Genomic DNA, 487,480 nt, shown 5'->3' on the forward strand with positions numbered 1-487,480 from the left:
GCTAAGAAAATGGGAAATGGGTGCAGTGATTTATTGAAACATTTGCAAACATAAATAGAAATATGGTATGTAAGGCAAAAACAGAGTTTGCACAAATCTAACAAGCTTGAAAATCAATATTTTACAGCACCACCTTTTATTCTTCTGTGCAGTTCTTGTGAAATTTGGTATATATCAACTTTTTCTCCCCGTATCTCTTCCTTCCTGACTTCTTGACAGCCACCCTTCCACTGAGACCATTTCTTCTGTTGAGGCTTCAGTGAACAGTAGATGGATCATCTTTTTATTTAATCTAATTTAATTAATTAATTTCCTTGTTAATTTGTAGCTGGTTTCTGGTAACTAAGTGCCTAAAAATAAAACTTAAAGTAGCTCATTTACTCAGTGTTAAGTGGACAAAAGAACAAAACAAACACAGAAAAAAAAACATTCCTTGGTCAATTTTCTGGAAAATTAGCAGGTCCCAGGACTGGACTGAAAGTGAAAAGCAGCCTGGAGAACTATTGTACAAGACCATTTAAGAAAATTATGATAACATCTGGCTCGAGACCTTTGCACGATATTGGACAACTGCAAAAATTTTTATAAAGTGACTATTTACTGTTTGAGTACTGTGTATTGATACATAGAGAGGTAATTTCTCCATCCATCCATCCATCCATCTTCATCCGTTTTATCCGAGGCCGGGTCGCGGGGGCAGCAGCCTAAGCAAAGAGGCCCAGACCTCCCTCTCCCCAGCCACCTCCTCCAGCTTATCCGGGGGAACACCAAGGCGTTCCCAGGCCAGCCGAGAGATATAATCTCTCCAGCGTGTCCTGGGTCTGCCCCGGGGCCTCCTCCCGGTGGGACATACCTGGAACACCTCACCCAGGAGGCGCCCAGGGGGCATCCTTGTCAGATGCCCAAACCACCTCAGCTGGCTCCTTTCGATGTGGAGCGGCAGCGGCTCTACTCTGAGCCCCTCCCGGATGGCTGAACTTCTCACCCTATCTCTAAGGGAGAGGCCAGCCACCCTTCGGAGAAAGCTCATTTCCGCCGCTTGTATCCGCGATCTCGTTCTTTCGGTCACTACCCACAGCTCGTGGCCATAGGTGAGGGTAGGGACGTAGATCGACCGGTAAATTGAGAGCTTCGCTTTTACACTCAGCTCCCTCTTCACCACGACGGACCGGTGCAGCGTCTGCATTACTGCAGCTGCAGCCCCAATCCGTCTGTCGATCTCCGGCTCCCTTCTCCCATCACTCGCGAACAAGACCCCGAGATACTTGAACTCCTCCACTTGGGGCAGGAACTCATCCCCGACCCGGAGTGGGCACTCCACCCTTTTCCGGCTGAGAACCATGGCCTCAGATTTGGAGGTGATGATCCTCATTCCTGCTGCTTCACACTCGGCTGCGAACCGCTCCAGTGTGAGCTGGAGGCCCTCACCCGATGAAGCCAACAGAACCACATCATCCGCAAAAATCAGAGATGAGATTCTGAGGCCACCAAAGCGAAAGCCCTCCGCCACTTGGCTGTGCCTAGAAATCCTGTCCATAAAAATTATGAACAGAACCGGTGACAAAGGGCAGCCCTGGCGGAGCCCATCACCCACCGGGAACGAGTCCGACTTATTGCCGGCAATGCGAACCAAGCTCTTGCAACGGTTGTATAGGGATCGAATGGCCCGTAGCAATGGGCCAGACACCCCACACTCCCGCAACACCTCCCACAGGACACCCCGAGGGACACGGTCGAATGCCTTCTCCAAGTCCACAAAACACATGTAAACTGGTTGGGCAAACTCCCATGCACCCTCAAGTATCCTCGAGAGGATGAAGAGCTGGTCCAGTGTTCCGCGACCAGGACGAAAACCGCATTGTTCCTCCTGTATCTGAGGTTCGACTAGCGGACGAACTCTCCTTTCCAGCACTCTGGCATAGACTTTCCCGGGGAGGCTGAGGAGTGTGATCCCCCTGTAGTTGGAACACACCCTCCGGTCCCCCTTCTTAAAGATGGGGACCACCACCCCGGTCTGCCAGTCCAGGGGTACTGCCCCTGATCTCCATGCAACATTGCAGATTTTTTATTTTTTTACTTTTGTATTTTTTAAGTAATTTCTGCTTACTTAAAAAATAACATAAAATAATTTAAACTTCTATCAAAGTGAAACCCAGTTTGTTCAAGTAATTGCTGGATAATGGAAATGACATAAGAGAGTGTGATACTGAAAGCGCTTCAAAGGCAGTGATTGACACTGAGGAGGATAACCTAATCTCTGACAGAAAATTGGGTCATGTTCTTGTGTGAGATGCAGCTAACTACCACTGCAGACAACTCGCAACTTAAAGGAAGCATAACAATAGAACTGTCTGGCTGAAATCATCAGAAGCTTTTTCTTTTCTTATGGCCTCAGCTGGATCCATCATCTGTCAGTGGCTAATGCTAAAGAAGTACAAACGAAAACCAAACATCACTTCTGAGAAAAACCATAAAAAAGTGTTCTGTGTCTTTGAATCAGATGAAATATCTTAGTGTAAAATTTACTGATAAGGTTATGGGAATAATTTATGTCATAGAGGAACTTGAAAACTGAAAAAAAAAATCATACATGAAGTGACACATGCAGAGAAGCTGCAGGTGTTGTGGTAGGTTGATGTGGTCCAAATGGGCCACGAAAAAAGTGCTTCCATCCAATCAAAAGAAGACATGGAGGATATTTTGTACCAGTATCAATATGATGTAGGTGTGCTTTGAAATTTTGGCTTTCCCTTTGGTGTCCTCAGGCAACAAGATTTGTGCTCCATTGTATTCTTTGGAAAATCCCCTCATAAGGCACCATGTACAGAGGACTCCTTGCACTTGCAGGAAAATACCAATATTTTCAGTTTACTGCTGCTGTGGCTGAGCTTTAGTCATGTTGTCAAGGATTTTGTTATTGTGACTAATGGGGTGGTCAATGTCTAGATGTATTAGAAGCAGTTCAGTGGATTACCACCTACATAAAAACTCTAATGTATTCTGTCATTTGAAAAGCTGCTGAATTTAGGCATGCTAACTAAAGAGCCCCCCCATCTTTTATTAGTCTGAAACTGTCTCTTGTTATGTGACTTGCAAAGATAGTTGAAAAAAAACGAAGTAAAACATGCTTCAACATTTTTAATTACAGCAAATTATAGCAGCTGCAATCCAGACTGCAAAAGTTTAATCTCCTTTGCCGTCTTTGTAAGAAGGAGCACATGACAGATTTTTGAGTACTGAAGTGAGAGAACAAAGTCTGTATTTGTTATCAGCTTTGGTTTATTGTAATCTAAGCAGGAATTGTCGTCACTGGTTACCGTCCTTGTTTTTTTCCCTTTTATGGAAGATGGTATTGGATTTTAGGTGCTGTTTACCAAGTCAGTGGGCACGATCAATTCGGTGGTGCCATTAAGAAGTAAAACCAAAGATAATGATGGAAATGCTATGACAAAGTAGCATGGAAATGTTGTTTAGTCATATAATTTTAAATGTAGCACATTTCAAGGTAAATATTACAAGGTACATGACAATCAAAGACAAAAAGTTAATTTAAAGCAAATTTAAAAAGATTTAAAAAGCTTAGCCTACTTTTTAAGAGACCACTGAGCCCCCAGCCTCTGGGTTCACTGAGAGAGAGAGTTCAAGAAACTGGCGGCCACCGTTTTTAAAACTCTCTCTTCTTTAGTGCTTTGTCTTGTATCATGCAAAGCCATCGGGTCTTAATCACTTAACCTCAGGGGACCTCCTGAGCATATATGGAGGTAAAAGTTCACTGGCCTAGAATTTCAAAGTGGAACCTGATTTTAATGGAGAATCAGTGTAACAGAATTATCAAATGTGCGATAGAAGGATTTATAAGAGTGGATCAGAAGCCTTACAGTAGAACTTCAGATATTTTAAGGAGGTTTTGTTCAGACAAGTAAACAGAGAATAAATCTAAATAATAATATGAAATAAAGGCATGAATGAATAATCTCCAATTCAGAGTGTGATACAAAAGAACTCAACTTACCAATATTTTGTAAGTTTGCTCCTTCTTAAGAAAGACTGAGTCAAAAGTTCACTCAAGGTTTCTCATAGAAGATTGAGCAAATCTTCTATGTCAAGGGAACCTGGAGTTTCCATTACCTTGGGCACAAGTCTGTTGGAGCTACAAACAAGGTCTTCTCATTTTTCTTCATTAACTTGACGATAATTGCCAACTATTCAACTTTTATTACAGTACCTATGCAAGTTCTCTAACTAAGAAACGTCTTGGGTCTCATAAGAGAGAGATGATGTCACTTACATAGCAGCAAAAAGAAATGTCCTTCAGCGTGCTTGGAATGTGCTGGATAGGGATCTGGTAAACTCAAAAGCAGGCCCAGCTGTACCCACCCAGTAACTCAGATAATCAAGCATAATGTGATGATCAACAGAGATAAGTATAACAGAGCAATGTCCTGCATCACCATACACCAAAAATGTCATTGGAGACTCTAACAAGAGCAGTTTCAGAGAAATAATCACCACAAAAAGATAAAACATGATCAATAATGTTGTATTTTTCTAGAACAGTTGTAAGCTGCTTCTCAAAACCTTTTCTTGAAACCTAGCAATAAAATCTAATTATAAGGTTGGTATGTAACTAGAATTTCTTTTGAAGCAGGATGATGCCATTCTTAAAATAGACAGGGACCTGACCAGAGTGAAGCATCAGTTATACTGAGCACACAGGGACTGATAGACTGAAAGACATTTTTTGAACAAAGACTCAGGTAAAATGTCAGAGGAGCAAGAAGATGCTCTCTTGAAATAAAAAATGGGAGGACTATTATAAACTGGAACCTAAACAGCCAAAAGCAGAGGCTCTTCTAGCATAAATATAAACCACCATCATATTAAATAAAACCAGTTCATGATTCCAAAAGGCTCTAGCTTAAAAACCAGTTTTACAAAGTCTGGTGTGGAATCGTTCAGTTGCACAGTTCGAAAGCCATAAGTGAGCTGCTGGTGAAGAGTAGAAACAACACTCTGACAACAAAGATAACAGGTAAGACTGTTTGAGGAGTTCACCAAGTCTAGTATAGTATTTTTAACAAGTCCTGCAAACTAAACAACAATATTACTTGCCTATAATGTTAGAAACTGTAGTATCTTTTGTAAAGAGATGATGTAGATTATAGTTAGTTAACAATCAGGATTTGGGTTAAAATATTTTCGGCTTCAAGGCTAATTGGCTAAGTGGTTAAGGGCTGATAGTGATCATCCATTAAAGAATCTTGATCAGTGGTGAACTAGACTCAATGAAATTAGTTTAAAATCTGCATTTTAATATGCAGGACTTTGTGGTCAGAGTTCTATTCACCAATCAGGTTTGAGCAGGCTGTTGCATGCATGGAGGCAAACAGGTCATGAAGAGAGCAGAAAAGGGAATGCCATAGCTGAAATGCAATCTTAAAACATCATCTATCATCTGAATAGTTGCTCATAGCTTTATTTAGAAAAAAAAATGTAGTGGAAAAACTGAAAGTTGGCCTGTATATCCGCTGGCTACACTTGAAGCCCCATAAAACTGTCCCTTGACCTCGGAGGCTAAGTCCGCAGACAAGCTGATGGGTTCCTAGAGTGGCTAAAATAGCAAACAGCAGACTTAAAACTGAATCCTTTTGGTTGTGTCACATCCCCAAACTTTATGCAACATCCCTGTTTGGGAAGAATGGTCTTGAATGGAATTTTGATGTTATTTTGATGATGTGACATTTGTGCCATTTAACTGTTAATTCTAAACAACTTACACTGCTTGTGGGAAGTAATAAAAATAATCTTCCACAAGAAATAAACACTGACTATAAATACCACAAATAGCCTCTTGGGTCAAAGTCTGAGGGCATATAAAGGCACCAAACTACTTCTGCCTTTGCTCGTTATACACAGCTGGTAGTTTGCGATGGAAAATGTAATATACAGTTGTGGTCATAAGTTTACAAACGTCATCATGGGCATGAATGTCACGGTAATTGTGGACTTTTCTTTTCCCAGGGCTGAATGATTGTCCAGCATACATCCTAAATGACTTTTAAAAAACCCCAAAAGTCCCAACAAGAATTGATTGCACAGTTTGGAATTTTTTTTTCAATTTAATTCTAACCCAACAGGTAAATAAATATGCACACAGACTCAAATACGAGACATTCCCACTAAGATTTAGTTAAATGTTTCTTAGCAAGCTGTACCTCAACCAGAAGCTTTTGGTAGCCATCAATAAGTTTCTGGGAACATTCTGGTTGGATGATTGACTTCTCTGCAGAGGAGTGGTCTAAGACTTCACTGAAATTGGTTGGTTTCCTGGAGTGGACCTGGCTTTTTAGCAGTCCACAAATTTTCATTAGGCTTGAGGTCAGGCCTTTGGAAAGGTCATCCCAGAAGCTTAATCTTAGCCTGCTTAAACATCCCAAACCATGATGTGTATTTGACATCATTGTGCTGCTGGAACACCTAAATTTATCCAGATTTAGGTCATCTAGCTGTTAATTGAAGCGGAAATTGAAGAATTTCGAAGTACTCCTCCTTCTTCGTTATTCCATTTTTTGTGTGCAACGTAACAGTACCACTGGCAGCAAAATGGCCCCAGAGCACGATGATAATCAGCATGCTTGACAGCTGTTACACTGTTCTTAGGTTTAAAAACCTCACCTATATTCCATATTCCAAATACACCTTTTGGTATTATGGCCAAAAAGCATTTCCAGTTCATGGCAGGCTTGAAACTTTTGGTGGTTCCTAGGTTATTCCTGAACATACAACCCAATTTCCTCACATCTGAGGGTGAGATTTTGGGTCTTCCTTCACAGTTTAGCAAAGTGTTTAGACGTTCAAATAACTTGTATAAATGTATAGATCTCCTTCTTAGATCTTCACTGAATTTTAGGATCTTTCCATTGTTCTAAAAATCTGTCAGTTCAGTCAGTGCTTCCAGAGGAACCCTTTTCATGCTGGCAAAGAGTAACTACCAGTTGTAGTCAACCATGATACGGTAAAAGATGAAAGATATTGTAGAACTATCGGAATATGAGTCTGTATCTATACTTCTGGCCATGTGTGGATTAAAGGAAATACAAAAATAAATTCAAAGAAATCATTAAAAGCCCCAAAGTACCATGACATTCATGCCCATGATGAGTGTATGTAAGCTCCTGACCACAACTGTAACTTGTTTCAGTTGGTGAAATAAATAACAGAAACTATGGTAAAGAAAAAATAGTCCAAGGTTTATATAACAATGACCAGATTGTACAGGACTTTGGTTTTGGTAGAATGTAGTACTGAAAACAAGAAAGGCTGAAGCTGCTTTTGACTACTGATCAGCTATTCTGTGCTTGGCTGACAGAGAGGCCTGAGAACATAAACCCAGAGACTTCAATTACACAATAATTGGGAGCCAGAGACTCAGTGTGATGAGAACATTTGAATGATAATTGCCTTCCTGCTTGAAGCCATGCTATAAAAGAACGCTTAGGAACAATGGACTTCTCGGCTGCGTCACAAAGAAAACTATATTTGTGCATCACTCATCATTTAGGTGTATCCTGTACATGAACAGAAATGTTGCCACAACTACAGAGGTCTCAGAAACACACCACATAACAATGCAGCATTAAAGGTGATTAGTTCATTTAAATGCACAACAACGTTAATGATGATTTAATATGCTCCTCGTCGTTATGCAGTGGTCGAGCCTTATTTTCATTTGAGAAAATGAGTCACTAAGTGGTCCACAGAGACATTAGTGGTATCATTAAAACATTAAATAACAACAAGCACACAGATGTAAATTAAACTCACATACAAACACAGCACAAAAGTTGTTTTTTTTAAACAAACAAATGTATAATTTATTTTTTGTAGCCATTACTGGTAATAAGTGGAATCAAATGATGATGTCTAGTTAGCGTGATGGCTAGGCAACTGAACCCAGTTCCTTTAGTGCAGGTGCTGTAGCAGCTCCATTGCTTCCCTCAGTGCTGGTTTCAAATGGGAGGCTGGGGACAGAACAAGTGTGAGTACGTATTAAGGACATGAATAGAGTGGTGGTGCTAATGTGGAGTGCCCAAATGATGGCAGACAGACAGATGCAAAGTCAGAGATTTTAAAGCAATCACCACTCTTATTCTACTGTAGGCACAATTATAACTTTATTATAATTTCTGAATTTATTACAGCAATAACTTAATGTGTCATGCCCAACACTCAAACTCATTGAGAAACTCAGGAAACTATATTCTCATTGGCTAATAACTTGGAATAGGATATATCCTGGATAATTCTCCTTTCTGACTTTCAGAATGAACATAATTTAAACCAGATATCCGTAGTGTAGTAGCTCTTTTGGCTCACCCATCACAAAAAAGAAACCAGTGAGAATCTATTGAGAAGGCGAGCCTCGCAAACAGTGATATCCAGAACAAATTAATCTTGTTTCACTAAAACCTGACCATTACTCTGACAGTGATGACAATGACAAACATAATCATGACCAGAAGCACAGTTGGATCAACACCTATTAGAAAAAGTCTGAGCATTGCTGTCGGAGGTGCAACGATTCTTGTGAATTTTGAAGGGTTGGACAGACAATGGATGACTAGCTATTTCATAAGCTCATCGTAGGAGCTAAAAATAAACCTAATATTCTCTTCAATGACTTGAAAGAAGTTTTTCTTCCTTTCTTTTCTTTTTTCTTGGACTTTGCTTTTTTGCAACTACAGGAGGGACTGACTCACTTTTAAAGCCAGCTTTAAGTGGCCATTGGAGAAACTGTAGTTTTTGGCACTTCATTTTTAGCTTCAGAGGTTGCTGTTTTATCCTGTGGAGTTAGCGGTTTGTGCACGGCTGACTCGACTCAGCAGTCAGCACTAGGACTGGACTACATAACCTGAGGGAGAGCTTTTGAGGGCTCTTTTGACTTGCAAATTTTAAGTTGTTTTTTTTTTTTTGACTAGTTTGAATGTTTTGGTATTGTCTTCATTTTCATCCCGTTGGTCTGCTATTACCTCCTGAACACTCTCTTTCTTATATCACATCTCACTGACTTTCTGGGGTGTGTGTAACAAAGGACAGCGCAGCAACAGGGTTTTTCTTTGGTCTATGATATCTGAAATGTTTCTCTTGCGGTCTCAATAAATAAAAGAAGCCTGTGTGACAAGTGGAAGGCAGCTGGTTGGGAGCAACAGGGCCAAGAGACCCAATTTTTCCACCCAGCTTAGCTCAGCTTGCCTGGCAGCCCAGAAAAGAAACTGTCACAGTCGTGTGCCTCGACGGCCTTTTCTTTTTCTTTTAGCGTGAGTTTAAGTGAGTCAAAGCAATTACCTCGGCCTGAAACCCATCAGCAGGATGTCACGTGGCTCTTTTATTGTATACATGCGATGACTAAATGGTAATTTGGTCAAACCTTTAAAGATAAATAATGGAAATTGCTTGGACTTTCTTAGTGAGCTAGCTTACGCAATCACACTCAGCCCTTCAGTTTTAAGGGTTGTTCCTGTGAGTGCAGACTTAGTGTGTAGGTGTGAAAATGACAGGTGTCATCTCTGTTAGTGTCAGGTCATCATGGTTACATCTGAAAGCTTGACATTTCTTCATCAGTCTTTCCAAAATCCTCAGTGTTCTCTGTGCATGTTATCGAACTAACTGTTAATATGTTTAGGATGTATTCTCCAAAGTTTCAGTGTCATTTAAATGTGCATCAATGCAGACTTGGCCCCAGAGCTCAGCTGGCACCTTTTTGTTCGCAGTCCTCACCTGTGCCTCTCGTCTTCAGTAATATATTTTCGTTGATGCATAAAACCTGACAGGTTCTGTCAGAGGTGATGGTGGTGATGTAGAAACGCTTAGACTCCTTTTTCCTACTCAGAAGGACTCTGTTTCTCTCCTGTCTAAAGTGCAGATGTGTTTACAATTTAAAACAACACCTGATGTTCCTGTGAGTAAAAAAAAGCCCAGAATACACTTCTAACTGGAAAGGTAAAGATTTGTGTTTTTCATACCTTTGACGCTGCAGTCTACAGTTTCATCACACAAAACCTGATCTTCTTTGGGTATTGTGTCCAGTAGACTTTCTACTGGACCAAAGCTTTTCTTTGAACATTGGTTGCTTTTTCAATCATTTTCAGTCCAGTCCTTGTACCTGACCATTTAATGATGACTTTTTTTTTTTGCTAAGCTAGCCTAATCACTCTTTAACCCTAGCCTAATCATTCAAGCATATTAAAGGCACCTATTTGAAAAGACAAACCAGTGTTGTGTTTATACAAATTTTAAATTGTAATTTAGAAACTTTGCTACTAGCAGCCAAGTGCAAAAAAGCAAAATGTGTTAAGCTGGATCTACAAAAAATGCCAAAGATTACACAGTTTGTATATCTATAATAACTTTCTCTTCACCCCTTCAACAGACAGGTGACCTACAGTTCATCTATGTGTTTCACCCCTGACTGCTGGGATAGATTTTATTGGATTCATTGACTCAAATAGTGGATGTGATGCCTTCTTAACAGAGGAAAACAAAAAAGGAAACAAACCAAATGCGGAGGATATTTCAGTCTGTTGAAGAATATCCCGTCTTGAGCAACTGTTGCAAAATCCCTGTACTCTTGGACTGATACACCATGGAAATGCCTGATGCTGACATGCTGGTGGATCTGTCCCAGCTGTGTTTCAGAAAAAAAGAATGTGGACTTTTGGTCAAGCCTCTTATGTGTGGTCATAAACTGCCTATTGAATGGCCGTGTGACGAAATGCATTTCCGTTTTTGGCTCTTTTCTGTCGGCCTCATTTTTCAGTGCTGGAGGTTTAGTTTACATTTCACTTCTTGTTTATCTTCAGAGTTTAATTTCCCGACATTAACGCAAGCAACTAAGAATCCTCAATCTCATGTTTCAGTCTCATCTCAAGTGTCACACAAAAAAACAAGTATTACAAACAATCCACAAAAATGAGAGGCAACATTTCTTTTTTCATTTTTGTATGTATGTTTTTTTCTCTTTTTTGGAGCAGCCAGTAAAGTACTGAATGAGTAGGACATGAGAGAGACAGTGAAGAGGAACAATTACCTGTACTGGTGAACGGTAGCCAGCAAATATCCCCATGGCAACCTTTTCCCCAATTCTGAGAATCATAATGATGACGAATGCAAAAGGAGGCTGACCTCTTATGTAATTTGTATAATGCATAAATGTAACACTGTCCAGAGAAAATATATCTAATATTCAATGTTCAATTTTTTGTGCTTGCTTGTGCCTTCTGCAGCCTGTACTTCATGCCACCCTAAAAAAAATAGTTGCTGCTCTTGATACTGAATTTTAAAAAATTAATCACCTGTAAAAGATCTAAAGTTTGTCACTGCTGTTTAAAATTTAAAGACAGGCGGAGAGCTAACCTAGGATTTTCTCAGCCTGTCACATACGTTCAGACCGCAGCGCATCATCCCTCTGGGAGGCCGGTGTTCACCTGGGGCGCCTCCGGCTCTCTGCGACTCATGCAGGGTTTGGGTGAGATAGCAAATCAAGGAGCGATGACAGCTGAACACTCAACAAGTCTATAGGAAACTGCAGAGGCTTCACTGCAAGACAGGTCAGTCTATTGTAATGAAGTTTTAAATCAATAATCAATAGAAAGTGCAAGCTCAGGTGCTCTGACCTTTGTTCTAAATCGAACATAGAAATGCATGACTGCTTCTTCAGGTCACAGCTCAGTGAATTAAGTAGTTTTAGTGAAGGACTTAAATAAGGCGAAACACAACATGGAAGAATGTGACAATTTTAACAACCCTGAAGCCACTTAAACGAGAAATGACGTCAATAATAATCTGCATTTTCCTAGCAATTTTTCAACAATAAGGCTAAAAAAATAGTGTTTACATGAAGTGGTTGGCAATAATAGATGTTTTAAATGGGTGGTCACAGAGATAGTTAGTGGTTACAAAATTGTAGATTTTCAATTGTCATGCAACCTGCTGCAGTTTCTCCCTGTCCAAGTGAACCATATGACACACTTGATGTTAAGTATTTTGAGCTGCTGTTGTATATGGAAGCTCGTTTCCACCACTAAAAAAAAAAGGATCCATAACTCAAAATTTCGAGCTATTTTCTTGAAATTTTGAGTTATTTTCTCGAAATTTCTACTTATTAACTCAAAATTTTGAGAAAAGTAACTTGAAATTTCGAGTTAGCACTGCCAATCAGTAATCTACGTGGATGACATCATTTCCTTGTTACCCGGAAGCTGAAGCCCTCAGGTACAAATGCTACAGCTAAGCTGCCGGTGTTACATCCAGTCATGAATGCACAGATTGCTGATTTTTTTCAGCGTGGCTTCAAAAATGCTTCCGGGTAACAAGAAAGTGACCTCGTTCACGTAGATTACTGATTGGCAGAGCTACCTCAAAATTTAGAGAAAAGTAACTTGAAATTTCGAGTTATGGATACTTGTTTTTTTGGGGTTTTTTAGTGGCGGAAACGGGCTTCCACAGGTTGTAGGAAGGCTGAAATGCAGAGGAAAATAAATGTAAATTTAGACCCTTATTGTAAACTGTTAATAAGCAGTCTGACAAAAGGTGTTTAGACTGTAAATAATAATAATAATGTACAGACTTTAAAAAATGCAAGCAGGTTTTAGCTACTTTTTTGATTGATTTCTTTTGAGTCCATGCTGCATGCCTTCAACATCCTTTATTAGATTCACTTCAATTTACTATCCAATAAAGGGAGATAGAAATTGGGGTCACACATCTTATGTGTTGGCGTGCACTCAGCAGCCTTTTATTAGGTACAGCTCGCTAGTACAAGGTTGGACCAACTTTTTTCTTAATTCTACGTGGCATAGATTGAACAAGTTGCAGGAAACATTTCTTAGGAGTTTGCTCCATCTTGACATGACAGCAACCATTGTCAGTTGTCAATTTGTCAGCTGCACATCCATGATAAGACTCTCCTGTTCCACCAAACCCCAAAGGTGCTCTATCAGATTGAAATCTGGTGACAGTGGAGGCCATTTGAGTAACATGTTCAAGAAACCAATTTGAGTGATCCTAGCTTTGTGAGGTGATGTGTTCACCCAGGAGATGGGTACATTGTGGCCATTAATAGCAACACACAAGCAGACTGTGGGGGTTTAATTTTCAAATAAATTCAGTTTTATTCATATGGCGCCAAATCACAAAAGCAGTTGTCTCAATGCACTTTATATTGTAAGGTAAAAACTCAATAATATATAGAAAACCCCTACAATCAGATGACCCCTGTGAGCAAGCACTTGGCAAGAGCGTAAGGGAAAACCTACCTTTTAAAAGGAAGAAACCTTAGGCAGAAGCAGGTTCAGGAAAGGGCAGCCATCTGCCACGAGGGTGAGGGGAGGAAAAGCAAGAGAGTGAGAGACCATAATAACTCATTATTAAAGGCAGAGTGGTGTATAAACACTTAGTAAGTGAAAAAGGTGAGTGAAGAACAGCTCAAAAGTCTCGGCCTATGTCAACATAACTAAGGGAGGATTTAACCTCACCTAGTCCAGTTTAAATGATCCTCAGTTAGTAATAAGGGGTCCAAAGTATGTAGAGAAAATATAACCCTTACCACTGCACCACCACCAGCTGTCTGACCCACTGGTACAAGGCAGGATAGAGTCACGCTGTCATGTTGTCTATGCTGAATTCTGAGCCTATACCATCTGAATGTCACAGCAGAAATTGAGACTCATCAGAAAAGTCATTTTCTAATCTTCTGTGGTCCAATTATTGGTGAGGCTCATTTTCCTGTTCTTAGTTTGGTGGGTTTTTAGAAGCTTCTCTGTGAACTCCAGACATGGCCATGTGGGAAGATCTCAGCAGATCAGCAGTTTTTGAAATACTCAGATCAATACCAAGAACCACATTCAAAGTCAATGAAATTACTTTTTCTTCTCATTTTGATGGTCAGGTTGAAACTCAGCAGGTCGTCTTGACATTCTGTACATGTCGAAATGCATTTAGGTGCAGCCATGTGATTGGCTGATTTGTTATTTGTGTTAACAAAGAGTTGAACAGGTGTACTTAATAAAGTGACTAGCGAGCGCATATCTACAGCAGTCACGTGGTTTTGTGGGGCATTTACAAAAGTAGAGATTATGGAAATAATATGATTTGGTTAGTTGTTTAAAATCTAATGAAGACTTGTGGCAAAAGTGTCAAAGCTATGACTGCTGTGCTTCAGATATTTCACGTTTCATTACATTACCTTTCTAAAAGTACACAAACTTTAACAATGGCAATTTGGGGTCAGTTTTTTCAACCAAAAAAAAAAAAATTGCATTATAGCCTGTCTGGTTAAATCTTTTCCTTCCATTAACGTTAAGTACTGCATAACCAAAAAGGCAAGTTTATTCATTCAGTTCTTGCTTTAATTCAGAGAAGCGCTGTTAATGAATGCAGCGTACACAGAGCAGCTCGAAAATGCTCACGCACTGTGCAGCTCCATTATTTAATTTCACAGTCGGTATTTCTTGTAGTTTAACTTCAATGAGATTCAAAAGGCTTAACATTTTTACTTTCTCATTATGTACCAGTGTAGACAGCTGACATTTAGTGTTGAACATGACTGTATTTTTTAATTCAGCTGAGAGCTTATTGCGCAGACACTTGGCACACCGGGGTTGATATAATGTGACATTTTGTTTTCTAAATTTGCCCACTTGAGCAGAAGCATTAGGTGACATTGAGTGCTTTATTATTTTCCTTTAATTTACTTGACCTTTGTTTAAACAGATTTATAGGTGACTTTATTACTGAGGCAGGAGAATCAGCAAAACCATTCAAACAAGGCTCATAGGTAATAAAACAGGAGAGTGCTACATTGAAAAGAGGACTAATTGTTGCATTGTCCCCTTTGTCACACTCAAGCGTGACTGATATTGCAGTTATGTGGATGCTTACCTACTAAAGCATAAATGCATGTACCTTCACCTGCAGCTCATTAGAATGATGAAAAATAGAGATTCTTTATAAAAAATGATACAAGATTTTAAGTGACAGAGATCTGAACAAACAGTTCTTTAAAAAAAAGGAAATGTTGGTTGATTTACCAATAGAGGGCAGTAGTGCCTCACAGGAAACACCTTGACATTATGCAAGTAGTTGTTGTGCTTTAAAGAGTCATGATAACAAAACCACCAGTAGTCACGAATTGTAATAGACTGGTTAGAAATCTTTCCAGGTTATTCTGTGAGGGTGAGAGACATCTAGCTCATGATGTTCAGCCATGACGGCAGGCTGTCCACTCCTTCAGGCACTTTCTCCATGCCATGCGACCAAACAGCTGTCAGACATGACAGTTTCTCATGTTCTGGTGACAGCAGGCATCAAAGCTTCAGTGTCTTGGAGGATTGTGAGGGACAGAGGCGGCAAACACAGAGGCAGGCTGATGTGCTGACGGACGCCCATCGATCTCGTTTAACACACCAGCGATCACAGAAACACAAACTAGCAGGCATTTGGGTGGATGCATATATAGATGTGTCAGAAAACAGATGGATGCATTGTTCAGGAAATAAATAGTCTGCAACCATTTTTTTTTTTGATGAAGCAAAGTTAAAAATCTTGCTGTAAAGAATTTAAAATGATTGCGCAAATATTAATTCAATTAAGAATCAACATGATCCATGAAATCAGACCCTGTGCCTGCCTGTAGCTGACAGACAGCAAACACAGAGATGCTGTCTTCCTTCTGAGTCCAGCTTCATAGACATGAGTGTTTATTTTATCCACGTCCAAGGAGACATAATAAAACCAGAAGGATTTTGATCTGACCAAAGGTTTATGGAAGGGCTGAGGTTAAAATGGTGCAGAGACGGAACCGTCTCTGCACCATCTTAAGATATGCGGCCTTGTTTGGGTTCAGCATGGTTGATATTTATATACTACATAAGCTAAAATACTTTAAATGACTGAGCTCTCGAGGCTTTGTAACAATATTCTCCCAGCAGACCGAAGTCACAATAAACCCAATCAAAGAGTGCTTGGAGTTCTGACCCCATCTGCTGGATTTAACAGGGCAGAACACTCCAACACACAGCGGTGATGAAGTTTTCCCGTGGACTGACGACTATTTTTCAGTCATCTTTACGTTCATGTTCCTTTAAGTGCAAGGAGAATATGTTGGGTTTGGAAAAAAAGGATAAACATCAGCATGTTACCCCAGTTTTAAAACTCGCACTGGCTCATAAGCTGCAGGCTGCTGATTTATGGCATTATTGGATGAGTATGGTGACAGATTTACCAGTGCTTTGCTTTGGAGAAGTCTATTTGAAGAAAATGTGTTGTTTCGGGGCAGAGGGCAGAATGAATATGTGCAACTTGCCTGAAACAAGGTGCCAGATGAACCTCCTGGGTGCCAAAAAGACTTATTTTTAGCAAAGGAACCATGCAGGAAGATGAACTTGCTGGACTTTTGAAAAGACTCAGTGTCAGTAAAATTACCTCTTTTCATAAAATGTAACAGAAATCAGTTTTATCAACATCAAAGTTACTCTTTTAGTAGACCCTAAGACCGTTTTTTAATTTGCCTTGTGCGTGCATGTACGTTTCTGTGTTTCATGTGTTTATTATCGAGCAATATAATAATCATTACACTTAAAATAACAAACACTTCAGTGAGTTGATTCAGGACAAAGAAGCTCGAGAAAGCCAGGGCTGTCTGTCAAGATAAGCTTTATTTATATTTGCTGGTGCCAGATGGGGAAATATATATTTTTAACAGCAGACAGCTTTCCAGGGTGCCACAAATAAATATATTTATTGATTCTTTTTTCAGTTTATACAGGGAAGAACCTTTTGTCTAAATGTTTGCAGGGCTTATTCCCTTTCTCTATCTGCCTCTTGTATTTTCTTTTTCTTTGTTTCTTTTTCTGCCCGTCGTGCTCTTGGCTTCTTATTCGCATCTCTTGTTCCTTTGGCTTCTTGTAATTTAAGGGGAGATTTTCTGGTTTAAAGCTTTCTCTGTATTCCCCACTGTGGCTCAGACTGCGCGTTCCTTGTGTTTTTTTTTCCACCCAGTCACCTCGCTCTGCTGCATACCAGCTTTACTGTGTCTCATATAAAAACATGCACAATGGCTCTCACAATCTCAGAGTGTTGTTGCTACCCAAGTGTAATTTTATCAGCACGAAACCTTGCAGATTTTGTGGCACATTAAAAAAAGAAGGAGCAAAGTCCACAGGGTTATAACCTTTTTGTTGTTGGCCCACATTTTCATAGAACATAAACAAAACTGCACGAGTTCATAGAATAACTTTGTGTTATTTTCCTGGGGATTTTTAAAAAAATCATTTCCTGGGAATCTTCTGAATTTAAAACCCTTAAATTGATCACCCCCTAAAGAATGAATGTTTGAGTGATTAAAATATTACTTACATTTAGTAGGTATATAAAAAAAGAGCCAATCCATATTGTGCAATAAATTGTACAAAAAGTGTTTTTTTTTTTCCCATATGAACATTATGTACACTCACTGCCTGTTCAACGCCCTGATTTCACAAATTGATGATCAGCCAATCACATGGCAGCAACTCACTGCATTTAGGAATGTAGATGTTGTCAAGATGGCCTACTGAAAATGTGATTTAAGTGACTCTGCATGGCAGGTTTTTTGGGTCTGAGCATTTCAGCCCGCTGATTGCTAATCTGCTGGGATTTTCCCACACACAACCATCTCTAGGGTTTACAGAAAGTGATACAAAAAAGAGAAAAAGAACTCAACAGCTCAGGCTGCTTCTGATGTTTTCTTGGCACTCTTTGGATCCTTTATTACCAACTGAGCATCATTTAGTCAACACAGCCTACCTGAGTATAGCTGCTGACCATGCCCATCCTTTTATGATCACGGTGTGTACCCATCTTCTGGGTGCTTCAAGCATGATAATTCAAATTGTCACAAAACTGAAATCATCTCAAACGGGTTTCTTGAACATAACAATGAGTTCACTGTACTCAAATGGCCTCCACAGTCACAGATCTCAATTCACCTTTGGAATGCGGTGGGATAGGAGATTTGAATCATGGATGTGCAGCCAACAAACTTGCAGCAGCTGTGTGATGCTATCACCGTTAATGTGGACCAAAGAAATGTTTCCAGCGCCTTGTTGAACCTGTGCCATAAAGAATTCAGGCAGTTCTGAATTCTTGACCTGATACTAGCAAGGTGTAACTACCAAAGAGGCCATATGAATACTTGCCCACTGACTAGGTGGACAAGAAGTTTATTGCTGTGATTCCCTGTTGCAGTTACAGTTGTTTTTATCTTTGATAACCTTGCTCTATGTCATCTGCAAAGACAAACAATGTTAGCAAGTAGCTAGTGAACATACGAAAGCATAGAATGTATGTTGAAGATGGACTGGGCTCTGTGACATAACTCATTGGTTTGTTTACTAACCGGCGCCTCAGTTATAGCATTTTGGTAATGGGATTTGGACAGCAGTGCGGAGGGCTATGTTATCAGCTAATGCTGATAGCTCTATGCAAGAATCCCAAACAGACACAGATAACCAATTTAAGATGACATAGCAGCAAAATACAGCCTCATTATGTTTCTGTTTCAACTTGTGTTGAAATTGCAGACTTCAAACTATATACCAGTTTTAATTGTGTTGACAGGCTATGTAAAAAAAAAGTTATGATTAAAAAAATATACGCAATTCAAATTATATGTGGCAAGTTTTAAATGGTTGTACAAAAAATGCCCGAGCCATTGGTTTCATTTTTAGGTAAATAGTTGTTGTATATATAGTTGTACATAACTTTGTTGTTTGCAAAATCTGTGTGTAAGTTACATGTAAAATTTACATGTTTGCATTTTAAGTAAAGAAAATTATTCATTAAACATGTTTGTGGTTTTTACAGTAAGAAATATAACCTTTTTCAACTCAGCGTTTATATATTTTTTGTGTTATTTTAGATCAATTGTGTAAATACAGTATGTCAAAATGAAAAAATAACTTTAAATTCAGGCATGTGAGGTTGTGCAAAAAGGAATTGCCACATGTCGGCAAAGTTATATGACATTAGTGATGTTTGTACTTTGAGCGTTAACTTGGTTTTAAAGCCTCTACTTCATTATATATATATAGTTGACCTTAATCTTACAGGGAATGTGATGATTTTATGGATAATTAAAGTCAGTCATATATCCACAAACACAACAGGCTGAAAGTCAGTGATGCTGCTCGATTTGCAGTCCTGAATATCACGGCACAAGCAGGATTCACTGCACTGTTAATGTTAGCTATGTTATATTGCTGCCTCTGTTCGGTGGTGTCGAGCCAAACGGACTTTAACGTGTGTTTGAACGAGCTGACGGTTCACTTGTTAAGCTGAAAGAAAGATGCTTTAATCACAGGAGTCACACATGTGTCCACTGTACTATCTGGGAACTCTTCTTGTTTTGTAATAACACAATCCTCCTTCTTTTGTGCTGTTTTGTAGCAGTGTATACACCTGAGACTGTCACCTGTCTGTCTGTCCTGCACTCTCTCTCTCTTTTTCTTTCTCTCTGATTGTGTAATAAAAGTATGAACATGTATTTATAAGTTACACTTGTGTTTGAATCCTGCAGCTTATCACACATTTGATTTCCATGTGTGACAACTGCAAGTGTCCAGAGTGAGGACAGACTGAGGGACCCACTGCTGCACATCATCTGTGAGGCTTTGCACCCCTGATGATCCACCAGGACAAACTCAGCAGTGTGTGAGGAAGAGGAGGAGGAAGAGCCAGCAGCAGCTGACAGATGGAGAGAATAGACAGATTGTTCCCTGTTTGTGAAGGACTGCTAGGAAAGTTTAACATAACTAATTGTCTGTCCTGAATCAGTCTTATTAGGTAATGTTCAAATAATGTTATCATTCCAGTGTTTTCAGTGTGGGAGAAAGTACTCAGGGCCTTCAAGTTACACACTATGAAAGGAAGAAACAAGTTTAATATTCAGAAACCTAAAGTATGTATCAGCAGCAGAATGGAGCTAAAAATAAATGTTTGTTTCAGTTCTATGAAGCTTTGAGTATTTTGGATTAGTAGCACTGCTGTGTTTGTTGCATCATATTGCTGTAATCGTTTATATAATTTATATATTCTGAGGTAAGTTGATCTATAGTGTTACATCATATTCTATAAGGATGTTATGTGTTTGTAGACTTTCTGCCCAGTTTGACCCATTTAGCAGAAGTCAGCCTGTTTAAGGCTCTGATATCTATTCTGTATGACTTAAAGCAGTTAAGACATGGTCTGATTTTCTCACCCAATAAAGGCATATTTTATATATCAGTCTACTCTTCATTCTATCAGAAACAGTTTTCTGTGTATATATATATCTCATAATAATCTGATGATACATATAATATTGGCCATATTATATTTACATTACAACAGTGAGATGATTTTAGTCTCATGAACAACATTAGCTAATTGTTATTTACTAACTAATCTTGAAATGACTGTTCAGTACAGAAATAAAGCCCAACAATAATGTTTTACAGTCCTGTGGTCTCCGCCTCAGATACTCAACTAATCAAAGTGATGTCATGACAAAAATGAACTAACAAAAAAACATTTTTTCCCCTTCATTTATGTCACACAATGCTGTATGTTACGTTTCTCGCGGTTAGTATCATGGTTGCTAGGCAACCTGAACAGCGTGACGAAGGGTAGACCGTCCCATTTCACAATCCTCTCACTTCCGCACTTCTCGTACTTATAGTACGTAGTACGCGTAGTGTGCGTACTTCAAGTGTGCGGTCTCTTAATTGGGACACATCCTTTGTGCTTGGTCCCTATGCTGAAAGGCAACTTAGCTGAGTTGAACATATCCATTTCTTTGCCTGAGAATTTTTCATTTACTTCCACACCCATCTGCACTGATTTTTCCAATTAAATAAATTAAATTGGGTCATTTACACCTCACTAATTTACAAGGCAAAGTGAGGTGTGTTCAGCAAGCACGGGACTAAAGGTCACTTGCACCAAACTCTTTTAGTGCTCAGCAAAAAGTGTAGATTTGGAAATGGTGAATCATTTACATGTCAGTAAGTCATTACATGACAGCTTCTGATCAATAGCACCTTGTTTCAAAGCTTGTGCGGTTTAGGAAAATTATTTACATATTCATTTTTGTGTGTGTGTCAAGTTAGATCGTGTAGAAATGTCTGTTGGATGAAGGATGAGCAGCTCATAGCTGTTTCCATCAATTTTTTATGTTTATACATTTGGCTGAGCAGCACTCACGTGAGGGGAATTTTATTTTGCCAAGTGAAGGTGACCTCAGGGAAGAGCTGAAAGATTCTTCTTGTCTGTGTTTTTCTCTGTTGGAGTCTTGTCTCATAACGTGGCTAACTCGTGCTTGGGCACAGGGGGTGGAAACAGACGAAGGGCTTCCCATGTGAAAGTGGTTCCCTTACAGACCAGCAAGAGCCTTTGTCCTAATTAGCAGGAATGAGTTACGGCTGGAAAAGCTGAGCTCAGGCAGGAGATGGGGCTGAGATGGAGCAGCAGCAGTAGCCATACTGCTGTGCAACAACTGTTTCAGCACTGAAACTGTTGACCTGCTTGCCAGCAGGGCTCCCCACAGCTGCTGATTGAAAACAGCAAGGCTCAAAGGCTTACACTGGACATGAAGGTGAGATTTTAGTTCACTGGTTGACAGAATCACAAAAACATATTGTGGGAACATGCACTGTTAAAATGCAGCTAACAGCAGCTTTTGTGAGACAGGTAAAAATCCAGTGGGTTCAGGCCGGGGTAAAGTGCACTTCTGGGATCGCTTACCAACCCCTTCAGTAGCTGATCCAGGAACTGGAATCTGGAGATGATGTAAGACCCACTAAACAACAAAGACTCACTTGTGCCACTGTGCCACGCATTGCCTCAGAGTGCACTCCAGATGCACTGTGCTTTATGTGGGTTTATGTTTCAGGAAGAAATACCTGCAAAAAGGTTTGGCGTTATACATTAACAACCATCTTAACTGTTTAACTTGTAATACAGAACTGCAGACTAGCCTTTGCCTCCCCACCAATTGGCAATCTACATGGATGAAAAATGAAGCCAGAATCTGCAGTTCCTTTAGTGGCCACATGAGGTCCTCTTCACAAGGAATTGATACATGAAGAAATAAAAACAAAACAAGCGAGCAAATAAAGAAAGAAAGGGGGGAAAAAGTGAGAAAAAAACATGTTGATAGCCTGCTAAACTTCTGTGGCCAATTTTTGAGATATTTATGAGGACCATAAATAATTTTTTACTGACTTGGGAGAAGCTGTGAACACAATTGCTTATTATCACCTCATAAAGTTGATATACTAGGCATTTTCACAAATTGTTGCCTATTTACAAAGAAATACACAAAGCAACTTTACCATGTAGATGGATTCCTTCCGATTTAAGTCTCCACCAACTTCATTATATTATTTAAGTAGCTGATAACCTCATCTGCTTCTCGTCATTAACACCAAACGACAACATCGGCTTATCTGAGATTTTGCTTGCTGTTATTACATCATCTCAACATACTAAAGAAGATTATTAATACCCGTAACTAATCCAAAAGGATCAGGAACAAAAGGTAAAAAGCAAAACAAAACAAAAAAACATCCTTATCATTTCAACATAGCAGACTCATTCCATTCATTATGAAACTGGTTAATTGATGGTGATCTAAAGAATAACTTACCTCTCAGATTTTCTGCTTCTCCAGTGTGTTTATAGAGTTAAAGTGTATTTTAGAGTTAGTGCAGTGTAGAGTCCATCTGTCCGTCCATACATCTGATTTAAGGTTGGATGGGGGCCGATACCTGTCCCAGCTGTCACGAGGCAAAAGGATGAGTAGACCCTGGACAGGTTTTCAGTCTACTGCACAGCAAAGGCAATTTAAATTTCATGCCACATAATAATATAATATTATCTGCTGGGGTAGGTGGCTGAGCTTGACTGTGTTAGGTTACTTTCTTAGATATTTCTTGCTAGTACTTTCTTCATGACATAGGTTAAACAAGGTGCCAGAAACATTTCTCATTTTCAAATCAATTTAAAGACTTTTTGTTGTGTTCAACAAACTAGGCAAAGCCCAGAACCAACAGTGTGATGTTTCAATGGTTTATTGAGAGACAACCCAAGTTCACAAAGAGCTTTAAAAATTCATTGGGGATTTTGGGAACACAGCACTGGAGGCCAGTTCTGTCAAAGATAAGCGGTGTTGGTCGTTGTTACCTGACCAGGGGAAGTTTTAATGTGCAGACTGATTTTGATTTTCCAGGAGCAAGGCAATTTGGGAATGACTGGTTAGGATTCCAAAGGTAGTAGGTGTTGTCAGAAGATGGACAGGCAGGCAAGTATTCAGCAATTCCTTACCAGACAATGCAGACCAGCTTGGAGAAAATTTGAGGAGAATGCACTCTTCAGGCGATGAAAGAGGTCTTTGCAACCAATAAACAAAAATCTGGCAGAGATTGGGAACATCAGCTGGTCCTTAAATACTGTCACTGATGGCCTGATGAGAATCAGGTGTGTAGGCTGAAACCAGGGGGCTCAATGAAGGCCAAAACATTAGTGAAGAGAACAGAGGAATCCTAACCATCCCAGGACAATCACAGGAACCAGTTTGAGTTCATCTGAACTTTGTAACGGTATGTTAACCTGTTGGAAGCAGCCATACTTTACGGTCCAATAGTAAGGGGCTCAAATTATTATTATTAGATCACCAGCAGCAGCCTAAATCGTTGATACCAGGCAGGATGGATCCATGATTGTTGTTTGTGCCAAATTCTGACCCTGTCTTTAGAATGTCACAGCACAAATGTACTTATCAGACCAGGCAATGTTTATCCGTGTGTGACCCGGTATGGTCTTCTGCTGATGCAGCCCATATTTGTAATGAGGGGTTGTTTGAGTTACTGGGTTACTCCTATGACTTCCTGTTCCAACAAGTTGTTTTGATTTGTTTTGTTTTTTGCTGAGAGAACTGCCACTCACTGGATGTTTTTATGCTGCATTCAAAGTCAGTCAAATCACCTTTTCCCCCCCTATTCTGGTGCTCAGTTTGAATCTCAGCAGGTCACCTTGATCTTGTCTACTGAGCTGCTGCCATAGTTTATCCAATTAGATATTAAAGTGGGGCAGACAGATGGCCCATTAATCATCTGTTATTTTGTTTTTTGAATAATGTAAAATGATGACTTTTCTTCATGTGGAAACCATTAGCCCTACTATAATATTTGTTCTGTAGTAGTTTGCTCTGAAAATTACATAAATAATCTTACAAAAAACATCTATTACAATCCTGATCTGTTTCAGATCATTACAAATTCAGGTTATCACAGTATTGATACATAGTGATGAAGAATGGATTCTCTTTGCATGCGAAAGCACATGTGCCACTCGAACACTGTGTAATTTATGGAGGCATTTTATCCAGGTGTTCTAATGAGAAAATGTCATAAAATAAAAATCTAATAAAATAATGAAGGCTAGACTGAATTCTCCCCTTTTTTCCACAGTAATCATCATATGACCAACTCTGAAAACTGAAAACATCTTAAAGATCTAACCTTCTCATGTCCCCATTTTATTGTTTTTTCCATTAATTTCCAGGTACGTCTGTCTGTTAATTTTGCGATTTTAATGCGTCATCCACATACTTTAGGGGATTAGTAAAGGGCAGGGAATTTCACATTAGAAGCGGACAGTGATGTGTTTTTCCATCTCACGTGCAGGACGTCCAGGAAACGTCTGGCTGCAGCTGGAGTCACAACACGGAGCAGCCCGTGGCCTCTCTGCTCTGCAGGATCTTGATCAGGGTCGTGACTGTTTCTCTTTGCACAGTAAAGAGGGTCTTAAATGCTTAAATAGAGCTTTTTGCATTATTTTAATTTGGTATTGGCTGCACACTTTTTCAAACTGAAGTGCTTTATAAATGATCACTGCTTATTAAATCAATTGGTTCATCAAAACCTCAGTAGGCAGGTGAGATACAAATGATTTTTTTTTCCAATTAAAGTCAGCAAAAAACACTTTACAGTCAAAGTGTTTTTCAAGTCTGACAGCCTTCCATGAAACAGATCAGAAATGTTCAACATCAAATAAAATCATTTCAATAAGATATTTTTAAAGTTACTTTATCTTCTAACAATCACCTCTTTGGCGATTGGGAAACTTGTGCAATATCTCAAACATGTTGAAAGGACACTCTTGCTAATGTTCTAAGCTGCAGGTCAGTGGTGATCTATTTTTGATAATGTCAGGATATTATTGCAGTTAATTAAAACTGCTGTGGTCTTGTTGCAGTCTGAAGGGAGACTTTTTTGTTCTGTCTTCAGAGGTGCAATGTAGTGCTATAGTGGGTACAGAGATATTCCAATGGGAGCACAAGAACAACAGTGAGCCCCTTTTATCTGCTTGTTTTTCTTCCTGTAAACGACTTAGGGCTTATTAAACACAAGGTGAGCAAAACTGAGCGAAGCTGCAGTTCTGCAGTTCAAAATAAAATACATGGAATGGGAGCCCAAATAATAAATATCACAGTGAAGGAACGTTTTCTGTTCCTAGAGTGTGTGTGGCCTTTGGATTATTGTTCTGATTTCACTGCTGTTCTAGTCTTATTGAAGCTTTTCATTCTTTTGTGTGTGAGTCTCAGCCATGGGGGAGCCACAAACCAGTGTACTCCTAGTGCTGGTCCCAAGTCTGGACAAATGGGGAGGGTTGCGTCAGGAAGAGAAACCACTGTAAAATCTTTGCCAAAGCAAACATGTGGATCATCAAGAATGAGATTTCCATACTAGATCAGTCAGGTCCTGGGTTAACAACAACTGACTTCGGTGCTGTTGGCTAACAGGATGCTGTTGGCTGAAGACAAAGGAGAACGAGTGGGGAAGCTGTATTTGGAGGCAGCAAGGGAGATGAAAAGGCAGGAATGTTGAGGTGAAAGTAGGGGCTTTAAATGTAAGGACTTGGACTGGTAAAGTGAGAGGGCTTGGTGATATTATGGTGTGAAGGAAAGCTGCATTTTCAAGATACCTGGACCATATTGTTTTCTCTTGTTTTTAAACGATTGTGAAGCACTTTGGTCAACTATGTTGTTTTTTAAATGTGCTACACAAATAAATTTTGACTTGAATTGAACAGTATGCTCTGATATTGACACGAGGGAAGAGCACTGGTACTGGTTTTCAAAAATTAATTTGATGTGCAGAGCTCCAGTAACCACAGAGAGATAAAGCTGATGAGCCACACCATGAAGATATAGGAAAGCAGTGTGTCTTTGTGCTTAGAAAGAGCACTACAGATTTGATGTTTGCTTTGAGAGTGTTGATGGAGAAGGATCTAGAGAAAGAACCTAGTGCAGTGCCACGAGAGGAGCTGTGGAACTAAATGAAGAAGTCAGGAGTGGCAGAGAAGTATGTAAGGTTGGTATGAAGATAGCGAGACAGAGGTGAGTGTGCAGTAGGAGTGACAGATGGGTTCAAGGTGGGGGTGGGATTACATCAGAGATCTGCATTTAGCCCCTTTTCTTTTGCAGTGGTGATGGATGGGCTGGCAGTTGATGTCAAGCAGGAGTCTCTGTGGACAATGAGGTTTGCAGAAACTTGTGATCTGTAGCTTTTTCCTTTTAAACAAATTTAAAATGAAACAACACAAAAGACTGCAAACCACAACACAATTAAATATAAATTAAAATATGAAAACAAAAAGAAGATGCATATTCTCTGTCATATGGGCCCGCATGAATAAACTTTCTGAATCCTTTATCATCTGCAACCGAAAATAGTTGTGGATGATTACTATACCTTTCTAATGTGATGTTGTTGTCCCTGGCTCTCTTTCTCTCTCTCTCCCTCTGGCTCTGTTCCTGTGCTACTGAGTAACTACGGTCTATGAGGTGCCGTAAGGGACATTATTACTGAAACGCTCTCACACACACTACTGAAACGCTCTCACACACACTACTGAAACGCTCTCACACACACTACTGAAATTTTAGCTCTCACACACACTACTGAAACGCTCTCACACACACTACTGAAACGCTCTCACACACACTACTGAAACGCTCTCACACACACAACTGAAATTTTAGCTCTCACACACACTACTGAAACGCTCTCACACACACAACTGAAACGCTCTCACACACACTACTGAAACGCTCTCACACACACTACTGAAATTTTAGCTCTCACACACACTACTGAAACGCTCTCACACACACTACTGAAACGCTCTCACACACACAACTGAAATTTTAGCTCTCACACACACTACTGAAACGCTCTCACACACACTACTGAAACGCTCTCACACACACAACTGAAACGCTCTCACACACACTACTGAAATTTTAGCTCTCACACACACTACTGAAACGCTCTCACACACACAACTGAAATGCTCTCACACACACTACTGAAACGCTCTCACACACACTACTGAAATTTTAGTTCTCACACACACTACTGAAACGCTCTCACACACACTACTGAAACGCTCTCACACACACTACTGAAATTTTAGCTCTCACACACACTACTGAAACGCTCTCACACACACAACTGAAACGCTCTCACACACTACTGAAACGCTCTCACACACACTACTGAAATTTTAGTTCTCACACACTACTGAAACGTTCTCACACACTACTGAAACGCTCTCACACACACAACTGAAATTTTAGCTCTCACACACACTACTGAAACGCTCTCACACACACAACTGAAATGCTCTCACACACACTACTGAAACGCTCTCACACACACTACTGAAATTTTAGTTCTCACACACACTACTGAAACGCTCTCACACACACTACTGAAACGCTCTCACACACACAACTGAAATTTTAGCTCTCACACACACTACTGAAACGCTCTCACACACACAACTGAAACGCTCTCACACACACTACTGAAACGCTCTCACACACACAACTGAAACGCTCTCACACACACAACTGAAACGCTCTCACACACACTACTGAAACGCTCTCACACACACAACTGAAACGCATTTCCGCTGAACAGGAAGTTGTTTCCTGACAAGGAAACTGATGGAAAAAGTGGTATATTTCAAAACACTACAAGGATGTCTACTCAGCAACCTGCTAGGACCTGGGGGTTGGGGACGGCTGTGCTTGTAGCCTAAGTGAAGCAGCCGCATTACTTAACAATATTTTAGCTTCCTTGAATCCAGGAATGGATTCAAGGTGCAACAGGGAATTCGGCAATTATGTCCTGTTTCCCCTAAGCTTTTTATATTGGCAACTCAGTTGTTAACACTATTAATCAAAAATTCTAACGACATACAAGGAATATCAATTTTTAATAAAGACGTCAAAATAAGTCAATTCACAGATGATACATCTATGTTTTTGAAAGATAAATACATGGTAGAGAAAACTAAAGCTTCTCGTTTATCTCTCAGTATCAAACTTCTCCCGATTCATACAAGCTCTGACTCCTCAATAGCTTTGGTTAGAGTTGAATCTAAAGTTAAATATATAGGGCTGATAATATCTAAAAAACCCAATTAGCAGGAAAGACACCAATATTTCTAACTGTATCATCGAGATGAAGAAATCACTTAGCCACTGGTTAAGCAGAGACCTCGCTTTTTTTGGCAGAAACATCCTATCTAAAGCTGAAGGCATCTCCAAATTGATTTATCCTTGTCACTCTCTATATATCTCCTCTAAAAGCATTAATAAGGCTAACACAGTTATTTTCGAATTTTTGTGGAGGAATAAAACCCATTACATAGAAAGATATCAGCTTGTGAAGGAATACAATAAAGGTGGTATCAAAACTCCAGAATTAGAATTTATGGATGGCACCCTTAGAATTAAATGGTTAAAATCTTGTCTGTCACAGCCAGACTCTACTTAGCTCCACATCCTATGATCCTTGTTTAATAAAATAGTATACAGGATTAGACTTTATTTTGAAATGTGATTTTGCGGTAAATAAAATCCCCATAAAGATATCAAACTTTCCAAAACAGACTGTGCATTTTTGGGAAAATGAGATTTACCCACAACTTCTCCCCATAATTCAACCTTATGGAATAATAGGGTAATAACACTTAATCAAAAACCAATTTTCAAGAGTGACTGGTTTGAACAAAAAGATTATATTCATAACAGATTTGTTGGATGATAACGGTGTAATTCTAAGTTATCCAGACTTTTCAGAAAAATATTGTCTAAACTGTTCTCAAAGAGAATATAACAAATTTTGTGAACTGGTCCCACTGCCTCTGCTTCATTTGATTAAAATTTTTATGATATACAATAATTTCTCATCAGTGCTCCCAAATTTATTGCTAGGGCAATGTCAGCTGTTTGATAAAAATGCAATAAGAAATTTGTTAGTAGTTTCTTCAAAGACAAAAATATTTCATAGTTACAACAGAATAGTTACATTGCATGGTTCTAATTTAGTTATTTCATATACACTGGATAAAGCATACTAAAAATTTATGAAATAGCCTATTCTACCTAAAGTTAAAGAAACACACTTTAAAAAAAATTAATCCTGTGGCAGAATTTCTAAAAAAAAGAGATTTGGCTTTGAGGTGGATCAGTGTTCTTTTTGTACTGATGAAAATGAAACCCTAGAACATCTTTTTTTTTTTCTATGCCCTATCACACAATGTATTTGGTGCAACTTAAAAAATTGGATTTTCCTAAATATTAATGATGTGCCACTATTTGAATTACATCATAATTTTTTTTATATGGATCATCTGTCTCAGACATTATTAACATCATCATACGTTTGAGTAAATATCATATCCATTGTGTTAAATGGAGGAACGCTAAGCCTTCTCTCCCTGGTTTTATTGATGATTTTAAGATATTTTTTTCTTTGCTAAAAAAGACAAAAAGCACATATGCCAAAAAAAAAACCAAAACAGGATAATGCCCGTCTCCTGCTATTCTAAATTTTGACTCATGCTGAGGCTAATATATATATATATATATATATATATATTTTTTTTCCTCGCCTGTCTCATTTGGTTCTTTAGCCATCAGAATTGTTGTCTGAAGACCAACAAGGATACCCAATGGATTTATTTTGCCAAATGGATCATCATGGCATTGCCGTATTGGTCCATTTGATCGACCTTTGTTTTTATTATTTATTTTATTTTCAGTTGTTACAGACGGGACAGACATGAGTGAGGGATAGGAAAGGGAGAAAGAAAGAGGAAGGAAAAGAAAAACAGAAGGGGAGAGGGACAGTGAGAAAGGGGGGAAGAAAAAATATCTCCGGGATCACCTGTTGAGAGAAAAAGAATAGAAAACAAGCAAAAAAACAAAACAAAGCAACATACTATACACAACACCATCGCATTAATCTAGCTAAGTGTAAACAGCAGTAAATACTAAATATTGAATGTTGTTGTGCAGCACGCAGGACAGACAGCGCACAATGTGCTTTGAAGTAGCAGCCAAGAAAGGTGTGATTTAAGTCTACAAACAGTGAACACCCATGTGCACACCTGTGTGGATCGGCGCGCTTGTATTCAAATGGTTTCCCCATGTAATGGTCTGCTAGAGGATGTAGAGAGCCATAGCCCCGTCCCCCAGGGCATGAAGCAGGCATGGAGGAGATCCAGGCCCCAGACATCCAGAGGCCCCAGAGTGCAAGAGCCCAAGGAGGACCACCGGAGGGGCATCCGTGCCACCTTCATGGGAAGGGCTGAGGATCCCCAGACGAGGGGTCACCCAGTAGCCACCGGGCAGGAGCTAGAGGGGGCTGCACCGGCGTGCCCCCTCTAGCTAGGCTAATATATTTTTAAGTAATGCAGCTGTCTCACTAAGACTAAGCTGTCTAACTTATCGTTCCATGATTCGATTCAATTCGATTCGATTCAATTCAATTAAATTCAATTTGATTCTGGGAAATTTTGACAGTCAGCAATATTATAATTCAGATCAGTACATTTACATATTTTTGTATCTAAAAAAAGGAAGCTGACACACGCAAGACTTTATCAAAGGTGTAAGCGTCACAGCAGATGCCTTTGTGTAAAAGTAGCTGAAGATAAAACACAGAAAAACATGAAGGTGATTTTTCCTGGCCTGAGATTTTATAAAAAATATTCTGCAGTACATCAAAAACGAAAGAAAACCATTAATCAACATATGACCGTTACCTCTGACGTTCCAGCGGTTTTATTAGAGACACGGCTAAGCGTTTTGCATTTTGCATAATTTTTAAATGTTTAAATTTGTTCAGTATTGAACGGCAGAAATAAGATTTTCTTTTCGGAAGTATGTAAAACGAAAACCAGTGGCCGACAGCGCTGTAAACAACAGTAGACTTGTGCATAACAAGCAAGCGAATAATGCAGAAAACAGATTTTTAGACAGGAAACAGTTCTTGAAGTACAGAGAGAGAGAGAAAGAGAGAGAGAGAGCTGTGCATGACGTGTGATTTTATCGTGGTGGAAGCAAAACAGTAAACGTCAGAGGGAATTCATGACGATGTTTATGTGAAGCGCAGTTTGGATCTTCTTTTGCTGCTGGTTCAGTCAATATTGTTTGGAGAGAGATCAAACTAACAGCTTTAGAATCTGTGCAAAAACGGCGTGAAAACAAAGCGCGGACCGCCGACAGATCAGAATCAGCCAGCTGTTGGCTTTCAGCCCCGACCGTGTCCGTGCCGTCGGGTGAGAAAGGCGACATCCCATTGATTCTGATCCGCGGGTCCGCGCTGTGTGTTTACGTCTTTGTGCAGAATCCGTGTTCCTGCTCTCATTTACTGTTTTAGCTGTTTGGTGGTTGTTGAAATTTTGTGCGGTTTCACCTGAGATTCTGGCATTTCGGGCAAAATTAATTTATATTAAAAAATCGATTCAGGATTTTAATGAATCGATTTCACGTTATCCAAGCCAGAATCGATTTTAATTGATAAATCGATTATAAAAACCCACCCCTAACTAGCAGGTTGCTGAGTAGACATCTGTGTAGTGGTTTGTTTGAAATCTACCACTTTTTCCTTCAGTTTCTTTGTCAAGAATTAACTTCCTGTTCAACTGAAATGCCTTCCTGTTCAACTGAAATGCCTTCCTGTTTAACTGAAATGCCTTCCTGTTCAACTGAAACGCCTTCCTGTTTAACTGAAATGCCTTCCTGTTCAACTGAAATGCCTTCCTGTTCAACTGAAATGCCTTCCTGTTCAACTGAAACGCCTTCCTGTTTAACTGAAATGCCTTCCTGTTCAACTGAAACGCCTTCCTGTTCAACTGAAATGCCTTCCTGTTCAACTGAAATGCCTTGGTTTTTCAGTAGTGTGTGTGAGAGCGTTTCAGTAGTGTGTGTGAGAGCGTTTCAGTAGTGTGTGTGAGATCTAAAATTTCAGTAGTGTGTGTGAGAGCGTTTCAGTAGTGTGTGTGAGAACTAAAATTTCAGTAGTGTGTGTGAGAGCGTTTCAGTAGTATGTGTGAGAGCGTTTCAGTTGTGTGTGTGAGAGCGTTTCAGTAGTGTGTGTGAGAGTGTTTCAGTAGTGTGTGTGAGAGCTAAAATTTCAGTAGTGTGTGTGAGAGCGTTTCAGTAGTGTGTGAGAGCGTTTCAGTAGTGTGTGAGAGCGTTTCAGTAGTGTGTGTGAGAGCTAAAATTTCAGTAGTGTGTGTGAGAGCGTTTCAGTAGTATGTGTGAGAGCGTTTCAGTAGTGTGCGTGAGAGTGTTTCAGTAGTGTGTGTGAGAGCTAAAATTTCAGTAGTGTGTGTGAGAGCTAAAATTTCAGTAGTGTGTGTGAGAGTGTTTCAGTTGTGTGTGTGAGAGCGTTTCAGTAGTGTGTGTGAGAGCGTTTCAGTAGTGTGTGTGAGAGCGTTTCAGTAGTGTGTGTGAGAGCGTTTCAGTAGTGTGTGTGAGAACTAAAATTTCAGTAGTGTGTGTGAGAGCGTTTCAGTAGTGTGTGTGAGAGCGTTTCAGTAGTGTGTGTGAGAGCGTTTCAGTAATAATGTCCCTTACGGCACCTCATAACGGTCCCTCCCCCCTCTGCCCAGCGTAAAGCACAAGGCTCGCGTGCGGAGTGAAGCGAAAAAAAGTGCGAGAGAGAGAGAGAGAGAGAGAGAGAGAGAGAGAAAAACCCACGTGACGGCTCGCGATAAGGAGCCGGCTCGAGTCGTTCACTTCAAAGAGTCGGCTCTAAGAGCCATTTCGTTCGCGAACGACCCATCACTAACAGAAAGCAGCACAGCTGCTGCAGACAAAGCAGCAGAATGAGTTAATGTAAGAGGAAATGTGCCATATGTAAGTATCTAAAAGTGCTGTGCAAATATGTGAATGGTTAGAAGAGAAGGACGAAACTAATTTTGTTTCTTTTGCTAAAACTGCATTTAACAAAAAAAACAAAAAAAAAAAAACCCAGACACACTTCGTAGGTAAATTCCAGTGCCGCTCCAGTGGCTAAGACAACAAAGGAACTTTCTAAAAACACTTTAACCCCAGTAGTCTGGAAGCACCATCCGTGAGAGTCCTTTCATCTATGAGGGTTACTACCCAGCAGGTCATTAGACATTATTAGGCAGCTTGCAGAGTGACTGAGTCCAAGCGGTCATCAGCCGTTGATCAGTTAAATGCACCCAGTGGACTGTGGAGATGTAATGATGAGCAGTGTTCTTCTTTAAGACCTTTGACCTCTGAAGAAGGACAGAGTGACCCAAGTACCACTGATATAAATGGAGTTTCTTTGTTGTTTTTAAGAAGCTAATGTTTAGATTAAACGAACTATACTTATAAAGCACCTTTTAAACCTTTGTGACTCCAAAGTACTTTACAAAGCACTCTCATTACGTTAGGTTTAATAACTTGGCCAAGAACACTTTGGTTCATCACAGCACCAGGGATTAGCCAACTGTGTTTAATGGACAAGCCTCTCTACCGCTACAGCTGCTTACCAGGCAGTTTGGTGTGAACTTTTGATCTACAATATATATTGTTTCATCCAATTATAAAAACAGAGAATGCATCAAAATATATGAATTTTTCTTTCACTTCGCTAACATAACACAACTATATCATTGTTATTTCTCAGGTATGGCTTGAAAAAACAAAGCAAAAAGCAACTGATCAAAATAATAATTAAAAAAATCCCTCACATTTTTTGTTCTTTTTGTGTTCATCTTTTTTCCAAGAAGGCCCTGCATTCCAGCCCCAGTGCTGTGAGAAACAGCATAACATCGGGATTCGTTGAAACGGTCTAGGGGAGCTGCCTCTTATCATTATCAATTTTAACTGTCTACGCCAATTAGCTCCCATCACTGTGGGACTGTGAATAGGGGTTAAATAAAGGGGGTTTCACATTTACATGGCGTCTGAGAGAGACAGATTTTCCGAGCAGAGGGGACATTAACGTTATGGTACTGCAACCCAGTGAAACCACATCGTCTTCTCCAGAACCGCCTTTATTTTGTGATCTGATCATATTACTTGAGTCAAGGCTACTCCTTGGATGTGATTTTGACGCGTACTCCTTTTGGAGGCTTTAGTACTGCTTTTCAAAATGAACACTAAATGCAGTTCATAACTTGCTGTGCCACAGTGAAAACATAGTTGGTCATAGTTGAAATTATCAGTCGCTTTTACAGTCCAAAGCCTCTTCAAACTCTTCTATACGTGAACATAGCAAGTTTTGTCCTCTGATGATTAAACTCACACACAGTGTCAGAAGAAGTCAGAAGCACTGTCACACCACCTTCTTGTTAAGGGCCACATCAAGCCAGGGGACAAAATCTGTAAAATAAGGGAAAAACACCCAGACGACTGGCTGACTGCTGGTTTTGGGTGGTGTGCTGCCACATTTAGGCTTCTATTTTGAAAAACTTGGCTGTACCCAGATGAGAACTTTGCTGGCAATGAGAAAGCAATCCCACCAATCGTTACACTGAGGAAACCATGGTATAATCCAGTGGTTCCCAAACTTTTTTTGCTGGGCCCCCCTTGTTTCACAAGAAAAATGTTCGCGCCCCCCCTCGCGTGCGCACGCACGAACACATCCTCCAACCACACACACCCATATTTTGCTCCATTGCAGTTTATTTCACACCTCAAACATTTAGTAAACAATTAAGCAAATACAAGTAATCTGCAATATATTACAGGTAGTAAGAAAATAAACTATTAACTCTTTTACGCTAGGTCCACACCTACACGGGTATTTTTGAAAACGCAGCTGTTTCGTCCACACGTAAACAGCGTTTCGAATCACCGAGAACAGAGATTTTTTAAAACTCCTTTTTTGCGTTTACGTGTGGACGAGGAATACAGAGTTCGTCATGCAACGTTAAAGGTATGTGCCTTTTTTCACGTCACGCTGTGTGCACGTTATTGTTTACATGAGATGAATTGCAGAATGGCAGATAGAGACGAAATACTGTTAATCTGACTATCTGCAGTTTTTACACGCTTACATATACACGCAGTTACTGACCCTCCATTTAGAAAGGCAGAGGCGTCACGGTGTAATTATTTTACATGTAGTTGGGTTTTTTTCCTGTGTAATAATATTCAACATTGCTATCAATACATTTTTCAAAAAAAATCCCTCTGCAAAATGGGTTCAAAAACGTAAACAACTGTTGGATGCTGTTTGTCCTTGATTTGAACCGGGGGAACAAATCGTGGCAGGATCAGCCTGATGTTATTTGTAATCCCACTGTAACTTTACTGTATAAAGAGCTAACATCTCCAAAATGTCAGGAGTAGTTAGTCATTATAACAAGTGTTTGTGAACTAAAAATCAAGAATGTGGGATACTGTTTGTCCGTGATTTAAACAGCCCAGCGCTGCTCCCGACGAAGGGAAAACCAATTCTGCAGGGAGACCTACCTCGGCACTTGTGTAGGTGAAACCAAAGGGAAGATTTGCTTCACCATATTTTCTAGTCTTTGGCTTAGAATGAAGTTGGTTTGGAAACATATTCAGCAATGCTTCATCTCCTGCTTTGCGTTTGTGTGCTTAGCAGTGTCCAAGCATTGTTTTTTTTTTTTCCCTTTTCATGCCGCGCCCCCCCTGCAATGGCTCTGCGCCCCCCCTAGGGGGCGGGCCCCACACTTTGGGAAGGTCTGGTATAATCAGCCAAAGATTGTCACCAATTACTAAACCAGAACCTGATAAAATTCATAGCACTGAGAACAGTGAATAATATTCATTAACATTTGTCTTTGGGCAGTGAACTCTCCATGTATTACCAATACAACTTTCAGGCCTACCACACACAAGCAACACAAAGTGATAGATTGCTAAAATTTTATCCAAAAGCCCTGCAAACTGGAGATCAAATAGCACGTACTTTCCCCCCAAAAAATTTAAGTCTTCCCACAGTGTGCTTGAAAAAGATCCTGTTGCACATATTCAGCCAGTCACCATAACCAACACATTAAAGCAGTAATGATGCGATTGTTGTCTAATATAGCTCAAGAAGCTTTATAAGAAGCTTTTCATATAAACGTGTCTAGCAGAACTAAACGCTGAACAACCATAAGCATCCGATAATAGGAAAGAAAAAGTCATGCTGCATAAACATACACCAGTGGTTGAAGTGAGTCACATTTGTGCACGTTTGAATTTATAAACTGCTTCATGGCATAGCCCAAGCATTGGGGAATTCCCGGCAAACAAGTAGGTGTTTATGTGAAAGTCTTGTTGATGTCGTCTTCTTACTGATGGCATTTATTGATGTGGTTAGGAAGTCACAGTTGCCTGCTCGGTGAATGGGGTTGTGGGTGGAAGCACGGCTTGGCAGCACCCAATTAACAGTTGACTCCAGCTGACCATAATGATGGGTCTAAAATTTAAATCTTCATAGAAACGCAACAAACAAACAAAATACGTAAAGACAATACAGTGTTATTAAATTCAGATTACTTGCAAAATTTGCTAAATTAAATTGCTTTAAATAGCTTGACTGTTATGTGTCTACTTGTTATTGTGTATGTCTTAAAGATACATTTCACTTTGGGCTTAGTTGGGCTGCGTTTAATTTTAAGGGGACTTATGATGCGTTGTAACTCAAATATTGCTAACGCTATTTAGATATTATTTTAATGTTTCCTCTTATAGGCCTAATACCAGTCCCCACCTTAAGACCTGTGTATTAAACCTGCACACACTTGGATAATATCACCTATGTATACAACAGTAGTGCTTGTGCGAGTTCTAAATGAATAAGAATCAACTATGTTCTCATCCCAAATGGTCAAATAACAAAACTGTTGTTATATGTTGAGTGTAATACACCAAACAAGTTTTTTTTATGTTCACTTTTGCTTTAAGTTACAGAGTTGGGTTTAGGCCCTAAAACTGCTTGGTTAAGATCAATAAAAGATTGTAGGTTAACACTTTCCATTTCAAAACTGTAGCCCTGTAGTGACAGCCCATCCATCCCACATAACCTCTTCCCTCCCTAATCGTCAGAACAGGAGCACAGAGGATGCAGTCTCCATCGCACTGCACTCTGTCCTCTCACACCTGGACAACAACAACACATACGCCAGAATGCTGTTTATAGACTTCAGTTCAGCATTCAATACAATCCACCCCTCACAACTCATCAGGAAACTGGTTCCTCTTCTGTGGAACCAGCTTCCAGTTTGGATTCGGGAGTCAGACACTATCTCTACTTTTAAGATTAGGCTTAAAACTTTCCTTTTTGCTAAAGCATATAGTTAGGGCTGGACCAGGTGACCCTGAATCCTCCCTTAGTTATGCTGCAATAGGCTGCCGGGGGATTCCCATGATGCATTGAGTTTTTCCTTTCCAGTGACCTTTCTCACTCACTATGTATTAATAGACTTCTCTGCATTGAATCATATCTGTTATTAACCTCTGTCTCTCTTCCACAGCATGTCTTTTATCCTGTCTTCCTTCATTCACCCCAACCGGTCGCAGCAGATGGCCGCCCCTCCCTGAGCCTGGTTCTGCCGGAGGTTTCTTCCTGTTAAAAGGGAGTTTTTCCTTCCCACTGTCGCCAAAGTGCTTGCTCATAGGGGGTCATATGATTGTTGGGTTTTTCTCTGTATCTATGAAGCACCTTGAGGTGACTTTTGTTGTGATTTGGCGCTATATAAATAAAATTGAATTGAATTGAATTGAATTGAATTGAATTGAATTGAATTGAATTGAATTGAAACTGACAGACCTGGGCATCAGTTCCCTCATCTGCAAATGGTTACTGGACTTCCTGACCAACCGCCCCCAACATGTCCGGCTGGATAACCACTGCTCATCTACAATAGTGATGGGATTTCCGGCTCTTTTTAGAGATCCGGCTCTTTCGGCTCGGCTCACTAAAAAGAGCCGGCTCTTTCGGCTCCGAACCGGCTCTTCAGGTTGTTTTGTTGCTTTAATTATTTAATCATTAACAATAATATAAAATTATGCAGAAAAGTAATTACTAATGTAAAAAAAGTGGTTTTATTTATATATGTTTATATATGGCCCCTAGAGACAAAGCACGTACAAACTCTAAAGCATATACAAACTCCAAAACACATTTCTAGCGTTAACTGAACTTCCAAAACAGAGCTACCCAGATCACTTAAATTACACAATTGAAAGCATGTGTGTATTGTTTGTGTATTTATAGACAGGCACTCATATTTATTCAAATAATTTTAAAAAAATTAATTTACCTGTTACTACCACACACCAAATCCGGTTGTTGATACTTCCTGGCTTGTGTAGCCACTAGGTAACAAAAGCTCAACACTGCGCCCTAGCATCCTGGAGCACTTCTGTTGTCTTTTGTACGTGATTCTGAGTTTGTACGTGCTTCTTAGTTTTTACGTGTTTTGTAGTTTGTACGTGCTTCTGAGTTTTTATGTGTTTTGGAGTTTGTACATGCTTCGGGGTTTGTAAGTGCATCTGAGTTTTTATGCGTTTTGGAGTTTGTACATGCTTAGGGGTTTGTACGTGTTTTGGAGTTTGTACGTGCTTTTTCTCTAAGGGCCACCATAAATATACTTTATTTATTCACTCCACATAAAATGTAATAAATAAATCATATAATACAAAGAACAACTATTTACATTTTAGACTTTTAACTATTTAAATTTTCAGCTTTTTCCTTTTAAACAAATTTAACGTGAAACAACACAAAACACTGCAAACCACAACACAATTAAATATAAATTAAAATATTAAAACAAAAAGAAGATGCACATTCTCTGTCATATGGGCCTGCATGATCTCTGAATCCTTTATCATCTGCAACTGAAAATAGTGGATGATTACTATACCTTTCTAATGTGACGTTGTTGTCCCTCACTCTCTTTCTCTCTGGCTCTGTTCCTGTGCTACTGCAAGTGTAACTTAACGCCCCTCCCCCCTCTGCCCAGCGCAAAGTACAGGCCGCGCGTGCGGAGTTTAGTGGAAAAAAGGGCGAGAGAGAGGGTGAGAGAAAGAAAAAAAAAACCTCACGGCTCCCAATCAGGAGCCGGCTCGCGTCGTTCACTTCAAAGAGTCGGCTCTAAGAGCCATTTCGTTCGCGAACGACCCATCACTAATCTACAATCACAATGAACACCGGTGTACCACAAGGCTGTGTGATGAGCCCTTTCCTCTAGTCCCTCTTCACCTACGACTGCAGACCTACCGATGGTTCCAACACCATCATTAAGTTTGCAGATGACACCACGGTGATTGGCCTCATCAACGACAACGATGAGGCCGCCTACAGGGAGGAGGTGGATCATCTGGCTGAGTGGTGCGACACAAACAACCTGCGGACTAAGACCACCGGGTACTGGAACAGCTTCTTCCCCACAGCTGTCAGACTCCTGAACTCTGCCTCCTGACATCTGACTCACATTAGACACATGGACTGGAGATACAAACACCCACAACCACCTACACACACACACACACAATGGACAACTGTACCCTCATACACACAATAATAACATGAACTGAACCACCACTCACAACCACTAGCACTTTATGTAGCCTCTGTAGAAATTATACGCATATCTCACTTATCTTAACTGCACTACTGTATAATTCTGTGTAAATAATCATTTTGTACAATACAATAATTTTTAATTCTACAACTGTTTATAACCTGCATAGTTCTCATTTCTGTATATATCTCATATTTCTGTATAGTTTTTCATATTTATATCCTGTTCATAGCTTGTACTCACTACAGCCTGCACATACTTATAGTTATAGCGTATTCATAACATACTTCATACCGTGTACATTATAACATACCATAATAGGCCCATTTCTGTAATATACTTACATATCTATATTATTGCTAATATATATTTGTAATATATATCATGGCTAAAGCACTTCTGGATGGATGCAAACTGCATTTCGTTGCCTTGTACCTGTGACATGTGCAATGACAATAAAGTTGAATTCTATTCTAATTCTAATTCTATTCTAATCTCTTCCAGCTCTTCTGGTAGGACACTGAGATGTTCCCAAGCAAACAAATTTCCCACTAGGACATGCCTGAAACTTCTCATCTATCCATCTCCCAAATAAACAATGTCACATTATCTCTAAGACTGAGTCCAGACACCCATGAGAGGAAACTCATTTTCACTGCTTGAATCTGCAGTCTCATTCTACTCAAAGCTCGTGATGCTGGACGATGGTAAAAACATCGAAATGTAGATCGACTGGTAGATTTACAGCTTTGCTGTCACACTCAGCTCTCTCTTCATCACAACAGACTGGAACAGTATTTGCATCACTGACACCCAGAACAACCGCTCTGTCCATCACCCACTCCACCATTCCCCTTACTCATAAACAACACCCCAAGATACTTAGGTAAGTACCCCATGAGACAGGCCTGTTTGACTAACCAGGTGCATTGGAAACTTCAGGTAGACACATCAGTGGCTCTTACAAAAAGGCACAGGACTGGAGACAGCTGGAATATGAGTGAAGCAGCACTTTTTCATTTGAGCTGACATTACACCAAAACAGGTATAAGGGTCATGACCAGAAAACATCCACTGGATAACCTTCATCCTTCACCCACCATAGTTAAGTAGTTGTTGATTTCACCAGTTGAGAATGCATCAGTGTCTTTCATTCCGGTCAACTTCAAATTGAATTGCTGTTGAAAGGGGCAGTAAGACTCTGGGCAGCCAGGGAAAAATGCGTTCATCTTCTCTGTCAGATTCTTGGAGCAGCTTGGTGAATATAGCATCTGGTCAGAATCATGCCTGTCCCTGAAACTTATCGGATGGACTGTGAAATAATTAAAGAGAGAGGGAAAAAAAAGGGTTTGCTCATGAGCTATAAATGCACTAAAAATGCCACTTAGACCACAGGAGTTCAGGTCACACCAATGTTAGGATCACTGATATGAAGTGTGTTTATAACAGGAGACTGGAAAGTCTCTGCAGGCAACTACTACCTCATTTTATAGTTTTTAGTTGCAGATATTTTTTTCTGCACGTACTGGAATCTTCTAGATTCTGTACTGCTGGAGTGCTGAGTCAACTTCAGCTTGGTGTTTCTCAAAGAATAGATTAAACCGATGCGTTTTCCTTTTACTTAAGTTGCAAACATAAACAAAGAATTTCTGTATAGCTACTGTACCATGTTATCGCCCATTGATTTGTGAGGACTTGTTGTTTTTAAGAGACAGAATTGATAAGGAAATTGCTTTGGTTGGGAAAAAGAAGTGAATAAAATGAATAAAACCCCAGTCGTACAGGCCTGGAGACTGGTTAGCGACCAACTGGCAATCATTGTTCTTAGTATGTGTATTCCCCAGCTGCTTGATGAAAACCTCCTGGTGATTGCTTTGGTTGCAGACTGCTGATGGTCAACTACTCTTCAAACTGTTGTAAAATTGTAAAATGTTGAATTTCCGCTTTATCTTGTTTCTTCAGACTTCTAAACAGTGGCACTGCGGGGAAAAGAGTCAGAATAAGCTGTTTGATATTAGGAGATAAGATTTGGCAGGTTTTTCATAGGCATAACCCACATTCTCAGCTCTGGTGCTTGAACTGTGGAGGAATAAACCACGCAACAACCTCGGCTGTGCTAAGAAATACAGTAAGAATCCAGCATAATGCTTTTTAGTGTGTTTGCACTGAATGATCCCGAAAGGAATAGTTACTTTTACTTATTGTTTCTGTACAAATAAATACTAGAAGCACAGATATTTAAAATGACACATCTACAAGGGTGTTGAATAGAATAGTCTGTTGAATAGATTGAGTCACTAATCATCAGTGTATGAAATGTTTTCGAGCAGTTGGGTTTCTTCCACTCTGTCCTCAGGACTTGATAAACTAGCGGCCTTTTTGCATTTAATGCTTTTGTCAACAGCTCTATCAATCACGTTTGGGGTGAAAAACTGTTATCAACCCAACAGTTTCAAAGGAAATTAACAACAGTAGTGATAGAAATGTTTATCAGTGGGTGGATGGGATTTCAAAATTCCTAATTCTTTTTCTATTCAAACTGCACAAGAATGTGTAAAAATGCACCATGTTTGTCTGTGGCTGGCAAAAGTTTTGAAACTGACCAAAAAGCATGACTTTTTTAATCATAAATGGGAACACACTTTTTTTAAACCTTGCTTTTTATGATGTGATGCCATAATTGTTTTCAACTTTATATCAGTAACCATCTGCTTTCATTATGAATCTGGCTTCCCACTGCAGATTTCAAATGAATGCCTTGCTGTTTGTGTTTGTGTGGTCTTACATGAACACAGCTTGTCTGTGTAGCTCTCAGCCATGACACCGGGGACAATCGTGAGTCACTGAGAAACATTTTGAACCTCGTGGATTCAAAATTGTGACCCATGTGGTTTTATGCTCTGTAATAAGTGGTGAAATATGATTTCATGGATACATTATATGATAATGGCAGGTTGGTTTGTGGAGTGCAAAATAGAAGTGGGAAATAGATGACAACAACATCCGCTGCTGGTGTATCATTGACTCTTTATAGGCAAGAAAACAGAACTTTATGAAGTGCAAGAACTGGAGACAGAGAAAATAAGAAATTTCAATTGAACTAGGGCCCAGGTTATTCTGTGCTTTATTTTACTGTATTAGATAGCTTTATGGTGAGCAAGATTAACTAGCATAATTATCTAAAAACTGGCACCAGGTGTAAGTCCATCAGTCCTGCAGGTTATTTATGCTCAAAGTGTTGCTGACCTATAGGTCAGTGTAAGGAGCTGTGTAACTGCATTGACCTATCAGTATTATGTCATCAGTAACAGGAAACCTATCTCTTAAGATGACAAATCATAGCATGTTTGTTTACTTGGTAATGGTATCTCTGATTCCACAAATCACACAGATCATAAATGATTTCAGAGCAGTGAGAGCAGAGCCAGTGGCTTGTCTCACATGTCACTTTGCCATCAAAGACCAGACGTTTATAACCAAACAACCGTAAAGGCTGCTGTCCTCTCAGCTCTCCAACTCCAGCATTTGTTAGTGGGACAAAGAGATACGCATACCAAATAATTTTTGTGAAGTCTAACGAAAACACAGTTAAGCCTGCTTCCAGAAATAATAGCCAAGTGCATACACAAGAAGGCAGTAATTTAAAGGATGGCAATGAGAAAAGCATATGTTCTTTATGACAGAACGCTGTGTGGAGTTCACGTTTGCAGGTTTTAACTAATATCTGTATTTAGATTTAATTGGGAAAGTCCTGCCTGCCTTCTTTGCCCTGTTAGAGTACTACTACTGCGTCAACTGAACACCTCTTGATAGCACACACTTAAATTGCATTTTTTTGCATTATACCATGTACCACAGAGCATGAAAACGAATACGCTACAACAGTTTTTATCTTTGTCTCTTTCAAGCAAAATAAATATTTCCTCAGATGTGAGATCCTAATCAAGTATATCAGAAGAGAACTGACTTAAAGTGTAAGTGGCATTCATCAATCATATGCTAAAGAAGCTTGTTTCAGGTGTTGGTTGAACTGAGGAGTTGCACAAAGGACCTATTAAATGGGGATTATTTTGACCTGTGAGTTACTCTGTAGGACCAACTGTAAATACATAAACATAAATGAGTGTAGTAAGCTTACTTTAACAAAATTCGCTGGAAAGTTGGGTAAAATATGAGGTTTATACAAGCCTTTGAAGTCTGTCACCTAACACTGTCTATGGAGAAAGTGGAAAACAGCTCTGACCTAGTAGACTTGAAATGACGTGAAAAAAAAGCAAAAATCAAAAAAACAACAGATCTACTGGAGCCTGAAATCTATTAAGCCAATCATTTAATTGTCCATTGGTTTTCCAGCTCATGCATTTCAAACTTTTCTCTTGTTTCATATATTGTAAGATCTCCTGACAGACCTGGCTGAATATTTGTTCACATAAACAGATAAGTCTTAGAAGCTTCTGTGGAAGTGATGTCATAATTTTACCCCCTCTGATTGTCCGCTTGCTTTGCCTGCTAATAATTACTTTTTCTCCTGGCCTGCTTAATCGGTGAAGAGGAAACATGACAGCATACTTTTGCTTTAGCCAAAATCATAAATGTGGGACAGTTTTGACAAATGTGTGTTTGTCCTTGCGAGAAGCTGGTCGTATGGCGTTAATAATAAGAGTAAATGCTTTGGACAGGCATGAAACGTTGGTAATGAGAAGTTTGGTTGTTGAGCCAGTGTTCATCACTCCCTGGCAGATCCATTTGTTATCCATTTAGATTCAAGAAAGCACACCAAGTACAGATATTATCCAAATGTCAGTTATCTTTGTAACTTTGCACAGCGTGTTCTGCTTGAGTAAAATTATTTTTACAGACTGATTTTTTATTTATTTATTAGTTTTGAACAGTTCTTTTAGTTATTTTAAAGTTACTTTTATTTATTTATTCACTAATTTTTCTAGGAGATATTTACACTTTTGTTGTACTGGTTTTCAGCTGGCCGGTACAACTTCTTACATGATATTACTTAGAAGGTTTTCTTTGTTAAAACCTATTGGCACTCATTTGTTTTTCTACAATATTTAACCATTGACTGTCTTGCATGTCTCCACAAGTCTAAGCCAGTACTGGCAATGCTAATGTTAAAAGGGACCCATAATTGTAATTTCCAACACCATATTTGATTCTTGGATTCAATAAAGTACTTTTGTATAAGTCCCAGCCACTGTTTGCAACAAGCCTTTTTAATCTTTGTTAAGATTTGAACAGAAGGTGGGTAATGTTTCCGTGGTTACAGCTCTGACATCATCCATAGCCAAGAGTATAAAAAACTTCAAGTGTTTATCCAGTTTGAACCCTGACCTTTTCACACTCATGGATTATTTTTACATGCTCTTATCTCATTGTTTAAACCACTTGATATGAGCGTCTATCATTTTAACTGCATACACGATACTGTGCAAAACTCTTGAACCTTACTTTTATCAGTATGTGTGGAGGAAAGCACGAGGAGGCTTTGTCTTAGTTTGAGGCGGCATGAAATTATGAACACGAATAATGATAGCCAGATTTCGATTCATTACGCAGTGCGATATCTTGATAGGAAAACCCACAGTGGAACTCTATCAGTCATGGATTGGCCTCACAGATCCTGGATGTGAACATTTGTCACATTTTGACAGAGAACAGAACAACACCCAGCCCACATCCAAAGAAGAGCTTTGGTTGTCCCATAAGAAGCCTTGGAAACTATTCCTGAAGACTACTTAAAGAAACTACAGGAATGTTTGCCCAAGTTCAGACTGTGTTGAAGAATAAAGGTGGTCATATCAAATATTGAATTTTAAACTGCTAGATTTGTAAAGGTTTTGTTCAAGCTGTTTTTGCATTATGTACTTAAAAATCGCTGGACCTATTCCACATTTTCTTCTCAAAATATAAAGAAATGAGGGGTCACTCAAGACTTTTGAACGATATTGCATAGCAGAAAATAACACAATTTAATACCACAACTGGTGAATCACTCCCTTCAGTTGTTAAAGCTGCTTGAAGTCCCAATCACAGCTTTCAAGAGAATAAAAGCAAACATCTACTATTAATTATTCTCGCTAGGACATTGTTGTGGAGAGCACTTGATCTGGTGAATTTATAAAGCATTATCATCTGATTCCAGCTTCTAATGGAATTTAGTGGGATCAGTTTGTAGTTTTCAGACCACCCGAAATTCCAAATCACATTAGGCATTCAATTTGTGTTTGTTCTTTTGAAATAAAACTGACTACAGGTGAATGCAAGTCTTTGTTAGAAGCATAGCTAAATCCTTTAATGCAAGAGTACTGACAGGGACTAGAAAGAGAGAGCATATTTCTCCTGTTTTGGCTTCCCTTCATTGGCTTCCTGTTAAATCCAGAATTGAATTCAAAATCCTGCTCCTCACATACAAGGTCTTAAATAATCAGGCCCGATCTTATCTTAATGACCTTGTAGTACCATATCACCCTATTAGAGCACTTCGCTCTCGCTCTGCAGGCCTACTTGTTGTTCCTAGAGTATTTAAAAGTAGAATGGGAGGGAGAGCCTTTAGTTTTCAGGCCCCTCTTCTGTGGAACCAGCTTCCAGTTTGGATTCGGGAGACAGACACTGTCTCTACTTTTAAGATTAGGCTTAAAACTTTCCTTTTTGCTAAAGCATATAGTTAGGGCTGGACCAGGTGACCCTGAATCCTCCCTTAGTTATGCTGCAATAGATGTAGGCTGCCGGGGGATTCCCATGATGCATTGAGTTTTTCCTTTCCAGTCACCTTTCTCACTCACTATGTATTAATAGACCTCTGTATTGAATCGTATCTGTTATTAATCTCTGTCTCTCTTCCACAGCATGTCTTTATCCTGTCTTCCTTCTCTCACCCCAACCGGTCGCAGCAGATGGCCGCCCCTCCCTGAGCCTGGTTCTGCCGGAGGTTTCTTCCTGTTAAAAGGGAGTTTTTCCTTCCCACTGTCGCCAAAGTGCTTGCTCATAGGGGGTCATATGATTGTTGGGCTTTTCTCTGTATCTATGAAGCGCCTTGAGGCGACATTTGTTGTGATTTGGCGCTATATAAATAAAATTGAATTGAATTGAATTAATGTTTGAGGTTTCAGAGGTGATTGAGACAAGTTGCACTGGATGAAAGACTTCGTGCTGGCATAATATTTTCTCCTTCCCTGCCACTTGAAAGCACAACAACCCACTAACAACACATGACAAATACTTTTTTTAAAAAAGAAAGGAAAAAAGAAAAAAACAACCCTGGCATCAATTTAAACAGCTGTGCCAGTCACTGAGTGCAGAGATGTGTTGTTAATTTGGCAGACCCACTGCAGAACAGCCTTCTGCCTGTCTAACCAGCTTCCTGCAAACATACAACTTTGGCCGGATGAGCGGGCTCCCTTGCTGCGCATGCTTCTTTGTCTTGCTTTCCATCCCCGAGGTGAGATCTCAGAGCAGATCTGAGGAACGCAAAGGGACAGATGCAATTGAAAAGTTTGTGCTGGCTACACTTGACAGTTTGCAAGCTGGCGCTAATGAAAAGCAGAAAGCTGCCTTTTCTCACATTGCATGGTTAGCATTAGTTTAGCCAATCTTCTGAACTTCCAAATATACTTATATAGGCTCCCATTTGGAACATGCTCCAAATTATGCAAATGTTTTTTCCAACTTCAGGGTTTGCAATATAATGATATGATTTTGTAGGCAAGTCTCGACACAGACAGTATGTGAATCAAGCTCTTAGTGGTTATGATGTCGCGACGGCAAGGCAAATTTTACAAGAGAATTATATGTTTGGATTTAAAAGCCTCTAGAAATTGTATTTTGGTCACTTCATATTTTCTGCAAAAATCACTGCATACTAATGTTAGACATTCTCTGGTTAATGCTGCATGTTCTGTGCAGAGAGAGTGATTGTTTGTGGTTTTAAGAATGAGTTGCTTCACCCAGAACCATTTTTTTCCCTTTCCCTTGGAAGTCAGAATAAGTGACATCACAGTCACATGGCAGTGTATTTGTAAAGACATGTGGCAGAGCTACTTGACACTATATACTGTGTTTATTTAAGCCTTTGCAAACTGTATGCACTGTGGCTTTCTGTTCAGAAAACACCAGCATTCACTGCTCTGAAATCCTCTAGCCATAAATTCAAAACAAAAACATAAGAAAGAAGTCTGCAAATTACTTAAAGTCTAAAGCATTATCGGGATGCAGGGTCATTGCCCTGCTTGAGTTGTCAGGTGACCCATGTTCCAAAAATGAAAGCTAGGGAAGGTGACCAAGAGAGCCTGGACCTCCATTCAGGAGGGGAGGAGGAAGCCACGGAGCTTTACCATGTCAACATCTTTAATATACATGTAGATTTATTGCCATACCCAACTTAAAGCAGATTAATGGATAAGCAGAAGAAAATAGATGAATGGGCTCCTCTACTTTTGACAAGACATGCAAGAATTTACAAGGTGAAAGGAACTTCCTTTAATTATTCCTTGAATATATATGATTCTAATTCTTTAAAGGAGATAAGCTAACATAGTCTTGTTTGCATAATCATTTATTTAGTGTTTTTTCTTAGAGAAACACCATCATCCGTTCTGTTTCGTTTCTGCTCAGTCAGCACATTGAGACCGCTGTGAAAAACACCATTCAGCACAGGAACAAAAGGCCTCAGTTTATTTTCAGCATGACACACATGCCAGTGAAGGGAAAAACAAAAACAAACCCAAACATTGCATGCATTTCTTCTTAATGTCAGCTAGATCGTGAAAGTCTCCAAGCTAAACAAAAGACTTTAAAAAGTAGTGTTTGTGTCAGTTGTTTAGGACTCGAAGAAACCGACAGGGCCTGTTCTCAAGTTTCTAAAGGAAATGTTTATGGTTCCTGCTCCTGTGTTTGCCTGAGTGCTAACAAAGAATAAATAGATTTCCCCAGACGACTCTTTGGTTAACATTTTTATCTTTGCATTAATTTGTCTTGCTGAAACTTCTGTTTTGGCCCACGTATACGATTACAGCAAGTGTGCTGCGACACTGTTGTTGACGCAGTGTGATGTTTGTTCTTAACTAGAAAACTACAGGACTCGGAATGATTAAAGACTTAAACTGATTAAAGGAAGGTCAAAATAATGGGAAAACAATTTAAACAAACAAGCGTGCCGGAATAAGCTGCTCTGTGCACAGTATCACTCCCACAGAAGCCACATTAATGTGGTTATGAGTCACTAAAATAACATACTCTCACTGGCCACTTTATTAGGTAGTGTTTAACTTCTTATTGATACAAATATATAATTAGCCTATAGCGTAGAAGTAAGTCAGTGGATTTAGGCATGTAGACATGGTCAAAGCTTTCTGAAGTTCAAACTCAGCATCCAAATAGGGAAGAAACTTGATTTAAGTGACTTTGGGGCATGGTTGTTGGTGCCAGACAACAGGTCTGAGTATTTCTCAAACTGATCTACAGGGGTTTTTCCTACAAAACCATCTTTAGGGTTTTAAGGGAATGATGGGAAAAGAAAACATTCAGTGAGTGCAGATCTCTGGGTGAAAATACCTGGTGATATCAGGGGTCAGAGAAGAATGCTTAGACTGCTTCAAGTTGATAGGACAGCGACACCAACTCAAATAAGAAGAAGACCACACCATTAGCTAAAACAGGAAACTAAGGCTATATTTTCCATGGACTCTCGACTAAAGAAGGCTAAAAAAAATGTTTCCTGGTCTGTTGAGTCTTGATGTGGGATGAGAATGCACTGTTAACAACATGAAAGCACGGGAGGACATTTTCTTGGTGTTTAAATGCCAAAGCCTACCTGAGGATCATTGCTGACCATGGCCATGCCTTTTATAGGGACCCACCTTTGGCTGACTGCTTCCAGCTATGCCACAGAACTCAAACTGATTTCTGTTTTAGCCTCCAAAGTAACCAGAACGCAACCTCAGCCGACATGTCTGCAGCAACTGTGTGATGCTGTCATGTCAATGTTGAGCAAAAGACGAATATTTCCAGCACCTTGTTGAATCAATGCCAACAAAATAGAATAAAAATAAAGGCTGTTCAATGGGTTTTAGTAAGATGTTCGTACAATGACAGTATGGCACACATATCTGGCCCATCAGACTTATTTCAAAAACAAGATAAACTGTTTGAATTCAGCTCAGTAAAAGCTTAACTCTCCTTCCATGAGCAGTTACAATCAAGACTAATTATACATTGCTAGTACTTTTCTTTCATCTGCCTTTAAAAAGGGGGAAGATGATATCTTCTGCTTGTCTTGGATAAACAAACATATTTTCCTTTGTTATGTGACAAACTGCCACTTTGTTCAAATGGCACCGCCTGTTGGTTTGAAAAATGTTTGTTGCATATTAAGTGTTTTCATTTTTTAAATTTGAAGCCAGAAGGTGCAATATTTGGATGACAGTGTGTGGTGCTAAGCCAACAGTTAATACTAGCTAAATTGTTAATGAAGGTACATCATTAGATGGTATAGGTGCACCACACAGATACTGACCTCCTTGAAATCTGGGCATTTTAACATGACAGTCTGTGGAGACTAAACCAACCTGAAGTGGTTGTTCAAGGAATTGGAGCTTTCAGCACTTCTGAATTGGCTTTATTTTTCAGTCAGGAAGGTTGCAGCTTTATTTGGATAACCTTAGGTGAGAAGAGACCATTGTTTTTGCCTCTAAGGAGGCAAAGATGAAATTATATACCCAAAGTTTGTAGGAGAGCCAAGTTTGACTGTTCCCGTCCTTTTCAGATAAGCAGTGGAGATCTGCATCATATTAAATGCCTTTTGTGCTCTTTGTAGTTGAGTATCAGTAAGCCGCATTCCTGCGGCTGTGTTTCCGATTTTATTTTGAAAAAACCACCATCCAGAGTAGATATGATTTTTTTTTAAGTTAATAAACAGTTATTGTCTTCCTTAAAAAAATAAATGTTAAAATCGTTAAATGATCTGGTTAAAATGTCCCTTGATACCTTTTTTATTCTTATTACAATACTATTTAAGCTGGGGGAATTAGGAAGTTAAAAAAAATACCTTAGTGGTGCCATTAAAACTAGGAAACTTGTAAACCTCAGACACAAGAGCGTATAGGAAAGTATGCAGTAAAAACAGCATTTATAACAGGCAAGAGGTGGACTGAACACAAGCCAAACTGATACAGAGCCAGACACGAGGAGTCAGACTACCACACAGAAGTCTGCATGTACGTCAGCCTAGGTTTTTCAACAGACCAGCTTCTTCCAAAACAACAATAATAAAAAGTTTATCCGAAGAAAAATAGTCTGTCTAGTTAAATTAAACCTCAGAAGGAGGAATTAGAGAGCCTCGGGTTGTTTTTGAGGAACAAAGCCAGCCTAAATACATTTTTGTAATCCAAGAAGGTCAACCTGTTTCATACTCTGTAGATATACATTTGCTGGAGGCTAGTATGCTCGGTTAGAAGGATTGGTGAGATGTCCAAGAGACAGTTTTGTTTTGTTTTGTTGTTTGAAACATTTTTCATGAGTAAAGCATTTTTACTGTTAATGTGCAAACAGATTCAAATGTGAGTTAAAAACTTCCTCACTCTGGCTACATCTAACAGCTTGTGGATGGATTTCTATGTAAAGAACTTTGGTGGAATTTGCATCAAAAATCCAAAATGCAGAAGATTTAAGCCTGTCCTAGGGACTGCCCTTGATAAGGACACTATGACAGCCATATATAGTAAGTGAAGACTTTCTGTGTATCTAAAATTGCATACCGCACAAGTAACTTACTTTGCAACCACTAAAAAAATTGCACAAGTAGGTGGGGTTTTTTTTTTTTCTTTAGCAGCACCATATACAGTGGTCCCTCTTTTATCGCGGGAGTTACGTTATAAAAATCCGCAAAGTAGCCGGCTTTATTTATTATAATTATTGTAGATGTTTTAAGGCTGTAAAACCCCTCACAACACACTTTTTCTCAGACAGGCATGAACATTTTCACACTTTTCTCTCTTGTTCTCAAAGTTCAAACCTTTGTAGAAAAATAAGTCCAGTATTATAGAATGAAACCACCCGCAGGTGCCTTTAATGGTGCAAAACGTTTCGTCGACATTGTTGTGTTTGTTGGGGAGAAAACTTAAAAACATACAGTACAGCACTTCAGAGTCACACTGTTAGCGATCAAATAGTTATGTGAATTTGACAAGCTGAACGCATTCTCTACTGTACAGGAGACACAGCACGAGATTGATTGACAATGGTCTACAACCAAAAAAAAACTGCACAAAAAAAAAATCCATGAAACAGCGATACCTGTGAACAGCCTTATAGTTAGGGATCACTGTACCACCTAACAGCAACCAGCAACTTCCAGCAATCACTCACCAACTGGCTCCTTCGTGATCAGTAGTTGCCAGATGATCGTAGACCAGTCTCTCAGCCTCTGACTGTGGCCTACGGCAAGGTAGCTAGCTGCTATGTTTTGTAGCTAGCATTTTGTAAACAGGTAAGAATACGTTCAAATTAACTTGCACAACATTAGCACATTAGTATAAAATGTGTGACAAATACAGTTTGACATGGCATCCAGCAACAGTGGCCTGTTATGTATGTTTCATCTCTATTTTGGCTATTGTTAGGATGTGCAAGCAACGAACAGGATGCTAACTACTATTAATAGCTGCAGGTGTCAATATCAATTGTTTTCTAAATGTTATGCAGGAACCTTTTAATGATATAAAATAAACAATTTTATCTTTTATTTTGTCTCTTTTAGGGGTTTTAGAGTATTTGAAAATAAATGGGTTGACCCTAATTGATCTCAACCTCCAGTGGAAGGCAGGGCAGAAATAATAACCATACTAAAATAACACAATTTTGGATCTTATTAGGCAGAACTGTTAGACTGCCTTAATAAAGTAATTTGTAGCAATTCTTAAATACACATTTATTAAAATAGTATCACAATTCTGTGATCAGGCTGAGATATTGTGATACTGCAAAGTAGTCACATTTTCAGAGAGACTGCCAGGCCAGGTCTCTCTGGGAAATGACATTTGACAAAATGACATTTGAATGAGATTTTTACTTAGATAATAAAAAGAAGGATTATTAATACATTTCTTCTTATATTCCATTAAATTGTAGACGCTTACATTGCATTTACAACATGCATAGACCTTCACCATATGTTTTCAAGTTTTTTTAGCTTTGTTTTTATGTGACTCATTTACACAACATTAATACTGATACTACTAATACTACACAACAAAGCAGAAAAAGTGAGGGAAAGCACGCAGATATATGTATTAGTGCTGATTTAAACAAGCATTCATGGAGCTGGGATATAAATTTTTCGCTGGGCCTCCCTTTTCCTCACCTCATAAAATATACATCCCGTCCACCTCAGACCTCCCTGGGCTTATGCACTGTAGTACAGTAGATCCGCAAACCGGCCGCAGCAGACAGCACGAGGGCCCCATCACCATATTGTCTGGAGTTACATTCCAGAAACGTGGGGCTTTGTGGTCACTCGCTTCTTTTCTGTTTTTCTTCTATGATAAGCTGACAGAGTAAACCTGACATAATTAGTTGTCTGGGGTTTGTTTGGGTTGTGAATCGGTGCTGTGGTGTAAATCAGCGAGAAGCTGGCAGCCTGTGAGACAGTGCGAAGCCACATTAAAGTGCAGGGGCGCCTTCTCTGCCGCTAACCACATTCACTGCTCAGTCGCTTCCCATTGTTTTTCCTCCAGGACCTGGCGATTCCAGCTGCAGACTTGGACCTTACAATTGCCGCTTGTGTTTTGGTCGTATTTCTTTTCATATTTTGTTACACCATGTAATGTTGGATTTGGGTTTAGAGTGTGACTTTTGATGTCACAATTCAAGTCAGAACGGCGATCTAGGTCATTCATTATGGAAATTATAATGTTCATGCTGAATTTCACTGTGTGCTTAGTATACACAGGATATGCATTTGCTATACAGTCTCATGCAAACATACAAGTGGAACAAAGATGTTGGATTGTGTTCATAAGGGCGACATTCAGCAAGAGAAACAAATATAGCCACTTTCCTCTTAAAATTAAGAGTTAGAAGTACAGAGGGGAGCCAGGCTGTCTGGGCGGACCCACTTTTAGTCAAAGGGAAACTCTCAGCACGTGCAGAAGCAGTTCACCTTACAGGTCAACAGCCAGAGAGGGGAAAGTTGTTGGAAACATGCTAAATAGAAACAAAGAACAGAAACTGCGGCTGCGAGGACACAAATCCCTCCCAATGGAGGCATTTATACGACACTCCCAAGGCTATAATCGCGGTCTTTTAACTATGTCTCTGGGACTGTGGAATGGAAGTGTTTATCTGAACCCACGGAGAACTGACAGGAATAGCCAATAGCAGTATAACATAACACAGCCCTCTGCTGGCCATAGTGCAGCCAGAGTTAGACTTTGCTATTTTGGGTTAGGAACCTCTGTGCTTATTTTAGAGCCTTACCAACTGGGCCTGTCTGTAATCAAAGGATCAAAACTACTTTATTCTGAAAATAGGCATTATAGTACCAGCTACACAAAAATGGCATCAAAGACCTCAGCTGAAAATTTTGCTGACTTGTTGATGTAGTATGATTTTCAGCACAATTGCTTTGGCTTCTAGGAGAACATGCTGACAAGATGTTTTCCATATTTAGTCATAAAACAAAGTCCAAGATTGACTTTTCAGGCTGATATTCTTGAAGTTGCCATTGTTGCATTAACAGTTTAACATTAATCTTAAGTGCTGACCAGTAAATTGTATGTTTTAACATCACCACTGTTACGAACATGTCCCATAAATACATTACAAAAAAGTTTTTTTGTTTTTTTTTTCAGTAAAAGCATATAGGAAAAAACATTTGATCATTCAGTGAGGAATGATACTCGTTGTCTGTGGTCTTTGCATCTAGCTTCTTTGTGCTAAAGTAAAAAGAAGCTGGATGGCTAATGTGCATGCATCACTGTTTATCATGAACCATAATTTCATCTCAATAGTTTATGCAAATAGCACATCTAGTGTCCTTAATAAGCTAACCACCTGCTGACAGTGCCATCTTAAAAAACAAGAACTCTATTTGGCTGCTTCTCTTCACTATGCCAATGCAACGTTTCCTTCCAGGCTCAAATGTGAAATTGTAAGCCCCATTTTCTTTTTTTTAAATTTCTGTGATGTAGCATAACTTAAGCAGTAAGGAAGGTGATAAGTAAATAGCATTAGCAGACTATTTAAGTTCTTTTAAGCATAATTTATTGCTGGAATCTCCATTTTACCATAAAACAATCAATGAGGCATGCAAAAATCCCACTTGCTTTATACAGGATTTTGCCCACACCTGACCTCGTTAGTCCCTACCATTGAAACAAATAGGTCAGACCAAACAATACAATTCTAAACAAAGAACAGGAATAAGGTCATGCATGAAACTGACAAACTCATTTACTCAACTAAATGGTTTGTAAAGTGAAACACTGCATACAATATAACTCAAAAGGCTACTTTAAAGAAAACAAACAATACTATACAAAATGAAAAACCCTCTATTTGGTTACACCCAGTGATGCAATCATTGACCTCATGATCCTATATAAACAGGAAGTAGTGGGCGGCCCTTCCCATATACCTGTCTTACATATAGGACCTGAATACACAACATGGACACCATGGTAAGTATAACCAAAGCAACATAAAGAAACATAATTTACCAGACATTTGCCTGTAAACAGAAGAAAATTCAGATGACCTGATGGTTAGTAGCGTTTGCTTTAAAACACATGCATGGATGTAAAGGATGTAACTACTGCTACCACAAACAAAACCCGGGATAGTGTGTGTTAAGAGAAGTTACACCAGCAATGTCTAAATTAAAGCATTATGGCTGACTGTAAAATAACAGAACACAAAATAACAATATATGCAAGTGACAAATGGCAAATGAATTCTGTCCTAGCCACTTTGTCACAATTGCCACCAGAGGCTAAGTCATCAGGCTAGCCAATGGGTTCACAGATTTGTCTTTAGTGACTGACAGAGCGACACTCTCAAACTTGAAGAATCTGAAGCATCTGGCGTGAAGAATCCGTCCTGTTTTAATATTGTGGCACCATCCCATAAATATGTCTTTCAGCTGTCAGCACTTGCGTCAGAGAAAGGCCGGCTTCATTAAGCAGATTCGTTACATGTGATGTTCTGCAAGAATAACCGTGTGCGAGTCTTTGGCTAGACCACATTGTGTTGCGATATTAGCTCCCCCTCTTCACCCAAACAGTCCATAGACATCGACCCCGCCCTGAGAGGCACTAAGCTCAGTGATACGGCTGTCAAACAAAATCTCTGTGCTTTCTTAAGCCCTGGTTGCCAGGGGAAAACATCAGGAATGCCGCCGGGTGACAAAAGACGATTAGAGGCCTGATTTCTCTGTATGCTGACATTTGTGAGTTTTCATGTGTTGTAAAGGAATTCTTGGCACTGAAGTTGGTTTGGAGACCACAAAAGGTGCTAAAGGTTGTCTTTCAGACGCTACACACAAAAGATGTTCTTGAAACACATGTGAAATGTATTTTTTCTCTCAACCTGACAAACAAGAGAAAGTACTTCTGTTCCTTAGGCTGACGTTAAAAAGTGACATTTATATTTTCTACTACCACAAAAACTAAACCAACTAAGAGCCAACAGTAAATGGAACTTCCAATTTTGATCACTAGTTATTTGCAGATCTTAATAGTGTTATTCTTCCAAACAACTTTTTGGATAAACCTTATTTTCTTAATGACATGAAGTAACAGATGATCTCTTTATGTAACATGGCTGAAACTCATTAATCTTTGCCCCAGAAGGCACTTCTGTCCATTCTGTGTGAGACATAAAATCCTTGTTTATAGGATGATTACTTATATCTTAAAATGACCCTTTTGTTCAGAATAATGAATCTGTTTGCATGCTCCAGCCAGCCAATCTGATTTACTTGTGTTACCACAGTAGCTAAGCATGTTGATCCCTCCGTTAAGCTCCACAGGACTTCTGACGATGAAATTGGGTGATTTGGGATTTCCTGGTAAAGCAACGTAGGATGCAGCCACCTCAGTGGGCTCTGAGTCTGCATAATGAAGTAATTTAAACCGCTTTTGGCCAAGTTGTTGGTCTTGATCTGATCCTTTGATATAACTTGCAAGTGGGAATGCCTGCTTATTTATTTCTTGACCAAAAAAACTGCCCACTGTGAATGCAGGACAAAGGACACAAAGAGCTAATCTACCTGTAAAGAGGATTATTTTTGCAGAGAAACAAAAATCACCTTTATTCCTCTTGCACATCAAGGGTTTCAATTCATCCCCATAAAGTACTTAATTCACATCATTATGAAGGCAAATATATATTCAAATATGAATTATTCAAGCGGAAAAACTGAACCAGTGTTATGTCTACACATAACAGACAAGCCAGCAAAGAACTCATTTTAAATAGACGGCTAATAACGAAGTGCCTAAAGATACTGTTACAAGAACACACAATTTATTCCCATTTCTTTATGTGAATTTATGAAAAATAGTAAAATAACAGTTATTTTGGACCAATAAGATGATTCCCAAAGAACTGTTAACCAGAAGCTTGGCATATCTCAGCATAGTGTAGAAATGTGAGAAGAAACTTGACCTAGCTGCTGTTCACTGAAACCTCATCAGTAATAGTCTCAGTGGAAGTTTGACTTTCAAGAACAGATTCTTAAGGACCGGAAATGGGGAGAAAAGGCTGAGGTTTGTCAAAGTACAATTACAATACAAAGTGGCAACAGGTTTTATGGAGTGATGAACAAAATTTTAACGTTTTGGTTAAAAATTATTGTCTCCTATAGAGTTTTGAAGAGGTACAACAGGGAGTGTCTCCATTATAAAACACAGTAGGGGTTGTGTCACGGCTTGGGGCTGCATTTCAGCAAGTAGTGTTTGAGATCTTGTCAAAAATGCTGAAGTTATTAATGCAGAATAGTGTCATCAGAGTTTGAGGCATCATGCAGTGACATCTGGAAAGTGTCAAATTGCTGACAGCTTGGTTTTTCAACATTATAGTGATCCTAGACGCACTGCCAGTGCAGTAAAAGCAAACCTGGTTAGAGAAACGCAGTTGATAGTGGAACACAATTAATCAGGAGCCCAGACCTCAACATTATTGAATCAGGTGAGATCATCTTGGCAGAGAATAAAAGCAAGTCAGCATCCAAAGCCTTGAATGTCCTTCAAGTGTGGAGAACTACTTTTGAAGATTACTTAAATAAGTTACAAGAAAGCCTGCCTAAGAGAGCTCAGGAGCACATACCCAATATTGCCTTTTAGAATCGTCCAAACTGAGTTTTTGTCTTATATAATGTATTTCCAGTTATGTTCACAAATATTACAATAAATGACTGCACCTGTTTCTCATTCAAATCAGGGGTTAATGAATAAGGGGTTGTTCAAGACTTCTGTATAGTTCTGTAAATGTATTATTAAAATCCAAATAAAAAGAAAAATATTTGAGTGTAAAAATTTCAGACTAGTCTTCTTTCTAGTGTTTATACAGGTTTTAAATATAAGCCAGTATATGTTCACAAGCTAAAGGTTTGCCCAAAAATGTGTGTTTTTGTATTAGGTGTGTGAAACTATTTGGGTTAACCTTCACCTTGACTTGGGGAGCAGTCTCTGGGATTTCTATTAGCACCCATTTACCACCTGGAACACCCTGCAGCTGTGGCATTCCTCAACCATAAATACTCAGCCGGTTTGTTCCAGACCTAAAGTGGACAAAGCAGGATCACATCTGGCCATTGCAGCCACAGCCTTTTTATACCGAGTCTCTCTCACTCCCTAATATTGGAATTTAATTGCATCCAGGCTGTCCAGTGGCCCACGAGAGGGGTTTCCTCAGGCATATCCAGAGAGCTGAACTGGCAGCAGTAAGTTCCATTTGACTCAAACTAATGTGAACAGCAGACAGGAATAACACAGTTGCTGTTATGTACACACATGCTGAGGCCCAAATGTGCACAGACGCACACACAGATACACAAGTGCACTCTCACTTGTGCAGTTTTTATAGCAGTACAGTAAAAAGTAAATACTACTCTCTGCATGACTCCAACATAGAAGAAAAAGAAGTCTTTTCAGGGGGGAAATTTCTCTTTAACAGCTGACAACTCCGATCTTATATTTTATTTAAAATACCGCACTGTGCAGTAAACCTCTTACATGCCCAGCTAAACCATGTTCATGATGGTAATATTTCAAATTCTTGAAAAAATATTCCCAAAATTAGTATGCAGTAGATGCAGTATGTTAGATACCTTATGACGTTCACCTGTTAAACTCCTTATTTTTGCAAATAGCTAATCAACCAATCATATGGCAGTAACTCAGTGTATTTGGGCATATAGACATGGTCATGGCAACTTGACCAAATTGAGCATCTGCATGGGGAAGAGTCTGGCATGGTTGTTGGTGTCAGATGGGCAAGTTTTCAGAAGCTGGTGATCTGCAAAGATTTTCCCACACAATCATCTCTAGAGTTTACAGAGAACAGCAAGGAAAAGAGAAATCTGAAGAAGAAGAGAAAAGCGAGATAAGAGGAAACAGTTCCTCTTATCTTGAAGCAGATGGACTGCAGCAGAAGACCAAACTGGAAACCTCTCTTGTTAGCTAAGAAGAGGAAATTGAGGCTGCAATTAACATGGACTCACCAAAATTAGGCAAGAGAAGACTAGAAAAACATTGCCTGGTCTGATGAGTCTAGATATCTGCTATGAAATTCAGATGGAAGGGTCTGAATTTGGTGGAAATGGTATGAAATCATAAAGCCATCCTGTATTTATGGCCCATGTGAGTATTGTTGCTGACCATGTCCATCTGTGTAAGGCCACAGTGCCCATCTTCTAGTGCCCAGCTTCCAGGATTAAATGCACATCACAAAATTTAAACCACCTTTCTTCAACAAAACTTTGTTCCTAAACATAGTCACCAGGTCCGAATCCAATAGAGAACCTCTAGGATGCAGTCGAACAGAAGATTCACATCAGCTCAATCTGTCCATTCCCTTGACCTCTGACCGTCGTTGCTGTCCATGGTACTGATCAAAAGTTGGAATGATTGAATTGATATTATTAGGGAGATAAATAGAGGGAGAGTGTTTGTTCAGGTATGACATAGCTAGTAAAAGACAAATATCTGTACTGGAGCATTGTCATCATATGTTTATAAGCGATTTCTTATTGTAACATTTTCTTGCTAGCAATCTTAGTCAACATGTGTGATATAAGAACCTTTTAAAAACGCCTTCAGCACCTTAACGGTGAAAGCATGATAAAATGGGAATGTCAGCTTTTGCTGAGCATGTTGAACATATGTAGCCTTTACTAGCATTTCCAGTTTAGCATCTTTAAGAAATTACACTACACTTTATTTTTCATGGATATGTTTAATCAGCCTGTAGCTATTTACAAGTAACAATGTTTGCGTTCTAGCTTTAAATTCGGAAGAGATTTTTTTGTGGTTTTGTTAATAATATATTTTTAGACAGCCATGCTAAAAATTGTATAGACACTACACTAAAAGGATACAATACAAGGAAGTTTATAGAATGATGCATTATTGTAAATTAAATGGGATAGCCATACGGAAAGGAGAAAATCCAGTCTGTATCATATATAAAATAATAAAAAGAAAGGCAGCATGAAAAACTGGGGAGTTCATTGTATTTGGAACAGCAGAGCATGTCAGTGGAAGTGGAATAAGTTGAAACTGATGTAGCGTGGTGACCCTGCTGAGAGGGCAGTGCTGACCGACGCTCAGGGGTGTCATGTGCAGACAAAAACATGTCAAACAAGGGAATATCTCTTTAACTATTTCCAGAGGTTTAAACAACAAAAAACCAAAAAGAAGTTTTCCCCCTAAGTTCTAAGTTTAACCACTTAGATTTTTTTTGAAGTAATACAGATTGAATCTAAATTCTTAGTCAGCTAACCTGCACAGAATATTAGACTTTCTTGCTGTTTACACAGTACACCAGAGTGAACTGATATTCATGAGTCACCCTCAAACTGACATCCACAGCTGAATTTACAGCAAAATATGAAATGTACTCTATATACAGTGCTGTGAAAGAGTATTCCCCCCTTCCTTGTTTCTTAGTTTCATGCGCATTTGTCACAATCACATTTTTTCAGTTCATCAAGTTCATTAGACAAAAATAACCTGAGTAAATGATGTTTTAATGTATTAAGTGTCATGGTCCTGGGTTTGTGAACCAGTGTTTTGAGTTTTGTGCTGTTTTTGAGCTTTGATGTCATCATGGTTATCACTGTTAGTGTTTTGGTTTCTGTCTCACTATTTCTAGCTCTAGTTCTTTGTTCTGTGATTTCTACTTCTTAGGTTTTTTCCCTGTGTGTTCAGTGTCAAGTCTGTGTCTCTGTGCCTGTCGTGTGCTTCCTGTTTTATTTTGATAATCCTGTGTGCAGTGCGTCTGGTTTTGCGTTCCCTTGTCTCATTAGCTCTGATTTCTCCCAGCCGTGTTTCCCTCCTGTCTCCCATTCCCTGATTGCTCAAATGTGTATTTGAGTCCTGTGTTTTCTTTGCTCTGTGTCGTGTCGTACCCTCACCGTGCTGTGTCTTCACCTCTGTGTTATTATAATTTTTCAATTCTCTGTTCATAGTTTGGGTTTCTAGTTTCTTCAGATTCCTAGGTAGTGCTTAGTGCTTTGAGTTTCTGGTTTTGTTTCCTTGTATTCATGAAGAGTTTTTCTAGCAATAAAAGCTGCGGTTTAAGTTTAACTTTCCATTTCTGAGTCCTGCATTTGGGTCCTTCATTTTGCCTGCCGCACAGCCCCCTAGATATAGCATGAATTAACTGGGATTAACCACATTTTCTGGAAAACCAAGTTCAGATTCATTAGCCACACCCAGATATTTTAACTCAAGATAAAAACCTGTTTGAAATCAAACCTGTTTGTTTGAGTGAGTGAGTGATATGTTTTATTGATTAGCATTCAAATATCTCAGTGAAGACAGAACAAAGATGTACCACAAAGCAAGAAAGCATGACACAAGGCTAATCAAAAGGTATTGGCTGAAGCATTTGCTTATTACGCCAACCCTTTTAACAAAAGATCTTTCCACCTTAGATAAGTAACTACATCAAAGCAAAAGAATCGAGGTTTTCTTTTTGTTTGGTTTTTTTTTTTTGCTCTTTTCATTCTTGATATATATATTTTTCTAATACTCTATTTTTAAACATATTTTTAAACAAGGAAAATGAACTACACCTTTTTAAATCACTGTCATAACTATTCCACAGGTTAACTCCTCTAACAGAAACACATCTCTGCTTTATATTTGTCCTTATCTTGTTTTTTTTTAAAGAAATCTGTTCCCCTTAAGTCATATTGACTCTCTCTGACTTTGAACAGCTTCTGAGTACTGGGGCAAAGCAAGTTATTTTGTGCTTTATACATTATCTGTGCCATTTTATATTCAACTAAATCATAAAATTTCAGGGTATTCAGATTAATAAACAAAATGTTAGTTGGTTTGATATAGTTTGATTGGTTTATAATTCTTATAGCCCTTTTTTGTAACTTGAAAATAGGAAGAGTGTTCGTTTTATATGCATTACCCCATATCTCCAGACAGTAAGTCATATATGGAAGCAACAGAGTACAATAGAGTGTGTATAATGATTTTTTGTTCAGGACATGCTTTGTTTTATAGAGAATAGCAATGGTTTTTGACATTTTTGTTTTCACATGGTTTATATGAGAAAATGTGAAATAGGCTATGAGATCTCAAAAAGCAGAACATCACGCCACACAGTTCCCTGTTTTAGTTGTAGCTCATTTGTAGCTCACGAAAACCACCCACTCCAATCAAAACAGCCTACTCAGCTCTGGACAAACCTCTGCCTCTGTCATGGTCCAGAGTCTGTAGTTTATTTCTAAGTTCTGTTTTTCGCCACACTCACCTTTTGTTTGTTATCACTCGGGTTCTGTGTCAATAAAGCCCTCTCACTTCACTGCATATCCGCATCTTGGGTCCTTTGTTAAATTCACACGGCAACCCGTGACAGCCTCACAGAAAAAAATCGAGCTACAAGTTTAAATGGATCATTTCCACTCTGATAATCACAAACCAAGATTTCTGTGGTAGATTAAATCTAATTCCCTGGCATCATTAAATCTGGCAAAATGTTTGAATTTAATTTATTTGAACACATTTACAGACATGATGGTTACCGCAGGCTCTCATTAGGCAATGTGCTTAAAATGACTTCAGTTAAAAGCATGCTGACTAGCCAGTAGGTTTAAGCCTACTGTATAGTCTTTTGTTGTCATCTTAAAGCAAAGGAAGCCTGCATGCGTTGAGGCGATGGAAAAAATAAGCGCAATTCTCTTCCTTTTTGTGGTTGGTATCTTAAAAGTCTTTAATTCCTAAATTGCCATGTAGATAACACCATAAATACATAGCTGCTAACTGAGCAGAACACTTCAAATGTTCAATGATGTAATTACAGGAGGTGCGGGGATAAGAATAGTAAATATAAAGTGTTCTGGTTCATTGATTGTAACAAATAGAGATATTTGGTATTCTCCAAGCTATTTTTATTCCTCTTACATCAGTTTAGTTTGCAAGATGGTTTGTGTATGTTTCGTTTTCTAATATTATAAAAAATGTAGAATAATAAAATGTAACGACAAAGGTGTGACTGTAAAACTGAAGTTAACACTTAGACGTAAAAAAAGTGCATGCATATGAATGACATATGTAAGCGTTTTGAGTTTTCAAATAGAAATGTATAAGAAACAGTCCATGTATCATTTTCGAACAGAGGATTAATGTATGGTACATTTTCATTTATGACCAACAAACTACTCAAAGACATTAAAGAGAGTAATTATTTCTTCTGTAGTAAACATGTGACTTCAACTTTTGTGGCCACTTTTGGTACCACAACAGACTTACCTTGGCTCCCACACGTGCCCGTAAACTCTTAACCCGCTATATAATTACGAGTGGTGACCCACTGCAGTAGATGACAGCTGAGAGAGTTAAGTACCTCCTTAAAATGGTGGTCAGATATATATTTTTTACTTTAAGCTGTCTGACACACACACACACACACACACACACACACACACACACACACACACACACACACACACACACACACACACACACACACACCAAAGTGTACAGTAGATGAAAGACACTGACCATGATTGTACCGTTCCATCCAGTCTTACTGTAGGCTTGCACTGATGTTACCCTGTCATTTACACTGTCTGCCAACCCGTCTCTAGTGAATTAGGCCACAGTGTCTGTCAGCCGGACTAAAAGCAGCCAGTGTTTTGGATGGTGTTGCAAAGATTACGTCCACTAATGGACAGTGTTGGTCAAGTTACTTGAAAAAAGTAATCGGTAACTAATTACTGATTACTTCCCCCAAAAAGTAATCCTGTTACTTTACTGATTACTTATTTTCAAAAGTAATTAATTACTTAGTTATTTAGTTACTTTTTATAAACACAATTTACAACCTGAATAGGTGATAAATGGATAGATGTTTCAGCCCAATTTTACTTTTTCTACATAATCCATCATACAAAATGTAATCAAATGGAAAAGTCCCTTTTTAAAACTTGTTTTATTAGTTTTAATCTTTTAACTTTATGCATCAAGCAAAAATTTAATTATATGCAACATTCTCTGACTGGAAGAAATTTGTTTAATATTTAAACCTATTTTCTGCACATTCCAGCTCATAAAATAATTTTTTTTGTGTGTGTTTACACTCACTCATTCAAATAGATGCAATAAAACGCAGCAGAAAATAAATAACATCAAAGACTAGCGGTCCTTTTGCTCTATTTTCACCTGTAAAGCAGGAGTAGGGTAGGCGGAGGTTTACCCTGGTGCAGGTGTGCCGCAGCAGTCAGTTAAAGAATCCGCGAGTTTCTCTGTGAATTTCCCATTACGTCGTAGCACACTCGATGCTTGCTCTGAAGTTTTGGGGGTTTTTTTCGCTGTAAAAAGAAGTTTTCTTCCCACGCACAACGGACGCTAATGTTTTTGTCACTTTTTATGGAATCAAACTTAAAGTAAGGTCAGTACTTCCACGCTTTAAACGCTGCATGCTCATACTCTCTCCCGCACTCGATATATTATCCATTGTTGATCTGCACACAGCTGTTGTCACGAACGTCGCACTTGCTTACGTCACTGTCATGAGACATTCTCACAAAAAAATCACAGTTTTAGTAACGCAGTAACGCAGCGTTCCTACGGGAAAGTAACGGTAATCTAATTACCGTTTTTGCAATAGTAATCCCTTACTTTACTCGTTACTTGAAAAAAGTAATTGCATTGCCCATCTCTGCTAATGGAGCCCATAAAGTCTCACAAATAGTAAAAGTAATGACAATTGGATAACATTTATTTACAGTGGCTGCATTTTTATATCTTATTCATTTCTATGTCCCGTTTCCTTTGCTGCATGGTTAAATAGATAGAAATTAATAGCAGGCCATCTTCTGAGAAACAGTGTAAGTCAAATGATAGCGTCCACAGTAATGTGTTTTTTTGGGAGCAACTTGTCTTGCATATTGTTGGTTGGGCATATTTGACATCCTACTCAACATCCAAGAGATAGTCTTTATTTTCACTTCAATTTCAATTCAGTTCAGTTCTATTTACATAGAGCCAAATCACAATAACAATCACCCCAAAGACACTACAAAAGTAGAGAAAAAATCCCAGTCATTATACAACCCCCTTTGAGCAAGACGTTGGTGACAGTGGGAAGGAAAAACTCACTTTTAACAGGAAGAATCCTCAATCATAACCAGGCTCAGGGAGGAGCAGCCAACTGCTGTGACCAGTTGGGGGTGATAGGAGAAGACAGAATAAAAGACACATTTGTTGTAATCAGTTGGCCTATAACTTAGTTTAGTCTTTAGTCAATAAGCATTTTTATTTCTTCTTTTTTTTGGGCGCCAGTCATTTTTAGTTCATTAGCAATCCAAATTTTTGTCTGAAGTCCAAGAAAGAAGAAAGATCCCCAACAGATTTACTTTACCAAGTGGATCATCACAGCCTTGCCATATTGGTACATTTGACTGACCTTCGTTTAATTTTTTTAAATTTTATTTTATTATTCATTTTTAGTTATTACAGACACGACAGACATGACTGGGGGATAGGAAAGGGAGAATGAAAGAAAAAAAGGGAGGGAGGGAAAGACGGGAAGAGGGATAGTGAGAGAAGACACTAAAAAGAAATCCACTGGATCTGCTGTTGAAAGAAAAAAACAAGCAAAAGGAGAGCAACACAATAAACACAACATCACAGCAATAACCTAGATAAGTAAAGGAGCAGTAAATACTAAATATTCAATGTTATTGTCCAGCACGCAAGACCGACAATGCACAATGTGCTTTGAGGAAGCAGCCAAGAAAGATATAGTTTGTGTCTGTGAGCACCCGTGTGTACACCTATGTGCACACCTGTCTGCATGAGCGCACTTTTATTCAAAAGGTTTCTCCATGTAACGATCTGCTAGAGCAAGGGTCCCCAATCCCAGTCCACGAGGGCCGGTGTCCCTGCAGGTTTTAGATGTGCTCTTGATCCATCACAGCTGATTTGAATGGATAAATTACCTTCTCGACATGTCCTGAAGTTCTCCAGAGGCCTGGTAATGAACTAATCATGTGATTCAGGTGTGTTGACCCAGGGTGAGATCTAAAACCTGCAGGGACACTGGCCCTTGTGGACTGGGATTGGGGACCCCTGTGCTAGAGGGTTTGGGGAGCCCTAGCCCTGCCCCACAGGGCATGGAACAGGCATGGAGGAGATCCCGGCCTCTGGACGGCACACTTTTGAACCAGAGGTTTTCGGAAAGCTTTTATTTTGGTATTTCCGTTGATCCGTACAATAAATTTGCATTTTAGCCTAAATATTTAGTTTTCTGTAACATTTAGATTTAACATTTAATATTTAGATTTAACATTTAACATTTAGATTTAAATATAACATTTAGAATTAAATATAACATTTAGATTTAAATATAATATTTAGATTTAGATTTGACATTTAGATTTAGATTTAAATACAACATTTAGATTTAAATATAATATTTAGATTTAGATTTGACATTTAGATTTAGATTTAAATATAATATTTAGATTTAACATTTAATATTTAATTTAACATTTAGATTTAAATATAATATTTAGATTTAATATTTAAAACTTTTCGCACAGTAGTGTGTTAAGAGCTCTGGATTATAGTGCAGAGAAGAAGCCATGCTGTCAACCACATAATGAAACACATTAAATCTACTGCAGCTGAAGCACTTTTTTCCCATGGTTTAGTCAATTTTAGGCAGCACAATTACGTTGTTTGGGTTGGGAGGAGTTCAGGGTTTGGTTTAGAAAAAAACAAACAGTCAAATAAAATGTTAAATGAAAATTAGAAAGACATTTTCTACATAAAGAGTTCTGGCTTTTTCAGCCCATGCACCACTTATAACACCAAAGCAAATTTGCATGCACATTTAACACTCATTTCAGATGTTATATAAAGAGCCGTGATGAACACAATACACAAAACAAGGACCAAAAGAAATTCGGAGAATGATGATTACTTAAACAACCTATTGCAAATATTTAAGTTTAGGCAGGTGTATTTATACATTAAAGAAATATATTTTATGTAGCTTTAAATCTGAGTAAAATTTGAGTACATCACAAACAGGTTTTTGTTTGCTTCATGGTTTCTTTAATAAACCAAATATTATTCAAGCACTGCATATAAAACAGAACAGCATATTGTCTGTGTGAACACGTCTGTTACAGTACTGTATAAGGAGCCCACTGTTCTCATAAGCCGCCACGTTCTGCGCGGTTCTTGGAGGAATGTCAGTAATTAGCTCAGTAATCACAAGCTTTAGGAAATCTGCAGGAAAATGGGCTTTATTGCAGTGTGAAGGCCTTCTGTCTGCACTGCTTTCTAAAAGGCTGGTTTTATTGTGATGTGAGAGCTCAACATATCAACAGGTTACAGTATGAAGCAGAGGTGCAAGTCACAACCTTAGTTCTCAAGTCTTTAATTGTCAACCAAGTCCCGAGTTACAGCAATGATTTCAATCAAGTCAAATCTTTGCTAACCATAAAACAGATATGGCGGCTACACACCCCTTTAAATTAAATTTCTATTTTTTCACTAGCTCAAGGTCTGCCAAAGTCATTAGATTAATGTGGGTTTCTTCCAATCAGAGTTAAAACAAATGGGTTATATTTTCAGTCTCCTACAAGTGGAAAACATTTAAATATAGTTCATAGTGAATTGAATTGTCCAGAAGCATTTAACAGATGTTATTATTTACAATTTAACCAAAATAAATTACACTATATGAGACATGCTTGACATGAAAGAGCCACTGAACAAGAAGGTGTTGAACCTTACTTATTTTCATCATTTGCAAATAGAATAGTCGGCTAACTATGTCAGCAGAGACCTTCAAAGGATTTCCTCGAGATGATTCAGTTTTTCTTTATCAATGAACAGTTGGCTTTTGCCCACCTCCAGAGGGCTCATGATTCAGTTTCTCATATTTGTGTCGACTGATTTGCAAAACAAGCCTCTTCGATGTAAGGCCCATTGTTTAGGATGTGTAGTCCTCATGGGATCATCATGATGTTCCGCAGAACTTTCTTCTGCTTTTTGAGGACAATATATGTGCCTGTTCCTCTCTCAAAGCACCTCTGCACTTTCATTGTTTGTGTCCATAAAAGAGAGGACCGAAAAACGGCAGCTCTCAATGAGCTACACCAACTCGCAGTGCTGTATTCGTGTAGCACTCAAAAATGACAAAAAGCAGCCATGAACAGTCTGCTTTTTCCACAAAAGGCTGCAGTGTCACATGAGCCCAGGAGGATGCTTTCTCACTCTCGCATGTTGAATGGAAGCCAGACAAATGTGACAATAGTGACTCAGCAAGCAGATGAATTCACACCAACGCAAAATACTCCAAACTCTTTCTCTTTCCTCTCTCTATGCCAGGCTCCTGCAGGCAGATGAGATCTGAAGAGGAGACTTCTCCTGTGTGGGTATGTGTGCATCCATTATCAAGGCAACCCATCTCCCCTCGGGTCTGAGTGCTTCTCCAAAGTGTACAGTACAGCTAGCGAAGCTGAACAGAGAAAGGACTCCATTCTTCTCCCCCTCCTGCCTTATGGCAAAATGGCAGCACTACCTGAAGCTCTAGTTTCTGTGGTCCTTTTGTCTCGCGCCACCGATTGAGGGCACAAAATGGGTCTGGAGGGAACCCAACACCGCACCCTCACGTTCCTGTCAAAGCTATAGTCACAAGAATGAAATAAAGGGAGCTGTTTCCATGAAACCATGAAGGTAGAGAACTCAAACATTCATTTATTAATTAACTGTGCTTATGAAAATTCTTGTTTTAGTTCAGTTTCATCCCTTTGCATTGAACCGGAAAAGAGATACCTCACTACCACCTGCCTGTAACCTTTAAATCGGTATTTTCCGCTTATTCTTGAAACTGTCCCAGGTGGGCTGCCCAGTAAAGAAATGCCACTGACCCAGTAATGTGAGCAGGATGCCTTCCTCTGAGTAGCTCTGCTCTACTGCTCTGGTCTGGAATATTACAGAGGCCAGTTGCAGTGGAGGCTTGTAACTGGAGCTTTTTGGTAAAGGAATGTTGCTGGTAAACACAGCTTTGCTATTAGATACGTGTGGTACCAAATCTGACCTTCACTATCAAAGGGATACGCTACCTGTGCATGGTGACATGCCAGTACCTCAGAGGATTAGTTTTGTGTGTGTGACTGCATGTGTGTGCTGTGCAAGTGTCACAAAACATGAACAAAAATTACACTGATTGTGCTATATTCTATAAATGTTGATCTATTACTTTCTAAATGGTGCAAGATACAAAGTGGCATACATTTAGTATCCATCCAGGTCCGTCCATACATTGAGCAGGGACACAAAGTACTTACATATTTAAAAAAAAAAACAACAACACCAATCTGCTCAAATAATGACACAACAAGCCACATTATTTTCAAGATAACTACACTTTAAAACTCCAGTTCAGTGACTTGAATTAGCAGAGCTAGCAGGTTTAGTTTTCAGTGCATGGCTTTGAATCAATTTAATTGGATGTATTCTGTGAAAATGCACAGGTGCACCAAAGATTGAACTTAGCCATGAGACTAACCCATATATATTTTTCTTTTACCAGACTGTAAACATGTTTATTTCTGCTATAAAATTGGGCAAAATAACACAGATGTCTATGGGGACTGACTCAGTTTAAGAGCATTTATTGGATGCTATTTGAAAGAATGCAATAACAAAAACAGCTATCCAGCCAACATGTCTTAAAAATCCATTAATCATTATTCTTTACAATGTGCGGGCATGCACGTGTATTAATGGCTCCACAAACCCTTCTCTTAGTCTCTGTTTTTTTCCGTTTCCCCCCTGACACATTTCTGCCTACTTATGAGCCAGTTTTTTTCTCATCAACTTTGGCTACATTTGTCACATAGCCTGGCACTAACCCTTGCAAGGCTATTCCAGTTTGAGTGGAAACCTTGGTCTGTCCTGGACCTGTAGCCCACATTAGTCACTTCTGTAAGCTTTGTCACAGTGTCAGCGAGAGCAGAGACTGGAGTCTCTCTATTTTTTTCTTGGTCCTTTCCTGGTGTAATTTAGCCAGACGAGCTCCTCGTCATGGGGCCTTGACAGCAGAGTACAACTGATTCAAGATGCACATTTCTGTACTGTGTTTCGGAAAGTGTTATATTACAGTCTGAAAACGGAAAAATACATGACAGTGTTTATGCCAGAAGTGTCTGTGAGTGATCGGGCAGTAATGCTGTCCACTCGCTATAACACTAAATCCTGCTTGAATGGCACAGACAAAACTGTGACGCAAGTGGGTGAGAAAGAGAGGAAGGAACCAGGTCATTTTTTAGCTGAGAAAGTAATTAACATACACTTTATTAGGTACACCTTGCTAGTACCGCTTTGGCCCCTCTTTTGTCTTCAGATGTGTCTTAATTCTTCACTCTATAGATTCAACAAGATGCTGGAAACATTGACATATTAACATATTTTGTCAGCTGCGCATCCATGATGAGAATCTCCTGTTCCACCACATCCCAAAGGTGTTTCATTGAACTGATGGTGACTCTCGAGGCCCATTTGGTACTAAAGGGCTCAGAATGTGCCAAGACAGTATTATGTACACCGTTACATCAGCACCTTAAAACTTTGATACAAGGCAAGATAAATCCATTCTTTCATGTCCATCCATCCACCTATCGATTAGTCCGTCCATTGTCTTCCACTTATCCTCATCAGGGTGACGGGGGTCACAGGGCTGGAGCCTATCTTCAGGGCGAGAGGAGGGGATACATGCCGGACAGGTCCCTATTCTGCCGCAGAGCTAAAATATAGAGACAGACAACTATTCACACTCACAGTCATACCTATTGGCAATCACCAATTAACTTAACACCACTAACTGCATGTCTTTGATTTCATGCAAATTTGGCCCAGAGAATTGCTACTTACTGGTTATCTTCTGTTTTTCAGGCTGTTTTCTCTGAACCCTAGAGTTGGTAGTGTGGGGAAAATCCCAGCAGATTAGCACTTTCTGAATTATTTTGACCAGCCCATCTGGCTCCAGCCTGTTTGATCTCAAGAACTGAAGAGGAGATAATTATAATGGATCATTAGCAACACAGATCAAGAAAGGCAGGGTACACCCTTAACATGTTGCCATTCTGTCTCAAGGGTTAAGGGTAAAATGGAAAATTACAAGTTAATCCTGTTGACAGCCTGACATAACAAACACGAAAAGCTTTAAAAATGGCATGAAAGACTGCAGCTGGGTTAGTCCTGACTTTATTCGTGACCCACACAACACACAAAGTTGTCATAGTGCTAGCTACCAATTCACACTACCACAACATACCATGCCTCAGTTAAAACCAGTCTTAACTTCTTCAGACATCTGCCTGCTTGCAGTAACACAAGTGTCTCAGTCACAGCTGTTTACAACCTCGTCTCTCACGCAGTGCTGACTTGTTGAGAGGTTCAGGGCACATGGAAATCTGTCTGCCACAGCTATCTTTAATATGTCACACCTCTGTGTGAAGAATAGGGGGAGTCGATTTGTGACCAACAACAGAGAATACTCTATTTCCTGCAGGCGGTCATACGTTGGTTTGAGGTTTCAAACTGAAGACACTGTGGCTTTTTTCAGGCCATGGTGCGATGGTGTGTGTTTGTGCAAGAAATGTTCATATTGAGAAAATAATAAAAGCTTGTGTTTTAGTTTCCCGTGTGGGTGTATATTGTTGTTCATTAATATTACGGTATTACGGCATATTCTTTCATTATTGAATTCAAATGATGTGTCTTACTGTAAGTGCTCTGCCGGAGTTAAGCAGCTTCTCATCAGGGACTTTTTTCTTTTCAATTCCAGTAGACCTGTTTTGTACCACTGACAGAAAAACATTCCTAAAGCATAATGCCTCTACCACCAGATTTGATGGCACAGATATTTTTCACGGGTTCATAGTCACCATTTTTTGTGCCAAATAGCTCAATTTGGTCTCACCCAACTGCATGATATTCTCACAAGTCTTGTTTAGCTGTCCTGCATGATTTCAAAACATAACGATGTAATGTGCCACCCTTAGTTTTCTTGAATGTTGTCCCACCTACTTTGAGATCATTAACAAGATCTTCTTGTGTAGTTCCTGGGTTATCCCTCATGGTTTTGATGACCATCGATGCTGCCTGTATGCTTAGTCGAGGTCAAAGAGTGGTAGACAGCAGTGGGGTGCAGTGACTTTTACAGAAAGTGAAAGTCTACACTTTCATTAAAAAAAAATATATATATATATATATATATATATATATATATATATATAAAAAAAATATGTCAACCATGTGTGCACTGCTCTTCCATGTGCTGTTGTTGGTCTGTCAGACAGTTGTGGAGAAGAGTGAAGTTAAAACATACAAAGAACTGAAGTGAAACTGACTGTTAAAACAATGAAGTCTCCACTTCAGCCACAGTTTGTACTTTTCATGCGGTGGTTTTGATCTCTGATCATTTTTTCGCACTTCTCCTGTTCTGCTGTCACTTCCTTCCCTGTTCTGGCCCAGGACATAGGTCATCTGTGTCCACGGGCATGTAGTTGGGATTTTGGAGTACTGCAAGTCAGCATGTCAGCATTGCTCTGTATGTTGTCCAAACACAAACCACAGCTGGACACATTTGTAGGACCATAAATTGTACTTAACATAGGAAGCATATCTGTTATAATGATAAATCAGAGGGTTGGTGTACTTGCTAATGCTAGCTCCATTTCCAAACAACACAGATGGTAATTGAGCTGAGAGCAGTGAAAGCAGTGAAAGCTCACCTCCCTAAATGTGGTTCTGCTATAGGTTTCTTCCTGTTAAAAGGGAATTTTTCCTTTACACTGTCACTAAATACTTGCTTTATAGGGTGTCAGCTGATTGTTGCGGTTTTATTTGTATTACTGTACAGTCTTTACTTTGCAGTGTAAAGCTACTTGAGACTTTGACTGTTGTCAGGATTTGGTATAATGAACGATGGACGCTGGCTGTCAATAACTATGTTGTTTCCAACTAAGCTTTTACTGGATGGTATGTATTATAAACAAATACTTATTCCCTCACTACAATGCACACAATTCAATGTGAAATTTAATAAAATGTTTCACTAAAACTGTAGCCTGATCATTTCTTAAGTGCTTAAAGTTGTGAATTCAAACACGTATTTTGTAACAACTGAATTTTTCTGTCAAGGTTTTACAAACGTTAAATTAATCTTGCACTTACCTGAATTCCTTTGCATTACAGCTGGACCCAACACAGATGTCTCGCTCAATTTTTTTGAAGAGAAACATTGTCAGTGCCGCTCTGCAAGCAGAAGGTTTGCTCTCTGGCTGCAGGCCCACCTCTGTGCCTTTAGTCTGTTCAGCGAGCGTGAGAAGAGAGAAGCGAGCAACAGCACAGATTAGTTAGCTATGTGTGCAGTGTTGTTTTTGTGGTTTGTTAGCGAGATGGAGGCTGTGTCAAAGAAAAAGTAAGAAACACATTGTGTTGCCTCTATCCTCTCCAAATGATTATTTATATGCAAGCATAGTTAATGATTGGGTTTGGTCTTGTAGTTTTAGATCCCTTGTTATCACATGTTTGGTGGTGGCCAATAATTTAAATGACCTGAATATGTAATGAAAAAAATGTAAAAGTTCAAAAAAAGTTAAAAGCAAACTTTATTTAATAAAAACTAAAAGAAATATAAGCAAAACTTCATCTTTTGAAGTGCTTTAATCCTCTGCAGCTGCTCTGCTGTGTGTTTGTTGTATATATTCTCTTTAACTCTTAAACATGCGACTGTACAGTGATGCTAATGTGCAGCTGTGTCATACTGGTACAGATAGTGGAGGTGTACCATATGGGCACACAGTGTCTTTGCTGTGGCAGTGACGGTGTGTTTGAAGCAGCGAGTCTGTAACTCCACACAAGGCCAAGGCCAGGAGGAATTACAGGCCATCGGATAAACATAAGCTGTAAAGCAGTAGCAGGGCGTGCTCCCTTCAGGAAATTAAAAGCCAGTGCTTCTTCCTTCAGTCTGCCCACCTTCTCTCATCTCCTGCCAGTTCAGTAAATGAATAGCAAACTAATAGTGTCTGGGACTTTTCCTCTGTTGTCTGTATAGGGCATTCACCTTCACATTATCATACAAGTATAACAAAAAGAATGCTCTAACTAATTTTTCACAGGCATGAAAGGGATCATGGCATTAGCATAATGAGTACTGTACCATGTCTTAGTTGTTTGCTGTAATCTAGAGGTGCATTGTCAAAACATGCAGTCAGTAAGAGCTGCAACAGCTTGGTAAGACTGATTCCTTTTGTATCAGTGGTATTTTGATGATTCAGTTTTCCCTTTTGATGAAATGAAAAAACACCCTCTGTCTCTCAGGGAATGAATCAAGCATAAAAACAAAACATCTCACTGAATCTGAGCCTTTTAAATCCTTATCGAAGTTACTAATGTTCAGTTAGCTAAACATGTAAACAGTTGATAACTGTTGAAAACTGCTGAACACCTTTCTGTCATTATTAGATCAAGAGGAAAAATGTAAACACACTTTTCTTTACACCCTAGCAACTGCTCAGAAGCTAGATAGCTAGTTGCCTCATAAGTCATATCTGATCAGCGTATTTTCCACTTCTGAGTTCAACTATAAAGCAGTTGAACTTTAGAAATGCAAGAAAATGTTGATATAAAACTCCTATAGTGTGATTAGTCAGTGGGATTCTGGAGGAAAAGAACATTTGTGAATACATTTAAGGTTGCTCATTACAAACAATCAATAAAAGAAAGGAAATATTCCAGTGCAGGGACAAGAAAATCTGTTCTAAATTGTGAAAATCTTCAAAGATGACTCGCTCTTGAAAAAGAGATTGTTGCATTGTGGTTAAGATGGATAGTGGAGCACTTGTATATTAGTCAAGGAGAAGATGTGCTTAGTGTTTCCATGCTGCGGAGTAAAAGCAGGTCTCTGGCATGGCTCTCAAAGTAATAAAATAGGAAGCAAAGATGAATTTCATCCAGAATGGAATTCTGGTCACGTAGCCGTCTTTGCTAACATGGTCCCTGTCTGTTTTGGAGCATTCAGCCTTTTTGCTGCTTCTCTGCTTTACATGTGACCAGATGACAACGGGGAGAAATAAACAGAAGTAATGTACAAAACACACCCCACAGATGTGACAGAGGAACAAATGTGGTCACGCGTGCTGAACAGTGACTTAAAAAATGTAAAATTATAATGGATGGTATGAAAATGAACTAAAATTTCCCCCTTATAGTTTTTCAGTTGCAACTTATATTTAATTAACCATCATCTAATTATGAATTTTTTTAAACCTGTTGACATGCGTCAAAAGATGATGAAGGTCACCTTTTTTCCATCAAAATATTTGCTGCATGTTTAAGTTCACCAGGTGCAGTCAGCTCAGGGGTCAGAGGTCAGAGCACATCCTAGCCAGGAATCCCATCATGTCTGCCAAAAATCACAGGAAGCGCATTGTTCTCTATGGGGAATTACTTTATGAGGGCTTAGAGAGAGGAATTATAGAAACGTAGCCAAAGTGTTTATGTGATTAGACGGCAGTTATGTCACTAAGTCTGACCTAATAAAAAGAACTTCTTTGACTGATGCCATGATTGTTTTAGTTCTCATAAAACCTTTGTAGAGTTGTGGTTTTGAGTTGCTGCAGAGCCTCTGATTTGGAAAACACAAAGATCAGAAAATCCTGGCTGTTCCACTGAGTGTCCCAGAGTGAGTTATTATAAAATGACCCCTCATGTGACATCCAGCTGTCTGACACTTCAACACTGGTATTACAGAGAGTGGAACCATTTGAGCTTCAGCGGTTTATCTTATAAAGGTGTTTGCAAATCTTTTAAAACAAAGATAGACTACATTCAAGTATGTGGTTATTGACCAAAGACAATTTGTGTAATATATTAATTAGTGTTATCATTCGTAAAACTAAACTGCAAGACATTTTCAGTATTTTTTGCGCCTCTTTGACCCATATGATTATAAATTAGAAACCTTTGGGTAAACATTTGAACATTTGTCCACCTGGGCAACAACACTCTGCTAACAATAATTATATAAGGGTCGATGCTGTCCTTCTTAAGTTAAATGCAGTGTATGTGAAGGTCATTGTAATTAATGTAAAAGTAAGCATCATTTTATTATACTAACACTAATAATAATAATACTTTGTTGTGATGAATCACAAAAGAACAAGCACTGAGTTGGACTTACCTCTTTGTTCCTGCCAGACTGTCTGTGGGTCTTTGCATGTGAATGCTTCAGCCATTTGATGTATCATATCACTCATCATAGATGAGTCCAGATGTTGCACAACCTCTGGAGTGATTAAAGTGATGACTTGACCAGATATGGTGCCTGCAGCTATTTTTTGTTCTCACAAATAGTAGAGTGCAGGTGTCATTGGGGTTTTATTTTGATCCCACCCTCCACACCCACGTAACTATAATGGCAAGAAAATGCTTTGACTAAACCACATCCCAGATCTATTTTTCACTGAGCCTTTATTGTTCGAGATCATGTTATTTTCTTCCTATTTGAGTCTCGAATACTGTATGCACAGGTGGCATCCTGCAGCTCCTGTACTTAAGGAGGTGGATGGTGGGGAAATACCACAGTATTCAGTGGGGGGTCCTCCATCTTAAAATAACACTCCAACACCTCTGTACACAGCAGCAGGAAGCAGAGAGGTGTTGAATGACAGAAGGAGGACGAGTGAGGTCAGATCAAATGTAACATTTCAGGTTTGAGGTTTGAGGCTAGCTGTGGCAGTTGTGCAAATGCGGTGCAGTCTCTCCAATTAGGTGGATGAATTACATGAGCTAAAAAAAGGCATTTTTAACTTCAGGGTGGATGCCCTTTGTTCCATTCATCAGCATATTATTCACTACTTTTTGCTCACACATTAAAGGTTTGTGAGCAAATTGAGGGATACAGCTTTGGCCTGTCATTATTTGAGGAGAGTGGGTGGCAACTAATGACTGAACTGGTTTGCAATTGCAGGACTACCAGTTAAGTTCTGGTCTGTCTGGAAAATTTTTAGCACTTGCAGATCGTCTTGCTTCAGCTCATTTAAGTCTAACAAGAGCTATTTGATTAATCTCTGACCAAGACACCCACTTTAGGTTCACTGATGATTCTAAATCATGAATGTGAGTGTGAATGCTTGTGCATCTCTCAGTGTTAGCCCTGTGATAGACTGTCAACCTATCTAAGGTGTACCCTGCCTCTCACCGTATGACAGCTGGGATAGGTTCTGGTCCTCCAATCCCAGCTTTCATAGCTAACTCGGATTTACGATTACTATAAATACATGAGTTTGAGCTTTAGAAAAAATTTTCAACACAAACATAAGGAGAACATGTAAATTCAAACTTCTGAGTTCTGGAAAAAAAAACCTTGACTTGTCCCTAAAGAACCTCGTAAAAGACTGCAAAAACAAAGCATAACTCACATCAGCACGCCAATGCAAGGACAAGGGTGTATGCTCAGCTCTAGTCAAGCAGGTAACCATATGGTGCAAGGCTCAATGCAGTGGCTTGGATTAGAGTTCAATCCAGGTCCCATTGCTGTGTGCTTCCTCTTTCCTATATAAAACTTCGCTGTCTTATGAAATTATGATGACAACACACAAAAAAGAGTTTAGAAAAACAAAGCAAAAAAAAGACTTCATCTGAAATTTATTTACCACTTCTTATCCTGAAGTTTTTGTTTTATATATATAAAGAAATACATTTTAAATTTATTAAAAAATAATGAAGAGTACTCTTGACTCATTAGAAATTAAGACAAAACAGTCTAAAGGTACTTTATTGGATGGATAGCTTGATGGATGGATATTTGTTCAAAAGCAGGGTTTGCAGAAATCATGTTGGAACAAACACCAAAGCAAATCAAAAAGAATGGGAATTGATAAATGACTTATCAATTAGAATTCTTATTGACTGTCTCACTGACTCCACTTGGAGAGTCACCACCATCTCTAAGGTCAAAGGAGCTTAGAAGAAAAAGCTTCTGGACTTCTTTAAGTTGCTTGAATGACTGATCTGACCTGGATGACTGAGAACCTTCACAGACATATTGCCGTACATTTTGGGAGGAACACCCTTCAACTGGTGCGGGAGTATGAAAAGGAATCAAGGAAATTATCGGATTATAGGAACCATCTCCGTTTCAACTTCAAGCAACTAAAGAAGTCCAGAAGCTTTTTCTTCCAAGCTCCTTAGACTACAATGACCTGGATGACTGAGAACCTTCACAGACACCATGTCTAAGCAGCATATCAAAGTCATTATATTTGTGCAAATTGTATGTGTGCAGTGTGGCCAAATGTTTATGCATGTTGAAGGTATTTCCCATCTTATTTGTGTTCAGTGTTGGGGTTGTTATTGAAAAAAGTAATGCATTACACATTACTTCTTACTGTTCTTAAGAATAATGCATTGTGTTACTTAATTACTCCCCAGAGAAAATAATTTGTAACACAACTTTTTATACATTACGCTCACATTTCTCCATAAAATGACCTGAAACACACCATAATTACCAGTTAACAAAGTAAACCTCAAATAGCCAAGCGGGCTAACCCAGACATTGATATGTGTCTACTTCAAACGCTTTAACTACGTCACATGCAGTTTTAGAAACATCAGTGAATCCAACGTTTGTGGGGGTTTTTGGAGGGTGAAGCTAAAATACATGGAAGAAACACATACTATAACAGGCAGAAAAACTCCACACAGAAAGAAGTCATTAGTGACTCTTTTTTTTCTGTGAGGTAACTAACCAATACATGATTGTACTGCCTATCTTATCAGTTTCCCCAAGTAAGAGATGTGATATAATTTATTCATGGTTTAAAGGAAGATATTAGTGGAAAGACATTAAGACAGAATTTACAGAGTTTTCTATAAACTGGTATGTGTTAACTCTCACATCCTGAAATGTGCAGGATGTACAGCTTAAAATAGACCGTAAAGTAAACATGTGGGTGTTTGTAGGCAGCTGACAGAGACCTGTGAAAAATGCAGCCAGTATTAGGATGTCTGGTCTTTAATATTGCCACATTAGGTTATTATGGATTATTACAATACTGGCCTAAGTTAACAAGAAGAAGTTCATAATCAGCTTCCTTTTGTTTTAAGGGAAATGTTGTAATGTAACCAGTTAATTTATATTTGTCTCTCTCCATTTGACTGCAACAGGATAAAGAGTCATTCTATTTGCCATAAAATGATCTCCATAATCATATCTAAACACAATTATGTCTGGTCTGTCTTATTCTGCATATGTCTTATGCAGCCACTGTAGCTCAACGGCCTAAGTCACAGGAATTCAAACATCAACTGAAAGTCTAAGTCAGAATGCATCCCTCTGCATGACTCCAGTCATTAGAAGTCACTGAGCTCTTGTTGTATTTCACCTGTGTGAATCTGAACTGTTAAGTGCACATGAAAAATTACCTGTATGTTTTCATTTTTAGGACACATGCATTAGCAAGCTTTTGCAGCCATATGTCACCAGAACTCTGAGGTCTTCTATTCAGTGCTGGTTATCCATCCTTAAGTCTAAAAACTAAAGGTGTCAGAGCCTTTGCAGATGTTGCCCTACACCTTGAAACTCTTTGCCCTCTGATCCATGATCCACAAGCTCAGTCGACTACAAAAGTTAAAAAAGAGCTTATTTTTTGAACTGGCATTCAGGTAGCATTCTTTTAAACGCCCTTTTATTTCTAACATCCTGGTGTCCTTTTACTCCTGATCTTAGTTTGTTTTTTTGTTTTTTTTTTGGGCGGGGGGGGGGCTCAGGTTTTCAGAAATCAGCAGTTACAAAATAACAACAATATAACAAATTCAGCACACACGTATATAATGCCTTTCAGTCAATGTCAAGGTTTGTGTCAACCTAATATTTGCATATAGCAAAAGAGGTCACACAGATCAAACTAAGGAGGAGACACCTGCGCCACATTCCTCATGAGGCCTTTATCATCGAGATGACGGAATGTACAAGTCTATCTGTGCTTCTGAGAAAGTAGGGCAAACATTCGACTGTAAGTAATTTTGATTGCTGTGCGCTGAATCTATAGATCTGATCAAATCTACTTGCGTTTTTGATGGATTTTGTTGGTGAGAGTCACTGCTCTCCATAAATCGTGGATTGATCAATGCCAGATGGCATGAAAAACAATAAATTAATGAGAATGTTAACAACTATTTATTGTCTTAAAATACATAACAAAATAGTTGTGATGAATTAAAACAGCATTTTGCTTTGTACAACTATGAAAATGTTTACAGACAAGCAAAACTAATTGTACAAAAATATTGGTAACATTGATACACAATAACAAAAAAGATGAAAACAATAAAGAACATAACATCCTCACGTCAGTGTGCAAACCGTTTATACAGATGGACATGTGCCCCTTAATAAGGCAGCAAATCCTGATAAATTATTTAAATAGCAAATTTCTACAAACACATGCGCGCGCACACACACACACACACACAAAATCAGCGTCTCACAAACCACTAAGACAAACAGGACAATAATTTATCTGCTAAAAACCGCATTGGACATACGTGATAAAGCAAAATAAAAATAAAAATATAAGAAATATCCCACCTTCTTATAATTTTCACTGTAGTAAATCATGGGATTGGGAGCTCTGCTGTATTTGTAGCTATGTCATGTTATATTATTTACAGCTCATGCTACAGTAGCACTAAGATGTCAATCATTTCAAAGGAATACGAAGAAGTACTTATGTTTTTGTTTGATCAAATTATACAACAGCAATGAGGTAATAATTGTACATCAACGATCTCCTTTGTTTTTCATCTCTCTCTGAAGAAAAGGCACACGGATCAGATACACTTCATGCTAAATAGCCCTGTCTGAAGAGTAACGAATTCTGGAGATAAAAGACAACGACAATGTTATACATCCTGCATCTAAGCGTACCTGATTTGGGGTCAATTTTCACTGTGATTGGAAGGATACTTTTACTTTATCAAAGTACAAAAATTTTGTTTACTGCCTACACTGTAGGCAAAAATCAATAAATTAGATGTATTTACATTATTTCATAGCAAATTCCCCCAAAGGTTGAGGGGGCTAAATCTCTTCGATTTCTACAGTTAGGATCTGATATAGGGAGTATTTTGGAAGAAATTTTGACTATGTGGCTATAGACTCAAGCAACTTTTTGTAAAATATAATTATCTCCATCTAATCCTGAGAGTTGTTAAGACAACCAGATGACATCAAAAAAAAACAACAATACCTGTATGTAAATGATAGTTAACATAAACCAGTGCTGTCTTGCATCGCATACGCACATGGCATCATGAAGAGCACAAGTACCCAGATAGGATACTCAAAAGAGTCAGAAGATCAATATGAAATGCTGTACATTTCTCACCCGCGAGCTATCTCCAATTCCAGCTAGCTAGCTAACAGTGTAAGCTAGAAAAAACAGTTTTTTTTCTAGCTTACACCAAACAGTGTATGTTATGGATTTGTCTGGTGTTTAGGTATGTTAAATTGAACTGTAATCTTCACTGTTGAGTAATTCTGTATTAAAAGAATCACCAAAGGTTCAAGAAGTTGCAAATTTTTACAAAACATGTTAGCTAACTCATCAAATGCAACTGTTTTTTTTTCTATTAGGAACATGTTTTAGCATGTTCAGTTTGAGACAACTTTGTCGGAATTCATGCATTACGTAAGTATGCAGTGTACGTACTGTGCTACTTGGAACTCTTGGAAGTATTCAAATTGAGACAAACACAGTTCATAGTTCTTCTACCCTAGGGTAGAAGATGAAAGAACGCTCTTGTTCCATTCATGGTTAGTCTTCCACATACATTCTGTACATGCATGCAAACATTTATCCACAGCATCATATTCCCCTTATTTCTAACTTGCTCCCCTCTCAACAGTTTTCTTAAATCATTAACAACAAAAATTCCTACAAAATGTCATCTTCATTTTTTGAGTCCTCATAAGTTGTATTGTCCAGGATCTACATCCTGGTCAGACTGGTAAGGCATAGGAAATATTCTTCTTTATTTCTTTGGGAAGTCCATCTAGAAAGTGAGGCAGAAAAGGCTGAAGAGCTGAGATAGAAAGAGAGAGAGAGAGACGTAAAGACTTGGAAGTGCATAGTTGTTTATGAGGAGCCATTTCTGTACAGAGATCAATGAGGTCTTTCAGAGAGCGGGTGAAGCAGGCAGAGCGGGGATAGAAAGGTGTTGGTGACCTACAGGCTTTGTTGGTTTTTTTTTTCACCTCTCCCTGCTCTTATAGATGTTAAGGATGGTGATGGAGAAGGGGCTCTCTGATCCTCAAATGGCATTCAGCTGGTTGGTTTTCTTCCCAAACCGGCTTCAAGTTACCCTGAGGCTAACCATATGCCCTTAGCCCAGTCTGAGTGAGTATGCCCAAAAAGAAAGAGTTGCGGCAATAAATCGGTCCCTGGACTTTGCATGAGAATATAGAAGTTCATACTTTATACAAAAAGGTGCATTCCTCAGAGCTTCCTGCGCCGTACATTTATGCATCTGTCAAAAGGAAGAGACATAACATGAAGAGATTGGAGAGGGTTTGTTTAATGTCTTTAATTCTAGAGTCCATTTTAATAGAACAATGTCAATTTTAGTGGTTTTCAAATAAAACTTACCTCTGCATTCATACTTGAGGTCTGAGAAGTATACCATCTCTTGTGAAAAGACAAAAAGACCTAGCCTTCCACCTGCGTATGTCTTGTCATAGATGCTACCAGAATCAGCCATGATCTTCTTACCCTCATACATGACAACTCTGTGGAAATCAAGGAAAAATTAGACATTTGAATGTCAAACTCATGAAGGGTAACTACCTACAGACTCATAATTATTTTCTGCCCACCGAATGTGTCCTGTTCTCGGCCTATGGATCAGATGCCATCTGTAGGCAGTGAAGTCTTTCCATCCAACGTTCTTTGGGTCATGCCAGAGAGTGCGAACCTAAAGCGTGTGAAAAAAATAAATAAAAGACATGAGTTTTTCTATTTTATTTAGGTTTGATTATCAAAAATAAATGTTTAAATTGTCCATGAAAGAACAGAAGTCCAATGTACCTGTCCTGGGGTGTTGCCTGTGTGCCAGAGGGCATTTCTGAGGTGCTCTCCTGGGCCGGTGGTGGAATTAACCACTTTGATGGACAAGCCAGAGTAACCTTGTGCCTTAGTTGGCTTATGTGACCAGTAGGTCTGTGTGATTTGCTTCCACATCACCACATAGAACCTGGAACTGGACTGGTAGCCAAACACAAAGCCGGCATAGTCATCATCCCTGTCAGTGTTGATGAAGAAAGTCCCACTGAAGTCCACTGCATTGAACTCATGGTAGCCTGAACAAAAACAGGTTGAAAAGGTGTCACGACAAGAATTGAATAAAAAAGAAACTTTCCTGTTAGTCTTTGCAAAGTTACACATTTGGTCCAGAGAAATCGTTGGTACTTACCAACAGCAATGCCAGGGTCACAGTTAACAGTTTGAACCAGCTCTTTGCCCTGGTGGCGGACGACCCAGTTAGGATCAATCTGGGAGGTGCCTTTTGGATCCAAAGGAACCATCTGGAACTTGCGGAAGTCTGTCTCACTGATGTCAAAGTTCTCGGGACACACGTCATAGATGTCAGGCACATTGTCCTGATCAAAGTCATCTTTGCAAGCATCTCCACGGCCATCACCTGAAAAATACATATTCCAAATTATTTAATAATAATAATGATACCCAGGGTGTATGTGTTCCAGCATAAAACTGCTTAGATGTATCCATGTCCAACTTTGCTCACCATCAGAGTCCAGCTGATCAGGATTGAACGCCAGCCTGCAGTTGTCTTTTTCATCAGGGATGCCATCATTGTCGTCATCATGGTCACAGGCGTCACCTTTGCCGTCCTTGTCATGGTCAGCCTGATTGGCATTGGGAATATACGGGCAGTTGTCCAGGTTGTTCTGGTGTCCATCCTCATCAATGTCCTGGTTGCTGTCGCACTTGTCTCCCACGCGGTCATCATCTGAATCCAACTGCAAAATCAGAGTGTTTAAACATCCTAGTTAGATCTGGTTTATGGGAAAAATTGAGTATTAGCTTACTTGTACTCTATACACCACCAAATAACAGCTGCATTCATGTCTGAACATGTGTCTTTTGGCCTTTAATTGTGCGCTTCACTCTTTAAAAAGCACATCAGTTTAGACTTCCCCTCCTTCCCCTATTCTTCTCCTAATTCCTGTTGTTTAACACATTCCTCTTTCTCAGTGTAGCATGGCACAGGTGGACTAAGCAGGACTAAGACAGAGCACACATATAGCCCAAGGCAAGCCCATTCCTTAGTAATATCCAGCCTGGGGCCTCTCCAGCTAACGTCAATGAGTCATTGAAAAGACCCCTAGCCCCCCACCACGCCTTACTGAACTAATGTGCCCTTCAGCTGCATACAGGATTTACTCCACCTTTTACATGCCATGATAATGCTTCAGCAACTACTGAAGCCTGCTTTGACTGAAAGGGAGATATAAAAGAGAGCCCGGGAGATGAATGTGGATTATTGTTGCCGGGTAAGACTGAAGCAAATGGGTAACAGCAATGCATGTGTTTGCTTTTACACACCTGATCAGGATTATGTTCTAGTGGGCAGTTATCACACATGTCTCCCACTCCATCCAGATCTGTGTCTCTCTGGTCAACATTGTACACATAGGGACAGTTGTCCTTCTCATTCAGTATGCCTGGCATAAACGGAAATAAATTAGATAAAAAGACAGCACAAAAGCAGAAAATATAAAAGTATTGTCTAAGAGTTATGCTGATTATTTTTTGTTTGCAGGTCTCACCATCTCCATCAATGTCCACTGCGCAGGCATCTCCCTCTCCGTTGCTGTCGGTGTCTGTCTGGTCTGGGTTGCTATTGTAGGGGCAGTTGTCACAGCCGTCACCCACATCATCACGGTCATAGTCATACTGCCTGGGATTGTACACAAAAGGACAGTTGTCCTGTTTGAAAAAGAGAAAAATGCAGTGTTAGAGAAAGAGTCAATGACAGTTTTTAAGGTGCTGCGGTTGTAATTTCCAACTCCCTCCCTGCCCATTTACAGGGAGGGAGTGATGCGGGATGAAAAGCAGCTTTATTTGTAGGCTCTCTCCTGCATCAAATGTTGGGATTAGCAGCACACAGCGCAGCTCCTTCAGAACCTCAGCACTGGAATTTGAGGTTTTGGCTCAGCCTTGGGAGAAACATTTGTTTTTCTTTTGAGCGCCACCCTCCTCTACCCTACCCCCATCTCCACCTGTCCTCTTATTAGACAACGTGATGAATGCAAAAAGACGTGCACAGGCACCGTATCACACTTATTCCTTGTACAATCTTATTTCCTGTCTGGAAATGTTTACTTACCCTATCATCAGGAATACCATCGTTGTCATCATCATTGTCACAAGCATCTCCAATGCCATCCTTATCATAATCTTCTTGCCCTGAGTTCGGGAGGTTGGGACAGTTGTCCTGAATGAACAACAACAGAGTCAGTCTCAGCCATTATAAGCAATATTTAGATATTTTCACTTTAACTCTGCAAAAACATTGACATTTCTTTGCAGCTGCTTTGCTACTACGTACTTTTTTGCAGTGGTAGGTGGCGTTTTCGACACACACCAAATCTGAATTGGGCCACCCATCCAGATCTGTGTCCTCTCCGCAGATATGGCCATTGCCAGCATAACCAGGTTTGCACTCACATCGGAACATGGGGTCAGCAAAGTGTCCAAGATAGTTACAGCGGGCATTTTTGTTACAGTCATGGCTTCCATCAAGGCAGGGATTACGGGGTGAGCACACCTGTAGATTGAAGATGAGATGAATATCAGTGGTGAGACGAGCTCTGCATAGTTTAAATTCATGACATTCTCTCCTTAGAGGCACATATTCATCACAACACATTAGTATGACCTCTCCCTGTTATCAGTATTTGTTTAATAAATGTTGTCTCTCTTGCTCTGTTTTTGGCTTCTAACAGGAATCTACTTGCCTGCTTATTAGCAGCAGCCTGCTCCACACCATGGCCAAACGGCTGGGGTCCTGAGTAACGAATTGGGCAGGGCAAACAGTTGTAGCCTGGAACGGTGTTCTCGCAGCGGTGCACCCCATTAAACTCAAAGCATGCATCAGGAACCTCTTTGCACTGTTTTCAGGATAAAAAAAGAATCACAGTTATGGTTGCGATGTTGCCTGAATTCTAATATATGACTGTAGCTGCTTTAATCATTGAACAACAGCTGAAGAAGTTTTACCTCATCAATATCTTTACACTTGATCCCATTGCCAGTGTATCCTGCTGGGCACTTCCCACACTTCCAGGAACCATCGGGAAAACTTGTGCACTTGGCACCAGCAAAGCAAGGGTTGGACAGACATCCATCTGAACACAACAATGCAGTCATCATTATCAAAATCCTTCATATGTAACCTGCTTTTAATCTTAGTAATCCTAATCTCTCATTGAGATGGTACACTTACGTATATTTAAAAAAAGCCTTCAACAAATAAAACCTACATTGTAGTGGATGCCAACAATAATGTTGTAAAGACTAAATTTTAAAAAACATGAATAATAAAAAATACCAAATACATGGAATACGTGAAACTCCTTTAAATGATAAAATGCCTCACCGATTGGGCAGGGGGTCTTGTTGCACCTCTGGATGTCCTTGGCTTCACCGACACACTCTTTACCGCCGTACTGTGGTGCAGGATTATTGCACAGGCGTTTCCGAGTCTGTTGACCACCTCCGCAGGTGAGACTGCATGAATCCCAGGGAGACCAGGGACCCCAGTTGCCATTGACTGATGAAGACATGAAGAAAGCATGATCAACGTCTTCTCTTGCTTTACACAGTAGCAAAATCCAACTGTAGTATGAAGAAACTTACTGGGACACGGGGACTTTGTACACGTTTCAGTTTGCCGGCCTTCTCCAACACAGTCCTTGCCTCCTAGCTGAGGAGTTGGGGAGTTGCAGAGGCGGATTCGGGTGATGACACCAGCACCACAGGTGACCGAGCATGATGACCATGGTGACCAGTGGCTCCAGCTGCCATCCTGCTTGACTAAAGGCCACAAAACAAGGTCAGAAATCAGTTATCAAGAGCCAAAAAGTTGACATTTTTGACATTAAATCATAAAAAAGTCACACGTATTTTCTGTCTTTTCTTGTTGTTGGTTAAGTTAACTCACAGCGCTTGTCACACTCCTGGAGGTAACAGTCTCGGGTTTGCACAGAGGTGCCCTCACAGTTGTTATTGATACGGTCGCAAGAGCGCCCACGCTGCTGGATGCCACGCCCACATGACACGGAACAATGGGTCCATTCAGACCACGGCGACCAGCCGTCCTCTGCATAGTCGCTCGCTGAGCGGGAGGGAGAGGGAGAGAATATGAGAAGGAGGCGAAGAGGGAGACAATAAAAGAGCTATTGCAGCGAAGCAGCACCCCCTCGCAAACAGCCCCTAACCTTAAATGAGGAGGGGAAGCTCTAAAAGCAGTGGACTAATAGTCTGGATTTAGCTGGGAGACACAGCTGTTGTGAGCATACGTAGAGGACTAACTGGAGAAATAGAAAGGCCTCCTGTCCTCAGGATGGATAGGGATGCCCCACTGGCTTATGTTTTCCAAAGAGGAAACAGCTTTTGAAAACATGGCCCTGGGTCTGTAATGACTTCAGCAAGTGGCTGACGCCGGGATGAATGTGGCTCCCAATGTTTACTTAGGTTTTAGGGAAGCATCGCAGCCAAGTCTGCCAAGGTATGAAGAACATGCCACCTCACCTCATGTAAAAGATGGCTTCACTAAACAGAAAACCAATTTTCCATTCCCCTTTAACCAATTTGGCAAATTGCAGCCATTTCAACTTGAAGATTCAAAGATGTTTTAGAGCACAAAGCGCTAATGTTCCAAACACATAAGCACCCTTTCATACTAATGCAGTTAAATCATCTTTAAAACTAGTATTTTTTTTTCTAATGAAGAGAAAGCTTTACATCAAGGGAAATATTTGTGGTTTTTTGTTTTATATGGCAACTAAAATAGAAACAGCTCGCTCAGGGAATGGTACAGTGTTAGCTGAAATGTCATACACTTTACGCTATGTGGACCATTAATGTAACATTTATAGTGCAGGTTTGCATACCTATAATTATTTTAATTACAGTGTGTATTTGTATAGCTATGCAGGTCATAACAAAATGTGTTGGAGATCGTAGATTAGAAAGGCTTACGTGTTCCACAGCGTGGGCAGCACTCTCCATCGGGAACAGTAGCATTAGCACAGGGGATCAGGGGGCAGGAGATCTTGCGACACACAGTAGCAGAGTTCTGCAAAAGCACAGAGATCAAATTCATGTTTAAATATTTGGATATCACTCAAGTTTTGCTGCAATTTTTCTCCAAATTCAGTCCAGGCACTCAGTCAAGTCCCAGTGCTTGAATGGAATTTGAAACACTGGACCCTTCACAACGGCGTCACTAATGTGGAGTTTGTGGGGTTGTTTAAATCCATTTAAATTAGTGCATGTTTGAAGATGTGTTTTTAATCGAGGCTTCGCCCATGTACGTGCAACCATCTCATTAAATCCACTATTGGTCATGTGAGTTTAAACATGGAAGAATGAGTAAGAAGCAAGAGTTCTGGCTGAGAACGGGGACCCCTGCAGCCAACACCTGCCGACTAGGTCAGGGGAGGGTGGGAAAGAGGCCAAAGTCCTAATAATGGATATGGGTTTCAGCATGGAGCCGGACTGGGCACAGAGCCCCGAACAAGTAAAGCCAGCCTGCCAGCACAACCTGTGTGGGTTCACTATGAATGACTCAGGCATAAGAACTGCCTTTTGACTATGCATGCTAATGTTCTCCCTCCAGGAACTGATCACTGACAGGGAAAAAAGCGGAACCTGGAAGAAGTAGTCTATCTGCACAGGAAGAAATAAGCAAATGAACCCACTGGTGAAATGCGGGAAGATTTCCTCCCATGTATTTTACATCTACATCCTCCTGTCCACTTGTCAAAGCCAAGGTCTTGTTCTTAATTATGGGCAACGGATCACTTAAGTCCCTCAAGCCCCTCAAGGCCACAGTCAAGTTGAACTTCTGACAGCAGACCTGTCATTACAACAATAAAGACTGTTGGCCTCCTGCCCAGTCGCCACACTACTTACTAATTACTGACCAGATCAGTTGTGTTGTGGTTAAGTGTGTCTGCCCATTGTGGGCTGTCATCATAGCGTGTGTGCTTGTGTGTGTGTACATGTAAAGAGAAGTCAGAGCACTGAGTAAGTCCTCCTCACACGTGTGTTTAAGTACACTGGTGGGAGTGCTGTGGAGATCTCACCTGACAAGTGCACTCGGTGCAGTCATCCACAGTCCACTCGTCTCTGTTCTTGCGAACGATGCCATTGTGGATACAGACACCACTGTGAATTCCAATGTGGGATTTAATAAGCTTGTTTTCATCCGTCTGAGGAAAAGAGAAACAAGAAAAATAGACTTACGATAATGAGTTGTTAGCTTGGTTGTTAAAAGAGAAAAAATGTGAAGCCCATTTTAAAATTCACAAAGTAACAGAGATACAATTCTGAAGAAATGCAGGAGGTAAGCAAATTCAGTGTCAGCACAGAGGAAAAGAATTATATGGTGTACAGAGTAATAAACAGTAAAACTACACAGTAAAAACCATTTGGTGTTTTTCTGATACCGATTTGCTGAAATTACAGATGATTTTCTGTCAGATGCCTTCTCAAGTTTCATTCACAGTGCAGAGCTTTACAAATATTTAAGAGCTCTGTATCTCCTTTGCTTAAAATACAGACAACTGTACACACATCTGACACACAGGCAAACAGATAACCAGCAAAGAGGCAGACGTCACTTAGGTTCTTCTACACTGTCTTCTGGGTTTGCTCCTTACCAGCTTGCGGAGTTCAGTGGACAGCTCCTTGACCACCACACCAAGACCCTTCAGCTCTTTAAACATACTGAGCAGGTCCTCACAGGAGAAGCCACACACCATCTGCAGGTCTTCACCAGAATACATAACAGTGAGAAAAACATACTTAATTTTTATTTCAGATTAAAATTATTTAATTCTCATATAGTTTAGAAAAGTTTGCAGACTGAGTGCATCAGATGCAGCAATGCCTACCTTTAGTCTTATGGCCACTGTACTCAGTTCTGATGGCCGAGGAGCCATTGAGGTTCCTCAGGACCATGGTGTCAGTCATGGCTGAAAGAGAAATACTGCTGTGAATCAGTATACTATTTCAATGGTAATATATTAATTAATAAGGTCAAGCATAATGGCCGGCAGCAGTAAATTATGCAAAAAGTAATTAGTTCATTCTGCATAGGCTGGAGAACATACTGTGAGACCACAGAGCTCTGAGATATTTGTAAACTGGCATTCCTTTTTGGCATCTCGTAAACAGCTTCTCGGGCAGTGTTTGGTACAGAAATCAGCAGACAAACGGAGTACACGCAGATTTCTTTGATAAGGTATTGCTCGCACTTGAGAGTGCATGGAGCAGATGAGTGATTGGTAAACACTTCGAGTACTCACCGCTTTGGCATCCTTTGTTGCGTAGAATAGCTTCCAGAGTCGTTCCAAACACAAACCGCACGTTTTGTAGGACCCCCTGCAAGTATCAGTGTGCAGTTTAAGCACCGGTACACAATTCGAAAAGTTCATCACACTCAAAGTATTTGAAAAGAAATTCCTTCCTGACATATGCTGCTCCATTCTCTCAGCTCTCACCGTGAACTTGTCCTTCACGGCTCCCTTGCCAACCCTGAGCTGCGCGCTGGCCGGAGTCTCCTGCGTCAGGATGCTCTGAATTGGCGCATCCAGTTCAGCGGTGTTCACCTCATCGCATCCCACGTACAGCTTTGCCCAGTCCTCCTGCACGAACAACGTGATATTTTTCCACTGACCCGTAGCCAGACCCACATCTTCGATGGAAACCACCTGCTGCTTGTTCTCGGTGGAGAAAACAATGTCCAAGGTGTTCGCTTTTCCGTTTGAGACGACCTCAAACACGGGTCCGGCTCCATCCTTCTTCTCCACAGTCAGGAGGCTTCCCCTGGTGCGTCTGAACTGCTTAAAGTTGAGCAGTAGGAGGAAACCCCGCTCGGCATGGATGGAATCGATCAGGTCCCTAAACGAGTTCTCGGGGACCGGGGGAATCAGGTCCGGGTTGAGGATCTTGTAGGCGGGGCTGTACGGGTCGTCTCCTTTCACCAGGGTCACCCCGTGGTTCTTGCTGGGGACTTTGACGAGCTCAAACAAGTCATACACGCTATTGTCGTCTCGACTCTCTGCGGGTGAATAACAATAAGTCAGCCTTTGTGAGGCGCTGGATTTCTATTGTTTTCACTTTTAGAGTACTGCAAAACGTTTTTAAAGCCATACCAGCTCCTTTATATTCTGTGTTTTTTTAACCTCCTAGGACCTGGCGTCCACATATGTGGGCATCACATTTTGGGTTATTTAGACCAAAAATATTAAATTTTGCTCTACAACGGCCTGATAGCCACTTACGAAGACATTATACTGCTACTGTTCTATCGAAATTTTAAACGAATATCCTCATAAGTGGCTCTCATTTTTCTTAGAAACAAAAATCCGGTAAAACAAAAAATCTGGTAATTCTTTGTTTTTACATTCATTGGGTCCCAATATGCCCAAATATCAAAGAGAAATCAAAAATGCATGCCATGGAAGAGTTGGGGTCTTAGGAGGTTAAATTAAAAACAAACAAACACAAAAAACAAACACAAGCTTTTTTTTCCTTATCTTTCACAAGAATCATTCTGACAAGCTTTAACCAGTTCAAACTGAGACAAACTCACCTGCGACTCTCGCAGCCTCGCAGGTCCAAAGCATCAATAACAAAAATATCCCCGGCAGCTTCATGGTGAAAGACAAATCTGCGGTCTGTGACAAATAACCACAAAAAACACAGCAGTTCCATTTTAATTTAAAGCATTAATGGTATTGTCAAAAAGAGTCAGCCTGCAGCAGGTTGTACACCTAAAATACAGCTGCCCAAAGAGCGATGGCTCTCACTCAGAATATTTACCACTTACCTGCTTAAAGCAGCAGATCCAAAGTAATAAAATCCGGAAAAATCTGGAGAAATCCAACAATTAATCCCCAAGCATGAATTTGTGACGAGTTGTTTATATATATATATATATTTATAAAGTTCCACTGCGAAAAGAAGGAAAATATTGACAAAAAGAATTTGTTGTATTTTAGTTTTTGTTATATAGAAATTTCTCCCTCCGGTGTCAACCGCTAAAATACAGCTTTTTAAGCCGAAGGGGAGACAAAGTGCTATTTAAATAGTTTGATGCCATTCCTAAGAAGCAGCCTCGTCCAATCACGGTGAGGGGAGAAAAAGGGACGAGCTTATCCTCTTAGGAGAGAGAGAGAGAGAGAGAGAGCGTTTTCCACTGCGGGACCAACTTCACTGTGTTGCCTTCAGAGTCTTAATAGTCCAGTGTTTCATCTCAGCGTCCATCCATCAGCCCTCACAGGCATTTCCGTCTCACAGCTACAGCGACGTGTTTCTAACATTCACAGCAGAAAAAACAAGTCCTCCACAATGTTATTCTCCCATCTCTTCAACTGGTTAAATTACAGCTTTTTGGGTAACAATATATGCTCTATCATATTCCTTTGATATCTTTATGGAAACTTTTGTGGATTTTTTTTCATATATATGTCTGTTTTCAGACTTACTTCTGCTTTGAACTTTTTCTATAAACTTGTTATATTCCTCATACTAATATTGTGGTGTATTAACTTTAAAAAAATACTATAAAAATTACACAATGAACCTTTTTTTTTTTTTTTTTTTTTTACCTCTGCTTAAACAGATGAAAGCTAGATATCAGAGTATATTTGGTGTGACTTGCGCTTCACAGATTATGAGCCTCAGTTTGCTGCAGTTCCAGATCCATCCGCTAGGAGCCGACATGAGTTCACTCCAGAGATGCCCGAGGCATTTCAAAGTGCTGCTGCAGCACACCTGAACTGACACATTGTTTTCATTGCCATTCAGTTCAGAAGAACTATGTAATAAGGTATTATATAATTTATTTAGCGTATTTGGGCATTTTGTAGTGCACCAAGCATCAGGTCTAGGCTTGATTGATTGAGGCTCAACCAAACAGAAGTGTGGGAAGTGGGAGTGACATATAGAAAACATATAAACCAGTATGAAATGATGCATCTTTAAAGTAACTCTTCCCCGCCAGACCACGCACAACTGTTCAGTTTTGTTTAAGATGGCCAGCTAACACGCTCTGTGTTCCTGGTTGAAGTGTAGAAGTGATGTTGAGCAACTATTTTAGCTGCTGTTCTTACATATAAGTAGCACAGATGCTCTAAGAAATACCAATATTTTGCTATTATAATAAGCCATTAATAGTCGTTCATCGTTTCATCCATGTGGTTTATTCATACATGTGCTGTGATCTTTGCCTTTTATTGTCTGTATCTAAATAAGATGCAATGTTTCCTTGCCCTTCCAATTTTCATCTGTCAGGAATGTAACATCCTGCCTTTGATAGACATTTAGAGGACAGACTTATAAGACATTCTAGCCAAAGATCAAGGGAAAGGGAGAATTTCATAGCAAAAGTCATCTCTACCCCCACCTCTGCTGCTTCTTGTGATAGCATACACATGCATCTTTTGACATAGAAGCAGTCATGCTTATCTCCTATTCTCAGACACAGAGAAGCTCTTCTTATGAGTCTAATTTATTTAATTGATGCTTAATAGACATACACTTATGTGTAATTTGACAGACTTCAGAGCTATGAGTTTAACAGATAGTTGTGCGATGATACTGAATGGTGGTTTAGATGTCGGGAATGGCGCTGTACCCTGAGGGGTCCTAAGGTCAGAGCTGAGCTGACTTTTCTGGTGCCTGCGTGTCTGTCTCAGATTCAGGACCCTCAATGGAAACTGTAGGTAGCTTGTTTCAGCCTGCAGAGGACCCAATGTCACCCGGGTGTCAGGTCAGTTGGCTGGATTTTGATTTAAAAACTTAACAATAAAGATTTGTCGGTTGGAGAGGTGCTAACCTGAATGAGCAAATGGAAAGACTCTGCACAAATCGTGTGTTTGTTTGAGCTCATTTGGTGTTTCTTAATTTTGTAAGCTTAGTTTACAAAGAGGGGAAATCATGCTGAGAAGAAAAATGTGCTGCTGTTTTGGCACCGGTGAATATAAATAAAAGGATCAAGGGGGAAATTTTGTCTGAATACACACAAGACTGCTGTGCAGATGTGCGTACAGTGCCCATGCATTTACACATGTAGATACTTGGCATCCTCTCTAAAAGACGACCCACAACAGAAGAGAGGAAAGGAAGAGGGAGAAGTGAGTGGAAGGAAAAGACAAAGGAGAGAGAAAGAAAAGACACAAGGAAAGGAGAGAAGATGATGCACAGAGGAGAAGAAATAGAGACGAGAAAGTGAAAGGAAAAGAGATCATGATAATTTCGGATAAGGAATATTGCAAGGAAAGGAGGATAAAGGGAAATGAGAAGGAGGAGAGGAAGAAGTGATGGGGAAAGCAAACAACAAGAGCATAAAGGAAAGGACAAGGGAATGGAAACGAGGGGGGAAATTAAGAGAGGAAATGAGGGAAGCAAAGGAAAAAACGTGGAAAAGAAGGGACAAACAAGCAAAAAGTATCAGGGAAACAAACCTTCTCTCAATCCAGATTCTTCCATTAGTACACAACATATTTGTTTAGAGCATAAATTCCAGCTGAGAACTGTTGTTTTAAATCCAATACATGTTTGACTGCATGTTTAGCAATGATCGTCTGGCTAGTTACTCCATTTTGCAAACATCTGCAACTTGTTTAACGTGGCCACACACACATACTGCTAAAATATTCAACATTTAAGACAACAAATCAGGCATGAACACCAAACAGTGTGATTGAGATTATTCATGGCTTTGTTTCCTCTTCAACTACCTCAGTAAGTCATCTATGGCTCGCCTACAAATGGTCCAAAATGCAGCTGACAGGCTACTCACTAGATCCCCTATGTGGTGTCATGTAACACCTCTTTTGTCTTCATTGCACTCCTAAAATTCAGATTTAAATTTAAGGTCTCATTGTTCACTTTCAGAGCTCTGCATAGTCAAATGCCTGGCTTCAATAGAAACTCTTGCACCAATATATACTGTATAACGTGGAGATCATTAAGCTCTTCTGACTAAACCTTGGTGGTTCCTTGTTCTAGACCAGGGTTGTGTATAAGGAAAGATTCAAATCTGGCCCACTAGCTCACAAATAAGCTCATTACTTACTTGTGTGGGCTTGTTTTTAACTTTTTGGTATTATCATTGTTTTAATGTTTGTATTTGCTGATTGTTGTTGTTAAGCACTTTGTGATCCTTATTAGAAATTGTTTGAACACACATAACATCAGTGGCTGAAGATAATCTGTAGCATTGGCATCACCATCAGAAGTGTAAACATGTCCTGCTGTTGGTGGAAAATTGCCATATTTGATTGTTTTTAACTTATACTGAGCATGAGTATGAAAGCACACAATTTGAGACAATTAAGAGAACCGTTTAAAGGAAACCATAAGAAGTAATCACCTAAGACATTAAAGTCTTTAAAGGTGGCATAAACCGGATCTGTCCGAGGAGCTCTGCACAAACACAGGAGAGCGTGTTATCTCTCCATAGAAATGCTTTGCTTTGTCCTCAAAACCTGGACTTTCTTTGTTTAAGGAAGCAGTGCCAACCACAAAGCCAGCATGCTGCCTAACAAGAAGACAGAAAAGCAGAAACAAAGAAAAGGTGACGAAGAGGAGATAATAAACAAGAGGAGGCAAAAAACAGTCCAGTACATGCACATACATGCCATTTCACAGGCCAGTCACTGAGTGGAATAATCCATCATCTGCTATTCCCTGTAAGTCATAACATAGAAGTGACATTTTATTTTTATTTTATGACCGCTGAACAAAACTTTCCATCGCACCTCTGTTTGCCCTCCTGTTTTTGTTGAAGTTCAGCATCGTGACAGGCCATGACCCATCCTCAGGACATTCTACGGTACTGGTTACTAAGTTATTTTTCCGTAATGTAGAGTCAGAGGAAAGTGATTCAAGAGGTTGGAATTGAGGGTGATAAATGTATTGGTAAGCTGTCAGTCATTTGGTGAGTATGACAGGTATGATGATACACCTGAAGTTGTATAATACCTGCATGGACAAACACAAATGAATGTTTCCCGGAATTTATGGTACTACCTTAAAAGGTTGTTTAAGAAAACATGACATGCTGAATAATAGGTTAGTCAAAGGCAAGAGTGAGCAAGGCCAAGGGGCTGTTAGGATGCCTGGGTCGTTGACCCGGAGTTTTGAGTTTATTATATTATTTATAATTTCTAGTCTTTTGGTTTCTTTGTTAGAGTTGTGCCTGCTGGTTTCTGTTCTGTTCCATAGTTCTGTATCCTCGTGTCAAGTCTGCGTCTCTGTGTTATGTTTCCTGTTTTACTTTGAAGGTCCATGTCTTGTGTTAATGTATCTGATTTGACTTCCCCTGTTTCGTTAGGCCTGATTTGCCCCAGCTGTGTTTCCCTCCTGTTACCCATTCCCTGATTGCTCCCTCTGTGTATTTAAGCCCTGTGTTTCTCTGTGTCTGTGTTGTGAGCTACCCTTATCTTGCTGTGTGTTCTGTTTGCGGAAGTTTACTGTGGAGTCTTAGTTTTGTTACTCTTTTGGAGTTCAGCATTAAAGCTGTGTTTAAGTTCACCTTTTGTCTCTGAGTGTCTGCACTTTGGGTCCTTTTCCTGCCTGCACACAGCCCTTTCATGACAGGGGCTGCATGGGAAACAGACTGTTGCAGAGGGACCAATAAGATTATAAAGAGACCATATTAATGCTGAGCAGAATTGAGTTGACCAAAAGCTGAGTATCACCGAATTCCCATAAGGATGCTCAAAGTTGCAGCTTGTGCTGTCACACTTCTTCAGTTTGAGACAGCGTGATGAATTGCAGCCTCTTAAAGTTATTCCCACGCCCTGCTTGCAATTATTACTGAGAAGATGACATGGGGAATTTTTCCCAGTCGGCAGCTCGTAGTCACCGTAAATTCAACATGGCGTGAACTCAGCACATGGTCTTCTTTGCCTCATCATCAGAGAGAAGATAAGCCAGAGATTCTGGGTTAATGCAGAGAAGGAAGCTGAGAGAAAAAAGGCAAAAAAAAGGGGGCAATATTCATTTTGCCTGATGCTTGTAGGTATTTGTGTTTGAAGATGTTTTTTTTTAAAAAGATGTCAAAGCTCCACAGTCATGCTTTCCAGATGAGAGAACTTACTTGTCATAAATTAAATTATTTACCATCATGTATATGTTTATCTGCTCACAGCCCAAAATCTATAGATCACAGATGGGGGGATGCTGCACCTGAATCCATTCATCTATATTCATGTCACGTCAGCCTGCGCAGGTGTTTGTGTGTCTATGACCATTTGGAGTATATCCTGGTTTTGTTTCATTTATGTAGCAGCAAAGCCAAATACTTTGTGGCTCCAGCTTCTCGACTGTGGGTACGTGCTTCTTTCCCGCATTATTAGATGTAAACAAGACATTTTTTAAAATGATTTTTTGACCATTTTACAAACATAGCAATCAGTGAGTCAGAATAAAATGGAAGTTTTAAGTCTTTGTTCTTCTCGTTAAGCTTGGTAAGAATTCTTGCCTCAGCATTTCAATAAAACTACTTTTATTATTACTGTGTAAACAATACAACGACAGACAGATAGGCATTCTTCAACGCCACCAAACCCACTCTGCTTCATGCTTTATGGCAATTAAGCCACACAAAGCGTGTAGACACAGCGCTTCGATGGACAAATTGAGCCTGTACTGTATACATCTTATTAAAATGAATGGACACTGAATGCCAAAACTCACAGGGCATTCACAGAGCGACACTAAAGGTTTCGGTCAATAATCCAAAACAATGAAGTGACTGTTAGACAAACTCTGTCAGACCCGATGCACGCGGGAGCTCAAAATCCATTTTCCAGTGATGCAGACCTACAGATGACCACCTGTACATTTCTTTCATTGAACCCTCCTTTTTATGCTCTCACTAATTCCCAATAAACTACCCATTGGTGTGTTCACCCATGACATTACTGCGACCAAGCCAGGATCATTATAGCTGGGTCCGCGTTAAAAGACATTAGTTGCCACAGGCTCTCTGCGCAGTGATTTCTAAATATCTAATAGTGTCTAGGAATGTAGTCTTGATCCAGTTCCATCTTCAGCCTATTAGGAGGTCACGGTGTGCCAGCTTCTTTTCATGGGCTTCCATGGACAATGTAATTTGCATTCCAGAGCTCAGTGGGTTGGGGGAAAAAGACGTCTGGGTGTTCTGAATCATCTGATATAATTGCTGCTGAGAGCGTAACTGCCGATTCTATTTAATTCTAATGGGGCCTCCAGTGAAATGTTTTCCCCAAATTTGGCAAATTAATACAAAGGCCTGTCTTGACCATTAGCAACTTCACAGCTGTTAACCAGCTGTGAAGTTGCTAATGGTCAAAAAGTCAAAAAAAAAGGATACCCTGTGTTACACAGGCAGCTGTGCACGAATGAAAACTTTTTAATAGGTCTGCCTGTCATTTTGCTTCAAAATATACTACTTTCATTACATATTAGTGGCACATGCTCTTCTACTCAAGTGCAGTCATGTTGTTGAGCCACAGCTTTTTTTCATTTCACTCTTAATAACCACCTTTATTAAATATGCCTAACTGTTAGACAGTAGCAATGTATGAAAGCAGTTTAAAGCTTTCACAAAGGGTTAAGTCTATTAAAACAGGAGTCATATACATGTTTTTTCCTTATTTAGAATCATTAGATGGTAAGATGGTGCACTGTCTTGTGATAGTCTGCCTGTAAAGAAGCTGTTGCACTTTCTTCTTTGGAAATAACTTTCCAGACTCATTCACCTTCATGGAATGTTTTTTTTCCGAGTGGATCAAACTCATGTTTGTGGAAAAATAAAGCGGGTGAACTCTGCTCATATAAGTTGGTGGATTAAATGCTCTCCGAACAACACAGTTTTTATTTTAATACAATTTTATTTATATAACGCCAAATCACAACAACAGTTGCCTCAAGGCAGTTGGGGCAAAAGAGAAATTGCTGATCTACTGCTGTATTTTTCAAAGCAGCTGGATGTTACAGCTATGCAAGGTGTGCTTTAGTATTGGTGCTGAGATGCATCAGGCTATAGCCATAAGGAGATATTTCTCATCGCATATGGATCACACTGAAGTGCACTGGGTAAGTGTCATTTTTCAATGTGCAGGGTTAAGACTGCCCCGGGTCAAAGACTTTGTGGAAACAATTCTTTCTATTTAGTAGAGATCTTGGTAATGCCTTTGGGTAGTTACCCTCATGGCACACTTTACTAGGGGCTTGCTAGTATCTGGTTAGACTCCTTACCTTCAGAGCTGCTTTAATTATATGGCATATATTTACCAAAGTGGTGGAAACATTCTTAAGAGATTTGATTTTCAATTTTGGTATGGTGATGTTAATCATAGCCCCAATTTCCTGTTGTTAGCTCACAGTAGTGCCACCCAGAGTGGTCTTCTGCTGCCCATCTGTTTTAAGGTTTGTTGTGTTGTACATTCAGAGATACTCTTCTGCATATCTTGGTTATGATGAGTGGTTATTTGAGTTATGTTGCCTTCCTATCAGCTCAAAGCAGTCTGGACTTCAATGAGGTATTTTGACACAAGGAACTGCTGCTCGTTGAATATTTTCTCTTCTTCACACCATTCTCGCTAAACTCTTGAGATGGCTGTGTGGGAAAATTTCAGTAGTTTGGCAGTACTCAGACCGGTTAACAGCGATGCCATCTTCAAAGTTTGAAGTTCAGCAGGTTGTTCTGACTATGTGTACATGTCGAAATATGTAAATTATAAACAAAATAAGATTTAAAGATGTTTATCCTGCAAACATTACAGCTTTATTAAAAATTCCATCTAGTGTCATGGATACAGTCAATCAAGTACGCATCTATATTTTACTACAATGATGTGTAAAAAATAATCAAGTGCAGATAAAATAAACATTATCTATGGCAGTTCAATATTGCTGTACCCTGAGACGAGAACACAGTGCTCTTTGTTTTATGTTGTTGCACTTTCTTTATGTTGGGCTTTGTTAGCAAAATCTTGAGGTCTAGCCGCTAGCAGAGAATGCAATAGGATTTTTGATAGTTCTACAACTGGCTTCTAACATGATGTACTTGCTAAGGCACCTGCAGAAAACTGAACCAGAATAAACATGAATTTGCTTTTACAAGTGGAAAATCACTTCCCCTCAGGCCTATTACTCTGCATATAAGGCCTCCATCACTCACCTTTTATGTAACAACATACGCACAGGCATTTATCATAAAACAGCTCAAGTTTAGTATTTTGGGGGAATTATAAACAGTGGACATCTTTTACGACTGCTCAAACATTCTTCTGGGACACCCACTTCAACTGCGGTGACCTGACGTAAAGCAGCAGTAAACAACTTTCGTCTCTATTTGGTGAGCCAAAGAGGTCACTTGTCACGTCCACATTCCCAGCATACCTACATATACCAAGAGCCTTGTTCTGTATGCTAGCTTCATTTATCTAAGACCTCGACAGAAATCCCCGTTATTAGCTTTTAACTCACTCAACATAATAAGAGGCATTACAATACCCCTCCTTGTCCTGCGTCATTAGTGAAAGCGACTCACAGCTCATGGAGGATGTTTGGACAGGCCTGATTCAAATGGACTTTGCGTATCAGGTCTGTTACGTTCAGAAGCTGCACATTTTTGTTTGAGAATAGCTTTTTAAACTCGCTTTCTTTTAGCAGTTTGGTTGTAATTGCCACAGTGTTTGTGAACCTTACTTACAGGGAGAGTTTAAAAAAAAAGGAAAAGAAAAATGCTGTGCTGAAATGACTCAAGGGGGCATGGACAAAGAGGAGGATTGGTCTAGACCTGCACAGCCAAAATCAAGCAACACACAATTAGATGAGTGTGCCAAATGCCAGCAGTTACGGAGAAGGGGTGTGGATGGAGACCTGGTAGTGACACGCAAGGCCGCGAAAAAAAAATTTGCCTCTCAGTGCGAGCTTTGCATGTGTACTGCTTGAAGCTATGGGTAATTTGCACCTTGCCCATCCCGACATCCGTGGATTGTTTACATCAGGTGTAATGGTTTTTACTGAAGGATGTGTGCCACACCTCATTTGTCATACATTCACATCTGTCATTACCCTCCTAGCCTACTGAACACAGTCTGAAGCAGTCGGTTCAGCTTGGATGACTTTCGTGGCCCCAGGCTTTATTTTCAGGATTCGACTAGCCTGGCCTGCAGTTCTTATTCATTTTGACAATTTAGGGTAATTTAATATTCACATTTGCTCTTGAGAGAGATTTTCTGGTTTTAGAACAGTTTTACTTTCCATGTTTTTAATAGCATTGTACTGATCTTTTACCTCTGAGTAGACTGATGTGTCTCTGGATCAAACACATTGTCACAAGACTTTTTGTTTCCCATCCTGCCTAAAGATAGTTTGCGATTTATGACTCTCTACTACAATGTGTTTCCTTTTCATTGTTACTTTTTCCACTGGCCCCAGTATGACCTTCCTCACGGGTCGCCATAACCAGGTTAAGAGCCTCTGAGCGAGACGACATCTTTCAGCAGCTGTTTAGTGCATGAATGAACAACTGACATTTCAATGAATCCTTCGGCCACCTGTTCATGCAGGAGACGCGAGTTAGTGTCCAAGCACTCATTTGAAGAAATCCTCCGGGCTTAGCTACAAAATATTCTGAGTAGCTGCCTCTAAAACTAATCTACATCAGTAGGATATCATTGGTTTATCTTTTATTCATCCATGTCGTGTCCTGTCATTCATTTAGGAAGGAGAAGCACTTGGCTTATATTTGAGGGGACAAAGTGTTGTGTGTGTGAGAGCGAGCTTTTTAGTTTGTTTAGTCCTGGCTAATAGAGGTCTGTGTCAGTAAACATATAACTAAAAATGTAAGTGGTTGATAGGACACAAAATGAAAATCTGTAGAATTAATTGTTGCTCCTGTGATAAGTAAAGCAAGTATCATTTCAAACAAGCATGACAGCATCATAGGATTCCTTATGCTTTCCAATAAGGAGTCGTAGATAAACTTTATATAGCTGCTCTTTTTTCAGTTGTTCTTCCTATACATGCAAACTGTCATCTATTCAGAATCAAGATGTTTGCTTGCTGGAGGCAACATCCTGACTGTCATGTCACTTCATGTTAACAGTGCACTTGAAGAATCAGTGGGACAGTAGAAGTTATGTGTACATGTTCTGCAGTTTAACATCTTGACAAAAGGCTTATGTGATGCCTGTGTCTGACGCTGAGAACCTCTCAGTGTGTTTGGTCTCAGAGGGACAAACCCTTTGTTTACCAAATCCGTCTGACAAAACAGATGTTAACATTTCTGTCACGCAGACATTCATCCAAGTGTTTATTTAAAGCCTCCAATATTTCTACTTCCATGTTTGGCATTTTATCCTGCGGCTTTAGCATAAAAGCTAAGCTCAATATAGGTAACCTGCTTCCAGAGCTGTTGTTTTTGTGTCGACCACACTTATTCGTGCACAAAAAGGGAATGCAGTGCTATGTCTAAGTCAGTTTTAAAGATTCTGACAGACTTTGGAGGCAGCTATTCTTTTTCACATCTGTGAGCCCTCGCCATTGAAAGTCAAACAAAAAACTGTTGTGCTGACTCACATGCAGTCTTAAGGTAAAGGGATTAATGTGAGCTCCCCAATACGAGTTGGAGAAAACTGCTTATCTAATGGCTTGTAAGCCTATTAAAATGACCAAACTACCTAAAGATTTTGGTAGTGAGGTTGCGGCGGTGTGTGGTGCATAAAAACAGCTGGGCATACACTCATTCTATTTTGTTACACCTTTATCTAATCAGCCAGTCACATTTCAGCCAGTTTTAACCAGTGACTACATTTAGACATGAAGTCACTTAATGTTCCAGCTGCAATGATCTGATGTTAGGTCAGGAGTTTTCCATAAATAACATAAAGTTGCTTTTTTGTCTCGAAAATTCAGGCTGCTGCTGGTGATGTAATGTTGCAGGGGACATTTCCAACCCATGCTGACCACGTCCATCCCTTTAAAATCATGGTGTACCCATCTTCTGATGTATGCTACCATGTCACAAAGCTCAGACCATCTTACTCTTCTTGAACACTGAGTTTATTGCCCTCAAATGACTTCCACAGTCACTGGACATGAATAGAGCACATTTGAGGTGAGGTGAAATGGGAGACTGACATTATTAATCTAAAGTTGACAAACCTCCATTAATCATGTCAATATGTTTCGAGCACCTTGCTCTAAGCGGATCCATACTGGTACTAACGTGGTGAATCCAATGGAGTTTCTGCTGAGTGTATATCCAAGAAAGAAAAAAAATCTTTCTCTGAGGGTTGTATATATGGGGTTAATGTTCTCTAGTTGGCTCAATAAACCCACAGTTCACTTGCAAGGTGTTTCTTTTGGATTTTTTTAAATGTTGAAACTGAGTTATTTATTCAAAACAAATTGTATCTGAGCTGACATCAGCTTCCCTATAAGGTTATTTTTAAACTGTAGGTCATTAAAACCTAGTCCAGGAGCAGTAAATGGGTAAATTTCAATCTATTTTATCGCAAAGGTTTTCACATTATTAGGAAAAACAGACAAAACTCCCCTATGACATGTAATTACATAATGTCATGAGTATATAATATATACTAATATACACTAATACTAATATATACTAGTGTAAAACAAAACTCAGTGTGTCTGTTTGTTCCTCTTTCTCTCCCAGCTTTCCTGTCTTCTGTGGAGAGAAGATGCACATGAGCTTCAGAAATAGGCCATGAAGCAATGGAAGAAGATGGGCTGCTCTGTTGAATCATGATTTCTTTTAGGTGTGTGTGTGTGTGTGTGTGTGTGTGTGTGTGTGTGTGTGTGTGTGTGTGTCACTTACCTGGAGAGCACTTGGCACCTAGTATGGGAAGAAGGCAACCCAGGGGAGACAAAGTTATGCTTTGGGTAATGTTCTGCAGGGAAACCAATCATCTTGCCATCCATATGGATGTTCCTTTGACAGGTACCACCTGCCTAATCACTGTTACAGACCCTGTGCACCCCACTAATATTCCCCCATGACTGTGGCTGCTTTCAGCAGGATAATGGGCCCTGCCACAAATGCTCCAGATCTCAAAAGAGGAAACAAAACAATATTAGGTCAGTGGTTCATTATGCCTGGTGGGTGTACATTTTAATATACTTGCATCATGTGAAATGTATTATATAGGTTTGTATTCACTAGATTAAGAGCTTCTTTTACAAGGAAACTGTCTGTTTGATTGAGTTTATTCGATTTTTCTGACACATATAATCACGTCTGACACTGATGTTTATCTCTTTCCTCCTCTTGGCAGGTTTTGCGAAACAGTGTTTGCATCGAGATTCATATCGGAAATGTTTCAGCGGTCCTGTGCTTTGTCAGCACACACTGTCAACAGCGAAGGAATGCGATCACTGTAATGTCTCTTAAACCTTCATATCCTATTATACAGTTGCTTATTTTGGCAGCACTTCAAATTAGCCAAAATATTTTCAGGAAATCATTCCCAAAATATTTCCTTTTTTCCCTCCTCTTGAGTCACAGTTGACACGAACCAGGCCTGTTTCAGCAGCTCTGTTGATCAGGTTGCTTAGCAACAGTAGGATACAGGGAGCGAGTGGGAGTGACTGCAGGGTAACACAGGGAGCTCATGACCCTCATAAAAAGGCCACAAACCCAGCGAGATGCTTAAAGATGTTGACATGTGCACAGCACATCCTGGCCGTGTGTACATGACTATAAAAACAGGACACTGAGCTTGAATGCATTAAAACTGACACGTTCTGATTGGCACTTTCTTTCTTTCTGACATTAGACTTAAAAGTTGCTTTACTCACAAGTATTCGAATTATGCTTCAGCGTTAAAAGTACTACACTCAGATCTTTTTAATGCACAAAGATTTTGGTTAGTGAGTCTTAATGTGTTGATTTTGACAGTTTTATATAACCTTCATTTTCCAAAACAACAAAGACTGAGGCTGACACCATGCATAGTCATGGCCAGTTTATAAAATGAATCTCATAACAGCAACACAACATTAAAACAGTATTAGGTATTAAAATTAGCAATGGGTGAGAAACATAACTGGGCATAAAAGAGAAGATCCTGGAGCTGCTGATCCCTTCAGATGTAAACATGGGGAGGGGTTGACTGTTTCTGCAATAAATTAAAATAAATAAGGATGTAAAACTGTACAATGTGTTGGAGAATTTCATGGTTTACATGCATTTCTTAAGATTTGGATTTGGAGTACATAAAAATGTCTGTGGGCGTGGTCTCTATTTATACGCTGCAGCAGCCACCAGGAAGTTAAGAGAAACTCCACATCATCACAGACATTTCACCAGTTATTTAACAATGCTAAAAAGCAAGAGAAGATTGATTGCTCTTACCTAAAAGGAGAGCAAGTTCAGGGTGAAATGCTGATGTGATGAGTGGAACGTGCAAAGGTTCCTGCACCACATTGAGACTGCTGATGTGTAGCCATCCACAAAGAGCACGGGGTTAGCAGTGATCTGGGTACACAGTTGTCAGACCGATCATCATTTGGTCTTGTGGTGGGGTGGCTTCATTTATTCTTCATTTATGCTCAGTTAAGGAAGACTAAAGGGATCCTTTTCTCTCTTCCTGGAAGCTGTTAATCGCTTTAGTGAAACCACTACATTGGCAGTGTGGTGTTGCCAACCTGGAAAAAGTTAATGGATGAACCATGCTCAGTAACAGCAGTGGACCAGAGTGTCTTTTATCACTGCATGAGACATATTTTGGCCATCTGTGTTAAATAATCTTTTTTTTCTGCTACTTGGGGGAAAAAGTATGTTTTACATATCAACAACTTTTAAACTGTTGATGGCAAGAAGCTTCTTATTAAGAATATATATATATATATATGGAGTGGTGTTTCTGGCCACCTGGCAAATTCAAACGTAATGGTTACTACATTAGCTCCACTTTAGCACATTATAAGTACATTATTTGCTTTCAGCAAAGCCTTTCACATTGTTGCATTATTATTTTTTTTAACGTTGAATGTTTGTATTGTCTAATCAGGAGAAAAATGATAGCAGTCAGGATAATGTTTAGAGTATTCTTTTGTAGTGTTTTTGCATTTGATTATGAGCCTTCAAATTCACAGACTGATTACCGCCCCTGACGTTTTATTGCAGTGCTATTTCTGGTGTGTCCCACATTGAGGTTAGAAGACTGCATGATAAATGTTGATGACGTCCTTTTGGTTGTCCTCGGCAGGCACTTTGCAATTTCTATTTGAAGTTAGTTTATGCAGTCAAGAGCTTCTGTGTGACAGTTTTATGTTTGATTAGTCTGTCCTGGGACAGCAGAAAAGAAAATGCAAAGATGAAAGGAAAAACAATTGTTATAGACCAAACAAAAATGTAAAGTATATTTCTATAACTTATTTTATGATAAGAACAAAGGTCCTTTTAATTGAGATCATAATGATTAATCAATGGCCACTTCATTCCCTAAATGTAAATAATAAACTGTGATAATCAGTTGCCATATAGAGAAGATTGTGGTTCATAAAACATGTTGTTCTTGAGTCGAGACATGCATTAAGCGATGTAAATATCTTTGTCTTTTTCCATTAAGTTGTCAGCATGTCCTTTTCTTTGCTGGGATCCCCTGTGTTATTGCATTCCTGAAGGAAACCATTAGCAAACATGACTGGGTGGAGTAACTTTAATGCAACTTTAGACATTCATGCTGAAGCAAAACGAAACAAAAAAAGCCAATCAGAATGCCATTAATTGCCACTGTTGTGAATGTGCTTTTAGTCTTTGGAACTATGTGCAAAGTGCAAATGATCTCCAGTAACTTTCAAACCATTGGATTTAAAATATTCGACAATTTAGAAGCAGACATAATATTTTCCTTACACTTACTCTTCTAAGTACAAACTGTACATTTACTTACTATACATTTTTAACGCCTTCTATACATTTTCAGTCGTTTAAAGAAATCACCACTTCTGCCTTAATTGTGTCTTGGTAGAAGAAGACTTGTACTTGAGGACCTTGTAGATGAAAAATAATTATAAACAGCAAAGGCTAATGAATCATGCATCATAAATACAAACAATTGCTCATTCAGTGTGAGCATATAAATATATAGCAGATACAGCATTTACAGCACTTCCTAGATCTGACACTGAGTAGCATATACTGCTAATGTACGTAAACCCTGCCTGTTTTGGTCTTTTCAATGGGTTATTTTGCATGATAAAAGAGGGCATGCTAAAAGGATATGCAAAGCTCTTTGACAGCTTTATACATGAATAAAGATAACTGATGAAAGTTTTAGTAATGTTTGGAATTAAGTAACTCTACATTTGGTTAAGACCTCAAAAGCATTTTTGTAAGGGGGCTAAATACGGACACATACCGTAGTAGCAACAGCTTCCAGCATGGTAATGGACAGTGGACAGTGACTGTGATACATACTGTAAGTGTAAAGCCCACTCAACTGTGAGTAATGTAAAAATTAATCTGCCATTCAGTGTGGGCTACTTTTATGTTTGTGCTGTTGGTTCTTTTAGCCTAGGTCATAGTCTTGGAAAGAAATTGTAATAAAGAAGTAAAAATCAGAGGGGAAAAGTGTCCACTGCAGCCACTGTCTATGCTTCTCATTAGTTTTTTTATTTTTCTGTCATTTTCATTTCTATTCAAGATCATGTAAGCTTTCAAAGTCATAAAACCGATGACGTTTTGAAGGTGATCTCTGCAGCTTGTGTCGGTTAAATTTTCTCTGCCTAGCCAAAGCACTACATGCACCGATGCAGGACAATAAAGCCTACACAAAAGACTCTTTGGCCTCCAATTCGACTCATGCCTGTCTCTAATGTTATCTCGAAATAAAAGCAAGAAGACCACCAAAACTAAACGTAAAAACAACATGGACGTGCTTTCGGCCATCCCAGTATCCTGACATGTAATGTCATATTTCTTTAAAGGGCAGAAAACATCCAGCACTGGCTTGGACACAAGTCGTGCAGTGTAAGAAAAGAACAGTGCAGCGCACGCCTCAAGTTTGGGTCCTCTGCACGAGGCCTGAGAGTTTGTAGGTTCTGTTTCTTAAGTTTTTCTATGGGAAGGTTTAAATACTCAACACTCCATCCTGAGATATAAACATAACTATATCACCTGACTGATGTCAGATATATGGGAAGGACTGAGAACATGGACTTGGTGGAATGCTTTAGCTTGTTATGCCACAGAGTTCACCCCATTACCCCCACTTCTTTTTTTTCCTTTGTGTGACTTAAAATCTGACAAAATAACTCTGCACTATTCTCAGCAGTCCTGTTGGCATCTACCCAATTTCTCCTTCTCTGTGGGAGTCTCTTGAGAAAATAATCACTAGTCATGGTGCTGCGGCCAAGCTCCAACAGAAGCAGAATTCTGAATGGAAATGTCTGCAGAGAGGTTTATGGCTCTGCTTCTGTGGCGTGCGTGTCAGAGGGGTCATGTTTGTGTGGATATCAACAGGATTTATGGCACAATAGCAGTCAAGTACTCTGCTTTGATCCAGAATTTGTGACACAGGGTGCAGGTTGAAGCTGTTTCTACCAGGATTCCTATTGTTTTTTGTCAGGCCTCCTTAAAAGGGCAGAAGTTGGGGTCTTCCAAGTCTTTCAAATCAAAAGACTAACTTATCTCTTTTTATTTTTCATTATGGTGAGCAGCAAACCCATCACACCCAGGAGTGATGGAAAGAAAGTGTGCGTCTAAAAATTACTGTATTTCAAGTAGCATATTTTGCCCCATCTATAATAATAATAATAATAATAATAATAATGATAATAATGGAGCCTGACAGCATGAAATATAAATTATACAAAGTGTTGTTACCCAGCACACATTATCATTGTGAAATTATTGTGAAGTCATCTGATTAAATGCTCCAGGATATTATCTGTTTGAGATTCCTGGAACATTTTTGACATGACCTGACTTGTAAGTAATATTGTATTACTGTAGAATGTAAAGTACTAACCTGGCAAATGAAAGTGACACAAAAGAAAATCTCAGGTTTCCTTGTAACTGTTTTTTTTTAAAAATCTCTTAATATTGATCAATTGAGGTTTAATAATAAATATAAACTAAATATCCCAGGAACTGTCAGTGTCCCTGACATTAGGACTAATGTGACGTCTTTGCAATCACTGAAGGGAGAAACATTTCTTAACTTCAAGTACTATTTGAGTTCTTCTAATCTGTAATTTTTACGTTTCTCCCTAGAAAAAAAAACAGAAACCCCCACAATCGTCCCCTGAGGACAAACAAAAGAGCCAAAATAGTTTGACCTTGCAGCGATACAGAAGCAGTCTGAGTTGAAACTGAAGCAGCTGATTATGCACTTCTTGTTGGATGATGTAAAGGGCATAAAAAAAAATAAAGGTTTTACTTGTAATTTAACTTTTAGTTAAACCAAGATGTATGATCAACACAGACTTTTAGGTAGACTTTTTCTGTTGCCGAGAAGTTAAATATGGGCTAAATTTCCAGCACACAACATTACAATCAGTCCTCTCTGGGGAGCAGCAGTGAAGTGTTGGCACTGCATTAACAAGCATTAACAAGAAGCAACAGCTAAAAATAATTACATAAGCTGATTTCAGTGGTAATACGGAGCCAACAAGGACAATCATGTCTGAAAGCCATCAAAATCACAATGTTTCCATGACCTTATGATAGCCAGTTTCAAGATGTACTAACACAGCACTGTGATATGACAAGAGTCAAGATGACATGAAGACTGGCACTGGTAGTGTCCTAATTTCAGATTTAAAGGTTGCATGGTTTTGTTTCCATAAATCTGTCTGCAAGTCGATATCAAAGCCAGCATTAACTTTCATTAGACTGCAAAGATCTGAGGAGAAGCTGTGATGTTTACCTATCATACTTTCACCTTGCTCCACATCCTGCTGTTATACCTGACGAATACCATTTGAATCCTAAGCTCATCCTTTCTGCAGGTCTTTTGATTCACCTCTGATAAAGCCCCTATTCTTTCTGATCTGACTTCCTAAATCAGTTTAAGCTGCTTTGTGTTTTGGGAGGTGGCCATGTTTGGCCCCGGGACCATCGTGATCTGAGAAAGTCTGTCACGCTGATGCCTGAGGAATGCGTGTTGATTTAGAGGATAAGGAAATCTATCAAGATTTTATTAAAACAATCCTGGGTTTCAGATCATATTACACCTGCACTGATATGAAAGATAAAAAAAAAAGTCTTAATACTTATGGGTTAAAGTATCTAGTCTGTCATCAGTATCAGAAGAAGGATTTAGATTATCACAAGGGATGTCTAAAGGAGTAGATTTCCACCTCTTAAGACCCATTTTCATGCTGGTATATTTTGACGTTTCTGTGGTCCTTCGGGAACCTAGGGCCCACTCAGCTCTGGTGTTTTGTATTTTAAAATAATAAAGAAGTTGTATGATAAGTTTAGTTTATCGAAATTGTCTAAATTACTCTGAAATATCCATCAATTTGCACCAGGGGCACCAGGGGACAACAAAATGAGTAAAACGCTATGAATAATCACAAAACAATAAAAAAAAGAAAAAAGTGTGATGCAAATTTCAGTTTAATATGAATTTCTGTACATGTAGATGGTAACAGATTTGCAACAGATGGTAGCAGAGCTGCAATTCTCACCAATGTCACCGATTTATCGCAGTAAACTGCTGTATTATCACAAACAGATTGCAGGTAATTGCCAACTTGACCCCATTCAATCACAACCTGTTAAAAGACTCATTCCATCTTATTGACTTGCCATTGGCTCCACTTATATTCTCTTCCTCTTCATTTATTCTTCTCCTCAGTGTATGATATTAGAATCCACACTGAGCCTTTCAAGCCACACCCATCTCACCTATAGGTGCTATCGAAAACTACATTTGCAGTACTTCCACACACTTTGTTCTCCATTTTGTACCTTTCGCTTGTTTTGTGTATATTCCTTTAGTTTGTATGCATTCCTATTAATTTTTCAAACATTTTTCCTGTTTGTTATTTATTCCTGCTGTCTTACTATTTATATTTTATTCCTGCGCAACTGGCGTGGAGCACCCATATCCTCAGTCAAAGGTCCAGTGCCAAAGACTGTCAGCCCAAGTCCAACATCTTGAATTAGCCTTTCTAGTGAACAAGTTGGCTTTGAAAAGTGAACACAAGCAATACCTTTACTGGTAGGCTGCATTATTGCATAACACTCACAGATGTGCTCCAGCTGTTTGTCTTATTTTGAATACTCAAATTGAGTTTTCTTTTAGCATCCATTTTTTGCAGTTATCCAGCTAGTCACTTTGCAATTCCTTTTTATTTATTATTTATTTTTATATACAGATAAGCTCCCAATGAAATCAAAAAGCCGTATATTCCATTTGATCTCACCTTTTACATGCCTGCATTGCTTGGTAATTACACCTCAAATATGCTATTTGGGAATTTTGTTTCCCTGCAACTTGTCCTTGGATGAAAGGAGGTGCTTACGTCAAAAATGGCAAATTAGCAGTCGAATGGTATGTGGAGAAAAGAAAAATGGTTTTCGTGCTTTCATCATGAGGAAAAAAGACAGAATTACAAGCATTTCCTATTAGGTTTAGTTACATTACTGCAGTGTTGTATACCAGGGTGCAGCTTAGCATAATTGAATTCATCAATAAGACACTGCTCATGGCCATTTGAGCTGAATGGCAATGAGGAGTGACATACATTTTTGTACATGACAGCAAAGTTACTCATAAAACCTCCGCTTGAAAGAACTTGTCTGTTCTTCCATAAAATGTGTTTCCAAATATCAACGCAATACTCGGTAAACTTGATTCAAATTAATGTACTGAGGACACAGTCACCACAGTTCAAAGAATCATAATGCTTTTGAATCTGTTCAGAATCAAATGTCTTCAAAGAAAGAATCTGCACAAAGACATGAGTAATTCCTTGAACAATCTTGAACTCTTACACAGAATAATCTGGCTTGTACTTTAACTCAGAGCAAATTCTGTAGTGGTTTTAGCTGAAAAACAAAACAGACACTCGTAGGTATGGCAACAATCAAAGGAGTATTTCAATATTAATGACTTTGTTCAACCTAGAGTGGAGAGCGTTCAGTTCAGTTCAATTTTTATATTGCCAATTTGCAAGAACGGTCACCTCAAAGTGCTTTATATTTCAAAGTAAAGACCTTACAATATTAACTAGAAGATTATTTCCCATATGAACCACTTGGTAATAGTGGGAAGGAAGATATCCTGATGAACAGGAAGAAACCTCCAGCAGAACCAGGTTAAAGGAGAGGTAGCCATCTGCTATAACCAGCTGGAGGATGAAAGGAAAGGGAAGAGAAAAAAATGAGCACATAAGGGGAACAGAACACAAACCATGGAAGAGAAGAGACCAAAGCTGTGTCCCAAAACGTCGGCTGCATCCTTCGGAGGACCCGGCCTTCACGGTCTACTGTGGGCCGGGTCCTTCGAAGACCGAGAAGGCCGGAAGTGCGAGGCTGTGAAATGGGATGGTCTAGCCTTCAGACTTGCGTCACCGCTGTGTCGGTGGAGTTTAATAAACTCGGCCGTCTGCTCCTTGCTATCTAGAATATAACAGAACACTGCCGTAAATTCTCAACTGTCTCACACTTCTGTTTAATCAGTTTTCTGTTTGACGTTTATTCAGCTGTGTAAAAAAAGCCAAACAATTACATTTTTAAGTTATATATCATGTGACTTATATATCATGTTTAACCTGAGTAGCGAAAGACAGCGGGGTCTGAAAACAATGAAGCCGGGAGTCCGCTGCTCTCGCCGGCTCGAGTGACCCCGGCTAGCTATCGAGCGGGTGGGTAACAGACGTCTCCAAAAACGTCGGCGCACTTTTGCAAATATGCAATGTCTTGATAAACCGAGCAGATATTTGAAGTTTACAGCTACTTTCTCGCCTGAAAATGTGTTAAAAGCTTATTTTGTGACCCAGAAAGATTGATAAGAGTAATTTTAAAACGTAGTAGCGGCTGCCATTGTTGGAAACTGAAATTGGCTGGGCTGCGCTATGAATTCTGGGATATGGTGGGCCTCAAGTTTAATAACATCCAGTAGTAAAACCCACAGGCAGTGAAAAGATGGTCGTAGAGATTAAATACTCAATGGATCATCGGAAGTCTATTAGCATCCTGGGCCTATGGGAACATAGCTAGGGATGGATCAGGTGACCTTGCGACAGCCCCAAAACATCACTGCTCTTGAGAAGATCTGCATGGAGGAATGGGCCAAAATACCAGCTACTGTGTGTGCAAACCTGGTAAAGACCTATAGTAAACGTTTGACCTCTGTTATTGCCAACAAAGGTTATGTTACAAAGTATTGAGTTGTATTTTTGTTATTGACCAAATACTTATTTTCCACCCTGATTTACGAATAAATTCTTTACATGAATTCACATGGAATCAACTTTCCATGTGAATTCATGGATTTTTTTTTCACATTCTGTCTCTCACAGTTGAAGTGTACCTCTGGTGCAAATTACTGACCTCTGTCATCATTTTAAGTGGGGGAACTTGCACAATCGGTGGCTGACTAAATACTTTTTTGCCCCACTGTATATTGATTTTGGATTACGCTACGCTGGGACTAAATTGTTATCCAAACCTTGTCCATGCTGACTAACCTCATCCAAACTTTGCTGCATCATTTCCAGATATTGAAGAAAGCTGGTGTTTTGAAAATATTGACAGTGAAAGCAATTTGTGGTTTTGCAGAACAGCAGTGTTACTGATTAGCGTTAGGCTTACACAAGGAAAATAGCTTGATTTCATTCTATATCAAATTCCTCCTGATTAAAAGATTAGTGGAGCTGTAGGTGTGTCGCTGGGTTAGGGTTTGGGGAATGGCTCTAATTTCATTTCTTTAGAACAGTTTATTGAGTTCCTCCTTTTCATCCCCACTACAGAAAAACTGTCTCACAAATATAATGTGGCCACCTTCTGGTAGTTGGCAGTAAAATGTTACCATATTGCCTCTTTCAGTTGTTTCCTTTAATAGCATGTGTTGAATACCTCAAATCTCAAAATTGTTTCTGAACTATGCTTGTGGTTATTTTTCTTTTCCACTTCAGACATTATGCGATACAGAGGAATGTGAAAATTATGTATAGAAAATTATAATGGATAACTGACTTTATTTTTTCATTGAGAGGGTTGTGCCACTGGGGTTTGTTCATGGCTGTATTGAAGTTTTGCAAAGCTACTCAACCCCAGTGATTTGCTGCCTTTGTCCTGTTATTGCTTGTGCAGCTACGACTCGTTCCACTCCAGGTGGATAAGCCCTAGAGGTATGCTGGATATTTGTCTCAGTGATGTAGCATGTAAAGATAATTTTGTGTAATATGCCAGCATTCAGTGACTTGCATCAGAGTTGCATTCCTAAAGAATGGTGGATATGAGCTACTTGGTGTTTAGGGGTATCATAGTTAAGTGCAAGAGATACTTCCTGCACTGTAGAAAGGGAACATTTGGACAATTTTTTCTTCACTGGAGGTCATTACATAACATGAAAAGTCAATTGTGAAACTCTGGTCTGAAACCAGAGAAAAGATGAGGAGTGACAAAGAACATGTGGCTTGCATGTGTCTTCCATCTCCAGCCTCTTGTTATGTGGATTTGCATACAGAGTAGCACATGAAAGGTGCGGCAGCTCAGACGAACAAAGGACAGATGACTCATTAGATGCATTAGGCTGCTGTCAGAGAAATTCAGACCAGAAATTAAACACCCAACTGTTGTTTACTGGGAGCAGGACAGGAATGCAAAGAATGTCTGCTGTCTGAGTTTGTCCTTGGATGAAAGGTGCTCATAAAATGTGTACCAGGCAACCTTTGAAGCAGTCTTCATTTCAGAGGATTGTTGCTGGGAATTTCCATCATTCTGTGTCCCTTCACAGATTAAATGACTTAAGTTTTTATTATAAATTTGGCAGCTTGGTGGATCAGTGTTTAGCCTTGTTGCCTCACAGCAGGAGGGCCCTAGATTCAAACTCTAGATAGGGACCTTCTGTGTGGAGTTTGCATCATATCCCTGTGCTTGCAGGGGCATTCTTTGGGATGTTTCTCCTGCAAATGACAGTGAAGGTCAGCCCTGGTAGGTCAGCTCTCATAACAGAGGATCTTAATCTCAAGACCAGGGGCAGATCTAGGGAAATGTTCTTAGGGCGGCATGAAGGTGGCATGGAAATCAGATGGGGTGGCAAAATCAAAGTAATTTCTTAACAAATTTTCGGGTTTTACGTTCTCTTTTTTTTTTTCCTGTCCCATTTGGTTCTTTAGCCGTCAGAATTGTTGTCTGAAGACCAACAAGGATACCCAATGGATTTATTTTGCCAAATGGATCATCATGGCATTGCTGTATTGGTCCATTTGATCGACCTTTGTTTTTATTATTTATTTTATTTTATTTTCAGTTGTTACAGATGGGACAGACATGAGTGAGGGATAGGAAAGGGAGAAAGAAAGAGGAAGGAAAAGAAAAACAGAAGGGGAGAGGGACAGTGAGAAAGGGAAAAAAAATCTCCTGGATCACCTGTTGAGAGAAAAAGAATAGAAAACAAGCAAAAAAACAAAACAAAGCAACATACTAAACACAACACCATCGCATTAATCTAGCTAAGTGTAAACAGCAGTAAATACTAAATATTGAATGTTGTTGTGCAGCACGCAGGACAGACAGTGCACAATGTGCTTTGAAGTAGCAGCCAAGAAAGGTGTGATTTAAGTCTACGAACAGTGAACACCCATGTGCACACCTGTGTGGATCAGCGTGCTTGTATTCAAATGGTTTCCCCATGTAATGGTCTGCAAGAGGATGTAGAGAGCCATAGCCCTGTCCCCCAGGGCATGAAGCAGGCATGGAGGAGATCCAGGCCCCAGACATCCAGAGGCCCCAGAGTGCAAGAGCCCAAGGAGGACCACCGGAGGGGCATCCGTGCCACCCTCATGGGAAGGGCTGAGGATCCGCAGACAAGGGGTCACCCAGTAGCCACCGAGCAGAAGCTAGAGGGGGCTGGGGGTTCCCGCTGGCTCCGCCGGCAGCCAGCTGTGCCTGAGTGAATCGAGCCGCAGGCCCAGAGGCCGGAGGCCCGAGGACCCCCCGCGCCCCGGAAGAGGCCTGACCGAGCAACAGGCGCCAGGCCCCGCCAAGTAGCCACCGGGAGTGAAACTGCAATTTTTGGCACCCCTGCTACTTACTTTATTAAGTGTTTCTAATTAGAAGGGGCGAGTATAAGAACAGATAGCGGTCACTGACTCAACATCAAAAAGGGCAAAACTGATCGCAAAGGACTTTAGTACAATAGCTGTGGAAAAGATGAAGTTCAGAATATGCATATGACAGTCCAGCCTGTCTAAATTGTTGAAACACTTTTCCAAAAGGAAAGAATCTCTCTCAAACTGTTACTTATTTATTTGTTATAAAGGTAAACTTGGTAACCCAAGCATCAAGATGAGTGTGCATTGGCAGTATTTGTTCAGACGCCCTTAAAGACTTGCTCCTTTCGATAACCTCAAGATGTCTCTAAATGCAAGTCAAAATTGTGCAGTTCTTGCGTTCAAAATTGAAGTTGGCCTCATTTACCTTCTTTCTTTAGAAACTGACATGCATGGTTTGAATTAGAAGATGCCCTAGAAGCAGCTGCAGTTATGGCTGGAACAATGAATCAGCTCAAAGATGCTGATGTGAGCATAGCCTCAAACTTAAAACACTGTCTGGATGTTTAAAATCAGGCTTGGCACCGACCTTTCACATAGTTTCATTAGTACATGAAATGTACAAAGTATAATTTTACTTCATCATTCAGAAAAATGTTGACAATTCCAAACAATAATCTGAGGTTTTTCATGTAAATAATTGTCAATCTATTTTTCTACTTGAAAAGGACCTCTGTCATACAAAAAGTGACACAGTTCATATTTCCAGGCATAGTAGTAGTATTTTGGAAATAAACAGAATGAAGACTACCATTAACAGAAGCAAGGGCAGTTACAGTAGCTGTCTAAAGAAAAGAGATCCAACCACAGGAACTAACCATCGTCAACAAAACAGCCCATGAAAGGTGATGTCATTGCAATGGACACACCAATGTGCTTTCAAGCACATCCTTAAGTCAGAGAAACTCTACTTAACCCTAACTTGAAGTAAATTTTCTTTGAATTAAGCAAATCAAAGGGGCACTTTCAGTTCTCCTGTCTGCACTCCTATTTGAAATTAGTACCTTAAATACGTATCTTGTTGTAAACTGGCAAAAACTATGCATTTTCTTGTTTTTAAAGACATGTTCCATACACACTGCCCATACAAGCACAGCGGTCACGTTGCAGGCCTTGTGACAGAGCATTTAGCTTCACATTGAAGCGTGTTTTGCACAGTTAATTTAGCAGAAGCTGGAACGCAAATAACTCTGTGCTCACTTTATTTAAATGACTCATGTTGGTTCTCAGGCTTGTCATATATAACATTCAATGCCTGAGAAAGACAGCTGCTTACAACAAGTCGGCCATTAGAAATGAAACACAAGAGACAGAATCAGGGATGGAAACGGTGCTGTTAATGACTCCTTTTTCTGGTATGCGTGACTACAGAGTATAAAGCCTGACAGGCTGGACCAAAGAACAGTGGCCATCCCAAGACCAGACCTTCAGTCCTGATATTACTTTACCGGAATAACTCTCTCTCCCACTTCCACTGAATTCTAAATAATTCCAAGGTGAATCGGTGAAACTATTCATTGCTTTGCATTGGCGATTCTGGTGTGCAGTGTCATTAACTGCTTATTCATTGTCTTATTATCTATGCTGGCATTAGGTATTTTCTGTCCTGCAGTTTGCTCTTTAGTGGTTGTTTTGTGTATTTTTACTGTGCAAGATCTAGCCAGAGGCAGTTTCACTTCTGTTAATCTGTTGCCATCCATGCCTTCACAAGTTGATAAACGGCATCATCTGTGAGTAATATTGTTTGTTATCACTGAGACGACTTGTGTGCATTGTTATTTGTTGTGAAGGCGTGATATAGTTTGCAGTTTGAATTTAATTTGAATGCATATATAACCCAAGCTAGTAAGGTTAAGTTAGCTCATATGTCATGTGGTTTCTTTAACATTTTGATCATGAGGGTGATTTCATTTGATGTTTTATTCGGGCACTCACTAAACAGATAAATATTGTGCTCATATTTTCGAATATGTGACTTACTGGTGTGTTTGTTATATTGTATATTGATGCAACATTTTTATTGCTATTTCTGGTTTTGTCAACAGTTTCACACTTTTTCCTTATTAAATCATCCAACTCAACACATCTGTTCCTTGGATTTTGATTAGGAGAGTGTTTAGCTGTCTGTATAGCTGAGTCTACATTCACGAGGACAACACTTAGTGAGGACAGAACATTATCGCAAAGGTTGTGCATTATTGTATACTATCAATGGCATACATAGAACTGCACTTGTTTTCTGTTGCTGAGCTATGGAAGTTACTGTCTTCACACACGTGTAAACACATTCCAGTTTAAGGGGAAATCAAGTGCACCTGCTGTGTAACTGCTGTGTAAGGCTGCATTCACATCCTGTGCGCTTTAGTATGATTTCCCCCCTTAGTGTGAGTGGGCACGTGTAAACACAGTAATCATACTCAGGTGTAGATTAAAACACTGAAGCCTTTCCCAAATGAACTCTGTTGACTGGAAAGATATCTGATCTCCGTCTGACCAACCCCCAGATGCTCTGCTCAGCTAAACAGCTCCTGTAGCCAAACGCTTTGTATTCTGAAATGCAGCAGAGCACGCAAGCTGTGGCTGCTTGCTCGTTAATAGCAGCAACTAGCTGGAGAGTAACAAGCAGCCTCACTAATAATGTTTCTGCCACAGATGCTGGATATGACTAGCCGAGAACAAAGGACTCTCTTCCTGTATTAACTTTCAGGCTCCTCAGGCAAATCTGGGCAGTACGTGTGGTGAACTTTCTAACTGAGACACTTTTGAACACAGTAAACAAGGTTTAAGTGTGAAAATTTCCTAAGTTACACTTTAAAGTATGGAAAACGGCACTACACATAATCATAGATGATAGAGTCTTGATTTTTTTCAATCATACCAGCAAAAAAAAGGGCCTCTGAGCAGCAGCACAGTGATTCTGCAGCATGATAATGAAACTAACAACAATATCCTGAGTCATAAAGAAGTAGATTCGCTAACAAGAACAAGATTTTCAACATCCATGACTCAGTCTTCGTGAGAAGAATTGAGATGGCCTAAATCCACAAGCAAACACTGACACGCGTTATTTGGAAGCTGTAAAAGTACATATGAAATAATTTGCATTTACTTATTAAATGGTGATGTCTCTACCTGTCCCACACCAAGATTAGAGGTGTATCCTGCTTTGCGGTTTCTTGTTGCCTTAGCATAAAAATGATAACAATGTTTGTTATGCCTGTAGATGCCTCAATTTAGCAAACATCAAGCCTAGCAGCACAAACTGCACTCATGTTTTCTTAAACTTGGCTTGTTTAATTTGGCGAGTTTAGGGTTTCAAATTTCTCTTGCATTCTTCTTTAATTTCTCTTGCTCGTTCTTTCTGTGATTTTCAGGATGTTGGACTGGCTTTTGAAATCATCTCCAAACTTTCCCCAAACTCTCTGATCATAGTATTCTACCACTACCATTCATTCTGGAGCAATGTAATGTCAGCTACATGCTGCGCTGTGGCTGCAGCCTTTGAGACTCTCGCCACTAATGATAGTGGAGGATCCCGCTTTTATAATTGTGTTTGCATTAAAATTACAGCTTGCGTGCCGCTACAGCACTGGATCATCGGCTCAGATTCGATCCAGGAAGGAGCGGCGAACCACAAGTTCGGAGGAAACGTTATATGCAAACATATCAATTTAGGATTAAATATAAATATTTGGAGACGCCTTTTCCTTTTATTTTTTCCCTAATTTGTTTTATGGAATCTATCATTTTCCATGTAAGTCTTCTGTCACAGATTACCAGCTGTAGTAAATGTTTGAAGCTAAACTTATTTTGGTTGAATTGTTTCTCTTTTTGGAGAGTTTCTGATGTACTATGTGGCCAGCTGTGTTAAACAAAATAAAATAACTGTTTAATAACTTAGCATCTAATTTAATAGTATAAGTAATGCCCTTAAACTGTATCTTTGCAATTATTAGTTCCAGATGAAAAGCACCTTGAGACAACTGTTGTTGTGATTTGGTGCTATATAAATAAAATGAAATGAAAATTGAATGAACTAACTTTGCAGAAGCCTTTGAATGAGATCAAAAGGTACAGACTGGCAGTAGCTTCAGATTGATCGACAGATGTAAGGTATTGCACTCATCTTCAGATAAAACTGGCCCTAAATAGCCCTCCAGTGTGCAATGACCATGGCTCCGTTAAAAGAGAGAGTGGTCACTTGGAAGAAAACAATTCCCTTTAACCCAAAATACATTTCTGAACATTCATATGTATATATGTATATATGTATATATATATACAAAATCTTTAACAGGCAACGTGAAAGATCAATTATTCCTTATTAAGAATTATTAATCCACACAGACTATTTGCCATAATTTCTAGGAGTATACAAAAGTGTCATACTTATGTATGCATATCTAGAACGCATAGATGGCAGCGGGTACCCAGTTTCCTCAGTTAACTAACAGGGCTAGCGGTTAGATGTTTTGATTGGTTTACAGTTAAGAGCTGTTAGCTCTGTAGTATTCAGCCAAATAGCCCTGCCAGTGGTCCTGACATGAACAGGGACTTTTGCCACTTTGTTTCTCAAATCATTTTTTGTTTAGTTCAATTGGCTTTAAGGACGAGAGCAAGGAAGTGTTCTAGTTGATTTACACGTTGGGGCAGATGCACTTTGAAATTTAGAAATAACTGTGGTCACATGCCAATTTAATATGACACAACCTACATGTGGCCATTCATTTCCTAGTTATAAAATTCTGAAGAACTCACCAGCTCATGATATTGCCATCTGTCTTTTTGACTTTGCTTTTGCACAACTTCTCGTCAGACAAGAGAAAGGGGTGCTGTGCTCCGCTGGGGCTGTAACCTGGGTGAATGACAGGCTTGCAAAGGATGTACTCACATTATGCTATCCACACTGAACCCAAGCATGTCTGACCTCCAAAGTCCAGTTTGACTGCAATTGCTACTTGCTGTACTTGAGCCCAGTTGAGTGAACTGTGCCATGGCCAATATGAAAAAAAAAAGAGGCACTGCGATGATGACACAAACTAATTTGAACCTGGGCCCAAATGAAAGGCTGCGTGTTTTCAGGACAAGAGTGGGAACAGTCGTGCTTGAACATAGTAGATAGTACTATATATGTTAATAACTGGATAAACCAGCTAATATGATGCTAACTGGTAATGATAGCAAGAAAAAGTATGGTAAGCTATTTCAGTAAATTCCTAGTCTTGCCCACTTGCATCTAAAATTTGATATTAACTCTAGGATAAACTGGGAACTGATTATTTGATATTTGGCATTTTGCATAAAATTCCTTTTTGCACCATCACCTTTGTCAGTGAAGACCACATTTTAACAATGCTTCATTGCCATTCATACTACTCTCAGATCTCATTCACATGAGTTCATGACTCCTTTGTGTCCACATCGCCCTCCTCTCTTTTGTCACATTTTGTTCACTATCTCCACCCACCTCACTTTCTCTCTTTATTCCTTGCAGAACTGGCAGTGTGTGTGTGACTTTTTCTCAGCACATCAAAGAGGCAGTTGCCCAGTCAGAGGAAACATTGTTAATGTTGCTGATACCGTGCCTTCAGCTTATTTGCAGCATGTTCTCAATAACAGGAAGCCAGGAGAAATGAGTTCTCCCATAATTACATTGGACTTGTTTTTCCCCTCCCTCCCCATATAGCATTGTTGGGGTAAACCGAGATCAAAGACTGGAATGTTCTATCTTGATCTTGTATCAAAGTGGGCTTCCAGCAGCAATCGTTTAATAAACCCTAATGCCAGTTCATAAATTGGGCCTTCCACTCTGTACAACACCATACATAGAGCTGGAATGTACATATGGATAGGATATTGTTTGACAATTACATTAAATGTACAGATTAAAGATAGGAAACGTTAGATCAGATCAACGTTAGAGCCGCAACAATAAGATAAGTCAGAATAAAACATGTTACTTATATAACTACAAAAAGGTTAAGAGGCTACTGGCAGTAACTTGTGTGAAAAACGTATATGGTACAGCAGCAAAGCTCTTTGTGATTACTTTGTTTGAAAGTAGCTTTTTGTAGTCGCCAATACTTTGCTGGAGTGGGAAAGGTACTTTACTTTAAAGCGAATGCACATCCCTCCCTACCAACCGGAGAGTGGCTGTCAAGGGGGTTGGGGAAAATAAGACCCAAACGCAAGACTCTCTCCGATGAACACAGTGCGTTTATTCTCAGTGAAGCTAAATAACAATACATCAATAAATCCCCGTGTGTGCTCCGGACGAGTGTGCGTCACCAGTTCCCGTGCCGTGTCTTTTCCCAGTGTTCGTGACCTGTGCTTCCACTCCCCTGGTGTCTATATACAACGTCCGCTCTGTCCTCTCGTTTCAAAAATTCTCCTGGAAATCACACAACGATCCAGCGTCAGCCAAAGCTCAGCAACTCTGCTGAGTACCCACACGAGGCTGATCAGCAGCCAGTGTGTGCAATCATCCTCCTCAGGTGTAGCTAGCCTTATGGCGGGAAAACCAGAACACACATCCCCAGACCCAGGACCATGACAGTAGCAGGAGATTGGTGACGAGTCTTCAAGCCTATGTGTCTGAGGTCTAATCTAGACTGATTCATGTTTGAAAGTCAAAACTAGAATGATTTAAGTTTTCCCAAATTTTTAAGAATGAGATTGAATTGGCATTTGGAAAGAATGGTTGGAAAAATTATAAAATTGTACAGATGTTTTTCCACCTATAGTTCATTTACTCTGGTTAGAGTCAGTTGATGAGTCTGTTAACTTCATTTTGTGGTTTGATTTTTTTCACACAGAGAAAAACACAAGTATGCTCTAAGTAAACCAAAATGCAATATTATAAACCTTGTGAGAACGTTTGGGCTACTGCAGAACATAGAAAATTTATTCTCATTTCACAGCAGTAAAGACACTTTACCCTACCGCCTACTGGTGTTGGCCAGAGGGGCCGATGGCGCGATATGGCAGCCTCGCTTCTGTCAGTCTGCCCCAGGGCAGCTGTGGCTACAACCGTAGCTTGCCTCCACCAGTGTGTGAATGCGAGAGTGAATGAATAGTGGCATTGTAAAGCGCTTTGGGTGCCTTGAAAAGCGCTATATAAATCCAATCCATTATTATTATTATTATTATTATTATTATTATTATTATTATTAACTGTTAGCCCATGAACCATTCTGCAGTTAATTTGGAACCAGACCTAGACCACCTGCTCCAAAGGTTTTCAGTGCGGTTGTTTGGGTCTATACCAGAGTGTGATTACTTTGTTCGTATCTGTACAAACAAACCACACCAATGTGGAAAGTGAGCCAGAGTTCAATTTAAATGGACTAAACACTGGAATTGTGAAAACACTCTTAGTTTTAACTTGATACTCATGAACTGCTGTATACTTGGAACCCACAGGTGCTAGAGAAACACAGCACAGTGGTGCTGCAGCAGCTATAGTAATTTGGGTAGAGCCCCACAAATAGAGTCCTGTTTGCACAGAGTATCAAACCAAACTACTCAGGATTAGGAAAAGGATTATGTCCATACACAGCCATTCCTCCATTTTTCTCCTTCATCCAACTTAGGGTTGCATTTGCATTTGAATGTGTGAAACACATCCACTGAAAGGGCATTGAGTATATATGACATATGTCACAACAGTCAAACCTACTTTGTCAACATTAATGACCAGATGTGGGAAGTAACAAAGTACAAATACTTCATTACTGTGAGCATAAAATGAGTGACGTTTATTGCACAGTGTGTTGATATCTAAAGGTCCAGCTGCTGTATTTGGGTGTGTACTGGTGCACAGTGGCTGTGGTGGTCATGGTATGAATTTTAGCTGATAATGCTTAGACTCATTGACTGAAATCCACATTCATACCAACTTTATACCATTGGGAAAAAAGACAGCATACTCTACTGTCAGTGTAGAGGACGTGTGCTACTTCCTGTTTTATTTTCTCAGTCTCATCTTGTGTTAATTGTGTTCAGTTTTGCTTCCCCTGTCCTATTATATACAAATTTGTTCCAGCTGTGTTCCCATGTGTTTCCACTTCCCTGATCATCCCTCAGTGTATATATTGTCTCAGTTTTCTTCAGTTCTTTGTCAGAGTGTCTATTTACACACCCATGTCTTGCCATGTTTCAAATGCTCCAGGTTTTCTCAGTGTTTAGGTTTATAGTTTAGTTCCTTGTTTTGTTTTCTCAGGTTTGTCTTATTTTTATCTTTTTCCTAAATTATTGGCTCGCCTTCAGTCCATGCGTCTGCATTTGGGTCCTCTCCCTACTCCGCATGATCTGCTTTCACAGATCTCGACAGGATGGAAAAGAATCAGGGCAAACTCTGAAACATTACCCGACAAGCAGCACGGTGGCACGGTGGTTAGCACTGTTGCCGCACAGCAAGAAGGTCCTAAGTTCAATTCCACCATCAGGCCGGGGTCTTTCTGTGTGGAGTTTGCATGTTCTCCCCGTGTTTGCGTGGGTTCCCTCCGGGTACTCCGGCTTCCTCCCACCGTCCAAAGACATGCAGCTTGTGGGGATAGGTTAATTGGATAATCCAAATTGCCACTAGGAGTGAATGTGAGGTTATGTGTCCCTGTGTGTTGGCCCTGCGACAGACTGGCGGCCTGTCCAGGGTGTACCCTGCCTCTCGCCCTATGACAGCTGGGATAGGCTCCAGCGCCCCCCCCCCCCCCCCCCCCCCCGAAAAGCGGAAGCGAATGGATGGATTACCCGACATCTTGTTGAATTCAAATGTGTAAATCCACAAACAGCAGTAAAATTCAGAGCAGCATTCGCCCAGATAAGCTGTTCACAGCCAGTAAAGTAAGAAAATCTGCTGGCGCTCTCAACAGAAATTATTGTGAGTTGTGATTCTTTTCCCTACATTGAGTCACTACAACTGCTTCTTTTCCCCACCTGCTTAATCACACTTTAACCCTACACTGTGCTCCTTTTCCTGTTTAGAGGCAATACTAATACATTTAGAGCCTGTAATGTTTCACTTTTACTTGAGTAAAGGTGTCGAATCAGTGCTTCTGCTTAAGTACAGACTGTCTGTACTTTTGCCATCTCTGCTGAGAAACAAGGTGAATATGACAAACAATATACTACTATACTGTCTACATTAAATGATGCAGTGTGACAGGCTGTTACACAGCTCTCCTACCATTTGTTGAGGAGCTCAGAATTAAACTAGGATATCTACCCTGTTATAAACTCTGACCTGTTGAAAAATAATGAATGACCTTTGGGGCAATAAACCAGAAATGGAGGAATATTCAGACTCCCTACAGCATGATCATATTGTAGTAGTTTTGGATAGAAACATGCTGGCACAACACTGTACATATATACAACACTGATGGGATAGCGGCCGTAACTAGTCCACTGGAAAGTTCTCAATGGGAACAAATTGGTCTGTAGAAATACATCAAATACAAAGGAGCGTTGAGTGATCATCAGCTGATTGTGAATTGGATCAGAAATAATTGGACGCTGCCTGACTCAGTAAACACAAGCATTTTAATCATCCTTCTTATACCTCAAAATTCAACTCTTGGTGAACTTTTGCCTTTTGTTAGAGAGGAAGGCTGGAGACATGGCATCAGAAGGGATGCCATTCAAAACTTTCTTTGTGAAAAGAGCTGCAAGCATCTGTGACCACAGGGTGGTGATTGCTTGTCATGGCAGAAACCCAGGAAGCTTGTGGCAGACTTTAATAGCCGCCATGCTGAAGACAGCTCTCTTGAATCTAGCTGTGTCACTGAGGACTTAAACCATAACCTATCATAACTGTGTGATGTCCTGTCAAGAACCGTTGATTACTCCTGTGCATCTCAGGGTACTTTTTTGGCTCAGGTTTGTAATTAATCTTTGAGAGAGTAACAATCATGATCTCAATATAAGGAATAATAATGATAGCATCAACATAAGGACTTAATGTCAGCAAATTCTTGGATTAAGACTGCTGTTACTATTAGAATGGACGTGAGGGAACCTACAAAGAAGTGGAAAAACTTGAGCGAGAAATATGTTTGCCACTGAAAAAAGAAAACACGACAAAGAGCTGGGGGAAAAGTCCCAGCATATGACTTGTTTCTGTTGGCTGGCACCTCATGTAAAACACCGGGACACGACCACACAGTAATTAACACATAATGAACCACACACAAGGACAAATGCTGGCAACAACATTAGCCACTTACATAGGTTGTTTTGTAGGCTCTGCGTAGATTTCAACCAGAAGTCCACTTCCAGAGAAGTCCTTCACGTAGATGGTACTCAGCATGGCCATGCAAACACTAACCTGAACAGAAGGCATTTTTACACACAAAAAGATTTTTGCTGAGTGTCCACGACATGCCTCTGAAATATGGGAGGAAAAAAGATCTCAACAGGAGCAATGAATAGCTGGTAGGAGGTAGTCATGGGTTATGGCGCTTACAAAAGGGTGTAACTTTGACATGGGCAGTTTGCATCCTACAAATGATCCACTTCATTAAAATCACAATGACTATGTTTTTTCTTCCACCATAATTGGTCTTAGAGAAATATGGCCATGTGTGTTATTTAACAGTTTAAAATTTACAATAAAATTAACGAAAGTCACGTCCACAAAATTCCCCAAATAAGGTTCTCTGTACTCACTGCTAAGGCACAGAAACAATTCATATGAGAGCAGTTTTGGAAACACTTGCGATCTCACTGCCATCCTGATTTTAGTTTTGCTTTTTGTTTTCAATACAAGACATTGACATATCACTGTAAATTTAGCAAAAAAGTACACCTGGGCGATTTAAAAATACCAAGAGTAGGTAAAGCAGTGTAAAGCCTATTTAAACTCCTCATAGTAAATAAAAGATTCAGTTAACAATAAAGAGACTGACAGAGGACATTAGCCGGATTATAACTATAAGCTTTTTTCCTCAATGACTGCATTGTGAAAGGACACACACGCAGCTAAACACCCAAAGGAGAGAAAGAGACAGGGCAGAAACCTGCTCGCTCTAACAATAAATTTGTTGTTCCAAATTTACACACTGAGATTAGCTGAAGGTGGAGTCCCCTATCATTATGGCTGTTTGTTGTTATTGTTGCGTTTTCTTCCCATAATGCTCGGGCTTCCCCTCTTCCACATTTAACCCTTCATACACTGACTCTATAATACAGGTGACACTCAATAATACCCATTGAAGTGTGACGTCAGCTGAAATAGCATGATGCCAGTGTATTTGATACAGTGTATTTCTTGTGTAACTTTATTACTATTTCAAAAATCCTCTGTCTCTGTGTTACATCCGACAATTTAAAGCTCATCTAAATCTGATTTAAAACTAAAATAAGATGTTTAATCCCCTATGTTTTTAATTGCAGAGAGAAAAGCTTTTTCTTCCTTGAAGCGTTACCCTAACCTGCTTGCCACTGGCTCGCCAGAATTTTCTCGGAAAGCTGGAAACAACTTTTTCAACTTTTGGAACAACTTTTGAATCTGTTCCTATAAAACATGTCCCCGGCAATAAACAGAACAATATGCATAATGTTTATGTGCACCTTTATATCAAAGGGGTATAGATATCAAGCATATTTATATATAGGCAGTTTAGGAGGTTATTTTGAGCCTCTGGGGGAAGCTATATTTAACACAGACTTTTCCTACAGGCTGAGTACTTCACAACACCTGTGTTATGGAGAGCGGCCAGCCCTGTCTGCCGTAGGCCTTGAGGGGTCGCACTCAAGGGCGCACTTGTTGGTCCTTAAAGTAAAGAAAGAAGCTGACAGGCTAATCACTGCCTCTTCACCTCCTGAACTCCTAAATGTCTCACAGGCTCCACTCATAGCTCTGTGGGTGTGCAGATGTAAAGATGCTTGTACTTGAACTCAGAATATAAAGATAAGGTAAAGTTCCAACATGTCAAATATGAGGCAGGAGAGCTTATCGCATGCCTGAGAGAGTGTGTCATGACCCTGTGCCTTCTCGGCTGACTCTGTATGGCTACAGTTGTTTTTGTTGTGCTGCATCTCTCTCTCCCCTTCCGCGCACTGCGCTCTACTGGGGCGGAGTCATGACGGCTCCAGCCCCTGGCTCGGACACCTGCAAACAATCATCTCATCTCATCCACTTCTTAAGGCAGCTGCTGAGAGTGCTTCCTCGCTGGATTATTGTGTAACACTCGTCAGTGTCATTTCTAGTCCGAGCTTTTACCCGAGTTTCTTTCGTGCCGCTGCTTACCTGTTCTTCCTCCCTGTGCCAGATTCTCGCCAGCCTGAGGACCGCCGTTTGGTCAGCCAAAAGCCGGAGTCCGAGCTACCTGAGCTTCAGTGAAGGATTGTGTACATAGCCGTCCCCTTCCCGTGCCTGTGTTTCCCGGAGACCCTCTTCCTGTGCCCCCTCACTTGTATATATCCGCACCTGGTGTCTGTGTGTAATAAATTGTGAACTTACGTGACGGTCTGCCTCCGAGTCTCTCCTGAGCCTGACAGAATAATCCAGCCATTGCTATGGACTCGGCAGACCCAGCCTCGGCAGCGACAGCCCCCATGTCCCTGGAGGAGCTTCTGCATCGACACGAACAAATGCTAGTAAGGCTCAGCGGAGAAGTGGCATCTCTAACTCAGGCTTTCGCCCAACGGATTCCACTGGCCGATTACCCGCTTCCTGCGGCCCCTCCCCAGGTAACACACGCTCCTGCCGTCACTACAGCAGCCACAGCTACTCCGCCCGCTAGCGCGGTAGCTTCAGTAGCCTCCGTGGTTTCGCTGGACGGGGTTAAGATCGCTTACGTCACCCAGCTACTACGAGATCGAGCCCTGGCCTGGGCCCAGGCCCAGCTGCAGGCTTGCCCCGGAATGTCTTACGATGACTTCCTGTCTCGCTTCAAGTCGGTGTTTGATAAAGGCTCTAGCGTGGAGGCTGCCGGCTATCGTTTGATTAATCTGAAGCAAGGTAGGCGAAGCATGGCCGACTTCTCTGTTGATTTCTGGACCCTAGCTGCACAGACCAAGTGGGGACCTGAGGCCCTGAAGACCACTCTGCTAAATAATATCCGCGAAGAGCTCAAGGATGAGATAATGATGCGTGAGCTTCCTGCTTCTCTAAATGCTTTAATGTCCCTGTGTATTCAGGTGGATGATCGCCTGCGGGCGCGCCAGAGCTCACGGAGACAGCAGTTTCGCGAGCCCCTGGCTTCTCGGGACTCCCAGCCCGACGCACGGGAGCCTAGAGCTTTCGGAACTGAGGGGGAGGTACCCATGCAGCTGGGACGTTCTCGACTCACTCCTGCGGAGCGACAACGCCGGTTTTCCGCGGATGAATGTTTGTATTGCGGTCGCAAGGGGCATTTCATCTCTGCCTGCCCGGCGCTGGCAAAAGGAGGCGCCCGCCAGTAATCGAGGGGGTACTGGTGGGCGACCTGTCCAGCAACAAACCTCTTCCCCGTCTCTTGCTGTCTGCAAAACTCACCCTCCGGTCGTTGTCCCATTCCCTCTCTGTGCTAATTGACTCTGGTGCAGAACAGAATTTCATTGATGCGTTGCTAGTCTCCAAGTTCAACATTGGCACACGGCCACTGCCTCATCCTCTCCGCGTGTCCGCCCTGTCCGGTCACCGGTTGCCTGACATAACGCACATCACCCTACCTGTCACGCTCACTCTCTCCGGTAACCACGTAGAGAACATTTGTTTCTGTGTGTTTAAGGCACCAGTGACCCCGCTCGTACTAGGTTATCCATGGCTTTCACAACACAACCCACACATTGACTGGAAGAAAGAGCAAGTTATGGGGTGGAGTATGGGTTGCCACATGACCTGCCTTCGGGCCGCCACGCCTTCTGTCCCTTCTTCCCTCCCCGGGAAGCCTTCAAAAGCGCCAGAGTTATCTTCAGTTCCTTCCGTCTATCATGACCTCGCAGCAGTTTTTAAGGATGAGGCAAGCTCGCTTCCACCACACCGGCCCTATGACTGTGCCATCGATCTTCTCCCTGAGGCGCCTCTGGCCGCCTCTACAGCCTCACACAGCCCGAAAGGGAAACCATGGAGAGATACATCAATGACTCTCTGGCTGCTGGGATAATTCGCCCGTCGTCTTCCCCGGTGGGGGCAGGTTTCTTCTTTCTTGACAAGAAAGACAAGACGCTCCGGCCGTGTATTGATTACCGCGGTCTCAACAAGATCACTGTAAAGAACAAGTACCCTCTTCCCCTCCTGAATTCCGCTTTCGAGTTACTCCAGGGGGCCACGGTGTTCAGCAAACTAGACCTGCGAAACGCTTACCACCTGGTGAGAATCCGAGAAGGAGATGAGTGGAAGACCGCTTTCAACACGCATATTGGACACTTCGAGTATCTTGTCATGCCCTTTGGCTTAACCAATGCACCCGCGGTCTTCCAGGCCCTAGTTAACGATGTTCTGAGGGATTTTATTAATCAATGTGCTTTTGTGTACCTTGATGACATTCTCGTTTTCTCTAAGTCCCAGGCGGAGCACGAGAGTCATGTGAGGCAGGTCCTGCAGCGCCTCCTGGAGAACCGGCTGTTCGTGAAAGCAGAGAAATGTGAATTTCACGTTGACACGGTGGCCTTCCTTGGCTATATCATCTCTCGGGGGGATCTCAAACCTGACCCTGAGAAGGTCCGGGCTGTGGTGGACTGGCCTCAACCGCCGAACCGCCAGCAACTCCGACGGTTCCTAGGAATCGCCAACTTCCACCGACGCTTCATAAAGCACTACAGTAAGATTGCCTCACCTCTCACCACACTTACCTCCCCCAAAGTTCCTTTTCAGTGGGACCTCGCTGCTCAGGAGGCCTTTTCCCTACTAAAGGAGAAGTTCACTACCGCCCCCATCCTCTGTCAGCCCAACCTCAGGCAACCGTTCGTGGTGGAGGTAGATGCTTCGGACTCTGGAGTGGGAGCAGTTCTGTCACAGCGAGTCGAAGGTACACTCCATCCCTGTGCATTCTTTTCTCGTCGTCTCTCACCCGCAGAACAGAACTACGGCATCGGTGATCGGGAGTTGCTAGCGGTCAAACTGGCCCTGGAGGAGTGGAGGCACTGGCTTGAAGGCACGGAACACCCGTTCATCGTGTGGACCGACCATAAGAACCTTGAGTACATCCGGTCCGCCAAACGCCTAAATTCACGGCAAGCCAGGTGGGCACTGTTCTTCACAAGATTCAATTTCTCCATCACTTACAGACCAGGGTCCCGCAACGTGAAGCCCGATGCGCTCTCCCGTCAGTTTTCCAGTACGGAGGGAGACTCCGATCCTGAACCAATTCTACCAGCTACCTGTGTTATTGGAGCTGTCACATGGGAGATCGAAGCTCTCGTGCGCGAGGCCCAGGATACTGACCCGACCCGGGCACGGGCCCCCCTGGTCGGTTGTTTGTCCCTGCTGCTGTCCGACCCCAGATGCTCCACTGGGGCCACACTGCCCGGTTCACCTGTCATCCAGGAGCCCGCCGCACCATCACCTTCCTCCGGCGGTTTTTCTGGTGGCCCTCCTTGGACAAGGACGCCAGGGAGTACGTTATGGCTTGCACCACATGTGCCCGGAACAAACGTCCCAACCAACCACCCGCCGGGCTTCTTCAACCGCTCCCCACACCAGGGCGGCCCTGGTCCCACATAGCGCTGGACTTCATTACGGGGCTCCCACCGTCATCAGGTAACGCCACCATCCTCACTATCGTTGATCGTTTTTCTAAGGCAGCTCATTTCATCGCCCTCCCGAAGCTCCCTACGGCCCTGGAGACTGCCCAGCTGCTCACCACCCACGTCTTCCGGCTTCATGGCATTCCGATGGACATCGTCTCCAACCGGGGACCCCAGTTCACCTCTCGGGCTTGGAAGGAGTTCTGCACACAGATCGGCGCCAAGGTCAGTCTCTCTTCGGGCTTCCACCCTCAGAGCAATGGACAGACAGAGCGTACCAACCAAGAGCTCGAAGCAGCACTCCGCTGTGTTGTCTCTCACAACCAGACCACTTGGAGCGAGCAACTCCCCTGGATTGAGTACGCCCACAACTGCCTGACCTCATCAGCCACTGGACTGTCGCCGTTCGAAGCCTCACTGGGCTACCAACCACCCCTGTTCCCCGCCGTGGAAGGTGAGCATACAGTTCCATCAGTGCAACATCACTTCCGCAGGTGCCGCCGGGCCTGGCGGTCCACCCAAGCCGCTCTGCTACGGACAGCGGAGCGCAATAAGGCGCTCGCCGACCGCCGCCGGATCCCTGCACCTGCCTATACGGTTGGGCAACGGGTATGGCTCTCCTCACGCTTCGTTCCCATTCGTGCTGAGTCGAAGAAACTTTCCCCGGCGTTCATCGGTCCGTTCGAGATCGAGGCCCTGGTCAATCCGGTGTCTGTCCGTCTGAAGCTGCCTCGCAACATGCGTATCCATAATGTTTTCCATGTCTCCCAGGTCAAACCCGTGCTCTCCAGCCCGTTGTGCCCTCCTTCCAGGCCCCCTCCGCCCGCCCGGCTCGTGGATGGGCAGGGAGTGTTTGACATCTCCCGCATTATGGACTCTTGGCGGCGGGGGAGGGGCGTTCAGTACCTGGTGGACTGGGAGGGCTACGGGCCAGAGGATCGTTCCTGGGTGCCTCGGTCGGTGGTTCTGGCTCCTGGTCTGCTCCGCGAGTTTCATCGGCGGCATCCGGGTAAGCCGGGTGGGTCGCCGAGAGGCTCCCGTTGAGGGGGGGGTACTGTCATGACCCTGTGCCTTCTCGGCTGACTCTGTATGGCTACAGTTGTTTTTGTTGTGCTGCATCTCTCTCTCCCCTTCCGCGCACTGCGCTCTACCGGGGCGGAGTCATGACGGCTCCAGCCCCTGGCTCGGACACCTGCAAACAATCGTCTCATCTCATCCACTTCTTAAGGCAGCTGCTGAGAGTGCTTCCTCGCTGGATTATTGTGTAACACTCGTCAGTGTCATTTCTAGTCCGAGCTTTTACCCGAGTTTCTTTCGTGCCGCTGCTTACCTGTTCTTCCTCCCTGTGCCAGATTCTCGCCAGCCTGAGGACCGCCGTTTGGTCAGCCAAAAGCCGGAGTCCGAGCTACCTGAGCTTCAGTGAAGGATTGTGTACATAGCCGTCCCCTTCCCTTGCCTGTGTTTCCCGGAGATCCTCTTCCTGTGCCCCCTCACTTGTATATATCCGCACCTGGTGTCTGTGTGTAATAAATTGTGAACTTACATGACTGTCTGCCTCCGAGTCTCTCCTGAGCCTGACAGAGTGAGCTGGCCTAATATTACCTCCACCCTGAGAGTTTAAACACTCTGATCCTCTCTAACAAACCTTTTATTTCTTCCTCATTTTTTTTTTTTTTTTTTGATAATCAAATGATAAATATAAACACAATTAATCTCAGGATCTGGTTTTGGTTGCTGATTTATTTCTGTCACATAAAAAAAAATAGTTTAATATTTAAAATATTAAGTAAAATCATTTATATTTCTCATCCCACTAAAATGAAAAAGCTGAATTTAATGTAAGTTTCAAAGAAAAGGCACCCTTTAATCTTTGATTAAAGACAAAGTTGTTGTCAGAAGTCTGAATCACATTAAATAGGTGCAGAGGCTTCATTGGCAATGTTCTGTTATGCTGTTCATAGTATCCTTTATTTCTTTTAAGGCAGTCCTACCAGCTTTGAAATAAATGATCGTGATCGAATCACTCTCACCTTCCATATTTAACTATGACTAGTTTATTGTGCATTTTCTCATTAATCTTCTACTTAACAGTGGTGCCCTCCCCAATCCAGTTAGTCCAGTTAACATTTCTTAGGTGAATGCAACAAAGAAAATGGTCAAAAAAGTGTCAAAGATGTAAAAATCCCTATAAATCATTGTCTGGCACATGGACATGGGAGCACATAGTGTAAGAAGAAGGTCATATTATTTGCTTTATAAGACAGGAAGTGATATGTAAAGAATCTTTTTTTTTTTTCAAATGTATTTCTTTTAAAATCATAAATCATAACATAAGACTGTTTTATTACAGGAAAGTGCAGGAGGTGTCAATGTATTGCATTTGCTGATTGCTTTATGTTGCACCAGCATCAGGTCATAGGTTGGTTTGATAAATATGGCAGTGGGGACATAACAAGTGGTCTCAGGACCACTTCTCTTGCAGAACTGGATGGATGTTTTGTCTTAAAGTCCCAATTTAGCAAAAGATGCCGGGAGAACAGGGCAAACCATTGTTGTGTAAGAGTGGAGAGGACAAAGCCATCCACGGGTTCCATCTCAAACCAGGATGTGTGCTTGGACATTACCTCACACTGGTCAATAATGCATGAGACGAGGGTAAGATCCAGGGTTCCTGTGTGCAAAAATAGCTCCAAACCAAGGGTATACAGGTATACAAAAACCCACACCTGTTTGCATTTTGCCCTGAAACCGGAAATAGTATATATAGTAATAGAAAAAATTCCAGGAACAAGTGGTACTAATACTGATAATCTTGATAGACTGTGGACCTTTAAAACGACGTCAAATAAACGCCAGACCTCACATTTTTATTATGTAATATTGTCAGTTTTCATTGTAGAGCTATGCGTACTTTCACTAGAAAAGAATAAATATTGACACAGGACACAGCAAAATAAAAAATATTCCCAACATTGCTGAGACACATTTTATTGAAGGCTAATATATTGTGGCTTAGTACATTAAATTGACACAAACTGTTTGTTTTCACTGTGCAATCACAGAAATAGAGACCCTGGAATGAGATCAAAGCTTTGATAATACATTTATTTTTACTCCCACGGCTACATGCTTTTGATCCCACTAAGAGCTTTATGTGAGAATACAGTTTACCTTGGATTCAACTTTAATATTGTCATCAGAGAGATTATAATACCTTAAATCTGTGATTAAACACATTCACAAGTCTCAGAGGTGACATAGCTTCTCTTTGAAATCATTCACGCTTCTGTGCATCATTAAAGCACTTAATGGCCTATCCAAGCATTTAACTGGCAGAAGGACAGTGAGGAGAATGGAGCCGTTGTGTGGCTGACCGGCATGGGAGAGAGAACAGACAGAAATGAAAGAAAGTGAGAAGAGTTGAGAGGAGTGATGGGTGGTGAGAAGATCCACCGGGCTCTCTCTCTCCCAAATATGAGAATAAGGATTAGAAAGCGAATAGCGATTACCTTCACATCGACCTGCCAGCCACTGTAATCAAGGGCAGCGTGAGTGACACCGTGATTGGCCAAAAGGAAGAGGCCAGTGACAGTAATCCTTGGGAAAATGTGGACCACAATGACAGGTTGTGCTTAGAGACGACAGCAGTGGCTCCATCACGTTTCAGTAGAAAGGAAAAATAGAGATGTTTAATGGGAGGGGAAAGAGAAACCAACTTCCTCTTTCTTTCCACACTTCTAAACCTTTTGGGATATTCAAAAGAGGGCCACAAGGTCCTGTCAGCTCCTTTTGAATTGCCCTAGAGAGACTCACAAGTAACAAAACTCACAGAAGTCAGTTCATCACAGATGCTAAATGAAATACCTCGTTATCACGTTAAGTATATAAAATCAGGCCAACCAGATCATTCCTCTGACCACCCACATGACTAAATTCCACTGTTGTAATGCCAAGTCACAACATTGGATAAGGTGGAGATGGATATTTCCCACATATCGCACAAAACCTGAAAACCTTTGTACTACCACGTACTATAAATCTGAGAGAGATTTTAAAACTGAAACACTTCTGGACTGAGTGCGGGTGAAAAACAGACATGCAACAGTCAAAGTGCAATGTAGACAATTATTTAGAGTAATATGTCTAGCTCTATCCAGGATTACCCAGGCTTTTAACTTCATTCTAATGCTTCCACAATGCCTGAGCTCCCACAATGCCTTAGCAAAGAATGCAGCCTAATCCTGTTTGACAGAACTTTAACAGGAGCTGGGGTTGTGTCCGTGTCCTCAGTATATTATACTTTTCACTAGTATGTCATGTGACTTTGAGTTTTGTTATTATGTAATTTGTTTGTTCTCATTTGCTTAATTTTTGGCCGAAATCTGTACATGTTATGTTCAGTGGTATAAGGTATGCGACCTCATGTTTCCCCTGAAAAAAGATTTGAAGCTCCATGAACTTCCTGGTTAAATAATTTAAGACGTGATGTACTTACATGGAGTTAAAAGCACCCTTGCCGAGCAAGTGAACTTTGTCATAAAGTGTTGCAGCAGCAGGGGCACTGCTACTTAACTGGAAGCGTTTGAAGTATGAGAGTCTATGTGGGGGGTCAAGTTATCAATTAACAAACCCACACTGATACCCAGCCACCCACACACTTTTTCAGAATCCCTCTGCACCTTTCACTCTGTCAGCAATGCAGGTCTACTGGCTCCTCTGTCATCCAGAAGCTTTGATACAGTGGGGCAAAAAAGTATTTAGTCAGCCACCGATTGTGCAAGTTCCCCCACTTAAAATGATGACAGAGGTCAGTAATTTGCACCAGAGGTACACTTCAACTGTGAGAGACAGAATGTGAAAAAAAAATCCATGAATTCACATGGTAGGATTTGTAAAGAATTTATTCGTAAATCAGGGTGGAAAATAAGTATTTGGTCACCTCAAACAAGGAAAATCCCTGGCTCTCACAGACCTGTAACGTCTTCTGTAAGAAGCTTTTCTGTCCCCCACTCGTTACCTGTATGAATGGCACCTGTTTGACCTCATCATCTGTATAAAAGACACCTGTCCACAGCCTCAACCAGTCAGACTCCAAACTCCGCCATGGCCAAGACCAAAGAGCTTTCGAAGGACACCAGGAAAAGAATTGTAGACCTGCACCAGACTGGGAAGAGTGAATCTACAATAGGCAAGCAGCTTGGTGTGAAAAAATCAACTGTGGGAGCAATCATCAGAAAATGGAAGACATACAAGACCACTGATAATCTCCCTCGATCTGGGGCTCCACGCAAGATCTCATCCCGTGGGGTCAAAATGATCATGAGAACGGTGAGCAAAGATCCCAGAACCACACGGGGGGACCTGGTGAATGACCTGCAGAGAGCTGGGACCAAAGTAACAAAGGTCACCAACAGTAACACACTACAACGGCAGGGAATCAAATCCCGCAGTGCCAGACGTGTTCCGCTGCTGAAGCCAGTGCATGTCCAGGCCCGTCTGAAGTTTGCCAGAGAGCACATGGATGATACAGCAGAGGATTGGGAGAATGTCATGTGGTCAGATGAAACCAAAGTAGAACTTTTTGGTATAAACTCAACTCGTCGTGTTTGGAGGAAGAAGAATACTGAGTTGCATCCCAAGAACACCATACCTACTGTGAAGCATGGGGGTGGAAACATCATGCTATGGGGCTGTTTTTCTGCCAAGGGGACAGGACGACTGATCCGTGTTAAGGACAGAATGAATGGGGCCAAGTATCGTGAGATTTTGAGCCAAAACCTCCTTCCATCAGTGAGAACTTTGAAGATGAAACGAGGCTGGGTCTTCCAACATGACAATGATCCAAAACACACCGCCCGGGCAACAAAGGAGTGGCTCCGTAAGAAGCATTTGAAAGTCCTGGAGTGGCCTAGCCAGTCTCCAGACCTCAACCCCATAGAAAATCTGTGGCGGGAGTTGAAAGTCCGTGTTGCTCGGCGACAGCCCCAAAACATCACTGCTCTTGAGAAGATCTGCATGGAGGAATGGGCCAAAATACCAGCTACTGTGTGTGCAAACCTGGTAAAGACCTATAGTAAACGTTTGACCTCTGTTATTGCCAACAAAGGTTATGTTACAAAGTATTGAGTTGTATTTTTGTTATTGACCAAATACTTATTTTCCACCCTGATTTACGAATAAATTCTTTACAAATCCTACCATGTGAATTCATGGATTTTTTTTTTCACATTCTGTCTCTCACAGTTGAAGTGTACCTCTGGTGCAAATTACTGACCTCTGTCATCATTTTAAGTGGGGGAACTTGCACAATCGGTGGCTGACTAAATACTTTTTTGCCCCACTGTATATATGAAGATTATGAGGGTGCAGCTTTTATGCTTGATGTCTCCTGTTAAGAAACCTGGCTTTATCCATGTAACTACACAAAAGAGGGACTTTGTTTTTCTGCAGCTTTGAGATGTATTCATCAGCAAGTATTTGCTCAAAATCCCCCAACACATGTAATTATTTGGTTTGCAAATTTATTGCTCTGGATTAATCAGATTTTTTTGTGAAGTTACACAGCTGGTGTAGTTTGAGCTTGGCCCTCTCTGCCTTGGAAGTCTGTGGTACTTAAGCTGTAATCTTAGATCTTTAAGGGATGAGCCTTGACCAGACACCCAGATTCCTGATGAAGAAGAATAAAAAAAAATCAAACAACTGCAGACAGACAGAGAGAAATTGGGTGATGAGTTATGTGTGTGTCCATGTTTTTCTGTGGTTTCTTAGCCATTTCCTTCTCTGATATTTACGGGCATTAGCCCACCACAGAAACCACATACTGAAAGGAAGAAACATTCAGTTTACAGTAGACTTTGTCTAAAGACCAACATTTGTTGTTTGATTATTGTTTTGTGACATCATGGTGTGGCGTGGTCAATGTATTTAGTCCAGAGACTCAATTAAATGTTGAGTAGAATCAAAGGAAAAACGCAGCCGTTTCCACAGCTGTCAACAAGGGATTCTTCAGCATGTTTACAAAGAATTTAAATTCCCTCCCTCTGATTTATTGTGGCTTAGCTATCTAGGATTTCCATCACCACCTCAAAGGAACCAAACAAGAAACAGCTTCTTTTTTAAGCAGTGTATGCGACTCTGTATAACTAAGGAAGACATGTAATCGTGCAGAATAATGAAGACCAAATGAAATAAAGGAAAAGCATGCATAGATTATCCACTATGCATTCTACCAAGAACAATCACTTTTTAAGCTGAATCAACAATTTATTTATATTCTAAAATCCACTCGGGCCTGGTTGGAAGTTTATCCATTCATCAATCCATTTATACCAGCTGCCATAGTGTGACAGGCAGGGTACACCTATGCCAAATTTATATTCATCGGTTAACCCAACCCCACTAACTACATGTCTGGACTGTGGGAGGAAGCTTGAGTAACCAGATGGTGAATTTGAACCTAATACTTTCTTGCTGTGAGGCAACAGTTGTAACCACCATGGCGCTGAGTGGAACTAATTTAATGTCTTGTTTGTTTGCTACATATATGAGAGGGATCTCATGATTCTCATCCTTCCTACCTGGTCAGTGCTCATTACTAAATTATTACTTGAGTATTTAAAACCCACCCAGTAAAAAAGAGAATGTAGACAAGTGTCCCTTTTTTATGAGTTAATGCCTGCTTATAGTACACTCACTCTTTATTATGTACAGTGGTCCCTCGCTATAACGCGGTTCACCTCTCGCGGCCTTGCAGTTTTGCAGATTTTTTTTGGGTGCAATTTTGCATGCTTTTTTTTTCTTACAGCGCATTGTGTTCTACTTCCTGATTGGCTGTAGACCATTGTAAATCAACCTTGTGCCGTGTCTCCTGTACGGTGCAGAATGCGTTCACCTTGTCAAATTTACATAAATCTTTGATCGCTAGCAGTGTGACTCTGAAGTGCTGTACTGTATGTTTGTAAGTTTTCTCCCCAACAAACAACAATGTCGACGAAACGTTTTGCACCGTCAAAGGCAACCACGGGTTCCTTTGATTTCATTCTATAATACTGGACTTGTTTTTCTACGAAGGTTTGAACTTTGAGAGTGTTTGAACAAGAGAGAAAAGTGTGAAAATGTTCATGCATGTCTGAGAAAGGTGCATAAAGTGTGTAGTGAGGGGTTTTACAGCCTTAAAACATCTATAATAATTGTAAAAAATAAAGTTGCCTACTTTGCAGATTTCACCTATCGGGGGTTATTTTTGGAACGTAACTCCCGCGATAAACAATGGACCACTGTACAAGCACTTTCAGCAAACTGCCTACCTGAGTATTGGTACAACAGGATAATGCGTCATGTCATAAAACTTGAACCATCTCTAGTTCCTTGAACATGAGACTACATTAGGAGTGTCATACTCCTCATCCAAATACCTCATCCATGTGAATGCAAACATGGGTGAAATAGAAAAATTCTATCATTTTTTACTATCTTTTCAACACTGATTATTTGGGGTTATTTATTTTGGACATACAGCTTGCACTGTTTTTTACAAATTCAGACAAGGCGGTGCCCTCAAAGCACCTGATCACATACCACATTTCTTGCATGCTTTAAGCACCCAGGTGCTATCTTACATAAGACAAGCCACAGACACTCAGTGAACCCAGATATGCCTAGAATGAATTTTTAATTACCTTGTACAATCTGTCTTTATCTTTGGTCATTTGCCTTCCTTTATCAGTTACTCTCAGATTTACAGTAGGCCACATGTAGATGACATATGGAGATGACAGCCTTCAGTGGGACGTGGGAATCCAGTTTGTCACTGTCATCAACTTAGTGGGTGACATGCACATCCACTGCCAGGAAACAAGCTTAGACAACTCCCTGGTATGAAATGTAAAGGTGCATAAAAGACAGGTAGAGCCAAAAAGACTAATTTACTATTAGCTGAAACTGCTCTGAATATTAGAATATTGGATGCTGCAGTAAAATGCGTGTGTTGCTGTGTATGTGACTGCTTGATTAAAATACTTTCAATAATCTTTACAGGTTTAACAAGTTAAATACCAGAAACAGGATGCGACTGTTTTCCTGTCATTAAAGTCCACAAAATACAGAAATCCCACATATGTGAGGGCAGTGCAGCTCTTTCTCACTTCTCCTCTTTTTCAGCCTTTGGGGTATGTTTTGATGACTCTGGTCACGGAAATTGAAAAAGTTTTTCTTGTGGTTTTAGCTCTGTTACATATCCACTTAAAGGAAATGGGCCTGATTAAAAGTAATTTCCAAATGATGTTTGGTTAGTCCCTAATTTGCTTGTTGTTTACTTTCTGTGTCAAAATTAACTGGTGCTTGTGAAATCCAGTTCAGAAGCCCAGTTCCTGACTGACCTTGGGTTGAAACGAGAGTGGTAGATTACAATGCTGGAATTGAACATATGTTATCTCACTCTTGCTTGATTTATTACATCGAAGACGTTTACCTCCGTCTATTTTCCCCAGATGACAGGCTGAATTACATAATATACAAAACAGCAGATGGCCTGTGACCCTGCTCGCATGAAATTTTGTTTAGTTTTCCTGAACTACGTCGATTCCAGTGGAAACAGCCACACATCAAAGAATTTCTCTGCAGAAAAATGTAGATCGACTCTTCCCAAAAAGAGGCTGTGGTGAACAAAGGTGGGTTTTGTGTAATGAAAATGGTCCATAAAGGCCCATTGAGGAGCACAGGAGGGAAATAAATGTGAGCTGATTGAAGAAGGCGTGTTGTGACGGGATGGAAGCTGTGTTTGGAACAGGAGTACAGCCGTGAGATGGCTGTTTGAAAGTGTTTGCCATCCCGAGAGGAACTGTGACTGGAGACGCAGCTATGCCAAAAATCTCAGTGTAAATACAAGTATGTGTGTGTCTGTGTGTGCACCCGAGCTGTTTTGGTGTATATACATGTTCCATTTCATGACTAACAAGCTTAAAGTCATACCTGGTTTAAATTTGGCCACAATCCCCTTCAAGGTAGTCTTCTTGTGCAGCCGTTCCACTCCTCCTACATGTGAATCATCTCCTGGATCTTCTGTTCTGATAACATTGCGCGCATTAGCACTGGATGTTATGCACTTTATCAACACGCCAAGTCTTGAATTGTGTTTTGGAGAACAGGGCAGGGTTAGAGGAAGAAGAATATGGCCAGTTAGGGACAGTTATGAGTGATGATTGTGTTGCTGTGACCAAATTTTCAGGTAATATCTGTAAATAATAAATAAATATGATGTAAATTTGATCATCAGAGGGTAAATGGGAGGGACCAACTTTGCACTGGTCCATGAAACATGGTAAAAGGAACACAAGGGACTATAATCCTGGCCTTAAATGCCATAGGACGCTACAGTTTAACTGTGTTGACAGTCGTGTTTCAGTGTCTTCTGGATCTGTGAATAGGCTGAATTGTTCGCTTTAATAACATAAGGTGATACTATGTATTACAGCTATACAGTAGTTATAATATTTCTACTTTTCTTTGATGTAACAACACAAAGAAATGATCTGAGTTTAATTTACATACAGTGGATATAAGGAAGAGTGAGTACTTAATGAGTGATTGATTTTGAGTAGTTACATCAACATTATTTTTATCCACTTTGCAGATGTTGGCTGGGTTATGTGAGATTATATAAACTTTTGTTCTTCTTTCTTTAGAATATAGCAAGGGGAATAATTGCAGGTTTTGCAGACTCATGACCGATAACCATGTGACACTAACTTGTCCAGCATTCACACAAGATTAGAAACCAGTCAGTCAGAACTTCCTTGTAATTGTTTTGGTCACTAACAAATTACTGTGCTTGTGGTTTGCATCACATTTAATTAGGTTTTATGGCTGTTTAGCGAGTACTTATGTAGGCAAACATTAAAACTACTGGCAACTGTGTCAATCTGCTAGCAACCAAAACAATCACTATTTGATATCGATTTTAGGGGCGATCGTGGCTCAAGATATCGATTTTAGGGGCGATCGTGGCTCAAGAGTTGGGAGTTCGCCTTGTAATCGGAAGGTTGCCGGTTCGAGCCCCGGCTTGGACAGTCTCGGTCGTTGTGTCCTTGGGCAAGACACTTCACCCGTTGCCTACTGGTGGTGGTCAGAGGGCCCGGTGGCGCCAGTGTCTGGCAGCCTCGCCTCTGTCAATGCGCCCCAGGGTGGCTGTGGCTACAATGTAGCTTGCCATCACCAGTGTGTGAATGTGTGCGTGAATGGGTGGATGACTGGTTGTGTAAAGCGCTTTGGGGTCCTTAGGGACTAGTAAAGCGCTATACAAATACAGGCCATTTACCATTTACAACCAAGTTTAACCAGTAACAGCCAGAAACTTCCAGGAACCAGTGCCAACCATTCAGGCTATACAAATGCTTCTCAAGCAGGAATGGTTATATCAGGTCCCAGAAACTCATGAATAATGTGTGCATGATGTCATGTAAGAAATTGCTATTGCTGAGAGTGCCCAGGAAGTAGTTGTGGGCAAGGGTCTAAATATATCCATATATGCTGCACAGATTGACATGCATACACTCACACTGATGGAAAAAACATGTTTTGTGATTGGTTACTGAGATATTTATACATCTAATTCTTAGTCCTGTCAGTATAAGGCACAATTTAGTGCATATCATTCACTTAAACGCCTCCGCAGGATTGCTCCGTTCACACAAATCAGTAGCAGGAAATAGAGTGCTTTTGTTTTATTAGCCATGTGAGAGTATCTGTCATCCTTCTCCTCGTGCTACTGCTCTCTGATGAGAAATACGAGACTTTGTGGTGAGCAACTGACCTCCGTCATCTCAGCCAAGCTAACCGCTCCAGGGCAGAAATCTGACCAAGTCCAACAACACTGGCAGGAAATTAATGATATTCTCCAAAGTAAGCAGCTGCCTCAGACTGAAATATATACAGTCGGCCTGCTCTTTCACTCAATTTTTGCATCAAAAATATTGTTTTACATTCATTTCGCATTTTAATTCAGTGTTATGATAAACATGAATTATATAGTTATACACACGACAGTGTTTGATTTCAACCACCCACCAAAGGCGATATGTAGAAATGCATCAGTTGTGAAGTTTATTGCTTCGTACATGTCACATAGAGATCAAATGAGGAATGAAAAGAAAAGGAAAAACTACGTTCACAGTTGAGGTGAAATGCCTGAGGCATGCAGGAGCCTGGCAGATGGAGTGCGACATTCTTAGTGTTACGGGAAAAAATTTGACAGGTGACACAACTTGGAGATGAAGATGGATCACACCACGAATAGCACAAACATCGTTCCAAAAGGTCAATACATGACGGGTGCTCCAATGGCTGTTTGTCTTCTTCTGCAAACATGCAATACAGTGGCACATTTTTCCTACTATGGCCTTCCTACTATGGCCTACTACTATCTTCAGTACGGCATAAGAAATGCATTTGACCAAGCAGCTGGGTCTGTGGTTAGCAACCCACGTCTGTTTGTCTGTCACCTGACTACTTTGCGCTAGACTGCTAACAACAATCCTAAGAGCTCTATTTTTGTTTTGTGTTTTTCAATAAGATGATATAAATCCACCAAAACTTTATCATGTGAAGCTTTTCACTGTGAGCAACGTGAACATCCTGGTGTTAACTCAAATCCCTCACAGCTACAGAAATTTTGTCCAGTCTAAACACAATTTTTTAGTACTAATGTTTTTTTTGTACTGTGTCTGTTTACAAAGAGGATGCTGCTACTTGTTAGGACCAGACAACAATGACCTTCTGTTTTCTTATGCAAAGCAATGTCCTTTTGTTGGTGCCAAGCAGTTTTAAAGACTTCCTCTAAAAGGGTGGTATGACAGATGTAGAAAAACGATCCCATCGCATAGTCAGTTGGCTAATTGATTTGATGTGTTTGCCTTCTGTTATGTATCACATTTGTTCCCAAAGAGAAGTATTTTGGAAAACCTTGCAAACCAGAAAAAGAACTTATTTTGAATGGCTCTGATTAGTGTCATTGATCCAATAAATGGGAACAGATCACAGATGGAAGAAAACAGGTCAAGCACAACCTCTGTAAAGTCTTGAGAGGTGTGCAGTTACAGCCGTGTGATTAAAACCACAACCAGTTGAGCACACCGTCTATATTACAGTGTATTGCTGTGCTATGGTACAATTACCGTTTCTTATTATCATGTCATAGCTGCCCACTGGCCAAGCTTTGCTATTACTGCCCACACTTAATACATTCCACAACTTTCAAGCAAAGTCTTCTTTGTTTTCTAACTTTTGTTCTTGCTAAAACATCTAGTGGATTATTTTTGTCTTGCATACAATAACTATTCTACAATATGACTCATCATTTTTGCAACACAAATAAAAAACATTCCCGAGGAACGAAGTGAACAGAAAATCCTCACACTTGACATTCTTGAGATCGCTGCTTTAATGTGGTCACATGAATCCACCTGTGTGGAATCTATACAGGTGGATTCATATGAGAAAGCCTGCTACCTGAACCGTTGTTCAGCTGCAAACTGTGCAAGACAGAACTAAGCTCTTCTTTCTAGACTGGCTAAATTAAGGCTAACACGCTAAAAAGCCAAGAGCGACAGCAAATACTTAAATCTTTCTCGCTCACGCTATCTGCTCTGCTGCACATTTACTGTAATTGGATGCACTTAGCTTTGACAGCTTCCCGTGATTCTGCAGTGGTTGCCACAATGCACAACACAAATACTTAAAACCACATTAGAATTATTATCCCCTGCCACTTTTTCAGCTCTTTCATCTTTCTTTAAACAACTGCTCATCAAAGTCACCAAAGGCAACAAATTGGTCATAAGTAACGCTGAGGTTTGGGGTTTGCATGCAGCAAAAATTGTGATTCATGGTGTGAAAAACAAAAAATCGAGATGATTAAAACATTTTCCCCCATAGAAACATCTGTTAACCAGACAAATGTCCTCTTAATCCACAGTGAAGTAGCTTGAAAAGATTATCTCGATTGTGAGGTTAAAGTTTTGCTGGAAATTTTTTGTGCAATGTCTTGCCTAAACAGCACCTCCAGTGGCTTGATACATTTTGAAACCTCTTAGATTGCTGTCTGTTGGGATAAACAGGCCAACTAATATAGAGTCTTGGTCTTCATGGTCCTTCACTTCACACCATAATAGCCTTTACTGAAGGACTTGCCTTTGCTTCTACTGCAGACGAAATCCACAGCCTTGTTTTTGTGATGCTCGTGTTGTAGCTGCAGGGTTAAGTTAGTCGAGACTGAATCAGCAAATAAGGTCTCCGAAGCACAGACGAACATATTTCAGTGGCAGGCCTCGTGCAGATAAAGCTAATAACACCAGGCATAAAACAAATCACAGCAGCCCCTGATTGGGGTGCAGACCAGGAAATGTGATGGAATGTGTGCTTTTCAACACTTTGAATGTGATTCCACCAAAACCAAAACAGGTACCAGTGCTGGAGCTGTCACTAAGCGGTATTTTTTAAATTTTCTCCTCTCCTGCCTGCAAGTTCTCGGCACAGATTTTAAATATCTGATGAATAATTTACATCAGACGACAATGGAGTCAAGCAAGAAGGAATGGTAGGACTTTCAAGAATCCTCACAAACAGAACCGGAGGAGTTCTAGGATGAAATCTGGCAGCTGCTTATAATGCTTTTCAAAACCCAATATGCAGTTAAAAAGGAAATCTGTCAAGCTTTAAATCTGCCAGTGCTAACTTTGCCATCTGTTGTATTGCAGCTGGTCTTGCTCATACTTCTAAAAGCTTTGCACTCAGTGGCAAAATAATTTTTACAGCCATGCCAAGTTCAGTTTTTATTGTATATCCGAGCACTTGAAATTAGAAGCAGAACGTAACAGAAAACAAGAATGACAGATACAGGGTTTGTGATATATAAGGTCAAATGATGAAACATATCGTGTCAGAACACTGAGATCAGCTCCAGTTTGAGATCTTTCGAAGGCTTAAAGCAAACTAATACAGTCCTCTGCAAGTCTTGTGACACCCCTCATACACAAGGCAACACATTTGCACAGTTCCAACAAACCTGGAAATCAGTATTTGGTGTGACGGCCTTTACTCTTCTACAAACCCTCAACTGTCTTAGACAAGCTTTCTTGTAAGTAGTCTTAAGAAACAGCTCAAAGTATATTCTCTGTAAATAATTCCACCAACTTTCTGTCTCCTAAAAAATGATAATTTTTGATGAGGCTTCAATAAACAGTAGATGGATCAGCTGAAGGCCCAGAAGTGCTGTGTCAGGTCTGTTTTTTTTTTTTAACTTAAACTCTTTATTCTCCACCATTAGCCCAGTTTCCTTAGATTTTCTTTTTATTGAAACACTGCTCACCATGCCATGCTGAGATATATGACGTTTTCAGCTCATAGCTCTTTGGAAACCACCTTGCTGATGCAAAAATACTATTTTATGTCTTTCCAACTGTTTTTCATAGATTTGGAAGAGGCTATTAGTAACACACTCTTTGGTTCTTTTCCTAATGTTATGTTTAGACACAACACTGGTTCATCCCTTGAGTTAAGTGTCTTTTTATGCTTTTACATACCTTCACAAAGCCTGCAGACTTTGGTCAACACAAAGTAAAAAAAAAAAAAACAAGAACAGCTGAAGGGAAGCTCAAGACTTTTGCACAGTACTGTATTTATTTATTGCATTTCTTTTAAATGCTGAAATATTCAATCAAGTGCACCTTTTTATGCATTTTCTCCCTTTTATGCAGTGATCATCTCCGAAGCATCGAACATATTGAATTTTTCTTTTGCAGCATACATTTCGGTAAAGTTGAGCTCATGCACATACAGACTTAGAAAGAACACTGAACAAAGATATATTTGGGGCTGACTTCTATTTTGCACGTCTAAATTTAGTTCAGTTTCTTTTTATGTCCAGGTGTTGTGTGGTCAAAAAGTTCACCACCTTGCTACTGTTTTGCCTGCAGCAAAGTACACGAATTCCACAGTAGGATTATCCGGGGATAAGACCGCAGCACGGAAGTGACTGTGTGCAACGACACTGCACAACAATGAGACGTTGAAAGCAATACAGCCGCTCAGATACAATACATTCTAAGTTTAACCCAGGGCCTAAATTGCCTTTTTTGGTGTGTTTGAGAGTGGCAGTTAGTCTTAAGGAGAAACATATTGTGGCTTTTGCATCACTTGAAACACCAAGAGAAAAAATTTAGTTTACTTTGAACTCAAGGCAGCTTGTCTATGTAGCAAATTATAAAGCAACACATGCTGACCAAAGTGCTTTACGAAAAAATTAGAATCAAAGGGCTGACCAGATAAAACACAGGCATAAATATGATTTAATTAGTAAGAGCGCACACTTTCTCAATAAAATCATAACACAAACCGCAATGCACATGCACAAGCTGCAATAAAAGCAAATAGGGCCAGTCAGAAGTTTCCCTGATCCAACTTCTATAAGATTTCTGCTTTGTTGTTTTTTGAGGTTATTTGAGTTGCCAATAGTTATGTTGGGTGGCATTAAATGAACAATACTAAATGAACAATCATTCTACTTATTTAACCACCCAGAATTTGCTTATTCTTTGAGTATTCAATTTTGACTTTGATTAATTCTTCATGTATATTAGATTTTTTTTTAAATTTACATGAAAAACTGAGCTTGTGAATGGCTTTCCATCAGCCATGTTCCTTTCTTTTTCAACAAATTGCTAGAAAACAATAGGATTACCCATTTCAGGCTGATGAGCAGAAAACTTTGTTGGTTTGCTCAAACAGCAACAAATTTTAACAACAGGAGGTTGGAAGGATGGGAGGTGTAAAACAGTCAACGATCTTCTTTGGGACTTCATAAACTCTCTGCTTACTATTGTTTTTACCACTGTTTGGTTAGGTTTAGGGAGGGTTTCAAAAAGGGCGGTTTTGATTTTAATGAAGGAGTTGCTCTCATGACTCATCGAGTCACACCATCAACTGGCTAATCAGTGACATGTAGTCTGTTTACGTCACATTTTCCGACTCAGCTTGGAGCAGGTACTAAATTAAAGTATCTGAGACCAGGTAATACAACCTAAATGAAAACCCTGAAAACTGAGTTGAGTCAAGTCGAGCTGTCTCATCTTCTACCTGTTGTTGTTTTTGGGGGTTTTTTTTTGTTTGTCTGTGTGTGTGTGTTCTCACTAAAAGTTACTTGAGCCCTGGTTCATGGAGTGCCATACGAAACTTTTCTGTAAATTAATTGATACGTTCATTTTTCACTTTCAGAGTTTCCACTGGCACTCTAACCACGAGTTACTATGAGCTAATTAGTTCTTATTCTTATTGCACCATTAGGAATTATCATCAGTTGTTGGCCCTTGTACGCACAGGTTTTCTTGCTCTCCTTTGGATGACTAACAGAAATCAAGCCCAGGAACTTTTTAAGCAGCTGCAGTCCTACTAAATAAAAAAAAAACACATTTTTAATCAATAACTTGTACCCATGTTATGTCATCTTCTGGACTCTGAGCCGTAAAGATCTCTGAACTGGGATCTCAACGGCTACAGCTTGCATAAGTATGACCACCCTCCCAGAAGAAGGTATGCTTTCTTGTAACAGTAAATGCTTTTTTCCACAAGATTGTGCAAAATGCTGATGTGAAGAATCACCTTATACTGTACTTCCATCCATAATATAGACACGTGCTATAGCTTTAAAGCCTTTCCTTGACAATGACTGAACTTTCCAACCTTATATGAAAGCATCCAGTGAACGCTGAAACAACTCATGCATTAAATTCAATGTCTCCAGCTAAGTCAAAGGGATCAAAGGTTTAAATAAATTGTGTGTTTTATTAAATATATTGTGCCAAATGCTACTTTATACATTTACCGAAATGCATGTCTATTTATCTATGACAAGAAGGTAATCATTATGTAATTGTTTTGCATCTGTAAATATTACATAACAAGGAGTGGGTCAAGATTTGGAGGATAAACTGAGATGAACCAGATGCTGGCTCATTTAGTTTGGATTCATTGACAAGTGGGAAGGGTCTACAGTCTACAGGGCTTTTACGCACATGTGTGTGTATGTGTGTGTGTGTGGTTTCCATTGTCACAGAGTGCCAAAGAGATTCCTTGAATTTACCAACTGAGTGCACTTTGTTGTGTTGCTTCATGTAATCATCTTGTCATCATGTGTTTTGGAATAATAAATTGTTGCCTGTCCTGCAGCATATCCAGTGCAAACAGGATACTGTGTAGGCTTATAATATAAAGACTCTTATAAAACTTTCCTACTTGAGAAAAAAAGCTTTCTTTTGTATGTGTTTTAAGTGGTGGTTACTGCTCGGAGTCCCAAATGATGTGCTGAGCTTTTATCAACTCCCAAACTCCAAAGAAAAACAAAAACAACCTGCGTTATTGATAATAATGTCATGCAGAGCTCGTTTTAAATGCCCCATGTTGTCAGTGGTGCATAACCTGAGGTTAATCTAACCATTAATAAGGTGGCTGTAGCTCAGGAGGTAGAGCAGGTCACCTACTGATTGGAAGGTTGGAGGTTCGATCCAAGGCTCCTCCAGTCTGCATGCCAAGTATCCTTGGGCAAGATACTAACCTCAAGTTGCTCTCCGATGCATCCATCGGAGTATGAATGTGTGTGAGTATAGTTAGAAAGCGCTCAGTATAGAGGTAGTGCTTGTGAGAATGGGTGTGACTAGGTGAATGTGGCGTGTTGTATAGAGCGCTTTGAGTACTCTGGGAGAGTAGAAAAGCGCTATATAAGAATCAGTCCATTTACAATTACCAATTACCATTTACCAAAAACATTAAGATAAAAAAAATCTATGGGAAGCATGTCTAACTCATTTTTGGTAATGGGTCGCGTATTACCCAATCAAATGGGATGGACGAGTTATTTAAAAATATATATTTTGGAAAAAACAGCTAAAAAATTTCCATTTCTGTTGTGTAAAGAGGTACAAGTACAATCTTAAAACACTGAAATTATGATGAAGGGCCTGGGGTATGTAAGAAAAATAAGTGTTATGTAATGTACCGTGTCTTCGTTTTTAAACTCTGAGTCAGTCTAGTCTTATTTTATGATGCAGTGGATTTTTAAAGGCACAAAATCTTCACACTTATTTTCTGCTTTGAGAAATCAGCAATAGTATAGCACTTATTTGATTGTAATTTTGTCAAGTAGTACAAGTACTTTTGACTTTCCATGTAATTCAGTTTCCATGTACAGGGTGGGCCATTTATATGGATACACCGTAATAAAATGGGAATGGTTGGTGATATTAAAGTCCTGTTTGTGGCACATTAGTATATGTAAGGGGGCAAACTCCTCAAGATGGGTGGTGACCATGGTGGCCATTTAGAAGTCGGCCATCTTGGATACAACTTTTGTTTTTTCAATAGGAAGAGGGCCATGTGACACATCAAACTTATTGGTAATGTCACAAGAAAAACAATGGTGTACTTGGTTTCAACGTAACTTTATTCTTTTAATAAGTTATTTACAAGTTTCTGACCACTTATAAAATGTGTTCAATGTGCTGCCCATTGTGTTGGATTGTCAATGCAACCCTCTTCTCCCACTCTTCACACACTGATAGCAACACCGCAGGAGAAATGCCAGCACAGGCATCCAGTATCCGTGGTTTCAGGTGCTGCACATCTCGTATCTTCACACCATAGACAATTGCCTTCAGATGACCCCAAAGATAAAAGTCTAAGAGGGTCATATCGGGAGACCTTGGGGGCCATTCAACTGGCCCACGACGACCAATCCACTTTCCAGGAAACCTGGCACCCATAATGTCAGACCTTCCCAAAGTGTGGGGCCCGCCCCCTAGGGGGGGCGCAGAGGCAATTGCAGGGGGGGCGTGGTATGAAAAGGGGGAAACAAACAAAACGCTTGGACACTGCTAGCACGGGGCGCCCACACAAACGCAAAGCAGCAGATGAAGCATTGCTGAATATGTTTCCAAACCAACTTCATTCTAAGCCAAAGACTAGAAAATATGGTGAAGCATACCTTCCCTTTGGTTTCACCTGCACAAGTGCCGAGGTAGGTCTCCCCTGCAGAATTGGTTTTCCCTTCGTTGGGAGCAGCGCTGGGCTGTTTAAATCACGGACAAACAGTATCCCACATTCTTGATTTTTAGTTCACCAACACTTCTCATAGTGACTAACTACTCCTGACATTTTGGAGATGTTAGCTCCTTATACAGTAAAGTTACAGCGGGATACAAATAATATCAGGCTGATCCTGCCACGATTTGTTCCCCCTGTCTAAATCACGGACAAAGAGTATCCCACAGTTGTTTATGTTTTTAAACCTATTTTGCACAGAGAGACATTTTCATGGGTACATGCACCAAAAGCTGCTTAATCTGGAGTGCTTTGCACATGTAGAAAAATGTCAGCTGGGTGATAGGTAACACATAAACATACATGCTCTAAGCTGGTTGTGGTGGAGGAATTGTTAACGGTATGTGTTCCCATGCCTTCTCAAAAAAAAAAACCCAGAACACTGAATCAGAAGACTCAGGACCATGAAGGATTTGATGATTCATTGGAGATGTTATTCAGCGTGATGCAGATTTTCTTTCTTCAATTTCATGCCCTTTGTGACATTTTTATTATTATGCAACTTACATCAGTAAGTCGAGGAATTAAAATGAGACATAATAATAGCAAGCACAGGAGTAATATTTCAGTCCACTTCCTCCTGGTAAATTCAGCTTTTCCTTCATGATTGATTCCCATACTCTGAAAAACATCCAGGTTTAAACTAGAAGCTTTAAAATCTTTTTCCTTTGGGCATACTGTCATCAGTCTGCTGCAGACCAGGATCAATGATCCCCATAAATCCACTGAGATTCCACAAGTCTTGTTTTTTTTGCCCTTTTCAAAGTTATATCTCTGTAAAGCTCTTGTTCTGAGACAGGCTCACAAATAATATGACTTTCCCTCTCAGTGAGAGGCCTGGCACTTTGGGAATGGCGAGCAGATGCTGTAGGGAACATCAGGTACTAGACAACGTGGGAGTGGGGCAAGACAATGCCTCCTCACAACCCCTTAAGAATTAATGCTTCCTCAACCTGTTCACTTTGCCTCCCAAAGAGAAACAATATCAGAGCAAAGAGATGTTTTATCGTTTCCTAGCTTCAGACCTGAATGGCTAACTAGGAGAGCCGATTTTCTTACATATTGTGTGTCTTATGCACACTGGGGACACATTATTAGGGAAAAACAAAGATTCTGTCCATTTAAAAAGCTATTTGCAAAGACAAGGTCTCATAAATTTATAACTTAAGTCTTTACAGTGTATTTAAGTAGCATTTTGATTACTTTCAAAGAACATACCCACAGCATGTCATGCATGTTATAACACCGGCATATTACCCAGAACATTCCCTGCAACTTTATGGGTCATCACAGACTGGTATTAGCTCATTAGGATATGTCACTGGATGTTAAGAGAGCTGTATATGGTTTGTTTTAGTTTACAGTATTTTAGAGCGCTTTTCAGTCCATTTTTGTGTTGCCTTGACTTGAAACTTCTGGAATTTATTTAGCTAAAACACAGCTATTCAAATATTTGTATGTCAGTGTATTTTTAAAACATTTGAGATTAGTTACACTCAGATCTGTTGCTCATCTACAGTTTTATTTTCTGCCTCATATGCCAAGATGTTACATAACAGTGCTCCCGTAGAGATGTGCACATATTAAGGGTTGAATGAAGCATTTTATTAAAACACAAAGCGATCTGTACAACCAGATACCTGCATTAGGACTACACGCAGTACAACGAGAATATTTCAACACCGATTTCAGGAAAAACAGTTAAATCCTGGCTTATTTTTCATCTTGCAGTGTTTTCCATGGCCTGCTGTGATAAGCCACCGGGGTTTCAGTGACTCTGTGATGTGAACCCAGATAGCTGAGAGCAGTGAAGTCATTATTATACTTCAAGAAGAGCCAAATAGTTAATCCATTCACCATCCAGCAGCCCCAGTTGTTCAGTCAAACCAGAAAGATGTCTAAAGCGAACCAAAAGCAAATATATGGTCTTATCCTTTACATGTTGAGAGATAATCTTATTTTTTAGCATTTTATACAAATGTGTGTGATTATGCTCAGATATAAAATGCAGCTGTTTTACTAGCATAGAGAAAGCTCCTAAAACGGCACAAGGAAAATGACATCATTCTGACCGTTACATAACTTGAGAATTTGGAACCAACTTTCAACTGACCTTATTAGCAGTAGCAAGATAACAAGGACTCAAAACAATAAACAAGACAACTACAGAATCAGACAAGGAAAGGAAATGCAATGTCTTCTCTGGAGCAAAAGAAATGTGCTTAAAAATTCCTTGTGAAGATTTTAGCCACTTGGAATGGCTTCAGCTCTGGTGCACATTTCAAAGGGGACAAGTGGTTTGAATCAACAAGATAAAGAGATGCAGACATGCAAAAGAACTATCCCTACCTGTGGCCTAAACTGGATAATCAGTGGATAAACATTAGAAAATGTGGCAAAGATATACAGATGTGGTACTGAATACCCTCAGCGCTTGAGTCCTGGACTGCCTGAGCCATCTCTCTTTGCAACTGAGGGCTTGAAATAGTCTGAGATTGGGTGCTTCATCATCTGTTGGGTTCAAACTGAAACCCAATTATCACAAGTTCTACAACAGCACCTCATAATTGTACGTTTGCCAGCATAAATCAGTTGACTTTCGAGGCAGGCACAGGATCTAAAACTCAAGCATGCACAGGGTGCAATTTTCTCACATCTCTCTCTATATTTCATGAGTGATGAGTATAGAGTGGTTTTTGACAGCATGATGATGGCTGTAGTGTGCCAGGGTAATGAGATGCAGGGTGGTCCACACCCTCTGCTGTCCCATGGTAGCTCATTAGTGATCATTTTTCCAGTGGCTGTTGGATTTATTGTATACTGCTTGATAAAATTACAGCACTGGGTCTTTTAATGACACCAAACTTTAAGCCAAAATAGTGATAGGATATAGCCACACTGACACTCTCCTGGAGGTGGCTGTAAAATGCACAAATACAAATTTGTTGGTCAGCCTACACATGTGAACAAATACTTTTTTACTGTGGGAAAGTTTTTTGATAATGTGCTGTCATTAATTCCCTGCGTCATTTTGTTGTAATCTCATCCATCTTTTCAGACTTCTATGGAAAAGGCTGTTATTGTTTACAATTTAGGTTTTAGATTAGAAAGTGATGGCATTCACTGATTCAAAAGTGTGGTCATAAAATGTGTGCGCTGCAGGCTATCTAAATATTTGCGTTTTGTATTTATGTTTGTAATGGGATCTCTGCAAACAAAGCGCCCATAAGCAGTGAGAGATGGCTATTGACAGCAGAAGAATTTGACTGTTACATCAGATATTCACAGTGTGAGGCCTCGTATAACCCTGGTGCTCCTTTTAAATCCCAAAATAGACCTCGACTGCATTCCTGTGTCAGTCCTGAGACATGCATGCAAGACATAATAGTGTTTTTTGAGTATGTAATGAAAGACAAGACCTCTTAACACCTGGTTTGTAATATGTCTCGGCTTGGGTGTACATTTGTGCGCTATGTGCAAATGATAGAAATGTAAGCACCTCTATTCATTTATCAACAAATGGAATAAAAATACAGAAAAAGAAAAATGCAAACATTTCCCCACTTATTTCACACAATGTATGTTGTATACTACAACCCTGGATATTTTATGTAACAACACCTCTACTTGTGCCTGCATTCCTGCTGCCATTAAAGTTATGTAAGTGCAATTCACCAAAGGGGAAATCCCATTTAAATTATATGGGAAATTCTTTTTAATATCCCCGAGTTGGCATCAGAAACTTTAGAATCCTGTCAAAAAAGGAGGAAATCAGCCAACGTCAACAGTTCAAGAAGCACTCCCTGATTTAGTTTTTGAGACTCATTGTATTCCAAAATCCCCAAATTCCTCCATTTAGTCATTGTATTTCAACTTCAAATGGTTGTTTTTATAAATATCTATTTTAAAAATAACTGTTAATAAATTCATAATTATAAATCTGTCTGTGTGAGCTAGACAGAATTGTTTGAGTTCAAGTTCAAGTTTATTTATGTAGCACTTCTAAAACAACATCTGTTGAACAAAGTACTGTTCAATAAAAATAGCAGAAGACATCAAATAGAATAAAGTTAAAAGGATAAGATAATAAGAAGTCATCATACTGATTTAAAAGCTAGAGAATAAAAATGGGTCTTTAGACTGGTGTTAAAAAAAATCCAGTGTTGGGGAGGTCCTGATATGCAGACGCAAAGTGTTCCACAATTTAGGAGCAGTGACCACAAATGCCCGGTCTCCTCTGTTTTAATCTGGACGTTGGGACAATAGTAGCATTTGGTCCGCAGACCTCAAAGATCTTGCAGGAGTACACCAGGTTAGAAGGTCAGAAAGATATGTAGGGGCTAGTCTGTGCAGCATCTTCAAAACAAGTGCTAAAATCTTAAAATCAATTCAAAAATTGACTGGCAGCCTGTGTAATGATGCAAGTACGGGAGATATGTGATCTCGTTTGCGTGTGTCTGTTAGGAGCCGTGCTGCAGCGTTTTGGACGAGTTGCAGTCGGCCAATTGATGCCGAGGTAACACCAGAGTAGAGGCTATTACAAAAGTCGAGGCGAGATGAGATGAGCATTGACAACAATTTAAAGACATTTTAGCTCAGTGTTGTAGAACTTTACACATTTTATGAAATTATGCAAATGACAAAAACAAATGTTCCAGTATCATTACAAAACTATAAAGCCAGCTTGTCACATGACTACAAAACCCATGGTAATTAATATGAGCTCATAGTAAACACATTCAGTTCAAGGAACATTTTTTGCCGTTATTCTGTTGCTGTGCAAAAATATAAGAATTACATTTATTACACTTATTATGTTAAAAATTGTGAAAATAATACTGGCATATCATTCACTTCGAGTTGTGTTTCTTGTCATCTGATGGATGTGCAGTACTGTGCGCATCAATCTACCCCTCATTTCTTCATGTTTTGTTTAGAGGAGTCAACAAGCGATTCTTACAGAAGGGAAACAGGGAGAAAAGGTTCAGGTTTGTCAAATTACACGAGAACTGGATTTAAAATTAGCAACAACAGCTCTTACGCAGAGATGAATCTAAATGTTAAATCATTGCCAGTACATACAGAGGTACAGCAGTGTGTGTCTACAGCCTTTTGTAAAACATGGTGGAGGCTCTGTCACCGTTTGGCACTGGATTTCAGACAGTGATTCTGGGGATCTCGTCAAAATTGATAAACTTATAAATGCAGAAATGTACCATCAGAGTTTGATCCGCCATGCAATACCATCTGAAAAACAACTGCTTCATTTTTTAGCATGAAAATGATCAAAATGAAAGTGCTAATCCAGTAAAAGCAAATCTGGATCGAAAGAAATACACAATACACCACTATCAGTTATCGACTGGCCTCCCCAGAGCCCAGACCTCAACATTATTGAAGCAGCATGGGACGATCTTGGCAGGGAATACAACAAAAGGCAGCCAACATCCAAAGAAAGCCTTTCAAAGTCCTTCAAGAAGCCTGGAGAACTGTTCCTGGAGACTATCAAAAGAAGTTAGAAGAAGCTTGGCTAAGAGAGTTCAGGCTGTGTTGAAGAATAAAGGTGGTCATACGTATCTCCACCCTGTTCTGGACAAAATACTGTATCTCTCTCTCTTAATCAACCTATGTAATGTTTCACTCACATATTTTAACAGTATACTAGACAAACTAGATACTAATTCTGAAAATTCCCACTAGGCTGCTCTTCACAACTTTCCAAATGTTCATAGGACTGCATCTTTTCACTTTAATGATATGGAAAAAGTAATAATAAAGATGAGAACCTGTTAAAACCTGTCCATTAACAGACACCTGTGCTTGCAATGCATGCTTAAATTCCTCAAGACTGTGTCACTGTGGTAGGCTGGTATCCAAAATACGAGATACAAACACATCATATTGCATTTTGATAGCTATCTCGACTGTCAGCACATTATTATTTCTAAATGCACTGAACTAATCAAAACATTGCAACAAAGCACTGTCACGCAGCAGCAAAAAAAAAAAATCATTAGATGGAAAGATAAAAGAGCTGTGCACTCTCTGACAAATCCATGCCTGTGCTCAGTCAGGGGCTTGTCAGATCATGTCACAGCTTTCACCCAAAAATCATTAGCAGACTGTGTGTGCCGTGGCTTGTCTTGAGTTTCCTCTTGATTCGGGCGTTTGTTAAGCTTGTCAAACGATGATATTCCTCATTGGTGAGAAAACTCAAGAAGTATCTACAGCTCCAGGGACAACATACTTCTCTGATTTAATATGTGCCATGGGCATATGTGAGATAAAAGCCTATAATGATGGGTGAAGCAGCTGTTTTGCTGTTATTGAACATACTGTACAAATTAGCATCAAATGAACACTCAGTAACATATTCTGTGCATAACAGCTGATTCCTCATAGCTTTCTGTGTTGTAATTGTTACAAAAGGGGAATGTTTCATTCTTTCTCTATTCATTACAAAGGTTGAAAGTCAGAGTTAATCTCATAATAGTCCTAATAGCTGATAAAACTATTATTTATGATATTATGTTAATAGTATGTTCTGCTTTTAGTAGAGAGATTTGCACAATGGAAGCAGGACACAGCATAAACACAGTTTATATGGGGAACATGTGCAACATTCTCAGTCTTGTCTGTGAAGGTTCTCAGTCATCCAGGTCATCGTGGTCTAAGGAGCTTGGAAAGAAATGCTCAGACCTCTACACTGGAGAGACCAAACAGCCACTTCATAAATGCATGGCACAGCATAGAAGAGCCACCTCCATTGGACAATAGTCGGCTGTCCATCTGCATCTAAAGGACAAAGGTCACTCTTCCGAGGATGCCAATGTTCACATTTTGGACAGAGAAGACAGATTGTTTGAAAGACAATCCGGAATTAATAGGTTAGAGTTGTATGTTGAGGTTTTAATTAAGCATTTTCATTGTCAAAAACATGGGTCTCTCAAATTATTAGGTTAAAGTCCTCTGGAATTGCCACATTCAATAACTCCATGTTATATGCCATGTTAAAGGAACACATTTTAATGCATCAACCTTTTGAGTTTTATCTTACCACTGAAGAAAATGCAGTAAAGTAAAAGTAAAGGGTTTTATGCTTGGTCCTAATCTACTGCAAATTCTTTTTTTTTTACACTGCTGGAATTACAACAAACAAAAAACAAATGAAAAAATTATTCAGTCCCTTTGTAGGCTGTGCTATTTATCACCAAGATTCTATCAGTAAAATTAGTTTTACCTTCATCTGGTCAAAAAATAAGTAATATCTATGTGTCCTTCATTAAACTGTGAGTCAGCCCTGAGTGGCCTTCAGTCTCTAAATGTCTCAGTTTTAAATTTTCACCGGTCTAATGTGCAGCTGACATGTTAGAAGCAACATCACCAAGAAGCAACTGATGTATGACTTCAAAAGATGAAGATGATTTTCTGCAGCGTTGCCCTCTTGTGTTGTTTATAGCAACAGTGTTAGCTTTCGGTGTAATATTTCTATAGCCTATTCGTCCACCGGTTCCTGAGACTCCAGTAGGTGGTAAATTATGCATAAGACTGCCTGTTTTGCCACTGAGGACGCAAAAAAAAACCCCTTTACTAATAAAGAAAGTTGGTCTTGCTTTGTAGTACGTCCCTCAGCATCTTACAGACATGTTCAGGAAGGAAAATAAATACAGGCATTTTGTGTGATTGGGTGTGGTTTCTGCTGCTCTCTGCTCTGCTGCAAGAGGACAGAGGGGTTGGGAAGCAGTGTCAGGGAGAGTTGATTGGCACAAGCTGCTGGACATTTTCTAATCATCTCTGCCTTCAGGCTGTTTGTAGAGAGTGCACAACCTTTATGTTGTTTACTGTCTGTGAGGACAGAAAATTAAAAAAAAAATAAAAAATCAGACTCCTGAAGTAAAGTCTGTCTGTTTCGTGCCTAGGAGACCCACAGGTAGTATGATTTCAGCTACACACTGTTATTCTTTTAAAATGGTACATTTGAAGCAGTGAAAATAGATGACCCAAGACCTCAGCCATGTTCAGCTTTCTCTGATCTTGAAAAAACACATATGTATGCATATTGTTACTGTAGTTTGATTCACAGATGATTTTAAAAGAAAATTAAGACAAGCTCTCCCCTTAAATCATATGGAAGATTTTAAAGTAACATCATCGGAGGATTTAGTGATTCTACGTCAGAGCCGGGTGCCTTGGAAGTTAAAGGAGCTGTTCCAGCCTGGTTCACTTTTATCACTAGAATGTCCTTGGCAATCCTCAGACGTTTCCAACGGATCACAGTGGAGGTCTGTGAGTGAGCAGCTTTGAAAGCGTGCCAGCAAAAAAATGGAAAATACTGTTGCATAACCTCTCCTTTTTCCTTGACCCTTAGAAAAATCTACACCGACACATTTCAGCTTGGATATACATGAAGTGAGGATCCTCTTCAAATTGGCTCACGACAGATGTCGTGATGTCAGCTACTTTTGCTTAAAGTTTTGTTTGGAGCCTAAACCAAATGCATTAACATCAAAAGCAGACCAACACCTTTTAACCCTCCACAGTTTTCTCAGGCCTGTGGGTCCAACTGTTTTTTATATCAGTTATATCACATTTTCAGCCCTCTTCTAAATTGGTTTATCTGTCTTTGTGAATGCTTGAATTTCTGTTTCATCCCCTGTGAGACTGATACTCATGGGAATAGCTGGAAATCTTCAGCAGATGAAAAGTGCAATGCCCCCATGGCGATGCTCAGACTGTCTGGCTCTGCCTTTGTCCCTGTGACTCACTGTCATCACAGTCATCGAGACTTCCCTGATCCGCTGTCCCTCTCCAAGCTTCTGTCTGGAGCCGTGCACAGCTACCTACTTGGGTTTGACTACATCTGAGTTGTCACCGTTTTCCAAAGTAAAATGCACTGGATTCCAAGAGCTGACTTACAGCTAGCCGTCCTCAAAGCTTTCCCACTGCTTGAGCCAGCAAACAAACAAGAACGGGATCAAACATTCTGCAGATGAAGCCAAAACTTCTCTCTTTAACTGAAATATGATCCAGATTATTCTGGCGCTTTAATTCTTTTAACACGTCTGTTTTAAAACTCAGTGCTACAAATCTGAGGGAAACAAGATGTGTAGACAGTGTATAATCTGATATGTCATAGTTTATGGAAATCTAAGAGAAATCTTGACGTTTCCTGTATATTTTCCATGAAGACTCTTCATTTTGATGCAGCTCTCCTCCTTTATCCTGTCATACTGATTTGAAGTAAAACTAACTGCTGGCCACTAAAGCTGCAGTGGAAAACCAGCAATGCTATTGCAGAAGGACCATCTGATTTGTGGTTACAATTTAGTGATTTATAATCTGGCTGCTCCCCTGCAGGGTGTCGGGGTGTCTCCTTTCTTTAATTCTGTCTCACAGGCCACTGTAAAGTGAAGGAAGTTCCATGGGAGCTGCCACTTCAATGACTTCTCATCTACAATTGGTCATTTCTTATCTAAACTTTTTCCTCCAAGCTTAGTCAAGTCAATTAGAACAAGGAAGTTGAGAAGACGTGACCACATTTGATCTGACCCTACAGTGTGGAAAAAGGTTCTATTCTTAGAGTATTAATTCCTTTGCTCAACCACTTAACTCAAGTAATTCAGGAAACTAGATCTATTTCCTGCAAGGTAAAGATCACCACATTATCAGTAAACTGTGACTGTGAAGCAGTTTGGGTTCAGTTTAGCGCTTTAAACAATCAAATACAAATGTTGTATATAAGAGATACACCTCAGGAACATCTGGAAATTTGTTATGTTTGGTGCAAATGTTCATGTTGACTGAAGGATGGACTGGAGTTTGGTGGCCATAGGTGAAAAATAAAGCTCATTGTGACTTTACAAAATGTGTTTTCAGCCATAAATAAAGAATAATATGCTACATTAACGTGACATTTTGCAATGAATGCACCAAAGACGGTACACATCATTCCTCTGCACTTCTTGAACAGTAATTTCTGCAATATTTGCAGTAATCCTACATGTCAACACAGCTACTTAATTTTCAGAAATAATACTACATTGCACAGTGCAGTACAGGACTTTTAAAAAAAAAGCAACCTTAGAAAATAAATACATCGAGGTGCTTTTTCTTTTTGATTGAGTTACAAGTTTTCAATCAAGGCTTGTTCCAATAATGTTGAGGTCAGCAGCTTGAGGAGGGTTCATGCAGGTGACCTGGTGTCTTTGATGCTGCTGTTTTGCTTCAGTACATTTCAATCAGCCACATAGTTATTTAGTTCAGCAGCTCTGCTATGCAGTTGTGACGGAATCACTCTTCCTGAGCATTGCCAGAGACTGATAAGACATACTCACTTGCTATCAGATGTAGCCTAATTGCTCTGAGCTTATTATGTCTGGGGCATGAGTGCTTTGCAAAGACTTACATGAGCAGCTCTGCCCCAAATATTTGGTCAGTTGATTTTGTCCCTAAACTGTGATGATGTTAAACAGCAGGATGACGTGATAGAAATCAAGCCAAATATCCTCAAATTGGGTGTTCTTATGGACCATTTCATAGTGTTAAAGAGTGTTGAAAGACAATTTTTACATCAGCCTATCTTAAAAAATGACTGAGCTCACAATGAGGGTGGGAAAAAGAACCCTAAGATTGAGGGTATGAGTGCAGCTTGGGGGAAATAATTACTTAGAACTAAGTCACGTAATGATTTGTTTTGTGAGGCTGGGTTATGCTGCTTTTTATGGATTTAGCCAACAAGATGTAAGGCGACGTTAAAGAGCTTGGTGGTTGATTTCCAACCCCTACACACTGGTATGCTAGTATGAAAAGTTGGATTTAGTTTATCTAATTACACATCTGATGTCTGCCACCCTTGATGTAACCTATCACTGACCATAAACATGGTGTTCAGGGTCAGCATTCACAGTCTGGTGCTCATAATCTGCTCTATACCAGTCCAGCATGCAGTCTTTAAAAAATTTATTAGACCACCTGTCAAAAAATGAGCACAGAACTCTCTCTCTCTCTCTCTCTCTCTCTCTCACACACACACACACACACACACACACACACACACACACAGAGTGAGAGAGAGAGAGAGAGACAGGCAAATAACAAACTGAATTCATGTTTATGTATCCAAATTTGAGCTGGCATGCAGGACTTCTCTGAAAAGTCAAAACTTATTCAACTACTAGAACTACTGCTACTAAAAGGAAAGCATGTAAATAACTGCTGTTTGGCATATTGATCAAAAATAAATAAACAACAAAAACATCCTTTACTATTCTTTAAGCATCTTTGTGAAAAACAATAAATTTGAAAATTCTGTCAGGTTTAAAATGGGATGAAAAATGATTCCTGAAGAAGTTGACATGCCGTGGCTAAAAAATGGGTGAAATTTTCTCAAGCACTAAAAAGTGTTACATAATGGGCGGCCTAGTGCATCACAGGAGCTGGATAAAAATCGCTGCCCTGATTGGACACTTTTGATCAGGGGAGGCTGCTTCTAAGAACAATAGGGGCTCAATTAAACCGACCCACCTGTTATTATAAAACACTTGAGGCTTCTTCACTGGAGATATCCATTAATCTTTTCATTAGTAAGGTTTAAATCATACTCATCCACTATATAAGAGCAGTTTAAATGTTAATAAAGTCCCTTTATTTTTGAAATTATGTAACAAGTGAGCTGTGAAAAGGCTATACAATAATATTCCCAGCTATCTGCTTTTGTTGCATAGATATTTAACCTTAAATAATTGCAGAGCTTCCTATTATTTAATCTGTAAACATGAAAGAAAGTGCAAAGTTTAATGGAAAGAATCTTATATATCAATTAAAACATCACTTTTTCATAGCATTGGAATCTTTACTGGTATAGTGTTTGGAACATAACCTTGGATTCAGCACTAAGGCACAGCTTTTACTTTGTACCTGGAGAGTGTTTGTATTGAAGGCAGTGTTTGCAAACTACAGGCGACTGGAGCAATCTGCTAGTGACCAAAACAAATGCAAGGAGGCTTTTACCACAGCATCATATGTCTCATTTTTGATCAAATTTAGGTAGCAAAATTTCCCATCAATACTCTGTAACCAGTCCAGTAACTGGCATTTACCATGGCGTCGCTGAACAGTCTTTAGACTTGCATAACTGGGTCTTAGCAACTGCCACCAACCTCCAGCAACCACTCACATTTGGCCAGGTAATCCTTATTTTTCTAGGCCTGTGTAACTGGGGCCCAGTTACAACAAGGCAGCAATCTCAACGTGCAGAATTAAACCGTCTACAGCAGGGGTCGAGGTCCGATGTCCTGCAGCATGTGTCCCTGTTACAACACATCTGAATGCAATTAGTAAGTCATTAGCAAGACTATAGAACTTGACTGAATGCTGAGGTGGCAATTTAGCCATTTGATTCATGTTACAGCAGCTCATGACATGAGTGAATGAACATTGTGCAATAAAAGTACTTTTAAAAGTCAATTTTTCCAAACACTTACATTAACTTAAATTTAGTAAGTGTAAGTGTTTAGAAAAATTGACTTTTAAAAGTACTTTTTTGTCAAGTTCTGTAGTCTTGCTAATGACTTACTAATTGCATTCAGGTGTGTTGCAACAGGTACACATGGAAAAGTTTCAGTACTCCAGCTCTTGAGGACTGGAGTTTGAGATCCCTGGTCTACAGTCAGGTACAAAAATGATGTTGGTCTTTGTAACTAATTTCCTTTTAATGACAACAGGATCAAAGTTTACTTAATCACTAATTCATCAGTTTAAATTGTTAGATGTTTACTGGTTTTTGTTATGTGTGACCACAGCTCTAAAAAACCAGCCTCACTATTGGGCTGGTATATAAAATGTAAAATAGTTGTTAAAAGTATCAGTATGAGCTTCAATAACAGGCTCAGCTGTCATGGTACTCATTGTTCTCCCTGCAAAGAACAGAAGGAAGGAAGAAGTAAACTTGATACAGCTGTCCTGTTGGCCAGGTCTCCCTTGTATTTGGTTACGTAAACGCTGTTTAAACACAAATACCAAGGTTGAGTGTGTATATGCAAAATGAGTTAGTTTTATGAATACCATTTGTATATGTTCCAGTATTTATCACAGTCAAACAAAATCAAGCATTTTTTTAGTCACACAATATTTTCATACCTGCAGAGGCTTTAAAAGCATTGTTAACCAAGTAACAGCAGTGTGAAGCATTACTCCTAATGCATTCATGAATTAAATCAATTGAAATTTCTTCTAATATCTAATATAATACATCTAATATTTATGATTAGGTCTCACATTAGTTTCTAGTTTTTTTTTAATTTAAACAAGCAAATTATTGTTAAACCCTCTTGGAGCTTGTGCATGTGCATTTCTATATCCAAATGTTCCTGTCACGTTACTGCAGTCCAAGCAAACATACAGCAGAAATACCAATGCACAGATTACATATGTCACAACTACAGCTGTCATATCAGTCTCTTTATGTGATGCACGTTTCCAGTCATGTCTGGCTTGCATACTGACTTGAATGACATCAAAGATGTTTCCATAATTGAAACATACTATTTCAGTTATCTTTTATAATTATCACTTTATTGATAAATAACACCTGGAGTGTTCATATTTTCTTTACATCTTATTTCAAGCAACAGCTTTCCATGAGTTGTTTCCTCACATATATTTTCTATGAATAAGGTTTGTACTGAATAAAGAAACAAAGGTCATATTTTCTCTCTAAAGAGGAGAAATCAAAGTTAGCAATCTGACTTTTTGTTTTTCACCTTCTTCTCCAGCCAGGTGAGAAGCTTTTCGGGTTTTATTCTATATTTTTGTGTCCTACCAGATTAGGGCATGTACTTGTTGCTGGAGCAACACTTGGCTCATCCCGTTTTCACTTTGCTTCATAGAAGACATGTTACATAATTTTTTTTTTCCCACGCAGAAATGTATTTCAGGCACGACTTTGTTCTTCTCTTTTTCTTTTTTAATGCATTTCCCACTACATCCAAGTATTGGACAGCTTTAATGTGATTTTCCTTTGGAAAGTTCTGGACCATTTGCTCCTAATTTGATGATTTCTAGCACCTCCTGTTCCCACTCCCTGCTCTCTTCACTCTGTTCAAGCTGTATGTTTAAAGTCACTTTTCTTTGGAGTCCAGACAAAAGAATTTGGAGAGGATAGCATGACACCATTTATTGTTTAAAGAACAAAATTGCATGTTTGATTCTCAATATTCAACAACAAATTGTTTAAATTGTACCTAAACTGAAGCTTCAAGGATGTTTTGTCAAATGGAATTAAGTAGTACCTAAATAGATTTATGCGTTTATTGTTACCGTGCCATTATTGTAAATACCACGGGATGACATGACTCTTTGTATTGCTACCATTATTATATATAAAGTGTTTTTAAATCTGGATTTTATTTACATTTTTTCTCCAGTACAGCTGTTGTGTAGAAATGTTCCTCTACAGATGTCATAAACACTCTTTGGAAAAAGAAACAATCTTATTTTAATTTGAGATTCACATACCATGTGCTACTTAGTGATTGTTTTTCAACAGTATTGTTTTTTTGGGGTTTTTTTTTTAGCAGATCCCACACGATGTGCTTGAACATCTGGCATTCGTGTATACTACCGTTTTGCTGCCTTATGGCAATGGTCGCAACAGCATGCTTTGTAGTTTTACCCTCATAAATGGTAAATGGCCTGTATTTGTAAGGACCCCAAAGCGCTTTACACTACATTCAGTCATCCACCCATTCACACACACATTCACACACTGGTGATGGCAAGCTACATTGTAGCCACAGCTGCCCTGGGGCGCACTGAGAGAGGCTCATACGCTTATGAAGTGATAATTAGAGTGTACAATATATTGAGATTGGGGTTAATTGTGCTTGTTTCAACGAAATATAACACAAATATCATGACTGTGCCACTTCCGGCTACTCCCTTTCACACTAAGGGTCACCAGAGAGGGAAACTCAAGGTTTTAGACCAGATGTATTTCATAATACAACTCTAAAGGGATTTGTGTCTCATCACAGGAAGGAGCTAGGAATCTTTCACCTATTAGGCAAATCTCATGGCAATATAGTAATACCAAATCTACATTCGAGACAATATTAATTAATGTCATTGTTATTAATTGTGCAAATTAACAGAAAGTTGCAGTGTTACAGTTGCAGTGTGAAAAATGTCGTCATTAGATGTCATTGATCACAGTCAACCAAATTCTGTTTTCTCATCCCTCCCTATTCAAGTACATAACCTTAACAGGCTGTCAGACTGCTGTTTACCTCAGCTGTCAATACGTGTCATCATGTAATTACTTAGTGAAAGGACTCTGACACTGATGACTCAGGAAGCTCGTTTCTCTGCGATGATAGCGATTCTGAGGATGTGCTGAACTTTTTCGTTGGGAAAACTGTTGTTTTTGATGTTGTTAGGTGGTGTTAGAGTAACTATCTTTGAAGTTGATTTAATATTCTTTAGCTTGGACACTTAGTAAATAAACTCTTATACAACCTGAGACTATAATCTACCTGTTTATCAGAGGGAAAAATGTGATTTTTAGGACACTCCAGCCCAACTGGCATAATGTTAATTTATACCAGTTGTTGTTGTTGTTGTTGTTGTTGTTGTTTAGCCAGCTCATTGTTAGCTGTCCAGAGACCAGAGAGAATCCTTGTCTACTCTGCTGACAATAAGGAATTGTGATAATGTCAGAAATAAATAAGCATATTTATACATACTTCCATGTGTTAAAGCCCTGACTTCAGTTCAGGAGATGAGGCTTTGGTGAAGGAAGACAATGATTTTTATCCACGTGCCAGTAATGTGTCTCTTTCCTTCACATATTCTCTTCTTTGGTGAAGAAGAGAAACCATTTAAATAGTAAAACATGGGTATGATCCTTCATGTCTTGAGTCTGAGAGTGCAGACTAATTAAAATATGCCTCTATGGCACATTTGAGTTCTCTTCTCCTCTGCCTTTGGCATACTATTGTATGTACTAGTCATGTCCATCTTGGCCACTGCATTCAAGATGATGTGGTAACATGGTGGCTTCCACAAACTGCTAACTGCTCCTACTTGATGCACTTCTTTTTATAAAAATGCGTTGATTTGTTGAAAGATGTAATTACACACTAATCTGTATATTTATGAGTGGAATATTTTTCCTGCATTAAAATAACCTCACAAAGTGACTGACTGTACCTTTAAAATATATTTTAAAAACATTTATATTACATTTTTTATTAAGGCAATAGATGGAGGCAGGTTAAAGTGTTAGCTCCATATTCACAAAACTACCAGATGACAAACTCAAACACCAGAGCTTCTACTCTGCTGCAGATGTCCACAATCTATCCCATCAGCCTCCATCTGGTGACTTCCCACTTCTGAAAAACAGCCTCAGGTAAAATTGCTCACAGCTCATGTGGCACATGAGGATGCCTCAGATTACAGTCAGCTGCAGTGTGGACGTCGTCTGAGGGGAGGGGAGCAAAAGGGCATATGAAAGGAAGAGCATAAATCCTCTTTTTACAATGGACATCTCTGACTTCAAAGCAAATATGAATGAAGGGAATTTTCAAAAGCTCTGAGATTTGGGGCTGAAAATGTTTTAAGTTGCTAAATGGTTAATAACATGAGGCTGAATGTTTTGTTTAACAGCTAATGCTACTGAATCAAAATAAACTAGATAACTGGATCTATAATATGATCTGTAATATTATATATTAGCATGTTACTGATAAAATGGTACAAATTGTAGTGGACGCTGACAGCACCAATCAGAAGACCAGCACAAAACTGTGCCGAGAATTTTCGCTCATTTTTGCCACCGTTCAGTCTCATGCTGAGATTATTGACTGTGGGTTTGCTGTGTCAAGCACAGACCGGGAAACTGCCACGCGGCTACCAACATCTGACAGAGTTGGGTTTGTTTGTTGATGCAGTGGGTGGCCTGAGAACTTAGGCGGAGGGGGCTGAGCTCTGAGGCAATCTGTGCAGATGGAGGCACTGCCAAGCAACACAGAAAAAGAGATAAGAATATGTGTCCTGACAAACAGTGTGAATTAAGTCACACAGAGTTGTAAACCTAAAAATCTAACCTCCGGGACGCAATAAAGCTCCTGTGTGGGTCGACATAAGAGACTGTTTGTGTATGCACTGCCCCAGAAACTCAAATCTTTTCTCTCCTATCATTAAATTTGATTTCAGCTGACTTTGGTGGTGTGGTCAGCTGTGGTTTTTAACAAAGTCTAGACACCACAACACACGTGTCTTACATGCAGCAAAAAAGGTCCAAAATTTTGGAACTAGTTCAATATAGATAAAAAATTTTCATAGATAACATTTTATTTGGTTTTCTGATTGTTTTTGACAAAAAAAAATCTGGTTTCAATGTTTTTGGCATGTTTCTGTTTGGATGTGTGCACATATTCCCACCTGTACCGTACTTGTGAGCGCTTGTGTAACTTCATTTATTTATGCTGCAGCTATGTTAATCAGAACAGCTCAGTTGCTCTCTGCGTGTCCCTAAATAGGATTTCCACTGACTGCCTTCTTCAGGTGCTTGTCTCACCTGCATGGGAACGTAAGGGACTGTTTTCGCTTTTGTCAATGTACGTTGAGCTTATGCAGTAGTTGGCAGGACCTGTAATGCTCTCTCACTTTTTGTCCAGTTTCCACTTACTGCACTTGGCCGCCCCACGCTGACAAGGTGATGGAAACGTCCACATGGACAAGCTCTTGAGATTGTCAGGAACTGTCCAAGAGAAAGGAAACAAGTGCTGTTTTATGCGTGTCTGGCCCAAATGTGGCTCCACTTACTGTCAGGAGAATTTCCTCACTGCATGTGATGAATTCAAGGAGGACTGGCCGTTTCATTGGTGAGGATAGAGGAAGACGTCTGACTGCTGCTACCAAAACAGTTTTCCTCATCCGGAGAAGAAAAAGATCAAAGCACGAGGAGATAGGAGGAGCAGATTTCCTTCTTGCTTACTGGGTAAATGCAAGGACTCTATGACTCTGAGTGGATGATTAGATTGTGCAGCATTCAACATCTGAGTAAACACAAGTCGCTATAGTGATCTATGTGGAATTTTGTCCACAGACCAAGTGTTTTTTTTCTCAGATCAGAGTTGTTTTTCAGATGGTTTCCCATCAGAGATGTCGTAGGCATGAAGCAGTTTGTTGAATTCCATGGTTTCTCCATTCAAAAAATTGCTTTTCTTGTTAACTTGAATGTTTCATTTTCAAAAATTCAAAATATAATGTCGGCAACAGATTTTGGTGTCTTTAAAAATCCAAGTGGTATGAGAGAGAATTAAACTTGATCAACTACCAGAATAAAGGTATAGTGTTCATACAGGAAGTATGCTGGGCTAATATGGTGCAGTCAGGTAAACAGAGGGTTTCACTTTGAACAGCCATGTTTGAATCATGGTAAAAACAGAAGTTGGTGTTTTGAAACGACCATGAAGCATGTTCATATGCCTCTGAGTAGACTGTAGATTTTTGCTTTGTGTATAGGCTGACCTTTGCTGCTACTGCTCTGATCTATACTATAGAAAAAAAGAGAATCTAATCAGCATCAACACGTTAAATTAAAATGATCACTCATACACCACAGCTGCTCTACCCAAGTTCATCATATAATGCACTACAGTTAACCTCACTAAAGTACTGCAAACTAATCAGTTAGCCTGCAATGAACTCCAATAAACTACCTGGTAAAGTATTTTCCTTTAAACTTTGAATATCACATTTAAAAAACATAACAAAACATACGTTTAAAAAACTTCTACTCTACAGTATCAGAAAAGCTTTAACTCTCCATTTTATAAAATCTCACTCACAGATATTACTATATCTGCAAATGAAATATCGTCTTTACTTTATATTATAAAGAGCTTTGAGGCGACTGTTGTTGTGATTTATTGCTATATAAATAAAACTGAATTGAACTGAATATTGTGTCACACATTAACTTTTTATTTACAAACTATTAAATTTGCTGTATTTAAAGAAACTGTTTGAAAATTTTGTATTTGAAAATGATCCTGCCAGTTAAAAAGATTACTTCTATAGTTAGCAACACAGTAAAGCACAACAACCACAACTTTAGTGACACATACATCATGAACACATCACAAGGATGAGCAGAGAAAAAAAATCTGTGTTGAAGGTGCAAGCGGGCCGTGTCATATCTTTATTTTCATATTGCTGAGCAAGTATGTCCATGAATGACAGATTAACATAAGGCCACCCAAGAAGAATCTGTAATGTGAGACATTTTCAGGAGAGCATTGATGATCCTGTTAAAAGTGTGCAGGTGCGTATGTTTTGTAAGACATTTGGGAAAAGGATTTTACATCAGTTTTGGCTCAAACTAAAATAACAACAACAAAAGCAACAAAATGACAGAAGCTGTCTTGAAGGCATGATCTGGTGTCTGCGTCTGTAGCTTTAAGGAAACCAAGTGAAGCTGTTGAATTTTTGATTCAGTTTTTGGTTCAGCTGGCTCGGTTTTATGGGTCTGAATAGCTTCAGTGTGTTTATGTTTATATGGGTGTGTGCATTTATTGTGATCAAACAAAGTCCGAGAACATAATTCAGCCCAGTTCAGCTTTTCAGTCTGTTTAATAGGAAAAGCTGTTGACCAAATGGAATTTTATTGCCTTTGACATGGCCGCTTGTGTTGTTCTTTCTAACTCTTTGTCACAACAATCATGGCCAGAACGTAACTAACACAAGAAACAATTTGGCCCCAGCCATCCAGCAGCCATCCAGCAGCCAAAACATTCATGCTGCCAGCTGATGCTTTTGTTGAACCCTCAGTCATCATCCCAGCTTTATCTTCTGACACTCTCATTACAAATTTGACATGTGTACGTGTGCTTGTGGCACTTTTAGTGTAAAGCTACACGAACAGGAAATGTTGGTTTCCTGCCACAAGGAGATGATTGGCAGAGGAAGTCTGCCAATCGTTCACCAACTGGCAGCAGCTGCTATAGATATAACTATAGATATTCAACTTTTTAATGATGAGTTGGAAAAAAACGAAATAAAAAAGACCCGTGGTTCAACACGACACATCCATAGCTACTCATTATCTCCATTATGCTCTCGTGACAGTCAAACCACTGGAGAGTTATATAAAAAAGGATCATGCAGAGTAAGTTACAAAAGCTAAAATTATTCAATTAAAATAAAATTACAATTAAAAAAAAAAAGCAAGTGAAGCTCACTCAGTGGTTGTGACAGTTGTGCTTTGATTGTTTTTGCAGTGTAATTTCTTCTGCTTTGTTTTGAATTGGAGTATGATTTATAGTCCCAGGAGCGTAGCTATTATTACAGAGTGATGGCAGCCAGCATCAGCCCACCCCAGATAAAGTCAAACATCATTAACAGAAACAACAACGAGACAACTGAGCTATAAGTAACAGAAACAGTCTTTTCTGTAAAAAGGTTGGTTTCAGCTGAACAACACGTAACTCAAAGCAACGTTCATGATTTTGTCAGATCACAAACAAGCCAGTTTAGCATCCTCCTAAACTAGCTACCCAAAGGTGGAGGTTTTCCAGGCACCCCAAACTGATGATTTTCTATATTAGCGTTATGTGACTGGCAGCTTGAGACCATCTGCATTTTGAATTTAAAAACACAATGACCCTCCAAACTGCAAAAATTACAAACTGATCAAGCATTAGTAGGATGAACCAGAACAGATCTGATACAAGACATCAAAGGACACCTGTGGCATCCCATGTCCATTTCCAGACTGATCAGAGATATTTTTGGAGCCCAATGGAGAACCAGGCCAGTGTTTCCCAACCACTGTGGCGTGAGAAATTATCAGGTGTGCCATGGAAGATTATCTGGTTCCACCTGATTAGCGATCGGAGTAACAGGCAGAGCAATTAGATTCTCGTCCACGAGAGGGCAGTACAGCTACCTGCTCTGATTAAATGGGTTGCCAACTGCTAGTAAAAGAAGAATACAAAGAAGAAATTACATAATAGTCATGCTGTGAGTGAGAAAAAGCAGCAGTAATAGCGACAGATAAATATTTGAAAAGAAAAAACTGTCAATCCAACCTGGGTCCTGGAGAAAATTCCAACCCAGATGAAGGAGCTAGCATGAGTAGTGATCAGAAGAAAGCAAAAGAGGTTCACTGGAGACAAACCAAGCCAATTCCGATAGGCCTGCTACACAGAGGAGAATTACCAATATGCTTTTTTGTGATATTTTTGTTTAGTGGTGTGTTGTATGATTTTACTAATGTCAAATATGTGCTGTGGCTCCAAAAGGTTGGAAACACTGAACTAGACAATCTAACACAAATGATTTGAAGAGGTAAATCTTTTAACTCCAAATAATTTATATTGTCCAACTCCATAACTGTTGGACATGTAAACAAGCAATACTTGTAATATGTTATCACCACATCAACTTTTTGAGCTGATAACTATATCTAATAAATGGTAAATGGCCTGCATTTGTATAGCGCTTTACTCAGTCTCTAAGGACCCCAAAGCGCTTTACACTACATTCAGTCATTCACCCATTCACACACACATTCACACACTGGCAATGGCAAGCTATGTTGTAGCCACAGCTGCCCTGGGGCGCACTGACAGAGGTGCCCCAGGCGCCCCAGAGATGCCTAATATTGTGCACAGTTCACTGTGCTGCCCTCCAAGTAGTCAAATGATCTACTGACTTCGTTTAACTTGGATGCATTGTATACACTGATGTTCCCAAGGATAAAGACTAGGCTTAAATGAGCCCACTCAACATTTCTGTCTGTTTCTCACTTTCTCAACTTTCTCAACAGAGAGACACTTTCTGTCTCTCTGTTTTGCCTTTCTGTGTTTATCTACATTATAAGCATTCCTCAGGATTTCAGTACTTTCTTGTTCACAAGTGGGCAGAGAGTGGTACAAGAGATTGACAGATGTATTGGCGCAGCCTAAGCAGAGATGCAAATCCTGAACTGGTCTGTGTGGTTGAAGAAGGAGCTGAGCTGAGTGTGAGAGCAAAGCTGCAGATTCTAGTGGAGGAAATGAGCTGTCTCGAAGGGTGTCTGTAACCCTTAGAGATGTTGTGAGGAGCACTGCCATAAAGGAGCCAATTGAGGTGACTAGGATGCCTCCCAGGTAACTCCTAGATGAGGTGTTTCAGGTATGTCCAACCAGGAGGAGGTCCTGTGGGAGACGCAGAACATGGTGAAAAGATAAAGGGTCAACTGGTTTGGGAATGTCAGAAGAGCTGGAGGTGATAGCTGGGGAGAGGGAGATTTGGGAATCTCTACTTAGACTTCTGCTACCGGACATGAATAATTTATTTACTTTTTCTTCTCTGATCTATAAAAATACACCAGTTGGCTAATACGTATTTGCCTTTTAGATCACTGGCTTTGATTTTTCTGACCATTCATTTGATTAACATTCACACCTCTGCCAAACGTAAAATGAACTCTGTCTGCATTTTATCATCATAAGCTTGTCTGTGGTTTTCCTTTTTATTATGACCTCGGAATTATTTTCACATGAAGGCAGCCACATGTGGAGGCTTTGTTCAGAAATTTGTTACAATGTCTCATTAGCTGTGTTTATATAATCTGAAGAAAACATGAAAACATAATTTTCTCTGTGATACCAAATGCACATGGAATCATTTGTTTCTTAAGCTTAACAACTGCAAAGAGAGATGGATGTTTTTGCTGAGAATAATCACATTACGTCTAAATGTCATTTTATTTAACATTATAGAAACTTTAAGCATCATCAATTTGAAGTTAATGCCCCAATATTGTAGATGTAGATTGTTCAATCAGATGAGCTCTGCTGATGACCATGGAGATGGTAAAAGTTCAATGAAACTCACCTATGTGTGCAGATTTTGGTCATCTCCATCCCCCCCGCTGACCTTTTTGTTCTTTTATGTGTGTGTGTGTGTGTGTGTGTGTGTGTGCTCTAAACACAGAAGTTGTGCCTATTCCTGGGGTCCCCTGAGTATTTCCTGGTATTTATTGTTGGCACAGCCCAACATCTCCCAGACACGGTGATGTCAGTGATTAGTTTGTTAATCAGTGTGTAGACCATTTGATCCTCCTGTGAGGTTTTTCAAGGCCAAGACATTCATATCACAGCAGAGAAATTTGTGTTTTTCATCAAAAAAAACCTTTTCCTGGACTCTAGAGAAGCTGTACTCACTGGTGTTTTTGATTTTCTGTAATTACTGTTGTTTCTCATTCTAACTATTGAGTGTGTCCATAATGGACGAATACATTATTAACTTTTCTGACTAATCTGCTTCCATATGTTAAAAATGAAATATCACACCAAGGTCCAAGACATACAGGGTTACAATAAAATATATCTATATATTTAAAAATTTCATGTAGGTCAAAGATGACATTTTTAGATGTGAAACCAAAAGTCCAAAACACAAAATTATAAATTAAGCATTTCAGCAAAATTTTATAAACTAACAAACAACCGCAAAAGTTTGTATTTGAAGAGTCAACAGTTGTGAGTACTAGCCAGTTCTCCTTAAAAAACAATTTAAATTATGAATACAATATTAAAAGTAATTTCATAATGTTGTGGCATAGCAGAGAATCTAAGTGCAAAAAAAAACAACTTATTAACACATTTGGGATTTGAAGGAAATATCTCAGGTTATGGAGGAGCCATGCCGAGCAGATTGAGCTCAATCACTGATGGTTACCAGGAATGGGATTCACTAATTGCTAAGATGTTGATCAGACTTTTGCACATAGTGTGAGTTCAAAGTCATTTTAGCTGTGTGGTGGTAGGCATATCAAGTTACTTTATCAAAATAAAAATGTAAGGTGCTTTATACTGGGTAAGGTAAAGACCCTACAATAATACAGAGAAAACAAAAAAGTAAAACCCCAACCATCAGATCCCCCCTATGAGCAAGCACTTTGGCAACAGTGGGAAGGAAAAACTCCTTTTCAACAGGAAGAAACCTCCAGTAGAACCAGACAGGAAGGAATGAGTGTCTGCTCTAAAGGTCAAAGGTCAAACTAATTTTCATTTTACCGAACACATCTTATAGCATGAAATTAAAAAATTAATTATTGCAAATTTCAAGGGCCATTCTTCTTTTTTGTTGCCTGAGGGCAATGCCATGCCATAGAAGGTTAACATGAATTAGCATGGTAGCTGTTTGGAAATTTCACGGCCAGAGAGACTGATTTTCTCTGCACTCTGAGCTGAGCTATAAATCAAGCCTCTGTAAATGGAATTCCTAATTTCACAAAGAAATCACAAAACCCATTTACTTTAGCTGTATCTTTGACAGAAAGCTAAAGACATGAAACAAATGCTCTGGTGATCAGTTCACTGGTTTATTATTGGTTTGAAGTTACCTTTTTCAGCTAACAAAATGTCAAATGTGGTACATTTTCATATTTCAGAAGCTGGGATAAATATCAAATATTTCACATTTCTACTTGATACATTACTATTTTGTTACTATCCATGCATATTAAATTCAATATTATGTTTTTTTTTTCATTCTGTTAACAGGAAAATCTAAATTTCAGTATAAAAGACCATCGTAAATGTCTGTCAGTGGCATGTTAAAGAAACATAGACGTTAAGGTAGTGGCCATTATCAAGTACAGGGACAAAAACTCAGCACAAAGAGACCTTTAAGCATTTGAAAAAGACATTAAAGGGCATATTGTCAAGGATCATGAGACTATAAAGCCACAGGAACCGCAGGGACTGAACAAGTACTTTATGGACCAGCCTGTAAAATCTATCCACTGTGTTGGATGCATTGGAAAAGACTCTAAGCTTACCTTTTTATTAAATTCTCAGTTGCAGAATCAGCAAATCTTACTACTCTGTTACACTAAATAAAACTGCACACTGATATGTTTCCTTCATATTAAATTCAAAGTGGTTTGACTCACATATCAGGTAATGTCATTAGTAAATGTTCACTTTTCTTGACTGTTTATAGTAGCTGTAGGTGAATGGGCAAATTGAGATCACCTTTGAATTAGGGATGGTATTGATTCCCAGATATGTAATAAATGCTATTCAGGTGAATGGTGTTCACTGTATTTTTCATTAGTTTACACAAAGACAAAGCTGTTGTGTAAAAATTGAATATTGCATACCATATTTGTTTCTGTCTACATTAAGGTTTTTATCTTCTTAAGGGCTTAATAATAATAATAATACATTTTATTTATAGGTGCCTTTCAGACCCTCAAGGTCACCTTACAATAACACGTGAACAATAGCATTAAAAAAAATATATGTCATACTGGGGAAGAGACCAGACAGTGACCACGGACCAGTCTCTAGGCCTGCGTGACTGGTTCCAGCAACACATTTCAGAGCAACCACTCACCAGATACACATTTTCCCTATTCTAACCCTGTGTGACCGAGGCCTAACCCATCAGGGTGCTCTAACACACACCTTTGTTACCCAAAGTGTATTGTGGGTCTACCATATGGATTATGGGGACTCATGAGCCTAGCAACACATGTGAATTTATATTCAAAAGAAGCTCTTTTAGCCCAATTTTACTTCTTTTTAAACATCATGCAAATGTTAACGCTGAAACAAATTAAACTTTGAAATAAATGAAATAAAATTCTGCCTGTTTTTATTATATAAGACACATAGAAAAACAACTATCTATCAATGAGGGCAAGAGAATGACACACCATCATAAAATCTAATGGACCGAACCTTTGTTTACTTTTATGTAGGGTAGTGAACAACATTTGGATAACTATTACACAGAAGCTGAGCCATGGCTGAGGATATACACTTGCTTGACTCCAAGAATCTGAGCCAAATCTTTGATTGATTACAAAATTTAGATTTTCAAGGGACCTACATGAGTGGAAATCTTATGTTCTTACACCCGATGAAAGAAGAGCTTTCACATAAATGCTCAGACAAATATCTTTTTTTTTCAGATAATGCTTTAGGCATTTGAAAATGGGCCAGTAAATATATTTAGCTGATAAATAAACTAACAGCTGTAACGCAATACCCAAATCAATATGTTATTACCAAAACCTAATGCAGCCTACCTCGCAACGCAGAGAGAACAGAAAAACAATTCTTTGACTCAGTCAAAAGTTTAATAGCGCTTTCACCTTTCCAAATATTTAATTTTGTTTTTAAATACAGTACTGTGCAAAAGTCTTGGCCCATCGCTCATTTCTTCTTTTACTAGGAAAACTGGAAATAGCTGCAGTGATTTATTAAAATATGTGCAAATATACATGGAAATACAATATGTAAGGCAAGTTATCAAGCTTGAAAGTAAGTATTTGGTATGATTATCTTTGTTCTTCAACACAGCCTGGACTCTTTTTAACAATCTTTCTTGTCATTTCTTTAAGCAGTCTTCAGGAATAGTTCTCCAGGCTTTTTGAATGACATTCAAAGCTCTTAGCTGCCTTTTCCTCCATTCCCTGTCAAGATGATCATCAAGTATTCTATTGTGTGTTTTTCTTTTCATAGTGTGTGTGTTGTCAATCTTAAAAATGAAGTGATTGGAAATCACATGGTTTCTAGCAGGTATTGTATTGTGTATCAGAATCTCACAACAGTTATAGGCATTGGTTTTGCAAGATCTCTGGCTGAATGCAGCTTTAAACCATGACAGAGTCTCCACCTTTCTCCTGACCTCTTCTGTATATAATGCCACTGATTTTCAGACTGATTTAGTTCTTTAGTTATGTGTCACACCTCAGTATTTTCTCTCTTTCACTTCCTTAAAAATGGCTGCTTGATGGCCACCCTTCCATTAAGACCACTTTAAATAAGGTTTCAGCAAACAATAGATGGATCAAATGAAGGTCCAGGTGCATCTCTTAGGTCCTGACTCGGGTCTTAGCTGGCCTTTTTCCTATTTTGTATTTGCTGTAAAAAGTGCCTAAAGATACAGTTTTAAAGTGGTTCTTTGCTAAGTTGAATGTCATGCTAGTTGACTGATTCATACATCAGTGTTAAGTGGTTTAACAAACAAACCAACCAAAAAATAATTATTATGAAACCGCATGATTGTATTTGGAGCATCCTGGTAACGGAAATGAAAATAAGGAATAAGACCACAGTCAGCGCTCACCATTGTTCCCTACACGTGGCACCATTTTAAGCCTACTTCATAACTCAGCTTCTTAATTGGGTAACTCATGTTAAACCTATGCAGAATTACTTTTGGCTGGGAAAGTCTATCTCATCCCAATCTTTGCATTTTCCACATGACCACATCCCCAGTACTAATCACCAACTTATTTCAGTGATGACATCCTTTTGTTTAGTTTTGTTTTTTCTGTATAACTTCCAGGAGTCTGGTCCTTGAAGAGGCCAATATATCACTGTCTCTGGAGAAACCAGAAGCTGAAGCAAGCTAAAAGAAGTGTAATTCTATTTAGTAACAAACAAAGTGTAGCATCGTATTTTACTTTGGCATTGGGTAAGGTCAGATGCTAGGTTCACCGACCTGTGAATACCTCCTGCCAGCCATTAATCAGACTCAACCAAAGCAGCTCACGACAGCTACCAGTGCCAGTAGCACAGCAGCAATGGGAAACGAGGTTTAAACCACGTTCTGTCTAAATGCTTTCATATGAGAACGTCTCTGACGTAGGGAAGCTCAAAGAAAAGCCAGCTAGACTGCACTCAAGAGCACTTTCCATCTGCCTGAGTACATCACACTGAGAATTTAATTCCAGTAATTTTTGTCAGGCTTTTTAGGGTCAATTTCCCACCCACTTTAAGTTTGAGGTTTTCTCTTGACCCCTTGTGAAATAAAGCTATTGTCTGGGGTTGAATCTGTGGACTGTCAGGACTGGAATGATAAAAGGATGAATTTATTTACTCCACAAATAATGTCTTGTCATGTCTTAAATGAGATTTGAGTTGTTGTTCAGCACTCAGTCTTGAGAAAGTACAACTTGCATGCCTAAAGCATTTTTAATAAAGTCAGTCAAATAATAGCCGTGGTAGATTACAGAGGAAAGAAGTGTGGTAAGAGGCTAGGACAAATTATTTGTATGTTGTGACTCAGCAAGAAATGCAAGCCAAGTATGCAAATGTTCTACTGTAATTTTGTATGCATTTAATATTTATTGGGATCATCACTGATGGTGCTGTCATTTCAACAACAGTTAAAAAAAAAAAACAGACTGTTCCAAAACAAGTGTGGAAGACAGCAGCTAGGATCACTGCCAGCAGGAACAATAGTCACTTTGTGTTTCTGGTTAAGCCTGGCTGGCCTCACTGTGTTCCTATGGTCACCTCCTGCAGCTCCTGCCTGTGGGCATTCCTGACATACTGTAAATCTGCAGCTGATATGCTAGAAAATTAGAATTATACAAGAGTCTGATTTTTTTTTAATGTCAACAATGCTGGAAGTTAAAAAAAAATCCTGCAAAATTCTGATCAATACATATTTATTTAAATCATTTCAATCCTCAGCGTATGAAAGGTCCTTCAGCAGATGAGATAGTCCTTAGCTGATGAAGGTCTGAGGACCTTTTGAAACTTTTGTTTTTTATTTGATTATGTCCTGAATCAAATCCTCATGTGAAGAAAATCAGAAAGCAGATATCCACAATACAAGCTGTGCCTGTAAAAAGCAAATAACAACCTTGTCTGAAGAGTAAACATCAAATCAGTTTTAAATGGATCCAACTTTTATGTGCAGGGTCACCGCAGGAAGAGATCACAAGCATGTTTGTTTTACTCAACATTTTCAGGTTTCTGGACTGAAAGTTTAAGGTGTTTACTTTTCAACTCCTCCTATCAAATCAAAACTTGAGCAACCAGCCACGCTACATCTTAGACCTCTGAAGTTTTTTATCTATAAGAGATGTTATGATGTTGCCCAACAACCATGTTGTTTCATTTCAATAAGGAGGGATCATTTGAAGGATCTGAGCATGATTTATTGAAATACAGAGTTTGTGTTAGTCATAAACTCTTTGGTCATTAGACTCTAATGATGCTAAATAGCATAACAGTGTCCAACAGTGGTAGGAGGTAGATGTAAAATCTAGATCTTCCTTACCTAACTTAAGCATAAGCTTCATTTAACAGCTAAAAGTGCAAAAAGGCCAAGCAATACTGCAGCACAAAGCAGGAATTTTGTATTGCAGCTTGTTGGCTAATGAAGGGACTCAGACATCCAGCACACAAAGAAACAGAAAATGAAGGGACTACAAAGGGATGATTCTGTGCATGTGAAAGTGTGTAAATTGCAGCTTTGTAAACAATAGTATAATCACACATAGTTCACATTAAGAAAACACTGGCAAGAAATGATTTATAGACACAGTATTTAGTTTGATAAAGGTATTGGATTAATTACTGGATGGATGTCTCATTTATTTACAATGAAGACACACTAATTCAACTTCGAAGTGTAAGTGGGCATTCTGTTTTTGCTGGTGACTTTAACTTATGCTTCCTTATTTGTTTTAGATGACAGCGTGTGATAAAAACTTGTCTACTTAGCAGTTAGAACAGGTACAATTTTACTTAAAAATGGTTACCAAATGATTTCTGGATCAGGCTAAATCTATGTAAGCACCATGTCTCATGTCTCAAACAAACAAACAAAGAAATGCTACTTTTATGAGTACAACCATGCTTTAATGGTTTTGACAGCTTTACATCCACATAAAAACTGCCTCTATGATGCTGTGGTCAGGAAGGAATCCTGTCATATCTGAAGCGGACAACAAGAGAAGACAGATATGAAATATGTAATTACAAGGATAATGTCAGCATGATACCGCATATCTGTCTGACAGCGGATCGCACACACACTGCTGTATGTCTCTCACCCAGCTGTGACATAACTAATGTCTTCCTGTCAGCTCGGCTCAGCTTCTGTATTTGATGACACTGACACTCTCTCATTCCTCGGTGCAGCCGAACAAATGTTTTATAAAATGTCTTGTCCACATAAGGTCAGAGACAGGGGCTAAACAGGAGCTGTCCATTTTCCCACAGAGGTTGCTCTGCTGAGATGTATCCGGTCGTTAAGTCTGACGTCACTAGCTGTGTCTGGGCCTAAACTCCGCTGCAGGTCCATATATCAAACGATCACTATGGCATTACTGAGAGTTGAAAAACTGTCTAAAGTCTTTCATCTTTAATAAAATGATCAGCGTTCTGCTCTACCAGGTGTAGCAATTGAGTTTAACATCCAGGCATCCATGAAAACGGAATTTATGACATTTAACGGAGTTAGAAGTTAGCAGGAAGTTAGCTTGCTATCTCTAAATACAATATAGCATGTCCTGACTGCGGGGTTTTGGAAACAAATTAAAACGTACAGCTCTGTTATCACTTCCAACATAAATGAAGACAGGAAACTAAACAGCAGTGACGTTTGTAGGGTTACTGAAATTTGGCTAGCTGGTATATAATGATGTGCTACATGACCGCTAGCGACACAGCTATGTTAGCATAATATAAACAAGCTGACTTTTTTTCCACTCGATAAAAGTTAACGTGAGTGTTCTCGGTGGTCAGGAACAAATGTAATCGCATGGCAGGATGCTGTAAAAGGACCCAACTTCAGCCAGGAGAACAACTGAGATAATCCATCCACAATACGAGGTTAGTCATTCATATACTGCTGCATGGGCTGGGCTGTAGTTACATCCTAAGGTTTTAAAAACTGAGCTTAAATAAATGATTAGCAGTAATAAAAGCCTAGGGAGGTCAACAGTGATCACTGACTGTTTTAGGAGCTTTTTGAGATTAAATAGAAGAAAATACAAAACATTAAACATGTTAACGACACAAAAGCCATATTAAACGCAGACTACTTTAGGCCTGGAAGTAGGATTCGTCACGTCATCACTTAACGACCGGATTTACACAGAAAAGGCCAACCTCTTTATTTCTTTTCTTTTTTCCTTTTCTTTCCAAAAAGGAGGACGACTGTGCTGTATGTTTTTGTTCACAAGGTTGTTGTACAGGTATAATACAGTTTAGGGTTTAGGTAGGAAAATGTGACCACAAGGTCAAAACTCCAAACTCTCATCTCCCAAGTGTCCCCCTCATCAGCTTTATTCCATGTGTAGCTTGAAAACAATATTCTCATCTGCGATTGCTTTCCCAGTAATTCCCAAAGCTGATTACCAACCAGAAATAACACGTAAGTATTTAACCACAAAATAAATTAAACAGTGCTGATTACTGTATACACATAGAGTTGGGAAACCTTTCGCTTCACTGTAGTTTTGTTGGCGTATGAAGAATCGCCATGGAAATTAAAATGAGCAAACATGTTTTGTATTACTCAGTCTGTCTGATTCTTAATTTTATAAATTGGAAATCAATCAAGTAATTCCACTTCTAAATTATGTAATTCATATTGTAATCAATTAATTCTCTGTGGAGGCAATATTAAATGGCGTAAATGTGGCACAATGTGTCTGGCGGGCATGGAAGAAAAGCTAATGTCTTCAAAGAAAGAAAGAAGGAGACGAGACTGATCTGTGTTTTTATTTCCCTTTCCTTACTATTGTTTTGATTGTGTTTACCTGTGCCTTATTATCCAGCTCTCTGGTGTGTGTATTTACACTGTGTCTTCTACATCAGATTTCATTAGTTTGTTGTATACTCTCCTTTCCTGTACCTGAGGATGCCCTGGTTTTTGGCTTTCTGGGTTTGGTTAGTTTGGGCCTTTTATTTCTCTTTACTCTAGAGCAGGGGTGGGCAACTCCAGGCCTCGAGGGCCGGTGTCCCTGCAGGTTTTAGATGTGTCCTTGAACCAACACAGCTGATTTAAATGGCTACATTAGCTCCTGCAGTTCTCCAGAGGCCTGGTAACAAACTAATCATGTGATTCAGGTGTGTTGACCCAAGGTGAGATCTAAAACCTGCAGGACACCGGCCCTCAAGGCCTGGAATTGCCCACCCCTGCTCTAGAGGTTTGGAGCATTTTCTAACCTGTGCAAGCCATGGGTTAGAATTAAGGTAAACAGTAACCCTATTAATACATAGAATATGTATTCATTTATCCTTTCCCATTTACATCGCCTTGTCATTCATGTGTTTTACTCTTCTTCTCCCATTATTTTTAAAGGTTGCCAACGGTGCCTGGTTTAGACAATGATTGCACACCAGTGCAGATTAAAGTTTTTTTATTTGCTCCACCAACCTGCCAGTCTCTGTTGACTTCATATTGCTCCTTTATTAATATGATGACTAAATATTGCTTGAATATGATGGCAACTCACTGACCGCTCAAAGCACTCTGTCCTAAGTCACATTCATCCATTCATTGGCACTTTTTAACTAACTATATAGTATAAACACACACACCCATAAACTCAGACTTTAAACTTTAATCATTAGTTATTATTAATCTCTTGTTCTCTCTAACACCATATTTTTATCCTTTCTCCCTCCCCTCACCCCAACCTGTCACATCAGATGTCTTTCCCTCCCTGAGCCTTGTTCTCTTAGAGGTTTCTTCCCGTTAAAAGGGACTTTTTCCTTCCTACTGTCACTTCCTTCTGAGCTTGCTCTTAGGGATTTTCTTACTAATGTTGTAGGGTCTTTACCTTAGAATATAAAGTGCCTTGATGTGTTATGTAAATAAAAATGAATTAAATTGAATATGAACCTAATTTAAGCCTGCAGTCTAAGGCTGAAGAACTCTACTGGTAAACTATATATGATGTGCCCTGATTATTCAACATTTTATATTTGGATTTCTGGATTTAACAGGGTGCCAATGAAGAGAAGCTAATATAGGAGACATTTGGTATCTGTCATTACTCAGCTTTCTGGATCAATTTAAGACTTTTGGGTTAGTTTTTAGAGTGATGTGATTATAATAAATTATACCAGCTGAGCCCAGAAGTAATAAATGCATGAACTAGCTTTTCAACATCAGTTTGAGACAGGACATTTCTAATTTTGACAATGATTTAACAATGTGCAAATGGTTGAAGGGAGTCTTACGTCTGTTTATGGTGCTTACTGAAGGCCATATCGTGGTGTTGTCTGTGAAGGTTTTCATCATGGTGTTACTATGATTTTAGGACCAAATACAATACCCTCAGTTTTGTCTGAATTTAGATGTAGGAAATAATATAAAACAATCAATTTACCTATAAATCTTTGTATAGCCATAGTGTCATTACTTTAAACAAAATGTAACTTTAACCATACACATTTTATTATTAAAAAGTTTCAATACCAGGAACATATTTCATTTCTTTAATATGATGAATGAAAGCTGTCCTCTTCGATTGCATCTAGTTTTCTCGTCAAAAGATCCTTTACCCCCATTTTCAAGTTTACAGTTTAACTTCTGCTCCCCCACGCAGTGACTCAGTTCATTAATGAGAAACAGGGAAATAATTTAGTGTGACACAAAACCACATTTATTTACAGTTTGACATTCACTCTGTGTTTCAAGCTCAATGTTATACTAAGGCATCAAGATGAAGCAGCCTGGTCCTTTTACTCGCATTACTCAAAGACAGGTTTCCTCTTTGGAAACCATAAAATGTGTAAGTGCCTTGTTCGGCAGCAAGATTTCAGGTCACTGGGTTTCTGTTAACAGTAAAGGCAACAAGATAAAGTTTAACAAAACCTGTGACCACAGGCAAACCCCACGCAGCGTTCACTGACGTCACAGTTTCTACACCAGCAGGGGTTCACATTCCTGATTTTCATAGTCGATTGATAATTTCTCACATGGCATGCAACATTCATATTTGGCATGAGCAGTGTTTTCTTTCTGAGACAGTAGTCAAACAATGCTACCTCAGACGTGAACAGCTGAAGTTTCAGGAAATTATTACACTTATGAATGTCTGGAAGTCTCTTTTTTTCTGATGTAACACTGATTAATCGTTTGCCTTTGGAAGTCTGTAAACTGAACGATTCATGCTAATGATTGCATCAAAATCTGTCTGCCTACATGCCTCATGGAAGAGATGCAAATCCAAAATAAATCTACAAAAGATTCAATCACAGATGCTTCAATAATTTTTCTTGTAATATTCAGGTGGCTGGACAGAGATGAAAACTAAATGCAAATGAAGTCACTGCTTTCCTGTAATAGTAGCTATGGTAATACATTTCTGGGAAGAGGAATTCATTATTCACTGTCACATCAAATCTAAAAAAATCAATTAATAAAACACTCAGGACAAACTTCAGATTCACAAACTAGAATGCTTTTGCATTTTAAAAAGCCAATGCCATTGTTTCTTCTCTATTTTTAATATTTCATTTACTTTTACAGAAATGTTCATAAACTCTATAACAGATGTTGTTTTTTCAGTATAACATACCTACAGTACACCTGCAACACAGCCTACATTACTTTAGTGTCATTTACATCATGCCAGTTTACAACAATTAGTCTCCTGAAAGCATTTTATAATGTTTTGAGCACAATGATAAAAACATCCCTTATGAGCAAACACTTGGCAACAGTGGGGAGAAAAAAATCTCCCTTTTAACAGGAAGAAGCCTGTGGCAGAACCAGGGTCAGAGAGGGCCTGTTATATGCAGGGAGAAAAAATGAACAAAGAGAAACAACAATATAACAAGAAACACTCAAAGTGTGTGACACCAGTAACCACAAATAAGAAGCATGCAGATCTGGAGCCAGAAATACCTGCAGCAAAGTACAGGGTGAGAGAGGACAAAGCACAGACTGTGAGAAATAGAAAAGCGGAGGTTAATGACATGCAACAGTAACATGTAAATGGACAGACAGTGAAAAAAGAGGGGAGTACAGTAGAGAAGCCCATTGCCCATCATGTGAGGTCACCTGATCATGTGTAATCTTAAAATTGGAAATGGTTACTGTCTCGTAAAGTGAAGCTGAGAGACTGACAGTATGATATTTTACCTGACCAGAGACCATTGTTCATCATCTAATATGAAAATGTGGATGGCTTCACATAGAGAAAGAGAAAGTATGCTTCCTAGTACACCATAACAGTGACTGATCTCTTGCCTGTCTGCTAACTGCTAAAAGTCAGTGACTCTGAAAAATACATTGGAGGATGTACCAGGCTATGGTCCAAAATGAGCTCAGCCAGGCCAGAGGTTATACAAGCAGCAGAAACAAATTACATTGTTCTGTGTTAAAGATCAAGTAGGGATTTGAATCACCAGTTATCAAGGCAACCAATCTGCTCACTCCGTAGTGGACCGAAAGCAGAAAAAAGGCATAAAAGCCAAGTATATCTATAGCCTTCTAGGTGTATCACTAGCCTCATTTCTGGCTATCCGGAGGCCCGACTAAGACAGGTAAACTCCAGGAACTAGAACTCTATATGGGTTCCATATTGGTTTTTATTAGCAGTAAACCCTTTAACGGTGTCTTCTAACGGAGCTCTATTGTAGCACATTCTGCAGTCCGTTTAAAACCTGGAAATAAAATGGTGACGTGACAGCAGTGATACACAGCATGACTTTGATGATGCTGTTGCAGATTTTTGATGTCGAATGGGCTCTATGAGTATGTCTCTTTGTGACTGTGGCTGTGACTCAGACTTGCTGTATGTTGCACATGTCACATTATACTGATATAAGCATGCCTCTGCGATGACATTATACTCATGAAATAATGCCATCTTCAGTATGTGGCCTACTTTTCTATGATGCCAGCAAGGTTTATTAGAAAAGTTCAAATAAAACTTTTTTTTAAGTGGTCTGTGGTGCCAGGAGCTTCAGTTACACCATATGACAAATAGTTAGGCCATTTTATTTGGCAAGTGTTTATTTCAGCCTAATGTCCTAATACCAACTTTTTGTTAACTTTTTATTGGGCAGATATTTGCAGCCAAGCTAGACTTCTATTTGAACAGTCTCATGTCTTTATACCTCATTTCACTTGATTCTGATCTTTATAATTCCTCAAAGACGTGCACCTTAGCCCTGCAAAGTGATCCTTCTTCTCGTTTAAAAATTGGTGTATTTGGTCATAAAGGGACACTATACTGCGCGAGCTTGACCACTTGGCTGCACCATGCTCCACTCTGACAGTCTTTTTCCTCTGTTCCATGGGAAGGTTACCTACATTGCTCCTTGTTTGCCCTCCCCTTTGAAGCACTATTTTGAATGTGGACTGTTATTTTCCATGTGTGAAGCATTTCAAAGTTAGGGTGTACAGAGCAATCAAAGTGAGTATGTGAGCCTCTCCTTTCCTCTCATCTCTCTGCTCAGTGCTTAGTATAAATCTAAGAGGCGGTCGTTTTGATCAGATGCCTAAGTCCTTTCTTTCTCCTTGTTTTTTATTGGCTGGACACTGATCCGCCATTGATGAGACAATGGTGATGACACCTACTCACCCTGTTGCTGTCGTTTGATAGTAAAGTCAGGCTTTCCTGAGGAATCTGCCCTGGAAGGGCTCTCGATCCATGTCTTTGAACATGCAGAGGGTTCCCATTAGAAAGACTTGAGAGGGAAACAACTGTAGGGGGAATGAGACTTTAACTTTATGAGACTCACTCCTCATCCTATTTTTTTGAGCACAGAGAGTAGCAGGGCTATAAATTTGGAATAACAGAGACGGGGAAGATGCATGGAAATCCTCAAGTCTAGAGATGCATGAACCCTGACTTGTGGGTAAAGATAGATATGGGAAGGATTTCAACAGACTGCCCATCAAAGCTGACGAGAAACTCATGAATCCTCATATAATAAATTCACCCAAGAGATAAACACCATAAACCCCTCCCTTTACGATCCTGAACTGGATAAACAGAAGAAGATGGACTGGTACTTGGTATCATTAAATAAATTCTCACTAATTTACACTTCCAGAGGTTGTCCGATAGGAGATTTATTCAATGAACCTAAAACTCATGCAGCCATGAGGGTGGTTGTTGTCCTTTCCTGGTCCTTATTAGGGGTTTGTTTGTTATCATAGTATGATAATATTGTACATCAGGCTAATGCGACGACTTCAGAACTTGCATTGCTTTGCTACATGCCAGAAAAGTTGGAAACGTAGGTTGAAACTTCCCAAATCAATAAATCTCACATGAACCCTTTAAAAACATAGATAATATTTATTCTATTTTCTTAACTATGTGGGGCGGGGATCGATGCAACACACACACAAACATTTATGTTCACATTCACAGTTGTTGTCAATTTAGAGTCACTGTGGGAGGAAGCCAAAGAGAACCCGCATTCAAAGACCCAGTAGATTTGAATCCAGGACCCTCTTGCTGGGAAGTGTTAGACAAAAGTTTCAAGTAACCTAAACATTCCTACTTTGTGTCCCTTTTTAAAAAATGCACTCAGTCTTAAGAAGTTCTCTAAACTACCTCACAAATGTGTTCAGGTAAAAATGAGCGTTTGCTCCTCCTCCACTAGACACTATAATCTGTATCTACCATCAATAAACCCCTTAAGGATGGGCAAAGAACATTCTCCAAAAGAGAAAAAACAAATTCTATTCACATAAAAATACTTCTAATTAGGTCAGAGTGAAAACAGCTGGTGAAAGAAGGCTCAGTTTTGTTGGTCTGGCTGCATATGATAAAAGTTATCCACCATTCTTCCCACAGCAATAATTACCATCAATAAGAAATTGATGAATACACTCCAGATGTTAAATTAAACATTCCCAGTCTCCCCTTTCGTGCAGGACCTGCCATCTAACAAGCTCTCATTGTCATCCCAATTCACAGAGATCGTAGTGCTTCCACATAGTCATAACAGAAGATCAGATGATGCTGAGACTGATAACATATGGAGCCTGATATTAGGTGACATCAGCACAGGTGGCCTTTTACTGCCTCTGTGGTCTCTACAACAGAAGTTGGCTAACACCTCTCTAAGCTAAGTGTTGATTGTGTAACAGAGTGACAGTGGAGTCCTTGTGAGGGTTGGCTTCTAAACATGAAGTACCTCTGGCTGTCAATACTACATCATATATCATCACAAGGTCTTTAGCTATTAAGAGAAAAATGGCACACTATGTCAAAAGATTGTCTCACAAAGACTAAATTACGTATACGAACACAAAAAAGACACTGTTTGAATTCCATGTGAATTTTATTAAGCTTAATAAATTAAATCAGTGATTCACAACTAAGTGTTGGACTTTCAGTGGTTTCACAAAACAATTTTGAGATGCTCAACAAGATAAAGTACTGAGCAAAAGTTTTGAGTCACTTCATTTATTTATATTTTGCCAGGAAAGTGGGAAATGGATGTGATTTACCAAAAATTTCAAACTATTATCAGTGTTAGTTCTCAGCTATGGTTTCATAAATATATTAAGTAACCTACATAATTTCCTTAGGTATTAATAAAGTATTCTGATTCTGATTAAAAATGACAAACAACTGAATGATATGAAGGTAGGTTCGTAGAGCAACTGACTCATTGTTTTATCTATAGCTCTTCAGGGTAGCTACCCTTAAAAATATTGCAAAACCACTGGAATAAATCACTGTCCTAGCCATATATTTACAGTAGGCTACAGATAAAATAGGGTACTTTACCATTAATGCTTAATGTATGCATCTACTCTGCTGATTCATTCACTTTAGGTTTACTGTACCAGTCCAGCCCCCCGAGTGAAATTTGCAGAGTCTGAAATGTGGCTTTTTTGTATTTAGAAACATGTTGATAAGGACAGAACCCTCACTGTAAAATGAGAAAACCTGCTTGAGATTCTTGACTGGAAATAGATGTTGACTTAAAATAGTTGCCGAAGGTTAGCAAAATACTTTCCCTTGAAGAGCAAAGAGAGAGGCCTGTGCATCTGACCTGAGAGGATACGGCGTCTGTGAGCATGGATTTACCTGCCCTACATTAAGTCTTTGCAGAACAGAGATGATAGTGTGTGAATGAGGTTAAAGCTAAATAACATGTTACAGACATCTCCATCGAGTCTTGGGTTCAGCTAAAAAATAAGGCATTCATAGTACCTGTGCACCCATGAAAGTTGAATGTGACAAATGAAAAAAATTAGTGGGTATGCCTGTGGCTGATATCTGTGGCTGATATCTAGGGGGAGCATTGCTGGTGTAACAGTTGTTCTAACAAATGTCTAAAATTTTGGAGCCATGCAGACAGATCAGGAACAGCTAGTACTAATTGATTTTCAGTGAACAGACTGGTTTTTACATGCACTTTTCTACTCTACTTGAGCAATTGTGTTTTATAAAGCACCCACACCTTCATACAAGCACGTTTCTTCTATGTCTAAGTGCTTTTTGACCTTCCCACTCTCGTGAATGCATCAGGAGCAATTTGGAGTTCAGTATCTGGCCTAAAGATACTCTGGCATGAAGACTAGAGCAGCTGGAGAACAAACCACCAACCTTCCAATTAGCATATGACCTGCTCTACCTCCTGAGCCACAGCCAACAGCATTCTCAAATATACAGCTAGAAAGTAGGATTTCTAGCCTTTAAGATGACATAAGATCTCAGTGGCTGTATGGGCCACTGATCAAAATTCATTGTTGTTGGTTTCCAACAATATCATTTCATTGACGATTGCAATTGAGTATTTTGCAGCACTGTTGTGATGAGCCATCAAGATAACAATAGTTTTGTCAAACAGCAGTATTCATAGCCTTGGGAATGAGGATGGGCTCTAGTTCCTCACACATGGAGAAGTTTAGAGATTATCCTTTGCCATAATCAAAGGCCCACTGTTCTGTCACTTCCAAGGAAAAGGGAAAGAAAGAAACAGTGAGTTAGAGATGGGAGTTAGAAGTCAGCATGAGATGAAAATAAAACAGAGAGGCCAAAAAGAAAATGATAAAGACAGAGAGAAGGGTAGGAAGAGCCAAAGAAAGTAGTTTTTTCGTATCAGTTGTGAGTCGAGCTTTTAGGTGAGTTCTGCCTCAGCCAACCAAAGTATGTTTTATTTAACAGAGAATGTCTTTGCAGCTAATAAATCCTTCATGCTCTTTCACACTCTTGTTATGATACATCAGTATTTCCCCCTCCAGGTACAGTCAGTGTGCAGCTTTTCTGTTACCGCTAACCAAGTTAAACATAACCTTCCTGTATTCGGGTTTCTTTGGCTTCACAACATCAACTCTGTGCCCACATCCAGCAGCAGTTCCTGTACAATCTGCCGACTGCCAACAGCCAGACACATGTACTGTATAGGTGCGGACCTCTGGCTTGGGCCTGAAAACTCATTTGTGTCAACCTTACCTTGGATTTATTTCAAGATAGCACCCCTCGCACTGGCCTCTGTGTTCTGACCAAGAACAAGGAGCCCAAAAAGTGGAGTCCAAGGGGTTGCAGCACTTGTGGGAGGTCTTCCTGGGTGTTGGATCAGCATTAGGAAATTGAATTTCCATATGTATATGTGAGGTTTGACAAGGTGCCCATAATGGCCTCACAGAAGTTCTTATTCACAGGTTCTTAGCTCCACGTGACATTTAGCTGAGTAAACAAAACTCAGAATCAGAATCAATCTTAAAGCAATTATCCTGCAATTTTATTAGCCTAGATCTAGTTTCCTGTCAGTGTTAAAAGCCTGCAGTTGTCTGTTGTATTTTTCTTGTCCCTTTATTCTTTGTTTCCTGCCTTCCATAGATTCTTTTCCCCCCAAGGATACCCATAATTTTTTTGGCTACTGTTTTCTATTTATTTCTCACCACTTTGAAGGCAGCACTGTTTGCTGGGGCATGCTGAAACTATTGACTTGAGTATTTTTCCTGTCAGGAAAATCAGTAAAAGAAGATATTGTGATTCTGAGCAATTCAACCATTCCTTCCTGTGGGCTAGAGCCGAGCACATGTTGTGACACACATAATGTACTGTAGTCTACTCCATTATTTGCAAGCAGTTTTAGAGCAACTTTATGAGGAACATCTGTGCACCTGCTTATTCATGCAATTATCAAATCAGGTAATCACGGGGCAGCAATGCGATGAATTCCATCCTGCAAATAAAGGTCTTCCACTAATGTTCAGACTCTAACCATGATATGACTGTTGGCTGGAGTATATTTGAAACACCTCACCTGCTGAGATTGTGGTGCACAAACATCTCATTCTGTGGATAAAAAATGCCTTGTTGATAAGAGCCATAGCCGCTATGTATCCGTAAGTTCACCTTCTGTTAAACAGAGTAGAGTAGCACAGACCTTGGAAGTCTATATAAAGAGCATGAAAGGAGAGGATAGTTATTTTTGGCTGCATTTTTTAAAATACAAATATGGTAAATGGTAAATGGCCTGTATTTGTATAGCGCTTTTTACTAGTCCCTAAGGACCCCAAAGCACTTATGAAGAGTTACAATCAATCAGGACCAAAGTCACCATGAAACTTTACTTTGAGAAGGCTAATTGTGTAAAACACTGGTGCTCTGGCTTTTTACAGTCATGATTCAAACAAAGTAAATTTGCTGGAAACAAATTTGAGTCATAGATTAAAACTCATTTGTTGCTCTTATTTATGGAACACCCCAGCAGTATGAAATGACCTTTTAACAACAACTCATATTTCCAAATAAGGAAATAATTTTATTGGATTTTAGGCAAGTAGTGCAGTAGTGTCTGAATTTATTACTTGTCCTTCTCTGCGGTTACTTTAGTTTTTAAGTCTGTTCCTTGTGTAACTTTCTGTGTTTTTACTTCCCTTCTTAGTTCATTTTACCGCCCTCAATGTTTTCTTAAATTCTTCTGTGCTACGTTATCCCCTTCACTGCATTGTGTTTTCGAGTCTATTTCTGGATGTTCTCTTGGGTTCTACATTTGGTTTGCTCTTATTGCCAATATCAATGCCTGTAGTACACCTGTCTCCCTTCATCATCATTGCAGTATTTGGTGTTATAGTTCAAACATTTTCCTCAGCTTTGTGCCTTTTTGCTTCTGGTCTACTTTGCAGTTCTACCTCTTCCTCCCTCAAAGCAAACCTGCTGGAGAGTCCGCCTCATATTTACTTGCAAATTTGTCTGTCTTACCCAACCCGCTAAACACTTCACCTGTTCCTAAACAACTAAAGTACTGGAAAACCTAAGGAAAGAGAGAACTATGGATTCCTATTACGCTCCAAACAGGAATCCACAACCACCTGAAAACCTGCATTCAAGTCACGAAACCCCGTAATAAGAGACTGACCTGAATCCCTGTTGAATATCTTACCTGCAAATATTCTTTGGCCTTCTTCTCCATATTGTTCATTAAAGCCACTGCACCTTAAATCACTGTCCTGCAAGTCTGTTGTCCTTGTCAAGTGTAACCTTGACAACTGCCTTTTGTAAATATCTAAGTTTACATTAAAAATCCTTTTATATCACTACTTGGCTTCAATCCCTTAGTCCATAAGTTTTAGTTGCCATCTTTCCCCAAACTTACTGTCTTGCATGTCATTGAACTCTATAAAATGACTGCAATTGTGTATAAATAGAGGCTTGCTATTTATGCACAATTACATAATTGCACATAATTATGGAAGCACAGTGATTTATTAGAAATCTATTAAAATAAATAAGTCAGTGGTTATGTCAAATGTAAGAAGTTAATACGCCTTTCATTGCTTTGGCTATACACTACTTGTTAAACTCAATGCTGGTGGAAAATGTGCATCCATAGCTGAAAGTTAAATTAATTTAAAAATGAGAAGCTTAACTGAAGCCTTAAATCTGTCTAGAGAAAGAGAGAAACCTGGTCATGTGCCATCCCCATTGAAAGCACATCATCAACACTGTTGATTCAAAATGCCTGACTGAGTTTTTTCAGTGACAAAGCCCACCTACCTCTAGATGGTCAAGAGTTTTTGTTCCAGTGCAGCCTGGAAAATCTGTCTTTGAAGCCAGAAATCGTACACTCTGGTAAAACGATTGCTGAGTCCCTAATATTGATCAACAGCCCCATTACCATCCACAAAAATGTATAATCCTCATTTTGAATTATGTCTCCCTCAAATTATAATTTTGCGAGTCAAATCACTGTTATGGCACATACAGTCATGTAAATTGAAAATAATCTGTGTATGTAAAAAGGCAATCAAATTAGCAAAGTAAATGAAAAGCAAATTGCTAAATATTCTGAAATGTATTGAACTTCTTCTTATAAAGATCTACTTACTAAAGAAGATTTACTGCTCACAAATAATGACTTCATGCAAGCTTGACTTTGCCAAATAAAATCAATCAAAATCATTTCAGGACTGGTTTTTGAAGCTGCTCTGATGAAGATGCATTGACCTCTAGGGGACGATTCAGAGAGGAGAGAAGGATTACTCACCTCCAGTGACAGATGACTGCCTGGCAGGAACAGCGTTCACTCAGCCAACAGAATGTCCTCCTTCTACTTAGTCTGAGAGACAGACTTAAATCTCATCCCCTTGAACACAGGCCTTAAAATACTTTTGGTCGTTAGTTGAGTTAGATAATAACAAGAAGAAGTAAGGGGGAGAATTTTTTGTTTTTCTATTTTCTCATGACACATATGACAACAGCTTATTTGTGTTTTTCATTGATTTAAATGAAAAGAAGTTAAGAAACAGTTTTTGGCAGGTGACCTGAGGTTAAAGTTGGATCCATGGATCGGTTGGTGCTAATATTAATACTTTCTTTGGAGACTCTGAATGCATTAATAAACCCGATGACTACATACAAACATAACTAAGACTATAGCTGCAGGCCCCAGCATAATAAAAAGGACATGTTTTTTAGTAGGTGATCGATGATAAAGAAAAGGAAGGAGCTTTTTTTGTATCTCAGGCTTTTCTCCCTGTTTCCCTTCCTTAAAAATGACTTCTAGTCAGCCTCCATTCCACTGAGACCGTTTCTGATGAGGCTTCAATGAACAGTAGCTGGATAAACTGATGTATGCCAGATGTATCTGTGAGGTCCTGAATCAGGTCCTTGCTAAATTTTTTCCTATTTCTTGAGGGCAGGACTTTCAGATACTGTTTATCTGCACGGTAGACCATATTTAAAACACATATTTGTCAGAATTTAGATGTGATTCTCAGTAAAATAAAGTTAGTTGTGTCTTCTTTATTTTTAAAAGCAACAAAGAAATACCATTTTTTTAAGAAGCCGATGGACGGTGATGAACTGATTGAGTGTTGTTCGTCTCTTAACAGCACCTGGAGCTGAACATACAGTAGGTGCCCCTGTGTCCTGCAGTGAAGGGAATGCAGGTCCAGTGTGGTGGGATGTTGAACCTACCGTCCTCCACCTATTTCCACTGATGGGTAGCGTGTCTCCTCTGCAGGTGTGCATCAGCCTCATAAAGAAATGCCTGTGTGCATCATGTTTGCCCTCTGCCCGTTTCATCATTAAGGTATCATGATGAGAAAATAAGCGCTTTGGGGGGAATAGCGGCTGGCCTTCTAGGTTTACCAATTTATGAAGCAGCTTTCATGAGCACGGGGGCCCCGGCTGCAGTTCCTGTGGAACACATAGCTATCTGTTTGCAAAGGGTGCATACATGGTCAAACCAACCTGGCTTGCTGCCCCATGTCCGTGTGCTCCCCCTTGTAACCTCTCATACATACCGCAAACTGCACATTTTCTCTTTTTTGGTCTCTCATCCCGCCTCACAGCTATACAATCCCTTTAATTCCTTCTTGCCCAATCTTTCGTCTCCCTTCACCCTCACTTGGAATGTTTTTACACAGAGTGAAAATAAACCGCCGTATACCAACGCTCAAATCTCCTCCATTTAGAGTGTGCTTCAAAGGCATTACGGATGAAGAGGAGAGTGCACAGCAGTCTATATGCAATTGTAAACTTAGCTGCCTTGGAAATGTTTACCTGGACATCCAGTGTCATACTTTCCGTGGGTGTTGGCATTCCTCTCAAAGCACCTATAGAATGGCGCTTTTGTAAGTGAAAGTTCAGCACTTGGTGGACCTTCCTGGCCCCCTTTGGATAGCCTCTTGAGCAAATGCTTCATCATATCCCCGCATGAGAGAAATCATGCCTGCCAAGACCCCTAAAATCAACACCATGCTAATCATCCCTGCAGTTATTTTCACTAAATCCTGGGGAAATGCGTTTTTAAATCATGTTAATCCACTCCTTCCTTGCGCATGTGTTTTTATGTGTTAAATTAAGAGGAAGTGCATTTCAATTGCATTTACCTGCTTAGGCCTTTCACTGTAGATTTGCTTTGGCACTCACCAAGCATGCCATTTCTTTTTACAGGACCAGCTTTCATATGTTACATAATTAAACGGGAGATGAAGGAGTGAAAGTATAGTCTGAAATGGAAACAGGGTACATCATTGCCAAAATAATTTCCACACTATATCCATTGAGTTTAAGTCACAAACAGTTCCAGAGGGGTTTTAGTATTTTTGTCACAAGCATTTGGCTGCACCACTCTGTGGTTCACTTTGGATCCATTCTCATCTCTGTTCTGCTTCCAGTTCTTGGAATGGCATATATAAGTGTAAAATAGAAATGTAAATTAGCAATATTTTTGTTTTATATCTATTTTCAAAATGTAATCAAATTTGACAAGCAAACTGTGTGAAGCCTTTCTGCTTTGAGTTTGCAGCAGAAGTCATGAGATATCCCGTAAAGATGCTCTGTTTAGGTTTTTTGCCATGGATTTATTACTGCAATGAAAACAGGCAAAATGAAATGCAATCACTGTGTAGTCATCAAAGGATAAAATTATTAAAAAGTCATAATTAAAGGAAACTGTTATGACAACATTCATATATTATAACCTTTAAAAGGTTGGCAAATGAGCTAGCAGTATTACACAATAAGTAAAGAGCACCATTCTTTATAGCTGTGGTTTGGTCCCCAACATTTCCTGAAGAAATATCTGGTTATTGAAAGCCAAACGTTCCACTACTGGGTAGTTGCTATTTTTTTCTGCCAGCTCCAATGTCGGATACACATGGTGCTATATAGTCACTAGTGCACTTGCAATATCCACTATTACAGCACAAAGGAAGTAACATACAGTTGTGGAAAAGAAAGTTTTCACCGGACTCTATGCAATCCTATGAAGAACTAAGTACACTCCACCTGCTTCCATAGGAATTAAGCAGCAGTAGCAGTAGTAGCAGAAGTTTTGGTAGTTTGCTTTTCTGGACCATTCAAGTTTGTGTTAACACAGTCTTCCCCGAGTGGACCTCCCAGAAAATTTACCTTATAACGTGGCCAAATTACGTAATGCAAAAAAGAACAAGTTGATCATGAACTCCTCCGTATAGCAAGGCAGAGTCATATATGAGGCCATCTGTCCAACAGCTAAGGCTTGGCCCAAACTAGGTCAGGCAATGACAGCAGAAAATCAACAAAAGAAGAGCTGACAAAGAAAAAAAAGTCAAAGTGTTGCAATTTCCCAGTGAAACTCCATTCCTCAACCCCATTGACATGCTGTTGGAAGTGTTGTATACAAATAAATGTCCACAAACCTCAATAAACATAAGCAACGCTGTAAAAAAAAAAAAAAAAAAGAGGGGGGGGGGGGGTCAAAATTCTTCCTCTGAGTTGTGAGAAACTGATAAAGTCACACAGCAAACTATCACTTCAAGTTGTTCCTTCTCGGCCTAAGACAGCTGGGATTCCGTGCAGGAATATGATTAATAAATCTCTATTTTTCTCTAAAGCTTCCTGTCAACAGGTGAAAAATGACAGTTAGAACACAGACAAAAGGAAAAACAGCGAAAAAAGAGTCCATATTAATTTAACAAATGGACCTATCCTAGCACAACAACAACACAGGCAGTACAGAAAACAATCTTCACACAGAACAATAGTGCAGCTGTAGCACAGAAACACAGATCCAGCTCCTGGCAGAGACCTAAGCATTCAGAAGTGTGGTAATATTTCATTAGAGTTGATGTTCACATTGTTTATGGCCACAAGTACAACTTGTGCAAGTCTTTTGCACATTTGGCAAATATTGAGCATACCATGACACTCTCTATTAAAGTGAGGGTGTGCCTGAATGAAGATGTGAGGAACACTGATGCACAAATGATACATGTTTGTATGACAGAATGCCATAATTTTAACAGATTGATGAAGCCATTAGTTTTATGTATCTAATGTCTGAAAAGGCCTTCGGGTCAGTTTACCATTGAGCAGTAGTACGATAGACCCAGAGCCCATCAGATAACATGTCCTAGGACATTCCTGAGAGGCGGGCCCCCTCCTCCAGTGCCCAAGTACAAAGTCCTGGGGAAATAGCGACCACTGGAATGCTGGGATTTGATTGATCCAATGGATGACCAGACTAAACCTACAGAAGCTGCTCTGGCCTTTAGTACAGTTAGGACTCCTCTCCAGACAAACAGGAACTGCTCGAGCTAATATTGTGAGAGATTAATTGTTCTGTGTTGTCAGCAGCATCTGAGTTCAAAAGCTTTTTGCTTTTATTTCACCAATGGAAATTTCATGAATGTGTTCTGATTCATTCTTTGTATGCTGTACATCCCAGTCACTGTGCACTCAAACAAAACAATGAAGTCCATTGTTCTGGATCTTCTCTTGTTTTGGTTTGTTGACAGTCTGACTGCAGCATTCTTCATGTGTACATCCATGGCTATTATCCATGCTTACTCTTACAGTTCACTCACTGCTCTTGCTATCTTTGCATTGATTTGAGACAGTACACTGTTGTTTGTTCTGGAAAGGAAAAATTTAATATGAGGAATATAGTGGAGGTCAGCCAACAAATGTAACTCAAAGGTTTAAGTGTAACAGACATCTATGTTGGTATAAAATGTACTAGCTGTAACACAATGTATGCTACCTTACCTCAACTGTAATGTAATGAGTAGCTTGGAGCCCAGCGAATATTTTGGCTGATATTGGCTATTTGCTGATACATCAGAAGCGTTTCAGCAGTTTTTAAAATAGTTATAAAAATTCAATCTTTCTTTCCTCTTTGGGAACACAAATTGTTACCTTTTCTTTCTGGACAATGAAGAAATGATGGGAACAGAAATGATGGAAAACCTGTTACATATATATAATTTGAGCTTGCGTATGAGGTATGAGGTGGCATGAACATCTAGGCAACTCACTCCACCTCCACCCGTCCCCATGTGAAGTTTTTCATCCCTTTTAATCAAAATGTATAAGAGCAGACTGTTGAAAGTCAGGAATATTTTCAACAGTCTGCTCTATGTTATGTTCAGGAATATTAAATAATGATGGGAAATTTGTGTCGATGAACACAAAAAAAATGTCCATTAACACGAATCAATAGATTAAAGGTCATGAATGCATCACAAACTGCAATGAGAATGGTTTGGGCATCTATAATGGCAGATAAATGAACATTTAAAAGGTGAAGAAGAGATGGGTGAAACATGCTTCAACCACAGTTAATTGTGCTGATCTGAGTTTTTCCACCAACATCTTAGTAAGGACTAAATAAGTAAACACAACAAATGATAGCAAAATACTTCTATGTATATAAGCTGATATATCAGTTTTCTCAAAAATCTTATATTGGTCAGACTCTAGAGTAGTCTTATATATTAGTGACAGGTGGTCTAATAAATTAATTATACACTGTATTATTCTTGTCATTGCACTGATTAGGTGAGTATGAATCATCTTCTATTCCACCTATGCCAACAGTTGCAAAATAACCACATACTGATAAAATGTGTTAATGATTCTCTTTAGACCACCCAACTCCAAACTTTATTTAAGAGCTTGAACAAATTCATAAGAATAACACCACCGCGTCCTCACAGCAGGTTCTAGTGTCTGCTCATATTACATCTTTCATGTGCCTGACAATCGAACCACCAGACACTAGAACTTTCAAACTGTATAAGATTCCATTGGCTCATTACGATTATGTAATAAGCAATAACAGCTAACATTTCAATGAAAATGACAGGAGGTGTTGTTAATAGCCGCCTCAGACTTCACCATGTGTCAGTGTCCCCACATATGGGCTCAGAAATATTATGTTAGCATTTAGATGGAATACATTTCTCCATAAAAGAACAGCGGACACTTTCTCACTGACCTCCATGTTACCGTTAAACTTAGATGTCTGCACAGTGCCTGGACCCTTCCTCTGTCTGGATCACCGGGTTCATGCCATGTCTGGCGGTCTGGCCTTTCGTTCTCCCTTGAGTCTAAGAGCTTACAGACTGCATAGTGGTATCTTTGTGATAGTTGGATAAATGAACAGACTGATACTGTACTGTACTGGACACCCTGCAGTTGCAGTTCTGTCTCACATGAAAATCTCTTTATTTTCTCTTTGCTTGAGCAAACAGCAAAGATTGAGGGAAACGGGACAACACTAGGAGAAAATAAAAAAAAATTCCCATTAAACTGTAGAAACACAGAATTTGTGTGAAAGCAATGTAGCTATAAGAAATTATTGATGTGTTCTCCAGCAGTTACAGTCCCAATGGAGATGATGGACAAGTTTGATGTTTTTTCCCATAATATTTACTGGAAAATCTTTAATTACTGTGCCAACCTGGGTGTAAATATTAGTTTAAACACATGCATTCCACAAATTATCCTCTGCATATGAGCTCAGCAACAAATACTCTTATCCTTTGTCTAGAATATCTACAGATTTAAAAAAAAAAAAAAAAATCACAAATGTCACAAAAAAAACATTATTTAGACCAAGGCTGTGGTTCAACCTCAGGCAACTGATTTTGTGATCCAGTCTGTGGCTAAGGTCTGTATTGGGTCCATTTTAGCAGTTATCAGATCCATCATTCATGAAGACATGAATGAAGTCTTTAAATGTTTGTGAAAATGGAGAATAATAATGAAATAACATAATCACACAGCTTTTTCTGTCTGACTAAAAGTTCCCACACTATATTTTATTTCAAATGATGTCAAAGAGAAAGATTATGTTTGAGAGGCTTACAGGCATTGCTTTAAACAGTCACTCAGCAGCTACTTAAACTTTCAGTGATTTGTTTTTATATCAAAACGACTTGTTCAATAATTGTTTTAGCAAAAATTACACACTTTAGGGCCCTAAACTATGCTGCCCTAAATAGGAATAAATGCAGAAAAACTATTGAGAATTATATTGAAAAGCATCAAATGAACCATAAAACATTTTAAATTGATTAACAAAAAAGTGAGTCACTTGATTCAGCATACTGAATCATGCACCCAGACATTTTTGCATTTCAAAGCAAATTGAGCAGGGAACAGTACATACTGGATGAGGTTTTGGTTTTTAGAAATCCCAGAAAACTTCTGTGTGCAGACACGTTTTGCATTTACGAAAATGCAGATATTTCTTATTGTAGACCTTTCCAACAAAATGCAGAATACTCCAGAGTGTTGCCTTTCTTCAGGTTAGCACAATAAAGGCCAAGAATGCTTGTCATGTCACAAACTTTGAGACTTTTTTTAGGAAGCAAATGCATATTGGGTAGCAGCTGGTAATAAGACTTTAATGCTGTACATGAGACTTTGTGAAAACCCTTCTGGAGTGGCTTATTTTCTTTGCTTAGCAATAAACCAAAAACACTGGTACATATAAGTAATTGATTATGTTCTTTATCAAGGCTATTTTAAATCCAGGAAGCAGATCTTGCTTTATTTTATCAGGCTCCAGATTGGGTTGGGCAGGTGTGAATCCACCTATTGGTGGACTCCTAGGTCCCTGCTCTTTGGCAAAGGCACCTGTTTCTCATCAACCTCATCAACAGTCTGTACTTTAGGACCAGCTTTGGCACCCATTCTCTGCCAGATTGTCTGCCCCTCTTGTGTGGTAATCAGGCTCTCATATAACTCTCCTGCATTTCTGTAGACCCTTGGTGCTAATATCCTTGTCTCTCCGTTTTTAGTGTTTTCCTGCATGGCCAAAGAGTGGAGCTATCACCAGTACGACCTCCCTGTTCATTTCATACTATTGGATTCCTCCTCTGGAGTACTTGCCCTACAATCTCTCCACCCTCAAACACCCTTGCCTTCAGTGACAAAGCAAACTAGTGGCTCCCCCCCATTAAGTATCTTTCTCAAAATGAACTATCCTCCTCAGAAACTCCTGCACATACTGGAAACTCTCAGTAGAGTCTCCATTAATGACTTTCTTGGACTAATCCCGCATTCCTCTCTCCCAAAGAGGGTGCTCACAGTGACCAGATCTGTTTTTCGAAGTTCCAGTCATCGGCGTAACTTCAACACTGGGGGTGGGGGGTCAAGATCTCTGTCTAAATAAATAAATACATCTGAGTAAATTCCCAGATGATTAAACATGCAACTATTTTGCTCGTAATAACTGAAATGAGTAAAGAAAATCAACAGCCTATTTATGCAAGATAATTCATAATTTTGTTGGAGGGGTTATATTGGCTGGGTCTGATTATTGGGGTCATAACCCCTCTAACCCCCCTGGAAATTACGCCCCCGGCTCAAGTTGTACCAGTCCTTAACTGTGCAGGTTTCCTGTTCAAAATAAACAGTCTGTTGGGGGTCTTGCATTAGAGTCCACCTGTCATTATCATCTTTAAAGCCCATAATAGTACTAACTCTAGCATCTTAATGAGACCAGTTGACTCTGCAGTTAAGAGCTCTCTATTTTACTTCACAAGATTAAATAAAGTAAACAATGTAGAGTACACAGGCTTTACACGGGTGGAAGTTAGCATAGTATTGCAAATTGCTTCATGGTATCTTAGCAGTGAAATAGTAAAGTAGTCATGGATTGCAAGCAACTACATTTTCCACATAAATGCAGATAAAATAAAATGTGAATGGGTTTTACTATATGAATACATAAAACTGCAGGTTGTCCAAGTGGATCATTGCAAAAGCTAAATACATGCATTCTGTTAGCTCCAATATCTGAAACATTTACAGTACAATTTAACCTGGAAATCATCTGTGTGTAAAAGAGGACAGAGCTCTGCTTTCTCCTCAGCCCAAACATCCAACTTCAGCAGTGACGTCTGGCCCTCAGGAATCAACAGCCGCTTTGTAGGGGAGCATGCAGCAGAAATACTCTTTTTGAGATTTGATTTGATTTATAGCGGCCTATACGTCAGTGCAGAGGTAGGTGTTCCCGACTATATCAGCACTCTGTGCTGAAACATGTTGAAGTTTAGAACTACCTGAAGTTAAATCATTAAAGCATTTTTCTTCCTCACCTCCTTGTTATAGACCTAAGAGATATTAATGAGTTAACTTGATTTAATCTAAAATAGATTAACTGTTAAGTGCAGTTGGTAACAGAAATCACATTATTCACTATAGTGAACTGAGGCTTACACCAAACTGAAGACAAAGATCTAAGACATCATCTAAGAGCATAACTGTTTTTATGTTTATGTACCTAAGGAATGTAAGACATCTACTCATTTTTTTTGTAAGTATGTACTAATTGGTAAGATAGTATAAGTTAGGCGTTTATAAGCTGGTGACCAACCTGTTCTTGTTATTTCTGTTAACTGCTAATATTATTACATTTCAACTAGAGTTGACACTTAAGCACAAAAAAAAACTAGATATAAAATGGAGACTCCACTGTAAAGTGTTTGCAAATTATTTTAATATTACTTCAAATAACTATGAATCAGCCATGGCTCATATGAAACTGACGGTAAAATGTGGTCAAAGTTTTAAACTTTCTGCTCCTTCTATACCCTTAAAATTATGAAAGGAAAACGTGTGTAATAATTTTTTCTCATCTAATTTATGATGCGACTTTGGTTCAAAGAGACAGCAGTAGTACCAAAAAAGTGCTTTAACACTTCATGGATTCCATCAGGTTACATGTTCTTTAACATGTCTGACATAAAACTCAGACACAAGGAGCTGCGTGAAATATCTTTTAATAAAGAATGTGGGATTGTATACAGCGCTTGTGAACGTAAAACAGTGACTATGTACACAATGTTGAATTAACAACATCTATTTACGAGACACTAATGAATGGGGCAGGGCTACGTACAAGGGAACACACGAAATACAATATAACTATGAGCAGTGCGGGTACTTGGAGAGATAGTAACATACACTATGAATTCACTATGGACGATACACTATGAACAGGGGAATGATGATTAATACATGAAACACGGAAGATACTATGACAGACGATTACTCCTGAGTTTGGGCTAGCAGCGGTGGCTAACATAGGTGACCTGAGGCTTAAACTGTGACATTCAGAGCTGAAAGCTGAACATGGGCTGTGACAGTCACTGCCAGTGATGGTGAAACAGAGGAGAATGGTGTCAGTGTGGAGTTTTAAATGTGTTGCAGACAAATTATTTGAATTTTTGGCCATGTTTTTATATGAGTATTCAAAAATTGTGAAATCTGTGGCATTATGAAAAAGCATAACAAATCCCCTTCAGTCGGACCATTCAGAAGTGGTTGTGCCAAAATATGACTATTTATGAATCAAAGTACACAAAAACAAATCAGAAAAAAGTCAAATAAAGATGACATTTATTTTTTCATGATGGTCCATTGGCCTCCATCAGGAGGAAAAACTGTGGAGAACACATAAAGCCCTTTGTGATTAGAATCAGTCTGGTATTCAAGCAAACTGCTGTTAGTCAGGCACAATAAGCTTCTTGGTCAAAGTGAATTTATTATTTCCATATAATCCAAAGGGGGTTTCACCTCTTAAACCAAAATGAAGACACTTAAAGGAGACAATCCCACCCTTGTGGTGTAGTACCATTCCAGTCCTCCACATCCACTTCCTGCAGCTGGTGTGAACAGAATATGAATTAGATTCTGTAGTCGTGAGGATGTCTGTTTCAGATTCAGTTCAGCAGCAATGTTACTGTGGCACATACCTCTCTGCTGTATTTACTGACTGGTACATGGCTGGTGAACAAACTAAAACATTTGTAATACTGCCCTTCTTCCAAGGGCAGTATTACAAATGTGTGAACTCTGGATCACCATATCTAAAAATCTGGTGCTCAAATATAGAGGAATGTATACCCTTTTTTTCCCCATGACATTGAAGTTAATTAAACTTTGTTAAACATGTTTTGATGCTTTATATGGAACATGGTAAATTCTGTGTAATATTGCATTTACACTTCACTGGGTCAAAACTTGTACTATGTGGCAGAAATCATATGCATATAACTCTTTCTCCTTTTTGTCACAGCAGAAGAAGCAGTGTAAGGAATAACTGCCGTGTCTGTGTGTTCTGGATGCTGCAACGCCCTCGCTAGTCTATAAAGAGACCCTCGGTGATTTGTTCATTCGCACACTCACACCATGTCACTATTTGGCAAACAGCCCTCCGACTGCCACAGCCACAGGCCTGCCTCACAGATCTCCTCTTTACAAACATGTTGACTTTGCCCACTTCATTTGGAAGCGGGGAAAAGAGAGCAGTGGGCCAGAAGGCCTCCTGAGAGTATGGCGCAACTCAGCCAAAGGCCACAGTGAGGCAGGCTGAAGGCCGCCCTCTGTTCCCTGAACCCTCTCTGTCTCACTGGAGTGGCACTCAGAGACAGTTTATAAAAGAGAAAGAGAAGGAATTTATTGGAAAAAAGGGTTCACTAGACTTTCCAAGTGATGTGCTGTTACTTTAACGGCAGCTTTTCTTCATAAATGATTCACACGTTAATTTATTAACTAAAAAGACGTATTAAACCTGCCTTTATTGATTCTCATTGTCCACTTTGAATTGCTGTAACAAGGTGGATGACTTTGGCATATTTGCACTGTATATTATATAGTTGAACATAGTTATTCATGGTTATTTATTGTGTACTCATTCCCAATTAAAACATCTGGCTCTTTGTCTGCCAGCCTTGTCTGCAAAGTGATACTGGTCATATAGTGAGCAGTCATTACATTAAAGCTTTTTTTCTTTTAAAAGATAATAACAGGGCCATAAAAGCAAAACAGACAAGTACAACTTCACTATACTAACAGCTGGGAAAACATCTTGATAAATTGCATCCATTAGATGATCAAACTGGTAAATACACTGAGAAAACACTCAAATGTCAGTATGTTTTCCACAATTAGCAGTGAAGCAAGTCAGTTAGGTGGACCCAAATAAAACGTCTATAAGTTTACTTGTTGAAGGAATCTCAGATCAGCTGAAGCAGTGAGCTTTTGACATGTATACAGGGATTTCTCCGTGGTCCATAAAAGGATCAAGGTGAGCATAATTTGCTGATATTCAAAATTTTAGTCCTCAATTAGCATTGAACTAAAATTTCAGGTTCCTAGACATCACCATGAGCTTTTGTATAGTTTCCTGTTTTACGTGTCTGGAGTCGACATGTGGATATATCATGTGTTGGTGCCTGCTCAAATATCTTGTGAATTTTTCTGTTGTTTTCCTTGTTCAGCTTGTTGTGATGTCTGCATGATAGGATTCAAATGAGAATTCAAATTCAAATGAGCTCATCAACACACAAGTAGTGTAAAGAGTCATAATATACCTAAATCATTAATTTTCTTTAAATATTAAAGCCTTTGTACAAAAAATTCCCAAAATTTGTAAATCTTCAGTGTTTTGGACTCTCTTTAAAACAGTACTAAAGAAACTTTAAAAACTGTGTGGTCACTCATCCACACATTTTTTACATTTTATTCAGCTGCAACTTTTCCAGTTTTTTCAGCACTTCTTTTTCTTTGTATCCAATCCAGTGTGTGGATCAGTCCCATTTGTTTTTCTATTCTCTCAGACATCCTCTAAGCTGACCACCTCCACGTCTGTTTTCAATGCTCCAGGGGTTGAGTGAATAAATGACATGTACACACTAACACACACTGGTGGTCTGTGTGTTTGGAGGTGTAAATTTAGAGAGTAAAGATGAGTAAAGTGAGAAGTCTTTGGTATGTCTACACATGACCGGCTGGCTTTTCTCTGTTATGCAACATTGGTCTGCACTTTACTGTACCCTGGGGTCTACTCAGCCTTTTATCAAGAATGTAAATCATAATGTTGAATATACAGCACACACTCTATTAACTAAGCCCATGCACACACTTCTGTGCTAAATGTTGTTGCTGTAATAATACATCTCTACAGTCAGCAGTATTTTACAGTGAGAAGTGTGACCAAACTAACAACTAATTGCTGTTTGTCTAAATCCAGATGAAGTATTATTTTGACCCTCTTTCTTTTTATTATTACTGGTAACAACAAGCCCTGGACAAGCTGGACACAATTCAATTCCATTTCTATAGCACCAAATCACAAAACAGTGGCCTTAAGGTGCTTTATATTGTAAGGTGAAGACCCTACAATAATACAGAAAAAACCCCAACAATCAAACAACACGCTTTTAACAAGCACTTGGCAACAGTGGGAAGGAAAAGTTACTTTTAAAGGGAAGAACTCTCCAGCAGAACCAGGCTAAGGGAGGGGCAACCATCTGCCATGAACGGTTGGGGTGACAACATATAACACTATAGGTTATATGTGTGACATGGTCCTCAAAGACAGAACATCTGTACACAGCAAGTGTGGATGACAACACTGATAAAACACTCATACAGCACAGATGACAAATTATTTTCATCACTGAAGTCAAACGTTGGAACAGATCCACACATTCAATAGTTGCTCTTTCATTTATTTTTTCTATTTTAACAGTAGTACACCAACAAAGATGTCAAACTATGAACAGAATAGTATTAAAGTATTAACTATGGATTCCTCAAAGCAGGATTCTATTTGCCTTGGTCACAGGTTTTTACGCTAATAGCAGGATCTTAATAAAATCCATGAAGTTGTTGTGGTAGCCTAAATCAGCTAACTTTAATAATCCATAGTATGGCAATTATAGAAAAACAAATAAGCATTGCAATGATAAAATTTAAAATATGTATCTTTATTTTTCTAATGACATGTGACTGCAAACTATAACATGTACAGACTAGAGCGTGACTGATGCAGGAATTTATTGGACATTAGCAATATTTGCCGTTTTTGGATATCACTAACATTAGTTAGATGTGTTTATTTATTTACTTGTTTATGTTCTGCTTGGATCAGCCGGTTGTTTGTGGCAGTCCAAACACATGTTGACAACGGGAAAATTTCAGAGTGCCCTCTTGTGGACAAACTATGCAATGTAAACACTTTATTTTTGATATTCGTACTCTATAATACCTTGTTTCATTTTCTTCCAATCGTAAAAGGATAATAAAATTCAGTTTTAAACACACAATACTTTGGTGTGTCTAGGTGATCTTCAAGTCTATGGAAGTCCGATGGTGATCTTGCTGATGTTGTCACAACTTTCACTTTGAATATATTTTTTATCTATTTTGAGAAAAAATGGTCAGCTGATAGTTATTTAGCTTCAAATCAGAGCCCACATGAATACATCCCAGGGTTCAACTGGTAGACCAAAGTCAACACCAATAGCTGGGATTAGGCTGAATCAGACATTCATGGTTGAATTGAGTGAGGTAATGAGGAAGACATAAACAAGGGAAAATCAGGACTTTAGCGTGATGATTCCAAATGTAACATTTCTGTTTCCATATGGAGGGAAGGTGAAGGTAACACAACCAACCCATTCATCTTCTTTTTTTTCAAGATAATGAAGAGTTTAAAAGTCTGATAAGGTGGCCTCAATAGGTGCCAATCCTAAACTATTTTGCAAAAATACTCAAATTGAGGACGTCTGATTAAGTGAATTCCAAAAGTGCAAAACGTGTAGTTGGAAGAATCTGCAAATTGAATTGGGTTTACATTTGTTATTTGATAATGTTGATGTCTGCAGCATGTTCCTGCAATATCCATAAGGGAAAAAAATAAGTGAATAATAATAGGTGTGTCCAGGGTTTATTGGTTCTGTGGTCATAAGGCTATTTGGGCATAAATGGAAATTGGAAATGCCTCAGTACTACTTATGCCAGTGTGTGTTTATGCGCATGTTTGCATATCTATGCTCATCTGTCATGGAGATGCGCACAAATTCTCAGAGGCAGGTGTGACAGGCCAGTACTGCTCCTTCAGTCTCAATACAAAACTGCCACTGTGAGAAGCCAAACCCTAAAAACCGCAGGCTCATTAAACATTGCATAACAGCTCAACAGATGCTCAGTGTGATGGTCTTTTGACCGAGCTCTTTTGCTTCTCTAATAGCAGCTGATGGATGTCATTGAAACACGTGGATCACATGTTCCTATAATGATCAAGCACATGTGGAGAATTTATCAAAACCTGGTACATCCAGCTTTCATGAGAATGACCCTGCTCTCTTCCACTTTAAATACCTAGGAGTTAGAGGATACCTGAAATAACAACAAAAGCCAGAAGATACCTGATACAGAGTAGTTGTGGTGTGTGTCTGCCACAGTCAAAAAAAAAAAGAAAGAAAAGAGGCCTACTCAGCAGTAGCTGCAGATTGAACTTCTGTTTGCAAATTATAAAACACATAACAAACACACACACTCATGGTTTTATATCTTTGTGGAAACATCTAATTGACATAATGCTTTCCATAGCTGCTTACCCAAAAATGAATGCCTAACCCTAACCATAACATAATTGTAACCTTGACACTAAAACCACACACGCACAGACAGACAGACAGACAGACAGACAGACACACACACACACACACACACACACACACACACACACACACAACAAGATTGCAGGTGGAGTGGAGTTAACAGGTCTAGAAAGCGGAGTATGCTTTAGGTCGGACTTACCTTATGACTCATAAGTTGCTACCATGTGGGTGTGTAGTTATGCCTGATTTAAAAACCTTTGATGGCGATTGCACAAAATAAGGCCTTGAAAGGTCAAGGCTTAAGAAAACTGGACTTTGCAAAGCAACTGGTGACAACACAGAGGCTGCATCTACCTTTATTTACAGTCTGTAGGTTAACGACTGTAAACTACTGCCCAAAAACTAAACTGGTTGTCATACCCCATAGCCTTTCTTAATGTACATTTGCAGAAAGATTTATTCGCATATTTTTAAAAGTGTCTTATTGCATAGTTTGTCCAGCAGAGGAGCTCTGATTCCACTGACTCGACGCAGTTTGCAGCACAGAGTATGCAACACTCATCAGTGGAATCAACTCCCAGATTCAATTTGGGAGACAGACAGTGTCTCTACTTTTTAAAAGAAATGTACTTTTTTATGAAGCCTGAAACACCCTTTAGTTTAGTTAGGCTCTGCTGGAGGAGAGTCTAAGGACAGCACTTGTTTTCACTCCTCATTAGCTTGTATACTACTAATACATGTTGGCTTTATCTTCTGTCTCCCATAGTTTGTGCTGGAGTTTTTCCTGTTAAAAGGAAGTTTTTCTTCCCACTCTTGTGATAGGGTATACACTGATTGTCAGGAGTTTTCTTTCCAACACCATAGGGTGTTAACCTTAAAATATAAAGTGCCTTGAGACGATTGTTGTTGTAAAACTGGCACTATATAAATAAAACAGAGTTAAATGGAATTTGATTAATATGCGAGGTACTCGGTTGGTGCCCTTCTGGTCCGTGTGTCAAGATGTGCATTGACACATGCCCTGCACAAAGTATAATGCAGGTGGATAATGTTCATTCTAGGACAAAAAAGTGGATTTGACCACAAGGTCACCAGACGGCACTTTTTACTGAGGAGAACGAGCTCAGCTTAAAAAATGAAATATGCAGAGGCCCTCCTGTTTCTTTAGCCCCTGAGCATATTTGGTGGTAAAGGGGGTATGTGACTGAGTATCAGACCATAGCAGTACAGACAGAGAGGGGCATTGTATGATATCCTCTGAGTAGACTCAAACACACCCACACCATCCGACACCTCCTGCTCCCCCTTATTCTATACCTCATGCCTGACTTTTCTTTATTAACTTAGATAACATTAATTAAGCATTAATTAAACCTGGAAATGAGGCCTCAGTCAGTCTTCATTTTTACTTCATTCATCTTTTTTCTTCATTTCTTTGACAAACCTCCCAGCAGCCTGTTTTTAACTTTACCCTTTACTCTCTCCGCTTCACTGAGAGTGTGCATCCCTTAACTCAGCTTTCACTTGCATTTAAATAAACAGCGACTTCCTCAGACTGCTGACCTGACTAGGGTGTCATTGTGATTTAACTATAGCAGATCACTTTAATTGGTTTTGGAAAGATTTACTTCCCTTGTTTTGGGGAAGTATCTCTGGTCAGGTAGTGACCAGAGATGGGCAGTAACACATAATCCGATTACTTTTTTCATGTAACGAGTAAAGTAAGGGATTACTATTGCAGAAAAGGTAATTAGATTATTGTTACTTTCCCGTAAACATGCTGCGTTACTGAAACCGTGATTTTTTGCGAGTGTCTCATGACAATGACGTAAGCGAGTGCGACGTTCGTGGCGGGAGAGAGTATGACAAAAAAGCATGTTTAAAGCGTGGAAGTACTGACCTTACTTTGAGTTTGATTCCGTAAAAAGTGACAAAAACATTAGCGTCCGCTGTTCACTGCGTGGGGAAAAAAAATTTCACAGCAAAAAATCCCCTAAACGTCCGAGCAAGCACCAAATACGCTGCCACTGGAATGTGAAATTCACAGAGAAACTGCCGTATCCTTCCACTGACCGCTGCGGCACACCTGCACCAGGGCAAACCTCCGCCTGCCCCACTCCTGCTATACAGGTGAAAATAGAGCAACAGGACCACTGAGTCTTTGATTTTATTTATTTTCTGCTGTGTTTTACGTGCATCTATTTGAAAGAATGAGTGTAAACACAAAAAACTATTTTATTTTATATGCTGGAATATGCAGAAAATAGGTTTAAATGTTGAACAAATTTCTTCCAGTCAGAGAATGTTGCATATAATTTAATGTTTGCTTGATGCATAAAGTTAAAAGATTAGAACTAATAAAACAAGTTTTAAAAAGAGACATTTTCATTTGATTACATTTTATATGATGTATTATGCAGAAAAGGTAAAATTGGGCTGAAAGATCTATTGCTTTATCACATATTTAGGGGATAAATCATGTTTTAAAAAGTAACTAAGTAACTAATCACTTTTGAAAATAAGTAATCAGTAAAATAACCGGATTACTTTTTTCAGGAAGTAATCAGTAATTAATTACTGATTACTTTTTTTCAAGTAACTTGACCAACACTGGTAGTGACTGAGTGATCCACCGTTCAGACAGATTCCTCAGCCAGTGTAAGAAAACCAAGCAAGCACTTTGCCTGTTTGTTCGTTTCCATCAGGGAGCCATCACTTGAATTTGGCCAGTTAATCTTTGATCCTTGGAAATTCAATATCGTGAATTTACTCAGCCCTTTACAGGTTTGGACAGAGAGTCCTGCCTGCAGATTTTATATACAGAGGCTCCACTGCCAGATGATGCAAGACGGTGACCAGAAGCCAACCACAAAACTGGCTGGCTGGCCCCGATAGGATTACATCACATTGCCTGGCGATCTGTGGATCAGCTCGTGATGTTGAGGGAATCAAAGAGGGTTCAAAATCTCAATGCAAACGTCTGAGCCTTGAGTTTAGCTTTCCCGGTATTAGTGGCTCAATTCAACTAATGCTTAAAGTATCACATAAACTTTGTTATTGCTGTCATGTGTTAACAAAATAGTTGCTTCTGGAGTTCTAAGTATAAATAAAACAAAATATCAAAAAAGAAATAAAAAAAACATTAACATACCCAAAGACATGTGCAGAGAGTTGTATAATGTATTTTGCCTTTCATTCCAACACTAATGACAAATACTTTCAGACCTGCCAATTGTGTGTGTGGCTTTTTAAAATATATATAATTCTCATATTTAATACACACATTGCTTCTATTTAGCATCATTTTTGATACTTGGCAAATTAAAATAATAATGATCAAAACCACATTTGATCTTCAAGGCAGGAATGTTGGAGACACACAAGGTCTAGTCTTTAACAGATATATATCTGACTTCAGTTTGGTAATAACTACTGCACTTAGTTTATAGATATTCTCACAGGAAGCCAAAAACAATTTTAGATGATCATCTAAAATGAAACCAAAAAAAAGTAAGTGAAATGATGGGCCAACTCATCTCCCGTGCAACATTTTTATTTTTACAGAAAACTGTAAAAACAGAAAAATGTCTGATTAACAGTTCTTTCGGCACGCTGCTGTATGCTGCCTCTTCACCACTGACACTACTTCTTCTAGTGTAGCTGGCATTAATTTATACAAGTAGCTTATAGTTTCATATTCACATGCACCACTCTTATAAACTGCTTAAATCACAAAAATACATTTTACTATACGCATGAATAACATAGTGAACTGTTTTAATCTATTTATGAACCTGTCTTATTAACCTGTCTTATTTATTCAACTCTATCCCTTTCAAATAAACATTTTTCTTAACATATTTTTATAGCATTCACTCTTCATGAACTAAACATAAAGCAATTCACATTTTCTCTTATTATGCAAAACACATATATTGTGACTTTAACCAAAAATACCTGCACCGAGCTCACAGAGTTTCGGTACAGTCTAACACTTGGATCGGCACAGGCTAACAACTGGACCAATTTGGAAATTAGCTCTTTAGCTTAACATTCGCCACACACAAGACATTTATCATTAATCGCCACTGCTGTCTGTCACGTTTAGAACCTCTGTTTTACATTATCAACCACCCAGCTTACCTGTAAAAACAGAAAAATGTCTGATTAATCAGTTCTTTCGGCGAGCAGGCGGTACGCTGCCTCTTCACCACTGACACTACTTCTTCTAGTGTAGCGTCAGCTACCGATGCGTACAGGACTGAGCGCCCTCTGCTGGTGGAACTTATACAACAGTAAAACTGACATTACAGTGGCCTTACTAAAAGAAAATGTCTCTGAGCATCAAATAAAATGGGGGGCTACTATTTTCATGTCTCTGTCTTTAACATAGTGCCACATAAGCATTAAACTTCAAAATATTTAAACGAGTTAAACAGGGAACTACTGATCTATATTTGTGCTTCTGTGATGGCTCTGGGATGGCCTCACAGCCATGACTAAGCCCAAACAGTCAGTACTCGTACTTTCTCAGGAAAAACTAACGGTAAACTCTGAAGTAAAAGGGGAAAAACAATATCATATTTTCTATAATTTTCCTTATAGTTTACTCTGGTGTGTCCTCATGCTTTTTAGGGTGGGAAGCTGCAAAACGCAAACAAACTGTCTGGTGTGGAGGAATGCAAAGGTGTTCCCAACAGTCTCTCTGATCCTTTCCAATTTTCATAAACCAATATTTGCTTTTGCTTTTTTTTTAATCTAATGCATCATATGAATGATGTGTGCTAGTTCAACATGAATAGACACTCAAAGGAGTTTCATTTTTCCTCTCCCTCTCAATTTATAACTAAACTTGGGTTTAGGAAGTCTATTTAATTTATTCAGTTTAGCATAAGTGTGATGGTTATGCAACAAGTGGTTGCACAAGGTGGCAAAGAACAGTTAGTTACACTGGATTGGACATGCTTTTTTCTTTCAGAACTGCCCTGGCATAGATTCAACAAGGCACTGGAAACATTTCTTTGTTTCGTATTGACATGATAGAGTCACAATAACAGCAGATTTATCAGTAAATTTCCTGTTTCACCACAGGTCCCAAAGGTACTCTGTTAGACTGAGATCTGGTGATCTGGTTTAAGTACAGTGAACTCAGTGTCATGTTCAAGAAAAGCATTTGCTCAAAAACGTAAAGCTTTGAGGCATAGTACATTACTTACCCATCAGAAGATGAGTGTCCAAAGTATGACAAGAAAACATTCCCTACACCAACAGCAGCCTGAGCCTTTGATACAAAGCATGATGGAGCCACGATTTCATGTTGTTTTTCCGCCACATTCTAGATGTCTCAGCTGAATTTAAGATTCAGACCAGGCAATGTGTTTCCAGTCATTTGTTCTATCCATCTATGTAATTTTATATACCATGTGACGTGTAGCCTCAGTTTCCTTTTCTTAGCTGGCATGATCGGCACCTGGTGTAGTCTTATGCTGCTGTATAAGCAGCATAAGACTACATCCAACTTTTGGCATGTCGCATATACAAAGACCTTCTTCTGCATACATTTGTTGTAGCCAGCAGTGGTTATTCAAGTTCCCATTGCCTTTCTTTGATTGGTTAGTTGCATTAACAAGCAATTGAACAGCCAGTCCTAATAAAATGTGCAGTGAGCAAGATGCACTAAATCAGGGGTGGGCAACTCCAGGCCTCAAGTGGCGGTGCCCTGCAGGTTTTAGATATCACACTGGGTCATCACACCTGTTTAGTTCACTACCAGGCCTCTGGAGAATGTCAAGACATGTTGAGGAGGGAATTTAGCAATTTGAATTAGCTGTGTTGGATCAAGGACACATCTAAAACCTGCAGGACACTGCCACTTGAGGCCTGGAGTTGCCTACCAATGCACTAAATGTTTTTCAAAAATAAATCATCTGGAGACCTTCAGCAACTATGACAAAATATAGTAATGAGTCAGCCAGGAATTAATATAGGCATTTGACAACTTATTTAAGAACTGACTAATACACTAAACTAAATAGAGTAAAAAATATTACAGTAGGCCCCTACGGGCGGAAAAACGATTAAATAATTTTGGTTTTAAATTTATTATTTATTACAGTTTGGTGTGTCTGTATTATTGCCACTATCTTCTTTCCCCAGTGTTCAAGGTTCCTTTTTTGTTAAAAAAGTTCATAAACATGTTATTTCTGTGGTTAGTTGGTAGTATATCATCTCCACATAGAAACTTTAAATTGAGCTTTATGTTTTTTATGAGTCTTGTTTTTCATTGCTTGACAGGCACCTTTACGCAATACAAAGCCAATAGAGAGCTGTGATTTTTTTTGCCCTGCAGAACTCCATTCTAACCCCTACTGGCTCAATTATGATATATGACCCTCTAAAATCTAGTAAAAAAATATTTCCTACTTACATCTCTCAGTCTGTGTTTCTCTCTTTGGCAATGTTCCTAAACCAGCCTGCTTGATATCAACAAAATGACATTTTCTCTGCATTATAAATGGATACAATCATCTTGGTGTTACAGCAAACCACTAAACTTGAATGCTTATACGTGAAAACTACTAAACACCATTGTGTATGTGTGATCACCTAAGAGGTTTAATTCTTTAATAAGCGACTTTTGTAAACACAGGTTGACTAACTGATTGAAGGTAAGCACTTCAAATTGGTAAATAAGGAAGCTTTGAGCTGATTCGCCAACAGAGTAAGAGGATTAGACTTGCAGATAGAAGACGATGAGGCAGATGTCACCTCAAAGACTTCTTCAGTGGGCTAGCCTCCTTCATGTGATCCATATGAGTATCATTTAACATTTGGTTCATGCTACTTTAAAAAGAAATGAGACAGGATGTTGTTTTGGTGGGTTATGGTACAGATTGAAGAACTGTGCATTAAGGAACCTAAGCTAAAAAGAGTCTTAATTAAAAATGTCAGCATCCTCGTGCTATGTTTCAAAGCCGACAAAACAGCTAACACAATCTGTGCAAATACATGCCATAGCTGTCTTAACAAGACATAGTGTCTTAACCTTTATTAACACAACATCAGTGGTCCATTTTCCAAACTCCCTTTATCCAAATCTGAACAAGCATCCACAGCGGCCTCACCGCGCAACCCACAGGAGCCAAGCTATTTACTGCCAGACACCACAAGAAACCTCCACTGGTTAAAGCTGTTTTAACAGCACATACACTATATTAGGCAGGTGGTTTTAATGTTGTGGCTTATCTGTGTATATTTTATTTAGTCAGCCTGACATTCTGTTAATGTTAGCTGATTTGTTGTTGAGATTTGGGGTTATTTTGTTTTGTTTTATGCTAACCAGTAGCGTCTCGTGTACTCTCAAAATGGAAGCGGCTGTGGTTGTTTGTGGGCCTGCTGTCTTTCAAACTGATCAAAGAAATGTGTTGACCCAAGGGTTGTTTGCTCATTAAGTCAACTTGCAGCACCATCTGTATTGATCTCAGCCACCCTTGTTGCAATTTTTAGTTGCTATTGAAACCAATGCAGCTTTGTTGTAAGCTAGTAAGTTAGCTTTATGTTAGCTTTATTTATTAGCTTTAAGTTAGCTTTTTTACAAATAAAATACATCAATCTCAGTTTGTACCTGCTAAGATCTGACTGGTCACTCCACGTCAGTTGAAATCACAGATGTGAGTAACCTGGACGTGTGCAGATTTCAGCACTTTGACAAATCCTGGCTTCAGCAGCCAGGTGGCTCGGTCTACCACCTTCATATTTCCAGCATCATGTGGCCTCTTTTGTCAGTTACATCATGTTTAATCATAAAAAAGGTCAGCCTTTCATCAGCTTCTGGTCATGAGTTGATAACATGTACAGTCGGCATTCCTCTGGGCCTTACCTAGGTAATGTGATCCTGTGACTCCAAAGATCCCCGCTTCATGAATGTCCCTGATTAAGTCATGTGTGTTTCAAAACCCAAATATCCATCGGGCGCGAGAAACATGAGCTCTGCCTCTCTGATCAAAGCTGTGATAATTCACTCCCAGGGTCTTATCAGGGCAACACTCGCATCTTTTTGAACAGGAACGTAATTGTTAGTGTTGCTTGTCTGACTTGGCACACTTAAATAACGACTGGGGTCTTGTTTGTGCAAGAACATGTGTTTTCTATGCACGTGTGCATGAAGGAAACAATAAGTGACTGTTTGTGGCACAATTACACTGTCAAACAATCTTAAGCCAGTTAAAGAAAAATTCAAATTATTGTAATTAAAGGAATCACTTGCAAGTAGTAATGACTGCACACGAAGGAATTTGTGCGAAGAAACTCTTACTTAACTAAAGACATACAACAAATCTTAAAACAGGTGTAGTGCTGCTGGAAAAAGTCTACACTTGGCCCAACTTCAGCATTTTTCTTCTAATGAAATGGAAATCCATGGAGTTGTTGATCGAGAGTAAGAAGAAACCTTCTTTCATGGGTTGGTAAATTCCAAAAAAAATTTCCTCACTGGAATTTTTTTAAGATTAGCTCTAAACATTCAGTTGAATCACAAATAACTCTGGTAATCAAGTAACTATGGATTTCACAAAATTTCCACCAGGTTGCATAAGGTTGCAGACTACATGATATGTAATTTCAGGAATTTGCTAGAGTTTAAGTCTCATGACCTGAGATACTCTTGCAATAATAACAGTGAAAAGCTTAGTGACTAATAAGGGTCAGCAGGAATGTAGGATGGCTAAAGTGCAAAAAGAAGTCTAGATTGAGGCATGGGTTGATTACATGTTAAAAGAGGCGAAGATACAGTATCTATTTTCATGGTATAGTCAAACTTCCCCACTGGGAGCCATGACTGGGCTGGGAGAAGTTTGTCTTGTGAGATTCCTACCATAGCTTTTTGTCATACTACTTTCTCTTAGACTTCACTTGGTGAGATTTCAGGCAAAACACTGCAAGGTTAAGTTTAAGGCAAAAGATTGGCTTAAAAACACTCTTTCATTAACTCTAACCAGGTCTTGGACAGCCTTCCAGTAAAAAGGGTTTGAAGGTAAACTTTTCCATGTAGAAATGTGTTTTTAGAACTTTACAATTAGCTAGGTGCTATAAAGAATGACAAAGTCTCCATAGGGAAAATGCTTTGTTGGAGATCAAACATGATGCAAACTGGTGTGTATCATAGCCGATGTGACCGAATAAAAGCATAATGGTTCCAAAACATTGGTATTTACATGTATTTCAGTTATAAGAAACTTATAAGTTATATAGGATTTTATGTAATTCAACATTTTCTGCCAGTAAGCAAGTTGTAAAATTCAATGTGTGGTTAACAAATATGTGGGGAAAAAAATAATTTATAAAGAAAATTCATCCATTTTAACTGTACATTATACTGTATTTTTACAGTATTTATTTATGTATTTAACTTCTACTTTTTGCATTTCACCTCTGAACCTGTGTTTTTGCTTTTTTGCTTTTTGTCTGAGTTGCAACACAATTACCAGAAAAAATATTTAACAGGCTGTGCGATGTCCAAGTTCGTGCAGGCACTGACCAATACATCAACATCAGTCATGGGATAAGACTTTTATGTAAGAGTCTGGGTTCATGTTCCCCGTGCAAGTCAAAAGCAATTGCTGGCTTATTATTTTTCAGTGCATTATTATTGTCATTTTCTGTTTTCAATCAGAACTTTGATCAGCTTTGGCAACAAAAAAAAACTACTTGACTAAATTTAGGAAAAAAGTAAACTGGGTAAAAGAATTTCTTTGATTGTAGACGGCCCCAATCAAACCTTTATTGAGTTTATAGACAATCAATGCAGAGAGAAAAATAAACAGTAGTTTTTACCCTAATTTTTAGTTTTAAATATATTTACATAAATTTAAATGTATATAGTCAGTTCCACTGCTATAACTGTTGCTATTGTTGCTTCAATGGTCAGAAGCTCTTCAACTTTGAATATTAAAGTTGAAAATCTTAAAATACCTCTATTTACTGTCAAAGTAGCCTGGGGCATCCATCAATTATGTTTATAAATAGAAATATTAAGGGCAGGTGTGTTTATATGTCTGTTATTAGACAGGAACTGATGAAGTATCCACAAGCTGTTTGTGACAGAGTCTAGGTAAAAATCTTACTATAATGATTGTAGCATATGAATGTCTGTTCCTTAATTCCTCCTAGCCCCATTAATCAATATGAATAAAACTTACTATATAAACTAGCTAGGGTACTGGGACCATATATACCATTTACAATTACGCACTTACAAATGTATATATTATATTTGTAAATGATATTTACAAAGTCATTTTTCATTTGTTTGGTGTTTATAGACAGCCATATTTGCCATTACGCTATATACCAGGGGTGGGCAATCTCAGTCCACGAGGGCAGGTGTCCCTGCAGGTTTTAGATCTCACCTTGGGTCAACACACCTGAATCACATGATTAGTTCGTTACCAGACCTCTGGAGAACTTCAGGACATGTTGAGGAGCTAATTTAGCCATTTAAATCAGCTGTGTTGGTTCGAGGACACATCTAAAACCTGCAGGGACACCGGCCCTCGTGGACTGAGATTGCCCACCCCTGCTATATACAGTGATATAATGATGATAATAATAAAATTCCATGGTTATTTATTTAGTCTCAGTCTGACCACACTGCTTCATCATGGTGAATTTTGAGTGATTTCAAAGTATTGAAATTTGTCTGTGTTGTATTATCGAAAGCTTTTGAAATTATTGCGCTACTGTATTTTATGTACAATTTATGTCGCTCCAGGCATGTTGTCCTGAAGGGTTAATCACATTCTGTCTAAGGAACTCAACAAGTTTTATTATCTTATCAAGTGTCCTATGAATTGCCAGTCTAACCAGTGAACTCGAGCTGCATCCTGGCAGAGTCTGTGTTACTAAACAGGCATGTTTATAATCTCTCTCACCGCTAAGGATAACCCTCCACAGTGACTCACAAATGCACACATTGGTGGTCCTTTTTCACCCTCCTCGAGGTTCTAGAACTGAGAGAGATTAACTTAGAGTTCAAAGGGCTGGTGTTTATTTTATACTCAGTCACCAGCAGTGTGAAAACATGTCTTGTAATTGTCCTTAACCAGCAGGTTTTTTTTCCACTAGGTATTCAGCTTTTGTTGCAGCATTAGAGATTTTGTTTTCACCCCATACAGTACATTTACTTGCTGATACCCCAGCAGTACTGCATTTATGGTTGGGGCTTTTCTGTGTGCAGTTGTTGAACTTAATGTTTTCCTTGTGCCTGAGTGGGTTTTCCTCCAGGTATTCCAGCTTCATCCCACAGTCCAAAGACATGTTGGAGTATTTGGAGATTCTGAAATGGTGAAGCTAGCTCCTGCTACTTATTAATATTAATAATAATTAATTAATAATTAATATAAATTTAAAAAATGTATTAATAATTTGGCAGACATTGTAAGATTTCTAGTTGAACTTGAACTCAGCAGCTCAAGTTACACTATATTGCCAAAAGTATTCTTTCACTCATCCAAATCATTGATTTCATGTGTTTCCATCACTTTTAAAATCAAGCGGCTTACATCACCAAGTGCAAGGCAAAGTCAAATTTTTGCAAAAAGTTAATGACAGGAAAGACTGCTCTAGGAATGTGAGTACATTACAAATTGTGGTTTGGTTGTGTGCTTTGCTGCAGCCTCCATATTTAAATGTATTCAGTTGAGAACACTTTATGTAACAAATGTTTATTTTCTGACATTTCTTGTGTTCTTTTAGATTTATTTTCTGACCTTGTGTAAATTTCCCAACTCCGAGACTGAATGCCACCAGCTTAGAGTGGAAGAAAGATGCCTAGGATCGTTTATAATAGTTTTGCTTCACTCTTCTTTTTTTCCATCTTAGTCAAAGCAGTTATTTCTTTTAGTGGCTGCTGGTTTGAAACACGTGCTTGGACTTGTGTAAAACTCTGAAAAGCATTGCTCGCACCGATGCAGCGGAAGACTGCCAGTGTTTGCCACAAACCATAATTTAGGCTTAGTGGAATGGGGCCTGGTGTCATTTTAACCTTGTGCATATTAAAGTGTTTATCACTTATATTATGAGTCTCTAGTGTGTGCAGTGTGAATGGAATCCACTGTCACCCAATCTAGTGCACTGCAGGTATTAGTCTATAAGAGGTATTCTAACTCTGTGCCCTATCATTAGTTAAAGACGCTCCAGCAGACAGTTTAAAGAGCAGCAACATTTACCACTTCTCTCAGCTGACCTTTCCAACCTATGGGGCCAAATGTCTGGCATGCTGTTCAGAACGTGACTGTGAGGGCTTTTTTTTCTTTTTCATGTGTTGCTCTGCAGAGTGTTATTCCAGCACCACAGAGAGCCACAGGCAGGTTTCTCACATATGTCAAGCATGTTGCTACGTTTTCGGTTCCAAGTCATTGGCTGGGCCGTCATCTGACCAGTAGCTGGTGGTGACAGCACGCAGCGTTAGACTAGGGCAATGTGCAGGCAACCTGGTCAGCTTCGGAGGGCAAAGTGTCAGCCCACACATTTTAAAAGACTTCTCATCCAGACACTCTCATGGCTTGACACGCCATCCAGCAGAAGTCACAGTCTGTTCCTGATACTTTCTTGTGGCTCATTGACAGAGCTGATTAGCTCTGCATGGGAAGTTGTAGCGTGTTCTGATAGTTGTATTTGCTGAGTGTGCCCCCTCTCCCCTTAGCCATTTACTCCCTTTATCTCTGCCTTTTGATTTAAATTGTAGTCAGATATTGTTTTGGTGAAGTGGCCCGTAATTCGTGCTTTTCCCAGGTGTGTCCAATTAGCCCTCTTTGAGAATTGAAGGTTGAGTGAGAGAGCAGTGGAAATCTTGTTGCAGTCCAGCATGGCTGGATGGTACATTGGTGAGAGCCCAGTACCGAGCAGGAGAGGACAGATGATGGAGGAATGTTCGTGGGCTGTCATCCATCAAACTGATTTTGGAGTCTTTAATGACAAATGGATAATATGCAACAGGTTAACTGCAGTTCAGTTTATGTCCTGTGGAAGGAAATTTGCTACAACAAACACATAGCTGAAACACTATTGAAAATAAATAAACTTTTCACATTTCTGTAAAAGTGCAAGAGTAAACAGGCCATTAAGTTTAAACTGGGTTTGTTTTCAGGAAGTATCATTATATAGATACAATGACTTTCCATTTTAATAATGGTTTAGTAACTGAAACAGTCCCAATTAAAGGTTTGAAAGAAAATATGAACAGCTAAAGTTTTGTTGAACCAGCCACTTGTTATGTATAGTGCTCTTATACGTTATGTACTCCTTTTATATCCATTAGAGCCACTTAAGGACTGTGTACACTTAATGGCCACTTCATTAGGCGTACCTATTCAACTGCTTGTTAACACAAATATCTAGTCAGGCAATCAAATGGCAGCAGTCCTATGTAGACTAGTTCAATACGACCACCTGATGCTCAAACCACTACTGGGATTGTCCTGCACAAATTCCTAAATTGCTCATTTTGAACAAAAATAAGGAGAGGAGTAGCGTTTAAGGTGTTGCAGAGTTGCTACAGCACCCCTGCTTTCCACAGTCTTCTGTTTTGGATCCTTTCCCTTTCACAGACAGACATGATACGTATGAAGAATTGAGTGGTTACCTCCCTAATGAGGTTGCACAACTGCCATCTGCCATATTGAGGTTCGTTTTAGAAAGTACCATGTGTATGCCTCACATGGTTGGCAGTGGCAGTGGTCCTAGTGAATACTTTGCTTGCGAGCAGATTGCCACAGTTGCCTATAGTTTTTCGTATTTGTCTATAATTGTTAACCACTAGCCTAGTGGTGATACAACTTGATAAAGCAATCCAGAAATGGAAATAGTTCAACTTGTGCCAACTGCACAGCCAACATGGTTCAAAGGGCATAACTTTTACTTTGAAGTCAAATAGTCTCCATCTTTTGGTTTGTGACCCGCTTTTCAGTGTCGCTTCAGCTCAGAGAGTATCCGGCCAGTACCGGTAGTCAAGTCCGTCACTTCCATTCAAACTATGACTACAGAAATAAGCTAGCAACCAAACCAATCTCAAAGGGTGTTTTTTCCAGTGTAAACACACATTTTTCCCTTTACACAGGGGGCTTGCCGGGGGTACTGACCAGTCTGTCAGCCTGTCTGACTGGGCCTTCTATCAATTATTTTCCCAACAACTTCAAGCAAACACTCACAACCGGTCAGGAAATACAAATTTTTCCCTCACAAACAGTGGTTGCCAGTTAGTCACAGACCAGTCTCTAAGCCTGTGTGACAGAGGTCTTATTCATTTGAGCATACATTGTCACCATGATTGTCATAAAATGGCAGAAAATAATCTCACATGATTAATGTTCACATGTCTGCAAACCCCCAATATTAGATTTGTCAACTGGAACCATATAGGGGTCTCATGTGCTGGCTTTAACATCACCTGATCTGCCGGGACTGCAGCTAAGGTTGACTTCACAGTCTGACGGAACACTGTGGCTAAATCTTGTTTGACAAAATGTTTCGATTATGTTACAAAATATGTCATCAGCAATGATCTTACAGTGGCGTTAATCGCAAGCTACTGTTAGGTTTAAGTTTTTTTCCAGGCATTCAACACACATACAGAAATGGGAGCTATAGTGATTAAATGGAAACCAATGTCGAGTGCGATGACCTTGCTTGTGTATTCCACTCTGATATTGTTGATGTTGTTAAAAGAATCCACTGTTTATCGTAAGATGAGAACCGACACAAGGATGCATTATAAAATTACTGTATTCAAACATTCCTGCGTGTATTCTCCAAACAGCGTCTTGCTCCTTAGCAGTAAAGTAAACTGATTAGAAATGCTTGAACTGGCTATGACATGCACATGTGTGTTGTGAAGTGATTTTCCATGAGGCCAAAGAGTTGAGGGATTGGTTGTTGACTCTCACAGGATATCAGTTTTGGACGTCAGTCTTTTAAATACTCCTCCAATTTGAAATTAACCAAGCCAAAGAGACTAGTACATGAACGTGCAGATGGTAACTTTCTCCAGAGACCCAGTGAAGTTGTCAGGCGAGGCACGTACCACCAGTGGGAGGAATCCAGAAAAATGCCAAATGGAAATTTATTTCAAATAGCGTATGTGTTTTGTGAGGCAAGCGTGTGCATGCACATGCACACACAGGCATGCGCACACATACACACTCAGACCACAAGCAGTGAGTGTAGTATTTCGTGGAGGTGAGACCTCTGACAGTACCAGCCTCTGCTTAAAACCTCTAAAGCCACTCAGACATGGATCTTCTTTATTGCTTTTGCAGACCTCCACACTCAAAAAATAAAGACTGTTATATGCAAGGAAATTATATAACGCCTCACGGGCTTTCATTGTGAGACACGCAAAAAAGAATAAACTCGGGAACCCGAGTTTCGTTTTGCTCTCACATTTACAGTCATTTATTTTTGTCAGCGGTGCAATTTTAGAAACTTGTGTGTGGCCATCTTCTGTTCTTGTTTCCGACAAATAAAACATACGTGGTTGAATAATTTGTTACTCAGTGAAATTACTCATGAGTTGCCTTGATTATCTCTTCAAGTCATATAACGGCAGTCTACTTGTCAGCTTACTCAAGCTTCTTTAATATCGCACACCCACAAGGACACGGACAAGCAATATTGAATTCAATCAAATTTAAGAACTTGGATTTATAATGTAATAAAACTAAGCCAACAAAGTCTTCGCTGCTTCTGCAGCATATACAGTTTCTGACTCGGGGCTTTTAGGAGGCAGCTTTAATGCCAATCAGCAGTGTTGGGAAGGTTACTTTTAAAATGTATTCCATTACAGAATACAGAATACATGCCCCAAAATGTATTCTGTAACGTATTCCGTTACGTTACTCAATGAGAGTAAAGTATTCTGAATACTTTGGATTACTTAATATATTATCATGCTGTTTACAACTACATGAATGTACTGTTGCTGTGATTTATTACTTTTACTGAAGGTCCGCGGCTCCAAACCGTAGTAAAGGGACCTCTGACTAATATGTCAGGTTCGTGGCGGGCTCATAGCCGAAAACTAGCTTTACTTTGTTGTCTGGGTCAACTTTGCTAGCGAGAGACAGAGAGAGGCGTTGAAAGGCTGCTCCAACAGAACTTATTGTTTCAGAGGAAAACACGAACACAGTGTACAGTCGAGTCTTAATAGCTTACTTACAACTGGGCTCGTCAGGCACTCTTCTTGGCTGCAGTGGTTATTATTATATTTACATGCTTCCAGCTCCCGTTTTTGCTCGATGACAGCTCATACTTTTCCTTTTTCTCCCTCCCTCGCTCACAGACACATAACGTGTATGGCGGTCCATTCTCCCTGCAGCACGGACTACACTGCCTATGATGCTACATTCTTTAGAGCTATACCGGTAGCATTCTGCCTATTAGCTTAGCACAACAACAACAGGCGCTCTCTCACCCAGGAAACACGCAGAGAGAGAGCGTCACCCTGTAACCAAGGCAACCGTAACGCTGCCACCTGGAACAACAGAACGTAGCTGTCAAACAAAACCCAAACAGGCCTGACCCGCTACAATATGAAACAGGGAAGTACCGCTGTGTAATCCATTTATTTCAACAAAGTAACTGTATTCTAAATACCACCTTTTTAAACGGTAACTGTAACGGAATACAGTTACTCATATTTTGTATTTTAAATACGTAACGGCGGTACATGTATTCCGTTACTCCCCAACACTGCCAATCAGTATTAGAAAATCTATACATGCTGGCCCAACTACACACACCCCTTCACAACAACTAGGTACACTTTAGAACAACAGCAACAAAAAAAAAAATGGATTCACAAAATCAGGATGAATTAATATCTAATATCATAAATTACAAAATAAACTTGGTACAAATTAAAGATTATAACAAAATGTTTAAATATGGCTCAATACATTCAAGCAAAACATTGGCCTGAGTTCTCTATAGCTCTAATAGGGATATTATATAAATAAAAACAGTGAATGAAAGTTGAATGAAGACCCAAATGATCTCCATTAGTTAACATTCTCCCCTATCACCCATTTTAGCTCCTAGGAAGGCCTACAAGACAGGAGGAGAGGCGCCACTGGGTTGTGACAATTTAAATGACTTTTTAATGAGCGTTCTGAAATCAATGAGCTTTGAGCTTTCCTGACATCTGAAGAAAAAGATGCTATTAACTTAGGGTCGCCAATTGCTATGGATGATCTCTTTTTAGAAAGCAACATAGATATTAAAAAACCTGTCAGCAAAATGCTACAAAACAGTCTACCTGCTGTTACCTGAAATCACACCTTACTCTACTATTAGGTAACGATACAATATATGATGCTAACTACTGTTATGTACTGTAGATCACTGTTTAGGTGCAGTGTTCAACATTTTCTGAGTACTCTATTTGTAATTCTGTGCATTTTCCCACCAATTTACTGCTATATTTAAGTTTGTTTATATGCATGGTTGGATGCATGCATGAATTCATATATCCGCACACATATTCAGAAAGCAAAATCCTGACTGCCAAAGTAACACTGAGCATCAGCTTCACAGTCCAACACCCTCTTGCTGCCCTATATTTAAAACTAAAGACTGTTTTGGTGTAGTCATTGGAGCAAATCTCTCTTTAGGGGATGGTAGTCATTTCTATTCACCCATATACAAAGTGAGCTGTATATAGCTGTGTGGAATAGTGACTTAACTCCTGAATTCTGGGAATTAGACAGCTAACCTCCTGTAAACGGCCACCCTTGCATGCCTTCTTCTTTGGCCTGTAGGTTAGCAAGCTGGGGGAAACAAAAACGGGAAGCTAAGTGGCAATAAGACCACTTTTTCCTGCTACCTTTAGAGCTTAAGGCTAGTGGCTCATCCCAGTGAAAGCAGGTTGTTAATTCAAAGATCTGTATGTGTGTAAAGTTAATGCAAAGTATCAAGAACATGTAATGAATTTAAAGTGAAGGGCGTCTCTACTGTTACCTCTCAGGCTAGTAGTTGGGAACCATGAAGTTTGAATTACTTTACTGTACTAACAAGGCATATTATGTGCAATTTAAGTATTTTCTCCATTGAAAGTATTGGATGCTATCATGGGCTAATAAGACCTATGAAAGACCCTTCATTCCCCCATGACCCTTGCTTATCCAGCAAGGGTCACGGGGGGCTTAGGACTATATCAAGTATATCAACACTGGGCAAGAGGTAAGGTGTGTTTTTGTGTGGTGAAATAAGCGCTTTGTTTCCACCTTCACCAGAAGCAGTTTTCTTTCATAGTTTGTAAAGTGGGTGCTTTGTTTCAGGTTGTTGATGCAGTTTCCTTTTTTATGTAATTGCCATCAGAGCCTGACACCCTGCTCTAAGTCTGAGATGTGTCTGGGCTCGTTTCATTGTTGTGTGTGCTATGGCACATGGCTATCGCTACATTATTGATATCACAGAATTACAGTTTTTGTTTTTTTTTATCATGACTGTATGACTTACTGTGATCCACCTGAGAGTCACAGCACATACAGTTCATGTAATTTCATGGTCTGTGCTTTGAATAACCAAAGCTGAGAACAAAACCTCAAGCCAAAATATACATCCCACAAAATCAACCTATACATTTCTGGGTGAACAAATATAAAGAGAACCTCAGTGCAACCATATGGTCTGCGCATCCTACGGAATGTGTTTTTAACCTTCAAGTGTGGGGGCACTTTATCATCATTTGGTCTGTGCACATGGCATGAAGGTACACAAGTGTATTTTTATTGGCCAGGCCTGTGTTTCACATACTGAATCTAAGGGTTATTGTTCCTAGTCAAGGCATTTGATTATGTTATACTCCCCAGCAGCACTCAGGAGCTACTAGATTAATAAGCAGATACAGTGGAATGGATAAATTAAAAGTAGCCAATGTGTTTAGGTAAAAAAGATGAGTGATAACTCGATGTCAAAGGTCTAATGTGAAAAGGACACCTGAGATTTAGGATGCCTAGAACAGGATGGTTTCAGGGAGGGCTCTGAGTTATCACCCATGTCATGCTGTGCTGTAATGTAATTTAATTACTGAAAGCATTGCCCTTTGACCTTGTTGTAAATGGTAATGGCAGACATCTGCACCTTAAGGAAATCTTGCACATGCCTGATGAATGTCTTTTCACTCTTTTCACACTGTCACAAATATTCTTCCACAACTTCACACACAATAGCTTCTTTTATGCATGTTTTTTTTCTGTTTCAGTTTGGCAGAAGAAATAGTTTGGTTAAATTAAGCAAAGCCAACATGTAAACACAGATTTATAAAAATAAATCTTCTGAATAACCTTTAAATTATACTGTGCTTTCTCTTTGCAGACATGTGGAAGGTTTAAAATTAAAATGATTTTGAACATCCAGTTCTAGACATGGCTCTGATGGGAGTGAGAGTGTTAAGACATCATTTTCTAAAAACTCTTTACACAAAAGAAAGCGGTAACCATCCTGACATCCACCAGAGTTTATGGTTTGTTGTTTTGAGTGCTCAGATTTGACATTTTGGTCAGAAAGAAACAGAACTAAACATATTTGGGAAAGACGGTGGAGCAATACAATAAAGGTAGTGACAGCTGTTACCATAGACTGTGTTTGCTTCACAGATGTACAGATGATAATTAGGTAAATAATGCTAAATATGGGCATCTGTTTGTGGCAGTGCGGTGGCACGGTGGTTAGCACTGTTGCCGCATATTTAGCAAGAAGGTTGTGAGTTCAATTCCACCACCAGGCTGTGGTTTGCATGTTCTCCTCGTGTTTGCGTGGGTTTTCCCCAGGTACTCCGGCTTCCTCCCACAGGAGGAGTCTCCTATGGGCAACAATCTAAATTGTGCAAATCTGTCTCTGTGTGTTAGACTGCTGCCCTTTCCAGGCTGTACCCTGCCTCTTACCCTATGACAGCTGGGATAGGCTCCAGTGCCCTCACGACCCTGAAAAGGATAAGTGGATGAATAGAATAACGTTAATTTTTGCTCACCAAAAAAGAATGGCATGCTGGTGCAACCAGTCAACAAACCACAGTATTATTATTATTATTTTATTATTATATTACTGCATTAAAACTGCTTGAAAAAATACTGACACCAAAAAAAACTCTCAAAGTCCAGTTGAGTGATTTGAATTAGCTGAGGTCTACCAGACTGTGTCAGCACTCACCTGTCACCTTATCTTTACCTAACTTTTAGGCTTAATATGTGTTTATTTCTGATCTAAAGTTTGACATTTTAACATGGGAGCGCATAGGAAGTGATTTGCTTTCAGAGCCAGCTTCACCTGCACTCAATTTATGTGGACAGCATGTGCACAAGCCACATGGCGCTCAGCTATTCTTATAAGTGCTTAGTGTTTGTTAAATTCATTAAATTCTTTTCATAGCTCCCCCAAATGTCATCCTGACATTAATCTCAGCCTTAAATAACACCCATGTGGGTGTACGCTTTAAAAGCACTTGATATTCAGCAACATAATTACAGTGCACAGTGTGTACATAGTAAGAGTGAGCAATGAGAATGTAGAATTAAATGTTTCTTTTGATCATATGGAGTCAGATGAATGAACAAACACTTCACTACACCCAGGTTTTCCCACCTAGGTAGCTCAGATGAATGAAATCTGACTCTGATCTATCAAAATCCCCTGCAAAAAAACACTTATGGTTGCATAAAAAAATTTCAGCTTTTTTATTTTTAAAAACACCACCTGTTGGGGTGTAAACCCCAGAAAAGGCAACTTAAAGCCTAATAAATCATGTGAGACAGAACATCAGACCACTTTTTCTACAGTATGTCTTATGATGTGAGCGTCTTCTTTCATTCTGTGCACTCAGTGACTTTCTTTGCATAATCGTTGTGGCTTCAGTGGAACAGACTTTGGCAGTCATGTGACTGTGCAAAAAATCTCTGTGAGACCATTTGAGGTGGACTGAATGATCTGATCTCACCGTAGCTGGCAGCAAACCTTCTCTGTCAAGACACCCGCCCAGATGTCCTGCAGTTACAGACACGCACTGCCATCTAGTGCTGGAATGAGCTCTCAACAGATGACAGAGCTAATACCCTGGGCATCTGTTTGCTGTAAAGGGCCACCTACATGGAGATCTGCAACCTATGTCCCAACTCAGCCACTCATCCAAACGTACCTCCCCTGCAGACTAAAGGCTCAAATAAATCAGCACTAAAGCCTAAAATTGCAAACAAACTTGGCAGAAAACAAATCCAGACAGGCTGCATGATGACTTACTCTTATACCGTAAAATAAACATGCAACTTGTGCTTTTTTGCCTCCTATGGATGTTTAGAAACGGAGACACTTGATGCATGTGTTTTGGTAGAAACCTTGAGAAATCCAGTGATTGAGGAGCAGAATGGACGGTGCGTTTTCTACAAACATTTATGAAGAACAACTCAAATTTTTTTTTTTTTTTTTTTTTTTTTTTTTTGTAGATTAAAGGCTTTTTTTAAGTATTCATCTTTAAAATTTGAAAGATAAAATTGGAATTGAAAAAGTGCTATTCTATGAAGTCAATGAATAAGGATGAAACAGTCCCACACCAAATTAGGTATCTTTGCTATAATAATGAAGTAAAAATTACATCAGCATGTCTCTTTCTATCTCTCTAAATATGCTCTTTCACTCCCTAAGAAGTAGATTTGAGGATGGTGTAAATATAGACTTATAAGGAAGAGCATCTGAGATTGAATTTTCTGTGTTTGAGGGGCTATTAGAATTCTCCAGAGAACGTCACCCCTTTCACTGATGAGTCAGAGCACTGAGAGCTTTGCCTGAGACATTCGTAAACTTTGTCCGGGGAATCTGTCACTGAATCATGTGACAAAATGTAGAAATTACCACCATCACTCCATTCCTGACATCTCTGGCATCATTTTGATGTGGTTTGTGGACGGGGACCCTGAACTCTTTATTGGGGCAAAGAGCTGCTGTGAGAACAGAGATGCTGTGTGCGAAGCACCTCTCAAAACAGTCTTAAATAACCTGAACACAGTTACTAACATTAAGCTCTGATGGCTACAAGTAAATTCAAGGCCAGCAGCCAGAGTTTTTTCATTCCCTGATCTGAGGGCTTTTGTGTATTCAGCATGGCCTCTTTCTCACTTGACAAAATAAGATAACAACAGATTACTTTGCAGACTTTCACTGTTACTTTTTAGTATGCTTTAAAGTGACTTTGATTGCTCATAGATAATTGTGTATGTTTTCAAAGAGGCTGTCTGACCATTTCTGAAACAGACACTTCTAGTTTTCAATTCTTCCTCTTCCAGCTGAAAAAAATTAGGACACATGCAGTGAAAAAGCATGGTGTGACCTATGTCCCCAGCAAGAAGCAAATCAGCTTTTCATGCAAAAGACAAGCGCAACATTCTATAAATGTCTCAAGGAAACTGTCTAAAAATATCCACTATATCTCCCTGTTTAGACAATATCACATCTCGCTCTTATCGCAGGCCATAGTTTACATAGTTTAACCTGATATTTGAATGTAAAACAGATAAACGTGGTTAGACATTGGATATTATGCAAATTTTTTGTTCCAGCCTATCCATCCCCTTACAGTGCAAAGAAGAGTAGTGCCAGTAGGCCTCAGCCACACAGGTCTAGAAACTGGTCAGTGGTCAGTGACCTCCTGGCTGATGACTGGTTGTTGTGTTAGTGATTAGTTTGCAAGTGTTTTCAGACAAATCAGTATCAAACTACCAACCGTGGCAACCTGCTAGCAACCAAAACAACTGCAAAGACGTTTTTGGTCCAGCACAGCATTCCTCATTGCAACACAATTCCTCTAATGGTTGCCAGCAACCACTTACCAACCACTCAGGGAATTCACATTTTTCCATAGAGGCCAGAAGTTACCAGGAGGTCACTGACTGGTCTTTAGGCTAATATAATTGAGGCATTAATGAATTATGTCTTGATCTTACTACAGATTAAAGCAAACAATAATACTAACCCTGCACTATGCAAAGTCTGTATAGAAAACCCCACCTGGGTTTTAACCCATTGTGTGGCCTTGTGGTGCTTTGAAGCTCCCCAAGGAGGCAAATGCTAATGTGAGAAGGCTGAGTATAAAACGTCAGCATGTTTATCCAGTCCTGGAGAGATGTTTCATTCAAAAACCAAACATGTTAACCACTTGATGACATTGGAGAAAAAGTTAGGAGATAAACCACTGTTAATCTAAAATGTATTAGCATTCATCCTCTTGGCAACATGGATGCATGAACCAAAGTTCATGGATATCAGATTATTTATTATTTCAGTCTCGGTCAAAGTGATTCACAGACAGACAAACACTGTCATCATTAGAACAACAATTCAGCTACAGTCGATGCCTTTCCTGCCAAGAGATTTCATTTTTGTTTAGAGCCTTTCGCCAGAAAGGAAACCAAGATTTACATCCAGTTGAAAGCTTTTTATTTTGTCGCTTTTTTCATTTACCGATTTGTTTGATTTTACTCAGAATATACTTTTGGTTCCATTTGCGGCTTAGATTCTTTTGGCGTTTAAAACGTCTTGGTTAGGTGTAGGACAAGTGGTGGGGTTTAGAGTAAAATATACTTCATCATAACAGTAATCCTTCACTTTGAAAATTAAGAAGTTGGGAGTTACAAGCCCATTTAACTAATGCCATAACCTGGTGTGCCACACTCTGCTGCGCAAGGACACCGTTTGTGTAAAAGACAAATCCAGCAGCTTTTCACAAAAGGGCATTAATTGATGCCCAGGAATGCATTTGAGGCAGAGTCTCCCCGTGTAGTCCCATTTGTGTCTAACTGCAAAGATTTCCGCTATTGCAAGCCTCCTTCTTAGCAATAAGCACATCCTGCTAAGAGAGATTTAGCCTTTCACAAATATGAAGGGTATTTTTCTGCACTTCAGACAAATTCCAGCTTAAATTTCTAACACCCGCAGACTCTAACAAGCAGTCTGATTTGTCTGGAGAAACCCTTGTCATGTAAATCCCTCCTTGCTAATGTAAATCTCATAATACTCTTACTGCCTTTGTGGGTGGTTACCTTTGTTTGAGAAAATCTGATTTAGTGCTACATGTTTATCTCGAACTCATTTTTCCAAAATGATGTTTACAGTAAGGCCCGGAGGACAGAAATGAACACAGTTTGTGGCTTTTCAAGTTCTCTCTGTGGACTGATCCTATAGAATTCATAAACCTTCACAGTGTAAAAAATGATTTAAATGAACAGATTCATGGAGTGAAGCTGCTGTAAATAATTTAGTTCAGGGTTTGTTTGTTTTTTTGAGAAATGTGGATTAATGTATAAATAATTGGTTTCAAATGGATGTTGGTGTTTGACTAATGTTCTGAATATGAACATTAGTCTGCAAATTTTATTGTTTTTGCTTCTACATAACATTTTATTCGCTCAAATAATCAAAGAAAGAATGCCTCCCTAACTTGTTAAGGCTTAAATTGCATTACTGGTGATGCTCAGTTACAATAATCAAATCAGCCTTGTCTTTAAGCTAAAACATTTGCATGATAATTGGTTTCATACTAAGACAATGCTCTCTTTAATAGCTAACATCTGCTCACAAGACTGCCCTGCTCTTATGTTACAGCACCACCATTGTGTAATTTATATGGCGTGGATGCAATAGCACAAACAGCTACATATTCACTGCAAAGTAGAGAATTATCTCCAGCTTTTGCCTACGTTGATACTTATTTGATAATAATCAAATGTGAAAAGACAATGGGTCGATACTTGAAGGAGCTTTTCTCCCTGCCAGTAAGACCCTAAAAGTTTCCGAAGATTTAATGCAAATCCACCAAATGCAAATCCTTCCGTTTTAAAGCTCAGACTTGTTACTGTGCGATTTACTTTTGCCTCGGGCAAAAGTCAGAGGCCATGTGTGGCCACAAAGGTTTGCAGGGTTGTTTAAAAGAAGACAAACAAGAGTCAGCATAAAGCAGCACACATGCTACATTCAGCCAACGCTTTAAGCTAGCATTCAGTCTGAAAACTGTCAAAACAACACATCTAATCCAATTCTTAGTCTCTTTTCTCATGCCTGTAAAAGCACTATTGTTTTGAATATTGACAGCTTTTGTTGGACACCTAAAGAGGATTTGAATCTTTTAGACTACAAGTGTATAAGAAATCTACCAGAGATTTGCCTAAAGTTACTTAAAGCCTGTGTCAGACAACGGGAACATTTTATTTGGAGGCTGTTCATGTCCATTAACAGAACATTCATTTCGGTTTCTCTCAAAAATGAAAACAAACCAAAACATTTCCGAGATTTGGTATGTTTGGGTTGGTACATGCAGCTGATTCCTAGACAGGATCAACCATTACAGCCACCAGGCATTTTAATTTTTGTGGCTGTCTGGGCAAAAGATGGTTTAGCAGACTCTTGGACCATTGCAGGTTTTTCAGTGTGCGCTGGCATGCATTCTACACATTTCACAAACCTATTATACCTTCTAGAGATTTTCCAGTCTTTTACACCTTTTCCTTGTAATTGTGGAGCATGTTGTTTCCAGTGCCACTGCAAGAGGAGTTGAGTGGTGCCTGAGTGGCTGACAGCACCAGCCATAGTGAGTTATTTGCATTGTTTTTTATTTTCATTCAGCTTTTCAATGACCATTAAGAGCCTACGTAGACAATACAATTCCAAGAAAATTACCTCTCCATCAAGACATAAATTCTTCAATCACTTCAAATTGTTTTGTATTTCTTGGCATTTTCATTGAGTTTCAGTGTAGCCGGCATGTGCCAGGAAACTTTCCCTGTTTTTAAAATGATTAAAATAACAGAATAACCAAGCGTTCGCTCAGCCTAAAATGAGGCATACTGTGAGAATAGCCTGTGTGCAGCACCTATTTGTCATGTGATGGCTGTGTGGCAGACCCACTTGTAGTTCTCAAGGGACAGAACATGAAATCAATTGTGTAATGCACAAACAGACGGGGCACGGTAACAATGAACAGAGGGAAACAGATACAGGACAGAGTGGCTGGAAACTACAGACATAAGGAGGGAGGGGAAGTAAACAAAACACAAGACACAGAATTACAGTTAGCAAAATAAAACAGGAAGACACAACAGAACGGGTAATCACGATTAACTTGACATGGGGGAGGGACGCAGAAGGACCAGGGAGCACAGAAAGTCGAAGGATGAACACAGATGAGACTGGGACACAAAGGAACACAAAAGGGAACTAACTAGAAGCAACCTTACATCAACAGCAACTAAAACTAACAAGAAGTGTAAGGTTAAGTTATGGTTAACAGACTGAGCCTTGCGAAATAACATAAAGGCAAATGTAATGTCTGTAACCATGGAACAAATGAGAGAAGCCCTTTAACCACAGGTCCAAACAGACTGACTGGACGAGTTCATCATAACAAACAAGCACTTTCAGTTATAGAATTCAATCACAATTTCCAGTGGACCAGCTTTTAGATATATAACAAATGGACTACAGTATGAATGCATATTTTTAACATATAAATGGTGATAGTGTCCCAATCCTTTAACAAAACACAAAGACAAACTGCTCAGCAATCAGAACTTCATCAGCAAAGTCAGTGACAACAGTCATATAATCTAAAGTGGTGTATACTCATCCTTCTCTCCTCTCTTCTTCCTGTTTTTATAGTCACTTTTTTTCTTTTACTTTGGCTTGCTAATCACAATGTATAATGTAGACATCTGCAGAAAAACAAATTGTTGCACAGTTGCAACAATTTGCAACTATGCAAAAAATGGATAACAGGTTCAACTGCATTTCTCATAAATGACAGAAAGCAAGGTCAGGATGTTCCAGTAATACACTTCTAATCATGGCCATCAAAACACCTCAGAAAAGTCATCTGTTTTTAATCAATGGAGTGGAAAATGATTGAGTGCATAGTCGCAAATAAAACTTGGTTCATAAGGAAAATGTGTACTGTATAAATAAAGTTAGGCTTTGGCTCGCAGATAGAACCATGGCTTAAACATATAGTAGAATGCTTATAACCCACCTTTCACTAAATATAGCACACACGTAGTCCATACAATGAGGAGATACCAATTGTGTTATTTCAACTGGGCTTTGGGCCATCATCCTGGCTGCCATGTTGGAAGTTACACTTTTGGCATACTTTTAAGGAAAATTACAGTCTTAGAGACTGATATAGTTTTTACAGTATGTATGATTTACTTTTACTAAACTAAAGCAGTGCTTGTGTTGATTCACATTTGTTTGTGGGAGCCTGAACGCTTTTTGCAAAGTGTGAAACTTGAAATGAAATTGCTAATTTCTCCAGTTTTTCAAGAAAATATATTTTTCTTAATGTCATGAGTGGTTCCAGCCTTTCTACACAGGTCTGGGGATGTCAAGTTAAGTATTTTTAGATTTTAGGTTTGAGTAAAGATGGAACAATGCCACATTTATCCAGGTTTTTTTCCCTTTCCATTGTGATGGTTAAAATGTAACGTAAACCCAACAACAGTATACTAATTATAAGCTCTTTTTATAATTTACATTGATTTTTTTTTTCTAAATTTATCCTCATTAAGGATGGAAATAATTTAAAAAGAAGTATATGTACTTCACAGTTAGTGGTGTAAGATTTCAGCTTCTGCAAGACTGCATTCTTGTATCACACTATTTGACACCAGGTGGCGCCACAGCACAAATTTGTGTTGTAATGTCCGGCAGCTTTTCTTTGCCAAAATCAATCCCACAATCCTCACGCACCGGCGGCGTATTCATTTGAATAGTAAAACTGTGAAACGCTTGCGATCGTGCATAGAGGGAGTTGCTTTAGTGTTTAACCAGTTTTTCACGTTTTGGATTTTACACATCTGAGGAGCGATCGTAACACCTCACAAAATGAAGCGGTTGGTATTCAACTCCGGGGCGTACATGTTAAAAGTGACAACTTTATCTTTAACGAAGACATACGTTCACAAGGCTAACCAGCTAGCTAGCTTGCACTAGCGGCCCAGCTTGTTGCTTTCTACGTCTCCCGTGTTGTCTTGTGAGTTGAGCTAAGTGCTAATAGTTAAAGCTAACCTAGACATTACAATGAGATTATGGACATTTATTTTAATGGGAGGCGTCACGAAATGCAACTTTACACCTCTTTTGTCATCGTTTATTTTGACACTTGCAAAGCAGCAAACTAACTTTTACAGCATATTATGTTTTTGCGACGTTCAGCCATACGAGCTAACGGGAGCTAACGCCTTTGCAACTAAAATTGAGCATTTTGGTTTAGTTTATCTTGTTTCACTGAGCTAATTTGAGTCAAACTGTTACATCTGGGAGCGTATGTTCTTGGCATTTAGCTGGCCTATTCATAGTTGTGCCACAACATATTCCTGGCTTTTGGCTCCTTAACCTCGACTCTTAATTATTTTCCAATTTGTTTCTCCAGCAGTGTTCCTTATTATGGCAGCTGGTAAGCATGTTTGGCAACGAGAAGTCCTGAAGGTCAACCACAAAAACTCCAATGGCTTTCTGCGACCCAGCGTGCCTAGTTCTGCTGAGAAGAATATGAAGCAGGTATAAGGATATAATGGGAAATACTATGACTAATTGTGTAAACAGCTGCCCATGTGTCTTTTAAATCCTGGTGACTGTGAAGTACAGTTCAGTGGCATTGTAGCAGTAGTGTCCTCATCCCCTATCCTTTTGTTTTAGGTGGATATTATTAATAAGGAAGAATTAGATAAAGACAGGTGAGTCTCTGATCCACATCTGAGGGGGTTCATCAAATTATGATCACTCACTGCCTGTTTCCCACAGATCATCCTTGCATCCACACTAATATGTTTTTTGTTTTTAAGCTGTTTTAATATGAAAGTAAAATTTCCTTTTGTACTAAACCCTCTGTAAACACATTACCTTAACCACTCACCCATACTGCGTCTGTGTACTGGTGTAATTAAGAAGCAGTGGGTTAGTTATTTTTTGAAAATATATTGAAGAAGCAAAAGCAAATAGTAAGACCAAAATTTTTTTTTTGTTTGCTTGGATCAGTGACAATAGGGAGCTGTCGCAAAGCAAATACAGCAACATATTAGAAGGCTACTGGGAGCCGTCACTGTATGACGCCATGGAAAAGATACACATGAAAAGCACGAAATCATAGAACGTATGTGAGAGTGGCTGTGATATTTTGGCTTCATAATTATGACTGATAAAGAGGCAAACATAGGTGTCTGGGAAATGATGTTGACTGGAGGGGCAGAAACAAAGTCTTGATGTTTAGGGGTCTTAAAATTAAGAAATGTCAACACAAAAAACATGTTAGTGTGGATGTACAACCAGTCACTGAACCATTAAAGCACCTTTCACCTTTACCATTAACCGTTATCATGGTGGCTTTAATTTGTATTTATGTTTTTTTTTAACCTGTGACTGCTTTGCATCTGGCCAATCTCAACTTCTCCATTTGGCAGATTTCAGGTGCATTACAGAGTACACAGTCCAGGAAAAGTGAAGCGGGCGACATCTTGCAAAAGAAAGAGTTGTGCATTGGCAGAGGTGGGCGTAAAGCTGCACCGCAGATCATCAGATGTAGGCCGTTTATGTGACCCCGGCATGGCCAACAAGGAAAATGAGCTGACCTGCTCCGATGATGTCCGGGGCTGTGGATTTCCGGTGAACTCTGCAGAGGCCTCCAAGATGGCGGGGGCCAGCTCCAAGTACAGTGATTTTGCTGAGGTGAGACACAGAGCTCGAGCAACTGATTGTTTTTATTTCATATGAAATATGAAGGCTTGTTGATTGAAAACTGCAACACTGAAAACACTGAGTTCCATTTTTTTTTCATTGTTTGTCTATACATAGCTATCAAAGGACCATGAAGCTATGACTCAGGTTCTTTTTGGAAGAAGTCTTCGACTTAAAGTAGCCCTAACACTATGGCGAAAAAGTGCAAGTGAATTAGTGGCCTACCTAATAAGGTAAGACACTTGTGGCTACTGTTGGTTGATGGTTGTGTTTATTGTGCAATTACTCACAATTTGTCATCTTCACGTCACATGTTTATGGTTTCCCAGAATTCAAGACACAGGTGTGCTGCTTGACTGCTTACCTGTCTTAACAAACAAGTAAGTAATGTTATTTTTTTTGTTTGTTTATTTACATTTTAGCTTTTGAGTGTTTCAGCTTTACCTCCAGTGACCGTGCTGCACATTCGTCCAGTCAGCTGTTAATATACAAAGATTGTACAGTTTGTAACAATAATTTGTAAAGCAGGAAATAGTCATGTTTTAGTCACTATTCTGAAATTGCAGTATACAAGCATGCATAGTCGCACCATGATACCTATATGGAGCTGTTGAAGCATGGTGGCCTAGTGAAAACCAAACATCGTGCAGCTCTGACAGCTTGTTAGATTTTTCTGTTGTTCTGCGGTGGACATGTTGGCATGTTCTTATTTTTCTTCTTCATGCCTGATTGTTGACGATCACCTCATTTGAACTTGTGTTATCTCCTCTCTCATCAGCCTTCAAACAGAAGCACCATGTTTGTCACTTGGCTGCTGTGTTGACCTCATGCCCCAAGTCAAAATGATCCTTACCAGTAAATATGAAGAGTAGGTGGCAATTCATTCAAATAATATTTATCTTTTTTTTTTCTTCTTGATCATTATATGAAGGTGTGCTGAGTTTAAAGCAGTTAGATTTGTCATTTATAAACCTAAAGATGATTGTGTTCTCCTCCGGGAAGCTTAAGCTTGTCTGATAAATAGATAATGAACAGAGGAGAGAGTAGCTAAAGCCTCTTGAAGGAGTTGAGAAATTCTTTTGACCTTTAACTCTCATATATAATAACATTTTGGATTCAACTAACTGGTTTTTTTTTCTGACAGACAGATAACTGTGGGTTTACACTGGGTTCAATCCGTCATCAGGAAATGGTGGCCAGAACTTTCTAGAACTGAAAAAAGACTGCAGGACAGTTGTGCAGAAGACAGGTGAGCCCTGTATGCTTTAATAAACCTAATGCAACCTCCAGAGTGTCAATGTAGATGTTTAAAATCTTATTATTTTTCTAGTTTTCACTGTCTGGTGAGTAATTCTAAATAAATCTTGGAAAGCTGGATCAATTTAAAGAAAATATAGAATGCATGGGGATAAAACCAACAGATATTAAATTTTTAAGATGCATATTTGAAATCCAGTAAATGTTTTTAGCTATTCACTTTTGTGTTGGTCTTATGAATATAATCTGCAGAATTCAGGCATGCTAGTTGCCTGTGCTGTCACAGGAAACATCCTGTTGCTTGCTTTCATATACTAAACATTTGTCATCCAGGCAGGCACGCCCTTATGTTGGATCATAGGCAGTTTAAAAACAAAAAGATGATGGTATCTAGGGCTGTTTGATATAATGATATATATCGAATGACAATATTAAAAACATCTATCGTTTCATTTTACGCTATCGTTTGTTTTGTGGTGTCGCAAAATAAAGTGTTTACGGCAATATTTTTTCATCGTTTTGATGGTCACTGTAGTGGCTATATTAATTTCTTAAAGTTCTCTCTTTCTCTTATATTTAATATAACCACACTATGGACGGATGAGTGCCTGCTTTTATGCGTTGTCGTTAGCAACAACGACGGTAAAACCATTGTGTGTCCGCTTTTATTATTTTCCACATAAACCTTTCATAATAAAGCTCAAGATCCTGTTGAGACTTTTCAAAATAAACTGAATCACGTGAAAGAGTATGCAGATTATTTACGGATGAGAAGCAAAAAGATTGACTTATATGGGGATATGAGATTTTGGTCGCACAGCCTTAATGGTATCCTTAAACATTTCAACAAAGACTGTGCCAAGATTGCATCTCTTTAACACTTTCCATGTATTGGATCAGTAATTAAATCAAATTAGATTAGATTAAACTTTATTGTCATTTTACAAGTTGAAGTTCAAGGCACCAAATGCAGTTAACCTCTAACCAGAAATCAGATATCATCAATATGCACAGGACATGAATGTAATACCAATATAGGTATAATGCAAATATACAGAATGTGAGAAAATAATAAAGAAATAATCAAATAATTACAGTCATGTGATGAATGAATAATAACTATAGCTAATTAAGGTTATTTATCATTATCAGTCATCACCATCAGTAATGTTGGTGTGTTTATTGTAGGAACATGGAAGTCATGAAACAGCGGCTAAAGGACTTGTGGAAGGAAGGAACCCGATTATGTTTGGTTCCAGGAACTACGGGAGAGCTGGCAAAGGTGAGAAACATTATGACTGTTCCATCCCTCATAAGGGATTTTTTTTTTTTTTCTTCATCGTGATATAGGTCAGAGTGAAGACCGCTACTGTTTTGTATGGATCGTTTATACTAAAGCACCACATTGATTTCTTGTTAAAAGTAAATAAAAAATATATAATAGAGCTGCATTAACGTTTTTAGAAATGAGTGTTTTGTCACACTGATATTTCTGTTGCAGAACTGTTTTCAGGCTCCACAGGTGCTCCTGCTGTTATTTCACCTTCTGTTGATCTTGGGTGGATTCAGCCAACCACTCCCATCCTAAAAAGAATAGACACAGATCCACCATAAGCTTTTGTGGTTGATCTTTTTTCAGTCTTCACATCCTGTTTTATAGTGGGAGGAGAAGAAAATGAAACCACAAAAGATTTGTTTTATTAAATATTTTAAAAGGAAATGCATTCACTAATTTTTACATGTTTGTAGCAGCTGAAATGTCAAATCAGCATCAAATTAATTTAAAGTGTTGAGGGATCCAGTTTATCTGCATTTACTAGCTCTGACGACTTCTCATGTGCTATCTCTGCTTTGTGTTGCAGGGCATCGAGGCTTATCTGTCGCAGCTGCCCTGACAGTTGTCAATGTAGCACTCTTGGGATGTGACCACTACAGTCAATCATGGCTATGTTTTGAACTGATAATGGTGCAAGAGAAATAGACCAGTTACTTTTGCTACTTCAAACTCAAACCTCTTAACTGGGACTGAACTTGACAATTCAAACACTTCCCTCACGTTTGAGCTGGAAACTCTGAAGGGAGGGCGAAGAGAGCCTTCCTGGACAGCAAATGACTGCTTCACATTGAAGTGGATTGTCTTTTTTGAGGGGCATGTTTAGTGGACCTCCATGAGACTGGGTGTAATTTCGCTCTATGAAGTGCCAAGGTCTTTGTCTCTCACTACACCACTCTCTTTCATGGAATGCAGGTGCACTTGTGGATGTTGTTGATGTTTTGCATTGAGTTCTCCGGAAGAAGGAACTTGAATCTGCAACAGTCTTAAGTTATTAGAGCTTGTTTTTCTTGTTTTTTCGTTTTGCCTCTTCCTTTGACATTTGACTGTGTAATGTAAAATGTAAAAACAAGTGATTCTTTTAATCATCTTTTAAATAAATTAAAAATGCAATTTTATTGTTTGTTTTTTGTCTCCAGATTACAAATGGTACTGGGATGATGTCCTGTTAAACCGCAGCAGAAATAAGACCACAGTTTTTTTGTTTTTATTGTTTTAACTGGCTAAGCTCATTAAAATTTTGAAAATACCGTTTTGGAATAGTGAATGCCAAAGTAACAATAAAAGTAAAAAGATCTTGCTCACCAAGTTAAAGTGGCTAAACGAGTTTTTAAACATGCTCTTGCAGCGTTAATTTGACCTCGTATTTTTTTTCTTTTTTTTAAATCTTTATTAAACATTGATTAGTTTTCAAAACTGCATTGCTAAACGGGAAAAGGATTTATTTTATAATATTTTTTTGTCTTTTTCAAAATTAAAAAAAATGTACTGACGTGGGAAACCTTCAAGGAAAATACTCTGCCTTCTAGTTCGATTTAAAAATTTTTTTAAATTGAGTTTCATTTTGTGCAAAAACGAGCGAGTGGCGTTTCTGGTTTGTACAATAAAGTTTTTTTGAAGTGACGTCATTTTCCGCAGAGACAGCTGATGCAGCGAGGCTTCCGCTCCTTCGCTAAACAGCTCTTGACTACATGTTGGTGCAGAAACGGTGAAAAACGATTTTAGTTTATTAAAGACGAGGCAGTATGTGGCACAGGGAAAGAATACCGCTGCTACTGGCTTTCGTCCAGTCTGTACTCGTCGTAGGGTGGTGTTTTACTGAAATGGAAGCGGGGCCTGGCGCAGCTATGTCGACGCAGACTAACGGAGATCGGTTCAAAATTGAAGGAAGAGCGATAGTTCCCGGAGTGAAAACACAAGACTGGGTCTCCACGGCTAGAGTGCTAGTAGATGGTGAAGAACATGTGGGATTTTTGAGGTAAGAAATATCCATAGTTATACCGGATAACTAGCTAGCATGGTACGTGCTACAATACGTGCTAATGCTACGTACGTAGCATTAGCACCTAGCCATTGCTAGCTGGTGGTTAGGGTCAAACTCGAAGTCAAACCCTATAACGACTGCGTCTGCCACAGGCAGATGGCAGGTACCAAATTTTGTAGATCATGCACAGCTTTCCTTTTGTAACTCTTGTCCGAGTGTCAATCAATTAGCGTTTCATTTCAACATGAGGCCTTTTTGGTCCTACTGCAGCGGTAACCACAACACAAAACGTCCACAAGAGACTTGTGTATATATAATCTATTATGTTTCCACAGCTAGCATATGTTTATGAGAAAACACCAGTACTAGCACTGGTTTGCTGCACAAACGTGTGTTGAAGGCATGACATATTATTAAGCATGTTCTATAGTATTTGTTTGTCACGTGTGTAGTAATGTACAAATAAAAATAATATATCATGTTATTTAACCCTGCTATCTTTAACCATGTTACCGTATCATCCGTAATAAAATAATCATTCATGTTCTTCTTAGCTCAGAAGGGTTTAATCGATTGTCTTAGCAATAGTTTTAATAATTGTATGACTAGTGTACAGTAGTGTATTTCACCAAAGATGCGAGTATAAATGATGGCTAGTACATACATTTGTCTGTGATACAAGTATAAATTCAAGGATATCGGATGGAGCACCCTTAGAAAGACATTCTAAGGTTCTTGTTTTTATAAATGCATTATTATTAGCAGAAGAAGTAGTAGCATTAGTAGTGTTGTGTTTTATGTGTCTCACTGTTAGTTTCATCCCTACTGGCTCTATTAGTCTATCAAATTGTATACATAGATTGTGCCCAAAGGAATGATTTTGATGAAGACAAATTTTGTTTACTGTTTTGTTTTGTTTTTTCACACACATAAAAGGTATAGAAGTAGTCACTTATAACTATGCAACTATAACAAAATGTATTTAAAAAAAGAAGTCTCTGATTATTCATAGAGTTATCACTATATTTTTATTTTTAATAGGTTATTTGCATCATGGAATGTAACAATGCACTTTTTCATAGCTTAGGTTATTTGAAAAATTAAACAAAAAAGAAAACATTTACATTATGTAGTAGGTAAACACAGACCAAAAATAAAACAAAATGTATAATTAATAGATTGTATATAAGAAACTCATAATTTACGCTTGAAAAGAAGCATAACTAACTTGCTGATTGCATACGTACACATACATACATACATACTTATCCTAACTGCACTACTGTATAGCTCTGTGTAAATAATCATTCTGTACATACGATAATTTTTAATCCTACAACTGCTTATAACTTGCATAGTTCACATTTCTGTATAACTGTATATCTCAGATTTCTGTATAGTTTTTTTTTTTTTATTCCATATTTATATCCTGTTCATAGTCTGTACATAGCTAGTACTCACTACAGCCTGTACATACTTATAGTTATAGAATATTCACAACATACTTCATACCGTGTACATTATAACATACCATAATAGACCCATTTCTGTAATATACTTACATATCTATATTATTGCTAATATATATTGTAATATATCTATATCACTAAAGCACTTCTGGATGGATGCAAACTGCATTTCGTTGCCCTGTACCTGTGCATGTGCAATGACAATAAAGTTGAATTCTATTCTATTCTAATTCTACGTGTAGTTATACATAACTATGCATTTATATGTATACTAGCAGACATATAAAGCTATACATATATATCATAACATAATATGCATACATCCACATGCATTCATCCACCTATATGTAGCTTTATACTCTCTCTCTCTCTCTCTCTCACACTCACACACACACACACACACACACACAATTACTAACCTACTTTGCATACTCCACAATATTTATGCCAGGTTTTGTAAATAGTCATAATTAGACTATTTATATATATATACTCTCACACATGCATGTATATTTACATATATATACATACATGTAAATATCTTGGGTGGCACGGTGGTTAGCACTGTTGCCGCACAGCAAGAAGGTCCTGAGTTCAATTCCACCATCAGGCCGGGGTCTTTCTGTGTGGAGTTTGCATGTTCTCCCCGTGTTTGCGTGGGTTCTCTCCGGGTACTCCGGCTTCCTCCCACCGTCCAAAGACATGCAGTTTGTGGGAATAGGTTAATTGGATAATCCAAATTGCCACTAGGTGTGAATGTGCGAGTGAATGTGAGTGCGAATGGTTGTCTGTCCCTGCGACAGACTGGCGACCTATCCAGGGTGTACCCCGCCTCTCGCCCTATGACAGCTGGGATAGGCTCCAGCGCCCCCCGCGACCCTGAAAAGGATAAGTGGAAGCGAATGGATGGATGGATGTAAATATCTTCATACATATAAATCAAAATTTGCATTGACATTTATCTACCATATGAGCCACTGAACATTGTTGTATGGCACAGTTAAAAACACAAATGGCTTTCGCTGTTGGCCATACTGTTAAAAAATGAAACTTTATCTTCACATTATAGCCCTGCTTCCCTACCAGTGAACATTTTCTCTATATTTCCCAGTAACAGGGAACCTAACCCTTACTCAGTTCTTCATATAGTACTTGTGCAGTTAAATATTTTACAAGGTCCCGAAATTTTAACATGTTTTAGTATTTTTCTTTCTTTTTATATTTCTACCATAATGCAGTGTGCTTCAAATTTCAACTTAATAAGCATACTACTTGAATTCTTAGATACTTATACACCTAATTAGGTGACCTTTATAGATGTCCCACTTTGAGATATTTAATTGAAATTTTTTATTGACTGGCAAGACCTTTAACGTTTTTACCACATTTGTTTATTTATTTGTCTTAACCATTTGTATTTCTGCTTTAGTAAGATAGTTTGATAATACTATTTAGTTCATTCTCCATTTATTTCAGGATTAATATTTTAGATGAACTTTAGGTTGACCTTTTTTTTAAATTATAAGCAGCTGCTGTCTTGAAAAAATTGCTTTACGTTTTTGTTACAGAACCGATGGGAGTTTTGCTGTGAACGATGTCCCCTCTGGGTCTTACGTTGTTGAAGTTGTTACTCCCACCTATAGATTTGAAGCTGTCCGTGTTGATATCACATCCAAGGGTAAAATGAGGTATGGCCACTATAGTGAAAAACACAAAACTTGCAAAAATTAGCGGTTGGCCTGTGGCAACTCTGACCCACTGAAGCAATGTGTTATTTCACAGAGCGCGACTTGTGAATTACATCAAAACTTCAGAGGTAATTCGCCAGCCGTACCCTCTTCAGATCAGGAGTAGTGGACCTCACAGCTACTTTATGAAGCGAGAAACCTGGGGCTGGACAGACTTCCTTATGAACCCAATGGTAAGAAAATGCGTTGATTAAGTGGGAATTGCATGTGTATGTCACAAAAGAAACATTTCCTAGGATCCCACCATTATCCTAATACTCTGATTAAACATGTGCTTTCTACCATTTGTACAGTTAGTCCATTGGCTGTAGCCCCATTTAGAGAACTACAGATGTTAATTAATTTTGATAAGCTGGTGCACAATATTGACAATAATGAACAGAAGTTTCATGACTATGAAGTCACATTTCCATTCCTTAAAGTGTACCTTTTTTGCTCATTTCTACTGCATATTTTTGTACTTATGAACTCTTGAGCAGCTTTCTATCAATCAGAGTTGAAAGTAAACCTGATTTATCTGGGGTAGTACAGGCCGTCCACTGTCTGACACAAGCTTTTTTTTTTCTTTTTTTTTCTTTTCTTTTTTTTAGCTCCTTTCCTTTTTAAGGTTGCGTTTTCCTTATGCCAAACTTTTCTCTTGATTGGATGGCCCACAAATTCAAAAAGAGAATGTTTGCTTCTGTGGTGACAGATAAAACCGTTGACAAAAGGAACTGTAAAAACAAGTTGTCAAAGAAGATTGCATCTGAATTTGTTACATGTCATTTCATGTCTTTGTTGCTCCTGCAGGTTATGATGATGGTTCTGCCCCTGCTTATCATTGTTTTGCTACCCAAAGTGGTCAACACCAATGACCCAGAGATGAGAAAGGTATGTTCATTGTGCTGTGTCTCTGAGCTAAATGGAAGAAAGAACAGACTTTGTGATGTTTTAAATCCTAACCCTATCCTTGTCTCCTTTTGAATTGCTTATTGTGCTAAAGTGCTAACTGTGACAGATGTGACTGATTGTGATACATTTTTAACATCAGAGAGAACATTGAGTCTGTACACAGCCTTTCTCTCTCCATAAACAGCTGTTCATTCTCTGCCTCCCTTTCTTTACAGGAAATGGAGCAGTCCATGAACATGCTGAACCCCAACCCTGAGCTTCCTGATGTCTCTGAGCTCATGACCAAGCTCTTCTCTGGCTCCAAAGGATCCAGCAAGGCAGGCAGCAGCAGCAAAGGCACCAGGCCAGCTGCCAAGAGGAGGTAGTACTGTACATGCCTCCTAAAAATCCACCTAAAAAGAAAAAAAGCTTGATTTATGTCATGGAAGCAAGGTTTTAAAGTGTCATTTTTTCTCTCTCTCTGGGTTTATTGTACAGATTTCATTAATATTAGATGTTTTGAGCACATCTGGATTTCTAATATGCTATTACAAACTGAGCAAAAATTGTTTTTTTTCCTAGGTTTTTTTTTTTTCATACTGCACTGATAACATTTGTTGCGAAAGCTGTTATTCTTAATTTGCGCGATACTTTCTACAGTCTTTTCTGTGCTAAAACCTCCATTGTATATTTTCCACTGCTGCTACTTCCACTACCTGAAAGAGAGCATATATACACAATTCAGAGATTTTCTTGTTTAAGTAACTTCAGTAATACGACTGTGAATGAAGAAATTGAATTTTAAGACAGATAAATTCTTATTTAAAAACCTAGATAAATAAATTGCCATGGTATATGACAGCTGTGTTTTTATTTCACACCATTCATTTCTTTGAGTGAACACATGACTTTCTCATTTTCTGAATTGTGGTGAACTGTATGGTTAGAATTCACACGCTGTACATTATGTGCCTGAGGTGTAAAAATTAAAATGATAATCACTGGAAGTACAAAGAGAGAAATGTATGGTTGCTTTTTAAAAGCTCTACAAAGTGTAACTGGTTTTACTTTGTAATAAAATAGACATTAAAGTCCATAGTAAAATCATTATTGTAGAATGTGTTAGCACTGGCTGACAGGACGTGTTTTAAAATGAAACAATAATGAGTAATGTTATTAAATATAGAGACCGACAAAATAAGCTCAGCTCAAGGTTGAGTCACTAGCTTTCTCCTGAACTTTGAGCCAAATATGTTCATCATCAGCATTTATCTATTTGTTGAGGAGATAGTCCTTTTGGCACAAAAGCTCCGTTGTTGCTATGGTTTTGATTTTGGCTTCAAAGTTACCCAGAAGTGAGAAAGACTGGGTTTTTGTTTTGTTTGCATCATATGCATCTATGCAAGATTATATTTACTGTATATTCCTGCTGTTTCACTGATCAGTGCTTAGCAGTGGTAACGCAAAAAGATGAATTACCTTGTCTTCCCTTTTTCAGGGGAAAACATTCTGGCACATCAAGGTAGGAGAAGCATGTGGGTCAATACAAGCAAAAAACAAGTTTGCTGGCTGAGTTCCAAATAACTGCTTAAGCTTTTGAGTCTTAGTGTTATGCACGAGGGCCCGCTCGGCACAATCACTGTCGATAATAACCACAGGGCTCAAAAAATGCTTTAAAGTCAGATCAGATGTTTATGATGCACAGAATGTGTTTTGGTGAGAAGTAGTGAATATAAATATAATCTAAAAGTTATCTCTCAAGCACAGAGTAGACAAAAAGTGTCGTGAATTAGGTCAACTTGCATGCAGTTGCATCTTTTTCCAGTGATACCCCGTCTACAGGTAAATGGTGATGGTGTGACACAATTTAAAATCAGTCGTTTTCATCAAATCGCCTTTTCCCAAGGTTAAGAATGAGTTGCTGTGTGAAGAATGCGCATGACAGCGTCCTGTAGATGACTCATGCTAAACGAGTTAAGTGAAAGCATCGAAATAAGAGAACGCTTCTTGTTTTCCCTAATATTTTCCAAAGTTTCAATCATCACTGTGGCTCTTAGACCAAAGCAATTTAGTGCTTATTTTGACTCTAAATGTTTTATTTAAAAGCTAGAGCTAAACTGCTAAAAACTAATTTTTACCAAATGGATGCAAATATTAACCAAACACTATTTTCAGCTGCATTTTGGTGTTTTAGGGTTTCACGGTTGCATTTTGTATTTGAGATTAAAGAGAAACTACAGTACCAGAGTTCATTCAGCACATATACAAGCCTATTTCTGCCACTGGAGGGGAAAGGAAAAAAATGCTATTCATAATTTAAAATTTGGGGTTATCTCAAAATTTTAACTAAAGTTTCATATTATTTTCTGAATTCTGGCGTATTTATTTTGGAAGTTTGAGTTAGTAAGTTAAAATCTCGAGATACCGAACTCAAAATTTTCAAACAATGATCCAATATTTTGACTTGTTGGGGGCAAAAAAATGTTTTTTTGTCCAGTGGTGGAAACGAGCTTCCATAAACACAAAGGTGAGTTCTCCAGGGAAATAGTTTTTTATTAGTGTTTCAGTGACATCACATGTCAACTGAGCTTTATCAGACTGAAAACGCCGAGTCCTGTTAATGAGATCAGTTAATTAATGGCTTTGTTCTTTTCATGTGGTGTTGCATTAGAGCAAAGAAACTCTCAATGCAGAACAACAATGCTGACCTGGACTCTTGGGACCAGTAAAATCTCCGGTGACGTCGGGGATTTGTTTAGAGCCATGACGTTGGTACATGGCACATTTGGGTTGTCAACCATTGGAGGATGGTAACGATTTGCCTCACCTCTCAAAGACGAATTATTGACAAATGAGACAGTCTTCAACATGTCTGTTGGTCATTAAATGTTTGCCTTGAAGTTTGTATTTTACTGTGTATATTATTACACAAAGACACTTACAGAAGTGCAGACGGACGGTAAGCACAAGCGCCTTCACAAAGGAATTTTTGCCGCTATGAGCAGAACAAAAGGCACAGAGTTCAGATCAGAAAGATACATTTAACATTACATCATAATAGACAAAAAAGTGAAATAATTTACAACATCACTCATCTTTTTACAGCAAAAAGAAGACAAGAGGTGTCCATAACAATCTTAATCTCATATTACTAGTGTTAAACTAATGCAACTGTAAATTCACATAAATGTACCGATTAGCCCTTATACACATGATCAAATATCAACAAGATAGAAAACAGAGGAAAAGACATTCACTGAACAATAATATACTGTAAACAATTTACATTCACCATTTGTGAAGTGTAAAATCCGACACAATCTGAAATATGTTATTCCTGTTACAGATTTATTTTGAAATATGTGAGCTTATGCTATGTCATTTATACACAGTGCAAGAGTATAAAGGAGAATTATGAATTATTTGAGGTTGAAAGGATAGGATCAGAAATGTTGACTCCAGGATATTTTACTAAAAAAGATTGTTACAACCCCTGTAATCAGGCTTGAGACAGGCTTGCCATTGAAGGAGGGGCCGTGGTTGTTACTTGGGCCACTGGTTTGGAAAGAATACTATTTTATTACCATGTTTGATTTTTAATTTTTATTTGGTTTCTTAACCAGCAAACCAGTTGTAGTTGCTGCTTTGCAGCCACCGACAGCTATTTCAAGGTACTTCTGCAAATGTCCCCAAATGCAAACAAATACATGATGTTAAAAAGGGAACAAAAAAATAATTAATTCACTGTTTAAATGACAGTGCAATACAAGACTTTAAAACAGAATGACAGTCGACATTCCTGGAGTTGGAAGTTCAACTAGAGTAAGAGTTACCATCTTTACTGGATGTTTCAAAGTTGCAGTCTTTTCAACACAAAATAACCCATTTTGGAGATGGTTACCATTGCTCCACAATCTCAAGGGAGGGAGGAATTTTATTTTATTTATTTTGCAGGTGTCCCCTTGCAGAAGTTACAGTTCATGTGTAAATTATAAACACAGCTTATTTATTATCTTGTAAATTAGCTATATTGAAAATGATTGTAATCCTGGTGAGGTTGGCAGAACTAAGCGCTTTACTCTGTTTACTATATAAACATGTAATAAGCAGGTCACAGAGGATCACAATATAGATGCAAATAGAAAACAGGTTAGAAGTCCAGTACTAGAAGCTGCTATGTAAACAGATAAAGGACAATATAGCTGGGTTTGGAATTATGATGTCTTGAAATGAGGCTAGGACAGCTGTGAACAATTTAAAAGTCCTTAGCCTAAAAATATTATCAGTATGGTGTTTAACAGTGCAACTGAATACCTGACATCACTTTTTACAAATTCCTTAAAAATGTAAAGTAAAAGCAGGTTTTGTAGTTAAATGAGCGACTCGATATTGGGGGAACTACAGACATCAGACTTTTATAGTGTTTAACAGTCTCAAAGGATAAAAATTCATTTAAAAATAAATATTGACCCAAAAGACACATTTTGCAATTCATTAATGATTTCCTGCCTGTCCACAGGTACTGAAAACAGAAAACAAGACAAATTTTTTAAAAAAAATGTGTGTGTGTATGTGTGTGTACAAGAGATATCAGTGGAGCGTACCAAGAGCAGGTTTTGAGATTGTCTGTGTTACGAACATCTTTCTAGTTAACGTTTCTTAATTCTTTTTAATAACTGTGGGTCTCGAAAAGCGCTATATAAATGCAATCCATTGTTATTATTATGATAAAGTAAAGTTAGTATGAGTTGAGCAAGCAGTTTATCCACTTCCACAAAATCAGACTGGACAAAGGACTTAATAAACACGCATAAAAGCGCCTCACCTTATTGATGTAGGTCAGAAAGAAGTGGTGACTTGACAGAAGACAAAGTGTCTGACACCAGTTACATAAAGCCATAACAACCTTTACACCGGATTTATTTCCTTCTGTACTTTTTGTTTCTTCTGCTTTTTTTTTTTTGCCTTATGTAAATGTCACTTTTTTCTTGCAATAAAAGTGTTGACTGTTTAGTCATAATATATGTTATGTACCATATATTTTAGTGTCCGAGTACATTTAGATCTCAGTTGCAAAGGGATAGCAGTATTGCCCATATGGAGAGGAAGGATATGGGCGTGTAAGTATATTACAAATATTTAAATGTGTGCTCCATTAACTTGTTTTGAACTATTAATAACAGGAGTTGAAAGAGAGATATATCTCATTGCTGACTTTCCTATTCTTGTAACAACAACAACAACAACAACAAAAACAACTGGTGCCTGTATTACCCACCATACAACTTAACCAAAAACAGTTTTGTCATAGATTTCTGTTCATGTCACACAGCCATTAGCCTACAGAAGTTTGATAAGATAACTTGTTTCTAAACTCAACACCCCTTAGACATAAAACGGACGCTGACTCAAGTGATATGATGTAGCACAAGGCGGTTTATCAGACTTCATACTAGGGCTGTCATGATGTCACGTTTCTGCATGATTATCGTGACCAAAAAAACAAAGATTCACAATATTGCTATTATCACGATATCTATTAAAAATAGCAATAATTCTATCATTCAAATTAATCAGTAACTTTGTTTATTGTGTCTTTTTTTTACATTAATTAACCTCACAAATGCATTCAGGTGGCAATAGAGTCTAAAGCCATATAACTATACAAAAGCATACAAAAAGAACAAATACACAATTATTTATGATTATCATACATGCATTATTAGCACAATGTTGATATTTCATTTTTTAAACATCACGGACAGCCCTACTTCACGCAGCTCCCTCAGCGGCCATGCAATCTGTAGGTCTGTAATCAGACTTTAATGTGTAGAAGCAGTGGTATATCGCTTCAAGACAGACTAGAAAACATCTGAACCTGTTCGTTAACCTTTAATTAAGTGAGAATGTGCAGACACCTTTCTTTCTTATAACAGCAGACGTTTAGGCGCTTCATCAGGCTCAGCTCATTTTGAACCAGCAGGTATTTTTAACACAAAAATCACATGTGGCACTTCATGCTGAAGAAGACCACTGACTACTGTGTATGTCAAGAAAATCCAACAAAGTGGACCAAAGTAAGTCTGGTGTAATATTGCAGGGACACATTAAGTCATTTTATTGTTGACATTTGGGTTTTGTCCACCCCAGTATAGCTTATCCTCACCTCTCCTCCTCTTCCTCCACTGACACAGCAGAAGCATGCGGAACGTCTTCTGGAAGGTCTTGTTGCAAAGAGCGTAGCACATTGGGTTGATGGTGCTGTTGACGTAGCACAGCCAGTAGCCCAGGTGCCACAGGGATGTCGGGATGCATTCGCCACAGAAAGTAGAGATAAGCACCATGATGTTGTATGGCGTCCATGTCAGGATGAAAGCCAGGAGGATGGCGCTAAGAGTCTGGGCTGCTTTTTTCTCCTTCACCAGCACCATCCTCTTTCTCTTAGTAATCTGGTTCTTCAGGGCAGTGTCCATGGGTTTGGAGGTGGTGGAGGATGAGGAGGGGGAGGCATTTTTGGTGGGCAGCTCTGTTTCAGGGGGGCATGATGTTGCGCTCATAGGATTGCTGTTTTTACCCTTTGAGCCAAGTTTAAACCTATATGAGATGCACTTTTTGCTGTTCTTTTTTTGAGGTGTGGAAAAATACTCATTTTCTGCATAATCAGTCACCTGTCCATTTTTATTAGTTTCTCCACTTCCTGGCTCTTTGAAGGATCCTTGTGGGGTTTCTACTGAAACGTGTTGTTCCTCTTCTTCTGAGGACGTGTAGCTATTAAAAGACGTTATCTGGTCTGCTTTCGCCCATGCCTCATCTGACCTCGTGGTAGTTTTTGTGGCATTACTTTGATTAGATGAGGACCAGGAGGCCTGACTCTGATCTCTTGGCTCTCGGGTGAAATGAAAACAAGAACGAATAAGAGTTTTCTGTGGTTTAGCCCCCTCTGGAACATGTTCCTTTGTGAGCCCTTGCAGCTCTGCTAGATCTTTTGTCCGTTTTTGCGTCTCTTTGTAAATCCTGCAGTAAAGAATGGTCATAATAGAGACTGGGATGTAGAACGCAGCAATGGCTGTCCCAAATGTGATGACGGGCTGTGTTAAAAACTGGATATGGCACTGGTCTATTTGCACTTTTCTCTCTCCTACAAAGTACTGCCAGCACAGAATGGGTGGAGCCCAAAGGACAAATGACACCAACCATGCCAGACCTATCATAATGGCAGCCCTCTTTGGAGTCCTCTTTGCCCTGTATGTCAGTGGCCTTGTAATGGAGAAGTATCTGTCAAAACTGATAACAAGTAAGTTCATAACTGAAGCATTGCTGGCTACATAATCTACTGCTAGCCAGAGGTCACATGCAAGGTTCCCTAGGGACCAGTAACCCATTAGTATATATGTGGTATACAGGTTCATGGATAAAACTCCTATGATGAGGTCCGCAAACGCCAGACTCAGTAGGTAGTAGTTGTTTACAGTTTTAAGTTGACTGTTTACTTTAAAGGACAGCATAACTAGCACATTACCAACTATTGTTATCAGGCTGACAATGGCCGACACCGTGGCGATGGTTATAACCTCCCAAAGGCTGTGAGGAGCAGCGGAGACTTGTGAAGTGTTGCCAAAAGTACTGTTTGAAGCATCCATTACGTTTTGTTACAGAGCTGTGTTACTGTTGGAAAATATCTCTTTGTAGCCTCATGCGGATTCAGCAGTTACCTACAATGAAAAGAGAACATCAATGAGATATAATTACACACAGAGTTGTTTTTAATGAGTTAGCACAATTCATTTTTGATCAGAGTGACAGTAGCTTACTTAGATTTTTAACTTGTATACTTAGTTCGTAAAAAGCGTAACAGATTTATTGTAATCTAAGTATAATATTTATACGGTAAAATAAAACATTAGGTTCATCATTATATATGTGTGTGTGCATGTAATGTATTATAAAATTCTATATGTCATTAATAATAATAATAATACTATATATTATAATACATATAATATAATAATATATGCAGTAGTATTTATTTGCTTATAAGTTCTAGTTGACATAGAGTTTCTTCATTAAGAATATAAAAAACATTCAAACGTGAAAAGTTAATTATTTTTATATGGTACTGATAGATATTCATGTAGCCAAATTGAGGCCCGGAACTATCAAATCAAAACAATTTTGCCGTGGGATATCATTGGGTGTAACACCCATTTCAACTGTGAGGCGTCACACGCTCAGCTGTCCGGCCACTGTTGACAGCAATGGAAGGTAGAGTAACTAGAGGCAGTGGGAGAAGAGGTGGCCGCGGTGGAAACGACGGCAACAGTTTTGGCAGTGAACGCCGAGGGAGAGGAGGCCACCACCGCGGGCGGGGTAAACGAGAACATCATCGCGGCCGTGGACGTGGAGGAGGCGCCCATGCTGCTGAATTCCATCAGCGGGTGAGAGAGCAGGGAATCTGAGTCCCCTTACGTTAGTCCTAAACTTTGTTGAAAAATATTTTTGAATCCTGTAGTTTACGTCACTGCGCTGACGCACACATTCACAGATACTATTGCAAAGCTACATGGGATTACTTCTTCAATTCGGCCTAACTAAAGCTCATTTCAGGGTGATAGTTAGGCAGTGTTATAGTTAGTCTGAGCAAAACAACCCCAGCAGCTGGTGCAAACTTTGAAATATAGCTATGTATTGAAATAATGTGCAAACTCACAGTAAGTTTCGAGTCAATATGCATTAGCTGACATGAGAAGTGTGCAAATATCAGCTAAATCCATCCATGCTTATTATTTGCTGTTCGTGCTATCGTCATCTAATAAACCCTACCAGCATGCACTGTATAGAGCTACACTGAGCCCTTTTACATGTGTCAACATTTTGATCAAGCTCTTGAAATTTTTCCCACAGCAATTTAACTTTGTCACTTTACAATCTGCCTGTCGATATGACCTTAGAGGCTGCAGTTGTTTTTCCACTGGGATGTTCAGACAGTTAATGCCCCTGCCATGGTAACTACAGCAGTAGAAGAGAAACAATAGGGGCTCTGTGATTACAGTCATCAAAATCTCCCTTGGTTCTTTGGAGCTCTTGATTGCAATCTTTTTTTTTTTTTTTGGTGCATCCGTAGCTCTTTGATTATCTTGTTCAGAAGAAAGCACGGTTTTTCCATGGCAGTATTATGAAAAGATTTTTTTGCAGATGTGTGAGAAAGCAGGGATAAATGTGTTACTCAGGCAAACTTAATGAGTTCAGTTTTGGCAGTGATGTTTATTCTTTGTTTATACCTTCACCCAATTATGACACTTAGCTACCAATTATAAATAAGAGCTATGTGCTAATGAACACTTTAAAAAAATTGTCTTTCAATCTGTGAAGCACAAAATGAATTATTATTTCTGTTGCAGGAAAATCATAGTGACAGTACTAAAGGTATGCAGTTTAGACTTTTTAAAAGTTAGAACAATTAGACTTCTTTCCAGACTGTCTTTTTTTTTTTTTTGCATTGTGATCTATAACACCAAAATTATTCAAAGAAACCAGGATTTAAAATCTAAATATTGTGCTTTACATACATTCCCTAGCCAATAAACCCATAACAGACTCTGAAAAGTCTCTTCTGGTACTGGAGGAAAAAAAATACTTGCGGAGAAATTCAATTGAAATGGATGTTTCTATGCACATTTGTCAGGAATGTGCAAACATGTTTGGGATCTGTGTGTTTAGGCAGTCCTCCTACAGTTTGCTAATAAAAGAGTACTTTCAGTATTAATTTATTGTTGCTTACTTCCTAAATTAATAGTTTAGTTGTTTATTTTCCCAAAGCACAGGTGACATATTAAAAATAAACATATTTCAATTACTTTGACTAGAAATAGAAACTCAGAAAATCCTCAAAGTGCCAGAGTTTGAATGAAGTTGCCATTTGTCCTTGAAATGGTAATTATAGAAATAGTTGCCAAAAATTTTTCCAGCTCAAAATCTTTTTTCTCCTAATTATTATAATTATTTTTTTAGTTTACAAAGGAATGGTCCCCAAATCCCACTGCAATATAAAATCACTTTTTTAGGTGTTTTTTTCTTTTTTTTTTGTTAGGTATTCTGGAACTGGGTTAGATTTAATTCAGAACTGCTTTAATTCTTTGAGATGATTTTGGGTCTGTGAGACGGTTTGTTATTCTACTGGATGCAGCCATCAGTTTGCTGGCGGGAGGCTGCTATACAGTTTGACATTCTTTGCTCTATTATTTTTATATTTGCCTTGAACAGGTTGAACAGGTGTACCCAATGAAGTGGCCGATGGATGTGCTACATATAAAAATGTTGTAGCAAGATGGATGCAAGAAATTATAGTATAGTATTGTTTATTTCTGTCCTAAGTTAATCATTTTTTCTTTAACCCAGCTCACCAATACTCCATTTAAATTGGTTAAAATGAACAGGTGGATAAAAGTATGTTTCAGGTTAAAATGTTCTACTGTTGTTTATAAGAATTTGGATCAGAGGACCCTCAACTTTAGTCTCTTAGCTGACAGATTTATTTTATCTAGCTATTCTTAAGATTTCTTGTCCGATTCTGCTTTCTGATTTTCTTGAGTGTCATATTGGTCATTGTATACCCTGCTATGTTCTCCTTCAGGACCAAGATGAAGGGGACAGTTATCAGGAGGACGATGATAGCACACAGGTGTTCTCCAGGAGGAAGCTGGAGTCAAACTGGGACCGGTACGAGGAGTCCGAGAGGCCAGAGCCGGATGATGACACGCCTACTCAGAGAGGAACAGACTTTCATGTTTTGCTGGCCTCAGCAGGTAAGATGTGACCACGAGATGTTGGAGGAGGATGTTTGTTTTACCAGCCACACCTGCAAAGCTCATACAGCCCACAATAGGAGGGATGGGTTTTACCTTTGACTTTGTTCTAGAAGCTTCAGTGATTAACAATCAGTCCGTTTTTTACGTTTTTATTTGATGCTTCACCATCACGCTTCACTTGGCACAAATAAATGTTGACTCAGTTTTTCTAAAGAGTGTTGACCTTTCGTGTGTGTTGTGGACTTAGTGCAAATACTCCACTGAGTCAAGTTGTAGTTTTCCAAAGTTGCCTCCGTTTCCTAATTAGCTAGAAATGTTTGATGCTGTCTTTAGGGACTTTAATTGCTCTGTATGGACATTGCTGTCAGATAGCTGCATGGAGGATCCTTGTTTGTCTTGTTTGCTAATTTCAGCCTCAGTGGTCAGTGTCGGGGCCCCTGGGCTCTCTACAGTCTCTGATTCTGTTGCTGTTTCTTTCCCCCAAGGATCATAGTTAGGGAAGTTCAGTTTAATAAGAGCAGAGCTCAAGCTTTTTCAGATATTTCCCTGATTCTCAGCCCCAGTGTCAAGCTGTCACGTTTAGCTTAATATTCAAGATTGTTTATAGTTGTGGTCAGAAGTTTAACACTCATCATGGGCCTGGATGTCATGACAATTTTGGGATTTTAATGATTCCTTTAAACTGTTCTTGGAATGATTGCACAGCATATATTTTTTAGTGACTTCAGAAGGCAATAATTGTGTGCTCTATTTTAATTTATTGTGGATTTTATCTAATCCACACAGTCATAAGGACACATACAGGCTCAAATATATGCATTCACTCATATCTTTCAGTTAGTGTTGCATGAAGGTAGTACAATGTCTTCTAACTTGACAAGGCCTGTTAACTTTAGTTATCAGGACTGAGTATAAGTGATAGTTTCTCTTTGCCAGCAAATAAAGGATTTGTTTGACAGCACTTGTTGGACTGACCAATAAGAGCAATAGGAAAGTCCAAAGAACTCATTGAAAATCTAAGAAAGAGGACCATAGATTTACACATTTTGGGAAGATCTCTTGAAGCCTTTTTCTAAGATCATCGGCTAACCAGTTGTATGTACGTGGCACACGTGTACACGTGGCAGCACTTCTGCTATGATTTTGTTCGTATTTAACAAAATAAAAATGCAGACATATGTGTACGCATTAGTTTTTGACTGATATTGAAAATTGTTCTCTTTACACAAACTCTCTGACTGAACTAACATGCAATCCTTGAACATGTTTGCACTCTCTGCTCATATTGCCTTCATATTAAATCATTTTTTGCTTTTTAAAGAAATTATTTTAACATTGCACTCAACAACAAACAATTCCTCACTAACAAAAAAAGTAACTTCAAGGGACAAATTGCATTATATTTCTTCAGGTCAATATACGGCCGTAAGTAGGGGTGACGTGGGCCGCAAGTGGCCCCAGGGCGTGAGTTTGAGACCCCTGGTCTAGAAGAAGTCTCAGACAGTCACCCTCAAAGGAGAGGAAATTGGTTTAAGAACAAACCAGAAACCACAAACACTCAAGCCTGCCATGAAATGGAAACTGCAGGAACATCACAGTGAAATGATTTGGCTACAAGGACAAAAGGTATGTTTGGAGGATTAAAGGGCAACCTTTTAAAACAAGGGTTGGGAACTCCAGGCCTCAAGTGCCGGTGTCCTTGATCCAACACAGCTGATTTACATGGCTAAATTACCTCCTCAACATGTCTTGAAGTTCTCCAGAGACCTGGTAATGAACTAATCATTTGGTTCAGGTGTGTTGACCCAGGGTGAGATCTAAAACCTGCAGGACACCGGCCCTTGAGGCATGGAGTTCCCCACCCCTGTTTTAAACCTAAGGGCACTGTACCAGCTGTAAGCATGGTGGCGATATCATCATGCTCTGAGGTTGCTTTGCTGCCAGTGGTACTGGTACATTGCACAAAGTGCATGGAATAATGAAGAAAAAGGATTGCCTTGAAATTTTTCAGCCTCATGTCAGATCGCACAGAGTTGGTTGTTTCAGTAGAACAATGATCCCAAACACACATCATAACTGGTTTTGGAAGGAATAACGTGGGCCAATGTTAAGCTTCTGGAATGGCCTTCCCAAAACTCTGATCTCAACTGTATTGAAAATCTTTGAACTGTGCTTAAAAGCCCGGTTCCTGCCAGGAAGACGACCAGTTTAAAGGAACTCTACCATGGACAGAGAGGGTGTTGACCTCTCAGTTCATATACTTGCGAGCCCTTGTGTATTAGAGAAAATTCTAAATAAATTCAAATGTTTGAACCCAATTTGTTGTTGTTGTTTTTTAAAGTCATTACAGATATATGTTGCACATTGCACCCTGGAAAAAGAACATTTCAAAGATATCATTACAATGCCCGAATTAGCATGACATGCTGAGTATATGCAAACGTCTAAAAACAGTCTAGAAATATTTTAGGAACATTTTTTTTTTCATTTTTCCAGCTCCTGAACATAAATCACAAAATAGTTCATACTTGTTTTGAATTCCTGCTGGCTTTCTGGTAATTAATTAACTGTGACTGGTGTAGATTTGGCAGCATCATGAGCTTGAGGTACAAGCAGGTTACCATAGCTCAGTAATTTTTTTTGAGTTTCAGTGAGCAGCTTGTCTTGCCTTCTAAACATCTTGACTATTCCCAGGCTGATGGCATTGAATGCAGTAATCATGACCTGAAATGTCTGCCAACATTCTGGCTTTCATGGCACATCTTCATCTCCTTTTCTTGAGCTTTATTTGCCTTAGGCTTTCTGCGGTGACAAATCCCTCCCTGGTGATTTGGCAGTTTGAAGTTTAAAAAAAAAAGTTTTCTTTTTACAGTTACGGTCATGTTTTTTCTGCTTCCGTCAGATATGCCATGGGTACTGATTAACTGAGCTGATTCACCCTCGTCACAGTCTGGACTACTGGTTCAAGAAAGAATTTGGCTTGGGTTGTTCTTTTTTCTTCAAGTTATGTCTGTCAATTTTAGACGCTGATGAAATTGAAAACGACATGAAACAAGTTGAAGAGGCGTATCTGTAATCGTCCACTTTTCAGTAATGCTGGTTGATCTGTGATGTGTCGTTCTACAAGATGGAAGATTGGAAACACTACCGGAAATATATACTAATAGATATTTCAGGGATTGCCTCTGTTTCCAGCCTGCTGCAAAAACTGGATTTCATGTTCTGGATGCAAACCTCTTTCGAGGCGCTCTGAATGTAAGAGACGAAACATGATTACTCCATGCATTTAAAGAATCAATCATACATCCTGCTAACATTTGACACTGTTGTAGTGGTGTTAAATTCTATGGTTAGCTATGACTCAGTGCCTCTTTTTCCACTTCAGTGAACTCTTTCACAGCTTTAACCACATCTCTACATGGAGTATGTATTATGTGACCAGTATATAGCTAGGTTGTTTTTATATGGCAGTATTCTTCTAAAGAATACTTTGCTGATTTATCCAAGACTGCCTGAAAATCAGCGCGGAGTCTAATACAGATGAATCAAGGGTGTTATTTTCTTGTTCTTCCTTGTTAGACTTTTATGAAACTTCTGCAGATATAAATGGAAATGCAGTATAAGAGTTTGTACAAATCTAATGAGTTTCAGAGTCAGTATTTGATATGACCACTTTTATTCTTCAGCACAGCCTGAACTCTCTTAGGCAAGCTTTTTTGTCATTTCTTTAAGTAGACTTTGGGATTAGTTCTTCAGGCTTCTTGAAGGACATTTAAAGCTCTTCTTTGGATGCTGGCTGCCTCTTGTTTTGTTCTATCAAGATCCCTCGGTGCTTTATTAATGTCGAGGTCTGGGCTCTGGGAGGCCAGTGCATGACTGTTTGTGATCACCGTCATACTGAAAAATGAAGCCAATGTCAATCAGATGCTTTCCAGATGGTATTGCATGGTAGATTAAAATCTGACTGTATTTTCACTAACATTAGATTTGACAAGATCCCCAACATCACTAGGTGAACCATGACACAGTCTTCAAAACATCTGTTTTGGAGATAAACAAGTGTCTGCTGTAGTGAGATCTAGCTTCCACCAACTGCGCCTTATCTCTAAGGCTAGGCATTATGTTCCGCATGAGGACCTGGAGAAGCTTATTCACGCTTTTGTGACCTCCAGGTTGGATTATTGTAATTCCTTGTACTACGGTCTTCCCTCTTCTCTTCTTCTTAGACTGCAAACAGTCCAAAATGCAGCAGCCCGCCTCTTGACTGGTACCAGGAAATTTTGCCCTATTACTCCTGTTCTAGCTAGCTTGCATTGGCTGCCCATAAAGTACCGTATTCAATTTAAAATATTACTCCTTACATTCAAAACTATTAATAAATTAGCGCCAAGTTATCTTAGTGAACTTCTCAAATCACATACTCCTGCTAGAACACTCAGATCTACCACTCAACTACTTCTGACCCAACCCAGACCTCGGCTGAAGTTCCGGGGTGACTGCGTTTGCTCTGGCTGCCCCGGTACTGTGGAATACCCTTCCTCTCGACCTCCGCGCATCTGATTCCATTGCACTGTTCAAATCACGACTAAAACCCCACTTATTCAATCTTGCCTTTCTCTCTAGTTAATATTTCTTTTATGATTTTATATTATGTACTTTTATACTCATTTAAATTCTTGTTTGCTCTGTACCTGTTGCTTTCCTATGTATCAGTGACAGCTACCTGCTTGCATACTTAGTACTTGCTTTGGTCCTATTTCTATTATCCTCCTCCTATTCTCTATCTTACTTGTTAAGCACCTTGGCATACCCTTGGTTTTTAAGTGTGCTTTATAAATAAAGTTTATTATTATTATTATTATTTACAGGAAACACTCATTGTTGTAACTCTCTTCTGACCTCCTAATCGACATATTATACCAAAAATATCAAATTTGGATTCATCACTCCGTCAGACAGGTTGCCACTGATTTTCAGTCTAGTTCTTGTGTCATTTGACATATGTCAGCCTTTCCCCCTGCCTCCCATCCTGAAGAACGGCTTCTTGACAGCCACTTTTCCAAAGAGAGAATTTCTTATGAGGCTTCGATGAACAGTAAATGGATGAACATCTTTCAGGTCCTGTGTCAGGTCTTTGCTGGATTTTTTTTTCTTCTTTCTAAAGAACATGACTTTTAGATTCTGTTCATCTTCTGTAGACAGGCTTTTAGGCCTGACACTTCTTCTTTTGTCCTCAATAAGGGATAATAAAGGTTATTCTGAATCTGACTTTGCTTAGCTTCCTTCCTCTTACACATTTCTGGCAGGAATGCTAAAGTACAAATCTCCCTGCACTTTGCTTTCCTTCCATATCCAGTCTCTTTGTCAGCTTGACTGAGTACGTTGCATAACACACTGCTGCAGGTGGCAGAGTACTTGACTGGATAAATTACTGTTTTGCTGTGGAAGTCTAAAAAAAGTCATCAAACATTAGATCATTTAAACTTTTGGAGCAGTAGGATGTGATATGGTCATTAAGATGCCATTATTCAAAGTAGGGTCACACCAACACATTGCACTTGGTTTAACTAATGAAAGCTAAGCAGTCATGCAGATGATTACATTTTCCCTTTTTTATGTCATGTGGATGACTTTATTGTCTTACATGGCTCTAAAGCTGCACTTACCAATATTTATAGGCTTAAAATGATCTCTATTATGACAGGTGTAGCTTATAAAAATGAAGTCTTTGGGTAACTGTTGTAGCTTTAGCTGTATGGTCTGTCTCTTTCTTACAGCTGTCAACAGGATTCCTCCTAGTACAGTAAAAGTTATTTCACCAAAACAAATATAGGTGGCTTGTAAATACTGGACTCCCATTTATCAGATGGTAAGAAACATCACTTAAGATAAATCTTAATTTGTTCCTCAGCATGCTGGATTTATAAATTGGCAGCTGTTTTGTGAATTCCAGTGTTTTTCTTCAGCATTGTGTTGACAGCTTGGTGTCCTGCCCACAGTTGGCAACAAAATGAAATGGTGCTGCTTTAACTGGTTTTAACAACATTCTGGGCTGAAGACTAGTTATTGCAATTTCTGGCTTGAAAATTCACAAATTCAATGATGATCAGAAACTCGTGTTTGACAAACCTCATCAGTCATCCTCATTTATTTTTGGATCCAAGCTCTAATTAGCCGAATTCCATCGCACATATTACTAATCAAGAGCTCGCCTAGTATGGCACATTATTCCAAGTAGCATGTCTTCTGTCAGTTATGTTTTTCAGTTGAGTATCCAGGCATTCACACTGATTGAACTGTGCAGGCTGATGCTTTTGGGGAAAGTCATGAGGCCATTTTTAACTTCGGGTGAGTGTTTTCAGCAGTGAACTGTTTTTGTAGGATTGTGGGGTTTTTTTTCCTCACGCCATTAGAAAGTTGGAGTGTTGCAGCGCCGTGTCGCTCTCTCTCCTTCTCTTGTAGTGTAAATGCCAAAGGTGCTCTTGTGAGTTGTTTGACTCCGATCTCTCGTCTCTGTGTTTTGCCCACATTGCCAGATTAGTCATGGCATGCAGCAAGAGGCTGCCGCTCTTTAGAGGATACTTAATTGTACGTGGGCGGCGATGCTTTTAAGAGTAGTTTTTCTGGCCAATTAAGGTAGCCATGAAAACAGGAATCCACTATAAAAACCACCTGTTTCCGCTTAGCTTTCCACAAAATACTTCTTGTGGACTTGTTTATTTATTTATCTTGTAAGGGTGTTGCGGTATTTTGTTTGCTTTATTGACAAGATTTGACAGAATGTACAGGTCGGAAGTACTTCTATGTATTTAAAGAGAGAAATGGCCTGCAGCAGTGTTTCTCAACCTTTTGTTATGCACCTTGCAATTCTTACGAGATTCGAAATCCCAGGGCAGACGGGTCGAGAGCAGAGCTTTACCTACAGTGTGATGGAGGCGTTAGACGTGAGCTGATTCTTTTTTTTAACCAACATTTTAATCAAGTAGATGTTTTGTTTTCCCATCAAGTACATTATACTCTACATGATGAGAGCAAATAATATTGTGATCTCCTCTATAGGAGCTGAGTACATTTGAGCAACCCAAAACAAAACAGTTTAAATATATGAGTGGGTGTGGATTGTTTTTCCTGATATTCCTGACATTTATTGGAGAAAACAGCAAGATTTTAAGTTTTTATGTTGTTGTTGTTGTGGTTGTGGTGCTGGTGGTGGTGGTAAATGACTGTGGAGGTACAGCAGGTTGTCCAGAGAGTGTGGGGATGCTGGTTCGATCCCTAGTTGTTTCAAGTGCCAAAACATATTTGAGCAAATCAGTGTGAGGCCCTGATCAGAAAAAAGCAAAAGTGGAAAGCTTTCGGAGAAATCTATTAGCACAAACCGAAACAGTCAGTTAATTACGACCAGCACAAATTTCTGATAGCGGTGCACACGAGTGGGTCACAAACGAGGAGATCAGATGAGAAAGCACATAATCCACTAACGAAAATTACAAAGTAAGAAGTAAGTTATTGATGTGTTTCACTCAGGAAACAGCATGATAGTTCAGAGCAGGGAGAGGCAGAATAAATGAAGGAGAATTAATATGTTTTGATATCAGAGCATCATCTTCCATCATAAATTGATGGAAAGTATGTGAAGCCTTTGTTGCTGCGGCAGCTGTTTACTGGATAAATCTGACAGCTGAGGTGGGGCACAGGATTTATCCAGATTGGGACTTCTAACGGCTGACCTGCTGTAAACACTAATTCACTGAATTAATAAACTTACTAGTACTACTCGCTGTGCATGAGTGCTTGTACTGTTTTTTTGTTTTTTTTACACGCTGTGTGAGATTGCAGGTATTTTTCAGAGGTCAGGGAAAGAGTCTGACTCACAGTCACCAACTGACAACAGACGGTTTCTGCAAATTCCAGGCTTCTTGTACAACACAATGTATTATTCAGACATTTTTCAAGCATGTTTCAGATCTGTCTGAGTCATATTAATAAGGGTACTTTGACAGACATTCCAATATGTTATATAACTGCAAAATATGTAGCAAAATGCATGAAATGTGATTTTGCAGAGCGCTTTGTGTGTGTGTACTGTTGAGTGAAGACATGCTGAGGCTTCTGTTCTCCCTGCAATTTGTATTATGGATGGATGTATTTGTAGCAATAATGTGACTAAAACACAAATTGTTCTGCTCACAGAAAAACGTTGCCGTCCATAATATATCCATGTAGAATAGTTTGATGTTTTGGCATTAATAATGGGGCAATTTCCAGTACTTAATGTACTTTCTGTTAAATCTTGTGTTTATATGATTCATTAAAAAATTCTCCTACCCAGATTTTGTGTGTTCACGCCGTTGACTCTCAGAGTTGTCTCTATACCTTATTCCCAAGAGTATAATTTTGACCTTTTTTTGTTGTTGTTGTTTTTTAAATCTGAAAGTTTTGTAACTCTTGAAAGAAACTGGCGAGTCCTAAGCTCCAAAAACCAAACTAAACCATCAGGCAGATGGCAGGAACAGTAGGAATTGGAAAATAAAGAGCTTGGTATGTTCTGAGAAAAAGAAAAAGAAGGTTATTTTAGAAATCCACAAAAAGAGAAGACTTCACAAGAGATGATAAAGGTTCCACCAAAAAACGCTGATGAATTTTAAAGTATAGTCACATATTCTTTTGGTCAGATTTGGTCAAATCCTGTAAAATAGCACTTGTACAGAAGAACAGTTAACTAAAATATACTGAAATGTATGTGAAGTCAAAATGAAAGACAGAGAGATCCACAAAGAAACGGTTGGCCTCGCAAAATATCATCAAGGAGGAAATCTGCTTTTTTATGTTCATGGATTCCAGACTTTGAGTCTGAGTATTGAGTATCTGCACTTTAGTTGAATTTGCAGTCTGTGTTGACATAGAAAGCTGAAATATAACAAGTTGTGCCACTATGTGATGTATATCACTGTAAGTCGGGCTGCTGTAAATCACAAAAATAAATCGCCACTTTACTGAACCGAAGAAAGGGAGTGTTGTACGTCAAGCAAAACAGCCGAGAAATGAATGTAGGCGGAAGGAAGGCTGCGTGGAAAAAAATAAATCACTGTCATTAGCTCCTCTTCCTGTCCTGAGTAGTGTAAATAGTTTTGTCAGCACCTTTAACACCACTACTGGGACAAAGAAATGACTCGGAAAAGATGAAATTACCCTTTTAATTTTGGCAGCTACTTTTTCTTGACATCGCTGCCAGATGGAGATTTGCAGTGAGCGTCTTCTTTAAATGAGTCAACAGTTGGACAGGTTAGAGGCCAGTTTTATAATTATAATTCTCACTGAGGCACGGCTGTCAGAACCTACAGTGTTACATAATGGCATGTTTCAAAACAGTTTGAGGGAAGTTTTCATGTAGTTGCTCTTGAATCTTAATGAGTGGAAGTGTGATTTTTTTTTTTTTTTTTTTTTAAATTTTCTTTTTTTTTTAATCTAAAACAAGGATTCCTTGATCAACTGAGTGAAAAATTCGAATTTTTAGACATTAGAGTAAGCCTTTTTGTGCTCAAAAAACGTATTATGTCATGTTAAAATAGAAAGTGCACCCTCTTTCAAGGTTTATCCATCATAATCAAATTAATCCGACCCTTACTTGGGTCTAAAATAATTTAAGTCCAACCTTAGTAAGTTTAATATTACGTTTATTGATATATTGTGCTGTTTAATTATGCATTTAACAAAAAAAGAAGAAGACAAAGTGCAGAACCAGTGTGAAAATATAAATAGACCCTATGATTCAAAGCTTGTAGAACCAGCTTTAGCAATATTAAGATAAAGGAGTTGTTTTCGTTATTACTTTATCAGTCTGTCGTATCATTATGGAGAGTTTTTGACCTTTTCTTTACAAGGTTGCTGCAGTTCGTTGAGGTCTGGGGATATTGGGTTTGGTTGATGTTGATGTTGATGTTGACTGGACCATTGGATCTCCTTGATTCTTTTTCTTTTTCTGATGTAGATTTGATGGTTTGCTCAGGATAGTTATCCTGTTGCACAGCCCAATATAGGTCAAGCTTTAGTTGTTGGTCAGATTGGCCAATCACACTGTCTTGCATCCAATCACATTTGGTTAGAGAATACTTTGATAATACAGAAAGGTTCATGGTCCACTCAATGCAAAGTGCCCAGGGTGCAAGACAAGCCCATATCATTATCCCTCCACCACCATGCTTCACAGTTGTTATGAGGAGTTTGTGCTTTGTTTTTTGTCAAATGTTGAATTGTGCACTGTGGCCAGACATCTCCACCTTGGTCTTGTCTGTCCAAAGGACATTGTTCTATAAGTCTTGTGGTTTGTTCAGATGCAGACTATGCTGTGCTTCCATTTTCTTTTACTTCTGGCTGCACTTCCAGACAAGCTTTACTCTTTTGGTCTTTTTCTAATTGTACTCAGATTGTAGCTCTTGGGTTTTTAGCTGCTGTTTACCCTCTTAATTACTATGGAAGAAGTAAGGGTGTACTTAGTTTTTCACACCTTGCTTATATATTTTGGCTTAGTTATTGTGTTTTTGTTCATCTGATGTATTTATCTAATAAGAACAGAATAATAATAATAATTATTATTATCATTATTTCCTGATATGTAAAACCTTAGAAGTGAACGAAGGTGTACTTTTTTCACAACTGTAACTAAAATTGAGCAGTTATAATGATTTTATTGCCATTTAAAATGAAACCTAAAATAGGGAAGATTTAAGCTTTGGTAAATATTTTAGAGGTTACTTCCAGTCAAAGGGTATCTATATCACATATATGCACCAGTGCTTTTCTTTACATTCAGAGATTCAGAGCTTTCCTTGCTCTTGATTATAGTCTCTATTTGTATCACTTCAGGCTGTTTAGATTTCATTTGGACTTTTTATGTATCCAGATGCATTTGCTGCTGCAGTGATTCATCTCTCAGCATGGATATATGCATGCTGGACAAATTCAAGCACACGCCCAAAATCCAACTGGAAAATTTAGCACAGCCCTGATAAAGACCTGTAGACATTTGGTGAATTTCCTTTGCCAGTCTGTTTAAACATCTATAATTGAGCTGTTGGGAGATACAGTGCCTGACTTTGTGTTTGCAAAAGCTCTATTAAAACCTCTACTCTACTTGGTGTGATTATGAAAAATGGAGCCCAACAGGGAAATTATGTAAACAGACTGTTTGATTTGAATTGAAGGTCGAGTTGATTTGTGTTGTTTGTGGCCTGACAAATGGCTATTATGTAGCCCTTCTGCTTGTCCAAACATCCCAAGTGCTTTTAGCATTCATGTGTTTTGAAAGACTCTGATTACACCTTCTATAACATCCAGTGCTTCTAATGCGTCAGGAGACAACAGACCCTTTTCATGACTGCAGCTTCCAGAGTGAGGTAACTTTTCAAGGATGAAACCTTGATGCTTTTGATACTTGAGATATTTTGCGAGCAGTTCGTTCTAAAGCTTCTTTTGTGCAGAAAGGTTTTCATCACCTCGGTGGCGTCAGCAGTCATGAATAAGGTGAACAACAGATGCATTGGTTGAATTTTAATCTACTAAGTTGCTTTCAATTCTCAAGAATTCTTTTCTTTTTTTCCTCTTCTTCTTTTTTTTTAGCTTTACAGAGTCAGTTTTAGTCCTCACATTGTCGGAGGTTGATTATTCTGTTGCTAGGTGAAATGAACCAATGATGCAGTTCCCTTATTCTGTACATGTGAGTCCATGCGCCTGTATGACTGGGAAATTACTGCCCAGTTATTTACATCCTCACTGTCATCTATCTGTACACATTAACACAAGGATCAATCCTGCTCCCCCGCAGCCGTAGTTTACCAAGGCTGCTAATGGGCCTCTATCAAAGCTCAATCATAATGAAACAAAAGGAAATCACATTAGAGCTTCTGTGATTCGGCTAACCAGATTGACACACACAAGGATGATTTCCTAACTGAGATTAATAGTCCCAATCATTCCATTAATATGTATGTTCCGGTGTTGTTATAGATACTAGATTTGCCATGTACGCTGGAAGAGACTGGCGTCAAAGCAGAGGAATGAGGCCAATTATGTACTGTCTGGTTGGCACAAATAGGAAACAAAGCATTACAGGTGCTTGGTTTGTTTCCCTGGAACTGCTCATTAAGATGACGCCAGTGGGGTTATGGTGTGAGGTTAAATAAAGCTGCGGGTGGATCATAGACACTTCACTGAGATCATCCCACTGATCAGCCCACCCACTTTCGTCTTTAAATACCTGTGCCGTTGTTTGAGTGCCATTACATTAACTTTTTATTTTCACCAGATTATGAAAGGTTGAAAAAAATTAATTTCAGTTTTACAAAGTCACAGTTGATGGGCTTATATGGCTTTTTACTAATAGATGTTTGACATAATTGCTTGAAAACTGATTAGATAGTTGACTGAAAAATTGTAGCTCCAGCTGCAAGGCTTTTTTTCAGTCTCAATTATTTTCTCCATTACAATTTGCTGTGTTTCATTAAAGAAAATTATAAAAATAAATCAGTTTCCTTTAGAGGAAAAATCTCTGAAATGCTCTTTTTATGTGGTTTTTTATTAGAGCTTTGTGTTTTAAAAATCCCAGAAAATATTATTTATGAGAGGAAGAATTTTTTTTTTTCAACCAAAGAAATAAAAACAGTTTTAGCTTCTCAAATGTGATAATTTGTTGCTTTTTTGGTCTTACATGTTTTTGCCAAGCAAGACAAAACATTTGATATAACAGCTTCTGTTTGCGTTTCAAGAGCAAAGTAATAATTAAGAAAATAACAAGTAAATTAAAGGACATTGAAAGCCACCAAGTCTCAAAGTTTTTATGCCTCCAATAAAACAGCAGATCAAGCGTCAGGATGCTGGCTTATCAAAGCCATGATTTTTAATGATACTTTAAACTGAATTACTTTACTTGTACCTTCTGCATTAAGTAAATGCACAACATGCCAGCAAACCCTTTGGGAATTATTTAAGTGTATTTAAGGTCAATTAAAGCATGTTTTTATGATGGTTTTAAATCCACACAGTACAAAATGTACTGCACAGCTCTTCAACTGTGAGCCACAGAACATGTTCCACAGTTCCTTAATATAGTAACTTGGCCGCATTTGCTATTCAGTAATCAAAATTTTATCATGTAAGAATTTCTAATACGTCTTTAGTAAACAGTAAGTAGGGTCAGTTGACAGCTGCTCCTCTGAGCTCTTTAATTTCCTGCCTAATAGCCACTTCAAACAGAATACATACTCACCCTGTATCGCTCCGAACGAACACAATGCTCCAGCAATGGGCATGTGGCCAAGTGTTTGATAGGTTGTTTTTCTTTGACTTCGTCTTCAGTTTGGCAGAGTTGGCTCTGTAGATCTTCCCTTTGACTGTTTGCCTCACACTTTCTCTTGTTGGCTTTCTCTTCCCCTCTCCTGTTCTCTCTCGTTGACTAATTTCCTCTGTGCTCTTCTCTCCAACGAGGTGAAAAACACATTTGCCAAATATAGGTAGGTCATCACACTGTCTCGCATCCTCATCAGTTGCTAAGTACAAAGCACTTCGATGCAAACAGACCGGTCAGCATCACCGTGCAGTAGGCTCTAGCTCCTCAATATTCCAGCTTCGTTCTGAGAAAAGATGGTAAATGCAACAGCTGTTTGGCGTCAACGTCCATGTGACAAATCTGCTGAGGTGCCTCGATGCTGTTCAGACATTTTTCACAGAAGAGGAATGACTGAAAAAGAGCTCCTCGTTATCACGAACAATGACCAGCCGAAGGTCTCTTCGAAGAGTCTTCTCTTTTACTGAAGATGAACTTGTGAGCTCGAAAATCTTCTGAAAAATCAAAGGTAATTTCTCAGCTCCTCACACTTTCTGCAAAGTTATAGCAACTCCACTGGCAATGGAAGTAAGTAAAGCTTCTCCAGTGCTCAGGGCTGCGCAGACAGAGTTTTTCCCTCCCAACAGACTCCTGCTTGCTGCTTCTGAAAACCCTGCTTGGATGCAGGCTGCGCTGTCATCCTCTCTGACACGCAGATTCAGCTGTGAGCAACTACTAGGAAAAATTCCCGCATAGGTTGAAGCCTCCTGTATCAGAGCACTAGGCAATATGTAAGACAAGGGAGGAGGAGGTGAGGAGGTGGAAGAGGTGGAGTAGTAGGATGAAACATAGGGGGAGGAGCCAGAGGAGGAGCTCACATGTCTCAGTAGCAGTTCAGCATAAGCTGAATGTTTGCCTTTGCAATGGCAGACCTGTATGTCTTCATCACAGAGAAATGGCTCGCTTCTCAATCAGCTACACACGTCCCACTTCACGATGATGTTTGGTAGTCCTGAAAGCCTTTTGACCATGCGCCTCTTGTAGGATTTTTAAATTGCTTTCTCTGTTTGTTTTGTGGGTTCTTGCTGTAGTTACAAAGTAAAGAGTGCAAATGTTTTTTTTGTTTTTTTGAGATGAAAGCCAACTTGCTTAGAGTCTCACTCTGTCCTCTGCGAGCCATGGATTAAATCTGAGTAAAAGTTCAACAAAATCTTTTTTTTTTTTTTTTTTTTTTTACATTTATTGTGACTAAGGAAATGATTATATGTGGATCTAAATAACAATTCTCTTATTTCATGGTATGCTACAAATCATCTCCTTATCAAATAAAATCAAACATAAATAATGCTGATTCAGTAACAGGAACACTTTAAAATAGACAAGCAGTTATAAAAATTCTAGTTTCTTTTTTTCAATAACTGCTTAGCAAGATTTGGGTCAGTGTTTTTGGCTTAAATTTTGTTGTGGCTTAAATCTACCTTTTTAGTCTGTTGTTGATAAGGCCATGCAGAAATATCTGTTTGCTGCATTGATTCCCAAGCAGCTCTTCATATTAGTAAGCAGGGCCCACTTAAAAGGGGAGAACTTCTGTGTCTGCTGCTGACATAATGAAACAAACACATTGATGTAAATTGTAACGCATGTTGTCGGCGCCAGTCACACATGTAACAAGTTAAAGCAACATCCTAGTGAACAACAAGGATGTTTGTGGTACTAGATGTTATTTGTGCTGTATTTCCATGTCAGAGTTACAAAGTCAGCTATAGCTGGATTTAGAGTTTGAAGGAGGGACAAAGAGTTGCCCCTTATCTTCAGTATCTATGTACACAGGCTCTGAAGTTGCACTCTGACTTTTTAGAGCTAGGAACAATCACAGTGCAACTGTTATAACAGCTTAATGCACCAAACGACACAGATGCAGATCTTCTCATCATAGCTTGTATCACGCAACCGTTTCTGTTGGCAATGTCAACAAATAATACTAGGCCAGATATGACGTATAACCGCTCAGTGTTTTAGTGACGATATCGGCAGTTAAAAAGATACCTCCATGTTTACTTATTGGGAACAGTCCCTTTATTCTTTTGCGTGTAATCCAGGCTAAATCCCTAAATTCTTTTCATCCCAGACATAAAAACATTTGTAAGTTATTGCCGGATTTGTTTTCAGCAGCACGAATAAGTCCTAGTCGAGCAAGTGGAAATTATATATTTCAAACCTAATTAAAACGAGAAACAAAATTTTGGCAGGACGAAGAGTTGCAGAAACTTGGTTGGAACCCTGCTGCTTAATTAAACACTAACTGAAAAAGGACATTACGAACTCTAGAGTTAATACAGTAATGTTTATCCAAGTTGTGGAACAAATGAAGTCACTTGGTGCATAATAAATTCCCATGCTGGCATAGATGAATCTTTTTCACAATAAAAACAAAGGAATTAGTTTTGAAAATGATTGCTGAATTATGCTTTTATGAAAATGGAGGCCTTTTTTTCTATTACTCATCACCCTGCTGCCCCAGTCAGCCTCCAGACCCACTCACTGAAAGCACATATGTCCGGCTTTTTCACAAATCGCATCTTGCTTGAGCAGCTGATTCATCTGTGATTAAACTGTGTGACTAGAATGGGCTGAAGCTTTTTTCCTTTAATGTGACTATATCATGCATGTTCCTCTGAACCACCGATTCACTGCCTTGCTATTGATTATCCCAGATATTGAAAATGCACACATATGGATTCCTCAGTTTCTTCATGTAATGAGGCACACATATACGCTATGATTGCCTAATATCTGTTGATTGGAGACATTGTAGGCTTCCACCTAGACAATTTGTCACTTTGACACCAGAATTATGTCAAGGTACTGTGGACCAACAATGGACAATGGTTATTTTAGGCTTGACTAATAGAAGCCTAATTAATCAGCCATAACTGATGAATTGTGCTTCTTACAGTATTTAAAGATTGTCATATACGTTTGTGGAAAAAAGTGAAAAAGAAAATTTAAAACGGGAGCAAAAGCAGGTTTTTAAAAGTATATTGTGTGTTCCCTTTAGTTTGTTTAATGTTTACTTTGTACTTAAGATGAGCTCCCTCAAGATGAAATGACTTGTGTAACCTGTATAGGGCTTATGTAGCACCTCTCAACTCGCCTAACTGTCTTTCTGTTGCACCTGTTCACACAGTACTTCATGCATCAGCGGCACTGAAACTCCCACAAGGTTCTTGGTTGTCATTTGGAGCAACTTCGGGCTCATTCTCTTGCCACAGGATAAAAGCCGATGCAACGATTAGATGACAGTTCATTCTTTCGGTGCTTGTGGTGTATTTTATATTTGTGCCCAGTCACGGTGTGCCAGTGATTTATACTGAGACTTAGTTAATTGTGCTTGAGGTAAACGGACCAATAAAAAAGTCCACCTTCCTGGAAGCCTTTGCCGATAACTTAAACTGAATTCCAGAATATTGTTATCCTTTGCTGCTAATGTTTACTCTGTATGTTACAAAGCCCAAGAACCCAATGCAGTTGACTGAACAACCATAGACGTTTAATTGCTGATCTGACTATGTAGGACCTTTGCAGCTTTTTTGGGAAATGCTTAAAGATCAAGGCTGTATTGCATGCATGAAGCTTTCTCATGTCCTTGTAGAGAAAACTTCTCTATTTTCTCTGTAAGTTAATGTATTGACAACCGTGTTACCTGTGGACAGCATCTGAAGCTGTCAAAATATTGATTTATAGGTTGACTATAGATTTTTGCCCTCACATGACATAAAGAGTGGCAGAATAACATTGTAAAATAACCTTTAACTCCCCCAAATTGAGCTAGTTATTTTAAAACCAGTGTGGTTTCAAAAAATACAAAAAGCAAATTAGTCATTTAATGGTGTGATTCTGTTTCAATTAAAGATAATTGCTTGATGTGCTTCACACCTCCCACACTGTGTTGCTTATCTTGTGGTAAATAACAAGAGCGGCAGTGATAATATTTGGCATATAAAGCTTTCCATTAGATGCATAGCTTCCAAACATGTCTGGTTGTTTGGAAGCTATGTATTTTTACATTTAATGTCAGCTCAACCCGCTCATTAGCTGTGGCCAACCAACTGTTGCATTTGTTACTGGTCAAATTGGTTGTTGTTCAAGCAAAAACCAATCTGTGTGCAACCAGTTCTCTGGAAGCAAACATCAGCTACAACTACTTAGTTCAGATGTAGTCTTCCCCCAGAGTGAATAATGTGCGATAATTATGCGATGAGTCGTTTTATAAATCAGCTTTCTAAATACTACCCCCCTAAGGAAAACTTATTGCTCTCATTTCTCTGAAGTCCTGAAGAGCTGACCTTTGCATATGAATCTCAGTCTGAAATGGAGGTAACAAGAACAAGATGCTCTTTAATGGAGAGTAGTAGTTGTTAAATGGTATGGTTAATATATAAAAACATATTTTTACTACACAGGTTATTCTTGTAATAAATCAACAAAGATAAAATCGTATGTAAAAGCTGTTTACTTGGCTACTAATTAATAGATTCTCCTTACCTTTCTGTGACCACCTGGTCGTATTGTGCCATGTGGGTGTGTAGATAGAGACGTCAATAACTAATGCATTTATACTAATGCATTACAAGCTACAAATAATCAATATGAAATGGTTTTTCACCGCTGCACTGAGTAGACTTTGACCTCTTAATTGATATCTTCCTATAATGGTCTTCAGTGGAAGATGTCTAGCAGTGACTGTGACTTTTGTTAATGTGAGGCTTTTCTCGTGTGATGTTACCTTCCTGTAGAGCTGGTCTCTCAAGGTCTTGATTTCCATGATGAAACCACTCTGCATGTGTAATCCGAGAGGCCTTTATCTCCTCCAAGTTTTTGATTTGATCACTTCTGAATAAAGCAGTTGAGGCCAAAATTATTATTAAGGCTCAAAGTTTTGAATGTTTCAATATGGATTAACCCGGAAACATGGCTGTTTAAGTCGAGTCCCTTAGTGGTGAAGTAATAGAACTAAATTGTCGCAAAGTCCAGTTGTGCTAACGTAATCATGTATTTAAGAGCCAGACACTGCCCTGGTAAGCTTCAAAGTATTTAACCAGCACTGCAGGCTTGTACAGTGTTTTCTTCAGGAGGCATTCAACAGCTGGCAATGTTGGCCCTTTAGCTTAGCTCCTGCAATGAAGATGAAGGTAGAAGTCTTTATGTGCAAACTTTTATCCAATGAAATGAGAACTATAAGCCACTCTCTGTGCACTTTTTGTTGTTGTAATGTTATAGATGATTTTTCTTGCTTGTGGCAAGTTCTCATGTCGCCGCACTGTTAAAGGCAGCTTTTCAACCAAGCAGCATTTTACTTATGGGTGTGTCTTTGCTGTCTGACTATACCCTGTTTGCTTTTGTTTTGGATGAGTGCATGCAAGTGAATCTCTATAGCTTATGCATATGTTAGGTCCCTCTGTGTTGCCAAAGACGTATACAAAAAGGCACCAAGGTGTGACCACAGATAGATTGGCTAGTAGAATTATTTGCTGAATTATTACAATTTTGACAAAATGTAATCTTCGTTTTTTCGCCTTAGTGTGACCAAGTGTAGACACTACGCTACAGGAGAACACTAAACTACAAATACATGACTTGGATATTCCCAATAGACTGAAGATTAGTATAGTAAAAGCACCACGGTAGGGCTGTTCGATATAACAATATATATCGGATGACAATATAAAAATCGTCTATCGTTTCCAAGGCTCGCAAAATTTCAAAATCTCTGGTAGCCCTTCGAGCAGGCATTCTTCAGTTTTTGGTAGCCCAAAATAAATTTAAGTAGCCCGAATAAAAAAAGAATTTTTTTTTACGTTTGGTTTCCTTTACAATATTATACATTAAAGTATAATATTGTAACGGAAACAAAAATTAATCAAAAAAATTGTTAAAATACAAATCACAACAACTGTATAAAAATTAAAACCATCAACTCAAATACTTGGTTCTAATTGAACAGAAATTTCTATGAACTTGTAAGAACTGTGTAGAACATAGGTGTCAAACTCTGGCCTGCGGGGCCTAATTACATTTGGCCCGCGAAGCCATAGCAAATTACTATTAGAGCTGGCCTGCTGGTATTATACAGCTAATATATATATTGTTTAGTATTAAGCTTTGCTTGTTCCATATTCAGTTTTCCAGCAAAACTTATTTGAGTCCATAAGAAAAGATTCATTCTTATATCTGGAGGAAGATTTTTTTTTTCAATAAATATTAACATTAGCCCGCGACTTTGTTCCAGTTTTGAATTTTGGCCCACTGTGTGTTTGAGTTTGACACCCCTGGTGTAGAACATGAATCAGTCTGTGTCAGATCCTGAATCTGAAATTTTCACTGAAGTCACGGGTAAGAAGTAAGTGGAACCAAGATCTAGGCCATTTGCTTTTTGAAGTTTGCAAAGACTGCTAAATTCTGCCAATGGTAGTTCACTCTTTGCAATATAGCACGCTGTTCTAAACAGCTTTTTCAGGAGATCTTGTTGTGCTTGGTTTATTTGTAGTATGTTTTTTTGCAATTGGTGTTTGTTCTGGGAAAGATACTGCAGACTGGGCAATAATGCATTTCTTGCATTTCTCATGGGTTCTGATGGGGTCTTTTTTAAAGTGACTGGTCCCAGTAACAAAGGCGCTTGTCGACTCAGAAATCAAATGAAACTCACAACACACCTGGCAGAACATCATGTTATTTAGCTCGTCATATTCCAGCCACAGAAATTCTTTTGTCCATGAAACCAAAAAAGCTGCGCTTTCTTTTTGCCTCATAGTCTTTAGGCTAGGTGACAAATCGTCAACATATTACGTTTTCGGCTACCCACCACATTCCTAAATGACGACCTCGGAAAAATGAGGAAATATGAGAACCGTATGGACTCAATCTACACATGTTCGCTCTTTTCCTTCAAATAGCTTAGAAACACGCTATTTAACATCATTTAAGTCCTGTTTAAGGTGAGGAAAAAGGTTATGGTTAGGGCTAGGGATAAGGTTAGGTTTAGGGCTGGAATACAGGGCTGGAACGTTGGTTACCGCGGGAGCGTCATTGCACTGGATTTCAGCCATAACCCGCCGCGTACCATAAGAACGCCGAAAGTCTCCTTTCGCGTTCCTCAGGAACGCCGCGGGACGTGACAAAACGTTGCCATGTTACGCCTCGGGAGTGAGAACGGGCTCGATTTGTCATATCTTTTCCGTTTTGTGATCGGCTTTTCTTTGGCTGCCCCTTCTTCACCTTGACCTGTCTTATTTGGCTCTGCAGAACTAAAATACCAGCGTAAATCCTGCTGCTTTTACACACGTACTTACATAATGATCAGCGATTCTTTGCGCACTCAACCTCTCACATGTTTAAGCTTGCTGCGAGAGATTTCACTTGTCGCGTTTGAATAGTAAGCTAATGAGTGATAAGACGATGTCAGAGGAATTGGTGCGCAATTAATCGTCACTCACCAATCAGTGCTGCCGCTCTCTATACACCGTTCGCGCGATCGCAAAATGAAAATGAAAGCAAAAAGCAAGCGCAAATTCAAACGCGATTTCAATATGTCACATATTGACAGTGGCTCATCGATGCCAATGACATGGCATCGATATATATATGTATACACATATATATATATATATATATATATATATATATATATGTATATATATATATATATATATATATATATATATATATGTGTGTATATATATATATATGTGTATATATATATATATATATGTATATATATATATATGTGTATATATATATATATGTATATATAAATATTAAGCTGTGAGGAAAAGCTTAATATTTTAGAACTAAACTAAACAAAAAGATGTATCAGTTTGTCGTGCTTACAGATCTCTTTCTCGGGTTTTTGTTCATTTTATTTAATTTCCTGCAATTTATTTAGATTCTTATTGACAGCAGATTGAGACACCTAAAATATTATCTGATGAACCTGATAAATAATTTGCTTGTTTATGATAACCGGCCAATTTTTTGCACAGCTTTTTTTTTTTATTATTGGTCTTGGTGAGGCTCTGTGGCTCTTTATACATTTTGAACCAATTTCACCCTTTGAAATCAGTTCTAGCAGTGCACCCAGCTGAGTGGGATTAGTGTATAAGTAGAACAAAATACCTTGTTACAGGAACATTTTGTATTGCTTTGTTTTGCAAGACAATACTACCATTTTTAACACATCCGGGGGCTCTAAAGACATTCCCTGGCCAGTTTGATTTACCAGAATCACAGCTACCAAAGACATGATGCATGGTGCTTTTTTTATCAAGAATGAAAAAAGTGAATGGAAGTTAATTAAGTTGTGGTTAAAAAGAACAAACTCTCAGAGGGGAAGCAAATTAGAGAGTTCATTTGTCACATTACTAAAGCTGAGTAAAAAATGATAAAATGTAAAACCCTCCTAAACACCAAAAAACAGTGAATAAGTACATGTTTGCAGCCTTTGTTCAGTATTCTTCTTAAGTTAGCAGATCTTGTGTAATCACGATACCAGCATGTTTGGTTGATTGATTAAACTAAACATATTGACTATTGATGTTTGCCCTTCGGTTCGGGTGTATTGTTGCCCCCAGCTATTCCCCAAGCAGTATCGAAGTTGAAGTTATGGATTTTGAAATGTGTTGGCTGCAGCGGTAGGGCGAAATTTTTACTTTCAGGGTGAAAGTTCTTCAATCCGATTTTACCTTTTTCACTGGTACCTACATAACTCAACTCAATTTTTAGAGGTTTACATTAGGTGATAATACCTGGTACCAAGTGCTTATTTTTTTTAGGACCTACTGAGCCGGGGTTTCAAGAGATCTGTGACGATCTGAAAATGGGACATTTACAGACTGCATGCCACAGATTGGCCAGTCCATGGCATCGCTCAATGAGTCATGAGAACGTCTCCTTCACAGAAATCAAATGAGGCAAATGGCTGCAAACAAACAACACTGGTTCAATGATCACCATACCATCACCTCGATGTCGTCCATTGTTGTGGCATGTGTCGCATCCAAATGATATCATGTGACTTTTGGCCATGTTGCTATAATGACCCTAAGCACACTGAGGTGGTCCTCAATTGTAATGGAAAATGATCAAAGACATCAATAGAGTGGAGCTGAGTAGGTACAAGTGAAAGAGTGGCACTTCATCAACCATTTGCCAACTTGTAGGGGAATTCACATTTTACTCTTGTGACTGGTGGTTGGCAGATTGTCACCGACCAGTCTCTAAGCTTGCTCAACTGGGGCCTAATTCAGCACCACTGCTGAATGGAGCTACAAGCTAGGGCCTCATTACTTGCCATTGCACTGAGTTTGAGTTGAGAGTTGTTGTGCAATAGAACATGTAGAAGTTTCCACTCCTGTGTCCAACACATTTGTCGTGAGCTACCTACTGCATTTCTGATTCCGCCACACTTTCCCCCTCGTTTGTTCACTTTTAAACTGTGAGGTTTGCCTTCCTGATTGTTTTGCTTGCCAGTTTTGGCAGTGTACAGGTGTTGGAATGTCCGTGTAAGGCTGGAAAATTTACCACTGTTACCATGGGCAACTATCACGATATTGTGACATGATGTTTTTTTCCCCACTTCTGCTACAGAAGTAATGATTCACCTCTGTGGCAGGATATAATTTGTCGTGTTGCATTATGCAGTAAGCCTACCCTCACCGATATCTGTGGACAAAATGATAAAATACCTGCCACTGAACATTACGACCTTCATGGAAGATAATGTATTGCTAAGTGGATGTTTTATCAGAGTATACTTTTTTCCTTTGTTTTTAGCAAAACTTCACCAATTTCCCAAAGCGCGTGAAGGACAAAAGTGCTACATTAGAGTTACTGAAATGATCCGTCTGTCCTAAAAAGGAGTTTTTCTTTACAGATTATAAAACATACTCAATCTCCTCAAATACAGCTACAACGTCTTGTAAACATGTGAATGTAACGAGAGGTTATGAGACTGAAATGTCCTACAGGAGAACAACCCTGTGTGTTCTCCAACTGCATCCACATTTTATAAAAATATGAAAAAAAACCAGCACTTACTGTTACCTAATAACGTCCATGAAAGAAAGTGATGGGATAATTAAACTAGATTCACATCAAATGCTAAATGTGATTGATGAGTTTTGCAGAGAAGTGCTCGAGCTTGAGCCTCTTACCTCCAAACAAGCCGCATGCCAAAGAAAATACATGCCTAATGAGAACGAAGCCTCGAGTGGATTGGAGCTCTTCTGATATGACTTTGACATAAACACAGCCTCACACAATAACCATTAAAAGTTAAGAGTAAATAGCTTCGGCCCTCTTTATTGTCTCGCCTGGTTTGCTCTGGATTTTAATTGCAATTAGTGCAGACAGTGATTTATCGACGCGTAGTTGGGTTTCAGCGCCATGTCATGTTGGGCTAATTGGTTTGGTTAAAAAGGCGTGACAGGGAGCATGCTGGAGGTGCTGGGGCTCTCAGAAAGACAATCAGCTTCACACATCGCAAATTGGAGTTTCTCTAAACGGTATTTCCTGCACATTTTCTGTAATCTGTGCATCTCATTTTTCACCCTTCTAGATGTCATTTTTTCCTCTTCCTTCAGCCCTTTTCTCTCATTTCTTTACTTAGATTTCCCATTCTGTCTGTCTCCCTTAGCACTGTCAGACATCACATGGGATTTGTCACTGTTATAATAATAACAACACTCAGTTGCTCTTAAGTTTTTTATGAGCTGCCTTGCTTTATCTCCCCTCTTATCAAGTGAGGATCTGCCACGACAGCCAGTTTAAAAGAGAAGTAATCATTCACTGATCACACACCATTACTCTCGTAGCAAATGGAGGCAGAAGGGTGAGCAGGGAATGTGTGTATTCCTCTTCCAGTCACATAAAATGTCAACATTTCACTGCAAGTGTTAGTGGAGACTGAACAGTGGTATTGCATCTCCTTACATATCCCTCCTGTTTCTGTTCAGCCAGTCACTGCTCCAGCAAAGAAGAGTAATCAAGGTTAAGGCGGGACCGCAGTTTTATACAGTGAGTGGATTTTGGTTGGTGAAGAGGACTATATACATAAGGTGTGGTCCTGTTAACAAGGGTGAGTGGTTGCGTGTCATCTGGTAGGATACCTTGGCTTGCTTAGGCAGATGAGGTAACATCTGGAGGGCCCCACAGAAATCAATACAAACTAGGACATTTGTGGGATTATGATTGTATTCAGCTGTCAATGGTTAGAAGGGATACTGATTATCCCTTAATGCTAGAGCACGTTTTATATGACTAGTTTGATGATTGTCTGTGATATCAGTAGCAAGTACTTGGTAACCAGCTACACAGGATCTGTACAGGTTTCGGCATGAAAATATCTTTCAAGTCAGTTCCTTTCACACTTCTTCTTGGGGTACCCAATCTCGGGTCGGGGTGATGATGATATCTCCCCTCCTCTCGCTCCCCTTTGCCATAGCATGTGTATTGTACCTCATCAATCAGGGAAGAACTTGATTTATGTTGTAACACTGAGTACACTACTAGTCGTTTCGTCGTATAGAAGATTCCATAGGTCCCTCGTCCTATTCATGTAAACCCTTACACACCCCACTGATGGGGACCGAACTTACGACTCCCGCTCCAAAGGCGTGTAGTCTTACCACTATGCTATCCAGCTGCCATATGATCCATATCATGAAAGGAATCATTTCCTTTCACCTAGTTGAAAGTCTCCTGCTTTAGACTAAGGTACTAAGGTTAGGAACACTAAATATATGAACATATAGTCAGAAAATGAAGATGTATTGACATTAAATAATATAGAAAAGCTTGTTCTTGATCAATTAGCATTTTTAATTTATGTTTGTATTATTTTTTTATTTAGTTATTCATACATTCATAGTTATTTTCTACCTTCATTAAAAATGTGAATAATATGCATCACAATAGCAACCACAGTAACCTTGAACATAAAAAAAACATATGTTAAGAGTTCTGTCCCAGTTTAACGGGATCATGGAAATATCTTCAAATAGTTTGTTTTGCTTAGGCTGTGTGTATCAAGAATACACTTAATATAAAATCATATAAAAGAGAATAAAGAAACAGATTGGAGAAGCTACAAACTAAATGAATAATGAAATACATTTCAAAGTCCTAAAACACCACTCTCTGATGTGACTTTTAGGTTGGAAAAGCTGCAGTCTTGTTACAGTTTATACAAATTTCCTCATCGTGCTTATAACCAGGTGACAGAGAACCAGCGTAGCCTGTCTTTATCATGACTGTACCAAAGCTTGACTGTCACACTGAGCATATCTCAGGAGATGGGTGAAGATGAACAGCGGTGAGGTGAAAGCAGAGTGGCGTTGAGTAGAGCAGGAAAAGAGCAGAGTGTACCAGAAAGGCAGGAGCTAAGCCAACGACAGCGAACAACACATCCCAGATATAAAAGATGAGAGTGGGCCATAGATAGCTCAGCAAAGCTCGGTTGCGAGCAGAAAACCTCATTTGTTAAAATGGGGTTCAGCCAGCCAGATGTCAAGAGACAGGATACCACATTATACAAAAAGTTACACAATGCCAGTTAAGCCACTTAGCACACGGTATGAGTGAAGCAGTGTTTATTCTCTGAGAATAACTCACCGAGGTTTACTGGCCAGACTTACGCACTTAGACAATCATTTGAACTTTGAATTGATCTTTTATCATTTGTGTATAGTGAGGGTATATGTGCTGGCATGGGTTAGGTTCATGGCATTTAACAGAATTTCCACACAGTATGAAAAAGGTTCCAAAGTTAAGTTTCACCGATTAAATATAACACAGTAAAACATATCTGGAAAAATAAAACACTGAAGATGACTAAAAATGTCCTGTCATTTAATATTTACTCTTGGTTTCCAACAATCACATGGCTATACTTTATTTTTATGTAACCGTAGACCTCCAAATCACGTAAGTGATCACACGTAAGTCCTACCACAGTTCAACAGAAGTATTAACAGTTTTCATACCGTAATAATAGTAGTTATCAATTTTTTGAAAGAATAACTGTAAATACATAAATAAAAGTGTTGTCAATATCTTACACAATCAAAAATAACAGTCAGATTTATATAAATTTACTGGGTTTGCTTTAGAGGACGGACAATTACCACACCTCTACTTTCATAAATGAATCTACTTTACAGATTAGAAGAAAACAGAAATCTGATAGAAAAGTGTTACGTTAAAGATAATTCATTTTGCCTAAATTAAGTTTTTAAAATCCTTAAAAAAAAAACAAACTCACGTGGGCATTTATAAAACATAACAAACGAAAAGTAGCTAATGCTAAATCAAGCCAGAGCTCAGAGCTGGCGACCAACCCGCAGCCTCGGTATCAGCAAACAATCAAAACTATTATGAGGAAAATAATTTATTTATTAAGAGTGTAAAAAGAAAAAAAAAAGGTAGACATATAAACATACTGGTAAATGATCTAACTTATTGCAGTTTGGGGAAAGTAAAGTTTAATAATATATTTTAATATGAAAATAACATTTTAAATTTAAGAAAAAGTTTATTTTTGTTTGTATATGTTGTCAGTTACAGGCAGGGGGAAAAAAAAGGAAACTGGCCTACAAAATTGCAATCAGTGCATCTCTGTAAGTAGCTTTTAGAGTGAACAGCAACATATAGGTTTGGTATATTACTTTAGTTGTTTAATCTGAAAAGAAAATTAAATTTAAAAAAAAGCTTGGTTTGGTTGATCAGAAATACTTTATCTCCGTCTGGAACCTGAAAGGTCCTTTTCCTCTCTGAAAACGTCAAAACTCAAACCGTTTACAGCGCTGAGTTTGAGAAACAGTTAATTAAATGCATTTTGTACTATTGATTATTTTAACTTACTTAAGCCTTTAAAGCATGTTTTCAAGCAAAACTGACTAAATGTTTCCTATTTGTGGATTTTCACTTCTGAAAATACTAAAAAGGCAAAATAATTAATTGACTAATCAATAATTAAGCTCACTGTGGCAGCTTTAGTACAGCTAAAAATTTTCAAATGAAGCCCAGATATTATTGTTATATGTGAACTAAATCATAGTACCAGTATTTAGTAAAATACCAGCCACGTTTTTCACACTGCTGGGTGACACATCTGAGGCGGCACATTCCCTGTAGACGTTAGACTCTGAAAACAGCATCAGGGTACTGAAGTTGAGCAGAAATGAAAAGACTGCCTTTTTCATTCTCTTCGTTGTCTCGCTTATATGTCCTCCTCCTCTCTTTTTGTGTCTTATGGAGGTTTGACAGAAGTTTCTCTCATCCCTGCTGGCAGCAGTTGCCATGGTTGTATCAGTGCCTCTGAATTACATGCAATGATATTTCCATGGACACAGATCAGGAGGACACTGGGCTTTGAGATGTAGGAGGGAGGCAGCTTATCACTGTCAGCAGATCTCTTGTGTTGGACTGAAGGAGACTGAGTGAACGGGATGTTAAACAGAGAGGAGTAGGAATTTGCTAAACCCAAATGGACATCAGAAAGTAGGATTTGCTAAACCCAAATGGACATCAGAAAACAACAGATTTCATAAATACAATGTATAGTAACTCCCTTTTCCCTGTAATTATAAAACCAAGTAGAATAACAATTGATACAGCTACATTGATAGATAATATATTCACAAATAAAATTGACCATGAAATAGTAGGTGGACTTCTTATAACTGATATAACCGATCATCTTCCTGTTTTTGCAATTTTTCAAAATTATTTTGGGATTAAAACTAAACAAAAGAATCAAATATTTGATATGATACGACTTAGAACAACAAGAGCCATTGCTGCCCTCCAGGTGGACTTAAAGGAACACAATTGGAATGAGGTTTTTGCAAATGAAGATTCAAATAGTGCATATGATGCATTCTTATCAACTGTAATTTCACTATATGAAAAACATTGTCCTTTAATGAAAATCACTAGAAAGCATCACAGATCAAATAAGCCATGGATCACAAAAGGGATAGAAGATGCATGTAAAAAGAAAAATAATCTATATAAGAGATTCATAAAACAGAGGACAAAAGATGCTGAAATAAAGTACAAGTTATATAAAAATAGATTAGTAAATATTATAAGAACAAGTAAGAAAGAATAATTACAAATTATTGGAGCAAAGTAGAAGTAACACACAAGAAACATGGAGGATATTAAATAGTATAATCAAAAAGGGCTCAAAAAATAAGAATTATCCAGATTATTTTAAAAAAGATAAAGATATTGTGCTTGATAAAACTAAAGACATTGCAAATGAATTTAATAATTTCTTTGTAAATGTTGGCTTTAATTTAGCAAAAGAAATTCCAGAGTCAAGAAATAATAACGACCTAAATAAACATATTACTCAGAATGTGTCCTCCATGTTTATTGGTGTTGTAACTCATAGAGAAATAATTAACATTGTGAAGACATTTAAAAATAAAAAGTCCACTGACTGTTTTGGTATTGACATGATATTAGTTAAAAGTATTATAGAATATATAGTGCAACCTTTCGCATACATTTGTAATCTGTCCTTTCAAACTGGTGTATTTCCCTCACAAATGAAAATAGCAAAAGTTATTCCAATCCATAAAAACGGAGAGAGAAGTCAGTTTACCAATTATAGGCCAATATCACTGCTCCCACAGTTCTCAAAAATTTTAGGAAAGTTATTTGTTAATAGACTTGATAAATATATTGAGAAGCATAATCTCCTAAGTGATAACCAATATGGCTTTAGAGTGAAAAGGTCCACTTCGATGGCAGTGATGGAACTTGTAGAAGGGATATCTAATGCTATAGATAATAAGGAATATACTGTTGGTGTTTTTATAGACTTAAAAAAGGCGTTTGATACGATTGATCATTCTATATTAATGAATAAACTAGAGAGATATGGCATAAGAGGGTTAGCATTCAAGTGGATGAAAAGTTACCTGGATGACAGATATCAATATGTTGAATTCAATAATGTAAAATCTAAGCAGTTGAAGGTAACTTGTGGTGTTCCTCAGGGCTCTGTGCTGGGCCCTAAATTATTTATATTATACATAAATGACATATGTAGCATTTCCAAACTGTTAAAATGTGTATTGTTTGCTGATGATACCACTCTGTATTGCTCAGGTAAAAACCTAGAACAGCTTCTGACTACAGCGGAAAAGGAGTTAAATATATTAAAAAACTGGTTTGATGTAAATAAGTTATCATTAAATATAAAGAAAACAAAATTGATTATTTTTGGCACTAGACAAATGAAAAATGTATCTAAAATCAGGGTTAATGGAATTGAAATTGAAAGAGTGTACGAAAATAAATTTCTTGGAGTGATAATTGATGATAAGCTGAGTTGGAAGTCTCATATAAACCATGTGAAAACAAAAATGTCAAAAACCATTGCTATTCTCTATAAAACAAAGCATGTCCTGAACAAAAAATCATTATACACACTCTATTGTACTCTGTTGCTTCCATATATGACTTACTGTCTGGAGATATGGGGTAATGCATATAAAACGAACACTCTTCCTATTTTCAAGTTGCAAAAAAGAGCTATAAGAATTATAAACCAATCAAACTATATAGAACCAACTAACATTTTGTTTATTAATCTGAATACCCTGAAATTTTATGATTTAGTTGAATATAAAATGGCACAGATAATGTATAAAGCACAAAATAACTTGCTTTGCCCCAGTACTCAGAAGCTGTTCAAAGTCAGAGAGAGTCAATATGACTTAAGGGGAACAGATTTCTTTAAAAAAAACAAGATAAGGACAAATATAAAGCAGAGATGTGTTTCTGTTAGAGGAGTTAACCTGTGGAATAGTTATGACAGTGATTTAAAAAGGTGTAGTTCATTTTCCTTGTTTAAAAATATGTTTAAAAATAGAGTATTAGAAAAATATATATATCAAGAATGAAAAGAGCAGAAAAAAAACAAAAACAAAAACAAAAAAACCTCTTGATTCTTTTGCTTTGATGTAGTTACTTACTAAGGTGGAAAGTTTTCTGTTTTTTTGTTTTTTTCTTGTTTGTTTGTTTGTTTGTTTTGTTTTTGCTTTGTTTGCCTTCTCTCACCCCAACCGGTCGCAGCAGATGGCCGCCCCTCCCTGAGCCTGGTTCTGCCGGAGGTTTCTTCCTGTTAAAAGGGAGTTTTTCCTTCCCACTGTCGCCAAAGTGCTTGCTCATAGGGGGTCATATGATTGTTGGGCTTTTCTCTGTATCTATGAAGCGCCTTGAGGCGACATTTGTTGTGATTTGGCGCTATATAAATGAAATTGAATTGAATTGAATTGAATTTTATTATTTGCTTCGAGCCCTGTGTACAGGAGCTGCATGCTAAAAGATCTTTTGTTAAAAGGGTTGGCGTAATAAGCAAATGCTTCAGCCAATACCTTTTGATTAGCCTTGTCTCATGCTTTCTTGCTTTGTGGTAAATCTTTGTTCTGTCTTCACTGAGATATTTGAATGCTAATCAATAAAAACATAAAACATAAAAAAAAAAAAAAAGAACAGAAAAGGAGGGAGAGTGCTAACCAGGGACAGTTTTATGTTTTAGTACAAATTTAGCTTTTCAGTTCACCTAAGTTTAGTTTATGCAACAGCCACCTGAAGGTATGGTGTGGTCTCCACAGTAATATAGAGAAACCCAATGAGCTGCACTTGGCAAAAGTGGAAAGGTAGAGCTCCCTTTTAATAGGAAGAAACCTTCAGCAGATCAGAGCTCAGGGAGGAGCAGCCATTTCTATGGTGCATTTAGCAGAATATCATCACAGCTGAGCACATGGTGGGGATGGATATTTCCAACTAAGATTACAAGCTTATATGTATATATATCACACACACACATATATACTTAAATGATACTGGCTCTTTAAATTTTACTGGCATCAGCCCTAAAAACCGTGATGAAAACCTTAAATGATAGGAAAAAATTAAATAATTGGAAATAAAAACAGCAGAAGATCACTTCTAGTTAAAAATAATGTCTGAAATGTAGCTCATAAAGGATTTATTTATGCAATTTGGTACATTCTAACATCAGAGTAGATACCATTGCCTCATGGTGGCCTTGCTGGTGAATAACTGATTAAATATAAATTACTATAATTCCTTAGCAGTTAAAACATTTTTTTAAATCTCATAAATTAAAGCTGATTACGTAATACCAGATCAGTTGTGGTGACTCAGAGACTCAAAGGTAGAAGACACATAAAACAAAGTTCTTCAATGGCATGGCGACATAGCTTTATTTTAAAGGGTCAGTAGACCTGTGTAGTTAGGTGAACTAAAAAAATATAAATGATGTAATTAATAGATAGTTTAGCAAAGCTCATTTGAGTTTCAGCTCACAGCTTGGTGATTAAATTCCGGCAGCTGTTTCTTGATCTTATCACTGAGCAATGGTTTCCTCTGATTTAGCAGAATATTTTTAGCAAATGATCATTGATCTGTTTAAGATGCCAGCAGCGATGTGGTTCGATTTCTCGTCTACCAAATCCCGGTCTTATTTTCTCACAGTTTCCCAGTGAAGGGGAAAATCTTTGTCTCAACATAAAGGTACTCTCAAACGGCCGTCACATAAAGCTGACATTCCCATTCCTTTCTTTTAATCCATCTCCTTCACTGTCATTGTAACCTCGGTAATGCTTCTTTTCATAACTCATCTTTCTTCACCCTGTTTGACAGCAGGGACTCAGCCTGAAGATAAAAAGCCCTCCTGCATTTTCTCCTTCTTGACCTCCTTTTGCTTCTTGAACGACAAATCACTGACAACTGCAGATGGTGCTAATGGTCACACCTGAAGGCAGAGTGTCCATAATACAATATGCAGAGGGCAGAATAACAAAGTGCGAAGCTGCATCTGACTGCAGCTCTTCTGTCAGATCTCCCACTGACTGTCCATCTGTGTGTGGCAGACTGACCACAGTCTGTGTACGTGAGGCCAATATCACCTGATTCATTTTCAATATCATACATTTGTGGTCAACTGATGATTATTGATGATAGGTATATAATTTTTTTAATTTTTTTTAGAAGTTGCTGAAAACTTCCTGGATCCCAGGGTTGCTTGATTTATCTGTCAATGATTTCAGATGATTTACAAAATTATGATTTACTATTTCATAACTACACAGAAAAAATATTGTAAAGAAAAGGTCCAACTATAAGTACCACAGTGGCCATAATGCAAGACAGACCCCACTCTTAAGAGCTGTTCTCAAATGCTTTTTACTTCTTAATTAGACATAGGTGTAAAAAACAAAACAAAATAAAAATACAAATAATTTATATCCTTAGTTTTTCTATTTGTTAGGTGTGTAAAAATTGTCATCACAATTGCGTTTTGAGGCTTGGATGGTGTTTATTGAAACGTTAGTCTTGTGGACCACAGTCTACAAGGCTGCATGGCAACTGCTTTCAAAAAGGTCTGTTTTTATTGTAATACCTATACTGATTTCTTAAATCTTGTCTCCAGTGACAGAGCCCAGTGCCCATAAAATGATACTTACAACGAGCAAAAAAACTAAACTAAAAGAGGCAAACTTACTTACTGCAACTTACTGAAATTTAAATTTCAAACTAAGTTAAAGAAATAAAAATAGAAATAAATAAGAAAAACCTTAATCATTATTTAACAGATGGAAAATATGGGTAATTGCTAATAATTAAACAGCTAATGTTAAGTGTGTACAACATTTATGATTGTTTAATACTTAAATACTTTTGTTGTTCAAATAGAGCTTTACTGACCTCAGAAATCTTTTTTCTTTTTTTTTTTATGAAGCCCTGAGTTTCAGGCTTTAAGATGCTTTGCCAAGCTTGTTGTGCTGCTGTTCATGTGTTCAGCTGCTAGTGGTGGGAAGGGCTTGAAGCATGCCTGTCTGCAGGGGTGCTCTGTGTTTGTAGCTGTAACACGTTAGTTAGCAACAAGTTGCTGCCAGGTTAACTGATTCCTTTTCCTCCTTTTACTGTTTATGCTAAGTTTAAGTTGCATACACAGGAGCCTGCCAGTTGTGCTACTTTTGCATGAAACCTTTTTTGCTAGCAACCAAGCATATTTTAATCTGTCATCCAGTTCATTTTTTAGCCAGTATGTAAACTTAAAAGGGTAAAAAGAGAAAAAAATATAAAGTGTTCTGTTATATCACACTCCCCTCAACATTCATCCTGTCCCTAATATCTTCTCTGAATAATAATGTATATAATAAATCAGACAGAACTCTCAACAACCTCTCTCTGTCATTTTTAACACTAAAATCTCTAGCAGGTGTCTGACCTTGAATTTTCCTTTAAGTGGAATAAACTTAAACTAGACTTCTTTATACCCTCTGGAGTTTTTGTTTTAACTTTATTTTTTGATGGTTTTAGCACTTTTTTCATTGCTTAATTGATGTGTCCTAGTTCTGCTAAGTGTTGTGTTATCTCAGATGAGCTGTTCCTTTTAGGTTATCCCCACATTCTTTACTTCACAAAGGAAGGATGAAAATGTTGTGGGATTTAAGAATATTTAGATTTCAGTTTGAATAAAGAAAGCCTTCCGTTATGTAGTGTAAAAATTTCTACAAGCAACCTGTTATTCCAGCAAAATGACATCCTCCTGGAACATTGTGGAAATAACCACATGCAAAAATGAGGAGCTGTAAGAGTGGTGCTTCACATCTGACATGTGTCCTTGTTGTTCTGGATGCTGTGTTTTGACTCAGGTGCTCCTCGCGCGCTGTGCTACACTCAAACAACACAAGTTTCATCTTGACGGTTTTCTCATTTGTTCATCTGCGTATCTGTCTGCTGAGTGTGTGGCACCGCTGCTGTGCGCTTATTAATAATACATCCTCAGCGTCTTTGTAGTGACAAGAGCCCTCAGACCGGTAATGTTGCAAAAGCAGACTAGCTCTGCTGTAACGCTCAAACTGATCAAGAGTTTACACAAAGCTTTTGCCTTCCAGAGAAAAACATCGTAGACATTGTGGACATGAAGGCCACTCAGTTGGTTTGCACAAGCTCTGCAGAGGCAGGAGCTCTGTTTGTGTGAAAAAATACTAAAGTGAATGTGTCTGTGAGTTTTAGCTTTAATAGATAGTTTGGGGATTACACTGCTGCGGTCATAACGCCAAAACGTTTTGTTTCTGTGCATTGTTTTCTCACAGGGGATTCGTTCACGCATTTCCGGTTTGCAGAAGAAAAAGAATGGGAGATGGACCAGCTTGATATCAGTCAGGTAAAATTATATCACCACCGCTCCTTTTTAAAATTGATTTATGGAGTTTTATGTCTTTAAAATACACAGCAGTTACAGTTATAAAGAATATTCCGATTAAGATATCAGATTCATACTGTTGTTGTAGTACAGTGTTCATGTGCTGAATGTTGGACAAAAGAACAAGTTCGTCCATTTACTATGAAGACTTTGAATCTGATAGTGCTCTCACTCACCTAAACTCTGTAGATACAAACATTTGTTTGCAGTCTGTGTTCTCATTTGTTCTCCAGATGGCAGGGATTGTTTTGGACCTCCCAGCTCTTACCCAGATTCTTCAAGAAGTGCCTTTGCATCAGAAGCTCGACCTGGAGCCCGAGCTGATTCAGGCAAGTATCTCGCACAGTGTTAGCTGATGCCCAGCACACCGTGGTTGGGTGTTGTTCAGGAGAAAATGCAAATTACGCAAGAAGGAAACACAGTTGGTTAGGTAAACTTTAACCACAAATATGTTCATATGGAGAAATTAGGTTTTCTGTGTTCTGTGAACAAAAGATTTTATTTGCAACTCATTGCATTCATTTATTACATTTTACACAGCATCCCAACTTTTTGGGATTTAGGGTTCCAAGATATGGCATGGAGGCATGTCAGGTTAAATTAAATATATATAAAAAAAACTAAAACAATAGACTGACCTTTTTGTATTTATTGATACATGTCTGGTTATTTTCACCCAGTAGATTAATACACTGTGTTGATTACCTTCTGAGAAAAAAGAAAATATGGCTTCTGTATCTTTGTGTTTTTCTCAGAGACATTCATGACAAGAGCAGTTTTTTTATTTGTTTTTTTACTTTACCTGATGTTTCAGGTCTCAGCACCAGTAGAGCTGCCCAGTATGACTCTAGCACCTAAACAGGAAGTGCCAAAAATGGCCAAATTCACACCTCCATCCACTGCTTCAAAAAGCCTCAGCATCAGCCAGAAAGTCCCTGTGGATGCAAACCCAGTGGGGGGCTCAGGCTCACAGCTTTCTTCCTCGGCTGCTGCTACTGAGACTCTGGTGGATGATGCTGACGAAGAGCTGGACAAGCTGCTCAACTTACAGAAACCAGCGTCAGGTGATGTAGGAAACAAGCCTGTCAGTGGTGCAGAAATGGAGAGCGCTGTTACAGAGAAGGGCAAGTATATTTAATGATAGTCTGTCCCTGCACGTTGAGCGATGTGGGATAGCCTGGGGGAAATATAGAAGATTAATGTCGCTCTTGAGTCTGTGTGGAGAATAGTAAGCTTCAGTTAGCTCAGTGTAAAGAAAGAAATTCATTAATAATATATACTGTATATTTACTTTGTCGTGCACAACATATATCTTTTTGACGGTTGCGTGAGATCATAATCTTTTAACTGGAAAGAGTAAACAAAACATGGCATGCTAGCAGTTTAACCTTAAAAGTGGCCATTGTGAAACTTCGGGACCTAAAGATTCGATAGCTATAGATCTTAGAGTTATTTTATTATTATTTTTTCTTATTTTGGATTGACTAGTTTTTGTTTTTACGTCATTTGATATTTTGTTTTTTTTTTTAAATTCAGTTTAGTTTCAGAGTGGATTTTTTTTGTTTTTTATTGTTGAAATTGTTTGGTTTTAGTTTAGATTATTGGACTCATTTTAGCGTTTTTAGTTATTATTGTATGACGGTCATGTGTCGTAGGCAACATTTGGAAAAATCAGTACAGGCATTACAAGAAAAACTGCTTTTTGAAAGCATTTGACTCACCGACATCCAAGAGTCTCAATAAACAGCCATCAATGGCTCATTAGGCAAGATGTAATAAAATTCTACCCAACTAAAAAATACTAACACTAAGGATCTTTCCTACATATTTTTATTTTAATTAGTTTTTTTTTAATCCAAAATTGTAGTTTTTACCCCTCAGCCGTAAAAAACTGATTGCTTATTTTTACCCTGCCAGGCGGTCAGGCAACATGGACCTAAGCATGCAAATAACATTTTTTAAAAAGTATTTCATTTTTAAAAAAAAAAAAAAAACTACAATTTTAGGGTTTTTTTTTCCACACACGTGGTGTTAGATTAACTACTAGAGAGATAAGATAAGCTACCAAGGATGTTAACTTCCACCTTTTGTGCTGACAAGTTACTTTGGGCAATGTTTAAACCTAATGTTAGCGCAAAAAAAAAAAATAAATTGACTAAGCAGGTTGTTCTTTACATATTGAAAAATATCCAGCTATTACTGCAAGAGCAGCAAATTAAGACATTTTCTTGAAAGCAAATTTTTCAGTTGCACTGAACACTTACCGGCTCATAACTCTGAAACAGAGATTCATACCACACAGAATTATTATTATTTTTAACACTTTTAGTATGTTAAATATACTAATGTTACTGAGTTTTAGAGACGGTGGATGGTTGTTGATTTTCTGCTTTGCATGATTGCAATATTCACATGTGGTGTAATTAAAGCACAGATAATGAAGTTAATGAAGAAAATTACTTAGCAAAAGGTAAGTTTAGAGGAAAGACTAAAAATATGTCTCCCATCATGTTATTAACCTGCAGAATGTGAGGAAGCGAAAGACGTGACAGCAAAGCCGATAGAAGAGAAGATGATGGAGGTGGTGAAGGACAAAGACATCGCACCTCCACAGTCTGCGCCCAGCAAACAGGAAATGACCGAGGAAGACCTGGAGGACTGGCTCGACAGCATGATCTCCTGACCCTCAGGGAATGTGGTCATGGCAGTTCAATTGCTTCAACTTCCATCCTTTGAAAAATTACGTCCACCTGGAAGTTTGATGCTAAAGTTTGATGCTTCCTCGTTTCACACGGACCTGTCCCCCCCTGTGCTGTAAGAGAGGCAATATGTTTTGTTTTGGAGGTGTAGAGGTTGGGACAGTACATCTCGAACATTTGTGAGTGTATGTCAAAACGTTCCTGGAGCACACCCTGTTTCAGAGAGAATTCTCTGTTCCCTGTGAAAGTTTGACTCTGGAGTGTTTTGCTTCAGAGGATTGGTGACAGACGGGTAGTGAAAGAGGTCACAGACGACACGTTTGGTTCACTGCGTCACTTACTTTATTCATTTCCTCCCCCTCATCAAAAAAGAAATGCAGTTTACCAAAGCTACTACATACATATAAATGGCCAGACAAGAGCGGGTAACCAGTTTGTCGTCAATAAATTCTCAAACCAAGTTTTGCTGTTTAATTGTCCGTTTGTTGTGGGGTTCCTCTGCTGTAGAAACAAGTGCAGGTGGGCAGGACACCACAGTTCAGGAACAAAACCAAACTAAGCAACATTTACACAAGGATCATCTAGATATTATACAACAAATATTTCTTTTTTTTTTTTAAATGTAAAAGCCCAAAACTAGCTTTACCTAAATTTGCTTATAGCTAATCCAGAACAGAGCACTGCTTGTGTTAGGAGGGGCAAAAATGATATTTTTTTCTCTTTTGCATAGTTTTTTTTTCATAAGGCACATCGGCACTTGATAAACACCTAAAGTGAGAGTTGTCTCTGGTCCTGGAAGAACCATCTTCATGTCATCAGACAGGTTTGAACCAGCTTTGAAAGGCAAATCAGGTCTCACTCATTGGATGTTAACTAGATCATTACTAGCAGCACACATCCATTCACTTGTGGTTTGGGTAGGAAGTGACAGTAACATCCTGGCGCTAATCTAGAAATTGTGCATATTCCGACATTCAGTTGTCATGCTGTAACCCTTCACAATTATCAGATGTCTACAAACAACAAATTGTGCAGCAGGTTGGGGTTAAGCAAGTGAAAAAAAGGCAATGTGAATCAGAATTAAAAGAATTATTTGCATAAAAGAGGCGTAGTGGCAGGAGACTAGTTCAGTAACAACGAAGAACACGCAAACCCGAAATGTCCAATCGTCAGTTGTAAATCTTAGAGTCGTTATGTTTTGAGTTTGTGTCAGAATTCAGATTTTTTTTTCCTCTTTACATTTTTCGACACTATGACAGTGTGTGTACTGGTAACAGGGTGAAGTCAAGTTCAATGTCTTTTTTCCAGGTAGAAGCAAAGTGGAGATTGGGGTTCAGAGCAGCAGACGAGGCGGCCCGCTCTAACCCAGCTGGTCCTCATATTGCTTACGGAAGCAGTCTCCAGTGGGGAAGAAGTCCCAGCATCTCTCCTGGTACATCTTCCACACGTATGACTCCTGAAAAGGGAAGGGAATGATTTAAAGGGGCCACGACTGCACATAGTTTTGGTTATACTCATTCACAGTTAACTGTTTCGAGTAATATAGCAAGATCTTTTTGTACTGTTCAGTCTTGCTGACTTCAGTCCTCAGAAAACTGTTAGGGCCAGATTTACCTACAATCTGCGTCATCACAAAAACCTCCTTTGGCTTTAAGAAGCTACTGTCGTGCTTTTAGTAAAGAGGCGCAGAGTCGCCTTTGCAAGTGAAAGACGTGGACACAGGCGTTTCTGTGGCTTGCGTTATTGCATGCATGCATGCCAACGTAGAAAAAAAGCACATCTTATTTTGAACTTGTTGTGATAGTTGCTGCAAGGACTGTTCATTTATTTGAAATGAGAATGGGAGAGTGGGGGAGACTGGGTGCGTATCTTGCACAGGTGGATGCCTCAGAGCTCGGAGTGCAGTGCCAGAATTTCTCCTGAAACTCTGGGTCCCACATGAAATGGATTAACTAATAATCCCAATACCCAGTGGAGCAGTTTTCAGTGCTTTAGGCTTGGCCACGTTTCTACATAGAGATCAATATATTATACAGACATCTCTGTTTGTCTTTTATCAACAGTGTACACTTTTTTTAGACTCCTATATACTCCTACACACCATATTGAAGTATTAATATATTAAAGTGTGTTAGTTTGTTTGATTAATGTCTAAATGTTATGATATGTAATATTGACTATAGTAATTATCTACAGTGTCATACCGCATGCAGAAAATAAAAGCGATGTGCATTAAGCCGCATGAACACATATCTAATTTGCCAATCACATGGCAATGACTCAGCAGACAGGGTCAAGACAATTTCTGCTGCAATATTTCGATACTGGTCAGAATTTAACATAAACAATGTGAAAGTATCCACCCTGTCTCATATCAGTGGGTCAGCCCGATGTTGATGGCTTAATAGTGTGGGAGATATTTTCTTAACACACTTTGGGCCCCTTAAACCAACTAATTTGACCACCACAGCATGCCAGAGTATTAGTGTTAACCATGTCTGCCCCCCCCCAATGTGTCACTGACCACAGTGTACTCGTCTTCTAATGGCTGCTTCTAACAGCACATCATGCCATGTCTCAAAGTCATTTTGAGCTGATTTCTTGAATGTAACAATGAGTCTAATGTACTGAAACTGCCTCTAATGTTATCAGGTCTCAATCTAATCCGGAACTGAGAATTTGAGATTCATATCATGGGCGTGTAGCTGATGCCATCAAGTCAATATGGAACAAAATCTGTTGGCAAAGGAGGGTCCAACCTGGTACTATCAACGTGCACCTAATAAATAGTCTGTGTTCATTGTTATAACAGCAGATTGGCCGTTACGCAGATTACATTTTTAAACAGTCGAACGGGATCATGACGCAGCCCTCCTCTTGATGAATCCTGTGCTCCACCAGAGTCTCAGACCTCAGGACCAAACGCAGTCGGCAGTAATTTCTAGCAGAAGATTTCTCCCTTATATGAAAAACGTTCAATTTGTCTTATTTATTTATTTATTTTTTTTAATAGAGGAACGCGTGTAAAATCTGTGTTTATGCAGTACTTTTGTTAGCACATTAGTTACTCGCTCATGCTCCCTCATCAGGTCTGTCTGTTCTTGGCCCATGAATAGACTGACTACATTCTCTATAAATCGGTGGCTTGTAAGTAGATTAGCCTTTAGATTAGAACTTTTCCTTCCCGTCATTACATTTTTGCAATTGCACTATCATGGTAATAGGCCTTGCATAGTAAATCTGGCCCTTTGTGTCACAAATTTCAGATGGTCTGACTGCAAACGATAGAACACTTGTTTGGCTGCATAATTATTTTCCCTAAAACATAAATACTATGATGATATATGATGTTGTGAAATAGTTTCATCCCATCTGCAGTGACTATATATCCCGTCAGTAGACAGATTAAGGTTGTAGCTCAACGGCATGTCAGTGATTACACTGTCTTTGTGACTTATTCACTCCTAGTAGCTGAATGCGATCCTTTGCAGCTTAAAGGAATAACAAGTGCAAGCTTTCTATTTCTTTGCTAAATTTGTATCATAAGAAAAAGTACACGAACATCAAACAGAAAACCAAGTTGAATCTCAGGTGCACAACAATAACAACTTAATATCAGAAGTCAAAGAAAGCCCACGCATTGCTTCTTTCTCCAGCAAAGCTGTACCTTGTGCAACATTTCAACCCACTTGATATGTTGCATAAGTAAACCTACTGAAGTTAGAGTCTGTTACATTCCAGTTTTTCCTTTTGTTCTTTTGAGATTGGTCACAGACGGCAGATTATGCATATCGTGTTTAAAATGACCAAATACTACAGACTGGTGTTCGCTCACATACCTGACCCGTATGCTCAGTCTCATCCTTGTTAATCAGATACATCAGGAAGAACCTGCAGACAGGAGGCAAAAGTGTTAAAGGGGGAAAACTTTAGTCACATTACGTTTGGTCATATTTCTGTACTTACAGGTAGTTGGCTAGGTTGTGTTCTTGTAAGGTGTGAGTTTCAAAGCCATGAGGCGTCCGGTCAAAGTAATCATTCCCAATTCCACAGATGAAACATTTGGTCTGGAAGACAAATGAGTGGGGATCGAAAATTAGTGATGACTGTCATCATCCTATTTGAACCTGCCAATTAGATTTCTGCTAATCAGTTTTTTCTTGTGAAATATGTTAAGGAAAAAGAACATACAAATGAATAATAATTAGAATTATTGAAAGCTAAAATGGAAACAAATGCACAATAGATGCAAAACAAGAAAAAAGTTTGCCATACATTCTGATCAAGTCACCTTATCAACATTTAAAAACAACACGTATTGACCAAAGTGTTGTACAACTGAGAGAATAAAACAATTGGAGCAATAAAACATTATATTACAGACAAATAGGAGAAAAATGTCTAAATTAATTATTGCCTGCAGTTATTTGTAATATTTATTCTCAGTTAATTTATCAGCAGATTTATTTATTTGTGCCAGTTTTGTTCCTCTGCACAGTGTGGCTCACAGGAATAGACAATTAATTAGACAATTAAGTTAGTTTATTCCCTTGTGCCACAGACTAACTAATGAAGAAAACACTCAAAAACAATTGGAGTTGGATTGACTGACTACAGGATTATTACATCACCAGCAGCGTAGTGACCAGAGACTGTTTAAAGTCAATGATATTTGTCAACTTCACGCAACGATGGGTGAAATAATCACCGGTGATTCAAAGTCACGTTAAACTTTTCTCTATTTTTAGACAAACAATTGAACCACCAATGAGAACACAGGATGCCGGTGATTAAAGTTATGATGGGGTTGTAAAAGCATTAGAGGACAAACAGGTATCAAAGGTTTGTTTGCGACCAACCATCAACTAAAGAGCGATGGAGGCAAATAAATCGCTTCCTGTGTTCATGCTCCTTAACTCATGTAAAGCAGGAAGGGAATACTGTCACTTACTGAAGCAGCAATATAGCTGGCAACAGACAGCTTGGTTAGAGCAGTCTTACCTCCATGTCTTCTTTCACCTGCTCCTGTTGGTCTCTCAGCTCACCAAAGGCATCAATGATTAAACCTGAAGAAAGGTGCAATGCTCTGTTAGAGGAGCATGAGAAGAAAACAAAGACCTGTGTGGTTTTTAAGTTAAATGCAGATAATGAGAAATAGTTTCACATACCCTGGATGATGGCCAGCAGGATGACAATGACAAAGAAGAAGAAGGTGATGTCAAACAGGATGCGGTAGAGCTCGTATGGGTCTCCAGCTGGGTCCTCTAATTCATCTCCAATACCACCTCCAGCTCTCACACCCACGTACATGTGGAACATATAGCACTATAGAGGGGCGGAAACAGGCATTAAAGGAAGCTACACCTCATTCAGTGTTGGCTGGGAAGTATGAAAGTGGAAACTTCTCTTTTTTCATTCTATATTTCAAACTACAAAACATGGCTGAAGACTGAGTGTCACTGGAGCTGCAGCTGGAGGTTCTGAGCCATCTATTAGAGTAAGGTTAAAAAAAAAGGAGTCATCAAGGTCTATGTTTTACAAAAGAATATGAAAAATCATTTGTAAGCTGTTATTGTACTTCCAATATAAAGACTCTATTTAGAGGCTTCATTTGTAGAAACATTAACTAGGAAAAAATGTATAAAAGATAAGAAAATGCTGTCCAATAGACACCTTCTACCTCTGGACCCTGAACAAGGCTAAGAAGCAAACATGTTCAAGTCAACCATTCAAACTAAAAGCCTCATGTTTTTTTTTTTTCTCAGCTCAAAATGTGTCCTTGCTGAGGAATGAAGTCTTTCATTTTCACTACCACAAAAGAAAGGTATTTTTCAATTTTCAGCCACTTTCACATGAATAGGCACCGGAGGTGGTCAGACATACCGTCATCATATCGTCGCACTTCATGTCGGGCTCGTCTTCATCCTCGCTCTTATTGTAAAACTTCCTGAAGAAGTTGAAGGCCACCACGGTGTAGAGATAGACGACCACAGCCAGCAAACCCACAGTCAGCACGAGCTGAAAGGAGAGGAGAGTCATTTTAATTGGATACATTTTATCTGAAATTCTTTTAATCTCAGTGACGATTAGAGGCAACAATAGAGGAGACAGACTCGTCTCAGAGGCACAATTGGGGCCTTCTTTTTTTGTTTGACTGTAAATTTTGAGAGTAATTTTTGCAGTTTCTGTCAGAACTGTAGTAAAATGTCAATGCTACTGTGGGTTTCTTTTCTTCTTTTTTTCAAATAAAGTTCTGCACTAATGTACTTTCTTAGCTTTTATCAGTATTCAGACTTTCAAGACCTTCAGAAGTGCAAGACCCAAGGTTTGTGCCATCACACATCATCTTTCCCCGTTGATGCTTTGCATATGTATACCATCTGTTTTATATACTGTCATTCAGTCCAACTGTCAAAACTGTTGAAAAGAAGCAAACTTTAACTCCAGTCTGGCATATTTCAGAGTGTTAATAGGATCGTGCCCTGTCTTCCTACATTAGACAAAAATGAAGCCCTAACAAGCCTTGGCAACTAAATGCCTGAGCTGATGAGCCGACAGAATCAGACCATCATGTTCTGCAGAAGGCTTCGTTGAACATCAAGTAAAGAGACAAACGGCAACAATAAAAAAAAAAACAACATTATACTGTCATCCATCTCTTTGCTCATTTAGCAGTTAGTTTTTAGGCACCTCCTGACAGCTTTTGGAGTCAGTAGGAATGGCCTATTCCTGAAAAATCCACATGAATGTTCCAACAACCTCAAAATACAAGCAAAATCTTGTGTCCTTAACTGTTTTATGTCTTTTTATTTATTTCTCATGACTGTTTATCTAATATTCCATGGAGCAGATTTCTGAGCCATTCCTTGTTTGTATTATTTTCATGATCTGATTATATTTATATTCAGTATGAGTCACGATGCTAGTTCTTTCATCCCTGTTTGGTCTCTGTTATGTATCATAGACTCAGACAAAGATTGTTTGCTGAAACAAATAAATTTTATACAGTTTTGAAACTTTTTAAAGATAAGCCAAAAATGCACCAGGAACCATTTCTTTCTTTCTTTGAGTTTAAGCAAGTAGAATGCTTGTATTGTGAGATTGTTGCTTTTCCTTGAACTCTGGCTCCCTCTGCTGGTAAAACTACTTGCCTGCTTGCCATTGTGAGTAACAGATGACAGGATGGTGCGAAGGGTCTTGAATCCCATGGCGATGTCCAGCAGATGAGCAGCAAAGAAGAAGTTGTTGAAGTGTCCAAAAATAGACATGGTGGTGTACCAAATGAGATACAGGAAAGACTGGAGGAGGAAAAGGTAAATGTTTTTTTATGAGGCTCTTTTTGAACATCACACTGATGGTAGATGTGATGTGGACTTAAACTTACATTGTCAGTCAAGACCACGCCCAGTTTCCAGATGTGGTACTTTGTATCAATGGAGCTCAGCCTGTTGATGACAAAGTGAAAGGTGTTTGTGTTTACATATATATTTAAACTCATCAACAAAAATTGAGTTTGTACTTGGTCAAGTCATGTTAATAGAGATAGATAATAGAGAAGGTACAGTTTTGTAGTTTCTGTGGCAGTTCTTGCCAACGACCAGGTGCATCTCTTCAAAATTGTTCATCTCTAGTCAAGGAGAGTCTTAAAAACCCTCCTTGACTGTACTCTATTACAACATTGGAGTCACGTAATGTAATATATAAATGTGTTTACTGCATGCACATCTCTGAAGGAGGAATAAGAAAACGGGAGGTGTGTTCTCACCAGGACACCAGGGATGCTTCTTTCTCAACAGTTTCCACTGTGGGGTCAAAGTCCAAAGCGCTCTTATCTAGGCCTAAAAGCTCAGCAATGCGTTCTGCTCCATAAAGATCACCATATTTGTTAATAACCTGCACATATAGAGGAGCACAGGAGAGAACAGGTTCATTAGTTAACTTTAACTAGCAATAGAAAAAAAAACAAACAAACTGAATGGCATGCAACTAACTGTGTAGTATCTAATGTAATGCACAACTGCCACCAGAGGGTGGCGTTAATGTATCTATAAGCTGTTCGCCAACCACCATTAGAGGCTCTTCCTACACCTCCAGCTCCATATTTTATTTGTAAGTTGTTTCGAAGGCAGCTTTGCATGATTCACAGTTCAAAACGATCTTTATTTATCTTATTTAAAAGTCAACACATACATAGTCATCTGACAGTGGGTGGGATGGGGAACAATCTTAGAATATCAGGCGAATAGCTCCCAACAAATCATGAACTGTATTTTTGCTTAAAGTGGCTTTCTATTACTCCAAGCTGTGGGTAAGAAAGTCTAAAGTGTTTGAGAGTTTGTCTAGTATTTCAGTTTAGAGAAAGTGACACTAGTCACCCTTAAAACACAAGTACCCTCGGGGGGGTATTTATTCTTCATATTTAGCCATTTTGTAATTTAGAAAAACAAATATGTGGTTTTTCCATATTCAGTGTGAGCTACACCGACTGACATTAGTCTAATCGCGCTAAAGGGTCAAGCTTAGAATATAATACAGCCTGTCAACCAGCTTCCCTGACATAGAAGATTAAAATTAAATTAAAAAAAAAAAAATCATTCAAAACCAGCATGAAAAGGTTTTCGATTTAAGAATAGGCTTAATCCAGGAAAATGGTCATCTCATTCCTCCACACTCACCTTGCGCTTGATAAATTTGTCCCAGTAGTTGTTTGGGAAGGATCTGTAATGGAAAGTGAACAACAGAGACTCAGTTCACCTGTTGTAATATTGTCTAATATTTAATCCTAATATCAGATATTTAATGATCAGACAATTAACAAATGGAGACATAAATGAGAATCAGAAATTCATGTGGAATTGGTTTATTTATCAATCAATCTGGGCTCAATCTCCAGCTCATCCAGTCCATGTGTTAAAGCATCCTCGGGCAAAATACTGAAAACCAAGTCGCACCCAATGCATTTATCGGAGTTGGAAAATTTAGATGAAGTGCTTGGGATAGATAAAAGCCTGGTATGAATATTTATGTGACTGGGTGAAGAAGACAGTAGAAAGCACTTTGTGTGCTATAAAGGTAACAGTCTGACCTCCAAAAGTTGATTCTGTTCATCTGGAAAACGCTACGTCCAGATGAACGTATATTTATATACAATTTTTAAACCAGATATATCCAGATAATTTCAAACGAAATCCAAACCACATTTTTAACTCACGGGGTGTTGATGACAAGTCGATCCCACTGGCCTTTGATATCATCGTCAGATGGCTGCTCAGTGATGTACAGCCCATCAAATTCAAGCTTTCTGGCAATTTCCTTCTCCCTCTTAAAAATCACCAAAGGAACCTGAAATCAAAACATTGGGACAGTAAGACTGCATCTTTTAGAAAGTCACCATTTTCAGCCAAACAAAGGCATTCCCCACCTTCAGGCAGTAGTACCCGACCAGGCAGACGAGCGAGATGACTGTGTGGAATATTGCCAAGAAGCGCAGCGTTGGTAACATGTAGCCGGTGCTCTCCTGAAGCACAAACTCATCCATGTCAAAGAATGTGTTCTCGTCATCCTCTTCGTCAGCACCCCAGCGGTTTTCATCATCAGTTTCTTCCTCACTTTCACCAGTGACCTGAAGCGCAAAAAATAACTTGTACACTCACATAATGAATATATTGGGACATTTTTACCAGATGTTTCCAGCTTTATCTTTGCATTTTGCCTTCTATGATCGTTGGGAACGCCTCCACTGATATGAAGCTTTTCAGGAGTTGATTGATGTCTCTCTGCTACAACACAGCACTCAACACGTTGCTGTTTTAAAGGCTGTCTAAACAGACTTTTTTATGAAAGTTTTGGTCAAAGGTTTAATGACTTGTTTTAGACTTGTGTTTCTTACTTAAGTGGCAGCGCAAATTCACTTGTGATATTCATGTCATGTCACCTTTTGTCACTTTTCAGTTTTATGGAAATTCTGTGAAAATCCACTTGGACTGAAACTTTAACGCTTGAGTTACCTTGTAGAAGAGCAGAATGAAGTTGATGGCAAAACACACAAACAGCGCCAGGAAGCGGAGGTTATAGAAGTTACGAGCCAGGTAGTTCTGTGAGGAAAGAAGTTTCACAGTAAGACTAACTATTGATAGCTTTCAAAGTGTGCCCACATTTTAGAGATAACTGCATAAGGAATGAAACCAAATATGATGACTTACCAGCGTCTTGTTCAGATAGACATCCAGAACTGCAAAAATACTGGACATGAACGCAGGTGCTGGCTCTTTAGGCTGACTTGACCTTGTCTTGGGCTTCTCCTCTGTCACTGGCTCCTTAGCCTCCTCCTCCTTTGGTTTATCCTCCTTCTCTTGGTTCTCTGTGCTGTATTTATCATTTTTTATTTGCTTTTTAAGTTAATTTTATTTTGATTGCAACTACTTTTAATTTCACTTAATGTTACTCACTCTGCTTTTTCTGGTTCGTTCTCAGGGGTTTCAACCTTCTTGGCAGCAGCTTTCTGCAAAAAACAAAAACAAAAAAACATTTATATAAGATGAGAGGATGGATGGAAGGGGAAATTAAAGGCAAATATCTAAATTGTGTTTGTGACTATGGACCTTCTTATGATCAGTGGAGGGCTCAGCACTCAGCTCGCAAACATCCCCCAGGCCTGGCTCCACATGTTTTCCTCCTTCTTTTTTAGGCGCGTTCAGCATCTCTAACATCATGTCAACCTCTACAATGTCCCCTGTTGGTGCCATGGCTATGTCCAGGTTTCCTAATGATTCTATAGCCTCCACTTTCTCTCCCTCTATCACATCTCCGTGGATGCCGAACTGAGTCGGGTCAGGCATGTTTCCGAGGATGTCCGTCACCTTAATGTTCTTGGCTCCCTCGACTAAACCTCCACCAAACATGGAGGACCAAATGACGTGGAAGAAACCAAAGATGAGGCTGTAGATACCCTTAAAAAAACCAGTGAACAGCATCCAGAAGAAGGCAAAGAAGCCTGTGATTATCTCCCTGATGCTCAGCTTCTTGAGTTTCTTCAACTTCTTGCGCATGTTTTTAATGGAAAACATCTGGCGGACGTGTGCAATCTTGCTCTTGACTGAGCGACATGCGGTGGTGAAGGCAGAGGCAGACTCCAGGGCGTGCTCTTCCTCTGCAGTCAGCTCCTCCAGGATGCTGTGTCCGTCTTCCTCTTCATCCTCTTCGGGCTGTTCAACCACTTCTGGCTCAGAGATCTGTGAGGCCAGCTGCATCTCAAAAATGGTGTCCTCGCAGAAATTCACAAACATCTCCATCTTCTCGCTCTCTCCGCCCTCGTTCACCACGTCAAAGATGAACTGACGCTTGGATTCTTTCACCTGCGGCTTTTCCCACTGCTCGCGGCTCGACTCGCTGATCTCAAAGTAAACCCTCTCGATTCGCTTTGCGCTGCCCATGATTTCAATACGACCCAGGTAAGGCTCAAAGTAACTAAGCACACTTTCAGCCAGATCTAAGAAAGTGGCAAGTCGGGAGTCATGCGGCATGTGTTCAGACAGGTTGGTCAAAAGGACTGCCACGTTGAAACCGATGTCTTTGGCTGGCTCGTGGAACCGCTCCACAAACTCCTTGTAGTTGAACATGTCATTCTCGTCCGCCTCTACACACGAGAGCAAGAATTCGATCTCAGATTGGCTGTACTGCTTCTGGCTCTCCATGGACTTCTGGAACTCCTTTTTAGAAATGATGCCTTTACACTCAGAGTCATATTCCTTGAAGTTGTCAGAGGTCGTGAGATCCTTCAATTTAAGGAACATGTCGAAGAACTTGAGAATCATCTCCACATTGCTGGAAGACTCCACCAGGGTGTCAACCATCTGCTTTCCAATTGTTCCATTAACCACATTACCTGGGAAGTAAGGCACACATTTTATAATCATACACAAAGACAATGACATATGTACTTAAAAGACAACTTTTTTTGTACATGCGTATTTAGTCTTTAAAGCCCAATTATTTTTTTCTGTTTTTGGTATTTTCTCCAAAATTACATTAAAACTTCATGCTCTTACCCTCAAGCAGAGACAGCAGCATGACCACCATGTCTTTCTGTAAGTCCATCAGTTCTTTCAGCAGCTCAATTTGACTGGCATCCTACAAGTACATGGTCAACTATCATTCAGTGGTTTGTCTTAAGCAATTAGCCATTTGCACTCAATGTTTGGTGTCATGGCATATGTAAGTATCATAATAAGAAGTGACATGTTTTCTGCTACAAAACAAACTATATGCTGTGGCTGCAATGCTCTACTTAGCGATGCACCTCCTCACAGAAATGAGAAAGTCTATTAGCCTGTTACAATTGTACAAGTTGCATCATACCTGAGACAGCTTCATCTGCATGTTGGCAAAAACATGCAAGAAGCCCACCACTGCATCCCACAGTCTGCTGTGTGCTAAACTCTGCTGGTTCCCAATACATGGACCCTGCAGGAAAAAAATACAGTGAAGAAAAAACATCATGAAAAATTTTAATCCCGACTTGACAAACTCAACAGTGCTGACCGAGAGATCAGCATCTTACCTGGATGTACTCAGTCAGCGAGTTAAATATCTGCTTTGCTACAGATAACGCTTTGGAAAAGTTTCGCTTTCCGGTTTCATCAATTACTTCTTTGCCAGAGTAGTACCAGTAGAAGTCACTGATAGATTCCTGAAGGAGAACCACAGTGAGAAACAGGTTAAACAAACACAATAAAGATGGTGATGATCATACTAAAGATGGATCCATCCCTCAGTTTTGTGCTTTAATCACCTGAAGACGGAGCAGATAGTCCACAGTGCTGATAATGATGTTGACTGTGGTTGTGTTTCCAGTTTGGGTTCTCAGAAAATTCTGGAAATCTGAAAGATGAACAAATATTCTCAATGCCTCGATGCTTTTTTGTAAAACCGGTGCAATAAACTAAACTTGTGCAAACAAACTCTTGTGTTTCCGATGAAAACATGCATTTGGAATAAACTCAAAGAGGGCCTCACCTCCATTGTGGCCCTCGCACAGAAGTTGCAAAAACCGGAAAAGATCTTTAGTAAACTCATCATTCTGTAGCACCTTGGAGCCTTGAGAGGAAATATTTTGGTGAACACAGCTGAAACTCTGCAATACTTACTGGTAACACTTCATATTGTAGTCTTTGTAATAAGTGTTAGTTAACAGCAGTAAGGCTCTTATAAGTCCTTCTTAAGATGTTAATAAGATGTTATATACATAGCATACTAAACAATAACATATAATAATGTATTATAAACTATGAACTTAATAGCCGACTATGTTTTCTTTGCAACTATTGCATTTAATGGGAGAACAATGGCTTACACGGTTAGTAAATATATTATTATTAACTTATTAATAATGCTTTTCATAGCTCTGTCTTTCTGTCCACTATGTTCTTAATAAATTAGACATAAAATAATAAAAGCTAGCTTAAAAAAATAACAACACATACACTGTAAAAGGTGGTTAATTTGGGTTGCATAATGTTAATAATCATTCTGTCAGGAGTTACAAGCATCTTATTATACATTAACTAACACTTAAAACAAGAACCTTATTATAAGGCATTACCTTTTTATTTCAACATGAGAAGGAATAATAACAATAATGCTAATAATATGTGAATCTCCCTTCAAAAGCAATTAATATGACGCAAGCAGGACAGGTTTCATGGTCCAAACATTTTGAAGTCCAGGGCCTTTAGATTGCAGATTCAAAACTGAATCCAAAGTGCTTTTTTTTTTTTTTTTTTTTTTTTTTTGTAAAAATGCTCTTTCCTTAAACAACAGTGAAACACTAGGACATTTCCATAAGCTGGAGGAAGCCTGATAACTTTCACATGCAGGCCATGACTGGGCCTGACAAAGAGCGGACAGACGGGATTACCTAATTCAGTTTAAAAATCAGCTAGTCAACAGAGCTATATGAAATGAGCACAGTACAGTTCTTTAAGCATATAAAACCATGTGAAAGTTAAACATATGTATCATAACCAGCTTTGTGAAATAGGCCCCAAGTAGAAAGCAAGACAAAGCTTTTTAAGGCTGTGGAATGATCCACAGACCTTCAAGTCAAACCCTTTGGAAGTGGCACTGATAGCCTTAGACTGACATATTTGAGCATCAGTAATAGGATTTGCATTAGTAAATGTTAACATGAAGGGAATGGGAACAAATATCACAGAAAAAGGACAGTCAGTGGATTCTGAAGATCCACTTTCTGTGTACTCTAACAGTTGGCATGCACAGTGTCTCCCTACAGGCATCTGGGGAAGGGCAGGGCTGGTTACCATATAAAGCAAGGAGTATGGACCACAGATATGGAGGGGACATTCAGGGTGAAAGCATAGCCATATCAGCATGATCTAAATTTGCTATTTACCCCGCTCAGTGTGGACTGCCATCGATGGGTTTTTAAAATGACAGGAAGGAGACGAACAATACACGAAGACATAAGCAAAAAGAGAGGACATTGAGTTACAATACCAAGAGATATGAATATATCAGCTACTAGTGAAAAACAAAGACATGCAGTTAAAAAGAAATTTGTCTTCTGACGGGGAGAAAGGAAAAAAATAAAAATAAAAATCATAGGCCTGGGTTATTTCTATGTACCATCTAATAAGATGAGGACCAAATAAGAATTCAGTCATGGTGAAAAGTTTGTAACGTTAACAGACACGAGTAGTAACAGTGAACTGTTAAACACAGAACTCAGTGGAAATGTTGAGCAGAGAACTGAATGATGAACAAACAGACGTTGTTTGATGTGAGAAGCTCAAGTGAAGAGTGCTTTTGTTGGAAGTTAGAGAGAGATGATAGGTCTTGTTTTAATGCTGGACCATGTCCTCTAAGACTAAATATTTCTATTTAACCTAACCTTCATTAAGAAACCCATACAGTCCCCCCAACATAATCCCATATCTTCCACTGTATAAAGTCCAAAAATATATATACAAATGTAATTTACTTGTATTTTGATTACTGCAAAAAAAGACATTAAAGACACCACACTGACAAGCAGCAAACTATTTCTATTAATCAAAATTTACATTGATAGCAATGAAATTTTGATTTCAAAGGCCATACAGAAACTATGAATTAGCATTAATTAAGAGCTTTCAATAGATGCTGATGTTAAAGTTGGCATGGTTCAGCATTAGTTCAGTGAGGGGTGGGGAAGGGTATAATCTTCTGTTGGGTGTAATCAAGGATAATATCAGGTGTTTCAGGAGCAGGCGTCTACTCTGAGAACCTCAAGAGAAACCGTTTGAAAGAGAAAACAAAGTAGATGTCACACAATGCATCTAATGAAAGTCCACTTCACTTACTAGAACCTTCCTCTGTCACCATGCCGAGTCCTTCTGCTTTGTTCTGTCTCTCAAATGCATTCAAGTCCAGGACACTAGGAGAAGAACCTCAAAATCAAATATGAGCATATGAATCATGCGTTTGTTTCCAGGAAGAATAATATAGAGTACCGACCTGCAGGACTGCATTAGTCCTGAAAGACTCTTGAAAAAGCCTGCATCTCTTTTTTCTTTCAAGTAATCGAGCATTTTCTGCGATGGGTGAAGTAAAGCATTACAGTCTTGTCAAAAAAAAAATGAAATGTGAAATGAAAGTCATAAACTGGCTGTATGCACACACAGTGCAGAATGACCTCACCTGCTGAACTTGCACGTTGCCTCCATTTAGGATGGAGATGCCCAGTTTGAGGGTGCAGGTCACCATGGGGCCCAGACGACCTGATAGCAGAAATTTAAGATAAAAAACAAAAAAACAAAAAGCAGCCAGTTAAGGCAATTCATAATCTCTACAAACAAATACAAGCACACACTTTTCTAAATATAGTTACAAAGTGCTTTACAGATCACAAACCAGTAAAAATAAGGCATGAAAAACTTAAATGGAGAAGACAAGGAGGACAACTTAGACCTCAGAGGATTAAGAGCAACCATTTTCTGCTGTAACACTGCTTCGGACACAACAGTAAATCAGCTGCGTAGCTGAGTGAGAAACAGATCATTACCTTTACTGGCGCTGATCATCTGCAGCACCATTTCAGCAGCGCCACGAGCGTGCAGCCTCGCCTGCTGATAAAGGATCTTCTGCTTTTCCATCTCCTTCTCCTGAGGGACGAACACACACATACAGTAATGAGGAAAGCTACATTTTAAGGAGACTGACCACCTTTGCTACCAAGCCCCCACCAAGGTACCTCGAATGTCTTTTCTTTCCCTTCTTCCTCTTCTTCTTCCTCATCCTCTGCACAGCTCTGAGAACACAAAGGCTCACTTCAGGGTTTGATTTCATTTTCCAGCTGCTTAGATTTCATTTGCTGATAATTGATAAATTAAACTTGAAGGAACACTACCTTTGCCATCATGTCTGCATACGCAATATACAAAGGATCTTCTTCCAAGTGACTGAGAAAAAAATAAAGTCATGTTGTGTTAATATCATATATTCTGCTGGTTAAAGTACACAAAACGGACAAATTGATATGGATTAATTGTTAGACAATTATCACAGCAGATACCTCAAAAATTGGCCAAAGACAAACTTGGATACACAAAAATTAAAACAGGCCACGGGGCAAAATATGTAATATGTGATCTGGAAGTGAACTGCCCCTGTAAATTTAGCATTAAAAAAAGGTTGCTAATTGCTTAAAAGCAGACTCATAACCATCTCACCTTCTTTCTGTCAGAGCATTGTGGCTGAAGTGCAGAATGAGTTGGTGGAGAGGGTCGGGCTGGATCTCAGCCACCTCCTCTTCCTCCTCCTCCACAATCTTCATTGGTGTTTTCTGCACAGGAGTGAACTATTAGCTCTGCTCAAATCGCAGCTGCTTACTACTCAATGCACGAGACCTTTGATTCATTGACATCTTTGCAAACTCACTGACACTTTCACGCATTTGTCCAAAACACTGAAATGAGTTGTTAACATTCACCTAGTACCAGCATGCAGATGATTTTATTTTTTTGGTCCTGGTAATCCATGAATAGGACAAGACGTTAAGAGTGACTCATGAACAACGGAGTTGGAACACGTTTTCAAATGCATGCATGTTACAGCAAACAGATGCAAGCAGTAAGCCGTTGGGTGATATGAATTTGAACATGGGGAATGATCCAGACGGCAAAGGAGCCTAACAAAGAGGGACTGTCAAAACGACACAGTCTTCAAGAGTCCAAACTAATCTGACAGTTTGGTCAAATAAAACTGACAATAAATTAATAATCGTCCGAAAGGAACAGATTATAATCTAATCATCATGTATTTAAAGCTTTAATCAGTGAGAAACCTTTTTTTTTTAATAAATTTGCTGCACATCTGCAAGATCTAATATGAAATGTGATCTTCACATGACTACGCGAGCATGCCACTGATGTCACGGCCACAGAAAGTACTGGAATTTCACCTTCACACTCACACTACAGACTTACAGAGTACAGCAAAACGACAACTGATGGGTTGGATCCAGATCGGACAGCCAAACAGCTAGTGACAGTCTCCTATTGTACTGAAAGGCCCTCCTTACCACTGCTGTCAGAAAGGCATAGCCTGCTTTTCTAGAGCTGTGAGTGCCGGAGCTGGCCCTGTGTCTCCTGAGTTGATCATGCAGCCTCTGACCCCTGACGGACCTCTGTTTGAAGGGTTTTGCGCGCCTAGAGCGGGGGACCCTGGGCGCTTTGGGCGAGGTCCCCACCCGGGCGCGCTCCCATGGCTCAACAGGCGCAGAGCTAAAGAAGCATTCGGCAGACAGGACTGGCAGAGGGGTGCCAACGCAGGGCACATGGGGCGAGGGCAAGGCTAGCCCAGTACTTACTGCCAGATCCTGAACTAGCTTCTCCTCAAAGGAGTACTCCTCTGCCTCTATCCAAAGTCTCTCATAGGCCGGGATGAAGAAGTTGATAGCACGATGCCTGGGGAGGGGGAGGTGGGGAGGAATGAAGGGGGGTAGGGGAAGGTAAGAGTGGCATTAGGGTAGGTTCTGGTGAGTTTTTGGTGGAGACAGGAAGGAGAGATGTTGGGAGGAGGAAGGGATTACAGGAAGTGCATTTCAGGCAGGGTGGTGATTGGTCAATGTGGGATCCACTGGCTCTTCTGACTGGTCATGTTTGGTCTCTAAAATACCTGCAGTTACCTCATCAAAGGAGCATGCACACTTTAGGAGGCTTTTTGTTTTCTCATCTTAATGAAACTAATCATAATGTTGGAAACCAGCTGATCAACTTAACAAAATCAAGACTGATATATTTCTTTCTGCCTTTCTTCTTCTCTTCATTGCTTCCTTTAGGGTTCACCTGAAATGAAACAGAGGCCTGCGGCTTGCAGTGCATTTCCACTTTCCAATAAAGTTTGTTTCACTCAATTCTCAGGCTCATTCTAGCTGACCAATCAGAATCAACAGTGCAGAGACAGTTGATTGCTAGGCAGAGATCGGTCCACAGCCTGGTGGATGAAGGGGGGAGGTTGAACAGATGAAGCATTCACCCCGTAGTTTCACTTTACCGTCAGCAGGGAGAACAGGCGGTCAAAGCTGGAGGCTTTGAATGCCCTTTCCAGCCAAACCTCCCGATAGCCATTCAGGAAGTAATTATTAATTTTGTATCTGAGGGAGGATGAGGTAGTGTTATGCAAGAAAACAACACAGAGGAGAGAATGTCATTAGGGAGGTGATGAGGGGTTTTACATGGGCACACAGTCAAGAAAAGAAAAATGAGCCCACCCTCCCACGGCTATTTGGTGATTGCTTGTTATGTACGGTTAGATTGAGACAAGACAATGTCTTAACTGGCTTATTTAAAAATAGAATGCCAATATTTAGATATTGACATTTTTTGCGTTTTTTGAAATGTTGCAGGTGTTTGTTTTTTTTGTTTTTTTAACTCACCTGGGTAAATTGTAGAGTGGAGCCATGCGGAAACAAGCCACTACAGCACGTTTACGCTGTTTCGATAGCAGCTTCTGCCACACACACTTTTTATTCCTAAGTGGTTGCTCCACCTAAAAGAAGATAGTAGACATTTGTGACTATACAAGGACGCTACACATAGCTTTTTAACTACCCTTTAAGACTGGGATTATTCTACAACCACAATTCAATTTATTGTAAAAGAATATAAGAAAAAAAATGTCCAGAAGGTTAATGACAAAAGCAGCGAGTAAGCTAGCTGCACAAAGAAATAAAATGGTATTTGAGAAACTGAATTGACTAAATGTTCTAGAACATGTCAATGTCCGGTAGTGGACTGTCAATATGTTTTTACCTGCTCCAGATGGAAGACTGCAGCAGAGATGCTCTGGACTCTGTCCACTGTATGCTCTGGGTTTGCTGGTTCCTCGCTCTTCACCACAACATCTTTGTACAGGTTCATCTGCCACTGGACCGCTGGATCATCAGACTATATAACACCAAAATCAATCATTTAAAAAAAGACTAATGAAAAAAGCACATGAAATCAACAGTTTTATTACCTAATCTACTCTAAACTACTGGAACCAATCTTACCTTGTCCTGGAGATGGAGATTCTGACGCAAATGCTCCTTCACCTCATCATCTGTGTCTTTCTATGAAGGGACATGCAATGTGGTGTTATTAAAATATTTCTTCATTCAATTAAAACATCAGAGTGTTTGTGTAATGCAAAAGAAAGCACAACAGCCTGAGAGAAGTGCATCTATGAAAGAAAGTGTCAAAGTATGATGACTGCAGTGCTGATGGGGAAAAAAAAAGACCAAACTGACTAACCATCTATCATCATCTTAAAGATGGATGCACAGACTACACTCTACCTGTAGACCTACCAGTGATGAGAGCAAGTTGCACTTCATAGTATTCCATATTTCTTTTGGCTTGCAACTTCATTAAAGTCATCTATGATCTAACATAACAGATATGTATATGTGGACCTCTGCACGCCGTCCCTACAGATGCTGTGATCTAAGATTCTTTGTTCCAGGTCCTATTTTGTCAGCTCACCAGGCTGTAGCGTATCTTGGCCAAAGAGACGAGCTCCTGGTCTCCTGGGGTGCACATGTTAAGGCCGATGGGTAGCATCTTCTTCAGGGCGGCTACAATTAGAGACGTTTGAATGGAGTAGTATTCACCACGCCGGAGCTTGTGTTTCCTCTCCTGGTCCCCACCTGACTACAGAGGTTAAGAAAATATGAGAGACATAACATATGACGACTAATGTGAGAGCTGAAGGTAATCAGAGACTATAAAAATAATGATTATTTACCTTGACCTTAAACATACCTTTCCTCTTATTCTTTATTGTCATTATTAAAGTTCTTGTATATATATATATATATATATATCAAATTTAAGTCAATATTTTATAATATACTTAAGGGGGCAAAAGGTGTTTCACCTACAAACCATTCAAAAAGATGAATCGCAACCGAAGGGACCAAAGTGGAGTCTTTCATCATAAATCATTTAGCAAGCAGAGTCCTTCAAAAGGTGAGAAGCTTTAAAAAAAAAGTTCCTCTGTGAGAATTGAACCAAGACACTCTGAGAGTACCAATAAATCAAATGCTCAGCCAAAACAAATGAACATCAAACTTTCTCTGTGTCAGCTGGTTGAGAGGCTGCTGGACAACATGCTGTCATCATCTAGATTTTTAAGAGACTTTATTACGACAAAATGTCAAATGTAAACCTAACGTAGATGTGAATTTAGGAGTGTGAACTCATTAAGTTGATTTATAAAACAGCTCTTAAACCCAGAGATGATTAAAATGTACTTTCCTTTATCTGCTTCATGAATAAGGACAAAGGTCATCTACAGTCTTGTGAAAAAGAAAGTTGTTGAATCAAGATTTTAACAGGATGCATAGTCCTGTGAAAACTTTCATTTTAACATCACAGTATAATAAAGTCCCTCCTTAAAAGGAAAGAGTCTTGAATGAAAAATATTCATGTTATGAATTCATATTAAAAAAAGCTCAAAGAATGATCATTTTCATCTGATTACCCATAAAATCTGATCAGGACTTCTAATATGGTTCATTTTCAGCAAGGTGATAATATTTATGAATACTTGTTATTCATTAAATCTGGTTAGTCTGACCATATGACATTTTTCTTATTATCAGTTAGGATCACATCCAATAATAGCATGTTAAGTAATATTTCATATTTTCTTTTTTTAATGACATTTCTTACTTTATCAGATTCAGTTATATTGTTGTGAGCGTCAGTTAGTGTCTAATCTTTTTTACATCTTACATTTCACATCTCTCTCTTTTTTGGATTTCTTTGTGTCAGCTGAAGCTGAGCGATACAAAATTAAAACTAAAGATATTTTAAAGCTGTTCTCACACACCAAGTTTCAAATCATTCTGACACAGGAGCAAGTCAAAGACCCACATCCCCATCTTTACCTTGGACATCTTAGTCTTGCCTTCACCAGTTAGGAAGCCCAAATTGTTGATTTCATTCTGAACCACAAAGTTTTGCTCCTCACGCTTAAAGTTCTGGATTCAGAGAACAAAGAAATAACGTGACTGGAATAAATGAGTTAATCTTGGTATTGTAACTATTATCATGAAAGACTGGACAGCGAGGCTTACATGTGACTTGCACCAGAGGATGAAGATCTCAGCCACCATCCTAAAGAGCTCAGTGGAGTCTCCGTCCGGCTCCTTCAGCCACCTGGACCTGGAGTGGACAAAGACATAAAGCATGTTAAGCTGGAAGGACTTAATATTTGTCAGATTACATCTGTGCAGGACTGGACCAAAAAACCCCAAAGCAAAACAAACAAACAAAAAAAAAACCCCTCAGTGTATTGAATGTTGACATAAAAATTGCAAAATCATTAAAATCCACTAAATAGCATTTTAGAGATGGTCAAGAAGTAGCGTGTATATATTTTGCACCTGTTGTTGTCCACATAACGAATGAGCATGGGGTAGAAAGCATAGAGGTCCCTGCAGAGCACAGCAAACTCGTCCAAGATGAGCAGTTCTGCCTCCTGGTTGTCACCTTTGCTGTCAGCTTTCAGCAGCTCCTCTTCAGCCACCACCTGCATATGCAGTGCATCAACAACAATCAGTTTATTAGTATGAACATCTTCAATAATAATCCCATCTCTCCATCCTCTCTCTGAGCAAAGAAGTATTTTTATTTTCCAAAAAGGATGTAAATATATTGAAAGTTTACACCACAACTTCAGCAGCTATTAATTGAGTCAAAAAAAAAAAAAGTACTTGAACCACAGACGTCACTTGACAGTGGATATAATGTGCTACTACACAGCATGTAAAGTATATTTTAAGCGCTCACCTTCACCGTCTTCTTCTTTAATTTATCCAGTGTGGGCAGGAAATGGGTTCTGAGCAGATCTGCTCCAGCTTTGCAGATGATTGGCTGAGAATAGACTGTGAATAAACATCCGGAAATTATTTTCTCGGCTGAGACGCTGACATTTTCAAGAATAAGCCAGCTTTTGCAAAAGGTCTGAGTCACAGTTTTAAAGAACACAGGTGAAAAGTCATCCCTTGGTCCCTGGAAAAAAGATGTTAGACAGCATCTCCAAATAATTTATTAGAATCCCACGACTGGAATACATTTACTGACTTCTCTAACAATAATACTGGGGGCTTACCGGCAATCCTCTTCATCCAAGGAGCATCATCTATGCCCAGGTTGCTGTTGAGGATCTTGAGGATATTTCCCAGAATGATGCTGAGGTGTTCAGAGGTCACCATGGTGCAGCACTGAGCATCTGGGGGCGAGTTCTCTGGACCTTTCTCCCACCAGTAGGACAGATAGTTACACAGCATGGGAAGGATTACCTCTATAACCTGCAGCAAATGGGCAGAATGCTGAATGTCTGAATCAGAGTAGGCAACTAAAAGCAGACGTGTGTGTACTGTGACATAAGTGAGATTATCAATGCACAGCTTCCAGAGTTGATTTGATATTTTTTGCTATTTTTTTATATTTCGTATTTTACATTTATTCAATAATATTAAATAAAATACCAGTTGACTAAAAGGATAGTTAATATTTTATTTCACTTATAACTATAATAACAATCAAAATTAATGGAGCTGAGGCTGAGATGGCCTGACTTCCAGTGGCCTGACCTTTTATGCTTCACATTGGATTGAGCACTTCCAGTAATACAAACTAATAGCATGTAAAGTAGTCAGCAGTTGCAATATAAAAATAATCCAGATGTTTGTTTAATAATATTAATATCCCATAAACTCTTCTGACCTGTGGCATGTCACTATAGCGAGCACCAGACTCTGACACATCATTAACGTCTTTGAGAAGTTTGTCAAGACGAGGCATCTCTGGGCACATCTCCTCCACTGTGTCAGGCATACTCAGGACTAGAACAGGAAAACAATCGCTGTGATTAATCACAGAGATTCTAAAAGCTGGCATTCTTAAAACTGCCTAATAATAGTATATGTTTATCAAAAGACATTATATAGTAACAATCAAATTAAAATAAAAATGAGGACCAGGGAGATTCTTACTGGCTCGCTCTCGAGGGGTCTTGGTGTTGAAGACTGAGAGTGGGTTGTGAGCGTTTAGATGAGGCTCCAGGAAAGCTACGGGCATGGCTCCAACCAGAGTCGCCAGGCTCTCCCCCAGTGCTGGCAGATGCCTATTTATGATAAAAAATCAACATGTAAATTTGCATAATGTGATATTACTTATGCAAAATAAGCACACAGATAAAGACACTAGTCAAATGTCAAAATGTACAAGAGCAAGTTACTCTTGTAGGTGGAAGATTTTACAGGTGCCAGAAATAGGCAAAGACATATTATTTGGCTTGTGTTTGTTTTTTTAACACTTTTTTTTCTTTTCTCCTGTTGGCAATCAGAAACTTTAAAACTTCACCGCTGTCATTTTTACAGTTTGACTTGGCCGAAAGTTTCTCATTCAGAGCAGCTTTTTAAGATGTTAGTTTTGGGGAACCGTTTTTAAAATTTCTATTTATTTAGTTATTTACTATTTTAAGTAGATCTATATTAAATACAAAAATGCATCATTTCAGTCAAGACCAGTGAAACCACAGTGAAAAGGAGCTCCTTGGGTGGAGGTGGGTTGCAAAGTGGCTTGCAGATGCCCAGCAGCTGTGGCAGACTAAAGGAGCTATGAAATTATCAACTGGATCCAAAGAAAGGTGTCAGCTTATGTGAACTGACTTTAAGATCAGGTGATCTTCCAAGATTGAGGATCAGACTGGTTTAATGGAAGCTTGAACTTAAACAGTAGATTTGATTTTTGCCTTAATTTTGTAACAGATGCCCTTTCCCATAAAATGTGCATATAAATCAAAGTACATCATTAAACAATGAAGTATTTAATAAGTGCATGTGGTGAAGGTGTGGTCCTCGGCACAGCTGCAGGGGAGGGGTGGTGCCAGGAGGCAGGTGAAGCCACAGGTGGTAGCGACTGGAATGATGACAGTCTTTTCTTTTCGTAGTGAAGCAAAAGACGAGCATGGTGTGTGTGAGCTGAGACCAGCGCTAAGTGGAGACTGTGGCATTGTGTGTGTACATGACAATAAAAACTGAGAACTGTGAACACAGCCATTGTGTGTGTGGGTCCATCTTACAGTGCACACAGTATATTAAAGAAAAATCTTGTCAGCCATATCATACTTATCTGTGTATAATACCGATTTTCTGTATTAGAAAAGTTTTGCCTCCTACCTCTCCACAAACAAGTTCTTTCCTGTTCCCAGAGAGTACAAACATGTCAGAATTCTGTAGCAAGACAGCTGGACGTCATCCACTGAAACAAATAACATGCATCCATTAAACATCAGCAAAAAGAAACGAGAAACTTTGAGGGAAAACCAGTATGAAAAATAGGAAAGTATATTAGAATATTCCTATTAGAAAATCCATATAATAGGAATTCTGTGCAAACTGGGAATATAAAGAAGGCTTTCTTTTTCTAAATCAACTGTTTCCCATCTCGCTTTTGGTGTATTTAACTGTATTTTGTTTATTCTTTTCACTTTTCTCTTAGCTAACTATGATGAATAACTACAGTATGACAGTAGAGAACAGCAAACACTGAGCATGGAAACTCACAAAGCAAGTCCACTCCAAACTCGTATGTTTTGATATGCTCAAAGAGGGCAGTGAGGATAGGCAGCAGTGCCACTGTCACATAGTTTATGCTTTGACTGACGCTCTTCATCTGGGCACGGGATTGCATGAACTTTCCCAGTTTCAGCATCTCCAGCAGCTTCTCCAAATCTTCTGCTGCATTCTCAAAGAAAGTCTTTAACCCGACTTTTACCAGCTCCGAGCCAGTCTTCATCACTGTTCTGTAGAAAGGAGGGAACAGAAAGGCTAGTATGCATGCAAAAATACTTTTTTTTATGAGTTAGTGGTTTAAAGATAATACATGCGTGTCTTTTATTGAGCTTTATTACAAGTCTTATGAAGTAATACGCACTTACCTAGTGTCAAGTGAGTGAGTAAGGATGTGCAGACAGCTCACCATCATTGCTGAATCACTTCCTGTGGGATATATTTAATGTAGATACTGGAAAGGATTGCAAACAAAAAGCCACACAAACATATGAACAGAAGCAACCTTACCAAAGAGAGAAATCCTGTGTCTGACAAGAGCTGCCAGCTTACAGAACAGACTGGAAAAGAAAGGAAGTAAGAACGAAACTGAAGAAGATGTTAGGAAAAAGCAACCGAGTGAAAGAAAACAAGAAAGGGCTTTATGAAAATACAAGAAAACACACTGATCAGCAAAAACATGATGACAGTACCTGGTGACCATCTCCTTCTCTTTATTGGAGGCACAACCACAACTGCTCAGGTTCTTACTAGGTGTAGACAGGAAGTACAGACAGTGGTTTTTAAATGTTTGATCAGTCAGGGGAAGCAACACCTGGGGAGAAGAAATAAACACTTTAATTAATAAAAATAAAAAAAGTAACTACAACAGCACATCAGAGGCTCAGTTGCAAACAGAGCTCCCAACCTTGGCAAAGAACTTGATTTCCTGGTCATGAGGGGATTTGTCGGTCTTCCCACTGGTGGCCATCGCCTCTGGATTAACGATGTTGAACACCAATGTCAGCCAAGGCTTTTAGCACTGAAAAGCACTAAAAAAGTACATCAGCATCTGCGTATAAAAATGCAGCAGACTTACCAAGATGAGCAATGAACTCCTGGGCAGAGTCAACATTCTTCAGCAACCGCTTAAGGAACTTGTAAGAAAAGCGTTTTTCCATTGATGATGAATCCTGCTCCATGTCCTTCAAGCCTCTGTGAGACAGAAACACTACTGACTACTAGAAAGTCAAAACTTGAAGGTACTAACTGTAAATTTTGAGATAATAACATAAAATTTTGAGACAGCAACACAGCCAAAAAATGCTTTTCCAGTAGTGGAAACAAGCATCCATAGTAGCAGAAGTGCTCATTAGGATTTTCCCCAAGTTTTCAGTATAGCACCGGTAAAGTGCTATACAGTTGCCTAAATTTTCATTTATTATTTCTTTAAAACGTGAGCATTAGGGGGCTGACCTTGTGATGACATAGCCGCTAATCTGCAGGAACTTGAAGAGCTCCTGGGCCTTCTCTCTGTCTCTGTACTTCTCTTTAGCTGTCAAGGTATCATAGGGTACCAGCAGTGGGTGGGTCCCTCCTCCTGGACAAGATTGAAAAGTCATTTCAGGCGCTTTCTTTTGAACACAAATAAATAACACCTCGACTGCTGTTCATAAAACTTCACTACGATTTGCACACCTTTGCTGACAAGCTCAGTTTTCTTCTTCTTGGCCCAGATGTTGTGGTAATTTTCTGCAACCACCTCCACCATGCCCTGCAGAAACAGAAAAAGTGCAGCTTTACTCAGTTTATTTTTGTATTTTGTATTAGAAGATACATGGGAACATTTAGGAAGAGTCAAATGAAACCCAACCTGTAGCTCTCTCGACAAGGTGACATTGTGCAGATCCATTGGAGCGGGACTGAATCCATTAATCTACAAAGTAAAAAAAGAAGCAAATTGCTTTTGAATCAGCATTTTAGCTTTTGCACATTTTGCCAGCTAACAAAAAACAGCAAAAGATAATACAGATGAAAGGATATGATGGATGGCTGTGATTTATGAACAGTAAACGGAGAAGTTTTAACTGCCAACATCGCTAACAGACTGAAAATTCATTTATTGCCCTTCCGCTGTCATCCCTACTGGATCTAGCAGATTTATCATTTAGGCTACTAAAAGACATCTGCAAGTAAATGTTGTAGACAAAATGCTAATATATGCATATATCCACACTTTACTCATAGTCAAGTCTTTTCCATGCTGCATTTCTGCATCAGTGGCTTTTAATCAAAGATTTCTCAAGATCTGCTAAATGTTAATTGTAGAATTTTTGTTCATTGACTCAATAAAAATTATCCCTACCCACACTTAAAATCTGTGTTTTAAATGCTACGCTGAAAAGACTAGCAGTAAAAATATCTCCTGTCTGAAAAAATGTGAATATTTTCTTTTATTTATTTTACTACAGTACGTGCTTTGAGCTCTCTATGGATCAAAAAAGACTCTTTAGTTAAAAACAAAGCAGACATTTCTCAGTTCCCAAAACACAGATTTCCATTAAAAAACTGGTCTTGAGAAATTAAGCCTTCATTAAACTTGCATTCATTACTGATACAAGCGATTGGGACTGTTGCTTGGTGTTTATTATTCTTGCATGACAACAGTGGTCCTGCTATTTACTTTTTAATGGGCTCCTGTTATAAATGATGTCTGCTTTCTGTAGCGTGAATCACCAAAGACGGAAAAATGAAAAAGGAGCATCTAGGGAATTGTTGTCAGCTGATGAGATAGTAAATATGCATCACAAAAGGAAACATTTATAAATGTGTTACCTGGGACTCCGAGATCTTCCGCTGTTTTTCGCCCTCTCGTTGCTGGAACATCGCCTCACCCTCTTTGGTCCTCTCAATGTTCCAGCCCATAGCCAACATGCTCTTCAGTGACTCTCTCACTGGCCAGCGATACGTTTCTCTCTCCTACAGAATGAACACATTCACAGTCTAACACTCTGTCCTGTATAAGACATGCAGGACTATATAGAATAGGCCTATAGACCAGATGTCACAGCTTAACAAAATGTGAAAACATTTATACAAAAATCAAACAAACACACATGTATTTCTTTTCAAACTTCTGATAAAAATGTCCTTGTAAAATCATTACTTATGATGTGGCTTTTTTCTTGCCGCCTCAGTAAAACGCCTCAGAGAGGTTTCAGAACATAAGTGTGTGTCTGTCCACCTTTGATAGTGTATGAATTTGTTTGTCTGTGGCTCCACCCTTGCATATTTTCTGGCTACCTTAGTAGGAGTTTTAGAGTTTATCTTACAGAGTATATTTGGCCTTCACCTCTAGTTTTTGACCCAACACAAAACCTGAGTGGTGCATTTGCCCCTTTGGTGGATCCAGCCACTGTTCACAGAAGCCTCATCAGAAATGCTCTCAAGCTACCAAGGTGCCATTCTTCAACAAGGGTGACCAGGATAAAAGATTGAGGCATGCCACAAAGACAGGACTGAAAAACGGTGCCAACAGAGTGATAAATATTTAAATTTAAAATTGTCATCAATATGTAGAGAAGAGGTCACACTGGAGGCTTTCTTATGGTCTGGGGCTGCGATTCAGCCAGTGCTGTTGGAGATCTTGCACAACTGATGGAATTATGAATGAAATAGCGAAAATGATTGTGAGATTTTGATCTACCATACGATATCTTGTAACACATTTTGTTATGACTTCGTTTTTCAGCATGACAATGATCCCAAAACACACAATGAAAAGAACAATTCTTTTCCAGTCTAATTCTTCTATCCAGCCATAGATTGGAGAGCCCAGAGCCCAGACCTCAACATTTTTAAAGTATTGTGAGATTATGTTGACAGAGTACAGAACAAAAGGCAGCCAACATCTAAAGAAGAGTTTTGAATGTCTTTCAAGAAGCCTGGAAAACTATTTCTGAAGACTAATTAAAGAAACTGAAAGACAGTTGAGAGTTAAAGAATAAGGATGTCCATAGCAAATATGGCCATCACACAGCTTTCTCAGCTGTGTGAGCACTAATGTGCACGTACCTTCTCACTCAGAGATTTATAGGGCTTCAGGAGTGGATGGGTTTTGGCCTGCTCATCCACAGTGTCTCCATGTTTCCAGCCCACTGACATCTGCAACACAGTTGCATTTTATTAAACCATGAAATGTAAACAGGTTTAGTAAAATGGCTGAGACTACAAAGTACAATTACAGCTTTGCATTTCTTTGGATTTTTATGACATAAATCGACTCCAAGCATGAGTGAAGAAGACACTGAGAACACGGAGGCACGAACCTTCTCTGAGGACCACTTGTCATGGGAATGCTCTGCATATTTGTTGGCAATGTACTCAAGTTTTTCAGGAAGGGAGATACTGAAAAGTCAAAATTGTGTTTAAGTCATAACATATGAATAAAAACATTTAGAAACATGAAACATGCTGCTTTAACAAGGCTGCATTTTTAGAACACTTACTTGGCAGTGCTGATGGGTTTGGGGTCAAAGTTACCCTGTGCGTCCATTGATGCCTGCTTCTCCAGCGTTGCACCTAAACTGGAATCCACAAAGTCTGGAGGCAGGGCCCCAGCGATTGCACACAGGCATGACTTGGCCATTTTGAAAAGTTCAGCATCATATTTCTACAAAATGTAAGAAGAGAGGGAAAGGGGTGTTTAGAAGTTTCACCATTTCACTTTTATTTTTTCAGAACGTGTCTGCTGAGACTACTACAGTGGAGCAGAGTAGGATCAGGCCCCCTCCCAAAAAGGAATGAAAATGAAAGCTGGAAAAGTCTGCACCATGTAGTGACCTGTCACAGACTGATAAATGATTCATCTGATTTAGCTTTGCCTCAGCTGCACTGTTCACAAGCACTTCATTGAGCTTTCACTTCACTGCCTCTGACTACGGAGAACTTTTCTCTCAGGAGATCCACACTCAAGTGTTGAAAACTCAAGATTTAAAGAAATAAATAAATAAGAATATATTTTTTAAATATCCCAGAACAGAGTTTTAGAAGCACAAGCATCACTCAGCTACCAAACATTTTGTTCTGCAAAAATGCAGATCAGAAAAATACCACTTCTAGTCCTGGTTCATTATCGGAGAACAACAAATACGCAAAATACAGAGAATTTTTACAGCTCTATGCACACTGGGCCAGCTCATCTTTAATAATAAATAAATTCCTGGTTGTACCTTATGAGAAAGGGAGTCAAAGATTCCCCAGAAGAGTTTCTTGGTGAGAAGGAGCTCCTCCTCAGAGGCAGTACCAAAGCTGCCCATACCAGATGGCAGGCAGTAGTACTTCCAGTTCTGCTCGTAGTGATTGGTCAGCAGCTAGAAATAAGAAACACAAACACACACAAAAATTCCTGAATATTTTTACACTCCAATTGCGATTGCTACAATCACGTTGTTTAACTCTGGAAGTTAGGAAGACAACGGGTTCCCAAATTTTACATTCCAGTGATTGCCTGTGTTATTTCTTCAATAACCTTTTTGACTCTTACATCAAACACATATTAACAAGAAAGTGTTTTGCGTCTCACCCGGAGAGGTATCTTGCAATATTCATTGAGCATTGGAACGTCGAACACCAGACGTCTGAGCAGCTGCTGCATCATAGAGGGACGCAGGTGTCTGTGAAATAAGTGCAGAATTACATCTGTGTAGGCGGAATAGGATTTTCTCTTATGTACATGTGCTCACATCCAAGAATATTTTAAGAACTGTGAGAAGGAAAACTTTTATGTTGTAACCTTGCATATGTGGCAGGCATATACTCTACGCATCATGCTGCACGAGTCCAGGTAAGGACATGGATCAAGGTCACGCTAAATGTGTTAAATCTACACCAAAATTAAAGCAGCTTGAGCTGCTATAATTTTCTACCATCAGACAAAATTTGAAAATTTTACACACAAACAAAAAAAGATGCAACCATTGAAACATTTGAAAAGTGAAGCCAGTGCCCTAAACCTGCATTATTTTTAATGGCCTGCAGGGGGAAAATCCAGATTTCTTTCATTTAACTCAGCTAAGACTAAATAAAGCTAAAGAAGCCTTACTTGCAGATTGCCAGCAGACACTCTTCAATGGCATCCCTTTGGGCTTTGGTGAGTGAGCGGCCTTTTGACAGCCTGTAGATAGTCTGCAACGTGGAGTCAACCAGCTGTGCGTGGTGCTCTGTGCTGCCAAAGAGAGCGGCACAGCGGGTCAGCAGAGGCAGCAGAGCTGAGCCGATGTACCTGTTCATGGCCAGCGCAGTCTCTGTGGTGCTCAACACCTCCTGTGAGACAGAGAACAATGCATGTAAGTGAAAAAGGAAGAGCAGCCCAATCTCTACATGCAGAGATTAACAGAAGGTGGAAGTGATTATAGGTTCCGCCAAATGTAAATATTATGCAGTTCTCTAATAGCAGAAAAGGACAGCAAAGCTGAAGAGCTTCAATTTCCACTGATGTCACAGATGGGGATAACTGTATTCATGGTGGTGTTTGTGATGGTGTTATTTACCTTTTGCATGTAAATTAAGTTCCAAATGTAAAAAGTTCCTGACTGGAAAATGGCTTACTGTGAGCCATTCAACCATAAATAATGGCCAGACAATTTGTTAGTAGAAAATGAATCTGCACTAAGAGCAGTGAAGGTGGGAATTTGTTCACAATTTTCTCCCTTTAAAAAACAAAAGAATAATAACAGAGCAAAGTAAAGGACTAAAGGAAAATAACCATAGTTGAACTAGTTGATAATTACTTTGCAGTTTTAGACTATATTGCGTTATATTTGATCCATAGACTATACATAAGAGATACATAACATATTTTGGTTGGTAAGTGTGATGAGAGCAAAGGTTCACTTAATCACCTGTCAAGTCATTTTAAATGACTCCAAGTGTGTACCTTTGATGCACAAATTCTCCTTACAAAGAGCAAAATCTCACCAAAGGAAATCCAAACTTTATATCTAGTTTCATCTATCATTTCATTTACAGTGGGGCAAAAAAGTATTTAGTCAGCCACCGATTGTGCAAGTTCCCCCACTTAAAATGATGACAGAGGTCAGTAATTTGCACCAGAGGTACACTTCAACTGTGAGAGACAGAATGTGAAAAAAAAATCCATGAATTCACATGGTAGGATTTGTAAAGAATTTATTCGTAAATCAGGGTGGAAAATAAGTATTTGGTCACCTCAAACAAGGAAAATCCCTGGCTCTCACAGACCTGTAACGTCTTCTGTAAGAAGCTTTTCTGTCCCCCACTCGTTACCTGTATGAATGGCACCTGTTTGACCTCATCATCTGTATAAAAGACACCTGTCCACAGCCTCAACCAGTCAGACTCCAAACTCCGCCATGGCCAAGACCAAAGAGCTTTCGAAGGACACCAGGAAAAGAATTGTAGACCTGCACCAGACTGGGAAGAGTGAATCTACAATAGGCAAGCAGCTTGGTGTGAAAAAATCAACTGTGGGAGCAATCATCAGAAAATGGAAGACATACAAGACCACTGATAATCTCCCTCGATCTGGGGCTCCACGCAAGATCTCATCCCGTGGGGTCAAAATGATCATGAGAACGGTGAGCAGAGATCCCAGAACCACACGGGGGGACCTGGTGAATGACCTGCAGAGAGCTGGGACCAAAGTAACAAAGGTCACCATCAGTAACACACTACAACGGCAGGGAATCAAATCCCGCAGTGCCAGACGTGTTCCGCTGCTGAAGCCAGTGCATGTCCAGGCCCATCTGATGTTTGCCAGAGAGCACATGGATGATACAGCAGAGGATTGGGAGAATGTCATGTGGTCAGATGAAACCAAAGTAGAACTTTTTGGTATAAACTCAACTCGTCGTGTTTGGAGGAAGAAGAATACTGAGTTGCATCCCAAGAACACCATACCTACTGTGAAGCATGGGGGTGGAAACATCATGCTATGGGGCTGTTTTTCTGCCAAGGGGACAGGACGACTGATCCGTGTTAAGGACAGAATGAATGGGGCCAAGTATCGTGAGATTTTGAGCCAAAACCTCCTTCCATCAGTGAGAACTTTGAAGATGAAACGAGGCTGGGTCTTCCAACATGACAATGATCCAAAACACACCGCCCGGGCAACAAAGGAGTGGCTCCGTAAGAAGCATTTGAAAGTCCTGGAGTGGCCTAGCCAGTCTCCAGACCTCAACCCCATAGAAAATCTGTGGCGGGAGTTGAAAGTCCGTGTTGCTCGGCGACAGCCCCAAAACATCACTGCTCTTGAGAAGATCTGCATGGAGGAATGGGCCAAAATACCAGCTACTGTGTGTGCAAACCTGGTAAAGACCTATAGTAAATGTTTGACCTCTGTTATTGCCAACAAAGGTTATGTTACAAAGTATTGAGTTGTATTTTTGTTATTGACCAAATACTTATTTTCCACCCTGATTTACGAATAAATTCTTTACAAATCCTACCATGTGAATTCATGGATTTTTTTTTCACATTCTGTCTCTCACAGTTGAAGTGTACCTCTGGTGCAAATTACTGACCTCTGTCATCATTTTAAGTGGGGGAACTTGCACAATCTGTGGCTGACTAAATACTTTTTTGCCCCACTGTATATCATCTATCAAAGCTCCTCGGTCTGCAGCTTGTTTTTACCCTTTTGCCACTTTCAGGATCCTCTGGCTCATTGATTTGATTGACTGTCAATCTGTGCTAAACTGATAAATGGATAATTCAACCAAGATATTTCAAAATATTTCTTTCAAAGTGCTCGCAACTTCCCAGATCGTTCTGTGTAGCAAATGACCGGATAAACTGGGTTACGAAAAAATGTAGTTTGAGTGTAGTTTTTATACTGAACTGTTTAAAAGCTAAGGGTGACCTGATCAGTAGGCCGATTATTATGTTAATATTTCTGAAAATTTGCAACAGGCTTAGTGACTGTTCTGAGCAATCGGTGCTCATGTTTGATAAGATTTACAGATTTGATGAGCAAACTAGAAACCTTCATTTCATTATCAGTAAATGACAAAAGACTTAAGATCTCAAAAATGTAACAGGAGCAGAGACGACAGATACGATTACACCTGTCAGGTACAACTAGAGCTTACATCCTTTGCATTTGCAGAGACTAAAATGTACTTTTTCGTGTGTGTGTGTGTCGTGAATGTTCTAGGACTTACCGTATCCAGAGACGCCGAGGCTCGGAGGTCAGGCAGGAAGCCAACCTCCAACATCTGGAGCAGGAAGCTCTGGTCCTCGATGCCGTAAACTCTGTCCAGGAAGAGCACCATGGGGGCCTTGTGGTCGGGACAGAAACAAGCTGACATGTCCGGTTCGGTCACTGTGCCATCTGAAGGTTGGTGGAGCAAAACAAAAACCAATGAAAGCGATTCGCTGAAGAAAGTTTCAAATGCAACATGATTTTGGAATAAAATTAGGCTTTAGAGTTTAAGGGAAATGTAATCCCAGACACGATAAGCTGAGGAAACCAAGCATAAATGTGAAATGTATTTATTTTCTGGTGTTCTTGCTATTGAGCATCATTGTAACCCATAATTTTATAAGCAAGGCACAAAGTAGAAAGGTACTAAAAACACAATGTAGGCATATTTGTTTTCCACAGAGATGTAGAGGGAAGCAAAAGCTCTCTCCTAAGTGATGTCTCCTGCCATTGCAAAGGCACTTACAATAATATACGTCCAGTTAGCAGAGCTGTGATGATACTCTGCAGAGTTATGAAATTATTTCAGCTTCCTTAATCTGGCAGTACGACACACATGCTGTACCAGGCAGAGTTTTTATTATTTGCCGTAGGCAGTAAGGTAATGCGGCATGTTTGTTCAGCAGGATGTGGCAAAAACTGTTTGTGATCTACAGCAGCCCGGGTTTGCCTGTAGAGTATAAATTAGATTTTTAATCAGACTACCGTGCACCTTCAGCCTTGAATCTAAACCAAACAACGTTTTTCTTTCCCAGGTAGACATCCCGTCTCACCTTAATTCACTTCTGTTTATGCGTTTCCTTTTAACAATCAGAAACTGCCTAAAGCAAACTTAGACCGGCATACCTTTATTAACGACAGGCATTTTGAGGGGGATGCTGATGACGCCCACCAGGTCCGAAGTGGGAACCAGAGAGCGCAGGATGGCTCTGATACGCAGCGCCTCACCTTTACCTGCATTGATAAGCTGTAAGAGATGCAACAAAAACAATCTCTTTCTCATAAGAGTCCCTGTGACAGTATACAGAATCTCATTCTTCAGCTCAGGCTGTTGTCGAAGGCCTTACATGCATCTCAGGAGCACAGCGTCCCAGCAGGTCAATGAGGGCAGAGTAGAAGGACATGATGGCGTTGCCCATGTGAATCACTTCCCCTTCCTCCTCACCAGACCTGAAACAGACAAACACACTATATAAAAATTATACGCACAGTATAATAAATATTATCCTGAACACGAGAAACATTTCTTGGAAGTTGCAGACGAGCTCTGCAGGGTGGTTTGAGGATACAACGGGCAACAGAGGCGCAGTAAATTAGGCAATTTTGTGAGGATTTATAATAATGTTTTGGCACAATACAGGATCTCCTTGCAGGCTATTCTGTTATACATATTGATTTTGAGCAGCTTTCCAATCTCTCTCCCCACTTCAGGCCATACAAACTTTCAACATTAAAATACAGTCAGTGTTACAGGCTTCGTATACTTATGTAGAAAGGCAGGGACAAACAGCCAATGCCAGGGATAATGTATTCCTTTCTTTTACATATTCTTCCAGAAAAGTACCTTCTTTTATATACTGTCCTTAGGCTCCAATTATGATTTAAAATCTCTGATATTTTTTTATTCAAGACTTGCTTTAATAACACCTGGGTTGCAGTTGCATTATAAGACTTCTATGTTTCCAGCAGTCAAAAAAGTTTTTCATTTTTTCCCCTCTTTCTTTTAAAATGTCAAACTCATCCGAGATAAATGATCTTCAAATAAATATGTCTTCAAACACATCATGAATGTGAATTTAGCTGCTGAAGTAAATTATATTTTGCTAAATAAAAAGTAAATTAAGAAGATTTTCTTGTTTTGGTAGGAGTTTTTTTTAAAGAGAGAAAACAAAAGACAATTATTTGATAAAACTCCACTTTCAAGCAGCAATTACCGCTCTCTTTCTCTTCACTGTTCTCTTGCTGGGCAAAGGCAATGAAATAAACTTAGATCTCTTTTCCCGTAATGTGATATGGCTCTATTTGAGGGTCTAGCAGCAAAGGATAATGCTGGTTTAGCTAAGCACACAGAGAAATCTAACTAAAAGTAACAATTCACACAGAGACCCAGATAATGAGAGCCTTAATCACAAGTGACTGGCTTTAGAGTTTCTGAATGGGTTTCTTAGTGTCTCGTGGTGATAAAAATGCTGATTCAGTATATTTTAAACACTGTGGAAAAAGAAAACAAAGAACTGGTGTTGTTTTTACCCAGTAGTGACTCCAGCAGGAGTCTTGGGCAGGTCCAGGGCAGGATCTTCAGAGATCTTGATGGCCTCTTCCATGGCAGCCAGCAGACCCTGACCTCCCTCGCCCCTCAGGGCTGGGCCGAAACACTCTGGACGTCTGATGAGCAGCTTCACCACCACGTTGGCATTTTCCTCCACGCTCTCACCTGGTGTGAGGAAGAAAAAAAAAAAGGAGGAAAAGAGAGCAGACCAATGGAAAGGAAAATTGTTATTATCCCCAAAAGGAAAGGTGAGAGTCAGCTAGAGTGTAAAACCCCTGAAAGTGGTATTCAGCAGCTGCTAAAGCACCGCTACATTTTTTATTCAGGAAAAGCCGACTCACATTTCCACGTGAGTCCTCAGCAGGACCCTGGCATCCTTCCCCAGTGGATTTTTTTTATTTCTGTGCAGTTTTTCATTTCTATTCCAAAAACAGCATCACTGTTAAATCCTCTGCTGCTTTAATACACAATACTCACATTTATACAGATGCAGTAAAATCACCCTAGACTGTTTCTTTGTTGTGATGCCATTTTTTTGTTTTATCTCAATACTTATTTATTGCTCAGTTACACATATTCAGTGACTTAATTAGATTATATTTTCTTTAAAATGTCTTTAAAAAGCATCTCGGGGGTGTCCTCGGGAGGTTGAAGCTATGGGAAAGTTTTTCTAGTTTGTAAAAATACTTTTTATGTAACACACTGCACGGTAACTAGTTTTTTTTTTTATCCTTACCACATACGAATATATGAAAACACTCAATATAAAATATAGTTTTTGCTTTGTTTGCTTTGCTTACCCCTTGCCAAATTCCCCTCCCCCTGTCTGTCTCCTTTCTCATTCCCATGTTGTCTTTATACCACGTGTTCAGCTTTTAAGTATTCTTTGCACCATGTAGGTTTAGCCTGGTGTCTGACCTCGTCTGTTCTCCTGACAAAGTCGAACTGACCACGTGTATACTCAACTGTATGCCACAATTAAAGCCTCTTTGAACTTTAAGATAGCCTCTGGTGTCATATATATCAGGCTTAGGTACAAGCGGAGGCTTCACACAATGGTACACTCAGATATCGACAAAAAACGTCTGTGTTTACAGGATAACTCCACAAGCAATGTTTTCCTGTTTTATTTAACATTTTCCAGTCTGTTGCACTTCTAATCAGCATGCTAATGGGTGCAGTCGGCATGCTTTGTTGTGAAACAAACCAAGGGCCAAGTATATCACTGCACCAAAACGAGCAGAGGAACAGAATCGCCAGGGGATGAAAAGTCATCTTAGTGCTCAGTATAAAACATACCGTTGCAGAAAACGGCGAACCTCAGGAATGAGAGGTAGCGCTCTCCCTCAATGGGGTTCCAGCCGAGGTCTGGGTATCCCTTAGCCACCAGCATGGCGCAGCTCTGAAGACCACAGCCTGCTAGGTATGTCACCACCTACGGTCAAGCAATTCTGCTTCACTCCTGGGTATTATAATGGCACACTGTCTTTCTGACTCAGTGTCAGCAACAGTGACAGCTTGAAAGCCTCTGCTGAGCTAAGCTTTTCCAGCTGTCACAAAATCATTCAGCACTTTTTCATAGAAAACTTTGGTGGCCTGAGCTTTCTATTCCTATCTGACTATAATTGTATGTGTCATCTGAGTAGCACTGCGTTCTAGCATTGACAGATGATTAGCACGTATTCTTCCTCTTCTGTGGCCTCCTCAAACTTTATGAACACTGAGCTGCACATAATTGGAAGAACATGTCTTGTGGGTTGGCGAAAGCCAGGTTTTAAACCAAAACCAACATGGTGGCCTGAAATGTGTTGGCAAAAACCTTCGAGATGAAGAATAAACCTAGCAGCAGAATGCAATGCAAGGTTTAGACAGTGAATAAGATCCTGTATCCACATAATTCCCTAAGTCTTAATGTTTGACTTTATAAATAACTAAATGGATCCTGCAAATGTTTTATAGTACAATCTGTTTTAGTATTTGATGATAATATGAACATGTGATCAGTATACTGGTTGTACATTTAGCTAGTTGTACAGTTCAGTTTCATTCACAACTTTCCAAACTTTTTGAATTTCCAAACTAAACACCACATCTGCTAAAACAATAACAAGTTATGGTCAGAATAGAAACTGGCTACAATCTAACGAGCCTGCAAACATAAAGTGCTGTGTGATTTTTAGCTGTGCTGTTGAGTATTTCTTTGAGTAAGGCTGCGATTTCATTCGTCATCAAACCTTATCCAGATCAGGCTCCTCCAGGGCCAGTGCCAGACCGTTGTTATCCATCACTGAGGATGCTGCGACATCCAGCGGAGTGGAGCCCCGCATAGCTTCAGAGGCTAAACACACACAGAAACAGGCTGTCAGCAACAGAGCAAACTTTGCATTAGTTCTGCATTAAACAACAGGGGGCAGTGTACCGACACAGCACATCAATCTTGATATTCTCCAGTCTGCTTCTTTGAAGCTCAGAATACCAGGTCCCATTAATCAGTTTGTCAACACCTGCCCTTTTTGCAATATTACTCCATTCTTAAAGCGTCATTGCAGTCGAGCAGATACTACAAAACCACTTAATATTGCAGCACAATGCAGACTATGTTACATATTATTAATTTATAGGAAAACGTGGCTTGTAAAAGAGGCTAATTCTAAAAGTGTCATATAAAAATGGCAACAACTAGAGTGTTCTCATTCAACTGTCCTCTTCCAGAGCCAGGTGTTTTAGTTTACGTGTTACACAGGCACGCAGATCTCTGTGACTCATGTCCTGCTCTGCACGCCTAAATAACCCTCATTTACTGCTCGCCATTCTTCTCTCTATCAGCTGCCTCCCTCTGTGCCCCTTACACTTTCAACTTGATATACTGGCATTTTGAAATTGAGCCTGTTACTCTTCTTCACCGGCTGCTTCCCACAATATTAGCAATAAGTCTGCAGTGAAAAAACTGTTGTAGCCCGTAGCAACTATTGGTTTCAGCACACATTATGTAGCAGCAAAAAAGTTTAATTGACGCAGTATGGAGAATACTCGGGAACATATTCAAATGCCAAGGCATCCTCATAACCGGTGTGTTCTCCACTGTCTGTTTTTGCCCCAGCTTGTTCCTTTCCTTCATATTAAAAAAAAATCTATTCAATTTCAGTACTAAGATTTCATGTATCAGGACATAATAAATAAAACCATCTAATCCTCATCAGGTTCTAAAATTAGGTAAATACTTCCTAACCTGTACCATACGTGACAACATAGCAGTATATATTTAACAAAAATTGAGTCACAATGTCAAAGAAGTGTATGAAAAACATAAGTACACCCTTACAGATTTCATAGAATTAAGAAGTTGGAGCCACGTATTGCTCATCGAATACACCTAATCGTCAGCAAGTGTGAGCACCTCCATAAATGCAGAGGTTTTGCTGGTCTGAAACATTCAGGTGTGTGTTGACGCAATGCCAAGGAGCAAAGACGACAGAATTGACCTAAAGGCGCCACTGTTGTTGCCCGTTAATCTGGGAAGGGTTCTAAGACCATTTCCAGTTTGAAGTTCATCATTCTACAGCGAAGAAGATTATTCAGAAGCATACAAAACAACTCCCACTTTTCGCAGGAGTGGACATCCCTGCAAACTAATCCCAAGGTCAGACTGTGCAATGTTTAGAAAAAATGCTAAAAGCCCAAGAGAAACAAGTTTTGGGCATGTTGTAGTCATTGAGGCAACCATGAACTCCTTTGTTTACCAAAGCATGTTAGAGTCAAATATGAAGCCATCTTTCCAACAGCTACAGCTCAGCTGATGTTGGGTCATGCAACAGAGCAATGGTCCAAAATGCAGCAACAATTCTACAACATAATGGCTAAAAATGAAAAATCAATCTGTTGCAATGGCCCAGTCAATGTCTTAAGACAGCTGTGCATAAATTGATTTTTTTTTTTCAAATAAATAATGAAAAGGCAAAATATACTTACCCAATCCAACACTGCTGTTCTCCAGCAGGTAGCTCAGGTGGTCAAACATGGCTTTCTGGTTTTGCCGGCTAATACGGCAGAAATAGCACAGGAAGCGACAACAGCTAGCTACCATCTTGGGGAAGGCGATCTCCTGTGGAAGAAAAAAGTAGACTGCATGGATCAATCTGCAGCCTTTGAAGAGGCAAGCACTAAATAAGCTGCAGTAGGAGCTCAGGAATATTAGAATTGTTTTTAATGTCACTACAGGATGCAGAGTACTAGATGCTTGGCTATGATAAAGGTATCTAAACTATCATAAAGAGCATCATGGAATCAATAAATAAAATGTATTTCCTGTTTTGAACACAGAAACTGAAAAATTATTTGACCTTCAAGCCCTTTTGCATCTAATGCTTTTAGATCTGTGCCATCCTCATTTTTCTAAGTCCTCACATGGGCTCAGTCCAAGCCTCAGGCTCAGCATAAATCACTAGAGTCATTTGAGGAGGAGGAGGAGAGAAACCCCCATTTTACTTTAGGCAGATTACAATCTGCAAAAATGCAAAGCACAGAAAATCACACTTATCAGACAACTGACAAATATTGAATTTCCAATCATGCCAAAGCTTCCACCTCTAAAGGCAGTTTGACAGAAACTTTGAAAGCACAAACAATTTTACTTTGAGAATATACAGCTTAAGTTTCTTTGTTGAATCCCCATATGGGGTCCTGCTGTGCGTGACCGGGAGCAAACTTTCTGTCAGTGTCTGAGTTCAGAGATTTATTCCTTCATAATATTCTATAAACCATCTGTCTTGATTGCGTGATAAAACCTACGACTCGCACAATCTCATAATATACAGCACCATGCCACGACTGAAACAACATCAGTGGTAATCAAACAGCAAATATTAAAAACCTGATCTATATTCACGACTGTCACTGTATATGGCCACAGCAAGCGAGGTACACGTATCAAGTGGCATGAAACCAGTCAGGAATTTATGCTATGAGCCTGTGCGATCACAGTGCCAGAGACAGACACGAAGGTCTGAATGTCTCCCTGAGGTCCGTCTGTCTGAGGTTCACTTCAAGCTTGGCACTGGCTGCAGCATTAAATCGCAACCAGCTCTTCCAGCTTCTGTCAGCACCACCCAAAAAGGACAGGTCTGAGTGGCCTCCTGTCACCCCTCTGATGCCTTTACTCCTCTGTCCTCTCCATTACGCTGCGGTTTTTCTGGGTATTAAGCTGTTTCTCTTGGCTCACTTCAGCCTCTTAAGATAAAATTTGTTTTCTTGAGATCGGTATACAACTTATTAAGCATTAAAAGTTCTGTCAGTCACAAACTCCAAACTCTTCCCCCAAAACTAAGCTTTGTAACAGAAAATTAACCTGCAAATGTTTTGCTAACAGATTTACTGTATGAGTCATTATGCAAGCAAAAATACCCAAAACAAAAACACGCTTGTTTGCGTTCTTTAAAACTGATGATTTGCTCCTCCTTTTGCTACATTTAATTCATAACTGAATATTTTTGGCATGAAGGCTAATTATTGACAAAAATAAGGAATGTGAGGAAAGTGCGTAACTATGGAAACTTCTTTTTTTTTTGCATTTTGTATAGACAACAGCTTTCATTAATACTTTTCATTTTATAACCACTTTTTATTAACACAATCTACACATTAATCATGATGAATTGTACCCCTAATTATGGTGAAAGAGGCCACATAACAAATAAGAATCCGTCAAAAACATGTACAAACTTCTTTAAAAAGTTATGAACAGGATAAGGAGTTTTAAAGAACTTCTCCAAGAGTTAAGATTGGGAGCTACTATTTCCATACATGACGAAAAAGTTAACAGAGTTTCAATGAATACGATCCATTAAAAAAGGACTGACTCGATAGTTTGTAGCGGTCAAGGAAAACCCAAAAACATGAGCAATGTTAAGCTCACCTGTGACTTGTCTCCCCCAAGCACGTTCACCATGACCTCCATGACTGTCTCATGCATGCCCAGCACTCTCATCAGATTAGGATGCTGGTAGAAAACCTTGTTGTTCATGATGTCACTATGAACACAAGAAAGCGATTTATAAAGCCCACAGTACTGTAACAGTGGGAGAGTACACTGTTCACAATGATATATTTGTAGAATCAGGCATCGTTTTTATCATTTATAAGAGTGTGCACATCATAATATATTTTCTTACCCGAGCCCATCAATCATGAGTTTCTCCTCTTCCTTGCCCATTCGCACTGATAGCAGAGATCTGATTTGACCCAGAGATACCAGCAGGTTAATAGCATCTTGCACGGATGCGGCACTGATGGTGTACGACTTCTTCATGGCCCGAAGCAGTTCCCCGATGCCGTCATACTGTCTCCTCAGCAGGCTGAACATCACTCTGACCAGCTCTGGGTCCTGAATGTGAGACTCCTGAGCCCAACTGGTTATGGTCTGGGAGATAAGCTCCTTCAGGTTTGCTGGAGAAGAGACAGTTCAGTATTCTTAAATTGAGAAATAGAAGCAGTAAATAAAGGTTGCTCTACAATCATGTATCTGTCAAAGCTTCAGTTGAGTTTTGTTGTCTCTCAAACCTTTGAATGAGCAAATTGGAGAGAAAAAAAAAATCTATGGACCGGGCACTTCAAAAGCATTGTTCATTAGGAAAGATGGATGATATGCTCTTTATTTTTTCTCTTTTTGTTCCAGTGATATACAAAGACAAGCTAATTAAACTGTAGTATGGGTTTTAAAACTGTATCTTTTAAACCTAATCTTAAAGTCTCATAAAACTTCCCTCTTAAGGACGCCAAGTACCAATAGAACAAGGACCAGTGGAGAAAAACTTGAAGTCATATGAAGTTGTAGCTAAATGCTGCACCTCTCAAAACACTGCAATTCCAAAGCCATCGCTGAACTTTGAGCGTTTAAGCCAAATAGCGTAACATCTGCTGAAAACAAAGGGCTGGATTCAAGCAGAATCATAATGAGACACGAGACGGTGTAGATGCCCTGAAGGTGAAAGTGTTGCACATTCACATCTGCTCTGAATCATCTCAAACTATGGCTCACAAGGGAGTCACTGAAATCTTACGCAGTCTGCAAATGACAGGCAAAAATATAGAGACATGAGCACTGGCACAGTGCTGTACTCCAAAGTCAGCAAAAACCATTAACTGAATTGGCTTAATTAAAGCTCTTAGAAAATGTAAATTAGTCTATTAGTCAGAACTAATTGGGAGCATTAATATTTTGTCAATATATTGGATGTAACCCCACAATCATCTCGTGATGAGTCTATGAGAATGCTGACAGCATATCTGAAGCACGCTAGAGTGATGCAGGAATATTAAGAGAGAAACAAACAAACAAATTTAATCACAAGTTCAAGCCAAGGCGGTTGATATTAAGTCTGGCATTTAAATCTTGGAAATAAGCTCCTTAGCTGTTGGCAAACCAAAAAAAAACAAAAAACCTTATGGATGATTCCAAGTTTTTATAACTTCTGAGTAATCTGACTAATTAAACAATGCTGTGAAATCAACAATAGGCGCTTCGATGCTTTTCATCAAAAGAATAAGGAAGCAAAAGTTTTAGAGACAAATTACTGGCTTTAAAGTTTTCTAACAGTGAATGAACGTTACAGTCAGTTAATGAAAGTAATCATCCCCATCCCAAAAGGACTGACTAGGCATTAATTATATATAATCTGACATATAAAGATCCGACAATAAAATTACACGTTGACAAAATTAGCAGCTCTAACTTTGTCAGGCAAGAGAAGCAGCTTATTTCACCCGTCCATCCATTTGTCAGACTGCTTCATCAATTTATTTGATGAACAAAACAGACAATGCTGCAACGCTGAGTAAAGTGAAAAAGCAGAATTCAACCCATATTTCACTCACAATAGAACACAGCAAACGTGGCAAAAGTTTAAAACGTGAAAATGTACACTTTGAAGAAAGAAATAAGGTTATTTTAGATTTCATGGCAGCCAAACCTCTCAAAAAAGTTGAAACTGGGCCATGTTTACCACTGTCAGGTGACAGTCTGTTAATGTCTGGGAGCTGAGGAGACCAGTAATAATGTCCAATGGTCTAAAAAGGGATTCTAGGGATTCTCTTAATGTTATGATGTGTCCAAAGTTTCAGCTGGTAAAAGATCTGGACTGCAGGCAGGCAAGTTCAATATCTGGACTCTCCAACTATGAGAGCATACTGTTGTAATAGATGGAGTTTGCAGTTTAGCAGCATCTTCCTTAAATATGCAAGGACTTCTCTGAAAAAGATGGCATCTGGATGGGTGAATATGTCCCTCTAAAACATGCATATATGTTTTAGCACTCATGGTGCCAGTTCCAGAGGCAGTAATTCACCTCCATACAATCAGAGATGCAGTTTTCCACTTTTCTTTAGCACATTTTTAATGAGCTTTGGCCCAAAGATGGTGGTGTTTATGGATTAAGTTTACATGTGGATTCTTCTTTGCATTAACCTGCATTTTTGGAAGTGTATTCACAGACAAAGATTTCTCCATCCAATACTGACACCGTTAATGGTGGATGTCTCTCAGACATTTTTTAATTTTTTTTTTTTTTATATCCAATCATGTTACTGATCTATTGCATGTTAATGTAATTAGATTCAAAATGTTCCTCCAACTGTTTTTTTGTACCACTCACTTTTCCAGCTATTTGTTCCTCTGTCCCAACGTTTTTCAGGCACATTACTACCAAACATTTCAACATAAGCTTATTTTTTTCATGATATAATAAAATTACTCAAATCAAATATTTAAACTATTTTCTATGTTCTATTGTGAATAAAATACAGTTCATGACATTTGCAAATCATTGCATGCCGTTTTTATTTAAACTTTACTTAGCATCGCAATATTTTTGAAATTGGATTTGTAGACATGCTAAAGCAGATCTATCAGGATAATCTTGAATCAGAACATCCGTCCATTTATAATGCTTTTGAATAATGCAGGCTAGGTGTGGGAGGCTGGAGCAAGGCATTAAAATTTATGGCAGAGAGTCTTGCAGGAACTGTCCATTAGTCTTATTCTATTATTTGAAACAGAACAAAAACATACTTTGAGCAAAGGGCAGCAAAAAAAGAAAAAGCTTGAAGCAAAGAACTAGTGATTGGAAAGTGTTTTGTGGTCTGCAAAATTTATATGGATAAATCGGTACCGCTTTATGATTTTGAATGTCAATATAATATTTAATGCTAAACATAGTTATGTGGTATATGTTTAGAAACTGATAGCAACCACAATAAAGTCCTGCTTACGTGTTGCAGCACCAAGATAAAAAATTGAAATAATAAACCTTAGCAATGCATACGGCAAGGTTGAGTTATTGTTAAACTTCAGTACAGTTACTGGTCGCTAGCTTGTTTTCTTCTTTGGTGTTAAAGGCTACTTACTGGGGGCAGCCTGTTCAGTCTCTGTGGGTTCCTGCTCTGTCTTCTGTGGTGGGCCCTTGATTTTATACAGTAAAGCCAGAAGACGGCCTTTAATTGAAGTGTCCTGTTCTTCTTCTTCTTCCTCCACTGGAATTCCTGCCAGAAGAAATGGAAGCGCTCAGAGATTTATCCTGGTATACCGACTGCTTCCATGTGCATTGTGTAAAGGAAACGAAACAAAAACCCATTTTAAAGATCATTCTCATAACATGAACATATTTATGTTGCCAGATAATATTAACTTAATTTGCAGAGCACTTTTTACAACACACAGTTACAAAGTGCTTCACATTTTAATAAAAGAAGTGTTCCCAACATACAAGCAGACAATCATAGAATAGTATAGGTTCTTCTTACATTCATTCACACACACATTCATTCCATACAAGCAGTTGGTGTGAAGAAGATTGGGGAATATAATAACATACTGTATAAAAATGATCAGCAGTCATTTAAAACAAGTCCTGAAAGGCTGAGGATGGCTGTTCCAAAATTTGGTGCAACAAGCTCTGGATTTAAATTAAGAGTGTGAACCAACCAGAAGTCTCTGATCAGATGATCAGAGAGACAGGCTGCTGGAATAAGGTCTTTGCTGGTCTGTAACGTAAGAAGAACCCTGGCAACTTACAGCTTAGAACTTTTTTAATATTAATTCAGAGTTTCACTTGAATCCAAACGAGTGAAGCTACAATGTGTATGTATCCTTTGTGTATCGTCAGCACAAGAACTGGTCAGAGAATCCAGTCTTATTAATATGAATTGTGAGCACCACAAAGAATAAAATCTCAAAGAAGTGGGGTGGAGGTGGGATGCAAAGTGGCTTGCAGATGTGCAGCAACTGTTGGCAGAGATTTTCTAGCAGAGTCCTCAACTTATTTTTGAGGACCGTGTTTTAGCTCGACTTCATGGCCTGTCTGAACTAATGCTATGGTTAGTTTTGTGTGACAAGATGTCCTCATCAGAAGATCTACAGTGACATTTTTAGACATTTATGAACAGAAATGCATAACATCTTTATACAAGTTGTATCAACAACATTAACTGTCAGCAGTTGGACTTTACCACAATGCAGCCGCAGTTCTTCATGGAACGAGTTGAGTTCATCCTGGATCTCCACGGGACAGGGGCAGTCCTCACCTGCACTGAAATTCAACAGGATGTTTATCTGCAGAAAACAAAAGAGTGTTTACATTATAAGATTATAAGACAGAAAGCACTTGAGAACAGCAACACGGAAAATAATTTTAGATAGGAAGTGAGATCAAAAGAAGGAAGGAGAGTGGTAAAGAATGAATAAAAGAAGGATTGCACAGTAGAGAGCAGTGGAAAGTCACAGAGGCAAGCACATTACCATTTTAGAGTCACAGCATAATTACTCATGTAGTCTCCTGCGGTAAGTGCTCACATGGGCTTGTCGGATAGTGGCCATCTGATGAACTCAGACAGAAATAGTCTGAGCATTTTTATATCACACCCAGTCAAATGTGAAACTAAAAACATTAAACAGGTATTTACATAATATAATGCAGAAAATACTTAATGTATCATGTAGAACCACAGATCTGCTGTGCTTGCTACAGGTCACAACTATAAAAAACTAAATATAAATGAGATGCATCCATCGCAGAGTCCAGGTTAGCCTATTCCCATGTCTATTTTAGGCAGAGCTTTTTAATAAACCACGGGAGGTTTCTTATTGTGGAGAATCTCGCTTACAGTATGCACCTGCTGCTGACCACCACAACTTAGTTTCAGGGAGTATATCTTGGAAGTGCTTATCATCAAGATTTCACAGCTCAGAGGATGCACAATTAAATATTTCAAACATGAATGCTTTGCAGTCATGCAGAAACCTTGTCTAGTCACTACCAGGTTGTTTTCAACAATACTACAGGACAGGGCAAGCGATGTGAACACAGAACACATCAGAGACTTTATTCCTTATTTTCTTTCCTTATTTACTCAATGTTTCCTATTCTCTAGTCTGGCTCAGAAACATGCTACAGTTTACATAAATATATACTATCTAGCAGAACACTGGATATTGGATTTTCACAGCAGCGTAACCTCGTTTTGTTTTCTTCTGGCTTCAACAGACAATGACCTCCAGATCGTACTGAAGAGATTTTCAGTGATGTGGCAAGAATGGTTCTCTAAAGGCCATGGTCCTCAGCCAGAAAAGGGTGCAGTCCCTCCTCTGGGTTGGAGATGAGTTTCTGCCCCAAGTGGAGGAGTTTAAATATCTTAGGGTCTTGTTTACAAGTGACGGGCAAATGATTGACTGAGATTGACAGATGGATCAGTCCTGCTCTGATATCTTCTTGTGAAAAAAGAACCAATTGAAATAGTTTGGGCATCTGAACAGGATGCATCCAAGAGCTCTCCTAATTGAAGTGTTTCAGGCAAGTCCCAGCCAGAACATGCTTTAGAGATATCGGTTATATCTCTCAGCTGGCTTAGGAACACTTATGGTGTCCCATTAGATGAACCATATGTCTGTTTAAAGTGCTTCCCTGAATAGACTCTGCAACCCAGAAAAGCAGTGATGGATGGATGAATGGTTGGATGGATGGATGGCATTTTTACTTTGATAAACTTAAGATTTTGCAAACATTTTTCACAATGGTCTATAGAAAAGTTTATTAATCATGTGTCAGTTGTTTAAGTTCATCTTCTGCTTAAACATATTTGACTTATAAAAAATGAACTGACTGTAACATAAAGTGCTCCTGTGGGACTAATAATAGTTTTACCCTGTAAGAGGCCAAAGGTTTAACTATCACCACTGCAGGGCCAATTCACTCCTAAGTTAATTTTAGCTGCACATATGGCCCAGTTTATCCTTCGGGAATTCCAGCAGAAAATAAAGTTAAGAAACTGAAAACTAAAAGGCAATTAGGGAACTGCAGCACCTTGTGTTCTAGTGTCTGCCTCTGACTCTGTTCTATTCAAGGTCATAGATTTTGTTTTTACCCCAAGGTCTAGGCGATCCGTCCAGGGTCTTATGACAGTATGCAAACAGAAACCACCTTGAACATAAATTACATCTCAGAGAATGAAAACACTTTCTCATACACTGGCCCCTCTGCGGTGTTGTACCTGCTCCTGCGGAGGTGAACGAAACTCTTTGGTCTTTTTGGCAGTGACAGCGGCAGACATGTTGAGAGCTAGCATTAGCTCATTGTAGCGGAACTTCTGATTATACTGCAGCTTGGATACGTAGCTGTCGGAGAAGGAAACAATGGATTCGATGCGGTGCTTCAGCTCGCAGTCACAGAAGTAGTGGAGCAGCTCACACATCTGAAAAGGACAGAAATCTGTGAACAACTCAAAGGTTTTCTGTTTCTTTATGTCTCTATTGGTTTTGATTTTGTTTGTTTCACTGTATGAATGACATTTTTTTTTATTTAACTTCATAGATCCATCTCCATTATGCATGATTATTATTAGCAAGTTTTAGTCATTTATAGAACATTAGTATTCAGCCACTGCCTTGCTTTCTACTCATGAATTTACCTCTCAGCAAGCGATAAATCATAAAAAATCAAAACTGCTGACAAATGGGGAATTAGTGTACCTAATCTCATGAAGGCAAAATTTAATTTTAATTAAAACCTTGGCAGATAAATTGATGGAGTTAGTTTAATTCAGCTATTTCCTATCTTCAGTTTATCACTGAGCTTAAATATCTGTGCACGATTATTGTCATCACCTGGCGTTTGACAGACTCTGGCAGAGACTTCTCCAGCAGGCCTTTAACTTGCGGTTTGCTCTCCTTGGTCTCTTCCTCCCCTGCTTCTACAGCCTTCTCCTCATTCTTGCTCACCTCCTCCTTCTCCCCTGACACGGCCACCTCATCCCCCTTAACTTCCTCACCCTCTTTGGACTCTCCAAACACATTGGGGTTGATCAGGAGGAGAATCAGCCTCACCTCATCACTGGTCAGGACTCCGATTATTAACAGCGTTCCAATCAGTTTCAAAATGGGAACAAACTGGTACTCAAGACTCCCGCCTACTGGGTCTCGGATGTGTGTCCCTCCACCTTGCACTGCCTCGGTTAGCATGCTGATGGCTTTTTCCTTTAGGATACCCAATGGGATCTGGGGGCTATAGAGGAACTGTTGGCGTTTGGTGTTGATGATTCCCACAGGGGAGAAATTGACCCGAGGTTTAAGGGAGGTGCTTAGGTCCACCCCAGGAAGTGAATGTCGCTTGGACTCATCTGGGAACAGCTTGATGGAGCGCGTTTCATCCGTCACAGGGATAATGAACTCGTTGTTCATCATTAGACGGGCTTCCTTTGCTGTCTCAAGATGAATGCTGACAATAAGTAGAATTAGTTCAATCATAGCACGAGTCTAAAGACACTGGCTATTACAAAAACACGCAGAAAAATGATTCATGATCTCTCCTAAGAACTATGAATTATGCTGTATTAGTATGATTTCCACAAACCAACAGTACCCAATAACCATAATACATCTGTATGAGATAATAGTTGTGGTGATGAGTGCCTGACAAGCAAATAAGGTGCTGATTGCTCAAACTCTGTTACTCATAATCAAATTTCTTAAACCAAACTCTCGCGTCACAAAGGCTTTAACAATCACTGCTTAAGTGAATTTTCAGCAATATAGAAGGTACGCATGAGTTTGCTATTTGACATCATGTGAAGAAAAGACATGTGAGGTGGAAAAACAAACACAGCAGAGGGATTATTAAGATTTATAGCACAAATTTGCTCAGTGATCTCACGTAATGCTGCATCAATTTAACAGTTAATGTTGTTGCAGATGACACTGTCAAATCATAATTCCATCATGTATCATCATTAAATGATCCGATGAGTAAAAACACGGCAGCTTTCTTCTTGTTTTGATGCACGGCGGGTCATTGACTGAGGTCATTTTTTTAGTAAGATAAATTAAAAATCAAAATTCACACCAGCTGAGCAATCCATCCATAGCAACTTACATATTAAGTATATAAAATATATTGAAACACACCAACACACCTGATAAGGACATTGTAGAAGCCCTCTCTCAGCATGCCAGAGAGGTACTGATTGTCGATTGTGTAGAGAAGCTGTGATTGGTCCAAATGGCTGCAGAGGGCGTGAGCTACACGAGTGTTTCCCAGTGCACAAAGGGCACAATACAGCTTTAGTGTGTGGTAGTGGAACTTCCTTAAGTCTTCGTGCTCAGATAACTCCATTATGTCCAAACACCTGCGAACAAAGACACCACAACAACAAAGTAAGCTCGAGTAAGTCATTTACTCTGCTGATCACAGCAGAAAGACTTTGCATTAACTTAATGAATATCATCAATTTTCTAATTAAAACTGTTTTTTTATGTAAACAGCAAACAAATGTATGACTAAAGGCCTGTTTACTCATCATTAAAACTTATTTTCCAGTATGTATTCTGATATCAGAATACACAAATACACATGCTACGAAACAAGAGTTCATCTATGGGGTCGCAAAACACATTAGAAACCTCTTAGCATCTCAATCCATCACAGTCTGCAGTTAACATGAAAATTGTAGCACTGTGCATAGAATTGACTGAGATTACTTTATACGATGTCACATTATGTGTGGTTTGTAGTTTGTCGCCTTAATGTTGTTATGTCCGCTTACAGGAGTCTTTGCGTGTTAAAATGCACATTTGAACTGTATGAAATAGGAACCATTGAAGTTTCTAGAACATTTTTAAAGTCTATGGTCCGTGTCAAGTATTTGGTCAGACACATGGATGCAGCAACAGCAATTAAAAGTGTGAACATTTGTAAAACATTAGTAGTGTAGCCCTAAATCTATTTAAAAATTGAATGACAGGCTTGATTAAGTGTATACGCAAAAGGAGAATATTCATTGTGATTATGATTCATCTGGGCAAAACTTTAATGTCTTTGTTAGCAGCTACCTTCAATTTAATTACAGTGACCCTCACCAGTGAGTACTCAGCCCAGGTAGTGCCAAGAAGTGTTTGTTCTGCAAGCAGCTAATCTGTCTTAAATGTGTTTCATCAGCCCAATTCACAGTAAAGAATGAATGACAAGAAGTATCTATTGTTACTTCATCATTTGTCTATGGAAGCTAATTTAACTGCTATAAATGTGAAAAGACACTGAATGCACTACATCCTCCCTAACAACTAAAGGGAACACAAAGTAACACTTTGTAAGTGAAACAGTCACTTGTCACTGTGTTTATACGGTTTATAGAGTATTATAATCACACCTGTTTTCTTCAGGTATGTGTACAGCCATCATCTGCATAGGCTCCAGACACTGGACCACCCAGCCGTGTCTTTCACTAACGCGAGCCGTCTCCACATTGAGAAAGGTATTGGGCATCCGGCTCCAAAGCACTGCCACAATTGTCTGCACATCCAACCGTGGCGGACACTGTGGCACCGGATTCCTGTGCTCGCTCTTGAATATGGCTGATGAGAGTGGCATGGCATCCTGGGATTAGAATGAGGACAAGAAGGAAAAATCACATTAAGTAGAAAATTTGATTAAATGAAGACTATATTAATATAATGAAAACTATATTAAAACTATATTATATCCACATCCTTTCAGTCAATAGCGATGCAATCAGTTATTTTTATATACGTAGGGCTTTCTGTGACATCCTTTCTTCACTCTATCAAATAGTGTCCTGTGTAAATATGTATATTGGTTACTAGTTTTCCAAACACACACAAAATTAATCAATGCAAGAGCATCCTAAATGGGTCACCAAGTCAAAATATAGGCCAGCTGGGCAGTCCATGACTATGAATGAATGGCATTAAAAATTCAAGACCTCTTAATTAGTGTGAGAAAGATAAAGTAAATAGCTGTTTCATAACTTGATGAAAAGTGCTTAAAACTGTGTACAGTGTTGTTTGGTTAGGACAGAAACAAACCTTTATCTTAACAAATTCAAACTGGAAGAGGTTTGCACTGGTGGGGAGGACAAATACAGCAGGGAAGAGCTTGGTATTTGGTTCCACCTGAAAGTAAACAAAGCCATACTTATCCACATCAGCCTATCCCGTGTTTATAGCAGCACCAAAATGAGACAAAAGTGCAGCAACACATGCAGAACGGAGCTCTTCCTTGAACCCAGCCCATGGTGGAATCTGAAAATTGATCTATTTAATGCAATGAGCACTGCGCTTGCCTCGTGTTTGCTCTGGTGGCAAATTGAACTAATGTCAGAAGGATTTTAACCCCTAAGCTTGTGGATTAGCTGAAGTTTGAAATCCACGTTCAATGAGTATTAGCTGGTATACTGATGACAACCATCACAGACTTTACAAAGAAAGAGAACAAACAACCAAAGCTTTGATGCAATAACAGGACAAGAAGCTTTTCATCAGGTTAAAAGTCTCCTGGTTCCCTCAGAGGGCTTTCCCCTTCTTAAAAAGCCAATTCATGACTAAATAAAGCAGTGAGAAGAAAGGAGAGAAACAGGAGATTATGCAAGATAAAAAAGGAGAACACAGGCGGTAGAAGCTTCTCAGTGCACCATTTCCGTGTCAGGCATTCGATGTGATGCTTTAAAAACCAGAGATGAGGACAGCAAGCAAGGCAAGGATTACTGAGCCGATGTCTGTCTTTGTATGACTAGTTCACAAAACAGATGAGAATTCAGCTGTTTAATTTCCCAACTCTATCTCTCTGCAGGTTTAATTTGCTGTGGCACAAATGAATTAATGACACCTGAAAGGATTAAAGGAGGGAAGATCGTTCTGAGAGTGTGTGGGCAGTACAAATATGTGATGAGTGAAATCATTTGAGAGAGATATTAATTTAAAGGCAGTGACTCAAACTGCTTAGAGTTTCTTTTCTTTTTGCATTCAGGATATTAAAAAACAAACAAACATGTGTGCCAAAGCAGGGGAAGAATACTAAACCACAAGAGAAAGTCGTAATAGCTTACGTCCATTGACATTTACGAGCCAAACCTTGCGCTTCACTCCTCTGTCAACTGATATCTATTATACTTACTTACCTGATATGATGTGGGGAGCTCTTTGCCATTGGCATTGAAGGAGACAAGGCCAGTGGCCAGGTCAGCCAAACAGCCAATCTCCAGGTCGGAGCTAGAGCGGCTGGACGAAGACGGGGTAACTGCGTCTGCTACACACACCATGTAGCAGTTACTCCTCTGAACACTGCGGCAAAGCAACCACAACAAGAACTCAGCATCAATAAATACAAGTAAATGCAAATATGCAGAGGACAACATAGGCAACTTGGGGGGGTTGTCAAACAGGAGGCACAATAAATTTTCATTTGGTCAACACTCATTGATCTTTTGCCTCATTTATATTTGTTACACACAGAGGCCATCTTCCCCATTTACCTCCCTGGATGCTAAATAAGGATGAAAACCAGCTATGAAAAGATGACTGAAATTTTTTTGTTTGGTCTGTCTAAAACAGTGGTCCCCAACCCCCGGGCCTCGGACCGGTACCGGTCCCTGAGTCGTTTGGTACCGGGCCGCGAGAGTTGAGGCTCAGGTGTGAAATGTATGGTTTTCAGGGTTTTTATCGGTTTTCAGCTTTATTTTGTTATCGTTTTTATCGTTAACTCGGTTTTCCTGGGTCTTTTCACGTGTGTTATGAATAAATCTTATTTTTTCGGTACCGGTAGTAGTTTTATTTTGTTGTATTTATCCGCAACACCTTAAAGGCCGGTCCGTGAAAATATTGTCGGGCATAAACCGGTCCGTGGCGCAAAAAAGGTTGGAGACCGCTGGTATAAAATAATTGTGAGCATGTTCGCCATACTGATCAACACATAGCGATGACACAGGTATTAGTGGTATAAACTTTGAAATGCATGCTTTTTTAAATTATGAACATACATTTGCAAGGATGGGCAGTCATTTAAAAAAAATTGAATGGCCATATTATTTGCTTTGCTTTTAATTAGCTTTCAAGAGAGCTTGGAGCATTACTAAGGGATTTTTTCTTGTAATATTTTTTGATGTTTGTGCAGCTCAAATCGGATTCCTTCATATTTGGTTACAAATGCAGCTACATTTAGAATAACTAGTAAAAATCTAAAATTTCAATGCCTATAAGACATAACACACAAAAAATAATCTGATCCTTAGGATCCTTATCTAAAATTGTTTAAATACAACCTCACATGAACAACAACAGTTAATGGCATATTAAACTGTATCATTATTTATTTCAAAAATACTAAGTAATAAGCCAAAATGGAGAAGCAGTGTGTGGAGCGGGTAGAAGCACATTTAGCAGCAATAACTATATTAAAACTACAGGAAAAATGCTGTCATGAGAAATCAAAAAAGTTATTAAGGAAGGTATCACCACAGAATGCACTTCTGAAAGCACACGTCCCACTGGAATATTAAAGCCTCTTCAAATAAAAGGATCAAACATTTCATATGAACTCCAGATATTAAAAATGCAGGGAGCATACCTCTCATGGACCCTGCCCCTCTCATCTCCCAGCGTTACTGTGACCGTGCGTGTTTTGCTGAGGCTGAAGTTCTTGCTATAATAATGATAGTCGGGTGTGACCCATCCCACCCACACAGAAGCAGGGTCCTGTCCAGCAAACACTCGCACTGAGTAGTAATACTGCCAATTAAAAGAAAAAGGGCAAACAGTGCTATCGGTTAATCTGAATATACAGAGAGTAATACTATAGTTTTTTTTATTTATTTGAGAATCTATGTGGATTTACAGTTGTGATGCTTCCAAAGTCAATACTTCCATCTTCTTTTGGAGGATGGCTGCAGAAACAAAAAACATGAGAGTAGATTTAAGTTATCTTACACACTGTGGGCTTTATTATTTACTTTTTTATTTATTTATTTATTATTAACTTTAAGTATAAATTGAGATGTCTGACCTGAGCTTCAGTGATTCATCCAGGAGCTTGTCTGCAGAATAAAACTCCACAGGCATGCTCAGTCTACAGTAGACCATGTCATTGTTGCTGTTTTGAGTGCCATACGTCTTGTGAGTGACCTTAAGGCAAGGAGGACTGTCGACTGTTCCGTCAATCCTCGTCACCTGAGGAGTTAATGAAACCCAAAGCGAGGGATCAGTAATATCAATGTGCCCATTAACAACAGTTCTAGTGTTTATTATAAATAGCTCTCTAGGATTAAAAAAAGCAAATCTCAACTCTGGCAGCAAACTTAAAAGGCAATAAAAACACTAATGATATTGAGAATGTGTGCACCTCAATATCAGGGTGGTCCTCAGGTACATTGAAAAAAGTGGGCAGGCGCTTGCTGAACCACATGGTGACCTCTCTGTTCATGTTAACAGCAAAGGGCTCAAAACCCTCCTGTAGACCACACATGGTGTAGTACTTGAAAGTACTGGCGTCCTTGCCCAAATTCATACGGCCGATCTGAGACATGCGGAGACTGCACACGGGGATGAATCCTGGTGTATTTAGAAAAATGTATTATTTTAACATGTGCATTTTACATGGTCATTTTAGATCTTTAGATCTTTATTTCACAACTGTACTTTATTCCTGTGTGACCATCTTTTTCCAAAGTCAATGGTTCATTTACAAAGTTATAAGCCAGTGTCACAAAGGACTTAATTAAAATGAAACACTCTTATCATTTTAAGCTTTTCTTAAAATCTTATGCAAACAAACCCAGTCAAACTCCCAGAGAAACAGGCAGAATAAATTAAGTTGGCTTGAAATACAAAGCCCTCACCATCCTCTGTCTCAAAGTCAGTGAAGCAAAGCTCGGATCCTTTACTGGTGATCAGGAGTTCTCCGTTGAGGGTGAAAATCATGGATTTGTCCTCCATGTTGATCATGCAACCAACCACGTCGCCCTTTTTCCAAGGATGTCCAAAGTAGCGGCTGCCTGCATGCATACGTCGTCCCTTGAAAAAACATAATAAGAATCACATGTTTTTGTCTTTGCTAATAAACGGAACAACAATGTTGCTTAGGTTTCTGTGACTGTGACTGTAGGTATTGTTAAAATGTAAAAGATATAATATACGGTGAAATCCTGAATTTAGAAAGTTTATGGCTGAACTACACATATTTTGTTACTCTTATAACCATGCAGTAGTCTCATTTTTAGATTCTAATTAGTGTAGCAATGTCCATGACGATACATCTAAAGTATCCAGATCTTTCAAAAAGTTGCCTTCAGACAACTTCCCATGACTAGTTTTAAAGAAAGGATACATGCAGTTTACCCGATATCCATCAAAGACGAAGGCTTGGTCGTCTACTCCGAGCTCCACATCAGGTCTGCAGCCTGGTCTGGCCCAGCCAACCCTCATGTCTCCTCCACTCAGAGCCTCAAACTCAAAGTACCACTTCCCCGTCTTCACCGCGTAGGTCTGCTCCACGCGGAAGAAGCGTATCGTCTCGATGCTCTGATCATCAAGCATGTGCTCAACTTTAGGCAAAGATACGAAAACCAGAGGATTTAACACCATGGATACACATGCTCATATTTTCAGTACTACTATTAGACTTTACAATCAATCCATAGCTATAATGAGGATTCGTCAGTGCCGGCTTTCAGATTGAAGAAATGTGTAAAAATATTGTATGCATAACTATGAGTTGTACCACATATATTTGTAGTATATTAGCAAAATCTGTGCGCTCCTAAACATTTACAAAACCTTAGGTGAAAGCAGTGCTGTTGCTGTGGCCTTTGAACATACAGTAGATGGTCCTGTATCAGTTTTAAGAGCTTTAAATGACTGCGGTGTCAGCGCCAGGGTCTCACCCTCTTGATCTGGTGGGTCGATCTCATATCCATATCCAACCATAGTCCTGATAGCTTCTCTCAGACTGTCCCTGTTAGATTTTTTGGTGCGTTCATCCAGTAAAGCATATGGCACCAGGCGAGGATTACGCCTGCTCTTCAAATCCTACCACAAACAGTGACAAGAAACTGTACTAGTGGGCTAAAGTCATTTAAAATTAACGGTAAAAACAATACATGAGTTTCATTTTCTCCATTTCAAATGCTGCATGAACTTTACCTGCTGGATGCCATAGGTCCATCCTTGTTTAATTCTATCTTTGGCCCACACATTGTGCGCATTTTCGGCCAGTTTATCAACTAGAACCTCTTGACCAGCATTCAGTCTCACATCAGAGAGTTCCAGTGGCGCAGGCTTATATCCATTGGACATCATGTAGCTACAGATGATATTGATAAGATAAGATACGGGTATCTTACAATCCAACTTTTCCCAAAAAGTTGGAACTCTCTATAAAATGTAAATTAAACAAAGTGCAATGATTTGCTGATATATATATATATTTTCAAAAACATATTTTAATTGCAATGGAGCACAGAAAGATCTAAGATTTTAAGAAATTATTAGTTTGTTTTAAATTTAATGACAGCAACACATCCCCAAAAAGCTGGGATAGGGTCAGAATTACTACTCTGCAGAATCCTCTCTTCTTTTAACGAGAGTCTGAGGAGACTGCTGTACCTCTGAGAGGAATGTAGTTTCATTCTTGTCTGATATAAGATTCTAGCTGCTCAACAGTCCCGCGGATTTTGTCATAATGATGCTTTCAGCTGGTGAAATGTATGTCTTGCTGAAACATGGAAAGGCTTCCCTGAAAAAACCCAAACTAAAACAATTTGTTTTCCTTGCTGTAAGTAAATTATGGATTTTCAGATCATTGCATTTTGTTTTTATTTACATTTTACACAGCATCCTAAATTTTTTAGAACTGGGTTTGTACATAAAAAAGGACACTGATTATATAAATGCCTCTAAAATTCAGCATTTTTTTGTTGTTGTATCTGATAAAAAGATACATAGAACTATAATATAACTTAAATTTATAGGAAGTCTTACTTTTTGGGTAATTTGATTTTCTTCAGATCCTCTTCAGCGTGAATATTAACCTGGGCAACATGGCATCCCAGGGCTAAAAGGGTCCTGAGGATAAAAGGAAGAGCGAGAAAGTCTATAACCAGCATCAATATTCAAGCTTCATTACATTATGTTAGATGAAAATGATTCTTCTGAGTGAGTTCTAAATTTTTAACACTGTTCATTAGACACTGATAAATCTCCTCCAATCAATATAATAACACTGAACAGCACTCAGGTTGGGCTGCGTGGAAAATGCCATTTGGGTCTCAAACTAGATGTAATTGACAAACTGCATACCCAGTTAAACTTTCCTCTAAGAGGCGGGCGTTTTATTGAGCCAAGCCAAATGTTTTTACAGTGAGATGACTCATTAGTTGGCTCAAATAAGCTTTGGATCCAATATTTGTTAAAAAATCAATAATGGAATTCACTCAGGAGATGCAAGTCATTACAAGCACCGCTTTAATCTTAGCCTTAATCTGCTTTTGCTCAGCATTCAGGAGGGAGGTAACTGGATTATCCAGAGGACAGCCCAGGCCTTACTTTAGGGTTTCACTGGACATCTGCAAGTTGTAGTTCCTTTCAGTTTCAGGCAGCTTGGCGAAATCCACAAGGCAAGGGTGCTGCCTCTTGTTGTCATCACGAACCTGGGAAAAAAAAATGAAAAAAGGTAGCAGTCAGGTGTTACTACTGCATGTGTCATCTCACCACACCCACTGTTTGCTCTATGAACCTTCTTGTCTTATAGATTTATAAGCAAAAATGGCTCAGAATTCAGAACCGCAGCTGAATTTATCTGCAGTTGTTGCTCAGAGATGCAAATTTTGTTTGTTTTTCTCTGCCTAATTCGGGCCTCAGGTGTTGATTTTTTTTCTTTCCTTTTTAAAATAAAGTGAGATAAGCCCAGTTCAGAGAATAGACTCGGCTATCTGTGAGAGTGGATGGGAGGAAATTTACAGCTGCACGCAGAGTCTCAATAAGACGCTGCCAGTGACTCCTCCTGATAATGCACTCTGCTGCTGACAGCAGTTAAATAGAAGGGAAGTGCACACGGGGTATGAAAAATACACAGTAAACCAATACACAAAGATACAAAGCAATGATGCTGCGTTCAACTTTATTATTGTCTTGATCCAAATACTGAATCTTCTGTTTGTCCAGAGAGTCTTGGGTTGTGTGCAATGTCACTCTGAGCTCCCTGAGCTTGTTACAGCAAAATGAAAACATTAAGCAGCTGCTTGGACCTAAAGATTGTCCCTAATGAACTATAGGACCTGGGCTAACCCCAAATGAAGCTTTCTCCCAGTCTTAATTAATCTGAATGTCATACTCTTGGAAGGTGAAACGCTCATTAAGTTTGCTAAATGGCCACTGTTGCGATGACAATCTTGTTGGGAAATGATTCTGTGATAACCACACTACAGTACAAAAGAGGCAGCATGTGTGATCAGACTTCTAACAAGCTGTTCCGCAGTAAACAGACTGACAGGAAAATGATGGGAGAATGATAGTGGAAAGCAGTGCAGACAGGAATGATTAAAATGTCTTTAGATACAGAGGACTTCAATTATAGTTACACTGAGCAATTTAGAGATTGACAAACAAGCTGAGTAACATAAAATTAGATACTCTGCATGAGTTGATTTGGCACCGTGTCAAATAAAGGATTTTTTTTATTGCTTGTTGGAGTTTTTCTAACATTGATGAACTTTATTACAGATTTGTTTTTTTGAGGTTAAGCTTGAATCTTGCATCGCTCTATTTTAAGTTTTTGTTGTTTGCTTTTTGTTACGTTTTGGATAAAACATTGTTTATATATGTTATTTATTTTCAACCTTTCATTTAAAACAGTGAATAAATTTAGCTCCCAGTTTAATCAAGTAATGGCACATTTAATTAATTATTTAATGATGTATTTCATAACTCTGGCACTTATGGCCCTCCACAGCTTTCATTATTCACAAGCGTATTATGTGTAATACTTTCTTGGGAGATATCAAGTGTTGCCATACAGCTGAAACCCTCCTCCTTTCTATGAAAATAAGCACCTCTATGTTACAGGCAAATTAGAGAAACTTGAATGCAAACACTAACATGCAAATATTGCATGGATCCATTCCACTTTATCTATGTTCTTAAGTCTTACAAACACTCATACTTTCTGAAGCAGTGAGATCTTCAGACGCCATCGCTGACATCACTTGCCTATAAAGGAACAAGCCCTGAAACGTTCTTCATCAAAAAAAACTTTTTGGATTTCTCGACACACACTCTGAAGCTCGACACATTACATCCCATCACTAGTGAGTAGAATTTACTCAGTTGTAAGCTTAACAATTTCACGTGAGTGTCCTTTTTTCCCCTCTAGCTATATATGTTAACAGGCCATTATACCTGTAGTCAGGGACTGAAATCTTCAAATTAATGAGCCATTAACAAGCATTTCAATTTTGACCACTTGAGTTGACCTTTATCAGTGTTTCCAGACATACCAGATAAATATATTCCAGATGAATCACAGGTTTACCTTGCCATAGGTCCAGCCCAGTTCAATCTTGTTCATCCCCCACAGTTCGTGAATGTTTTCTGCCAGCTTGTCCCGGATGTTCTCCAAGTGAGGGGGAAGAACAATCTGCAGAGAGAAGGGGAACAGATGGTACAGTTGGATTCAAAATTATGCTGGACAAAAAAAAAGGCTGACAAATGAAAACCGTTCTTCCTCATGTCTATGCAATTGTTAGATCCCTAGGGGTTATGCCAAGTTTCCTACCCTTTTGTTACACTGAGGTAGAAAGTCAGCACCTATTTTCCATTTGTACTTCAGAGCCACTTCTGCAGCACTGAATGTTAAATTACAGGTGCGTAACACAAAATGAATTCCCTGAAACCGCTGCTGGCCCAGTAAACACCTTTGTCTTCTTTTTAAACAGCACTCAAACAAGAAGGAGCAGAAGAGAAACAGCAGCAATCATGTACCCATCATGGACATTTTATAGCACACTTTTTAGAACCAGAGCAAACCAACCAAAAGAACTAGAATATAATTTTACTGTATATTCAACGCAAGTGTTCACACCGCTGCTTTTAATTTTCTTGGGTGTAACATCACTTTAACATCTCACCTGACTGGTGTCAACAGGAGTGGGGATAAAGGAGGCCTGAGAGAGGAACTGGGTGGTTCCCAGCAGATCACGGACCCCATCGTGGTCCCTCTTGTACTCCTTCACAGGCTCTACATGCATCTTCTCTTTGGGCAACAGTGCTTCATAACACGGAGAGTAACCGGCAGGTGGCAAGAACTTGAAATCTCCATGGCGACCGCCTAGCAGGAACCGGACCCTGTGATAAGACATTGATGACGATAAAAGGCAGAAAATAACTTCAGCTAACATCCGTCTACATCTCTGGCATTACATAATATCAGGCTCGCAGTAGAGACTTAAATGTTCTTCTTTGGTTATTTTCATTTTTTTATTTCATTGTTTACTGGTATGCTGTAGGGATAAAATGTAAGATAAAGCATAACACATCACATAAATTTAAACCAAATATAACTTCATTTGAAAGGAAAACATTTTAAGAAATGGTTTCAGGTTTATTTTTCCCCTTTTGGTATGACCTGTTCTGTCTTATTAAGATAAAAATTAAGATACCAGGAAGCTGCAGCACAGTAACAAAATTACTTCAATTTGGTGCTATGCCATTGGTTTTTGTGTGAACCTACAAAAGTTCATAAGGTGCAAATTCATCAAGAGCCTCAGCAAAAACACCCCCAAATAAAACTAACATAATTTCTGTTGAAAATGCCTTTACTGATTATGCTGGAATTATAAATGCAGAGCCTTACTTTACACCTGCAGAGAAGCTGACTACAGGGAAGAAGAACTTGTCTGTGTTGAAGTCCTCGAACATGCCCTGGACAGGCTGCCCGTTGATCCTGAAGGACATACTGGGAGCTCCCAAATCCAGACAGCAGCTGACCACATCGTCTGAGTTCAGCAGGTGCTGGTTAATGGAGGCCACGGCCCTTGGGATTCGGCCTAGACAACAGCGTGCAGAGACAGATAGGGAGGATGGATGGCTGTTACAGCTGCAAAGTCATTGCAAATGTAGGGCAGGATGATGGGCAAGGAGAAGAGAAGAGAGCAGAGAGGTTGGGAGTTGGGTGGTGAGTGCTTTAACAGGAATGTCAGGAAATGGATGAGGGGAGGTGATGGGTCTTTTAGCAGATTTAGAAGGGAAGTGAGGTGAAATAGTTTTTATGCTGTTAGGCTGAGATTGAAAAAGAGAGGGACTAAGAGACTTATACCCCTGAAGCACCAAGAGGACAAGATATGGACTCAAACTACTGACTGGTTCCTTCCTCTTATGCAGAAAGAAAAAAAAAAAACTGCAATCAGCTGGCACTTTCAGTTTAAATGCAAACTGAATAAGTACGGCATGCATATCAAAATCATTCGAGACATTGCAAGGCTTTTCAGAAGATGTAAAAGAGAAGTCTAACAGGTAGAGGTTGGAAAGTGGAATTTTATATCAGTGTCCCAAAGATGAAAAAGCAAAGTAAGGAGGGGACAGCAGGCTCCTGCATTATTCACAAAAGGTTCTGTCAGGGCAAAGTCCTTCAATAACCCTTTTTTAATTCCACAAACTTGGAGTTACCTAACTGCAGTAGTGCAGAGTAGCATGGAACAAATTTAACAGTTTATATTATATAAAGACGAGATAACAGAGCAAGTCAAAAGCCAGACTGTGCTTTTTTCAGCTTTCCAGGCCCATCAATTTTGCCTTTTTGCAGTAAGACTGTCTTTGACTGCGCATGGTTCCTAGTAATACACGACACATGGACAGAATAAGGCCAATGGGCCAGAACCAGACCGCTAATCATCTCAGTCTGAACCACAAGATCTTAAAAGAAAAATTAAATAAACAAAATAACATGATTCAGAGACAGATCTCTGAAGTTTCTCAATGTGATTGACTTCACTGAGTCTGTAGCATTACTTCATTGAATTCTAGTGCTGTTAATTTTATTAGTGACTCTAGTGACAGGGAGTAGTGCAGGAGTAGGCAACTCCAGACCTCAAGTGCCGGTAATGAACTAATCATTTGACCCAGGGTGATATCTAAAACTAGCAGGACAGCAGCCCTCGAAGCCTGGAGTTGCCCACCCCTGGTGTAGTGCCTACCAAAAAAAACCCTGCTTAGATGTAGACTCGTTAAAATGTTAATTTAAGTGGGTTTTTTTTTTTTTAAGGTTTTCATGTAATACTTTCATTGTTGGCGGCAAGCTGTAAAAACATTACCTTGTAATTACTGTATCATTTTCTCTTAGTTTGATGTTTAGGGGAAAGGGGTTGGGTGAAAACATGGAGTTTATAAGTTATAAACTCTTTATTCAACACACCTTGTTTTGAACTGAGGACACAAGAGTCAGTCATGTGATATCTCTTTTATGGCATGTGTGATGTCTGAAAGAAGACACTGCCTAGCAGTTTCCAGGAAAAGAATAGAACCAAACAATGGAAACCCAATCAGTGATAATGGCTATCTGATTACTCAATTTCACAGTTCCACAGACCTACACAACAACATCATTCTTGTTTTGTATTTATAGTTAACCTCTGCACAGATTCAGCCTCTCTTCAGCTTCAGTATGATAGCTTTTCTGTCAGGAGGTCATCAGTTATCCAAGATGCACCGTTGGTTTTCGTCCATTATGACACACTACATGAGATAAAAACCTTTTTTGTGCATACTGCCTATTTTCATTCTCAAACTGATGTGATACCCTGACTCACCATGAATCATCCAGATCAGTGCATAAACTGTTTGTTGTCAGGTAGATTAAACGTAGGATAAAAACAGCACCGAACCTTAAGATTGTATGCATCTAGACTAAATATACATTATCTCTATATTTTCTTACATGTATGGATTTTGAATTTCAACCACATATGAGATCTACCAGCAGTGAAATATTAAATTAAGATGCTCACCTGACCAGAGATGCAGTCCATCAAAGCTGTAAGAGTACAGGTCATCTCCAACACCGTTGCCTCCCCACCCTTCTCCTCCACCGGGGTACGGAGCATAGCCTTTAGTGTTGGCCCAGCCTACCCTCAGGTGGGTCGGCTCATTGGTTACAAAGTGGTCCACTTGGTCAATGACCAGCTCATAATACCACTTCTTATACTGAGCTGAACCTTCAGCTATGCCCAGGAAGATATTTGGTCTCATACTGGAAATGAAAACAGGGAAAGTCAACGCTGGATTGAAATCGTCACTCCAAATTTCCACTCTTTAATCAGCTGTGTATACTGGGGTTACTGCATCCAGCAGCGGTGCAATACTTTAAATTCTCTACCTCTGAACATCATTGACCAATCGAGTCTGAAGCAGCAGGTCCCTATTGGGAAGGAGGTTGTCACAGATCAGATTCTGATTGGTTCTCACTGCCACTCCATTGCATACACAGAGGGAACAAAGGACATCCAGGATCTGACAGAGAAAAAGACAACACTTGTGTCAGACACTTTTCCCTTTTTGTGTGAAAATATGTCACACATCCACAGTGTGTCAGCGTTTCACATGCTCCGAGAGGAAATGATTAGTTATTCAGACAGATTCTCTGCAAGCTGTGATGCTTGGAGCACATTCACAGTACGCAAGAGGGCCTTCAAGCAGAACTATCGTCCTCCACCTGCCATTCATGATCAGCAACTGCTGTTTACAAGAAAGCTCTTTGATGTCTTCTAACAAGTAACAGTGTAAATATTAGGAAACTGACATTTAAACACTGTATACACAACACTCGGCTGGAACAAGTGAAACCATGATAAAGATTTAAGTACAGTTTTAAAACCTAGTTTGACAGCTTGATGTTTTTTAACAGTTGTTGAGGCTTTATAATCCAATGAAATGTCTTTAGTGTTTAGTGTTGGTGTTTAAAAAAAACAGAGCAACTGGCACCAAAGTTGATCCCAATTTGGACTAGACCACAACGAAACACTGGATATAAATCTTTAGAATTCCGTAATGGCAAGGAAAGATGTCTCCCACTTCTGCCCGCAAAGGACCAACCAACAGCCAAAATGTGACAATGACTGAGCCAGTTGTGTTTTTGCACTGACACAGTGGAGCATTTTCCTTAGCCAAGTGTTTTCATGATGCAAATTCGAACAGCATTTGTTGATTGCTCTGAGAAAAACCAGAGACAGTGATTGTGTTGGCACTTCCAGATTGACCCAATAAAGAAGTGGTAGCTGTAGAACTATAAACTTGTCATGTAAAAACCTTATATAGAGGAAATCAAACCACACTTCCGCATTTTTAGTGGTGATTGATGATTCTATGTATGCATTGGCAATCCTAACTCAACTTTGACTTCAACAAATCCTCAGCCAAGGCATAAAACCAAAGCAGTCTGTCTGTCTACCAGCAAGAGCATTGCGAAAACTGCCAAGGTGAATTGTCTATACTCCACGAGGAGCATGGACAAAGGAAGAACCTGTGAAATGTTTGGTGTGAAGCCAGGTTGTTTCTCTAAAATTAGAAGATATGGCACTAGACTGGCATTGGCACAAAAAGCTCCTTTCTTGTACCTTTTCTAACCTAATATTTCTGCGTACCTTGTGGTTGCGTCCATGCTTGTAGAGCAGAGAGACGATGGATTTAATGTGACCTTTCTGGATGATGTTCAGAGCTTCTGGGCTTTCTACCAAGATACAGTGGAGGACTTCCAGAATACCTATAGAGTTACACAAAATGTTTGTCATTTAACAAAAGAAACATTTAGACCACATCCCAAAATCGATAGCACATTTTTGTCCTTTGCGCGCAAAAATCTTTAATTGTTTTAGGTTTTTTTCCTCCTCAATTTTTCCACTGAAAGTTTCTCATCATACCTGATGAAGACTCCAGTCTTTCGAGTTTGCTGACCAACCAGTCCAATTTTCGGGAAAACTGGGTACAGTTGTTCCGGTTTCCACGAATCAGTGCAGCTTAACAAACAACAAAGATTTCACAAAGAAAATATTAATATTATAAAAGTGCATTCAAGCAGCAGAATATCAGGTGACAATTTGACTTTGATTAATGAATAAGCGTCAGGTTTTCCTGATACAACATGTGCATATGAAAACTCATTAAATCTGAATAGAAAATACATGAGAAAAATTGTAAAGGCACTATTAACCCAAGACCTCCCCCATAAAAAGTTGAGGTGTATTCTCTTGTACCAGCCTCTACACCTGTGGGTGACATTAAGAAGTCTCTTTATCCATATACTGTCTCATTTCTCACCATTTAGATTCAGGGACAGCAGACGGATAATGTCTGTGAAACACTTTAACAGCCCTCTGTTCCAAAGGAATACTGATGGGTGTCTAATCTCCTTTAATTCTGTGCTCTCAGCCAAGCTATAGTTCAAAATGAACACATGGCTAGATCCACAGTTCGAGTCAAGGGCAAGGATATTCACTGTGACTGATGTGAATGTGAAATTCAAAGGTCAAAGACAGGCAGGAGAACCTGGGGCTGCACAGACTACAGGCTTTAAACCATGGTTACATAATCATACAGTGTATTAAGATATACTGTAATATTGCTAAGGCTTTAATGAAGACATAAATTTAAAGTCAAACGATTTGTCCCATTGAGTCCAAGAACAATTATATCTCATATCATCATTAAAGAAATAAATGACAAATAAGGAAATAAGTAGATTGTTCAGTCAGAAAATAAATGCGACAAAGCAGCCATATTTATTTTATTAATGTGTTTATCCATTTTAATATTACTCAGTTTTTGCACACAAGACATTAGAATGTGTGCCTCCTTCAAGACGTCTGGAGAGCTAATCACGAAGACTGCTTCAAGAGTAGAAGGCTGTGTTAAAGAATAGAAGCGGTCATACCAAATATTGCATTTCAAGCTCATTAGAATTGCACAAACTCTGTTTTTGCCCTTAATAATGTATTTCCACATATTTGTAGACATGTTTCAATAAGCTGCTATAGCCATTTCCCATTTCCTAGCAAAATATAAAAAAAGAGGTGTGAATCAAGAAATGTGCATAATTACTGTACATCTTGCATCTTGTGTATTATAAATACCCACTAAAGTCTAGAATAATGCAAACCAGCCAACTAGAACATCGTTATTTCAGATCTTAGACTTACATCTGCATTTTGGAATGTAGCTTGGTGTAGACACACAGTAGAGGAGGTTACACATCTATAACTCTAGGAAAACTGGGCAAACTTTACCTGCTTAAGTTGAGTAATGTCTCCACACTAGTAAAAATCTCTACAACAGGTGGCCATTGTAAATAGTGGTGGGATGTTTTTATGTTTATCTTTAATACACAGCCTGACTTAACTTCTGGGGATCGTAACTTTTTAGGGCTTCCAGCCAGGATATCTGGGTAGCAGAAATCCATGCTAATTTAGCCTCAAATAAGCTAATTAAATTGACATTTTCATCATATTACATCTGATGATATGTAGATTTAATTTTTGCAAATGAAATCCCTCTCTTCATAGAAGTTTGTAAAGATCATCAATAGTATAATACAGTGAGGCTCATGGAAAATTCCTGTTTGGGGTGATATTGGTGTCCATAATCTCATCATTTAACAAGCACACTGCCTACTTGGACAGATAACAGACCAATAAGAGAGAGAAGGTCAGAGCAAACAAGGCCCCGACACAATTCATCATGCAAAATCTGCTACGCCATCCTGCCTTCTGCATCCTTGAGGGTGACCTCTCTGTGGGGATGGCTAGAGTGTACTCAGAGGAGTGTATTTGTGGGTTTTGAGCATGTGTGTTTGTGTGTAATGTGTGGAAGTACATGTAGAGGAGGTGGTAATGATTACAAAGGCAGTCAAGGTGAGCCAAGTGGAAGCTGTTGATGGGAAAACTCCAATGACAGGAAAACAAAGTACCCAAGAGAAAGCGGTCTGAAATAAAACTTTTCAGGGTCAGAGCTTTAGCATTCATGGCTCAGTGTGAGGCCCTGAGAGAATCAGATAATGCCAACACCTGCGATGGCTGGCATTTTGTTAGCGATGCCATTTTGCCTTCAAATATTCAGCTCGATGCTCTATGATTATATCTACACTGCTTTCAAAACACATGTGACCTAGATGAAAGCGAAGGCAGACTGTAAGACCGCAGGAGGCACTGCGTTTACATTTAAATGTCATGTAAGTGCTGTGACCAGCTTTGAACTGCAGATGTGGAAGGAAGGAAGAAAGAAAGGAAGAAAGAAAGGAAGAAAGAAAGGAAGAAAGAAAGGGAGGGAATGGCATTGAGTGTCAATTAAATGATGCGACCAGCTGCTAACTCCAGATGTGGAGTGAGAATGTGAACAACAAAAAAAGTGAGGAAGTGAAGACAGAAGGGAGTAGAAAAAAGATAAAATAAAGAAGGTGGGAAGCGAAGGAAAGGAAGGAAAGAAATGAGGCATTAAGGATGATCTAAAAGCTACAATATGGAATGCAGGAAATAAGGGGTGGGGAGTTAGGGAGATGAGAAACATAGAAGAGAAGGCAAATTCAGTGAAGACACTGAAGGAAGATAAATACTACACGTCTACCCTGAACCAACAGCTGACAGTGTTAAAAAAGAAAAGAAAAAAGAAAAACAAACAATGTGGATATTTCATGTGATCCATCATTCAACTGTTTACCTAAGAGTTCATAAAGCAGGTTGAGAATGTCCTTCCACGCCGCGCCAGCTTCCTCCCCAGCCACCTCCCCGAAGTGGGCTGCACTGTCGTACAGGTTCATTCGATCAATGCATTTGGACAGAAGACTCAGCATACCCTGAGAAAAATAAAAGATATATACATAATTATTGTGTATTCTTTTACAAGAATTGATAATAACTGAATAGCAAGGAGCTAAACAAATACAGATGATGAAAGATTAATAGGGACTCATTAAAATACATTAAATTTATGTAACCAAAGTCGAAACATACATTCATTTAAGAACCTAAGGTTTTAACCACTTTTTCCCCCCACACACAAAAAAACACTTCCTGCATAGCATCATCTAAATGAGAAACATCATCAGTGTATGAGAGGTTTTCTTTTTGCATAGAAATTAATCACACCACCCACTCTCACCTCCTCTTTGAAGAGGTCCTGACGTTTGATGAGTGAACGGAGAAGACACTGCTTCTCTTCATGCTCCAGCTCAGAATCGGGCTGCTTAAAGTACTCAATCAAATCATTCAGTGTCTGTAGCACCTCTTCAACGTACCCGGCCACCGCTGTAGACTCTCCTGCTGCAATGCTGTCCAAAGCTCTGGGAGGAAAAAAAGGCAGAAAAGACAGAGAGGGTGGATCAATGTGTAAAATTTTACAAAAATTTAGTGTGGAGCTTTTGCTAGAAGCACAGAGAACCCTCCTATAATTACTTGATGAAGTTGGTAAAGAGGAACGTGGTGTTACGGATGATGCGTGCAGCCCGAGACTCCTCATGTTGACAGCGCTGGAGGATGAGCCCGTCATCCATGTGGCCCTCAGAATGTAGGCAGGCCTAGCAAGACAAACACACATGTGAATATTAATTTTTAAAACTAGAATGCAACAAGATGCCAGTAACCTGCTGGAAACTTCTGTCCTGTCAGACTTTTGAAAACTAATCTGTGTAATATCTCAAATATTCTAAAATAAAACCTAAAATGAACAGGTGTAAGAACGAAAAGCATATATGTAATCACTTTTTGTGATGTGCGAGTCTTCTATGGCTAGTGAGTTTACAACACCAATGCTCAGTGAAATCTGACTTACTGTAATCAAGCAGCCTAATTAAAAAAGACAGGGGGGTGGGGGCAGGATTTAAGTGTAAACCCACCACCCGTCACCTCCAACATGTCTGGTGCTTTGGCATGCGGCCATGGCTGCAAGGTCTGCCTGGCGCCAGCACGACGTGGTATTTGATGTCCCTGGACAAATGCCCGTCGATGAGCAGCGTTTATATGCCACCCTAATCCTTCTGTCTTACCCAAAACTAACTGTCACCCTCCACATGGCCAATTATCACGTTTAAATGGGTTTCAGCCTCATGTGCACTCCCTGTGTGTCTGCAGAAGAGATGGGAGTGGAGTGCGGGTGACCACATCTGATGTATCCAAGGCTAACATTTTTAATGCATGCTCAATCATCCAGGTAAGGAAATCCCAAAAAAGTTGATTCTGTTCATCTGGATGTAGCGTTTTCTATTTTGTCACTCATTCATATGACTTCTTCAGTCTCAGCTGACTGCAGGTTTCCCCAACCTTATAAACAGTACATTTGCATAATGACTGACACTAGCACCATTGACTAACAATGGGCTGTGAGGTCAGTTTCATGATCATAAATATGCATATTGTCATGACCAGTCACAGAGAGCTGGGGAATGGCTCCAATCACAACACTGTAAGATGGTGAAAGATGTGTCCTTAGGCCCCCTCCTTGATGGCCTCCTTGACTCATCGCTGAAACCAGCGCTCCTCCCTGTCCAGGATGTGTACATGCTCATAATTGAAAGAGTAAACTGGCCTATAGGTGTAAATAGACTTAGCTGGTTGGGTGTTTGAAAAGCCAGCCATATTGCCCACTGCTCTGACTGTGTGTTATTTGCGTATGCACTCATTGGCTTTGAGGAATGGCAGGCATTTATGGTCATGTTGTAAACAGATGGCAGCTATATATATTGCATATTTGTATCACTACAGTACGGTTGTTTACTCATGCTAACCATAAAAAAAGAACCCCCCCCCCCCAAAAAAAACCAAAACAAAAACAGGTGATTATCCAACCATGCAAAGTGAACAACTGCAACAAACCCAGAGTTTTACTGTCTGTGAGTTACTTCCTCATTTCTCTGTGTAGGTTTTCAGTCATTCACATCATGGTAGTCTGAGGAGCTTGAAAAGAAGTTGTACTTTGTGAAGTCCAGTCCCCTTCTTTTCTGCTTAATTTGCACCATTGAAGTAAAGTATCGACTGGCTTATATATCATTAGTTGGAGCAGATGAAGGGGCCAGTAGCAGAAGTGCTCTGCTCAAGAACTTCATTATACCACCTTGATTACTTTAGTGTACAATATGCTGAGATGGAGTATTTTTTTCCAATAAAGTCATTTTAGCATAAACACACAGGAAACCTGGGGCCGGTCAGCAGTACTCCTTTTGTTTATTGGTCATGTAAAATATAATCAAGTGACTAACGACAGTACAGTGCGCTGTGCATATGGAGGTTGAAGGGAATTTGGTGCAAACTTATCAAAAGTTTGTCCTTGACCAATAAAAAACAGATAACCTGGCTATTTTCATAGCAGTTATTTTGACATTCAGCATAAAGAGAGATGTAATAATTAATATTTGTTATGGTCATGTTCAATTCAGGTGGGCATAGCTGCTGGTATTGCACTTAATGGAATGGGACCGTAATTACCTTTATCTTAAATATGTAATATGTAATTATACCCTATGAAGGGTCAAAATAAGCGTGAAGAAGATCTATTCAGCTTCTAATTTGATTCATCTAAATAAACATAAACAACGTGTATTTTATGTATTGTTTTGTTGTGACAGTCCTGCAGGGACAGAGCCCTGGTCAATTTATTAAAATTAAACTATTCATTAAATGGTCCATCTACATCCCAGCTACATTAGTAAAAGTTACTGCAAAGTCTATTGATGCATACTCAATCATCTAGGTAAGAAAATCCCAGAAGGCTGATTTTATTCAAGGCCAAATCCAAGTTTTAAAAGAAAAAAAATGCATTTACCCTTCTTTTTAGGGGACCAAGACGAGATGATTTGGCATCTGGCGCCTGGTAGGACAGCCACAGTCCTGTTGCCACATGCATGATGAAGCACACAGAATCTCCGTACTTAATCTCTGGCACGCCCATGCCATCAATGTCCCTCTTTGGGCCAGTATCTCCCTTTTCCTGTAGCAGGAACATACACAGATTAGCAAAGAGACTCAGACGGAAATAAAATCACTCACACACACACACACACACACACACATATATATACACACACGGGCATGCATATATATAAGCCTGGAAATGTGACAAATGAAGATGTATTGTGATTAGATGGTAATCAGAGATGCCGGTTGCGGAGAATGCATTCATTGGCCTGCCAGGAGGTTGCTGCTGGCCTCATTAGCTCTGCTACATTTCTGGCACAGCAGAGATGGAGCGATGCCACTGATTGCAGTTGACAGCAAGTAGCGAGAAACATATTAAAGCCAATGTTCAACATGGCGAAGCTTTGACCTTTCCAGATACAGGAAATAGCAGGCATAGGGGGTGTGGATAAGGGATGGAGGAGAAGAAGGTTATTAAACAATCTATATTCTTCTAAAGAAACATGAGTTCTAAGTAAGAGCAATGTTTTGCTGCATTGCCAGGAGTACGATAGGAAAGACTTTGAAGTGATGCGAGTCAGAGGGATTTTTACACTGCATCCACTGGGGATAAAGGGATATCCATAGGAACAAATGGAGCTCTGTGAAGGTGACTCAGTGTGCACTTTATGTGGTTGTAGCCATTTTAACAAAGGATAATAACTATGGATTGTTCACATATAAAAACAGTAAATCTCCCCCCACCCCCCACCCCCAAAAAAAGCTGGATCTCTTCAGGTAAGGGAGGTTCAGCACAAAAATACATCTAAATTTAGTCTTTTCTCCTATTGGGTGTTTTTTTTTTTAAGTCACAGATCAACAGAAAGAAAAAATACACAACCTGTAGTTTTATCACACTCCTGTGCTACCTTCTACTTATACAACAGTGTGTACCATATTCATGGGAATAAATAAAAGACTTTTCCCATTACTGTTTCAAGTAAACCGTGTGCTCCTCTCTCGTGGTTATATCCAGCGTCAAGTCATTATTTTTGGACTACATGCTATCAAATGAGAGCCGCACAAACCCTCAGAGTTCAACAGAGTGAGAGTGGGAGAAAAATGGATGTGCAACTGCAGGAAAGAAATGACTAAAGGCAAATAAGAGAATACAAAGTAGGTATCTAAAAAAACCCACTATCAGTGCATCATAATTATTTTTAATATTGCAGTGGTGAGGGTGAATTTATTTTTTCTCCCTAATTGAAAACAGCTACAGTATATGCAAACCAGATGCAATTGCACATGGACAACATGACTGCCTGCTCCAACGTTTACAGTGTTGTCAACTCAGCAGCTATGAAAAGGTTATTTTATAGTGGAATGGCATGAGCTCATTAAGGGCTTAGAGACTCGCTTTGGGAGTTGTTGATGAAGTAGTCAGGGTGAGATATTTTGAGTCCTCTTTTAATGAGGTTAGTTAACTAACATTTATTTACACCAACCCCCCAGAACGGCTTCCAGATCTTGTAACTGCCTTGCTCAAAGTGCACATAAGAGTTAGCTTTAAAACAGATAGTATACAGTGTTGTGAAAAAGTATTTGCTCCCTTCCTGATTTTGCATATTTGTGATACTTTAAAGTTTCCGATCATCAAGGAAATTTTAATATTAGACAAAGATAACCAGAGTAAATACAAGCGGGAGTTTTTAACTTATGACTTTATTACTTAAGGTAGTTATTCAAACCTGCGTGGCCCTATGTAAAAAAAAAAAATTATTGTTCCCTAAACCTTGTGCACATCAAGATGTTTTTGTACAATCGCTATCTTATTTCTGAATCATAAGAATCACCTTAATAGAGGCAAGTGAGGCCTGCAGTTCATTAGATGTTATTTTGGGCTCTTGTGTAACCTCCTGGATGAGTCGTTGATGAGCTCTTGGATTAATTTTGGTAGGTGGGCCACTCCTGGCAAGTTTTATCCATTTGTGGATAATGCCTCTCTAGCCATGGTTCGCTGGAGTCCCAAAGCCTTAGAAATGGCTTTGAAACCCCTTCTAGACTGATAGATGTCAGTGACTTTGTTTCTTAGTTTCTTTAGATTGTGACAGGATGTGTTGCATTTTCAGATCTTTAACTCTACTTCGCTTTGTGAGTCTGTTTAAGTGATTTCTTGAATCAACAGGCCTGATAGGGAAATTAAACTTTGCTTTCTACAATACAAAACCAAAAAAAGTAGTTAATCACATTTAATTTGAGATCTAACAAAGGGTGCAATTACTATTTCGTACAGAGCCAGATATATTTTGATAGCTTTTTTTCCACATTTAAGTGTGACAAAGATGCAAAAAAAATACTAAATCAGGAAGGGAGAAAATACTTTTTCACAACATTGTAAATTATGTTTATACAGGCAAACAGAGCACTGACCTTGGAGGCCCTAAAGCAGAAAGCAGTGGCCGTGGTGTCAGACTTCACTCTGTCCTGCAGAACCAGTCCACGGTCTTCAGTCAGAGCAAGATAATGGCCAGTAGAGAGATGGCGTAGTCTAAAGGGCTGGCCCCACCGGATGTGGCTACCACTCCAGCTAAACACAGAGAACTGGTGTCACAAGCTTTGAGTGCAACATTGCCCTGAAATTTCTAGACTTGGTCATCTGTGATTGTTTTCACAGCATAAGGAGAGTCAGGCTTGGAAAATGCTTTTTCTCACATGCAGCACACATCAGGAGGTGGACTGTTTGCATTAGGTGAAGCTTGCTGAATATAGCCTCCAGGCTAGTAGTGAATTCACCCACCCACATGTGTTCATTCTCACATCCACCTCCATTGAGTAATCTCCAGAAAAAAAAAAACTTTCTCAGCATTTTCTATTTTTTCCCCACCTTGGAACCAACGGGGGGTTAATTTGATTATTTTGTTGCAATAACAGGTAACAGGTACTCTAAATTGAGACTGTCGACATAATTTAATATTTGAAAAGTAGTTTTTAAATTATTTTTGCCAGGTTTTCTTTATAGAAGAAAAAAAAACACTCCACTATATTAACACAGACTCTGCAGGCACAATATTTAGTGCTCTAGACAACTGAGTTATCCACATAAATTGCCCAAACTATTCTGCATGTTACACTGCAAATACAAAGCTGACTTCATTCTAAGAAATTAATATCGCACCAGTAATGAAAGAATTTACCATATTTCCCTTCTTCCTATTTAAAAGAATGTTCAAATGCATGTAAAAAACAACCTTGAATCGCACTACCAACTAAAATGATTTCACATATCAACTTCAGAGCAGCTCCAGTTTCTCTCTACAGATGATGCAATTTGGGAAACATTGTTCACAATTCTCCCTTAAGTCAAAAGTAGAGACATGAGCCTTAATAGTCGCACCTGTGGCACTTTGAAAGTGTACTGAGTCTGACAGGAATTCCCAGTGAGAGCTGGCAGCCGATGTAACTGGTGAGAAATAGCGTGGGTGGCCAGTTAAAGGAAAATGTGAGAGAAAGGGGGACGGTGATAGAAGAGAGGTAGTTCAAAGCGGGTGGTAAACAGAGCCTCGAATTCTGGAAACTCTGCCAGTTAATTGGTACTGACAGCTCGGAGAAGAGATAGATGAAGTTTATATATAACCTGGGAACCTATAGCCTCCCACAATTTCTTTGTATTTTGTTAAATAAAGGGAAATATTTGCAGTCATTTATTGAAACCTAAGGAAACCTAAATAGGAATATAGTATATAATGCAAAAACAGAGTTTGCACTACACTGATGCCCCCCCTCCCACACTGCTTCAAAAATGTTAAGATCTAGGCTCAGGGGAGGCCAGTCCATGTGTGTTTGTGCGTCTTTAATCCAGGTATGCTTTTCCTACATTGACAGTGTGTTTGGCATTATAGTCATGCTGCCAATCCAATGCTTTCCAGATGGTACTGTACATTTCTGCATTCATAATTCCATTAATTTTGACAAGATCCCCAAAACAACTGGCTGAAATGCAAACTCTAAACCATGACAAAACCTCCGCTATGGCTACACATGGCTGTAGAGGCACACTTTGTACCTCTCTCTTGACCATAACTGACGACAAATTGAACTAAAAATACAAAATTTGGAATAATCACCCCTTAAGACATTCTGTTACTGATTGTTATTCTAATTATTGTGTAATTTGGCAAAGTAATTTCTCCCCATTTCCATCATTAAGAATGTCTTTGTGACAGCTGCCTTTCCACTGAGACCATTTGTGAAGAACCTTTAGTGAACAGTAGAAGGATTAACTGAAAAGCCGTATTGATTTTAAATCCTGTGTTCCCTGTTTGTGTCCAGTTACTTAAGGACATAACTTTCAGATACTGTTTAATTACAGTAGGTAATTTTTTTAGGCCGACCACTTCTCACCTCATCCAGTTTAGATAATAATATGTATTTTTTTCATGTTCTTTTATATCCCACTCAAATAAAACAATCCCTTTGTGTAATTTCTGAGAGAAACGTATCATATTATTTATTTTATTTGTGTTTTTGAGTCAGATATTACCTGATCCTCAGTGGCTCCACTCTCCACAGTGAACGGGCCCTTGATGCTCCCTTGCCAGCCTCATAGTTGACTATCCTAAAAGCAGAAGACACAAATGTGGGCCTCGGTTAAGTGATTTAAGTGACAGAAACAACATGAACAGTCCAACATGGTATGCCTCTGTTAAAGCTAAAAACACCCTCTGTGAACTGGATCCCGAAGGAAATCTGGCTCCAGATTAATTTGTTTTTGGAGACATTTTGATGTTCTCAAGAAAAATATCACAGCGTCTCCATATATACTATTATTCCTGCTTAAACCTCATTGTGCAGGTCAGAAAACAAGAGATTCTTATATTTTATGATAGTGACTCAGGAGGGAGAAAAAAACTGTTGGGCTGAAAGGCTATTTCAGTGCTTCTCAATAAATAACAGCCTTGTAACCCTTCACACAGGATTACAACAGAAAAAGAGTTTGCATTTGAAAAAAAAAAAAAAAGAGGGCTCAGGTGAATTTTCCTCAAAAGAAAAAACACAAAAAAGTGGATTGAAAAGTAAATTTTGAACTCCTCCTATAACTTTAACATATGTGGTAAGTGTAAACTTTTGCAGTATTTCCTCACAGTTTAAGACAAAAAACAAAAAACTTTTTTTCAGTTTTAAAGTGAAGCTTAAAAGTGACAACATTTTTTAGTTTATTAGTTATTATCCTCAAAACTATTTTCCCAATGGTTAGTTTGAAAGATTTAATTAATGAAATTAATTAATGTAATTACTAACCTCTGCTCCTCTTCACTCTTGTCTGCTCCAGGGATTGTCAGGCTCTCATCATGCCCATGACAGAGACGCATCACATGTCCACCAACTAAAAAACCTAAAAGGCAAAAAAAAGTTCCATTTATTCATGAAAAAGAAATCATTTATTCTAATATATGGCTGCTTTGTTTTTCAGACACCATCAGTACATTAAAATGATGACAGGAAATAATACATTTTAAAATTATTAAAAGGTGGACTTTTTTTGAAACATTAACTTAAAATTGTGAGTTTAAATTAAACAGATTTTTTTATTTAGACACACACACACACACACACACCCACACACACCCACACACACACACACACAGTCGTGTTTTTTACATCCTTGTGGGGACATCTAATTGACATAATGCTTTCCTTAGCTGCTTACCCTAACATTAACCATCAAAAATGAATGCCTAAACCTAACCCTAACCTAATTGTAACCCTGACACTAAAAATCACATTTTGAGTCTCCGAAATGTCTTCAAACTTGTGGAGGCGGGGATTTTGTCCCCATAAGGGCCTGTTGGTCCCCACAAGTATAGTAAACTTCCAATTTTTGGTCCCCACAAAGATATGTTAACATGGTTGTTGGGGTTTTTAAGCTTACCTACTGCCATGTTACTTGATGAGCAGGTAGGCTGGACATTCCACAGGGTCTGCATGAAGGAGGCATCCACGTGAAAGTTGCCATTGGAAATAGAGAGATGCTGGAAAAGAGAAACACAGTTACGCAGGGAACCGTTGACCTTGAGTTAACCAGCTGTGTTAGCAGAAGGAAAACGGGGACATACAACACAATTTAGCAACAGTGCACAGACGAGGAAGATGTCCAAGCGCCTGGAGTTGAAAAGAGATTAAAACATGTCGTCCTTCTCATGAGGAGGACATGTTTTAATCTCTTTTATCATTGCAAGCCAAAGGCACTGCTCCATGTGACATGCCCAGATAATGCAATAATTCCTTTGAGCATAAAAAAGAAGGAAAAATAAATACATTTGAAAAACACCTACTCCTGGTAGGTTGCATTCAGATGAAAGTGAAAAGTCGATATGAGTTTAGCTTTAGGCTATACCCAAGTAAGCATTGATGCAAGGATTTCTAACACATACAATACAGGCAAAAGGGTTTAGCAGCTGCCAATGCTCACACCCTAGAACACCATTAGGAAGTCCTTTAATAGTTCCAAAATATATTCTACAACATGAAAACAAGTCTTTACAAAATTCCCTTGAAAACATCATACTATCATACTATAATATGAGCACCAATTGAGTTTTCTTTCATTTGCCTGTATTTGTCCTAGCATGTCATTTAAAAATGTTGGCCATCTTAATCTGTAACAGTAGACATTATGGATTAGCAGAGGTCTATAAATGCCAAGTCAAAACATCTATGCACTGTCTCTCTCAAAAACGATTTTTATTATCCTCACATTTATCCAACAAAATCACCCTGACTTGATAAAAAGACATAAATGCCCCTGTCCTAAATGACAGCAATACATTCACTGTGATGTAATGAATGACAGTAATAATGCAGTGATTGCTTTTGCATTTCTGAGGTGTCCCATTCTTCAATAGCTGAATTTCCGACAAGCTACTGCAGGTACAGGCTTTACAGTATCTTTGCCAGATTTGCTTTAATTGCATATTTTCCTCCCCGAAGGACTGGTATGGCCACTAGAAGAGAGTGCAAGTCACTTTCCCATGCCAAGCACGTCAATGTCCCTCACTTTTGCCATTTCTTGCTCTGCCTCTTCCTCTGTTTCTCCTCAAATCCCCCTCTCCTCTCTTTTCCATGTAAGTTAATTGAGGTCAGGTGTATAGCTCTGCATAGTGGAGACAGCATTAACTCAAAGCTCATCAGTCAGGTGGATGAGTTTCATAAAAAACATTATGAAAAACCTGCATGGGGTTGGAGGGGGGCATGGGAGGGGATTCACAGGTAATCAGATTTCTAGTTCAGATAGCAAAGGAAGGTTTTTTGCGTTTCCCTCCTGAATTGCCTTGTCACTCCAAAGTTGGTGGGAGTAAGACCGGTATCAGCGTTATCCGAGTGCTACGAAACTTTCCAAAGTATCTTTTCAGGCAGACGGTGAACCAAAGCAGATAACTCCAGCTATGTGGGGCAAATAATCTTCAAAACAGAACCACTCTTCTTTGCATACGGAGCATTTGGTCTTTCGAGTTTAGAGGAAGACAAATCACCTCAGATATAAAAAAAGAAAAAAGAAAATACCTGGCAGTAAAATAAGAAAGCTTCCAAAACAACAGCAGAAAATATCTGAATTAAGTGAGATTTGACAAGCAAACCAGACAAAAGAAAGCGAGAGATTATACACAGAGTATCGGAAACACAAGAGTGACTCTGATGTAATCTGACTGTTTGAAGAACAGTACATATTCACGAGAGAAATCTGGATTAAAGCTGAAGGAAGAGCATCTGATTTAATGAAAACTGCTACAATTAATCATCACGTTTAAAAGCTGCATCCTCATTTTTAGTGGGTGGATAAATGATGTCCTTAAGTACTTTGGTGAACTACAGTGTTTTTATAAGAAAAGTTACCAGAAGAATAAATTATGTTTTCTTTTCTGCAAGCTGATAAATGTTGCTTTGAATTAGCAAGCTGCAAATAAAATATACGCCATGTGCTTGTCTATTAATGCATCGTATTTATGGCTTCCTATGATGCTAAATAACTTCCATATCATCACAAGAAGAGGTAGTTTTGCCTAAATTATTGATAAGGTTCAGTCAAGCTACTCCTACAGTTTTACAGGTGGATAAAGTTTAACTGGATTGCAATGTCAGAATTCAATTTAAAAAATGTTTTTATCTCTTATCTAAAACAATGAAACAGAGTCTTAGAGATAAAACTACACAGCTTGTTTGCTTGTGACACTATTTACAAATTTACATTTGGTGGATTATTTCTTTGTTGTAATAATGCTTCTTGGTAATGAATCCTACATGACTGGAAAGACTGTTTATTTCCCCTCAAATGGTCATCATTTGTGGCAGAGGGGTCATTTGGTTTATCATGCATACATTTATCTCAGTCACAGGTGCGCTTCTAATGCCTTCTGCTCTTGTGAAGCTCTTTTAGATGTGACTTACTAGATATCTCTCCGTCGACACACTGACAAGAATCAGGTCGTCTCCAATGCGGACTTTCTCTCCCTCAGATCTCTGCTTGGATGCAGGGTGAATGGTCCACCAGCAGGACTCTCCTATTGACATGAATACACATAAAAATAATATTCAAATAAGTGGCAACAAGTGGAATATAAAGCTTGGGAAAATCTACTGAGCAGTGCAGACACATACATGCCCTTTAAAATCCCTTCTCTCTTTGGTTAGATCCTGTAGAAGCAGTGGAACTGTTTCCATATGATAAATGACCTTATGCTTTAGTTCAAATGTCGAATATAGCTATACTGTGCACACACACACACACACACACACACACGTGGAGTTTGAGTATTTCTCCCAATAATTCAATCTCAAAGTTAAATCAACCTGAAATGATCACTCCCAAAGGCTGAATTCACCTGAAAGCAGTAAAATCTCTGAAGTGCCTAATAGTCATACCATACCTATTGAATCTTCTTGCAGTCCGACATCAAATGACAGCTTGTCTGTCAGAGACCTTGATGTCTTCAAACAGGTCATGTACTGGTGAGTGAAAAATGAACTAATGTTAGGTCAAATGAAACACTAAGACTAGCCATAAGAGGAATTCAGCTCATGTTAAAGTGTCTCATTAAAATACAGGGGTGAATTTAGTGCTAAATAATTAGTATATTAATCAATTAGTAAGGAATTCATTCATTGATTTTCTGTTTGAAGTTATGATTAAATGCTACTGTGCAAAAGTCTCAAGTCAGGTCTTATTTCTTTTTCTTTTTTTTAATATAAAAATGAGAAAATGGGTGCAAACATACTTGGAGATAAATTATATAAAACCAAAACAGAATTTGTCCAATTCTAATAAGCTTGAAAGTCATGGGTACCTTTACACTTCAACTTATCCTAAACTCTCTTAGGCAAGCTTCCGTGCCTTTTCTTCAAGTAGTCTTCAGAAATTCTTCTAGAAGACTGTTGAAGGACATTCAAAGCTTCTCTTTTGATGTTGGCTGTCATTTGTTCTGTTCTCCATTAAGATCCCACACTTCTTCAATTATGTTGAGGTCTGAGCTCTGGGGAAGCCAGTCCATGACTGATAGTGTTCATTTTGCATTAGCAGTTAATGCATGCTTTTCCTCCGCTGGCAATGTGTTTGGGATGTTTGTCATGTTGAAAAATGAAGCAGCTGCCAGTAAAGTGTTTTCCAGATGGCACTGGATGGTCGAGCAAAATCTGATGGGGCTTTCTTTGTTCTTAAGTTGATCAAAGTTGACAAGAACACCCCACTGGATGAAATGTAACCCCAAACTATGGTAAAAACATGTTCTACAAATGGCTTTTGACACTCACTTCTTTTCTGACCTCTTCCAATACATATTAAAACAATACTGTAAAATCCAGAATCATTGCTCCAAGTGTCGGTTCATCTGCTGTAGATTTGTGTTTTGTTTACTCCTGATAAGTTCATCTTCCACTTATCCATATTCCTTAAACTTTTTAAGGACTACACATCATGCAAAGGTATGCCGACTCCTAAGGCAACACCTCTCTTGGTGACCTTAGTGCAAAAAATACCATTTAATTTCTGCCAAACAGTGTTACCGTTGTTTTTTTATTTCATTTATTTTTGATTTAGCAAAAAAAAAAAAGTGTATTTTTCCAACAGGCCATTAGTAACAACGTATGTAAAGATACAATTTAAAATTGGTTCTTTACCAAGTTGTGTTATGTGCAGATGCAAAACTGCTTTTTATGTTGAAATCATACTGTAGGTCATTCTTCTGAAAGTATAAGGTTCAAGGACTGGACTGAAAATGGGTGACAAAGCAGCCAAAGTCAAAAGAAAATATTTGAAAGATCTCCAGAAAGCTTTGAGAACTATTGTTCAAGACCACTATAAAAAAAGACAAAGTCTTTCTTTTTGGAAATGAAATACAAAGAAACAAGTGGTGGCTCAAGACTTTTACAAAGAATCGTGTGAATTGCAGATTATGTTTTTCCAACTTCAGTTCAATCAAAAGCAACTGAAGACTTCACAATCACGTCATGGTTCTAATATTTTTAAACACCAGGGCTTTTTCATTAAAGATTTTTTTAAGTAGATCTAAAAGACATTGTCTAACATAATATTACATTTACATATTAATTGGAGTCTTGTTTACTCATTTTTGGGTTTCTTTTTCATCAAATGGGAACAAATAATATAAAAAAGCAACTGTCATCAATAATGTAACAGACTTTGCTTTTCCCACATGAAGACCAATTATGTTAACTGGTGCATACTTGATAAATAGACCCCATGGTGAGCTAGGAAAATCCTTGTCCCTTTTAACTTTCTGTCATTCTTGCACATTAATACTCACCATGCCACTGAAGGAGTGGCGTAGGAGGATGGCGTGACCGTAGAGCAGGGTCCGGTGTCCACCCCCCTGACCCGCCTGCCAGGAAATAAACAGGTAATAGATTATTATCATATTCCTGACCTCTGAACCCTGACAGGTTAGTATCTCCCACTTTACTTCTGCATCAGTTATTAAAGTGTGAGTGGCTTTACGCTCTGTGCGAGCAAAGCATGGGACGTCCTGGATCAAATATCCTTTACTGAAGATCACCATTCCAAGTGCAAGCGGCAAAGAGAAAAAGAGGAACACACAAAAAACTCCATTCACAGTCAAACAAACACATAGATAGTATCACACCCAGTAGACAACTTGCTCATTCTTGTGACAAACAAGAATAACTGAGGTTTGGTAGCAAAACACCTGAGGAAATGTGAGGAAACAGATGAGCCAAAAAAAAGAAAAAAAAAGAAAAAGTAAAAAAAGAAAAAAAAGAGTGGATCCTTTATCATCATGGTGAATAAAGAAATTGCTTCTTACCTTTTTAATCAACCTCTAGCAGCAGAATAAAAACAAAAAAGAAGATGACCATAAGCAGCAATAACTAACCCAGGTCTGCACAAGCAAGGTTCTGGCATTCATGGAGTCAGCTCACATTTAAATGAATTAATTAAATCAAACTCAAAGATTCATATGTACACGCACGAGAAGGTTCTTGTTAATTTCTAAAGGTTCTGCTTTAATGTAATTAGCAAATTTGGCCTTAAACTGCAAAATGTTAACACAGTTTAGCTCACACGTGTATTGAAAGTCCTATTATCAGAGCTGTGAAGAGACACTTTCTTCTCACCTACAGTACATTTAGAGTATCCACTCGGATTGAACATTTCTTTAAAGTTTAAGCAATGATTAGGCCCTGCATCCACTTAAGCAATGCATAGAGGTTCTCCTCTAGTCTAGTTGTCAACATTAATTTGTATTTAAGGGTAGGTTTACATTCAAATTAACTTAAAGGGAACTCCCAATGGTGCCCTGAATACGACCCTTAGCTAATTCTCATTTGGCTTCAAAGTCTCACCCAGATAGCTTGAATAAGTGAGACGAAAAAGGAAATGGAAGGTTCGATCAAAAGAAAAAAAAAAGGGGGGGGAGGGGGGGGGGGGGAGAGTATCCAGCAACAGCTGGGAGGGGGGTATCGAGAGAGAGCCAGCCTGTATTTCAGGCCTGCTGTCATGCTGACACATCACTGCCAGGAACTGTGACCTTTGGTGTGGTGCCCCTCCTGTGTATAAGCACTGTATCATGAATAGCTACTACTGTTTTATGAAATTTGCTAGACAGTATTTTGTCTCGCTTACTTTGTCTCGTATTTTGTTGCAAAAGGATAAAGGGTGTGCGTGCTGTATACTTATGGATAGTTGTGGTGATTTGAAGTATTTTTCTTCTAGTCAGAGATGGAAATAAAGAGGTAAAAACTGACAATGAATTGTTCATACTACCATTTATTGTCTCTGAATCTAAAGACTGCCGTGCTGTTGCAGTGAGCAACATATTTCATGATTTTGAACTAATGTGGAAATAACTCTATGGAGTAACGCCAACAGTTACTGTCACCTCTGCAGAAATCACTTCCTGGTAAGTAAAGGTAGCGTAATTTAATCATTTGTGTTTTATAGAATTGATGACTAAAACAAGTTTAATAAATCTTCGGTAAATATTTTTCTTCTCACTCCAATCTAATTTCTGAAAATGGTACAGAATAAGTCTAATTCATTCACACAAAATCGCCCATACTTCTTATAACTATATATAATATAAAAGAAAAGCAGGCCCCCTTAATTCTGAAGTTTTACTCATCAGGGCATTAAAAAACAAAACAAAACAAACAAACAAATCTGAGCCATACCGGTTTCGGGTATGAAGCCAAAATGCTAAAGTAAGAGGTGAAAAGCACATCCCATGTTTCAGTATCTTGTAGTAATCAATTTATATATGAGTTTCAGTGTCCTACGTTGTTGTGGACGAACTTTGGCTCACTTTTCTTTACGATGTTGCTTCAGGTCATTGAGGTTTGTGGGAATTTGTTTATTTGTAGTTTTCTTAACATCAGCATTTCAGTGGGTTTGAGGTCTGGACGTTGCTGCCGTCTTCCTGTGTCATGACCCAATTATAGCAAACCTTTAGCTCTCAAACAGACATTCTCATATTTTACTCTACCAAACCTTTGGTAAACAGAGGACTTCATGGTTGACTTTCTTACTGCAAGGTGCCCAGGTCCTGTGACTGAAAAACAAGCCGAGATCATCACCGCTCCACCGCCATGCCTGACAGTTGGTATGAGGTGTTTTTGCTGTGCATTATGACCGAAAGGACAAGCCAAAGGACAATGTCCCAGATGCCTAGTGGTTTGTTCAGATTCAACCTTGCAAACCTAAAGGGTGCTGCCATGTTTTCTTTTCTCCTGGCAACCCCTCTAAACACGCCATACTTGTTCAGTCTTTTTCTAATTGCCACATCATCGATTTTAACATGCTAACTGAGACTTGTAGAGTTTGCACAGTTTGACCTCGGGTTGACTTTGCTGAAATGTCCTTTCCTGGTTATAAGCATATGTTAAAATCCAGACCAGCAAACTATCAGAACTTCTTCTTTTACAGAGCTGGTCAAACTTGCTGAAGATCAGTTAATATGCTGTATTTGATTAGCAGTACCTGGCTGTTACTGCTTCCATAGGAATTAAAAGGGTAAGTAAGCATGAACTAAGTTCTTTTTGTTTTGTGTTTTTTTAAGAACAGGCTTGCATTAAATCCTGTAAACCTGCCTTTCTGACCAATGACCAGCTTCTGCAACACATACTACAAGGATTTCATTTTCTACCATGCTTACTTTTTTGCTGGACACTCATCAATTATTGACCAACTATACCTCACCTAATACCTAGAGTAGCTAAGATAATCCCCACAAATATATTCTTGCTTGCATTTAAAAATGTGATGTGTATGTACAATTGCCAATACTCATTTACAATTACAAGAATTAATCACTGTCCATTTCTTTCCAAGGCTTGCTGTAAAGCTTCTGAAGGTTTTATAGCAAACTGTGACTAATGGATCTTCCTAAATGTACAGTTAATATCTGATCTCATATGGAATGGCCTGAGGATGGGAAAAAGCAAAGTAATCAATTTCCCAAGGAGGAGGGAAAAAAAGATTCAGCCCAGTCTAATTTGCTATGTACCACCTGATACATTGACTTTCATGTACATATTTAATGTGCTGTCCTTCGAATTACTGGATAACATACAGCTTAATTTGCTTTGCATTAACTTAATAAAATCACATTAAAATATCATATGCATTGTGATGTGCAGTGTTTGACATGTAGTTAATAATAATAATAATAACAAAAAATAATAATGAAAACATTCATCCAGTAATCTGATCCCAAGCATTAAAAGTGCACTGAATAATCCTCAACAGCTGTGCATGTGAAAACTCTGAAATCAAAACTGATTTCAGGACATTTCCTCTTGTCAGTACTCTTAAAATCAATTGATGTTAGAGACCAAACCCAGAGAAAACAGAGAAGCACACCGAGACCACAAAGCGAATTTCCTGCCAAAATGTGGGTTTTCTAAATTAAACTAATTAATGACCAAGGATACCACTTGTAAGCTACATTTATGATATGTAGCAGAGATATTTCAAGTTGTAAATCAAGGCTTGAATTTAGTCCATGAAAAAACAAACGGGGATAATAAATACTTGAGCAAACGATTAGCAGACTTTTAAGCGCTTACACACAAGGTATACAGGCAAAGAGATTTTACTCATGAGCACAGTTTGACAGTACTAATGGATGTCTATTTCTAGACTACCATAAGAGCTCTGAGACAAGTTAATCAATTGTCTCTACACTAGTCTGACGACTGATGAGGAAAAAGCCTCACCCCCCCCCCCCCCCCCCCCAAAAAAAAAGTGTCCTTTTAATTCTATTAATTGAAAATTCAGTGAGGTGGTAACTTTAAATGTACCACCAGTAGCATAATAATGGTGGTATAAAATATGCTACCTGTCTTCTAGTTACATACATGACAAATAAAGCTTTCAAGACAGTCAAGAAATAGACGTTTCTTTAAGTGAAAGCACTTAAAGTTTCAGCCATTTAACTGCCAGTAAGTAACTCTGTCATGCACGCTGACAACATGATGGATGAACAAACTGATGGACCTACCCATTTTTCATGGTCAGCGCTCTAGTAACACACAAATACAAATAAAAAGAATGTGTTATCGGGATGTATGGCAGTCAATTACACAAAGTTGAGAGCAAAAATTTGGAGAATTATAGTGGTGCGAGGAGGTACAGCGATTTATTAGCCTTGCTACCAGAGAGTTTGTATTCTAGCCAACATCATGTTGTCTTGCCAAACAAGGCCAGCCAACAATGCTGCACTGTTGAGCACAAAACAATCTGCTACCCAGGCTAATAACAATGCAGTGCTGATTTTCCAGTGAGGGGAACCAAGTGGTTTACAAACTAAGACACTTAGGCCTCTGACACAGATGCTTCCCTATGCTGTGCAGAGCAACTGAGCACTTGGGCTATTTTGCATTAGTATTGTAAGCTTTTGTACTCAGCTTGTCTTACAAATAACCGTGATGCCCAGTAGTGGTCGGGTTCCTATAATTGCCACAGTTGTACTGCACAATGATTCATGCTACCATCGCTCATCTCTATTCCTACAGTACCAGTGGTCTATCCAAAGTTTCACCTCATAATAATAACTGAATGCGTCACCTGAGGAATGCTTTCTAACTAAGAACAGACCATGTGTACTGAGTAGGAACAGTGACTAAAAAAATACAAACAATTACACAAGCACAACATTTTTTTGTATGTGGGTGTTTGTCCAAATTTAAATACCAGAGCACTGTTTTCTCTTTGTTTTTCCCAGAAGAAATTTAGAGTAAACAAGGGTGTATCAAGCGCTACCCATCGCCTGACCTCGCTTTATTAAATCTATAATGTGTGCTAGAAGTGCTGGGTGATGAGATTAAATGAAACATGAAATGGCTCTCTTAGAGCACAGCAGCATGAGTGAATATGGACATTGACTGGTTTACAAACCACATCCAGCCCACTGGAGGGCTTGCGTGTTATCGATGACACCCCCATGGCACTACAGAGAATCTGCCATATCCAATATTACTTACCTGCTCTAATAAACATGTCATGTAAGCTGGTGCAGTGACGGGAGGGAGAGGCTCACACTGTCGTGTAAATCAAGAGAGGATGTGGTGGATGCAGCAGTGCACTCAGAGATAATTTCCCCCCTTTCTTTCACCCTCAGTGACCTTTATTTATCTCTTATCAGGAATGTATTACAGAGAATGAAGGGAGACAGGTTCTGCTTAGAATTCAATTACAGTTCTCAGTGTTAAAATAGTTCAGAGCATTGCTAGGTCTGGTCTGGTCTAAATGCTACTGGGATTTGATTGAAGCTACTTATTGATTTCAAATGCTCAAGTTTCAAATATAGACACAGTTACTCAGGAATTGTCATTAACAAATAAACCTTTTTCAGTTTGGACTGACATTTCAGGCAGCTGTGTTTGATGTCATGGTTAAAGTAAGCTTATTTCCCCCCATTCATACTACTCTGTTCTAAACTATGTTCTCATAGTTTTACACTTTAAACTTTTCCCATAAGGAACTAAAAGCTGACCAGCTGAAAGAAAAAAAAAGCTTCAATCAAAGCAAGTAAAAATATATATATACATACACATTTTAATTTGAACCCCTCAGACACAACCAGACAACAAAAAAGATGTAATGACCCAAATGGGACAGTTACTTGCGTCATGTTCCTTTGTGTGCTGATGTTAATTATAATAATTATTATTATTAATACGCAGCCATAAAACAAATATCCAGGTAGCTTTCACAAACATGGAGTTCTGTTAGTTTAGTTGGTCAGATCAGGTTCTGTTATGACTATTAATGTCTGTCATTGACCAGCTGGATTTTCATTTGATGTTCAAAATCAGCCTTTAAATGGGTGTAAAGGTTGGAATTAGCCTTGACTGGGAGGCCTGCAAAAAAATTCCAGTGTTTGAAGTGAGAAGCCCCTTGAAGTAGATTTCATTTATTTATATTTCCAGTACTTTGACTGCTCTGACTGTGAGGGCCAGCTAAAGTTGATTAGCTATAAATAACAATAAGGTAAATTGTGTTAGCTTGAAAAGGGAATGAAGAATATTGTTAATTTACACTGATATTATGCCTTATTAAATACCAAGACGTTTACTGTTAAGAAAAGAAAAAAAAGCTCAAGCCCATCTTACAGCAGACTATTAATGATAGATTACAGACTGATTAATTTTGGTTTGTGTGCATGAATGTGTTTGTCTTGCAAGCATTTGAGTGTGTTTGTATGCATTAGATAGAGAACAAGGGGACATCAGTGGGGAGGAGGAATGTACTCACCCCTTCGCTGTTCTGCCCAGTGTTAGCCAGCATCTCCTGCAGGGCTCGCACAGACAGTGACTGCTCCAGCACAAAGTTACAGACACAAAGGTCTGGAGGAACATACTGCATGACAGAGTAAAAGAAAAAAAATTAGCGTGCAGGGAATGAGGAAAGGACAAAAGCTCAGGAGGAACAAAATCAAAGTTGAAGAATGTAGGTATTTTGAGCAAAATCAGACTCTTCTCAGTACATAAATAAAATAAATAAATAAAAATGTGCACAAAATTTACCCTCCTAGAATTTCCTTTCATGTCATCTGCAGGGCCTCTGCACCCAGCTTCCCTAATCTGGAGTACTTTTTTCCAGAGATGAAAATAGGTTGATATAAAAAGAACTTGAGACTCAAAAGTTCAGAGACACAACCTTTGAAGAAACCTCGTACTGACTGTGAAACTTATTCTATAAATGTATTTAATGATTCGGATGATGTGCACCATCCAAACAAACCGCTGGCCTACATAAATGTCACAGTGTGACTTAATCCAGACCTTCCCAAAGTGTGTGACAAACAGTATCCCACATTCTTGATTTGTAGTTCACAAACACTTGTTGTAATGACTAACTACTCCTGACATTTTGGAGATGTTAGCTCTTTATACAGTAAAGTTACAGTGGGATACAAATAATATCAGGCTGATCCTGCCACGATTTGTTCCCCCGGTTCAAATCACGGACAAACAGTATCCAACAGTTGTTTATGTTTTTGAACCCATTTTGCAGAGGGATTTTTTGAAAAATGTATTGATAGTAATGTTGAACATTATTACACAGGAAAAAAAACAACTACATGTAAAATAATTACACCGTGATGCCTCTGCCTTTCTAAATGGAGGGACAGTAACTGCATGTGTATGTACGTGTAAAACCTGCAGATAGTCAGATTAACAGTATTTTGTCTCTATCTGCCATTCTGCAATTCATCTCATGTAAACAATAACGTGCACACAGCGTGACGTGAAAAAACCTTTGAAGTTGCATGACGAACTCTGTATTCCTCGTCCACACAAACGCAAAAAATGAGTTTTAAAAAAAATCTCCGTTCTCGGTGATTCAAAACGCCGTTTACGTGTGGACAAAACAGCTGCGTTTTCAAAAATACCCGTGTAGGTGTGGACATAGCGTAAAAGAGTTAGTAGTTTATTTTCTTACTACCTGTAATTTATTGCAGATTACTTGTATTTGCTTAATTGTTTACTAAATGTTTGAGGTGTGAAATAAACTGCAATGAAGCAAAATATGGGTGTGTGTGGTTGGAGGATGTGTTCATGCGTGCTCGCGGGCGACAGGGGGCGTGAACATTTTTATTGTAAAACAAGGGGGGCCCTGCAAAAAAAGTTTGGGAACCACTGCTTTAATCCAAAACCAGCAACTAAATATGGACAAAAATACATATGATACTGGTTAAATAGCATAGGGACATTGAAATTACATTTGTGTATTCAATTTTAGATACAAATTTTTAACATGCGGTGTTAATATGTATGTTAACATTACTTTGAGCTGAAATATACTGGTTTATTTAAGCACATGTGATCAACATTGCAAATGGTTACTAAATTAGTTGCAAGCCCTTATCTTAGACCAAATCAAGTGAAATATATGAACTCCTGGCACTCATAAATAATTCTAATAACTCACATCTTCTTTGCCATCCTGGGATTATGAGGAACTGTGCAGCCTGGAGCTACAATGACCAGTTATTAGTCTAGCTAGACCTTATTCCTCAGGGCTCAGGGTTGTTTGACTCTGTTGTAATAGGCATCAGATTTGGCTTTTAGAGTGAAGAGCACATTTGCTATGCTTCAGTTCATTTAGTAATAACTGCCTTCTATAAATTATTCAGTGATGAAAGTTCTTCAACAACAGGGCGCTATGTGGTCCTGGGATGATTGTGAAAAAAATACAAAGTTTATTCAAAACTTTCATAGGGATAGTCTTTGAGAACAAAAGAAGACATTAAAAGTTATATAATATATACTGCAAATTACTTGTAGCTCAAAAGCCGTACTAAAGCTGGCCCATTTGTTAGCATCTGTTTGTCAAAGTAAAAAAATATATATATACTTTGTGATTTGCTAGATGGCACTGTTGATTAACATTACACTGGCCACAAGACATGTTAGACAGTAAGTACACAAACAAAATAGCTCTAAGTCCGTGTCTCCCAGATTTATTTCCATTTCATAACAGTCACCTTCACCTAACATGACTATCATATATCATGTCCATCTCTTTCCAGCAAAGAAGATTACAAGCAGTGATTTAAGGTACTGGGTGATTGCCCTTAGTGAGTAACACAACCGTCTGACCCTCGACCCCTGCAGTGAGGTGAGAAATGTGAGCAGAGGGGAGGGCTGCTGGGTGATAATGAGGATGGGGCTACCATGCAACTTAACACAAACATGCACAAGAACATCTAAAGCCACAGGGTGTCTGTGTATGCAACCGTCTCACTGCGTCCCAAAACCAACAACCTGCACACCATTGCTGTCCACTCAGATATTTATGGTTTTCTTTACCTTCATGTACATTAGGATAAGATGTCCACATTTGCTATGTTATGAAAAAACATTTTATTAAAGGCTAGAAACCCCAAAGAACATAAAACTGGGAAAGGCTCACTTTAAAATTGAGTTTTGTCTTGACACGATGCAGCTACACCTGTGGTGTCATGCGACCTTCTACAGTGCTAACTCGCAACCTGCTGCAAACCTTGCACCTCTTATGAATTATTCACCACCAATTTTCCAATTATCATACTTCTTCCAGGCTTGGGAAGACACTCTGATCACGCCGACTGGTCTGTGCAGAGCAGACACTGTGTCTCACTGTGGTCACATTCACCTTTAGAAAGTTTCATGTCTTTCGTGCCCTCCAGAGCGAGCTTCGCTCAATAAAAATAAAATAATAAAATAAAAGTAAAATAATCCTTTAGGAACAGGATTTTCCATGGCTAGAATACCATTTCTTATGAAAACTATTCAGAAGAGATCAAACTACAATAGTGATTCTATTATCAAGTCACTTCATTTTATTTGATAAATCTGGTCATATTTCAAAATGTAGCTTACTAATAGCCATGGTCTTTGTAAGTCTGACTATAGATTATAGTATCTCATACAACAACAACCTTAAGAACCAGATTTTGTTTCTTTGTTTATGAGAATGGTGGCTAAAAATAAATAAATAACACAAGCTTTCAATGTATCTGAAGTATTGCTTATAATATCACATATTAATGCAAACATTATATTTAAAACACTGTCTCAAAAGCCCTTGTTTCACTTTGGCCTTTTCTCTGGCACTGGCAAGCAGCCAGGCTTCGTTAGAGTCTTGGAAATGGAGGTGTCAACACCCGAGATAAGCAAGCAGACTTCGTGCAAAATCACAGCTATCGCCCTTAATTCTCGACCACATTTCACACTCAAGGAGGCCAGAAACATTGTCACTGATCCCAAGGTGAAAGGTGCCCCTGACAGTCTGTCTAGAGCTCTGCAGGTGTTGCCCTCCAGCTCAACAGTTTCAGGTGAGTGAGCAAAAACATACCCACAGGTCCAGAAAATTTATTCAAAGTCATAATGCTCAGTGGCCCAATTAAAACCTCCAATATGCACATCTCATAAAAAACACTGCAGAGCCAGGTTTGTGTGGCCATCGGATATAACTAATGGCCACTTCATTAGTTAAAGCTGTTCAACTGCTTGTTAACACAATGACACAACAACTTCTTCAGCATTTAGCCAGGCAGACAGGGTCAAGGTGATCTGCTAAAGTTCAAAGTGAGTATCAGAATGTAGAGGAAACTTGATTTAAGTTATTTTGAATGTATGTGGAATAGTTTTTGGTATTTCAGAATTTGCTGATCTCCAAGGATTTTCCCATACAACGACTCCTAGGATTTTCTGAGAATGGTCAGAAAACCAGAAAATGTCCAGTGAGTAACAGTTCTCGGCTTAATTGCTCGATGATAATGTAAGACAAGAAAACTGAGACACCAACACAACTCTATCAGCTATTGGTGTTGAACAGCTGCCTGTATGATTAATCCCAGTAGATGAGTTTTCTTAAACAATAAAAGAGAGAATATGTGTAATTGTGTCAGAATATTCTTATCGGAAGCAATTTCAAGAAAGCAAGCTGCTCAGATGAATACATTTGAAGACTACTGAACATTAGATATGAGGTTTTCCAAAACCTTAATATGCCGCTAAATCAAGAAAACAGCTTCTTACAGCCTCTTAAAACTTCTGGCTGTTCACTAATAACAAAATTTACTTGAACCTAGAAGCTAAACTAATCTGAAAAAATATTTAGCTTTTTTATGTTTTGATCATTCAGCTGTAATACTTGTCCCATGTTAGGTCAGAAAGTGCGAAGCAGTAATTCTTTGTATGAAACTAAATTATACAAATTTATTGAAATAGTCTGTTAAAATTAATGATAAAGAATACACCATCAAAGAATGGATGAAAACCTCTGTTGTTTGAAAAATAAGGAAAAAAAATTATGCAGACAATAACAGCACAAGCTGCAGTCACACAGGCCCTGAAACCAGTCAGCAACCCCCCTGGCAACGATCTACTGCTAAGGTAGAAAATGTACTTCCCAAGTAGTTGGCAAGTGGTTGCCGGAGGTTGCCTGCTGTTACCAAGTTAAATTGGTCACAGCACGATGCTAGTGAAACCGGACTACCGCTTGGAAAGTAGTTAGCAAGTGTTTGAAGACAAGCCAGTGTTTTCCATGTAAACTATAGATGATTGTGCAGTTCACTAGCAATTAAAGCAATCAGAAAGAGGTTTTTGGGAGGGCAACAACTTTCTATCAATAGCCAGGAACCTCCAGCCTCCGCATTCAAACTGGCTAGGGAATCGACACTAGCAACTGCAGTTTTCCAGGGGGTTGCTGCTTGGTTTCCAGCCCTGCGTGATGGCTCAGTCAAAATACAGTCAAAATGAGACCTCAACTGCCTCGTTTCAGTGGAAAGAAAAATCCAGTAACTACACTGATTTTTTTTTTCCTGTTGGAGACCAGTTTGAAGTAGGCGAACACTTTCAATCACAAGGCAATTGCACAGGTCAACTACTAGGAGGCAACTCTGAATATAAGTAGCTATGAATTTTAGTTTAATATGCAATCAACATATGTAAACAACATCAGATTTGCTATGCAGAGTTTCGAATTTATACCTCACAGCATTAAATAACATCTAGTTTCACTGAACACATTTGGAACATGACAAGTAGTGTGAAGAAAAGTTCTGCAGCTCATCTAGAAGAGCTATGGTATGTTTTTAGTTTATAAACAGTGTTTACCACCATTTTTTAAAGGAATTGATTAGTACAAAAATTTCTATAGTAGCTCTTCAGTAGCACAGTAAGCAAAGCTGTTGGGCATCCTCACCTTAGCTTCAGATGTTGATTCCAGGTAACATAGACGGTTTCCAAGTCCCTCGACGGCCAGGCAGAACTTACGATGCTCCTTCTGGATGGTGGCCACACTCTGGAGCACCACCTCATCGTCCTGCCAGAAGAAAAGGAGGGTTAAAGCCAAGAATGTACTTAAATTAATCCACCCAAAATAAAAACCAGATATCTTGCAGACAGTTAGGCAGGGGCAGGAGGTAGTATTTTGAACAGTATACCTACATATTCTATAACAAACAATAGCCAAAAGAATCAAGAGGGTTCTAGATGGATTTAGAAGCATATTCCAGCATAATCAAGCACAGCCAAAACAATGATCTTGAGACTCGTGAATAAAAAGAAAAAGAATTGGGGTTTTTTATATAAAAATACAATCTTTGTCTTTAATTTTCCTGATAGGTGTTCCACATGAATTTTAAAAGTGAGTCTAACATCTAGCCTCTACAGGCTGGATACTTTCAGGGGTCCTTATAAATGGCAAGCACTTAGTTTTCCCAGAGTTTAAAACAAGTTCATGTGTGATAAAAGATTTCTGAAAAGCTTCAAAAGGAGATTGTATATTTTCAATGGCCAGATCAACAGAAGAGCCAGTGGCAAATAAAACTGTGTCATCTGCATAGAAATATGCATTACAGTTTTGGGTGGCAGAGATGCTATTGTTTTTGTACAGGATGAATAAGAAAGGTCCCAGAATGGGTCTCTGTGGAACACCTGTATAAAGAGTAAATGGACTTGACCTGAAATCCTTGGAAGAAATTTCCTGAATTCTATCATAAAGTGATTCATTGGCAATAATAAGTAATGAGGTTTTTTTTCTTTGTTTTTGGCTTGGCAAGACAGTTTTGAGATTGGGGGTATTGGGGGTCATTATTCTAATCAATATTACCACGTTTATGGAGTAGGAGCACCTGTGCAGCCAAGTCTTAAGTGGCTCCACAGTGCAGTGTCTTAAACATTTGCTCAACAAATGAAATATCCGTGGTCCATCTTAGGAGGAGAAACGGGTCCCTTGGGGAAGGTCAAAAAGTAGCCTGTAGCAGCTGTTAAATTAAGAATAGGATTTATAGGCATTAAGGTAAAGAAAGGTGGTCTTAGATTTCTTTGGGTTTAAGGTGGCCAGTTTACTGCAGACCTCCCTATGGCTTATTAAAGTATAAGAAAAAAAATTCTAATATTATAGCTACACTTGTTATCTAACGCAATCTCTATAGCGTTAGATAACAAGTGTATATAAAATAGTCCAGCTGAAATTAAGTGCAAATTAAAAGTCTTGCAAATATCTGAATTCTTAGTGATTTTCAAAAACAGAACTTTGAGAAACTTTTTCAAGGAAGTGATACAGACAAAGTTTTAAAGTATTTCCAGAGGAATCTGGAGAACTGACCATCAACCAACACCGGAACAAAACAGGAATTTTAGAAAGATTTTCACAACAATATTCACGTAAGTTAAAGAGACGTGTAAAAGTCTGTTTCAGTAGCTCTGATTGCTGCTGTTAGAACACACCATGTAGCCGTGGGATGTTTATCCAACAAACTTGGGATTTTGCTAATTATGTTGGTGACTGCAGCTCCTGCAAAACAGTAGGTTCTTACTGACTTTGAATGGATATTCCTTGTTATTAAGTCTGGTAGTACCAGCCCGATGTCCAGTATCCAGTGTCCAGTTGTTTTGGGGGTTTGGGAGCTTGCCGATGACTACTACATTGGAGCACCCCTTTTGTTCAATTCAACATCAGAAAAGGAGATAAACTACATTAATCAAAGTACTGAGGGCAACCAGTTTTAAGTGATATCATTTCTAAACCATTTACACAGATTGTGGTATCGCTGTGAAATAAAGACAGACCTCAACTCAATCAGTACAACAAATGAACATCTGTATCTGTTAGAGTGGAGAGCGGGCAGGCTCTATTTGGCAAGGCATGCACGGATATTGATTTGTTTGCGTATGCAAGTGTTTAGTATGTGTGGTGTGTGCATGTCTCCTGCCAGCTCACGTCCCACACTAATCTGAGCTGATGGTTTCCATGGTTCTGGCTCCCACCTCCTTCACAGCAGTATTAATTCAATAGATTTAGATACAGGCTGTACAGCAGCCACAGACTCAGGAGGCAAGATAACAGACCCTAACAATATTTCAAATAACGGCACATTGGAGCCTAAATCATAGGGAATTTGGTGTGACTGCAAAATAAAAGCCCTAGCATGGAAAATCATTTAAGTGGGGTTTTTATTTGCCGAATAATCTTGATGCATAAAGCATTCAATTTCAGCTCATACAAATCCTACAATATAGGAGAAAATTGTCTCCAGTCGGTAATTTCACACTGCTTTATGGATAAAAATGAATTGGAAACAACTGAAAGCATGTGTCTTTCAGGAGCCATTTTCTCTAATGACAAATCTGTCAATTGTTTTAAGCAGACGTAAAATGTTAAAACAAGGTTGGAAAGGTTCAAAGTCAAGCTGTGTTTCATATTAGTCTTACTCTTTCCTGCATCTGCATATAGGAGGTATTCATATATCATAGATGGACCCAACGAAGTAAAAGGCCTGGATTTGCATGAATCAATAGTCTTTAATGTCTGCATACTAAATACATGGCCAGAGCCAGTTCACTTACCTTTTAAAAAAAACAAAAAAACAAAACATACATAAATAAAATGAACAGGAGAACGGTTCACCTGACTGTTTCTTAAAAGTTTTCCAGTTCAATTAAACTGGTTGTTGCACACCAGGAGTCTTTACTTCCAAACTTCCATCATGAAAAAAAATGTGTCAAATGCTAGAACAGGCTCTTCAGGTAGCCTACAGCAATCAGCAGCAAATACAGTATATAAGGCAATAACAATTCCAATAACCTTGAACATAAATATCTGGTCCTTAAACCTCAACACAGTCTGAACTCCCTTAGACAATACTTTTTGTAATTTATTTAAGTAGTCTTTTTATTTGTTCCCTCTCATGAGAACGTGATCCCACACTGCTTCAATAATACTGAAGTCTGTGCTCTGAGGAGGCCAATCCATGACTGACTCTTCCGCTGTGTATTTGTTTATCCACGTAAGCTGTTATTGCATAGGAAATGTGTTTGGGATCTTTGTCATGCTTAAAAAGCAAAACTGTTCCCACTAATGTGCTTTTCTTATGGTGGATTAAAACCTGGAATTTCATTTCTGTTGTCATATTTCAATTCATATTGAGAAAATTTCCAACACCACTGGCTGAAATGTAACCAAATAGCTTCTTTGAAATGTTTTTTGAAGATTCAAGGAAATGGCAAAAATTTTTTATTTTTGTAATAAAGTGCCTAAGGACACCATTTAAAATTGGTTATTTGCCAAGTTGTCTGTTATGTGTAAACAACACTGGTCCATCCCTTGAGTTAGGTGCCTCTCTGTGCATGAATGATTCATAGGTTAGGGTTAAACTGCTTAAGAAAAACAGAAGAACAACAACAAAATAATTCCTCTGAAAATGGTCAGCTACAAAAAAAAACCAAACAAACAACCCCCCCCCCCCCCAAAAAAAAAAAAAAAAACAACCAACAACTTTTTAACCCTTTCACTTATAGTGGTCACTACAGTGGATAGCTATTCAAAGGCTGTTTTCTTGTATTTGTGTCAGTGTTGGTGGTATACTTGGAAATACCAAATTCATGAGTTAAAACATATGTTGTCCACCTAAGTAGACATGTAAAAAACTCTCTGAAAAGTACATGTTAAAAATATGAAGTTCAAAAATAGTTTTGTCATGCCTAAAGATGAATAAAAAAAATACGTAAGAAAGAAATCCTGCTTGAGGTTGTCATAATTCATGCATGAAAGGGTTAAAGACCTTCAAAAAGCTCAAGACTAGTTTGAAGAACAAAAATATACAATAAACTATCTCCCTGGAAGCAAAACATAAAGAAATGAGGGGTTGTTCAAGACTGTTGCACAGTGCATTATATATTGATGTGGGTAAACACCACTCTGCTGGCTGCAGGTCCTGTGAAAAACTGACCAGTGACTTTAATCCTACTGGAGGCTTTGATCCACATGAGCAGCAACTGGATTAGTTGACCTGAAATGGCAGCAAGTACATTTCACCAACTTTAAGTTTAAACACAAGAAAAGCAAATTTCTAATGTCTCACCACCACTGAAATACAGCTAAAACAATGTCAGAAATTAATGGATAAAGAAACTAACAATTGGATTTTTAAGAAGCAAAAAAAAGTTGTGGTTTTAAAAATATATTTTGGTCGTTCTGTATGATCCAAGTGAAACAATCCAGTGAAATGTCATGGTGAAATAAGTAGGTGGTCAAACTGGCACAGTACCGCACATGGGCATCATTTTAAAAACCCACAATCCAAGTGTGGGCTTCAGGGAAGTGATTACTGATAGCAGAAAGCATCAGTATTGCCTCAGAATCGATGCTGCAGCTTTCTTTGCAGTAATGTGATGGAGGAAACACAGTTTGCTCTTACAGGCTACAGATAGAGAAACTCAATACGGCCACAGGATGACCCAAGACTTGTCACCTCTTTAAAATCAAGTAAATACGGCTCTTTCTTTTCAGCTGTTTGGAATTCTGGTGGCCTTGTGAAACTAATGGGGCCTGGCACCATTACCAGCATACTATATTTACCCTAGGGTGACTTGACTATGACCAAATCACAGATGGCTTTTTAGTGAAATTATCTGTTTGTTAGTAGGAAAAAGTTGCAATACAAGTTGAAACTCCTTCACTGAAGACTGGACAACTATTACGGATTTGTGCATATTTGAAATCAATAAAATCAGACAACCACAGTGTCTTCCAGAGCCAGCTTCACTTTGATAGTGTTGCTTTAGAACCAGAAGTGGTCAGAGTTGCACTGAGATCAGGAATCTGCATAAACTGGATGACAAACTGTCATCTGAGCAGCGTGAAGCAACAGGAGGAAGAGCAGAATGGACGATGGTTCTAAATAAAAACAACCACAGGGGACACTGTAAGGAGTGAATTTCTCCCATAAAAATCCCATCTCTATGATCAGATTCCCAAAAGTAATGAAATGGCCATGTGTGGCCACAGCCAAGACACTTTAAGACACTTTCTGTCTGTCTCTGCACTCTTGACTTGAGTCCAAGCCAGAGAATCTGGTGAATCTAAGGCAAAGTGATCCCTGTAGAAGCAGTGTGACCATCTGCTAGACAGCTAAAGACCAGCATCATTACTATGTATAGGGCCCTGTCCTGTAGCAGGAGGAGGTAAATGAGGGTTGGGTGGCTGATTCCTCAGCTTTCAAGTGTAGAGCGGGAACTTGACCCTGCCCACACCGAAACCAACCCCACCCGTCCTCTGAATCCTGTGAGTTTGACACATCTCCAATCTAAAGAATACAAAATCGTTTCTTACACTGGTTAGAGATTTCCTTGTATGACCACTGGAACTGTGTTGACTCTCTATCAGACTTGCAGCATTTCCTACACTCTTTTTCTTCATCTACTTCGATAACTGAACAGCCAGCCTGGCTCAACAGACAGCAACAGGTGGGCGTGTGTGCGCTGCCTGATGCATCCACCAACTGACACCCGAGAACTCCCCATGCTCCAGCATGCCAAATAAACTCCCACAACTCGCCCGGCGCTGACACCAATGTGAACTTGAGAAAAGGTGAATCTGTTCAATCCCTCAGTGTTTCTATTTTGATATGCAGGCTTTGCACACGTTCAATGGAGATCAACACAGACAGGCTTTGGTGGTTACAAATGTAAGGAAATCAGGGAAATCCCAGCACATTCGTCTCCTTGTTCACACTGCCTCAGTGGGTAGTCTGTCAAAATTGCCCTGTCTGCTCTGGAGTCGTGTTTCTCATAAATGTCAGGCAGGGTGCTAAGTACAGATTGAGCTACGAGTTTTCAGTGAAGCTTAGCTAACAACATGGAGAGCAAAGTAGATACAGTGTAGATGTGTGAGAACTACAACCTGATAAGCTTGATATACATTGATGTTGATGCCCATCTGATATGGATCTGATATCTACGTTTCTGATATGGAAAAACAAGATTTTTTCATAAACAACTGCTTTTCAGATCTAAAAATTTCGTTCATTCATGACTGATCAGTCAACTCCAAGAACTTCACTATAAGTGAGGATATTTTTCACAATCTCACAACCTTATGTTAATTTTTTATAACCTTGAAGAGCCTTAGGTAAAAAGAAAATGATAAGAGAAAAGCCTGACAGACTGAGAAATAGTACTCGAAGAAGACAGGAGTACTGAAAACCTGATAAATTAGTAATCTGACATTTTACTGTAGCTTTATGAGCATTTTTCAAAAGCTAAGATGCCCCTGAAGGTAGAAATTATCTTCTGCACTGAATGAGAGCTAATGACCCAAGTCAAGGACTCAGTGTTTCAGGTTAATGGGCGAGGTACGTCAGATTAGGCCACAGCCCGTTTTCTGCTCTGCCTCAATTTTTGTTTGAGACAAACTGAACTTTAGCAGAACAGTGAGCTGCAATGTTATATCTGTAGCTTCACTATTGAGACAAAGATGCAACAGTCTTTAGTTGGTAGTTGGTCTATCTTAAGGAATAAATGATGAATTGAAGCCCAATTCATTCTTGACTGTCTTGATACTTAAGGTAAAAAAAATCTTTAAAATTATATAAATGCTCAAATTACAGTATGCCCAACTCAAACAAAGCAAAAAACAACAACAAAAAAACAAACAAAAAAAACCCATGATGGTATAACACCATTCACACCTGAAAAGCTATTTGGCTATAAGATTCATGAAATCGCTCCATCCTTGAATCTCACACAAGTATAAAACCTGGAATCCAGTTATTGATTTGATCTTACATTTATTTAATATTTATTCTTGTCATGCAAAACATACTCATTACAATTAAGGCGTTTTGTTAAAAAAAAACGAAACAAAAGACGAATAAATGACAGCATTGTCCATGAAGGAGAAAGATAGTTTTGTCCTTTCATTTCAGATGTTTAATCCACAGCACTCCCTCCTGGAATAACAATTCATCATCTATACAAGTCTGTGTGTGAGCAGCAGTAGCTGTTACACTCCGTCAGTCAATGTTTTGAGTCATTAACAACAAAAGCTAGCCTCCCTTCTCCCTTTACTTATAAATCTTTTTACAAAACACACATTCAGCCTCAGAGCACAAACAAAAATCATTCAGCATAAAAAAAAAAGTACAGAATAATTTATAGTCGCTGAGCAGTAAATTATTAGCTATGTAAATTATTAACATTTCATATTGACAGAAAGCATAATGCGTTTTTCCGAAATAAAAGGGAGAAACATTGACCTTTGCAGTCATGCTTCCTGTGTAGTCGCTTACTGCTCCAGCCCTCCTGTCAATTCTAAGTCATCTTGTTGTTTGAAAGGCAAGTCCTGCTGTACCTCGTCTAATTTCTCTTCTCTTGACAATGTGTAGCGGGGCCCTGAACTCGTTTTGATTTAACTTAAAGTTTCACCTTTTTCTCCTCTACCATCTACTGGTCTATAAAAAAAACCCTGAAATGATCTCACTAGACAAATGTGTTGTTTTTCATTTATATTTAACCTTTATTACAGGTAGCAGCCATTTTTAAGAAAAGCTGGTCAAGGTGGGGTTTCACTTTTACAGCCCGACACAACGACATTAGGAAAGAGTTATACTGCACAATAACGAGTCCCGAAGTACAGAAACAAAAAATAAGCAAAAACAACCAATCAGCATTCAACTTATTCAAGATAGTTTCCAATTCAGCTTTATACCAGTTTTTAAATAAAATAAAATACATTTAAATTCTCTTCATAGAAAGCCCAGGTCATTTTTTTTATTCTCGAATGTATTAGTGCCATATTGGATGTAATTATATAGTTACTTTCAGCTGCTCCCTTATTACAAGGGGTCCACAGCAGGTAGCTCCGCATGTTTGACTCGACAGATGTTTTAGACCAGGGGCCCTTCCTGATGCAAACAAAAACAAAAAGATTTGTTCCCCCACCGCGGGAACCTTTTGTTTGCCAATCTAATGTGTAAACCACTATGAGTATGAGTCATATACAAGATATGAATCAATCTGTCTGTAATAATCTGCTTGAGATCCTCTACCTTTAACGCAACTCTCTCATTAAGCCAACTTTCTTCTGATTGGCTGTCTCTCACAAACAGAGGGTTTAAACAGCAGCTGGGTGGAGCAGCTGCTTACACAGCCAAAGCTGTGTGCCTGAGGTGATGATGCCATAGCTACTTTCACTAACATGATATAGTAGCAGGAGTATAAAAAACAAAGTCTGAAGCTTGAGTACTCTATTCATTTTTGGTGTTTTTGCATATAATCCTGAGCTTATTGTTTTAAATCTATAATAGTATTCATAGCCGTGAAAAAGAGAAGAAAAGCATTATAGTTTATCTGTAGAACACTTCAAGTGGCTGAAGGTGAAAACTTTCCCCCATCTCTCTCTTTCCACTAGAGAAACAACGGATCTGTCTGGATTTAAGACATGACTGGAAGATTCATTTTAATCGCTTCTATAATAATAGCTTTTAAACTCAGTAAACTACAGAGGAAACTGAAACACTTTTTAAAAATAATACTCAATTAAACTCATTTAAGCTTTTGTCATTTGTAGAAAACAATGAAACGTTGATGTCATGTATAATCAATACATCATCTATTTCGTTCTTGTTGTCATCTATAATTACTGCCATGGGGATTTTCACAAAAAAACTAACCCTTAAGAAAATATCACAAAATATAGTTTGAACTTATCTGACAGTCTTGGAGAATCCTTGAGGAAAGTCTTTTTTTTTTAATGAAACATGTCTTCAGCACATGTTTAAAAACAAGAAAACAAAAACAGGAATCTCGCAGGCCTCAGGAGCTACACACCGATTTGTCACTGGAGATGCATTTTATATTGTACAGTCACTGTCACGCTTAACTTGGATACATATTAAAGTCTTTTATATGTGTAGGTGTTCATATGCAAGTTTGTGTGAATACCTGAGATAACATCATGGCTCAAAATGAATAATGCACCACACATCTAAGCTCTATATTTAAAAAAAAAAAGAAATAAATAAAATTCTGCATTCAGGTAGGTTTTGCCCGGCGGTACACTGCCATGGATCACAGATTCCAAGATTTATATGGTGTCCTCATAACAAATTGGATTTTCTTGGCTTAGTATGCATATTGCTTTAGAGCAGCTTCAAATAATAGAGGCCACCATGCGTGCAAGGCCGAGACGTCCACCTCAGCAGAAGCGCTGAAAAATCGAGGGGGGAAGCTTGAGATGGAACTGGGGAGTCTCTCGGTCTATCATCCTGTCTGATGAGACAGAGTGGACACAGGCAAAGTGTAGTGGCTTGTGAGAAGATTGTGTATGTGTGTGATCGTGAACTGAGAACCAGACAGGAAGAGAATTGCAGATATCAGGTAAAGAGAAGACATTCACCTGAGACTGACTTCAGCCTTCTTTTATCCCTCTAAGCACTCAGCTCCTAGCCTATAGCATCAGGTGTATTAGTCCACATGCTGTCAGCACTGAGTGTGTCAAATTTGATGCAAATTTTAGCTCTGATGCTATTGTAGCCTCACACATTTTAGGGCAAATACAGCTTCTTCAGAACACATTTCACAAAGGTCAAATTTTAATTCCTCCGACAGACTGAACAACTGTGGCTCAATAGAAGACGTGACAGGATAAAATCATTGAGCATTTAAGCGTTTTGCTATAGATCAGTAGCAGTCTGAGACAAGGTAAACCTCCCTCCGCACAAAGGCTAGACATGAATTCCAAATCCATCCTGCTGCAAGATGTCATTTCTACACTGCACCCGCCATGGCTGGATGCACACAACAAATAGAAGTTCACTGAAAAACCGACGATGAGAGAATTACTGGCGACATGACAAACATAATAATTATTTCTAAAACAGTGGAACATCTAAAAATGCTATTAAATGGTGGGATCAGTAATGTAAACAATACTTCTATTTCTGTCATGTTCATTTAAAATGACGTGGAAATGAGTCCTTGAACTTTATTATTACTGTAAAATGCACTTGGCACCCAACTGACTGTATGCCAAGGTGTCCCTGTAAAAATGCTTATCTGCTCAGCACACTTAAAGCTCCTATAAAAAGAACTTGTGTCAAATGGCCAAGAGAAAATAATTAACTGCCATCTGAATCTGCAGCTCTGCTCATCTCAAAGGAGTTTTATCATGATGTACAGCTTATTGTTTGGTAGATTGGTTTGTTTTAGTTCACTCTTACTACCTTGAGTGCCACTTCCACTCCAGGCCAGGGGGGGGTGGGGGGGGGGTGGAGGAGCATATAAATCTCTCATGCAAAACAACTAAAGCAGTCACTGTATGAAGTGTTCTTGTAGGTTCTTGTAGTTTGGAGAAAAAAGAAAAAAAAAACTGAGAAGATACACTTGTGAAGCCTTAATTAATCCTCTTTTACCTTTTGAAAGGTAAAAAAAAACATGCTAACTGGCTCCTGTAGGAAACACCATTGTGGCCAAAGATGTAACAAAAAGCTAAACTGTGCTGCGCTTAACTGAAAATGAACTACGTGACCTAAGAGACACTTAAACTTTAAGAGGCTCGGTGCCTGCACCTTTTGCTGTCCTCTGTTGATTAATGAAGGCAATTATTTAGGTTGAGGAGTCTGCTCACGCTGCTGCTGCGCCTACTGGGATTCGCATGCTGACTCTACCTGGACCCCCACAGCAACTTGCTGCACAACGTCTGAAGCTGAAACTGAACAGTCTATCCAAGACACAGACTACATTTGCTTGGATTCCTGGTTGGGATATGAAACTCAAGGCATGTAGGTTGAAATTATGTTGCTCTATAAAGTGACTTTAGAGATAATTATTGATTATGACTGCATAATGTTTGCTCATTTAACTGGTTACATCTTATGGGGACAGCATTTTTGTGGGATAGCAAAACAAGGCATAGCTGTGTTAAAAGCAAAAACAAAATATGAAACTTTTATATGCAGCTTTTTGGGAATGAACACTTACATAAGGTCTCCAGGTGAAGGCATATCCAAAAGCCTCACACTGGGTTAAGAGACAAGAGCCTTTCCCTCCCTCCTTCATGTTTTATGGGCATTACATAAGCTGTTCAACACTAGTTAAAATGGCTGGAAACTGAATAATGAGGAGATCAGGTATCACTAGCTTTAGCAAACAGAAGAACAATGACAGACAGACATTTTCCTGCTAATGCAACTCCACGTGAGCTTATATCTATATCATCTTGTGTGACCAATTCATTTATTGTTCAGTTAAACAGCCCTAGTTTTGCATGTAGAAATCTAAAGCATGGAGAAGAGTTAGTGCACAACCATTACGTCAAGGTTGTGTAAATGACGACGATGGCAGCAGCCTCGCTGTCCTTCAGTTCTGATGACTGTAAAGAACTGGACCTGCCAGAGAACACGCTGTTGCTTTGCCATCACAGTGTGTTCAATCAATACAGAGGAAATCCTTCTTATTCAATTTAGATCAAGCTCAGGGAGGTTCACCTGAGGCCACAGGACAACACTCCATATCTTATTAGAGAGACAAACTTTGCAAGGGCGCCAACTAGTGCAACATGGAACATCCTCCATCCTTCAATCAAGCTGCAGTGCCACTTATTCTGTTGTGTATGAGTAGTCAGCCCTGTTATATTTCTTTGAAGCCCGCTTGAAGTGGATAGTTCATGCATTGTAGTGCTTTGTCTCTATGGACACATCCCGAGCGGTCACAAAAAACTGGCAGGCGCACAGATGTCTGCATGAAGTCTTGTTCTCACACGCTCAGTGGATCCTTGCAGAATCATGATATGGAAATTTTAACATGCCCATTACTTTTCAGTATTGCTGGCTATGCTGGATTTAGTCGTCTGCTATAAATGCAAAGCTGCCTCTGTGAAATTATTCATTATTAGTTATGGGGACAAGCAAGACAGAATATGTGGTCTCATTTTTCTCCAGTTTAGTTTGTGAGTAGCTTGAAATCAGAGTTGAACGGCATTACACTTCATTTACCGTCAGATATGGAAGCCATGCAGGACCATAATAAACAAAAAAAGAAAATGAAACGTCACACCTGTATTTCCACATTTACGTGTGTTATTTTAAAAAAAAGAAAACGCAATAATCGCCATTATTCTGTGCCCATATTACATGAAACAAGAAAAGCTGTTTACACTTTATTTTCAAATAGTTTTAAAAACAATATTCAAACATTAAAATGGAAAGTTAAATGGTACACATACACAATGCAATTTATTAAACATTCAGCAAGCATTTCCATAGTGAAATAGTTAGAAACTGCATCCGCTTGCAAAAAAGGTGAATGAAATTGCACCATTGTATTTTTTTTTTTTTTTTTTAATTGACAAAACATCTGAATATTTTCCAAAGTATGGCAGCTTATAACTTCAAAGATTATACCTTTTTAACTTTAACCTCCTAAGACCTGAACTCTCCATGGCATGCATTTTTAATTTCTCTTTGATATTTGGGCTGATTGGGGCCCAATGAATGTAAAAACAAAGAATTACCAGATTTTTTTTTTTACCTTATTTTTGTTTTTATGAAAAATCAGAGCCACATATGAGGATACTCGTTTAAAGTTTTGATAGAACAGTAGCAGTATAATGTCCTCGTAAGTGGCCCTTGTAGAGCAAAATTGAGTATTTTGGTCTAAATAACCCAAAATGTGATGTCCACATATGTGGACGCCAGGTCCTAGGAGGTTAAGATACATAAAATGTTCATAAAGAGGTGTGAAAATTAAACACGCAAATTATATCGTTGCATTTTCATCTTTGCTCAGCACTAAAATGACATTTTCAAGATTACAGGATTTCATTTTAACGTTGCCTGAAACAGATTTTCATATTCAAATACCTAACCTTAAAGAGTCGATGCAAAACCACTCTAGAAAAAAGAATAAATGTTATGTGCACTCTACCCCACTCATTAAGCACCACAAACAGTTACCCTTACTGTACATGAAGAGATCCTCCAAGATGTAATCTGGTAATTATTTACTCACTTTAAGTTTAAAAACTCAGATTATCAGACATGGATTAAATCTAGTTTTAGACTATTTTTCCCCTTTGAGGAATTTAGCTTCAAGTCTTGGACTAAGATCAGTGCATATTTTCTGCAAACCTACTCAAAATGTTTCAACCAGCACCTACCAACACGTTTGATTTGAAACCTGAAAGAACAGTGACACTGTCCATTACTTTGACACACTAAGCTTCAGAAAATGCTGTATATTACTATGTGGTTTAAGCATTTGATTTCTAAATGCTACTTTATCCCCATAAAAATGGTGTTAAAGTGCCATTGATGTTGTGCGTCCCCGGCTGAAGCACTGCCCCTGGTGTGGTTTAGTTTAGTGCCAGGCGAGCAAAGCTATATGTGCTGTGGAAGCATCATCTTTAAAAAGGCTAAATTTAAACCCCTCGAGTCCTCGCCTTGGTATGCAGAAGGCTGCCAGAACAACATAAACTCCAAATAAGCCCAGAGGAGCTACTGGTGGACTGCAAGCCGCGAACACCTGGCTTAAAAAGTGCAACAGCAGCTCACCTGGACAACACAGGTTTTATTATTTATTTATTTTTAAAGTGCGTATAGTGCAAACATACCAATAATACTTCTACAAAGAAAGCCGCAGCTGAACATAGGTTAAACCCAACCCAACTGATACTGTAGCTATTCCTGTCAAGCTTTCTCATGTGACACTGGTGCATTTTACAGAGATAATGTTGGAAATTTTAATCAGATTGGAAGCAAAACAAACCAGGCTTCTTGTTTTCAGCCACTGGCTGAACAAATAATGTTCTCTGGCAGATTTTGTTGTTTAATTATTCCAACTTATTTATTTTTCAGGCAAAAACTCCACCAAATGGTCTTAGTATGAATTTGAAGACTATAAACATGATTGTGGTAAAAGACCCAGGAAAAAAAGGAACCTACTTTTATTAGACCTGGGTCATTATTCTTTCATCCTAAAATACATCCTTAATTTATCAAGCTTGCATACTTAATATGTTTTTAAAACTACGGCTTTTAGGAGAATGATTAGTTTATAATGTGTCTGGTTATTTACTACAAACACTGCTTGTAACTCTCTCTGCTCTGAGGAGAAAAGAAATGCATAAATCAGTACCTAAATACTCCTTTTTTGTATTTTCAGTGGCCAGAGTTTAATAATGTTTAACTGACATATGTTAACAGAGGAGTGTCAATGAACAAACCTTAATCCGAGCCAAGTCATGAACTCAATGCCACGAGATTAGTGACTTTTATTCTAAATGAAAGGCTCAAAGAAAGCCTGGTCTTAATCAATGAATGCATCATTTCATTGTATCATAAGGTGGAGTATTAATCATCTCCCTGAATCAAAGCAGAGAGTAAGCTTCGGAGGTACAATATTAAGTTTCAGAAGCAACTGCTGTCTTCACCTTTGACAGAGAAGCTCTCATGACTGCCAGCTTTCTCAAAGTTACACATCAGCAGCGTTGATGCTTAAAGCGAATCACAATGCCTGGGCCTCTGTTACCATATGACAAGATTAATCCAAAGCTGGACACTTTGCACATTTGGCCATTTAATTACATTGTTTTTTATGTTTTGTTTTTCCTTAAGATAGCAGCTGCAATTACCAAATATTTGGTCGGGTAATTATTTTCCTTCCATATCCATAACAAAAGCCATACTACAATGTCACTTGTTGGCAACAATCATTTAAAAACTTTTGACCGCTACCTTCACAAAAGACACACCACTTGTGCAAAGGCTTATCCCTAAATGTTCAACAGTTTGTAATGGGGTGTATTTCAATTAGCGCTCTTATTTTAAGGCTTCCTGTGGGGGCACATTTCTCTCACCACAGAGGTTTGATAACAAGGTCCCCCCCCCCCTCACAAATCGCTGTTGTCATCAAATAACTGGGATGCCATTGTGACAGTAGAATCTGAGAGGCATGTGTCAGCATATCACAGGCTTCACAAATAGTGGGAGCTGTTAAGAACAAGGTCCGCCTACTGCTCATAATCAGACAGACCTCTGACATATAGATCAGAGGTAATTTATATATCACCATCTCTGGGGCATCGATGAACGAATTCGACACTTAAACTCAATGTGACTTAAAAGATCTTACTAGCTATGAAAGCTGCATGATCCAAATATTTGTGGCTCTGGATGAAGTCTCAAAACAAGCCCTCAGTTTCAGCACGATCCTTGACTGTAGATTCTAAAAGATCCAAAGAGGGTCTAATGAAAATGACTACAAGTTCCTTCTTTGAAAAAAAGAGTCTAGAGGTGTGAGAGATATTATAGCGGCTAAACTTCCTGAATAGATGCAGTTATAACCAATTTGTCCCCAACAATACATCTAGCATTATGGAAGAATTACATTACAATGGCTGGAGGGGTATTTCTACAGAGGCTTCACGTTTTCTGACATCCTGTTGCTTTCCTTTAATTTGTGTATAAAATTCAAATCTATCAGCAGACGTCTGAAACTTGCCTGACTTATGAAATACGTCACAGCTAACAAGCATTAACTTGCTAAATATAGCAGCTCATTCTGCAATTCACTGCAACTTTGATGTCAATCTGCGAATTATTAACATAAGCTTGAGCAAAAATATGTACTGTAAATCATTTTGGTACCACTTCAAAAACAATTTTTATGTCAAGTAAGAGTATTTCTGATCTTTAAAATCTCATTAAATTTCTCATTTAGACAACAGATTAACAATAACTAGAAATTTGGCCAATTACAGTATATCCAACAACTGAAAAACTCTTTCCAATGTGCAAATCGGAAAAAAGTCATCTAAATGCTTCCTGAGATTCAAACACAAATAAAAAAAAATAAAGCTTCATAAAGAAGTATAAAAAAAATTGTAGCCATCGCTTCTGTCCATGTTGTGGGAGTCATATTATTGCTCACGTAACACCAGGGTCACAAAGCTTCAACAGATAATAAGAATACGAGCGCGGTCAAAACGCTATGATAGCTTTTCCCACCACACCAACATACAAGCTGTCATATCATTTACAAGGATATCTGCTGTGCATAACCACACAGAGCAGCTACACCGTAAGCAATCTGCGTCAAACAACTAAAATAGTAATCGCAGAGGGTGGATTGCGTGTGAGCACAACTTATTGAAACTCTTCTCCCCCAGGCAAAAGAATATAACCATACAAAGTCAAAACAGCAGCGACTGATTGTGTGCGTTGGGCGAGGGGGGGAGGGGGCAATGTTTCTCGAGAAATCCAAAAAGGGATGATGGATGGATGAAAATGAGCAGGGAATGCGTTATTAAACGACATGATGGTGTTCACCTTTTTTTTTTTGCCCTTGCACCTGCAGACGGGTCTCATTGAGATTCGCCTCATAAAGAGTCACGTCGACAGGTGCGCCGTGGCCGCGGGGTGCAGCGTGCAACCTGCGGCAACTTCCACAATCATTAATCATGCATATGCGAAAGCAAAGTTAACCACCGGCAATGCGTTAACAAAAACTTCCCTGATAATTCCCCTAGAATAAGAGATTTCTTTAATTCACGAGCCGTCTGCTGCCTCTGAATGCGTTAATTGGCGATAGGAGACTGTGAAGTGTATGATGTGAATTGGTTCTATCTGTCCGCGCCGAGGAAAATTTCTTTACTTACAGTTCTCAAGAACTGGATCTCATCTTCCCCTTCTCCGCCCTCAGCCATGGCTGTGAAGGAGCCTGCTTAGACTCTGGAAGCCACCACTGACTGCTGGCAGAAACGCGATGCTGTGCCTCTCAAGCCGATATTAGCAGAGAGCACATCCACAGCCATATAGGGCAGCCCGGCCGAGCCCCCCTCCACTCCTCTCCTTCCTACTCCTCATCCACTCTTCTTCCTCCTTTCCCTCCCCTCTCCGCGCCCCGACGCCTAGCAGCAGCAGTGCGGATCAGCGGACGGACGGGGCATCAGGGGACGAGCTCCCGGTGGTGCTAGTGGTGATGATGATGATGGCAGCTGATGCTCTGGTGCTTACGAGGATGGGTCCTTGTGCTAAAATAGTATTACTTTTAAAATGTTTGCGGTTTGGTCTCACTCCCTGTCTGATAATGACGCATGCTGGTCTTGACTGGCAGCAGTGGAGCTGAATGCAAAGTTATGAACGTCCCCGTCTGTCTGTCTGCACCCCCATCCTCTCCCCGTCTCCGACACTTAGCAGTTTTTTCAAAAGTCTGGAGACTGGTGTAAATTTAGTTTCGAGAAATCCTCTGCAATGTATAACTTAAAAGTGTAAAAAAGTATAAAGAAAATATAAAGTTATGTTTTCACAACGTGGAATCAGTGTAGAGACTTTAAAAAACAACAACTTTTTTTACTTGTTTCATGTTGAACATACCTAAAGTGTTGCTTCATTACATGCTTAAATGCCTGATTTTATGTAAGGAATATTGAAAAAAAAATTATTTATACACACACACACACACACATTATATATATATATATATATATATATATATATATATATATATATATATATATATATATAGTGCTTTTAAATGTAGTCAAAAGGTTTTCAGAAAGAAATATCAAATTCGATTAGAACATATTTATTGAATAACAGTTATCTGGGTGTGAAATATTTCACTCACAGTATAACTTGATGCAGTGCAGATTAAATGCAAATAAAAATCAAATAACTTGATATAAAAATTAAGGATTACTGCTCGTGATTCCAAATATTGTGCATGACCAAACTGGTATCTAACTGGGATTTGACTTCGAAGCATTTAACATCCGTCTCTATGCTAAGTAAAGCATTTACAGCATTAGTTAGGTGTCAGTCATGTGGGTTTAGAAAAAAAAACTGATCATGAGAAAACGCACTCCACATCATGTCAAGACATGACTGACATCTAGTGGTCATCTTGTGAGGTCCCGGTACATTTTATCACGCATGATCAGTTTAGTTGTTTTCACATTATGGCCAACAACAAAAGAATAAATGTCAGTACCATCCAGGAAATTCTGCTCTTTCCTCATACAGTTTAACTAAACTCTCCGTCACTTTTACTGACTCTTTGTACAAGTTGCAACACTATTTACACATTTTCCCATTTTTTCCAATTATACAATCCATCTAACGTCTGGTAATTTTGTTGCCTGTTTGACTGTCTTTGACTTGCTTATCTGCTCCAGTGTCTTTATAAAAGGGATACGAGCACTTTCTTTACCATTAGAGTATTCATTTTGTTTCCTGTTTTGGGACGTGTACAGTGTAATCTAAAAAATGATTCTGATTTTGTGGCCAGGTCTGAAGAGATGGCAACATTGGCTTGCATGTGCATACGTTAATATCACATAATAGGAGATTAAAATCACTTCACAACAACTGTTGTTCGGCATTAAATTTGACACCCTGTTATGCCATTTTTGCATAATCAGATTCATAAGCATCCATCTTCTTTGTCACAGGTATTATTTTTTTGTAAAGTTAGTAGCAGTATGAATAGCAGTTTGTTTTCTGTAAATGTTTCTGTGATCCATCAAAGACAGCTGGCCAGTAGTCAGATTAGCCTGACCAGTGTCCAGCTTGGCATGGACAACAGTTGGCCTAAATACAGTCTCTGATCACTGTACTTCTGCAAGGGCAGATGTGAGTTAAATAGTGCAAGTAAAAAACTGATATAAATCAGAACCTTTGACAGCAGAATTTCTCTGAGTTTATTCTGAGGTGATAAATACATACTGAACAATGGGATGTTAGGACTGGAGTAAAAATGGTGTAAAACAGCATGAACCAATATTGATTAACTATGCAATTCATGGTTTGTTTGTTTAATTTATAATATCAAACACCTTTTTGTTTTTTGTTTTTATTATTAATTTTACTTCAATTTAAAAAAAAAAAATCACTAATTTTTAAGTTATCATATATTGTCCTGTGGAGCATAGCTGTCTGTTTCACAAAGTTTAGTCAATACACCAATTTTAACCCTAAAGTGATAGCCTAGTACAGAGATAAAGAATAAATATACTCATGCAACACTCTGTGATAACTATTTTGTCTTTCTTTCAGTATAGTTTGAATTCAAGAAGATTACAATAAGTCTAAATCCCCACTGGGCCTGCCGTCTGTTAGTTTTTCTGCTTCTGTCAGTACCTGTCAGGCATCAGGGAATTAGTGGTAGTGATCTTTAGGTGATCAGCCAATAGAATTTGTCAGAATTTCCAGCGTGCACCAGTGATTGGCTGATCCTGTTGTATCAGTGGGCGTGGAGTTGTCAGTTACCTGAATGTCACAGTAAGTACAGCTGAGTGCAACAGAGGGGTGACCTGGTGCTTCAAGGAGAGACACTACTGTTCGCTACGAGTAAGTGGACATTTATCCATTTATTTTCATTCTTTTATCCTTTTTTTAAGGTTTGCAATCATTAATTAGTCATTTAAAAAAATATATATTTAAAAAATGAGCAAAACATAATTAACTTATTGTTAGAGTATGTAACTGTAAGTCTACACAAGTTCAAGTACTTATTTAAATGGTCTGAAATAAATGTTTCTCTGTTTCTTTTTGTAGCAGGCCCAGTGGTTGGTCACCGATCATCTGTGATAATTAAATAAAACCATGCAGAGGACTTATAGTAACTTACACCTCTATAGACCCATCAAAGAAAGGAGCTGCGTGAGTCCATCCCTCTCCCCATGCAGGAGTCTATCTTCCCCCTCCAAAACCCCTGCCAGCTTCCAACAAAAACTGTTTTCTAAGCGCTGGGAGGAGGGTCCAGCTGAAACAGCAACGCTTGGCCACGCAGACAAATCTGGCCTCACAGACTTTAAAGAAACCCTCAAAGCATTGGATGACTCATCTGAGAGCTGCTGGCTTACAGAATTTTTACCGTTGTGTTCAGATTGCCAGGCTTTCATGAGCATGGGCAACCAACTGGTAACCAAACCTAAGCCAAATTGTCACAGTTACACAAAAACTTGGGATGCTTTATCAAACTCCCCCAGAGTCCAGATATCTTGGAAGAGAAGAAGAAGAGCTGAAGGGCATGTTTACACCAGTGACCTTCAGGATAACCTCAAGATGGTGTCCGGGACTCCACGGGCACCTCTGAAGGCAAGGAGACTGAGGAAGCTCCAGAGGTTGAGGTCTTCTTCCTTTGAGGAGTGGAATTTTGAAGAAGAGAGACCTATCATTTGCACTCCCACAGTCAGAAGGAAGAAAATTATTAGGAGAGAAAGAGATGATATAAATACTTTAACGCACCAGTTAAAGCCACTCTGGAGAGTAAAGTTGCCTAATACTTCTTCTGCAAGCTTATCTAGATCAAAGAGCGAAGCAGTCAATCTCTCTCCCAGACAGAATATGTCTGAAGAGGAAAAATATACTCCTACTGACTCGGACACTGACCTTTCTGAATACGACAATGAGATGTACTCAATGTTTTTCTCCAACACTAGTATGGAGGCAAAGAGTAACAAGACTGCAAGCCAAAAACAAGATGAAGAGAAGGCAGACATAAAGTCCTCTCAGCAGATGCTTGAGGTGATGGGGCAGAGAGCTGCAGCTCGGCGAGTAATGGGCAAGATTGAGGAGGTGGAAGGAATAATACGCCGGGTGAGTCTCACCAGTTTGGACTGGATCAAGGAATGTCATAAAGGAGAAGAAGAACCTCACTTTTTCTCAGATGGATGGAAGACAGAGGTGTCACTCCAGAAAAGTCGCAGAGCTGAAATCAGTACTCGGTCCCCACTGGAGGACCAGAACAGGGAGTCTAGTGGGGACAAGCCTCTGTTTGTTGAGGAGCTTTGTGCTCTGGCTGACGCTCTGAGATGGAGTCTGCAGCAGGCCCTGAGGATGGAGGGATCAAAAGCAGAGAGTGAAGGCTTTAAAGAGCCTCAGGAGACTTTTTGTGAGCAGAGCCACACAACAGAAGGGTCTCTGAATCCACAATCACCTCCTTACCTCATCAACTCTGTTGTGCCAAACAATGCCTCATTACATCCTCTTTTAGCAGGTGGAAAAATCTCTCCTACGCCATCTCTGTCTGAAAACCTGGAGGTTTCTCCAATTAAATCAAGCAGCTTAGAAAGACTGTCCCCCATGCTGCCACCTATGCTCATATCCAGACTGAGCACAGATGATCAGCAAGCAGAAACATCACACAGAGTTTGGACGGAACCACTTGAAGACACCACAATTATTTGTGGGGCTCGAGACGGTGAACGTGCCAGAGAAAGTGATCACAGGGACGCTCAGGAGCAGTTTACAGAGAAGGATTATCTGCTCTCTTCAGGTAAAAATGTTAACAAACAACAACAATTTAGATGGATGGAGGCTGTCAAGTGGTAGGTCATTGTAGTGATATGATAGTCTTACCCAAAACTCTAATTTCTAGAATAACTGGTGGAAGCACATTAGAATTAAAACAATGGTAGACGGTGGAATTATGACTATTTCGTGGTATTTATATCTTGACTCTGATAATAAAAAACCCCCCACAAACTCTGTGCCATAGAATACACCATTTTATTGGTAGTACAACATATTTTATGTGGCATAAAAACTCCTTAAAAACAACTCAAATGTATTGAAAGAGCTTTATGAAGCTATGCTGTTGGATGCCAACTTGCTGTGCACAAATCAGACTTTCATTTCTCACGTTACCCATTCCTTTGGAAGTGTTGTTATGAATTGAATGAATAATGGGAACAGTTGTTATATGTAGCTGAGTGCTGGTTGGAGCTGATAGATAAACAGGACCATAGCTGGACTTTATCCAGGAAAATTAAATGGCGGAAAGCTGGGTGAGGAAACTGTTACACTGACAAAGATGTTATGGAGATATTCGTGAGACATAAAAATAAAGAATGACTTAGATATCAAAAGATAAAACAAGCAGCGTAGTCTATAACTTGAGGCTGTTAATAGATATTATCCATAGTGTTAGTGCAGTGTATAATATGAAGAGACGAGCCAGGTTTTTAATACTTTGGCACAGTAATATTCAATCACAGTCCCAACTATTTTACTGCTAACTGCAGAGGTGGGTGTGGTGTGGGGCAGAGGAGTTAAAGCTTTGATGTATCGCAGTTTATCCTCAAAAGCATAGTTTCCATGAATCCTGCCAACTAGAAAGTGAAAGGTGTAATGAACTATTTTAAAAAGGTCATACCATAGACGTCACACTGGGCTCTCTCTCAGATAATCTTTCGTGGTCATTAAACATAAAGTGGACTAAGCCTGACTGTCAGATTTAAACATTGATTAAAACACTCTGATACAAATGCTCTAAACGAAGTCTTTGTGCAATCTCATCCGCTGCTGTGGTCTTCTCTGGGTTGTTGAACACACATGCACATCAGATCTAACGGATGTGTGGCAGTCCGTGAATAATGACCCCTCGCTGCTCTGACATACCATCATAACTGAGTAAGCGTGTGTTCATTCAGGCACAAAGTACTGGAGAGCACCTGATTTGGACACACTTGTAATCACAGATCTGTTCTGACTGAAATGTGCCGTAAAACAGCTTGTAAACACCAGTTCGGAGTCAGTATCAAATCTTTGCCATCCTTCTAGTCTACCAGGTTTAAAATAAGTATTCAGTGATAAAAAAAAATGTGAATTAAAAAAATTATGTAGCCTCGTTTAAAACAGAAAGAAAAGAAGGAGGGGAAATATTAAAATCAAAACACAAGGTAGCCTAGTCAGGAAGGAAATATATAAAGTCAAGTGAAAAAGAACATGTAGTTTCTTGGAGCATGACTCTAATCTTAGGGTGATTTTGCTGTCCTCTCCTGGGAAGCTTGAAGCGGTCATTAACATTTTTCAACTGTTAATAATTTTCTTCATCATGGAACAATTGATGTCAAACTGTTTGAAAATGGTCTTATAACTCTTCCCAGTATAGCAGCAATTGCATGTTTCCTGTGTGGCATTGTGTTAACACTCACCTAAATGCTCGAGAGGAACCTGGCAAATCTGCGGTGATACAGGTGGACACACTTGCTGATGATTAGTAAACCAAGTGCATGTTAATGCATCAGCAGTACCTGCAAAATAAAACAATTAATAAATAAACATCAGCTAACAATCCATCTATTCATCCATCTGTCTGTCTGTTCATTCATACATTTTTTTTTATCTGCTTAAGCAATTTATAAGCTAGAGCAGGGGTGGGGAACTCCAGGCCTCAAGGGCCGGTGTTCTGCAGGTTTCAGATGTATCCTTGATCCAACAAAGCTGATTCAAATGGCCATATTACCTCCTCAACATGTCTTGAAGTTCTCCAGAGGCCTGGTAATGAACTAATCATTCAGGTGTGTTGACTCAGGGTGACATCTATAACCTGCAGGACACTGGCTCTTGAGGCCTGAAGTTGGACACCCCTGAGCTAGAGCTTGTCCAAACCGACAATGAGTGAAATGTTGGCTACACACTCAACAGGTCTCTAGTCTCTCACAGATCATAATTATGTATAGCATTTTATATGCTACAAATTATTTGGCCACAAAATCAAAATTTGAATGTTGTGAAAAAAAAAATAATTTAAATACCGAAACATTATCAACAATAGTTTTATAACTTTTAATCAGAGTGTGTGCACTCAAACCCATCAAACTTCTTTGATGTTTATAGGGAGAGAGATGAAGATGGTATGATGATGGAGTATTTTCAGAATTTGGAATCAGTTCAACTGATTCCAAATTCTTTAATTCTTTTTCAGTAAATGATTAATAGCAGGAAACTGCTGGTCTTTTCACTTTAAAGTCAAAATGTGCAGCCAAATGGGCTTCAAGCCTGTTTTTAAAAACTAAGAACTCCTTTACTGTGCGGCGTCCATATACAGACGGTGTAGATTTTAATAATTTTAATAAACATCTTTAGGGGAATACAAAGGGAAAGCTTGAACCCATTTGTACATGGAAATACTTGTTAATAAATGCATGTTTAGCAGAGTCGAGCATTCCCTCAGATCAGCAGAGAGTCTGTTGTCTCGCCTCATTTTTGTAGCAATAAAACTCTGTTCAGACCAGGCAGCAGGGCTGCTAGCTGAACAAATAGGATTAATTCTCTAAGCTTTGTGAAATACAACCAATGTGTGGAGGACGGCGATTAGTGAGAGGAGAAGAAAGACATTCAGAGCCTTCTGGGGGTTATCTTCATAAATCCAGTTTTCTGTTCAGTGTGGTCAAATCCGGGCGATAGCACATTTCTATAAGCGGTTTAATGTTCTGGAACGGTTATGTGTCCTCTGAAAAAAAATGCTAATTTCTGTTAGCATTTTTATCTGAAAGTATACTCACACATTTACTACAGTCAAGCTATCATTAATGCATTTACTAAGGATCTGTGTTTAAATACACTGTTGAGATATTTGCCCTGTGCATTACTGTTTTGCTTTGTTTTCTACCTAATGTTTTACTTTCATTTCCACTAAACTGTATGTTTTATCACTTTACAGGTTGAGATTTTTGCAAACAGAACATATAAAAAAATATAAAACTCTAATAACAGCAATACATTTTATAATAATAATTAGAGTATATATAATAGAATATATAATAATTGATATAAAAATCAGCCCCACCTAAACTAAGTACAAACTGTAAAATTATATTTTCCATTAATACATCAGACAATGTAATGTTTTTCGGCACTGAGCACTCCCACTTTTGATTGATTATTTTCTAATTAACATTTTAAATGTTGGTTTTTATTTGTACGTTTTCACTGTCGTGGCTCAGTATTTGAATAGTTCCTTAATCACTGGCTTAATTGCCACCCTTGATGGAGGAAATTAATGTAAACACACACACACAGCTGCCTTTTACTGAATCTGGTATTTTTCCTTTCCTGACCACAAGTCTGTGAGAACCATTATTATATTGACCAATGTGGGATTAAAACAGTTCAGAGTGGCAGTCTTGGCTATATACTGATATGCATTCATCATGTTGTGGAAACTCTGGAACATCTTTAAATTTCAATTCAAATTATGAAGTTGCATAAAACCTTCTCTTCTTCTCTAGACTACTTTTAATGGTTGTTGAATTTGCAATTTGCATAAAGAATCAATCAGCGCTTAATTCCTCATAGAGCAGGAGTGTAATTTTGTCTTGTTTATGAAATGCTAAAGGTTAATGTAAGAGTTCTTAGCTGAAGTTCTTTGTTACATCCTCATGGTGACACTAAAGCTTAACATGAAGCATTTGCCAGTGGTGTGCAAAATTAGTTGGGCTTCAAAGTTTAAAATGAGCTCTCTACCTGTGATATCAAAAGACCTACCATAAACTAAGACAGCCTAATTTGCTTCCAAAACTAATACAAGTTATATTAGAAGTTGGTAGGCCTTGCTTCTTTTAAAAAAAAATCTTTTCTCCAGATGAAGCTCTGCAGAGGCAGGAGGAGATCTGGCAGCAGGAGATCGAGGAGTCTCTCTCTATCTGCAGGTCACTTTCCGATCCATCCAGACCCAAACACATTGATTTCCTGCGCATCACTGCCCCCGATGATGACATCACTGACACACCCACACCCACACCTGTGCCCCAGGATTTGAGGGTGAGTAGAATGAAAAGTATGTGCTCTGAGCTCATCTCAACACAGCACAGAGTTTTAGAGTCTAAAGATGGATGATGAGGTGATGGAGCAGTTGAAAACAGCAGCCACTCTTGCAAAGTAGAAATGGCACTGTTATGTCAGTTGTATAAAGAAAGAACACAAGAACACAGAACACAAGAGGCTGTGTTCTGTATATGGCATTAGGAGAGTGAGGCATGTAAGCATGGAGCTCTACTAGCTCAGAATCAGACTCAGAATACTTTATTACTTGCAGTCTGTGCTCTATATTTAAGAGCAAAAATAAATCAGTGGGAAAATATTTTTACCTCAGTTGCATTGAGAGTTAATTGCTGTGATTAACGGCTCATTGTGTAAGAATACGAAAGCTGTTTTTCCCAGAATGTAATTTAATTTTAACATACTGCACACACTCTTCATTCTGCATGTGTGAAAAGTTACAAAGAGTCTAAGTGCCGTTATTGCGATGCCTTAATTTAATTTCAGTGCCGTTGTTCTCTGTAAACCTTCCTGAAATAAGTCCCCATCTGCATCAGTCAGTGCTGCATCACTCAGTGCTGCATCACTATGGCAATGAACTTGTCCTTGCTTCACAACTGTGTAAATCCCAGCCTCATGAGCCAGTCCAGGGCTACAAAGAGCTCTGTGTTGCCTGTAGTGGCATAATAGAAGGGATTTAACGCAACTCTGTAAGTGCATTGTAGGAGAGACGATAAACACTAATAAATTTAATACTTCCTTCCTTCTGTGTGCGTGCATGACTAACTTTGCTGAAAATATTTGAAGTTTTGTTTAATTGTTTTGGCATTTTGAATCTTTATTTGACAGTATGAAGAGAAAAGAGCAAAGCAGAGAGAAACAGGCAGGAAATCATCTGGGACAGACAGGTGTTCTGTTTAAGATTAAAAGAAAAGATTACCGAACGGAATATGAAGAATTGAAAGAATCACTGAAGTTAGCATGGGGTTACTTCTGTAATGGGGTATTGTACATATTACACATGTTGTTCCCACCACATGTGTCACAAAGAACTTTCCATCTATTCCCCCCAATGCCCCCAAACTGTTCACACTGAAGGTGCTATAATACTTTGAAGATGTAATTTACATGGGATGAAAAACAAATGCATATGTTCAGCAACAATATGCAGTAATATATAGCTGTCACTGCCACTTGCAAGCAGGCCAATAGTCTGTTTATTGATGTGCTCTTCTTATACCCTTTATCTGGGACTTATCCAACTGCAGAGTCACTAATGTCACTGTGTGTGTGTAACCCAAGTGGCTGATTTTGAGTGGCTCACCATTTTCAGTGAGTTTTGTGCATCCATTTGAAAGCGGAAACTGATTCTATTTTATACATTTAGAGGACTACAATGCAATCATTTAATTTAAGCTTTAAATATTTTGTTTAGTTGTGTGATTGAAGCTAATTTCCCTTTGTGGGACTAATAAAGGTATCTTATCTTATCTATTCCTTCTGTTGTGGACACAGTGAACTGTAGCAATCGGTACAGTCCTAATTTATATTACAGCCTGGAGATTTATAATCCAGCACACACTGTAGTTGTTCTGCATGAAGCTAGATGATTTTTAATGCAATCTCACAGGATTTTATGGATGCATTCCTGTTTCATAAACATACAAACTCACATAAAGGCCACAGTGTCCCTCACCAAATTAATGCAAAAAAAACCCAAACAAACACCTTATTAGTATTCATAAGCTTTAGTATAGCCCTATTAAGAACTCATTGCAGGGTGTGTAGGCATGCATCAAACATATGGAGTACGATATCTATTAGAGAAATGTACACAGTGTAATTTGATACAGTAAAGATGTTATCACAGATGAGGTTTGTCACTAACCTGCTGCCTCTGATAATATTAAAAGTAAATAAGGGTGGATCCCGAGAGCTAAGAATAACTCAAACACAAAGGAGGAAGTTTGGACAGTACTAATAGTAGTGAAGATATTAGTATGACGATAGTGGTCATTAACTCTACTACCTAATTTTTCATTTTATTTAAGATAATTTGTTGTTTTTGCTTTTTTTTAAACATATATTTTAACAGCATATTTGTTTGCTGATTTAATTATGGCCATTTGGTGACTTTCCCTGCTTATTACCTTCTTTTGTTTGGATCTGTGTCACCAACTTGAATGTTATTTCAAACCTACTTACTATCCTCTGCTTATTTATTCAATTTATGCAACTATTTTATTTATAGATCAAGTTTCAGAATACTCTAACTAAAACATTCAAGTGAATTCACTATTTTCACTTTTCGTTTCCCGAAACTTTAAACAAACCTTCTCTGTCGATTGATCCTGTATGCAAGTTTCAATATGAGCTGATTAACAGTGCCGTGTAGGTGGGGTTAGACCTGCTGGGATGCCCAGATTAGCCAAGCATTGCTGTGTACCTGCAGGGGAATTGAGAGACCTCCCTGTAACTGTGGATTTACAGGCCAAGCATTTAGCAAGTGATCCCTGGCAGTCCTATTTACCCTCCTTCAGCTCTGGGTGTGGTGCTCCTCCATCTGTTCTGCGTGGCTTCCTTTGCCATACGGCTCACGGATGTCAGGGTGTTGTCGGAAACAGCGGCTGGACACACCATCTGTTTCCAATTACTCTGTGACAATCCACAGGATGATGTCCAAGGTGTTGCTCTGTAAACTACTATAGCAGGTACAGAAGAGCCGGAGGGAAAAGGAAGCGCGAATGAGAAGCTGAACCTGGAACTTAACTTCAAATGTGGCTGAGCTGAGTCACTCCACCACACAGAGCCATGGAGCTGAGCTTGGAAACCTTTTTTCTTCCATGACTGGATTTCTCTCTTGCCATTGGCCAGTCTGAGTGACTAACAACTACTTCCAGTTTTAGGTTTGAAAAGTTAGCACTTTGGAAAGGCAAAAAGGCACTGTTAAAACACAGCGTGGATATGCTTGTTTCTTTTCGACAAACAGGGGGACAAAAACAGGTTGGATTTTCAGGCATAAGACTTTAATTAACTCAAACATTGCTTGCATTTGTTTATTGATTATAATCTGACGCTGCATGATACCGGAACCACGTAAAGAAGTGCTGCATGCTATACTGAAGTCTAACTATGAGCAGTCAAGTTTCTCTAGCACTTCCTACACGCTATATTCTGGATAACTTCACCTGTGACATGCAGTAAATGGAGCAGCCCGAAGCAATCCTGGAAATTTTTAGGAACCTCCCTAGGGGAGAAACTGAAGACATGATGCTGGAAGATATCAGTGGTGATCTGAAGAAAAATGGGGATGTGGACTTTACAGATGCTCTCGAGCATTCTAGCGATTTTTTGTCATATGTTATATTGCCTCATGCAGAGGAAAAGACCTCTAACTCACTGGGAAATTCAAGCTTGAGGGAAAAAGGAAATGACTCAGACATAACAGAGGAGGAGAGGAGTCATTATAAAGTAACCGAGCAGCAAAGCGTGGCTGTAAATACTGAAAAAGGCCTCGAGAAACAGAGCTTTGCAACAAATCATGACCAGAATAACCTGTCAGATGAACACAAAGTTAATGGCTGCAGCAAACAGGGTTGTCACATATCACAGAATCCACTGGATGAATGGGCCTTAAATGAATCTCTGCAGACAAATTGTCAACACATTTCAATTGACTGCATGGATACTGATGGTGATTGTGTTGTATCCATCAGTGCCACGGAGGATACTGAAAATAGCAATGAAAATGCTCAAAGGGAACACTGCCAGGAAGATTCTGACACAATTGCTTCCACTTCAGACATGGATTTTGATCCACAGATATGTGGAAACACTGGGCCATTGAAAAGTAAACATGTAGTGATAACTGTAACTCGAACAGGACCCGCGCTTGAAGAGCTGGAACAGATCTCGGATGAAGCTGAAGAGGAGGAGACAAGAGATGCAAATTCAGAGACTCCCAACTCACCCCCCCATCCTCCCAGCCTAAAGGATAATTTGCCAGAGATGACAATCAAATCTGCAACTAACAATCCTCCACCTGACTCCACCTTCAGCAGAGCCACCTTCTCCCCGAGCTCCCCCGCAGACAAGCAGATCCAGGTTCCAGCTCTCTTCAGCAGCCTTAGGGTCCTAAGGAAGGGGGTCACTGGACCAGAGCATGACACCATGGCCCACATTAAGCCATCTCCTGTGGGAGGACGAGGGGCAGATTTCACAGAGAAGCAGAAGGACACCAAAGTTCCAGGGAGCATCTTAGACCAGATCTCTCATTTTCTGAGTCGGGAAAAGAGAGGAGATGAGAAGGAGGTGTTGGAGGCTGAGGGAGACTGGAATGAAACAAGGGTGAATGGAAGTGAAGATAGCCAAGAGAAGGAGAAGAAAGAACCAGAAACAAATAAAAATACAGAGGTTTCAGAATCATGTGAACTTACAAAACCTTCCATGTCCAGTGCAGAGGCAGCTTTTGATGCCTTCAAGGCCTTCTTCACACCAAAGCCTTTGAAAAAGGACCCAGGAGATAAAGTTGGCCTGGAGGCACTGAGGAAGAAGATAAGAAATGATAAAGATGTACTTAAAACACTTTTTGAGAGAGCCTCAAGTAAGACTCCTGAGAAGGACCCACCTGATGACAAAGTATGAATTAGTCCTCTCTGTGATTTTTGTTACTTTTTAAGATTAAATCAGGCAATTCTGAGCATTGTGCGTGTTTTTAATCACAATTCATCAGTCATTTTTACAATGTAGCTGCAACTTCTGTTATTAATTCTGTCATTAATAATATCTGCTGTCGATTTTCTCACTCATAGTCAGAGACATCGAGCCCAGGAGAAGGAGAGGAACGAACTCCTGGTCGTCTACAAGCGGTGTGGCCACCTCTTAAGGAAGAAAAAGTTGGGCTGAAGTACACAGAAGCAGGTACAGACTAATATATGCATGTCATAACTTGGCATGAAAACATTACTCCACACAAATCAACCTGGGACATTACCATTACACCTCTCCAAGTCTACTTTTTAAGTTAATTCTTCAGTTTATCAGTGTCATACAGTTTGCTAATGCTGCTGAAGAAAGTAACTCCATCAATATGTACTATGAATAACTTCATATTAATCGTGCTGCCAATAAGTTATTCAGAAGTATGTGTCAAACAAAATTAAACAGAAGGAACAGAAATAAAACTCCATTCCTCACTTCTTTTTTTTTTTTACAATTTGTGTATACAGGTCACATTTTGACAGCATATAAATTTTGCTTGAATTCAAATATGTACAAAAACACATCTTAAGGGAATTTTGGAAATGTGGTATCAGTTTAAAGGCTTTTTTTAAAAATAGAAGTATGATTAATTCTTTTTTCATGTTGAATGATGTGAACTTTAGTGTCAAAAGAAGAAGCAGCAGTTAAAGGTAATGGTTCTGAAATGGATTTAATGAAGTGAATATTATGGATTGGTTTATAGTGCTACTCCTGTTCGGCTGGGGCCTTTCCATGTGCAGTTTGCATGTTCTCCTCTGTCTGTGTGGGTTTTCTTCAAGGACTCTACTTTCCTCCCACAGAAACAATGCATGTTGGAATACCTGGTGTTTCTCAGTCGGCTTTGTAAAAGTTTCTGTGGTTGTCAGGGTGAGCATACCCCCTCTTTGCCATGGAATAGACAAGCTTTAGCCTCCTGTGACCGTACGCTGGTTAGACTGTTAAGGAAAGGTATTCACCTCACAGTAAAAAGAGAATAAAATCTAAATAGAAATACTATTATTATGTGAAATTCTACACATTGAATATGCATGACAGAGAAGCAGTGTCTAGCTACTTTACAGTGTGGTGGATGTAATATCAAGTTCGATTGCAAAGGTAAACAGAACTCCACCCGCAAATGTGTAAACATCTACGGTCTGACTCCATCTGTAAAAGCAGTCCTTTAATTACACACTGTACTCTCACCGTAGTCTTTTCGGGGGTGGGGGGGCTAAAATTGCTGAATAGTTTGTGATTATAAATCACAGTTTACTTGCATTTTTAAAGGCATAATCTACTCCTGCTTGCTTTTGTATTTTAATGGATGAGTTGATAAAATTTCTTTGTTAATTCTTATCCACTTCACAGTAAGATTATCAAACACTGTTTGAACAGGGACAAAACCATGTGTACACGCCCATATCCCTTGATATACACTCCCTGTAGACAAAGTGAGGAAGCCTACAGTAAATATACTTTCTAACTGCCCTTTTACTATCTCAGTCATTTAACAGCAGATGCTGTAAATGTTTGCTTAGACAGATGCCAGCCTCTGTAATCTGCAAGCCTGTACTAGTTTACAGTTGGGACTCTGCTGCCATCATGTGGTAACACGTTGCATTGTTTTCATCTTTTGTGGGTTGTAAGCAGCCACTAGTCTGACTTACGTTCACAGGAATAAAAATACTCTTACAAACTAGGTTTGTGATGATTAACAACTTTTTTTTTCTTTTACTAGAAAAAGGATTAAAATCATAAAGCTTTCTAAAAAAGACAGACTTTTTGATGGTGTTTGGATCTGTTTTTCTCAGAGCACCAGGCTGCTCTCCTGCAGCTGAAGAGAGAATGCAAAGAGGAGCTGGAGAAGTTAAAGGTCAGTAAGAATGAGGGATTGTACGGTAATTTCCATGACTGCATGAAGAAAAACATAAAACGTCTTTCATTGCAGTATTACCACCACACTCATTGCCTGGTTCAGTCCCAGTTTGGGCTGAGTCATAGATACACGCTTGTTTTTCAACATTTTAAAAGATACTTCAGTTTTTACATCTTGGAAAAATATGTATAAATAATGTTATCTTTTATTCTGTTAAAAGTGAGAGAGTATATATATATATATATCATAGACTCAAATGCACATTTGTTTTTAATTAAATGATGGTAGCTACAAAATCCTTTCAATGTTTGTCAGCGACTCTGTAAATATGTGAACTATCACAAAAACATATTGCGCTCTGAGGCCATATGACTGATAAGATTTTTGTATTTTGCGACATTTTCAGTGGAATATGTAAACAAATTTTAGTTGGAGTCTCATAAATCTTGGTGATGATAGTAAATGACCTAAACAGGTTTCTCTGAATTTTGCTTCAGAGACTGATGATCCCTCATGTATGCTGAAGTTCAGCCTTGCAGAGCTGGCTTTAGATTTCTCAATGTGAATGATATCATTATGATCATCACTAAGGTTTATTAATTAATAATTGGACAACATTATTTATTTCAGGAGGACTATGATCAGGAACTCTCCAGACTGAGGTTGGAAAAGGATGAAAATGTTGCACGTCTGGAGTTCAGACTTGCTGAGCTACAGAACAAACTCTCCCAGGTTGGGACCCACTGTCAAGGGGAACTTAAAGATATGGCTGTGTCTACAGCAGATGACTTTTTGCACAAATCATTTCGCACCGTCTGCATTCAAACCGACCGGGAGACATATGTCAAAACTGCTCAGGATGAAGAAGGTTCCGGGAGAACCTGTACATGCTCTCAGCAGCAGAAGGTGGCCCCCAAAAAGTTGGACCTTGCATCCATCAGCAAGATCGAAGGCACACTGTCCTCCTCCTCTTCACTTGCAACTCCTTGTAGCTCAAAACAACCACCAGCTCCTTCTCAGACAGCATCGCCAGCTAAATCAGATGTTTTTCCTTCTCCTCCTCCTCCTCCTCCACCTCCACTACCTCCACCATGTTCATCTCCACCTATTAACTACATGCAGCCATCAAATGACCCTCCACTACCCCCACCTCCACCTCCTCCACCCACGCCAGGGTTATCACTCCCTCCACCTCCTCCAGCATTGGGTCTTGGAGTTGATAAACCTCCCAGGAAACCGGCAGTGGAGCCTTCCCGACCCATGAAGCCTCTTTACTGGAACAGAATCCAGATCCAGGACAACAAGTAGGTCCACTCAATAAGTGTGTAAGAGCATATTGAAAGTCTGTAATCCTTAAACATTTACGACAGGCTGCCTGCCACCTGAAATGTGTGGCACCAATTTCACCCACAATAGCTCTGGCACAAAAATCCCTCTATATACAGAATATGGCAGAACTGCAAATCTTATGGCAGCCCAAGTTCCCAGGACAACTCGCCCCACATCTAACTGGTCCACCCCGGCAACTTTACAAGCAGGTAGCTCAGTGAGCTTATGCAGTAAGCAAAACACTGTAGGAAGACTATTCAGGAGAAACCCCCATACACAAAACTCCGTGGCCAACTTTTATAGACCAGGCAAAACAGCAGATCTGAGAACAGGCCATGAGTTTTATGTCATAATCAGCCCACAGAGCTGATCTGCACAGTCCCTGAGCAGTCTGAAACTGATACGTTTTACTGCCGTTTCCTCCTCACGACTGGAAATTATTGGCCGGCCACGTTATAAACGGAATTGTGGGTGAGGTACGATCAAGGGGAGCGGACATCCAGCCTGTCTGTAGCTGCTGTAAAACACGATCAAATTACCTGGGTTGACTCCACAAGTTGCAAACAGCCAGAATCATCATGCTCTGGAGAAAGTGAAGGAGTACTGAGTGAGGTCCAAATGTTGCAATGTTTTATCAGTTTACATCATTTTATCGTCTAACTGCAGTTTTCGAGAGAAAGAGCCGTGCTCGCTCTCATCACCCTTCGATAGCTCAGTTGGTAGAGCGGAGGACTGTAGGTGTATCTAGAGGAGATCCTTAGGTCGCTGGTTCGAATCCGGCTCGAAGGAGTGATGTGTTTTCATGAAATAAAAGGAAGTTCGCACGGTTGCATTAACGATTTGCCTATTCGAAGCAGTCATGTAAGTTCGGTGATCAGTGCTTATGTCCCTCTTTATTTAGCGTGTAGAAGGACACTAAATCCCAAACAGTGGCTGTTCTCTTGTAGTGTGTGATAACTGGAAAACCTTTAGAGGCAAAGAACAAAGTGTTGTATGGATGTTTGTGAATGGCATTCTTCTACATGTCCCTGTGCATCTTATGACCCACCTCTTAACCCATTACTCAAGAATGCAATCTCTCAACTGTAAGTGTACTATAACGGAGGTTCAAAGATGAGACAGGTTTAGAATAGGGGACCTTTTGTGGGCCAAGTGGCAAGTCACTGATGAATTATTTGATATGGCTATGCAGATTAAAGCATTATAAAGTGCTTTATAATGATTACAAAGGGGTTAATGCACTCACTAGCTGCTTCATTGGGTATATCTTGCTGGTGGGTTGAACCACTTGTCTTAATCCTTTGTGGGAGAGATTCAAAAAACTGTTGACAGTGACTGAAAAATAATCTTGTTTGTAGATTGATTTAAAACAAACAAACAACTATTCCACTACACCTCTTAATAGGACCTCATAAATACTGACTGGATTTTTATATTGAATCATAATAAATGAATGAATCCTGCTTTATTGCTTAGATGGCCTCATATCAGCAACTTGATGTTTTTGTTGTGTTTTTCTTCGTTTCTTAAACAGACTATTTTGCTCTCTCCCGCAGTAACAACACATTATGGAATATTCTGGAAGAGCCAAACTTAATTGATGCCAGTGAGTTTGAAGATCTCTTTGCTAAAACCACCACACAGACAAAGAGGAAACCTCTGTCAGAGACTTATGAGAAAAAAGCAAAGCCTAAGAAGGTAAGAAATTAACTTCTGTCATCATGTTATCATTTATTCATCTTGTGAATCCCTTAGCTATTGCTAAAGAAAATGTAGGCTGCAATACTTAATGGCATGTGTCCACTAGAGGGGGGTAATGCATTATGGTTTACAGACTCCTCCACATCATGGCTCTTAATACTATGATTTTAAAGCAAGAGGAAAATACAAACCAAGTGACATTAGTAAAATATAAGAAGGAAGTAAAGCATTTAAACAAGAATGTAGTGTAAAGCGCTTTGGGGTCCTTAGGGACTGAGTAAAGTGCTATACAAATGCAGGCCATTTAAACAAGAGAAAATGGAAACGCTGGTATGAAATGCTAGGCTCTCTATTCAGGACTCACTAATGGTTTCTACTGGTAAGGTGGTCATGGTAACCATGTTTGTGTTTGTTTTAGATCATTAAACTGTTGGATGGTAAACGCTCTCAGGCTGTGGGCATCCTCATTTCAAGCCTCCACCTTGAGATGAAAGATATTCAGCAAGGTGAGGTCATTTCACTCCTTCATTGTACTGCAAGGAAACAACGTTTTGTTTCTACACTGATAACAGGCAAAACTGGACTCTATCATAATCCAATTTTAAAAAAGGTGAATTGAATTTCATTGTTTTTAACAGAATCGTCATGCTCATGAACTTGCAATGCCAACTGGAAATCATCTGATTGGTAATGGTTTCATGTTCAGCATGACAATGATCCCAAGCCAACTGCCAGTGCAGTAAAAGTATAACTGAATAGAAGCACACAATACAGCACTATCAGAATCAGAATACTTTATTAATCCCGAAGGAAATTAGGGATCAGTCATGGATTGGCCTCCTCAGAGCCCAGACTGGCCATCCAGGCATTGTCCCACCAGTGACATTGCCTGCCAGCTATCAATGGGAATCTCAAAGTCAGAGAATCGCTGCACCTATTTTTCACATTTTCTGACCCAAATATAAAGAAATGAAGGGTGACTCAAGACTTTTATGCAGAACTGTAAAATAACAATAAAATAAAATAAATTTTCTAGTAAAATATAAAAGATGGCAAAATGCAATAACCAGTCAAAATGTAAAACATGTAACAGGCGTATTATTTAAAGTATATTTTGCTTATAAAGGATAGGTGCTTACACACATTGGATACTGTCTGTCAAATATACAAAGCTAATTGAGCTGCTGCCTGTCTTGAACAATCTTGCGTAAGGGATTTTAAATTTCACAAGTCCTTTCTCTGAGATAAATAAAGGTTAACAAATAAAAAAATATATCTTCAAATTTTTACCGTCTTGTGGTGGAAAGCCTCTGGAAACAGCGTTTAGATTCTCATCTCTGTTAAATCCTCAAAGTGCATGTAATCATCTTTTCCATCGCATGAGAGATAGATTACAGTAGGTCACTATACTAGCTGGGTTTCCCAGCCAGTCTGAGAATTTGAACCTGCAGTAAACATTCAGGTAACCACAGCTCCCTGAACATAAACCTTGGTTGGACTTTAATCGCGGCGTCACAGAGAATGTACCCTGTATTTCACTCTAAATATGAGCTGGGGGTGAATTTGAAGCAGGATTAGTGGCCCAAACGCTCACCACAATGTCAGCATGACGGGCAATATGCATTTCTAATCCAAAACTGAAAAATCTTTGGAGCAAACAGTAGACTGTGTCTTTCAGGAAGAGGAGCATGAAAGCCAATTTTTTGTCAATGCATTTTATTTTTTTGTATTTCCATGGATACGTTTATGATATCATATTTATTGATTATCCGTCATGATACAGAAGAGCAACTTATGAAAAGCGTTGTCATTTTCCCTTCACGATCTTTAGAATTTGTCTGGTTGAGTGTGTTAAAATGTGAGTACTATGATAAATTTCTCTTCTCTTGTCCGCTGAACTTTGACATGAGTCAAAATGCACGATCACTATTGTTTCAGCAATAAATGATCAATACTAGGAGGAATATTGTGAATGAAGCCTAGTAAGCATTTCTTCCTTTGCAGTATACTGCCTTCTGATCAGTTTCTAACCATATAGACATGTTATTTCTATTTTCTTGCTAGTGGCAGTTTTTTTTATATATATAGGTTCTGAGTTGGATCTGACAATATATGAATCACAGCTTTTTTTTAATCTCTCTCCCTTTTCTGTGTATTTTCACTTCTAGCTGTACTGACAGTGGATCACTCTGTGGTGGACCTGGAGACCATTGAAGCGCTGTATGAAAATGTACGCATTTAGGCACGTAATTGTGTGAGACAATTGTGTACAACGATGAACATTTAATTTAGAAGTTGCTATCAATTTGGCAGAGAGCACTGCCGGAGGAGCTGGAGAGGATCAGGAAACACTATGAGACGTCAGAAGAAGAGGATGTTAAGCTGCTGGACAAACCTGAGCAGTGAGTGCCTCAGCAGATGTTTAGAGAGCACAGCAGTAAATTGATTGTATTTTGTGGACTAAATAGACAAATACCAGACCTTCTGATTTGACAGTTCTAACAGGGATGGGTAATGTCATTGCATTGTGGACTCTCAGTGTTTATGTGATTGTGCTCCAGGTTCCTGTATGAACTATCTCAGATTCCAGACTTCGCAGGCAGAGCTCGCTGTGTCATCTTCCAGTCGGCCTTCATCGATGGGATCGCCTCGATTCAACGCAAGCTCAACACTGTCTTCCATGTCTGTAAGGTGAGCTAAGCATGTGACAGAAAACCCAGTTATTCATTGAAGGTGGCCAGTAAATAATGTGACATGGAGTGGCGTGAACCCCAGTCTTGAAAAAAACTGTTGATTATCTAGGCTCTGCTGGAGAGCGACAGTGTCAGGAAGGTGATGGGACTGGTGTTGGCTCTTGGGAACCACATGAATGGAGGAAGCAGGATTAGAGGCCAGGCTGACGGCTTTGGCCTGGAAATCCTTCCAAAACTCAAAGATGTAAAGAGCAGGGTAAGGCCTTGATACCTGCAGAGTCACTGTGGCTCTTTTGCCTGCCTTTCAGAACAGAGCACAGGAAGTGTGCAAAGTGTTAGGCTTGAGATTGTAATCTAACACGAGGATGAGGGAAAGTAGGTGTGAAATACATCATAATAATGAACCTGCAGTGGTATAGGTGGAGGGGAAAGTAGAATAGTCAGACTGGATTCGATAAAGTGCCGTTATTATCGTCTATCACAGTGATAAGTGTGGATTTGGCTTCAAAAGCCAGTGAAATCAGGGTGTGTGAAAAACAATACTTATTACTGAAAGAAATTTAAATTAAGAGTAATAGAAATTTGTTTGTTGCATTTACTGAAACCCCAACTCCTGATACCTTTTAAAAAGCAGTGCCCTGTTGCCATATTTGTGTATGTGTTCAGATAAAGCATCTGTTCCTGGGAGAATATTTGGTATTGTACTTAAAAGAACAGAACAAAGAAGAAGATTTGAACTCATAAGCTTAACCTCAGCAGCATCTGCCAATGACAGAGCTAGAATGTGTAGCTTGAGACCAAACTCTAGGTAAAAGAGTCCATTACATTCATCGTTCATCCAGCTTTCATGTTGTCCTTCCATTTCTTCTCAGGACAATCGCATCAGCCTGGTGGATTACGTGGTGTCATATTACTTGCACAATGTGGACAAGGTACTTTAAAAAAAATATGCAATTGAAAAAATAAATGGAGTAGCCTAAATGATGATGATGAGATAGCCTTTATTTGTCAGTTGCAGTTGCCCACAACCGAGATGACAGACCTTGCCGACTGTACATACAATACACAAACACAATGAGCACTCAAAGCGCACCACACACACATTCATACAGTGCTAAGGGTTCAGTATCTTGCCCATGGGTGCTTCAGCATGCATGACCTTCCAGCTGGTGGATAACCTCCTCTATCTCCTGAGCCACAGCTGCCCTTATTGTAGATTAGCATGTTTAAAATGGAACTACCTTCATAGAAATTGATGTGTTTGTGTTGTATTCTTATGAAAATTGGCTATATTAGACAATAAAACACAGGTTTGGACTCGTCCTTCAGCTGGGAATCACCTAACTCAGCATCACACACACTGCATCCACAGATGTAATGCATTTCTAAAATGTTTTCACCTTCCAGAATGCAGGCACGGAGAAGAGTATGTTCCCTCTTCCTGAACCGCAGGACATCTTCCTGGCAGCGCAGGTCAAGTTTGTTGACCTCGACAGAGATCTGAGACATCTTGGACGAGATCTGACAAGTACGTGACGTTACCATACCATCTCCTGTTCTCTGAGTTTTTGAAAAGAAGAATAACAAACAGACTCAGTCCCCTTTTCTCGGTTAATATTATTAGATGGTTGCACACATTCCAGACAGATGGCAAGCTTCCATGTGACTGGGGTGACCAGGAGTATTCTCAACTTGTGGTCATTTTGTTGTGTGCTTTTGTTTGGAAAAAATCAGCTAGTGTAACTCTGTCAGTGTGATTTTCTGATACTTTCCAGAGGTTCCCACAGACCAAACTTTGGCTCAGTCTGGCATCGTTTTTCCACAGACATCCCCCACCCACCTTCACTACCCTGGTTTCCCATCACTGGCCCCAGCCATTGAGTAGCTGTTTATACTTAAGGCCAACGGCTTTCCTCTGTGAGCAAACTCATGTTAGTGAAAGCTCAAGAACAAAAGACTTCCTCTTGTCTTTCTAATCCTTTTTTGCGTGTTCCTTTCACTGCCTAAGTGTGCGCATATGACGCCATTCAGCATGCCGCTCAGTTAAGTCATTCTGAGGACAATGCTTACTGTGCATGAGTATGATTATGAGTGAGTTCATTGTTGTATGCATGTGATTTTGCATGCATTTTGTTGAATGCGTGTTTATGTGCATGTATTCTGAGACTAGCAGGAGTCTTGCTGCTGATACTGGCCTGGCGCCTTTCAGATCCAGCTTCTAATCCTTAGCCCATCAGATCTCCCATCGTTGTTGCTTTGTGCCCCTGTCGCCAGTGCAGGGAGACCGTAGCTTCCCACTTATGTAATCTCCAGACCCCTAGTATCTCTGGTATCTTTGCAGAAATGCATGGATCCTTAACCTGTATCACCTGGGCTCCAGTGTGGCCCCCAGATGTGTGCCACAGATAGCTTTCTTTACCTCTCAACACAGCTTTGTCTTATCGCACTGTCTACCCAAACCACCGTGCAATCTGGTTTGCCTGTCGCAGGTTCCTTTTGTTCTGCCTGTTTGAACTGCCCTCATGCCTGGTTTGAGGCTTTGCTTTTGTCATTCGTCACTCTCCCTCTGTTTTCTGTTTGGCTGGTATGAAATCTTTCTGTTTGTTGTGGTTAAGCTTCTCTTAAGTCATCCATGTTGAGACTATATTGCATTTACATGGGTTATTCACTGGGAAGTTCATTCAAATGATTAATAAAGCTAACTAGCTATGCAGATTTGGATTTATATCTGTAGTTGGGTTTTTAAAACTACACATTGCGTACCCTTCTTGGGCCTTAAATTTTCTTATGTCTGTTACAGTGGCAAAAAAAAAGTAGTTTATTGAGCCACAGAGTTGCAAAAGGGTTTTTTCTTTTTGTTTAGTTGTTTTCTATTGTATATCAGTCATGGTTTCAGCCATGCTAGCAGTCTGTGTCTGTGCTGGCCCATGCTGTTTCACCTACAGGTAGATGCATATATTTTTGCACAAGCATTCATGGTCCTAGGTGATTTCTCAACTCTGGTGATTTCTTGGTTTTCCTGAATAACAACTCAACAACTGTCTGAATGGTTATTGCTGTATTTGGTACACCTTTTTATATTCTCCACACAGTTTATTATATCAAATTACGATTATTATTTTTTGGCTTAGTGCTTATATACTTGTATATGCCATGCACACAGTGATCAAGAGTTATCCATGATGTTTGACATGATACAACCACTGGCTGCGAGGGGGAAAAGAATATTCCCAGACTGGTTGCTGTAGGTTGCTGGCAGTTGTTTTGTGAAATCTGTCATAAAGAGGCTGCTGCACCAACAAATGCATGTGCCACTTTTATTTTGAAAGTAAATGTTCTCGGTTTCCAGTTTTCATAGTTTCACTGCTGTTTGGAGAGCTGGTGAGTGTTTGAAGGTAAATTGCAAACTGTGGGCAACCAATCACGGCAGATGTCTGCTCGAGTTTTCTTCCTGTGAAATAGGAGTTTTTCCTTCCCACTGTTGCCAATTGCCTGCTCTTAGAGGGTCATTTGATTGTAGGCATTTTTTTCTATATTACTGTTGGGTCTTTACTTTACAATATAAAAGCTGATGTTCTAATGTGGTGTGATAGGAATACAATTGAATTAAATTACCACTAGTTGCTACTACTAGCAACCAAAACTATCTAAAGAAGGTTTTTGCCTCAGACAGGAAATACACACTCAGTGACACGTGTTGCCAGAAGGTCACTGACTGGTCTGTGGGTCTTTTTTACTGGGTCTTTAGCAAACAATTTCCAGGCTAGTGCCATCAGCTTCCAGCAACCACTTGCCAACTGGTCAAGGATTTTCCGCTCATTGCCAGTAGCCTGTGTGACTGTGGTTATAGTCACCAGTGACTTGTCCAGAATTGTGGAGAAAAGATAAAATCATGTGGTTAGTAGTCATGTGTTTGCAAAACCTCAATACATTGAGCACAAAGTACTCACAAAGCTGTAGGTGTAGCTACTAGTGTTGTCTTGTTTTGTGAGCAATGGCAGTGGAACCATCACTTTAAGACCTTAGCTCAAATAAATAAGATAAAAGGAAGGATAAAACAAGGACAATCTTCAAATTTCCTATTTGCTTGTCTTGTTCCAAAGTAAAGAACACTGTTAAAAATGTCACTTGAACCAGTCCTATATAAACTACCCCCCTACTGACAGAAGTAATGGTGTAATTTGAGAGATGAATAATTCTAGCATATCATCACAAAATACCGTGAACCTCCTTAAGAAAGCATTTATCCCTCACTATGAATCAAAATCATTGTTTCAGTGCAGTTTGTGTAATTGCAGTCTCACATCTGAAGTCAGCTATATTTACAAGAAGGTCCATAACTCTCTTCAGTCTGAAATAAGCAAACGTCTGTCAGGCCCAAAAGGCAGACAGAAGAAAGAAAGGCTCCCCACACAATGCAAAGAGAGGGAGATACGCGCCTCTACAGTTTACACAAACCCGAATGAAAACAGTATTCTTTTGTAATCTTATCTGAAAGATGTTGATCGAGCATCGGGGTGGGGGGTGGGGTTGGTTCAGCCTATATTATGACTGGCTCCACAGACTGGCTCCTGTGATCCACTGATTGGACACAGCAACGTGGAGCCGCAGACTGGAAGAGGAAAAGGGAGAGAGAGAGGAGCAGTCGCCATCTCTGGATCTCAACTAGTGATATCTGAAGAGGAAGCGGCGTAGATAACCTCACGCTGGGGTACAGGTGGACCTAGTTCAACCCAGAGCTCGTCCTGCTCTATGTGAATCTGCACGTCTGACAGAGACCTTATAAAGAAAAGACACTTGAAGAATCCTTCATTTAAATCTGTGGGAGAATTGAGCAATAGCCGAGGTTGTTGTAGATGTTGGGGTAAAAAAGGCTGGGTTAAAAAAAACAACATTTTATCAGATGTAACTGCTGGTTCTATAAATCCATTTTATGTCTTTGTAAAGTATTCTGTTATTGATTATTGACCATGTCAAATAATTGTAGCACTGAGAATTCTTACATACAGCTAAAACAGTAATGACACAAAATGAGGTGGAAAGTAGTTTTACAATACTGCCAATTCAGACGAGTGTGTCCAATATTTAAACTTGGAAGCAAATAAACAAATATAGGATAGTTTTTTAAGGCTGAAATTACAAATCTGGAATGCATCTGAGCATCTTCTGGTTTCAGACAAAAGATGGTGGCATAAAGGTCACCTTTAAACGTGTTTGTTGTCTTATTCTCTTCTTATGGTTATTTTAAACAAGCCGTAAATTGTTACAAAGAGAAGAAGAAAGAAATGTTCTTCATAGCTTCAATCTTCTTCAGGCTCTTATCTAAAATTTTGTCTAAATATTGAAAGTGTAATGCTTCCTGAATTTTGTAACCATTGTGTTCTTTTCAGGGTGCGAGAAAGACGTACAGAAGGTTTGCTCTGACTCTCCTGAAGAATACCTGCAGCCATTTAAAGACAAGATGGAGGCTTTTGTGCTCAGTGGTGAGGAGTTACCATTCACTTAATGTGTTATGTAAAAACATCCATGAGATACAGTCATATTAAAAAAAAAGAGTGCGCCCACAGTGCTTCCACAGGAATTAAGAGGGTATTTAGCAGCCAGATACAGCGAAGAAAAGGTGCTTGGTTAATTGATCCCTATAAAAGTAGAGGTTCTGGTAGTTTCCTCGACTGGGTCATTCAGGCGTGTTGAGACCCTGCTATAATCTTCCCAGGGTTGGGCAAAACCCAAGACCTCTAGAACAATGTCCTTTGGACAGATGAGACCAAAGTGGAGATGTTTGGTCACAATGCACAGTGCAGCATGTGGCAGAAAGCAAAGACAGCACAAACAGCAGTCACATCAGCTGTAAGAGAAAACGAGACACATTCATATAAACAAATGCCCACAAGGCTCAATCAACAGACAGTGTTGTAAAGAAGTGTGGGCCAGAATTCCTCTATATAACTTTATCATTAAGAGAATGAGACTTCTAGTTACTGTTGCTAAAGGTGGTGCTACAAGCTATTGAATTATGGAGTCTACTTAGTTTTTGTTTCCCATGACATTTTTTGTAATGATTATTCCAGCAAGGAAATTAAATGTTGTGCACGTCTTTTGAAATATGATTGAGAAGTACGGTCACATACACGCTGAATATTTGACATTATGAGCTCAGACATTTTGTTTTAAAAGCGTTAAAATCTTTTGAAAGACAGATTTTTGTTGTTTTGAATATCCTCCAAGCTCTGTGCAGCTTCTACTGCAATTAACATGTAATTGCCTGCTTGCACTTAAAAAACTGACTGCTCTTCTTCACATTCTTAATTATCCTCAATTATTTCCTCTACTCATAAGCAGATTATTAGATAGCCATACCGTCGACAGACATGTAAAAGTCCCCCCAGCCCTCATAGAAAAGCAAGAGTCATTGCTTCAAAGAGATATCTTTGTACCTGTTTTCTGTTTGCTGTTGATTCTTTTTTTTTTTTAAGTAATTTGTCATTCAATCAAGACATGTCTTTCCTTGCCTCTTATAAATGTAGTCTTTGTGTCTTTAGTGGCCTGAAAATTACCAATGGAGTGTCTTTGGTATTTGTATGTGAGGGAGACAGAATGAATTCAGAGTACAGCCTAGACACTCAGATAGGGATCAGACAGATTTGGCAATGGCTGAGACACACAGGCACTGGGCCTTCTATGGAGCCCTTTCACTGCAAAAAACAGTTAACTCTTATGAGCCAAGGAATTCCATGTTGTGCAAAATGTTTATAGTGACCCATTTCACGTTTGAGTATTCAGTGAATACTTAATAATTCTTCTTGTGAGCGTCCATCTTTTTTCCTCCCCACCCAGTGACAAAGGTATCACAATCAAGCTTCAAAATCAGTGTCTTTAAGAGAGCTGCCTATTCAGATCATCATCTTTTGTCTATTGTCTCCCATTTGTTTTATTTGTTCTAAAACTACACCAGACAATTGGACTGCATGCAGGATCTTTTTCCAAGACTTTATCTTTTGTTCAAAGATTTGAAGTTTATCCTCCTGCATTCTCTTCCTCTTAGATAAATATAGATGTGAATTAAACCACGAGACTTTAAAAAAGTCTTCAAACAAGAACTGGAATTTGGGTTTTATGAGAGGGTGTGTCTTTATTTACAAAAGTATTTCATTAGTGGGTAATTTCTGTAGCTTTTTAAAATTGATTTTTTTTATTGTTCTGGGTCTGAAGGAGACTTCCAAAACAGTACAGAGAGACAGACACAGATAACAAGTACCCTACCTGTTATTTGACATAATGGCATAATAGCAAGAATGGCTCCATTGACTGCATAATTGGTGTTTTAAGACCAAATGGTTGTCTGGCTCCATTAGACAAGGTCATCATCATACAAGAGGATCTTATTGTGTAACTATGAATAATTAGATTCACAGACTTTCCATAGAGTTTAAAATATACTGTTTTTTTGTTTTTTTTTTGGAAAGTCTTGCAAAAACTAAACTTTTTACCTGCACACTTTTTTAACAGCACGAAAAGAGCACGCTGAAGCTTCTTATCAGATGATGACTGTACGAAAAAGGTAGGAAAATTAAGTTGTTCATTCATGTGCAGCATGCAGGTCTCTATCTGAATTTGGCTCCTAGAGCTATTTGCAGTTCATCAATTCATAATATTGTGTCTATTTTCATCACTTTCCCATTTTCCCTCCTTTTTTTTCTTTTTATTATCTTGCAACTCTTTTTTTTTTTTGCCTTTTAAGTTATTCCCGTTGTTTTCCATTTCTTATAGCTACATTGTGACTCTTTGTTATTATCTCTTTTTGTCTTTTTTTCATGTCTATAAATATTTTCGTAGTAGCAGGTCAAGCATCATACTAGCTAAATGGTAAAAGTCTGTTAAAGTTATAGAAGTGTAATAACAGGTATTACAGTGATCAACTGAAACAAAGTGCTGAGGAGGACAAAGCAGAGGACCTGGGTTATGTTTTTAGATGAGAGGAGACACAAACAATAAGATAAAATTTAATTTTGATCTTGATTTTTTAAAATACTTGTTTTCAGTTTTGAGGACTTGATCCTGTACTTTGGGCTAAAGCCTAAGACGGGGGAGACGGAGGTGACAGCTGGCTATTTCTTCATGCTCTGGTTTGAGTTTTCTGCCGACTTCAAGACCAGGTGGAAAAGGGAGAACAAGAATATCTCTAAAGAGAGGTAAGTAATAGCTGTGTGTGTGTGTGTGTGTGTGTGTGTGTGTGTGTGTGTGTGTGTGTGTGTGTGTGTGTGTGTCACCCTTTGTAAACAGTTTCACAAAAACCACCTCAAGGGGAATCACTAAATTAAAAACTAAAGAAATGTAATCCTCTAATAAAGACCTTACCGATACCCTGTGTGGGAAAACAATGTGTTTTTCTTCACTTAATTATTGCAACATAAGAATGAAACATAAGAATTATATCTGATATTAGAAAACTGTTATGAATCCTTTTAGCTCTTTATTAGTCTTTTTTAACATTTAACCAGTCCAACATTAATCTGACACAAAAGGCAAATATCTCGCAGTGACATCAGTAAAGGTGATATTGTTTATATATTAGCTGGCATCAGTGTTCATCCAACATATAGGTGCATCTGTAACTGCAGGCTTAAAGAGTATTTTACACATTTCTATTTCTCTACTTTACTTTTTGCTGCATATTTATAGAATAGCTTGGCCTCATTGTGGTTCTCTGGAGTGTTTTCATTTACTAAATGCTTCACTTTGCAGGTTAAAAGAGGCTCAGCAGTCAGTGAAGAGGATTACCGGAGAGAAGAAGGTGGAGACGAGAAAGACCAACCCCAGCAGCCTGGTAAGACTGGAATCAGTTGATTTACTGAGGAAGCAAAAAGATTAGCCTTAGATGACATTTGTGGAATTAGGCCTTAAATGTGAAAAACAGATCAACTCATACCAACTCAGGAATTCTCTTGCAAAGTTACTTTTTTAGCATTGCTGCTTTTATCGACGTAATAGAAAATCTTTTTGGAAATGTCTTCTTTTCTCATTTAAGTCCAGTCTAAATTTGCTCCCAACAGAAAGAGCGACTGCGTCAGAAAGAAGCCAGCATATCTTCAACTTAAAGAAACCAAAAAAAATTGTTCATATCCAAATCATTCTAACCACCGGATAATGTCCTCACAAAGCTGGAGCCAACAGGATGTGAGCAAGGGTACCAAACATGCATGGTCCTTGAAAAATGTAGTTTATTTATTTACTTGTATTTGTTAAGTGGAAGATTTATATTATAACCATATTATAACTTGTCATCTAACATATATTTAAGTTTTAAATATTAAAAAAAATCTTCTGTGCAATATTTAGACATAAGTAATAGCTTCAACTGTGTATAGACAGATACATTTTTGCATCAAATCTAAAATGTAAAATCAAATCTTTTACAATATTTTTCCACAAATAAAATCATTGCTCATAGAAAACTGTGATGCAATAGCTTGAATGCAGTTTTATTTACAAGTGCCATTACAATGAATGATACACAAATTATGCACAGCCATGAAATCAAGTGGCTTTTAGCAGTGCATGTATAAAAGTGTATGTCTCTAAAACCTTCAGCTCCATGTCCCACACAGTGGAAACAATGCAACCTCTGAAGTCATCTTGTATTTTTGCACATCCATTAGCTTGTTGGGTTTTTTGTTTGTTTGGACAAATTTTGTCACTGGACTGCCGCAAACCAGCCTGCACCTCAACGGTTCGCATTGGCCTAAAACGTCCTGTCTGCAAATGCATGCGCCAACACATCCAAGTCTGTTTACACTCACAAAACTGCAAGCAGCGACTGATAATTGACAGATGTTTGGTCATTGTGTGGTAAAGTTGTATTTGCAGGTCAAATTATCACCTTATACAGAACGTGACACTTGAATCTCCCACTTAGCAGTGTGTACTGTCTTTTAGCAGATTTAGTGGTCAACTGTTTCTCCCCCCAAAAAGGCTCAAGCATGTTTCTCACTTTTCTATTCCAACCTATGCGCCTTTTAAGCAAAATAGACTCCCCCTTCTATATTTTTCACAGAAGACAATATTACTGGCCAGCATGTTTTAGTTTGTGGCTAATCCATATCGATAGTAGTGCAGCGGCACAGCTTTACGCGCTGGACTCGTTTCCTCTTGGTGCTGGGCGTCTGTCCCGGACAGAGGAGGGTGTATGTGACGGTGCTGAAGGCTTTGGGTTTGCAGGCCGAACAGGAGCGAAAGGCGTTTCCGTCCTGGTACTTGTTCCGCGGGATGTAAAAGGAGTTGCACTGTCCGTAGCAAAACCTGTTAATGATGGTGCGGCGAAGGCAGCCCTCCTCCTCTATGGTCTGCTTGAGCGGCTGTGTCTTACACCAGTCCAGCCGCAGGTATCTACGCTCTGTGACGTGCAGCGCTTCCTGGCTGGATTCCGGCACTTCGTATGTTGAGGTTACTGGCCCCGTTGCGCGAGAAATTAATCCAATAAGAGGGGGCTGTACACACGTCGACGATTCATTCGGGCTGTGTTTGTTTGGCTGTGGAAACGCACTTTGAAAGCTCTGAGCTTTCGTACTCTTCAGCGGGGTGAGTAGCAGTGCCAAAACGACTGCAAAGCTCTGCACTGAATGTGTCTGCATCGTTGAATCTGAAAGGAAAACGGAACAAAAGTTAAGTCCTCGATGGAAAGGAATTTACGCACAACTTTTACGCACACATAAAGCACCACAGAAGCAAGCAGTGGATATTTTTATATCAAGTTATATATATTATACACATTTCAGAACCAATATCTGTTAAGTGGAGTTACCTGTTTTTTTGGTTTGTTTTTTAAAAAACTCCTAGCGAGAAAACAATTATCCAGTCAGCATGCGTGTCTTCTAGAGGTCCGCCGTCCTCAGTTGTGGTTTTATGGATTACACAGTGAGGAGATATCCAATTTTGAGTTTCTCCAGAACACGCCCCCAAACCCATATCCTCTCCATCCTGCCTGTCTGTGAATGCAAATCAAAATCCTCTTCCAAACTTTGTTGATGCAGATAAACCGTTTATTCGATTTAACAGAACAAAACAGAACACAACCATTTAGACAAGATGAAGCAACCCACTGAATAAATACTGAACATGCTTTAGTGAACTATTTCACCATCATCCTTTGAATGGCAAAGTAAGACTTTTACCAGAATTACTTGTAAGTATTTGATTGGAAATAGAAATACACTTCTTACACAAGACACCAAAGTAATTCGTCACATACAAAATTAATTTGTATTAATAAACCAATCTCTGTACATCCAAGAAAAACTTTGATATAACATTCGTTCGGATCAATATATATTTATACAAAGTATTGTTATGATAAAGGGATAGATATATTGTACACTGTCAGATCAGTATTTAACAGCATATATTCTATTATTTTGGGGTTGATTTAGGATTAATTCTCTGGCAATGTGGTAGTGTGTTACATCTCTTAAAAATAAGAAAAGAAGCAAACAGTTGGTATAAATGAACTGAGATCTCCTTTTCCCCCTATAAAGAGCCCAGATCTTCAGTGTTTTAATAAATACAGTATGACAGATATCATGGCAGGCTGATCTTTTTTCATTCCTATATCTCACTTGTGAGCATTTCTGCTAAGAGAGAGTTGTTTCAGGGAAAACCTATTTTATTGCCAAGGCAAGATTTCAAACTACCGACCAAAAATAGCTTAACCCAGAAAATTCAGAGTTATCAATCTTTAAAAAAAAAAAAAAAAGAACAAGGTCCATTGTAATTGCTGTTTGTAAAGCTCTGAGATCAAGAAATAACTATATTTTTAACCAAAAGAAAACTTGAAATTTTGTTTCAGGGTGGCAGATCCCATGTTTTTGCAATACAATCAAACAAAGCATTTACAAAACACCCACAAAGACCCACTGACTGTTAACCAAAATGCTTAAATTATTAAAACCTTTTATCTGACAGTATGTTGTAATATTGCAGTGGGTATTGCAGGAGTTTAGGTTGTGGATTTGCTGGCAGCGGGGACAGAAGGTTCGTCTTCCTCCTCTTCCTCTGAGAAGTGAGGAACTGATTTTTTGGCAACGACATTGTCCAACCTCTGGCCCAATAAATATGGGTTGACACTCTGTGGACACAAGCATAAAACTGTTTGTACACAAACTTATAAACATGTCTATAAGTTGCATGTCATCTGATTAAATTCAACAGAAATTCAAAGTGTGACTCTTGGCTTAACTCCCACCAGGGGTTAAACTCAGTGCAGAGTGCTCAGTTTTGTGATTTCTCAGACACAATCCCACACAGGAAAAGCAAAAAGACAACCAAGAAATAGTATACCCGTTTTCTTCTCTTTGGTCCACCCTTCAGCTTTTGGTACAAAAGTCCCTTGTTCTGAAAATAAAAGAATAAAAAAGCAGATTTCAGATCTAAAATCATGTATTCATTGTCTTACAGCTAGTCCATTTGTTACGCTCAACAAATTGTCTGAATGGTCTTTTTAGGGAATAAAAACAGTGTTCTCAGTGGGTAACTTCCTCAGACCAGACATATCAGAGGACAAACTGGGAAATGGATCCATGCTAATTACAAGAAACTTTTATCTGATCTTTCAAATAACAGAAGTCTTGACTTTTTGTTTCTGCGGTTAGAAATGCAGCTGAACGCCAGAATCCACAAGTATGAGTACTGTTGCAATGTTGCCATCTCCGATGACAAAAAATGGCTTATATAAGCCTCATTTGGCAAACAGCTGACACTGATGGCCTTTTTCCTGACCTTGGAAAATTGACATGAGCCTCAAATGGTAAAAAAGCAAATATGGTCCAAATACTTCAAATTAATTAGGAGCCATGTTTGGCAGGTAAGATGATGCAGTTGGCAATCTGTAGTCTGTACTTTACCTTAAAGTGGCCCATGTGGTTAATAGTGAATAACACCCAAATATGTGAAGCAATATGGGAAAAGCTGACTGAGAATTCCAGCTGCGCACAAAGAAATGCCAAGTGATGATTCAATCAAGAGGGCTTTCCATTATTTCCAATCTTTGTTATTTTAACGTAACTGTCTGCAGTATCTACCAAAACTAAAACTGGGAAAATATCTGATTTTGCAAGTTTGCACCTTACAAAGAAATGAATAGCTTCTCGTTTTTATGGTAGTTTGATTTTAATGCATCCAACCTGGCCTGTGGAGATGTGGATTGTGATCGATTAATGATTGCTTGAAAACCTCGAGGGGTTTCTCTGTATTGTTGTACCGTCTTGACCTTACAATATAAAGCACCTTGAGGCAACTGTTGTTGTGATTTGCTCCTGATCATGATGACTCTGGTGTTCCAAATGCACATTTATTTGATCTCCTGCTGAAAAATATTTATGCAGTATTACTACTTTGTTGCTTTACTCTCTTTCATTTCATTATGAGGTAAATTGTTCTGTGTTCTGGACTTTTTCTGGCTATCAAATAATCTGAGACTCTGGGTAGTAGAATAAATTAAAATCAATAAATCAAAATAAACCAAGTAATTAGTCTATAATTAAATTAATCGATTCCTGAGGTCCTGTTTTGTACTCACCCACTTTGCCAGGGCAGGGTAATCATGTTCTGGGTCAAACAGGTGCTGGTGTTTTTGAAACTCTCTGCTGAACTCAGCTGTGTCAGGAGCATTTTCCAAACATCCATCTGCTGCTGTGTATGCAATAAATAGGTAGCAGAGAGGGAGTCACTTTTTCTGTTCATTAGGCAAGCCATGTGTGTTCTGGAAAAGGCTAGCAGTGAATCAGAAAGTGATTAATGCACTTATTTATGTCATTACTTCCTTAAAGGCCAAAAAGAAGATGGAAAAACTATGCATATTCTTAAAAACAGCATTAATAGCAACATTTTCCATTAGCCCCATAAAAGGCCTGTGTTGATTCTGCAGAAATGAGTGTGTTTTTAAAAAATACTGTGCACAGGGGAAGAATTCCTACCCGTCTTTCCCAGGGGACAGGGGTTTGGTGGGTCTGGGTAGCTGTGGTCATCAGTGAAATCTTTGGGAACATTGTCCCCTGTGAGCTCTGCCACAATGTTGGGGATGTTTCCATAGGGGCCTAGATGCTGCAGTCCCTCATGGGCACCACCTGGTGGGGAAAACATGGCCATCTTTTGTTAGTGTTCTTTTAATGTCATCAGACAGAAAAGACTGATGGTTTTGCAGATTGTTTTCTAATCGTGCTAAGCTGTGGTGGGTTATTTCATAGACGCAGAGTCACATCTGACACCACTTCACTGTCTTAAACAACTACTGATAGCTAAACCATTCATAGACTCGTCTCTCTTTTTGTTAACAGCTCACTGAGTGCGTGTCCTCTCCCTCTCCACTTCTTCCTTCTTGTCCACTTTGATAGAATAAATTAGCTGAAGAGTACGGTGTAGACTAAACCACTTGGCTTCATTTGTAAGGGGTGAAAAACTGCAAATAAAAACAAACTTTTAATTTTAGGCTTGCAAGGATCCCTCCTGCCACTTTTCCAGCTATGATGGCCTTAATGTTTATATCCGTTGGGTTTAAGCAGTCAGTATTTTTCTGGTCTCAAGGGGATATGAAAATCTGTTACCCATTTTACCCATCCATAAGTCAATATTTCAGGTTATCTGAAAATTTCAAGTTTTCCTCAAGTTTTGATTTTATTAGATTTTATCCACAAGATGAAAATTTGAAAAATAAAATTAAATAAAATAATAATAAAAAAACCACATTAAGACAGATGAAGTGGTGGGGAATACTGCTTCCAATATTCTTAAACTAGAAGATCCTTCATAAATCTATAACATACCCTGTATGCTCTGAGGCCCAACAATGTTGGTAGCCTGGTGTGCAGGATACTCCACCCTGGGCCGAGCAATGCCCAGCTGCTCCATGACACCGTGCAGGAGGCGCTGGATGTCGGCCTCAGACACCTGGTCAGCCGTACGGGGACTGCGGGCTGGAGCTCTGCCGAGCTGTAGGCACAGCAGGAGGCTGAGTAACGATAACCGCACCGCCGAGCCCATTTTCGTTATCTACAGGGAGAAACACACACACAGAAGCCCACAGATGTTTATTCATGTACAAACACGGATGATTTTCCTGTTATAAACATATACGCAATTATTTGTGGATAAAAAAGATTCCTAATACGACAAAATCGCCTGAATTGAATGTCATTGTGGGTAAAACAAACAAACAAACAAACAAAAACAACAAGGCGTGTGGTCTGTAAAATGAATAAATCTTTGATGCGCCACTTACTCTGTAAACAGAGCCATTAAGGCCGTTGTGAAAAGCCTATAAATAGCTCCCCATCAACCAAAAACGGCTTCACTTATAAAACTCAATGTAAACATGTAATTACATAGATTTTATTTATTGTTGTTACAAAGGACTCGCGACGGATCAAAAATCAGATTTCTGCATTTTCCCCTTACCTTGTTTGCGTTTAAGGAGAACCCTGCCTGCTGAGGGAGACCTCCGTCAAGTCGTCCACAAAGAAAACGCATATTTCCGGATCTTCAAAATAAAGCTTTACAAACGCGGAGGAACAAAAAGCCAAACACAGATTTTCGTCTAAATTCACTCTGTTCCAAGTTGATTCACCAGTGTTCTGCGCGTTATTCGTTTATGGGCAGCGTTTGGTGAATTTTTTTTTAATTTTCTGTCTCGTTTTGTTTTGAAGAGTTGATTTCTGATGTCTTCATACATGGACATTTTACAACCTTGCATCCGTCTCGTTTCACGGTTCAGATGCAGTTGCCCGGAAACAGCAAATCCACTTTTCCCATTGGCTGCGACAAAGTGCCATTTACTCCTCGAGAGCTCTACACTGACGCTACAAATCCGAGCCCAAATGCATTTTTTCCCATTTAGTAGTGGCTACTCTGTTTTTCATGTTTTTATATTTCACAATAATTTCTCTCTTTTTAACAATAAAGAAAGGAAGTGGGACTCCTCAAAACTGGGTTCGGTTATAATGCACAGAAAATGTAATAAAATTGACTTTAGGAAAGGAGAGAGACTAAAAATATATCTTTATTTAATGAATAATGTATGGGAAAGCCGTACATACATTGTTCAGTCTCTTGTTACATAAATACAATAAAAAAAAAACTAAAACAAATCATAAAACATAGCTCCCGCTCCCCCCCCCCCCCCCCCCCCAAAACCACTCTTGTCAACCTGCTGGTTGATCAGAGGTCTTGACTTTAGGGAAACAAGCATGAGTTATTGTGACGAGCGTCTTCTCCAAAGCGTGAGCTTTAGTTTTCCTGCAGGAGAACCATCGACACCTCTGGTGAACCTGGTGATGATTCATATGTAAAGCACAGAGGCACATTGAACAAATACACAGCAGACAGTGCGCATTTGGCCAAAGCCAATAAGCACCATGGTTTATTCTACAGTTAACATTTGCTTTACTTGAAGCGGCTCCTTGAAACCAAATGCTGAAACTAAGTAGCATCAACTCTAAGCCTTAGCTCTCTAATTTGTCACTGATGTTAGAGTGAACACTGAAGTTAAATTTATAAACCTTTACCGTTTACCTTTTTAGACCATCTTGTGGCATCTTGTTTAACTTTTTTTCAGCTGCAATGACATCATCCAACAAAGCTGCTGCAGGCCTGAAGCTTTGATCTAGAAACGGTTTTTAGATTAGACTGCACAAATAAAATATTCTCACACATTCCAGTCTGATTCTTTCGCCATATAATTACCTGCTGAAGGCATGTAGGTCCTGAACAAAAGGATGTTGGGGAAAGAATCCAGGCCAAGGCTTCTCCTCAGCGTTGGTCTGTCTCCTGATGTGGACCCGTGGCTCTGCTCTGGTGGCCTGAGCTTTGACCCTCCCTGAATCAAGGGCACTGTCTCTACAGAGCGCATTCCTGCATGCGTTTGAGAAATTTAAGCTTGAGAACTCAAATAGTAAAAACTGGTTAAACATAATTTGAACAGAGTGATTTGCTCAGTAACTTCTGTGGTCTTTTTACCTTTGAAACTGTGCCGCTTTTTACTTCTACTCTTGGAGCCAACATCTTTCACAAAATGGAAGTTCATCAGATATTCCATACTATCGATTACAGTTTTGGGAATCACACCTATTGTTATACAGATTAAAACATTGCACATAAAGCATTGCATATAAAGCCACTGGAAATTTGTTTATCAACACCAAATAACTGGTCTTTTACCAAATAAATGAGGATTTTCAATGAAGGTGCGCAGAACATGAACTCTGAGCTCAAGCCGTCCTTCAGACATCTCTGTCGTGTTTGGCGGGGGTAATAGACACGGAGCGAAGATTATAGCCAGGTTGGAGCTGGTCATCAAGTTCTCGCTGCATCTGACAGCAGTACATACAGTGAAGAAAAACAATATCAGGTCTCCTGAACGATCGTGTTATTTCCATCTGAAGCACACAACCTGGGGCAGAACCAGCTTTGACAGCAACACTTGTTTCCTAAACAAAAAGGACTTTAAATCGGCACTTTTTGTGTATGCGACTAATTTCTGCTAAAGTTTAATTAAAAAAAATCCTTTCATACCTCTGGGAAACTTTTGCTAAGTAGTCGAACATGTAATGCAGACAGGAGGCGTTTCTTGCAGGAAGGAGACAGGACAGCAGCTGGAGGGCTGCCATCCTGTCCTGTAGGTTGGGCAGAGACTGAGCTTTGAGCAGAGCTGCATGAAGCTCCGAGGGAAACAGCGGCTCTGGCAGCTCCCTGCAAAACTGTTTGATCAGAGTGGCCACATCATAGGGGAGGGCAGTGGACAGACAACTCTCTCCTCGATTCAGTTTGGCCTAAACCAGACACAACAAGAGCAAAAAAAAAGAGTGTAACTGCATGTAGTGTTGTTGTAGTAGTTTGTCTATGTATAACCAGATTAAACTGTTTAATAGATATAATTAACATTAGAAACACCCATTCACAGTTTCAACAAAAACACACCCTTTTTGGAGGATTCGTAAAACTATTTTATTTGACTGCATTTGTACCCTACAAACATGTGGCAACTACTGCAAATGTAGAAGTGTAGGTGACAGGTCAGTAAAATGACTTAAACCACTAGATGGCACTATTGCTCCAGAAAATATTGTGGAACTAAGACTTAAAAAACAAACAAACAGTGAGACTCTTACTCTGAGTGTCTTAATACGAGCAAGACAGCCTGGTTTTCTGAAAAGGCCCACAGTCCCACCACGCTCCAGAAGGAAAGAACAAGCGTCCACCAAAAAGCTGGGACACAAATTATTAAGCAAAGCTTTAGAAGTGTTTCTCCCAAGTTACATTTAATGATTTCCCTTTTCCACTCACCAAGGTACAAGCCCAAATTCAGGAATGTAACACCTGGGCAAATTTTCCAGAGGAACACCAAAGATCTTTGAACCGCTGATCATCAGTCTCTCCCTTTTCTTCTCAAGACTCTTCACAGAGATCCCATAAAGGACTTGAAGGTGGAACCGAATGACATTGCTGTCTGTAAGCTTCATGATTTGACCGGAAGCAAAGCAAAACCTAAGCACATTAAGGGCCTTTCACCGTGGTACCACAATCTCTGCAAACTCAGTAATGAGTAAAGGAGGTGGGCTTTATTATTCTAATCCGTATCACCTGCCACACAGGAAGTGAGCGCTGAAGGAAAAGTGATGCATTCAGGAGTGGTGTAAAACGTGGGTCACTTTAGATTACTATTGAAAAAGTTTTACAGTAATTCTTGTTTTCCGGAAGTGGGTGTTTCAGTTTCACAACATCTTTATTTCAGCAGTGTTTCAGCAGTATTTCCCCACATGTACGACAAACATTTGTAAAAGTGCAGAAGACTGTTTCTAAAGTTGTAGTCAAATACTGTTTGAGATCTTTCAGTATTGATCGCAGTGATACTAATAAGTGCTAGTGTGAATGCACTTGTTTGAACATACTTGAGTGCCAGCTCCCAAATCTAGAACTGATTAAATGCATTTTCACTGAAAACGTACCAGCACTGGGGCCGATAAAGTCATCACCACATAATTACTGCCTAAATGTTGGAACCGCTGACATCAGTGGCTGTGCAAGAAATTTATGATTATTCACAGATGTAGCCTACAAATTCCTCATTCCCAGAATTTTCTTTTGCTGGAAATTATACCACCTTATACTACATAATGTGGGTTTGGCTCTTAAAAGGCCAGTAACTTAACAGAAGCAGCATACTGATGGCGTTGTAGCCAAGATGTTATTTAGTTGGTGGGTTGTGGGAGTGCAACTAACAAAAAAAGTGATTCTAAAGCATTAATGTTTGTCGTTAAAGGGTTCAAACTCCCACTATCATCTTTCTGAAGTATGCTGCAATTAGAGTGAAGCTTTTTTTATTTTTGTTTTTTTCTGATAGCACAAAAGGTAAAGCAGTGTTTCGACTATTTTATCTTGCATACCAAAATGTATAAAACTCTGTGTAAACCACAGATTGATCAAAACCAGCTTGCTGTCTATAGTGTGTGTAAGACTGGCATTATTTAGATACTAATTGATAATAATAAATGCATCAGTTTATCATTTTATTAACTGCAGGGTCTATAAGGAAAGAAAGCAGTCACAGAATAGTGTTGCTGAAGTTTTCAACCCTTTAACTATAGTAGTTGACCATCATTGTTTAATTAAGCAGTTTAACTTTTGAGCTATAGAAAACTGAAAATGCCTTGAAAAGGGCAGTTTGTTAAAATAATTAAAAGTTTATTTAGTCTTCATTAAAATTGTTGATGTAACCACTCTTTTGCTAAAAGTACACTTTTTTTGAGTATACTGTATATTTGTGTTGCCATTTTTTCAAACACACTATTTATTTGTCTGAAGTATTGTATTTGTTTTTCAGAATTATATTTGATATTCTTTGGGGAAAAAGCATGACTCCAACTCTCTGGATTACTGATAAAAGGAACTATATTTATTACAACAGTACATGTATATACAGCAAAAGGAACAGTAGAAATACAGAAATAGAAGCAAAGCTGGTGTGGTTGGTTTTGAGATTTTTGGTGATGTCTGAAGATTTAGAAGCACTTCCTGTGGACGATGGAGGGGCCAGCCTCATCGTACTCCTGCTTGCTGATCCACATCTGCTGGAAGGTGGACAGGGAGGCCAGGATGGAGCCACCGATCCAGACAGAGTATTTCCTCTCAGGGGGAGCAATGATCTGGAAGGAGTGGATAGGAAAATCAGGAATGAAGTACATATTAGAACATTTTACACCATGCCAAAATTTGAATAAAAGGCTTGCTTATTTCTTCTTTGACAAAATACATTTTAATAACTTTGCACTCCTTGGACTCACTTTGATCTTCATTGTGCTGGGAGCCAGGGCAGTGATTTCTTTCTGCATACGATCAGCAATACCAGGGTACATGGTGGTACCACCAGAGAGCACGTTGTTGGCATACAGGTCTTTACGGATATCAATGTCACACTTCATGATGCTGTTGTAGGCCGTCTCATGAATGCCAGCAGACTCCATACCTGGGGAAAAGTTATAAAGAGGTAAGTGTTCGTGCAGCTAACACTGGTGGTCGTTGCAATACATTTAAGATGTAGATAATAAAACAAGAAGAAACTCAGGAGATAAATGCTACTAGTTACCATTTACACATTTAGTAAGATTCGTAAGTGTCTATGAATTAATAGCGTTATAGGTATAAAGGGCTATTAGGGGAGGCTATACAGAACTCCAGTATAGTGTATTATGAATTATATTTATACACAGCCTATATATGGCTTTATTGTTCTCATGGGACATTAGGTCCCATGAGAACAATACACCTAAGGTACTACTATTGCTGGTATTGGTATGAAACCAAAATAAATTTTGTGCCTTTCTGTGTATGTGCGGTGGATCAACTGACCAATAAAAGAAGGCTGGAACAAGGTCTCAGGGCAACGGAACCGCTCGTTTCCGATGGTGATGACCTGACCGTCAGGCAGTTCATAGCTCTTCTCCAGGGAGGAGGACGATGCGGCTGTGGCCATCTCATTCTCAAAGTCCAGAGCCACGTAACACAGTTTCTCCTTGATGTCACGCACAATCTCACGCTCAGCTAAATGGAGGAAATATCACAGTTCAGTCAACCAGGACAAGTATGTTTATATCTAGAACGTTCAGAATTCTGTTTGACAGCACGGTCACAGTATATGCACATTGCCTGTTCAGGAATTTGGAAACTGTAGGTAAGGTCAAATAGATCACTGTTTACATTTTTCATTAAAATTCTGTGGGATTGTTTTTGGCTAAAGTTGGTAATTTTCTTACCAGTGGTGACAAAGGAGTAACCACGCTCAGTCAAGATCTTCATCAGGTAGTCAGTCAGGTCTCGACCAGCCAGATCCAGACGCATGATGGCGTGGGGCAGAGCATAACCTTCATAGATGGGCACATTGTGGGTCACACCATCACCAGAGTCCAGCACAATACCTGTCCAGAGAAGGCAGTAGTTTGTTAGAAGAAAATATGCACAGATTGATATAGTTTAACTTACATGCAACATTGCACAGAAGAGGGCTCACCAGTGGTACGGCCGGAGGCATAGAGGGACAGCACAGCCTGAATGGCCACATACATTGCTGGGACGTTGAAGGTCTCAAACATGATCTGGGTCATCTTTTCTCTGTTGGCTTTGGGATTGAGGGGGGCCTCTGTCAGCAGGGTGGGATGCTCCTCTGGGGCCACACGGAGCTCGTTGTAGAAGGTGTGGTGCCAGATCTGTGAATCCAGGAAAGAATGATGTTATTTGTTGACAAAAATAACATTTCAGTTTTCCCACATCTTTATATCTTTCGCACCTTCTCCATGTCGTCCCAGTTGGTGATGATGCCATGCTCGATTGGGTACTTCAGAGTCAGGATACCCCTCTTGCTCTGGGCCTCGTCTCCCACGTAGCTGTCCTTCTGACCCATACCTACCATCACACCCTGAGAATGAATAAAACAAACAAGCTCAAGACTTAAAAACAGACATCTTGTGACAGGGCAACAAATATGTAATCTCCCAGAAACTTGGGGCCTTTCTCGTATTCCAACCTGGTGACGAGGACGTCCAACAATGGATGGGAAGACAGCACGGGGAGCATCATCACCGGCAAACCCAGCCTTGACCAGGCCAGAACCGTTGTCGCACACCAAGGCGGTGGTCTCGTCGTCGTCACACATGTTTGGTCTGTACTGGGCTGGCTTTCTATATAACACAAAAGATAGAAATTAATCAGAATATTAGGTTGGTATATTTACAGAAATGTTTAAATGCATATTATTTCTTATTATTTCTTTATTATGGGGCGACCGTGGCTCAGGGGGTTGGGAAGCGTATCTGTAACCGGAAGGTCGCCGGTTCGATCCCCGGGCTCTCTGTCCTGGTCGTTGTGTCCTTGGGCAAGACACTTCACCTCCCACCTACTGGTGTTGTGATATGACAGCCTCGCTTCTGTCAGTCTGCCCCAGGGCAGCTGTGGCTACAACCGTAGCTTGCCTCCACCAGTGTGTGAATGTGAGAGTGAATGAATAGTGGCATTGTAAAGCGCTTTGGGTGCCTTGAAAAGCGCTATATATAAATCCAATCCATTATTATTTCCATTTAAAGAAGCAGAAGTTCACATGAAGAAACAAAGTTGTGCAATTCTATGAAATAATGTAGCGCTATGTTCAGTATGAAGACACTTTTGAGTAGTCTAATCTCTCTGAGCCTTATAGCTGCTTGAAAAGCCAAAACAGGACCACCACCACACACTCATGGGTCTATTTTCAGCCTCTGGACTCTTGTAAACCCCCCTCTGCCCCCACAACCCCTTCTCAGTATCTCATCGTTAAGCCACAGCCAGTTAACAGCTGAGGCAGTGTGACTTTTGACAAGTGGCAGTGGAGGCCTGGCTCTCCTCTCAGCTGTCGCCACATAGTAGTCTCCTCTGTTTGGATGGAGACCATGTGCTTGGAGTCTTCCAGGCTCTCAGGCCTGAGCCTGCATCCCAAGTGCCAGCATCCCCTCTTTGAAGTCTTACCGCTGTCCTATTCTGTCTAAGATGTCCTATAGTAGGCCACAACCCTGTAAACCTTAAAGACTGCTGTCTGTAGCTGTGAATATGACCAAGTTACAAAAACTTGATTTTGAGAAACATAAAACTTGAATTTAAAGGTATATTTGACCAATTATTATGTTCAGTAAATTAGTCTAATTATCAGTTTAGCTCAAGTAACATAACAGTTACATAAAAATCTGTAAAAAAATCTTTATCTGTTGCTTTCCATGATTTCCAACTGATAATTTTCCTTATGTTGAGTCTAACCTGAGCTAGTGTTGTTTGCCTGCTTCTCCGAGTCAAGCAAGTCTTGATGGCATCTGACTTGCCCTCATATACCGCAGCAGCCCTTAAACTATTCAGCACACACAACCTATCCTTTTACCACTCTTTAACAAAACAATAAAACATCTGCTTAGGCAAGAAACAACTTCTAGCTGTAATAAATACAGTATATCCATGTACTGGCTGTAATATACAGCAGCACTATCTGGTCATCATCACTGACCCCTATGCTCCAAAAAGCAGCATCTGAAACACAGCAATGATCCAGCAAAAGGACTCACCAAGTTGTAACCACAAGACTGGAGTTTCCACTGGGACAAAGGGGCAAGGGTGCAAGGGGTTCCTTAAATATGCCTCTGCGTCCTGGAGCTGGGGGCCGGTGGGCGGGCTCAAGGGTTCACACAAGCCCAAATTAAGTGTTGCTCAGCAAAATAGTCCATTAAAGTGGATCCTGTGTCAGGAAATACCACCAATCTATAGAGATGCTGCCCTGGACATTGAATGCCATAGATAGAAGTAAGGGGGGAAAAAGCAGCAAGTGGGAAATTTATTAAAGATAGATGATTACATTATGAAGTATTTAAAAGGTACATGAAGGTTAAATGTGATAAATGACCGTGCATATGGATCTTCTATATGATTAAGGATTTTAATGTTATATGCATGGGAGTATTATTAAAACCAATATTATTTGTACATGAAAATAGTGAATTTAGTTGTATTTTAGCTGCCAAATTATTTTTGTGGATTCTTTATAAATCTAAAAGCTGAGCTTGTCGTACTCCCATCAGGGAAAAACAATCTGCTGCAAAACCATCAGTAAATAGTTTGTAATGCAGATTTATGCATAGCAACACATTTATCCCATTCATAGTTTGTGGAGCTGCCATTCAGATCCCCAGGGATGTGTTAATATGACTAAGCTCAAACAGGGTCCTGGGGATGTGGGTGATTAAATGGTGTGACAGTAATACGAGATCTTGCCTGAGCAGTCTGGTTAAGGAGTCGTCTAAGGTGAACCTGCCTGGGAGAGTTTGCCAACGTCGTTTGTAAAGAGTGGGGGCCATAAAATTCCAGACAGCTGAGAGGCAATCATGTAAGGGGGTAAATGGAGGGAGCTAAAGGCAGTTCCAAAACCTCCACCAGACAACAGACTCCTGGGATGGCAAATGCAAGAGTGACGAGTATCCGTTCTCTGTTCTGATTGGCTCCAGAGTGTCCTTTTAGGGAAATACAGAGCAGCAGGTGCCAGAGTCTGCACGTCGCCACACACACAGCGTAGCTCACACTCCTTATTTGTCAACTCACACTACCCCCATGTTGAAGCCAGAACAGGCAACAGCGAGTGCAGAAAGAATGTAAATACCCCCCGCAGCATCAAGACTTTGAAATATTCCATTTGTAGCCATGTGTAAGGCAAAGGCACTACTAACCTACTTGTTGTTTTTTTCTACTCACATTTTTTTGACTCTCACGGTCTGTTTATACAATTCACCTTCCAAAAATTAGTTTTTTCACTGGATATTACAACTTTCTTAAATTGTCCAGTTTTATCAAATTTGCTGTGTAACGTTGGAAGGAATCTTTTCTCACCTACCATGAGCAGTATCATTTTTGTAATCAAGACAGATTTGAAAAGGATCTGGGGTCTTGTAAAGAGCTAGATATATCACTGGTGATCTCAGTGTCTATGGGGACTCCAACAAGAAAATCAGGCACGACCGCCCTGTGTTGATGTTGGATAGACTGTGCGTAAATTATGTCAGGTCATATCTGAACTCTGTGTTCTTCTAGTTTCTTTAATTACATTTTTATAGCAGCAGCAATCATAGTGCATGACCGCAGTGCTTCAGGAGTCATTTGCCCTCTGATGATCTGCAAAAGGACTTAGCATTGAAAAAAGCATTCAGATCATATAGTTGGGCAAGAAAACATGAATTCCTGCTTTTATGTGCACTTGTGTTGTTGGCAAAGATGGACTTACTACTTATTAAATAGATATATGTGGTAGTTAAAAATCATATTTAACTGCAACTGAGTTAAATAAAGCAGTTTTATATATGGCTCTGCATTTATTTTGGAGCTATTTATTTGAGACTTTATAGACTGTGTTTTATTTGTGAAGAATAAAAAAATAACTAGAATTACTGCAGTAAAGTGTAAAAGTGTTATAACAGAAATGCTCAAATATACCTGTTTCAATATGGCGTTAGTGTATGCTCACCATAATCTGGCTTGTTGTTCTGAGCAAAAACGTATGAAGCAGAAAGATCACACCAGCCTTTGGGTGAAACTGCTTCTGTGTTTTGTCAACAGCTCCCTTCAAGTCAAAGAAGCACTTTTTGGCAGTCCTATCTTTATCACCAGGTCTTAATCAGGAAAAAAGAGAATGGTCTTAAATGGGTCATGGTTTTGAGGGACATTCGTCCTTATAAGGGAATGTAGGAAGCACACGGTATGTCTGTCTTGGCAGCTGCCTCCTTTGCAGCCCCCCACGTCCACATGCACACTCTGAAGCAGCTGTTAGCAACAACTGCTTCTGCACAGCCTGTTAGGTAGACAGGGGTTTGTTTATCATTTGACCATTTACAATATACCTTTCAGAAAAGAAAAAAGACTGCTCTACATTTTCTAAAAATGTAGTGCCACACATTAGCAATTTGAGTAAAAGTTCATTTCTTCAGCATTTGAGGACCATAAGGTTAAGCTATAAAAAATCTGCTGAATTTAGGTTAGATTGCTTTCAAATAGTTTTTTATATCTTCTAAACCTGAGTAGGTCTGAGATTATGTAAAAGCAGTTTTTTAAATGTGTGTTCCCAGAGAGCAAGGAGACACTGAAACAATGTTTAGTCAATATCAGGTGATTCTATTGAATCAATTGAAATCTGATGTTGACCTAACGTCACTCTTGCACCCTTTTTAATATTGAAACGTCAGGTTTTGATATGGAACCAATGTTGAACGCTGACATTGATTTAACATATAATTATGACACACTGTTAATATTGAAACAATGTTAGATTCTGATATTTAAACACTGTTGAACTATGGTGTTGATTTTCCACCTCGTTTCGCACCGTTGGTTTCTATTGAAACAACAGTAAAATCATGACTGAAATCTACAGTTACAAATATATACAATCTATAGCTATTTTAATCAATACTAAACTACTGCAAGTTTCCATCAATACTTAAACCACCAGATAATTGTACAAATTGGACACCCTTTATATGTTAAAAATTATCTTACAATGTATCATGTCAATAGTAATATCCCGAAAATATAAAGCATCAGAAACAACAACAAAACAAACAATAAAAAAGGCCAATAGACATGTATCATTTGCAAAATACTTTATTGAACGACAAAGTTTCCTTTTTACATTTCTTTGTTTCACATCACTTTTTGTTATTTACTCCGGGATGGGGATGGATGTTGGGTGCCCTGCGCCACCCATACGATATGGAGCGCATCTGAGCCATTTCTGGACTGCTTGAGCAAAGACAAACTCAGACATAGAGTTCACCCCTACCTGCTGCGTCAGGCCATCTAGGACAAAAATAAACACAAAAAAAAAAATTTTTATAAAAAGGGAAAAGGGGAATTAGAGCACATGAATAACCTCTTGTTAATTTCTTCAGCAGGGAGAAAGTCTGTAAACTACTAGGTTGATAAACATGAAAGTCACCAGGCGGAAATCAGCAAACTGCCACATCACTTTGATTTTGAAAGAGCTATTATCAGAACATTTGATATGTCTTAGCATGGTGTGCCGTGTATCCTTTCAAAAAAAGAAAACATGGGTTCCTCGGGATGTACAAACTGTACAACCCGAGGACAAAAGAAGCTGAAGACCTACGACTCCATCTCCAGAGAAACAGGACATAAAAATCTTGTTATTAAGAAAGACAAAGAAATCTAGCAAAGACTGGACAAAGGAAATGTTAAACGCACCCAGCACATCAATTGATCCCTTTATTATTCACTTTAGGCTCATAAAACAACAATAAAAGGTCAAACTTACCAAATATGCATTTGCACAGTGCTGTCCCTTTAAATGCCCTTTTTTGCTTTGTCTGGTCCTTGTTTTTTTTTCCCTGCCCAGTTGAGTACAGAGGCCAGCTCGTTTGTAATTGCATAAGCCATTACACAGCGGACTCGCACCTCCAGTGTGGTCCCTCCAATCAACGCAAAGCGTCTCACCTATGGAGACATTTTAAGAGATGGAATTAGCATGTCTCATATGTGTATGCAAATGCTTCTGTGTTTACATCATGCAATTGATGACAGAAACATATCATTTAGTTTTCCCTTAAGCCTGATTTTCAAGTCATACAAAGAATAAACCAAAGTATTTGCAGTAGAATGTATTTGTTAGTAATATATGTTAGCCTGCTGTTGTATAATCAAGCAGATCGTACATCAACAGGCAGTTCTTATGCATTTTAATCAAATTTGACAGCTATTGCACTTCTTAGTTACAAAGTTTACAAAACCTTTAAATACTTACCATTGCCTTATTTGCCTCCGGTGATTGCAGAGCTGCCTCTGCATTGTTTAGCTCCTCCAAGTTGTGCAAGGGCAAATCCAGAGGCAATACCCCAGCATCTACAGATTCATTGCTGCAGAGATGGCGGTTGGCTCTGACCTCCTCACGGAGATCGTGAACTGCTCTGGTCAGGTCTGACACCATCGTTAAAATGTTATGTAAGGTCGCATCTGTTTCAAAGAACAATTATAGAAAGATTAATGACTTGTGACAAACAGATTAAGCAGTATGATGCGAGAAACTATTATATCCATAAGTGATGGCTTCACATTCTGCATTCAAGTATAAGTTGTTGTAACTGCTAAAAGTGTTTACTAGTTTTTGCCTGTCACATATATTTGTAATACCATGTAAACTGTCAAATTCCAAGATTTTAGAACTTGCCTCATAATAGTGACCTCACAGAGTCTCTGGAATCTAAAAAAAAAAAATCAAAACAACATGACATTGAACAGTATAAATGTGTGTTTTGAAGATAAGAGTACAATGATATTGTGATGCAGCTTAATAACTTTTATAAAAGCATACCATCTCTAGCGGCGGCATTGACATCAGACTCTACATGCTGGGGAGATCGCAAAGCTGTGTCGGTTTGTGTGTTGTGCCGGAGTGGCAAAAGGTGCCGGAAGCTGGGCGGGGCATTATGATGGTTGCTATCAGTGGGCTGGGGTGCAGACTGCGGAGTGGTGGGGGCTGTTTAGAAAAAGTTGTTTTTTTAAGCATTTAAGAATACAGACAACTTGTCTACAAAGTTTCCTTGTGTCACACACAGATATGTACACAGACACTAGACAGTATTTTATTACCTGGTATTTTCACTCGAGGGGCCTGGGGAAACCGTTTTTTTTAGGCTGCTCATCCTCAGAGTCCATATAAGTGTACAGGAGGTTTGGTCTAAAGAAATGAAATTAAAAACAGTCATAAGTAATTGTAAATGTGGTTTTGATGTATTTTTTCCTACAGTTACAGTTTCATTTGTAACAATACACACAGGAAACGGAGACGTGCAAGAAGGTACAGTATATAAGGAATTTGTGAAGTGCACAAGTGTACAAGGCTTTAAATTCTTGCCTGTCTATGCCTGGGTGACAACAGTGAGACACACCAGACTCTTCTGCCACCCACGGTCGCTTAACTTCCACCTGTGCATTGTCGCTTTGGATATTTTGTTCACCAACCATCTCTTCAAAGTGCCGGAGTATATCTGACTCTGCGGCCTCAACCATCGACCTTAATTTGCGCCTACTTGACAGTGTATATCAGATTAAAGAAAATGGTGCTATATTTGAAAATAGCCAAATAAGTAAATGGTTAAACACTAGGAATTATTTAAGGACACGAGCTTCTTACTTGGATAGATGGTAGTTAACAAATCTGATCTGAAAAGAGAAAAAAAGGGGCACAATGTCAACAAAAAGAGGAAAAACATGATAGCCGAGATATATTACAGATAGGTGAATTAATCATTATTCAAGGCACAAACGGAAAGTCGTGTGTGCGTGCAACGGAAAGTCACGTGGGCATGCCGCGTGAGCATTCGAACTGTGTGCGAATTGAAGCGGGTGCTCTCCAATCATCAAAAGTAACAAAGTCATTGTACACATTTATAGTTATCTTTACATTTACCAATCATATTGCAGAGTTTAACACATTATTTTAGTACTTTGCAAAAAAGCAACCATAGAGCGACAGTCCGGGTTACGGTGGGCAAGGCGACTGCAAAGCTAACAAAGGAACCCACGAAGCGTTATGCTAGCTTTATAACGGAAAGACAGTATTTTATGAAACGAAAATGTTTTATTTGCTGATCGATTGTGTTCTCGGTGCAATTTATTTGTTGCTTCCAGATTTTATCCGAAACTGTACATTAACGAGTTTTTTACTTTTAGTCAAATGCGACCGTCAAAATAAAGAATAGAAGAAAATTCATTCACTCTTACCTTATACTAATTGTGGTGCAGACCACCTTCACCGGTCAATTCCGCTGAGCTGAAACGTAATTTCCCGCTCTACTGTACAAGACTTATGAATGGATACCTGGAGGGATGTACCACTGTGAGAGGGGTGCTACGGAATAGTCCAAATGATCGCTGCTTTAATTATACATACATGGCATTTCGACATGATTTTTTAAGCGGGTAAATTGTAACTAGATCAGAAATCTTTGATTCAATCTACTTTCTCTGATACTTTATACCCGCTCAGTTCCAATACAATTTAACGCTCAACTACAAATCAATGGCTTTTCGATGGTGACCTGTAGGATGTGAGAGAGGTGCTTCGGAGTGATCCCGGCTTTAATCTGGTCAACTATAAATAGATGTTTTTTCAAAGTTGTTGTTGTCAGGTCAACTATAAATAGATCAAATATCAATGACAAAAAAACAACTGTAAATCAACATTATTACAACGTCATTAAAGTTAGAATGTCGGTTAACCACAGTATTTAAATGTTGTTTCAAAATTGACATTTCAATCCTGACCATAACGATGGACCAGATGAAAAATCAACACCAATTCAATGTCGTCTTGCTGTCTGGGTTTTAAAGTTCATATAGATAACTAACTGAATATTTCATTGCTTTGCTTTATATGCACCTAGAACATTAAAAGAGCTATCAAAGCTTTGTCACTGAACAGGAATAAACCCTGCAACAACCCTTAATAATGTATTCTTCTCTCAGTCCCGTAGTGCTGCTCCTGCCATTACAGCGATTAGGTGCCAGATGTTTGACTATATTTGATAAACAGCATGTTGGTTGAGATGTTGATCAAACTATCAGTTGATACAACTGTCAGTCATCAAACACTATATTAACTAAAATGATCATACAGTTAAATCAACACACCCAAGTTGGTTAATACAAAAAAATATGAATGCGAAATCCTTCACAAAGCCAGGGTTAACTGCGGGATTATCATATCAGTGTGCTTATACTTTATCTTCAAAGCTTTTTGCTTTTAATTGAACTGCAGAGCCTTCTTATAGTGATAGTGCCAGCTCTATAAATATGTGAGGTGCCATGAAAGTTTCCATATTAGTGCTCCATTGTCCTACACCTACATGCTCATAGGTGGGACTGTTTTGTGTATGAGTATGTGGGAGGTCAAGACAGGGATGTTGGTCTCTATCGGATAATAAACTGTCAGTCCCTTCAAGAAAAACTGCAGTGGCTATAGAAGAATTACAGTGAGAGGGAAATATAGAGGAAATATAGAAAAAATATGTTTTGGTTTTATACAGCCCATAGAAAAAGCTGTACAGATAACATGAATGGCATGTGGGGTGCTATACAGGACTCAGTTAGACATTAGCAGCATGTTTAATCATTTTAACAATCGGTATCTTGTTCTCTCTTTGAAATATTCCAGCTAATTGTTTTGCATGTAGCTAACTGTCACTTTAATTGAAAAAAACCTCACAGCCCAACCCTGTTAGCAGTCCAGAGAGGTACAGCCTCACCCTGTTTCTTCATGCTACTATCTAAAAGGTAAAGAATTGGGCTGGAAAGAAAGAGAGGGAATGAAGAGGAAAGAGGAAGGCAGAGATCTAATAGTGGGTGGAAAGAAAGCAGCAAACGAAAGCAAGGAGGCAATGAGAGGGCGTAGTAGAAGCAGATAGTGTTAAATGGGGGAAAGAGGGCAGAAGAGAGGAAGGGGTTAAACGAGGGGGAAATGAAACATGTTAATAATGTTTAAAAGTTATTTTAAAATGGGGGCTACTCAGTATGGAGGGCCAGGAGTGACAAAATGATTTAATTAGATACACCATTAAATAATTAATTCATTGTGTCAATAATTAATTAAATGCCTATTCATTTCATTTAAAACATTTAATAAATTATTTATTTATTTAATACAAATTTTATTTAATTAATGACACGTTTAATTAATAAATTAATTAATCATTGACACATTTAATTAATTATTTAATGGCGTATTTAATTAATTAATTTTGTCACTCCTGGCCCTCCATACACTTTGCCACGGAAGTGCTCGAGAGCTAGCTAGCGAGCTTCATTGGCTCAGCCATAGCAACAGTAGCGAGTCCCTAGCAACATTTAAGAAGACTACGTGCAAAATGGAAGTTTCTCTGTCTTTCTCGTATTTTTCATTTCCTATTGTAAAACTTACAGTCTGGTAATAAATATAGCTTTTTAAATCAGTCAAGGCGTTAGTTTTTAAAATGGGGGACAACAAGCAACAAACTAAGCGAATTTTTATCAACGATGTTGACAGATATTCCTCCAAGCACATCGCGAAGGTAAATATAAGGAAAAGACAGTTTTTATTGTCCCTGCCTAACCGGTCACATTAGTCCATTTTAATATTACTGACTTGTCTGAACAGTTTTTAGCCTCATGCGTGGTGACCTCTGAGGATGAAGAAGAAGCAGAGGCATTAGCCTCCCCTGAAAGTGAACCTGCTTTCCATGTCGTCGGTACGGTGTCTCCTTCCTCTAAAGGTGAAAAGTGGGATTTTCTACGGGAGAAATATGAGGTGAGCGAGGTGCTAAATGCGAAAGACTGTGGGACATTGTCATGATCTGGGGTTGCTCCAGTTGGTTAGGTTAGCAACATATGCCAAAAAAAATTGGGTCAGCTGAGTATGTGAATATACTGAATGAGGAGGTTTTTCCATCAGTGGGTGCTTTTCTTCCCTGATGAAACAGGTATACATGCAAGATAAACGCCAGGGTTCATTGGGCTTAAGGCATAAAGGGGTGGCTCTGGAAGACATCAATTTCACACATGGATTGGCCACCACAGAGTCCAGACCTTAACCCCACTTAGATTTAGTGAAAAATAAGTGCAACTCTGTATAAAAAAATGTCATGGCATTGCATAAAGTTATCCAATTGATACTCCTGCAAATGTGTGTCGTCATCAAAGCTAACGGTGGTCCTATGAATAATATTCTGTGTGACATTTTTTTGCTCCGGGCAGTGTGTTTATAGAACATGATACGTTAAGATTCTGATAAGGACAAATAATTTTTAAAGCTGTATTTTTAAAACCAATTATTTTTAGACTAAGCAACTTAAATTTAAATATATTTATGGACACAGCAAGAACAATTGAAAGTTTAATAGGGTATACAATTTCCTTTTGCAGTCACCAAGCAGTGATGAGCTCCTCCAGCACCTGCTGGAGTGTGATGTGGTAGTGTACAACATCTCAGAAAGTGCCACACAGCAACAGGTTGAAGAAGCAACGTGGGTGCTTACAGGTATGACTGTAAGACTTCTACAAGACCAGTGAAAGATTAAAAATCTTTGTCTATGATTAAAAAAAATCTAAAGGCCACTGCCTTAAAGGGCACTGTTTGCAAGATTGTACCTAAATCCCATCATGTGCTTATTTTAAATTTATCACCATCTATCTTCATGAGACAACATTTAAAAGAGACTGCATTGTTCCAATAACATGCTAATGTTGTTTGTCATCCCTGCCTGTTCTTCTTTTACAAACAGCCCTTCATAATGAGATGCTGAGCTTCAAGTCTCAGAAATTGTTCATCTTAGTCTCCACTGTAATGACGTGGACCATGACTAAACCTCAAAACCCAGTAAGTCTGGAGAAAAGCTAAACAATGTGTGAACTTGTCAGATTTCCATGACTGAGAGTGTAATCTTACTCTTCAGGATGAAACTGATGCTCTGGTATCAGAGGAACAGTTCATAAGAAGAAGGCCTCACCCTGCTTTCAGAAACCACCACAGTTTGGAAAAACTTGTGCTAACACTGGCTAAAGGGGTAAGATTATGATGCTGAAAATCGCAGCATCCTCCAAAATATGTTTCACAACAACAGGAGCAATTCATCCCAAGATTTCATAAGGATCCCAGGAAAATAAATATATCTAAAAATAACTAAAAGTGCTCTGATTTTTCAATCTTGCAGAAAAAGTCCAAACTTGCCGGTTATGTTGTAGCTAGTGGCCTTCAGTATGGAAAGGGGGAGGACCTCTTTCATTACTTTTTCAAGGTAATATTAACACATTAACACATTTTTACACTGCATGTCTTTGCCTATACTGCTTGAATAATATGTATTTGGTATTTCTAAAAGGTTTCTTGGCTGATGGAGTTTCCAAAAGTTCCCATATTTGGACAGGGCACAAATTACATTCCCACGATTCATGTATCTGACCTTGGAGGGTGAGTTTATTTAACTGTACTTCTGCACATATGCTATATATACTTGGAGATAAATGGCACAGACCTGGACTAAATATATATTTGTCTTACAGAGTGATCCAGAACATCATTCAACTCAGACCAAGACCAAAGTACATTGTTGCCGTTGATAATTCCAGGAACACTTTAGAGGATATTGTACAGGTGATTTTGTGATTCTAATTTCAACTAGACTTTTCATTATGAAGAAAAACAGTAGATTGAAAACTACACTCACTGGCCACCTTATTAGTTATAGTAATTCAGTTGCTTGTTAATGTGAATGTTAGCATTCACATGGCAGCGACTGAGTGCACATAGCCATGTAGACATGGTTAAACCGACTTGCTGCAGTTCAAACTGGGAAACTGGGAAAGTAGGGAAAACTACTCACATGGGCTCACCAAAATATATATAGCAACAGCAAATAACTGTCACGGCTGGGGGCAGTCGTGTGGTGTATTGAAAAAGGATCCAAAATGCAGGTACTGGCTGGGGTGCGAGTGAGTGTTTACTTACAGCGGTGAGAAGGTGACAAAACAAGAAGAGCAGAGCAGGGAGTAAACAAACCTAAACTGGGAAAACTAACGAACAAAACTTAAACTAGACACTCACGGGAGGAGGAGCAAAATGCACAAAGAGAGATGGCAGAGAGATACAGAATGAGTCCTGGGTAACATAGACTAATGCAGACTGACATTGAATTAATCGGACGACGCGACAGAGAGCACAGGAAAACACAGGGCTTAAATACACGGGGAGTAATCAGGGAATGGGCCACAGGAGGGAGACACAGCTGGGAGCAATTAGGCTAACGAGACAGGGGAGAGGTAAAACTGAACACACTGACATGAGACATGAACTTTCAGAATAAAACAGGAAACTAACAGACACAGAGAACCAGACCGGACACTGAACTTGACAGGCAGACTCATGAGCAGACACAATAACACCATGGACAGACAGAGAGAACACAGGCAGGCATGAAACAAAAACACTAACACATAGCAAACCTAAACAAAAGACAAAACAGAATAACCGAGAACAAAGAATAATAGAAAGAAACAAAACACCGAGTCCTCAGACTCAGGACCATGACAATAACACACCATGCCACAAAGCTCAAATCATCTCACACTTTTCTTGAAGATGACAGACAGATGACATCATTTCAGTGTACTCAAATGGCCTTGCCAATCACCCAATCAGAATCCAATAGAGCACCTTTGAGATATGGTGGTGGATTTTGAGATCCAGCTACTGTGTGATGATGTCATGTCAAAATTTCTGAGGAATTTTTCCAGCACCTTGATGAATCTATGCCATGAAGAATTAAGGCAGCTTTGAAGGTAAAACGGTATCTAATAACTAGTAAAGAGTGCCCCATAAAGTGTCCAGTGAGTGTATTTATAGAAATACAGAAGTATTTATAGAAATAAAAAAATGTAACAAAATTCAATAGAACCCACTTTGTGGGTTACTTGCATGTGAATTGATTGTCATTTTAACTGACTTTTTTATTTTTATTTGAATTTTATTGAATTTTATTTTATTTTATTTGTATTCTTTCACTTATTGTTGCATGTGTGTTGTTGCTGCCTGTGTTTGAGTAATTTCTGTAACTGTGAGACATCTGCTGCTGCCTATCTTGGCCAGGTCTCCCTTGAAAAAGAGGTTTTTAATCTCAATGGGATCTTCCTGGTTAAATAAAGGTTAATAAATAAATAAATAAATATAAGAAGAATACTCTTTTGAGGTGATGAAAATCCAACTGAGATCCTTTGTCAAAAGTCACATTTGGCAAAGAAGGAGAAAAAACACACAAAACAATCTCTTTCTTACCTTTATGTCTTTAGATGATAAGTCATGTGCTTGGACCAGAAAAAATTCAGAAATTACCACCACAGGAAGCGATTGTCATGAAGGCGTTTAAGGTACTGTAAACTATGTGATTTATTTTATTTGATTTTAAGATGATTTAGATTTTTTTTCTGCCTATAATGCAAAGATCTAGAGCTCTACATATAAGTATTTTAAGCAGAATACTCACCCAAGCTTAGTACTGCTATTACTGTCACTTGCAAATGTAAATGTTTTCTTAAGTCCCTGAAAGTGTTGCAATAACAGCTTCTGACACAAGCAAAAGACTCAAAAGTTTGCGTTCAATTTCTGTTGTTGAGAGATTTAAAATGTATTTTCTTTCCGAGTTGTTTGCTGTTACAACTCCAGTTTCTGTAAATATGGATCAAATAAACCATCTGCTGTTTGTTTGGCTTGTAGTAAACATCTATGCTATTTGGATGTTTGCTGAAAAATATTTATTATCAAACACACTGTTGGTAATTTAACACCTTTTTATTTCAGCCAGAGGAACTGGAGTGCCTCGGCATCAACCTCCGCCTGGAGACCTTTATCATAAATGACTTTTTCAACCTAAGCTGGACATCTGAAACCGGGATGGTTGAAAACATGGATAACATTGTGCAGGAATACAAAGACACCTGGCAGCTGCTTGTGAGTGTTCCAAGTCTGTCAAATTAAATTTCACCAATCCATTTATGCAAATTAGTGCATCTTTTAAGATGTGCTACATCATTTGCTTAATCCATCCATCCATCCATCTTCCTCCGCTTTATCCGAGGCCGGGTCGCGGGGGCAGCAGCCTAAGCAAAAGAGGCCCAGACCTCCCTCTCCCCAGCCACCTCCTCCAGCTCATCCGGGGGAACACCAAGGCGTTCCCAGGCCAGCCGAGAGATATAATCTCTCCAGCGTGTCCTGGGTCTGCCCCAGGGCCTCCTCCCGGTGGGACATGCCTGGAACACCTCACCCAGGAGGCGCCCAGGGGGCATCCTTATCAGATGCCCAAACCACCTCAGCTGGCTCCTTTCGATGTGGAGCAGCAGCGGCTCTACTCTGAGCCCCTCCCGGATGGCCGAACTTCTCACCCTATCTCTAAGGGAGAGGCCAGCCACCCTTCGGAGGAAGCTCATTTCTGCCGCTTGTATCCGCAATCTCATTCTTTCGGTCGCTACCCACAGCTCGTGGCCATAGGTGAGGGTAGGGACGTAGATCGACCGGTAAATTGAGAGCTTCGCTTTTACACTCAGCTCCCTCTTCACCACGACGGACCGGTGCAGCGTCTGCATTACTGCAGCTGCAGCCCCAATCCATCTGTCGATCTCCGGCTCCCTTCTCCCATCACTCGCAAACAAGACCCCGAGATACTTGAACTCCTCCACTTGGGGCAGGAACTCATCCCGACCCGGAGTGGGCACTCCACCCTTTTCCGGCTGAGAACCATGGCCTCAGATTTGGAGGTGCTGATCCTCACTCCCGCTGCTTCACACTCGGCTGCGAACCGCTCCAGTGTGAGCTGGAGGCCCTCACCCGATGAAGCCAACAGAACCACATCATCTGCAAAAATCAGAGATGAGATTCTGAGGCCACCAAAGTGAAAGCCCTCCGCCACTTGGCTGCGCCTAGAAATCCTGTCCATAAAAATTATGAACAGAACCGGTGACAAAGGGCAGCCCTGGCGGAGCCCATCACCCACCGGGAACGAGTCCGACTTATTGCCGGCAATGCGAACCAAGCTCTTGCAACGGTTGTATAGGGATCGAATGGCCTGTAGCAATGGGCCAGACACCCCATACTCCCGCAACACCTCCCACAGGACACCTCGAGGGACACGGTCGAATGCCTTCTCCAAGTCCACAAAACACATGTAGACTGGTTGGGCAAACTCCCATGCACCCTCAAGTATCCTCGAGAGGATAAAGAGCTGGTCCAGTGTTCCGCGACCAGGACGAAAACCGCATTGTTCCTCCTGTATCCGAGGTACGACTAGCGGACGAACTCTCCTTTCCAGCACCCTGGCATAGACTTTCCCAGGGAGGCTGAGGAGTGTGATCCCCCTGTAGTTGGAACACACCCTCCGGTCCCCCTTCTTAAAGATGGGGACCACCACCCCGGTCTGCCAATCCACGGGTACTGCCCCTGATCTCCACGCAACATTGCAGAGGCGTGTCAACCAGGACAGCCCTACAATGTCCAGAGCCTTCAGGAACTCGGGGCGGTCCTCATCAACACCAGGGGCTCTGCCACCAAGGAGTTGTTTAACTGCCTCAGTGACCTCACCCCCAGAAATTGGCGGGTCATTCCCCTCATCCCCAGACACTGCTTCCTCCTCGGAAGACGTGTCAGTGGGATTAAGGAGGTCCTCGAAGTATTCCTTCCACCGCCTGACAATTTTCTCAGTCGACGTCAGCAGCGCTCCGCCAGCACTATACACAGTGCAGGTAGAGCACCGCTTTTCCCTCCTGAGACGCCTGACAGTTTGCCAGAATCTCTTCGAGGCAGTCCGAAAGTCTTTTTCCATGGCCTCTCCGAACTCCTCCCACACCCGAGTTTTTGCTTCAGCCACTGCCTGGGCCGCATTCCGCTTGGCCTGTCGATACCTGTCGGCTGCCTCTGGAGTCCCACAGGCTAACCAAGCCTGATAGGACTCCTTCTTCAGCCTGGTGGCTCCCTTCACCTCTGGTGTCCACCATTTGGTTCGGGGATTACCACCACGGCAGGCACCAACCACCTTGCGGCCGCAGCTCAATGCAGCAGCTTCGGCAATGGAGACGCTGAACATGGTCCATTCGGACTCAATGTCCCCAGTCTCCCTCGGAATGCTGTTGAAGCTCTGCCGGAGGTGTGCGTTGAAGATCTCGCGGACTGGGGCCTCTGCTAGACGTTCCCAGCACACCCTCACTACGCGTTTAGGTGCACCAGGTCTGTCCAGCGTCCTCCCCCGCCACCTGATCCAGCTCACCACCAGGTGGTGATCAGTTGACAGCTCAGCCCCTCTCTTTACCCGACTGTCCAGAACATATGGTCGCAAGTCTGGTGATACGATTACAAAATCCTGGTGCCACTTGCACTTATGGACACTCTTATTTTCGAACAAGGTGTTCGTTATGGCCAAACTGTGATTAGCACAGAAGTCCAATAACAAAGCACCGCTCGGGTTCAGATTAGGGAGGCCGTTCCTCCCAATCATGCCCCTCCAGGTCTCGCTGTCGTTACCCACGTGGGTAACTCCAAAATGCCACTTGGCGCATAAGCGCAGATGACAGTCAGGACCCGTTCCCCGACCCTTTTTTTTTTTTTTTTTTTTTTTTTTTTTTTTTTTGCCTGTCCCGTTTGGCTCTTTTGCCATCAGAATTATTGTCTAAAGGCGAAGAAAGATGCCCAACGGATTTTCTTTACCAAATTGACCATCCCAGCTTTGCCGTAATGGTCCATTTGATTCACCTTTTATTCTTTATTTTATTTTCACTTGCTGAATACGGGACAGACTTGACTGGGGGAAAGAAAAGGGAGAAAGAAAGAGGGAAAGAAAAACAGTTGAGAAGAGGGACGGGGGAGAAGGGCAAAAAACAAAAACCAACAGAATAAGCAGAAAAAGAAAAAAAAAAATACATATATCGATCACCTGGATCACCTGTTGAGAAAGAAAAAAGAAAACAAGCAGAAGAAAACGAGAGTAATACAATAAACAACATCACAATGATATATGGGAATATGACAGTAAATACTAAATATTAAACATTATTGTGCAGCACGTAAGATCGACAGCACAGTGTGCATTGAGGTAGGAGCCAAAAAGGGTGTAGTTTGTGTGTGTGATCACCCGTGTGTACACCTGTGAGCATGGACGCGCTTGTTTTCTTAAAAGGTTCCCTCATGTAATGATCTGCTAGAGGGTGTGGGGGGCCACTGCCCCGTCCTCCAGGGCATGAAGCAGGTATGGAGGAGATCAAAACTCCAGACATCCAGAGGCCCCCAGAACACAAGAGACCAAGGAAGACCAACAGAGGGGCAGCCGTGCCACTGTCCCAGAAAGAGCTGAGGAGAGTCCCAGATGAGGGGTCACCCAGCAGCCACGGAGCAGAAGCCAGGGGGGGTTGCAGTGACGTGCCCGTGAGCTCCGCAGGCAGCCAGCTGTGCCTGAGTGACCGAGCCCCAGGCCGAGAGGCCGGGGGCACCCCACCTCCGAAGTGGCCCAAGCGAGCCCCAGGCTCCAGGCCCCGATAAGCAGCCGCCAAGGAGTGAGCCGGTGTGTACCCGGACGCCCACCCCCGGACACAAAGAACCACCAACGCACCGATGTCTGAGGGAGTCCGCCCCCGGCAGGGGAAGTGGTGGGGGGAGATAGGCCTCCAAACCTTGGAGGGCCTGAGCTGTCCTCAGAGAGGTGGCGTCTGATACCCAACCTGACATATGGACACAGACATACAGGCACACACAGATACAAACATCCATTCCCACCCTCATGCTCTCATATGCACTTACTCCACACTCAACCAACGTGGAGACAGACATAAAGAGACGCTGTACACACAATCACACTCCCCAAGCGTACTCTACGAACCGGGTCTAGGTACCCTTGCCCCTGGAGGGGGGAACTGCACCCAGACCCAGGTTGTGTTACCCTTTTCCCTGCGGTGGGGAGAAGCAGACCGCCCCGACTCCGCAGCAGCAGGGAGGCCCCACATTCCGGACCCCAGTCGGACGGCCAACTCCTCCTCCTAGCCCCCCTGCTCCAGCAGACCGCAGAGAACGAGGGTGAGAGAAGACTCCTAACCTCCCTCCACCCGCTCATTGTAGTGTTGATGTATGTGTGTTCTAAGGTGCATTTAAAACCCAGGAGGGCATGGAGCTACCTGCCAGAGAGCAGCAGGTAAGCGCATAGTCCCTCCTGCTAGCCCTCAATGTCTACGTGTATTTAAAATTGAGAGGTGGGCAACGACGCCAGGGGTGAGGTGTACACCCTGATGGTAATTGGGATTCCGTGTAGCGTGCCCACCCCCAAGATCCTATATGTATGTGTAATGAGAGTGTGAGTAATGTGAATGTCTAAGTTGCGGGATAAAATTGAGGCAGAGGCAGCCAGAAGGGGACAGAGGGGGGGGTTACCTCCTCTGCACCCTGGTGACACACCCCTACTCCAAGGCCCTGCATGTGTGGGTGGTTGTGGTGGAGCGGGAAGAGGGAGGCAGCTGGAGATGGGGAGGGAAGGAAGGGAGGGGCAAGTGACCCCTCCCTGGGGCCAGCTCCCCCGCTGACCCCAGTAGGCACCCCCATACTCCGCGACCCACCAGGAAAGGGGGGCCCAGGCCCATCCGAACCGGGGCCCAGTGCAGCGGCGCCGCCCGGCCCCACAGAGCCCGGGGCAGTCCACCCAACCCCACCACAGAGAAAACTGCACCCACCCCATCATCCACTCATCTTCCAGACTACATAAAACAATAGACGCCCAGGCTGAGATCTTCCTCCACCTCTCCTGTATCTCCCCCTCTTGCAGAGAGAGTTCCTGAGAGAGGAAAGCTCCTGCAAGATGTGACAACCCCCCCCCCCCCCACCAGTTGAAGAGCCCCCCAGGTGGCTCGGCGCACCGGCGGCACCCTGCGCCAGTGGTGGGCCCCCATATACCCACCGGCCCACAACCCCGGCAACACATCAACCAGGACCCAGGCCCCCGAGGCCCGGCCAGGGCCCCAGGCCAGAGCCGGAGCGCCCCCAGAACCTCACGCCCGTCCCGGACCCTCCCAGGGGCAGCCAGGCTACCAGGTCAGTAACCCCCGTCTGTCAGCACAGACCCTCCCCTAGCCCTGCTGCACGTAGCCACGAGGAAACCGTCACCTAAGAGCCAACAGAGCCCCTAATTGGCCATGACCGCTACCCCAGGTTGAGCCCCCCAAGGAAGATGCTCCCAGGGAACCCCCCGACGCCCTAAGCCCGACCCTACCCCCACACCAATCACAACAGTGAAGGCGAGACCAAAATATGACCCCCCACCCCCACTAGGTGATGGAGCTGATCAGAGGAGCCCAGAGCGATTGATCTGATGTGGTGGCAGAGGCTGTATTAAGACTAATGTAATCTAATAGATAATTTCTATATTGGTTAGAATTAAGATTGTTTTTATTTTTCCAGTTCATGAGGACTGTTTTCTTGGCTATGCATAGGGCAGTGAAAACCATATGGGCTATATTCTTTTCTGAAGTGACATTATCTAAGCTGCCCAACAAACACACTAAGGGGGAAGTTGGAATGTTACATTTCAGACACTTTGATAAGTCTTCACATATCTCGCGCCAAAACCTCTGAACTGGTGGACAGAACCAAAGAGCATGGATATAATTGTCCGGTGAATTGGTTTGGCAGTGTGAGCAGTTGTTGGTAGATGCAAAGCCCATCTTGAACATCCGATGACCTGTATAGTGCACTCTATGTAGTATTTTGTATTGAATTAATTCAAGACTGGGATTTCTGATTAGATGAAAGGTTTTTAAGCAAATCTGAGACCAGAAGTTTTGGTCTAAGTTAACTGATAAATCCGCTTCCCATTTTGCAATAGGAAGTGATATTGATTCATCTGTTTTAGAAAGCATTCTGTATATTTTGGATAGTAATTTGGGGGTTTTAAGAGTAAAAAATTGAACCACACTTGGTGGTGTTTGTAGTTCAACTTGACCCGGTTTAAATTTCTTTTTTATTATGGATTTAATTTGTTGATATTCTAAAAATCTTTTCTTGTTGATCCCATATTGTGTAACTAGTCTGTCAAATGAAATAAATTCTGTTCCTTCTAGTATATGTTCTACATATTTGATTCCTTTACCATTCCAATCTGAAAAGTTTATCATATTATTGTTTTGTAATATGTCAGGGTTGTTCCAGATAGGTGTACGTTTGCATGGGATTAATGAAGACTCTGTCAACTTCAGAAACTCCCACCATGCTGTCAGAGAAGAGCTGATGTTGATGCTTTTGAAGCATTCATGTCGTTGGATGTTTGAGCTGATAAATGGTAGATCTGAAATCTCTAGATTATTGCAAAGTGCTTGTTCTACATCTAGCCAAGGTTCATCTAAAAGGGTATGTTTTAGCCATCCTGAGATAAACTGAAGCCTGTTGGCTAAGAAGTAGTGCTGAAAGTTAGGTAGTTCTAATCCTCCTTTATCCTTGGTTTTTTGTAGTGTTTTTAAGCTTATACGTGGGGGCTTATTTTTCCAAAGGAATTTGGACATATATGAATCTAGAGATCTGAACCAATCTTGCGGCGGTTTAGTTGGGATCATTGAGAATAAATAATTTATTTTTGGTAATACCATCATTTTTATAGCAGCAACCCTTCCCATGAGTGATATGGGTAGACATTTCCATCTAGCCAGATCACCTTCTACTTTCTTTAAAAGTGGTGTATGGTTTAATTTAGTTAGATCTGCAAGCTTGGGAGAAATATTAATACCTAAATATTTTATATTTCCCGATTGCAGTGGAGTAGAAGAGGAATTATGGAAGCAGCAATTAATAGGAAGGACTGTAGATTTTGACCAGTTAATTGAGTAATCTGATATTCTTGCAAAAGAGTTTATCAATTCAATCACCCCAGAGATATTGGTTTGTGAATTTTGGAGAAAGAGTAACACATCATCAGCATAAAGGCTGATTTTATGTTCCACGTTCTTGCATTTTATGCCCTTAATTGCTGAATTCTGTCTAATTGCTGCTGCTAGTGGTTCGATAAAAATTGCAAACAGTGAAGGGGAGAGTGGGCATCCCTGCCTGGTGCCCCTGAGGAGACATAAGCTGGAGGATGTCTGGTCATTTGTTCTGACACAAGCTGTTGGGGAATTATATAATATTTTTAACCAGTTGATGAAAGAAGATCCAAAACCAAATTTGTGTAAAGTTGCAAATAGAAATTTCCAGTTAACTCTGTCAAATGCTTTTTCTGCATCTAAGGAAAATATTGTAGTTTCAAGGTTTTTACTGTATGAGTAGTCTATCAAATTAAGTAATCTACGTGTATTTGTTGATGAGTGCCTACCTTTTATGAAACCAGTTTGGTCAGGATGAATTAAGAGGGGGGTTATTTTCTCTAGTCTCTTTGAGAGAGCTTTGCAGATTATTTTGAGGTCTACATTAATAAGGGATATTGGACGATAGCTTGAGGGATATACAGGGTCTTTGCCTGGTTTTAGCAGGAGATTAATGTTTGCAGAATTCATATTTGATGGAAGTCTGCCCTTTTCTTTGATTTCTAACAACGTTCTGTAAAAAACTGGTGCTAGAATCGTCCAGAATTCTTTGTAGAATTCTGCAGGAAAGCCGTCTGGACCTGGAGCCTTATTATTGGACATACTTATCAGGGCTTCCTGGAGTTCACCTGATGTCAGTGGCGAATCCAGTGCCATTGCTTGAGAGTCTAATAATTTTGGGAGAGTTATGTTGTCTAAAAATTGATCAATTTCCTTTTTAGATGGGTTTATTTGTGGTGAATACAACGTTTTATAGAAATCCCTGAAAATGTTGTTTATTTGTTTCGGTTCATATATTGTGTTCCCAGATGAATCTTGAACAGCACATATAGTTGTTTTTTCTTTCTTTATTTTTAGCTGGTTTGCTAGAAATTGACCGGATTTATTACTATGTTCATAATTTTGTAAGCGTAGTCTTTGTACTAAGAATTTTGTTTTTCTATCAATTATCTCATTTAATTCTAGTTTTGTTTTGCGTATTTTGTTCAATGTTTCCTGATCTTGGTGGGACGCGTAGGCTTCTTCTAGTGATTTGATGTTTTTTTCTAATTCCTGAATATTTTTGTTTTCTTTTTTCTTTTTATGTGATGAGAAAGAAATTATTTTACCTCTCATCACAGCTTTCCCTGCTTCCCATAAAACAGAAGCTGATGTTCCGGGAGTGTCATTAAAGTCTAAATATGAAGTCCACTCTTTTTTAAAATATTTAATAAAGTCTTCATCTTTAAGCAGTGATGTATTAAATCTCCAGTTTTTACTTGGCATAGTATTATTCTTGTGCATTAGTGTTAAAGATACAGGAGCATGATCGCTGACAGCTATAGGGTGAATCTCAGTGTCTGAAACGTCACTCAGCAGTGAGCAGCTGACCAAAAAATAATCTAGACGAGAGTAGGAGTGATAAACATGTGAAAAAAAAGTATATTCCTTACTGGTGGGGTGAAGGGAGCGCCATGCATCGCAAAGACCAAAGTCGCTCATATACTGTTTGATTATATTTGTGGACTGCCAATTACGCTGAGTTCCTGCTGTATTGAGCCTATCCATTTCTTCATTCAGTCCAAGGTTGAGGTCGCCTCCAAGCACAAGTGTGCCATCTAAGTGTTCAGAGAGTGCACTGAAAAAACCGTGAAAGAATGAGGGATCATCAACATTTGGACCATATACACTTACAATACATAGCTTTTTATCAAGTATAGATAGTTTAATGATTAAGAATCTGCCCTCTGGATCTATAACTGTATCGAGTACTGTGAAATTAATTTTTTTATGGATTAAAATTGCTACTCCCCTTTGTCTAGAATTATAACAAGCTGAGAACACATTAGGAAACTCAGGTGTTTTAAGTTCATTCGAACCTCTAAGAGGTCTGTGGGTCTCTTGTAAAAGGACAACATCTGCCTGTAGTTTTTTGAGTTGGTTAAATATTTTTAACCTCTTTTCTCTGGAGCCAGCTCCATTTACATTCCATGTAACGAATCTTAGTGCACCCATATATGTCTGTACATAACTGGGGGTGTACTCTGTGTGTGTCGCTTAGACAGGTGGAGAGAATACATCACTTGTTCATAAATAAGGAGAGGGAGAGAGAGAAAAAATGTGTGGCGAGATGCTCCCTGAGTCTGACTATGTGTTTGCATATTACTTTAATATGTAGCCAAGCATACTCATATTAGTAATATGTAATATTACATATTACTAATATGAGTATGCTTGGCTTAAGTGTGTGTATCCTGTAGGTCTGTGTGCGCTGTCTGACTGATGTAAATGTGCTGCCGTTGAGCGCATGACTGTGCGTGATCGTGCAGTGAGTAAGTGTCGAAATAAATGATGTTGTTTGTGGATGAGTGTGGAAGCAGGTGATCGAAGCAGTGAAAGAAATAAAGAAAGAAACCAAGGACGAGGGTGAGCAGCATAAAAACAAGAGGGGGAAAAGAGAGAAAAAAAAAACGAGAAGAGAGAAAAGAAAACGTAAACATTCCAGTTAAATCACTGACGGAGAGTGACGGTGTTAATACTGCTATGAAATCACACTTAAGATGCGATTTGATACCGGTAAGTTAAACAGATGTTAATGCAAGTTAGTGTGAGTGGATAGGGAAAGGGTGTAGCGGATTCTTATCTGGTCTGAAGTTAATACAGCCACGGAGTGATGTTGGGGTCGCGGTGGAGCTGTCCGTCCACGTACAGCCGGTCCACAGCGATGACAGCGCGGGAGCCTTTCTGGATGAAGCCGCGTCGAATTGGGAAGAGGACCCTGCGTCGTTCCAGGATCTCTTTGGGGAACTGATCGTTCACGCTGAAGTCCGTTCCTTTTAATTCCCTGCCGCGGCTTTTCACATGTTGCTTTTGTTTGAAGTGGCCGAATTTGGCCACGATAGGACGTGGTCTCCCGGCCGTAGCCCGAATGGGGCCGAGGCGATGCACCCTATCGAAGACGATGTTCTTCACCGTGTCCTCCGGCAGCTTCAGGTGGGTTTTGATGAAGCTTTTTACCGTGGTCTCCGCGTCCTCTCCAGCGGCTTCTGGAATACCAGAAAATACTAGATTATCACGCATGCTACGAGCTTGTAGATCAATAACCGTTTCTTTTATTTTTTTATTTTCTCTATTGAGCTGGGTAACATTTTCTGTGAGAGATTTCACCGACTCCCTTAGCGTGGCATTTTCAGCAGCGAGCGTTTCCACTTGCTGCTGGCTGAACTCCAGGGATTCTCGCAAGCATTTAAATTCCCGGTGAAGAATCTCCACCAGGGACAGCCTTGCGTCGAAACTGGACAATCGCTTGTCGATTGACTCCAGTATGTCGGCAATATCTTTGCCAGCTGGCGATGTTGTGCCGGGGGAATCTGCCGGGCGTTGTCTTTTCGACGACGGCGTCTCAGATTTGGCCGGGGAAGCTGCACTCTGGGCCTTCTTCATCACGAGATCCTGAAAGCACTGATCAATATAATCTTGGAGAGCCTCTAAACTCTCCCCGTTGTTCTCCAGGGTGTTGGAGATTATTTAGACAAATATTGTTAGTTATGAGACAATTGATAAGTGTATTTGGTAATACTGAAGCTTAAAGAAATTTGTTCAAATCTAAACTACCATTTGCTTTAATTTTCCGCCAAAATCTCCGGCGTCTGACGTCAGTTACAACATGAGTCGCTTACCTTGACCGTCACTTCCGCTCTGACCGTCCCTGCTCTCAGTCTCAGTCGACCCTAAGGTGCAGGGAACAAACCCTCTCATCCACCGGGAAAACCCCCAACGTACCGGCAGCAAGCCGAGGTGATATTAGAATACCCACCCCAGCCCGCCGCCTCTCACCAGGGGCAACTCCAGACTGAGACAGAGTCCAGCCCCTCTCCAGGAGACTGGTTCCAGAGCCCAAGCCATGCGTAGAGGTGAGCCCGACTATATCTAGCCGGTACCTCTCAACCTCACGCACTAACTCAGGCTAACTCCTAACTCCTGCGGGTGGTGGGCCTGCGGGAGGATGGGCCCATATCTCCTCTTCGGGCTGTGCCCAGCCGGGCCCCATGGACTAAGGCCCAGCCACCAGACGCTCGCCCTCGGGCACCCTTCCCGGGCCTGGCTCCAGGGCGGGGCCCCGGTAACCCTATCCCGGGCAGGGTAAACTGTTCCCTCAATGTTCTATTCATAAGGGTCTTCTGAATCGCTCTTTGTCTGGTCCCTCACCCAGGACCAATTTGCCATGGGAGACCCTACCAGGGGGCAAAAGCCCCCAGACAACATAGCCCCTGGGATCCCTGGGACACACAAACCCCTCCACCACGATAAGGTAGTGATTCACGGAGGAGTCATTAAGCAAACTCATTTGCTTAAGTCATCATAAATTTTCAGAAAACCTGAAATAGAAAAGAAAATACTTTTCTCACTTTTTTCCCAGTATATTTGTATATTACACATCATTATATTACTATAGTATTATATTGAATTCATATGTTCTGATTTGTGGAGAATTAAAAAAAAAATACCATCTGGTCATTCTGCAAAAAATTGATCAGATGGTAGGCACTGCAGCTGCAGATGAGGACACTGCATTGCTCTGAATAAACTGCACTGACCCTGAATAATCAATTAAGCAACTAATTATGAAGAGCTCATCGATTCATCTTGGGATCCATGCCCATCCATGTGTTCAGTTTGAAGAGATTTTTAAAAACCTATTGAAGACCGAAAGTTGTCCCAACTGTTATCTGGAATGTGTGACAACAAAGTTAGCTCTTCATTCCACTGCCGTAATCACAAGTGTTAAATACGACTGTGTGTGTGAATCATAGACAGAAAATGAGTATGAAAATGTAGGTAAAAATGTATGTATCCTACAAAATGTAGGTGTCCCACTTGGTGGCAAGAAAACTGAAAATTGAGCTACAATGCATCCAGTGTTTGTTTGTGTATCTCTCGCTTGTTCTTTCATGACAGCTGATCATTTCTGAAAAACAAAAACTTTTCTGAATCATCAACTTTTTAAAAATTGTTCTTGTTTAGCCCATTCGAATCTTGCTGCTTGGACCTCCAGCTGTGGGGAAAACCACCCTTGCAGGAAAGCTCTGCCATCATTACCGGTTGCATCAAATCAAGCTCAAAGAGGTCCTCGAAGAGAAGATTGCACAACTGGTCAGTGGAAGCAGAACTGCACATACATACCAGACAGTTGATTTTCCTCTCACTGCTGTCCTGTAGCTACAGGAAAATGTGCTGCCCTCCTGTGAAAGTCTTTTTGTAAAGACAGTCGATGCACTAATGCAGGTGTACTTTGAGACTTGTTATGTGGTACCAGTGAAATTTAAAAATAAAGAAAATCTCTTATGTTTCTTTTTTATGCTGCAGAAGGAGATAGTAAATGGACCTAACCCTGAAAAAATCAGTCAAGAGATAATGACTGCTGCACAGACACAACTGGGGAATATTCACAAAAGCATGAAAGAAAATCAAGGTTGGTAACAGAATTATAACCCTAAATAAGATAATCTTGTGAGGCTGAAAACTGCAAAACACGTTTGATTTATTTAAAAATCTTTCTTTGAAGTCTTTTTCAGTCTAGGTTTTTTTTTCTTTTACTTGAAACTTACTTGAAAAGTCTCTAAAACAACACACTTTTGTGGAGGGATGGACAGCATTGTAAATCACAATTTGTCAGGGTCTCTGTTTCGAAAGGCTTCAATTTACCCAAACTCTCAGATTCTGTGTGTCTGTGTTCAGATTTCTGTGGTTTATTCAAACTAGTGTTTTGTTCCATCAGGTCGACTGGTTGACCGTCTCCTTTTTGACATTGTGGAAGAAAAACTAAACTCAAAGCCATGTAAGAACCAAGGCTTTGTTCTTGATGGTTTCCCTAAGACTTATGAGCAAGCGAAGATGATTTTCTCTGGTAGGTTTCATCAATTATTTGAGTCACTGTATAATCTTTTAAAGTCTTTGTCTCATAAAGTATAGCGCTTGTTTCTGTTGCTCAGATGTGAATGTGGATGAGGATGCTGAGAAAGATGATTTGGCATTGATGTCCAAAGCACCAGCCTACAAACAGGCCATCACTCCAGGTTGTTTATGTCTTTGTTGTGTCTTTGTCTAAGCCTTTGCTGACTTATCAGAATGGACTTAATTCTGTTTCCAACATGTGTTGCAGAGTATGTTTTTGCCCTTGATGCATCAGATGACTTCCTGACAAGGAGAGTACAAGGACTTCCAGAAAATGTGGCAGAAAAAATGCGCTACACCCAGGATGAATTTGTACCTCGCCTGACAAAACACAGACAGCTCAGTGGAGCTGAGGAAACAGTGTGTGACTACTTTGATCAGATTGAGATTCACCCATTACATATTGGTACTGTCTGCAAAGCCACTACAACACTGCACTCTGATAAACTGATCACAAACAAGAGACAAAGAGTACTGAAGAGCCCATAAATGATAAACCATGAACAGAACAGTAAAACTGTCGAACATTTCAGAACATGTTTGGTGGATGTGAGAGTGTCCGACTCTGTCTCCATATTGTCTGTTTCTATTAGTCTTTTGCTCTTTTCAGCATCAGGGGCCAGATGTATAATATTATGTAGATTCAATGTGTAACCCTATACATGTGCAGAAAGGTAGAAAGTAAACTGCAACTATTATTAGCAGTCAGTTACCCACGAAAAAAAAGGTCTTTCCTGTTTACAGTGGCTCTGTTTGTGTGATTTCTTCTTCTCCAGAGGTCAGGACAGATGATCCAGAGTACACAGACATCATGAAGATGATCACACGGGTGGTGGGCCCTCCCAAGAATTATGGCTTGAGTCCAGAGGAGCAGGAGGAGCAGGACCAGAAAAAAGAGGAAGAGAGGAGGCAGAAACGGTCCGCAGAGGCTGCTGAGAGGAAACTCAGGAATGAGGCTGTACTGGCTGAGATGGCTGCTCAGTATGAGGACTGGGTAAGTAACACTGTGTCCATCAGAGTGTTTCATACCAGAAGATGCAGAGGAGCAAATGACTCTTAAATGCTAACTGCAGGTTAAATAATTTAATCATTAGCAGAAAAAATTATCAGAGGTGAAGAGACAAGAGAGTGAGCAGCTGGAAGTTCAAGCTCTTCCCCTGCGAAACTACCTGATGAAGTACGTGATGCCCTCGCTCACTGAGGCCATGGTAAAGTGCAGCAAGATTAAACCGGAGGACCCTGTTGACTTTTTGGTATTTAAAAAAAAAACCTTTCCAACAGAATTACCTGTGCTGAACATCAGTGAGCTGATACGGCAGTTGAATTTTTTTAAATTGTTTTTTCAGGCGGAATATCTTTTACGACAAGAAGAATGAGAATTGCTCCGATGAAGGTCGTGCTCCGATGCTGTTGATCAGCATTTTTATGTTGTTACACTGTTACAGTATTGTAATTAAGATGAAATGGTTTGAAAAGAATTTTGTTAAAGAATGTGTTATCTGCACACTACAAAATGAACTCAGCATTCAATTAAAAAACTTGTACACAAAGCCCATCACCAAAAATAAATATTTAACATTGACAGTAAAATTAACTTTTAACGGTTAATTTTTAACACACCTTAAGTATCAATTGTACTACATGCTCATAGGTGTAGTAAAAGTATGATTACAGCTCTGTCCCCTCTGAGCATCCAGCTGGTGGGTGACTCAGCTCAGACTATTGCTGAGTAAGCACTTACTGGAAGAACAACTATGCTGGGACTGGTTTTATGATAACACGGTACTCTTCAGAATTAACACAGTGTAAGGCTCTGCAGGTAATGAAGTAGAACTTTGTAAATATATTTTCAATTGATATATTGTTACACCTTGTTCATATGGGATGGAATCTAATGTATTTTCTGCATATGTTAATGTTTATCAAAATAATAAAAATAGATGTTGCTTTTCAAGTTATTAATAAAAAAATTAAATAAAATTAAAATGCAAGGGAGAAATTCATTGAGTAAAATTTGAGACTTCAGTCCAGCCATTTAAAAAAAAAAAAATTTGTTCTTTCAACACTAGATGGTGCAGGTAGTCTTTCTGTAAACTTTACAGAGAAAGGAAAGATTGTTACTTCAGTTAATCTGTTTGGGTTTTTTTAATTATGTGTTTCTCAGTTCTTCCAAATAACAAGGCAGTGTTTATGTTCTGCTGTTCTGCTTTCTTGCTGTGCTGAATAAATTAGTCTGCACAAAGAAAAAGCCTTTGTTGTGATATTCTTGTAAAATATGTCATAAAATAAGAGTGGGCCATTCCTGTTGTAGTGGTCATTAAAGGCAAAGTCTGCAGTCTGCTTTGTAGTCTGTGACTGAGGAGGGAGCTGTCTCTAGGCTCACTTATGCTCCATGGAGAATACAGTGGCTTGCAAAAGTATTCGGCCCCCTTGAACTTTCCCACATTTTGTCACATTACAGCCACAAACATGAATCAATTTTATTGGAATTCCACGTGAAAGAGCAATACGAAGTGGTGTACACGTGAGAAGTGGAACGAAAATCATACATGGTTCCAAACATTTTTTACAAATAAATAACTGCAAAGTGGGGTGTGCGTAATTATTCAGCCCCCTGAGTCAATACTTTGTAGAACCACCTTTTGCTGCAATTACAGCTGCCAGTCTTTTAGGGTATGTCTCTACCAGCTTTGCACATCTAGCAACTGGTATCCTTGTCCATTCTTCTTTGCAAAACAGCTCCAGCTCAGTCAGATTAGATGGACAGCCTTTGTGAACAGCAGATACCAGACAGGTCAGGGATAAAGTTATTGAGAAATTTAAAGCAGGCTTAGGCTACAAAAAGGTTTCCCAAGCCTTGAACATCCCACGGAGCACTGTTCAAGCGATCTTTCAGAAATGGAAGAAGTATGGCACAACTATAAACCTACCAAGACAAGGCCGTCCACCTAAACTCACAGGCTGAACAAGGAGAGCGCTGATCAGAAATGCAGCCAAGAGGCCCATGGTGACTCTGGACGAGCTGCAGAGATCTACAGCTCAGGTGGGAGAATCAGATTCCCTGAAAAGGTCCCGTTTGCAGTTTGCCACAAGCCATGTGGGGGACACAGCAAACATGTGGAAGAAGGTGCTCTGGTCAGATGAGACTAAAATGGAACTTTTTGGCCAAAATGCAAAACGCTATGTGTGGCGGAAAACTAACACTGCACATCACTCTGAACACACCATGCCCACTGTCAAATATGGTGGTGGCAGTATCATGCTCTGGGGGTGCTTGTCTTCAGCAGGGACAGGGAAGCTGGTCAGAGTTGATGGGGACATGGATGGAGCCAAATACAGGGCAATCTTGGAAGAAAACCTTTTGGAGTCTGCAAAAGACTTGAGACTAGGGGGGAGGTTCACCTTCCAACAGGACAACGACCCTAAACATAATCCAGGGCAACAATGGAGTAGTTTAAAACAAAACATATCCATGTGTTTGAATGGCCCAGTCAAAGTGTTTTGTACCACTTGTGCCCTGTACATGAAACAAGTATTATCAGTTATTTGGAAAAAACAAACAAACTGCTTAACGCAGTTCTACAGTCGCAAGATTCAGCCTGGACTGGCTGTAAGGTAACACAGAAATAACACACCCCACATTTCTTTGAAAGTGAAGTCAATCAGATGCTTTCCATATGGCATTGCTTGGTGCATGAAAATCTTCATGTATTTTTCTGCATTCATAATTTCATCAGTTTTAATAAGATCCACAACTGACTGAAATGTGGCTGTAAACCATTACAGAGCCTCCACCGTGTTTTACAAATGGCCATAAACACTGTTGTACCTTTCACCTGACCTCCTTTGTACATACTTGCAGTGACTTGAACCAAAATTCTCAAATTTGGATTTATCACTTCCTGTTTTTCTGTGTATCTCGTTTTTTTCTAACAGGCTGCTAGATATTACTTTGCGTCGCAAGTAATATCAACCCTCCTTTTAAATTGGTGTGGTTTCAACCACCTTCTTGGGCAGCATTTCTTTCCCTCAGCCCTTGTGCCACATATTGATATATTGTTCCACATTTTGGTTGGCTCTAGTTTTTAAAAGACAACACTATATTATTGAGGTGTTTCTGATGCCTGGCTTTTCTCCTCTGGCTATGAAGAAAGCATGGAAGGCTGTCATCATGGGTCAAATTCAGGTCAAATAACCCATCACCCTCTTTTGCTGCCTTAGCTACACAAATAATTCACTCAATCAAATAAACAGAGTGAAAAAAATCATTCAAATAAGTCCCAAGATGTTCAGATTTCAGTAGAATTTGTACGATAGCATAAAGTAAATTAGATGCAATTACAAGAAATACTGAGAAACTACTGAGGTAAAGGTGGTGGAAGGCTTTTCAAAGACTCGTTTCAGTTTTACAGGAACATGACATAAAACGACACGCATCACATCATATGTCATCACATGTCCCTTTAAGGCTGTCTCACAGCATTAACAGTGTGTTCCATATTATCCTATACACATACATAGTCTCTGACTCACATTTAGCTTCCTGAGATTTGGTTAACCTTCCTGTTGAGGGAACTATTTACCACTTTAGGTAATAAATGATAAAATCACATGCATTTACACTGATCTGTGCCCAAAAGGTGTGTCTGCTGTATAAACCATTCTTTAATTTTGGGATTTTCCTTCAATAATAATTCGAATTTTAGCATGTAAATCACACCAGAATAATAGGAGATCTACCAAACTTCTCAATTTGATGGCAATGTCCTTGCATGTGTGGAAGAGATGGAGTGTAGAGGAGGAGTAAAATACTGGTGAGGAAGGGTATAATTAGCAGGAGGTGAAAGGTTCGTCTCAATCAGCCACAGTAAGTGTTGGCAGTCACACTGTGAGAGCCCGACTGGTCTGGCAGAAGCAAATTAAAACAGATTTCCCCTGCAGAGAGCAGGTCCAGCTCTGTCACCGATATTTAATTTCATATTTATTGAGCGATCTCCTGCCAAACTCCCATAGTTCCCATAATTCATGTCAGTGTAGATGTGTGCATGGTTTAGCTTTTACTGGCCCCAAAATTCAGCCAGCTCCTCCCTCATTTCCAGTATTTTACTGCTGGGAAAGGATCGTATTATCCCACCTATTAAAGGCTATTTTCTTTTTTAACTATGTACTTTTTTGCAGTTTTGGTAAAAGTTTTATTTTTAAAGGAACTTAATGTGAATGATTCTCATAGTGTTAACATGCACCACTTGTTTACATTTGCCAGATATCAATTTAGTTTAATTTCACCCATCTGGTATTCCAGAAAAGTCAAAAGGAATGCTGGGAATTTGTTGTAAACAACTGTAGTATTTGTTTCTGAAAGCCAGCACATGAGCTTGTCCAACTGCTGTTGTACTAAAACTTCTCACCTGCTCTGTTGCATGTTAGGAAAAAGGTGTTGAACCAGGGTTATGCAGTTGCGCTCTCCTCTTTGTTGGGAATCCCCCTTTTTCTGTAAAGTCCACTAAGAAATCACTTTTGATACTTAAGCTGACGGAAAGGATTCATCTGTGTAACTTCATGGACGGTTCAAGATCATAGAAAGAAGGTTTGTGAAGACCTTTTGACCTGGTGGTGTTATTCCATTGGATTTTGTCCTCAGGGTCACTGACTTACTGTTAGTTACGTGAGTCCTGAGAAAAAAGAGTAGTAGTCATTTATTTATGAACTGCTAGTTAAGCTCTCCACTGTATTCATGCATGCAGTGAACAAATATGAACAACAGTTTACAGTTCAAATCCTTCCATAAGTATCAATTCAAAACCACAGACACGAAAAATATGGAGGCAACTCATGGTCTAAATAATTTTCCACCTTTGATTTGATAGTAAAACTGAGAGTCATATTGCACATCTAAACATTCATAAAAACTACATGAAAGAGTTGAGTGTTCACTTGTGAAACTCCTCAGCAGTAACAGCCAGAGGTCAGTGTCTGGTCCACGATAATGGCTGCTCTCCAGTGGAAAACCTTTAATCTTGGGTGCCAGGAATAGTGAAAACTTTCACCTGAACAAGCAGCAGACAGGGAAGAAAGGTTTTATTCTGTGATGAAGGGCGTCAGCTCAAGCAGATGAAATACAGAAGACTTAAAATGGAAAGAAAATCCTCTTCCCTTGACCTTCTTTAAATCACTTGTTTCATTTATTTCATCTTTATTTTGAGTGCAGTTTTCCTCTCGGTGCTTCCTGATTCTACGTCATCATGTTTTTCTCTTCCTTTTTCCTGGATGTAGATGTAATGTGTCATTTTAAGTTCGTACTGGGGGATTTTATCAGTAACACATCTCATGC

The 487,480-nt window shown here is 39.4% G+C and overlaps 12 protein-coding genes, 2 long non-coding RNA genes and 1 other non-coding gene across 34 annotated transcripts; 8 read left to right on the top strand and 7 right to left on the bottom strand.

Annotated features, from left to right (window-relative positions):
* Nucleotides 1–80,485: 80,485 nt before the first annotated feature.
* On the bottom strand, nucleotides 80,486–93,113 carry thbs1b (thrombospondin 1b). 2 transcript variants are annotated; one of them, XR_014869484.1, is made up of 24 exons: nucleotides 92,874–93,113; nucleotides 92,637–92,721; nucleotides 91,543–92,102; nucleotides 91,348–91,423; nucleotides 90,934–91,014; nucleotides 90,700–90,809; nucleotides 90,124–90,249; nucleotides 89,015–89,111; nucleotides 87,975–88,148; nucleotides 87,671–87,847; nucleotides 87,411–87,584; nucleotides 87,032–87,159; nucleotides 86,770–86,922; nucleotides 86,361–86,579; nucleotides 86,139–86,246; nucleotides 85,579–85,738; nucleotides 85,355–85,473; nucleotides 84,534–84,768; nucleotides 84,201–84,428; nucleotides 83,816–84,087; nucleotides 83,605–83,702; nucleotides 83,378–83,517; nucleotides 82,173–83,258; nucleotides 80,486–82,124 (listed from the first exon to the last, which is right to left on the bottom strand). XR_014869484.1 is itself a non-coding variant. In XM_085133478.1 (23 exons), the coding sequence occupies exons 2-23, from the start codon at nucleotides 92,698–92,700 to the stop codon at nucleotides 83,251–83,253; spliced, it is 3,507 nt and encodes a 1,168-aa protein (XP_084989604.1). In that variant the 5' UTR covers nucleotides 92,701–92,721; nucleotides 92,874–93,113; the 3' UTR covers nucleotides 80,486–83,250. The 2 variants fall into 2 exon arrangements, 1 of the variants encoding a protein (XP_084989604.1); XM_085133478.1 differs by having other exon boundaries at nucleotides 80,486–83,258.
* A 36,168-nt stretch (nucleotides 93,114–129,281) lies between these two features.
* LOC146501863 (uncharacterized) lies at nucleotides 129,282–129,715 on the top strand. Its single transcript, XR_014869578.1, has 2 exons — nucleotides 129,282–129,503; nucleotides 129,583–129,715. It is a non-coding gene; the product is annotated as an uncharacterized LOC146501863 (long non-coding RNA).
* Nucleotides 129,716–160,740: 31,025 nt separating this feature from the next.
* LOC146501864 (uncharacterized) lies at nucleotides 160,741–162,993 on the top strand. The gene is made up of 3 exons (XR_014869577.1): nucleotides 160,741–161,054; nucleotides 161,259–161,406; nucleotides 161,493–162,993. It is a non-coding gene; the product is annotated as an uncharacterized LOC146501864 (long non-coding RNA).
* Nucleotides 162,994–239,263: 76,270 nt separating this feature from the next.
* Nucleotides 239,264–244,979, top strand: katnbl1 (katanin p80 subunit B-like 1). 2 transcript variants are annotated; one of them, XM_085133585.1, is made up of 10 exons: nucleotides 239,264–239,436; nucleotides 239,976–240,103; nucleotides 240,242–240,279; nucleotides 241,003–241,267; nucleotides 241,394–241,509; nucleotides 241,606–241,656; nucleotides 242,055–242,144; nucleotides 242,421–242,525; nucleotides 243,722–243,815; nucleotides 244,396–244,979. In XM_085133585.1, exons 2-10 carry the CDS (start codon nucleotides 239,990–239,992, stop codon nucleotides 244,426–244,428), a joined length of 906 nt encoding a protein of 301 aa, XP_084989711.1. In that variant the 5' UTR covers nucleotides 239,264–239,436; nucleotides 239,976–239,989; the 3' UTR covers nucleotides 244,429–244,979. The 2 variants fall into 2 exon arrangements, with proteins under 2 accessions (XP_084989711.1, XP_084989712.1); XM_085133586.1 differs by having other exon boundaries at nucleotides 239,979–240,103.
* Nucleotides 244,980–245,474: 495 nt separating this feature from the next.
* Nucleotides 245,475–252,828, top strand: emc7b (ER membrane protein complex subunit 7b). Of its 2 annotated transcripts, XM_085133592.1 has the most exons (7): nucleotides 245,475–245,844; nucleotides 248,888–249,007; nucleotides 249,102–249,240; nucleotides 249,857–249,937; nucleotides 250,174–250,319; nucleotides 251,436–251,459; nucleotides 252,609–252,828. In XM_085133592.1, the coding sequence occupies exons 1-7, from the start codon at nucleotides 245,612–245,614 to the stop codon at nucleotides 252,664–252,666; spliced, it is 801 nt and encodes a 266-aa protein (XP_084989718.1). In that variant the 5' UTR covers nucleotides 245,475–245,611; the 3' UTR covers nucleotides 252,667–252,828. The 2 variants fall into 2 exon arrangements, with proteins under 2 accessions (XP_084989718.1, XP_084989717.1); XM_085133591.1 differs by lacking the exons at nucleotides 251,436–251,459; nucleotides 252,609–252,828 and having other exon boundaries at nucleotides 249,084–249,240; nucleotides 250,174–251,041.
* Nucleotides 250,466–275,283, bottom strand: chrm5b (cholinergic receptor, muscarinic 5b). Its single transcript, XM_085133577.1, has 2 exons — nucleotides 274,007–275,283; nucleotides 250,466–257,649 (listed from the first exon to the last, which is right to left on the bottom strand). Exon 2 carries the CDS (start codon nucleotides 257,575–257,577, stop codon nucleotides 256,045–256,047), a length of 1,533 nt encoding a protein of 510 aa, XP_084989703.1. The 5' UTR covers nucleotides 257,578–257,649; nucleotides 274,007–275,283; the 3' UTR covers nucleotides 250,466–256,044.
* On the top strand, nucleotides 258,064–304,713 carry aven (apoptosis, caspase activation inhibitor). 2 transcript variants are annotated; one of them, XM_085133584.1, is made up of 6 exons: nucleotides 258,064–258,372; nucleotides 260,568–260,739; nucleotides 295,267–295,337; nucleotides 295,610–295,705; nucleotides 296,191–296,500; nucleotides 297,902–304,713. In XM_085133584.1, exons 1-6 carry the CDS (start codon nucleotides 258,193–258,195, stop codon nucleotides 298,057–298,059), a joined length of 987 nt encoding a protein of 328 aa, XP_084989710.1. In that variant the 5' UTR covers nucleotides 258,064–258,192; the 3' UTR covers nucleotides 298,060–304,713. The 2 variants fall into 2 exon arrangements, with proteins under 2 accessions (XP_084989710.1, XP_084989709.1); XM_085133583.1 differs by having other exon boundaries at nucleotides 258,066–258,372; nucleotides 296,191–296,440.
* Nucleotides 298,678–410,823, bottom strand: ryr3 (ryanodine receptor 3). 9 transcript variants are annotated; one of them, XM_085133556.1, is made up of 107 exons: nucleotides 410,328–410,823; nucleotides 393,594–393,713; nucleotides 388,152–388,256; nucleotides 382,204–382,218; nucleotides 381,688–381,762; nucleotides 379,795–379,873; nucleotides 379,316–379,428; nucleotides 376,803–376,902; nucleotides 376,172–376,265; nucleotides 375,414–375,488; nucleotides 373,304–373,460; nucleotides 370,803–370,967; nucleotides 368,441–368,562; nucleotides 368,148–368,328; nucleotides 367,707–367,842; nucleotides 364,919–365,014; nucleotides 364,643–364,761; nucleotides 363,379–363,512; nucleotides 363,011–363,252; nucleotides 360,862–361,054; nucleotides 360,137–360,353; nucleotides 359,542–359,646; nucleotides 357,558–357,661; nucleotides 356,994–357,077; nucleotides 356,157–356,316; nucleotides 355,898–356,042; nucleotides 355,353–355,558; nucleotides 354,854–355,028; nucleotides 354,358–354,566; nucleotides 354,022–354,185; nucleotides 353,854–353,902; nucleotides 353,587–353,747; nucleotides 352,142–352,304; nucleotides 351,051–351,137; nucleotides 350,375–350,601; nucleotides 349,142–349,354; nucleotides 347,838–348,447; nucleotides 347,225–347,425; nucleotides 345,188–345,290; nucleotides 344,087–344,221; nucleotides 340,858–341,131; nucleotides 340,602–340,716; nucleotides 338,660–338,792; nucleotides 336,925–337,028; nucleotides 335,990–336,125; nucleotides 334,672–334,855; nucleotides 333,489–333,591; nucleotides 333,268–333,388; nucleotides 332,381–332,550; nucleotides 329,284–329,504; nucleotides 328,765–328,855; nucleotides 328,412–328,552; nucleotides 327,689–327,852; nucleotides 327,509–327,587; nucleotides 327,255–327,344; nucleotides 326,016–326,159; nucleotides 325,054–325,116; nucleotides 324,879–324,954; nucleotides 324,657–324,780; nucleotides 324,280–324,395; nucleotides 324,109–324,176; nucleotides 323,894–324,015; nucleotides 323,712–323,761; nucleotides 323,570–323,630; nucleotides 323,196–323,434; nucleotides 322,809–322,890; nucleotides 321,621–321,751; nucleotides 321,352–321,470; nucleotides 320,735–320,933; nucleotides 320,413–320,507; nucleotides 320,007–320,152; nucleotides 319,698–319,785; nucleotides 319,509–319,601; nucleotides 318,100–318,267; nucleotides 317,628–317,687; nucleotides 317,386–317,520; nucleotides 317,010–317,122; nucleotides 315,942–316,038; nucleotides 314,803–314,915; nucleotides 314,481–314,532; nucleotides 314,325–314,381; nucleotides 314,136–314,235; nucleotides 313,772–313,851; nucleotides 313,589–313,665; nucleotides 313,435–313,508; nucleotides 312,486–312,500; nucleotides 311,090–311,170; nucleotides 310,866–310,954; nucleotides 310,635–310,763; nucleotides 310,433–310,537; nucleotides 310,123–310,204; nucleotides 308,677–309,959; nucleotides 308,524–308,576; nucleotides 308,278–308,440; nucleotides 308,083–308,169; nucleotides 307,497–307,697; nucleotides 307,287–307,417; nucleotides 306,751–306,793; nucleotides 305,841–305,968; nucleotides 305,460–305,520; nucleotides 305,227–305,373; nucleotides 303,959–304,093; nucleotides 303,244–303,400; nucleotides 303,077–303,141; nucleotides 302,042–302,142; nucleotides 301,915–301,966; nucleotides 298,678–299,531 (listed from the first exon to the last, which is right to left on the bottom strand). In XM_085133556.1, exons 1-107 carry the CDS (start codon nucleotides 410,373–410,375, stop codon nucleotides 299,436–299,438), a joined length of 14,559 nt encoding a protein of 4,852 aa, XP_084989682.1. In that variant the 5' UTR covers nucleotides 410,376–410,823; the 3' UTR covers nucleotides 298,678–299,435. The 9 variants fall into 9 exon arrangements, with proteins under 9 accessions (XP_084989682.1, XP_084989677.1, XP_084989676.1 ...); XM_085133551.1 differs by lacking the exon at nucleotides 315,942–316,038 and adding an exon at nucleotides 316,628–316,727; XM_085133550.1 differs by lacking the exon at nucleotides 382,204–382,218 and adding an exon at nucleotides 385,897–385,917.
* Nucleotides 410,824–412,007: 1,184 nt separating this feature from the next.
* fmn1 (formin 1) lies at nucleotides 412,008–448,666 on the top strand. Of its 4 annotated transcripts, XM_085133561.1 has the most exons (20): nucleotides 412,008–413,019; nucleotides 413,227–414,949; nucleotides 419,042–419,220; nucleotides 424,029–424,137; nucleotides 424,602–424,628; nucleotides 425,769–425,830; nucleotides 426,464–427,137; nucleotides 428,719–428,860; nucleotides 429,282–429,369; nucleotides 431,032–431,093; nucleotides 431,177–431,265; nucleotides 431,425–431,554; nucleotides 431,666–431,812; nucleotides 432,429–432,488; nucleotides 432,964–433,084; nucleotides 436,947–437,039; nucleotides 439,066–439,117; nucleotides 439,599–439,748; nucleotides 440,302–440,383; nucleotides 440,610–448,666. In XM_085133561.1, exons 2-20 carry the CDS (start codon nucleotides 413,275–413,277, stop codon nucleotides 440,652–440,654), a joined length of 3,987 nt encoding a protein of 1,328 aa, XP_084989687.1. In that variant the 5' UTR covers nucleotides 412,008–413,019; nucleotides 413,227–413,274; the 3' UTR covers nucleotides 440,655–448,666. The 4 variants fall into 4 exon arrangements, with proteins under 4 accessions (XP_084989687.1, XP_084989688.1, XP_084989690.1 ...); XM_085133562.1 differs by lacking the exon at nucleotides 424,602–424,628 and having other exon boundaries at nucleotides 412,507–413,019; XM_085133564.1 differs by lacking the exons at nucleotides 412,008–413,019; nucleotides 413,227–414,949; nucleotides 419,042–419,220 and adding an exon at nucleotides 422,422–423,855.
* On the top strand, nucleotides 427,864–427,951 carry trnay-gua (transfer RNA tyrosine (anticodon GUA)). Its single transcript is given in 2 exon segments — nucleotides 427,864–427,900; nucleotides 427,916–427,951. It is a non-coding gene; the product is annotated as a tRNA-Tyr (tRNA).
* Nucleotides 441,640–442,471, bottom strand: LOC146501872 (gremlin-1-like). Its single transcript, XM_085133594.1, has 2 exons — nucleotides 442,358–442,471; nucleotides 441,640–442,195 (listed from the first exon to the last, which is right to left on the bottom strand). Exon 2 carries the CDS (start codon nucleotides 442,185–442,187, stop codon nucleotides 441,648–441,650), a length of 540 nt encoding a protein of 179 aa, XP_084989720.1. The 5' UTR covers nucleotides 442,188–442,195; nucleotides 442,358–442,471; the 3' UTR covers nucleotides 441,640–441,647.
* Nucleotides 442,574–447,135, bottom strand: scg5 (secretogranin V). Its single transcript, XM_085133590.1, has 6 exons — nucleotides 447,001–447,135; nucleotides 446,370–446,595; nucleotides 445,524–445,673; nucleotides 445,127–445,239; nucleotides 443,890–443,943; nucleotides 442,574–443,677 (listed from the first exon to the last, which is right to left on the bottom strand). Exons 1-6 carry the CDS (start codon nucleotides 447,070–447,072, stop codon nucleotides 443,549–443,551), a joined length of 744 nt encoding a protein of 247 aa, XP_084989716.1. The 5' UTR covers nucleotides 447,073–447,135; the 3' UTR covers nucleotides 442,574–443,548.
* On the bottom strand, nucleotides 447,724–450,153 carry LOC146501874 (inactive Rho GTPase-activating protein 11B-like). Of its 4 annotated transcripts, none has more exons than XM_085133580.1 (8): nucleotides 449,884–450,117; nucleotides 449,709–449,805; nucleotides 449,113–449,369; nucleotides 448,759–448,910; nucleotides 448,558–448,602; nucleotides 448,285–448,452; nucleotides 448,114–448,204; nucleotides 447,724–447,869 (listed from the first exon to the last, which is right to left on the bottom strand). In XM_085133580.1, exons 1-8 carry the CDS (start codon nucleotides 450,057–450,059, stop codon nucleotides 447,794–447,796), a joined length of 1,062 nt encoding a protein of 353 aa, XP_084989706.1. In that variant the 5' UTR covers nucleotides 450,060–450,117; the 3' UTR covers nucleotides 447,724–447,793. The 4 variants fall into 4 exon arrangements, with proteins under 4 accessions (XP_084989706.1, XP_084989707.1, XP_084989705.1 ...); XM_085133581.1 differs by having other exon boundaries at nucleotides 448,107–448,204; nucleotides 448,558–448,665; nucleotides 449,884–450,116; XM_085133579.1 differs by having other exon boundaries at nucleotides 448,558–448,665; nucleotides 449,884–450,115.
* Nucleotides 450,154–451,470: 1,317 nt separating this feature from the next.
* On the bottom strand, nucleotides 451,471–455,300 carry actc1a (actin alpha cardiac muscle 1a). The gene is made up of 8 exons (XM_085133578.1): nucleotides 455,172–455,300; nucleotides 453,617–453,770; nucleotides 453,380–453,508; nucleotides 453,104–453,299; nucleotides 452,850–453,011; nucleotides 452,446–452,637; nucleotides 451,881–452,062; nucleotides 451,471–451,742 (listed from the first exon to the last, which is right to left on the bottom strand). Exons 2-8 carry the CDS (start codon nucleotides 453,743–453,745, stop codon nucleotides 451,599–451,601), a joined length of 1,134 nt encoding a protein of 377 aa, XP_084989704.1. The 5' UTR covers nucleotides 453,746–453,770; nucleotides 455,172–455,300; the 3' UTR covers nucleotides 451,471–451,598.
* An 8,160-nt stretch (nucleotides 455,301–463,460) lies between these two features.
* On the top strand, nucleotides 463,461–483,397 carry ak7a (adenylate kinase 7a). Of its 2 annotated transcripts, none has more exons than XM_085133568.1 (18): nucleotides 463,461–463,706; nucleotides 463,793–463,942; nucleotides 464,557–464,671; nucleotides 464,916–465,010; nucleotides 465,087–465,197; nucleotides 465,345–465,428; nucleotides 465,513–465,601; nucleotides 465,694–465,784; nucleotides 467,476–467,553; nucleotides 467,984–468,133; nucleotides 480,220–480,348; nucleotides 480,562–480,667; nucleotides 480,974–481,102; nucleotides 481,188–481,271; nucleotides 481,358–481,555; nucleotides 481,926–482,143; nucleotides 482,244–482,402; nucleotides 482,496–483,397. In XM_085133568.1, the coding sequence occupies exons 1-18, from the start codon at nucleotides 463,629–463,631 to the stop codon at nucleotides 482,523–482,525; spliced, it is 2,094 nt and encodes a 697-aa protein (XP_084989694.1). In that variant the 5' UTR covers nucleotides 463,461–463,628; the 3' UTR covers nucleotides 482,526–483,397. The 2 variants fall into 2 exon arrangements, with proteins under 2 accessions (XP_084989694.1, XP_084989695.1); XM_085133569.1 differs by having other exon boundaries at nucleotides 482,247–482,402.
* The last annotated feature ends 4,083 nt before the right edge of the window (nucleotides 483,398–487,480 follow it).

The sequence above is a fragment of the Neolamprologus multifasciatus genome, chromosome 15 (assembly GCF_963576455.1).
Source record: "Neolamprologus multifasciatus chromosome 15, fNeoMul1.2, whole genome shotgun sequence".
NCBI lineage: Eukaryota > Metazoa > Chordata > Actinopteri > Cichliformes > Cichlidae > Neolamprologus > Neolamprologus multifasciatus.

Coding starts and splice junctions, on each gene's coding strand:
- thbs1b (XM_085133478.1), bottom strand. CDS start 92,700: ATGAAGCTGCCGGGGATATTTTTGTTATTGATGCTTTGGACCTGCGAG. Junction 86,923..87,031: donor AGTGTAAAGATATTGATGAG/GTAAAACTTCTT, acceptor TCCTGAAAACAG/TGCAAAGAGGTTCCTGATGC. Junction 86,580..86,769: donor AGGCTGCTGCTAATAAGCAG/GCAAGTAGATTC, acceptor TTCAATCTACAG/GTGTGCTCACCCCGTAATCC.
- katnbl1 (XM_085133585.1), top strand. CDS start 239,990: ATGGCAGCTGGTAAGCATGTTTGGCAACGAGAAGTCCTGAAGGTCAAC. Junction 240,280..241,002: donor GAAGAATTAGATAAAGACAG/GTGAGTCTCTGA, acceptor TCCATTTGGCAG/ATTTCAGGTGCATTACAGAG. Junction 242,526..243,721: donor GACAGTTGTGCAGAAGACAG/GTGAGCCCTGTA, acceptor TGTTTATTGTAG/GAACATGGAAGTCATGAAAC.
- emc7b (XM_085133592.1), top strand. CDS start 245,612: ATGTGGCACAGGGAAAGAATACCGCTGCTACTGGCTTTCGTCCAGTCT. Junction 249,241..249,856: donor ACTTCCTTATGAACCCAATG/GTAAGAAAATGC, acceptor TTGCTCCTGCAG/GTTATGATGATGGTTCTGCC. Junction 249,938..250,173: donor ATGACCCAGAGATGAGAAAG/GTATGTTCATTG, acceptor CTTTCTTTACAG/GAAATGGAGCAGTCCATGAA.
- chrm5b (XM_085133577.1), bottom strand. CDS start 257,577: ATGGATGCTTCAAACAGTACTTTTGGCAACACTTCACAAGTCTCCGCT.
- aven (XM_085133584.1), top strand. CDS start 258,193: ATGGAAGGTAGAGTAACTAGAGGCAGTGGGAGAAGAGGTGGCCGCGGT. Junction 258,373..260,567: donor CTGCTGAATTCCATCAGCGG/GTGAGAGAGCAG, acceptor GTTCTCCTTCAG/GACCAAGATGAAGGGGACAG. Junction 295,338..295,609: donor ACCAGCTTGATATCAGTCAG/GTAAAATTATAT, acceptor TTTGTTCTCCAG/ATGGCAGGGATTGTTTTGGA.
- ryr3 (XM_085133550.1), bottom strand. CDS start 410,375: ATGGCTGAGGGCGGAGAAGGGGAAGATGAGATCCAGTTCTTGAGAACT. Junction 368,329..368,440: donor CTCTTTACCAACTTCATCAA/GTAATTATAGGA, acceptor TTTTCCTCCCAG/AGCTTTGGACAGCATTGCAG. Junction 321,752..322,808: donor AAGAACTTGTTTGTGGAGAG/GTAGGAGGCAAA, acceptor TATCATAAATAG/GCATCTGCCAGCACTGGGGG.
- fmn1 (XM_085133561.1), top strand. CDS start 413,275: ATGCAGAGGACTTATAGTAACTTACACCTCTATAGACCCATCAAAGAA. Junction 419,221..424,028: donor CTGTGCCCCAGGATTTGAGG/GTGAGTAGAATG, acceptor TCTCACTCATAG/TCAGAGACATCGAGCCCAGG. Junction 429,370..431,031: donor GATGAAAGATATTCAGCAAG/GTGAGGTCATTT, acceptor TTTCACTTCTAG/CTGTACTGACAGTGGATCAC.
- LOC146501872 (XM_085133594.1), bottom strand. CDS start 442,187: ATGCAGACACATTCAGTGCAGAGCTTTGCAGTCGTTTTGGCACTGCTA.
- scg5 (XM_085133590.1), bottom strand. CDS start 447,072: ATGCGTTTTCTTTGTGGACGACTTGACGGAGGTCTCCCTCAGCAGGCA. Junction 443,944..445,126: donor ACCCTGCCCTGGCAAAGTGG/GTGAGTACAAAA, acceptor TTTTATTTTCAG/AACAAGGGACTTTTGTACCA. Junction 443,678..443,889: donor GACCAAAGAGAAGAAAACGG/GTATACTATTTC, acceptor TTGTGTCCACAG/AGTGTCAACCCATATTTATT.
- LOC146501874 (XM_085133579.1), bottom strand. CDS start 450,059: ATGAAGCTTACAGACAGCAATGTCATTCGGTTCCACCTTCAAGTCCTT. Junction 448,453..448,557: donor AAAGCGGCACAGTTTCAAAG/GTAAAAAGACCA, acceptor AAACGCATGCAG/GAATGCGCTCTGTAGAGACA. Junction 448,205..448,284: donor GACCTACATGCCTTCAGCAG/GTAATTATATGG, acceptor AACCGTTTCTAG/ATCAAAGCTTCAGGCCTGCA.
- actc1a (XM_085133578.1), bottom strand. CDS start 453,745: ATGTGTGACGACGACGAGACCACCGCCTTGGTGTGCGACAACGGTTCT. Junction 453,300..453,379: donor ACTGGGACGACATGGAGAAG/GTGCGAAAGATA, acceptor CTGGATTCACAG/ATCTGGCACCACACCTTCTA. Junction 452,063..452,445: donor GTTCCAGCCTTCTTTTATTG/GTCAGTTGATCC, acceptor ACTTTTCCCCAG/GTATGGAGTCTGCTGGCATT.
- ak7a (XM_085133568.1), top strand. CDS start 463,629: ATGGGGGACAACAAGCAACAAACTAAGCGAATTTTTATCAACGATGTT. Junction 463,943..464,556: donor TTCTACGGGAGAAATATGAG/GTGAGCGAGGTG, acceptor TTCCTTTTGCAG/TCACCAAGCAGTGATGAGCT. Junction 482,144..482,243: donor CTGCTCAGTATGAGGACTGG/GTAAGTAACACT, acceptor TTTAATCATTAG/CAGAAAAAATTATCAGAGGT.